Consider the following 441,890-nt stretch of genomic DNA (forward strand, 5'->3'; position numbering starts at 1 on the left):
TATTCACAACATGCTCTTACAGCATATTCAAATTCTGTTTTGTTAAAAATGAAATTCAAAATCTTACATTCATTTTTTTAAACCGAATTATTTTAAAACAAAATTTAAAATATTTGTACAAAAAATATGAATACAAAATATTACAAATAAAAATTAAAAAGTGTTCTTATTAGAGGTAAATTAAATTATATATTAAAGAATTTTAGAATAAAGATAGGACTTGATATTTGAAAAAAATTAATATCTTTGTTCATGAATGGCTTGACAAGGAGACTCAATAAGTGAAATTTTCTGAATCAAAATTGGAAAGGGGCAATCATATTGCTGACCATTCATTCAATGATGCACGGATGGATGCATAAACAATTAAAAATTCATTTTTAGGAAACGATTGTTTTATAAAACTACTTTATTCTGACAACAATTTATGCTTTGCATATTTCCATTTTTGTTCATCATAATTTGAAAATTAATAATTTTATTTTTTTCTTCCAACATTGACCAGTTATTACTTTAAAATGTTTAAAAACACTGATACTGCTTTAATATATGTCTTAATATCAAAGAAATTTATCTCATTACATTATACGTATAATTTTTTGTTTAATATATCAATATTTATACAGCCGTATATGATAAACATTTAGTTTTTATTAAAAAACATATATCATTGCATTATTTAATTTGATCAAAAACAGATCTGAGAGCATGAATCCACCGTTACTTTAATTCTTCAGTCAAAAATAAATTGAAACTAATTTTTCTTTGTTGCAAATTTTGTTCCTTTATCGGAAGATACCACATAAAGGAAATGAGAATTTTCTACTTGTGGTACTTGATTCCTGCTTCCCTTGATAATGGTATGGCGCTACTTTCACTTCGCTGACCTCGATGCAACTCCTCCTTACAGGAATGGTTGCACCGTGGTTTGATGATGGCCATTATGAGGTAGCTATAATCACCGTTAAAATGTTGTCTCTACTATTCTGATAATTCATTTAACTTGGGAACTACGGCAGGCGAATATTGTTATTTTTAAGAACAAAGATTTTATAGCAAAATGATCCAAATAATTCAAAATAATGTTGCCTGTAAATATATATGGATTTGTGTAAAGGTATTGTTCCTTACAGATTAAAATTATTAAACTAAATTAAATTGAAAATTAATTTAGTTTATTATTAAATTCTAAGCGACACTGATTATTTATTTTCTTCAGAGACAAAAAAAAAAAAATCATTTATTTCCTTGGAATAGTTGCTCTTGAAGCTCACTTTATTATTTTTGTTTCTTTCGTTTTATGATAAAACAAACAAAAGTATTTTTGTACTGAATGAGTTTTATCAAGAATTTTATTATTCAAAAAGGGAACATCATTTTAAATAATCATAAGCACACCTGAAATAAAAATAAAATTCCATAATTTATTAAAAAGAAAATTTGTAAAATAATTTTCTAACATATCTTTTATTAAAGAAAATAATTGCAAAATGATATTCATTCACAATTTTTGAAAAGCTTTTATAATCTAAAAATGAATTGATTAGTTGAATATCATTTTTAAAATGTTCTACAAAAATATGTATTTATTAAATTATTGTCTTCATTTCTTAAATACCTTCCTTGTGTTTTATCTTGTACATGCATTATTTAAATGAATTCTTCTAAACCAAAAGCATTAAATCTGAATATTTGATGAGATATAGAGGTTAAAATATCTGATATTAGAAACAAAAAAAATTACCACATTTTTATGTAACCTGTAGTATTGCTTAAGTAAAAGCGAAATTCATTAACAGTTTCTTGAAGTCAATTAAGGTACACGCAAAGGGTGGATAGGTTTTGAATAACCAATTTATGAAATTTCTGAACATGAAAGTTTTATTAACTAAATAAAATTATTTAAATATATTTCATCATTAATTCCAAAACTTACCTATTCTATTAAAAAGAAAATCATTCTTATTAAACTATTTTCTAAAAAAAAGTTTGTATTGTTTAAATGTGTAGTTATATTTACATGAATAATTATTTTGATTATATTTGAGATAGTTTAAAGATTAAAGTCATGAACATGGTCATATTCAGCACCTGGTTTATTTATTCTCTAAATAAACCAGATTAATTCTTAATGAGTCTCTTGAGATATAAGTTTGTACGTGAGACATTTAACACAAAATTCTAATTTCAATGCCTTTTTAGTAACGTTAATAGAAAATTATAGGTTATTAATACAATTTTAGGTTTTTAATTCAATACATGAAGCAAAAAATCTTAAATAAACTGAGCAAAATACTAAAATACATAGCACAGAAAATTTATTTTGCATGATTAGAAGATTTTTGGAGGGAAGATAGTTTAACATTTTGCTATTTTTCAGTAAAAGTAATTTTAAAAAAAATTGTGTCATTATACTTTTTTTTCTATTTATGCCACCAAATTTGTATGGTCTATTTTGCTAAATATACCATTAGCTATCATACCATTGCATGAAACAGCCATAAACTTCAAATGGAACAAGCTACCATTTGCAAGCTGTTCAGCCCTTATCTACATATATAAAATAATTGATAAACAAAATAATCAAACATCAGCATCAAATATTGAAGCAATTTCTCCAATTTTCATTGAATATGAAATCCTTCTCTCAACCACCGTTTACTTCCGATAGATATTTAAAACGTATTACTTCAATGTGAATTCATCATCTGTGGCGGAATATATTAAAGCAGTTTGCCAGTGACAACCACTGAATAAAATATCTAATCTACTGATTTTGTCATTTGTATTCCGAATGAAAGCTTACAACGTCTAGAAATATCCCCAAGTGCCGTCTACACTTTCAAATTTGAAAAATAGTGAGGAACAAAGTCTAGACAGAGCCCTAAATCTGAACAATTGGAGCGATTGCGTTAATTTTTATCCTAATGAATTTCATAACTTTTCCAGGAAGGTTTCCCATTCATTATGTTCTCTCAATAATATGCAGTTATTTTAATTCGTCTGCTTGAGTATATTAATATCATGAATATGGTAGTCGAAAATGAGTGGTATTCATCAAAGTCAGCTTTGATGGATTATATCTTATCACAACAATAGCATAAGAAATGATGAAAAACTTTAAAATTAAAACCTGCTATCTAAACTTAAAGTTATTATGTGAGAACATTTTTAAGTCATGATTTGTCTTAATTAATTTAAGCAATCAACCTGTTTAAACCGGTGTGAAACAATCACGATAATTATCAGATTATGGACACATGCGTCGATGTTTAGAAAAAAAAAAGGTTTTCATATTAAAATCAGTCGAGCTCCAAAACGTTTTGTCGGGAGGACCAGAAAAATTTTTGTTTACCAAAATTCGGTTTAAACTGGTTTGGAATGATCACATGACTATTGTATTGCACAGTCATTAATTTTTACAAAGCGATGTTGTTGTTTTTTGTTGTTGTTGTTGTTTTTATGAAAAAATGTATCGAGTTTCAAAAAATTTATCAAATAGAAAAATTGAAAATGACTTCTTTATCTTTTTCTAATAACCTTAAAAGTTACATATTGATGCCTCAGAAGCGATAAATCATCAATTTTCTGCCCGTGCATTTTTTGGCTACCTCAAACCAAAGCAACAACATGTTCTCACATGATAATAAAAGTATAGTTACAATAATAGAAATTCCACCATAACGACAGAACATTCTGGTTGGTTTGCTATACATCAAATTGATGGAATTGTGATGTTAATGAAGAAAATTGACGAAAAATTTGCAATTTTTGTAGCGGAAAGTTCTCTCTCATTTTGAAATATTTTCTGAAATGAAAAGGAAGGGGATAGACGACCAATAATGATGCATTGAGAGATCATAAACATTTATAAGATGCAAAATTTTTCGAAATTTTCTGAGAACTCTGGCGAGGATTTTCTTCTTGGACAATATAGGTTTAGTTAGTGTATTTTTGATTTCTCTGGAAAGTGGAGAATTATGGGAAGAAGTCAGTATCTCAGAAGTATCTCAGCTTTGATGACATATCTAAAGGTCATAAGCTTTAACAAAAATTAAAACGTTTTGGAAATCGGTCCAGAGCTTGGAGCTGACAAACTACACAGTTTACGTTCTCTATATTTCATGATAGAGAATGGATAAAAAAAATGAAAATTGTTCTTTTCTCTGTGAAAGGGAAGCTGGATGAAGTAAGACAATCCGTGATGAAATATTTAAAAGACTTAAAAGAATATGAAAAAAAAAAAAAAAACCACACAAATTCGGTGTTGTTTTGGGGGTAGGATCTGATTCGTTGTTTTTTCCTTATTATATTAAACATACATACTTGAAATGTTTCAAAAATCTTTGACAAAACTGTTTTTGTAATTTGTTGATAGTTACAATTATTTTCCAACAATAATACTATTTCTTTCATTTATTTTTTGCATCACTATTAAATATAAGACAACGATACCATTGTGTTTCAACTCAAATTTGAGGATCTTAGTTTCGAATTCGGAAGGCAGATCCACTATTAATGCTGCACTGGTACATATAATCTGTGGTTACTATGGCAGATCCGCATTTACGCGTTAAATTTGCCTAGAGTCAAAGATATCTCTCGGTATAGAAAATGAGGAAAGGAAGCCATATTCATCGTAACATAGCTCAAAATAACGAGTTCTGTCTCAAAATAATATTTGTTTCGTTTTAATACGTAATTAAATAAACTACGATAAATATGAAGGAACTTATATTTCTGAAAATAAAATATATAATGGCTGATGGCATGTTCATCTTCAGCTTATTTATCGTATGGTTATCTATATTCAGCATAGAAACATAAATAAAATTTTATTGTAGTCCATTTTTTAGGAGACATTTTGTAAAATTGTGTATTTTTTTATAGAATATCAAGGAAAGTATATAAAATTCTATTACAGATTTACAGTTTCAAATTTTGGGTCTTCGAAATTCAGTCTACTTTTTACACTTTCCGACTTTCTTTTAAATTATTATAGCCTGCGACTAAAATATCGTTTTATAATACTCCAAATATTGCACCTTGATTCATAAAAGAAATATTTAGACAAATAAAGAGACATCACAATATATATGGGAGAAGCTAGATCGGGAAAATAAGTACTGTGCGGAATATCTTTCCATCTGATGTGGAATATCTTTCATGCAAATATCATTTTGAGGTATAACTCATAAATTCAACCAACCATAAAACTGAATGGTTGTGCCAGTGAAAAATCACTTCTGATCTGCCTTTGAAGGGGACACTTATCAAAGGGATTAATGTATGGTAAATTTTTTTGATTAATGTCTTAAGTGGCTCTACTTAATCGTTAATCATGTTCAAGCTGTCCCAAAAAACATAAGATAAATTAATTTTATTCTTGCTTCTTAATGCTTCTGTGAAATCGTTTTTCTACACTTTCAATCCCAGTCCTAATCCAAGCATTTTATCTCAGATGTTGATTTAATAAAAAAATTTATTTACACATTTTTTATTGTTCCTATTTAAAAATAATTTAATAAATTAATTATAGAAAAAGAGTTTGAGTTTAAAAAATGTCGTTAATTACTGTTATATTGTCTAATCAATTTTATCGAAAAGATATTCGTGAAAAAATAAATTTTAAAATTACAAAATTACTAAGAAATATAAATTTGATAAAAAGAAATGCAATATACCACTTTAAAAATATTTATTTCATATAGAAAAAATAATTTTAAAAAACTAAATAGATTTTTTTACCTGATATGAAATATATATTTTTCGATATAAAGAGCGTTGAGTTTTTGAAAGGTTTATCGAAGAATGTTTCTGTTGAAATATCTCTGAATATTTATAAGAGAGGTTACGAATGCAAATAAACAAGTGATGGGGACACTATAACATCATGTGTTTATTTCATAAATTAAAATTTCTTAAGTACTTTCTTAATTAGAATTTATTAAAATTTCTTTTTTTTATAGCGAAGAAAAAATTTCTTTAATGAGATAAGCACATTCAACTTTTTTTCTTTAAATTTACACACATAAAATAATGTTTACTTACCACTTGAAGTTTATTTATATACAAATTTACCTCTGCAATGAATATATTTCGACGTTAATATTAGTAACTGCTCTATTGTGGCAATTTCTCTTGTCACTTTATGAATAGTTAGGAGAAAAAATGTAAAGATGCACAGTAAACCAAAAACGTAAACATAAAACAATAAAAAAGTAAAAAGTAACCATAAAACAATAAAAAGTAAACATACCAGGGTTGTTCAAATGAAAAGGTACGAAACGTCGTAACAATGTAACCGTTAGCATATTTGCCTATGCAGCAATGGGAGAACGTAACGAGATATCTAGGGATGCGATTGAACTCACCGGCGTAGATCGGAGCATGCTCAGGTTCCCGCATAGGCAGGGGAGAGTAGAAGCTCTTATAAAGAGCGCTGTCCAGTTGATTAATTAATGTCGAATTCTTCGAGCACAGAAAAACCACCAAATCCTATGTGTACTGTGAGACACTTCGAAGACTATGCAGGTCCATCAAAAACAAAAGACAAGCGTTCTCAGGTGTGGTTCTGCTCTATAATAACACGCGTCCACACGTCTGCAGGGTCACACACGTGGAACTGGCCAATTTTAAATGGGAGCAGTTCGACCATCCAACCTACAGCCTGGACATGTAGCCCTGCGATTTTCATTTGTTTGGTCGCCTGAAAGGGAATCTGAAAGGGAAGCGCTTTAACTCGGTCGGTGAACTCAAGGACGCTGTGTAGACTGGGTCTCGCTACGCCCACAGGAATTCTGGGAACAAGGAATCCTTCATTCGTTTATCAATGAGATCATTGTACTAAGTCCAATGGTGTATACTTTGAATAAAGTCTTCATTTATATCCACAGTGCCGTTTAATACCTTTTCTTTTGAACACCTCTTGTAAAACAATTTAAAAACTAGCATATAATAAACATATGAAGTATTTCGCCAGCTTTGTATTGTTTTTTTTTTCGAAATTCTAACAAATTAATTGAATATATTATTTAAGGAAATTTTTCTCTCTTCATTGAATGATTTTTTCCAATTTAATTTCAAAACTGCAGGATGGTTTTGATAGAAATTCTAGAAATGAAAGTTTTTAATCCTCTGCGTTCGTTAGCTAGCATTTCAGTTAGCTTTTATATTGCCTTAAAGATAATTTTAAAGCATTTTTTTGTATCTATATTTCCTATAACTATTTCTCAATTTTAATGTATAAATATATAATTTTATTTAGTATAAAATATGATGAAGATTGTTCCAACTCAATGAGAAATTATATTACTGAACATACTTCATTGAAATTTAATCGATGTAGTCAATATAATTAATATTTTTATAGATTTATAAATTTTTTTATAAAAAATGCTTTTATATTTCTATGAATAAAATGGCATGAAGAAAGACCTATTAATTTGCCATAAATTTTTTTATTTGTAAAAATTCGTTACTGGATTTAAGAAAAAATACTTCAAAGAATTGATACAAAATTAATCAAAAAAAATTTTGAGAGTTATAATAGATAAATAAAAACTTATAGCAATGGCTTTTTCAATAAGAAACCTTTACTATTAATACAAATATATTAATATGCATCGCTACAATGTTTTCGATAAATTCCAGTGAAATCATACGCACTTTTACTGTGGTTATTTAATTATTTCTACTGTAAAAAATTACTTTAGTGAGTTAATTTTACTCTGTTAACAAAATAACAGAGGTTTATCAAGAAATCGCTAAATATTGATTTGCAATGATTTGCTCATTTTGTTAATAAATATCAAATTTTTACAGAAAAGGGAAAGAATTCATTTGGCAATTTTTTATACAGAAATAAAATTCGTCCTCAATTTATGACAATCAAAAGTTTTGTTTCCTAATTTCTAACTATAACTGCAAATTTATGATGATTTGGCATTTTTCAAGGAAAAATAACATATAACATCAAGAGTTATTGAGCCTTACACATCTTTTAAGAAAAAAAAATTCTTTGCAATTTTTGATTGTTATTAGCATTTTTTTTAAATTTAGATTCGAAAATTTATTTCTTATATATTATTTGACTTCTTTGAAGTTCTTATTCCCTCTTTCATTTATTTCATTTAAATATATAAATAAGTGAGATTAGTTTAAAAAAAAAATTGAAATATATTTTCTATTAACGAAAATTCGTTCATTTATTCTTTTTCTTTGCAAAATCAGAAAAAGAAAGAAATTATAATGATTTTAAGAAATTTATAATGATATGTTCCTATAGTTAAAATTTTGTTTATTTTTCTACTAGGCTACGTGTTATAGACTAATAATAACTACTTACTACTAAAGTACTAAGTACATTTTATCATTCTGATAAGCGCTTTCTAATACATTATATGATGTTTCATATAATATGATTTATGAATTATACTTGACGTTTTGAGAATATATGATATTCTGCGTTATTCAAACAATATAAAGATTATTAACCCTTTCTCTGCACTGGAGGAGACACTGGAATAATTTTTGCTTTAAAATATATGAAAATAGTATTTTCTGGATTATAATCTTAGGGAAAAAAAATGCCTCCGGTTTGCAGGATTTGCACAGAAATATATTTTTTCGTTAATAGATTGTCTGTCTTTCCATAAAAAAGAAACTGGTTGCCTCTGATAGTCTGGGCCATTCAATTAATCACTCACCTTGTGATCAATACATAGTCCCTGGATAATATCACGAGGTCAATAAGGTTCTTGGAACATTCCTTGTGCTCAGAAGCCACAGAAACCAATTAAATGTCGGAGAGCCATTTCGTTGATTAAACTCCAGATCGGACAAGATATAAAGGATCTGTCAACATTTTCTAAGTAACTGCCTTATTGATGGTACAGACGGATATTATTTAAGGTCCAATTAGTTTTTATTGCTAACAATGTACTGTGTTCATTTATTTTTGTTAAAAAACATTTTACTATTTCGGACCCATTTTTTAAACTATTATTTCCGTTGTATTTAAGTTTTATTCCATTTAAATCTCTAAAAATATGTATGATTAATTTCAGCAGTAATGACTCTACACTGCTGAAAGTGTTTGATTCTGAATAAATTGTATAATTGAATAACAAAAAATGCATTTCTTATTGAGTTGAAATATTAATTTAATTACGTGCCTATCTCTTCTCCATTAAATCTTATTTTATATAAATATTATAAAATAAAAAGAAATAATATAAATATAATAAATTATAGTTTTATATTTGTTTGTTTTCTTTCAATTTTATATGCTTTTATTTTGATTCACTTAATTTTATTCTTTAAATGTAGCTTATCTCAGCATCTTGCAATGCATCTAGGTAAAAGTTTTGATAAATGATTTAATTTGAATATGATTGTTTTTAAACAATCCAAAGATCTGTTTTTTGTAATGCCTTGCAATACAAGTATAATGAAAAAGAAATACAATTAAAACGAAAGAGAATTTTCATACCAATTTTGAAGTTAATTTTTTTAGGAATGCGTATTATTATTATTCTATTGCTTAGTTAGAAAATAAAGAAGAGCATCAGGTTTTCGCGATTGTAAGATAATGAACTAAATATCTAAATGGTTGAGACATTTTCCATTATTGATTGCAAAATTTTCTTTTCTCTTCTATATTTATTTTTATAAAACTTATCTTTCTTAAACTTTCATTTTAAACAAAAAATTTTTAATCATGCAGTTTTTAATCTGTGGAGTAAGAATATTCAATGATTTTTCTGATTTCTTCAAAAATGGTATGAGTTTGCATTTCTAACATTTTATTTAAAAAATACATCATTACATTGCAGTAGACGCACATCTTCACAAGTTTCCTGTACAATACAAAGATATCAGTTAAAGCATTCCAGAAATGGTTTTAGGTTCAAGCCTCATAAAAACAAAAACATAATTTCAAGATTTAAAAAAAAAACGCACATTTAATGACATAATAATCTACTCAGATCCGAGATAGAAATATCAAGAGTAAATTTCTTCATTTATTAGACCATTGGTTAACAATAAAAAAGTAATATTATAAGTAAACATCGGATTTAAAGGGAAGAAACATAACTTGGGATATTTTTTTTTATTAAAAAGGAAATTATAACTTTAGTAATACCTTTAAAAAAACTGTGTGTTATATTTCAAATCAATTACATTTATGTAAACATATTTTTTATGCAATTTTGTGGCTGAATAGAAAAAGAAAACATGTTTTAAAACAGTAGCGTATCCGAATAGAAGAAGCTTTTGAAAATTTTAAAGCTTCACTTTATTCCATTGTGTATAAGAAGCGATGATGAAACCGACGTCCATTCACATCACGATACAAGAGTAAAAGAGACTGAAATTTTTCCCTCAGTGATTTTATACTATGAGATTCTGATAAGTATTTCTTTGGCATGTGTCGATTTAGGTAAAAGAATTTTAGTTATCTGTAAAAGAATGTGCTAACCATTAAGAATTTTTATCCTTTCACTCGGAGGGTGATAAAATGTTTACTTCAAGAATTTTACTGAGAGCATGCAGAATTAATCAAATAAAAAAGCAGGAAACAGATCAGGGAATAAGGGAACATTTTAGAATGAAGTTAATATCGGTTAAATTAAGATAAAAAGAATCAGGAAATTAATTAGGCTTCACTTTAGATTAAAAGATATCATTACGTTTATATATTTGTAAAATTTTATATGAATTTAATGTTTGCAACATAATTTATAAAGAAAACATTAAAAAATTCTTTAATTACTAATTATCATAATACAAATTAATTGTCGTAATGGAAATTGTAAGAAAAGATGACAAAAATCTTTTAAACTCAAAAATTTTTTAATAATACAGTATGCAGAATAATACAGGATCTCAAAAAGGATTTCAAGGTAATATCTTCTACTGAAATAAATCCAAATAAAGACCAAAAATTTTATTTTTAATAAAGAGTGCAACGCATGGAATTTCTTTCGTGAAATCATCGAATTTCTCATCGTGAAGAAAATTCATCACGAGTTCCCATAATGGCGTATGCAGGTATTTTAACGGTAATCGATATTTCCCCCAGGTTCATTAAATTTATGTTGTTTCAAATCATCCAAATTACTTCGTTTTATAGTAAGACAATTATTTTGATAAAGCATGAGATAAAAAATAAAGCATTATGAACAAAGATCTAGGATATTAAAAATTTTATTCTTCTTAATTCAGTGTCGATAGCATCTGAAATGTTACTAAACTTGTAAAATTGTAATCTGAAATGTTGCAAGTTTAGCTAATACAAAATATCAATAACATATAAAAAATAATTTGTAGAATTATACTATAGAACAGATATCTGAAAATTTGCAGAATATACATATATTTTGCAGAACATTTGTATAATATACATCTGAAAATTTTCGATTATTTTATACAAAATATCAATAACATATGAAAAATAATGTGTAGAATTATATTATCCGTACATCTAAAAATTTGTATATTTAACTAACACAGAATATTAATAACATATGAAAAATAAATTGATAATATGTTCTCGTTAATGAACCTGAAATTTGCAAACAAATCTAGTATGGAATTTTTAGAATGATTTTTTGAAAAGTATATCCAGATAACCTGTGAGGTTTCAAGAGTAATTAACATTTTGATACCATTTTAACATAAATTCATTATTCTAAGATATTATAACAGTTTTTAATTTTTTGAAATTATACACAAAATACATTATGAAAGGACCTATTTTAACAAATTCAGTATATCTGGAAAATTAATAAATATCGTTGTTTCATAAAGAGTATGTGTTTATTTTACCATAAAAATGGTACGGAAATTTATTAAAATAATTCGAAGCGAAAAGGCCGAATTAACAGTACTTACATATAGCAATTATTTTAGACAATGATAAATTAATTAGTATTCTTTATATTTATTAAAATACAAAGCACTTCTGCAATTGATATCCATTTTTCCGAAATTAAACTATTTTTTTACTCATTTAAAATTAATCAAAAATTCATATGTCTACAAGAAATATGGATTTCGAAATGTTTTAATGTGATTTAATATGAGCTTGAAATGTTGTTAAAGAAATATAAAGGATACATTGTTTTATTTCATTGCCATTTAATTGAAATTTTCAAATTAACACTATTTTTCTCACATTTGAATTGATAACATGAAATTAATTTTAAACTGAAATATAAGATATTCATAAAACCATAATTAATTGAAGAAATCCAGAGAAAAATAATTATATAAATTCTGTGATAATTATTTATAAAATGTTTTAATCATTTATCCATGTTAGGACAAAGCTGTTTTTATGAAGTCTAAGAACGCCATTACCGATTCTCATATGTAATTGAAAATCTGATAGTATTATTACAATTACTTAGTAATAAAAATGACTATTATTCTTTAATTTTGATAATTTTTGATAAGTTAATTCAGCATTTTATTCCCTAGTTCTTCTTGCATTTTAAATTAAATTCCTAGTTTCCAGTTCTATCAAATTTTATCTTTACCTCTTATTGAAAAATGAAATGACGTATATGCACTGAATTTGGAAAAATTTGTCCTGGTAATATTTGTTGTAGTTGAAAACTTGTAATTATATTCCACATTTGTAAATTTTTTGTATCATATTTTTGTATGACAAAAGTTCTTTTTGCTATCGGCGTCATATATTCATTATTTCTTATTATCGTTCTTAGTTTTTATTCTTCCTTTTCTTTGAATTTCATATAAGGTATAGTATAATAATTACCATTTTTTCATTAAAAATTTTATTATTTATATTCTTGTAATATTTATTGATTCTGATTAATAAATGTCATCGATACTGAATAAAAAATATTTGCGATTATGAAGTGATTGAAAGTGTGACTCTATTTTCAGAATCAGTGTGCAAATTAAATGTAATATACATAGAGTAACTTTAGTAGTCAAAGATTGGAGAATATGTGGAAAAATATTTCGCACCTGAAATTTTTAGAATGAATAAAATTTGGTGAAAGTTTTCAACTAAAATGCGCAATACGATAATGTTAATTTTAATGGTTATCATATTTGGTAGATTCCTTATAGGCAGACTGTCCATTGTGATGTTCTAATAGCGTGTTTCATGAAAATTTCTGCATGTCACCATTCAGCTTCTCTAGAACCCAAAATCCTTCCTGGTTTAAAAGCTATGCATATATAAACAAAATACATTGAATAATTTTAAAATTAGTAGATAGGGAATAAGCTAAAAGGAGAGGAAAAGTTTCAAACGAATTCGTAATTATGTCATCCAGATCAAAGGCAGGAAGGAATGAGCAGAAATGTCCATTTCCTCATCATAATGCACAACTTCTATTCTGAAAGTTTTCGCTTGCCGACCCCTTAGAAGTTAGAAGTTGATACTAGTAGATAAGAAATAAGCGCTTTTCTTAATTTTACGAAATTTTAATGGTTTCATAATATAGTCTTTGAATTAAGATTGTGGATTCTTGATTTCATTTCATATCTAAAGTTTACATGGCACTGGGATATGGAAAACTGTCTAATTTAAAATGTGCCACGATTTTTATGTTTTGGTAGTTTAGAGAACAATTATAGGCTAAAGTTTCATTTTAATTGTTATATTACAACTCGAAATTAAAAGTTCCGTCTTAAAATGATCTTCTCTTTGCTTTAAAAACGGACGTTAACAATGCTAAACTGAAAAATTACAATATTCGATTTCATTTATAAATGATTGCAAAAAAATTAGAGATCATAATCAAGACGAAAAGGACATTTTCTTTATTTTTTTGGAGTAGTCGCTGAGAAAATTAATGCAAATGAAAAAATCTTGCAAAGTTGCAATATGCATTTTTCTTTACTTTATTTTCAAATACTAAAGAAGGCAATTCACGAAATAAAGAAAATTGCAGACCTTCAATTTTAAAAATGAGTAACTTGATGATTATATTAATACTTATTAGAACTGAATTAATTTTATATTTTCAGGAAACGTTTCGGAAAAAAAGTTTTTTGGAAATGTTCTGTTACATTTTACTTATGTATTGAAGGTACGATTTGATTTGTTCTTGTTGTTTCAAAATGATACCTTTTAAAAAACAATAATACTTATTATATGCAATGTCAACATACAATATATCCTATTCTTAAATTTTTATTCACATTTTTTTCGCAAATTTTTATTGATGACATTTCAAAATCATGAGTTCTCATTAAGTCGGCTTTTTTTTCAGTTGATCCCTTTTCAGAATATACTGACATCATGAAAATCACATTTTAAAATGTGTTAACTTTTTATACAGAAACTTGCTTGCTAATTATTCATGCTTGATATAAATGCAACTTAATTATTTTTCTATAAATATTTAAAAGAAATTAATTACAACATTTTCAATATAAAAATTTTATATCTTGTTAGTTTCTTGATTTAAAAAAAAGCAATCTAAAGCAAGGACACGGAATACTATCATAAAAGACGTATTACTCTGTAAAAGGCGTTGAGATGGGAGACCGTCATTGTCTTACATTCACAACGATTATTAAAATGTCAACGAATATCGTTAGAATTAGCTGAGTATGCATACACTTTATAAAAAAGCATTTTGTGACCAATTTTTTCTCCAAAATGATAAACAAGTCACGTCTGTATTATAATTACTGCTGTTTTGCAACTTGACAGAAAATTGTTTTCCTGTTACCAGTAATTTCAGTGTCAGTAAATTGCATCAATGAAACATAAATCTAATTTTAGTTTTCTGCTTTTCTGACCATATTTTTTTTTAATTTGAATAGTTATATTTTTTAATGTAGGTAAGAAAAGTTCACATCATTTATTAAACATTTCATGAATCTTTTCTAACAGAGTAAACAGAATAAAAATAATACAGATTAAATAAAGCTTACTAAGAAACTTTTTTTTGCGTTGCTAGAGTTATGTAATCAAATTCGTGCTTGCTTTTATGCAACGGCGCACACGAATTTTGAAATTACAGGCGTCTCTGACAAAGAAAACTACAGGCTGTCATTCAGCTTCGCTTATGAAATATGTAAAGGGGTGACTTCCTGTCGCAATGTATAATAATATCTGGTACCCCATATGTGCCCCTGACAACGTGAAACTTCAAAAGCTTTTATAATAATGAAAATAAAACGCCCTGTGAAAAATTATCACTACGTGGCAAAAAAGGATATTCCAACACTGAATGACGTGTTGAAAGCTCTTGCTGGCACATTGTGGTTTTAATAACACGCCTGAGAAGAAACAGGTAACAGTTTCAGAATATTCCTGATGCTACCTGACAAATTGTAAAACAAATAAATCTGAAATCAATAACCGTTCTGAACTGAAGGAGTAAGTTTCCGAGTACGATTTAATAATTGGTTTTGAGCTGCTTCTGTCACATGTAATAAATGTCCTCTAAAGAGGTATTTTTGCTTTTGAAATAAATAAACAGCTGCGCGCTTCTTTCTTAATATTGATTCAAAGTATAGTTATTCATTTTACTGTTATTTAGCAAATTTGTCCTTTTTCTAAAATACATGTTCAATTTTTAGAGTAATTAAAACATTAGTTAATTCAAGACATTAGTTATATCTGCAATTATCTATTTGCAATTAACTAGTAAACTGGGTCGACTTAGTAAGGTTAGATAGGCAAGGAATTTTATAGATATTGTCGCAGGCGTCCTGCTATAGGAGAAGTGCGTTTTTCCCGTGATCTGGGCGTCCTGGGTTTAAGTCCCGGTTCGGCCATGGCTGTTCTTCTGTGTTCTATCTATTAGGTGTGTAAATGTGCCTCCCTGTAAAAAAGGGGTTGTGGAAGCGAATGTGACGCATGAAGTCGCTAACTCGTACCCTTGGCCCTATTTGGCGCTACTGAAAAAACAAGAGAAGCTGATTCGGCTTAAATCCCTGACAAGCTGTTACTGTTAGCGGGCTTGTAAAGTGCCGTAAGTCACAACAAACATAGATATTGTCAATTTTTCCAATTTAAAATTATTTCAAGCAAAATGGATGCTTATATGTTTATCAATGAGTCCTTAATTATTTCTTATTAAGCCTTATTAACCTTATTAACCTTTTTCCTAAATATTTATTAACTAAAAAGCTTCTATTAAAAAAATATTCCAACCATCCAAGTGCATTCCATTTTTACCAAAAAAACAAAAGGAATTTTTTTTTAAATATGCTTCGACTTCTAATCAGATATTTATGCCTGTTTGGCAGACATTCATAAAATCAGCAATGAGCTTTAATGAACAACCATCTTTCAAATCCGAGACATAATATATATAAAGAAATCACATTTTATAATTTTAAAAAAACTTTTGATAATTTCACGTGAAAGAATAACCAGTATTGGTTATACAATGCTGCAGAAGTCCTAGATTATTATTTCTTACTATAATAATAATGTCAAACACATAACATTATTATATTGTGTTACATTAAAAACATATTTTCAGCTACACAAATCAGTCAAGTGCAATTTAGATTATTTATCCGTTTCTTAAAAGAAATTCCAGTAAGGAAAATAGGAACTTTCTCGCTACCGTCCTATCTTATAGATCTAAGAATATGGAACTTGGCAACTTATCATGAATATAGCCAGTATGGCGAGAGAACATTCTTATTTGCTAGATTTTTTTATTTTAGTTTGGATACAATTGTTACTAAAATTATATTAGATAACACTGATAACATAACAAACTAGGATATTAGATAATACTGAAAAAGCAGGAAATTAATTTTTAGTCCAATCAACCTGAACTTTTTCCTAAAAAAAATAAATAAATGCAATTTTATACATTTGAATAGATTAATGACAATTAATACAGGCTTTTAATTGTATTTCTAAAAAAGTTACTGCATAAGAGGACAGACAGAGTGTAATTTTTAATACTGGTTCTCCGCATTTGAATAAAAATTCTATTAATTTCAAAGGAAAAATTGAAATTATACAGCTGAAGAAATTATAAGGGCATATGCCATGAAGTGTCGAAAGTCATCATAATTTAATTAGGCCTAAAACAAATAAAAAAACGACAAACGTGAAAAAAATGTGTTTAATTTATTTTCTCTATTGTAGTAAAATTTTTGAAACTCTCCATAAGTACATATTATATAGAAATAAATAACTAGTCGAAATTTTAGATGAATAACTCCACAAGTTTTAGAAAAAAAACGAATATTTTTAATAAACAGGGCGTCACAAAATGTCCATAAATATTTTTCTATTCATCAAAAACTGAATATTAAAAAATTTCTATTTTAAAAATGTTGCTTTCTAATGTCAAATGGTATCATAATTATTGTGTTTCAAATAAATGGATCCGCAACGAGTTTCAATCAAAACTTATCCAGTAACATTTCCGGTTTCAAATTTGAAAGCATGTTTCTGAAGCCAGTTTTATAACTTAAGCCGGTGAATTTGATGTTATGTTTTTATTTCATTATTTTGTTGTTTTTCATGAGACTATGACTGAACTATTAGTTTAGAATGTCTTAAACAAATATTTTCCAGTTCCCCAAAGCCTCATTAAAGGATTTTGTAGTAATATTTCTCTATTAATTTGACTGATATTACTCAAAAATAATTATATATGCAATGAATAAATATTTTAATTGGAAATTACAATTTAATTTAATTGCAGTCTTTATTGGAAGAAAATGAAAATCTAATAAGCTGAAAATAATTTTGTCGTAACTTTCATTCCTTATAATAACGCTTCCTCAATAGTTCTTGAATATCTTTATACATTTAAAATTTCATTTAAATACGGAGATTGTTATCTCTCAATAAATAAATAAATATGGCGCAGATTAGTCAAGTATGGTTCTTGCGCCATAAAGCCCAACTCAGCCAATCTCTCAATAAAAACTAAAAATAATAGTATTATATTTCCTTTTCCAATAATATCTAGACATAGCAGGATATTTCCTTTTCCAATAATGTGAAGTAAACTAAGATTAAAAACTTCTCATTTTAGATTTTGAATTCTCTTTTCAAATTTATTTGCTATATGAGATGATCCATACATAAATTAATTATATTATTCGATTTTCTTATCTGAATAAAAGACTGAAAAACTCCAAGACGAACATTTGGAATTCCTTTTATAAAATTGATCGATTTGCTTTCTAAGATATTTCAGAACCGCTGATGAAATTCTTTTCCAAGTTCCTGACTTTCAAAATGAATTGCGGTGTTTACTGCTTTAAAGAATTTCCAGAAATTATACGCTTAAAATTAAATTTGACTGATGATCACCATTTATTGTTCAATAATAAAGGCTGAATGTACATCAGCATTATTATGTGCCATTTTTTAGCCCATTGTACAATGGTACGCAGACGTCTTTAGAGCCTATAAAAATTCCTATTAAATTCTATTTATCTTAAGGATTTTTTTTCTAGTGCTGAAATGAGCTATATGAGAAAAACTATCTTCGGTTTTGGTCAAATATGAAGAATTATTTTTCGCAAATACTCAATGTTTTGTCTTTTGAAATGTTTTGACTGTTTTTCCCCTTAAACTAGCTTTACATAAGAAATTTAAATAAGGAATAAATAAAAGAATATACGTGCATACATTTTTTAAAAGGTGTGGGAAAATTATCTTGTCAAAAGACTAGATAAATTAAATATACTCAATGACTAGATAATTATGTACTCAAGACTATTCTATGAACACTTTAAGAATTTGAAGGGATTTAGATTGTAAACAGTTTGAAAAAACCCAAAAAGATAGATTTATGTTTCTGCAATAAATAGTATATAATGGGATTTAACGGAAAACCACTGTTAAGTATGAATGAACGTTGAATGCGTTTGCTTATTTTAGAACTTTTTTCGAATTCTCAGTAAATTTTAAAAATAACTGTTTTTTATTATTGTTTTGTTTTTAGGATAATTTAGCTCTATTTTTTTATTCCACTATTACTCGGTACTTGTTTTTCTGGTAAACAGTATCAGATAAACAAGTGCTGATTTCTCCAGAGAGTAATTAATGATGGGTTGACATGCTAACCGTTCGATCACCAATAGCAATAATTTGTTCTCTTCCCAATGAGGGTTTTGCACGTGAGATTCATCTCGTGCAATTTCTATAACTTAAAACTAGATGTGTGAATGCGTGTATGCTTCATATAAAAGTCTACTGTTCGTGTGCAATTTTTATGAGCTTTTATATTTGTAAAAACAAAAGGTTCAAACTTTCAACATCAAAAATGTAATCAAATTTTTAGTTAACTAAAATCTAAAAAGATTTTTTTCATGGAACTTTATATTATGTAATTTTAACTTAATCCTTTTTAGCTTTTTTGTGTTTTGTTTTAGAAATATCTTTGTCAATATATATATATATATATATATATATATATATATATATATATATATATATATATATATAATATACAAAAAGATAAAATAATAGGAGATAAATACTACAAAAAAAACATAAAGATTTTAAAAAGAGAAAAATTTGCTATATTTCATATACACATGGTCCAGTCACAATAATGGGACCATCTGTCAAAATCTAGAATAACCACCTTTCGCAGAGTAGGCAGTTGCAAGACGTGCAAGAAGAGGGTCAATTAGGTCCCTGAAGGTATTCACTGGGATGTTGTGACATGCCAACTCCAGTGCCGTGGCCATTTGCGCAAGGTTACGTTGGTGAGAATCCACTGTGCGAACAACCCGATCGATGCGGTCCCACAGATTCTCGGTTGGGTATCAGTAGGGGGAATTTGCTAGCCAAGGGTGTATGGTAAACTCATCCTGATACTCTTCGAACCACACACGTACACTGCGAGCTTTATGACACTTCGCATTGTCCTGTTGGTAGAGGACACCCTGAGGAAAAACAAATGGCATGTAGGGGTGAACATGGTCCGCAATTATAGATGTATACTTGTGTTGATCCATAGTGCCTTCCACAAAGATGAGTGCACCCAGAGAATAATACGAAAACATTCCCCAGACCCTAATGCTCAATCCTCTAGCTTGGACCCTTCCGGCAATTGTTGCAGGGTGTTTGCTTTCAGACGTTCCAAGCCGTATATTCCAACGTCCATCTGGAGCACCATTGGAGCATAAAATGTGATCCATCAGAAAAATCCACCTGTCTCCACTCAATGAAAGTCCAGTTCGGGTACTGGTGTGCAAATTCCACCATACGTCGTCGATGAATAGCAGTCAGCATAAGTGCATTAACCAAGCATCTGCTGCGGAGAACCATACGCAGCAACGTTTGCTGAATCGTAGTTGTGGAGACACTGTTGGTAGCCCCTTCATTCATCTGGGTGGTCAGTTGCTCAACGGTTGTATGTCTATTCTCCCGAACGCCTCTCCGAGCCGTCATTCACCTCTGCCATCTATGACCCGTGGTGCACCACATTTGTCACGTCGCTGATTTTGAACAGAGGCATTTTGCCATGCATGGTATACTTTTACCAAGCGGGTCGGTAACAGTTTTCAAAATTAGCCGCTTCTGAAATACTTCCACCCTTGGCCAGAAAGCCAATGATCATGTCCTTTTGGAAGTCGGATAAATGCTCAGTTTCTGCATGTCTGCAAAAACTGAAATGTTTTCCTAATGCCTACAACCCACTTTATATATCCACCAAATTTACCAATAACACGTGCCTTCTGTGATTGGTTATTTAACGTTGACGTCAAAAGTAGGCGGTTGTCACATTAATGTGACTGAACTGTGCATTAATTCCAAAGTAGGTTTTCATTTAACAGAAATTTGATACTATACACTTTAGAAAAAAATTCTTAATTGCGACTCACTGAATAAAATATTTTTTTTGTTTCATTTGATAAGTTTTGACTTTTTTCGAAACTTTTTCGAAAGTTCCAAAAACTTTTTCGAAATTTTCTGACTTTTTTTTTATTAATGTGATGGTTTGATGGCTGTGTTTTCTACTTAAATACTTGTAATTTCATTTTAAATTCACACTTATGAACATTCATTTTTAATTCCTTTCACATATTTTGATTACAAAAAAATAAAAAATAAAAAAAACACTCTTCATTTTTTTTAAAAGGAATATCTAAAAGGTTTTGCTTATTAGCGCTGCTTAAATAACACGATAATTAAATTTAAAAATTTGGTACGGCTGCCAAATATAACGACTATCTAAATACTTTACTTATTATTTTGAATGCAGTCTATGAAAAAGGTAATTCATTCTCACATAATTTTTTTAATTTCTCTTCAATCTATATTTTTCTGTTGTATCAGACATTGGGAACGATTTAAAAACACAATTGAATTTTAAATGGTTCTACAATCTATATGAATAGCTTTTAAATTGATATTTCGAGTAAACAAACGTGTTGCAAACATGACTAGTTTGCAACATGAGTATTATTCCATATTTTTACCATTATGTGTTGAATGATTTTGCAACCAAAGCGTTTAGAGATGAAGATTCGTTCAATATGATTTCTTTCTAAACGATAATAAATATCTTTTATGTTGATAGATGGAATGATAAAGGATTTTCTGTGCTTTTCAAATAATGATTTTGTGAGAATTATTTTGAAATATAAATGGCTCCAAATATACCATATCCCCTAATGGTGTCCTTGATTCGAACATTGGGTCATTCTTTTATAGTCTGTTCCTCCCACTTTGGCGCACCTTGTAATTGTGGATGAGAAGCTTCAAAAATGGTGGTCGATTCTCTCTAACCGGGTGATACAGAAATTGGCGGGGTGTGGGGTCGGCTTCCTCCCTATGATAACGGCGTTTTCCTCAAGGGAAAGGTTATAACGTGGCCGGTGATGGCCCTTAGGATTCAACCATAGTTCACGCCTGTGTTGCTGTTGCTGCTGTCCGGTCACTCCGATTTTTCTATGTTCCTTCCGGCGGGTCGAAATAGCCCTTTTAGGCTCTGTAATCTGTTCAGGGAAACGCATGCCTTGATCACCAACCTTAAAACCCTTCTCAGTTAGGCATCTGTAGAAGATTTGTATAAAAATTATCTTTCCAATTGCAACAGCGAGATATCGAGAGAGTTATTGAACCAATGACTTTTTCTGGTGCCATATTGTCTTTCTGCTAAAAGTCGTACTTTGCAAGATAAAAATTTCCATATTATTAGCACTATTCATTAATCAGTTTGTTGCTCGTTATTTTAGCAGTTACTTTTTAAAAGGTTGCTCCTATTTCTTTAATCGTTCTTTAAACTTTAAGAAAATTCAATTTTTAAATATTGGCGATAACTATTTTAAAGAACTGCATAAAAATTTGTTACTTAAATTTAAAAACCAATGTACTTGGGGCCATTGATTATATATAATATATTCAATTGAATATGTAATCCCGTTAAAAGCACACCCAATAGCTTATTTTATTTTGATGAGTAATGATGTCCTAGTCCCATCATTCCTTTTCAAATTTATCTCCTCCCTTGCTTTTATTTTTCACTTGATTATCAATGTAATATTAAGTAAGAAGCTTTTCCAGCTCTTTTCGCTTGTTATTCCCATGGACCACTTTAACTTTTTAAATATTATCTATTTATGGAGACCGTTTATACGCAATAATTATACGGTACGCAATAATAATTATACGGTATTATAATACGCAAATAGTTATCATTCTGGAGGTCAAGTGAAGTAATCGCATTCTGGAGTTAAAAGTCATAGTAGTAGCCTTTAGTTTACAAGTTCCGACACGCTCTAATGTATATATTAAGACTAGGAATTTCTAGAATGAGCAGTTTTCTTTGTTTATTAGATTCCGCGGTGTGCGTTTACATATCTGTTTATATATCGTCACTGAAACAACACCCCATCCTTATTATCTCCTCTTTGTAATACATACAACATATTTCACTGACCGCGTCGCTTCCTCATTTACAAATTAATTTTATTTTCTATTGGCGAAAGAACATATATTTAAAAAGTGAGATCTGGAGATGTTTTGATTCAAATTATAGTTTAAACTCAAGTAAAAACACTCAATAATCTAACTAATTTAGATGTCTGACAAGAAAGGTATCTCTTGTGGGAGTTGAGAAAAGTAACTCAAATCCAACTCTTGTGTACTATTCTAAAGCAGAATGGTAAAAGAACTTTGTTCATAAAAGGTTTGCACTCCTAGTCAAATTATTGTACCGCATTATTGATGATAAATGCCGACCAAACAATTTAGTTTTTACATTTCTGATTTTCCGAAATCATATCACCCAGCATTACGGCATTTTTTTCTAGAATTTTTATTCCTCGGAAGTGTTGTCAATGCCATGGTACAGACATTTTTTACAATCATAAGGTTATAAATATACGTGTACAAAATATACTGCTGATCATAATGTCTATAAATATAATTTAGAAATATTTAAGTGCAAACACTCATCCTGCGTTCCCCAAATCCTACCTATCATTAAAAATGGAAAAGAGATCCTTATTTTTAAAATTGAGGTAATACCTTCTTTAAAAATATTCATAAAATCTTTAAATAAAAGACGCATTTGCTTCATTTCTTTGTTTTGCAATCATTCGAATTCCAAATGGAGCATAATGGCCAATGCTATTAACATTAATGAAACTTTTACGAAGTTTATTTGCTTCGCTTAAGAGACTACAACCTTTATAAAGAAAACAACATAAAAACATTCCCTCTGCAAGTAAATAGGGTTGTTTTTTTATGAAGTCACATATTGAACATTTCATACGCCACTTTCAACTCTAATCCATCCCATTCAATTATCTCTTCTAATGCATTGAAACTCCCGCCATGCTAGATATTTCCAAAAAGCTAGAATTTCTTGTAAAAAATATTGTTATTTCGGAAGATTGTTCTTATTTATACCTCTTTCTCTAGTATCATACAAAATATGCCAAATAAATTTTTATATATGCTTTTCCTTTAAATCCTTTACATGCGCCGCTGTATTTTATTATATAACTTATGAGTGAAAATTAAGTAATAACTTCTTTTCCACATCGAAATTTTCTCTATAAATCTCCATCACTCCTTTCGATGTTTTGAAATTTCACAGTCGCCAATGAGATGGATGTTCATAACAGATCTTATCGCGCTGAGTTAAATCAATGAAAAGAAATCATTTGCAGAGATGGAAAATTTTAGTTTTATTTTTGAGCCAGATGGTGCGTATCCTATCGTCTGGAATGAATTGGAATGAAGTCATAAAATGTTGACCGTGTTTGTTGAAACATACAAAAGCTTTTTTAAGTTATATCACATTAATACATTTTTATTTCGAAGTATTTTACTTTCAGTTATATATATTTTATTATTTAAAATGGTGACAGATTTTGTTCAATACCGCAAAATATATGGATCGAATCATTACCTCGTCATCTACTATAAGACTACAGTATAATTGTTATTTTTCTATTGTAATTGGTACATTTTAGAGTTTGTGACAATATTTAATAGCAAAATAAATGGTGCACTTATTATTAATAGGAAACTTTTAAATATAACAAAATACAATTACATTTTACAATTGTTTTTTAATATTATGTCGTAGTATTTTTCAGAAATAATAGATTAGAAAGTAATGCCATTCAAAATAACCACTCTTTACCATACCGAAAGTCCCAGATACTAGAATTCATACTAAAAATTGAAATAAAAAACACAGATATCATAACTTGTACAAATTGTTGAAAAATTAAGCCTTTAAAAATACAGTATTCGGACAATATTTACATTTGAGAATATTATAAACGTGAGAGCATTATCTGCAATTAAGACAAAATCTTATTAAGCAAAATATTAATCTATTAACTAAACCATCTCTGTAAATGAAAACTCAAAATTATTGGAAATGTAACCATAAGTTCGAAATAAGACTAAATAAAAACATCTTTCTTTAGCAGAAAGGAATTTATATTTTACAGAAGAAAAAAAAAGAGTGTCATCTGTAAATCTCTTAAACAATGTTCTTTTTCCTGATCTGTTTCTATTCTCTTCCATATTCTCTAGTTTCTACTCTCTTCTTATATGTCTTCTGGCTGTTTTTCTTTTTAAAACTAACGATATTTATTATGGAGAAAACCTTTATTTTAAATTGTAAAATGATTCAAAGTTTCCTCCAGCGAAAATAAAAAAAAGAAACTTTGAAATTGAAAAAAAAGTAAAAGCCCCTTTTTTTATATATATATTAATTTTCTTTCACCATTTCTTTTTGTTTTTCTGTTTAAGAAAATATCGAAATTAGTAAGAATTTCCTCAATATTCAAATTATGAATAAATAAAGAACTTTAACTTTCATTCTTTTATTGCATATCTTTCCTTTTTTCAAAACAATCTATTGTTGAAAACATTATCTTCCCTTCAATTCTTAATTTAATTTAATTTTTAATAATATCTAACCCAGGGTAAAATTAAAAAAGATTACATTTGTGAAATATTATTTTTTATTTGTATTTTTAAAAAAAATCGTCGTTCAATAATCTTACAAAAACATTTGTGAAAGAATTCCTATCTACTGATTTTAAATATAAACTTTATTTCATTGGAATTAAAATAATTTATTCATAAGTCTAATATCTGAAACTGAAGAAATAAAGAATAAATGATTTTGAAATTCAAGAAATAAAATTTAATACAAAGACATAAAAGAATTTAATGCAGAGAAATAAATATTCTTTTTTTCATTTTAAAATAACATATTTTTGAATAATTCTGTATAAAAATTTCAAACGAATTTTTATTCTTCATAGGTACATTTATCTTGGTGATAATAATCCAACAACCTTGGTAGAATTTAAACAAAAATTATTATATTATTTTGCGCATATAAATAACATTTTCTACTAAACATTCGCAAAATATTTTAAAGGTCTCCACATACTATAGAAAATTTAATCAAGTTTTATTCAAGGCGAAAAGTTCTAGGAATAATTCACTAGCTATCCAATTCCTGGTGAATAAATTCTAAGTGAATTATTCTGGTGAATAATCAGTAAAGTGCTGAATTTTTTGCAGCTTTTTTACAGAATATTGTTTATACTCGTAATTTTTGTTCTAAAAAGAATCCCAAGCCGCATAATTATTATTAATTAATGCGGTTTTATATTTTGAGGCCATATTCTCAGGATTCTTCAAGAGTCATTGACAATAAATTTATCTTGAATATCCCATAAGAATAGTTAAAATTTGCGAGTTATCTTAGATTTAACAAATAATAATTAATATATAGTAATTTAGCAAAGGTGTTTGACAGCACTATGACGTTGCAACTTTCGGATGTTGCGATGAATTGATGGAGGGGTTCATCAATAATTAATTTCAATAAATGAAATTCATTATAAAGTCTATGAATGCATTAAATGATATCAAAATAGATAAAAATCAAACATTTATTTAAAAAAATTTCAAACAATTATTAAAATGATGGTAATAATTATGAAAATAATTTATTAAAAATGCTATTTAGCAAAAATTGCTTACTCAAAATACAATAATTTCAAAAATGGAAAAAGTTCCTTAGAAATAAATAAATTCGTATTCATATAAGATACCTTATTGTATTTAAAAAATCCCGTTTTCTAATGTTTTAGTCTAAAAGAAAATCTTATTCAATCAAGGGGAGTGGCCCCTCCCCTCCCCGAAACTTTTCCCATAATTCTCAATTTCTATATTAAAGATGGTAAATCTGTTTGCTGAATTTCAATTTTCTAGTAATTTGAGTTTTGTAGTTATTGAGTTCATTTATGACTGGATTTCGCTAAAAAAATGATAAAAATCTACAAATTTTCAACTTTTTATACACAAAAATGAATCGATCTTGCTCAAAAAGTTCGATTACTCAAATAGATGTACATACAATAATGTCGAAAGGTATTTTTCGTAATCAGGGTGGTCTGTGGAAAATTGGTGCTCAAACGCTTAGTCGAACTTTTTATGATTACATTTCATCCTCAATACTTAGTATATGTGAGAATAAGAACATCCTTTTAATTCTGTTTCATAAATTCGAATTCTAAATATGATAACTTTATTGAAATATGATCGCAATAATTTCAAAAGAGATTTTTTTTTTTTTTTTGAAAAACCTGGGCACTATTAAAACAAATTGGAATGTATTTTTAGTAACTAATCGACTTAACTGAAAAAATAATTTCAAATCATTTAAATAATTTGTTTTCTAAGGCATTATTCGCTTAAAGTACGAAAAAAGCATTTTGTCTCTAAAAATAACCTCATATCACAATTTCCTGCATTTTTTTCGATGCTTTCACTAAAGGCGTTTAACTGGAAGGCTCCAAAAGAATTTTCTTTCAAAATATAAATGTTGAAAATCCAAAAACTCTTTTTGGTTGCTAGGGATTTTGCTCATATTTTCATACTTGAATGTAGAATGAAAAATAAATATGCAAGCAAGAAGTTATCCTGAAAGTTTTCACAAAATCAACCGAGCATTTTATCAAAATTACATTTATTTTTTCATATTTAGTCTGTTCTCACTTTAGACTAGAGATTGGCTGTTTAAGCCTTAAATCTCCTCAAAGTTTCGATACATGATTTTACTGTGGGCACATTTCTTTTCTTCAGAGTTGCCTATTTATCAAAAGTAAACCCTCGCCTTAGTAGAGTGGAAATGGAAGATTCTAGAATAAAAGTGGAAAATTTTAAATATTGGAATGAAGATATATACAAATAAAAAAGAAAAATTATATATTCAAATATTTAACGAATTCTGCTTTATTATTTTCATTTATATTATATCTAGATTTTAATCGCTAATCATGTAGATTCTGTTATAAACAATTAAAGAGGATAAATAAAAACATGAATTGATTTGAATTTTTGGTAGTTAAATCGCAGTTGCTTAAATTTAAATCATTGAAAATAAGGTTACTGAAAACAAAATGAAGAAAACTGGTTTTGAACATAAGTTTTTAATTCAAATTAATTATAATCCAAAATTTACTTACTTTCAATTTTTATATTAAAATTTACGTACACAGGACACAAATCTAATTATTATTTTCAGTTATCAATAAATAAATTATTCAAAATTAATTCAAAAGTTCAAAATCTTAGTTCTGACTGAATGCATAATTATCTTGTGTGGCATAAGTTACAACAAACCCACGGTTGCAATGCTCAACCGTATTATTACTATTCTTAAGAACCTTCTCAGAAAACATTAAATTAATTAAATTTGAAATTTATAATTTCAATCTCATTTTAAAATAATATTGCTGAATATTTTGCAAGCAGATAGTTAGTCTGATATATAAAGCAACATATTGTGTAGCATTTGAAATAAACAAAAATGCATACAATTCATAAATTATATAGCGAAATTATTGCTGATGATTATAGTACAATATAAATTTCTGAGCAATATTTCATATATACTATGAAAAATACAAATATGCGTAAGTCAAAAATTAATAGTTAACATAACAACATTATACCAATATCTTGAATAAGCATTTCCCAATTAATAAAATTATAATATATTTATTTAAAACTAATGGTTTAAATAAACATCAATTAAAATAATTGAATAATAAATTTTTTATTAACTCAACAAAATCATAATAGACATACAATATAAATGGTATCTTTCAGAAAAACCATGTCATATTATTAATAAATACATTGTATATAGATTTGTTCTTCTCTTTGATTTTAATTTAAACTGAAAGGAGCCTCAGACCTGCTCTGGACAGAAAACTACATTTCTAAAAATATATTTTTCAGAATAGCTCAAAAATTTTTAGCTACCAAATCTAAAACACAAAATGTTTCGCCTGGAGAAATTGCGTGATGTCATTAATGCTACATAGTTTCGTTAGAGGATTAAAATACTAAATGTTTCAAAAGACAAAAAAAATCAAACATCTTGAAAATGCATTGCTGTTGATGTTTATTTGAAAGACAATGTTTAACAATAAGCATCAAAGAAATAAAAGTCTTAATGCTTACATTATCTTAAATGTATTTAGCCGTAGATCGTCAATTTGAATTAATAGATAAGAAATTATATCGCTTCAATATCAAAGAAATTTTAAACAAAAATTAAATGAAAATATACAATTCAAAAATTTCTTTATCATAAAAATCTTGCATTAAATTTTGAAGAAGCAAATTATTATTATCTAATATATAAAAATGAATTTTTGTTTGTTCATATTTTATGAGCTGCCGTACCATTCATCCGATTGCTATAAAAATTTACCAACTTATTGCTTCCACTTGTGTGACGGTTATAGACATATTACAATTATTAAATCTTATTAATATTAAAATATGCCTATTGCTTATTATGTAACTCATTGTTTAGCCATCTTATTGCTTAACCAACTTATTGCGAACCTAAAAAATCGATGTTTTTTCAAATGGCTATTTGTATGTTGGATGCTCATGAGTCGTACAGTCAAGAAATGTATTTGTTTTTACTGAATAAGGAAAAACAAAAACAAAATATTGTCTACCCTAAAGTATATTTGAATAATAAAGTAAAAAAAAATAGAACAAATATTATTTATGCTTCCTTTTTATATAAAATTAAATTTCAATGAATGTATTAGTTGTCGACAAGAAAATAAATATCATTCTTTCTATCATTCCTAATTAAAAGTGATAGCTATTTCAAACGATATATAAAAAATTATTTCTTCTGCGAAAGAAACGCGCCGAATATCAGCTAGTTATATGTGGAGAGATAGAGAGAGAGAGAGACAATTTTTTAATCAATGAAATGAATTATTTTTTCTTAAATATTAAACGTGAATGTTTAGAAAAAAATGTTTTCAAAATATTCTTTAACAAAGCAAATATTTTAAAAATTCTATTTGAAGCTTAGATTATTATTTTGAAAATTAGAGATACCTAAACATAACCTTCATTTCATAATATATCGTTGCAAAATAAGTAAAATTATTTTATTTATTTTAGATTTATGTACTCTATTTGATAATGTAATAAATTTTTAGTAAACTTTTTAAAAAAGATAACTTTGTTTGTTATTACTCAAATGTGCAATTTCATATAATTTATTTAAATAATTTTACATTTTTTTAAATAAAAATTCGCCTGATACTTTATTTTTCGGACCTTGTTATTTTTACAGATTCAAACAAGAAATAATGTATTTAAATCTTTTCTGAGGAAAAAAAATCATAAAATCACAAGCAAATGTTATACTCAAAATTTCCTGAATATTGAATTTAAAATTTTGAAAGCTAATAACTTTCATATTTTAATAGATTGTGAAAAAATATCATTGCTGTGAAAATAAATTGTGTCTTATTGAAACAGGACAAGCAACAACTCTATAAGGATATGTGAAGTTTTAAACAATGCATGTTTACAGCTATCGTATACATTTCTATTTCTTATTTTTTTTTAAAACGCAACCGGCATTTTTTTCTGCATTCCATTTTATTTATTTTTTTTTTGCAATCCAGTGAAATTGTTAATAGAATAAAAACGTCGGCGAAAACATTTTGATCAATTTTTTGACTACAGCAGAAACTTTATTTCTCTGATAAAAAGAAAAATAAACTTGAAAAAATGTTAGATAACATAAAATTAATGTTGTAATCACTAAAATTATAGTTAATTTTCAAAAAATAATTCTTACATTCATTTTGTAGACAGAAGAATTACTAATAATTCCAATTTTTATGAATATTTCAAACAAAACGGCATCATTTTACATCTGCGGGTAAAATGCAAACTATTTTTCTTTCTTCTGAAATTCAAACTTTAAATTTGCAAGAATTTGTGCACAAATTTCGTCATAATCCAGTCGGTAAAATTAAACTAACGTAGGATATTATTATTTTTGAAAAATACAAGAATAAGACATAAATATTTCAATTAATTACCATTATCACGTTACAAGATATTATTACAAACCATTATTTATTAGAAAAATTATTAAGTGACATATTTATTACCTATGGTAATACGGCATAAATAGTGATTCATCACAAAGATGGAATGTAAAAATAGAATGGCATATGTTTTGTCATTCATGTGGTAATAAATAATAATTATTTACAATAATTTATTTTAAATGATTATTTTTATAAGTAGTAATTATTTTTAATAATTATTATTTATGACATCATTTCAGAGCAAGAAAACTTCATGATTTCGAATTTTTGCAGGAAAGTGTAAATACATATAATTAGAGATGATATATTCTATAAAATATGAAACTTAATATGTCATATATTATACGAATAATAGTTTCCTAGAGTTTAGAAATTCATAAATATCCTAATTACTTTAATTTTACTAATACACGAAACAAATCGTATTCTGACTGTCCTCCCCCTTTTTTTTAATATTCTTTATTTATAAATACTCAATTTAAGGCATTTTGTAAGAATTATTGACTTTTATTACAAGAAATACTGAATCATTTAATTACTCAATTTAAGGCATTTTGTAAGAATCATTGACATTTATTACAAGAAATGCTGAATCATTTAATTACTCAATTTAAGGCATTTTGTAAGAATTATTGACATTTATTACAAGAAATGCTGAATCATTTAATTACTCAATTTAAGGCATTTTGTAAGAATTATTGACTTTTATTACAAGAAATGCTGAATCATTTAATTACTAAACAAAACAAAATAGATTCTATTAAAAATTATATGGTTCTTATACAATTAGTAACACAATTCTTTACATAATTCCTGTAATTTTAATTTAAGTGGCATCAGGATCTTAAATGTCTTCGTAGAATAAATAGTTTCCGCTCAAATAAGACCCTTGAAAGAATCTTTTCGACAAGTCTTGAAGTGTTCCTAAAAGTTTCTCTGAAATGGAAGAAGTTGTTTTCTCTTGGAAAGGTTGCCTGAACGCTTTAATTTTGAGTAGACTGGTACGAGATTATAAGTTGAGACCGCTTCGAGTGACAAACTTCTGAAACCTCTTTCTGAATAGCTTATGCATATTAATGTTCTTTTGGAAGACGGTGCCGCTTATAGAGAAGAAGTTAATAAAAAGCCATTTTGTATGTAAGCTCTGAAATACTATATTAACATAAATTAATTTAAATTGGTTTCTATTCCTTTTTTCAACATTTCTACTTAAAATTAGAAATTCTTTGGGTTAGAACTCTTGACGTTTATTTTTTCAAATAGTATTTTGATTTCGTCAGATAGTATGTCTGTAATTAATCGTTTCCGAATACAAAATTATTGGGTTTTAGATGTTTAGAAAAAATATATAAAGTTGTAAACAAAGCTAAAAAAATGTCCTATCCGTACTAACTATTCATTAAGTACATTTCGATTGAGTATTGTCGAAATGTAGTCCCAAAGCAAAAATAATGCTTAAACACTCTAGCCTTTCATTCTTCGTATAAGACAATATGAGCTAAAATTAATAAATATATTGTTACGAATCTGTAATGTTGCTTCCTAGCCTAGTTAGGCCCATTGTTGGGAAGACTGTTTTACGATCAGCTTTATTGGATGCTGACTTGGTGACAAATTTGGCGATCATTTGACGATGAATTTGTTGACTTTGGAGACAAAATGGATGATACTAGAATCTTCAATAATTTTGGCGATAGAATCAATAAGAGCTGAGATATGCTTGATTGTTCGAGGAACTTCTCTGCCCTGCACCGGGAACGAAAAAAGAGTGGCAGTCCAAGACGAAGACAGTCGTGTATTTGATATAGAGTTGTATAACGACTCAGTGGCAGTTGGATCAGCCCAGTGAAGCGCAAGCGTTGAATGGGGCTCAGGCAATTGATTAATTGAGTTTTGTGCCAAATCTTGTTTATTATAGAAGAAGTATCGAATCGTAAGTGGAGTAGCCAGTAGTAAAGTAGCGAATCGGCAGTTAGATACAGCTAAAGCCAAGAGACAGTGGAGAATTGCAGGCGTTTAGAGACACCGTAGAGAATAACTACCCAGATTCCCATCTGCTGAATTCTGTCTGGCCGTTTTGTGTACTGTGGTTTTTCCAATCATTTTTAGACAAAGTCTGTTTGAAAAATGAATGGATGCTTAAATGAAAAAGGCTCTTAATCTCTTAAAATTAAGAATCTTTTCATTTAAAAACTATAAAAAAGTACTCTTAAAATAAGTTCTTAATATAGTGTTAAAATTCTGTCATTATTGTTTGATTTAATTCTAGTATTAAAAAAATACATGATTAGTAATAGATTAAAATAAAATGCATTTTTATTACAAGTATATATAGCCTCATTTGAAGAAAAAAAAATTTACCTTTTTTTTTTAGTGTTCTCTGTAGAGGATGTGTTAAACGTTCATGACTTCCATACTTGGACGTTAATGACTTGACTTCCATACTTCCAAAACCCACATGCTACCAGTACGCATATCTCACATTGCAAATATACACTTAACGTGTGGGCTGGCCTTGTAGCAGACAGTTTATTTGGTCCGCAAATTCTTCTGGAAAGATTTGAGGATTGCATTTATCTTGTATTCTTGCAAGAGGTTCTGTCAGAAATGCTGAATGATATTCATATGCATATTCGTCGATGCATTCGATTTTAGTGCGACACAATTCGCCTGCATTTCAACAGACAAGTCAGAACACATCTGCTCTTTCTTGGCACTGACTTGGTCGCGAGGGACAAACAACATGACACCATGATCACCAGATCTGTCTCCAATTGATTTATTTCTTATGGAGTTTTTAAGAAAATGTGTGCTCACACATGCACCTCTTTTATCACCGAAAGACTTGGTTGGAAGAATTGTTGTGGCAGGAGTATATTCGTAATATTCCTGGTTTCTTTGAAAGAGTTCGCTATTCATTGCAGTGTAGATATTAGGCGTGTTTTGATATATCTGGAAAACACTTTTCATATCTACTATGATTCTATTGATCGTAGATTTGTAGCATGTCACTAATATAAATACAATGACCTGGAATGGTTTATATATTTAATGGTTACATTGTGTGTGCGTGTGCGTGTGTGGGTGGGGGATGTTACGGTTAATGTAAATAATCGGTTATTATTAATACTAACTGGTCATTATTAATACTGACCAAACCGGTTAGTATTAATAATAACCGATTATTTACATTAACAGTAACACACACACATACATATATAAATGTATAATTATAAACTATTCTTGACATTCTAATTTTTATAATTTATACCAGACTTAAATAAAGAATGTTTTCATGAAATGCATATAATTGTTTTGTTAGATGCATTCACCCATTCCATTCATTTTGTTTTTAACTTGTTTCTTAATTCGATGTGCCAGAAACTAACCCTTAAGACATTACAAGAAGCCTTAGTCGTAAATCAAAGTGAATAACACAGATTAAGAGATTAAATAAATTACTAAGTAAAATCAATGAAGCATCATTCCTGTTTTTTTTTCTTTGACCTTTGGAAAAAAAGTGCTTACTACATTTGGTCTAAAATTGCTCAATAAATCTTTAATTTAAAAAAAAATCTAAATTTGGATCAAAACAACAAGCAAGGTAAAGAAGAAAAAAAAACTGGAAGGAAAGTAACAAGATTTTAAGTATATATATATATATATATATATATATATATATATATATATATATATTAATTAATAAGCTTTTCTGATGTTTTCTGAATTTTCCTTTAAACAACTATAACGTAAAAAATAAATTTCAAAATAACGTTTGCCACATTCCAAATTGTGTGAAATAGTACGTTTGTAATATTATATCAAAAAATTATTAAACCTATATCTCTAAATTAATTTCCCTTAAAATTACACATTTATTTTATTTAATTTCCAGTAAAAATAATTCATCGAAACTGGAATTTTCTACCAATTTAGGATTTGCACTATAACAATGGAAATAAAAAAATATATGTAGCATCGAAAGATATTTAGTAATAAGTATTTACTTATAATAGTTTTAAAATATAGCTTTACCACTGATACTAGAACGAAATGTTTAGATGTTCAATTTCGATATTAAAAGTGCTTTGGCTCTGATACTCAACAAAATATCAAATATCAGTACTAATTAAAAATCAGAGTATTTTTTAAATGTCATAGTTATAATCGTGAAATCATATACCTGAAATTTATACATTTCAGTTTTATGTGGTAATAAAATTTTTACCTGGTAATAAATAAGCTATAAATTAAAGTAAATAGTGAATAATACACTGTAGCATACATTAAGATTTGTAATTAATGAGATGAAAGATCATCATTTTTTGTAACCTATTTCATTATAAAAGCATATATTTATAATAAATATCAAAATAAAATACTACATAGTGTATGATTTTGCATTCAATGCAATTTTGTGAGTAAAAATTACATCGTCAGAAATAATGCAATATGCAACCATTAGTACATGCTTTACTTTTATATTTGTTGGCAACATTTTTATTTCAAAGCTATAAATTTTGTTACATTTTGAATTACGATGTATTTTAAAATTGCCAATTATTCTTATTATTATTCTATTATTATTGCCTTCATTCAATGTCACTTTAAGGATTGTTGTAAAAATATAACCAAAAATAAGACAGTTAGTAAAAATATTTATTAATTATTTATTACATTACAAATTGTTTTGAATACATCAAAATAAAATAATTTATTTGAGTCTTTTTAAAGCCTATTTCTAAGGAATCGTTTGGTCTTTTAATTAAATGATTTCAGTGAAGAAAATCAAACTAAGGACGATTTGAATCACAGAATTAAAATCATAAAATTAAATCATTTATCTGTAATTCCTTTAAATATCTATAAATTTAAAAAAGCTGTAAAATTCATATCATTATTTATTAGACTAAGCTTAGTGTTTTTTTAACTGATTATATTTTGTTCTACAATTTGAAATGCCTATTTAATACAAAGCAAATATTTTCAGCATTGTTCAGCTACTTTATTTATGTTATGTTAATCATCTGACTAACTTAAATGTATCATTTGTAAGTGCTGTTCCAAAATTTTAAGCCCATATTTGTTTATTTTTCTCGAGAAATAATATTCTTAGTGAGTTATTATATTGTATCTTTTCATTAAAAACAATTCGATAATTAAAATATACATTTTTGTGGTGGTATTCATTGAAAAAAACTAAAATTGGTAATTGCCCGATTTCTAGACTAAAAGCGTTTTAAAATACTTGTTGCTAAAATGCAAAAAATATCTTTTTCCTTTTAATTAGAAATAAAATTATTTTATAATTAATGATGTTCTGTATTAAATTTAAAAATTAATCTTTTCAAATAGAATGAATATATCAATTAACTTTAATCTTTATCTTCTCTTTCTTTTAGTTTTGGATTCAATAAATACTTTTTATCTTATCCTTAATGGACTGAACAGAAAGATTCAATTATCCTTGACTTCAAGTTTATAAAAAAAATCCTGTGTGTGTTAATACATATATAATATAAAGTTAATATGTGGAGAACATAAAGTTTCTAGTTCTAGAGTTTTAAAGGGAAAAAATTGACTTCAAAAATATAAAATTTGAAAAAAATAAGCAATTTGTCTTTAAGATCCTAAAAGATAATGACTAAAAAAGTTAAACCTTAACAAGCAAAGTAACAAAATCATTTATCTAATTTAATTAATTTCTCATAATGCTGGTTAATCCTTTATAATTTAATTACAGAGTGATTTTGCAAGGAAAATAAAATTAAAGCTAAGAAGCTCCATCCCTTTCGAAAAATGATTAAAAAAATACTTCCCTTGGAAAAGTCTCGAAACAATGACTAATTAGTCGAGAAATCGGAACACAAAACAAAACTTTCATTAATTATATGAAATGAACGTCTATTCATTATTTTCGCTTTCCTACAGAACGTAGAATAATGACAAGAAAAAAAGATTCTTTAAATTCAATTGTAATCTTTTTTTTTTTTTTTTTTTTTTACTTCCAAACGACTTTTTAACCTTTAACTCAGATCGATTTTTTTACCTGTCAAACAACTGTCGAAGTCAGAGAAGTTAGTAAAATAAAAATAGAAACTTTTGAAAGAAACTAAAACTTTTCTAACATTTTCAAAAAAAATTTGAGGGAAAAGGTTCAACCTGTTATTCCTTAATTTCGATATTTGATAGAATTATCTTATGTTCTATTCAAATTCAGTGGCATATATTTATTGATTAGTTTTTGCAATCGTTTGTTTATGTAAATGCAATTAATCTCTTCCATATGAATAAAAAATATTATTTTAAATAAATACTGATTGGTAAAAAGATTGTTTCGGTCATACTGTTTAATTTAGGATTCCTTTTCTCGAATATAACTAAAATTAAATGATTAAAATAACAAAATTTTATTCTAGAATCGGTATTTTTACATAGTTTTTAATTTTTTGTTTATCTTTTCAGCTGAAATCTCATTTTTTCGAATATTAATTTTTTACGTGAAATAAATGACAAACTCAAATGTCGGTCTGGAAATAGTTTTGTTGAAATCTGATAGACAAGAAAGATTAATTGTCTGTGCGTTTGAATCTAAATATGTTAATGTAGGATGTGATGAAGAAAGAGGCTATAAAAGCTTCGTTACTAATTAATATTATAAAAACGATATCTAAATTGGTCTTTTTTGAAAAATGAAATATTTTATTTATTCTACTAACGTGGCTACTAGTAAAAGTGGAAATAACAGATTGGCTAAAAATCTGACTCTTTATATTGGGAAGGCTTCTTACAAAAAACAAGTGACGTTATTGTTATCAAAACAAATTTCAAGCAGGACAAAATTAACTCCCTACATAGGTATTAAATCTGTGAAAATCGTGCATTCAAATCATTGTTAAATTACTTCAAAAATTATATTGTAAAGTGAAGAAGTGGATGCAACAAAAAGGTGTGAACTTCGAAAAATGTTATATATCATCATTTTGTAATCAAGCAGTATGACATTTTATGCAGTTGCACATAGCATGTTGCAATAAATTTTGTTTCTGGACATTCATAAAAATATTGCATTTTTAGAATTTTATTTGCATATTCCATATTGCTTTTATAAAGTCATATGTCTAAGACGCCATTTCATTTACTCTTTCAATTAGGTGAGATTCCCATTTGATTTGTTAGATGTATAGCCGTTTAAAAAATTTTGAAGGAATACTGATTATGTACCTTGTATTAATTAATCATGATTTATTTTAACATCTTCCATGTTTCTTCTAACATACACCTAAAAAAAGTTGACCTACTAGTTAATTTGATTTATGCCGTGTTCATGTTTGACGCTATGAGGAGTCAAATCAGTCGAATCACTAAATTTCATTAGATAAATGCACAAAAATTCTGCAAAAACTATTGGTAAACAAAATGTATATTTTATGAAATGATTTCAAGGTGATATACTTCTTTTTCTTGTCTACAGCAGGCCAACCCTCCACCACTGAACGAAGCAGTACCGACAGAATTTTTAAGATCTACTGTATATATCAAGTATATAATTTGAAAGAACTTTTTGCTTACATTGGCGTTTATATTTCCGACCGATTCAAAATAATATGATCGCTGTAATATTCAGTTTGAAAGCAAGCTTAAATTTATTAAATTTATCAATGAATAGACGCAGAAGTTATATTGAAAAATTATACACCCTTGTCATTCAGTATCTAACAGATCATAAATGCACTTTTCTTTGATGTTTATTTTTTAAACTAACTTAACTTACTTTACTTAGAGTAACGTTCCGAAGGTCGGTGACTGAGGGATATTACGCGACAAACAATGACATTTTGAACCATATTATTTTATAGTTAGATGAAGCATTTCACTAATGGACAAGAATTTAAAATGCGTTCTTATAGACTTGTCTCATTTTATTCATGTATATTTCGTAACTCTTGGATACCTAGTAGAATTCTTTTATTAAGTTATCCTTCTAAGTTCGGTTATATTTTTAAAGTATCTTGATTTCACTTATTTTTGAGTTATTAAACGCGATTGCTTACATCATAATCATTACGATTTTTTTTTTAAATCTAGATTAAATCTTGGTATTTTTCCAAGGGTTTGATGTCATGTAAGTAAATCTATCTAGTAAGTAAATCACTCTAGTTATATATTTCTATCAACCAACCATCTGTTTTGATGGTGACAGTTTTTACTGTAAAGACTATCGCATCCCCCGTCCTTAACATCAGAACAACAATAGAATACAATAGAATTTTTTTTATAGCATATCAGCTAAATTAGGTCTGAGTCAATGACAAATAAATGATAAAAGAAAGCATTCCCTTTTTATTTATCTATCTATAAAAAAATAAATAATCTATATTTAAATGATAAGCAAATTTCTTGAAATCAAAATACGACCAATATAGATATAATACAATTTGATCCATTAATTAATATGTTTCGCTTTTGGTTCTGCTGATTTTAATTAATCCATTTCCTCTTTTGAAGTCTCAACAGAAGATATAATAATGTAAACCTCAAGTTAGTTATTAATGGTAAATAGAACAGAAACCGCTTTTATTACTTATTGTCAAATAGCAGTAGTCGAAAGTAAACAAAATATCGTACAAATTTTAAATTACTTAATTGAAAATTTTTACAGCAGCATTGAATAGAATATTTCGTTTAACTAATTAATGGAGCCTTAACGGAGCTGTAAAATGTTATTAAAAACGTTCTGGAGAGAGTTCGCTTATCACCAAAACATCCATTTAGGCAAAGAAAAGAAGAAATTAAAAAAATAGGCTTCAAACAGAAAATTTTATCGAATACAAAAAGAAACTTAACTGTCAGCATATGGATAATTGACTACGGGAATTGATGTTGTGTCTTCTAGAAAAATTATCATATAAAATCGGTCTTTATACTATCATAAAACTCAAAATTTTATCGTTTTAATGGTATAAATTCTAATTCCATTAATTGTTCCCTTAATTTTAATAACTGATATACAATCATTTATTAAAATTAATTTCAAATTGATATACAGTCTGTAACAATATTTTTAAATTTTATGTTAGAATTCAAACTTATCTTCAAAAAATTTAATCGCGTGTTCCGTAAACTCCGTAGTAAGATTTTTATTTCCCTCTTATTTTATAATATATATACACTTTTTAATTTGAAGTAAATTAATTTAGTTGAATTCATAGTTTTAGTCGTCTGAATTAATCAGATAAAAAATTTTAAAAAATGCATTTCATATTAATTTTTATTAGTCTAAAAAGCCAATGATTTGGGCGAACAATCGCCAAAAGCTCCGTTTTTAATAAAAATGCATTCCTTCCAAGGAATTCCTTTAGAAAAATGTAATCCTTGTAAAACTGTTTATTTTTAATTTAATTATTTAATAGTAAGTGATTATTAATTATCATTGGTTACTGAAAACTACAGATTAAAGGTGGAAAGTCATTCATGACTTTTTTATAAATATTTTTGAAACATAATTTATCATTTATTTTATTACAAATAAAAAAATTTATTTTAATTTTATGGTTTTTAATATTTCAATTTTCATTGAATTTTTTTAATTTAATCAATTTAATTAATTATTTTATTTAATAAATATTTTAATTTTAATTTATATTACAAAAATCTCCATCTCCTGTGTAAAAATGCATTGCGTGTAATTGATCCATGGAAATAATAGACATAACAACATATTCAATATTTTTTTTAGACAGAGCTGAAGAATCAGGGGAGAAAGTAACGTAAAAATTCCCGAAAATGTATTTTTAATGATTCTTGTACTGAGCTATTCTATGAAATATATATCGATTATCAGACTTGCAAGAAAATTCTATGCAAACATGGAAATTTTCAGAAAAAATGGACATAATTATATATATTTTTTTCCTTCCATTTCAACAGCTCTGTCAAAAATAGGATTGATTTTTATTTCTTCCTTATTCAATAATTGGATAAGATTTGAAAATAAGGACTTTTTTTTAAAATAATCATGGCAGTTAAAAAAATGAGGAGAACATTGTTACATTTAAATTAATTTAATTGCATCTTACAATATAATTATGTGGTTGGCCAAAACTCTTTGAACGGCTGCATATCACATAAAATATTCTAAATAATTACATCTAACATTTATCGGATAAGTAAAATGCATAATTGGATTTACATCTATTTTATTGCTCTAGTTCGCAAAATATATAAAAATATTATGATCAATATCTCATTAAGGTCTTTCAAACTAATAAAAAAAATGAAAAATTCAATTGCAAGGCCTTTAATAACGTGAAGAAATTAATTTTATATTATAAGGAATGTGAAAAGAAAGAATATGATTGGAGAAGAGTATAGATGGCAAAGTATCATTGTGTTGTACATTTAAAAATAGTTTTACAAATCTTTGTTAAGACTTGTAAATATTTCTAGAAATGTATGTCTCACTAAAATCGTGTTTTTAAATTTCCTACCTTTAAATGAATGCAAATGTTTTATATCTGTTTTTAACGTTTTTATCCTCTGTTACAGCATTATATGATAATGAAACAATCTTTAAAAAAATTGTACTTTCACCTAACAGCTTAAGATTTTTTTTCATTTACAATATAGCAAAAAGATATAATCAAAAAATGTATTTCTTTTAAGGTACTAAGATAAAACAAGTACTTTATATGAGGTAATTGTAACGAAAATTGCAAAAGTGATTGATAAAACATTCAACATTAGAAATGTTTTAAAAAAATACCAATTCTAAGGGAGTACTTTCATGCATCAGTAATTAAACACGTTAATATAAATGCTGGAACATGCTCTAGTTATTACGTAATTAAGAGAAAATCCAGTCGATTTGAAAGGGTAGACAGAGGGTGGTTAAAATTCTTCACAGAGTGAATTAAAATTGCTTCAATTTGTCAGTGAGGCTCTGAAAGTCTCTTAATTCGTTTGGTAAACAGCAATTCAAGTTGATGAAAATACAATGTGGGGACTCTTTTTCAGCTAAATTCTAATCGAGCAATTTTAAATGAAACCAAAGAAACATATTCGTATAGAAAATTCGATGAAAGAATTTTTAATTAATTCTTCTGCCTATTGAACTTACAATTCATTTATCTGTATAACCAAATAACACATCTTGCTTGTGGAATTTATTGTAATTGCAGTCTAGAATTTAAGGATTCCCGTGATGCGTATCCAAGTGATTACGATTTTCAGATTAATCTCTTATTTGATGTCATTTCAGGTAAAAATATCAAAACTTCTGTAGTTAGATGCAGGAGTTCATATTTTTATACTTTGCCCTCGAGAGGTATCTCATGGTCACCATTGAAATCGGTGCATCATTTTGATGTTTTATTTATTTATTTTCAATTTTGATTGTTAAAATGTCTATAGAATGGTAAAAAAATTTAAATTAACTTTTCGGGGAAATTCAACTTGAAACAATTTATATATATATTCGGAAAAATAAATATTAGATGAATAATTTGCATCGAATTATGTTAGAAAATTAAAAGGCTTCTTTTCTGTTTTCAAAGCTTTAATTAGTCAATTGTTTCTTTTCATTTTATTTTTTAGATTCAAAATATTTCATTAGTATTCCTTAGATATTCGTGTTTGCTGTTAACATATTAAAAGCAATTTCTACAATTTATCTTGACCCAATAAATATAATTATGAAATTATATTCAAACCTCTCAGTGTCGGAAAATTAAATCTATAATTTTGTGTTTTGGAATATATGATGAAACAATCTGAAGCAAAGCATTAACAAAATTTGAATATTGTGAAACAAATGAATGTACAAGAGTGTGGAAAAAAGGCATCCGGTTCCTTGTCTTTTCCATTGGCATCTAAATGTATCTCTGCGTTGTTGATCTCAGTTTGGTCTCTCGTAAAATAAAATCTACAAAAAAAATCATAAAACCAAGAAAGGCGAAATATTTTTCTTTCTTACTTTAATTTATTCAGTTTACCCTACTAATATTGAAATAATGATTTGTCCTCATCTACCAATTAAATTAATAATTGTAAAATATGTAACAACATTAGTTGGTCACTTCCATTCTAATCTTTTTGCCATGATTTCTAAAAGTTAATCTTTCATTGATAAGATGCGAGAATTAAACACAAAATTTTGATTCTTATACATATTCTGACATAACGATTTACAAAATGTTATAAGATGTTAAAAATTATTAATTTTTAATTTATGCCACCACTAGCTAAGCCTTTAAAGGAAATTTAAAACTCGAATACATAACTATGTAAGGCTATCCTGCATAAGTTGGTGTCCATTAAACATTCCCAACATTTTATTTGAAATGTTAAGGATGTGATATTATATTCTAAATATAAACGACCTGGTGTAATTTAAATTTATTGAGAGTCGGAATATCTTTGTAATTTAGAGAGGATGTGCTGATTAACCATGCTATTGTGTTTAACAGAGGTTAAAACGACCGAGATCGAATCAATTTAGCTCTCATGTAATTTAAAGTCAACGATATCACAATGCATTTAAAACTAATGCAATTCAACTTACATGGTCATTCTATTGTAATGAATAGTAATATGTTCTAATTTCAAAGAGATTCCGAATATATTTATGATTTTGATAAAGATGAAATTTTGATGCTTTTATGGGCAGTGAGATATGAAACTATTAAATAACTATATTTATTATAATTTAACAAATGTACTTAGAAATTATTGTTTTGGTGTTATTTTTTACACGTTTCTCTGAATAAAATTTAAATGCCTATTGGTCACAAATGGCTCAAGAAATAATTGCCATGTCGTGATGCTAAAACTCATTAATGAAGTTAATGACTCTCTCAACAAGTGCAATTGAGGTTAGTAATTAAAATGCAATTAATTCATTTAAGGTCTCGCTTCAATCGATGTTCTGGATTTCTTTTTCGTAAAGGTTTGACTGCATTGCTTGAAGCTAAGTGGTTTTAGGAATAAACAACTAGAATAATGCGGAAACTAATTACATTAGAATAGTTAAGAACTGTATTTTAAATTGGTAATAAAAACCAATTTTATTTTTTAAGAAAATTTTGATGAAGCAAATTTTATTTTTAAATGAAAAACTAATTGTCCACAATAATATATTAAACTCTATATTATATTAACAAACTATTTGAAATAAAATTCATGATATATTAACACTTTCAACGCTACCAACGAGATATTTCTTTTCTCAGATACTTCCAATTACAAGTTTCTGTAGGCTAAAATTTGTCTCTTATGCCAGTTTGAAAAAAGTAAAGGTATTCTTCAGATATGTATTAGAAAATTCAACCTATCTAAACCCATAGAAACCTGTAATTGGAAGTATTGAAAGACGAGATATCTCGTCGGTAGCGTTGTAAATGTTAAAGTGCCTTTGGAATTGATCTCAAATTCAAATTTAGCCATAGATGACAATCAAGTAATTACTTCATCAAGCCATTTTTCTCTTTGATATTTTTTATGTCGAATTCATGTCTCACGCAGAAAATCATTTTGATGCCAAATGCTTGCTTGTTCATGGCTGATTCATTAATAAAATGAAGTTTTTAGTGTTTACTGTCAAAATAAATTTATTCAGTTCGAAATCAGAGATCTATATAATTAGAGCTAATAAATCAGGCAGACGTTTCTAAATATGTTCTACTGCAAAGTTTGATAACTCTCTTTTTTAAATTACGAGATCTATGGATTGTAGTTCTTATAATCATAGTGATATGTAAATAAGCTTTTTCCAAGGCATAGTTTGAGATAAGCTTTCATCTGGTCATTATTCTATAAATGTGTATATTTGTTTTTCGTTTGATCAACTTACTTTTTTTGCTACGATTCTAGATAATTAAATCGTCCATTTGCTCAGAAATGATTTATTTGTTTAAAATGATCTATCTACTTCATAAATGCTATTGAGTTGAGAAATGTAGAATCCTACTTAATTGCTTCTTATTGTTTCCAGTACTCTAACATAATAAATTAATTTAAATAATTAAATTTTACTATTAAAGTTATGGAATATCTTATAACTTTGAGCGAGCAATTCATGTATATGAATTAATTTATTCATTCCGTGTATCTCGGACACTTTTTTAACGATTTGGATCAAATTTTATATTTAGATGAGGTTTTGTTTTTCAGGTTTTTCTCTATAGGTATCTTTACTGAAAAAAAAAAACATAATTTTACACAAAAAAAAGCATTTTTTTTAAACTAACTATTAGAATAAGTATATTCAACTTCCGTTTCGAAGTGTGAGTAATGCAGTATAGCGATCAGAACAACATGAAAGATGCGTGTGTGGCGGAAGTTCGAGTTGCGTTTTTTGCTTTATTTCTTACTTGCGTATTTATATTTAATATTTTTGTATTTTCAATTTATCTATATAGATATCTTTCCTGAAAAAAATGTGACTTTACACACAAAACAAACATTTTTTATTAGAGCCTTTTTCTATCTGTTCTCATGATGATAATGTCACATAGCGTCATATAGAACAGATTTCGCAATGGTAAAACTGAGTTAAGTTCAAAAATATGCGTAATGATAGATAAACTGTAAAATTCATACTGTAATAAAGCATATTATTTCGAGTAAATGTTAAATTAAGTATATTCATCATTTTTTTTTAAATTTAAATGATCAATTCATATGTAGATAAGTTTGAAAAATACTTATATGTATTCATAATGTGATTCGTTTCTAAATATTTTCTCAAAAAAAACAACAATTTTACAAAAAAAAATGTCGAGCGAAGCCAAGTCTTCCAAACATTATTATTATATTTAGCATTGTATATAATATTTCATTTCATCTGAAAAATATTTAGATCTATTCTCAAATTTTATTAAATTGCTTGAAATATTAAAAGAGAATGAAATCAATCGTTTTCAAACAGCAGTCAGATTTCAAAATGTTATTTTAAAGGATTTTTGAAGAAAGAAATTATGGCCATCTACTTCAAATTTTGAAATGAATCTTTATAAACAACATTATTTTATGGCTGCATTTCTTCAGCACTTTTAAAATAAATAATTTTTAATAACCGCATTGCTTTGAAATAAAGAAATGTATACCTTTCCCCTTTTGTTCATCAATTCGTTCAGGCTTTAAAACCTGGAACATTCTCATTAAATGATGCGAAAATCTTTTTTACTGAAATCTTTTTATTATTATCATTTTTGTGTCACATATACTTAACTTATTCTAATAAATGATTAAAACTTTTAACAAACTATGTCTTTTAAAACGTCGTTCGAAAGTCCCTGATTTTGTATAAATTAAAGTGATATCACATCAAAAGTGAGATCTGGAATATATTCTGAAAAGAACTTTTCTAATTAGTTGCTGGATTTATGATTAAATTTTCTAAAACTGTGAATTGGAAGATGGCTTTTAATTGTGATAAAATTATTACATGTCTTTCACATGTACATCTGGTTTATAAGATTAAATATTCTAAGGATTAATAGCATTTTTAACGATGACGTGATTGAATTATTCTACTTTTGAATCCTTTTTTGAAAATATTAAAGCTAAAAAATGTTTGTCTTAATTTTCTGGAAGTACGTTAAAAGCATTTTCTATCAAACATATTCATAAATATTGACTTTCGCAGTATTCGTATTAAAAAATATTTTGAAGAAATTCAAACAGGATTACTTTTAATAGAAATTAGGATTTCTCATCAAAATTTCTGAAATTTTGAATTAAAAAAATTATAGTTATTACATTACGAAAATCTTTAATAGTGAGAATTTATTTTAATACATGTTATTCTCAAGTATAAAGATGGATTACAAAATTTGAAGGATTAATACCGTTTTTAATAATGACATAATAGAGCCATTCTACTTTTGAATAAATTGTGGAATATAAAGAGCTCGTAATATCTATATCGGTTACGTATATTAAAACCATTAATTACCAAGTATTTTTGAAGACACTAATGCATTGAAAAAACGCTATTTTTGGAAATTATAAGTGTTATGTATAACAAATAAAGTTAATATATCCTAGTTCCTCATATATATCCTAATTCACCGAAAATAGTACATCATAAACAATCCTATAACAAGTTTAAAGAATGTTCTTTTAATTTCGTTGAGTTCAAACGAAAATTTTATATATTTAAAAAAATTAACATTGTAATTTTTTTCTACTGCTGGAATTCTCTTGGGAAGGATTTGCGAATTATAAAACTCTAAAATTGCTATATCGATGTTTTAAAGTAAATATTCCATTTAGTTTTGTTCAGGTGATTTTTGCAATAATCTATTTTCACTTCACTTGATGCACATACTTTCGATTAAAAAAAAAAATTCTTTCAGTCATGCTTATTATTTTCACTATATTTTTCTCTAATATTCCGTCATTCACAGGTTCAATGCCTTATTTCTGTAGATTTTAATGTTGTTTTTTTAAAAAAAAATTCATTGTTCAATAGGTTGGAAACAATTGAAATCCATCATTCAAGGATAAAATGTGTGAATCTAAAGACATTGTGATTACATTTTTATCCTTATTGGACATTTTTTATATAATTGTCTTTGTACATGAAAAATATGCATAAAACTAAATAAATTTATTTCATTATATTAAGTTGAATTTTTAGTTGTAAGATTCAAAATATGTTACATTCATTAGTTTGTTCAAATATTTTCTTCTTAATCAAGGAGGAATTCCAAAAATGAAAAGAATTTTCCAAAATATAAATTAAGAAACTTTTATTAGAATTAATTTTATTTGAAAATATATTTACGAAATTCTTTGAATTCAGATCTTAATTCTCTATCTAGATGCACTTCGGACAATACATAGTAAGATTTAAACAAGCAATTGCAATTAAATTTTAGAAACTATTTAATTAATTTAACCAGTTATTTAAGATAATGATTCATTCGAATTAAGTGAACAAAATGATTATCTGATTTTTTAAAAGAATGACTAATAGTTCTTATTAAAAATATTTTATGTTAGACTTGATGAACTTAAAAGTATTTGTAGCTGATTCACTTATAAATCTTAAAGCATTTTATTAGGAATAAGGGATATTTCTTAGTTTTATGTCTCTTAAATTCACGCATTTAGTGTTTATTTGTACATTTCGGTGATTCAAGTTCAATAATTTCTCAAAAAATCTTCAGTGAGTCAATAGATATATTGGACTCAAATGGCTAATAGTAATTTTCTAAGTTATTCTTACGTTGTATTGTTAAGTTAGCAAATTTTATTTAATCAGATTTCATCTCTATTTGAAGGTACACTAGACATATTTTGGAGATAGACCTCGTAATTTTGGGGCAAAGATTGAATTTGATCCAACATTCTTTTAAAGAGGAGTTCTCAAAAAATAACCATAAAAGATAAACATATATGATTAAATGTATAGAATGCATATGGTAGAATTATGCTGGAGTTGCCAATATTAAATCTGAGACTTTAATATTGTGTAAAATTTTCTGTCTAATGAAACAACTGACAGCATCAATTAACTCCGTTTAAAAGGAAGAGAGAAATTCAATGACTGTTGGTATATGCAAAATCAACATAATGTAAAATTAATTTTGGCTTATCTGGAAGATTATCATGTTCTGCAAATCTATAAATTAGCCCCTTTAATTTTTTTCTGAATAACATTTAATTGCTTAGTAACTAAAGAAAGAAAAAAATTAAAAGCAGAAAAATTTGAAAACATTGAAATTTAATTGCTGAATTATTAGACAATAAAATTTAAATTTACTTTCCACGCGCAGAACGTGCATCGTCCTCTTTGAAAATAGTTTACAATTCCAGAAAAAGCATTGTTAAATCAAAATTAAGATCATTCTCATATTCGATTTGGAATATATGAATGACTTTTTAATACTGCTTTACACTAAACTGTTTCAAATTCCAGTCAACTCAGATTATATTATTCACAGAGTGCTCCGATTATAAGTGCTTAAAATCAATATCTCATTAACAATTGCGAATCACACTTTGCATTTCCAGCTGGCTAATGACTTTACAATAATAGGATTATATAATTGGTCACATTACCTATCGGTAATTCTATCGTTGCCCAAATCACTCATTTAAAGGATTATTAATAATCCTTTTTTGTGATACCCAACTTTCCATTTATGTATTAAATAAGAACATGAGTTTTTTGTTAATTACAAAAAAAAAATCCTAAAAATTCTAGTAAGACTGCGAATTTTCTCATTCATTGATATTAAATAAGCGATACAAAGTTTCGAAAATATACAAATCTGATTAATATAGTAAATATTAGAAGAAGAATAAATTACAGTATTCAGATATTTGAAGACAAGATTTTGTTTCGTAGTGAAATTTCTTTTCTATAATACTTATTTTACATTTCATCATCATTTAGATTATCGCTATGCTGTTAATTGCATCTACTGATTTTTTAGTATGAAAACATTTCCTATGTTTTATAAATAGTAATTTTTATTTAAATATAAAATAAAGAAAATACATCCTCCATTTTTTTATTCCCTATTTTGTAAATCGCCTTAGTTAATCTGAGACGATAGTTATAGTTCTTGCTAAATGATGCAGACCTCTAATGATGCAAAGTCCAGAAGGACTTTGATTATTAACTTCATCTTTCAGGAAGTAAAATTTACTTGCAGATTTTTAAAACTCATAACGAGGCGTTTAAAAGATTTCAAGAGATTCTGATTTTGAATAAATGACAGCAACTTCGCTTAAAATTAGATATATTTCATCTGTGCCCAATTCTACACGCCATTAAACTTTTGAAGTAAAAGTTTGTGTCTTTAAAATGACCGAGAATGTAATGCAGGTTTCCTAATTAGGAATAAAAATATTTTTCTATATTAAAATGCAATGAGATTTTAAAATATTACTTAAGTATTAATGCGCTTTTTAGATTTCTATTGATATTCAGATTAAAATATTGTTATTAAATTTTCTAAATTCAAGGTTTTAGATTTTAATTTGAAGTCTTGATTCCGTTTTAACTATTAAAACAAGTTAATATTAATATAAATTTATGTAAAAATCTATTAAATGAGGTTAAAAATACCAAAGTTTCGACAATTATGATATAAAATGTCATTCAAAAACAATTAATTAGCTTTTTAAAAAATAATAAAAAATTAAATAATTACTAACCCTTTTTTGCAGATTTTTTTTGTGTGTGTGTGAAATAAATCAGGGTGATATAATTTATGCTCTAGATTAAAGGAAAAAGGTTTTTAAAAACTCCTAGTATAAATATGTAATCTAAAATAATTAAAAAACAGTATGATGGAAATAACCATCATCATTCAAATTCACATGTTAAACTCAGTACGAAATCTTCAATGTCACTCCCTTATTCTTCACTTATTATTGCTTTTATTAGCAAAAAAATCTCAGATAAGTTACAAAAAAAATATTCATGAAATCGCACGTTTCGACCAACCACAACAACAAAGTTCAAACTCACTTTAAGAATTGTGACATTTGATTTTTTTTTTGACAGCTCACGTTCCTTATTACGCAATAATTGTGGAATAAGTTGCCTGCAACAACCAATTTACAGTATCCCTGTTTTGAGAAAAAATTTGTGTTCTTTAAATGTCATGATGGAAATTTCCGTCATCATGCAAAGAAGTGTTTAGAAAACTTATATATAAACAAATTTTTCAATATAATACAACACCAAAATAAAGATTACTTTCCATTTTCTTGAAATTCCTGGAAATTAAATTTTTAAAAATACTTTGATTTCAGAATTTTTCTGAAACATATTAGGGAGTTTAGTAAAGCACATTGGCTAGTTAGACCATAAAAAAAGAAACAAGAAAATCTGTTCAGTTCAGTCATGAAAATAAAATGTTAACTATCCACAAAAGAGGATGCCGGTTAATAAAGAATACATGCTATATGAATAGACTATAAAAAAAAGCAATCTTTTACTCTTTTTATACCAATTGACAATTTCACGATAAATTCCATTAAAAATTAAATATAAAATGTTATTTTACAGAGAAATAGGCTCAAATGAAATCATTTATTGATCTACTAATAATACAGAAGTAAATTTATAAGCTAAAATTTTTCCCAAGATAAATAAAAGAAAGAAGATATTTTTAAATTATAAAAAAAGAAAAACTTTAAAACTTTATCAAATATGAATTAGAAAACTGCCATTTCCTAAATGTAATTTATATTTCTAATCTCCATTTTTTTATATATATATATATATATAATAAAACCTCTTAATCTTGACTGAAATGGTGCAATGGCACTAATCATGACTAACTGAAGTTTTATTGAATGCAGTTACTATAATTATTTTTAAAAATATTTTCCAGTTAAGATAAATGATAATAATGCAAATTCATTAGATAAAGACATTCAATTAGCTTTTCTGTTTTCTTTTTATTGAAAATTAAAATTAAGCGTACCTAATAGTTCTAAGAAGTAATCTAGCTCACGCAAGTCAGTACTTTAGTTCCCCCAACAGTTGTATATTCTTCCATTCTACGATGCATTCTATATTTATCTTGATCGTGCAATAATGGAAACAGAAATTACATTTTAATTTGGTCAAAAAATTTCACACATGTCTAATTTTAATGTGAAGATATCATACAAAACTTCCTTGGTTAATTTTTTCTCTCAATCTTGTTTTTATATATACGGAATCATTCAAATCCTTTTGTAAAAAGATGCAGCTTTAAAAATTTTAATCAATGTTTCAGAGGCTATTTGTATTGTCCATTACCGAAAAAGAACAAATTTAATTTAGATATTTAATTGAAATACAGTTGAAAATTAGTGAGCATTAAGCATTCAAATATTTTTTTTTCAAAAGAGATTGTAAATTTGTTCATATTTCCTTTCAGTTAAAAAATATTTTGATTTATTGGCAGTATTCCTTCGCATTACCAAAAAGATTTTAAAACAATAAAAAACTATCTCATGCTGATTCAATCTGCTAAAACAACTATATAATTACGAGGTGGTCAGCGGTTGTGATCTCCTGTAATCTTTAACCCATTCTCTCCAATTAAAATCTTATTCCCATCTTTCCTCATAAAACTGAAGATCATGGATAAGGTTACGAATATCTTGCATGGCATTGATGAACGATTGCTAAGCAATATAAAATTCTGATGTAAATTTAGCATTTTTACTGAATTTATTGTGAGAGTACATATATTTTGGACACCTTTTTTTCCAGCCGATTGACAATAAAATTTGACACAAATCTGTAGTTTTAATCACAAAATAATATAAAGAATTTCATTGATTTAGGTCATTGTTTTTATAAGTTATTCGTTTGAATTCATGCGAAAGCACATACAGATAGAAGGTCAACTATTTGACAGATTTAGATATTAAATATGTGTTCCAAATTTCATTGACTTAGCTCTTTGCGTTTTGTAGTAATCGAGTTCTCTTGTATTCGAACAGAGTCGAGCCTTAAAAAAGACTCTTTGACGATTTTTTTTTCAAAATTTGACAGAAATTTTCAAATTATGTCGTAATTTTACATACCAAATTCCAGTCTTCCAGCTCAGCGCGTTTTGAATTATCGTGTTCACTGGCATTCAGACATAATGCCAAATATGTGTTTCAATTAAATTGTTGAAAGATATCGAAGACCATATTTGCAATGAATATTATTATTGCTGATTTTGCTGCTGATTTAACATTTAATTTTTCATCAAAGAATCTTTTTTTAGAGAATAACATTATCTTCTTTTTAAAATTTTATCAAGTTCAAAAATTTTGACAGAAAAATTTCAGTACAAAAAAAAAAGGTTTATTCGTGAAATAAATGAAAATTTTTAATGCAGTTATATTTATCACATTAATGCAATTGTTCGAGAAATAAATGAAAAATTTTAATACAATTACATTACCAGATTTTAATGCAATTTATGTTAACAATAATTTTGTTGAATATCACTTATATATTTTCATATCACATTTCCTATTTCGACAAAGCATTCGAAAAATAACGCTTTTTTTTTCTGAATAAGCTTTAAAGTCTAAAAAGAGAAATACATATATATCCTAATAAATAAAAAAAATCCTAGAAAAGGGGAGAAATTTTTAGGGTGGAAATGTAATTGCAAAATCTGAAAATTGGCAGGGTCTCCAATGTCTTTTTCTTAATGATGAGGATCAGGAATTACGAAAAAGAAAATTTTGGAGATTCAAGTTGAGGATTATTTTGGGATTCTAGAATTCTGTCCTTCACTATATTCTATACTATAATAACTGTAATTTGCAGGAAATTGTACAGATATGGAACCCTAAAATTTGACATGAAACTTTATGTTGTAATTTTATATTTTTTAATGTAAAAGCAAGAAACAAACAAAAAACTTTTCCTAGCGCTTTATTTAATGGTTGTTATAAAGCAATGAGGAAAAGAGAGGAATTAATTTTTATTTCACATCTAAAGATCAAATCAAATTGGTGGAATTAATCTTATTTTTTATATATTTTTATATACATATATTCTATTTTCATTCCTGTTCTCATTAGATTCAGAATGATTGTAATGAGTTTGCATTGTAAAATTTCCTATATTTTGGAATAAAATGCCATTAAGTATTTCATCTTTCTTCTGACATTGATAAAAAAAAAATAATTTTTTTAATATTTCTCAAAAATTTTATTTTAGGAAAATAAAAAAATGTGATATATTTATCTTTCTCATCATGAGCACTGTATTTAAAAAAATTAATAAAAAAATTGATTTAATTATGAAATATGGGTATCTTAAGAAGTATCTTGTGAAAATAATTTTAAGATAAATTATCTACAAATTAAATATATGTATTATTCAAATCTTCTGAAATTATGAATCATTTCCAAATATCAAAATATCAAATTCCAATTTAAATTCAAAATCAAATTTAAAAAATATTTCATCGAAAAGTCATCATGGAAAAGTGTAAATTAATGGAAACCCTGCTAAAAATCGAAGAAAAACTTCTTATCTCATTTTTGTTAATGCAAGCATGATTGTCGAAAAATGACAGCTAAAATACATCAGAAACGGCTTCCTTCTTATTGAACTAGAAGAACAAGTTTTGTAATATAGCTAACTGTATTTCTTATATTATTCTGTATTATATTAACTTATATTCTTATATATATTTTGATTCTGTTTACTTTAATATATGTTAAAAATAATCTGAGTTCATTTAAGAAATTTTTGAAAACAAAGCGAAAGGGTCCTTATCCTCTTATCAAGTGATGAATAACTGATTTCATTATATTTATAACAACAATATAAACAATCTCTCTTTGATATTGAAATTATCTGACATTCACTTTTTATAATATATTTCATCGATTCATTTTTCCACAAATTAAATATTTTGATTAAAAAGTTACAAGATCAAAGTTGATGTAATGAATAACAATTTTTATATCAATTAAAATATGAAGTTTTTAAAAATATACGCCAAAATTTATTAAAGTATAAAATATAGTAAAAATAATAAATTTATTTTTTCTTTCGTAAACCTATATTTCTATTTATGCATATAAATTGAAAAAAAAAGTTAATTAAAAAGTTTGTCGCTGAAAGAACTCATTGCATTTAAATATTATATAATATTATATAATTTTAAAAAACTCATAGTTTAAATTTTAAGCATGATAGACTTGTTAAGTTTCTATTTATTTATTTATTTTTTAGAAAATCATCAAAATTTTTACAAAAGTTGTTTATATTTTATAATCAATGATTTTAATTATTTTCTAATGTTAAATAACTTTACTTGTCAGCATGTAAGAAAAACAATTAAAAAGTAAAGCATTAAAATTATGAAAAAAAAATTATGTTAATGAACTATTTCTTAAAAATAAAAGTAAAGTGAATTACTCTTTCCAAGTTCAGGTATAGACAGACATCTTATTTCTCTACAAACTTAATGTCTCAAAGGACAAGAATTTAGATTGAGATTTTTAAACGAATATTTGGTGATACTTATTAAATTATTTTTCTATTCAAAAGTCTAACAGTTACTTTTGAACTTTTATACCTTTATTTAATAATATAAGTAGATTCCTAAAAGTAATATATTTGAATAAGGAATATACAATTCATAATGACTTAAAGTATTTCAGTCTTTCCAGTTGAAATGACATTTTAAAGCGTCATTCAATAAAATTTACCAATATCAGTATGAAAAATAATAAATAAATAAATAATTACATTTATATAATTTAAATTTTTTAGAATTATATAATTCAATTTTTTATAATTATATAATCTAATTTTTTTAGAATTATATAATTAAATTTTTTTTAATTATATAGTTCAGTTTTTTAGAATGATATAATTTAATTTTTTTAGAAATTTTAAACTATTTAATTCCAATAATCAATAATTGACTAGGCGGCATGGAAAGATATTCAGTGAAAAACATCTTGTTGTTTCCTGAACCTAAAAATGTGAAAAGTTTGAAAACTATTTTCATTTCAATTATTAAAAAAAATTAAGCGAAGATAAAAGAACATCCTAATAAATCATAATTGAACTAAACAGAAAGAAATAATCGTTTTTTTTTAATGAAAGGACTCCAAACATGCAAGAACTATAAAAGTCAAACTTCTTTTTCATAAAGGTTTGATAATTAATTAAACTTATTTCAGTAATCCATAAAAATTTTTTCGTGATTTTTATAAACTAAATCGGGCAATTAAGATTGATGGTTTTTTAATTAATGATGTGAACTTACTTTTGTGCTTTTTTTTTATCCCCCAAAAGCTATTTTATGAAACTTGTGATTTTTTTATTACTTTCTTTAATAAAAATTTATTACGCCGAAATATATTTTAATAAAAAAAATTATTTAAAGTTTTTTCGAGAAACTATGATTTTTATTAGTTTATTACTTATAATACCACATTTCAGATGCATTCTTTACGCTTTTTTTTCCTTTTGAAAGATACTGCCTTTCTTTTTCCTTTAATAAGAAAAGAAGATATGAAAAATTTTCGAGACTAACGTTTTATAGGTTGAACTTTTTTGACAAGGAGCTTTTCAGACCATGAAAGCTTCCTTATAAAGTTTTTATCTTTGAAAATCTAACAAAAGAAGTAGAAAAATAAATTATGCTGTGTATGCCATTTGTGGAATTGCATTTTAATTGTTGCTATTAGCATGGTCTCGGGGGCGATAAAAAGGCAAAAACGGAAGCCAACAATTATCAAGAGCAACAGCAAGCTTGCTAAGCGAAAATAAAAACGAAAAACAATAGCATTATGAATTGAATTTTGTTGTAAATGGTTTCTAGATCGTGAACTGAACTTTGGTCCGAATTAATTTCTTTAGCTATTGTTGATTTCTATTTATGAATTTTAGGCATGCTTTTTTAATTATTTTTTCCTTAAAAAAAGGAAAAATAATAAAACTTTTACTCGATACAGAAAGAAAGAAAAAAGATGTATAAACACTTTATAATTTTAAAACAGAAAAGAACTCGAGATATTTGTTTATTTGTAATGAAATGTTTGAATGTTCCCGAATCTTTTCAATGGAACATGGAGTCCTTAGGCAATGATAAATTCATGAACTCTTATCATTATTTACTATCACTCAGAGTCAAATGTAAATACAATTTATTTACTAAAACTCAGAGTCAAATGTAAACACAATTTATTTATAAAATTGATATATCAAAGTGGTGTTTAAATTGCCCAAAAATATTTCTATTAACACGTATTTTAAACATGAATAATTAATTCAATATAACATGTAAAATAAATGTTGAATAATTGACTGCCCAAGTTGTAGTTCACATGAATGTTTTGAATAATATATTGATACCTGATTGGAAAGCGCTCAGTTGTTGTGATGTCCCAAGTTAGTCGCTTACCTATTAGCATAAAATATTCAACAATGCAGTTACAGAATCTTCACAATATTGTCTGATATTCAGGGCATCGAATAATATCCTGGAATATTATACAATATATTTTGAAATTGGCAAGAGCTGTATATTGTCAAAATTGACATTGGCAGTTTATAAAACTAATTAATCAAATCTGGAAAAATAAATATTATTCAATGGATTAGAGTTCAAGTAGCACAGAATGTTATACAATAATTTATAATAGCATGTGATATTATATTGTGTTATTCAATATTCAACAATATTATATACAATTGCCAAATTGCACAATATTAAACAATTTACAATATTGTCTAGCACTAGTGATTTTTCTGCTACAGTACTGTTCCAATGTTATTTATTATTTTTCGCTATGTAGAAGACATTCCAAGTAAAAAAAGTTTATGTTGCCTTTTGAAAATTTTGAAATTTTGTTACTGTAACTATAACTGTTAGAGCTTAACTGTTGTTTTTCCTATGATTCTGGAACGCATACATCAAAATTACTTGAACCAATATTTTGTTTTGTTTCTATGAACGGTATGATAGTTACAATCTCATATATCCAGATAGTTTTATATATATATATATATATATATATATATATATATATATACAAAAGTATTAGAATCAAGTTAATAGGAAAAACAAAATCAAATAAAAATTAAACCAAAAAAAATTATTAAAAAATATTAAAAAAGAATCCGGCCTGAAGACTTTTTCAAGGGTCACCCTCAGGCAGGGATTCAAATAAAGGGATTTTTTCTGTGAGGACATACAGACATTAAGTCTAATAATGATTCCTCGTGACCCGAAAATCCCCCGAAATTATGCTCAAGAGATATACCATTTTAACAGAAAGGAAATACAAAATAACAAATTAGAAAAAAACCACAAAGTAAAAATACAATGAAAACAATAACAACAAAAACAGCATTAAAATTAAAATTAAAAACAAAAAGGCCAGAACATACCTTCCAACAGTGAATGAAACTTTAAACAATCGATTGTGATTTCCTGTTTTTGAAAGTTAACGGTTAAATTATGTAAACAGAGGTAGGCACCCAGCGCCATCTATTGAGTGATCCAATATGCAAGTAAATTTCTATTTTTATTTAAGCCAAAAGATTAATCCCAAACCATACCTTGTTTAATTAAAAAATTGACATTACAGTAATTTCTAGGAAAATCATTTTTAATTAAATTTTTAAGGAGGATATTTGATGCTTCAATATAAGAATTTTTATTATTGCAAACCCTTTTGATCCTGTTAACTTGTGAGAAAATTAGATTTTTGAAAATTTTAGAGTTTAGATTGGAATGGTAGTTACATAGTTTTGTTATTTTAAAGTTGAAATCATCCCTTTTATCGTATATACCAACTATTGTTTTATCATTAGCAATTTCGATTTTTAAATCCAGAAAGGTAGCCTCAAGTTGATTTATATTTGTATCTTTTAGAATTAAATCTTTTGGATAGCAATTAGTAATAATATTAGTATTGTCGAAGTTAATCAAAAGTAGGTCATCAATATATCTCCACCCGTTTATTAAATTATATTTAATTATTTTTTTCTCATAGTAATGCAGGAAAATATTAGCTAAAGCACTTGAGAAAGCTGTCCCCATTGGAATGCCCTTGACTTGTTTATAAAAATTAATACCATTAAACACGTAATTTTCAGTAATATTAAAATTACATAACTCAAGCCAGTTATTTTTAGGAATGATATTTTCATTTAAATATTCGTCATATATAAAAGTGCAGACCTTTATTAATTTTTCATGAGGTAGATTAGTGTATAAATTTTCGAAATCAAAAGTATTAAGTTTATTAATGTTGTTATCTTTAAGAAAATCCAATACTTCTTTGTTACTAGAAATAATAAAGTTGTCTTCATTTTTTATTTTGTCCAGGATAATTTTTAAGTATTTAAAGAAATGTTTACCCGTATAGTAATTATAACTACCAGTGCTACAGGTTACGAATCTGAATTTTAATGGATTTTTATGAAATTTAACTGTTGGGAATAAATAAGGATAGTTAAGAGAGCAAGTCTTAGTTTTGGTTTTTTTTGCAAAAGCTAGCATTCTTTTATCTAATTCCTTTTTTCCGGTGTTCTTTAACATATAAGTTGCATTAGAGTTATATTCATTAATTAAAAGTTCTTTATAATAATATTTACAAATTAAACAGAAATTATTTGCTGATTTATCTATTACTGTAATAACAAATTTTTCTTTTAAATTTTTTATTTCATTTTTTAATGTTTTACTAAAATAAATCCCACGTTCTTTAGATCTGTCAAAATCAGTATTCAATTTTATTTTAATTTCCTTTAAAATTCTCACTTTCCATTCCCCGAAACCTTCCGCAGGCCAGTGGTATTTTCTAGATAATTTGGCAATAAAAACATCCAAATCATTACCAATAGAAATCAAAATTTTGTTATGGTTTATTTTTTCTCTTAATGGAATGGAAAGTGAGAATTTTAAAGGAAATTAAAATAAAATTGAATACTGATTTTGACAGATCTAAAGAACGTGGGATTTATTTTAGTAAAACATTAAAAAATGAAATAAAAAATTTAAAAGAAAAATTTGTTATTACAGTAATAGATAAATCAGCAAATAATTTCTGTTTAATTTGTAAATATTATTATAAAGAACTTTTAATTAATGAATATAACTCTAATGCAACTTATATGTTAAAGAACACCGGAAAAAAGGAATTAGATAAAAGAATGCTAGCTTTTGCAAAAAAAACCAAAACTAAGACTTGCTCTCTTAACTATCCTTATTTATTCCCAACAGTTAAATTTCATAAAAATCCATTAAAATTCAGATTCGTAACCTGTAGCACTGGTAGTTATAATTACTATACGGGTAAACATTTCTTTAAATACTTAAAAATTATCCTGGACAAAATAAAAAATGAAGACAACTTTATTATTTCTAGTAACAAAGAAGTATTGGATTTTCTTAAAGATAACAACATTAATAAACTTAATACTTTTGATTTCGAAAATTTATACACTAATCTACCTCATGAAAAATTAATAAAGGTCTGCACTTTTATATATGACGAATATTTAAATGAAAATATCATTCCTAAAAATAACTGGCTTGAGTTATGTAATTTTAATATTACTGAAAATTACGTGTTTAATGGTATTAATTTTTATAAACAAGTCAAGGGCATTCCAATGGGGACAGCTTTCTCAAGTGCTTTAGCTAATATTTTCCTGCATTACTATGAGAAAAAAATAATTAAATATAATTTAATAAACGGGTGGAGATATATTGATGACCTACTTTTGATTAACTTCGACAATACTAATATTATTACTAATTGCTATCCAAAAGATTTAATTCTAAAAGATACAAATATAAATCAACTTGAGGCTACCTTTCTGGATTTAAAAATCGAAATTGCTAATGATAAAACAATAGTTGGTATATACGATAAAAGGGATGATTTCAACTTTAAAATAACAAAACTATGTAACTACCATTCCAATCTAAACTCTAAAATTTTCAAAAATCTAATTTTCTCACAAGTTAACAGGATCAAAAGGGTTTGCAATAATAAAAATTCTTATATTGAAGCATCAAATATCCTCCTTAAAAATTTAATTAAAAATGATTTTCCTAGAAATTACTGTAATGTCAATTTTTTAATTAAACAAGGTATGGTTTGGGATTAATCTTTTGGCTTAAATAAAAATAGAAATTTACTTGCATATTGGATCACTCAATAGATGGCGCTGGGTGCCTACCTCTGTTTACATAATTTAACCGTTAACTTTCAAAAACAGGAAATCACAATCGATTGTTTAAAGTTTCATTCACTGTTGGAAGGTATGTTCTGGCCTTTTTGTTTTTAATTTTAATTTTAATGCTGTTTTTGTTTTTATTGTTATTGTTTTCATTGTATTTTTACTTTGTGGTTTTTTTCTAATTTGTTATTTTGTATTTCCTTTCTGTTAAAATGGTATATCTCTTGAGCATAATTTCGGGGGATTTTCGGGTCACGAGGAATCATTATTAGACTTAATGTCTGTATGTCCTCACAGAAAAAATCCCTTTATTTGAATCCCTGCCTGAGGGTGACCCTTGAAAAAGTCTTCAGGCCGGATTCTTTTTTAATATTTTTTAATAATTTTTTTTGGTTTAATTTTTATTTGATTTTGTTTTTCCTATTAACTTGATTCTAATACTTTTGTATAAATTCATCTGTGTTTTAGAAGTAGCTGCAATTGCGCTCTCTAAATACTATGAAGTTCCTTTTTGGTTTTAGTTTAAATAGATAATAAATTTTAGTTGCGATTTCGAAACTGTTTTGTTTCGTTTTCATTTTAGTTTCGTTTTCAAACTTTTTCTTACTTTAGATTGGTTACTATATATATATATATATATATATATATATATATATATATATATATAATATAATCGCTCTGTATATGTGTGATACGACAGTTGCAAATAAAGAATCTCTTTCTATAGATTAATGATTTCTAGCTCGCCATTCACTAAAATTAAAATATAATTTCGCATTCTGTTAAATATTGATCAAGCAAAGTTTTGATTTAAATGAATTCCTAAAGAATTATAATACATACTTTTCAACAACAATTAAGCATTTGTTAAAAACTGACTTCTTGTTTTCTGTATCAATCATTTTTTTGCAAGTGTAAACCAAATTATTCATTTTGCATTTCCTTATCTAATTATTCTATATTTGAAACGCAAAAAATTAGTTTTCTGCATTTTGAATTATTCTTCTAGAGGTCACACTTTTCTAAATCGGGAGAAGCGTGTGTATCCTGAAAATTAAAAAACTAACTGAAAGCCATCTATTCGAATTGGGAATGAATATATTTTTGAACACAGTTACAAGGTTAAAAAAAATCAGAAATTCTTTTTTATAAATTAAAATTTTTAAAAAAAAATAAATTTAAAGAAAAAATTTTATAATGCCATTTGAAATTCATCTTTTTTGTATCTTTCTACTACCAGAACCCTCATTACAAAAAGATAACATTCGTTTCAAAAAAGTTTAGATAATTCAAATTTAAAATTCTGATGCAGTCTATTAAAACTTCTCAAAATATCACATCTTACGAAGCAATCTGAAAAGTTTATCTACCTGAGCTTCTTTCTTTAACTTATTTGCCTCTCTTTAAAATCAAAGAAAGGCAACTTTCTTCATCACGAACATTTTTCGCAATTTGAATTTTTCTGTTATGGCAGGTGTCGCCATCTATTGATTTAATCTTAAACCTGAAGAATGCGATTGTGAACAAACGTTTTGTAGACTCTTCAAGTGCCATATAGAAGAGAAGGATAAAGCTTGCAACTGCTATATAATATAATATGTTGGTGCTATATAATTTAATATATTAGTAGTATACTTGTAGTATATTTACAACCAAGTAAACAAATACAAATACAGATAGAATTTTTTTGTAATTTGTAAATACTATATATGTATAGAGAGAGAAAAGTTTCATTCTGAGTTTACTTAAAATTCGGATACAGGATTTTATATATGATTACAGAAGACTTTATATACGATAGAACTACACGAATCGTATTTAATTTCGTATAGCCAGTTTACATTTTTATTTCGTATGGCCAGAATTTCTGTACGAAATTAAAGGAACAAAAAAATGTTTTAATACTTTATAAATTATTGCTACATGATTTCAGATTGAATTTTATAACTATATTTTTTCTGGTGAGCAGGATGAAAAGACTTGTCATTTCACTAAGGGTATAACAGCTATTTTACACTAAATGTACCATTCTGAACTTTATAAATAAAAAAAATTAAATAAACGATATTTTATGTATGACAATATTCAGAATTTTATTCAAGTATTTAAATTTTATTATTATAAGAATTTAACTTGATGTAAAAGGAATCTTTCTGAAAAATAGTTACATTATTTTTAAGACAATCCAAAAGAAATCCATAATTTATCATAGATTAAAATTCAATTCTTTCACCTATTGCAAAGATAGCATTAGTTTCAAATCGCCAAAATTCTGCCAGATATATCGCTTTAAATTTGATAGAAAGAAAATCACAGATATACCCCCATTCTTATTAATAATGTTAAATCATATGAATAGATTATGCTTGAAAATTAAAATGTTTGGAAATTTTTAATAGTTATGAAAGTTATGGATTTTTTTCTAAATAAATCATGTTAAATATTTATAAAAATTCATACCATTAAATTGAAACAACATGAACAAAAATATTAATATTTCCCCCCTAATCTAATTGATTGCTTAAACTCCCTTTCTCATAAAAATAATGTTAATGAATAGTAAACATATATTGCAGATATTTATATATAGTCATGCTGAAATTAAATAAAAACAGATTACAGACAAATAGCATTATGAAATTTGAACACATATTTCGGAACACATGTCATTTTTTAATATGTAAAAAATTATGCCAAAATTAACTAAATATTATAGAAAAACGATGTTGTCATAAGTTTATATAAATAAGATTCCAGTGACTGGATTGATGAAAGAGGATGATACTTTATTTTTTAAATAGATTACTTTTAAATTAATTCAAATTTGTCTCATTACTAGATGACAATATTATAACACGTTGGCAAATTTTGTAATCCTAAAATATACAATATCCTAGTAGAATAGTTAATCTCTCTACATAAATTAAGCTTTTCGACATTTATCATGACAAATTTTCACATACAAATGGGTAATCAGCCTAGAAATAGATTGGACTCTCCGCTAACATGATCTTACTGAATGTGACGTTTTACTAAAACCTTTTATTTTATTTGAATTGAGTTAATTTTTTTAAAAAAAATACGAATTTTCTTATTACTTTTTTAATATAAAATCGTATTTCACGCAAACATAGGTAGGAAATTAGTTTTGTTATAAACAGTATTTTTTTCTTCAGAACATTCAGCTAAAGCTTGAAGCTTGAATTCAACTAGCATGAGGTAGAAAACAAAAAATAATGATAAATAAAATAATTGTGAACTTTCAGAACTACTGAGGAGTCATAAGATGTTTGAAGAATCGTTTGCCATCCAATCGGTTTCTTTCTTTTAAACTGGGGTTCATTATTTAAATACTTATTTTATGCTAAAATAAGTATTTAAATTAATTATTAAATTTGTATAAGAAAATAATGATTAAATTTGTATAAGAAAATAATGATTAAATTTGTATAAGAAAATAATGATTAAATTTGTATAAGAAAATAATGATTAAATTTGTATAAGAAAATAATTATTAAATTTGTATAAGAAAATAATTATTAAATTTGTATAAGAAAATAATTATTTAATTTGTATAAGAAAATAATTATTAAATTTGCATAAGAAATATTTGTACAAATTCCATGTCATTTGTATTTATTAACCCTTTCTCATCCTTCCATGTGAAGTTTAATTTAAACATTCCGGTATATAGTGTACTTGCAAAATTTTGAAATTTCTGAAATTTTTATTTAATTCGTGTTAAATGAAGACGAGCAATAATTGTAGAAATGAAAGTAAATCATGCGTATAAGCATTATTTAACAAGTTTGACTCTATTAGTTTCTCTGCCTATTAGTTTCTCTGCATTATCAATAAAGAAAAAGTTTATAAAAAATAGGGCTATTCAAAATAACAGTAATATTATTAAAGAATTTAGTCCGAATCAGACAAAGCAAGATTATTTTTAAATAGAATTTTTAAGACTTAAAAATTATTTATTTAAAATGAAATACATGTATAGAGATTTTAGATTATGATGCTGGAATTTAGTCAGAGCTGCACGTTTACAATTCAGAGAGAATGAAATAATTATGTGCGAAATAAAATACATAATTAATAATACTTACAAAACTTTTTTATTAGATGATTCATTTATATGAATGTTAACTTTTTAAAGTGCTATGCTACTTTCAAATTCTATGTAATTTTCTTGTGTGTGTGTGTGTGTGTGTGTGTGTGTGTGTGTGTGTGTGTGTGTGTGTGTGTGTGTGTGTGTGTGTGTGTGTGTGTGTGTGTGATGATATATCTTAATCTATTTTTCTAATTAATTTTAATTTTCTAATTTTGGTCTTAAGTTATCCCAGATTGCTTTATTCTAAGATTTTCCTTCATTTCCTGATCTAAGTCCCACTTTTATATGTAACTATTTTCAACACAAGCTTTCAAAAATGGATGACTAATATAATTCTCAAGAATCAAGAGAAGGCCTGAAAATCCCTAATACCCACATCATTCCTTCCAAACATCCCTAAAATTTTCTTGTCCGAATACCTGTCAAAGAAATCCCAATCAGAATTTCTGTTAAGACACTGTGGGAAACTTTTCTAAGACCTTTTATCTCAGTGTGAAAAGACGCATATCCACCGTCACCCCATTTGCAAATATGCCCTATCGTAGAAAAATAAATTGAAGTCAAATTCCCGGTTTATCTTCTTGTCGGTCAATCATTTGAAAATTTATGTTATATATTTTTGAAACATAATTTTAACATATTTATTGAACATTAACATATGCAGGATGAGGGCAAATGATGGACCCGATTTTAAAAAAATCATATTTTTGAAACTACTGCACATATTACAATAAGTGATACATGAATTTAATGAGAAATATGCCACGTTTTTTCAGTTACAAATGTTCGATGTGTGATCCTCTTCTTACCCGGCATATGTCCAATCTGTAATCCAGTTAGTTCCAAATATCTTGTAACACCACTCTGTCAAGGGATCTGAATGCTGTTAGTCTGAAGGCTAAATGTCTTTAAGTTTTAGTAGTATTTTCGGCATTGGTGTTACTTAAACAATGTCTTGTCTCAATGATTTCTTTTTGTAAAGTCATGTCAAAGATAACAAACAAAACAAAACATTACAAAATGTTTGGAACGAACTGGATTACAGATTGGACGTATGTTTTGTAACAAGAAGGTCACACATCGGGCATTTGTAACTGATAACAACTTGGTGTATTTCTCTTTAAATTCATGTATCACTTATTATAATATGTGCAGTAGTTTCGAAAATATGATTTTTTTAAATCAGGCCCCATCATTTATACTCACCTTGTATTTGAAATGATGAACAGTTTCAAGAAAAAGAAGCAGGACTTTCTTCAATAACTTTAAAAAGACAGTCTAATTTTTAACTATTATCATTCTTTTTATCAAAGCCAGGGTAAGTGCAGCGAAGAGTATCGTACAGATACTTTTCGGATAAAAGCAGGAAAAAGTGAACATGAGAAAGTATTTTGAACTTGCATAGTTTTAGAAATGGATTTGCTGATACCATGTTTTGATTGCTATGTATCCACACAATTAATACATTAAAATGGAGCTAGATTTCGCTTGAATAGGAAATTACTTTTAGAACACAAACTAAGGTAAAATTATTACACACACACAAACGCACTAACACATATATGTAAATTCAATTTTCCCATGCCTCATAAAATATATTAGCTGTAATTTCAATTCTCTTAAATTGCTTTAACAGCCCAAATGGAAGGCCTTGATTTAAATGACTGATTTAGTAATTTTTTTACTTTTACTCCTCAAGCCAAAGGGCTCAATTTTTAACTGATCAAAGTCCAAATAATGATATTAGTTGCCTATTTCTGCACTGAAAACTTCTCTGTGCACTTGGCGCTCTGCATTTTGTACAAATCAATAATTAATTGAATAACTAAATTATCATTAAGGAATATAAGGTTAATCTTTCGTCTATTTCACATAACATATCAAGATTTTATTCTAAATTGTAAAGGTGACCAGTTCCATATGCTTTAAATCCCACTTTACTTTGGAACTTCCAGGTACGCATTTATATTGCTATGCTACTTTTTTAAAATCTAATATAAATTACAAATATATTTAAAGCACTTTTCATTAGTATATATCCATTTTGAAAATGTGACTTTAATTCTTTCAATTTCGATATCATAACAATTATTGGTATAAGATTGGACAATTTATTTTTCCTTATATTGTGATTAAAAGAATTAATGCTGTATCCATTAATAAAATTAACTTATCAAATAATCCAAACGATTATGAGTGCAAACAGTTTTTATTTTTAATTAACAAAAACATATATTAAAAATGAAGGATAAATTCGAAGCTTTGGAATTTTCTTTTTCTATTCTCAGGCAATAATATTTTAAGACAAAATTACAAATATAATTTCAGTACAATATTATGTTGTATGAATTTTCTTGATTCAATAACATATGAACCACAAAATCAAATAATTGTTTTCTTTTATTTTATTAAAATGAGTTTATTATTCGAATTTCAATCAGCAACAAAAATGGATATTGCATTTTTGTTATATTTATAATCCAAAATCTTCGATACTTTTAACAAGAAATACTTAAGTCTAATTATTAAAGTTGTTTGGATAATCATTGATATCAATATTTTCTTACCCGATAAATAAAATGAAATTCATAATCCCCCATGAATCTAATTAATTCCTTTTTTCTTGCAGGTAAGATGGAATTTCACTCACAACTTCTAAAAATGGAGAATTTTTTTACAGCATAAAGGTTTTGGTAAAATGTCTTTGCTTAGTATATTTTTTTTTGTTTTTGTTTTTGCGAAAATAATAAACCAGAATATTTTCTTTTTCCCTAATTAAGTCTATACCAAAATAAATGTCGTATTTTTCAAGCCATATATTATCGCTGATAAACGAAGTTCTGCAGATTTATTTTTTGAGGTAAAGCATTACTTTCCAAATAATTAGCTGTGCAAAGATTTAGAAAAAAAATATCTGGCACTAATTTTTCATATCCTAATATAGAGAATAAATAGAGGATAAATAATGTTTGGAAACGCATGAAACTCGATTATTTTCAATTTTAATTAGAGAAAATGATCAAGTACGTACAAAAAATGCTTATCAATAGGATGTTTGTATATTATCGTCTGATTTTGCTTATTTATAAGTATAAAAAGAAATTAATTACGAATTCTTATTTTTAATATGGAAAGTGGTTGTAAGACATGAGTTATTATTTTCATTTTTTGCAGTTAAAGATAACTTCTAAATATGAAGAAGATTTATTTATTCAATTTATTATGAATGGTAGTAAATAAACTTGACCAAAGTAGTTTTTCTAATTAGTTAATAATAAAATTAATAATTATCCAATCAATTAATAATTAATTACATAATTATCAATCAGTTATCAAAAAAATTCTTTCCTATTTAAATTACTATCTAAGTACCTGGCATTAGACTATATGAATATATTATTTTTATAATCATTTCATTTTCGATTTTTTACAAAATTATTTTTAATTTAAGGAGATTGACAATAAAGAACTTTCAATGAAGCTATTGTTTACATAAATTTTGAAATAGTCTCAAGGAGATTAACATGTAAATTAGTAGAATAACTTTAGAAATAAATTAATATAATGATTTAAATAAATATCGAATTTAAATAACAATAATCCGAAAAGTTTATTTGTATTTTAACCAAGTATAAAGAATAAGTTATATTTATGGTGGTCTGGACATGAATGTCATTAAAATGTTTTCCAAGTGCAAACAATTAAATATCCACTTTGAAATGATATGATCAAATGGTGATCATACAATTTATTTTTTTCTTATAATTTTTCAAAGAAAATTATTTTTTTCTTGGTAAGTCCATGTTTTGTCCATGAGAAATACAACAAAACAGGCATAGCCTTAGTTATAGCATCATTTCAGAATTTTTTTGGTAAATTATAATGTATAATTCTTACAGCCATTACCTTTTTAAATAAGTATATTTAGCTTGAATTATTTATAGTTAACAAAGATGGAATTTTGCAATTAATTTTGGATTTTTCTATTGGTATAGTAAAGTTTTAGGTTTTTATAGATTTTTATGTTCTCTGTGGCAGCACATTATGTTAATGTTTTCATGATTTAATCGATTAGGTTAATTAGATTTTTTTTAATACGAAAGACATCACAGAATTTGGAATGTGATGAAATATTGATTTTCAGATGCCATAATATTTATAATACTGAGTTATAAATTAAAGACTGAAAATTAGATTCTAATTACAGTATCAAACCTTTACATTTACCAATAAAATGCATTTTTAAAATTATTTTTATTAATTAATTTATTGCATTATAATTTTATAGTAAATTTGAAAAAAAGAAATTATTATTCACCATTTGCTTTTAAGAATGTCATTGAAAGAGCAATCGATACAACATCATACCGTAAAAAGCATATAAAATTTAAAAAATGTTTTCTGAAAAAGTAGAAAATTAATTTATATATATATATATATAATATACTTTATGAAATATCAAAATGCTCTGGATTTCTCATAAAAATCAAATAAAATTGAACTGTTGGAATATTACATATGTTTTGTTTTATGCAAAAAATTTTAACACTAATTTTTATTTACACAATAGTGTTTCGTTGTCTGTTCAGTCTTTATTTCTTGTTAATTCCCGTAGTTTATATTTTATTGCATCAATAAGCGAACATGTAAAGAAAAGGGATAACCAGCTGTACTTTTATTGTTATGGAGACATACTAATCTTGAAACTGTTTTGATGGAATAAATAAGTTTTAAACCTTTGAAATGATAACAGTGGTTAAATCAGAATACTGACCATGTTGAGTTGAGAACAAAGGAGAAATGAATAAAGAAAGAATTTTAAGAAATTTACTGATTTCTTTTCATTATAATTTAAGATCTGACTTTGAAGCTTGATCAGGTATATTTTAAAATCAATTTAGTTGTTCAAAAGATGTTTTTTGAACAAATTTCCACTGGTTGGTTGGTTCATTGGGTTGAATAGCGCAAGAACCAGTACGGCTATGTTGCACGAAATATGCGATGTGGTTGATGATAGTAAAAAAATGCATAGTAAAATTACAAAAAATTGTCTAAATATTCTAATATGAAACGAATTATAGAAAACAATGGTAATATTCTCGATGAGACAGCAATATAAGAAAGATAAATTGGAATGTAAGAATTGAGAGTAGTTATTTGTAGGAAAAAATCAATCAAACTAATAAAGCAAATGACTTTATTGATTTAAAAACCAAGGGAAAAATCATACAAAAAAATTGAAAACTGATGATATTTTGCTTATACTTTGTTGGAATTATATGTAATTTGAGACGTCGTTCTTCTCTAGAAGATGAAAGTGGAGTACAATCCTTTTCAGACGTCTCTTCTAACTCTTCACTCATATGGTACTCGAGTTCATTTTCCGAACCTTTCAAAGTGTCCGTATCTGTTTCAGATTCAGATTTTGATTTTAGGGCGTTTTCTGTTTTAGAAGCATCCAAACATTCATAGTTAATAAAAATAAAAAATAGATCGATTGCCATTATTGATATTTGTATTACTCTTATTCTAAAGTTTCATATCTGATTTTTTTGTCTGCCAAGAATAGGGAATTCGGCAGTGAAGTTCTATAGAATTTAGATAGTTTTAGGGGATGTTTTATATTTGTTGCTGTACTTTTTAAATTGATTTTCTGTTGTTAATGGTTTTGAAATTGTATTAATCGTGTGATGTAGAAGCAATTCCATATTGCAGAACATGAAAATCTTTTCTTTTCGTATACTAGGCGAAGATACGATAGGCAATTCAGCTGATTTTGGATGAATTTCGAAAGATGTTTGAGATTTTTGAAATGATGTAGAATCGTAAGATTAATGAAATGATACGGGTGGAGGCTTTTTTGTACAGATTTTTTAATTATTTTTGCATAAGTCAAACTATCAGTTGGTACTCGAGCTTTGACAAACTGTTTAGCCTGAGAGTACTATAACCCTTTGCTCACTTTTTCTAAATTTTCACAATATTTTCTTCCCAAATTACCCGGAAAGACATGAGTGTGAAAAGGAAAAGTGAATGCCTTTAGAGTTTATACACTTTTCTTGAGCATTGCATTCAGAGCTTTCGAGGCCAGGTTCTGCGAAGACTGGCATTTTCTGTACGCAGGGATGTAAGGATATAAAGTCTGGCAGACAAACATATTCACCCAGTTTTGATACACTCTGCAAATTTTGCCATATGAAATATCACAATTAGATGCTTATTATCATGGAGCCTTTCATTCTGCTGTATTGTGATATGCCATACACTGGTCACTCCTTAAATTTCCAAATTCTTTTCAATTTCTTCAACTGGTCTATGCAACAACTCTTCGCACGACACAACTCTTTTAAAAGCCTTTAAGATAGCATGTGCTGTGACAATGGATGCAAGGTTATATTGATTATCTGCTGGATATGCTTTCAAGAATTGACTTCAAAAAGCAGGTCTCCAGAACGGAATTTCTAAACTGATGTGACTTTGCCAATCAGTCCTAAAAGGGATTTTTCTACTAAGGTAGGTAATACAGTGTAAAATGATTCGTTTAATGAAAACTGTCTTTTTGCAATATAAAATTTATCGAATAGATTCAGTTATTTGTGCGTGAAGTACACGGCTCTTATGTTAACGAATGGTAATCAGGTACAACGACATCACCCATTATGGAGCCCAACATGGGAAGTCAGCCACTCTTCATTTCACTAATCTGAAAATTCCCAGCCTTGGTGCTTACCTGTTCTAGCCAAAACCTGTATTCTGAGAACCATACTTGGTGACAATGACCCCCACTAATGCCAAACCTTAGTAATGACCCTTTCGCTTGATCCATGCAGATTAACCACACAAATGGTTAGTTGTCGTCCTATTGATATGCCGGGGGCCACAATGTTCAATCAATCTAAACGGCAGCCATTCATGGTCAATACATAAGGTTTTTAGTTGCTCATAAGAAAAAAGAAGCAAAGAGAGCGACAGCAATTACTCTTGAACAGGTGAATAAATCATGCTAGAAATAGATGGCATAAGGGTAAATACATCGGAAGAGAGTAAAAATCCCCGAAAATCTCAAATTAGGACAACCGTACTCACTTATAAGTGAGACCCTGAGGAGAAAGAATTTCCAACAAAACAGAGTACTCAAATGAAATCCTTTATTCAATATTTATGTATATTACTGTTTTATTTTTCATGAAAATAATTGACCAAGATTTATAATGTCATTAATAACAATTAATATAACAACAATGAAGTAATAATAAAAAATAATAATGTCATAATTATTATTCTATATTCCCAGTAGAATAAACAAAAAGTTAATGACTCTTAATTAATATTATTTTTATAAGCCCAAGCCAGGAGTTACCTGAAAACTTTGCTTCCTAACTGCGCGTTAATTATTTTACCTCATAATATCCATAGAGGAATAATTTCCTGAATTAAGCTGTTAATTTATCTTTAAAAATAAAAGTATAAACGGTAAAGGTTATTAGAAAATTAATACACTTCAAAATCTACATGAAATTAGAAAAATAGAAAAAGTAATGTTAGCTGCTGTGAATTTCAGGTTACCAAATATTATCAACAATTTCGCATGATATGCCCATGAATTAGAAAATGGATTCCTTTACTGAGAACAGGCATCTGTTATTTTTGAAATTGCACCTGTCAAGTAACGGCTATCCAAACCATCGAAATGAAACTCATTCGTTTATGTTGTATATATTTTTTTATAAAATACTATAAAGAAAAATTCTAGTTTTCGTTTCTAATGCAAAAACAATTTCTGATAAACATCTATTCAAAATCTAGCTTTTTTCTCATAATTTTAAAGTTAATGCTCCACGTTAAGGATTTGTTTGAATCCTTAACGTACATTTCTTCTACATGCAGAATTAAAGAGATCAAGCAACGCAATAATATAATTTCGAATACTATTTTAATCATTTCAACTCGTGTTGTAGTTTACATTTAATTATCCTAAAAAGAAAAATGTAAAGGAAATTAAAAATGAACCTCTATTTTGTTCGCCTTGTAGGTATCATAAAGAATTACTATCTTGAAAATATTGCAGAACCTTGTTTCTTAGGCGGTTTTATAAGCACCACCAACATTTTATAGACAATAACTTATTACTATCATATTATAATAAAATTTTCCAATTTCCAAAAATTTGCAAAGTAGAGCATAGTTTTTTCCGAAGTTGAAAACAAGCAAAAAAATATGGCACCAAAACTGAAACGCAAACATTTTTTTTTTTTATTTTTACCACAGTTTTATAAAAAAAAAATGTCAATAATGCTTTTATGTTCAGTATACAAAACTCTAAATATATGATAATAAATGTGGTAAAAATTAAAAATATGTTACGTGATCTGGAACAACCAATCAATTGCATTCTCCACCAAGACACAAAAACAGAAAATCAAATAGTCACAGGAGAAAGTTTTCCCTGAAATCGTTTTTGCAGGCAATTAAATTACGAGTCCATTTGCAGCCAGTCCACCTTCCTGATGAGGAACTCGTACCTAACAGAGGGATAAATTTCTGTCCCGTTTTAACAAGGCCCGGGAAAAAGACAACAAAAATGTTTGCCTTCTCCATTACTGGAGTCCCGGCCTCCTCCATTTTCTGGAGTCTCCCTGTTTGGCTGTGCCAAGGCGAGTCATTAACGATCCATAAAGAAGACGAGTAACTCACGATCACCTGAAATGGGCCGAGAGTAATAGGCCGGCTACTGTTTACAGATCTCCGGCGAATGTATCTTCTGAGTGAAACGAGGCAGTTCGTGTGGGCTGATCGAAACTGCAAATGCTGCGGAAAATTGTCTTACCTTTTTCCGCATAAATACATTTAAAATCCCTTAATCCCGAAAATGCTTTGATTCCTTTGGCGATTTAATAAATAACTAACTGCTATGAAGGCTGTTGCAGCAATATGTTGAAATATGGATATTGTGATGAAAGTGAGGGAAAAATAAATAATATTGGGCAGAATGTTACATTTTCTCCTTTTTATTATCTGTAATATTTTAATTTCTTGTAGCTGAATAAATAAGTTAAAAATACCGATATTCGATATAATTTTTAACAAAATAATCAATACTTTCAATATGCTTAGAAAAAAAATTTTGGTTTTCTTTTATTTTTATTTATTTATTTATTTATTTTTAATTGTTTATTTATTTTAAAGTATTTATTTATTTTTATCTGTCAAAAAATTGTTAACTAAATTAGGAATGTAGGAATGTTAGGAACTGTTAACTAATTCAGAATGTATATACTTTTTAATTTCTTACATAAATAATTTTTAGCATACATCTGTACAAATATAGAATAGTACTAACCCTCAAAAATGACTTGTGAAAGTCATTGATTCTAATTAATCAATGCAAAAAAAAAATTCATAAATTCAGCGACAATTTTACTGTGTATTATTTTTTCCCTTCTCTCATTTCTAGGCTCTCAATGAATTCTTCTCATACAACAAATAGTACCGAGTACTTTAATGAGAAATTGTATTAGCAAAAGTGCTTTGATTTACCTACATAGTAGAAAAATACTAAAGAAAATTCTGAAAAAAAAGGTGAAAAACAGCAAAATATTTACACAAAAGAATCAAATGCCCATAAATTTGTTTTGCGGATAAAAAATAGTTAATAAATTTGATATATATTTTATTTCATTACTGGTTAATCTGAACCTTTTGAATTAAATCAAACTACGCGCAATCATAATTAATATTCTATTTGATTTTAGTACTAATCGTTATCAATTAGATGCGATTAAAGCATCGAGTGGGAGTCAAATTTTCCGTTAATATGGTTTTGATTTCTGATACAAACCGTTGCTAGGAAGTTTTTAAATTTTCTTTAGAAGTTCAATTTACTTTGTACAGAGTAGAGCATAATACTTATTGATAGACTCTGTCCAACCCTGAAGAATAAAAAAAATATGACTTTCCATTTAATTTTTCTTCTTCTAACATGGAAACTATTCATAATTTTCTTCTGCGTATTCATGTGAATATCACATTTAGATAATTAAGTTTTGGAATCGTTATCAATATGCGGAGAGTTATTGTTAAAAAAAAATACTAGCTATAGATAGCAAATACAAAATTAATTGATGTAAAATATTATGGTGAAAGCCGTTGTTTTTGATCAAACAAATAGACGCATATTTGCGAAAAAGTTTTACAAGCATGAAGGAAGCTTCTCCCTTGTATAGATAAGTCAGTTATAAGACAAAAAGAAAAGAAAAGTTTCTTTTTGTTCGTAATGCAGTTATTTGCATTGTTATGTGTTTTAGTGTCTTTAGCATAAAGATTTTAGATTTTTTTAAACATTGTAATACTATACTCATATGTGATATAATATAAATTCAAAATGAAGAAGACTTTAAAAATTGAAAAGTTATTCCAGGCAACCAGTCTTGAAATTCAGCAATTAAATCATTTGACAAAAATTCACTAAAACTCTACAAGATAACTTTTTGCAATCAGTAAAAGTAACTGATTAATTTACGGCAATGAAAAAGAGAAAAGAAAAGAATTGGAGAATAAAAATTAATGCGCTGGCAAGTTAAATGCTCCAGTTAAAAATTAATACAGAAATTCAAAGAATATCTTTTTCAAAATTTGTATCTCTGTTTGATTATTTCTTAGATAAATAAATATTTCACAATCGAATGATTAATACGTATTATGATTAATTGTGTGATCATCTTATTTTTTTCATAATAATCGTGTAAGAGTATTCTGTAAAATTATTAATTAATTGTACCTATTATTAATTAATTATAAAATATTAAGTATGGCGAATTCATTATTTTCTAGTTCAATCATTTCCTAATTTTAAATAAACTCAAATATAAACTGCCCTTCGATCTGCTACGAGATGCCTGAATTTCACTTCATTTGCTAAATTTTCATTTCAGAATATAAATTGTCTATTACTTCTTTAGATTACCACCTTAAGAGAAAATAAAAATTTTACTCCTAATTCTCATTACTCCAATACTGCTATCGTGTTCAGAATTTAAAGAATACATTTTCTTCCAACACACAATTGAAACAAAAGCATTATCTGTTTCCCTTCAATTTCGTTAAAATATTGATTTGTTTCAAAGTAAGTAATTATTGGTTTGAATTCTCATGCGAGAGAAAGGTGGAGACACTTGGGCAATCAATTGTAAGCCGCAAAATGAAAGTGTTCGCCAGTAACTGTTTTAGAAAATAAATAATGACTTTAAGAGAAATTCGAAGAATGAAGTTTCAAAAAATTGTACAGGAGTTTCAATGGCATGTCTTTTTTGTCATCATAATTTTTAGGTTTGAGAAAGATAACAACATGCATGAAGCTTTTATTTTGTTATGATAAATAATGTTTCTTCGGATAACATTAATCATTTTAAAGGATGTTGAAATATGAAAAGAATTCATGCCAATCAGGTGATAATAAATCATGTCTATGTACAAGACTTTTTATTCAACACATATTTTAGAGTTTTAAATGAATATTTATTGGCAAAGAGAAGAATCAATATTTACTGTATTGATTTCTTTCTGAATAATTATTAATTTTTCAACTTCAATTCTGGCGTCAGTTGATCCAGAGATAATATTCACATACTTTCCCAAATTTTACTTCACTTCTTAAAGTCAACGAGAATCTTAAATTTCTTTAAACAAAGTTAGTTGCCATATGCTTTCTTAAACAGTTAAGATAGATGAATTTTAAATAATTTCTTTAACCAATCAACTGGAGTTATTTTAATTTTAAAATATTTATTTATTCAGTCATAATAATACCAAACGATTATCATAAATGTAGAAAGATAATAAACGTAGCTAGTTTGTTCAAAGAATTAATTTAATATAATAATGCTTATAATATGATGGAACATTTAATTTTATGAATGCTAGTTTAAATATGTGTTTACAGATCGGAAAACGGAAGAGCCATTTTGAACGGTGAATGTATATTTTTATCCACAAATAATCATATTTTGAATGAATTTTTAAATAATTTGGTTCCTCATAACAGTTTTTACGTTCAGGAAAAAAAATTTCAATACCAGTTATATGAAAGAAATCTTATTTATCATTTCTTATCTTATTTTCATATGATAAATCTTATTTATCATATCAAAATTTATTCAATATTTTACGAAACCTAAGACGATCTTTTCCTTGTCTAAATATTTACATAGTCCTGTATAACTTTCGTCTGATTTCTAACTTTAAAAATGATTTAAATCTCCAAACTGGAAACTTATTCCTTAAAAGGAAAGTAATCTAGCATTATACTTTCAAATAACCATTTTGAAACTAGTTTGAATGACATCTGTTCCCGGAAAGAGTCTAGAATTTTGACCAGATTATAGACTCGGATCTCTATTTCTTTAAAAAATCGTTACTTATCACAGAATGATGCATTCAATATATCTTTTCTGATAAAATAGCCTCAGCATGTGGAAATTTGCTATATTTGAAAGTATAACAAAAACTCAATTAATTAAAAGTCATTACTAAAATTTTTCAGATTTTTATTATAATATCTTACAAAATTATGCATAAATTTTCATACTTTTTTTGTCTGTGTAATAAATGAGATAAAAGTGTATAATATTAATGTTGGCGCTATATAACATAAGGTTTCAATTATTATTCGACAGATAAATGCGCATTTTACTTGTTTAAAGTATAGCTCACTTTTGTGATGAAATATATTTTTATATTTTTTTTTATAAAAAAGTTTTATTTCATATATTTTTATATTTCTTTTTATAAAAAAGTTTTATTTTATATATTTTTATATTTCTTTTTATAAAAAAGTTTTATTTTATATATTTTTATATTTTTTTATAAAAAAGTTTTATTTTATATATTTTTATATTTCTTTTTATAAAAAAGTTTTATTTTATATATTTTTATATTTTTTTATAAAAAAGTTTTATTTTATATATTTTTATATTTCTTTTTAAAAAAATTAATTAATTGTAATTTATAAGATGTTACAATAAGAATTTTGGTTTACTATCTGAATGTCTTAAAATTAATAAACGGTTTCTGTTTCTTCGAGTATTCTATACGTTACCATTTTGTATTGCCTTTTTATTAAGAACTTCTTAAGCAATGTTTTGTAGCTATAAATCAATAAATAATAAGCGAAATTGTATAAAAATAACGAAAATAAAATAACAAATACTACTCTACTAAAATCTGAAGAGATAGGTGTTTTTTTTAATTAGTTATTAAAATCAATGAGGCTTTTCACATATACTTATAAACCTAAACCTAAAACTGAAGAGTGGTAAATAAATGTTTATGTTCATTAAACACGTATTAATGTTAATTCTGTTCAAATTCTTACTAAACAAATTAATTAATTACTCCATAAAATTATCTTGAATGAAGCTATTTCCTATTTAGGAATGAAGTTATTTTCCTATTTTTCCTGTTCAGGAATTAAAGGGCTCGGAAATCAAAAAAATTTAATTCGTAAAAAGATATAAATATTTTTTGTCTGAAATTCAAATAATGCTATCATAATACTTTTAGTAAATTAATATTTATACTACTGAAAGTAAGATGTTGTTAATTATAAAACGCTTTGAGATTCTTTAATTCAATTTCCAACATTAACTTATTTATTAATTAATACTTTGGTGTTAAAAAGTGAACTAATAGATGAATTTAAATTATCGCTTTTTCTTTAAAACTTTTACATTACACATTAAAAGCCTTAACAATCGTGAATCCTACTATATTCAGTTTTCAAACGTGGAAACCCTCCAGACGTTTATGCGTTCTCAAAATGAATTTTATTTCAATTGAATATGAAAGGAAAAAAAGAGGTTTTTCTTTTTATTAACATTTTCAAGACGTGCGATATGAAGAAGTAAATTAAGGAGCAACGATTTAAGACGGAACTCGATATAAAATTTGAAAAACATAACTAAAAAAACTTTGAACTAAAAAACTTCGGGAAAAAGCTATTTTCACTTATTATGTATTAACTTTCTACAAAATAAAATCGTCCAAAAGAGAGAGACTCTCTTTTCTGACATACAGCACATTCAGAATTTTACTTTAACTCTATGGCATTAGTTCCAAAAGAGAATTATTGCCAAAAACATCACTCATAATCAGCGCACTAACATTCACTACTTCCACAACAAAAGAATTTCCCTGCTAAACATTTATGAAAACTGACTTTTCCGCTGGGTGAAAATTTGATTTCTTTTCCTTCCCCTTCAGTAATCATATAATTTATCTAAGAATCCTGTTGGGAGGTTTAACCTCCGCTGTATTCAAATTTGGTGGATTACATCCGCTTGTATATTTAGATACGACCCGAATAATTAAAATTAAGTTCCCGGATTCCAATTTCTAGCAGTATAAGCTTCCCTAATCTCGGTGAATTTAGTATTCCCATTCGTTAGGATAACTTGAAATTGCAACTATGTCAGAAATTCCCAGTGTTTGTAATTGCGGTGGGGAGATATAACTCATTAGAGACTTGCTCTCAATGGACACAGAACGATAATAATAAATTTATAAACATTTTAATTAATATCGAATTTGCTTTATAAATTTTATGGATTGTACTTCATTAAAGAGGAATGTTATCGCATTCAGCGTTAATTCCCTTTCCTAGTTTAATTATTAATTCTGTTAGAATGGTGTTCTTGAAAATGAAATTTGTATGAAGAGACTATAGTCAATTAGAGCTCATGTTTATAATACAGAGACATGATTATTCCTAGAAAAATAATCTTTAATACTACCTTAATGTGTTTAAACAATCGATATATGTGAATAGGGAATAGGAATCGATATATTTGATAACTCTCGAAACAAGTTTCTATTGTCAGTTTTGCTCCGAATATTTTTCAATATAATTCAATTCGATATTTAAAATGAAAGTTACTTAATTTCCCGACTCTTTTTATATCTGGCGTATTATTTAAGACTCGTATAAACATGCGTTAAGAAATTAACTGATGATGCAGTTGCTTTCAGCTGTATATGAAGAATTAATTATATTTCTACTTACTGTATAACTAATTTGCATTAGTTTTGTTTCCTTTTTAGACGTCTTGTTACAATAACGGAATACCTGCTACAATTAGAGGAATAAGAACCAAAAAGATAATGATTAACCTTTCTTATACTTAAATATGCGGAGCTACCAAGGATAAGCGAAAAAATGCATTGAAGATCCAATTTTGTAAGAATTCGTGTTAATTGTCCCCTATTAAAAACATTGTGAATTAAGTTACGTAAATTTTTTTTTATATAGAAGACATTTTCACAATTAAAAAACATTTAGTTTTATGAAAATTTTTTCATCAGTTGAATTTTGAGGTAATAAATAAATAATACAATCTTAAGACAAAATTGAACATGATTTTTTTTTGTCTTTTAGTTTAATTTTTATAGTCCTTAAGGACTAATACCATATCTATTTATATTTAAAACAAATTTGAATTTTTTTGAATTATTATTGCCGATTGCCAACTAAAAAAATTGCTGAAATTGGTAAAGTAAATGAATTATTTATAGTTACACATTTTTTTTAACCCTTAGTACTCCGCTGGCACTGCTACGGCGATTTTAGACTTAAAACCCACATAATTTGTGTTTTTTTATTTATGATCATGATGCAGTTACTTTGATTAATAACTAAAATTATTCACTGTAATATCAGTAAATTCTTTCTATATTATTTGAATGAGAAATTGAATTATATGTGTTTTAAGCCTAATACATACAGCCCGATATCACCAAAGCGGTGCCAGTGGAGTGTGAGAGATTTAAAGTAACAGTTTGAGATATATTACTGTGAAAGAAACTCATTTAAGACATTTAGGGTTCGGAAAATTAAAAAAAAAAATTCAAGCAAGTGTCGTTGGGAAAAAAGGCCATTTTGAACGACAATTAACAGCAGTACATGATTACATTATGATAAAATCACAAAGCTTTCATATCTTAATATCAAAAACAAGCTCTTAACATTATTAAGAATTTTATTGATACAAATAACTATGCTTCACCTTTATCTGTTATCCCCCGCACTCTAGCCCACATGTTTCTCAGTATATCTAGCGGGCTGAAAAGTCATTAATGCTTCATAGATGATATAAATATAACATGTGTCATGCTAAATTCATAATTAACTTAATCATCCATAACACTTACACTCATAATTTGATACATTCATAAATGTTATTTCTCGAATTCATAAAGGTGGTAAATCCCTTCACAATTGCTATTGAATTTATTTCTTCTCCCCATTTATATGAAAACACAATGTCGTTTATTTTCTAAATAACGTAGTGAAAGGAAAATATTCTATCTGTATCTGAAATTACATTTTCATTATACTAGGGACTTCTGAATGACAAGAATCAATATTGTTCCTAGCAATCGGGTGCTAGCATTAATAACCAGGAAAATAATTAGAGCCTTGACAACATAACCTTGAAACCATAATACGAAGAGATTCAATGAATTATTATAAATAATTCGTTAAATCTATTCATATTCCGAAAATAATAATTCGTGCATCTATCACAAATAGATGAATGAAGTTGAATAAAGATGGTTATAGTTGCAGTCAAAGTAATTCGAAATATATGTTTCATATCTGAAAGAAAAACCTATCAAATTATTTTGAGAAATTTAAAATGTGCAATGGCTTATATTTTAGAACATCATTCATTATGTATAGCGTAGTTAGTTTTTTTAAAATTTCTTTAAATAACTCAATCTCTACAAACACAAAGATGAAAAATTGTAAAAACAACAAAAAAGGGAAATATCAAATTGATTGTTTTATGATTTCTTAATATAATGTGTTTCAAGATATTTTATGCTGAAAATATTTTTAAAAACACACATTTTAAAATGTATTTCAGATCTATAACTCGTGTTGATGTCTATGGAGCCGGCGCTTTAACCAAATAATTCTAAATACAGTCGAGCCATTCTAAATCTGTTATGTGGTTCAGTGGTTTTAATTATCTGTGATCTAACATTTAAAATCTATTTTCTATCTCTCAAAAATCAAAAATATCACTAAGCACAAAATGACATTTATTGACGAACACGAAAAAAAGATATGCAAAGTTACATCTCTAATTAGACATTACAAATCTGAATATCTACGTTTAAAATAAAAAAAATAATAAATAATAAAAACGTTCTCAAGCTCTAGAAAAAATGCGCACACTCCGGTTACCATGTCAACCACAGCTGGAAAGGGAAAAGGCGCCTCTAAGACGAGACAACCCGCTTAAAGTCTCTTATCTTTATTTTTGAAATTTTAGTTTTAGAATGTAACAACGAGACTGTGCTTAAAAATAACTGCATTTATTATAATCGTAACACACGCCAATACAAATTCAGTAACTAAAACAATGTGAAGTATATTAAAAAAGTTTTTTATTTATTATAATTAGGGAAAAAATTATCTGAAATAATAATACATCATTAAACCTATTTTTTTTATCTTAATATAGTTCTTTTCTGTGTGTGTGTGTGTGTGTGTGTGTGTGTGTGTGTGTGTGTGTGTGTGTGTGTGTGTGTGTGTGTGTGTGTGTGTGTGTGTGTGTGTGTGTGTGTGTGTGTGTGTGTGTGTGTGTGTAATTTTAGACTCCAAAGTTAAGAAAAAATGTGTAAACTTGCTTAATTTTTGTTAAAAATCTAATTAAAATTTTGAAAAAGATGTTCTTAGAATGCATCTATCGAAAAATAAATATATGACAAATTCAATAGCTTTGGGTCCAATAATTTTCCCAGTAAAACAATTTTAACAATTCTTGCGTCATATATATCACAATCACTGATACTATGCTTATAAACAGCGTTTTGATATATCTCTCAGTATGAGATAACATCATTACATATAGAAATTATCTTTTGTTATTGAATATCGACAAAAATTATCTTGAATTTGAAATGTCTATAACCATTTCCAAGTTATAAATTACTTTCTTACACTTCATTGTAATTTTCTAAAGCATAGTGAATTTGAAACTCATGTCTCATTAAAATACCCAAACAATTTACAAATTACGATATTTCAAAATTATTGGATAATAAACTTTTCGTAGAAATAACTGCTTAAGTATTTTTTTTTCTCGTCCTTAGCTAATGTAAGTACTTCGTTTTTTAAAACTAGAAAATTATTTGTTATTTCCGATATATTTTGTTCCTTGCACTGGTTTCAGGAAATAGAATCATTTTTCCATAGAGATATAATATATCAACACATTTTCAGATAGAAATGGCAGTTTTTAAATCCTAAATGGTGAATTTAACTGACAGCGTACAGCATTAAATCATATAATAATCGCTTGGGAAATAAACTGTTGCCACAATTTCAAACTAAACTTTTTTTTAAAATGAACTTATTTCCGCAACATGAACTAAAATAGTTCTTATAAGAAATAAAAGAAAATATATACTCAGTCTTTTACTATCGAGCAGAATAATTCTAAAAAGAACATATTTTATTGTTTCGTCTGACATTTCCACAAGGTTTTTAATGTTTTTTTCTATCGTCTGCTTCATCCATTTGGGATTTTGCCGGATTCTAAATTTTCCACTTGATCTCATCGCATCAGACATAAGTTTCCACTCGCGAGGATCCGCTTTATCTCGAAAAAAAAAAGTTTCTGCTCTTTTTTCAGATGATTTTAAGAGGCGTTTCGTGCTTACTAACATTTACTTCGATAAACTTATCTTCGAGACTGAAACAACACGAAGTAAAATGATTTTTTTTCTCTATGATATTTATAGATACATATAAAAGTAAATTACATTTTGAATATATAGACTCATCAGGTTAAGAAGCTAATTTTTAATTTATCAAATTCTTATTTTTATTTCTATTGTTTGTTTGTTTTTTGGAAAATTTCCATTAAAATTTGAGGGTTTTTTATATATTAATGAAACTTGTCTCGAAATATATTTATTCTTTTGGAAATAAAATCTGCATCTAGAATTTTCTTAACATGATGAGATTTTTTGATAAGAATATTTGTAGACAGTAAATGATCTGAGCATATATACTGCAGTGATGCATTTTAACGAATGAAGTTTTTAACATAATAAGGAAAAATATGAGCATAAATAGTCATGTAGTTCAATTAATTATTTTTTAACAATATAATTTGAAATTAACAGCTAACATTCTGCTCTTTATTTTAGAGCTTAAATATAATTTAAACAGTGTCTAAATTTAATTTCAGAAATGGATTTTTTCAACACTTTACAGTGCATACTTTGAAAATTCATTTCATATAGCTTAATCAATTCACACATATATAATACCTTTTATAAACTTTTTCTTATCAAAACGTGTTTTTAAAAACCCACATTCATTACATAACGTTCTTGATATATTAGAATTTTTTTATAATTAGTTACATAATAAATGTTTTAAAATTCAGTTTACAATAATCTTTTTAATTCACTCCAGAGGCAAATCTTCAAATCAAATTCCAGTCTATTAAAATACTTTCTCTTTATTTTTTTAATTTAAAAGTAAATCATTATATAGCATTTCATACGAAAAATATCGTTGCTGTATTAGAAATCTGTTTTTAAATATGATACATAATCCTAGTGAATTATATTTTAAGATAACAATTTTCTTTTCATTTTGCTGTACTCTCTTAAATACTTTCATCATTATTTGCATTAAAATTTCTTCTTTCTCCAAAAACACTTACATTAAAATTACTTCTTTCTTAAATTACTTGCAGTAAAATTTCTTTTTTCATGCAAAATAGGAAAGTAGGATAAAAAAAAGAAATCCGTGTTTGAGAACTTAGTTAAAAGGATTTCTGGTTTATCTTTCTTTGATAGCAGATAGCGCATGACAAAAATTACATTTTGCTTTTGTTTTTAAGGAACGAATTTCTGTAAGTGGTATACTATTAAAGCAATGCAGAGTGAATTCCTTTGGTTCTTTTTAGAAATATTTTAAAATAAAATAATGTTTATAAACCTAAATGTAGAATAATGGGTTTTAATATCTTTTTTATAGTTTCCTAGATAAATTAATTTAAACATAATCCAAAGTTATTTTATCTTTATAAAAATTAGTTTTGTTAGAAAAAAAATGTGTTAAAAATATGTAGATTTTAAACTTTCTAGACCTTGCTGCATTGAAAATTTGGCTATCTAGAATATACTAATGCAATAAATGCTGTCATTAAGGGACACCAAGGTTTCATGAATGAAAAATCACAGTCCAAATTCTCGCATTTATGTTGAATATAAAGTGCTGTTGTATGAACATCCTAATAATGGCCCATGCCTCCTACCGGAAATATTAGGTCTTGCTCGGTAATGGACATTAGGATCCAACCCTCTATTTCCTCTTACATTGTTACGACGGTAGTCATTCATATCAATGTCAATAATCATTCATGCCAGAGTTAACTCCACTTCATTATTATAATAAGGGTTAAAGATTGTTAGGTTAATTAGTCATTGGAAATTTTCAGTGCCCTGTTTGCAGTTATAAACGAATGAGAATTATGCATATCTTTGTGATTTAAAATTAAACCGCAAATAGAAATTTAATAGTTTTGTGTTTGCGATATTTGTCCAAAGTTCTTCATAGTTGATTATTTATAATTTTTTTTTGGGGGGGGGAGGGGGGATCTCAAATAGAAAGAATTTCAGTGACGCCCTAGTCAGAGGGCAAATATTACTGAAAATATCATCGAAAGATAAAATTTATTATATATTATTTTGTATCCATTTTTCTTCTGTTTTTTTGGTATTTTATGGCTATGTGCTGTTTACATTAAGATTCTTTTCTTTTCTATTCAGCTAAGGTTCTGATGCCAAGCCTTTAGCTGTTAGAATTCAAATATAAAAAGCAATCAATGTAAGAAAATTTTTCAAACATTCTAGACGTTCAAATTGAAATTATAGATTAGAATTTAAAATTTGTAGTTTCTTTTTTATATGTGCGTTCTTTAAGACAATTTTTTTCTGGCATAATAATAGGTGTAATTCAAACTAAATTATAGAAAAGAAAATGTAATATTATTAAGGAAAACCCTCAAATAAAATGTTATTAGTAATTTTTCTAATAATGCAGATCAAAAATTGAACAGCTGCGATACAATAAGTATAGAACTTTAAAAATAACTACTAATTTAATAAAAAAAAAAATTCTATATCGTGAAACAAAATATAAAACAAAAATAAAATAAAGTTTCCGAATCCTCAATAAACGTTAAAACAGTATAGAGGGGTTAAACAACAATACAATTCATTTTAACTTTAAAAGAGAGGGTTGCAGTCATAATGAGCTTTTGATGTTGAACTATCTGAATCTGAACTAATCTCCCTATTCTAATTAAATATTATTGGCGATTCAGAAACTTAATTTGAAGATTAAATAAACATCAGTCTGAAGCTTTAAGATCACTACTTTTCATTTATGAAAAGATGAATATAATATGAAAGAAATATATTCATCTTTAGATTACGAAAAGAAAGAAAAAATAATATAGTAATGGAGTCAATTTATCTTCACGTGACATATGCCAATTTAATTTTCAATTCCACTATGTTTCTTTAGCAAAAAAATAGTAGAACAAAAAAATAGTACTACACTTCAAATTAAGAGAAGGTATATTAGATATATTTTATTAGCAGCGTTATTAGTTGACTCTATTAAATAAAAAAAAGTGTCGTCCCTTTTTTTCTAATGCATATAAATGCGATATATATATATATATATATATACGATGATTTTATAATAAAAAAAAATTATTACACTGTTGAGAATTTTTTTCCCGAAATCTGGCGATCTGTGGATGCAGTGAAGTGATGTTGTTCAACTGGCTTAGTAAAAAATAACGACGCCTTATTAAACACGAAAGCATGAGCACACACAACAAAGCTCATCCATAGCATGCTCAAAAACAGCACCGAAGTAAAAAGCACCACACAAGCAATAAATCAATAGTTAACAACCGTTACAGCGCAAAGTATTGAAAAGAACTCCACATGATTAAGACTACAGATGACTATTCAGTCTCTCGAACGTCTATTAGTCTCTAATGACTACTCATTTCTCGATTGCCGACTGACTATTTACTTAATACTCGATCCACTATTGACTTACTCCTTCTGGTACTCTACTTCTTATATATTCCTTAAAAGAGTAAAGAATGCGCTAGAAAGATCATTATATATCTCTCTTACTAGATCTGTTGACATGATTCTTCCTGTTTCTGGAACCTTCAATTTCGTTGTTAAATTAACAGCCAAAATGGCGTCATCGATCCGACACCATTCAACTTCCACCGTAGCTCTCTGTGAAACTGGCTTTCTTATTATAGACTTAACTGAGCTGGGAAGCAATATTCGAAATCCATAACAATACTTTATTATAATAACTTACCACCCAAGAACAGAATGCCATCGAAATCGAATAATACTGTACCAAAAGAAAACTTTAGATATTAAGCATATGAAACTGAAAGAGAGTGCAGTGTCTAAAAGTTTATATTGCTTCTAATTACCCTATAAATATATGTTACTTCTTTTCAGTTAATTTAATAATTTTATACGCTTTTACTTAATTCAATTTGTTTCTTATTTAATTAGATGAAATTTTGCAAATTATTTTAATTGCATGATGTTCTTCTATTTCGAATTTTCATACTTGAATAATTAATTAAACAGCATTCGATTGCAAAATAATGTAGTCACCGGGTAGGGAACTTGAATTTTTTTTCCGTCAATCCAAAATATTTATAATAATGGATTTTAAAATTATACTGAAAAGAGGAAAAGGTACTTTTTAGCCTGGAAATGTATTTAAAAAATTTTTATTAAATTTGTTATTTTTGACTGTTTGCTTTATTTCTACTGAAGTTTCTGAACATTATTCAAATTTTATTAATCAATTTACAATCTAATTCAAAGGAAGCCGTATGAAAAATCTTATTTTAATGTTTAGTTTTATAAACTGATCACGTATTCAAAGTCAAAATAAAATGGAAAGTCATTCCAAATTAATTATGGGCAAGAAAAAGGAAAACCAAAATATGCTTGATGAACAAAAAGAAAGAATTAAGAACAAAGCTCAAAACGCATTATGAGTGTAAGCGACATTTTATTTTTTATGTTAATTAGAAATTCTTATAATTTGTTTTTAAGATTGCTGTTAAAACTCAAAACAATTCTTACGTTTATTGTACATATTAATTTAAAAAACAGCAATTCTAAAAGAAAAATACTTGTGAAGAATAAAAAAAATACTCGCTTTAATGAAAATGAGCTATATTTACTTTGTCGTGAAAAAAAATATGCAGAGACAAATAAAATTTATTAAACAGGTAGGAAATGTTAAAGGGTGCAAATGAAATGATAAAAATAAAGTTGAAGAACCAAAGCAAACGTGCTTTAAAATAAATGCTGAAGGGTAATTTGCTTTGTTCGTTTAATGATAATTACGTTACTCAAATTTTCTGTGAAATGAATTATAAAGTTATTTAGAACTGGATTTGTAATAAGCAGAAGGGTTGAATAATGAGATGTTTGCTAGAAAATATAGATATTACTAATAAAAAAAAGACTTTTCTTTCATTGCTAAATTAAATATAATAATTCATTTAAACAAAGTTTCTTTTAATTTCTATCCCCAATGATGTTATGTAGAAAAAATCTTTTTCTGTTGTTTATCTAATCATTCACCATTTTTATTTTCAATTATTTTTATAAATTAGTTTTTTTTAGTGAATGGTGATTATTCATCCATTTTTGTTTATCGATTCAAATGTAGTGTTTGAATTAATTTTCTTTAAAACGTAAATCATTCAGTATCTAGAAATGGAATAGCACGTAAATAGAAAGGTATAATCAGAGTAATTTTTAAAATCATACTCTCCTATGTGTACTGATAAGTAGAGATTGCTAGCTTAATTATTTTCTGTTGTAGAGTCTTAAATATTTTACTCATTATTAAAACATTTATGAAATCAATATTTGTATGGATTCTAAATTTAATTATAATGGCAATAACATTTTGAAAAAAATATATATAGTAGAGTAATTTTGTTTTATCAATGATAATCTAAGTATAATAATTTTATTTATCATTATATATCAAGGATATAAAATGTTTTACAAAAGAAAATATAAATATGTACAAGATGTGAAAAATCTTTTGCATCAAGAAGTGAATGAAAATTGGTTACATCTCTTCATCTTTGCAAATATGACGCAAATCAAGTTTTAAAAAAATGTTTAAAAAAATCTCATCTCATACCCAAAACCAATAAACTTGATTTTACTCATATACTTCTTAAACTAAAGTTCTTTTGCTTTTATAACTCCCACATATGACGCAATTTAAATTTCTCGATTATGCCTATTCATTTCTTTAACTCTAATTTTCATATCACAAAATATGTTATCTTTTTTTTATTATTATTGACATTATAAGCCAATACCATTTTATTTCTTACTGGCATTATTACATACATCTAAGCTATGAATACCATACTACAGGGCCAGTAAATTTCGGTGCTATAAACCCTTAGATGATTCTTTGATTTTCCTGAATAGATTTCTATTTTTGTTTGACATTTTAACTGTACAGAATTAGTTTCATGCATTTCTTAAAAATTCTGCTTTTATAGCTATTGGAAAAAATCGTCTGAAAGAGGCAATTCCTTTTTTACAGCTATTAAATTTTTAAAAATTTAAGTATTATCTGCTACATAGAAGTATTGTTTTCATGGGTAATGGTAATTTTAATCAATGACCATGGATGCGAGGATTTTAGCAAGGACTTACACGAAATGGCCTTTCATTTTCTTCAACTATTTGAAAAGTAAGTTTTAATGATATGGCAAAATGATTTTGCATCTTAATTTAAGGAGCTTTAACCATAGGTTTTTTTAATCTATATATAATATAATATAAACTTTAAAAACAAAATCGAGTTAGGTTTGGTCATATAAATTTAAAAGAATCAAAAAAAGTAATTTTTTATTATAAATTTAATCTGTTCCAAATGAATTATTGGCCAATTGCTCTACATTTTTTCATTCAGGCAATCAAAAGAAAGGAGTTCCTTCAGTGAAAATGCCAACTTTAGGGCAGGACTACAATGGCATCGTTACTCTTTAGATCCTAACCGAAATTTCTATAAGGGTGCATTGGTACTGTTATCAATTTTATTGAAAAATTTTGCTTTTTCATTTATTAATATCAAACTTTAACAAATTTAACTTCTTTTAATATGATAGCATTTCTAATATACCACGGTATCTGGTTGATTTTCCGTATCATTTGATAATGGAATGTCTCATTCTATTGCAATTGGTTATAAACTTCTGAAATAATTAATTTGTATTTAATATTCTCTGTTGTCTTGGTTTATTTTCCACATCTATTTGTCTGGAGTATTGTTTCTAACTATTATAGAAAAAAGGCTTTACCACTTTTGAATGGCGCCTTTAAAGAAGTGATGGATAGAAGGCTACATTTTTGTTTTTTCCAAAAAGAGTTTTTTATTCCTTTAAAGGCGCTGTGTAAGCCATAGTATTACGATATTCAAATCCACGATAGTTAATATCTTTAATAAGAAAGGAAAAGATCATCGAAATCTAATTTCAAGTAGAATTTTTTTTTTCCAAAACTTCGCTAAAGAAAAAGCGCAGTTCTTTGGACATTATAGAGATAACATCTTTAATTTTAAAGAAATACTTCAGTTCAAAAATACTAAAATAATCAATATACGAAATTATTAAAATTGATTTGATTCTTAAAAAATTTTTAAAATAGCGTGTTCATCGCCTTTCACCAAATCATTTCAATGAAAGCCTACATTCTGGATAATTCTTTGTTAAAAATATTTATCTGTATAAAGGTGAAAAATTGTGATAGGAATAGACAATATTTGGACTGTTTAAATTATTGTAAGGTAAAAAAATGCTAATTTATTATCATAAAAGCGTAGAAAAAAGTTCAAAAAAAGCTAAAGGTTTTTGAAAATTTATTATTGTTTCTGGTTTTCCATATAATGGCAAAATAAATGTAAATATAATGGAAATAAAATATGGGATCTACACCACATATTAACATGTATATATTTTTATCCCTTGTCTTCAAATATGAAATGCCAATTCTTTACTCATACTTTCAAAAATCAGTAGAAATGTATCAAGACAAAGCAAATAGCCACTAATCAGAATTCACTGTTAATTTCCTGATCGTATGTTTCAAAGATATACGTAATGAATCTTCTAATGTATAACCATAGATACATATAAATTAAATATATCATAGTACAAATAATTTTTTTATATTGTTTGCTGATCATTCTTGAATGATGAAAGAATAATTTTTTAGAATAAGAAAGACTACAATTCCTTAACTTTTCCTTTTGCGACCTATTTGTTCTTATTGCGAGTCAAAAAATTGTCCTTGATTTTAAAATGTTAAATGAATAGGAAACAAAAAACAAAAAAATCTTAAATGAAGATAAGTGAAATAAAATTCAATTTAAAAGAATAAATTGCACGGCAAACATTTATATAATACTTAAAATCGCATTTGCTTTGCTTACAATTATTGAAAAATCTAATAAAAAATGTACTATAAAATATTTTTTATTGCAATGATGTTAGAGACTTTCAGTTTAAAAATGCCCTCATGATTAGATTTTTCGTGTCTCTATTTCAAGTTGCTTTTGCTTAGAAGACACTCTCTTTTCCATGCAGTTGAGCAAATCTGTCTCATACTTAGAAGATTTAAAAAGCAATTAGACTGTTAAAAAATTTATTATTAAAATTTTATTTATTGATTAATTTCCAGAAGTTATATATTAGAAAAATTATTAGGCACGTGTAGGCAAGAATTAAAAAATCAGATTATAATTTATAACAAAACTCTAGAGTGTTTCTCACTTAGAGAGAATAATTATATCATATGACTCAATAATTCCAAGATTTCAGTCTTCTTTTCCAAACGATAATAAAACAAACGATCTTGGCTTTGAAAAACGCTGCAACATAAATAATTTTTTTAGCTTTACTTTTATTACTATTTCTTATGCATATCGAAATTTTATATTGGATGCGTCAAAGAACCTCATTTTCAAAATAATTTTTGCTTCCAAAAAAAAGGGGGAATTATTGACGAAAAAGTTAATTTGTCTAAAAGTGTTTATAAAATATTTTTCAGGTTTTAAAAGCTTTGAAGCATCGTTTTAATTACTTAATCGATCATAATTTCAAAGACATTTTACAGCTTTTATTAAAGAGGAGATAAGCGGTCATTCAAATGCTCCACATATATTCAGCAAAAAATAAATATGTAATATAATAATTAATTTTCATTATATAAATTGAAAATTATACTAAATACGTAATTAATAACCTCCTAAAAATCTCAATTTTTTATTGATTTTTTTATTTAAGAAATATTATTTAGCAAAAACTCTTATTATTAATAGAAATAAAAAAATTAATGTGTGCTGTTATTTGTATCTAAAAAACAAAAATATATTCCTATTAAAATTTAGAATCATAAAACGGCTATAGAACTACGCTAAAAGAATGGTATCTTTAAAGCCTCTCATTATATAATTTAGCTTTTAATAACTTTTTAGAAATTTTGTTTGTTATAATAATCATTTGACTTAATTTATTTAACTCTTTATTTCTTTTATTTCCTACTTTCTGAGTTTTGTTTTGATGTTTAAATTTCTGATAACTGAAAAATAATTACCGCTTTAAAAAATGCTTACTTTTTAAAATTTTATATCTTTTTATTAATTATTATTTTTTATTTTAATACTCATGAATTAACAAAATTTCAGTAGATTTATTTAATATCTTTTATAATTCAATATAATAAAAAATTATAAAATCTTATCATGTTTTTTTCAATTCGTTATTTAACGACATCTTTTTAAAAGTCGTAATAAAACTTTTTTTCAAACAAATTTTAACTAAGGTTAATCGATTCAATTATAATTAAGTTGTGAAATTAGTGGAAAATTATACTACAGGCGCAACATACAACTACACGTAATTTCGAAATTCTGACATATAACAAAATGAGGGAAACATGGATTACAAAATCTTATATTTATAACCACAAAAAGCTATTTCAGTTAAAATTATGTAAATAGAGCATTCTCTCGTATGAAAAACATTGAAGTGGGATTTTAATACATTTTATGAATGTTTTAATGTATTAAATAAAAATGCAAATATATTATTTTCGTTTATCATTAACCCTGCCACTTAAACCCGTTTCCGTTACTTTCATTTCACTGATTTAGAGAAAAGCGTGCCATAATACGCAGAATGTTTCCTCCATTTTCTCACCTTCAGAGTTCACTAAGCTCTCATTTCATTCCCAATAAAAACTTTCTGAAAAAGTACTGGCCGCGGTGGCCTGGTGATAAAATCTCGCCTACGAGATCGGATGATTCCCATTTCGAAACCTGATTCCACCTAAAAGCCGCCGTTTAAGTCAGTCAGGTGCGAGTTAAATAAATCTGGTGTGTATGTCTTCCCATTGGAGTGATGCGAAAGTTCAAAGTGGGGTTGAAAGCTCAAGTCTTGTCTTCCTCATCTGAATGAGATTCAAAATTACTAGATCCATAACGTAAAAAATTAGAACGGATTGGATATCCATTTTCAAGTATGTACCATACCCATTCTGGTAAGTTTCTGCCATGATTACGGTTTTTGGAGGGGCACCATTCCATGATGAAATCATGAATAACCGGCTTTACAACCTATTGCCTTCAAAATTTGTGACCCTTTTTTAAGTTAACCGAGATTATGTTCTGAGGCTGCATAGATCTGAAATGCTGCCTTCGTACCAAATTTCTCACTCTTCTGTGTAAGGTATCGACTTAAAGCTTTAGATGCGAACCAAACATCTAACTGAAAATGTAATTATCAGATTCCAAACATAAATAAATTGGAAATACGAAATTCCAAAACTAAAAAGGTTATTACAAAAAATACTTAACAACCTAAACCTTTTTAACAAAAAGTTTCAGACTTATTTCCTGGCTCATTTACAGAAAGGAAAAGACATTTTTCACGCAATAAATTTATATTTATTTATTCATTTTTCATTCATATTATATTCTAAAATGCTAAATATTCGAAATAAGCTGGGAAAGTGAGAATTGGAATAGCTTGAAGCTCGAGTAGGTTGAAGTAACGGAAAATGGAATATTAATCTATATACGTTTAAAATATTTTAAACTCTCTTATATGCATATAACTCATTTATTCATATACATTTTTTAAATTTGTTTCTAATTTTATTTTCTTAGGATAAGAATTTCAATCGCATTTGTATAATTGCTTCTAGAAACTAAATACATTTTTTAAAGAATTCTTCATATATATATATATATATATATATATATATATATATATATATATATATATATATATATATATATATATTAATTTAATGTTTTGTTAATTTGTGTACGACCCCTAAAACACGAAAATCTGACATGATTTTTCCTCTTTGCGAACTCATATCCAGGCATTGAAAAGTGGTTTCAGTCAGCATTTGTGTAGTTTCATATCTTTGAGATTTTTTTTTTTTTTTTTGCGGTAAATTGCTGAAATTTTGTACATGACCTTATTAGAAGATGGGGCACATTTTATTCATTGCGAATTTTTTTGTACACCCTGTATGTATATATATATATATATATAAGAACATTTTTAGGCTGATATTTTTATCAAAATTATAATATATAAGATTTCAAAAATATGATATGATGACCTTTCAGAATGATGCAGTTTTTTGTACGTTTATAAATTATAATAATCTAAGCGATTATGTTTGACATATTATATAATTATGATAGAAACACTTCATATTTATTTTATGTTCTTAGCGTTTGGACTTAGAATTCCAGTCAAGGCCACTCGGTTACTTAAAGTTCTTTAGAGCAGCAACAATATTCTTATGACACATTAACCTCTCAAGCTATTAGAGCAGCTAGATTAAGGACATTAAGGACTGTGCCCCGCTGTCTGAAAAAAGATAAAAGTAATTACGTGTCTGAAGAAATGAAGTGAAAGCATAAGAAAAACATTCACAGACAGACTAAAATGCACTGGAGACCCAATTACAAGTATATCTAGATATGTGTTAATACAAAAACGACGCCTTCGCCGTTTCAGTGCCTGGAGAATATATATATATATATATAAATGTGTCTGAAGACTTACTTTATTAAGATGTAAAGATCAATCAGACATTTTTTTTTATTAATGTGCCGCCAACTTGTTTCCTTGTTTGTTAGGAAAAAAAATATTCGTACTAGTATTATTTCACGTTTATTACTTGTTTATTGGTTTTCTGCAATAATTGATAGCGTTGTGAATAACGCGCGAATTCGAAATAGATATCTATAATTTAAAAATATATACATTCAATCAGAAATGAATACATATATTAAACTTAAAATGAAAACTTTTCTCATAACTCAGAATTTTTAAATTCTCAAATTTTTCGCTAACATTTTTTATTTCTTTTTAAAAATAAGAATTTAAAAAAAATGTAACACTAAGTAAATACAGAAGTTCAATGCTCATTTTAGTTGAATGCTTCATTTATTGCTTTTTAATACAATTTCCACCATACATAAAATGCTTGTTAGTGTGCTCAATTATTGTAAATGCTACTGCAAACTTGAAATCCACACTTCAGAGAATAATTTAAGGCAGCGAAATTCCAGAAATGATGATTTGCCACAAAATGTCTGTCTGCCCTCCGTGCCATTTCTGTGCATATATTCCATTACCGAAGTTTATTATATCCCATCTCTCAACCTCATCCAAATTTACTACGAAATTTTAGAATCTCCATTGTACCCTTGCCAATATAAACGAATTATAAATGAAAACCACGTCGCCAATTATAAATGAAAATCATTCAAATAATTATGCAAATCAAAGTAATAAACAATGAATTCGACAACATTAACATACACGATTAAATTATGAACCTATATCCTAAAATTTGATAGTAAACGCCAAATTTTGATTCATTTTAAAATGCATCTCATTCAAATTGCCCTATGTAAAAAAACTCCTCGTAGAAAACGATTTTTAAACATTTGCTTCAAAATTTTAGTTTACTCGTATATCAAAACCGTATTTCCCTTCTCGCGACAATTCGTTAAACAGCTTCTCACAAATGTTTATTACCTGCGAATATTAATGGAAGTAAAATAATGTAGTAATTCAAACAACCAATTACCTCTGATATTAAAAAGAATCGGAATTAAATACAAAATCGAAACTCTCCATGATTTTTTTAAATATCGAAACAAAATGTTTAAAAATGCAGAAAGTTAAAGCCGATTAAAGTTTAACCATAAGTTAGAAATTAAAACATTTTTTTTTTAGTTTTATATTTTTAATTTGCTTAGTAACAAAATAAATAAATATTTATTGTGGTTATGCTTAGAAGCAAAATGTTTCTTGAAGAAAAGAAAATTTTTCTTCGACATTAATAAAATGCTTTGAGAGGAATTCAATTCCTTTTGTTAAAAATATAGTTAAACTTTGCTTAAAATTTCTATAAACGATATATGCAGTGATTCGACGATAGGAAAAGACAAAACTTATCCCATATGTAAGAATTTAGAGTGTCCTAGTAAATATTATTAACTTTTTATGTATTATGTCTTTTTAAAAAGAAACGCTATTAGATTGCAATTTAGAAGAAACGTAGTTTACATTGCCCATTTCTATAAATTCTTCTTTTTTAATTGAAGTAAAAAATTCTTTCTTACATTGTAATGAATAAATCAAAGTTATATAAAATAGTATAAATGCAAAAAAACTGCGAAATCTAAATTTTAATATAGTTTCTAGGTCTCATTTGCCCTATTTAGTAAAAATATTCTTCTAAAAAAACATTTTATTTAAAAAATACTCTCCGAGGATTAAATTTGACCGAGTTTTGTAATTCTGAATATCAGCATTTTAAGCAATTTTATACTATTTCAATGGACATCTAGAAAAATCCATCAACCAAAAACTACAGAATACGGTTGTTTATTGGTTTTAAAATAATGAAGTTAAGAACTTTGAAACATAGTAAATTTTAGTCACAGAAGAATGGAATTTATTTTGTTTAAAATTTTAGAGTGGCAACTATATTTTATTGTTGCCATTTTGACCCAACACCATTTTGATCAATTTGTAATAGTAATATGTCTGTTTTACACATTCTTTTAAAATTTCCACGGTTTGCTTTACAGCGTCTTGCATGTTTTCAGAAATCTCACCTTGATTTGGACGAGTTGCTTTCCAAAACACTGTATATTAACCGTTTTACTTTTTTTTTAAATATTAATTTTTTTAGTCATATTCAAAATTTAGACGTGCTTTATAGTACGGTACCGTATCTTACATCATTATTGCGCTTTTTCATGACTCACTGTTTTACCCTTTTAGGCATTTGGATTTTGTAAACATTCCATCTTTTGATTTTATTTTAAATTGATACAAATATTTTAATTTCGCAAATGTAGCGCAGCATAGCCAATGATGGCTTTTGTGCCATAAAAAAAAACGCATTTATATTTTTTTTTACATTTTAAATTCTTATTCGTGTGCTATATTTATTAACATAACAAATAAAATGTAACTCTTTGGGTCATTCACATCCTTTTTATAATGGATGTACATATCTCTATAGGTTTTAAAATTACTTTTTCAGCCATGATTAAAGCGAATACCTTGTATGTAGTTCTAATAATATTTTTTTTTTTCATATAACCTGCTGCTATTGCATATTTTCTAGATTTCAAAACTTTTTGCACCTCGTAACTACTTACAAGATGTAAATCGAAAATGTTGGCATATTTCTAACCCGTTCAATCAACTTTCAGTATTAGTTTCAAATTTACTATAGATTTCTTTGGGAAAATTGTTAATATTGAGTTTTTTATATATGGATTTTCATTAAGATTAGCATTTTTTTAAATGGAAAATGCATAATGCTCGCATCACAGTTGTAATAAACTTTCCGAAAAAACATAATTACAAAAATATATGTTCTAATTATGTGTATTCAGGTAAGCTCTTAAAATGCACTTTTCGTCAAAAGACAAGATCAGTAAAAATAATAATAATAATAATAAACCCTGAAACTCAAAGAACTTTAGCAGAAAAATATTTAGAATAAATCTTTCCATAATCTGGTAACCAAATTTTTAAAGGAAGTAAACAAGAATAAAGTATTCTTTGAAAGAAAAATAAGAAAGAAGAAGTTTCTTTAATCGAAGATGTCATTATTCTAACATTTAAGCCCCTGCTTATTTTCGTTTTAGTCCAACAGATGGCGGTGTCGCACACCCTTTCAAGAATTCCCCCACGAAACGTGGGGGCCACATCTATTTGATACAACATCAAACCACGGAGTCGAACAGTCGCACTAGTGACATTCTCTCACACAGTTTCGCTCTCTCTGAAATCTTTAATCTTCCAAAAAATATACAACTGCAAACACAAAAACTTTTCATCTCCAGCGATTCGAAATGCTGTCTTTATCGGTTGCTAATCAACAAGTGCGTTTTCGAACGCGTAAAAATGAAACGGTCACTGTTTTGCCAGTGACTGTTGAATTCGAAAAGTTAAGTCGTGCTGAAAAAAAATCAACAATGGTCAACCACGTTGAGTGGCGGAAGGTCACATCCTCTGATTTTGGAAGTAAAGGGGTACGTAATCATCCTGTAGATAGATATATAAATATCTTTACTATGAAGTAAATAAATGAATATCTACAAAATGTGCAAAAAAAAAACCCTGCATAGTTATAAGACTTTATTAGTTCAGAATATGATTGAAATAGTTTTACCTTTCAAATTTAAAATGTTTAACTATTATTTTTAAGAAAGTATTCAAAAGTTTCTTAGATTTTTAAATAATGAACATATACCGATATTTAAAATGCACGATTTTTCATTTCCATTAATTTCCAAGATTTGTATTTCAATTACGATAAAAACCTTTTTAAAAACTTGTTACTTTAAAGAAATATCCGATACAGAATTTACTAAGGATTCACGAAACAAGAGAAATTGTTTGTTTTGAAATTTTGTTCAAGGAAACAACTTTTAGCAAGATATTTCGACATTTTTACTAAATTTGCTTTCACGAAATCTTAAATAGCTTCTTTCAGGTTCGAATAAAATCTAAAGTATAAAACGGTAATTGATATTGTTTGGAAAAAAAGTTAATTTCCTTTCCAAAAAGTTGAGAATAAAATGCAGTATGTAGATTTTGATGAATTTTATATTTTCTTTGATACCGATAAATTCCACATATTCAAAATATTTTTACAAACAATAATTATAGCTTTCAAATGTAATATACTTTTCAAATGAAAAAAAAAATTACAGTTTTTTAGAAGTTTTGCATATTGATTTTTTTTTCTTTTTACTCATTTATTTTTATCTAGGCTAGAAGCTCAATGTTACGAAAATTCCCCATTACTTTATGGTACTGCACATTATTATTTTTTAAAAATTAAATTCCATCAAGAATTGGAAAAGACGAATCAACCGAAATTTTTTTCTAATTTCTTATAAATATTCATACTTCTCGATATTTCTGAAGCTATTGTGTTTTTCTATTTTTTTTTTTTATAATTTATTTGTAGTTGAATCGTTGAATTTATTTGTAGATTTTTAATTATTTTTAACAAATAGTTAAAACGTTCGTTCTATTTTATGTAAGAGAATATATATATATTATAATGTAAATATCAATGGAAGTTTCAAATTTAAGAAATAGTCTACAAACAGAACACACAACTTTAGAATTACAATATATTTCGAATCCTTTATGCTGTAGTTCTTTTTATTGTCAATTCCCTTAATAATCGTTGAATTTATTTGTAGATTTTTAATTATATTTAACAAATAGTTAAAACGTTCGTTCTATTTTATGTAAGAGAAAAGTATAGAACTTCTCAAAGGAAAGTCCATGCAGTTATTGCTTTTCATTTTGTCAATCACAAATATTTTTGATATGTTTTAAAATCTTTCCGTCCATTAAAACTTCTTTTCATGTTATCTTTTATAAGTTGATTCGGAAAATAAACTAAACTCCTTCAGCAAATTTCTGTAAAATAAAACAAATTAATTTTTCATTAAAGATAATTTATGTAATTATTCTGTTGCAACATATATTTTTTCATGTTTTAAATAGTTTATTTCTTTAAAACTGTTAGTTTTATTATTTCTGCAAGTCATACGTTTTATAACTTGAAATTAACTTAATAAATCTTAACTTGAACAAATAATGTAATTTATTCTTTCAGAAAAGGCTTGAACAAAACTTTTATTCAATAAAGTAGAAAGCAAAACCCTATTTTCCCTCAAAATGACTTTTTCGTGGATTTGAAATGAATTTCTGATCAATGAAATTGTTTTTACAAAAGAAGTAAAATTAAAGTATTTTTTAACAGCATTCATGGTTCATCAGTGGGATGTAAATGCAAATATAGATTTAATATCGTCTGTAAAAGATAATCATCACATAATCACTACAAATTAACACTAATTTCCTTTTTTTATATAAATGTGGCAATTACTGTCTGTGTTGAAATTTTGTAGAAATTATTTTCTGTATATTATATACATTTAATATGAACGGCTTGAATTTAAGAACGAATTATTAATCTTTCGAATATTAATAATATTTTGATAGTTAAAAAATTAATTTATCTGTTGTTATTTTTTACATCTTATATTCATTAATTTTTTAATGTAAGACGATTTTGATATCTTTATATTTTAAAGGCATTTACCATGAAACACAAAAAAAAATTGATTGACTGATAAAATGAATTTTTAATCGATATTTATTAATTGCCAAACCTTTTCAGGATTTTTTTAAATAAAACCTTTTTATTAATTTGATAAGCTTCGAAAAAAAGTAAACATTTCATATTTCTTCATTTACAAAAATATTTTATTTTTCCTTCGTCATCAATGAAGTCATCTTGACATAATGAGCATTAAGACCCCCAAAAGAAAGAAAAAATCTTTTAAAGCATAGAAAACATTCGTGTTAAAATGACAATTTCACTCAATAATCTTCTTCTAATGGCTAGATATGCTTTTACTAATGAGTTCACTCCTGCACAAAATCAATAATTTGGGCTTTCTATTCTAATGAAAATCACAAAACTCATTAACTCTAGAATCGTGCAGACGTTGATGCTTTTAGCTGGATGTCAAACTATTTGCGATTAAGAGTTAAATTGGATGAAATCTCCTTTTGCATAATGGGAATGAAATTGTTAATAGAAATGAATCATTGTTTTCTCTTTCGTTTTAAAAGGCTTTGAAATTGCCCTTAAAATTGGAAATCTTGGTTTTGTTTACATGACAATCATGAAAAGTAATAACTTTTATTTATACTGATAGTTTTGACTTTGTTTTCTTTTGTATTATAAGTAAAATGAAATGAATAAATTTTATTCTCTGTAATTTCAGGTTATATTGTGCAAATGTGCATAAGTATTATTAGATTTAAATAAAACTGTTAATAACTCATGAAAAAATTTTAGAAATAGTAATATTCTGAATAGGCTTAAAATACAATGTTATTTGAAGATTTCCTTAATGAGTTATTATGCATTTCTGCTATATGTTGCTATATTTCTATCATGAAATATATATATAATTCTATCTTGAGTTGTTATCTTTTGTTTATGTATCTGAAATACCTTCTATGTTATCTAAATGTATGAAATCCTATCAGCTTTATCATGATATCTGTTTTACATACACATTTTTATTAATGACGCATTTCTCACTTCTAAATATAACTTCAGTTAATTACGTTTCATTTATTATTTGTAATATCTAAAGAAATTTATATGCATCGCTTTTTTTTAAAAAATTTCTTACATGCTGTTACAAATAATTTACTGAAAAGTGGGAAAAAAAGTTAGCAATCACTATTTATTCCTTACAATTGATTGAAAATTAATTGACGATTAACTGCTATTTGTTCTTGTAAAAACAGTGTATAAATCAGAGTATCACTGAATATAAATCTGACATTTATGACGAGATAAATGTATGGGCATTTCCTACACAACTTAATGTACTTTTCGAAGCTAAAATGAACTTAAAATAAAAGATTTTTTCTTATTATTAAAAAGAAAATAGACCCGTAAAATCATGCACAATTAAGCACCGTTTACATGCTTATAGTATATATATATATATAATATAATGATATCCCTTAATTTAATTTAAATTCAAATTAATTTCCTAACTTTTATATTAAATTAGTCCATAAACTTCATTCTAAAATGTTCTCTTACTTCCCGATCCAATTCCAACTTTTTTTAGTTTTTTCTCGAACTCTGAGTGAAGGGAAAAAAATATCAAATACTTGCAATATTCCTTTAAGGGTACCTAAATTTTTCTTTCCTAAGACTACACGTGTCAAAGAAATCCCTATCAGAATCTCATAGTAAAAACCACTGAAGGGAATATTTTGGTCTCTTTTGCTCTTCTGCTCTTGCATCGTCATCTAAACTAATGTATTTCTTACCACTTATTCTTGTACATAAATTATGCCTCCCGAGATGGAATAAAACAAAGTTTTAAAATTTCAAAAGTTTCTTCCTGTCGGGCACGCATCTCTAAAATACGTATATAAGTTTTCATATAAATCCCAATTATTTAGTAGGTATTATAATTATGATATACTTCATTTACATGGGTTTAATCTATGGTTATATGTTTTTATTATTTTCTGATATTCGCAGATTTTCTGCTTAAATCATTATTTTCCTCTTTCTCTTAACGATAAAACATTTTCTTCAAGATGCCGTTATCAAGTTTTCGAAATTACTCACATTTGGTGAATTTATATAAGACAAATGGTCTGGAGCTAATTTAAGCATTTTTTAAGGAAAAAAACGGGGAATTTATATCCTTTTCCTTTATAGATACAATAGATAGTATTTAAAAATTTTCAATTTATTTTATTTGTCATCCAATGAATTTAATTCCATAATTTATTAAATTCTCATAGACAGTCAACATGTTAAGCGACGTTCAATTGTTTTCATTAAATATCTAATTTCTTTCATATAAATCACATAAAATAAGAAGTGTAGGCTCAGTACTAAAGGTAAAAATATTATATTTTTACCTTTACCAAAAATGTTTAATTCTATCGATCGATTTCAATACTATATGCTAATTATTTCTTTAAAATTGTACGCTTATAGTTTTTAAATGAATTTTCATGACTAACTTTAAATCTGTAATAATTTAAATTAGTTATTGTATGTTCCTGTTTAGGTTTATATATATATATATATATATATATATATATATATATATATATATATATATATATATATAATTTTATGTCAGGATTTTGAAGATTGTATAAACAATGCTTTATTGAATCAGATCTTTAAAAAACAACTATACACACTTTATTCATACTGAAATATTGTCTTTTAGTTTTAAGTGGCAATTCTCTTTAGTCTTCGTTATACATGCCAGAGGAAAAATCAGGTTTTTCTTTAAAAGAAAATAGGTTTACCGAGGAAATGAGAAATCCCAAAAGAGAATTCACGAGGTTGAAAAAATGATCATTTTAAATTACCTATACATGCTCACTACAGAGTGCTCATTGTTACAATATTTCATTAATTTAGTAATAGAATTTCTACATTTCAAAACTCAGTTTGCATTTTTCTCCCTTTTAGAAAAACTCTAAAATAATTTCTTTTTTTTTTTAAATTCATAACCGAAAAATGTACATCACACAGCTTCGAAAAAGCACTATTTACTTGACAAAGTCTCCACTTTTTAAATCAAATATAAAAATATTAAAAAGACGAAAAAATGAAATTCCTTTAATTCAAACCTGAAAAGAGTTCTATGATCTCATTTTCACATTCAAATAATATTTTACATTCAATATTGAAAGTAATATGGAATAAAAAGGAAGTGTTGGATATATTATTGGAATACTACTTTCAGTTCTTCACGGAATTCTAATTATTTCTGCATTACTTGTTTAGCTTCAGTTTGCTTTTCCAATCGATTTAAAACTTTTTTGACGAAAATAAAATAAAGAAAAATATGGTTAAATCTGGTATTATTTCAGTTCAATACACTTCATTGAAATTTAAATTCATAAAAAAAAATTCCTCTGTTTCTAAACACGATTTCTAAAAATTGCAAAGGTATCCTATTGTAGTTCTCGTATTTGCATTGCAAACGAGACAGCAAATAATGAACAATTCCCATTCCTTCAATGAAACAGGAAAGAAAAAAGAGTGGAAATGGAGAAGCAACCAAAAAAAGGACTTAGGATTCCATTGGTTTGCGATATATATGACCGAGTCCAACAGACTTGGATGTCGTCCAAATGCTTTTTTACAGCATGGATATAATCTTTATTGTCAGTGGAAAACGAAGTAACACAAACATTGTTTCCTTGTTGCCATTATTCATTGAAAAGCAGGATAATATCAAACCGAAAGCATTTCATATTTGGCTTGACAGTTACTTCCTGAAAAAGTGTAAAGTCTGGAAGTATGCAAAAGCGATTTATTATAAAAATTGAAACAAATTAAATAAGTATTTGCGTTTGAAATCTGTTGGTAATGTGTTTTATTTCATAAGATTACCAAAAACCACAAACTCATTTCATTATCAATTGTAAAATTATGGATTGTATATTATCAATACGCATTTTTCATAAAATAATATTTTTGTAACACTTTTTGTAAGAAAGTGTGATCCAGAAGCATTAATAATTCCGAAAAAGCTTGATTTAAAATTTAATAAATATTGAAATTTTAAGGTTTATAAGAGATTAATTATATACAGATATAAGAGATAATTATATACAGATATAAGAGATAATTATATACAGATATAAGAGATAATTATATACAGATATAAGAGACAGTTATATACAGAGAAATTTTCTTAAATGGGATAAATGCTGTCATAAAATTGTACATATTCTTAATTACAAATAAGTTCAAATGAAATAAGCATATTTCTGTTTTAAGTGAAATAATTTGTGCTAATTTCACATTTGTAATTAAATAAAACAAATAAACCATTTTTCACTACATAATTCCTCCTATTTCTAATCACTGCTACTTCTTCTTCTTGTGTACAGCCGACTACACCGCCAACACTGAAGCCGACTGCTATCTTTAACAAAGTCCGTCCATGACACTGACCGATTCACCAAACAGATATCCTCTTCTAGGCATTTGACCCATACCCATAAACTGGTCACTTACTGACCTCCCTCCTCATCTACCCATTCAGCTGTCTTCCTATTAAACAAGGAACGGGTCATCACTTAACGAAAATCTCCACGAAATTCACGTTTCTCCAAATTCTCGTTTCACAACAATAGAAATTCAAACGCTTTCAAACAGTTGGTAAAAAAAACTGACAATTTTTAACATCCTGTCCTTTAAAGTTTTAAATATCATTCTAGTATTATCAGTACTGTACTTAAATCGTCATCTTCAACATTCAGATTCTTTTTTAATTCCGAGATTTCTATACATTCTTTTAAATAACGGTAAACAGTACCGATTCCTCTACATATGCACTTATTTTCCTGCATTCTTTCAAATCTTTGAAAACTTGAAATTGTAGGAAATCTCCTATGTCCTGATATAATTTGGATTACCAGTGGGTGATACCTTCTTATTTTTATTTTTGGGTAAGGAATAAAGTCAAAAGTTACTCTTCCCTTTTTGAACATGTACCATCAGTCAAACGATTGTAGCTTTATTTCTTCTTTTAATTCCCATTTTTAAGACACTATTTGTCTAATCATTGCAACTATTAGAACATTGAAACTTCGTAGGCAAGTAATAAATAGAAAACTTGTAAATATTTCTTTTATCCTAACTTCGCTCAAATTTCAGAATCCTCATGTTACTTCAAAATAGAACACAAATACAACTAAACTAAACCACTCTAATGTATTTCAGTTTTGATATATTACAGACATCCTTCAAATGTTTATTTATCTATATCTATACTTATAATAAAGCTCAATGTGTGTGTGTGTGTGTGTGTGTGTGTGTGTGTGTGTGTGTGTGTGTGTGTGTGGTGTGTGTGTGTGTGTGTGTGTGTTGGCGCTCTACAGGCCAGACCGTTTGACATACAGCTACCAAATTTGGTACATGTATACCTTGGAGGTTGGGAATGTGCACCTGGGGTTTCTTTTTTCGAATTTTTAATTATTAATTAAAAACTAACTTTCCCGCCAAAAAAATCTTCCATTTTCCCCACCGCCAACTTTTCCGCCAAAAAAATCTTCCATTATCCCCAGCGCCAAACGAGAAAGGCTTCAGTTTTTTTTCTCCCAACAGTAATGAGGCTAGGGTTAAAATTTTTCGGCTGATTATTTCAATCGGTTCTGTTTATTTTCTTAATGTTTGATGCATTTAAAATTAAACATTGTTAATGAATCAATCTTTCAGATTCATTCTGAAGTACTTTTGAATTAAAATAAAACAGAATAAAGGAAATTAAAAATTTCTAATCCGCATAGTGTTACCCCAACTGGCGTAGAAAAAATCACGTATTTGCGTTACGTAACCGGCGAAGAAAATTCACGCATGCGCATTCTGTTCTGATTGTTGCTATGACAACGTTATCAATGGATGATTTAAATTATTTTTGGGTTAGTTGTATGCTTTTGTAAGTAAATTGTATTTATGTTAGTTATATATTTTTTGTATATGCTTATAGTTTTAAGTACATCGTTTTTTAAGTAGTTTTTTTAAAACCTGTTTTCAACCGTTTATTTTAAACGATTCGTTTTATTTTCTTAGTGTTTGATGCATTTAAATTTAAACATTGTTAATTAATCGATCTGCTCATAATGAATCTAAGAAAATTTTGTTGACCGACTCTTGAGATATTACATAAATTTAAAAAGATATTCTTTAGTGCCCATAAAGCTTAAACGCTGAGTGACTCTATTTTCAGTAATCAGATTATAAAAAAATGCTTTGTTTCAGTAAAAAATATTATTATATTAATTGAATATAAATTCTTTCCACTTTAATTTAAAGCATAAATTCTACGGGTGCTAACAGAAAATGAGAGAGATACATATTACGTTATGACAGAAGGCCTTTATAATATTATGAGTGAATTATATGACTATCAAAATTTGAAGTTTTAAAATATTTTGATGAAGAAGCTATTAAAGTAGAAATTGCATAAAATATTTCATTATTAAAATTTTAACGAACATTAAGATTGGCGAACCGGCTGGTCGCCAAAGGCGGCTAGTAATAAATAATTCCACGTATTTTATTCTTCTTTCCAATAGATAAAACTCTGACAATTTTAATATGAAATCATACAAAAATAAAATTCACGCTTCGGTGAAATTTATTTACCAGTTGTTGTCAATAAAACAGCTAAGCATTCCCGAAAGAAAAAGATCCTGCGTGAAAATAAGCTCTAATATTTCTTAGGAAACCTGTCAAATGCATCTGTGCATGGGAGAAAAAGAATGAGATTCACTGAGGTCGAAAATTGAATCAGAACTAGTGTTAGTGAGGAAAGCGTGACACTTCTGTATTTTAATTGTATCGATCTGCTTTCCGGCCATCAATTATGAATTCTTTCTTCACTCTTACAAATCCTGCGATGTTCTTATTCAGAGGATTTCAAAACAAATGCTTTGAATGAAATTGAATGAATTAGGCATAAATATTCGTTGAAATAGTAGTGGTAATTCAATAAAGTTAAAGCACTGTTTTCTTTCTCTTCCTTTTTGTATCAAAGGAATAAAAATGGCAAGAATTTGATAGGCGAGAAGAAAGAAAAAATAAAAGGAAAAGAAGTGAAAAACGAAACTTACCCCGTATAAATAAGAAAATGCAAAGAATATCAATTGAAAGATAAACATGCAAAAATTATGTGTGCAAAAAAGTAAAAGATATAAAATATATGCATTTCAATATTTTACGTATTTTTAAAAGAAATTTATATAAGATTTAATACATGATGTATAGATATTGATAGATATCGGGCATGGTTGTTCTTCATATGTGTTCTATCTGTGAGGTGTGTGAATCTGCCCCCCTGTTAAAAGGGGTAGCCTTTCTATATATTTTTTAAATCTATAAATGAAACGCCCACGGTTGTACTCATTATGTGATTTTAAAATAGCATATACCATTTTTTTATATAAAGCATAATATTTTATCAATTAAATTTAATCTAATCAAATAATAAATCAACAAAAAATTTTCAATATAATGACATTTTGAATTTTCTGGTTTCTGAATTTGTAATATAAATGCTTTAAAACGGTTTTAACTTTTAATGAATACGCTGCTAAACATGAAAGCAAATGAGATTGATTTCTTGAAACCAATCTTTCAATCTATCCAGCCAATTGCATCAATCACAATCACTTATTTGATTGCAAATGTTTTACTTCTAGTATTACAATAATAACATCATTTAGATTACTCGAACAAAATGGATTTATATTGTTTCATATATAAACAAATATGCACTGCAGCATTTTAAAATAAAGATTCAATTCAAGAGAAACAATGACCAAGAATTTTTTACTAAAATTAATGAAAATATTTTTTTTTAATTTGCAAACTGATCTGAATTTATTTTATTTTTTTAAAAATAAAGTGTAAAAATTATTTGAAAAAAAATGTTAAGCTTAAATTAAATTTTAATTAGTATTTCTTAAAAAAATACGCTTTAGATACTGAAACTTTGCAGTCCTTTTTACAAATACTTTCAAATTTGAAACATATTTAAATGACTTAGAAATTTTATTCATATCCTCTCCATCTAAAACTCTCCTTTCAATTTTCTACTTAGAAATGAACTCTAAAATAATCAGTTTCTTAGCATCACAAAAAATACTACTATTTCTATATTATAAAAGACCCTTATCATTAAATTCCGAAAAGTAATTGTGATTTCACGTTAACATTGAAGTTATTTACAATAACGTTGGACAGAAAGACTTTATGAACTGTTTAAACATTTTTGCCCACATGATGCACTGAAATTTTATTTCGAAAAGAGCTTTGCAAAAGAAAGGTTACTTTCACTATGATATTAGATGGTTATGAGTCATTTTTATAGAGCATGAAAGCTTTTCAGATTCTATTTATGGCGTCTACCATTTCATTCTGTATTCTGGTACATTGCCATCTCATTTCAAATACTCCCAGAAAACAATCTTATTACGTATATTGATGTCTTAGCAGCTTTAGAGAGAATTTAACTCACCGCTTCTCTTCTCTAAGCACAATATATTCTTTTAGTATATAGTTGAAGGGCAATTATATATAAACCACTCCCATGATATCCAGTTAGAATCCAAGGAAAGGAAAAGTCTGAAATTTCACCACGTTAAAACTGTATTTAAAGGAATTTTGCATGCCATTTCAATTCTAAAATCACATGAACTCATTTGGTATTTTAATTCTAAAATAACATGAGCTCATATAGCATTTTAATTCTAAAATCACATGAACTCATTTGGTATTTTAATTCTAAAATAACATGAGCTCATATAGCATTTTAATTCTAAAATCACATGAACTCATTTGGTATTTTAATTCTAAAATAACATGAGCTCATATAGCATTTTAATTCTAAAATCACATGAACTCATTTGGTATTTTAATTCTAAAATAACATGAGCTCATATAGCATTTTAATTCTAAAATCACATGAACTCATTTGGTATTTTAATTCTAAAATAACATGAGCTCATATAGCATTTTAATTCTAAAATCACATGAACTCATTTGGTATTTTAATTCTAAAATAACATGAGCTCATATAGCATTTTAATTCTAAAATCACATGAACTCATTTGGTATTTTAATTCTAAAATAACATGAGCTCATATAGCATTTTAATTCTAAAATCACATGAACTCATTTGGTATTTTAATTCTAAAATAACATGAGCTCATATAGCATTTTAATTCTAAAATCACATGAACTCATTTGGTATTTTAATTCTAAAATAACATGAGCTCATATAGCATTTTAATTCTAAAATCACATGAACTCATTTGGTATTTTAATTCTAAAATAACATGAGCTCATATAGCATTTTAATTCTAAAATCACATGAACTCATTTGGTATTTTAATTCTAAAATAACATGAGCTCATATAGCATTTTAATTCTAAAATCACATGAACTCATTTGGTATTTTAATTCTAAAATAACATGAGCTCATATAGCATTTTAATTCTAAAATCACATGAACTCATTTGGTATTTTAATTCTAAAATAACATGAGCTCATATAGCATTTTAATTCTAAAATCACATGAACTCATTTGGTATTTTAATTCTAAAATAACATGAGCTCATATAGCATTTTAATTCTAAAATCACATGAACTCATTTGGTATTTTAATTCTAAAATAACATGAGCTCATATAGCATTTTAATTCTAAAATCACATGAACTCATTTGGTATTTTAATTCTAAAATAACATGAGCTCATATAGCATTTTAATTCTAAAATCACATGAACTCATTTGGTATTTTAATTCTAAAATAACATGAGCTCATATAGCATTTTAATTCTAAAATCACATGAACTCATTTGGTATTTTAATTCTAAAATAACATGAGCTCATATAGCATTTTAATTCTAAAATCACATGAACTCATTTGGTATTTTAATTCTAAAATAACATGAGCTCAAATAGCATTTTAATTCTAAAATCACATGAACTCATTTGGTATTTTAATTCTAAAATAACATGAGCTCATATAGCATTTTAATTCTAAAATCACATGAACTCATTTGGTATTTTAATTCTAAAATAACATGAGCTCATATAGCATTTTAATTCTAAAATCACATGAACTCATTTGGTATTTTAATTCTAAAATAACATGAGCTCATATAGCATTTTAATTCTAAAATCACATGAACTCATTTGGTATTTTAATTCTAAAATAACATGAGCTCATATAGCATTTTAATTCTAAAATCACATGAACTCATTTGGTATTTTAATTCTAAAATAACATGAGCTCATATAGCATTTTAATTCTAAAATCACATGAACTCATTTGGTATTTTAATTCTAAAATAACATGAGCTCATATAGCATTTTAATTCTAAAATCACATGAACTCATTTGGTATTTTAATTCTAAAATAACATGAGCTCATATAGCATTTTAATTCTAAAATCACATGAACTCATTTGGTATTTTAATTCTAAAATAACATGAGCTCATATAGCATTTTAATTCTAAAATCACATGAACTCATTTGGTATTTTAATTCTAAAATAACATGAGCTCATATAGCATTTTAATTCTAAAATCACATGAACTCATTTGGTATTTTAATTCTAAAATAACATGAGCTCATATAGCATTTTAATTCTAAAATCACATGAACTCATTTGGTATTTTAATTCTAAAATAACATGAGCTCATATAGCATTTTAATTCTAAAATCACATGAACTCATTTGGTATTTTAATTCTAAAATAACATGAGCTCATATAGCATTTTAATTCTAAAATCACATGAACTCATTTGGTATTTTAATTCTAAAATAACATGAGCTCATATAGCATTTTAATTCTAAAATCACATGAACTCATTTGGTATTTTAATTCTAAAATAACATGAGCTCATATAGCATTTTAATTCTAAAATCACATGAACTCATTTGGTATTTTAATTCTAAAATAACATGAGCTCATATAGCATTTTAATTCTAAAATCACATGAACTCATTTGGTATTTTAATTCTAAAATAACATGAGCTCATATAGCATTTTAATTCTAAAATCACATGAACTCATTTGGTATTTTAATTCTAAAATAACATGAGCTCATATAGCATTTTAATTCTAAAATCACTAGATCTAAGTATAAATTCTTCATTTAGAGCCCGAAATCCTGCCTTTTTATATGCAAAATATTTATAGAAACCGTTATCAAATATAATATCTATTGATATTGAAATAAACTTATTGAAGATAATATCCATGCCCAAAAATGAAGGGTTTAGAATATTTTCTGAAAAAACATATTTAATTGTGTGTTTCATAACATGCAGCATATAATTAATATAACAGATCATTTTAATAGAAATAAATATGTTTGAAATGGTGAATTAGTAATAATAATTAGAATTTATTAAAATTAGTGTACATTCATTCAATTAATACGAATAACAAATCGACCTATTTTTATCATTGTATTCTGTTTCAGTTGTAGAAATGACAGTGACACAATAATTTCAAAATCAAATTTATATGAAGTAAGTATCAAACTCCTATTGTAGCTAATATTTAAATTTAAATATTTTAATAGAATAAATCGACGTGTGGTTATGAACAGTTCATTTTCCAACTGATTTCAAACACTCTGTTGAAATCAATATCTGTATGCTACTTTGTTGCCAATAAGTCAATCCAAAATGTCAAAAGGAGTAATTCCGTTGCCAACTCTTTGTGATGGCTTCATTGAATTATTTTATCTTAATAGTCATTGTGAATTTTGGCAATGTCGATTTGACGAATGGATGAATTAATGTAGTATTATCAAGGAAAATAAAAAGCAAATAATAAACTCTTTGTATTTATAAATAATTTTATAAAATAATAATGCAATTCATAAAAGTTGATAGTTTCTTATTTATAAAAAAGCAAATATTACTATCGGAACTTTAATTTAAAAATATTCATATATTATAAACAATAATAATAGCTTTTAATATGAACACTTTTGAAATTTGGCTTAAGGTGTACGTACACACTAGAAGATTTTTTTTAAATTTTAACTTTAAAAATCCAGTTTTTTCACGGTAGGTCATTAATATATGTTTAAATCATTTCAGTGAGAAAAAAACCATATTACACTAATTATTAACTAATTAAATAATATTTAATGAGCCAATTAGCCTATTTTTTTAAACATGATATCTTAAATTCTAATTTGTACAAAAACACAATTTTAGTTTGAATTTATGCCTAATATTAGTCTCCATGTTGTCTGCCTCAATCAAGTTATAAAAATATATAGTTCTTTTTTTAATTTTTCATTAACGATGAATAGAAAAAGCGTGATTTTTTCTGTAATTTTAACATTTAAATAGCTATTAAAAATTTATTTCTACTAATATAACTTTGATTGAGGCACAAAACATTCGCTATTTCATACAGATTATTTTGATATATAAATAATTGTATTTGGTTAATTTTTTTGTCGAGTTATGATTGTTTGAATGAAGCAACATAGTGGGAAAATACCATTCTTTATAAAATGAGTTTTAAAAAAAACCGTAACTAGAGTTTTAACCGTAACTAACTAATGAAAGCACCTCAAGATAAATAATTATAACTCGAGAAATATTTCGAATATTGAAAACATCTTGGTACCGTTTGAAAGCTAAAGGAACATTATTAAGCAATATTAAGCAGAAAACATTATTAAGCAATAAAAAAATATTCGATATTTTAATTGATTTTCAAAGTTTTAAGTGTGTACGTACACCTTAAATAAATAAGTTCAAATATCTCTAGAATAAAAATATAATTCGTTTCATAATTAGTAGTATTTAAATGTGCTCATATCAAAAAATATTGGGAAATAATCCTTTAAATTTCCTATAATCTCCTTTAATGTATTATTTATTAATAGTTGAACTGATTTTTAAAAATGCAATAGCATTCATTTAAAAATGGTAAATTTTGGATATGGAATTTTTCAGAATCCTAATTTATCAAATTCATCTTTCTCTAACAGATAATATGTATTTTATTTTTTCTGACAATAACCACCAATCTTTATATGTACCAAATGATGAAGTTAAATTAAAACTTCTGATCTTTACCTATTCTGGAAAAACTTGAATGATGCTTCTAAAAGCTTGTCTGTTTTCTAGGAAAGCACTCCAGAAAAGGAAACTTTTTTCAGAATTATTAATAAAGCAATTACCTTACCTTAATTTCTTTCTTATTCCTAAAATAAACGGCAATGAAGCAACTGCAATGGATCTCTCCAACTTTCTTTCTCTTGCCAGAATAAAAGGGTAACATTAAAACCAACTAGTAAAACAAATAAGTTCATTCAGTAATAAAATTATTATTGGAAACGTTGGCAAAGTTTTTTCTTTTGCCTCTTTTTTTCAATTTTTTTTATCTTTTGTTCACTGATATTTATTCATAAAGTTTAATAGTTTTGCTATTAACTAGAATATAGAAGAAAGGGTTTGTTGTACGAAAAATATAGTAATATCATCGTAATTATATTTTCAAGCATAAAGCCTAAATAAGATAATCAAAAGTAGAGAGACAAGCTGTTTTAACTAGTAAATTTAGATTACACAATAAGCAAAAATAAACAAAGGAAAAATAATAAATGTAAGCAAAAATAAATAAATGACGAAGAATTATATTTGTGTTTATCTTCTTGTCTACCAGAAATTTTTGCTTCTATAGAAATTAGGATATTCTTTCTCTTCTATAACACTAAGATTTTTATCTTGTGATAATTTTCTTTTTTCTTTTTTTTTCAGTTTACTCACTTTGATTATTAATATAAATGAAACATTTTTTAAGTACTTTCTTATTTCAAATTGTAAATATTAATTATTTAGCTCATATTTTTTTTTAAAAAATTTCAATGAATTACATTGAATTAAAACCATTATTTCTTTCTTAAGTAAAACTACACGTGTATTCAAAATAGAACATGATTTCCAGATACGAACTGATAATTTTTTTAAGAGAGCAGTAACTTGATAGTTTTATTTATTCATTTTAATTATTCCTGATAAAAATTTATTCAAAACATTATGTAGAAAAGCATTTTGAAAGAATATGAGAATTGAAAGAATGAATTGACTAAATTTTCACTTTCATTTTCATTAAGCAAAATTTTGAGAATGGTTTCATTTTAATAAGCTATTCATTCGTCATCAACTATCGATGAATTTCCTACTTATTCCAATCTCAAAATGCTGCATCTGTATATGGCAGATAGAGATATGTATACCGTAGTAGCCTTGAAGCAAATCCTTAGTTTTAGGACCGGAGGGAGGCAGGTGTGTTGTATCCTGAATCTACAGAACTGTTGGATATGCAGGCTTTCTCCACATTATAATCAAACTTCCTCCAGCTGGTGCGGAGTAGAAATTTTGAGAAGAAAAATGCTGCTTCATGTATCTTCCTTATCATCAGAAACTGTTGATAGATTACAAGATCTATTCCAAAATAACACTTGCGCATCTTTAAATATCAACATAAATAAAATTAAACAGACTGTCTTTATAGAATTATCAATCCATTAATCAGTCATAATATTTATTGACAGTCTAAATCTATTGGCATTGCATCAGAGATGTCGGAAAAAGGGTTTGTTAGCTTAGTATTTCCTTTGCACCGCATCATTTCTGGAGATGATAATTACTTTTAGATGAGCAAATTTTAACAATTTTACAAGTATTGGTGGCTTTTGAAAAAATGATGCCTGTCATGACATTTGATACTAATATAAAAAGCGTAGTACTCAAAATGTCTGACTCATTTACTTACTTATTTCAAATATAATTCAAATAACTAATTCCCTTAAATTGTTAATTAATGCATTGAAATCTATCCGAAATACATTTGTTTTAAGGGCAACTTAAATAACTATAAAAAAATTTTAAGTATTATATTTATGAGCAGTTCTGCAGCTGATTTGTTTCGCTGCCCATACGAATATATAGCAATCAATATTTATCCAATTAAGTAATAATGAATTCAAACTTCATGAGTTTCTAACTTTGTATGTTAAATAACCTATCGATTCTTAAAATCTTAATGCTTATTTGATTTCTCAAATGTTTTCTAGTCTTGTTCAGAATACTCACATTTTCTTTAGCTCTGGATGTAGCCTGAATTGATGATAACCGCTTACTCAGAGTATGAGTCAAAAACTGGCTCTAGCAGCAGAAATACGGGAATCTGCATTTTTTTCAATACAGTATGAGTACATAAATTGTTAGGCACATAAATAATAAAAAATTACTATAATTTTAACTTTAAACATAAAAGCTGATATTTTCTTGCTCTTCGTTTAGTTTATAATGATTTTTAAAATAATATTTTATAGTAGTAAGTAATCTATTTGGAAAGTAAATATTTTATATTCCAAAACAAATCCAATCAAATCGTAGAAATTATTCTTTAATTACTGTTCATGTAATTACAACTTATTTATAAATTTTAGAACAAATCTGAAAAATACTGTAACATTTTTTCCTTAAAAAAATATATTGTAGTCATAAAATATTTCACAATTCAGCAAATGGATTCTTAGTAGGAAAAGAATCAAAAAATGAAGTACAAATTCATATTAATGCCCTACTCTATCACTCATATTATCTGATACACTTTCATTGAAGCCAAAAGAGCAATGGAAAGAGTAGATGCAAAAATAGCTAGGTTTAGTTATTTTAAGACACGTTAAATATTCACCCATTGTCATTAAAACAAAACGCCCTTTCCATTTTAGAGAACTATTAGCTGCTTATAATATTGCCTTTTATACTCCTTTTAGCGCCTTTCTCCCAATGGTTTAAATTATTTTTAATCGTATAATATTATTTCCAATCTATTTGTAATTTAAAGTGTTTGAATAATACAGCACCTGTTTAGTAAGAAAAAACATATTTAACTATGGGGGGGGGGATGTAGCGCAAAGTACATTAATGTTTCAAAACAAATTTAGATACGTAAAAAGAGCTTCGTGAAAAAATTAATTTTCATTTCAGCATTGATTGAACAGGATAATATTTATGTCCTTCAGCAAACGAAATTTGAAGGAGTATTGTATTTTTTTATTCGGTTCAAGTAATCGATTTGTATTCAATATTATTTATTGCAGCAAATCTACCGTAGCTTTTACTTAAATAATAATCGAAAATTATATTTAAAAAAAATTCAAAATCTACTATAGCTGAGAATTTAACAACATAAAAAAGAAGAAGAAAAACGATAAAAAATATTTGTTGTTTTTTTGAGTAAATTAAAGAACCATAAATCTTTCTTACATTTAATACAACATTATATGCGAACAAAATATAAGTTGAACATATTTAAAATATGATGCTGACAGTTCTACTTTATTAAGAATGTTTTCTATCTCCTTTCATTATATAAAGTCGTATATATTTTCATGGATTTTTTTTATTGTCATTTCTCTTTGTGATAGGGGTAATATAGTTTCTAATCATAAAATGTCTTGTAAAACTAATGTAATTCTAAGAAACTATGAATTTCATACAACTATATGTAATTATTATTAATACTAAATTTAAAAGAAAATTAGCAGAAATATTTTTTAAAGGACGCAGCCACGGGATTGCACGAAAATCATCTTGAAATGTTGAAATAAAATTCATTTGTAATAAATGAAACAACTAAAAAATTTTAACGTTATTTATATGACAAACTTTTTATCCCCATTTACTTGTTAAAAACGCTCTGCTTGTTAATTTTTTGCCTTTAATATTAATATCTGGACTTGAAAATATCGTATAATTAAATTTAATCATATTTCTACTAGATGTAGTGACGCAGCAACTTTAATCCTCTGCTTGCGGGCCTAATACGTTTCTTGTACTAATAAAAGATTAAAATATCAATTATCTGAATGAACTAATGTTGGAATCATCAATCTCTGAGCATAATCATTTTTATTTTATATCTTATTATTTTATACGTATAGAATAATTATACTGATAATGAGGAAATGCCAGATTATGAAACATGTAGTCGATCAAAAGGATAACAGATATTTATCTTACAGTGATTAGAAAAGAGGGTATTTTCATGCCTGTTATCAAACATACTTCCTTTCAAATATATTTATAATTTCATTTAATCGTATTCTAAATGTTTAAACATTTTTTGTTGGTTAATTTGATTTTATCAAATAATTACTAAGTAATTTTTTGATTTATATTTTGTGAGTACAGATATATAATGGTGTAACATATTTTATAAATATGTTCTCCGAAATTCTATAACTTTATATTTTTAATCTGACTGTATTTTTTGGGATATTCAAATCATTCGCATATGACAATGGCCACAAAGAGACAAATAATACCATTTACTTTAGCCTATTAACTTAACCAACAGAGAGCATCCATCCTAATAATCCACGCCAATTGGAACCAGGGGGTGTTAATAAATGCAATATCAAAGCTTATATTTGGAGTATGCATTCACTTTTGTCAGACATGGCAGTGAAAACTAATAGAAATTTGCTCGTACATTGCTGGAACAAATAAAATTATAGTTTAATTTTTTTAAAACATTAGGGCTTATTCGCCTTCTTTATTTAGTTGATATTCTAAAGTTCCAATGTATCTATGCTAAATTAATGAAATTAGACGTAAAATCACTCTATGTATCTGTTTTATAGTTAAAAATATAATTTTCGTCGAGATTTGTTATTCGTTGGATTATATTACTGTAAACCTTGACTACATAAAATAAATATCTGGATCATCAATTTTCTGTTTCAGTCCGACAGCGCATTTACATTCAGCGAAACTACAATTATCATTTCAGAATCCATACTGCTAAGTGCAAACCTGTTAAAACGCCAGAGGCACATAGCCCTTATTGTAATATTTACATCACCTATATTCCAACATTTACATTGACATTTCTCCAGGCATTTGCCTCTGGGAAATTAAATTATTTCCAATTAAAACATTGCCTTGATTGTTGAGTCGTGACGCCTTTTCTGCAAAATTTATCAGCCTAGCATTCGATCTCGTATAAAATCCAATTTGCGAATACGGCGCTAAGACATAAATTTATTTCTTCGTATGGGTATTACATCAAAGGGGCTGTTCAATTGTTTCCGACAAATGTATACATATCATGTCATGCCATTATGAATACGAAAGTGAGATAATCAGTTTTGAAATTCATTTTAAACATACACTTTAATTTCTGTTTCTGTATAATTTGCGAGAAATAGTTAATACGAATAGTTATTATGAATAATAGTTTTTTCAATAGTTAGTCTCTAAATAGCATAGTATTATATATTGTTTCAAGTACGAATTGATCTTAATAGTATTTAATTAGATACTTTTTGTTAACTTTCAGTGCGGACAGTTAGCTTTAACTTTTATCATTGGATTTTTGTTTCCCTGTAATATCTTAAAGTAAATGATGAAGCGAAAACAAATTCAAGAAAACTCTCTGTATATTGGAGAAGTTCAAATCTTCTTTATCTTTCTTTTTTTCTTTTTCTTACCTTTCCTTATTTTACTAGACTTCCATAACGGTGAAAGGTTATTTATTGAGCTGGCTAGTATAGAGCTGCCATAACATGAGCAATACGAGGAAACTCACTTTACGAAAGGAAAATCCAAGCCTGACCTATTCAGGGACACATTTACTGAAGATTTGATTTATAGATTATACCAACATTGGTAGCATGGTATTAAAGTTTATACATATATATTTATACAGAGAGAGATATATGTATATATAGTGACACAAATAAAACACAAGTAAACAATAAAGAAAAACAAGGAATAAGATAAAAAGAAATAACAAATAAAGTTAAAAACCAAATGTAAAACGGCATAATGAATAAAAGTGCTTAACTATGAAAAATGTTTATAAAAAAGAGAAGAAAAATAACAAACTGCTGCAATTCAAGGAACACCGTGGAAATCAATACTATAAGTGGAAACAGAATATGAATAAGCGATAATATAATAGATAATATAATATAGCGAACGACGCATTAATTTGCTCATCAGGGAATGAAATCAATTCAGATTGCAAAAAGAACTGCAGAATTTTTGCAAATAGTATCAGACAATTATGTGAAATGATATTGTCTTTGTCACAAATGCTATAGATATGGAGATAAAAAATAAAATAAAAATAAACAAGGAAAGGGAGCAATATATCAAATTTAAAGAATATAAAGAAAAGTAAGTAACAAAGAAAAAGGACTTAATGAATACTCTACATAAATAAAAAGCTGATGCAGTTAAAGTGTGATCATGTGACAAAAAAAAGGGGCATCAAACTCGCGTTATATGATTTTAATTCATCCTCTATAATTAGGCAGCTACAGTCAAGTCAGAAACGTTTTCACCTGAATACAAACGGAAATGAAAGTCCTGCCAATGTAATGCCCTTTATACATTTTGTACACAATATCATAGCTATCTGTATATTTCTATATTGCCACCCCATGTCTTTTGTCACCTCAGTGATTTTCTTCGCCATGCTATTGCACCGTCTATTTAGGTTTATGTTTTTTTTAAATTTCATTTTCAAATTCAAATTGGTAGAATAATAATTTAAAAATACGTTTCGTTTTTTTCTAAAGGCTTGCTCCATATATTGCCCCAAAAGAATAGCAAAACGCAATTTTTCCTTTGTATTTGATTTTTTAAACTATGGAAAGGTTTCCTTTCTCAAAACTGTCAGTTGAGTTAAGGAAAAATCCCAGACGAATGCTGTAAATTTTATTTATAAAGTTGAAAAATAATGACAGAAAGTTTCTGTTCTACATTAAGATCAAATGGAAAAGTTCTTTACTTTTTGCGAAAGTTAGAAATATATTCCTTCGATAAATCGACCAGCGTTTTTTTTTTAACATCTTTTAAGAATTTCCCTGACTTTTAATCGTTTTTCTGCAATTTCTTATCGAAAGTTGCTAAGTAAGTCGACGAAAATAAAAGAAAGCCAACTTTTTTCTCACCAGGAAATGCAATTAAATGCTGGCTGAGGTCCCCGATTTCATTAAAAATTTCACTTCTCTTGACACCGTCAGGCAAAAAGGAAGCACCACTTTCCGAGATCTGAGTAATTGCGCTCTTGATTTTCTTGAAACTTCTTGATTTGAGTGTCGGAGAAAGTTGATAGCTTATTCTGCAACTTCTCCATTAAAATGTGTTTCTCTAGTCCAAGAAGCTTTCAAAGCATTTTCTTTAATGTGAGGTTGATGCTTAAGATTCCTTTAGCAAGGATAAAATATACAAAAAAAATCTTAAACTTTCGAATAAAATATTCATATCTTCGATGTGTATATAAGCATATACGGTGCTATATTAGAAATGTAAATGTGTTTTTCAAGCTCAATAACTTTTCAAGGCATTTTCATTAATGCGAAGTTTATGTATAAGTATCTTACATTAAAAATAATATACATGAAAAAAATCTTAACCTTCCAACAAAAATTCTGCTTGAATGTTCAATTTTTATATGGAATCAATTTTTCAATAATAATTTTCTTATTTCTTAATTGTGTTTTTCTAATTCAATAAATTTGGAGAACACTTCTTTCAAGGTGAAATTTTTGTATAATTATTTTATTCTGAGAAATGAAATACAGCCATCCAGTGTAAGTCATACAGACTTTCCAACCCGCCTCGAAAATACACGGATAAAAAAAACTGAATGACCGGACCAGCAATACTGGCGGAAACTATGGTTTAGACCTAAGGGCCATCACCGGCCACGGTACAACTCTTCCCGTAAGTGCATTAACCAACGTAAGTACATTCTGTCAACGATGGTGTACTGTCCAGGTACTCTCCGTGTACTCTCCAGGTTGACGAGAACCAACCACCATGGCGGAAGCCTCTCATCCTCAATGACGTGCCCCTAGGGGGGGGGGGAGGATAGACATCAGGTGAAGTCAATCCGAAACTTTCTCATATACTTTCTAATAAATATGTTACCTTCCCCCATCCGTGTAAAATTGTATACCTTAGGTAACGCTGAAAATATTTTACATGGCATTGGGGAACAGTAGTTATGAAATATTTCTCTTTGACCTCGATCTAGTATTTTTACTAAATCTAATGTGTGATCTTGACAATTCTTTTTAATAATTAACTCTTCTGGTATGTTCCGGAATGTACCCGAAAACCTAATTTCATTTTTTTATGTCTTTTTCCCGACTGCTTGAAATCAAGACGAATCTTCTGACAAAAAACTAAGAAACTAAAGTTCTAGTCACAAGATCATGTAGCTAATTTCATTGATTTAAGTCTTTGCATTTATGAATTATAGTACTTACATAAATTCGAAAGCATAGATAGAAAGACGTTAATCCTTTGATAGATATGGTTCAAAATTTGAGAAAAATCTACTTTTTTTTATGCTAAATCATTATTCTAAATTTTACTTCTCTTGCTCATTATGTTTTGTAATTATCGTTTTCACTTGTAATCGAGCAGTTGGACAGACAGACTTCTTCGGAATGGAGTTTCCCGAAATTTTATAGAAATCTATAAATGTAGAGTAAATTTAATATTCTAAAAATCGTAAAACAGAGTTTCCTCATTTTGAAACCAATTTATTTGAAAGAAAGAATTCATATTATTGTGGCATGCATCATTAACGCCAAGCTAACTTAACCATGAAATCTATAATATATCTTCTTCCCGGAATTTTAACGTCACAATACAGCATATATGTTAGAAACCATGTACAATCATATTTGTCAATCACGTGAAAAGACTTCAATGTTACTGTACCATCTCTTGCACTGTTTTTTGCATTTACATCCATAGAGTGTACTACTCAAAATCATCTACTACTAAAATATAAGTAATGTAAATTTTTGATTGTGGAAACAAGCAAATACCTTTTCAAGATGTGCATTTTAGAGATTTAATGATTTATAATAGCAACAGAATTTGTAGTAATGCCATAAATCTATATATGTATTTAAGGATAATTTAATAAAGGATGTGGATTCACTACATCATGTTCACTTAGCTTTATTTTTTGAACTATTTCGTAAAGCACAAGAAGATAAGTATATCTTGCTTCATTTAGTAAGACATAACTTTTTTCATTTGAATCTAATCAATGTATATAACTGTTGGACAGTTAATAAAGTGATATCTTGTTGTTAACAAAATTCAGCAATTTACGTCATGTTTTGATACTGGGGTTTTTATGATTTTGGAATTGTTATAAGTTGGTCATTTTTTTATAAATTTTTCCATTTGTTTCAAAAATGCAAAGAATAAGAGAAATGATTCAATAGAATGACTGGTCAACAAATAGAAATGATATAAGGCTTTACTATAGCAGGAAAATAAACGTTAATTATATTATGAAATTATAAAAAAAAATTACGACAAACTAAGGATCTAAATCTTTAAAATGTATAAGAAAATTCAGTCGCTAAAAAACCAAATTGGTAAAAGTAGGGAAAGATACACAATGCCAACTGATGAATAGAATAATAAAAGATTAATGTCTATGTGACAGAAAAAAACCATGTGGGAGCGTACAAAGTGATATGACAGAATGCAAAGTACAGTTGAAAACGAAGACCATTCGATGCAGATTGCAGGAATATGGTATAGATGCAAAAATGTTGAATATCATTTTGACATTCCAACAGAGGTTAAACGGTTTGAATGGGGAAACCCAATATTTAATGGGCAGCAAGACAATGAGACAGAATGACTTTGTGTGTTGAGACCAAATGTGTCAAGAGAAGAATCAGAGATTTACATCCTGATTGCCTCACATTTACTATTAAACATATGTTTCTTAATCGATGTAAGATGTAAGTCAATTAGCATTGTGATCTGGATATGTATGGCAGCAACAAATGTGGTTAAAATTTGTATAATTAACAGGAATATAAATACCCAAATGTACATAAATGAAATATTCGTTCAAAAACTATTGCTTTCTACATGTGATTTTTCCCAGATAATAAAAAAAACTCGTATTTCTAAGGGATTCTGCTCCATCTCATGTTGCCCCTGTATGTAAAATCTGGAAACTTGGAAAATAAACATTTACTTCAGGGCATGATTTCTAGGAAACTAACGCTTGGCGTTTAAATATATTTTAAATACTTCTAAATTCATATATTCGTATGTATATTCATTGTTTTCAATTAAATTTCATAGTGTTTAATATATTTTAATACCTAATTCCTTTTAATGAATTGAATTTTAAGTATAAACATATATATAATTATGACTATAATTAATTCGTAATCCAAATATTTATACATTTAGCACTCATGCTAAACATTTATCAGATTTCAATAAATTTTCATCACAATTTAATATCTATTATTTGGAAAAAACAATATATCTTCATTATAAAAGACTTATAAAATAAATATTTATTGAATTTAACATTCATGTTATATATTTATTTAGTATCTCCTCTATTTCATTGAATTTTCATCACAATTTAAAATCAAATATTTTAATAAGTAGCAATTACTACAATGTGTGAAGAAGCTTCAATGATATGCTTATATTTCATTGTTTAATGAAAAGTATTTTAAATATTATTGATATTGTCATCTTAAATTAATATATAGTTTTTAATATATTATGATTTACAAAGAAAAGCTACAGTAGAATATCAAAAGAACTGCATGTACATTTAAAAATAATTTATTTATTTTATTAATAATTAGAAGCTTAACGAATTAGGTAATTTAGATTTTAATACAATATATGGCTTATTATTATTTATTTTTGATATGGCGTTTTTTATCTCATCCGTTTGATTAGTTTGTTCGACATAAATTATAAGAGATTATAATTTTTATGATGGAAAATATAGAAATTCCCTAATTATTCAAATAAATACGTCTTGTTATTAATTAATACGTCATGTAATGTTCACTTCCACCGGATTACACAGACGTTCCTACGAAAGAAAAACCAATAATTGGTGTCATTTAGTCATTGCGTGTACGGAATTTATTCTGAAGTATTTTCAGATGTACTGTAATGATTTAGAACGATAATGATAAGCCGTGTTATTTGTTTTGTTCATAAATATGCTATGAGTCAATATTTATTGCTTTCTAAAGCGTTGCCATGGATACCAAAGATAAAACTAAAATTATAATTCAGACTTTCTTTCTGATTGAATCACACATTTTGAAATATTTTCACCACAGAGATGTTCCAGCTTACTTTTAAACGGCAATTAGTATTTACATAATTATTTTTAGAGGTATTCATTTGTATTAATAGTTTTTTTTTAATATTTGTCTGTCGAATCAGTTAAGTCAGTGCATCAAAATGTTATTATTTTGTAATGAAATTAACTTTAATTTTGTGTCACTATTGTTTGTTTTTTCAATTTTTTTGTAATAGTGCTTATCAGTCGAACAGAAAATGCATTGATAACATTATATAATGCTGAATTAAATTTCTCAACAGACATTTATTTTTTATCTCTGTGTGTGTATATATAGTGACATAATGCTCATCGATTGCTCCAAAATTCTTTATTGTCTAGACGAATATTTTTTTAATAAATTCAACAGAATATCACGCAATAGTTTGCTTGTATGTGGAGAATCAATTTCAACCTCCAGGAAATGTCTAATGAAAAAAAATGATAAATTTCCACGCTGTATATGGGATAAAAATTCTCGCATACACTACCGACATAAAATAAATAATAAAAATTATTCTTACTTTATATCTATGAATTATTTGTTTAAATTCTTTTCTATTTTCTAACACTGCATTGTAATTAATACTATAAGATTTTAATTTTTAATTAATACAATGATCCCCTCGAGTAAATTATCTAATTTAGACAAACAGATAAAAATATAATCAAAACTTCAGTAAAATCAAAAATTATATTTCATAAACAATATTTAAAATCGAATATTAGAATTGTGTTATCTAATGTCAATATCCATATATATATAATGTAAATATAATATAAATATTTTATTTTGATTCCATATCAGTATAAAGAAATTTCTTTTCACTTTCCAAATTTCTTTATTGCAAAGGTATAAAATAAAACTATGCAGTGTTAGTTAAATTATACATCGCAAGTGATAAATTTATTATGTTGCAATTACCTAAATTTAAAGAAATTTGATTACTTCTTTCTTGTTGCTTTTCTATCTGGTTTGTTAATAAGATGCTGATGTTTACTTTTAATCACCATTTTAAATGTTTCCTGTCTTCATGGGTACAGAGATTTATAAAAGGGTACATAGCTTTATAAATTTTTTATATAATCTTTTGATTGCTAGATGTCTGCCATAACATTCCATTACCTGTATTTTTTTGGTCAGTAAATAATATAAACGAAATATAACACCTTAAACGAATTAATTTGGCGAAATTATCAATCGGTATTTTATGCTATTTCCAAGCTAAAAATGTGGCATTTTAATCTAATCATGGTTCATTCTTCTTATGATAAACATAATGTCAAACAGTTATTATTGATTAGCTTTCTTATGTGATGATAAGAAATGTGTTGTAACTTCTGAAGTGTTACAAAATTGCAATATGTTCTTTCTTTAATTATAAAAACAAAAAATGTGTGATTAATATCTTTTTGTTTGTCATACTTTTATATATATCGTCGCTATGAGTAGAGTTAAATACCCTGGTAGCAGAGCTTGTTACACAATATTCTACAATATTATGTAATATTAATAAATATTAAACAATGCTATGCAATATTGCGAACATTGTTTAATATCATACAATTTTGTACAATATACGTGTGCTATTATGTTAGTAAATAACTGTTTTAAACGTACCCGATCCCATGAATCCGAATGTTTAACCATTTATGATTTCTCTATATAAACATCAATTAGATGCCAGCTCAGGAATATCGACTGTAGGCATCTTACAATCATTTACTGTCTCTATATTTAATGAAGTAGAATGTAATATAAATGGCTATTCAAATCTATATATGCATATTGTCACAATTTTAGAGATGTATTTGAATTAAATTTTGCAAAATTTATCTCTTGAATTTTCCCTTTTATAACCCAGTGATTCGTTCTGAATGGGAAGTGTTCGTTATTTAAAACAGTACACAGAAAATATCCAAATCGTATAAATTATTGCACTGGTGTAAATTACGCTATTTTATTCAAAGACTGATATTGAATAAATGCAAAGGAAATTCGAATACCCCTCCCAAAAAAATGCATTTTATACACATTTTAAAAGTTTCTATACATTCATTGAAATTATAATATCCTATATTCTGTAATTTTTTTCAATGTGACATTAGTAAGAGAGAAACGTACACGTGACAACTTGTTTCATTTTTTTCTTAATGAAATAATCATTTGTATATATAATGTTCAATAAAAATTTGAAGATAATGCAAAAATTCAATCTATCATCATGTGACATACTTCAAATGCAGCAAGATAATTTTATTTTTGAATTCGTAGCAGAATAAGCAGGGAATAAAAGACTCGATGCCTCTGCCTGGTTTTAGAAAACGTAGTTACATATTTAGTGAAACGCACATCTACGTATATCATGATAATTAATAAACGTCCAGTGAAATTTTATTATTTTTTATTTTTTCTTAAGAGTATCAAAGTAGCAGTTTTTAAAGTATTTAGCCGAAATTTACCATAAGATTTAGAATTATATCTAATATATCTAATAATTTAAAATCGATTTTATGTTGTGATTTTTAATTTTTATTAGTTCCTGAGTTGAATTTTTTTCTGAATAAGAAGTTTTTCTACAAATAAATGCAAATATTTCATAATTTTTAAAGAATTTAGACAGTAATTTATTCATGTATGTAAACTGTTATCTAAGAATATATTATTTTATCAGTAAAAACAGCACTTAGGAATCATACGACAAAATGAATTATCAACCGCTCAGAGGAGAGTGGATAAAAATTTCAGTAAAGCCTTTATAAAAAAAATTCTAGAGTAATTTGAAAACTTTTGCATTTACATTTTATTTGAAGTAAAAAAAACTGCAAGAAAATCATCTGACTAGGTTACTTCTTTCAAACCTTTGAAGAGTTGCAGAGTTTGAGTATTATTCGATATTGAGTTTCTGGCTAAAGACCACATCAGATTATAAAGATTTAGAGAAAAATATGTTCTTTATAACATTATAAATTTCATCGTGAATTTAGCCTCTTATATTAAATATGATAATATATTCAATTGTTTTACAATGCAATGTGTGTGTGTGTGTGTGTGTGTGTGTGTGTGTGTGTGTGTGTGTGTGTGTGTGTGTGTGTGTGTGTGTGTGTGTGTGTGCGTGTGTGTGTGTGTTGGCGCTCTACAGGCCAGACCGTTTGACCTACAGCTACCAAATTTGGTACATGTATACCTTGGAGGTTGGAAATATCCCTTTTTTGAATTTTTAATTAGAATTTTAATTATTAAAAAAACTAACTTTCCCGCCAAAAAAAACTTTCTCTTAATTTAGCCCATCGTAACTAATCGTTCTAAAATATTCTCTTATTTCGAGATCCAGTTCCACTTTCGATTTAATTAATTCCTCTGTAAAACTAATGCGCCATCAGTACTACATATCCAATGAAAGTTATACTTCATTTGATACGTTGCCCTTATCAAACGTCATTCCATAGACCCGTGGTCGGAAATACTATGTTATGTAAGGCTAGTGATCATTTATTTCGGCCCTTTTTTGCTTTTTGCCTTCTGTTTTTGTGCCGCGCTGCGCCTTCTTGTAAATAATCATGTTTGCCTCCCGAGAGACAAAAAAACGGAATTAAAAATACAACGTCTCGTCTATGTCTTCAAACCTGCCCTCTGATTCAACCAAAAATATGTTATATATGTGTGTGTGTGTGTGTAATATTATTTGTTGTGAAGCATGATGCAGTTTGAAGACAATGAAGATACTTTTAATTTCATGACGTCGTTTTATTCATTTTGAAGAAGCAAGCATATGTACAAGCGACGAGCACACAGAACAACACAGAAAGGAATGAGGAAAAAGCTCTTGGACATTTTATCCCTGGTCTTATATAACCTATGATTTTGATAGGGAAAATATTTCTTTACAGTGCTAATGTATTATGAGATTTCGATAGGTATTTTCGTTACACGGGTGGACAAGGTAGGGGAAACACAGGGAGATTTTAAAAAAGAATTTGCTTGATCAGCGGTATGTTATCTCTTCACGCGTAGTGTTGGAAAATTAGATTTTAGTTGATTCAACAATTTAACAAAGCTTCTCTTGAATTAATTAAGTAGAGATAGTGGAATTGGATCACGAAATAAGAGAATATTTTAGAATGAAGTTACTATGGGCTAAATTAAGATAAAATCTTGAAAATTAATTGAATTGAAATTAGAGTTAAAATATCATTACATATATATATATATATATATAATCCTAATTAATTTTATCTTAATTCAACCCATGTTAAATTCATTCTAAAATGTTCTATCATTTCCTCATCAAATTCCATCTTTTTTTTTATTTCCTTAATGCTAAACGAGCTCTAAAACTGCTGAAATCGACAAATTCCCACACTCCGTGTGAAGGGATAAAAATGTGTCGATCTGAACAAATTCTTTTAAAAGATCCCTATAATTCCTTTCCCTAAATGGATACGTGTAAAGAAATCCCTATCAGAATTTCACAGTATATAATCATGGAGATAAATATTTCATTGGCTCTTTTCTCTTTTAAGCTCTTCTTGCTCTTGAATCGCTGGTAACTGACGACAGTTTTGGCCCGCTTCATGAAGATAAAATTTGCCTCCCTTGATGGAAAAGCAAAGTTTCAAAATTTCAAAAGTGTCTTTTCTCTTCTTCCATGAAACTGCCAAAAAATATGCATTTTACTATATATATATATATATATATTACAAGTATACTTTTTTCAAAGCAGACTTTTTTTTTTCGTATGAAATAAAACGTTTAAATTTTATAGAAAATTCATAATTAACTGTCTTTGGCTTTAAGATAAAATCATATTATATGGATTAAAATTTATATAAAATACCCAAATCATATCTTTATAATTAAAACAATATAAAATGTAAAACAACATTTAACTTTCCATGCCATGCAAATGAGATTACTTAGATATTCCAAGCGCATATTCAGTCACTTTTTTTCGTCAAAGTTTCTTTGAGTACTCAGTTCATCTAAATATATATTTTTTTTTCTTGGATATTGCATCTTGAAATTCCATGTAGCTCTAACTCAACAAAAACAGAAAAATCTTCTCTACCAAAGCCAACATTGTCAACTGCACTGTTTGGCTTCAGAATTCAAAAGAGAAAGTTACGGTCATAAATATTTATCAAAAGTTTCATCAAAGAAAGTATAAAACTTAAAAAGAAACAACAATATATTTTTTTTTCTTTCTTATCAAGAATAAAGGTTAAAAAATAACAACTCCCGATGCATTTGAAGCAAACTTTTTTAATATAAAACTTAAATATGTATATGAGTAAAAATTCCTTGCTTTGATTTAGCCAGACTCTGGCATGGTTTTCTTAGTAAAGAAATATTTAAATTTCAAATGAGAAATATGATATTATTTTCCTGCATATCTTAGTTGAAAAAAATGGATTATTTTAAAATTAAAAGCATTTTTTTCTTGTTTTTAGTATCTTAAATTTATAAATTTTCGAAGAAAGTGTTTCTTTTAGGTAAAATAGGATCAGAAAGAAAATACAATTATTATGCACCTCAAAATTCTTTACAATATAATGTACACAAAAATATTTAAATTTTCCTGAATACATTCTTATCTTATCCTTACATATTTTAACTGTGAATACCAGTTCTTTTCTATCAATACTATTGCAGCTGTTGTATAAAACAGCCATATAATATCTCTGCTTATTTTACGTTGGCCTCCGAATTGTGCGCAGTAACACCATGAATGCCATTCTTATAGTGAAAGATGGAGGAATATTGCATATTTATAAAGTAAAGCAGTTGCAATTTGCGTATTTTGGCTGCTATTGCGCTAACAGAGAAATATGATAAGTCTGCATTAAAAGTCATTTTCATAAAACTCTACATTTTTGTCATTTACTGTGAAATGGAGCTTTTTGGTGGCGGTGTTCAAATGTTCATGGAGGCATTTTTATCATTATTTTAGTCACATCCTTTAATTAAGAATAACTAGCAAATATATTGTCGAAATTTAATATTTTTATAATGAATGCTAATATGAAAATAGAAAGAAAAAGCACATTTGGGAGATATTAGTTGTTGGCACTGTGTCATTAACTAACCAGTGTAAAGTTGCGGTACCACAAAATAAAAAAAAATCCATATCTGATTTGTTTAAAGTGATAAATGCATACTTAAAATGCGTTCTTCATATATCACTTCAACATCTAATGTTAAAGTAATATTCTCGGCTGCTACATACTTTCAGCAGTTATACAGTACAATTATACAATCCTAAAATAAAGTTGTGTTACAGTTTTCGAGAAAGAAGAAATTTTTTGACACATTTTTCTTACAAGATTGTTTGACATATTATGCTGATTACAGCTATTAATGTAAAAGAAAAAGAAAAAAAATTGTAACATAATTTCTCAGATGAGGAATGAAAAATTGTTACAATACATATGCCAGGCATATATATATATACAAACATATATACAAACCATACATATACCAGGCTAGATGTATGGTTTCAATAAAATAAGGCCACTAATCAAATGAGAAAATCTTCTGTCAAGAAATATTCGAGCTAAACATTAAGCAGAGAGTATTTTTATGTTTTGGCTGATTTCCTGTATTCTTATCAACGCCGCACTTTTCCATCTGTAGTTTGTTGATTTATTCATTCCTTCTTTAGAATTCCTGAAAATTTCACACGTGTGAAATTTTCGCACTGTCTTTGGAACTCCAACTCTGTCTTTCTCTTCTCTGTCTTTCCAACTCTGTCTTTGGAAACATTGACAGTCTTTATATTAAGTTAGTAGAATAGTGATTCATTGCTTTGTGATAGCTGCCGCCAATTCTTTGAAGTGGCACTGAATTGCTATCATTATCTAATTTCTATCTAACTGAATTATATATTATCTAACTGAATTCCTATCTTTTAACTAAGTTATTTCCGGAAGATGGCGTTTTTTACTAATATTTGTATTTTTCGCTATTAACATTGATTTAATCTTGTGTGTTTCTTGTAAATGTAAAAAGGAAGAATAAAAAAGATCATTTGCAGCACTTAATGCTAAAAATGCATACCATAAAATCAAGAACCATGTTCAAACCACAAAAAATGTATGTACTGCGATCGGAGGCAAGGATTTAAGTAAACCAATAGGAACCATTGTTTATGACCACCAAATCAAATTGTTTATCACAAACATTCAATGTATTACCATTCGTAAAATAATAAATGAATTCAGACTGTTAAATTCGACCATTTATATGCAATCGTTACAAGTGGGTTTTGTTAGTCGCCTTAGTGTTTGGAGTGGACTAACGAAAAATAAATAAAACATGTAATTTTTTTTCACTTGCGATTTACTGTTTAAAAACAAAACAAAAAAATATCCATTTTTGAAAAAAAAATTCTTTGTTATTTGAAAGTATTTACTACTATAACATATTGCCGCATAATCAAAAATATTATTTGTTTAATTATAGTATGTGTCAGCTGGATAATGTAAAACAAATTATTAACCAAAAGCTCTCAAGAATGGATAACCATAAGAAGATTATCATTTAACTTATTAACGTTACGCTTATATGTGTTTTGATATCCTACAGAATTTATTGTAGCTTCGATGGGATTGTTTTATTCACCATTTAGTAGTCCTAACTTGGCGCCTTCTAACCACTTTCTTTCATCTATTTGCAAAATTTGATAATAGTGAAAAATTCTCTGGAAGGGTAGCAAAAGCAATTTCAGCATTTTTTTTTTGCAATAAACAGGAACATTATTTTCGTTTTGATAGTAAAACTTCTCAAAACGATGGCAAATTGTTTTAAAAATATATTATGCATTAAAGTTAATTAGTAAGTTTGCTCGAATGATATTATTTTTGACATTTATGTAATTAAAAATGGCATTCTCATTATAACGAGGATAATAAGCAATATTTTTATAAATAGGGCATTCTTCAAAGTAATCTATTTTCCATGGATCTCAGTATGTCGAAAAACAGATATTAATACATTTTAATGTTTTCAGTGCTTACTTTTTATAATTTTCAGACTAAAATCATTTTATAAAAATAAATTTTATATTTAGGCGTAAACCTTTTTTTTTTTTTTTTTTTTTTTTTTCATTTCCCCAAGTGTTTTCTAAAAATAAAATTCAATATTTTTATATATTAACAACGAGAATGATATTCTTACTTGAGTATATTTTTAACAAAAGTAATGCTTTTTGGGGTTTTGTTTTAAAAAAAGTATTATGAAATTCTTGTAGAAACTAGTCGTTAAAAAGAATAAATAAACCCAAAGAAGTAAAGATGCAACCTGCAATTTTGTAAAAGGAATTTGTAAGAAAACAATTTTCGAGTGAATAATGAATTCACCACAGATAGGAATTAGCGCTGAAAAAGAAACAAACTGAAAACACATTTTTGAGATTAGAAAGAGTAGCTTTTATCCCTGGAGCAGGGAGTAGAATTTTTTTAAACATTTTATTGAAGTCACGTATTGTTATGTCATTATAAAAATTGCCAACCGTAATTGTTAAATAAAATTTTACAGCTTTTATGAAGGAAAGGCCTTATTTGATATTATGTAGTAAAATGTTCCTGCTTAAAATTTTAAAGTTCATCCGAAATTAGAGTGGAAAATATTGTGTAGAGTATTAATTAGTGATTACAATTAATTATGGATTATAGTCTTTAAAACCGAGTTCAATAAAATTTCATTTCCTCCTTTTCCTCCATAAAAATTTTGTTGTGATTACGAAAGCTGAAAATAATTACGAAAATTAGATATTACTTCATTATAATTAAATGTCATTAATTTAAAATTAGCAAAGACAAAATATTTATTAATGCTTTAAATCAGACTTTGTTTAGATGCTAATGAAAAAAAAATACTTGAAAAAATTTACATCAGTGTTTTTCTGCTCGGCTAGATCTAAGATGCAGACATACAGATATCATGATAAAAAACCATACGTATTTACACCTTTCCTGACCAGCTGTTCGCAGACATAATGATTATATTTAATTTCAATTAAACTGGTTTAATATAATTGAAAATAAAAATTTTCAGACATTAAAACGTGTTGTTTTAATTATCTTACATATGTTTTATTCCTTACGTAAAAGAACTTTTCTAATGGAAACAGTCCCATGACATCATAGCACCATTAAAAAGGTAAATATATGTTTTTAAAAAATTACACGATATTGTAACAGTATTTTTTTAGTTTTCTTGTAAACTACACAGATATTAAACAGAAGGCTTCTTACTTTGCTTTTAATGATGGAAAACAAACGCATGACCAAATATTTAATGATAAAATGCAAACAGTTTGAGTTATTTCTAAGAAATTATCAAAATTTCTACCAAAATTCGCATAAATATTAAATTGTTTTCATTAAGAAAATATTAAAATTTGAAACGATGTAGAACGAAACGAAGTTATCACGGAAAATCCACAAATTTTAGCTATGTTTTACTTAATTAAAATTTCGAAAAATTATTCGGAGGTACACATTTTAACCCTCCAAGTTATATATGTGGAAAATTTGTTACCTGCAGATCTAATGTTCTGACCTGTAGAGCTCCAACATACACACACACATTCATTTTTACTACTACCTGCCTACCCGACCAGTTGGTTTTCTGGGATTAATTATTATCGTTAAAAATTTCAGTTGTTTCCTCAGCAAAATATTTTTTTTTAATTTTCAGTTTTGATAGTCATATAACTTACATTAAACTTAACATTATGTCAAACCACTAACTCCATTCAGGTTATTATGCTTTGAAACTTTTTAATTTCATGTTTACATTTTTATACATCCAATTATAACACAGGAAAAAGCATCAGTATAGTGAAAAGGAGGCAGCTAAATACTTTTAGGCCATTGTTTGATTCTGAACTTAAACATTAAATTCAAGGAACAAAATAAATCAAAAAAGTTATTAAAAGCAAGCTTTATACTGAAACCTATTCAACATAGAAAAATAATCCAATCTTTACATCTCGATTACATTCAATTGGCCAGAAAAAAAAACAGATTTAATATTATTATCAACGTTACGAACAGCTTGAATTTCACTTCAATGATGAAATATATTGTTTTAAAGTACGTTTCAAATATTAAAAAAATAATTAAAACTAGGAATAAATATTATTTTAGTATCGTTTGATATTTAGTTTCCACTTCTCTTTTCACATACCGTTTTCAATTTTCTCAACATTCTTCATTAGTGTTACATGAAAACTATAACCGAATTCTAATGTTTGAAATTGAAATATATTCAAACTTGTCAACCCAAAACGCTAATTTCATCTAGTTAAAAATTGTCACTACAAGCAGAAAAAATGATATTGTATTCTCGTCCGGATTAATCATTCACAGTATTTTCTTCTTCCTGACACTATATATATGTAATGATATATCTTAATCTAAATCCCAATTAATTTCCTAAGTTTTATTTTAAATTAGCCCATATTAACTTCATGATAAAAGAGGTTGAATTGGATCAGGAAATACGAGAACATTTTAGAATGAAGTTAATATGGGTTGAATTAAGTTAAAACTTTGGAAATTAATTAGAAAATTAATAAATTTTAAAATATCATTAGATATATATATATCAGTAGATTCAATAGAACACTTATGGCATAACAAGGATTTAATTTTTCTCTCACCTTCGCCGAAATGTTGACTTCGTTTTTCATTTAATGATCATATCTCTTTATTTATATAATATTTGTATTTATATTTTGTTAGTTAATTTTGAAAAATGTGTTTTTACAAAAAAAAATCTTACACTTCCCCGTTTAATTCTCTGTTTAACCTAGAATTAATAATGATATTTATTTTATTCTAAAAATTACGATTTGTTCGAACTTATCTATTTGCATACGAAATTTGGCAATTCTTCAAAAGCTAAAGAGCGGTTCGCAGTAAATAAAATTAATAACCCAAATGGGAATGCGCACAAATACTACAATGGCTTTATTATGGTGCTTTTAATGATTTATAAAAGCATTTCCCGTCGCTTTTGTTTCGTTGCTGTGAATACTGTTTCCGTTGGACTGTATTGCACTAAACCAACATTTCAAAAATATGTTTATCAACTCATTCAGGATTAAGTAAGCGAAAAAGGCATTTAGTCAATATTGTTTTAACGATGTTTAGAAGCCATTTGTTTTATTCCCTTTGTTTATTCATTTATCTTCATTCTTCCAATCCTATGTATGCATCCTATTTGTCATATTTTTATAAAACATGTTGGTTAATACATATGTTTATTTAAATCAATTTATTTTTTCTGTTTGCTATTTATTTATTGAATATGGAATATCAACTAAAGCCTTTTACTCTACATTGATTTAAAATCAGAGATAATTGTTGCCCCAAACTTGTTGTCTAACTATAATTAAGTAACCACACGTAGCATGGTGATATCGGTTTACAATGCTACATGGTGGTAAACAATGGAGTGAGCATTCTTTTCTTCAAAACAGAATATGGTACGAGGAAAAAAAATCAGTTATAAAATTATAGAGTGTCTTCAATTTAGTACCAAAAAAAAACCTTGATCTCAGTAAGGCTAAGAATAAAACGTATAAAGCACTGATATGTTTGTTTGTAATTTTCCAATCTTATTTTGTAGCATCTCACGACTATAGAAGGAAAGACCGAAAAAAATCCCAAATGTGCACTGTACCTCACAGAGAGCATTTTGAACACCGAAAATAAAAATAATAATTTTGCTTCTAATAATTGCTAAATAATTTTGCTTCTAATAATTGCTAAATAATTTTGCTTCTAATGCTTTTTAGCATAAAGTTTTTGAAATCGCCATCAAAAAAATGCTTGGTTTGCATGTTTTGCTTTTAGCTATTGTACTAACGGTGTCTTTTCGTACTAAATCGCAAACTCTCAGCAATTTTGCAACTGTCTTTTTTTCATATCTTAAGATTGTCAAGATAAGAATGCCGATTCCATTATTTACCATCAGGTAATGCTGTAACCGATTTCATCGTATAGCGCATGATCCCTTTAGTATGTCTAGACACCACATTTGTAGCAGTTACTGCCGCTGTCTTTAAATAGTAAGATAGATGGATCTCAGTAAATCAGTGTATAGTTTCAGTGTGCTGTTATTTACCTATCATTTTACGCATCAAAAACTCAATATTAGAAAAATGAAAAAAAACCAGCATATCAAAAAATTTATTTAGCTATGATTATAGAATTCAGTAGTAGTCTAACAAAATGAAGCATTTTCCTACCTTTTAAAGGCAAAATAATAATCTTAAGAAATATTATGGAAATTTATTATCACGCATAATTGTTACCACAAATATTCATCTGTTAATGAGCTAGAACAATTTATTCATATGTTCGTTTGGCATGACTCTCCCTGTGATTTAGATTCTCTCATTAGATTATCTCTTCTCTACTATTTCTTAACTATAATAGAACTGGAGTCATTTCATTAGAAAGTTGCAGTAAATCACAAATGATTCATGTGACAATTAATACTCAGAGAACAGTGGTTATTTCATTTTTAAATAACTGTGATACAAGGCTTAATTTCGTTTTTTTTTTCTTTTGTTTCTTCGTGCAGCTAAGTTTTCCTTTCAATTTACAGCCGATAGAAAAATGACTCATTAAGTTAACTTTTACTCAGAATTTGTACTTAAGTTTGGTGATCAATGAAATATATTTGATATGAAAAGCTTTTAAATTGTATTTAGTATATGCATTGGGTAAAAGAAGTATTATTAAATATAACATCTGAAAATGTCATAACAAATTCAGATTTTAGTTTAAATTCCTTTATACTTTCTCATAAACGTATCCTTTTAACTACATTTGCCAGGAAGTAATGTTACCATTAAGTTCCAAACTTATTCACAAATCTATTGAATCTCTTTAGTATGTTAAGAAGTGGGGGAAGGCAGCCAATAAATGTCATACTGATCATGCGATCATGTATCGAAAAGATGATTTCTGTCCAAAATGAATCTTCATGCAGCTAAATATATAACATTAATTTTATTCGAATAAGCATATTCGTATTAATATTTTGATTATTTTTAAAATTAGTATTGCAAAGAAGCTGATACTTAGTGTTCAATAATGTTACTTGACTGTTCATTTTTTCCGTCACTCAATAAATTTGCCTTTAAACTAATAATGATTAAATGGGTGACACTAAATCAACTTACAGGCATTTTTTACTTCCTGATATTTCTTTTATTTCAAAAAAATTCAATATCAAAATTCTAATCAAGGAGCACGTGTTTCATATGATTGAGTTCTAAAATAGCATTTTTGACATTATGTATACTTATGCATTTTTCCTTTTCTTTCCATCTGTGTGTTACAAGCCTTTTAACTCAAAAATATAAAAATCTAAATAAATAAAATATAGCTTTAAAAATTTATATGTACTAAATCTTTAGGTACTGATGCACTGGAAGATATTTTAGTCCTAAAGGCAAACACGATGCTGGGAACGATAAGACAAATTTAAATCTAAAATGAGCCATATAATATCGGGAAAATCACGATAAAAATATTTCCCTATTTTCTTCCGATTAAAATACATTTATCCTGATAGTATAAAACGCATCATGTAATATACATCGATTATTTTTTTCAATTATTTTTTATCAAATACATTGCAATTTTTTAATGTTGATTGAAAAGTCTCACTAAACAAATTTTAAAATCATTCTGGAAAGAAACGGGAAAATAAATAATTTTAAAACCTTCTACACTAAATAAGCAATTTAATAGTACAATTCAATTCAAAAACATAACTTATCACTTTCTATTTGATGAAAATAAATAATATGCCATATTCAAACAAACGTCTTTCTAATACACTGATTGCAAAACACTTTTAAGGTTTTCACATATACAGATGCTCTATCCACTGTCAACATTTTATTTGAACTAAAAACTATTCATTTTAATTTATTTTAAGTTTCTCTTAAGAATTATAATACCCCTAATAGAATTTTCTACTTACGAATTGTTTACCTGAAGTCTGAAATAAAAGCATAGTCTAGAAATAGAAGCTTTGTTTATTGAATTAAAACAGCAGCATAATGCATCGCATTAAATTATTTATTGCCTTATTTTCTAACTGCCATCCATTCCCTTAATTCGAAAAATAGAGCTATATCAGCTAAGTAAACAAGAATTAGAATGGAATTTATTCATAATATTCAACAATTCTGCAGTCTGCTCAGTAAAGTATTTACTCTGCTTCCTAATATGCCTTGCAGTAAAAGTTGATTTATTGCTTACTGCTAAACAATATTAAGCATCTAAATTGAAAACGAGTTGTCTTTTTATCGTTCTTTTTATTCATTTTTTGAGTAGCTGTTATCTAAACAAATATATTTATTTATTTATTCATAATATATTATTTTCAAAAAAATTTGATAATTTATAATTCTAGAACTGCACTCAATTGACTAGACATATGAGCACTTGCATAGAAACCTTGCATCGCAAGTATCACTAAAAATGCAAATTTTAATATTCAAATAAAGGAATAATTATCCTTCACCAACATTCCTTAATCAGAAGTCTGCAGACCATTTCCACTCCTAAATTGGAGTCCTAGGTATTCCCCTCCAGATTTTTTTTTTTTTTTTTTTGAAAATTAGTATGCTAAAAAGTGTATTTTGAATTACTTTTCTAGAGCTTTTGTCTGTTAAAACATTCAAGTCTATGTATTTTCAGTTGTTTATGGGTGAAATTTCATTTGTAAATTTAAACATACATTGGTTATGAAAATAATGTTGTATCGTATTTTAATAAAAATTATTTTAAAAATTTTAGAAATTTTAATTTAACATCATAGTTCTCGAATATATTTAATCAATTGAGTTTAACTAATATCGATTTCCAAATTCACATTTATTTAATAATTTTATATATGTTGCTGGACCCTTCTGGATTACTTCCAAGACTAATAAATCCCGTAAAGCCCATGGACCACAAATTGCGAGCTATCGTTCTAAACTGATATGATAAATTTTAATGATAATATTATTACCGAAGGAAAGATAACTAACCTTTTTATATCCAGTTCTGATAGTTTAAAAAAAAATTAGTTGTTGTTATTTTTGTATGATATTAATTAAAATTATTTCATATGAATAAATGGAAATTAATTTCAAACATTTTTATTTCTTGAACTTAAATTTACTAATCTTGAGAAATATTAAACATAATTTCTTCATCAAAAGTTTTGAAAATTCTTTAGAAATTTAATGAATAACATTTGAACGAATAAAATTCAATTAAACCTCAATTAAAATAAATAAAAAAAAATACTAAAATCAATAAAAGTTATCTTGTTCCTTTTATATAATCATATAGATCGCGCTAAATCGAAAAAATATTGAATTTGCCAACAGAAGTTTTAACGGATATAAATTTAATGAAATTTAGTTTTGATATAACAGATGTTGAACAAGATAAGAAAAAATCTAATACCTTTTTTTTAAGAACTTTCAGCAATTTCGCAGTCTACCGCGTAAACTATTTGTTCAATTCTCTAGCGTACTTTGATCATAAAAGTAGACTTATTTCTTGCTGGCCAGCATTGTTGTGGTACTAAAATGAAGATTGATCGCCATTTTTATATTCCTCTTTATTTATTCTTTGACAAACTTATCTATTTTTCATCTGTTCCTTATACATTCTCTCCTACAGAGAGAGTGATTTCACGCCAAATCTTTTATTGCATTTTCTCGCCAAATGGTATTCGTACGTGCAAGTTGAATTCAAGCATTTCTGTATCTTCGCGAATCCTTTTTCACGAAGCGAACGACGGTAGTAGAATTGATTTTTTGAGATATATCCGACAGCAATGACTTACTTTTGTTTCAATCTCATTCAAATTGGTGGGGAGTGTGTCTGTTGTTGAGAAAAAGCCAGGAAAATATATCACTTATGAAATAAAACATAAGAACATTCTGAAGTGATATTTATTGTTTGAATACTCGTGCCAGAAATTGTGTTGCACAATAATAGTAAATGCGATGGGCCTGAATTTTATTTATAATGATTTATGTTTTATTCAAATATTTTTCCATTAAGAAGCTCTTAATAACGAAAGATGATATATGTAAAATCAGATATTTTTTGAAGCCTTATAAGATCAAGAACCTGTATTAGTTTTATTTGTATGAATATGATAGCTGCTGAAAAATAATAAAATGAAATTTCAATTACGAAACTGTATCTCAGAATGCTCTGCAAATGTCCTCTTCTTTTTTTAGATCTTTTTTGCAAATTTATTAAAATTAGAATAAATAATATTTCTGTATATTGTTACTTTTAGACAATGTTCCTAAATAAACCTTGGATCACTGCAAAACAGCACATGATTTTAATAAAATTAATGAAACGTAAATTTAATTTCTGAAAACACTCTATTAATTTATTATTTTAATTTGGAAATAACATATGAGAAAACATTTTCCTGTCTAAATAAAAGATATCATTTTTTCAACTTTATTTTTATATTAGTGTACATTTAATTAAAATATATTTTTTACTTTTAATTTTAAAATATTAAATGAACATAGATCCTTCTTGAACAATATTTGAAAGGCAGTTTTCAAGGCTAATGAATTTTCTGATATTGTAATCTGTAATATTGTCAAATTCCAATACGCATACTATTAAAAACATGAAAAAAACTCTTAAACTAACTTTTCGAGATATCCCATGCTTCGTTAATAGAGTGGTAGCACTAAAAAAAATCAATTTACAAGATTTGATATACAAGACTTGAATGTTCGATAAAAAGAAAATCCGCCCTAATTTATGTCAGTTCATTTCATTGGCACCATTTGGAATGAAAGCTCACTGAAGGTGAATCGAAAGAGAATGTCTTTGTTTGGTTGTCATATTAGAGGTGGAAAGTAGCTTGTTATACATTCTGGCTGGACGCTCAGCAGAGATGTTGAATTGAAGACGGCACCTTGTGCTTATAAGTTACAAGTCTAAATGAATGGGCTAGAGGGAATTGAATGTCGTTCATACTATGTCATTTCTTTGGTATGAATTGGGGAATTGAATGACGTAATGCACCATCATATCTTTTGCCGGGGAGCGGGAATAGAATAGCATAGAGTATTCTATGGATACTTTTGATAGAGGGAAATTGAATGGCATAGAGTGCCACCACTTCCTTGGCATGGTTCAGGTTTGGTGAAATACTACCACCTTTTTGGCTTGGAAGATAAAAATTAAATCTCGTAACGTGCCACATTTTTTTTTTTTTTTTTTTTTGTATCGAGGAGAATAGAATTGAATGACATAGAGTACATTTCCTTTGGCATTGGGAAGGAAACTGAATGGCATAAAGTGCCAAAATTTCTTTTTTAACTAATCTTAAATTATCAGCTTTAATGTAAATCATGTTTCATCTACGTAAACTATTTCAACCTCTTTACTTCAAATGGAAATAATTATATTTTCATGTTACTTTATTATTTAAGTTATGTTAATAACTAGATTTGTTTTCAATTAATGCGCTTAGACAAATTAATATATTAGCCACTTTGATAAATTTTTGAAAACCTTGCTATATTAACTTTTCAAAAATATGTTCTTACAGAATATTTTTTGTTTGTTTATTTATTCTAAAATTTGCATGCTAATCAGTGACTATAAAGTTATTTAATCTTTTTTTCAAAACTTGATGGCATTATTACTTGATATTATTTCTCTTTAAAATGGAGCTAATAAAATAATTTATTAGCTTTATTTTCTGTCAATTTAGATTTTAAAAGGATAAGGTTTTTAGATAGGTTTTTTTTCTTTAAAAAATGCCAATCTAAAAACATTATTTTTGTGTAGAAAAAATGTTACAAACTGGAGGGAAAAGCTGATCTAATATTTACCTTTTTCCCTACAAAATATAATTCTCTGCTTTTATTAATATTGCTTATAAATATATTTTATTTTGCAAAATTTATTGATTAGCAGGATTATTGTGATGACACATGTTTAATAAAAAAGATCAAATTTATTTAAATACATTGTTTATTAATTAGTAAATCTTACATTAAAATATGAACAAAACTTTACAATTACACCTGGAAAAAGACTTTGTACATTTCAACTGTTAGAAGAAGCGCATGTATTGATACGATTTTCATTCATCATACGAAGTATATTCCCTATTTTACGAGTTCTTTTTTACTTTCCACTATCCTTTTAACATAATACTGATGCACCTGCTTCTATAAGTACTTCACATATTTCAATTTTAGTATGTTAGATGCATAATATAAACAATTAAGGATTTCGTTTTCGAAATTTATTTCATTTTTCTTGTAAAATCTAATCTAAACAATATGCATTAGTTGTATTTGGACCAGATGTTCTAATTCCCAGCAAATTTTACTTTTAATATTTCTAAGTAAGTTTACGAAAACCTTTGATCTTTAATCATTAATCATCAACTTAAAAAAAAATTAACGAATTCTTTCTTCTAATTGATCAAATGCCAATTATAAAATAAGTTATCACAATTTTGCTTAATTTCTTCCAAGTCAAATTTTTTATTTGTACTCTCTGGAGTATTTTTAGCTTTCCCTTCAGTTTTCATAAAACTATCTTCAGGTTCACTTGGCAGATTTTACATGACTTAGTTCATAATCATGACTGTTTAATTTTAATTCTGAAGCACGATAAAATAAATTTGTATTTATTTTTTTATCTTTATAAGATATGAATCTAAAACGAGACCTGTAATTAAATATTCCAAAGAAAGCAATGAACTAACTTATTTCATGCCACCTTTCAAATTGCTTTCCCCAATTTTTCTCGATGCCACATAAAAACGCAAAGTAATTAGTTTAATAGTTCATCTCAGCGGAAAAAAATTTGTAGGGAAAAAAAGCAGATTTTCAGAGAGAGGTATGGCACAAAGAAAAAGAGTGAGGGAAAAAATGTAATACTATCCCCTTTAATTGTAATTTTTATCTTCAAAGAATAAGATCGAAAAAATCTAATTAAGTTATCTTTTCTGGGTAAAAAATGGCTTGCTACAAATTTTTTAACTATCCAGAAGCTGCAGAAAAAGATTTTCATAAATTAAATGAAACATGTGTTCTCTTTTTAAAGAAAAAACTTCAAAAGGAGTTTGATAATGAAACGAGTTATTTCATCCCTCAGAATCATGATAAAAAATATAAAAAAATAGTTTAAAAACTTTTTTGTCATAAAATGTTAATCCTCAGAATTTATAACATTTTGTTTCTATAACACAAAATTTTCTTATTACTGAATAATTAAGTGCATAGCATGTTTGTTTTTTCCTTATAATAAGATTGAGCTAAATGTAGCTTATGAAGCTTATAAAAACGATTTCATATATTGTTATGAAATTTGAATATTGCTTTTCTGCGCTGCAAATCTCCAGGAAAGAGAATAGTTTTACAGATATAATCATGGCTGCTGAATAAATGTGGAGACAATGGCCTCTGACCTTGGCAACATGGTGACGAATTTCGAAACAAAAATTTAGACTCCAGAATATTCGAGAATTTTGATGATAGCTCAAATAGTTCTGCAGTTCGAAGATTTTTTCGAGTATAGATGAGTCAGAAGTAGGTAAATTGCACTCAAGCGAATAATTGAATGAATTCAATATTTGGAATATTGATCTCAGCTAGTCTCATTTTGCTGCTGTGGTTTATTTAACAATGATTTGCTCTTTGTGTATTATTCATTCCTGTAAGTGCTGTTTTGAGTACACTTCGTCAATAGTTTGTTACTCAATTTTTGTGCTTGCCTAACTAAGCATCGTTACCTGTTATTGATTTTGTTGAATTTTTCAAGCGCCACCTACTAGATCTGTTTTTTTTTCTATAGTAATATGCAATCATTAGTTGAAATAGCCGGATTTCTTAATACTCGGTCATTTGTACTTTTGAGTAATCAGTTCGAGTAATGGTAGATATTGCATTAAATACTAAAAACTAATAAATAAGAGAATTGATTAAGGAACAGTTAAGTTTTCACGTTTTTTTTTTTTTTTTAATTCAGGGGAAAATAAAATTTGACAAATTTATTTTCCCTGCTCGAAAGTAAAATATAAATTTTACTTTCTTGTGATAATTCATCTACACAAGACATGAATGATTAACTCAAGCATTTTTCTCAGTAGGATGCCCATAATCTACACTGAAAAAATAATTGGAAATGATATTTAGTCAGAAGTTGCCTTCTTTAAAAGTTAAATATAGAGATTTTTTTTTATATGAACTCTTTACTGTTGTATTAAAATCCACACAATTCCGGATAGTTCAGTCGAATTGTACTTTGATTTGGAAAAAATACATTACAGCAATTTCATTGGTTTAAGTTGACAGGTTGGCCATCCAAAACAAGTCATTGCATTCGCCTCCACCGGAAGAGGTCAAAAAGGAGAAGAAAGTATCATCTGTTTTTGATTTTATGTAAAAATTTATTAATCTGAAATGAAAATTTTAAGTAAAAAGGCTCTTGATATTAAGAAGGTCTAAACAATGAAACATCGATAGTCAAAGCAGCTTGATGAAATAATTAGTATATTTTTAAAAAGCATGAATTTTGAAAAATATTTTTATTTTTTTTCCAATTTTAGTAAATCTATCAATACATGTGATACATAGATGTAAACGTTTGATAAAAAATTTCAGATTAATTATTATTATTATTTATTATTTATTTATTTATTTATTTATTTATTTTGGAAATTTGTACGGTTTTATGAATCGGAAAAAAATTATTTTCAAAAAGTTTTTCAACGATTTTAGATGGTATTATAATGGGTTTTTAGAAAAAATATTATTAAATCTAAATTTGATCTAAAAAATCTAATATTATTAAAATCTAAATTTCAATTTTTATCTCAATTACCTATCCAGAATGCCTTTTTCGATGGTAGTCAGTTCTCGAGCATTACTATTAAATGTTTTTGGGGGACCAGACGCCACTAAGTAATAGTTTTCATTCTCTTTTTATCCATATTTAATTTTTACTTTTTAAAAAAATCATTGATTACTATATTGCCACCTGAAATTGCAGGCTAATACTTTTATAATAGGATTTTTTTCCCTATTCAAAAATTCAGAAAAATAGAAAGTACTTACAGGCATTTTTCCACAACTCTTTTTTTTATAAAGTTGAATATCAGGAAAATGAATACAAGCACCGATCTGAAATTTTTGATAGATATTCTCCTTTTAAAAATAATTATATATATATATATGTGTGTGTGTGTGTGTGTGTGTGTGTGTGCGGGTTGAGGTTCGAACTCGCAACGTTAGGGTTCATAGCCGAGTGACATAGCCACTAGACAAAAGTGTACACTCTTCTCCGGAAGTTGTTAACTGGCTAATAATGTTACCACCACATATATATATATATATATATATATATATATATATATATATATATATATATATATATATATATATATATATATATATATATATATATATATATATATAAATTTACACTTCCTCTATACAAATTACCATTACAGCCAGCAAAGCCAGCAAATTCAAATATTAATCATTTTAATACTTATAAAAATTCTTTTTTAAGCTTTTACTTCGAAATTAACTGCCTTCTATTTAAACGTGACAAATCAATACTGTAATTTTCCAATATCCCCCTCAACCATTACTCATTACAATATTCGTGAGCAAGCATAGTGACTTTTTTGGATGGTCAACTTTACAACCTAAACCAACAAAACTGCTGCCATGTATTTTTTCCACATTTTGATTCTTTTCAAGATAACTCGTCTCGGCCACGGGATTTTAATCTGTGTTAAGGAGATTAAAGTAATCTCGCCTACTCCTTGCTAGGATTTCTGCTACCTTTATATTATCTCTTCTCTCTTCCTAAATAATATTTTTCTTTAGAACAAAAATCTGTCACTTTTATTTAAGGAATATAAAACGTTAATGTTTTAAACCGAATAAAATTAATTCAAACAAAATAAACTTGTAATATTTGCTGGTTTAAAACAAGACACTGCAAGTGCTGAATTCCTTTTTGGTGCAGAAATCTTCATATTTTTGGCATATAAATCCTCAAATGAAAAAATATTATACCATTGATATTTCCATCCATGATACCATACACTCCTTTGACGTTTCAGCATTTATTTAACAAATTAGTTCTGAAATTTAATCAATTCTTTTAAAATTGTAATTTTTTATGAATAATGCATATTGTTTTGTTCAAACGTTTCGATATCTTCTCCTTTAAATAAGAACGCACATGCTAAGATTCTGAATGCAAAGTTTCAAACTTCTGCGGAGAATCATGATGAGTACTTTCAAGATGGATCGTAATAATTCTGATGAACTTCTAGAAAGATCATGAATAAATTAGCAGGTTTAGTGATTTCTTGTCATCATTTTTCTGAGGTGAATGCAAAGGATGACTCATTTAATTACCGCATTAACACCTTGCATGATGACAGAAACATGGTAGATTGAATGATGCCTGGAGCATTTGCTTCTATATACTAATAAGCGTTTTTTTTTTTTAATTTAAAATTATTTGAAATTTTTTTCATCTTTCTGCATGCAATTCATCATGTAATTTACTACATGTAAAATCATACTTTAGGATAGGATTTATTCATCAAATATTTTATACAAGTCATAACTCAAAACCAAAGAGTACTAAAAAATTATTTTTTGACCCATAAAATTTAAGAAAGTGGTTAAAACATTACAGTCAAGGAATAATTCATTGGTTAAAAATCATCTTTTATGCAAACAAATTTTATAATTTTCTTTTTTCATGCAGAAAAAAAATGCACATTTTTATTATCAAAAAAATTTGTCGTTATTCAGACAAGCTGCACGAAAATGACAATCATTATCTCATGCCCAACTTCAATTTTCAGGAAAACTGCGCTGTTTTTGAAAACTCTTTCATCTGAAAGCTTCCCATTCTTTGAGCATTAATGGATCTATTCAGTTCTTCTCAACACGAATGCAATGCTTAATGACATTTAATTTTCGTTTTATGGAGAACTTTCTTTATCTTCTCTTAGAAAAAATATGCGTTGAATTTGTAGTAACCAACAAAATAAGCTTTTCAGAACTGGCAGAAATTATCAAAAAGTTTTGCTTCATTTTTTTTTTCTTCACGTCATTTACGGAAATTAGTTTCTTCCTTTATTTCATAGAGTTCTTCCGAATTCTTTTTATCCGAACAACTGGACTGTTTTATTTCCAGGGTTTATTTGTAATGCTTAACTGCAGATCTCCGTTCTGTTTGCTAAGCAGATGCTGAACTAACATTAAGTAAAAGTTCTCATTTAAAAGGTTTTTATGTTTGAAACATTGAATTAATGTAAAGTTGTTTTATTTGTCACATTAATGGTCCGATTATGGTCCTTCTTTGAGAGTTTCAATATAGTTTAAATTAAATCTTCGTAACCATGCATTACAATTTTCATATAAAGATTATAGATTTAAAAAGTGTGACCATTTGCAAATTTGAGGACGACACCTAGAAGGATCGTAGCAGACGTCTCTTTAATGCCTTGGCAATGTTGCCATTGCAACGCCTTGCAGTCCTTATTTAATTAAGATAAAAGGAAACTATGCCGGATAGTACGGAAGCCGGATATCGTGAAACGTATTCTCGTTTGTGTACTGTATAATTATCGTTATAAAAAGATAATAGATGCTGCATGTTTGTTTCTAGAATGTTAGTTTCTTTTTCCAACCTATTCTACTCTATAATAGAGAAACAAAGAAGGTTTTCACAACAGTCTGCTGGTCACGTATTCTGTGCATAAATAAATAAAATTTACTTTCAGATTAATTCTCGTATTCTCGGTTGTGTATTGTATAATTATAGTTATAAAAAGATAATGAATGCTGCATGTTTGTTTCTAGAATGATAGTTTCTTTTTCCAACCTATTCTATTCTATAATAGAGAAACAAAGAAGATTTTCACAACAATCTGCTGGTCACGTATTCTGTGCATAAATAAATAAAATTTACTTTCAGATTAATTTTAAACTATTTACTTGGGTCACTTTCTTTACTTTCTTGTCGTATGTCCTTTCGGCTCGTGTCGAGTACTAAATGCGATAGTTTTTCCAATACATTCTATAAATATTTGAAAAGCTCTTACGTTGATTCTTTGCTTATCTGCAAAGATATCATTAGAAATCGAGACAGAAACTATCAGATCATTCAGAGAAGCCTGGAAATCGGCCAAATTGTGAGCAAACTATATACTTAAACTTTAAAATCCTCAAATGACCATTAATCCTTGTTTCTGTCTAATGGTCAATGTCATCTGATTCGGTAAAAGTTGCATGAGAATAAGAAAAATAAATGTTTTGAAATCTCCAGGTGGTATTTCGGATTCATTTCCCTCAACACTCATTCCGCTCAAAAGCTTTGGAACATAAAAAAAAAATAATAATCTTTATCCGGTCTTGTATATTTAATGATTCTTTTATTTCAGTCTGCTGTTTAGTTTTCGGGATTTTTAATGCTTAGTTTTTATAGAGAATTTCAAAGTTTTATTTGCGATTATAAAAATGTAAGAAAGAAATTTAAGAAATAAAAGGTAATTCATTGCATTTTGTTCTCCATTTCCTTATTTTTATATTATTTTGTTACTTTGCATACACAAAGAAATCATACAATCTTTTGCAATGCATCCTATCTAATTTTAACAAGTAAAATTGCATATTAAAAAGTCATGCAGTTCAATTTGATATGTAAATTTTAGTCTTTCAAAGTTTTATTTTTTCGAATATTTCAAACATTTCAATATATAGAAAATAATTGATAACTTTTCTTGTAATAAAATACATTCGGTTTATCAAAAAATATCATTTTTCTGTATTTTATTAAATTCAATCCTTTGGTATCCTAAATTTTGAAAACGAAAAAAAAAATTGAAAGATAGCTTTATTTAAAATTATTTTCATCATTTTTGTCATATTTAACAATAGTTTAAAATAAAATAAGATGTTAAATCCACCATTTTATAAAATTATATTGCTAATGTTTAAAAAATGGACGACAGTAAGTAAATTTGTCCTCATAATGGAAACTAAAGTTAGTACAAACACTTAAATAAATATAAAGGTGAAAACACTTAAGCACTTTTTTTTATTTTCTGAGGAAACATGAAAAGGGAGTGAAAGGATTTTGTTAAGCATTGTATACATTTGATAAAAAAAATATACATTCTAAAATAGAAGAATTTTTCTTTTAATGTAATTACGTTTTAAGAATAAATAAGATTAAAATCATTTAATATCCTATTAAAAATGAGGAAAGTATTCTGAATAATAGAAAGCGTATCCCAGTTTATTATTTAGAATAAAAGGTTCCTCTAAATTAATAAAAAATCACTTAAAAGATATTACAACAGAATAGGAGTTTCACAGAAACAATTAAACGCAATTCTTCTAGAATTTCTTTTTTTTTTTCCATGATAATGCAAACAATGAATTTTATACCGCATACTTATAAGCCAATTTATGGCTCTCAAAATATTTTTCTTATTTAAAAACAAAAGAAAAAATACATACATAAGCTTCTTTTATAGCTTACGCATTTTCAAAAATGAAAATTCACACTAAAAGAGAATTTTAAAACAATATCAAAAATAATTTAAAATTGTCTATTAATAAACGGTATATGTGTAAAAAAACGCATTCAAGCTAAATATATTCTTATAATACTTTTAAGCTCAAAAACGGATTGATTTTTTTCGTTATGTTGCTGATGGTGTTCCAGTAGCAATAGATTAGATATGCCATCATGAATTCTTAATTATAATAAGTTCTTTAAATGGAAACTTGAGTTCTATTTTACTTTAACCGAAATTTTAAGTTAAAAGAAGAGGTAAATTTAAGAAGATTAACTGGATTTTTATTAATCCAATTATTTTCTTCTGCTAGCAGAGTATTATTGCTTTGCCGAACATACGTAAAATGTTGCATTTTTCATTAATTTTTGCATTTTGTATTTACTATTGAGACTTAAAATATTAATTTAGGAATCCTATGATGCATTTCCCCAAAAAGTGTGACTTTTTGCATTTTGCATGTGTTTTTTTGTGTGTTTTTTTTTTTTTTTTTTTTTTTTTTTTTTTTCATTGAGATGATATAAACTCGGTAATGTTACATTTCTTCTTCCCAAAAAATCTCTTTAAGAAGGTAAAAGATTTCTCAAGAATAGAAGATTTAATTTGATTTCTAAAAAGAAGAAAGTTTCCCGTAGTTTTACCTTTCCCAGAAGACAATGCTTGAACGTCACAAGTATTTATTAAAAATTCATTAAAATCTCATTATCTGTAACTTTGAAAATTCAGTTCAATTAATTTGAAAAGTTGCTTAATGTTCATTTTTCGAAAATATACAATTTAGACATGTAAATCCTATTCCAATAAGCATGGAAATAGCTCTTTGACAATTTCTAAAGAAACGATTCTGATTTATCTCTACAGATGCATTAACTAATTCCCATCAAAATTCTTATTATAGTTCAAAAGTCATTTTGAAAAACTTGTTGATAAATCGGTAATTTTTTTTCCTGACAACATAAAAATCCTTTAAAATAAAATATAAAACCGATTTTCAAAAAAAATGAAAGCTACTCAAACTTTTTCAAAGTATAGAGACTACAAATTTCAGAGAAGTCCAAACTTTAAAATATAGAATAAAAATATATCAAAATATTAAATTTTGCTTATGATTCTTTTCCAGAAACTTTTACAATAAATAAACGGTCTTTAATTAAAAAGAAATCGACTTTTGAAATTTTTAACCTGATTCTGAGTAATTGTTTATATTTTTTCTTAAAATAATAATTTATATTTTTTTTAAAAATATTATTTATAAAATAAATTTATCGAACATTAGTTAATATCTTTCCAGTATTTGTTATTGTATATAACTCCAATTGGATTTTTCATAAATGCAGCAGTTCTTCATTTCAGCAAAGCCTCTTTTAGAAATTTCAAACGATCCAAAATAATCTCAAATTATAGAAATGAAATAATATAAACTATCCCAAACAATACCTTATTATTGTTTAAAACTCCAAACTAGACTTTTCCTATAGGCAGTAGTCTCCTTTTCGAAATCGCTTTTAGAAACTCTTTTAGAAATTTCAAACCATCCCAAATAAAAGAAACAAACAAACTATATTTTGGTAAAAGAAGTCGATAAGAAACTGCATCAGTTCACTGACTCTTTTCGAGAGAGTTATGCTCTCTGTTTCGATATTTTGCAACGCATCCTCTTAATATCCGTGGCAAATCCTTACCACGGAAGCCAACGTCAGTTAAGGCAAAATCGATTCGACGAAAGCTGATGCTACCACCCTTAGACTTCCTCTAGTCTCCGTCCACCCCTTTTTCGCGAGCAGAATTATTTCCTTCTGCACCGATTACCTTTTTTTATTGCTAGGCCATAGAAGTTTGAAATGCACATTACCTCAGCGGTCATTGGGACACGGCACTGGTAAGACGGATCGGGTGTGAGTTTACACGCAGAAAGTGTTTCTCTTTTGTACTGAAGGCATTTGTATTGATTTTTGTCGAGACATATACCTTGTAAGCATTTGCTTTATGATGATGTGTAGCAATTTATTCAATTAAGTAGGATGTTGTTGATGGGCTTTAAGGCTGAGTTTTATTGGAAATTATTGCTGGAAATAGTGACCAATTCAAAAGTTAAACTGATTTTATTTTTAGGACAATTTTATTTAAATTAATCTGAAAGTTTCAAAAATATTTAAACATGAGATAAAACTCATTCATTAAATGGCAGAAAGTAATCTTCATTTCCTGTATCAGTTATTTAAACTATACAAGATAACATTTTTTTCTGTATAGATTCTAAAATATATATAAGTAAATGCAAAGAATTATTCTTAACGACTGTTCTGATAGATTTTTAATGATTTCCTGTATTAAATGTTTAATTGACAGATAAGAGTTTATTATACAGAACAGAGCACCGTCTCATACCCCCATATCCGTAACCATTGTGGTCACTGAACGGTTTGATGGGCATCTTACGGGAAATACTAAAGTATTTACAGTAGAAAAAAAGAAAAATAACTATGTACAAAATTTACAAATATATAAGAAACAATAATGAAATGAAGCCTTTTTCAAACATTTTCTACTTTGAAATATTAAAGAAAAATTATCTGGAATAATAATACGCAGAAACATATTATGTATGAAAAAAACACATGAACAGAAAGATATTATGTATGAATCCTGTTTTCACTTTTTATCAGGACAGAGTAGATGAAGATGCAATTATCAAAAACCTAAAAAAATATACAGCATTATTTGATGATTATCATAATTAGTATGCCATTCATCCTAAATTATATCATGGTCGAGAAACACGATCTATAAAGCAATCTCCCAATTAATCGTTTATTATTTTTAATGATACAAAAAAACTAAATATTTGGTTAATATTTGCAAAATCCAACATAGAAACAGAATATCAAACATTCAATATGCTGTAATATATACAGTTTTTATTACAATGTTCAGGAATTTTTTGATTGCGCTTCGAGAAGGAATTATATCGTTATATAAAACCAATTCTAGATAGAATTCAAGAGCGATCAGCAAAACTTTAAATTAACACAAAATCTTGATAACTATAATGTGAATAGTCTACATTACAAATTGCATTTCTTATTTTGTCTCCGTATTATGTGATTGTAATAATTTTATTGTCCTTTTATTGTAATTGTCTTTTTTTTTCAATTGTACATACAATTGTATCATCTTGCTTACAAATTTGTCGATAAAGCTGGATTTTAAATTTTAATCATCCCTTTCTAGCTTCAGAAATTATTATCATGAATATCAGGAAACACGATAATAAATTTGAGATCATGAGTTATTTCAGACAAGCTGAACACCCTCAGTTAGTTCTATTATTAACAAAATTTTATTATTTAGTTCTATGACTGATACTTTTCTCACACATTCCAAAAATATTAAGTATGTTATTAGCTTTTTATCTAGAACAGCTCTAGAAACAGCTGAATTTTAAGTTTTACAGCTGAATACAATTTATACAGCTTTACAGCTGACAGTTTATAGCTTTTATACAGTTTATACAGCTGGATTTTAATTTTTTTTCTTTTCATTTGTCATTTCAGTTGAAGTAAAAAAAAAAATGCTTCTTTTTTTTTTTTAGTTTATTTTTTCAGTACTTTAAACTGTCCTATCCTAAGTAAAAAAAATTTAAGTATAAAACGAGTTTTAAAAAATATATCAGAAGAAAAAGTAGCTAGACTGAAATGGAAAAGAATGAGTCTGTGATGTCTCTCTTGGAACTTCAAGAAATAATGCAACAAATAACCAACAAAATGAATGGTGTAATTCATCACAGACATATAGCTAAGAGACTTCTTTACAACAACAAAGAACTCGAAGCAGAAAACGGAAGGAAGCAAATAAAAAAATTAAAAAAATATAAAATACAGCTTTTTTATAGCAATATAGTTGTTACTATAATAGTAAAAATAGAAATATTAGGAAATATTTGTTAAAAAGAACTTAATATTTGATGATTACTGGATTTTAAAAATTGGTCCTTTGAAAATACAGATATTAGGCCAGTTCATACCACAACACATAAAATATTTGAATTCTTTAAAAAAAACATTTAAAGGAAATGAAACGATTTTTGAACTAATGACATTTTGTTCAATAAAAATTTCGCTGAGTTAATAAATGTTTCTGCTGAAAAAATTCCGAAATTCAAGTGTTTGTACTTATACTGTCATATTAGTCATATTTTTAAAAAAATTTGACTCACTAATATTTTAAATGTTAATTTTCACTCTTTTATAATTCAAAATGGTCAAATTATGTAATTTTACATTTCAATGTTTTATGCCAATCAAAAGCGTACTCGAATCATCGTATCTGTGTGAAAGTGTCTGAAATATTAATATTCAACGCTACACAACCCCTTCAGTTTTAATTTCTGAAATGCGAAGCCCTTTTTTAAAAATTAGTATATCAAGATTATTGTACTAAATATGACTACGAAATGGGGGAACTAGGAAATTATATAATATTGTAAATTTTATAGTTGGGTTTTTTTTTTTTTTTGTCTTTTTGAAAAGCATTTATTGACGTAAATACCATAAAATTTACTATTATTACTTATTTTTATGATTTAAAACATTTATAGGAGCAGGAGAAAATATATAGAAATTACGTTTTGGGGCAAGATTAGAATAAGTGCATCATAAATTTCAAGAAAAAATAATTAAATAATATTTTTTTTTATTTAATAGACATTATTTGATACCGATTTTTAATCCAATAAGAGACCACAAATAATTATTTTACAAATATTATTAACATCTCCCTCTTATTGATATAATACTTTATAATCAATAACAAACGATTACCATTATCTATTTTAAACCCATTTTTTTCCCAAAATTCCAGGATCCGTCCAAACTTGTACTTGCAAATGCATAAAATAAAAATTCTAAAAAACAAGTCATGTTGTTTTTTTAATAATTCGACGACTTTCAAAATGGCAAATTATAGACTTTTGACAAAATGCTTTTCCTAAACCGCTCTTGGCTTCAAATCTCAAATGGCAGGCTTTTTCTAATTATGCTTCAAAATAACGTCCAAAAGATTTATTCAAAAATGGCCCTCTTAAGCATACTCAATTACTATAGACGTGAATTTGATACAAAAAATAACAGAAAGGGATTATTTACAACTATATTGAAAGTAAAATACAAGTATAATTGACTCTTGTAGTGTGAATTCGCATAACACGAAACAAAATTTGAGCTATTACTCTTACAATATAAAAGGTCCTATATTAAATGTTTAATAATTGTTATTGAAGTAACATTCACGAAAGTATCTAACTAAAGGAGAATCCGAAGATGTAAAAGGCACACGAAAGACCAATGTTGAAAGGTCCGACCTCCACTCCGAAGGTTTCATGTATACCGACCTTTAAAGAAATTTTCTGAAATCGAAACAACCGATCTAGAATACTTCAAATAATTTAAAAAACAGTAGTAACATGTCAGATTAGGATAAATGCCTCAATGTTGAAAAATGAATAAAAGAATGTAATATTTGTGAAATGTATTAAATATTTTCTTGAATTATAATTGTCAGTGTAATTTTCTATTATACTTTAAATATTAAATCGCCCATGGATATGAAAAGTACACATAATTGTTTAAAAAGGGTAACATCTCAATAGCAATATGCCTCCATAATAGCAATATGCCATATTTTAGAGACATGCTTAAACTTGTATAAATTCGTTCAATATATTAGGCATCTTCTATATAAGATATGAAACTTACTACTTTGTGCTTTATTTCGAATACGGATGAGGGGAATTCATGGATTTTTTTTTTGTAAAATTATTATAATAAATAAACTTTAATAATGGCATCTAAACAACTTCAAGGTATATTTCCGTGGCGAAATGCCAAATAGAGAAATGGCGAATAATTATAATATTTTTATTCATCTACGAAATGATGAATAGTAAAAAAAAATGAAAAATCGAAAACCTAAAATATTGTCATCAATAGAAAATTAATTTTTTGTCTAAAACTCGTATAAATGAATAACCATTAACAAACAAAAGAATGCTCCAAAAAATTGGTCTTGGAAAATACCTTTCTTCTAAACCTGACTGTACTAAAATTTGTCAATTTCATTATAAATATATAGACGATTTTATATATTAACAAGAAAACATACCACTTATATAAAATAATTTGTCACAGCTGGCATATTAAAACGAAAAAAAAATGATGGATTACAATTTATTTTGAGAAACAGTGTGAAATGTGACAATTACATTATTGAAGTCATTTAATACAATAGTAGAATAATTTTCTATTTGAAAGAAATTGTTTCCTAGGGATCAAATTCATTTATTTGCACAGTATATCCTCTCATGAAATACAATTGGTTAGCTATAAAAATCATCCAGGTATACTTTCTACAATTTTCTTCCCTAGTTAAATCAATTTTTTAGAACCGTTATATATTTAATGGAAACATTTTTATGTCCTCGTTACATAAATATTCAGATTTTCCAGATTTATCTAACTTTAAATTTTTGAACAAAAAAATAATGATGAGTTTACGAATAGTGTCTTAATTTAAATCGTTTTATTATAGAATATCACATAGAAAAGAATATTGAAAAGTATTCCTTAATGTTTATCTGAAATAAATATGTTTCTTATATATATGTATATATATTTAGTAAATAATATATTCTTTCAATATAACTCTCTTCAAAATATTTTTAAAAATCACAAAGTTTATTTTAAATTTTATTATTGAAATGTGACACTAAAAAGAAAAAAAACTCTACGCTATTCTCTAAATTCTTTTTTGAAATCTGATCGGTAAATCCCGACAAAACACAAACAAAACTTTTCTTTTTTATCACGTTTACAAAAAAATGGAAGGAAATATCATTATTTCTCAACGATTATAACCATATTAGTTTTTTTATTGCTTCATTTTTCAGAGAAATCGAAATTTCAAACGACAACTAAATTTGATACAGAAAAATCATAGACAAAAAGAATATTAGAAACAGAACAAAAGTATTATCAATTCTAAGCACATCCTATCGAAGTAGAAATGAAAGAATTTCATTTGTTCAAACTTTTTGTATCTTCTTTGGTGTTATGTCTTCACTTATTCTGTGGAAGAAACGAGACTGAATTGATATTCTGAGTCTACTGAAAAATGAATCTTGGTGCTAGACGAATGTGAATACATTAATCATTTATTCACTCGTGATTTCTCGATAGTTTGTCTTCCATAAATTTTTCTCTGTCTGTTTTAAGAAATATCTCCCTAATCTATACGAATCAGGTGCCAAGTTTTCCTCCTTTTCTATATGCCTTTATAAAAGTACACAGTCAAATTCTCATTACGTATTGCATTGTCCAATGTTAATCTTAATGGATTTGCCGTGTCTTTAACTATAGAACGTGCTTAAAATTTCACCAGTAAATAAATCATAATTTAATAAATTAATTTTTACAATTTATATAAAGCCTTAAATTATAGATCTAAGCAGTAAACATAAAAATCGCTACTTCTTAACAATATTGGTTGTCAAACACATTAAGAATTTTTTTTTATTTAAACTGTTATTAAAAAATAAAATGTTAAAATTATTATTAAAAAATAAAATGTTAAAATTGTTATGTAATAAAATGTTAAAATCTAAATAAAATTTTAAAATGTAAAGTTAAAATAATGTTAAAATTGTTATTAAAAAATATGTTTCCTTAATAATAAGAAGATTATTTTGTAAATCTCAGAGAAGAAAAGGATTTTTTTTTCTATTTGAAAAGCTAATTTTAACGAAAAATTTTGAAACCAATTGAATAGGTCGTAATATTGTAATTTTTTATTTAAAAGATTTTTTAATATAAAAATTGAAAGTTGTGTCTCTTAAGAACAAATATTATGACTGTTTCTCTTAAGAAATGTTATGCCTTGAATTGTTATAATTGTTTGAAAAAAATTCTTTTGACAACTCATTTTCTTAAGTAGCACATATGTGCGCAAAATCATATAAGCGCACATAATCACACATGTGCCTGTCATATTACACTGCACATGGACATCAAGCTCTTTTTCCTTGCTCATAAAAATCATGATAAGGGGATTAATCTTTAAATCTCAGGAAAGGCAAAAATTATTTCCAATTTGAAAGGCAAATTTTATTGAAAAATTTGAAACCAATTACCTAAGTATAGATTATCATAATTTTTTTCATTTCAAAAATTTTTAGTATAAAAAAAATGAAATTCGTTTCTCTTAAGTGCAAATTTTATGATTGTATCTCTTAAGAAATACTATACCTTCACTTATTATAATTGTTTGAAAAATAATTTCTTTAGTTGACTCATTTCCTTAAGTGGCAGGAGTAAAAAATCACATATGTACCTGTCATATTACATTGACACATGACATCAAGATAATTCCCCTCATTAAAAATATCAATGAATTCAAGAAATTTAGATATTTTTCCAACGCATCTATAAATAAAATGCAGTACATTGAATTCATGATAAGTAAATAAAATTAACAAATTTCTCACTTATAGTTTAGACATTTTAGATATTTTTCTAATTAAATATTCAATTTCTCATGCTTTATGATATTTGTCTCATTAACTCTTTCATGAAAAAAAAAGTAGTTCAATCAAAGAATGGGGAGTGCAAAAATCTGCGAAGTATGGTTGGTTGAATGCCTGATGAGTGTATTTGTTTGTTAACCCTTCAGCTGCTTATCCCACGATTTCTGCGGGTTGGGAATTAGTCCATTTTCTATTGCATCCCGCTTTTTTTGTAGTTTAGAGTGTTTATTTTTACGATTCCAGATTTTTATTATATCATATTATTATCATGTAACATATAATATCAGTTCACTTTCTTTGAAAAATATTTGAACTTATTTGCAAACATCGTATCTTAATGATTTTAAAGAATAACACAATCAGAGGATTAAAATTTTCTCGGCGTTGAATTTGATGAATAAGGAAATCTTCTCTGAACCTTCAGAAGAAGTATATTTGCTAAATACTGAAGCGCAACCCATTTTCTTATAATAAACATCATTAATAGTCTTCCATTGGTCGAAACATCTTTTGCATAATAACTCGTAAAGAATATAAATTGTCTTTGGACAGTGGTTTGAAATGCATCTTATCTTTAAACACAAGTGTTCTAATATTTTAAATATTTATGATTTAAAGATCTTAATATTATATTATTCTTATATGGTATTATTCTCTGATATTATTATTTCATGGGAAATTTATTGATTTCTTTTTTACAAATTTTTATAACAATATTTTCAGATTAATATATTTTTATGAGAAAAATAAGGAAACATATTAAAAAGTTTTAAAAAACCATCACCATGCAGCAAATTTTTATCAGGCAATTTTTCCCACGCTATTTCCCAAACTATTTCTTCTAAACTAACTAAAAATAAGCTGCATATTTGATATTGTTTTTTGATGAGATATTCTGTAAGCATGTATTCCTAGAACAAAGTACCAGCCATTGAAGCATTTTTTATTCATTGCACTAGCATTAAATAAAAAATTAATAGAAGAAAGCCACATTCAAAAAACATTTAGCAAGAAACACGTAGTAAGAAAATCAAGATGGTGGTAGTGGATATCGGGCTGTTAGATCATCCTCTAGTACTTTTAAGGGTCATATCGTAAATTTTTAAGCAGAAAGATCGGTTAACGGAAAAGCTTTATAAGTATTGCAAGAAAGAGGAACCGAAGTTGTTAGTTTTTACCAGAGTAACGATTAACCCTGAACGTAAACGGATAAGACCATTAGCACGTAACATTCAATCATTGATGAAACGTTTTTTCTAGGGTTTTTTTCTAAAGAAAAACGTTATTGAACATTTTTAAATTAATAGCAAGAAATATTATTTGGAACATTTCAGAAACTGAAGACATTTATCGATTTACTTTACAGATGTGTTTCATATTTTATAACTATTTGATATCTCTAGATTATTAGAGCTTTAAAAAATGTGTAAACCTTTCCCGGAGAAAATCAGAAAAAAATGCCATTTCTGGCATTAAATATAATACTAAATGAAATTCTTTCTGTAAAACTTTTTTTCAGATCTTAAACTCTACAATTATATATATATATATATATATATATATATATATATATATATATATATATATATATATATATAGTGCTCGCACGTTGATAAATACATAAGAAAAAGGGTTTCATTTAAATGTGCATATATAATTCTGATTAGTAGTATAAATATATTTAATATTAATCAATATATGCTTAACATTTAAATAATTTTGCCGTGTCTTTATTTCATTTTCTTGTTTACACCTCTAAACTGTTTTTAAGAAATAAAATCGTTTGGTTTATTAATACTATTTCAAATCCATTCATAAACGTAATGTGGATGAAAAAAAGGTTTCAAAAATCTAAAATAACTTATATGAATTACTATGAAATAATTCTTAAAAATTGTAATAAAATTTTAATTATAAATCTTCAAAAGAAATAGTTGGAAAGTCTCTGTCATTGAATCATTGATATAAAAATTTAATTAATCGTCTATTATGATTTAAAACGTATTTAAAACAGGTTATTTATTTCTAATATAAAAATTAATTTATCTATTTACATTCTACAGAAAATTTAATCATTTTTTAATTAAATTTCTTTAAATCTTGCCAAACAATAATATTTACAATTTTGACTGACATGTAAAAGTAATATGAAACATGTAAACTGCTTTAATAATAGAAAATCGGATATATAATGTATTCAAATTACTAAGAGGGTTTCCTTTTATCTTATAACGGTTCTCAAACATAAAATTGCTACTTAAATTCAAATAATTAGATCTAAAATGTTATTTTTTCTATGATTACATAATATTATTTCAACTTGTTTTTCATGTGATTATTTTTGCATTAGTGAGGTTCAAGTTAATATTTCCTTAGATCCATTTCCAAAAGCATGATTTTCAAATATCAATATTCATTACAAGTCACACAGCTGTTAACAAAAAGAAGATTTCCATGATGAAACACCATATTGCCATTGATTATCCAATAAAAAACTTTTTTTTTTTACAAAAAATACAGTCACTAAATATTTAAATCATTCTTTCGAAAATCAACTATTAAAAGAAACAAGATACGTTGTGCTTTGTTAAAGAATTATATATTCTCTGCCATGAATACAAAATCTCAGAATGAACAGCACGCAAACTTCCATTGCGTGAGAAAGCAAAATCCATCTCCTGACCTGTATAATAGCATTTGTAGTATATTCTAAAACCGAGAGATGGCGCTGCCATTTACACAAGAAATTTTTTTCCCCTTCTGGAGAAAATAGCTTTTCCAAACAACAAATTGATTTTAGTTTTCAGCATTAAAGTTGAAAAACAGCATGATATTAAGTAGAGTTATAACGATAAAATTCAGATTTATGTAATCAGGGCGATAAATGTATTTTAAATCTATAAATGTAAAATATTTATTTTACAAATGTGGCGTCGACTGTGAGTTAACGAAAAACAGAATAAATATAATTTTAAATGTAGGGCTGCTTTAATTATATTTATTATGATTATAATAAATATATGGGGCTCTAAAGCACACTTATCAAATGTTAACTTAAGAAGTTATCACGTACAGGTGAAATTAAAGTATGACATAGATTAAATCCCTGTTTATGCAAAGCGAGAATTTGCGTGATAATGTTTAATTATTCTCACTTAATAAAATAAAAATTCCCATTTCTAACTGAAATAAAAATTTCTGCTTCTAACTGAAATAAAAATTTTCACTTCTCTAGTAATAAAAGCAATTAATAAAATCAAAATTAATTATTATCATTAATTTCATTTCCTAAGCCATTTCAAAGAAATGTTATTAATTTTAATAAAAATAAAATTATATATATTTAGCTATGCGGGTTTAAAAGCAAAATTATGTTAGAAAATTTATTAAATCTTCTATAAATTGTAGGATAAATACAGTCGGTAAAAAAAAGTTTCCGTATGCAGTTAGGACCGGAAATAAAATTATATAGTATCACATAAGAACTTTTGTGGGAAAAACGAAAATTAATAATTTTATATAAAGCAATTGGATACATTATTTATTATTATCATAAATTTAAAAAGTCGAGATAATTAATTAATGAAATTTAAAAATAAAAATTACCAATAATAAAGGACAAAAAATTGTCTATGCATTATTAATATAATTTATGAAAGATTTTTTCATGCTATACAAGCTTTATTTAATATTCGGTTACCTCTTCTTTGATCTTATTTACTATTATTTTTCTAATGTTGTGACATTCCGTGAATTTATTTTTGTTGTTGTAGTTGTTTCAGTCGAAACATTGCCCCAAATGTCTTGAATGGTGGTTTTTATTTGAATCTAGTAATTAATGTCCTTTCTTTTTCGAGTTTACTATTTGAGCTTATTTTAACAAACTCTCAAATTTTGATGAAGTATCCGTCCAATTTTTGAGAAAGTTTAAATTAGGAAACTAAGATGGATCATAAAGTTGCTATGTTTAATATACAACAAATGCATCATTCTTGCCCTGTTGAAAGATAAATGTAGTTAGATCTATCTACACAGGAAAAGATATACTTTATAATGTCGAGATACATTCATCTGTCCTTATTTCTTTAAATAGCCAGTGGAAGTTGTCAACCCGAAATTTTCTGGCATACTCTTCAATAAAGGTCTTATTCTCCTTTCTCCATATAAAATTATGGACCGCCGGCATCCTGGCCTAGGGGTAGCGCGTCTTCCCCGTGATATGGGCGTCCCTGGCTCGAGTCCTGTTTCGAGCATGGTTGTTCTTTACCCTGTGTTATATCTGCGAGGTATGTAAAAGACTCCCCCCCCCTGTAAAAATGGGTTGTGCAAGCCAATGTATGAGTGTCATCTTCAGCTAAAAGTCAAAGAAATGTCAGGGTAAAGCTCAGGTGGCTTTACCCTCAGAAGCTACTTTACAAACGCGGCTTAAAATCGCTGATTCCGTCAGCGGACTTGTCTACGGCAAATGCCATAAGTAACAACTACATCAAAATTATGGACCTTCGGTTATTGCAAATGATAATTACAAAACATATATATATTTGCCGTGAATCTGGCACTTTTATTGAATCTAACACGAGAATATGTATTTTGGACACCTTTTTTCCCAGTAATTGATATAAAAAATTTGACATAAAACTACAATCGTAGTTTCGAGATAGCATACCGAATTTCATTGATTTAAGTCATTGCGTTTACAAGCATGCGAAAGTACAGTCCTACAAATAGTCAATCGTTCGACAGATTGAATTCAAATTTTGATAATAATCTACATTTTGGATGCTACACCTGTGAACCAAATTTCCTTTATTTAGCTCTTTTCATTTTGTAATTATCGATTTCACCTGTACTCAAGCAATAAGACAGACAGCGTGTCTATAGATTTCGTTCAAACTTTAATAGAAATCTATTATTTTTATCGTAATTGCAATACCAAATTGCAGTCACCTAACTTAAAATGTTTTTGAGTTATTATTTCAAGACAGATTTAATTCCATGATTGTGTTTTTTGGACTCGGTTAGATCTGAAACATGGCGATTCGTCAAAAACTGGAGTTTGAATTTTTTGATGATTTTAATCATTTCTTTATATTTTGTGTATGAGAATGTAAAAATGAATTGTTCAAACCTGAAATTCAAATTAGAGCACAGAAAATTCCAATCAGCGACAATGCAAGATTTTATTTGCATTGCTCCCGTTTATCTTAATAAATAAATGAATCAAGTAGTATCGATCTTTTCTACATCAGCAGCAGTTGAATTGTTCATATGTTCAACAGATTGTGATTTAAATCTTCCACACCATGTGTTCAAAAGCCACTCGTCATTAGAACTCTTATTTTAAGCATGTAAATATCACTTGGCCCATCGCCACATCAAAATTTAGGGTTACCGCATAATTTGTTGCCATACATTGGTACATATGGTACATTTTAATACAATTTTGTTTTTTACCGTAACTTTAAAAATACCTTTTTGGAAAATATTACATTATCCCAGATTAAGACATTCTCCTAACGTTCCAATCTGAAAAGCAAATTAAAATAATGTGATGGATTTTCATAGCCTTTCCAGCAATTAATAGCTCATTTAGGCACGCTCCTAATTTCCTGTCCCCCTTTTCAATTTTCCATCACACGTATCGCAGGGAAATGGGATGTATTTTCGTTCCTAATAATCTCATGCGACTACATTCCCCAATGAATGATAATAAGCACACGTTTTCCCATCCACACAAATCACGTCCTTATCACGCTGTTACCTTTTTTAACTCGTATCTTTATATCACGTACTTGGAGTAAAAGGAGTGATTTGTTACGAGAAAACTAGTATGTTTTATGATAGATCGGACCTCATGCAAGATAGTTATCTTGAAAAGAAGGAACCTAAGTTAGTGTATTCTAAAAATATTTCTGATTATAACAATGATAGTGTTTTATCTACCATGATTTAAAAAATATTTTGCATTATATGTATTCTCTTATTTTCATTGTCATGTCCAAAAAAATGAAATTTTCAAGTGGATTCTAAAATAATTTAAACACATAATCTAAACTGCAGGATTAGATAATTAAAAAAAAATCGTAATTATTTTGATTAAAAGAATTAATTGTTATTCTGTATTCCCTGTTACCTTTAGTTTTAATTTATTCTTAAAAGGAAAATTATTTTTTATTAATCAATATAAAATATTACAAAGTACTTGTATTTGATAACACTCATTTTGCTATAATATTCATTGGCGATTTATTTCGCTTCGTAAATCAATTTATACTACGATGTAAAAGCAGGATTTAAATTTTTTTAAAAAATTATCATGTGAGAACATGATGTTGATTTGATTTGAGTCTTTTGAAGCCACAAAATGCACGTGCAGAAAATTGTCGATTTATCGCTTTTTTTGATGCATCAACTTTTCGCTTTTAGGGCTACTAGAAAATGATGAAAAGTATTATCTCATTTGGCGACTTATCGCCAATAAAAATTACAACTTAGCTTGAATGTCCGTCATGTTCCAGATTCTCCTGTCTGGATATTAGAGGGCAAAATCGTAAGAGGCTATCGCCATAAGAAGCACAGAGAAGAAAATGGGAATGAACGCGAAGCAGTGAGGGGAGGTATCGAAAAGTATATAAAGGTTCAGTTTTTCTAGATGGCAAAAAAATTTTGGGAGCTCGAACGATTTTGAGATGAAGGGGGGGGGGGGGAGCCATCGTTTTATAAATATCGATGCATGCCGGAATAGATTTTAGAATATTTTTCATCAATTTCGTGATGATAGTCACATGGTTGTTTAAAACCGGTTTAAACTAATTCTGTCTCGAGAAAAAAATGTTTGAGCTCGATTGATTTTGAGATGATCAAAAACTATCGTTTTCTAAATGTTGGTGATTGCAAAATATACGAGAATGTGATATTTTTCTGTCGGATTGATACCACTTGATTTAAAAAAATAATGTTCTCAGATGATAACTTGAAATTTGCTATAGCAGGTTTCATTTTTTTTACTTGGATTTAAGCGTTTCGGAATTTGTCAATCATAACAAATATAGACTACTTACCATAATCACAATAAGCATAGACCACTAAGACCACTTAGGACCATTAAACAACAGCCAATTTAAAACAATCTCAAGTAGATACAAAACAAGAAATACGATATAATCTCGAGTCTATTTTTTTTTTTTTTTTGGCAATTATATTATTTTTGTATACTTTCTAACTGAAAAATTAACCAACAGAAATTTCTCTCCTCATTTTCTTCTAAATTTGCACAATATGACATATTTTATGTTTAACTTTATTTTTATTGGGGAGGGGGGGGAACGTGTATGCATTTTACAACTTCTTCCCACAAAATTTATAAATATCTGTAATTTTAATGTTAATATTATTTACAATCTTACATCTATCTTATATGTCACGTTTTTGAGTTTCCGTATTCATATATAATAGAATAAACAAATATATTTTCAATTCGATAAAATTAGTACAAAATTATATATATATATATACTATTTCGATTTAAATATCACATACTCATTTATCTTGTGTTTTTGATTTCACAAAAACACAAGATAAATGGGTATATAACTGCGCGATCAGCATCCATCCAACTTTAATAAATTTACTTCAAAGTTTGTCTCTAATTTTTAATTCTAATAATGAAACTTTGTATCAAGTTTCCTCTGCCCAGCTCGATGCAATTTTGTGTTACAGTTACATATTTTCCCTAACCAGTTTTGTCGAGCAGCTTGCTCGCCTAGATTTTTAACTTTTTAGGCTGTTAAATGGTTAATATGATACTCATTTTTTAAATGTCATCTTGTCATTTGATACGATTCAAAAACATGAAATAAAGGGAATCAATCGACTATAAATTATTGAAATTGCGAAATAAAAGATGAAGTGAAAATCTTCTACAGAATAAATATCCAAAAAAAAAACATTTTTTTGTCTTAATTTTAACACAAAAGCAAACAATGTCATATATTTTTAATTGCATCATAACTATAAAAATATTGCTACTATTTATATATCAAATTAAATTTAAATACTTTCAAAAGTAAAGAAATAATAAATACTGAAATCTATATAATTATAAAGATTATTTTTCGATTTTTGAACTAACACGAATGCTATTTTCGTGAAATAATTTGAAAGATATGATCATCAATTTGCATTGATAAGTTACAGTTATTAACTATCTCGCGACGGTTAAATCTATTTTCGCGCTTGATTAAACTTTCTAGTTAAGGTTTATTTTTATCATTTTTATTTCTTTTGCATTTTTTTCCTTCGAATTGAAGAAGTTTTTGGTGACATGGTCTCTCTGTCTAACATTTTTAATAATATTCTGCATTTTCATTGATCTACTAACAGGAGAAATGAAGTAAATGCAGCTGTAAAAATATTCATTAAAGCAATCTGGAACGTTCATAGGACAATTTGTTTAGATTTGACTTCTATCATTCGACATTAAACAATAACAGCGATTTCTTTGCCCCTTATATTAACGTTGTGCGTGCGTGCGTACCTGTGTGCATGACTGTATAGACAATAAGGTCAGCGGACTTAATTGGGTGGAAATTCAACGGTATATTAAAGTTGATTTCTTTTAAATTACCTTTTCACTTTGTTTACTTCCTTTATAAGAAAGTAAAAATGTTGTTAAAAAAATTAGTTACAGAAAAAAAGTGTTAATGTTTGTTTAAAAAAATGTTTTAAAATATGATTGAAAAAGTTTTGTAAGTTTATAATGTGATTGTGACTTCTAAGAGAAAAATAAAAAAAAGAGTGATAGTTGTTTTCGATAAATAAATCTGCTTTCCTACTTTCATGCGACATTGGATTTTTGGCAAATAAGTAATAGCTTCATATTTTGATGTTTTATAGAATTTCATTTTCAGGCGGAGATATACACAAGACATCGTCTGATAAATTTTCCAAGGTTCATTTTTTTTTCTTCAAAAACGAGAATGTTGGAAAATTGTAAAAAACAGAGTTTAAGAAAATGTAATTTTTATCATCTGTCTATTATTCAAAACAAAGCAGTCATTTACGGAATATCGTTTATGAAAAATATGAATTGCAACTACATTCCAACATACCACATATTCGAATATTAAAGCAATTTAATAATTCATGATTACACGATGCATACTAAATTCATCTTTTCAATTTTGACCACATCTTTTGAATATCATATTGTAACTAAAAGAATATGGCGTCGTAGAATGGTAAAAGACAACGTGAAATTAAATGATAAAAGAAACAATGAGCCAATTGTTACTGATATCAAAGCAAACACATTTTTGACAATCTGGTCTAAATATAAAAGAGGCAAGTTATTACCCCTTAAGTTTCAAAATTGTAGATTAAATTTTGAGTCTCACACCAAATAATTTGCTTTTATTCTTAAAATTAAAAATTAAAGCTCCTTTAGTCTTTTAAAAATAATACCTTTCAAATCGTGCTTCCTCTTCTATCATCCTTTTTGGTACAAAGCTCGATTTAGACATTTTTATCAATATTTTTATCGGATATCAACAAATTCATTATAAATCAGGTCACCATTGGAATGGTCCTAGCTGAAATCCTAGCTAAAAGGATTTTATAACAGCTCTTGTTGACAACATTTTCAGTCCTTAGCTCATTATCATTAGCTCATTCAGTCTTTAGCTCATTGACAATTATACTTTTACCAAAAGTAAAATATATTTTTACAGATTATGAGCTGAACAATGAATTCCAAAGATTTTTTTCTTCTTTCTTGTTTAACTAATCATGTGATTTTACAGAAAGCTTGGAAATGTTAAAGAGCAAAACAAAGCTCATTATAGGAGTGCTTATTGGTTGTAAGATGATTAAAAGTTAAGTGAAAGTCATTTACTTTGGAATTTTTATTACAGCTATTATTCCGAGTATTATTGCATATAAAGTGTTTTGAGATATGGTTAATTTGGAAGGAAAATTCCATTATGATATCGTCCTATAGTAATGATTTATTGATTTTTATGATTTTTGTTTTAGATAAAATAGAATTAAATGAGAAATCTTTAAAATTAGTTCCGGTACTTAACCATCAAACTACAAATGCAGTTTGAAAAATAGGTAAAGGTGATGAAATAAAGTAGCAAAATATTATTTCGAAGTAGCCAAAAGAGTCTCTGTTTCTGACCGATCATAACGAATTAAAAAATTTGCTGGTATTTACATTACCTTTGTTTATTATTAAATTGATTATATTGAGAAATATTTCCAAAATGATTAATTAAATTTAACTTTATTTTCTTTTTCAGAATTATCTTTCTCATTTTATGTTACAAATAGAATATGGCCGTTCTATTTTAATGATTACCGTTGTTTCACTACATCATTTTCTTTTATTTTTCTTTTGACCGAAAATATGTAGGTAATACTTTTGTTGATACAATGATTAAGTGATCAAATATCGAAAAGCATTTGAGGCAAACTCAATTTTTATCCATTCTGTTAAGTTCTAACACTCGCTCACCAATACCTTCAATTTCCTGGTGTTGAGCTCAAAAATCTAAAACTTGATGTTATGATCTGATATAAAAAAAAAGTGAAATGCAAACCAAATTTAATTTCCCATTCTTCTTTTATTTATCAAAAAAATGTAAAGCAATGTATGAAGATACCAACCGTTTCTTCTGCCAAATAAGTTTATCCCACTGAATTGAACTTCTAATATGAAAATAAGAAGCTTCCGGTATGATGGTAGGTTCTCGTTTTACAGGTGGGTATCTTAATCCCATGCCTTAACTGTCATAATAGGATATATTGACATTGGAGGAATCATAACATTGACAGTGAATGCTTTTAGAGCTCAAACTTGGTTGCCATATCCGTGCTGTCGCGATGTTGGTCATTCAACTACTATGGGCTACTCTTATCCAGTTTTAGTTGGTTAAAAGTAACACAGATGCATGTGATTACAGATAAGTTTGTCTACCGACAGGTACCTCAGATTCGAAGGTGAGGAGTCGTCAAATAAGTAAGCGAGTTCTCGCTTACATTGAAAGTGCAGTAATGGTATTTTAGTTGTATTGGCCATAGGCCAATGGCAGGTTGTAATCCTATATCCTATTGTTACACGGCCTCATAACAATAATCTTCCACTGGTATTAGGACTGTGTTACTGTTCAGAATTATGAGTTTTTCAGATATATCGGACGAACAAGTGCCAGGGATGGATGATCATTTATATAAGATTTCATTAAGCATTCCAAAGTAAATTTGAATTAAAATTGACGAAATACGAACTAAGATTTTATTAAATTTAACAAATTGGGTCCCTATGGGTCTTGACAAAAGCTTAAGTTAAACACTATGTTCCCAAAAATACATTTAAAAAATATCCATTTTCGAATCCTTCTTTAATTTTATTAAATAGCATGATTAATAAAATGATGAAACTTAGTGAATTATTTGATGAAAAATCTTACAAAAAATGTACAGTTAATGGCTAAATGGTATTTCTGAGAATTTAAAAAAAAAATCTGGAATTTAAATAATGATAAGCCTACATGTATTTCTTCAGAATTTAAATTCATATCGTATTCTGAAAAAATATAGCCATTTGTTATTCTTATTAATTCTTAATAAAAAAAATTGCGGAATAAATCTTCGATTCTCGTAATAGTTATTATGATTAATTAAATGTCAAAGTTTAACAAATGAGCTGGTAAGATTTTTACTAATTAACAAACAGTTTAAAATTACTAGTATGTCTGAGGATTTAAAATTCAAGTACTAAACTCTGTTTTGTAAACAACATTATTTAACAATTGATTATTAACTTCTTTTTAAGATTGTTTGAAGTATTAAAAAATACATTTTAAAAGAACATGTTGGGATTATTGGAAAATGTACATAAGAAATTATACATAATATATTGATTGTCATGCCATATTATTTCTGTATTTAGAATTATTAAAGCATATTAGATAGAACGAATAGATGCAATCATAGATTTAAAAAATTCTTATTTTTTAAAGTATGCATTGACTACAAAAACCTCATATCATGCAAATGATTCAGAGGTCGTTAATTTTCAAAAATACTTCCAAATTATCGTTTGAGAAAAATTCTCTGACAGAATTATCACCATGAAAAACTGAGGTAACGTAAATATCTGGTATTTACTGCATATAATTAACAAAGTTGTTAATTAACTAGGATCGCATAAACTAAATAATTAATGTTTTCGTGACGTGTTAACTGCTATCATTTAATCTGAAAAATGGCAGCACAAAATTTTTAAAATTACCATAATAAATACCCAGTAATTTTTCTTCTTTACGTTTCTAAAACTGAAAAGAAATCATTAGATATATTCGTTACACAAATCACTCAGATTGATCGAAAACAAAAAAATATAAAAAAATAGTGTTTTAAAGCTTTAAAACGAAAACAGCTACTACGCTAACATTTTTGATAACACACTTTTAATCTACTTTCATTTTTTAATGTAGTATCTTATAAATATACCGAACTAAAGAAAATGCTCATTGATTTGTCTTACTGTAAACTCATTCATTAATTCCAATTTCGGTTATGTTTTCCTTTAATAAAAATTAATGATTCAAACTGATATTTTTTATGTCGGAATAGGTAATTCTAAGTGTGTAACGATGCATGGATAAATTTAATTGCCAGATGTTATCTGATATTTCTGTTAATTATAATTAAACACTGAAACTTTTCCTTTCAAATTAAAAAATATTATGGTAATATAATTTTAAACCAATGATAATTAAGGCATAAAAATGAAAAAGATATGAACAAACTATCACTTTTGACAGAATATTTCATTTCAACCATAATACTATAAATGCAATAGTTTTCTTAAATTAGCATAACTTTTTAAACAATTTGAATGATTGATAGTATAAGTAAAGTAAAACTAAATCATTGAAATAGTTTTAACCCCAAAAATACTAATTTTTAAAAAGGAAAAAGTAGCTGCGTTTTCGTTGAAAATGTGTTTCATTTGAGATATTTAATAATATAGCAGTTGTTATCATTCTTGTGTTAAGATTAAGATATTTTCTTCTTACGACTTTTTTTTAAATTAATTCTCTTATTTATCTTTATAAAACTCAGTAACAATTTATTTTGCGTTATGCTTTACAAATCTTTTGAAAATTACAGTTTACTTTCATTATACTTTTATTATATTAAATCTTAATATTGGAAACTTCTGTGTGAGTGTTTTTTTTTTTTTTCAAAAGCTGCATTTTGTTTTCGAAGCCTTTGAGTTCAATGACAAGAAACTAAAAAGCGTATGAATAGATGCGAAATATTTCGCAGGAAATATTTCACTTCGAATTCTGAAAAAAAAAAAAATGAAAAGCTGTGCCCAAGGAAAATCTTTCTTATGTGTTTTATATGTTGGGCTGTTGCCAAAAAAAAAAGACTGTCAAGGAGAAAAATACTTTCATAACATCTTGTAACATATTTTATTCGCAGTGTCAGAAGTTTCTGGATAAAGGGTTTTGGAAAAGTAGAGTAGGCTTTTATCCTGTTTCAAATATTTACCAAAAGAACTGTAATCCCGACTATCTTTTACTCTTTGCAAGAGAATTATATGTCGTAAATGTGTAAAAATGACGGAGTTTATGCCTGAGATTACCATTTTTTCTAGAGTAAACGTGTAAAATTATCCTTCTTTTTTATAATTTCAACGTATTCGAGAGCAAGTCGCAATATTTTTCTCTTGACAGTTTGTTCTACTGTTCGTAAATATGCTTTTAAAATTTTAATGTCCAAAATCCAATATATTATAGCTATTTCTTGACGATTTTACAGCTTAATATATGGCAACACAAATCTGGAAAATGCCATATATTGAGAGCCTAAGCATTTTTTAAATACAATAATTAGAAGTAACTTTCATTAAAAGAGTAGGAGAATTTTTTTTTTAGTTTATTTATTATTGAATAGTGTTATTATCTTTCTAGAAATATAATTTAAATTATTACAAATTGCCATATTAATATTGTATCGTTCAATAAAAAAAATATTGATTTTAAACAAATTAGATTATTTAAACAAATTAGATTATTAGATTATTTAAACAAATTAGATTAGATTTTTAAACAAATTAGATTAGATTTTTAAACAAATTAGATTATTTATTTCAGCATAATTGAGCCAAAATTATTTTTTAATTATCTCAAGCAAGATTTTGATTTATCCTCAAGCTCTCTCCAGCACACAATCTATAGATACAGGCATATTTTATGCACTGTACTATTTCACCATCTGTTTCCTCATATAAGAAACACAACCTTATGTACTAATCAACCCATATTTTTTAGTCAACAATTGATGTCTTTTGTACATTCTTTTTTCTTAATTAATATGTTTGAGGTCTACTTGAAAGTTAATAATTTCTATATAGCAACTTAAGTTATTTACTTCACAACCAAAATATTTAATAGAATTGAGATAGAGATATATATTCAATCTAGCCCTATCCAAATAAAATAATTCTAACTTATTTGCCAAATTTTACTTTCATTCCAAGAATCCTGGCTAGATTGGAGGTGGGGTAATTTCATCAAAGTAATCTGCTAAGAACAGTAATAATGTGTTAAGTGCAAATGTAAACATGGTTTTGTAGAGGCAGTAATCGCTTTATGTGCTTATTTAGACATTAGCATGTTAATACATGTTAATTTTGACATTAACGTGTTAATCAGTCTGATAGAATTAGGGTTTATACAAAAACCGACTTTTTGAAAAACCGGTTTTCGAATTCCATATTTCCAAAAAAACCGGTTTTAGCCGGTTTTCGAATTTTTGTCAAAAAGTAAAATATGGAAAAATATTTTCTCTAAGTTATATAAAATAACAAAAAACAAAATCAATATCAAATTCAATGAAATTAAAGATTACATATACATATTATTTACAACAAAATAACGAAAACTTAAACAAAAATTTTGAATAATATTTGTATTGTTTTCACTAATTTTAATTTCTCCTAAGAAAATAGGATTTTAAAAAACATAAAATGTCGACTGATGGTGACTAAATTTTAAAGCCGAGTCTAATTTTGGACACAATATTGCCTGAAATTGAAAATACTCGTTCATTAACTACTGAGCTCGGTTTTATAGTTTTCATGGCATCAAATAAAAAATTTAAGATTTTTGTTCTTTTATTCGTTCCCTCAAATAATGAAAATTCAGCTTTTAATGTCCCTGGATTTGCAAGTTTTTCTTCAGGGTCTGCAAGAAACTTATGAATTGATTTTTCCATGGCTTCTTTTAAAAAAGCATTACTCTGATGAGTAGTTTCTAAAATTGCTCTTCATCAGAATCGGTTTCCTCATAAAAGTTTGGAAATAATCTAGACAATATCTTTCCAGATAACTTAATAATTTCGGTTTTTGAAACTAAAGAAAGTACACTAGATTTCCCGTTGAACTAGCAGTGTGCGAATACAGCAAAAGAGTCGCTAATTCTACTTTCTTGAATTCGTTCTTCTAAAGCATATAATAACTTGAAACTTATTTCAGTTCAATTTTTTTAGTTCATTTAACAAATTCAAATATACCTACACTTGATAATAAATTCACATCTCATCGCTTTAAGCTCCCAGCTGCTAGACAAATCAGTTCCAACCAATATATATATATTATTTCTTCTGAAAAATTGGAATATCCAGGCGTTCCCGAAAACCGGTTTTCTTACTTTAAAAACCGGTTTTCGAATGTGACAAATTTATTTAAAAAAACGGTTTTTTAAAACCGGGTTTGAAAAACCGTCAAACCCTAGGTAGAATAGACTGAAATAATAAAAGACATAAAAATTATAGAACGCATGATGCCACATGGGATGGGGAAGAATTTCTATGGTAGTTTCTTGAAAAAACTGCGCAGTGTGTGAATTTCCTAGACTTAAGGGAAAACACAATGCAACCACAATTTCCATTGGTATGATCATTGAATCATACAGACTTCCAGTTTTCCAAATTATAGTGACAGTTAATATCAAACTAGGGACTCGGAATTTCCTGTTCCAATTACATAATTCATTTCTATTATGTTTTGGTTATACCGCTGCAATCGAGTTTGGACTTGAAACGCGATACTTTTGGTACAGCATTATCGCTGTTAAACCGATGCTGAACATATAAAAAAAAATGCTTTCTTTTTTTTACCACAGTGATGGATGTTTTGATTTAAATTAATTCAATTATGCTTTATTTGCATTCAATACTGAAGCTATAAAATTCATTTTTGTACGTGCCTTGTACTGTTTAATTATGGTTAGATAACGAAGATGACTCAAAAGCTTTCTTTACGGTTTACCAGCTGCATCAAAATGAAGTTATTCAATATTCGGCTGCAAAAATAACGAATACCAAATAATATAAATTATGTATAAAGTATAAAAAATTTTATCAGCGCTTCAAAATTTTTATTGAGTTTTTTTTTTTTTTTTGGGGGGGGGGGGGTCATTTGTAAACATATCATCTGCAATTACTATCCTCAAATCTGTCTCAGAGGACTTCTTTACAACATTAAGACATTGCATTTATTCCAAATTAAAAAGCTTTTGATGTATCTTTATTTTTCTAAATCCATTTTTACTTTTCTTGTTATACCACATAATAGCATTTCATGAAACTGATAACTGCACACATACAAAAGTAAAATCCAATAAGCTAGCTACTTTATTTGTAAATTAACTACGACGTAATATTTCCTTCAGTATAATTCTAAATAACTAATACATTAGCTCGTTATTATTTTCTCCTGACAAAAGATATAATGTATACTTATTTTTCTCCACAGGGAATGTTCATTATTTCATCAGCGTATGCTGTCTGCTTTTTGTTTACTTCCATATTTCTTATTTGCATTGATAGTTAAAAATAAAATATTCAAATGTGTTGTTTTCCTTAGTATTATTCTTTTTTTTTATTTCGCTGTTAATACTGAATCAATACTGAAAATAAAAATATTAGGAAAATATGAATAAAATAGGAAAAAATAAGGATCTTTCTTTCTTTTCATAATATATATACATAAATACATATTTACATAAATTTTCAAATTATATTTGCGTTATTTTATATAACAAAGTTTTAAATATTCTCGAAAAAAATTCTCGAATTCCTTTCTTGAAATGAATTTGCTATACTCTTATTTCTTTTCTTGAATAAAGAATATTCCTTACATAAATATTAAGTAATGCAGAATGAATTCAGCATTGGAAATTGGACTGCTTAATAAATTTAACCTATTTTAATTTGATTATTAAAGTAAAACTTTTATTCATTTAGAAAATATTTTTCGATTGTATTTTCTATCAAAAAATATACTTTGTGTTTCGCAACATTGTAACTGCAATTTCATAGTCTTTATGCAAGCTGCGTAGTTTGAATTCCATTGCTGCAACAAAAGGCATTGTTGAAAATTATACCGAAAACATTTTAAGAAATTTCTGAAACTCTTAAAAATTAAATGATAAATTAATAATAATGAAAATTAAGAGATATTTTTTTTAATTTTAAAAAGGAAGTAAAAAATCCTTTTTTCAGCAATGTTTAAGAATGTTATTAAAAGAAAACGCTGAGATCTCATTTCATTTTAAATTAATTTAATTTGCAAAAGAAACCGCTAAAAATCTCTATTTCCGTCTCCAAAATATATTTCTACCCAAATTTGGTAGCTGTAAATAAAATGCTCAGTTGAGCCCCAAAAGATACAGTATACCAAAGATACATGAATTCAATCGAAAACAAGCGGGCGATCAATCTTATACTATGATCGGTCTCATTGTTTAATTGATTTATTGGCTTCTGACTTGGAGGCCTGCGTTTATGCGAATAAGTACCCCAAAAAACTCCCAATTAGGTATTTAAAACTTGAAGCGGAATTCGGACTGTCTAGGTTAAAAGATAAACATAATTTTGAATATTCTAGATCTCTAGATCTTTTACCCTTTATTTTAAGAAAATCTCTTTATTCCAAATACTAGATCTTAAACCAGATTTGAAAATGAGTCATCTTTTTTCTTTTTTTTTTTAAATTGTAATAAATTTTTAACATTAGCTGAAATGGTTGCCTAAAAACGTTCTATGGTAAAAGTATTAGCATCGCAAATAAAATTGCGGATCTTGAGCAAAGCCGTAAAATCCCCAAAAGTGGCTTTTTATTTTCGGAATCCACATAGGAAAATTTTACGATACGTATAGATGAAAAAAAATCGAATATGTATTTTGGATGCCTTTTTTTGACTGATCGAAACAAAAAATTTTATACAAAAATATAGTTTTAGTTGCTAGATCACGTATCATCTCATTTATTTAAGTAGTTGCATTGTTTAGTAATTAAATTTACATACTTGCGAAAGTACTGACAGACAAACATTCAATTCATTTGATAGACTTGGTCCAAAATTTAATAGGAATCTATACTTTAATTTCTACTTCAATTTTATTTGTCTAGATCTGTACATTTTTGTACTTTTGTGTTTAATTGTACTCGCATAACTGGAAAGAATACTTTCTGTGAATTAATTTTGTTCAAAATTTGGTGCAAGGACCACCTACCAAATTTTCTCATTCTAGGTCCAAAAAAATTTTATTCATCGTGTTTACATACAGCGAGTTGTAATTCCAAAAATGGGTTTTCGGACTCAGAGATGTCCGAAACATGAAAATTCGTCAAGATCTCGAGTGTGAAGTTTTGCCGGATTCTGTACTTTTGCTTTGTAAACGAGAAAGTAGAAATTTTTATCTGATTAGAAACTATGTCCTTCGTCTGTTGCTGCAAAGTGTAGAGATTGTGCAATAAATATTATTAATATTTGACCCTCACTTTTCATTTAATAAAAAATCTGAATTTTATTCAACATTTCCGGATAAATTTAATATATACGTTCCCTATCCGTAACAAAGGAATAAATATTTCATATCGGAAATTGTTTTCAAAAGAACGGAAACTATTGATCTATAAAGGAATTTCTGCTCATAACCTTCTTTTGAAATTCTCCGGAAATGGTTTTTAAAAATATTTCTTTTCATTGCAAAAAAATACATGATCAAAATTCTTTTATATTTTTTTATAATGCTTATTTTTTTATAATGTTTGATTAAAATAAAATTATATACGAAAACTTGTTACTATTTGTTGAAAAGAAGAATTTTTTTCAAAATAGCTTTTTAAAATTAATGTAACACAAATACTTTGTTACATTAATTGCCACACAAATCGGAATAGCTAATAATCACCATGAACTCAATCGACAGAGCATCTCATTTCTGATAGGCCGCCGTGGCCACGTTTCGGAGGGTTTCAGGTTCGAGACCTGATTTTACCGAAGAACCGTTATATAAGTGGGTCTGACACACGTTAAAACTGTCGGGCCAAACGTCCCCCCCCCCCCCCTGATGCGGTGTAGAAGCTTGAAAAGGGGGTGGAAATTCAGGTGTGATCCTCGTCATCAAACCGTGGTTCAAAGTTATGAGGTCCATCCCAAAATAACCCTAGTGTTGCTTTAAAACGGGACGTTAATATAACTAACTAAATTAAACTCATTACTAATTGGTTGGTCTATGGTTCGAATCCCAGCCACGATGTTTTATCCAAAGACTGGAATTCTTTTATTTAAAAAGTTATCTATTGCTTATCTAATATCAGGAGAGTTCTAGATCTCTCTTACATATTTAAATTGGATTTTTCTAGAATATTCTATTTATGTATATAAGCTAAGCGCCATCAGTGATGGGTTAGTCATTCTCGCGCTGTTGTGAGTTGTTTCATTCTAATAAATCTAATTGTTTGTTTAAACTAATGGCGTAGAAACCTAATTGTTCTTTACAGCTCCGTGGCAATTTATTTTAAAGATTTATTCACATTTTCAATGTTATATAAATTAAATGTTTTCAAAAGATAGTTTTTTTTTATTTTGTAAAACAAGCTATACTTCAAGATGTAATTTTATCAAAACACCTCAGTTTTTTAACGACGGGATTATTTTATGAAATATTAGAAGATTTCTCTGGAAGGCACAGATATTAGTGTAACATAAAATCTTAATAACTTTTTTCTATATAATGTAATAAAAAACAGTTTGAAAGTCTTCAAAATTTGAATGAATTTATCATTCCCTTAGTTATAAATGCAAGATTTTTTTTATTCCTCTCGATATACGAAAGACATGGAAATCTTCAAAAAATTGTTTAGAGAAGCTGTTATTTTTATTTAATTGAGAAAGTTTGAAATTTGCAATGATACATTAAATTTTCAAATCTTTTCCAAATTCTTCCTGACATAAATGTTAATTCTTTTTTTAATTTTTATATAAGCTTTTAAACAGCTTTCAATCTAGCATAAATTAGCTTTTAAAAAGGCATTTTTAATGAAGAGAGACTGGGGTTGTGCAGATGAAAACACCGGCTTTTGAGAAATATTTTATTGAGATTTCTTCTAGATTCCACAACACAAAGCACTCAAAACATCAAATTACACACACACATACATAACATGGAAGAATAAAATATCACATAGTTTCAAGTTGGCTAGCGAACTATCACAAGGTAGTGATGTCTTACTTACTAACTGAAACGCATCATGGGAACTATATAAATACTCCGTCTCAAAGTGCCATCTAGGAGCTGGTATGGAGAATAGACACTATATATAGTATTAATTTATAATTATCTGTGAAATGTTTCAAATATGACTCGTAAATGATGAATTGTGCGTAATGTTCTTAAAATAAAAAATTACACTCATTCATTTTCTGTAGATAAAGGAGTTTCCCCATTAATTTCTCACCAAAGTTAACCTTGGAATTATCTGACAGAAAAGCAAAGCAATAAATTGAATAGATCCAGCAAATAGTTTCAAAGGACATACCAACATTTCCTTTCAAAAGACGAGGCCCTCGGAAACTTTGATTCCAAATTACAAAAGAAGCCAAGGCAAAGATTTGGTGAGCAACAAAGAATAAACGTTTTCAAAAGCAATCGGATGAAAGGAAGCAAAATTAAATAAATGTCATCCTTTCGGAAAGAAAATTAATTTTGATCTTTTCGATATAATATCAACATTTTTTTGATTCAGAAAATGTGAATGGGCTTTTGTATCTTCTTTATCACTGCCTCTCTCTTTTTTTTCCTGCTATCCAAATTTATCAGAATAATTTTAATTTTTTTCAGTTGTAAATATTTTCAGTTTTTCTTCATTTTATTTCATGTCTATGTATTTCTTTTGAAAACAGCTATTTCTTTAGGAAAAAAAAGATATTAAAGTAATAAAACTGACAATCTTTATAGATTAAGAAAGGAAGAAATAAATAATATAAATTGTCTCGTATGTGTACATGTATATAAACGAAATGCTCACTTTAAAAGCAAATTACTTTAAAGATTTGTTATTCAGTAATAATAAAAAGATTACAATAAGGAGCACTATTCATTTTGGATATACATCTCTAAAATACTAATCAATAAAAAAGCTCAAAACTCAAGCTCAGTTAAGAGGCGCAGTTATCGGTGCAAAATAGGATATACAGTACAACTAGTACATAACTGATGTGTAATAAAGCTATAGAAGAAGTCTCAATCACTTTTTGAAAAAAAAAAGCAAGGGATTAAATTTATTCAAAATATGCTCTGTTTTAAAGAAAAAAATATTAAGAATCTATTATTTTTTATCATGTAAGAAGATTATGTTTTTTTGGTTAAGGGTTTTAAAGCTCGAAATCGCGTAGACAATGAATAAAGCATAAATGGCAATTTTCATCATCATCTTTTAATCACATATATTTTTTTACCTGCCTTTACCAGTATTGCATGATTATTATGTATGCTTTTTTGATAGCAGATGCGTTTTTAAAAGGTTGACCTACTTTTATCAGTATTGTTTTATTATTACGTATGCTTCTTTGACAGCAGATGCTTTTTTAAAAGGTTGACGTAGAGCTATGACATCAAAGCTGTTATTTCATCTCAAAATCGGTCCAGCTCCAAAACTTTGTTTGCCAACTAGAAAAATTGAAAATGAAAGTTTAAAAAAATTATCATTATATATATATATATAATACCTATATAGAGAGAGAGAGAAAGAGGGGGGATAGAGAAAGATAGAGAAGTCTCATGATTGTTTTAAACCGGGTTAAACTGATTAATGACTTAAATTAATTAAGACAAATAATGACTTAAAAATAATAATGTTAATAATAACTTGAAATTTGCGATCGTATATTTCATTTTATCTTTATATTAATTTTTTAAAGTAAATTATTTATTATTTATTTATTTTTTCCCTCATGGAATTAATAAATGCAATTCTTTTAAACCATTCTTGCATGAAATTTAGACGCCATGAAACTGAGAGAATGCCCTTTGTGATATAATTAAATTCTGCTCCATTATTTTCACATATACAGATGTTGCCGTATGCAACTCAAACGCCTTTGAAATTGGAAGGGAATAAACCATGCTCTCTAAAGTAGATGATGTTTTCACTTCCAGAATTCGTTAAATGAGGATTGACATTGGAGTTGATTTTTCAGGTTACTTTTCATAAAAAGCTTGCAGAATTTTTTATTTGCTCATTTATCTGCTCCATTCTATATTAAGCTAATTGGTTGATTTTTCATTCTTGTGTTTTATATGTGATCTTTGACCCACGTGTCATCTATTTTGAAGTGATCGTGCATGATTTAAATAAAAAAGCTTTTCATTGTTTTTTTAATTAAATGCCACTAGGGTATTTACCTTGTTGTCCACGTATATTGCTGATACTTTTTTGTTATTTTGTGTTGCATAGTTTACTACTTCTATCATGACTGTTAGTTTTGCAGAATAACCATGTTATTACCGGTAAGTTTTGACAACCAAAGACGTGTTTATATGTTCTTAGTTGAAAATCACAAAGCTATTCTGTTTTCCAAAGTTTCGAACAGCACGTTCTTTCATCCAACAACATTTATTTTTTGTGAATTGTTTATTTTTATGGGAAATAATGACCCTGCAGCTGTTTCTTGTCCTACTTCTCTATCCAATTGCATATTACCATGCATTATATCAATATTTATTGCTAATAAAGTAAAGTAAAAATAGATTACTCCTTGGATAGTTGAATAAATCATAATCTATCTTACAATGAATTGTAAAAACAACTCTCCTATTTCTCTGTCAAAATACTCGTTTCAAAAAGAATAATATAGTATTTCATCCTGTAGAAGTATAATGGAGTGAAAATGCTTCTTCTCAATCCTTTTAACATAAACATGGAGCCATTTTAGATTTTTCCCTAATATTTAGCTATTTTGAAGGTGCCGATATGTTATAGTGTCCGATATGTTTCTTTTATTTTTTTATTCGAAATTGATTTTAATATTGACTAATTATACTATATATAAAAAGTTTTGTTTCTATCATCTTCTTCTATCTCTCAGACAGCCGTATTGCTCTCTCTTTCCCAAACTGATAATTTACTTTAGAAATATTAGTGGCTAAGGAATTTTTCTTTTCAAATTTTACAATGAATAAAATACCATCATCCCATTTTAATGTATGATGGAAATTCAGTATAATAATACGTTTCGAAACTAGTAATTTTCATTATGTGTAGGAGTATGTGTTAATGTGAGGATGTTTGTTTAATACTGTGTACAGTTTCGCTGGAAAGCCTTATTCTTCTATCGAGGTTTTATCCCTTGCCTGTTATTACCAAAATGTAGAGGAGGTAATGTATTTGGTAGAATTTGGGAAATATTGCCCTTTTACTGGGTATTCAGTGTGCTATTACAAAATAACACTGATATATTTTCCGTTGACTTTGATGACGTCTAAATAATACTTAAAATTCTCATTTTGAAACATAACATTAGATACTACCAAAAGCATCAAATTGACAAAAAAAAATATTACATCATCCCCACATCTGCTCTCACTCAAGATACTTCTTAGCTTCTAGAAAAATATGAGCCCCATTCTTTCAGCCATCATTACTCAGCCTTCTTTTTGACTGAAAAAAAGATTAGGAGCGATTTCTGGCTCCGCATACATTACCGTGTTGATATCTTGGCAGTGCCTCAAGTTCCACATAATCCACTTTCCTGAAATCACCGAAGGAGAAAAGCGGATTTCCGCAGGTGACCGCGTCTGTTGCATAAGCTAATTTGCTGAAAATGAGCATTCTTTGGAGTAATACACAGCTGCGTTTCCCAGACAAGTCCTCGGATGCTTTATCTGGGGAATGGGAAAATGGAGAACAATCTCCAAAGATTCGAAAGCTAAACAATTGATGGTCTCCCTATTACCGAGCAAGAATTTTCCATAATTGCTCGTCTTCTTGGTAAACAGTGTAATGAGAAATTATTAATTTTATGAGATAACCAGAAAGTTCTGAAATAATTTATGGTTTGTGTTACAGTGCAGAGTCGGTTCTATGCTTTGGTTTAAATAGTTTAGATGTCGCGTCGTTTATAATAATATTGTGAAGAGCAGTTTAATTTGCTATTCATGCCATTCAATATTATATTATCGAGTATAGCAAAACATAGATGAGATATTGAATACAACAACAAATGGAGGCTGTTTAACCAACCACAAAAGGAAAATTTAGATGTAAAATGACAAGGTTTCTATTTGGCTACAGTTAATTCTTTGTATGTATTTATTATAAGCGTCAGCAAATTCGACATGTTTAACATATTCCGCAGACATATATTAAATTTATTCAGTAAAACAATGATTTCAACCCTTTGCACTCAACAGATGACTCATGGTCACCATTGAAAACGGTGCATCATTTTGACGTTTTATTTAATTATTTTTCAATTTTGATTGTTAAAAATACCTACAGAATGGTAAAAATATGTAAATTAACATTTCGGAGAAATTCAAGTAAAATTCAACTTTTTCGGAACAATAAACAAGCTCTTGAATTAAGTGAATAATTTTGCATCGAATTACTTTTCAGAATGCAAAGGGTTAAAATGAAAGTAGCTTGGTAATGTAAATTTACATTAGCAAACTTTAAAACGCTTAATATTTAAGCATATTTACTTCAATCAGTGATTTTTGCTTTATACGAGATTAATTTAATATATTTGCCCTTTTGTGCCCCTCCTTCTTTAAGTTTTTGTGTCCTGCAATTCCTCAATATTTTCGTTGTCTATTTTATTCGGTTTTTTTTTCATTTGTAATAATATGAAGAGTTTTTTTCAGTTAATACTTTCAGAAGTTTTGATCAAAAGTTCTAGCAAAAAAGAAATTAATGAACTAAAATTAAATTCTACAGCGATTACCAACATTTTCTTCTTGAAAATATCTGCTAGCAATATCTCGTATTAAGTATACGAAGATGAAAAATTCGAAACCCTGATTCATGTACACATACATGTACAGGGGAAACATGTACAGGCGAAAGATGGATTTAAAATCTACGAACATTTTCCTGTTGATTTGGTATGGAATGATATAATGAATCAACTCCCTTCCTCATCATGAACAAGCGTTGACATAAAACTACTCCCCACAAAGTTTCATCAACCTTCAGAGCAGAATTTTATTCTAACTAATTTAATATTTTACCTATTTTTTGTTGACTAATTAAAAATTCATTTTTTATAAATTTGTATAAAACTTTAATAAAGAATTGGATGAATAAAATGATGTTTAAAAGATAACAAGTGGCATCAGTTTTAACACTTTCTAAACGCGAAGAAAAGGAGGGAAATATGGAAATACATTTTTTAAATGAAGAAATTAAAATCAAAAATGTTGAAGCAGACTAATATTCATTGAAGAAAAATAAGGAAAATAATCAAAATATCAAGCGAAGTTTTAAATAACGCAATTAAACTTTTTTAGAAATTTTAGAAGAATTTCCAGAAACTTAAATAAAGCAAGTCCTTTGATTCCTATAAATAAGAAATAGAAAAAATGCATCTTATATCGGATATTTGTAATCAAATAAACAAATTCTTTCCTTTAGCTTTAACCTTCAATAAAATTTGATTTCTTTTTCTGATCATTTTAAACATATGAAATTGTACCAATGTATACTTTAAAAATATATCTTCATTAGAATTTATTATGATTTCAAAATATGCGGTAATAAATCGGTATTTTTTTAACTAACACTAACGATTAAACTAGTAGTACAGCAAAGTTTTGAAAACTTTAAACAATTTTGATAGTTAACTTTTTAATTTTGAAAAAAAAGCATTTTTTTTTCAAAATTAAAAATGTAACAAACATTTATTACATTGATTCATATATTGCATAAAAAACCCAGGTTCCTAACACAAATCTTCACATGCAAAAGATATTTATTAATCATTGCTATTTCTTGGAGAATATTAAAAATTAATAATGCATTACCATGATTTTTGTCAATGAGAAAGCTAAACTAAATACAATGAAAATATTGCTTCAAAATCATTTTAAGGACATTTATTGCTAGGGGATAGTAATGCTTTTTGACGTTTGACGGGATCTATAATTGCTATCTTTGTTCTTCTGGTCTTTATTGCATCGTTCTTTCTTTTTCGTACGTTTAAAATAAACTTTTTAATTAAAAAAATATATATTCCTCGTATCACTACTGAGTATCTCTAACAATGGATTGCTTTAAACTTCTCTGCGTTCACTCATTCCAATCTAACGGGTAGTAAATAGGCTTTAGGAACTACAATAAACCATGTTATAATGGTGACAACAACCTGATCTCGATGTGAAAACGTGCTTCTGACTATAGATGTTGATAGTCCTAATGCAAAATTGAATTAAAAAATTCGTCATAAAAAATCTATGTCATTTCCAAAAGAAACAAATATTACCAATTTAAATATAATCAGAATTTACCTAATTTTTTTATATTCGGCAATATCTGACATTTTACATTTTATGCCATCGAAAATAATTAGTTTTATTCTTTTTATGTGTCACTATGTATTCATGAATTTTTATTCATTATAAATTTTAATGCTATTAGAAAGCACTGAATTTTACTTGAAAGAAAATTGTTATTTAAATTGCTTATAAATATTTTAAAAGCATAAACATATACTTAGAATTTATAAAAACAGCGTGATTCAGTAAGTATCTATGTTAATTTAGAGATAAAAATCAATTAAACTAAAATTCATTAATGAAACAATATTATCGGAAATGTTTAGCGAAATATTTAAATCCATTTTATAACAGTTGCTATAGAAACCAAGAGAAATCTCAGTCTTTGGTGTGACATTAGATTAACTGTCAACTCTATCAAATCCTACATCCATAATTTAAGAGATTGGTCCATTCACTCTCTGAAGTATTTGCATAATCCTATAAATATTTGCCGTGGTTTCTACAAATCCCACAACTGACTTTAAGCAAGTCAGTGATTTGCAGCATTTCACGTGAGCCTAAAGAGCCTATGCATCCTCGCAATTTACCGAATCGTTACTGATCACTTGAGGATTCCGAAGTGGACATTCTTGATGAATCGTTGTGTTCAATCGGTGAGAAAGGTGATTAGGGAAGATGGATGAAAGCGATGAGTGATGAGCTGGAGTGAAATCTCGCAGCAAATCTCATAGTGTTGCAGTTTGAAAACGGATAATGGCTTGAGAACCCGTCCATGCAATGGAAGATTACTGAATGGAAAGTTATAACTGGGATAAAAGGGAATTGGTAGGTAGTCGTTTGGATGATTTAAATGGAGAATAGTTTATAAATGGGAAAAACACTTGTGAATAATGATTTCCAAAAGATGATAAATTGTTTCGAATATGATAGAAACCAACATTAATGCAAGGTTATATGATAAGAGGAAAAAATTTTACCAGAAATTTTAATGAAACCAATCCAGAATTCAGTTAAGTTATCTTTAAAGTTCCGTTTATTCAACTAAGTTATCTTTAAAGTTCCGTTCATTCAGTTAAATTATCTTTAAAAAGTAATGTTTTAAGAATAAAATAATAAGAATGAAATAATTAAAGGCTTTTATTTATTCATTCTGTATTTCGAAAGATTATCCAATAAGTTTTAAAAATTTTAAGTCAATATCATACAAAATATTTTATAGAGTATTGTTTTAAAAATGAACGTTCATTGCACAATTAGGGTCCCTTTTTTAAAGAAATAAATTAGAGTGAAATTATTGTTCTGACATGAATACGGCTATCAGCATTCCTGTTGCATCTTCAACTTTTCTCTAAACTTACATATAAAAAGTTCGTGAAAGAATAAACACAAACATTACCATATAAACGTAAAATGCCTAAAAACATTATTACGATATCTTCATAATATTGCCAGGCATTCAGAATATAGAGAAAGTATCTTAACAATGTCGTTAGACATTTTATACAAATAGGTTATTGAATGCCTTAGCTAGAAAATGAAGTGTTATCCCTAGTGTGTTGTTCTCACGGTCTATAGCATGAGGCCCATCGTCAGATTTGCGTCAGATTTCTCGTCGAAAAGAAGCAGTTCCTTTGTTGATCAAGGGCCTTGGGTAATCTCATCTTTCCCGTTAAATATCTTTAAAATTTTAGACATCAAAGGTCAAAGAATCGATTACTGATGTTCCTCAGCTCTTGCGCTCTTTAAGGTAACCTGATACACACTGTGACAAAAGTTGTAGAATAGGAATATGCAGATATACAGATAACGGTAATACACGTACAAAATATTTAAATGGTCCGTGCATTCGCAAAGATTTCATTTATATTCAAGTAATTGATGCAAAAAGGTTTCGTCTGAAGTGATCATAACCGCACCATGGAAATTAACTGACTTTGAATACGAAATGATAGTTTGAGTAATATGCATGAGACATGTCATTTCAGAAATCGTCTGGGAATAAAACATTCCGAAATCCATGTTGTCGACAGTAGACCGAAAATACCTAATATTAGACATAACCTCTCACTACGGACAAAGCAATGACCGACCGCTTGCACTTCATGACTAAGACTTGCTAACTGTGCGTAGAATTGTATGACGCTGCATGAAATAACCTCCAAACTCAATGTGTGTCTGTTAGGACAGTGCGATGAAATTTGGCTTTAAAATGTTGTGGCAGTAGATGATAGACTGAAGTGCCTTTTCTAACAACAGGAAGCCGCCTGCAACACCTCTCCTGTTCAAGTTGAGAATGGGTCCATAATGGTATGGACTATTTTTAAATCAAGTGATCTTTGCTTCAGCTGAAGCTATCAATGAATGAAAATATTTATGTTTAGCTACTTCAAGACCAGTTGCAGCCATTCTTGGACTCCATGCACCCAAACAACGATAGAATTTTTATAGATGACAATGCATCCTGTAACCGAGCCTCAACTGTTCGCGATTGGTTTGTAGAACAATCTGGGCAATTCTGGCGAATGATTTGGTCATACAGATTGTCCAATATCAATCCCATCTAATATTTAAGTGACATATTTAATAGGTCAATCCGTGCACAAAATCCTGCACGGGCAACACTTTCGCAATCATGGACATTTATAGAGGCAATATGCTTCAATATTTCTTCAGAGAACTTTCAACGACTTGTTGAGTCCATGCCATGTCGAGTTGCTGCTATTCGCTAGGCAAAAAGGAGTCTAACATGTTATTAGTAGGTATCCTATAACTTCTGACACTTCAATATAGATTAAAATGTGCACAATAACAGGTACCCCTGGGCTAATGTGTACCATACTATTATATGTAAATTTGCTGATGTGAGTTCAAATTTAGAAAGAGAGTATCAACTCAGTGCCGTCCTCGGTATTTGATCATAGTTCAAAATTATGTCCCAAAAGAGCCGGCATTAAAACGAAGTCTTAATATAAATAAGCTAAACTAAACTAAACTGTTCAGTTGAACTTCCGAAGAATATTGCATATTCCTTTATATCTTTAAAAAATTATTCACTCAAATCATTTTGATTGTTTAAATAGTTTCAATAAAACTCTAAAATTAAAAATAAGATAAAATATATTTTTTCCAAATTTATTAATTGCATTATTTATATGATATCATATATAATAAAAACGTTTTGGAATTTGAGGAACTCTATCTTTTTTTTGTATTGTTTGAACTGCTATTATTTCATTTAAAGTTTCGGAAATTTACAAAACAAACTTTTACACTTAAAAGAATTAACCCATTTTCTGCAGAACATTTGAAGAGTACCATGTGTCTGACTGAGAAATAAAAAATTGAACTGTTTCAAATACTTAAAACGCATCGATATAGCTATTGTCACAGGCATTCAAAACTTTTCGTTGCAGTCAAGGCCGATTGCGGATACTCCACCGCAATAAATCGTCCATTCTGAGGTCCTTTCGATGCCCAATTTCTTGTCAAAAGATGGATTTCCGTTACTTCACCAATTAGCATATTTTCTTAGTCTAGTTTTATCTTATTTTTATCCCCGAATGAAGAATTTATTTTAATTAATAACCTCTGAAAAATAACTTCAGCGATTAATAACTTCTGAAAAAGTGCAATGACAAAGACACAGGAGGTGGTTACAAAGAAAAGCATTTAATCCGTAATGTGAAAACAATGGCTACAAGTTAATTGTTTCTGGAAAAACTTCAGATAAGTAAAGTCTATTTATATCTTTCTTCCATAATAAATAAGCTCCGGAATTTTTCAAGCAAAGTATTAAAATAATAATTTAGGATTATTTTACCAAAACGTTCTTTTAAGAGGAGCAAATTTTGACATTTTTAAACATTTTGGAAAAAGATCTATTCAAAGACTTGTTTTTAAATTTCTTTAAAGAGTCATTATCTTCTTATACCAAAGAGATGAATTTTATGGAAAGAAAGTTGTCCAAATCTCAAGGGTTTGAACTTAAAGTTTACTGTTTAAACAAGACATAGATTTGATGAATAACAAAAAGGTAGGCATTTTTCAAACTGCTTCCTTAAAAAATAGCTTCGGGGATTTTCTTGCCCCAAAACTATGAGGGAGAGATTCTTTCTGCCAACTTCGACATTTTATCTGGTATTTATACTTTTATCTTTTCATTTCGCTCAGAGGCATATGCTTTCCATTTTGAAGAAAATCATTTCTGGTGGAAAAAATCGATTTTTGCATTCCTGTTAAGCTCCCGATATTTTTCTTATTCCTTAAATTTAAGCTCTTTATGGAATATTGATGATAAGTGCAATATGTGATGGGTTTAGATTTCGTGAAAAATTTTAACAAGGTTTTTTATGAAGTGTCATATTTTGAGTCTAGTGATATGCGAAGTCATTTTTATTTTGCTGAAACAAAATCTGTTTAAGATAGTTTAATAAGCTTTCTATTCACTTATTTTTTATTGAAATTCTGTTTTAAAAGCAATTTTACCCTCACTTTGAGAATTTATAGTTGAAATATGCAGGAAAGAGTAAACTTCAATTTGTTTTAGTATACTATATTTATAGGAAACTATATATGTTTCTCAGTTATATACAGAAAGGAGTTACAGAAAGGATTTAAAGTCAACTCGATCACTTTTACTCAAATTTCCAGTTTCAATAAACTTTTATTTGACGAGTTCAATTCTTTCTACCGTAGAAAGTAGTAACGGCTAGATAATAATCAATATTCTATTTTCGAATAGAATATTCATCATTATATGATCATTTTTTATCATATCGATTACCTATTTTTGAAATGATATTAAACATTCAATCAAAATTAGTGAAAATTTAAATAAAATTGAAACGGAAATAAAAAAGATTTTGGCATGACGATACTAATGGCACTATTTTACTACGCTACTTTTTTCCTCTTAATTAAATTAAATACCATATAATATACATTTTCTGTCATAGTCATAAGGTCCTCCAGGTCGAGACAATACCACTAGGGGTACTGGATCAGAGGCGATCGTTCTCTGATTCTGGTCTAAATTATGATCTGTGCATGAGTGAATGAATGAAGTTCACCTCGTGTAAAGGGCTGTGATGCATGAGTAGCTAAAACGTATTGTTGGCCCTAGATGGAGCTACTAAAACAAAAGACGCTAAAACTCGGCTTAAAATCGCTTACTTCGTCAGCGGGCTTGTCTATGACAAGTGTCATAAGTAACAACAAAAATATAAATTTTAAAAGAATCAAATAAGAAGAAAGAATCAATCAAATGATAATAGAAGAAAAGCAGGACATTATCGGTAATGAGTATTACCGAAATTTCAGCTCTAAATAAAGGGGATTTTTTTCGCAAGTGAAATTTAACATCTCAATAGAAAATTTAAAACATATGGATCGAATGATTTATTTTAATTTTAAAACAGTAAAAAAAATATATTTATTTATTAAAGTATTTGTTTTTAAGGATGAATCGAATATGTGTTGTGATACAATAGTTTCAATTTCATAACCACAAAACAGTATGCCCAGAACAAATAATTCTGAATAAAATCACTCAAAATTAGCATAATTTATGAGAATATGTTTAATAATCACGGTGAACTTATTTTCATTTAAATATGCTAATAATAAAAATTTCAACAAAAAAAATAATAAATGGCGTGTAATTTGAAAATTTTAAAAATATATGATATTTTGCATTATAAATACCTTTTAAATATTAATATCATTGCACAAAAAATGAAAATATATTTAACAGTTGAATAATGTTTGATAATATTATTGTATAATATTTCATATGATTGTAATGAATAGAATACATTCAATGCATACCGAAATTTGAAAGAAACGTATTTCGAGAAAAAAAAGCAAAAAAAAAATTATCTCTCCTTTATAGAAGCTTCTAATAGATTCATAGTTAAAGGATCATTTATAAAATGTCAACTTTTCAAATCTATACAAATTATACATTTTTATGATCAGTGAAATTCTCCTATTTTATTAGACTAAAATTGAATAAAACAATTTTTGGAAGGCACAAATATTCTTTGTTCTCTTATCGAAGTTACGTTATTGGCGAAACCGACAAACTACATTAATCAAATGCTAACTTTTCTCACAAAAAAGGTTCAAATTTTAATTAGTTGAGGGAAAAGATTAAGAAAATCGCTTTTTTCTAAAAGTATTGATAAAAGAATGTAGTTCGTACATATATGCAAATAAAAAAAACAGTATAGGGCATATTAAATTAAAAGATTTCTTATAAATTATCGATTTCGTTATTGAAGGTTATACAAAATATAGCTACTTTTGATGACACAATACTTTTTTCTCGTATAAAATTTCTTCTTGGCAAAATAATGTTTTTTTCCTTGCCATTTACTTAGATTTTGTTCCTCATCAAAATCTATTATCCCCAAAACGTATGAGTTGAAAACACTCTCTCAAGCTTGCAATTGCCATTTGCTTTTCTAGCGGATTTGGGACTAAGGTATCGGCTTCTATAATAGCAATTTGCTGGAGCAGTTCTATAAGCTCATTGACTATCTCTTCTTCTATACACAAATGAAATATCGCATCCTCATTATTACTATCAACTGCCAAATCGAAGTGACTGATAATTTTTTTATTATATGAGAAATTTCATCGATTTTTGACATTGCTTCTGGATCGAATTTTCTTTTTATGTCTATTATTTTTTTCTAAATTCGGCATTTGTAACGACTAAAGAGAAAAATACTCAAGACGTATAGGGGAGATTAAGTACTGTTACTTCGATTCCATGTAAGCTGAAATTTTACTATACATACATATCGAATATTCCTGTATTCACATATGCAAAGTGCTTTGATAATTGTCGGAAAAAACAAAATTCATAAGGTTTTGAACATTGCTACTTTTTTTAACTCGCCAATGCATATTATCTTATATTTTAAATTAAATGTTCAATATTTCTGTATACTATAAAATATGGTATTTTGATTCGAAGATTTGATGTATCTGTATGTTGTTTCTATGTGATTATTTAGTAAATATATTCATATCTATATGCGCTGCTGGTGCAAAAATAAATATTAATTTTTAGTAGTTAATTGAATTTAAATCACATATATAAATGTATTGGATTAATTTTCGAATATATTTGACATCTTGCTGGATCTGTAAGAACGTGATCTATGACTATAACTTAACAGATTTGAGGACAAATTGCAACAAAATGTTAACTGTATGTACGTTTACCAGTGACTCAGTTAACGTTTTAATTACATTTACCCAGTGAGCATGACGTCAGAAGATTGAGAATCTGTCTCGAGGTAAGACATTCCAGATAATATCATTTTCATAATGTGAACAATTTTTAATACATAAATACTTAAAAGAATGAAGACAAAAATATAGGAACTCTTTTAAGTATAAATTGTTTTCCATGTTGACCGCTATTAAAGCGACGCCAAAGTGAAACCCAAAGTGAAAGTGTGTATGGTTGGCTACTTTTGGCTGTTACATGATTTAGCGGTTTATCGCGGTCGCCGTGAAAAACAATTTATTCTCTCTTTTATTCCTCATTAATACAGATTTTTAAAAACTATCAAAAGCTTTCTGTATGGTCTAATATGTTTTTAACATTTATGTAATCAACTTAATGCAATTCAGGCTAATATTAAAAGCAGTTTTCCATGGTGACCGCTATTAAAACGACGCCAAGAATAACGCCAAATTGAAAACCAAAGTGAAAGTGTGTATGGTTGGCTACTTTTGGCTGTTTTTTACATGATTTGGCGGTTTTATTCGCGGTCGCCGTGAAAAATAATTTATTCTCTCTTTTATTCTTCATTAATACAGATTTTTAAAAACTATCAAAAGCTTTCTGTATGGTCTAATATGTTTTAACATTTATGTAATAAACTTAATGCAATTCAGGGTAGTATTAAAAGCAGTCGATTTGACTCAAGTAATACATAGAAACTTGAATCCGATTTTCAAATTCTAATTGTCTGAGATAAGCACAGCAAAAATAAACTCGATCCCTATTTATTTAAATAAAAATAAATACCTTTCATTTGCATTCTTTTCTCATTAACGCACTCTGCACGTCATATGTTTGGGATATTTTTCTTGTGCTAATTTTTTTTACTTTACATAAGTGCCGAAGACACGTATAGCATAACAAACTTTGTTGACGCATAGTGAGCAATAATTTCGATTAACTTGCAGTTCATTTTGAAAGAAACTGTTGCATTATTCAAATACTGAGAAACGTTGATTGAAATTGTATTATTAGAATGTCTTTGGGCCATCATATTTACAATTACTAGTAGTAATTTAGTAATTCACATTTACTAGATTAGTTAATTGAGGGTATTAAAAAGTAATCACTTATTAAATGTAATCAGTATTATGGACTGCGTTCAGTAATGAAATAAAATTGCGTTGCACTTTTGTTACATATTTTATTTTGATTTTGACTGGATTTGTTTTGATTTTGACTGGAAATGGACTGTTATTTTAGTTTTCGAAATTTTATTATTTCTGTTTTTAAAAATTTGGAGTAATTTGTAAAATCTATGAACTATACCATTCTAAAGGATTATTGGCATATTTTAAATTTGTTAACTAGTGTGAATTTTTTGTTCTTTTTATTATTCATAACTTTTTTCTTTGCTTCTCGTTAATGTTGACAAGAAACACTTTAAGGATTGTGTAAGAATAAATGAATTTTTTCTCACAAAAATGGATAATATATATGTTAGACAAGAGCTGAAAAAATTAATTACTACGGGCTTGCAAGCAAATTTTAGATTCAATCATTCTTTTTGGAAAAAATTAATTGAATTCCATAGCATCTAACTTCAAAATTCAAATGTAAAGTTCTTAGATATGAAACATTAACCATACAGGCTAAAGAAGTACTTATTGAGCCATAAAACCTCAATGAGGCTTATCTTCATGCAACGAGTATTATACTTAAATTGCATATTCAATTTAAGAATTACAAATGTCTAAAATAGTAAAATTTTATATTCTTATTAATAGAAAATTTCAGATTAATAAAAAAATAAGAAATATTTACAAGATAATAAGACAATCAGAAAACATTGAACTTTTCAGTTGTGGCTTGAATTTTTTTATTTGATAATACATGGAAATATCTCGATTTTAATATTACTGTAATGATACAAATAACTTTATGTTAACCCTTTCTAGGGCCGTGGGAAGTATGCTTCCCACCAAATTTATCAATCTTTGTATGAAATTATGTAGGTTGGCATAAGTTCTGATAAATTTTTTTAGAAAAACAGAAACTTAGATGCTTTAGTTCTTTATCTCACACAAAATAATGTGTCTTGATTTGTTACTTAATTATTAATTAACCAAATTAATTAATTAATCAAATTAAATTTATCTAATAAGCTAAATGAATCCCTTTTCTTATTTTAATTTCAAGCCTAAAAACATTTAAATATGACTAGAAAAAAATGGCTCTTTTAAAGGGTTAATAAGAATATAAAAATCAATTTTTTTAAAATTATTGAGTACTAATTGGTTTCTTTCATTTACAGAAACATTTCATCTCTTATATTTAGGAAATATTCAATTATAATTACGATTTGAGCAACTTAAATAAAAAAAAAAATGCAACAACCGAACATCAAAAAGTAAAGGAAGGATGAAATTGCATGCTTCAAACCTAAAAAAATATGTAAAGAAATGTAAAAAGAGAAAAAAAATTGCAAAGTCCTTTCAGAAAAAAAATTAATTCAATTTATGTTACTACTGTGGCATCTTTATTATAATTTACGAGATCAATTAAAATTATACAAAGAGAAAAACAATTTTTTACCAGGATAGTGATTTTTGCTAAAATTAAAAGGCTGTTTATATAAAATATTTTTTAAATGTATTTGATTATCGTATTTCTTTCTGATGAAAATTTGTTGTTTGATTCTGGCTTCTTAATTAATAGTAAAATAAAGTGTTATTTGAGTTAGAATTTTTATAAAACTTTTCTAATGATTTGTATTAAGTTCTTTATATTATTCAAAAATCAGTATTTGAAATTCGAAATTCATATTTAGAATTCATAAGGAATTATTTATGTTTGAAACTGATTTGATGCATACATGTAATGATATTTTTAAGTCTAAATTAATTAATTTCCTAATTTGTATCTTCATTTAACTCACATTAACATCATGCTAGAGTTTTCTCTTATTTCCTGATCCAATTCCACCCTTTTTATTTAATTAATATTACAAGAACTCTGTAAAAATCAGCGGTTCCCATACTCCGAGTGAAGAGATAAAAATATGTCAAGCAACGCTAATTCTTTTAGAAGATATTTATAATTCCCTTGCCTAAATTGACATGGTAAAGAAATCCCTATCATAATCTCATAACGTATAATCACTGGGGATAAATATTTAGGTCTCTTTTGCTCGTGTGTCAAGCTGTAGATTAACGTACCTCGTCGTTTCGAGTTTGCACATAAATAATGCCTCCCAGGAAGTTTTAAAAATTCAAAATGTCTTCTCTCTCTTCGACCACGAAATTGCTTTAAAAATGTGGATGTTTATATTCTATACATATATAAATTGAAAATATATTTGCATGCTAAAAAGAATTTTAAATTAATGGCGTATCTATTTATATGCATAAATTTTATACATGCTGAAAAAATAATCACAATGAAATGGTTCTCCGTATACCCGAGTAGTACACATATATTGTACAATATTGAATGATATTAAACAATAATCACAGCATTGTATAATATTTTTTATTGAATAATATAATAGAATATCACACAGTTGTGTACAATATTGTACAACAGGCTATGCTACCTGGGTAACACAAATTATTCAGTTTCCAAAATTATTTTAAATCTATAAATTCTCAAAAGCAGCATTCTAGATAGATATAACTACTCTTGCTAGATATAACTCTCATTGCCAAACTCTCTGATAAAGAGCAATAAGTTGATATTTCTGGGTAAGTCCATTAATAATCCTCGAATCGAACCATTATTTTTAAAGTCGAACAAAGAGAATTTTAAAAATTGCAGGCTGTATATCTAAGGATTTGGGAAAAGATCTATTTTCAAAGTTCATGGCTTTCAAGCGAATCTGTGCAAAAAGAAAGAAAATTATTCCACATCGTTTTAGCTTCGATCAAAGATACATTCTCCAAAGATCTGCAACGAAAGTCCTCTTTGTTACTCTCATCCCATTCCAGGTAATCGTAAATTACTTGCCTTCTTTATAGATTGTTAATGATTGGCATAGCGAAGCCAAATAGCTAGCTTCCCAAAAAGGGGAGGAGACCGGAGATTTCAGTAATGGTGGAGTAAATATTTTTGTTTTCTTTTCCAAGCCTTGTTAAAACAGAACAGAAATTTATCCCCTTGTTAGGTACGAGTTAGGAGCAAGTTTCCCATCAAAAGTGTGGGTTGACTTCAAATGGAGTCGTAATTCAATTGCTAGAAGATATGACTTCAGAGAAAGTTTTCTAATGCAGATGTTGTAGCTCCTGTTTGTCTCTGATTGAAAAATGTATTCTTTCCGCTAATTTTAGTTACTTTTCTACTATTAATCACATTTTTTTTCTGCAGAATATATTAGTTTTAGCTTTCTTTATTTCCCAGTTATTGAATTATTAGCTGAATAATTGATCAGCTTATCAGAAAGATTTTATAATTGACTTCAATTACTAGAAACACACTTTAATATTGTAACAAATTGAAATCAATTATATAAGATTCTTTTATTACACAATGTATTAGCCAAAGTTTTTGATGTTTTACTAATAAATTTGGATAAACTAAAAAAGAATTTCAATCTAAAATAAGGAAAGAGAAGAAAACACAGATATCCGTTTAATGCAGAAATCTGACCTTTTTTCGCCATTTTCATAGTATTCTTTACTATACTTTATGTTCATATAAAGGATGTAGTTCATGCTAACATTGAATAGTAATCTGAATATAACTGCTCGGAAATTTCATTTAATATTTATTGCTAGCTAAGTAGATGTAAATATATATTCAAAAATAACAAACATAAAATGGGTTCCGTTTCTTTCTAAAACTCATCATTATAATTTCAGTTTTTCATTCTCACAGTAGCATAATCAGGTGCTTATGAAATACAAAAATACTAAATGTGCAAACGCATATGCTAATTTATTTATAAACTCATAAAGGCGTGATTTTAAATACATATGTTAAAACTCATTGATTTTTCATTTAAAGAAGTTTATTTTTCTAAATGTGTAAGATGTAACCGACCACATCTTTGATTGTAAGAGATATTTTTCTGCGAGTCAGAAGACAACTAACTCGTCATCCATTAATCCATTCTCAACTATGGTTTCAACTTCGTCGAGTTGCAAAGGCCAATTACCTGCACAACAGGAAAACAGTCGTTTCGACGAGTAGAATTATCACTCTCTGGAGTCTCTCTGGTCTAGTCAGGATCAGAAGATGACTGATATTAATTCAACCACATCTCCTTAGTGTGCTTCGACCTGATAAATTTGTTAAATTTGTTGAGTTCAAGTAATTTCTCTTTGTATTGTAAAGAAATTTAGAAAGTAAGTATCGGTCATATCATATTATTTTATTACCGTTCTAAATTTCAAGAATCTTTCTAAAGTAATCTTCTTCATTCAATAAAATTTTATGTTAATCTGACTTGCATTCTGTCTTTTCCCTTCGATTTATCTAAATCCAAAATTATATAACTCGTTTTTCACTTTGATATTAGACATGTAAGTGCTTATAACTTTTTCCTGTCTTATGATTAAACTCGCATGCAAAAGAAACAACTGTCGTACTTGTATCAGTAAAGAAATTCATCTATTCACAAAATTTTATTTAGTTTATCGTATCATTCATGATTAAGAAATGTTTCAGCATTTGTGATCTGACTTGCTTCGCATTAGGAAATTCGGCACTACAGAACTAGTTCAATAAATATTTGTGGAATTTGAGTATAATGTCCTCACAGTGATACATTGCGCAAAATGTAAAATCTTGACCTAGGAATAAAGTACAAGGTGTATAGTTCAAATTAAAAAAGTGTATGCAATTTGAATAAACCTTAATACTGTTTTGATTAAAAGGAAGATGGATATTAGACACTTTTGCGATTTATTCACTTAGGGTTATGAAATTTTTCTTGCATATGAATTAAAATATAAATACGTCAAATTTCTTTAAAAAACATTTTAAAACGAAATGTATTATTTTTTCAAAAATTGAAAAGATATATATTTTTTTTAATTTCCAAAATACTCCAAGCGATTTAATTTTAAATTTTTTACTATTATTTTTTTTTATTGCTTAATATAAATTTATTTGGAACAAAACTGTGTATGATTTTGTAATTCCTATTAAATGCTAATTTTTTAGAAATATTTTTGTGAAATATTTTTATAGAAATATTTTTATATTTTCAAATTTCATAGGAATTGTATGTTTTTCTGAACTAAAATTGATTTTTAACTATCTAAAAGAATTCGAAAAGTAAAATGTTTCTTTAGATGTTTTCTTTAATGTTTGACCGAAATCTTTATTATCAAATTCATTTAATTTCTTCAAAAATTAAGACACCTGCAACATTTCAAAGATATTTAAATCTAATTAAAATATCGTTCTGAGAAAAGTCATTAGGATATACTTTTTTTCTTCTTAACCCTTCAAATATTTATTTTATTGAACAATGCATTCTATGACACTGTTTTAGTTTAATATAAACGTATATTTTCATGATGAAAGGATAAAAATACAATTGCACGTTTTCGTCCATTTTTATTTATTTCTAAGTTTACTGTACCCTTGAAATGGTAAAATGAAACACACATCAATTGAACAGTCTTTTTATTACTGTACATTAAATACATGATACATTTTTTTAAAAAAATGTTGTTTTGTTTAGAATAGTTGTTGATGTAACTCCAGATATATTTTTTTAATGTCTCTCATAAAGTATCTTCTTCTATGAGCTCTCTCTTTTCTTAATTCAAAAAGTATCTTCGTGTTCGAATGAATTTCATTTGTAAAATTAGAAAAATTCGTTTAACTTTTTATAAGTAAAAAGCACTTTATCTTCTTGATTATTACTACTTTCATTGTCGTCTAACATTGCAAGATCATCCAATTCTTCTTTCTTCATTTTTTTTTATCGTCGTCATCAATTTATTTTTCTTTTCCCATATCTGAAAATTTTTGTCACCAATTATCATGGAGAGTCAAAAAGTAAACGGACATGTGATAAAAAGTGTATTTATTCTATAGATAGAAAACTAAAATATACATTATTTTTCTCCATAACCACCCTAGACTACAATGCACTTTTCCGAATATTTCACAAGTTTTTTTATTTATTCCATCTTGAAAAAACGTTTTTCGGTTGTATCTGTAAACAGTATCGCACTTCATAAATGATTTTTTCATCGGTTGCAAATCTTCTTCTTAACGTTCCTTCAATGGTCCAAAATATGAAAAATGCTTGTAGCCTGATCTGGACTGTATAGCGGATGTTCCAGCACTTTGAATCCCAATCCCTTTATCGGCCTTCTGTTGGGTATAATGTGGTCTAGTATTATCTTGCTGAATACGCTGAACCATGGCTGATATGTATAGTATTTGTGATTTCGTCTACTTTGATTCGTCTGTTTTCCGTCACCATTCCCTCAACGACTTTTAAATTATCCTCGGTGGTTGACATCGATAATTTGCCCGATCTTTCCTTGTCACATAAAGAAGTTCTTCCCTGATTGAAGTGTGCTATCCATTCGTAGATCTTGTTTCGCAACAAACAGCAGACACCGTACAGTGCTTACATTCGACGAATAATTTCCGCAGGCTTAACACCTTCCGCAAATAAAATCATTGCATTCATTTCCTCCTTGATGCAGATCGACAATTTAGCTACCATATTTAACGGTCTGCTACACTCTAACAGTTAACGCGAGAATAAGAGTGACTTGTTGCATAGAAGTTTTGCTGACTTCACTAATTCAATGCTGGATACTAACAGTGTTGCCAAACCCTGGAAAGAGAAATTGCAAAATCCCTTTACTTTTTGACTTTCCCTCGTACATTTGCAAATTTAAGATGTCGTCCTTTTTAATTGAAATAAGGAAACACGGCCTATCTATTACATGAATGAATTAGATTTTAGACTTGAATAAATCATACAAAAGCAATCAAAATAATGGGTATATATAAAATCGTTTTCTGCAAATCCATGATCTAAAAGGATTTACTCTATACATAAATTTAAATTTTTCTCTTTACACATTCTATAATGGAACACCAGAAATGACAGTGGCTTTTTTAAGGCAATAAACGTTTATTTCAAAAAATAGGAAAATTCGAATTTAGTCCCTGTATAATTAACTTTAAAAAAAACCTTTATCAAAACAAGCCTTTATTAAAACAAATCTTTATTTTACTGTATAAAAACTTAATTTATAAACATAAATCTAATAACAACGATCAATGCATTAAACTAAAATATAAAAATAAATTTTTGTTTGCTATTTTTAAGATGTTTTAAAAAAGATATTCCGGTTCATTATATGCTAAAAACTCCCCTTTCACAATGCATGTTAGTCACGGCATTTAAACATTTACCAAACAAATGCTCAGGCTATTTCATTTTTTTTTTTTGAACTACAATAATATGTTCTTTCTGCAATAGAATCGTTAAGTAAAGATAAACAGAATTAATTGCACATGATGAACTGTCATTAAAAGCAACTAATTTATTTTATAAAAGAAGATATGCATTTTCAGCTATTATAACCGTAGCGTTTTTTTTAAATAAAGTTCTGTAATACTCTCTCTCTTTCTCTCTGTTTCACAGGATATATTTGTGTGTGTGTGTGTGTGTGTGTGTGTGTGTGTGTGTGTGTGTGTGTGTGTGTGTGTGTGTGTGTGTGTGTGTGTGTGTGTGTGTGTGTGTGTGTGTGTGTGTGTGTGTGTGTGTGTGTGTGTGTGTGTGTGTGTGTGTGCGCCTGCGTGCGTGCGTACGTGTAAAACACACTACTTTTGAGCAGTTTCGTGACCGATGAGAGAGAAGACACTTCGATTTTTAACTTCTCTTTATTCCATTTTATTCCAACTATTATCCTTTAAACTTCTCTTTATTCAATCCCAGGAGGCATAATTTATGTACAAGAAGCAAGGGCGAACTGACGTCCGTGCACAAGCGATACAAGAGTAGAAGAGAGCGAAAAAAGGGGAAAATATTTTTCCCGAGTTATTTACACTATGAAATTCTGATAGGGATTTCTTTACACAAGTCGATTTAGGCAAAGGAATTTTGGTGCGTGGCTTAACACGCATTGCCAAATTTACTTTAAATTAGAGTATTAAAACATTTCTAATTAATGAAAACTGCCAGCCATGTAGATAACAAAAATAAATTTTAATTACAAATTAAATTAACAAATATAGATCATGATACATTGGCCGTAATTCCATCGACCAGCACGAGGCAGAAGTTCGGAGCAAGCCGGCGAAGCCAGGAAGTGAGTCACTGGTATTTGTTGGAGAGCAAAGTTCATCTCCATAGGTATGATTGATGCTTATCGCCAGCTGGCTAAAGAAACAGTCATTTATCGCCTGTTTGGCCGCTGCAGAATCATAAGGATCTTTTAAAAGAATGTCTTAGATCGATAAATTTTGATACCTTCACAGTGAGTATGGGAACTTGTTGATGCCAGCAATTTTACTGAGCTTCTGTAGCATTAATTAAATTAAAAAAAGATGGAATTGGATCAGGAAATAAGAGAACATTTTAGGATGGAGTTAATATAGGCTAAATTAAGATAAAAATTAGAAATTAATTAATTAGAATTTAATTTAGATTTAAGGATATTATTACAGACATATATAATATATTTAGGGAAAGTAATTAAAAACTTAATTTTGAACAAGATTTCGAAATAAAATTAATTAATTTAAAATATTTATTATTTAATAACAAATATTCATTTGTAGTAAAATTAGATTCAGTTAATATTTTTTTAAATATTTAATTTTTGCATAATTTATTCGAAAAAGCAAACATTGTAGCGACGCAAATAAAATCATTAGGAAAAATAAGATTATATTTCCTTTCTATATCCAATCTCAAGTTACAATTCTTTCATAAATTCTTCGACAGCAAATCAATTATATCTCTATAGTTCCTGCTTTATAAATTGAAATTGATTAAACCGGCACCAATATTGAAGTCAGACAAACAATATATCTTAATAATTTAACATATAATTTAGACGTATATGCTATACATCTGCTGCGTAAATCATTGCTATTTTTATTTATGAATATCGAGTTTACAGATATTATCAATGTATATTGTAATCATAAAGCAATCATGTTTGATTTATAACTAGAATTTTGCTGCATAATTGATTGTAAGAGCATTAATTAATGGTAATTTACCTTATTAGCATTTAAATTGAATCATTTGGCGCCAAATGCGCTTTCCGATAATTCCATACAATATTATCCATAATAGAATCCTTCATCTCTGTGTACACTAATTAGTTGTTGTGTAAGACTAATATAAAGAGGATGCCTTGAAATGATTTTTGTTGTTGTTTTTGTTGTCGAATTTTTTCTTCTAATCTCATTTAGCTATTTATCTCTTATCCATTATTTTTCCTATAAGTATAGAAAAAAATTTGCCTGGGATTATTTATTATTAATAAAATGCTCCAGTTGACTTCGCATTTAACATCTTATCTTTTATCCGTCACTTTTTCCTATATCATGAAGGAAAATCGTCTGGAATTATTTGCTGCAAACAAATTTACTTAATTTTTCGTATGTATCCATACCTCTTATTATATCCTTGCAACTTCATTCACTTTCATAACCAATATTATCTCCACCACTAAGAATATCCCAAAAATAGGAATAATAACCTCGATGGTTGCTTCTGTCTTCTTTGATGACTAAAGTAATGATGTGGGACTTGCTACACAGACACATTTCCTATAGGAGCGGTTGTTCCGTGGTCGGTGACAGGCATTAGGACTCAACCATAATTCCTATTACAATGCTATCTTGACGATACGGATCATTCAGTTTACCTCGAATGATATAGAAGGATGGGGATAGTTCTTTTCCCGCTACCCATAATATTTTCCTTTACCAACATCAACTAGGTAGTTGAGATGAAAATGTTAGAATATATTGCAAATAAGGAAAACGTAATACATATTGCAAATAATATTAATTCTGCACTATTCTTTTCTGACTCCATATTTTAAAATTCTGGCGGAGGATTCAATAAATATCTTTACTGCGCGGCAAATAATACTGCCTACATCAAAAAAATAATTGACAGCCATCCAATAAAAAGGTATTTTGGTTGTATAGTTTTTACACAGAAAAAAATCATTAATACTGATAAAAGAGCTCAAATTTTTTCGGAGTCATGTTTAAGTTACAATTCGTTTACCAGTTGGAAACAACAAGATAGACTGTGATGGACCTTCTAATTTTGAGTCGTGCTATATGAGAAGATGATACTTGAGCCAGCATCACCCTTTCCAGACTTGACAAATGTTTCCGAAATGTTCTGAATGTGTTAATCATTTTAACTTCTCTAAATACGGTTTTGACACAGCGACGAATAAATTCACTTGGCACAGGAGATCTGTATAAATCAAACTGCAAATAAATCTTTCGTAAAAAAAATTTTTTTTTAATATAAGGATTCCCTAATGCTTTTCTTTTCAACTTCAAGAATTCAAATATTCTACTTTATTTATTGTAAGAGTTTATTGTATTCTTTGAAAGTGTAATTTTATTTTGTTTAGCATTCTTCAGAAATTTTTATTCAGAAATCTTTAGAAAACAAAACTGCTAGCATAAAAAACAACGATTCTATAAATATTTGAATACCAAGCATTTCGTTTGTTTAATCGACACTGTTTATTTCTAACAAACGCATTAAAAAAAGGAAGTGTTTAATTTTGTTGTGTTAATTATAAATACCATTTTTCGCAACTGTAACTTTGATGTTTTCATTACCTCAGGTCCTCGTAAATCCTTTTTTTTTATTGTATGACAAAGTGTACTCTGTTAATCTCTTTTGTTTGTTTTTTTTATTTCATTGTTTCTGTTGGCATGAGATAAGCGACATAAAATAGAGAAGAAAAAATTATTATACCAGTGGATATTTTTTGGGAAACATAATACATTATAGTTCATTCACAAACAGTTAAGATTTCCTTCACAAATGTTTGTTGAAATTGTGTAGCATAAAAAAAAGTCATTAAAAAACATAATTCTAAAATCAATGTTTTTCTTTAACGTAAAAAAAATTCACTTTTTATTTTAGAGTTTTTTTTATGCTTTTTTTTGTCGTTTAGAAAATATGTTGTGCTGTATGACACTTCACAATCTGTAAATAAAACAGTGTGAGTATAAAATACTTTATTTAATTAGGTAGGGGAAATGCATGTAAGTTTTTATGCAAAGTAGAAGGGGTTTCTTTTTACTTTTTAATAAGAGAAAGTATACAAAATATGAAACATTTTAATTATCTGCCTTTGTATTCATGCATGTAATTTCCATCTCCATCAACCACCTATTTTGCTTTTGTATTCCTAAATGGATTTTCAAAAAAAGGAAAAAAATAATTCATCACTAACATTTCATAAACTCTTTTATATTAAATAATAAATATTTTACAAAAGAATCTTAAATAAAAATAGTTATTTTCAACTTTGATTTACACTTCATTTTTAATGCCAAATTGTGAAGAGTTTTCATTGTACCATGGTTTGATGATGGACGCTGAATTCTATGGCATTTTGCATTACAGCAAATAACATAGACCGGTGTATTTTTGATGAATTATAGAGAATTTTAAGCGCCATCTAAGTACTCGATTTTTAACTCTCAAGATTTATTTTCATTATTAGTTAACATTACTCAACTTTAATCATAGGATTTATGCCTTGATAAAAATTAAAAATTCATAACACTTAGAAGCCAGTGTGTGAAAACTCCCACATTCTTGGAACGATTATATTTTTAAAATGCCAAAACTGATGGAGAAAATGAAATATTCAATTTTTTTGTATGAAATAAATACAGAATAACACGCATATATCGAACTTCTATAAATCAAAAATTTCTAAATATTGAACTTTTATCTGAAATTTTGGATTTTAAAATTGATAAACAGTTTTTGTATGGAATAAAATTTCTTTATATCGAACAATGATTTTCACTTGACAATTTATGTAAGCCTATTGCAGTCAAAAAGTGGTCATTAATTTCGTTCATAGAAAGGAATATAAATTAAGTAAGAAAAATATTTCGCCGATTCTTTTTGCAATAGAAATTTTTGAAAAACTGCAAATCATTAACAAATAAACAATACGCAATTGTCAGTGAGTTATATATTAATAATAGTTTATGTTCTATGAATCTCTTTGGTTACTAGAAGTGAGAATTATAACTTAAATTTAGTTTTAGTGTTCTCATAATGGGAATAACGAAAAAGTGGATGTCTTTAAACAAGAATTTTATAAAAGAATCTTAAATAAAAATTAATGAGTTCAACTCTATAAAAAAACAAAGAAACACGCGCTGAAAAATAAAGACGTTCCACAAAAGTATGTAATTTCGACAAATAAATACTTATTAATAATTTTGGAAAATCATGATTATTTGTGCATTTTTAATAATTCAATATTTTGTACCTTTTTAACAATAAAAATTAACTATTAACTAAATGCTTTTGGTTGGATTATACATTTTAAATCATTCATTGAATATCAAAAATTCTTAGATTGGTAAAGTACCAATTCAGAAAGTGAAAGTCTTGCTAAAGCGCCGTCTACGTCCTCTAATAACATCACAGCGTTACTAAGAATAAAAAAAAACCAGATTATATATATCTGAGACATAAAGTATATTCTTTTCCCGTTTTATTTTAGATATCAGATACCTATTCATGTTTCTTATGATATCATTTTTTTCAGCAAAATTAATTGTTTTATACTTTAAATTTCATCCATAAGCATATACTTTTCTAGTATTTTTCTTCTACATAATATTTCGTTTTTATTATATCTCGATTATGTTGATGTCGTACGATGTTAAGAGATAAAAAATAGATTTAAAATGAAAAATCCATTTTATGTGAAGCGTTTTATTGGACATGGGACATTCACCATAACGACTATAACATTGTTACGAACATAGCAGGAGAAAAATTATTAAACTATTCATTCTTTTATAAAAAGAAGATAGAATATTGCGCTATCACAGATATATCTAAAAGAGTATATGAGGCAATATATCAGATTTTTTTTTATAATCAGAAACACTTTTTGGAAAAAAAGCTTAAATTTTTATTTCCATTTTATTTTATTTAGAAACATTTGAAACGATGTAGTTCACGTCAGAGAAATCCATAAATTTGCCTGAAGCTAACAATCTTCTTTTTAAATATAAATTTCAAGATGAATAAAATTTTATATGAAACAAAATAACTGTAAAAAATTGATGGAAGATGAAATAAAAATGCCATTCTCAGTAGCGTTAATTCTTTTTATTCACTTAAAAAGTTCCTTTAATTTTTGAAATAAACAATTTTACGAAGTGTTGTTTGATTGGGTATCCCTAATCATGGAAGTATTATGTCATATAAAAATTTAATTTATATATTTACAGTTTTAACATTATTATTAACATTTAATCGAGAGTTTACTGGTTGTCTCAAAACATTTTAGCACTCGCAAATCTTACTAAATTGCTAAGGAGTAATAAATACTATTATAATATTCGCAAACGATAAACTTTCATTTCAAAGTCGCTGTTTTCATTACTTTCTTTTGCTTTTAAAAATAAGAATTTTGTGTTTAAAAAAAGCAGAAGAAAATTAGAATAAATAAATATGATATCTTCACTGACATTTCTACTACAAAATTTTTACACAAATATTATTGCAAAAATCTTTTGTTTTTTTATACTATGCAATATTTTCTTTAAATGAATATCTTTATACTCCAGCTTCGAATCAACAAAGCAAACTTTTTACTTTATATTTGGATTATAATATTTTCGCTCTAAAACAAAGATTGGCAAACTTTTATATTTAAAGTCAAGTGGTTGGGATGTCTTACATGACAGTATAAAATTTTTTCGGGAGCCTTAAGCATATTTTTAAATAAGGCAAATTTGAAGCAATTTAATAAAAAACATACAAAAATTATTGTAGTGATTTTAAGAAGTGAAAAGAACTAATATATATTTTGTGATCAAGTTTTCTTATTCTGATTTCTTACTAATCATTTTTAATTTAAGGTACAGTTTTAAGCTCGCATCAATAATCTGCCATCTCTAAATGTATTTCATGAAATTTTCGATAAGAAATCATTGATTCTATGAATATAAGCATCCGAAGATACTAAAAATACAACTTGAAAAAGTATGTTTAGATTTCCTAATTGCTTTTTCAATAATACCTGTTTTAGTTGGATTAATCATTTGCTTGAAAAACTGTGGATTTAGGTGGCATTCTTGAAATACAATGTAAGAAAATAAATGTAACTCCCAAGTAACTACAGACTTTTAAATTGGCATATATATGAACGTATTTAGATGAATACATCATTGCCATCACACACCATTCATATCATATCTACACAACATCACATATATATATATGATAATAATGAATGTATTTAGATAAATACATCATTAATAGAATTGAAAATAAATGGCATATATACGATAAATGTAGTCAGATGAATACATCATTGCTGGAATTGAAACTAAGTTTTCTGTGCCATTTGCTGTGAAAAATTATTTATTATGCTTATTTCAGAAGATAATTTATTGTTTATTAATTTTATCTTGAGTTAAAAATCAACTCCCACGATAACATCTGTTTTGTAATCCTGCACGTGTAACTAAGTTTCAATATTGAAATTTATCTGTTTCCAGTTATGAGAAGTCAATGATTCATCAGTCAAGCATAACTTTGAATCTATGATTCAACTCAAATATAATCTTTTTATCAATCATGCATAACTTTTCTTTGGTCTTTATGGTAAGCTACCAATAGTCCGTCATAAAGTCCAAAATGAAATTGATTGCATGCAATTGAATTACTAACATCAAAAGCCAATAACTAATAAATCTCTCCAAAGGCCTTGCTTGTTTACATTGAATTCATTATACTATATCTGGTTAGAACATTATTGCTTCAAGGAGTTTTCATTCGATTGATTCTACTATACCGTCACAGGTTATAAGACGATGATTTTTTATATATCGTAAAAATGATTAATGCACATAATTTATCTGTACCAACTTCAAAACCAATATATCTCACCGTCATAGAAGAATGATCTTAAAAAATTAATTTTACATTATTCATAGGAGTAATATTGATTTCTAAATAAACAGATACTAGCGTTTCTACCCTTCACATACAGAGGCTCACAACTGGAAAAAGGTCCCAGTTTTTCTTTAAAACAGCCAATTTTTATTACCTAAATCTTAGAATCACATAAACTTGAGGCAAGTAATACCCGATTAAATTTCGGCTTTAGACATCAATTTACAATCGCATTACAATTTTAATGATAAACATTACTTGGCCTTACACGATATAATACGTCATTTATTCAAGATTTATTTGTTTTTTAATATAACTTTTATATTTGTTCCCAATTCGCATCATTCTGTAAGCAAATCAGTCTTTGTCCTTATAAGGGAGATTTCTGGTTCATCAAAATTATTTTTCAAATTTAGAATTCAAAAAATTATTCTAATTGTGTCTTCCTTTATAAACTGATAAAGCTATATATTTATTTTCGATAATCTCCGCATTTTGTTGAATCTTATTTATGCTACGCGAAATTGACAAATTCCATGCATATGTTCATTCAATTAGTGTCTTAGAAGTGGGAAGAAGCAATAAAAAATGTCCAAAAACCAAAACGGCTACATTTTCATTGTCAATCACATTTTAAGCTGGAAAATGAAATGCCGGAAAATGTACTTCTTCCTTTACAAACTGCTAAAGCTATATATATATTTATTTTCGATAATCTCCTCATTTTCTTAAATTCCTGTTTATACTACCCGAAATGGACAAATTCCATGTATATGTTCATTCAATTAGTAGAAGTTTCACAAAAGTGGGAAGAGATAAGAAATGTTCAAAAACTAAAACGGCTTCATTTTTGTTGTCAATCACATAATAAGCTGGAAAATAAATAGATTGACTTCTTCCTTTAAAAATTACTAAACCTATACATTTATTTTCGATAATCTCCGCATGTTGCTGAACCTTATTTATGCTACCCCAAATTGACAAAGTCTATGTATATGTTAATTGAATTTGTATTATAAAAGCGGAAATAGATAAAAAAAAATGTTCACAAATTAAAACAGCTACATTTTCATTCATAGAAATGTAAGATGGACAATGAATTGATGTGCTTCTTCCTTTACAAACTGCTAAAGCTATATATTTATTTTCGATAATCCCCGCATTTTGTTCAGCCTTATTTATGCTATTCATCAGTTCATTCAATTAGTATTATAGAAGTGGGAAGATAAAAAAAAATGCCCCAAAACTAAAACTGTTACATTTTCATCGTCACTCACATTGTAAGCTGGAAAACGAATCGATGTAATAGTAGATATTCCAGACTAAATGGCCATATCATCACTTTGCCGTTGTATTTTAACATGCAAGACAGTAATATCATATTAGTGAAAATTAACTCGAAAAGTGCAGGATTTATCTGCTTTTAAAGTAATTAACAAAACGAGGACATCGTCAGCTTTCACCGAGAAGGATGAGGCAACGTCACAAAATTATATAATATCCTTTGCAAGGCTAGAAGGCTCTTCAAACATTTTATGCATTTAATGAGAAGTACTTAGAGAAAATAGTCCGCTTCTACATTTTCGGACTAATGTCGTTTTATCGCAGTGCATTAAGTCGGCCCTGGCTCATTACCTCCTCCAGAGCTGATTTATTCAAAATCTCAAGCACTTCTGTTCATAAGATAAAAATGAGTTATCTTATTCCACGTAGAATTCTTTCTTTTCTCCTTATTAGGGTGCGAATTATCTGATTTTTTTTTTAAATAAGTGGTAAAGTGGATTATTAGAATAAATTACTTGAGAAAAGTAAGATATACTTCTAAATGGCGATATTTAAAATTATCGTAATGTTATTGTGGCGAAAATAATTGCGTCAATTCAGTAGCAGTTTCAATGAAAAACTTCTATTCCGTGATATTTTATTTGGTTAGCATTTAATTAGACAAGTTTAATTTTCAAAGTAATTAAAGTTTTGACTTTAAGATACTGCACTTAGCCCACCTACAGAAATTAATTCTTATCATCTTGTACAAAATCGTATTAAATGAAACAGAATTAATGCAGGTCTGAGTGTTACATCAAAATAGATGTAATAATATCGTGTTATTTAAAGTTATAGAATTTCTTTGAAACCGTGTTATGAATCTACAAAAAATCATTCAAAATTAACTAAAGAGAGTTACAGTAGGAAATCTCATGCAGACTGGTACAGTGCTTAAACAGATAATAAATAAAATTATTATTTGCAGTAAATTTTAGATATAAATATATAGTAATATTAGAAGTCCGGTATTCTGACAATAGGATCTTATCTGTCTAAAATGTTAACTAACATTCAAACCAAAACTGATCATTAAAATCGAATTAAAACAAATAATGGTCTACTAACAAAAAAATGTAATATCGATTGCAAAATTTTAAAAAAAGAAAGTATTATGAATAACTTTCAATTCGATCTGTGAAGGGAAAATATAATGAACCAATAAAATCTGCATATCTGAGGTCATGGACTTTAGTTATTTTTTCATGTTAAGTTTATTTGCACACCAATAAAACAATCCATTTGTAAATAAAAGAACACATAGTTGCAAGATGCCAAAACAAAAGTTGGGATTTCCACATCTGATAATACCACAAATAAAAAGGTTGGGATTTCCACCCAGAGTTACAAACGGTGGTGGAGGATAATATATATATATATATTGCTTCAATAACTTGCATATCCGTGTATTTCAAAAGATGTTATGATTTTATGACATACTTCAAAATTGTTGACCCAAACAAAATTTAATAAGCAATTGCTCCTATAATACAATAGAAGTAAATAAGTAAATCAAGACAATGACGCTATGAATTTATTGTTTGAGAAAGAATCAGAATGCACGCTATGGTCATGGAAAACCATATTAAAAGAATGCCGTAATATATAAGAATAATCACAATTTTTACATCATCTTCTATTGCACTACTACTTCTAGACTGTCGGGCAGTAACAGGACTATTACAGTTATTGCAATTCTGTTACATGTAAACAATGAGATCAAAACACTTTATTATAAGAAGGATTTGGTGGTATGATAATTATAGTTACAGTTAGTTTTTTTTATTAGATATATAATTTATTTTGTTTTACAAGAACTTAAAAGCTTATATCTTTTTTCCGAAATATCTCGAAAATTTTAATAGAGGTTAAGCTTGACGGGGAACTTGTAAGCATGTCTAAAATAAAATAAAATTTTTATTTAAATATATTTCTATAATATAACAACAAGCTCAAAGCGCTAAATTTTCCAAAGGCTCTTTTTATAAATAGAAGATAATAATAGCGATTTTTTTTTCTTTTCTTTCTTAAACTTCTTCTTTGTTTTTTTTTATATTCTTTGAACATTATTGAGATCCATACTGAATAGATTATGTCCAAATTTTTCGCTCAAATATCATGACACACAAAAAAAGGATGAAATACTGGAGATTTTAATATCCATAAAATCTTTAGTCTTTATATCAAATAAAATCCATGTTTTCATAGCGCACACGACCACCACCGAAAAATATTTACTTAGATTTTATATATAATAAAAAATATTTACTTAGATCAAAAAGAATTAAATGAATGGCGAGTCTCTGTACGAACAGAGCAAACACTTTTTTTAAAAATCAACCTTTCGTAAGATCAGTCATGAGCAACATATTCGTGTTCAAGTGATACGTATAAAATACTCAGCATTTTTTAAAAAGTCAACCTTTCGTAAGATCAGTCATGAGCAACATATTCGTGTTCAAGTGATACGTATGAAATACTCAGCATTTTTTAAAAAAATCAACCTTTCGTAAGATCAGTCATGAGCAACATATTCGTGTTCAAGTGATACGTATAAAATACTCAGCATTTTTTTAAAAATCAACCTTTCGTCAGATCAGTCATGAGCAACATATTCGTGTTCAAGTGATACGTATAAAATACTCAGCATTTTTTAAAAAATCAACCTTTCGTAAGATAAGACATGAGCAACATATTCGTGTTCAAGTGATACGTATAAAATACTCAGCATTTTTTAAAAAATCAACCTTTCGTCAGATCAGTCATGAGCAACATATTCGTGTTCAAGTGATCAGTATAAAACACTCAGCATTCTGATCATGCATCTTGCTAGAAGATAAAGGCATGACATTGCAGTACAGCGCTAAACCACATCTCAAAACGTTCTGAAGATGCTTTTGTTTTGTGGCTGACACATCATGAATGATCTTCATTAGCCAGTGAATCTTCAGAAAGCGCTGATTGTCCATAACTGAATAACGCTAGAATTGGATCAATTTTGTATTGAGTCTTGAAGGAAAAATTTTAAAATTTTATAATCAATCCAGTTTATCTGGCTTGCTTAAATCTAGCAAAAAATTTTAATCAATTGTCATAGAAAAGAGATAATTTTTAATTCCATTACTTGCATTCATCGTCATTCATTTTTAAAAATTTTTAATTTTTCAACTTCTGAAATACACTGTTTATACTATATTATCCGTAATTATCATTAAACCTTATTTTTCCGACAGGTAAATAATCTTATCTTTCCAAAAAGTAAAATTTAAATGAAATCAATAATAATGATCTGTAGTATAAAACATTTTGAAAATGTTTTATACTATTTTCAAGCGGGATGTTTGTTCATGCATTTTTTGAATTCCGCCATTTATATTTCTGTTTTCATAAATTATAAAACTTAAATAAAAAATAATAATAAATGGAGAAGTATTGCATAAGAATTTACAATCAACTTTGTCGTTTTCATTTCAGCAAACGTTTCAATGATAAGAACATTTTACTATCATTTGAAAGGCATTTTTAGACCAGTATACAATGGAAGTTAATTAGAGAACTTGGTCAGGGGCATATTTTCGTAAGACATTCTAATCTTTTCTAAAAGTTAACTGCCATCATTATAATGTATTTACGCCAATGTAACTTTTCATTTACAAATAAAGGATTAATATAACATAACATGTTTGCAAAGAGGTTGGTTGCGTTATCCTTTAATGAAGTCTGACTTCTATCTTAGATTTTATCTTAAGTTCAACTCTCAGTTATTAAAAGAAAAGAACGAAGAAAAATATCAGTATCCTTTTGGTCTTCATATGTAATTTATTCAAGTAGAGTTAGGTATCATGGCAAGCCTAACTGTAGCTGCTATCTGACTATGATGTCACATGTATTTCATTCTTGCATGATACGTTGTATATTCTAAAATGAAGCTTGCGCAAAGTAATTGAATATATACTATTCAATAGGAGTATATATGAATTAATAAATATATTTCATTAGAAGTTTATAATAGTATTACTTATTTTTATAAGTAAAACAGTGAGCTTGAATCTTAGTTTAGGTATCCAGGTGCTTATTCATTCAAAATTATTTCATATTAACTGAAATATTAAAAAAAATGTTTAACTATACATTTTTTTCTACTTAGATTGCTTTTTTAAGAATTTAGTTTCCAAAAACACCCAATAATTTAAGTCAATTTTCTATCTTTTTATAAAACTTATCAGTTAATAGCTCTTGCCAATTCTTAGTAGCAAATTTGTAACAATTAAATTGAATTTGAGGTTATGAATCCTTTTAAATAATTTCGGTTTCTCTAGCATTTTATTATAGGCAATATAAAGAAACTAACTCCACAACTTTTTTACATAAAAAACTGACGAATGTATAATATTTAATTAACTTTTTATCCATTATTTAATATCTTTTGCCTTGGATTAATATATAAGTCCTACAACCAACGCACAAAATTGCCTAAAAAATTTTTAACTGTTTATTTGATTTCCCTACCGTAAAAGTTCTGTGATTAATTTATATATTTCCAAATGTCTTTGAAGCTAATATCTGACATTAGACGAAATTAACTTTTTTAGTTAAAAAAATTCTCCAAGATGGTTGGAATTTTATTGATATTTAATGCATTATTTCAGATTCGTTGGCTCAAATGTTATCCACTTTTAATTACCAGATGTCTGTTCAATTTACAGTTATTGAATGATTAATGACTCCTAGGGATATATTTTTTAAACTTAATTCTACTTTCAGTATTCCAATACGAGAAAGTCATTCTGCGGTAGAAATGTGAACTATTTTTCCTACCATTCATCATTTGCAACTTAGATTTTAAAATAATTAGATATACAGAAGCCTCCTTTTTTTTTTTTTTTTTTTTTGGACCTAAAATTAAAATCAGTTCCTTCAAAATATGAAGAAGGGGATATATGTAATTAATATATGATTAATGTTCTCTCACGTGAAATAATGAATCAGAAGTCAGTCATTTAACAAACGTAGCTGTTCATATAATATAACATGGAATGTCAGCCTGTTATCATTTTGCTATGACGTATATTAACCCTTTCTAGGGTCGTTGAAAGTATGCTTCCCACCAAATTTATCAATCTTTGTATGAAATTATGTAGGTTGGCATAAGTTCTGACAAATTGTTTTAGTAAGTTAGAAACTTAGATGCTTCAGTTCTTTATCTCAGACAAAATAATGTGTCTTTATTTGTTACTTAATTATTAATTAATCAAATTAAATTTATCTAATAAGCTAAATGAATCCCTTTTCTTATTCTAATTTCAAGCCTAAAAATATTTTAACATAATATGACTAGAAAAAAATGACCCTTTAAAGGGTTAAATGAGAAGTTGAATGAACCCCCCATATTAAACGACCTGAGTGCATTTGATACGTCATATCACATGAACGTAAAGCGATTCCATTGTGTTTCGTCTGCGGTATAGCATGGAATATTTTATAGACATCGCTGCACTATTGAGAATCAAACTGTTTTTTGTAATATAAACAAAAAAATAAAAATAGGAAATGAAATATAGGGTATTCTTTCTAACTTTAGCCCAATATTTTATTTCTAGAATGCAATAGAAATAGGGAAAATGTTTCAAATGAAGTAGCTAATCCTATTTCAAATTGTATGTCTCAATAATCATTCTGCTGAAAAAATAAGCGAGTCGATATTTATAGATAACCCCCCTCCCATGGTATTAGTTGAATTTTAAAAAAATTTAGCACAGTAATATTTTTAACAAAAACTTTTGAATTTTCGAAGACAAAATTTGACCAACTTATGAAGATTAAATTTTATTATTTTGTTCCAATAAAAGGTCATTTTGAGCAAACGCAGCCAACAATATTGGTGAAACTCATCAAGGCAGCAAATGAAATAATTTAAAAGTGTTTAACATAGATATATTTAAAGCTTCATAACTCGGTAAAATTTGTCTGCAAAAGAATGGAACTTTCTGCCAAAATTATTGTGCTGAATAAGACTAATAGGGTAAAGGATTAAATAAACATATTATTTATTTAGTAAAAATTAAATCGCTTCTACTTTGTAAGAAAAAATAAAAAATATTGATTTAAAAATCAACTTTTTATGCGATAAACAATACATTATTTAACTTAATGAAGAAAGCGACATCATTTAAAACGGTAATTCAAAGCTATTACTATTCTAAAAGTAGCCGTATGAAAAATGATTTTTCTATAAGATAGTTATTGGCCATTCACAAACAATTCAGCTCATTTTATATCAAAGATTAAAACAAAGTACAGAGGTTCAATTTTTAATCGTTTATTCACAAATTATTTTGTATGGTGGAACAAATCTATGAAGACGCTTTTAAGTAACGACCGCTCTACAATTTTATTGAATTGAAATCTCATTTACTAACAACAAACAATAAACTAACATATGAACATTTTCAAATAGTTTTATGATGTGCTTACTGTGGTCATTTATCATGATAATGATATCTACTTTGATGATGTAAATGTACAAACATTATTTTTATGACTAGCCAGCGACAATATTATTTGTATTAGCGTTTCCCTCCCCTTCAGAGCCATCGCCATTTCCAGAATTGCCGCAGTGAGAGTGGTCAACATTGTCCAAAGGACTTGTATCGATGTGCATCTCCTTCAAAGTGTCCTTTGCCTTCTTTATGGTGTCCGTATCGAGCGTCGGCTGTCTGGAGAGGATGTCAACATTTTGCACGCTTCCAAATAGCACGGGATCGCATCCCCAAACGATAGCATACTTGACATAATCGGTGTCCACAACGCCAAAAGTACTCAGTGTGAAATGAACTGCAAACAAGAAAAAAAATATACATTAATTTTCTCATAACAAAGAATAAAAGGTTATTCAAAATAAGAAACAGAATAAAAATGCTTAATTCTAATGAACGATAACAGATAGAGATGAATACGATACATCATTGGATAAAAGGAAGTTTGAAGTTTCATTCCGGGATTTTATATAATCCAGGTAAAAAATGGCGCTGTTGTTTCTTCCGGAAAAATGGAGAGAAGTTGTTTTATGTACTGCAATATGCAGAGAGTAAATCCATTGTTACATTGTAGCAATGGATTTATTCTTGGTTGATTCAAGAAATTTATAGAAAATGGTTGCATGCGAAAGAAAAAAAAATCACGTGTTATTCCCACATGCCAGATGAAAATATTGAATGTATCCAAATGCTTTCGAATGTTGCCTTATCTATGGGGGAAGTCCCACAAGGGGGAGGCACCTCGTAATTGAGGATGAAAATCTTTTGGTATGAGGATTGTTTCTCGCCTGTAGGTACATGAAAAGATGGGGGTCTGGCTCTTCCCATCGATGAAGGAACGTACTTCCTTAGGGAAGGGTTGTACCGGAACCGGTGATGGCCCTTAGGACTCAACCACAGTTCCCGCCAGTGTTGCTGCCGGGCCGGTCGTTCTAGTTTTCACATAGGCCTTCTGGTGGGCGGAGTAGTCAGTTTATGATTATCTATGGGGGGGGGGGGTCATACAAGACCGCTGATGTATGCCACCTATACTCACAAATGCAGGTCATATTTAATGCATAAAATAAGTCTATCTATCATTTTCACTATTGAATTATGTGTCCAAGGTGTCTCTATCCAATACCGTTCATAAGAAATAAATATTTAAAATTTGCTTCTTCTTTTTGAGTAACTCTGTACAAAGCATGCATTGTTTATGGGCAGCTTTAAAAAAATTTCTCTTGGTAGATTTGAGCATTTAGTTTTGGGAAACGGCATTTTATAATGAAAAAATTTCTAATATCTTTGTTTCATTTTACTGACAATTGTTGACATGCAAGAATCAGAAGCAGCAACATTTGTTCATTTTTGATAGTAACTCGTGTTAAATGCCTGTATAATCTATTATTAAGTCTTCATCACAAATTCATCTGTTCTGCTTTAATTTTTGTATTTATTTTATGCTGCAGTAAATGAATTTGTACTTCTGTTCTGTTATAGTTGCACTCAGCTTGTTTCTGAATCTTATAAATATTACAGCATAAACAAAAGACGACAAGATCTCTAGTAGCAAACATATGCTAATTTCTGAGATTTATGATTAAAAAATATCACTTTTCATTCAAATGTAGAATCAAAACAAATAACAGCACTCAATACAATTAAATGTGATTTGAGGACAATTTTAATTGTGAGATAACATCTTATGTTAAGAAATGGGTCACTGATTTTCGAAATTACCTCAATAGAAAACGTTTTTAAGCCGTCTTGTTTCACCTGGTAATTTGGCAATAAAATACCTTTTCCCAATTATTCAACCTCATCGGGTAATTAACCGCTTTGAATAATATATAAAAATTGCAATTTAGTTTTTTTTTTTTTTAAGTTGTGAAAGAAGCATTGAGAACAGTAATTTCACGTAGTGGCACACTTTTCATTCAAATTTAATTTACATTTTTTTCATATCTTTAAGAATAATAACATATAAAGTGGGATCTGGTAAATGATATTATGATTTGAAATATTTATAACATTCCAAAATATTTAAACGCATTATTTTTTTAACGGTGTTAAGAATTACATTACTCTATAATTTTAAATAATTTATTATTTAGTTATTTAAAACGTAAATTATATATAACTCATTCTTTTATTATAGCGTTTCTGAAATAAAGAATTACGGAATTTAACTTCAATGTCATATCATTTATGACTAGGTAAAATTTACATTATTTCTAAATTATTTAACAAACATTAATTTAGATTACATATCTGTCATTACATACAAAGAGTTTGACATTGCTTTATATTAAAATGAAAATACTGAAAAATAAGCCGGAAGTCATGAAATAAGGAATTTAATTGAGTTTGAGGAAACAAAAAGACCTTGTAAAATGAAGGATATCGCAGGAAAATAACCTGTGACGACTTATTAGCACAACTATATGGCTGACCTTCAATACGAATATTTTAATGCTTACTAAAAGTAATGTTTTCAATAAAATATAAACTAAAAATATTAACCGGAATTTTCAGATGAATCAAAAGAAACATTGTTGAGGCGTTAACTTTACAAAGTTTTTATCGACCGCAGAATCAATATTTTATTCACAATTCGTTAATAAATTTTTTTAATTATACGGAAATGGCAGCAAGGTTACTCATTGAAAGCACTTCTGAATTGAAAAAAGTCGATGCAGTCATGTTAACTGATATTTTCAATACAAGAAAGAAAGAAACAAATCCACTTTCCTTAATAAATACAATATTGGCACCGAACATTAATTGATAGGCGTGTCACTAAATGCAACTCATTCAACCTTAAGACATCTATCTAACTTGAATATTTGCCAATTTTCAATGTGATAAATGGATGAATGCCAATAACTAAAAGTTACTTCCTTTGTTGTTCTTTTTGTTGTATAGATGTTTTCATTTCTTTGTATCTGCTCTTTTATTCGATTGTTGTATCAGTATCTCTGCATGGTGGGAGTGGCATTTATTCTATCCAAGCCAATTATGATTCATTATTAATCAAAATCAGCTTGAATGATTAAATTATGATTTCTTGTGATTCGTTATTTGGAATGAAAATTCTAATTAATTTTAGATTAATTAATAAATAGTAAAAAGAACTCGCACAAATTTCCCCAACGATAAAATGAGTTTCTTAACAAATTTTAAAATTTTTCATTTTGCTTTTATAAATTTCTACTCAAACTGTGTACATTTCTAAAATTTAACATATTTATAAATACAGACTTCATTTAAAAAATAAAATTATAAATAGCGAAGGAAAAATTTAATACTTCAATTCATAACTCTAAACTACAACAATAATATTATATTTCTTTTGAATTTAAAATAAGATTATCTAGAAAGTCTTATAAGACTTATTTAAAGATTTAAACAAGGTTTTGTCAATCGTAATAAGAATATTTACTGAACAGACGATAAATTTCTGCGTTTAACTATTATAAATACAATTAAAATATCAGTTTAATTCTTTGTAAAAATTAATGTAAGCATTTAGGATAATTAGGAAGGAATTATTTATTAATCATTAGCTGGCAACAATTATATTAGAAAGCAAAAACATTTTAATATTCCGTATCGTGATATCCTCACTAAAATTCTTGGTTTAAAGAAAATTCTTGATTTAAAGAAAATGATTTCACTTTCATTATTTTTAACAGCATGTTAATTAAGGTGAAACTTATATTTAGGCTAAAAATAAAAAATCTTATCAAATAAATAAATGAATAGTTTATATAAATAAAATATTAATAACGTCAAAATAATAATTGTTTGATTAATTAAACAACAGAAATAGTTTTCTTGTACATTTTTTAAAATTTTGTTTGCTGAAATATTTTGGAGAATTTCAGTTTATGAGAGGACAAAAATTAATATGATGTATTCTTATTTTCTATAATAATATTAAATAATCTAATAATCATTAGCAGTTAGTTCAAAGAACTATAAATATAATAAATCAACTTTTAAAGAATATTGTTCTACAGTAATAAATCACCTCAAATATATATATTTTTTGAAATGAAAATATTTTGACAAATTATTAAAGTTCTAACGCTATAATTGTTTAATTCAAATCTAATTACTTCACAATAATTCGTATGTTGTGCATTGGATTGGACTACGTTTGAAATAATTGACAAGGCATATTTTAAATACAGCATGCAATTATGAACACGAATTTATAGAATGATAATTGGTTCCATATTGCATGACTACGTCCAATTAGTTGCGCTACAGGAAAATAATTTGGGGTCATAATATATTTTCGTATTTTAATAAAACCAAGTCAGATAGATAATAGATAAATACAACATGCTTTCTTGATAATTGGGACATCCATATCGTTTCAGTTGAAAAATATATTTATAGATTTACAGAACGAAAACACACCACATCAATCAATTTCATTATCTTATCTTAGTAATCTTAAGATTACTAGTTTTAAGGAAAATGGCAACATTATAATAAGAAATTTGAAAGAAAATATTAAAATCTAGGATAATTTCCTAACACTTGGTTAAAACTAGGAAGAAAGCAATTACTAAATTTGGATTTCTCAGAAAGTCAGGAACTACTCAATTAAATTACACGCTTTCAATTTGCATTTCCATTTCATTTATAATCAATAGCTGTAATATTCTCTTTGCAAATGGACTAATTAGCATAGATTATGTCTCGGGTGAGATAATCAAAGCTTCCTAATATTCGAAATCGTTCATTTTTCTTTGTTTTTAACTCATTCTAAATTTATTTTCTGTATTAAACTATTTAATTGCTCAGTTTCAAAATATCTGTTTTATAATGCATTATTTAGATAAAAGTCTACCATAGAAAGGTTTGTTTAATGTGTTGTATGGATATATTGTTATAGAAACGTGTTAAATAGAAGGAACTTAATTTTCAGATATCTCAATATTAAGTATCTGGAATTATTTAGGTCTTTATAAATGATTTAATGAATAACAGTAAAGCTCTTTTATAATATATCTGATTCCTGCATCATATAATTTTTGGATTGTAATATAATTTTTAAATCAAAAATTAAGGATTAATTAAAAATACAAATGCCACTTTTATACTTTCTTAGCGTTCTTAACTTGATTAAAACAACATTTAACGAAAGTAGCAAATAAAATTTGTCATCTAACTAGAAATTTAAATAAATTCGTGGAAGAATTAACAATAAATGGATTATAGCATACTTTAAACAAATTGATATTTATCGATCTAAAATTAAATAATATTTTATTAAATATTTTAATGAAATAAAATATTTACTGGTTTATTTTTAAAAATTAATTATTCTATAACAGAACTCCTATTCTTATTTTTTTAACAATTACTCTACATATTTTATAAAATTTTACTGATGTCTTGGGGTATATAGTGAAAACGATATTTTTTCCTATTAAATAACAAAATAGTTTTTTTTTTCCCTTTAAAAAGATGAAAAATGAAAATATATGCAACATTTCTCGATACGATGGTATCGAATCATCTAATTTCAAAATCAGTTTTTACCCAACACATTTCAATAAAAATACATTATTTTGAAACATTAAATTGCAATTTCGAATAAAGTTCTTGTATTTTTAATTAATTTCATTAAATCTTCTACTCACCTAAATTTCTCTCCAATCTAAAAATAGAGGTCGTGTCATTTCTCAAAAAGTTTATTTTTCTTGCCTTAATATATTGCTGATGGAATCTAGAAAACAAAAATTTTATTGATTAATTTTCAATCAAAAAACGCAGGATATTCATTAAATAGTATAGCTTTTATATAGCTTTGAATCAAAATGCTGCTATGGTTGCTGATATTATTAAGGGTTTATTCTAACTTTAATCACTTTATCAAATAATACCATTTTAATTACAAATTATATGGAATTTGAGACTTACCCGAAGTTTAAGCCAAGGGGTCGACTTGTTTCATTGACGGTGTACACTCCGTCAGGACCTTTCTCGATTGCATATTTGGTGCAGGTAGCCATGGGATTGAATCTCTGAATAACATACCATTCACCAGAATACTGAAAATATAAATTAAAACATTGGAAACAACATAACAGTAAATATTTAACGGAAAATAAAAAAAACTAATTTACCATATAGATGTTTTATTAAGAAAATGAAAAACATCAAATATTTGAAAACTGTTTCTGGAAACATACAATATACGATTACGTTAACGTGAAAATATATAATTCCTTTATTTTATAAAAACATCTTTAATTCATGAGATTACTTTGAACCAGTTAAGGATGTTATTAATTGATCATCCAGCATATTAAATACCTATATCAGAATTTAATTTACATTTTCTACTCATGAAAATAATTGTTCAGTGAAAACAATTGTTTTTAAGAAGAAGTAAAACAGTGCTAATCTTCGTGTCAAGTTCTAAAATTCTAAACTTATTTTCGCTGTGTTTTTTTATATATATCACTCCAACAAACGATTCAAGGTTCTTAATATTCTAAATATTTTGTATTTCATCTTTTTAAAAAACTTAATTTCATGAAATTATAAAACTTTATTTACTTTTATATTCTTTTTTTTAATTTCACTTCTATGGAAATCACGAGCTTTTTCTGGGGACCTGATGTGCCAAAGTTTCAAATACAAATATCAAATTAAAGTAAATAAATACAGATTTCATTCTAAGTCACTCCAATATTTAAATTTTATTCTCATTAAAATAATTTTTTTCTAAAACTTATTTTGATTTTTTGAGCTTTAATAAATATTCAAGGCTTTAATAGAGTTTTAAATTATGAAATATTCATATAAGGAAGCAGATTCTATATTTATTATTTTAATCTTTGCCTAGTATGTTTATTTTACATGCATAAATTCATCGGGATTAAAATCTTAAGAGCTTATCTTTATTGTATAATTCTGACCCTCAAGTGAAAAAAGCATCGATGCTAGACATATACTACGCTTGACGTTAAAATAAATCTCTATTGATAAATGTAGGCTTTTGTCTTTAGAAAAAAAGTAATCGACAATGTAGATTTAAAAGGCTTTAAAATACATAAAACTGTAGTTTATTAATGAAAACGGATTTTTTGAAGAGTTAGCATAGTAATATACACAATTTATTAAGTTTTTTTTTCTGTAATTTGAATATATTAATCGTTTGTCATAAAGCTGGTTTGTAATTAATCCAGTTCTTAGCATTATTGAATAAATCTCCTAAGCCTTTTGTTTAATTTTCATTGAATAAATTATTTTAATTTCTGAATGAGTCGTCAGTTAAAACCAATCAGTGCTACAGATGTTAAAAAAGGAACAAGACTCAATAAAAGATGTATTATGCTCTACATAATATTTTAAATTTGATATTCTATGCTATACTTCGAAAATATTATAATATAGTTTACTGTATTGTACACAGATTAATTTATAATTGTATCATACTATATAATACTGTTAGACTTTAATTATAAATACTTTTTATTAATTTTTCATAATTACATTGAGATTTTATTTATAATTTCGATAAGTACCATAATTTAGATGAATTTTCTATCAATATTTTCATAATTTTTTTAAACCATTTTGCTTTCGTTTCAAAAAAAATTTTAAAAATTACAGTGTTATAATATCGATTGTACTAATCTATCTTATCTAATATTCCAATTATTTCTAAGTGCAAGATTATTTCATGTATAACTAAAAAAGCTGTTCTCTTCTTTACAATAAAAAATAGAAAAGAAACAGCTTTCAAATGTAAAAGCAAGTGAAAAACAAACAATTTCTTAAAACAGAACTCAGTTATGATATCGGAAACCGACAACTATTTTGATTTTTTTTTTTTTTTTTGTTTTTTTTTGTAACAAAGGAATATAATTTGTCGTCGAAAACTGAATCGAATAAAATCTATGATACAACAGGCTATTATTAATGTAATGACTAATTTTGGAATAATGCATCATTTAATTTTTTTCTATGATATTTTATTAAAAAAAATTGTCTCAAGATGTGTATCTTGGACTTCATCCCTTGCTGCATAATTATGTCCAATTATTCTATTGTAAAAATTTTAGCAAATTTTTAAATCTATTTGTCATATAAAAAAATTAAACTAATCTCAATTTTTTTTAATTTAATATTTGTGTAAAATAGATATTCTCTAGAATAATTAATTCTATTTAACATTGATTTTTAATCTTAAATTAAAAAAGAAAATAAATTATTAAATAAGATTCGGAAAAATTCACTTTTGTCCTTTCTTTATTTAAGAAATTAATTTTATTTTAAAGAAATAAATTAATCAACTTCGAAAAAAATCTTCTTAATACTCTATTATATAAAATAATTCGTGATATTCCTTACTCTGTCAAAATCGAATTGATCCATAACAACAACTCTGGGGCACGCTCCCATCTTGAAGGTGTTTCCGTAACATCCCGCGATCACGGAAAGCGTGAGAACTGCGATTAAACCCACAGACATCTTTCACCTTAAATGTTCACCTCGATACTAACTTCCCTTCCGAGTCGCTCCACTATATATCAGCATTGCCTCTTTGATCGCTGGAAAACCGACATTCAATCATTTACAGCGTCGATGCGTCATTCCTTAATGTGTGTTGGCAAGAAAAACCGAACATGCTGTTTAGGTGTGTCAAACATCCTGGGTTCTCAAGGTCGTAACTCGAAAAAGTTCTGGTCGGTAAAGAACCAAAATGGGAAACCAGTTTGCTGGGTCATCTAGAAACCAATCGAATTTTCTTTTCAGTTGACAGAATTGTCGCCTGTTAAAAACAATGGAAGGAAAATGGGAATGGGGGAGAGAGGTTAGTTTCCGAAGCTTGTGAAATCGACCTTAAAACTTGTTTGATCGAAAGTAGGTTTGGAACTCTTTCCTTCTGTCAGAGTTGAAAAGAGAGTGGGCCATTTGTTTTTGCAGAAGCACAGTGCAATGGTGTTTTTCGATGAATTGACTGAAATTCTTTAAGTGCGTGGGGAAAGTATTTAATGAGCACGTTATATATATATATATCTCTAATTTTCAGGAAGTATTCAGAATGTTGATTACTAGTGGTTTGTTGTAAAAGTAATTTCCGGACTGAAATCTATCTAACATGTTTTATAACAATTCAGGATTTTATCATTGTTATTTTAAGATGTGTTAAAAAAAAATGTTTGAATTAAAAACTATTTTTGCTATCTTCTGTTTCTTTCATTTTAGAAAACATTTAAAATTTTCCCTCAAAAAAAATTCTTATAAAAATTTTAATACAAAAATAACAATTTTTATTTGAGGATTATTTTTACAAAACATTAAAAAAATTTCTAAAATTTTTAATATAAAAATAACTATTTTTATTTTAGATTTTTTTTTTTTTGGAAAACATTCAAAATTTTCCTGAAAAAAATTCTTATAAAGTTTTTAATATGAAAATTACCATTTTTATTTTATCCCTTTGAAGTTGAATGAATATGCATAACAGATTTATAAAACTCGAAGAACAATATTGTTTTGGAGGATGTTAGCTGGCTTAAAAACAATTATCATTTTCGAAATGTATCACTGGCATTCCTGAATGAAAAAAAAATGTTCTAAGGCACTATTTTATTTTCTTAGATAATTTCAAAATACTCAACATAATTACAGTTTTAGTGAATGAAGATGTTTCTTCTGTTCTATTCAGTTGTCTCTGTAAAACTTTTCATGCAGGCTTTTTGTTTGTTTAGGTTTTTAGTCTTGCTTTAAACGTTGTCACAAAACGTTATATGTTATTGCTAAAACCTTTTTTTGAATCGGGATTTCGATACTCCATTTAGGCCTTGGTGGCCTGGTGGTAAGGTCTTGGCATCGGAACCGGAGGGCTTCAGATTGGAGACCCGATTCCACCGAAGAACCATAGTGTAAGCAGGTCAGAAACACTAGCTGTCGGGACCAAACGCCCTTTGGCTAGTGGGGTACAGAAGTTTGAAGAGGGGTGCCTGCTCAAGTGTCATCTTCGTCATCTGACCGTGGTTCAAAATTGCAAGGTCCGTCCCAAAATATAGCCCTAGTGTTGCTTTAAAAAAGGGACGTTAATATAACTAAACTAAACTCGACTCCATTTTAGCAAAAATCTTCCTTATAAGTGAATTTAATGGTCTGTAAATCTGTCGGCGTCAAACATCCTATCTCAAGTATGATTTGGACACTTCGATTTAAGGGTAACTCTTCAAGTGCCATCCTTGTCATCTGATCATAGTTTAAAATTATGAAATATGACCAAAATAGTCTCCGTATAGTTTCAAATCACAGTGCTTATTCATTTAAACTATAGATTAAATAAACAAATTCCTTATTTCAAAATATCCTCATAAAAATATTTAATAATACATGACATAGCTTTACGGTGGTTTTGAATCATTACGAAATGCATATATTGCAAGTTTCTTCCGTGTCTAATTTTTTTCAAATGTACATTCTATTAAATTTTTTTATAATTTTGAAATATTATTCTTTTCTCATTCGATAAAATTAATAATAACGAGAAAAATAAAAATTTTCTATTAGTTAAATCTGAAAGACATTTTCAGGTGCTACTAAGATTTAATTACTTCGATTTTAAAATATACGTTGATATAAAAAAATAAAAATAGTATTGTTTTAACAATACTGAATGGAGTTTGACAGTTGAAATGGAAAATTATTGAATAAAAATATTAGATTCTGCGTTAACTTAATTGATAAAATCCAAAACTAGATAAATGCTGTTTTATCTTCGAAGGCCAGATTAGTTATAAGGAAGTATTTAGGTTACCATGGAACAATCTGAACATCGAGATTGAAAGTTTTCCTTCTGATGAAATTCGATTACACAAGGTGTGGTAAAACAAGTTGATAATTACAACATGAGGGTGCTTTTTTATCTTTCATCAGCATTCTCGTCTCAGTGTCTGATTCAAATTTGATTGATTCGAAAAAAAATCGCAATAGAAGCAAACCTAAAAAAATATCGGAAAGTTAGGAAGGAAAATATATTTCGAAATTTTTAATTCAAAATTTGTAATGTGCCCTAAAATGGAGTCTAAATGTCGAATTGAACTGTTTTGACATTTCAAACATTTTTTCGTGAACTTTGATACCGATTTTTCTAAAACTAATTAATGTTTTTTAAAAATTCCTGTGACTAAACCCTTTTAGTTGATCGATTGCGATAAATGCAAAATGTACTATGTCAATTTAATTTTCGTGTTTGTAAGAAGAAGAAAGACCGTTGCTTCGCGATACAATGTAATGCAATTCACAAGTAGATATTAGATGAAAAATGTAGCAAGTGACTATGTAGCAAGTATGAGTAATTCATTAAATAATCCAATAAATTCCAGTCACATATTGTATCGATAACAACTGCTGGAGGATGAATTTATATCAAGTCGAAGAAAGATATTCTATGCCAAATATTCTGAATTAATTCAGTTTTGATTTCTTACTCAACAATAAATACAAATATTTTTCATTTGAAATAAGTTCCCTTTAGTTTAAGATTTAAGAATATTGCTTCCCCTGATTAAAATAAAAAGTAAAAACCTATATGTTAAAAATAATATTTTAGTATAATTCACTTGTAATAAATTGTATGAATTCATAATAAAGTAATCCGTGTTACATGTGACCGAATGAAGCTTAAAATGTGTGTGTGTGTGTGTGTGTGTGTGTGTGTGTGTGTGTGTGTGTGTGTGTGTGTGTGTGTGTGTGTGTGTGTGTGTGTGTGTGTGTGTGTGTGTGTGTGTGTGTGTTGTTTGTTTTGAAATAAATAATTACTTTTTATTTTTTATTATGTACAATCTACAGTCAAAACCAGTACTAAATGAAACTCATGTATCAAGCAGTACATCAAATAAAATATGATTTGCTGTCAATTAATATTTTACATTTATATTCAATATGTAGCGCAGATTTGGTGACTAGACGGCCAAATTTGGCACAAAATACTTTTTTTAGAAAAATACGAGGTTACAAGGTCTAGTGAAGCTTGGTTCTCGAGATACGAAAAAATTACTAGAAAGTTTGATCCTTTACCTCACCAAACTATAAAAAACAAACAACTGCCCTAAAATTCCGTTTCAAAATTATCCGAGTTAATGAACACTGAGAAATCTAGTGACCTATCCGATGTCTGTGATTCGTACTATTAATTAATTAAAATTAGTGTCCTATTACCATTGAGTATTGAATTATGTTAAGATTTGATTTGATTCTTTTTATTGTTAATTAAATTATTTTAACTCAAGAAATGTTGCTATTATTTTTAGCTCCTTTCATAAATGAAAAATATTTTACATTATAAATTACAAGAAAATTTTCTGTATAAGTGAAGTAGACTACTTATTAACAAAGTAGTACACTACTTGGCATCGCAGACAAACAACAAACATAACTATGTATGTTTTCTGACATTTAGACGGGATTGGAAGCCAAATCCTTTTCTTTTGAAAAAAATAGAATGAATTCTAAAATGAAATATGCATTCACGTGTATTATGTGAAAATAAATCGTATTCGTTGAAATCATGCAATATGCATCAACTTGTATTTATTTCAAGAAAATGTACTTTTCTAAAAAGTAAACCCAAACCTAAACTTATGGAAAATATCATCTTATGGATATCTTTTTACTGAATTCAAAATGTAATGTAATACCAGTAGACAGATTTCATATCTACTTCATAATAAAAACTGCTTTCAAAGATTTTTCAACCGATAAAAAAATCTTTGCCTTGCTTAGTAAAGTTGAAGCTCAAACGTAAACTAAACATCCTTGAATATTCTTTTTGTTGGTGTTGTTGAAGATATTTTGTAACATCCGTTGCCCAATTTTTTTCAAAAGATGAAAGGAAACTGGATTTTCGTTTTCCGAAAAGTGAATTCTGCGTTATCATAAAAATTTCTTTTGATGGCATTGTTGAGAAAGATAGCTGATGGCTTGGAAATACAAATTACTCTGTCTCATGTGTCAACAGAAGACTGGTTGAGAAAGCGAGACATGAGGATATCCAGAAAGAAGAAAATAAAAATGCATAGGCTTACAAATGTCTGAACACAATATTAATAAAACAAAAAATGGCACATCAAAATTGAGACTGAACACAAAAAACTGAATACATTAGTGTGAAATCTAAGATAGTTGTATTTTATCAATACATATGTAATGGAAAAGATCTTGGAAAGGAAGCCTTGATGGATCTATTTGTTGTCTTTTATCTGTTTTTGGAATCACTATTACTCGAAGATAAAGATAAGTGTGAAGTAATTAAGCTAATTTAGAAATAGAATTTATTTAATCTTCTAGTGAAGTCGTGGTTAATGAAGATGGGTTAATAAAATAGGATTTTTTGTCAGAAAATTCATTAATTTATTAAGTTAAATTTAGGTAAAAAAGGATGAAAATAAAAATTTTCATATGTCGAGTTTATTAATCTATTTTATAGATCCTTTTAATCGGGAATTCTTAAAAATATATAATTATTCTAAATTTAAAATCAAGTTTATGGATATCTTGTTAAACAATGCTGAAACATAATTACAGTTTTCAAACTACACATTAAAAATTATATTCTTAAAATTAACCTCTTATCGCATAATCTCGAAAGTTTAGACAATTAATTGTTCCTAATTAACTTGTTTAATAATCTTCTTAATCTCAGTACTCAGAACTTAATTTATTCAGGTATTTTTGTGAGCAACTGAAATTCCATAATGCCTTAAGAAATTGAAACCTCACTCGAATTTTTAAACTCTTATTTTAATGCCAAACAGAAAAACCAGAGAAACTTCAGAATTTCCTCTTCCAAAATATGACACGTTATATAATTAGCTCTGTGCATACTGAATAAAATTGAATAGATATTTTCGAAGGATTTTGTCCAAATTGTGACGCACATTCAAAATTTGGAAGCTAAAGCCAAAGCCATATACTGATGGATATGGCTGATGGAGCCCATACTGATGGATAACCAGATAAACATTACATTACGCACCTTAACCTACGATACCGATAAGTAAAAGTATTTCATCATTGTAATAGGTTTCAGATGTATTTAACACCACGTCCCAACCTATTTCTTTAACCCTTTCTAGGGCCGTGGGAAGTATGCTTCCCACCAAATTTATCAATCTTTGTATGAAATTTTGTAGGTTGGCATAAGATCTGACAAATTGTTTTAGAAAGACAGAAATTTAGATACTTTAGTTCTTGATCTCAATCAAAATGATGTGTCTTGATTTGTTACTTAATTATTAATTTACCAAATTAATTAATTAATCAAATTAAATTTATCTAATAAGCTAAATGAATCCATTTTTTTATTCTAATTTCAAGCCTAAAAATATTTTTACATAATATGACTAGAAAAAAATGTCCCTTTAAATGGCTAAAAGATTTTTCAGATTACATTTTGAATTTTTAAACCAATTGCAATTTTTAAAATTATATAAACAAATAAAATGAAATGCAAAAATTTTGCAAATTTTAAGCCGGGATTTGTGAATATTTAAATAAATGAAAAAGATAAATAACAAGAAAAATAATAAAGGAATGGGAAAAAAACATTAATATACACATACAAGCTTTATGTTATTTTTTTGTTGTTATATTTAGGGTGCAACTTAAGAACACACCCTAATATACATTGTCAGAGTATTTCGTTCTGCACAGTTATATTTTACTCTGTCTCTAAGATGCAGCATAGTATTATTATTCTTAGATAAAGAGTATTCTAAATGCATCAAACTAGCACATAATAGCATATGTCTCTTTAGTTAAAGAAAATTCTTGAATCAAATTCTATGGAGATTATTTTTCTTCGATGAACACCAATATTGAAATATTGGTAGCGTAAACAAATCCTGCAAAGTTGTTATTATGGTTGATGATATTTTTGATATTTTTTTTCTTTTACATTTTTAGAAAATGTTTTGAATAAAAAAAAATTCATTTTGAATTCATGATTGATGAACGTTTTATATGACATGATGTTGATAGGATACAATTTGTTGCATAAAGATTAATGATGTAAGAGTTTAGATTTCCGCACTAAAGCGGAATGGTGGGTTAGGGAGTTTGAATTTATGAAAATATCTATCTAGATATTACCAGACCAAAGTATGATGCAGAAATGAAATTTCAAATATAAATTATGGATCTTATTTTGTTTTTGGGTTTTCGGGTTTCCATACAACTGCATAGATAGATTACTGTTTTTTAGATCCAATCCAAAAATTTCACCCGTCTGCAATTTTGACGAGGATATCATAATCTAAATTTAGTCTGCTTTTTGAATTTTGTGTGTAAACAAATTTTCTTGATCATTTGTATAGGTTTTGTATTGAATTAAAACTTAGCCTGTACCTAATCCATTTTAGCTTTGGAATATTAATTTTTGGAGCTATATTTCGCCCATATTTACTGCATGATGAGAAAATGTCTCCTATTGAAATGTAAATGGTTCTTTACTTTATAAAACTGCATTTGTTACTAGAATCAAGCACAGTACACTCTCGAGTATCCGATTCGCGACTATCCGGCCTAGTTTTCTAATGTTATAGGCGACTATCCGGCCTAGTTTTCTAATGTTATAGGCGACTATCTGGCCTAGTTAATGAGGAAGACGTCAGCTAATTTCATCTATTTGGGTTAAGTGTTGGGACATTGCGTCGCAGAAGATAGCTAAAATGCAGAAGCAGTCATCTATTAACGACTTTTTCAAAACTAAAACGTGCAAGTTTTGACTCTTATCCTAGAGTTGCTTTTTCATATTTGTGTAATCATTTATCAGTGAAAAAGAAAATCAATTTTCTAAGAATTAAACCTGAGATTTACGTTAAAGTTTTGCTTATGTTTCTTGCATTAAAATTAGGCAATACAGAATTTATGTTAAAATATGAACAGTTTATAACTCTTAACTTTGTCTCTAATAATTTTTTAAAACATACAGTGCATTATCTAAACATATATAAACTACCAGTACGGAGTTTTCTATTTTACCTCGACACGTTACCAGCAACTGCTCCTATGATTCACTGGGCCGCGTTCACATTCTACGTAGCTTGAGATAATTGGGGGGCTTAGTATTTAATAAGAGGTGAAAAAATACGTATTATAACTGTGAGTTTTGGTATTGATGGGCAAAGAAATGAATTCATAGAACTCTGACCTATCCGGCTTTTTTGTTATCTGGCCTGCTCTTCCACCACATTAGGCCAGATTCTGGGATACGTACTGTATTTCATATTTAAGCGTTTATGTGCATTTTTTCTCTGTGCTAATAAATTCTTCTCATGCTTTTTGATACCATATAACTTTAGATCAAAACACCAAATTGATACAATCAAACCATAAATCATTTCCAACTCTTCTCTTTTCTGTATTTTACGCTCACTTTTTTTATCCATTTCAAAGCAATATATTAATTCAATAAGTCGAATGGGAGAACTCGGGTAGTGATTCAAAGGAGATATCGTACGCACTCTTTGCCAAACTAGATATGGAAAAGATTTTGAAAATGTCCTAAAAAATAAAAAAAAATACAAATTTCTGCTATATATCTGAAAATTGATGCTGTTCCATTGAAAATTCCATTTATTATGCTGTGACAAAATGATTTTAACTAAATGTATTGTTTCAATCCACATTTTTTTTATTATTAATAATAACAGATAAAAGTGATTGATCGATTTATAACACTGATCGATTTTTATTAATAACAAATGATTAATCATGTTGATTATATGGTATATATTATTCTATAAAACTTCTATAAGCCAATCATTTATAGTTATGAAAGACAGAAAAAATAAAATTATTGCTATGTTGAAATGATTTATGTTCCAATATCTTCCGATTCAGAGCAGAAATATGAGAAATCGATCGGTTAACCGGAACAGTGACGTTTTAAGAACAATTAATTAACCACTGCAACAGCTGAGATGAAAACTTTTTTATAATCGATAAAAAGATAGGAATGATTATTCGAACCTTAAAACTAGACGCAGAAAGCGTAAAATGTAATTGATTGTCTCCTAAATTTTACGCTTCGTTAAAATTTGGATTAATGGATAATCCTTCTGTTTCAAACTTCTAAAGAGATTCTTTACATGATTTTCCTCAAAATGTGGATGATATGCTAAAGTGGATCTTATGGAATTGCCTCTGAAAAATATCAAGTGAGGTAATAATAGTTTCTTCATTTAAAAACTGTTTTTAAGCGGAGTTTTAGATTTTTAAATTACCACTGTAAAAAATGGTGCTTTTACATTTGGTACACTTTTGTGCAATTTTGTTATTTAACTTGACTCGTAATTATAATTAATTAATTGGCTAAAATCATTGATGACTCGAACTGGTAATGTTATTGTTCCTGACTCCGATTAATTATAATTAATTAATCTTAAATTGCACTTCAACTTTTAAAAAAAAAGCAAATTTCTGGCTATCCATCCAAAAAGGAGGAATTTTGACACTTACTTTGTATAGTTCATGTGTTGTATCTTCGAAATTTTTATCGTCTTCAGCCATATTCACTTAAAAATAAAAAGATCGGGTCACCTGTTATTGGTCCTGATTCCAAATTAATCTTAATAATTAGAACTCCATTGCTTTAAATAACATTAATCCACATAAAAATCTTTATTAAAACTTTTTTAACAATCTTTTTTACATCAAAAATAATCTTTATTACAACTATTTAACAACCATACGCAATTTATATTTTTTCGAACAACAAAACTGAATATATTTTCGTTGCCGTTTCAAAAGCAAGAAAACCAACAAATAAATAAATAAATAAAACGATATTAACTCTTATTTTAAAGTTCTGTATAAGTTCAAGCCATAATAATATAACGCCACTAACGATCATTTTACTAGCGAATGTTTTCAGCTGTATAACATGTATACAACATGTATAAGTTGTATAATTTGTAACATGTATACAACATATTTTGTATTTGTATACTATACTTTGTATATTATACAACCAAACGGTGTGCTCACCTTACGTTATAAATGTATATTTGTAGAATTAAGATGCGTTTTGAATTAACTTCGTTGATTATTAATGAAAATAGAGTATGCACTTCAAATTTCACCCCATTGTTCATAGACTAGATTTGCAATAAAAACTACACTTTTGATGCCAATAGAACATATCAAGCATTATTTATCTCCGATTTGATTTAAAATTTGGCACGGATTTACAATTCTAGCAATAAAACCATAGCTGTACATATTATAATTAAAGGATCATATATATAATCTGTCTAGCTGATTATTTATTCGATTTATTGAGTTTATATTGTGCATAAATAGACTTTCTTTATGAGTATTTCGCTCAGAATTATAGAAGAAATATACAGTTTTGTTGTAAACACTACACGACAACATATTCTAATTGTTGCATTTTTAAATTACCTTCTTTGTAAACATTATTCTTAAAATAAAATTTAATTCGGAGTGTGGATTTAAAAATCTTGAAATCTACTTATGTAACTTCCGCTTTGTTCTTAATTTACAAATCGATAATATTATGTTACTGATTCGGCAAAAAAAAATCAAACAACTGTCATTTTAAATATAGACCCATTGCATATAATATCGATGAACAATTTTAAAAACTATATTATTTTGGAATAACATGTTTTTTTAAATACAACATGGTCGTATTCGGGACTCTGTTGTTAAGAATTCAGTTAACCAAGTGATCTTCTTCGACGGAGCTAACTGTCAATTATATAAATATGTGGTCTCACTGTTCATGCTAGATTACTTTCTTTTTATACCAGAAGCAAACTTGAATATCATGGGTTATGTTGTCTGTGATTTCGGCTCTGTCTGCCGAATATTATGGTATGTGTAGCTCTCTAGGACTTCTACATCTTGTAATATTTACTGGATACGATGTACGTATTAATAATGAATTATCCTTGAAGGCATTATCATGTGTCTTTTATTTATCAAGAAATTTTCAGTCTAAATGTGTTAATGTTACGTTTCTGTTACCAATAAACACAAAAAGACAAACCTGTGTCTTCAAGTTATTTAAAAACCAAGCACCAATCTTCACTATCAAATTAATTATTGCCCATCACGAAGCTAATAATTTTCATACATAATTGTCTGCAACAGAACGCTGTTTGTCTTTCACTGTTCTGAACTTTAGTTGTTAACGACTAAAGTCGTGTTAATTTATTCATATTTATTCTGCGCAATCATTTATTTGTAATGTAAACCGCAAATGAGCAAGAGTCAAAAAGCGTGCGTCAACAGTTTCACTTTACGAGCTCGTGATGTTGTGTTACTGCTTAGTAAATTTCCTGTTCCAGCGGGATATCAGCAAACAGGTGCGATAACCTTCAAAGCGCTGACAAATTCCACGAAAGTAATGACTGCGTTAATACGAACGGAAATGGCAGAAGTTGTACCTTGATATTTGAAATAACGATATCCAAATGTTCTTGCTTTATGAGAGTTTTTTATAAATGTTTTTTCTAATCAGATACGGAACTTAAGTATTAACAAATTAACAAACATTACCTTGAAATGTTATAAAAGTTGCACTTTTTTAATGAATGAATGAATATCTTCTGGCTCTTAATATAATAATGCGTTCTATCAAAAGAAAATTATAAAAATTATTAAAAATAAAAATAAAAAATTAAATTTGGGATGACTGAAATCGTTTCAATCCAACATATTAAACAGACCACTGTGGTCTGACCTGAGCGTCTGTTTAGGGATATGAAAGTCCAGGTAATTGTATTAAGGAAACTCGATTGCATTAACGCATGCATGAAACTCGATTGCATGTACATGAAGCCCTTTTCATGTCAAATCCATGACGGCTCAGTATCCTTCTATTGGTCTGACGGGGAAATTTGAAAGCTGTAAGTTCTGGCTCTGTATCGTCCTTTTCATCTGATACTAATTCGAAATTATAAGCAGCCTTCAGGTATCAAATACGGATGTGATTTAACTAATCAAAAGACCTAAGAATATTATGTTTAAGGCATAATAGGGAATGTTTTAATGCATCTGGGTTATAGATGTATTTAAGTACTAAAGCTTTTATTACTCAGTTTTAAATTTTCTGTTATTTAATACATTAATATTTTGATATTTCAGAAAATATTCATCTGGCTTCACAAATAATTCTAAAAGTATTGTATAATTATTCTCCCTACTTGAAATATCTATAATTATTGGTTTTAATTACAATTTCAATATTGATTTTTTCTGTATGAAATGGCAAGTGAAAAACTGTACTGCAAAAACGTAGTTTCTGAAAAGAATGCAAAATTACTTAATGTGTGCCAAATAACGTATTATAATAAGGAATCTGACTTCTTCTGTCCTCCAACAGAAACTCTAATATTTTCATGTCTTTCAACAATGTTTTCACAATCTGGTTTTCAGCTTCTGTTTTTTTTTTATTATTATTATCTTACCATAATACGAAATTAAGTGATCCTTCTTAATTTCGAATTATGATCAGATGAGAAAAAACAACCCTCAGGTAATTAGCGAGACAATGACCTAACTAAATCACAGAAAGACGTAAAGAATTATAAGAGAGGAAATAATTATTTCCCTCTTTTCGTAGATAAATTATTTCTCTTAGTTTTATTTGAGATGTTAACATTTTTTTAATATTCACATAAAATAAAAAAAATTTAGCATCACACAATTATGATTTTATTTATTTCAGTCAATTGTTTGGATAAACAAAAAATTATTATTTATAAATATTAATGTATCTTAAAATGCAATTTTCAGTCAGAATAATAATATAAAGAAGGACCTGTGAAAATTATTTTTTGTCAGTCAGTGTCTGGAAATAATTCCTTAAGTGATTGAATTGGATATATACCTATGATGCTATTTTAATTCTCATAAATAGAAATTTGAAAAGAAAACGTATAAGTATAACGTGGAGTTAAAATATCTAATCTAAAGTAATACCTTTTTTTAAAAAAAATAACAAGTTTACGTTTAACATGTGTTATATCAGTTATAAATAAATTCAAGAGAATAAACAAAAATGTAATTTTAGGATATTTTTCTATAAAATTTTAGATAATTAAAGTTTAAAATTAATGGTAATTATTTTTTACACGACATTTTTTTTATCAGTATTATGGAATTAAATTTTCTTTAGTGTAAATTTATAAAAATATAATTTGCTTCCAACAGATAGTTCATTAGAAAAACAGCCAACAATATAAATAGATAAACTGAGATAAATCTAAAAACAGGCCTATTATATTTGAAATATGTGAATCAGATCTATTAAGAAAATGTAACATACTTTTATTATAAAAATATGAATTTTAAAAATGTTTTTCAAATTATGTAGAATTTTAAAGACAGCGTCTAGATTATTCTGTGATATAAATAATGTTGTTTGTGCCGGCGTCCTAGCATAGGGGTAGCACGTCTTCCCCGTGATCTGGCGTCGTGGGTTCAAGCCCGGTTTAGGCATGGTTGTTCTTCCGTTGTTCTATCTGTGAGATGTGTGAATGTGCCCTCCTGTAAAAAGGGGTTGTGCAAACGAATGAGTGATGCGTGAGTAGCAAAGTCGTACTCTTGACCCTAGTTGACGCTACTATAAAAACAGGAGATGCTCCCCCATTGGCTTAAAATCGCTGTCTTCGCAACAGTGGGCTTGTCCATGGTAAGTGCCATAAGAAACAACAATGTTGTTTATCAATATCAATGAAATCGATTCCAAAGTCGTTATTATGGATTAAAAGAATAAGGAAGTGTTTAATTTATCAACTAACAATAATAATTCGTATCGTTAACATTTCTCAGTTGTTGAAAATTCGTCTTTATTAGGAATTTAAGATCGTATTAAAAACGCAAATTTAGCAATTTATATTACAAGGGAAATATGGCAACTCTAAGCTCTTTAAAATTAATGTCATAAAGATTAGGAATTTAAGATCGTATTAAAAACGCAAATTTAGCAATTTATATTACAAAGGAAATATGGCAACTCTAAGCTCTTTAAAATTAATGTCATAAAGATTAGGAATTTAAGATCGTATTAAAAACGCAAATGTAGCAATTTATATTACAAAGGAAATATTACTACTCTAAGCTCTCTAAAATTAATGTCATAAAGATTGAGGCGTTAAAGTAATTTAGTTAATTATGTATAAGTATTCAGAAAGTTAAAGACAAAATGCAAACAAATAAATTTAACCTGATGAAACATTATGAGTTATATTAACTCAAAACTTCATGAATTCATTTTAATTTAATTTTTGAAAACCTAATTTAAATTTCGAAGAACGAATATTGAATCAAGCTTTGTTTGAAATATCCAATTACTTTAAAGAGCTTAACTTGATTTCTGTCAAATTGTCGTTCCTTATTAATTTAAACGAACACAAGAATGCTGAAATTCCTATTAAAGGTATAATTGCATTAAATTTACCAGAGAATGCCTAAATTCATTTCGACGTTAAGAGTATTTATAAATTTAATCTGAAGAATCAAGTTGCTCTTTAAAGCGTTTTGAAGTTATTAAATAAACTCATTATTTGTTTAACTATCTATTAAATCTTCCACTACATAAGATTGAAATCTTACATATATTTTTGATTTATTTAGAATTGTAGTGTTTATGGACATATTAAAATTCAATTAACTTTCTTTTATGATGGACATTTGACAGTGATTAAATACGGAAGTAAAACATCATCATTTCTTCATCTTGCGTATTGAGCAGAAATAAAAAGAGTAAAAAAAAACGCTGTTAAGGGGACAATGGGCATTAAAATATATAAAAGTGGATAAAAATATGAAATTTTTCTTTTTATTGTTTTATCACCAATATCTAAATATATATGTAATTAAAATAGCATTAAATAATACGTTGTTTAATAAAATAGATATCTAAAGAGCCTAAAGAAAAAAAATTTTATTTTAATGACATTTTTCAAAATGATTCTTTGAATGCATTATTTTTAAAGAGAATTTAAGATTAAGATTTTTCTTTAATCTAAATTTTTGAAGAAGTTAGATAAAACTAATGATAAACATTTCGGTTAAATATTAAAAGAAAACATGGTACGCATTTATGTTTCGAATTTTTTAGAAAGTTAATTTTGGTTTCGAAAAACATAAAATTCTTATGAAAACTCAATTCATGAGCATAAAATTAATTAAAAAAAATTAACATTTGATTGGGTTATAAAATCATACACAGTTTTTCTCCAAATAAATTTATATAGAATAATGGGGAAAGAGTAATAGAAAAAATTAAAAATTAAATCGCCTAAAATATTTTGAAATTTTTAAAAATAATTGAATTTTTTTTATTTAAAAAAATTTTATTTTATGTTTTAAATAGTTTTTAAAAATATTTGATGTATTTACATTTTAATACATATGGCTAAAAAATGTCATAACTGTAAGTGAATAATTGACAATAGTATCTAATAAAGTCCACCTTAAAAAGCATCGATTAATTCATCAGGAAATAAAAATAAACATGAATCGTTTTAAAACAAACACTGCTTTTCCTATAGAAAATATCAGAGAATAAAACGAAAAATATTACTTTCATACCAAGCAATATAATAGGCCAAAGAAGTGAATGAATTCAAAAGATTAAATAAAAATGTTTGAGCTATATATTTTACCACTGTAACAAATATAGTACAGATATAAATGCTATGTACTTTCAAGGCATGGTTTTTATTACCCTTTGTTATTGAGATCCATTTTAAAATAATCATTACGAAATTTTGATATTAGCGTGATAATTTATAAATTTTCAATTCTGTGCAATTTCAAAATGGTGTTCAGTATGCTAAATTTAGTCTATAGCATTTTAACCATGCAATATTCATTCTATGTCTCAAGGTTCTGGTTCCTGATAATTAGATGGTGGTTTTTAAGCCTGATTTCATAAAAACTGCACAATGAATCTGGGTTTAATGAGTAGTGATTTTTTTTCAAGATTGAATTCTTGGTTATATTCCAAATTTATGGAAATTTGGAGGCTCAGGTACAGACTCGCTTGTCGTGCTAATTGTTCATTAGTTATTTAGATAGTAGAACTATTTCTTCTTATTGCTTTCAAACGCGGATGACAAATTGCATATAATCTAAATATTATATATTGTTATTATAATTATTTATATTATTAAATAATTTTAATAATTTTTATTCTATTATTTTTAAAAAAAAAAAAAAAAAGTCTTTTGAAGAGCAATAGTTTAAATCATATTAATTCCAATTCTAATATTTTATAATAAAGCATTCTGTTTATTCATTCTTTTTTTTTTACACTTTTCTCATAAATTTTCCATTTATTAAAGATTTAGAGGACAAATAGATATTATTTACTATTAGCAAATAAGACATTTCCTCTGTTTAGTTTCTCAAATAATTTATACCTCTGTTTTGATTTATTAATCGGAAAATAATTCAAATATTTACATACACTGGCTTAAAACAAATTTGATCATCCGATATGAAGGTGTGAAAAAGAATGATTCATCACTGAAGTTGATCATTATTTTTAGTATAATTTATCATCAGAATGCAATAACTTACGATTTGTAGCAAACTGCTTGCCTTTTTAGTTATTTATATGCAGACTGAAAGCAGAAAATGTTTCACTTGAAAGTTTTTAATTGATCTGTAGTGAATAGCTTATAAGCCAGTTAACAACTACGCTACCCAAGCAATTGCTTTTGTATCATGGTCATGTTACTGAACTGCGAACCACAAGGTCCCAGGTTCTATCCTCGCTCATACCAATCGCCTTCAACCTTCGTACAGCTGTTGTGGCGCCATCTACCCACAGTAAACCAAAGTGGTCAGACTCACTTGACACAGCAACAGCATCAGCAACCATTCACCCACACACGCTCGCCATAACGCTTGGCGCTACTCAAATGGGTACAGGCGCATTAGAATCAACAGCTAATACATCACCACTCAACAGCCATATCGTTCGTCTCACCTCCGACTCACTGGAGGGAGAGTCTGTAGTTAATAGCTTATAATCCAGTTAACAACTACACTACCCGAGCAATTGTTTTTGGTTACTGGACTGCGAACTACAAGGTGCCAGGTTCTATCTCAAACCGCCACAGATCTTTAAGTTTTCGAAGTAAGCATATATTTTTAATTATTTCTACTCGTCTGTATATATATGAATACTATTATTCATCCAAATTGCAAAAGGTACTTGTTAATTAGATTCAAATCATAGATTCAATCCTCTGTAAAATTTTGAAGGAAATCTATCACTGGGAATTGAATCCAAGTGATTATTTGTAAACACATGAACAATGGAATGAATAAAATTTAACATCCAGACATTTGAAACTTTAAATGTCTGAATGTTAAATTTTATTTGTTTATTATAAAACTTTAAATATCTGTATTGGATATTAGACTAATCTAAAATTTATTGGCCAAAAAAAGAGGTTGTTCAAAGCTTACTAGATTCTCTTAACCATAAAATGAAATTTTACCCAAACCTACAGAAATTTAATCCATATAATTTTATGAAAGTGTAGAGGAACGAGACTCTTTATAACGTCATCATGAGGTAGATGAAAATAATTGGCGAGCTTCAGCAACAGCTATTTAATTATTTTCTAAGTTCCACACTTCACAAGACAAAACAAACACGAACTCAAAAAAATACACGACACTCACTTTGAACACAATCTAATAATGACCGCCAAGAAGTATCATGGGAAGTAATTCTTGATATTAATAAAGTAACGCCATCTTTTGGATCAAAAGAGAAGGAAGTAGAGTTATGTAACCGCTAAAAGAATATATTAGTAAATAACAGAAAAGCACGCCAGTATTTCCTTTTGGATGCCAAATGATTTTCTTTTTTTCAGATTTCTGAATTTTAAGAAGTCTTTCATAGTTCTCATCTTTGTAATAATAATGTGTTAGAATGTTTAAAATTTCGCATATATTAAAGGTCCTACTTAAATTTTTAATTGACGATAATTAATTATTTCAAATAATTTTCAAGTAGTACAATTAAATGATTAGTAAAATTCTGTATTATCTTTGACAAAATCAAAAATTTTCTGTTTGCAGGAAAAATGTTAAGCTTTTCAATAAGAATTCACTTTAGCTTTAGTCTATTCCTTTTTCTAAAATGTTTGAAATCGTAATGCAGGAATTATGGAGAACAACTCAAACAACTCAAGATTTTCAAGCACTCAAGTTCTGAGGATCTTCCTTTTCAAAATTAATGAATTTTTGAAATGCGAAGAATCATTTGAACTCAGGTCATACGATTATGCAGAGAGCAGGGGTTTTATTTTTAACTCCTAGTTTTGAATCATCGATAGGCCTGTTTGGGACGAACTTCATAATTTTGAACGTCATCAAATGATGACAACTCAATACCAATATTTACACGACACCGTAGGAAGGGAGTTTGATCTTCGAATTCATCTTAATATATATAAATTACGTGTCACGTTGTTTGTCCGCGATGGACTCCTAAACTACTTAACCGATTTTAATCAAATGTGCACACCGTGTGCAGTTTGATCTAACTTAAAAGATAGGATAGCCCTTTTTTTGAATTTTTAATTAGAATTTTAATTATTAATAATTAACTAACTTTCCTGCCAAAAATATCTTTTCATTTTCCCTACCGCCAAATCAGTACGGCTTCAGTTTTTTCCCCCAACAGTCATGAGGCTAGGCTTAAGATTTTTCGGCTGATTATTTGAAACGATTCTATTTATTTTCTTAATGTTTGATGCATTTAAAATTAAACATTGTTAATTAATCGATCTTTCAGATTCATTCTTAAGTACTTTTGAATTAAAATAAAACAGAATAAAGAAAATTAAAAATTTCTAATCTGCATAGCGTTACCCCAACTGGCGTAGTAAAACTCACGCATTTGCGTTACCGTAACTGGCGTTGAAAATTCACGCATGCGCATTGTGTTCTGATTGTTGACATGACAACCATTATCAACGGATGATTTAAATTATTTTTAGGTTAGTTGCATGTTTTTGTAATTAAATTGTATTTATGTTAGTTATATATTTTTTGTATACGCTTATAGTTTTAAGTACATCGTTTTTTAGTTTTGTTTTGTTTTAACCTGTTTTCAACCGATTATTTTAAACGATTCGTTTTATTTTCTTAGTGTTTGATGCATTTAAAATTAAACATTGTTAAGTAATCGTTCTGGTCATAATGAATCTGAGAATATTTTGTTGACAAATTCTTGAAATATTACATAAATTAGGAAAGATATTCTTTAGTGCCCATAAAGTTTAAACGCTCAGTGACTGTTTTCAGTAATCATATTATAAAAAAATACTTTGTTTCAGTAAAAAATAATATTATATCAATTGCAGAATAATCCTTTCCACTTTTATTTATAGTATAAATTCTACGGGAACTAACAGAAAATTAGAGAGATACATATTACGTTATGACTGAAGGCGTTTATAATATTATGAGAGAATTATATGACTATCAAAATTTGAAGTTTTAAAATATTTTGCTGAAGAATCTATTAAAGTTGGAATTGCATAAAATATTTAATTATTAAAATTTTAACAAACATTAAGATGGCGAACCGGCTGGTCTCTAAAGGCGGCTAGTATATATATATAACATTAATTAATCCCAGATGTTCGACGAATCTTTTGGCCGCTTTCTGGAGTTTTCCAGGATGTGGAGTTAAGGGTTTATCAGTTTATGCGTCATATAGTTAAGACTCATTCGGTATTTTGCATTGATCAAAAAATAAACTCATGGCATTGTATGTGCATTATGATAATGCGGTTCTTTACATTAAATAAGGCGATGACAAGTAGATAACGTATTTTAAAAAAATGTATCAAATTCGGAGATGTGAAATTACCTTTACTTCAAAAACTAATGTTTATAAAAGAAACTGAATTAGAATGCAGAATATTTCAAAGGAGCGAAATTATTAGTTTCGTCCTTCTCACTTGACAGGGGTTCAAAATATGAGGTCCATCTCAAAATAAAGTTATTTCCAAATGGCCTATTAATATAAGTAAACTAAATTAGATTCGATATAAATCTTCTTTATGAAAGAATTAATTGGAAGAATAAATTGAAATAAATTGAAAGAATTAATTAAGAAAGAATAAATTGAAAGAATTAATTAAGAATGAATAAATTGAAAGAATTAATTAAGAAAGAACAAATTGAAAGAATTAATTAAGAATGAATGAATTGAAATAATTAATTAAGAAAGAATGAATTGAAAGAATTAATTAAGAATGAATGAATTGAAAGAATTAATTAAGAATGAATTAATTGAAAGAATTAATTAAAAAAGAATAAATTGAAAGAATAAATTGTTTAATATGATCTATTCCAATGTATATAAAAGTAAAGAAAAAGTACCTACATTGAATTTTTCATAGATGGTATTAGTTAAATACGTTGCGCCAATTTTACTTTTCAATTCACATTTCTTAAGAAAAATAAGCAAATAGTCATATCACATTCTATAAATAAGGACAAAATTATTTGATTTTAAGAAGAGTTGAGTTCATGTCATGACAGTTATGCTTTGAGTTTGAATAAACGAAGTTTTTTTTTCAAAAACTTCGTTTTAATTTGTTAACATATATGCTATATTTAGTGTGTTTAATCTTTTCAGACTTTTAAAAGGTACCTTCAGAACAAACAGATCATCTTTTGATTTTGTTAAAAATCAAAGAGGCAACTAATGCTATGCAATTACTTTCGAGTATACTTTTGTTTCTAAAGATTTTTCCTCAATTATTATTAGAGGAAAATATTAATCGTTCGGAATTTCGTCACTTCCGAGAACAACAACCGGTTAATGACAACCGAAAGGTGACTTTCATGTGTGAATTCAAATGAGTAATGAGTATTATTAAATACATATTCGAATTCAAATGAGTATTATTAAATATTTTTAAACCCAATAGTGACTCAAAGCAAATGAAAACAATAATAACAGTTTTTATTTGAAATTGATTTTTAAAAAACGTTTTTAACGTTTTATATTCTACAATGAAATTTAAAATTAAAAAATTAAAGTACCGAGTTTAAAGTCTCTAAAAGGCTTTAACCATAATTCACCTAGGGAAAAGAGATTCAAACCTCTATTTCAAAACTTCGTATCATTATAATTCTAAACTTCATTATCTTGCTTGACTGCATCAGTGGTTGCATTCTATGCGCAACGATGCTTAAATCAAGCAATTTAAAGAAATGATGCTAGTTAAAAACAATTGTTTTTTACAATCAGTATTCTCATCCAAAACTTAGGAAAATATCTAGTGTTTCGAATTATATTAGAACATTCGCTAATAATAAAATGTAAAATCAAATTAATTGCACAAGAGATTATTATGATAGATTACATTCTGAGTCTTATTATTTTGGTACTACAAATGGTTATATAAAGAAAAATCATTTTTAGAAAATCTAATTTATTAAAAAAAAGTATTAAATGTTAAGAAAAAATTTTTAATCAATGGAAAGTTAATTTTTTGAATCTTAAAATGGAGTAAAAATATATTGCGCAATAGTAATACTAATGATATACTACAAAATTATTTTGGAAATACTCTAAAATTTCTTTAAAAAATTTAATTCCTTTTAAATTTTAAATAAACTAGGTACTAACAAAATAAAAAACTCAATCTTAATGAAAACTTATTATGTAAATAATAAATTTGCATCACATTTCGTTTCTCTCGGTCAAGTGATTTGCTTTCTATAGCATTTTAATGTTTGCCTCATACAACAAGCAATTGAAAAATAACAAATCAAAATAATATCAGTGTTATCAAATTATACATATATTAAAATTTAATTTAAATTAACTTCCAAAGTTTTGTCTTAAATTAGCCCATATGATCTTCTTTCTAAAATATTCTCTTATTTCCTGATCCCATTTCACTTTTTCTATTTAATTAATTCAATAGAAGTTTTGTAAAATTGCTGAATCGGCTAAACGACGACAAGTTCCCACACTCCGAGTGAAGGGATAAAATTTTGTTGATATAAACAAATTTCAATAAAAGATTCCTGTGTTTCCTTTACTTGTGATTAACACGTGTTGGGAAACCCTATTAAAATCTCAAAGTATATATTCACAAGGATAAAATTTTCATGAGCGTTTCCTCATTTCGTGTTGTGTCGTTCTGTGGTGTGCTCGTCGCTTCTGTTTGTGCAAAAAATCATGGCTTCCGGGGTGGAAATAAAACTAAGTTAAAAAATCGAAAGTCTCTTCACTGTCTTCGAAACTGCCTTTTGCTTCAAAAATTATGATTGTGTGTGTGTGTGTGTGTGTGTGTGTGTGTGTGTGTGTGTGTGTGTGTGTGTGTGTGTGTGTGTGTGTGTGTGTGTGTGTGTGTGTGCGTGCGTGCGTGCGTGTGTGTGTGTGTGTGTGTGTGTGTGTGTGTGTGTGTGTGTACACACACTTTTCACTTTCGAAGAAAAAACCCATTATAATAAAAATTATAGAATCGAAACCAACAGCAATGTTATCATAAAATGTCAAAAATAGAATTCAAAAACGAAATTAAATTAGTAATATAAATATAAATAGTATTTTTATCATAAGAAAAGAAAAAATACATAATTCCTATGCCTTTCTTTGAAATTTAAATTTAAAAGATTTCGTCGCTTCATGCCTTATTTTATGTTGAAAAAAAAACAAATGTGTAGAAAAAATTAAGAGCGAAGCGTGCTATTTTGATACACTGAAAATAGCACCTTTTGAGTAAAAAGAAAATTTTAAAGGTCACGTATTGAATAAATATTCTTGTTTCATTTGTGGTGCTTAGTGGAAACAGAAGAGGGATTGACAATATTTTCTCATTTATCGTTTTATCAAGCATTTTATGAAAAATGGTGACAGCTGTATGAACGTGTAACTCGCATTCACTTTAATAGAAGAAGTTAGAATTCAGTGCCTTTGCAAATACAGTTTTAAAGGTGAACAATTATCGTTGAATAAGCGAATAATTCCTTTTGGGAAAACACATAAAATCTGTATAAATGACCACCGCTCCAAGAATTATAGCATGAATTTTTTAAACTCTCTTTTTTCGCTCGTTGGATATATTAGGTGCTCACATTACTTCTAAAAATTCGTCATATATATTAAACCATTGATTTATTTTTTATTTCCATTTATTGTGTATAGATTTATATTTCTAGTGTCGTTTTCATATTCGCCCATTTTGCTGCTGTGTCCTATACTTCAATGTACTGAAAACTGAAATATTGATCGAATTGATCCGCGAAGCATCTTTTAGGTATTTAAATTACAAATTTCATAAAATTAAATTTATTTTGATTTTCTTCTTCTCTTTTTCTAGAGAGTCAATCAATAACCAATAAATAATGAACTGAAATTTCTCTTATTTCTATATCCATAGATTACCAACCATACATAAATAACAGCTATATGTGTTTCTACATATATACCTGTACCCATTAAATTTTTATCCTTTAATACTTTTTCTTTGAATATTGACTTTTTGGGAAATCAAAATTTGCATCTCTAAAACAAATAGAAGTTTGACTTTTAATTATTATTGCCAGATTTCTTCAATTAACTTTCAGCTTTGAAAGTAAATAAGTTACATTAGAAAAAAAAAACGTTATAATTTTGACCTGTAGTCGAATGATAAAAATGTGATTGAGTTCTAGAATCTTTTTACATCTCTTAACCATATGAATCTTTGATTCAAAATAACAGTTTGATGTAGATCAGGAATATCAACAGCAGTTCTAAAATTAAATCAAGTGTTTCCAACTCTAAATATTTTGATTTTGAAAGCTAAGACATGAACTTTGGAGCCCTAATGATAAAGTTTCGGCTTCGATACTAGAGGGTTCGATGTTCGAAATCGGTTACTTTTAAGTATCCGTCATAAACGCGGGCCTTTTGCATGTGAAATACGACGTCGTTGGTGAAACATCATCTAGTTGGTGAGATTTGCAAGTTTAGAAAAGGAGGTACCAATTTAGAGTTGTCCTTGTCGTCTGAAAATTGTGAGGACCGTCCAAAACAGCGCTTGTGTTGCTTCAAAGCGGTGCGTTAATATAACTGAATCTGCAACTAAGACACAAGTTTTTGAGATTTACAAAGCAATTAAAAATAGGATTATATTGTTACCCATAGAATATGTATTAAAGCATTGGTGTATTTAAAAATATACTAATAACCTCATTTAAAATGAAAAGATATTTTTAAAATGCTAAACATATTTGATTAGCAATTTAATCTTATAAAAATCTTTTCAATACAACATTTCGCTTGACACAATGACTGTAATTGTGCAGTGACATCACGTCATTTTCTTTTCTGCAGCTTGCATAATGTATTTCAGAGCTGAATAATATATAATATACAATGATTTGTTAGTAGTAATTTATTATTTCACTTCTTCTGACCGAATATTTTATTCTGAATTAACTAACCATTTGATTTGTAAATAATAAAAATAACAATGAATGACACAATTAGCAAAAATTCACCCATTCCAAAAGCAATATTTTGCATTTCTGACAAGGAATTCTATAACAAAATTAAAAAAAGAAAGGAAGATAGTTAAAATAGAAGACTTCACTGATGATTTCCCGTCTAGATTTCTGCATGAAAAAGTGAATAATGGATTTCTGGAAACATATATCACAACGAATTTATCCATTAATAATAAAAGAGCCCTGAATGTTGATACCCGTCCTCAATCTTAAATTAGCAACTTCAATTCATCAGCAGGGAAAAGGAAGATTTTTCATTTCACATGAATGGATGGACTGGGAATAAGAGAGACCATAACTTTCGAACATTTAGCGAACATTTTTAAAAGATATCTGCTCATTTCAAAAACTACTATCTTTAAAAATGCATGTGACAAATTAACGTGAAAGGAGAATTCGAAAGAAGATTTTTGCTTAGGAAGTGATGAAATATTCTTTTTGTAGAAATGTCCAAATATTTTGTAAGATTTAAAGTTAACAAATTGCATGCTTTGTATAAATGAAGAGAAGCTAAATCAATTTTGTTACTTGTTAACCACACGGTTTTTGAATGATTACTGTATCCTTCTCTCCAAATCTAAATCAATTTTGTTACTTGTTAACCACACGGTTTTTGAATGATTACTGTATCCTTCTCTCCAAATCTAAATCAATTTTGTTACTTGTTAACCACGCGGTTTTTGAATGATTACTGTATCCTTCTCTCCAAATCTAAATCAATTTTGTTACTTGTTAACCACACGGTTTTTGAATGATTACTGTATCCTTCTCTCCAAATCTAAATCAATTTTGTTACTTGTTAACCACGCGGTTTTTGAATGATTACTGTATCCTTCTCTCCAAATCTAAATCAATTTTGTTACTTGTTAACCACACGGTTTTTGAATGATTACTGTATCCTTCTCTCCAAATCTAAATCAATTTTGTTACTTGTTAACCACACGGTTTTTGAATGATTACTGTATCCTTCTCTCCAAATCTAAATCAATTTTGTTACTTGTTAACCACACGGTTTTTGAATGATTACTGTATCCTTCTCTCCAAATCTAAATCAATTTTGTTACTTGTTAACCACACGGTTTTTGAATGATTACTGTATCCTTCTCTCCAAATCTAAATCAATTTTGTTACTTGTTAACCACACGGTTTTTGAATGATTACTGTATCCTTCTCTCCAAATCTAAATCAATTTTGTTACTTGTTAACCACACGGTTTTTGAATGATTACTGTATCCTTCTCTCCAAATCTAAATCAATTTTGTTACTTGTTAACCACGCGGTTTTTGAATGATTACTGTATCCTTCTCTCCAAATCTAAATCAATTTTATTACTTGTTAACCACGCGGTTTTTGAATGATTACTGTATCCTTCTCTCCAAATCTAAATCAATTTTGTTACTTGTTAACCACACGGTTTTTGAATGATTACTGTATCCTTCTCTCTAAATCTAAATCAATTTTGTTACTTGTTAACCACACGGTTTTTGAATGATTACTGTATCCTTCTCTCTAAATCTAAATCAATTTTGTTACTTGTTAACCACACGGTTTTTGAATGATTACTGTATCCTTCTCTCCAAAATCTTAACTCTTTCCAATGAGAATTCAATTTTAGATACTACCAGTGAGGGAGTCTCCCTGAAACTTTCTCACATACTATTTAATAAAAATGTTATCCCGACCAATAAAATTTTGGATCTTAGCTAAGATCATGACCTGCACCAGTGAGAAAATTTTTATATTCATTAATGAGTGAGTGCGCCATAATATAATTAAAAAACGGGCATATGTATATTAACTGAATGCCATTGATGAACAATAATTACGAACAATTAATCTTTAGCGTGTATCCAATGTTTTTAAAGAATGATTATTCGCTGAAAAAGGTATCAGAAAATCGAATATGTAATTAAGACGCTTTTTGGCTGATTTTTTATATAAGTCAAAATGTGACATGGAGATGCAACTGTATTAACAACATCATATATCAAATTTGATTTATTTAAGTCTACGCGTTATTAAACTATAGCGTTTATATGAATGCAATAGTACTGACCGATAGACGGTCAACTCTTTAACGGATTTATTCCAAATCTATCCGAAACTCTGTTTTCAATTCTCAATCTGTATACTAAATTTTATTTATTTAGCTTTCTTCGTTTTGTAATTATAATTTTTGTTTGTACTCAAGCTGCAATAGAATTCCTCTGAATGGATTTCTTAAGAATTCTGACGTAAATCCACAGATTTGGTGAAAAATGCAGATACCAAATTTCATTCATTTAGCTCAAAGCATTTTTGAATTATCAAGTTCAAAAATAAACATACTTGCAAAAAAAAAGAGGAACTGAGGCTTGGAAATTAATCAACATCTCGAGTTCCAATTTTGTAACGATTACAATACTTTTTCCTTGTATACTTCATACATGAGAAAATAAAAAGAGGTGATCCCATTTGTTTTAAAATCACTTCTACAAAATAATTAGCGACTTTAAATTCACATATTTACAGGATATCCACACTAAACGTGGCTCAATAGCTGATTTTCAAGTATTAAGAATAAACATATACTTTTGGTAGGAAAAATAATTTAAATACCTTAAAGATTTATATTTTATGTTGTTATTCAAAACTTAATAAGTAGTTCTGTATTGGACCATAGAATTTCGAGACCCGATTCCCCTGAAGAGCTTTCTAAGCATTCTTAATACGCGTAGAGAGACAAACACCCTTTGGTTAATACCAAATGAAAGTTTGAAGAGTAGGTACCAGCTCAAGCGTCGTCCTCGTCATCTCACCGCAGTTCAAACTTGAGTAGTTCGTCCCAAATAATCCGCAAATAATAAAATTTCTAAATGGCACGTTAATATATTTAAACTAAACTAATTTCTATGTTATTCCCAGAGGAATGAAACATTTTTTAAAGATTTTAATAAATACCTTCTTTTTAAACAGTGAAAGAAGAACTGCCGGTTCTAAATAAATATTAAATATATCAATGCCTGTATTTCCCATGAAATAATAAATTTTCCTAAAAACTCTGAAATATTTTATTTTTGCTCCTACTTTTATGCATGCATCGTGTACACTTCCAGAATTATGTAACTCTGCACGCTAAAATCATTCGAATTATATGAAATTTAATAAAATGACAATTATTGGAATTCGCATGTTCTACAATGAAAATTCTACTCATTTACATTTCAACTCAAAGATGAAATCATTAGCTTATTGAGAACCATTTTTAAAAAGAACGTTCAAAGAGAAATTAACTTCCTATTCCAATTAATTATAAAAGATTTTGGCAAAATATTTTCATTCGTTTTAGCGAAACCATTTTTTCTAAGCATATTTAACCTTTAGATATTAGCTACTTAAAAAGACATCGAACCTCACAAACCATTAAAAAGAGGTTAAGCAATATGATACGAAACCTAAAACAGGACTTCTTCATAAAAAAAAAAAAAAAAATCTTGGAAATATATTCTGTCGTCTATTTCTCCCCTCAAAATAAGGTCTTTAATACCTGTCAATCCATCATCGTTATGGTTTGCCCGGAACTCATTTTGAAAACGTTTCTTTCATTCCTGTTTTTTTTCGTCATCTCTTTAAGCCTGACTTTTCCAAAACCCATTTGAAATTGCGTGATTTATCATACTTTGTATGAGTACGTGTATAGATATATCACAATTTCTCTTTCTTTTTTTTTTAATTCGATTCGTTCGAAATGTCAAACTTTTTATCTACACGTAACACCTTTAAAATTGAAGCTTAATTTCACTTCTTTTCTTTTTTATGAAAAGCTTATTTTTGGAAAAGTTTTACATATAGTTTTAAAAAAATATATAGTTGATTTTAATCAGTGTCAAACAAAGTCAATCATTGTAACTCCATAGTCACGTAACTGTACATAATATCTGATATCCAATGCGGACTGTTTTAAGCTTTAATGCTACCTCACATACTGTAATGCGGAATCTGCAAAATTTACACAACATTCCAAAAATTAAATTCTAGATTTACAAGCTGGACTGCCAGCGTCCTGGCTTAGGTGTAGCGCGTCTTTCCCATGATCTGGGCGTCCCGGATTCGAGCATGTTTGTTCCTTTCCCTGTGTTCTATCTGTGAAGTGTGTGAATGAACCCTCCTCTAAAAAGGGGTTGTGCAAGCTAGTGTGTGAGGGTCGTCTTCAGATGAGCTATAAATCAGACTTCTGGCCTTGCGTACTCAAGAGCCCTTACCCTCAGAAGCCAATACTCCAATCTTCCTCTGTAAAGCGGATACGACATCATCATCATCACAAGCTGGACTGGCTAAATGTACAAGATATTCCAATAATTATCCAATTGGATACTTATTAATGACGAATAATTTATATTTTAAATGCAGAGTTATGCTAAAAGATCGTTTACAAATTTTGTGAGTAAGTCTTGCATACAAAAATTAATCAATATTAGCAATGAAAATTGTGATAATTAGTACACCCTATAAAATGTACAACTCATATTCAATAGTAAATTAATTTACAATTGCTCAACCCTCCCAGTAATATGAATAGCATTATGCAAAACATATATAGTTATGATAGTCCATTAAGTATTCGCTTTAAAGACTTCAAACGTTTGCATATAATACCTTCAAGCAATACCCCAATCTACCCTGAGGCCATACTAGGTGAGGCAGCCGAAGAGCAACCCCACCTATCACAAAGGGACAAACGCAACTTGATGATATTTGACACTTGCAAACAACAAAGGAACCTCTAGAGAGAACACATATTGGGTTTTTTTTAGCATTAGAAGAGAACTAAAGACAAGAGCTTTGACAAAATGTCCTTACTAGAAGATTTAATGACTGGAATTTTTAAGAGTTCTTCGACGTCAAGAGATATCCAAATCTTGGTCATCTCAGTCTGCGTTCTCACCATAGTGCACAGGTTTTGATCTCGTGATTTATAAAGCCGCCATCGGTGCCATACTGATAAGTCGAACTTTTGTCAATGAAACGGCTTCGATAAACAGAAAACGCGCCATGTCCAGTATATACTTGGTTAAGATAAATCATAGACCATACGTATAACTCATTATGTTCGCATGCACACGAGTGGATAGATAAAAAGAACTTCTTGTGAACCAATTTTGTGCAAAATATATATATAACATGTTGGTATTAACACTGTATATCAAATTCGTTTGTCTAGAATATCTAATTTTATGAATTATCGTTATAAAAGACAGACGGGTTTAATTCATGAAGAAATTTTCTCGCACTCGAGGCCTAGGAAGAATCCAAAAAAAGTGGAAGTTCATTAAATACTCATGGTCGATTATTTTGGAGATTACAACAATTCTCAAATTCAAATGTCAATAAGTAACCATTCTTTAATTATTTATATTATGTAATAAATGAATGTAACATATTTTATTATAACTACTTTAAATATTGCTTATACCAAAAATAATTTCTGAGAAAATTCAAAATTTTTAAATGCAAAACTTTAGCAATGAGTATAATTATATAAAAATAAAAATAACTACATCGTAATATCTGTAAATTATTATAAGCAAATGAATACAGCAATTTCCTACAAAATGAGTAATGAAACAGTCAGAATCATTACAGGAAAAAAATGCTGTCATTCCAGCTAACCGCAATTTCAATGACAGCTCAAAACCACGAAGATTTATCTTAACTGCCATTTTTTATACATATGTACCGCGTGTTTAATCTACACATTGTGGTGTGATAAAAGTAATTACGAGTCTTGTTAAAAAAGAGCAAACACATAACATAATCATGTTTTATTTCAATGTTTAAGGGTAAATATTATTTAGTTTGAATGTTATTTTTGCATCCTATGTAAAAAAAAGTACATAGGATGTAAAGTACATAAAAGTATTACCATCATATATTATTTCCATATTCCGCAAAAGAAGATTTAGTATGGCTCAGAATTAAGACAAATTTTGAAATAAAGATGCACCCGCTCTATATTTAGATTTTTTAAGAAATTAACATATTTATTCTGTTTCAAAATAATTCAAAATCATTGATTTAAAGGGAGAAATTACTTAACTGTTGTGAAGATGCATTAAGTGCTTGCATTTTCGGGATATCTCACGTCATTAATTTTGGAAGAAAATGGAAATTATTCTATCAATTTATTTTTACGAATTCATCTTGGCTAAAAAGATATTTTCTGCATGAACTTCAACCTTCAAAGCTAAATTTTTCCTGGGCTCTTGACTACACGCAAACATTATATGTTTCTTATAATGGAAAATGCCATGCATAATGAAATATTCATTTTTGTTAGAAACGAAAATGAAAAAAGAAAAAAAAAAAACTGCAATTTTTCCAAGTTTTTTTTTGCAGTTTTTCAGTACCATAAACATCCATTAGCACTTTGAGCGTTAAGAGAAAGAGAAAAATCTACTTACAACAAATGTTCCCTCATCAAAAACTGATTGGTGGTTCTTACATCTGGCATCCAATTTTCAAACTCTTTTTTTTTTTTTTTTTTTTTTCTCCTTTGCTCATTTTTTCCCTTCAAATTGAAAAGTAAGTTGAAAGCTATGTTATCTACAAAAACTAGAAAAAAAAACTGATTTTTTTTTTAATTTCACAAATTTCAAATAAGTTTGAGCTGAAATATCTTAAGAAAATATGTTTATTAACCAAATATTCAAATATATTTAATAAGAAAGCAGGTACAATCATACATTAAGAAAAAACTTCAAATATTTATTCATACATCTTTAAATTTTTTTTAAGAACAGGGTTGTTATAATTAAAGTTCTACTTTGAAATGGTGATAAAAGGAAAACAACTGAATCAAATGTTATCAAACTTGGTAATAATTTAATGGAGGTCATGGGAATTTCTTTACCACATAGAAAAAGTTCAAAAAGTCACCACCAGAGGTGAAATGGCGCTGTATCAAAATTCTAAAGCAAAATAGGACATGAAGACACCGGTTTAAAATGTGTTTAATCGTTTCTGAAACGTGTTACAAAACATATTCAATATGTGTTATCTCAAAAGCACTGTTTATGGTGATAATATAAACAATTTGGCTGAACGAAAGGTGAGATACACCGACATGTGTATAACATTCCTTCTGATATGCTAAGAGCTACTGTTGAGAAGGCAATTAAGAACTACTGTTGAGAATACGATTTAACTTACTTTCAGGAAATTGTGGACACCATATTAAGCACATGAGCAAGTTTTGTAAAGCTTTTTAGAAACGATTAAACACATTCTAAATCCATTTTGCTTAAAGATTTTAATACAGCGCCATTTCCCCTCTGGTGGTGAGTTTTTTAATTTTTTTGGCAGAAAAAAATTTTCATTACCTCCTTTAAACTATTACCAAATTTGATATTTGGTCCAGTAGTTTTCCTTTTATGACCATTTGAACGTGGAACTTCAATTATAACCACCCTCTATATTAAGTCCTAAGTGCAACGAAATCCACTTATGCTCATGTCTCAACGTCTGATAATACGCAGCTAAAGTGCGTAAGCACTTACATTTGATATTTCACTCTGTTGTCGTTTCAATTATTTTAATTTCTTATAGAATTTCTTGAACTTGTAATTTTAAAATATTCAAACAAATTTTGATTGTTTTATTGTAGGCGTAGTTTTTATTGTAACAAAATTATCTATAAAAATCATTTTTTAGAAATCACATTTTTATTTACAGACTAACCGCCTTTGATGACCAGCTCATTCATTGAAGTCGATGCATGCAAAATTTTCAAATCGATATTTTATAACTTGGTCTTAATGGTTTCTTCATTTAACCATTTTTAAGCTTCAAATTTTAACAGTCATATAACACAAACTATTGTAGAAGCATGTGTAATATGCTCGCGCAACTTAAATTTTATTTTTATTTTATGTGAAATAAATTGCTGGAAAACATGATTAAAATATTTTTAATTTACTAAAAATAGAAATTTAATTTGTATGTTGAAAAAATTAATAAAATTTCAAAAAAAATCTCTCTCACATGCACATTTCCATCCGCGAAACTATATAGAGTGGTGGTCAAAATTGTGAACACTTTTGAAAATTTTTATGCTTTCTTACTTTGTATGCTTATAGAAAATGTGCCGTTTCACAAAATGCAAGCACCTACATATCATTTTAAAGAGAATTTAATGCTGATTTCGATTCAAAATGCAAAATTCAAATATTTGCAATACAAAAAATGTTGAGCGGCAATAATTATCGAAATACATTAGATGCTGATGACTGCAGTGAGTTATCAGTACTTAGTAGGGTAGCCTTTATTTTTTTATTCAGCTTCACACTGATGTTTCATTGAGCTGACAAGTGTTTTAAGGTGTACGTACACACTGGAAGATTTTTTTTTTAATTTTAACTTTAAAATTCCAATTTTTTCACAGTAGGTCATTAATATATATTTAAACTCATTTCAGTGAGAAAAAACCATATGACACTAATTATTAATTAATTAAATAATATTTAATGAGCTAATTAGCCTATTTTTTGAAACATGATATCTTAAATTCTAATTTGCACAGACACATAATTCTAGTTGGAAATTATGCCTAATATTAGTCTTCATGTTGTCTGCCTCAATCAATTTATAAAAATATGTAGTTTTTTTAAACAATTTTTTCATCAACGATGAATAGAAAAAGTGAGCTTTTTTCTGTCATTTTAACTTTTAAATAGCTATTAAAAATTTATTTCTATAAATATAACTGTGATTGAGGTACAAAACATCCGCTATTTCATACACATTATTTTGATATATAAATAACTGTATTTGGTTCATTTCTTGTTGAGTTATGATTGTTTGAATGAAGCAACATAGTGGAAAAATATCATTCTTCATAAAATGAGTTTTAAAAACGCCATGACTAGAGTTTTTAATGAAAGCACCTCAAGAAAAATAGTTATAACTCGAGAAATATTTCGAATATTGACAACATCTTGGTATCGTTTGAAAGCTAGATGATCCGAGAGCATTATTAAACAATAAAAAAAGATTCGATATTTTGAACGATTTTCGAAGTTTCAAGTGTGTACATACACCTTAAGCTCTTCTTTCGTTATTGCATGATGCCAGGAAACAGTTATACTCCCAATTAATTCTCTTTTATTTGATGAACGCTTCATATGTGCAAGAGTTTTTGAACGATGCCATAAATTCTCAATAATTTTGAGGTCAAGATTGTTTTCTGGCCATGATAACAATTCGATGCTCTTTGTGTTGGGATGTTAAATAAGTTCTCGCGGTGTTTTTTTTTTTTTTTTTTGTGTGTGTGTGTGTGTGTGTGTGTGAAAATCAATGCTTTATTTAAAAAAATCATTAAAAAACATGTTACTCCAAATATTGTCCATCGTTAGCCATTACTTTTCCCCATCTTTCTGGCAGCATTTGAATTCCACTTCGTAAAAACGACACGTCTTTTGAGGCTATCCAAGAGTCGACCCAATTTTTGGTATCTTCATAAGAACGGAAGTGCTGCTCAGCCAAGCCATGTGTCATCGACCGGAACAAGTGCTAGTCGGAAAGGGCAATATCCGGTGAATACGGCTTGTGGGATAGGACTTCCCACTTAAGTTTTTCCAAGTAGGCTTTTTCCCGTTTTGCAACATGTGGCCAAGCGTTGTCATACTGCAAATTGATCTTGTCGTGTCTCTGTTCGTATAGCGGCCGTATTTTTGTCGATGCTCGACTTAATCGCTCCAATTATAGTCTGTAGCGATCTCTCGTGATGATTTCATTTGCTTTGAGTAGCTCATAATAAACTATACTCAACTGATACCCCAAATGCAGAGCAGAGCTTGGAACCACAGGTATTCGGCTTTGCTGAAGATGTTGTGCATGGCCGGGTTTACCCGACGATTTTTCATCGCCAGTTACGATACGATGCAAAAATCCTTTCCTTTTCTGCCGTTGAAGCAGTTGTTCACACGTGAAAAAACGCCGCTCGGCGTCTCTCGGCTTCAATTCGTATGGCAACCAATGACCTTGAATCATTCCTAATGCTTACAAACGTTTCGAAATTGTTGTGTGATCAACTTCTAATGTTTCTGCAAGATCAGCTAGCGTTTGACATGAATAAATGTCAAACTCTAGTCTTCATGAAGTAATGCTTCCAATTGCTCGTCTTCAAACTTCTTCGGTGCGTCAGAGCGTTCTTTATCTTCAAGATCAAATCATTATTTTTAAAGCGTCTAAGACAATCTCTACAAGTTGTTTCAGACAGAACATGGTCGCCGTAAATTTCAACAAGAATTCTGTGAGCGTCAACTGCAGATTTTTTTTAATAAAATAGTGTAGTAAAATTCCCCTCAAATATTCTTTTTTTGGCACGAAGTTTGACATATTTAACGCAATGAAAAATAAAGTTGTTTACCCTTCTGCGAAATAACATGCACTGAATTTCAAGCTTGCTTATAGCACTTGTAAATAGATGTGTCACTATCATAAACTAACGAAATCAGTTCCAGCAACGCCATTTGTTGGAAAACAGCGAGAACTTATTCAACATTCCAATAACAAACCACTCATTTGATATTTTTGCTGTGTGGCAAAGAACTGAATCCTGCTGAAAAATAAATGATGCGTTGTTGGGAAATAGATCACTGATGGAAGGTATAAGTTTTGACTCTAGAATAGAGTCAAGGTATTTTCTAGCATTCAATGTCCCACCGGTAACATGAAGGAGCCTAAAACCGCCTGCTGACATGCATGGCCAAATCATAGCACTAACTAATTTCTTCGTGGTTGCCTTAATGCAGTCAGGATGTAGCTCTTCGTCTATTCTATGTCGTACTTATTTTCGCCATCACTACCGAATAACAATATCTTTGTTTCATCACTCCATATAATTCGTGATTATTGATCATCTGTCCAATTAATGAGTTTTCTTTGCCCACTGTAATCTTTTTATACGTTGCTGTAAATTGTGATAAGGATTTTTTTGTTGAATTCTACCTCTTAGTCCAACATCTAATAATCTTCTCCTGATTGTTCTTGAACTGACATAAATTCCAGCATCATTCAATTGACTTCTGATGGCCTCTGATGACATTCTTCTATCTTGGAGACATATTCTTTCTTTATCCTTCTATCTTTATCCTTCTGCCATCAATAGATGTGGTGCATCTTTTTCAGTCATTTCCTGCTTTGTTTTTTATTGAATTGTCTTCTGATATCGTAAAGAAAATTTCCGGATTCCAGGTGTAGTCACTGAACCAGCCACCTGTCTTACAATTTCAACATAGGAAAAATGGCATTCATGTAACACAATAATCGTAGCTCTCTTTCTGGGTGTTCAATCGATTCTTTTACTTGATGTCATTGTTTATTGACTAAATATTAGAAATATTTACAAAAATTCCAACTATATATTAAAACGTTTAGCAAAATTTCTAACTTGCAATTTGATTACATCAAAAAACAGTCTTCGTTCTAAGGAAAAAAAGCACAATAATGACTTGTTCCAACTTCAAACATGATGTCAGCTTCTGCTAGCAGTCATTAACATTTGATTAGTTCCCAGAACAAGAAGAGTGATTTGATAGGAAAGTTAGAAATTTCAATCCACTACATCACTGTGTTTGCTATTCAGATTAGAGTAAGAATAACTTTTTTCGTATTGCAAATATTTGAATTTTGCTTTTTGTATTGAAATCAGCATTAAATTCTCTTTAAAATGATACGTAAGAGTTTGCATTTTGTGAAATTTAACATTTTCTATAAGCATACAAAGTTAGAAAACACGACGATTTTCAAAAGTGTCCACAATTTTGGCTACCATTGTATGTGCCGAATTTACTAGCTCTAACATTTAAAACATTTGGCCTGTAGACCGAAAACACAAGTGCATATTCATCTATGAGTAAAGTTATTTTTAGTGTTTATAATTATTTTTCTCACGGATGTTTAGCCTTATCTTGTTATTTATAAGAATCTGAATATAAAAAATTGTTCCGAAAATAACGCTTAGTTTTATTTTGTGGACGTATTATAACATTATATAATAATGCAAATACACTAATAGATTAAATTGAAACCATTTTAATAATTAATTTATTTTTGATAAACAATTATAAAATTATTTGTTATAAAATTAAAATATTTTTTAATTCGCAGATAACAATGTGAAACTAGTAATCATTTGACACGAATTGGTGGTATACCTACGAAGCAATTTATAAACAAAAATGAAACATATACCTAAATTCCAATAAATTTTTTAATGCTTCTACAGAAATGGTCCGTCATTGCTTTCCAAAAATGCAATCCAAGTTATAAAATAAATTAATATTTTATTCTTTTAATTTATTCATATATTTAAATTTATATCAGTTAAAATGAAGGTTTAATTTTCCCTGCATTGCTTTCTTAAAGAATAAAACTGCTCATAAAAGCTAAAAAGCTAATTCTCTCATTTGACAAATATTTTATAGTTTAAATGTTTAAAAAAATATCTAGTTCACAATCATGAACGTTCAGAAAATAATCTTCCAGGCACAACAACATAATAAATCGATACTTTCTATTTAAATGTTAAAGAAACTTTGAGATAATCGTTTTACTAAAATCAGTTTTAGATAAATGATGAAATGATGGGGGGGGGGGGGGTCTTGTGTGATTCTGTGTCATTTTTTACGCAATAACCTATTATCCTCCTGCATATAAAAATAAAAGTGTCCATCATACCTGCTTAAGGCTGGAAAGATTAATGAAAATAGTCGTCTAGTTTTGCAATAATAATAATAATAAAGTTCACTTTAAGTACCTGTGTGTGAATCATAAAAAGTTATTTTACGATACACTTCAAGATATTCTATTGTTCATATAACGATCCGTTTTCAACATTCACTTTAGCAACGGAGTTTAATAGCTGTTCTTTATGTATTCTTATAACGTTTTTTAACGCTTTTAATGCTCACCGTGCTACGGTATATACGCGATAAGGTATTTAAAGTATTAAAAACTAAAAATATATATACCATACTATGCATTTTTGAATGAGTACTGAAGAAGTTTGAATGCTGAGGAAATAGCAATTTTATCTTCATAATCTTTAAACATTCATTTTAGAGCTTAGTTTTTTTTTAAGGTGATTTCAAATTCAAGAAAGAAATTTTTGTTTCAGATTCATATAAATCTGATTAAATAACTGCAAAGGAAAAGTTTTAAAAATATTCACTTATAAATGCATAATTAAATAACCAGTCATAAATAGAATTCTGAAGAATAATAACCAAAGTTGTGAGATTTGGATTTCTAAGTTTTTACTCATTATATTATAGAAACGAGGTGACAATGGAATAAACTTATGATCAAATAATACTTCTAAAGTTCATTTCATCTATTTAAATTTAGAATCTACCGAGAGTTTATATTAGCTGCTTCTGATAATTATAATAATTGATGTTTGAAATAATTGTATGTTTTCATATTATATTTTTTGGCAATTTAATGTAGCCTCTCTTTCTTGGTTTCTTATAAAGTTTTATGTTTTTATAAGCATCATTAGCATTCCTTTGAACTACTGAGCATTATTTAAACTGTACTAAAGTACAGGGTAATTCAAAATGGATATAGCAACTACAAATGGCTATAATTATTTAATGAAAAAAAAATTATGGATAAGATTAACACATAATGTAGATGGAACTTCAAAATTTTGTATACATACGTCATAGATGTTCTGTGTGACTTCCCTTAGTCACACGGATCATATCTAGGTGATAGTCCATATCATGCCATATATTCTGAAGTATGTCTGCAGTAACCGACGCAAGCGCATTACAATACGTACTTTGAGTTTTTCGATTGTTTTGGACATGGGAAGCTCACACAACCTGTCTACATTCTGTGACATCGATAAATTCTTTTTCATTAAATAGTTTCTGCATCGATAAATTCTTTTTCATTAAATAGTTTCTACATCGATAAATTATTTTTCATTAAATAGTTTCTACATCGATAAATTATTTTTCATTAAATAGTTTCTACATCGATAAATTCTTAATTCTACATCGATAAATTCTTTTTCATTAAATAGTTTCTACATCGATAAATTCTTAATTCTACATCGATAAATTCTTTTTCATTAAATAGTTTCTACATCGATAAATTCTTAATTCTACATCGATAAATTCTTTTTCATTAAATAGTTTCTACATCGATAAATTCTTAATTCTACATCGATAAATTCTTTTTCATTAAATAGTTTCTACATCGATAAATTCTTAATTCTACATCGATAAATTCTTTTTCATTAAATAGTTTCTACATCGATAAATTCTTAATTCTACATCGATAAATTCTTTTTCATTAAATAGTTTCTACATCGATAAATTCTTTTTCATTAAATAGTTTCTACATCGATAAATTCTTAATTCTACATCGATAAATTCTTTTTCATTAAATAATTATAGCCGTTTGCAATCGCTATATTCATCTTGAATTACCCTGTATTTTGAATGTATAATTAATTTTAATCACTTTTATTTATTTACTAGATTACATATTATTTTGTTAGTATAAAATAATAATAATAATATCAATAGCACATAAATTTGAAAAAACCTTCATGTCTAAAACTATATAATATATAGGGTGATGTAGAGATTAAAATCTTCCTTTCAAATTTTCATCGTCTTTGTTTCCAAAGGCTTAGAATATTAGAATGACAATTTAAAAAGAAAATTACATAAGACATTGATGTTTTTTACTTTTTCATTACAACTGTAAAAATGTAAGCAATAATGTGTTATTGTAAAAAGAATCTTGTCGCTAAATATAAATACAGAATTTTAATGCATCTTAAGATACTTAAGACCTATACGCACTCTTACAGTGTTTTATACTATATAAGAGAGCCGCAGTGGCCTGTTAGTAAGTTCTTCGGCTCTGGAACCGGAGGGCTTCAGATTCGAGACTGGATTCCACCAAAGAATCGTCATGTAAGCGTGCCTGGTGCACGTTAAATCCGTCGGAGCCAAACATCCTCCCCCTGGTGAGGTATGGAAGTTTGGAGAGAAGGCTGTCAGCTCAAGTGTCATCATCGTCATCTGACCGTGGTTTAAAATTACGAGGTCCGTCCCAAAATAACCTAGTGTTGCTTTAAAAACTTGACGCTGATATAACTAAACCAAATTAAACTATGCAATATACGGTCAGTTAGTGAATATGCCCAATAATCTTTGACATGTAATTATGTCATGCAATCCTATTTGTCATGAGTCTAGATATGGAGATGTGAATTTCAGTGTGGTGTTAGATTCTTGTTTCTTTATTAGATACACTAACGTTTCTGTATCATGTTTCCTCCATTCCCATGATGAGACGTACTTTCTTTGGACGGTTACGACTAAGGTAATTCAAGATGCTTCGGCATGGAGGGAGTGGCTTCAATATGATTATATCATATTTTGAGAAAAAAATCTCAATAATTCGTCACTTATTCTTCCGAACTTCCATATAGTCTCAATAAATAAACCACTGATCAGCAAGAGAAGAATTATATCAACTTTTATCTTTTGTTGCAAAACGAAACTAGGTTCGGGCTTTTTTAATCAAACATTACAACAGCTATGTACAGACCGGAAAGGATCATCCTTTATGCGCTTTACCTCAGAAATCCCAAGACATACCACATGGGGTTCTTTCTCTTGAGAATACATAAAAGATTGTGCTTCGTGCCACCACTACCAACTGACCAATGCGATCTTAAAAATCGAATCTCAAAGGGCATTAACTGGATGGAATTCGATATGGTGCAGAGTCTCTGAGAGGAATTTATTTATCGGCTTGACCATAGCAATCGCTATCCGCTTTGAATTTTTATGAGAAAGGACATAAAATCTCATGCCTTGAAATTCCTAGAAAAATTCACGACAAAAATGTTATTCGCCTTTCTCTTACTCACTCTTTTTTCTTTCCTTCTTTCTTTCTTTTTTTCTTTTTTTTTTAGTTATTTCTTAATAAAGCAAAACTTTTCTTCTTTGAATAACACGACATAATCTAAATTAAAATGTGTAAAATACAAGTTATAATAAACACTGTTAATGTTTAATCCAAACTGAAAACGTTATTTGAAGCAGTGTAAAAATGAAAAAGGAATCGGATGCCAAAAAAAATGTCCGTAGGCTATTTGTAATTTTATTAAGATTATTTTTGAAAAACTATACCTTCTCTTAAGATTTTTTTCTGCCTTATAATGTAGACATTAATTAAATTAATGATAAAAAATAAAATTTAAAAAAATTTATATAGAAAAGTTAAATTTGCAGAGAAATATTCGATGGCAAATATCCATCTTAATCAAATGTAAATTTCTATATCAATTAGCGAATTATTTGTGGCTTTTTAAAAGATATGAATTATAAATGCCAAAATTAGTGTAAAGAGTTGAAAAGTAAAATAAATTTCATAAATTTTACAAATTTCAAAAAAAGTGATGGCAAAACCTTTGCAGGAGAAATTCAAGAATTCTAGTACTTACCAGTCTTTAAATTTTAGAATATTGTTTAAAAAGTAATAGCATATAACTTAAATTTCGTCAAAAAGAATTATAATTTATTCATATTGTTGAAAAATAGTTCAAATGATTTGTTTATACTGTTCAAGGATGTAATCGTTTCATTTCTCAAATAAACAAATAAAAAATTCGGTTTATCTTGGAGTATGTAAATAGATATATCAAATTTTGGGTATTCAGTTAGTGTCGTGTTTATATTTCAGCTTAAAAAGATGGTTTGAAAGTGGACTGAATCGATACCTAAAAACAAATAAAAAATATAAATACCTAGTGCCAAAGGCGGAAAATGCTTTGAAATCGTAAAAATTAATTGTTCGATCATCATATGGGAACATTAATATTGGCGGTCTCTTTACATGTTCTTTTAGGTTATTAGAAAATAATCAGTACTTGTTTACGTCCATCGCATTTTAAAACATGATTCATTTGATACTCTAATTTGAAAAAATGTGTTTATATTTTTTTTCGAAATTGCACTGTATGCTATTTTTAATTTTCGTTTAGTGCTTTATGAGAAACAGAAAAGCTCGATTTTCAATGGATGAATCTTGGAATTTCCAAATTATAATTCATTAAAAGAAAAATTAATACATTTATCTGTACATTCTTATAGTACAATTATTTTAAAATTAATTTTCACAAGCTTTGCATAAATTATCCATAGAATTATCTGTTGTTTTTCATGATAGCAATAGTACTATAGACATAGCGCTGATTGTTAAATTATTCCTACCGTTAGCATTAATTAATTAAATTAATATCCCAGATACTCCATTTATCTCCATTTTATTTTTAAATAAATATAATAAAAGCATTTTATAATATCGAATTGTCATCTAAGCAGTAAGGAAATGATAATTCAAGGAATATTATAAAAGGCTACACAAAATATCAAAATAAATATTCATCCACATATTAAAAAGGTAAGACGTTAAAACAAATTTATAAAATTAAAAGCCGGCGTCCTGGCATAGGGGTAGCGCGTCTTCCCCGTGATCTGGGCGTCCCGGGTTCGAGTCCCGGTTTGGGCATGGTTGTTCTTCTGTTGTTCTATCTGTGAGATGTGTGAATGTCCCCTCCTGTAAAAAGGGGTTGTGCAAGCGAATGAATGATGCGTGAGTGGCAAAGTCGTACTCTTGGCCCTAGTTGGCGCTGCTATAAAAAATAATAGACGTTCCCCCTCAGGCTTAAATAGCTGTCTTCGTAACAGCGGGCTTGTCAGCGGCAAGTGCCATAAGAAACAAACAATAAAATTAAAAAATATTTTATCCAACCTGATTAATATAAAACTATTTTATGAAATCGAACTTAAAAAAAACTATTTTATTTAACTTATTCGAAAACTTTTTTACCTAATGCTTTAATCATAAAACTTCAAAATCGTTATTATTATTTTGAAATGTATTATTTAAAAAAATATTTTGTTTCTTTCATGCGTATATCATGAATTTCATTCTAAACTATCAAAACAATTATTTTCAGCTATTTTTGATTTATTGATATTGTTATATGCAGACGGATTATTATAGAAACCTGGCTTTTCCCTTTAATCAAATTTTCTTATAAAATAGATAATGCTAATATAATGGCTGTAGTGATTAAATAAATATCTAATGCTCTGCATCTTTTTGAAATATATTTTATTTTTATCATATACGAAATACAAAAAGAGAAGAATTGCATTCGTCGAACAATTAGATATCGAGATATTGATGGACCTTCTGTTTTTTTAACATTATTGAGTTCTAGAAACACATTAAAATAGCACGCCCTTCATCATATTTTCAAACAACTTTCTCGCTTTCATATATTCTTTCATTCAATTATTTATGAAATTCTTGAGATAAAATCATATCATTGAGTATACATTATTTTCCTACCATTTCAGAGAAATACTCCAACAGTCAATAATATATATCGGTAGCATATTGATTTCAAATCTTTTGTAGTAAGTCATCTCTTCAAAACTCTTGTAAAAAATACCACAAAAACTTGAAAACACTTATAAATAAAAGTTTAAAATAGTCAGACAAATCGTTTTATCACATATAGTGAATCTTCGCCTTTGTAGATGCTATTACGGCTGGACAACCCTCCTCTAATAGAATGACAGCTATAGAATTCTCTCACGAACTCCTCACAATGTCCAACGCGGAAAATTATCGAACCATTCCAAAATTAATAGTTACCATTTTCTCCAGAGAACAAAGCATTCCAACGATCAGTTTCCTTTAGAATGTCCGTCAAGCAAACATTATCGATTTCTGATTATCGGATAAGCTGCCAACGCCACGTGGCCTAATCCCTGAGATATTTAGAAAACTCTCTTCTATCATATAATGATGACTCTGCGGAATAAACTATCTAATATCAGTCATTATGAGTCCTCAGAGGCAATATGATTGATCACTTTCAGCTCTGGTATAATCGGTCCTGAAAATCTTTGCCTCGGCATCTCATCGTAGATTCCGTTTTGTCACGCCATCGTCTGGTGAATTATTGATGGAAGAGTTTCATGTGGATTCTGTGGACAATATTGGTGTCCATCCATCAAATTATGGAGCGGGTTTGGTGGTCTGTTTGCCGTGTTTTTGTCGGATTACTGGTGAAGCTGAAAATGGTTATTAAATACACTTTGTCATTTGAAACTATGTAACTTTGTGCTCAGTTATATTCGGAAGAAGGAGTAAATTTTGTTTCATTATTAATAAGCAAAAGTTACTGCATGCAGACATTTTTCTCGAGAATGGATTTAACATAATCTGCTTGTCAAAAGTGGATAAATTATAAAATTTCGATTGATCTGTTAGAACATAATATTATCTACTCTCACATAACGGGCATCAAATACAGATTTATCTTTTAAGATGCAATTTTTTCAGCGCGTTTGTGAGGTTTAGAAGTTGTGAGTTAAGAACTATTGGGTACGATGAAAATAACAATGAATGTATTGTAAGTAAAAAGTGTGCAAATTGTTAAAATAGAAAGTGGCAACAGCGATTATAGAGGAAATATATTAGTTTTAAAATATGATTGGAAAAAAATAGGTTTAAATAATAGAGGTTATTTTTGATGAAATTATCTATTAAGTATTTGATTTTTAACTAAACTGTCGTTGCATATTTATATATATATATATATATATATATATATATATATATATATATATATATATATATATATATATATATATATATATTTGTCTTTTTGTCTTTGGAAATCCATAAAAATTTGAAATCAATATTCCTTTAAACAGAGACTATTTTCTTATAATTCATATTGCTGATTTAAAATTTTGGTTAAAAAGATTTGCTATTCATTCAAAATCATTGATCTATTAGATTATAATAATAATCAACCCTGACATAACAAGCATCATACAACTTTATTTTTTAACACATTCTAATCGAATACCAAAATAAATAATAAATGATGCGTATTTTTCGTATGATTAATCGAATTCACTTTTATTTTCATGAGCTATTTTTATTTTCAAATTTTGCTAGTTTTCAGTTATAGTTTATAGATTGTCTTAAAATGTAATTTTATAAGATTTTAAAAATATTTTTTATCTAATGTATAATAGGTAATTATAAAGCAGCTATCTTTTAAGAAATATTTGGTAAAGTTCTTGTTCAAAGGTTTCTTGAAACAAAACAAGCAAAAATATATTTACCTTATAAAAATAATTTTATCACAAAAATCACGAACGATATCAAAACAGCAGTATATTTGTTGAATGTCCTTCTGGAAGAACCATTAAACATTAGCTCCATTTTACGCTAAAATTAAATTAAATTTGATTGAAAAGATTAACACGAATGATTATCAGTACGAAATATTTTTTAGTTTATATTGATAATTCACAAATATAAATCCCTTTTATTAACAATCAAGTGCAAAAGAGTCTTTTATAAAAAAAACCGGGCCCTTCCCTGATTTGTAAAGGAAGTTCATTTCGATAACTGTGGCAGTTCAGAACACATTACACAGGGTTAATAAAAGTTGGATGATTTTAAAGTTGTTTTAGTTACTGACATACTTTATAATTTTTGACACTAATAGTAACAGCTGAAATAGTTCTCTCTCCAGTTTCAGTGATTATAGGTGATTTAGTATCTTTAATCACTGCTGATTATATTCATGTTGAACCGTAAAAGTCAAAAAGTCAGTCGCACAAATAAGCATTTAAAATTTTTATACTATGCACTTGTACATAGAAGTTATCGCCGTCAATAAGACGTCGTTTTACCTAAATGTTCTCACATTATGATTAACCATTTACACGGAATATGAAACATTTTCCCAAGAATGAGATTTGAGAAGCACCCACATTCTCAAACCCTGTTTTAACTTTTATATCATTCTCAGTATTGAAATAAAAAAATGGCTCGTCATTTATATGATGACAAAATAATAAGAAACAGGTATATGAAATGCATTGAGAAAAAAGCATACAGTATGTCCCACATTAACTTAAGAGCAGTTTGGTTCCACAGAGTATGAATTATTCCCACATGCTAGTTATCTAAATATTGTGACCATGCAGTACAGAGTGATATTAGCTATAGCTCCACCTAGCGGTATCCAAAGGAGTTAGCGTTCCTATCTTAAAAACAGCACACGATATGTGAAAAAAGTGAATTAAAAATTGTAAAACGTCTTCGATTTAGTATCATAATACACCTTAAACTCAATAATTTTAAGAAAATACATGTAAAACGCGCATTTGTTTGGTCTCAGTTCCAAAACCCTTACGCCAGAAAAAATGAGAAATAAAACATTAAAGTTAGTTATCAGCGAATATACTCGTATTGTTTTCGGTGTTTAAAATGTTCTCCATCAGCTACAATGCATACTAGAAATCTTTTGGGGGATTTCTAGCTACATATCTTCTTACGCTGGCATAACCATCAGTAGTGCGTCTTTAAGGTTTTACAGTGTTAGCCGCATACCTACTTTTGGAATACTCCCACTTAAAAATCATCAGGTCTACATATATTGACTAATAATTTGATATTTTCTTCTGTTGCCATTCATTGTTTCTGCATAAGTTTGGAAATAGCTACCAAACAAATCCATGTTTTACACATTTTTCTTAGAATTATAACGTTCTACAATTTTTCAATTGATCTTTTTACTGTATCTAATACTACTTTTAAAATAGGAACACTGACACCGTAGTTTACCGATAGGTGATGCTATAACCTGTGTATCTAGACACCAAGCATCTGACAAGAGTTGTCGCCGTTCTCAAATTCATGTGAAGTAGAAAGGGTTTTTGGATACCCTGTGTATTATAATTGGAATTCCTGAATATTTTGATAATTTTGTTTATTCTGTTATTTTTGATATAAATCTATTGCGAAACAAGAATCGAAAAGAAAATCCTATGTGTTTGTGATAATGTATTTTAATCTCATTTGTTATTTCTCAGTGTGTCATGTCTTATGTTCTCATATTAAAAACTAAGATTTATGAAAAACTGCTACTTTGTAACTTACTCAATAGCATCTTTAAAAATATATTTTATTTTTTCCTTAGACATGTCTCTACCAATCTTCTCCGATATGAACAAAGGAAATATTGGAACAAGATTTTTTTATAATCCCATTTGTTTCTGTAGATCTCTTATTTGATTACTTTTATCGCTTCAAATATTGGATTCTAAGCTCGTTCTTCTTAGATTATCTTTGATTCGTGTCTATTCTATTCGAGATGAATTTTTTCTTTCTTTTTTTTTCTTTCAAGTATCTATAAATTGCATTACATCACAGAAGCGATCTTCCGCAAACAAACTCTGTAAATAACAAAATTCTCTTTCCTTCCAAAAACTCAATTATTTCATTTTATCCCAATCGTTTTCTTTTTCTTTAATGGAAGAATTTCTAATATTTTACAATAAGAATTCGAAATGCGAAGTATGGTACTGCTTTTAGAATTTTAAATGGAATGTCGAGGTAGTTCCTTTATTTTATTTTTCATATAAGGAAAGAATAAAAACATGAAATTTAAATCACACCACATTTCATTTCTGACTACCTGAGAGTCTAAATTTAGAAGTAGAACTTAGAACAGAAGAACAGAATTAGGCTTTGTAATTAGTGCCTTTTTTGGACAGATTCCTTGACTGGTGTCATCTTAGAAGTCCGAAAATAAATTATTATTTGCATTTCATTGAAACATAATGAATATAATAAAAAAACGTTTGGACATCATAAAATTAACAATGCCAGCTATACCAACATTTGGGGAAAGGCTGAGTTCTGGCATTATTCAAAGTTGATCTAATGGAGTATTTTAACGCATTTTGTTCCAAGAAACTTTATAGTTTTATATTTCTTGGATTTAAATACGGAAAAATTAATATTCTTTCTAATAATCATTTAATATTGTTTCGTAGAAGCTAAATTTCTGGGGGGGAAATTAAGTCGGTTATCATCACTTATTCGTGCAATTCACTTCATGGTAAATTTTTGTAATTATCTCCTGGATAAGTTTAATATGATAATCAGCTTCACATACAAATTAAATACCCACCAAAATGCATGTTAGCTAATGATAAATTAGAATTTTCTTCAATTAATGCTACATATTTTGTTTCTCTATTTAATATGCCTTTCTATTCCATCTGAACTTCAGTAAAATCCATATTGTACTGTTTGTGAATATATCAAAAGCAGACTCTAGCTCAATTAAAAATAAAAGGACAGTGAAAAATTGATATAAATTCTATAAAATGTTAAGCTTTCGTAAACTGCAATTTAAGTTCTATTTGATTCTTTCTTTGATTATAAAATTGGTTAAGATATTGTCCCGAATCAGATTATTTTAAAAATCTGTTGAAATATAAAATATATAAAGTCAAGCGGTAAGACGGCTGGATACAATATTACAGCAGAGAAATCACTTCAAAATACATATTTTCGCATATGTCTATTTTTATGACACAATGAGTTAAAAAATTCTAATTCTGTATTTTTCTAATGTTAATTACAAGCTGCCTTTGGCAATTATCGGATTTACAATGACTTTCAATAGTGTAAAAAAATTAAATATTTAATGAAACAAGGAAAATGAGTCCTAATTCTTTGCCACAATGAAATTTTTTGCTGTAAATTATGAATATATATATATATATATATATATATATATATATATATATATATATATATATATATATATATATATATATATAATGATATTTTAAACTCTTAATTTAATCCAAATTAATTCCTAAACTTTATCTTAGTTTAGCCCATCGTGACTTCATTCTAAAATATTCTCTTATTTCGTGATCCAATTCCACTTTCGGTTTAATTAATTCCTTTGTAAAAACAATGAGTCATCAGTACTACGATCAAGAGAAAGTGCCCTTGAAAAGGTGTCAAAGGTCACCACATGTATTGAATTGGCGCGTGGCCAGAAATCCTATCTTATATAAAACTAGTGATCATTTGTTCGTACCTTTTTCGCTTCTTTCTTACTTCTGCTTTTGTGTCGCGCTGCGTCTGCTTGTAAATAAATTGCTTTCACGAAATGGATATTAAAATGAATTTAAAAATACAACGTCTCGTCTATGTCTTCAAACCTGCCTTCTGCTTCAAACGAAAAAAATGTTACATATTATTTAGCCGACAGGATTCGAAATATTACATCTATATATATATATATATATATATATATATATATAAATCAAGTTGAAGGAAAATTTGAATACCATTTAAATTGCTATCATTAAAAAGATATTTATTCAAATTTCAAGACGGTGCAAAATTCAGATTTCTGTAATAATATGTTGAAAAGTCATAAAAAAATGGCAAGTTCAAATTTCGAATAATTTTTAATAAATTCAAATTCCAATCAAAATTTTAAAAAATAGCTTGAGCTGCACTGCACCATATCACTTGAGCTGCATATATCAGTTTCAAATTCAGTACCTCTAAGTCAAAGGATCTGTCTTGTAGAAGGATCTTGTAAAGGATCTGTCTTGTAACAGATGCACACACGTTATGCTTTAGTATTAGTGGAGATTGCCTTCTGATCAATCTGTTGCAGAGTGAATTAAATTTGATTTAATTTCAAATAGAACACTATACCATATACCTCGACTCTATAACAATTACAACTACTGATTTTATTTTTATAGAACATTACACACAGCTGCAATTAACAACAGTGGACTCCTAATTTCATAAAACGATAACTGGTTCTCGGTTACACAAGTTATCAATAAGTCAAAAACTCAGAGGGTTAAAAAGAATTCTGGAATTAAAAACATTATGAAATGTTTGAATTATTTGCTTAAATAACATTTGCCATTTTCTTGTTATTTTCAAAATACATAGTAATTCACCACGTCCTTTATTGAATTAGTGGCAGAAACTCAATAATGTCTCCATTGTCAAATTATTTTGTGCTCAATGAACATGTTCCAACAGCATCGATTTTCATTATAAGTGATCATCACGATGGTTTTCTTCAAGAAGATCAGTCTCAAACGGGAAAGGAATTAAATTCCATCTTGCAAGGACCCCTCAAGCATAATGTTTGATGAAATTCAACAAGAAACACTACTGGATTCTATATGAGGTTTTTGATTAGATTCGACGAAGAGGAAATTGTGGAGAAAGCCTCGCCCCTCAAGGGCCATGCCAAGTAAATTACAACAAGTAAAAGAAACCGTAAAATTTGTCAATTTATTTCAGTTTGTAGATACCCTCCGGTGACTAACAAAAGATATTTATTGCCTGCACTTTTTTCTTAATCCTGATGTGGTAGACCGTTCAAGGAATTTTTTATTTATCGATAAGTTTTTGTCTAAGAAAAGAATACAATTTATTTTTTTATTCTATAGCGGAAAATGAATTTAAGTACTTTGTAGTAAAAAGTTATGAATAAGTGTAGCATTAAACTGTCAGTAGAAGACGGTCAAAAGGTTGATATATAAAAAATAACTTGTTTTAATATCTTTTAACATAAACTTTTGAAATAAATAACTAGGGATAAAGAGAAAAAATAACAGCTTAAAATAGATAAATAAATCTCCTTCTTCTCTCTCTCTCTCTCTTTATCTCTATACTCTTTTTGTGTATCTTATACACACATTTTAACAAAAAAAAAACATCGATTACTAATAGTTTACCTTTTCGAAAATGATCTATATCGTTCTTCTTTTTATGTGTGAAAAAACCGTTTAATAAATACTATCATAGCTACCCGACTTCGGCAGACACCATTTATCTTATGAGTTTATCTACGGCACTTTTCGCTATTTAATAAAAATAATGCGCATCTTAAACGACCCTCCTTGATGCTGTGCTGTATGAAATAACTGAACAGAAAATAAACAAAGAATATTTCTATGCGATATTCATACTTTTTTATACTCTGATACAAAGTATAGAGAGAGTAATAGAACGTATTATGATCGTCAGAAAATTCGAAATCAATACTTAGATGAATCTCCATTTTTCAGGAATCTCTGAGTTCGAAAAACGTATTTTTAGTATACTGTCAGTCTATTTGCTATTAATATGATAACTTAAAAGCATTTTGTGCCAGACGGATGTAATTTGGTATATAAAACTTCAGATCAAATTTGTAGATTTCTTTCAAATTTTCACCGAAAGCCATTCAAAGGAAGTGTGTTATGTCTGGTCATTCAAATATAAGTGAACTCGATCAGTTAAAAATAAAGAAGAGCTAGATAAATGAAATTTGGTAAACAGGTTTAACGTCTGAAATCTAGATTTCCCATCCAAGTTTGAACCAAATCTCTCTAAGATTTCACCATCCATCGGTCTGTACTTACGCATGTAAACGCAATGACTGAAATGAATGGAACTCAGGACTTGATTTTGTGATTATAGTTGCAGTTTCGTGTGATTTTTTTTACAGTCCATCGGAATAAAAATGTCCAAAATGACATTCACCTGATAGATTCAGTAAGAATATTAGATTCTAGAATAATATTGATATTTTGTAATTACTGTTCGTCAATGCTATGTGTTTCATTCGCGACATTACGTAAGGTTCACAATTTTATGCGGAGTAAAGGGTTAAGATATTTATAAGAAAGTATGCGACAAAGTTTCTGTAATATCATTCCCGCTGTTCTATTGAGGTTTTAATTAAAATAAATGGATCAACTGTAACTTCAAAAACATACTATATTTTCTAAGTATCAAATAGTAAATTAAGAAATGAATAGACGTTTAATAATGCCCTTAGTAAGCGTAGTATTCTTTATAAGAAGCCGTAACTTAATGTTATGCTTTATAAAAAACAAACATAAATCTACTTAACATTAAATGTAGGAAATTTAATGAAAATAAAACGAATATATTATGAACTGAAAAAAGAGGAAGACTATACTATGTGAGATTCATTTCATTTTTGTTATAGAAATCTAACGTTGTGAATTGGGAAAAAAAAGCCATGTCTAGAACTTGTATTTCTGTCTGAAAAACTTTCCTCTATATTTGTCTTTAAAAAAATAAGATACACCTTAACAATAGCGCTTATGTTTACGTATAAATTATTGTTGTCAAAATAATATTTCACATTGTTAAAATTAGGTTTCTGAAATTCTTTATTTCCAGCATATACTATAAAATGAATAATTAAATAATAAACAGAAGATAATAATAAAGAATATATGAATAATTGAATGAAAGCGTATTTTAATAAATAATGATTGTTCAGAATCGCAATCGCTAGATATCCTTAGCAATAAAATACCAATTTTTTCTTTGTAGAACTTCTCCTTTTGTAACAGCATATTACTTGTGATAAAATCAAATACTAACTGCTATTAATTTTTTTCCATACATTCACAATCAATTCGTCGCTTTTGTTACATTTCCTAAAAATAATGGTTCAGTACTCAAAAGCATAAATTTTATTAATCTGAGTGAAATAAGCACACTTTGTGGGTTAATCTGCGTTAAATACAGACCTTTAACAATAGGTTCAATGTATCAGCGAGATTGTTTAGATAGAAGTATAAGTGGTGCAAGGACGAGTTCCGGGAAGGCAAACTGTTGCATAATGCATGCAATGTTTGTGATTCAAATCATCACAGGTGGCAATGATGCATGGACCCCGGGATGATTGAATGGCATTAATTTTTCAGTAACAGGTGTCCTATTCTATCTATCAAGTAAACAGTTGGGCAACTGTTATTATTGTACAGGATGCAAAGCATATATCAATTAATTAGATATATGGTACTGTTTGCGGTAGAAATGTGTCTCCTTCTTTCTCAATACAAACGAGTTACCTTGAGAAATGAGGTGTTAGATATCTTGAAGAATTAGGAACTGTCAGGGGAGCTACAATAATCTAAAATAAATAGTAAATAAATGCAAGGTTCATCCATGTTTGTAAGAACAGTAATACATCCCAGTGCTCCAGTGGTGGCATATACTTTGTAATTATTAGCACTGTTGTATCTTATAAAAACACGTGGACTTTAATACCCCAGGAACACACATATGTTGTACAATATTGTATGGTATCAAACAATATTCACAATATCATATAATATTGTTAAATATGGAATAATACAATATAATATCGAACAATATTTTACAATATTGTGCAACATAATGTACTACCTGAGTATACAGGATGATTCATATTGACTGGAACAAAAATAAAGCATACCTCTGAACTTTGTAATTAATTTATTTTGAAAAATTAAAAGTACCGAGAACTAGAGTTAACAAGTTTCTTTAGCTGTTCTACTTGTTCCCAGTATAGTATGTGGTATTTCAGTTCCAGCCATACCCGTGACAGAATATTTCTTGTCAACGAGACCAGCACATCAATTATACCCTGCTTCAGTTGCAGTAACTTCTGGAGAATTAGAGGCATGGGGACTTTGTCTTTAACATAACTCCATAGGAAGAAATCGTAAGGTGTTAGATCTCGACTGTCAAGAAAGCAGTAATGGTATATTTTTTTTACCCTGCCTGGAAAATCGAGCCATGAAGTAGACGATCGTTGAGGCATTGATGTACATTTTAATCCCAGTGATTTTTCGGGAATTTCACGAGTTTTTAAAGGTCAGTTTTCTTATATTATGATTAGTTTTCTTCCATGAACAACCCGTGTCTTGAAACTGCTTCACCCTTCATTCAATGTTGTGACAATGCAGTGCTCTTCACCAAGTATCAAGCGAAAATTCTTTGAAACGAAACGAAAATGTTTTGGCATATTCTAAAACACAGTATGCTTTCTCCTGCATAGATAGCACCATTTTGATAATGGCAGTAGTGAACGCTTTCAAGTGGACTCTAGAGATTATTTCGTAACTGGAAGAATTTTCGCTGTTACCAGATAAAACTCTTGTAGTTTCAGAATAAATTTGCTTCCGCTAAAATAAAATCAATAGCAAAATTTTCTTATTGTGCTATTATTTTGTCCTATTCAATATGAATCACCCAGTATTTCTGTGTATCTTAAATTCTGCCTTTTTGAATAATTCAATAATTAGTTTATAAATTTTAATTACATTTTTGATTCCATGTGGATAGATCTTTAATAAAATCAGTTATGCTAAGCAAGATGAGTTTTATTACTTAAAATAATTAAAAATTAATATCAAATTTGCCCAGTTATTTTTATTGTGTTCCTTACTCCCTATATTTATAAAGATCTACTGAATTGCGATTCAGTAATAAATAAAAAAGAGAAATATGAGGTTAAAAGAAATACTTATGTAGAAAAATTATTTTTATTTATTTCCCTAGAAAAATTTTCCAATCAGTAATTTTTATCAGCATATCCTTATTTATTTTTAAACTTCTACAATGAAAAAAATATGTTTAAATCACCATTTTCGAGGTTTGTACCATTGCATTACCGTAAAATTCTACAGTGAAAAAAATATGTTTAAATCACCATTTTCGAGGTTTGTACCATTGCATTACCGCAAGATAATTGGAAGTGGAAGGAAATTAAATCCTTCCAGGAGTCTCTCTTCCTCTCTCGCTTCAACAGAGTTTAATCATTTTAGCCAATGTTTGTTCTAAATGAAAGCCCTGAGAAAGAAGTAGGATTAGATCGTCGACAAATTTAAAGTTTATTCACAAAATTAAATATGTGTTTAAATTAATACACTGAAAAGAATTTGGGGTACCATATTCCCAAAATGGCTATATCTGAGACACCTCTGAGAATTTTAATAACACTGAATTAAAATGGTTCTTTTTTAAACGTGAAGCATAATTCAAATGTGTTGACCAGCATTTCCTTTGGTTCGGTTAAGCAAACATTAGGCCTCGTATGGATGCATGTGTGTGAGAGTGTAAGATTGGGGAGGAGTGTGTGTGTGTGTGTATAAGTGAGTGCAGCGAAATTGGGGAGGAATGTATGTGTGCGTGTGTGCGTATGTGTGTATGCGTGTTACCCGTGACAAATTAGTTTTAAATAAAAGTCTCATTCGGCCATTCCACTTCTCAGATAATAAAAAGAGTATCTCGAAGTTATGAACATTTGATCACTTTAACTATTAAAGTGATTATGCTACAATTGTTCAGAGACATACAAGATGAAAAATGTTATAGAAAGATTTCTCGGTTACATTTCATTTAATGCGAGCATAATACAGTATAATGCCTAGTATCCAGCCTAATGTAGCGGAAGGATAGGCCAAATAACAAAAGAGCCGGATAGGCTGGAGTTCTATGAACTCATTACTTTTACATTTACACATTTCAAATAAAAAGTTTCACTATTGAAACAGGAAATTTCAAAAAAATAATAATAAAGAATTGTATTTCCGTAACATAAATTCTTTTGTCCCAGAAACTAAAATAACTATTCGTATTTTATTACTTTCGAAACTGACACATTTTTTTTTTTAACCATGGCCAAAAAAAATATTTCTCGGAATTTCTTCTGAAGTATTCCGTTCTTTTTTCCACGGAGCGGCAAAAAATCTCGGAACAAACGCAAAATAGGCTTAAAAACGTGTGAGAAATGCCAGATGCTCAAAATTTTGTTTCCGTTTATTGCGCCCCCAAGAGATAAACAACGGCACTAAACTTTTAAAGATTTGCTTCACAAAATCCTGTGTTTTTATGCATAAAAAGAGAGCAAATTTTAGTTGGCCTCCGTTTAAATGGGTTGCTTTTCCTCTCATTTTTAGCAGCGTGTTGATTCAAGAAAACAACGGCAAATATGAATAAATTGAAAAGAATATTTCTCCCCAACTTTTGTTTAAGAATAATGTTACTTTCGGACCGAAAAGGAAAATTTAAAGTTTTGCTTTAACTGTTTATTGTATATTTCAAAATGCGGAGAGAATTTCTATCAAAAAATTCAAACCTTGAGCTATATTTGTTTCTAAAAATGATCGTTCAATTTTTGCTTGAAATAAAGTTCTTTGTTCTTCTCTTTGTTATACGTATTGGAAAAATAAACCCATTGTTGTAATATATTTATCTCACCGACTATTCTACAAATAAAATAAATTCCTTCTAAAGAGAAACACATTAAATTCTAACAATCAATTTGATTCAGGCTAGGCAAACTAGACTGCTGCCTAGGATCGTTGAGATTATGGGAGGGCACAGATAAGTATATTAAATGAATGCTATCAACCTGTTTTCGAATATGACAATTTGTAAAAAATACAAATCATATGAATTATGGATTATTAGAGTAACGTCAGCATTTTAACAAGTATAATTGGTCAATTTATTTTATTGCATTCACTTTTTTATTACAGTATTTAAAATCACCAAGAATCTGCTTAAAAAATATTGTACGCAAATGCATAAACCATCATTACTTATAAAAGTATATAAGTATTTATAAGAAAAGTGCATAAAGTATCTATATGTATAAAAGGACTTGTTCGCGTGTATGTGTCGTAGGCATCTAGGAAAATCTACAAGAGCGAAAATTAGTCAGATGAGTCCGATTTATACAAAATGCATAAAGTTTAGCATATAGGTAGTCAAAATGATGACTCAATGCACCACTAATATCGAATTATAAAATTTATTATGAAAATTTTTATTTAATGTTTTGTATTGTATCAGCTTATTTTTGCAAGTATTTAATCATAGTATGATAACTAATAATAAAAAATAAAGCAATCTTTGCATGATCAAACCATTACCGTTCTAAAACGTCTTTTACATTTCTGCCCTAATTTCTTGAAATTTGTGATGTTTTTAAATATTAATCACTTCACCCGACAAATTTTAAAAATTGAAATCAAACTTCTTTACAGGACATTCTAATTAATTTTTTTTCTTAGATTTTTTGACGTTCTTGTTTTAACATTTCTCCCCAATTTAAAGTAAACACGATCGAAATGCCTTTATCGACTCATATTTAATTAATTCTTCCCAGGTAAGTTCATTTTTTTTCGCTTGTCCGATTAGTGAAGAAATAAAACTTCTCCTAGGAAAACTTTGATTTCTTTATTGATTTTGTATGGCTAATTAGTAAACCAAATACCATACCAAAAAAACCATACCACATGTATCAAATATTTCTATGGATGCAAAATTGGAAAAAGTTTATTAAGCGCCATTTAGTAAAAATTCCCAAGTTTGAATTGTTTGTATGTTGAAATCAAATACAAAAAAAAAAATTATTTCGATATTTTGAACAAAATGAATTATATGATTATGAAATTTCGTCATGTAACTTAAATTATAAATTGAATTTAAAGCCAGGATGTCTTATAATTTTAATGTGACATTTAGCTTTATTAAAAGGGCTATGTAACGAAATACGTCCAAATTACTACGTAACAATACATTAAAATAAATTGGTCCGGCAAACGGTGAAAAAATATTTTATACCATGAATATTTCCTTATGGCAGCAATGTACCTTTTAAATTCAAATGCAAATTTTCATTTCACGATGAAAATTTCAGTTCCCTTTAAAAAAAAAGAAAATAAATACACCAGAAGTGACACACCTTTAAAAAATTCTGATGCTGAACAATCCTACTCTTACTCCCAGTCAGTGACTGACAAGCAAATAATAAAATAAGTGCCTGACGAGTAAAATCTTTCGACTGAATGACTGTCCTTCCATATAGAGAAGTTCTACAAATAAACAAATATATGATACATATTTTCAGAAAGTTACTAAATCAAAAAATTAATCCTAAATAAATAATAATTTTAAGATTAATCATAAAATTAATGATTAATCAATATGTTGATTAAATTAAATCAAAATGTTGTTAAATTAAATAAATCATAAAATCAATATGTTGATTAAATTAAATCAAAATGTTGTTAAATTAAATAAATCATAAAATCAATATGTTGATTAAATTAAAGATGTCTCAAAATGCGAAAGTAATTATTTGAATTTGTAATGTGTACTATGTAGGGTCACAGAGGGTCTAAACTTGGCACTAATGCGCATTTCATTCGTCATGAGGCTGCCATTTCGCATGAACTGAATCTATGAGGGCATTTGAATTTATCACTTTCCTGTCCCTTAAGTTATGTATTAAATTTACGTCTGAAGTCCATTAACTTCAATATTTTTCTTTCGTTAAAATAAATTCTTTTGTAGAGATCATTTCAAGTAAAAGTCATCATTTGACCGTATTTTTATAAATCTTTGTAAGAATAAATGATTAATTTCCCTTTAATCTCTGCAGAAAAGATTTTTTTATTATCTTTGTTGTTTTTTTTTTTTGTTTGTTTGTTTAAATGCCTCTGTAAACTAATATAATTTAATTATTCGTGTTATTCGATAGAAAGTGATTATTAATTACTCTGTGAAATGACTCCTTTTCTTGTTTCTACTCATTTAAATAGTTATTTTTCCCACCATCTTGGTTATTTTAAAATTTGTTCATTTTTACAGTATTTAATAGTATTTAAGTTTTCTTCAATTGTCCGTTTTTTGCATTCATATTAATATAGCATGTATGAAATTCCAGAGAAATTTTTCAACTAACTATCTTGTTTGAGGAGTTAAAATCAGTGGAACTAAATAATCGATTCCTTAATTTTTCCTTTAGGGGTAACAGGAAAGTGTAAATGTTTCACTTTCACCTATCGATTTCATTACTTTGCTTTTCATTTGTTACAAACATCATGCAACAAAATTACTCAGTTTCATTGAAAAAGTGACAGAGAAAACAATAGATTATTGTAGAAGAGAGAAATGTTGAATGAGAATGCTGCATAGAGGACACCAAATTATGCATGCTCAACCAGAAAACATGATTTTGTACTAGAAAACTATACATATGTAATGATATCTTTTAATTTAATTTACATCATAATTAATTTTCTAATTTTTTTATCTTAAGCCATGCTTTCCTCAGGGGCTCACCTACTATAGGTGAGTACGGGTGTCCCAATCCCGAGGTTCCCAGGGATCTTTACTCAATTCCAGTTCCCTCTCCTCTACGCCTTCTGCTTTTTGCTGTGTCTTTCCTTCCCTCGACGGCAAGCGAGGGAGCTCTCCATGAGAAGCTGTCGCCACACTGCTTGCTTCTTGTTTCTCATGGACAGCCAAGACCCCACGTGTTTGCCGTGCGTGGCGACCCATTAGAAAGACGGGTGGTGTACTGTGGTCCCCTGTGCATCAATCGGCTGGTAGATAGTCACCTGAGTGGCTAGTCTGCTAGGGATCAAGCGAAGGGGTTACTCCGTGGGCTTGGCGTTAAGGGTGGTCACTGTCCCCGGGGGTAACTCCGAGCGTATAGGTTCCGGCTAGCGCCGAGGCTGGGAAGGGCCAGAGCCGGTGGCTGCCTTCCCTTGTTGGGCTCCGTGGTGGGCGGTGCCGTCGGGCCTGAAATTTCCTCAGTATCGTATGGGCAAACGGAAATCTGCTCCCTTCAGTGGGCAACAAAATGTTTCTACCTTTCAAACAGTACCTAATTTTCCAACATTTTTCATTATCAAAAGATCCTCTGCTACTAATGATACATTTCATTCTGTCTCTCCCTTTCTTGTTGAAAGAGGTATAACTGGCAATATTGGTGAAGTTAAAAGTATTAAAAAACTTCGATTTGGCGATTTGCTGATAGAAGTACAATCCCGTAAACAATCTGTACAAATTATGAAATTAAATTCATTGGAAAATATACCAGTCATTGTTTCTCCACATTCTTCATTGAACTCCTCCAGAGGTGTTAATACTTGAGGGGAGCTGTTCAATGTACCCATAGAAGAAATAATTAAAGAGTTGCAAGGACAAGGGGTTAGCCATGTACGGCGTATCACTATACGGAGGGATGGCCAGCTCCTAAATACCAAGCATCTGATTCTTACATTTAATTTTTCCAAATTACCCGAGTACATTAAGGCAGGGTACATGCGCCTGTTGGTTCGACCATATATTCCGAACCCATTTCGTTGTTATAAGTGCCAACGGTTCGGACATTCAAGAACTTCTTGCCGCGGGACTCTAACTTGCGCCCGCTGTGCGGAAGCAGGTCACGATAGCACGGAATGCACATCTATAGAAAAATGCTTTAATTGCAAAGGTGCACACAGTTCATTTTCTCGAAACTGTCCAGCATGGCAGTTAGAAAAGGAAATAATTAGTACAAAAATTAAAAAACAAATTTCTTATTCTGAAGCTTGTAAAATTGTTAAATCTCAAACTCCTGTTTCTGGTTCTAGCTACTCTTCTGTGATCAAAAAACAATCTGCAACTGATCTGACTCAAAACAATGGAAACAACATACTTACGGATAATACTCCCGAATCCACTGTTGTAACGTCATTGCCAGTTGCTCTAAATAGTAAAATTGTTTCTCAGCCAACTGGTCATGAATGTAAAACTTCTAATATCCCATCCAGTGAAATGCCACAGGACCTTCATGAATTTAAAACCGTTACATATAAGAAAAAATATAAAAACCACAAGCAAAATTCTGAAAATGTATCCAGTTCTAAATTCTGGAAGACTTCACCTCGAGAAGTCTCCCAATCTATGCCAGTCGCTAATTTTAGCTCTTCGACCATTAAATCCAAAATAGATGATAAAATGGGTGAAGCCAACTCTATGCTTGAAATTATGTCCACAGATAAACCCAACCAAAACACTGATAGCGAAATAGAATCGGATAATGCAATAGTATATAATCCTCATGAAACAATTGATGAAACACCACCTGCTCCGGAACCTCCTACCGATTCCACCACAGTGGACAAAACTGTTATTAGACAAAGTCTTCAAAAAAGTATGGTTCAATGGGTTGACCCAAAAAAATTTTACAGTCAACCTTCAAATACACCTATTCACAAGAAATACTTGAAGAGACATCGAATAAAAAGGTTACAATGATTTTTTCACTTGTTTCCGTACTTGTTTATTGTACCTGTCTTTTTATCATGACAGTTGCACTTTTACCTTTTTAAATTTCATTGATATTTTAACCTTTTGACATTTTTGGAAAATTTCCTTTCTGGGATGTAATTTGCATTTTTAAGAGCACTGTTACTATTCATTATTTGTCTTGCATATAATCATATTTTTAATTTTAAATTGTATGACTGAATTGTACTAGTTACATTTTTACCATTTGTTTGGCGCAGTATAGCCATATTTGACTCTTGCGCCACTAAATCTCAAAATACCTACCTACCTACCTACCTTAAGCCATGCTACTTCATTCTGAAATTTTCTCTTATTTCTTGACCCAGATCCCTCTTTTTTTTATTTAATTATATTTAACACACGTTCTAAAAATTTGCTGAGCCCCAAGCCAAAAGTGATGATATAAAAATCCCTAATTCCAACCGCATTCTTTTAAAGATACGTAATATTCTCTTATCTAAGTCGACACGTTTCAAAGAAACCCCTATCAGAATCTCCAAATAAACCCACTAAAGGGAAAAATTCTGTCATTTTCTCTCTGGTCTTCTGGCGCGGCTGTACGAATCGAGCCTTTGTTCCTATGTAAAAATTATGTCTCCCATGGTAAAAAGAATTGAAGTTCATTCAAAAAGTCTCTTTTTTTAGCGACGTAATTGCAAAAATTATGCTATGTAAATATATATATAATATAGGAACTATCCTTTGCTGGAACTCGTCATTTTGGTCCATAATCAGACAGTGATATGACACCTGAAACGGAAAGTCTTCATTCAAACTTCCACGCCACGCTCTACTAAGAAATGTTTTTCTTAAAATATTTAAGGTGTTTTGTACGCGGGTATAGTGAGATTTCTTGATGAAAATGCTTTTCAAATCATATCTGGAATTTGACACCAGGCCGCTGCAATCTGAGAAAATGACGACGAATAATTATATTATAAATTTAAGTAATTATGTAAATATTAATACTCTGTCTGAAATACCTTTTGTTAAAGAATGTTCTTGAGGTCTCTGATTATGGAACAAATAACGTTCGCAACCAAAAACCATCAAAGATATTGCAATCCTTCGGTCTTCATCTATTATTTAGGAGAAACCCGCAGAAAAAATAATTAAGCGCTAGACTTTTTCCCCTGAATGCTTACAGCTGCAGAATCAGCTTACAGACATCCCTTGGACAAATTCATTTCCTTATCATGTAGAGCTCATATAATCAAGCTGGTATTATCAGATGAAAAGAAAAATGAAGCAATGTCCCCCATAATGTCCTATTATGGGCTCGATGCAACTCAAATCTCGAGAGTGTACTAAGAAGCCATCCCTATCTCATTTAGTGTTATCATCTGTGTTGTTATCTATATGAAATCTTTACTTTTACATCTAGAAAAAGTAATTATTTCTTTGATAGGTCTTCTAATAAAATTATTGTTATCCAATTTCCGTAATTATTTTCCATTGGAATTATTTTTTTTCGGTATGAAATTTATTGCGAATATTATTTTTTGGTGAAACTGGAACCTAAATTTATAGAAAATATGCATCTATTGTTCATCATTTAACATTATGTCTGCCAACATCACTTAAAATATTTAATTAATTGGATAAAACAGATATTCTTATTAAAATTAATTGAACTCATTAAATTATTGAAATTGCTGATTATAAGAATTCGCATTTTGCTTAGATGATAACTGGAGACGTTTGCAATCAAATCCTCTAATAAAGCATGTATATGCGTTTAAACTACAAAGTCGGGCTTAAAATAGTATATAGCTTCAAAATATGGAAAACTGATCTAACAATACTAAATTAAGCCTATTCATATTTGTAAAAAAAATTTTACTGATTTAAATTATATGAACTACTTACAAACTGTTGGATGCAAAAATGTATTCATTTTTATAAAATGCATCTTTTATTAATTTTTTTTAAAAATATTTGAATGCATAATCTCCAAAATGCAATATTCTTGCCTGATATGCATACACGACGTTATTATGAATCCTTCATGCATGCTGCTCATTTGATTTTTGTAAGAATATGGTTAAAATTAAAATCATGTACATGTATATGTAATTTCTGTGTCTGTGCTGCAGAATCCAAAAGTAGAAGAAAAGAAGGACTGGAGATTCTAAACCCGGTTCAATAAAAATTGCATCATATACACAACTCTAGTAGTCATTTTATCTGTCGGGATTAAATATTCTCTGTTTTGTTTCGTGAATAAATCTCGACTCAAGTCTCATCCTCATTATCTGAGCATGGTCTATAATTACAAAGTCAGACCTAAAATGACTCTTATCTAAGTTCAAACTGAGACATTAATCCAATTGCTGTGAAAGAATGTACTTAATGCCCGTAATTAAAGTTTTCATATTTTCTCACTCTAAATTCTTTTTAAGTTTAATATCTTTCAATTTGAAAGAATTCAGAAATAATTGTAAAAAGTCATAAAAAACGGAATTAAAAAAAATATCCTAAAAAATAAAAATTATAAATTCCTTTTTGTTACATTGAATCATTATTACTCACAGTTTTATAATTTTCGTTCATTTTATTCAAAAACATCGAAAGAATAGTATTGATTCTGTAAAAAGTACAATGGTGTGGCCATTAAACCTTAACATTAAAGCTTAAAAGAGATGAAGATTAGTTATTCTTCATTGCACAAGCTTTGAATATACCCTAGAGGAACAGAAACTTTCTATTAATTAGTTTCGAAAGCCAATATCCGAGTGTATATACGGTTCCCTTTGTAATTTAGTACTTTTCAAAGCTTTTAAAGCTTCCACACTCTCAGATAAAATGCAAAACTTTCGAAGCATTCCTTGGAAGCACGAGACAATTAATTTACAGTCTGGAGAATGTAAGTCTGGCGTCTTTTGACAGAGTTTATTACAAAGGCAAAGCCGAAAATTAAATTCTTATGTTAGAAGAATCAGATTTTAGCATTAATACATTAAAGGAAATGAAATATTTTATGAGTATTGAAAGGATACTTTTATTGAATCATTCCCCAAAGATAAGAAATTAAAGAATTTCGATTTCTAATTTCAAAATACGACAAATTCAAATTTCGATTTCTAATTTCAAAATACGACAAATTTTGTGCCACACAGCGTCTGCTTGTAAATAAATTGCTTTCCCGAGATGGATATTAAAGAGAATTAAAAATACAACATCTCGTCTATGTCTTCAAACCTGCACTCTGCTTCAACCAAAATAATGTTATATAATAATTTTTAATTTAATTTAAAGCTCAATTAATTTCATAATTTTTATCTTAATTTAACCCATTAACTACATTCTAAAATGTTCTCTTATTTCCTGATCCAGGTCCCACTTTTTTTTAATTAATTTAATTCATGCTCTCTATAAAATTGCTTATTCAGCAGGTTCACACACTCCGAGTGACAAAAATCCTTAATGTTTGAAACATTCTTTTATAGATACCTAAATTTCTTTACCTAAATCGACGTCTTTCAAAGAAATCCCTATCAGAATCTCATAATAAAAAGCACTGAAGGAAAAATGTCGGTCTCTTTTACTCCTCTGCACTTATATCGCCATATAAATGGACGTCAGTTTTATCATCACTTCTTGTACATGATATACTTCCCGGATAGAATAAATCGAAGTTTAAAATTTCAAAAGTCTTTTCGATTCGGCCACGCTTCTGCTAAAATATATTTGCATATATACATTATGCAATTTACAATAACGTGTTTTAAACCTATTTGTTCATTTATTTTATCCCTAGATTATCTTTAAAATATCGATATATTTGTTTAATTCTTCAAATAACATATAAATGGCAGTAGATATTCCATTACTGTCAATTACGTAATGCTTGATTTCTTGTTATACTAAAAGTTTGCGAATGTGCCCAAATAGCACAAAATAATCAATTATACTGATATAAAAACACCGTGCTCGACATTCAGAATATCGATAAAATCGTAGAAATATAGTGCAATATATTAAGTTAATAGAATATCATGCAAGAGAACGATGTTCCGTTTCCTTTGTACAAACTCTTAGATATAGTCTGTGCTCACTTAGGTATAACTTTTTTTAATCATTACATTGTGCCTTTTTATTTTATATAAAAATTTTGAAAGTTCAATTACAAAAATAAACCTAATGTTCATCTGCAAATACAAGATTTCCGTCGCCTTTTTATTATGTTTCATTAACTATAAATGGAAAAGACGTATACAGTATGGAAGTGAGATAGGCGATTTTTTTCCTACTCTATAAATCACAATTAATAAGAAAAATAAGAAACCAAAATAAATAAATACTGAAATATTCTTTCCTAGTGACGGTAGTAAGTAAAAATTAATTAGTTCAAATGAGATTCCGGATTTTCGAAAGATATGTATTCGTTGAGAAGCGTCCGTTATGTTTGTAAGAGAATATCATACAAAATGTTGCCAACAGGGAGGGGGGATGTGCATCTAGTAGATCAAATATGTTGTAAACCTTATCAGGTTCTTAATTCTGCTGATGGTAAAATAATATTGGTTGATTACATATCCCATCACCGGTTATGGAATGTACCACATCTAGGAGATTTGCTCACGAGACACTCGAGGTGAAGTTTTATTTTGCATCCTTCACATAATTTGTATAATTATTTACTGATGAGGATTCGGATTTACTAAATGTCTTCGTAATTGGGTAGAATAATTATTTATGATTGCCGTGAATAATAAATATCTTGCACAGCAAGTTAAAATCCAGTTTTTTCACCTCATTAGTCTTAAGTGCGAGTGGATTGTTTTCTGAAAACAAGATGAGAATATGAAAAAAAAGAACTCTGGAATTGATACAAGAGTTTGGAGAGCAGATTTTTTTGACATATTCTTTAAAAAGTCTCATTTCCTTTTGTTCTTTAATTATGATTTCGTTGTTTGCTTAGATTATTTCTAAAAATCCATCCTGGAAGAAACATAGTCGCATCCAGCAGTTAGTCGCCAAAGATTGCAATCCGATTGGGTTTTTTCATAACTACTGCCCGCCAATGGCATGCGTTTAATAGTATATAAGTAAAATTATTGAATAATATAGAAAAAAAATTGTAGAGATCAATTGACGCTATTTTATATGTATTCAAAGTTTCTATAGATATTTTTTTGTCTCTTATGATTTAGATTATGTGTAGAAGAATATGAACTTCATGTAAGATGACACTTGAATACCTTTAAAAATATATGAATGCTTCATCTAATATTATAAGTCTTATTCGTGTTTTAATTCTAAGTAAAAAAAGAAAGTTATTTCCTATTCTGCTATTGAATCTCCAAATAATATCCACAAAAAAATGTAATCGAACCAATTCAATACAATTTTTTACCAATTTTTCAGTTTCAGGGATTGTCATTAAATAAGAATTTCAGCAATATATATATATATATATATATATATATATATATATATATATATATATATATATTAACCAGTGATGAAAGATGTTCTTTTTTAATTGTTTGAAAGACTTTTGCATAAAAAATAATAACATTTTTTTTTTATTTCAGGTTGCTTCTCCAACAGATTTGTTGCATGCTGTCATAGCTCTTTACAATACCTGTCTCCCCGATGTTACAGTACAGTCTTTGTATCGCACTGTTTGCGCTGAGGGCACGAAAACTCTTCTACTGCTTCGAGACACATCGGGTAAGTTTTTATTGTTTTAAAGGCGGTATTTCACTTGTCTTTTAAACATGACATTCTAAGCATTAATATTATATAATACTAACTTATACCTGGTGCATTGCTGCCATAGAAGTAATAATTTTGGAAATATCTATTATCTTTAATTAGGAATGATAGAAAGAACGATATTCATTTTCTTATCGGCAATGAATACATTCATTGAAATTTAATGATATATAACAGGGAAGTATAAATAATATTTATTCCATTTTTTTTACTTAATTATTCAAGTGTTTTAGGGTAGACAATATTTTTTTTTTGTTCGTTTTTCCGTCTTTAGCAAAAACAAAAACTAACATTACTAGTAATCTTTGCGATTTTCTCGCTTTATTTATAAACTTTTCTTTAATTTCAATAAGAAAGTGGTTGTATGGTCATAATAGAAATGAAATGGAATTGGAGCTTTCAGATTTCAAAATCTAAGGTTGTTATATTTTATGCATTGCATCAAATATACTCCAGTTTTCATTAAACTAACTTGAGGCGTCTCGAATCGAATTTGCATGCCATATATAAAGACCAACCGGTGAGTTCGAACCCGCCAGCCAAAGACTCTCCATGCGTGGTGGTGGCTAGTGCACGTATAAATCTGTCGTGGTTACAAAGTCCTCCATGTCGAGAGTAATACCACTGGGGGTACTGGATCAGAGATGATCATTCTCTGGTTCAGGTTCTAAATTACGATCTGCGGTTGAATGAATGAATTGCATGAATGAAGTCCGACCCGTAAAAAGGGTTGTGACACGTTAGTAGTTAAATCGTACTCTTGGCCCTATTTGGCGCTACTGAAAAACAAGAGACTTAAAACTTTCGACTTTAATTCGCTAACTTAGTAAAACCGGGCTTGTCTTTGACAAGTGCCATCAGAAACAACAACAAGACCAACCATCGCATGTCACTAAGGCAAGCATTTTGCTACTTGATTAAGAAACTACCTTAAGATCTGATATATTTAGCTGACTTTATACAAAATTGTACGAATTGACATCAAGAAAAGGTCTAATCATTTCCTATATTGATGCATATATCTCCAGAACCGATAATATAGATATTTTAATTATATCCATCCTTTGAAAGTGTATACTCTGGTATATTGAATGACATCTTGATGATGGAATAAAAAAAAATTCATAATATCATGTTTTGAGAATATGCTTTCAGAACACTCAACTATCTATCCAAATTTTTATTAGAGCTATGGAAGCCGGCGTTAGTCAAGTATTGGATTCAGAACCAGAGAGTAAGAGATTCAAAATCAGAATCGTATATTCAAGTCTACTGAATACTTGCATCTGATGCACAATTAATCCGTCGATCTAAACACACATACTATGCCTGATGTTTGGCGAATAAGTCCGAATGAAATGTTATCATCGTATTTTGATCATGATTTCATTCAAAATAACATTAATGTGCATTTGAAAGTAAAGTAATGTAACTAAACAAAATTAGCCATTATTCGATTCAGTCAATAATGCCACATTTTGAATCTACAAACATACTTTCCCAATCGGGAATCCGTTTTAAGTAATAAAGCTTCCTATAACCATTTCGGAAGAAATCGTTTCTCTGTCAGTAGAAACGATTTGGAAAGGGTTTTCTTTAAAGACACTTAACAGAATTCAATATGCATCAAAACTAAATTTTCGACATTTAAATTGATTTTTCCAGACAATTTAAATAATTGACGTCAATTCAATTCAACATCTATTATTCCTTTACTCCGACGGATTTTGTTTACTGTGAGAGCAATGACTTCCAATTTCCACTTGATCACGCCTCAAGCCTCTTGAGAGTTTTCATCGACAAACTTTCAAAGAAAGAGATCTTACCAAATTAGTTCGATCCCTTACTTCTAATGTAATTTTCATTATTTACACATCAGTATAATGAAACAGCTCTGTTTCCTCTTCTAATAAAGTAATAGATGTTTTTGATAAACTAATTTCTCGTAGTTATACCCTTTTATTCTTTTATACCAATACCGTAGTTATACCAATTTTAGGCTTCCAAATTGGCGAATACTTCAATCGCTACTACTATTTCTGTGAGCGACATAAAGAAGCATATTAAAAGGCTTCTTTATTCTAAATGACAGAGACACCTTGAGACAAACAACAAACCTTGAGTAATACCTTGAGACAAACAACAAACTTCATGTTATCAAACCCCATGGGCCCACATTAGTGAACAGAAAAACAGGTATTATTTTAACTCGTTTACGCATTGGACACACTATATTCACCTATATTCATTTGTTACTAGGTGAACAGCCGACATTATGTTTGCAATTGTTCAAACTGCCCGCATTTCACTGCTTAACATATACAGATTTTTAATGTATTAATTATAAAATTAATATTACCATTCAATTGGGCTGATGAGCATTGCCGACAGTAGATATACCATTTTGTTTTTGTGCATATTGGCAGCTATGGAAAAGACTGTGACTCGTCGATAGTGCAGTAAACTGAACTATGGATATCAATAAAAAGTAATTTTTAAAAAATCTACCTAATGTGAAATGCTTATCAGATACAGGAAGTCTAAAAGTTCCATACTTTTTTATTGGTAATGCAATATTTGGGCTGCATAAAAATTTGCTAAGGCCGTACGCTGGAACACATTTGACAATAGAAAAGAGAATCATCTTCAACTGTCAGTTTGTCGAGCATGAAGGTACATATAATAAGCTTTTGGTATTCTCAATAATAAATGGAGAATATTCCATCAATCTTTTAATGTTCAATCAAAATTTGCTAATGATATTGTTAAAACCTGTATTATTCTTCATATTTATGTTAGGGATAAAGATGTGAATATGATTGAGGACACAATGCCAATTATAGGAGTAGGGAGATATTCAAAGCTAGAATATTCCAAGAGGATGCCTCGAAGCAAACAATGCGAGAAACATTCTATGTAGATAATTTGTTCCAAATAAAGATATGGTTTCCTGGCATACGGCTAGAATATGAAAATATTTTGATAGCCATGATATTAAAGATGGATAACTGTAAAATAAGCCGGCTTCTTATTTAAAACAAGTATTCCAAAAAAAAAGTCTTTCTTCGCATTATTTTTATTGTAAAATATTTTTGTTTTATTAGAAGTAGAAAAAAGCACAATAAAGCTTTTCTGAAAAACGTAATATTGTTACTAGTTTTTCAATAATGTTTATATTTTTACGAAAAACAGTTTGTTAATGATGGCCATCTCAGAAACAAAAAGAATTAATAATTAAATCCAGAAACTTTAGAGCAGAATAAACAAAAGTTCTCTGAAACTAGAGATTGTTAAATGTGTAAATTTTACTGTCATTTCAAAACACGCAAAATAAAATTTTTTACGACTTCATCTTTTTTCTCGTAAGTATAAATGAATATAGATTTATCATAAATCGTTTCTCAATTTTTCTTCCAATCGATCAAAGTCACTACAAATTTCAAGCTAAGTGTTGCGTTTCTGTCTTAAAATATATTGAGAATTTTATCCCATAAAACAAACCTTTCTTGAATTAAAGAAATTAAAATTTCATTATCGATACTTAGTTCACTCATGTTCATAAAAGATAAAAAAAAAATGTATTGATGCTAAAAAAAATTGTGTTTCAAGCAAGAAGGTAAAACTTCACTGTGGAAAAACAGCTCTAGACGTCAAAAAAAACTTTGTGTGTGTAAATTTGCATTTGATTATGTACGTCTGTACTTCAACGGCGACGATAGTAAAATTACCATTGGCGCCAGTGGCGGTCGACTTCTGCACAGCGTCCGCCAAAAGTAAATTGACCGCGCGTGTATTTTTCCGTCTAATGTGTAAGCTTTAATTTACTTCAATGTATTACTGTAGTTTCGGAGGTGACGGTAAATTTTCAACGGTGGAAAAAAACACTGTGTGTGTAACCAGCGAAAGAGCTGGCATGAAAACATTATTTAGTAAAGAATTCGCCATATATACGGACATACCACACAACTGTATGACATCGCAAATCAGACCTACAAAATTGGTGTGCATATTTAAAAATAAGATATTAGTTCAAATTCTGTCTTCATCATTTAACTTTGACTTAAATAGCCTTTTGTAACTTTGCATCAGGGCTTAAATTTAACAAATCAATCGATAGTTTTATAAATTAACAGGCAGCTAACAGACAGTTGAATATGTTCCTTTTTTTATACTAGATATTTGAACACAAGAAACTGAATCAATTATTTATAGTTGCGTTTGAGCTTTTTTTCCAACTTCTAATATGGAAAGAAGTTTCTATTTTCTTACTTGGCAATACCTTTTTAGCTGAGTTTTCTTACTTTACTTTCAAGTGCTTTCATACTTTGTAAATGAATCGCTATTATTTACACGTTTACACGTAAAAGCACGCAAAATATTTTAAACTGGAGTGAATGCTTAACCCTTCTTCATTATGGGATTAATGGCTTGGTGGACCGTTTTATTTTTTCCTTTCTGTTTATAGAAATTCTGCAAAATTTCTAATGAACACAATTTTATTGGAATCCAGAAAAATTTATACTTTGCAAAAATACACTTCCGTTATAGAAAAAAAATCAATTCCATCATCAAAAGAGGAGAAAAGAATAGCACTGTTATTTTTTTAATTCAAACTCAAATTGGCAAAATGAAAAAAAAAATTCTTTTTAGATGATTTTCCTCATATTTGAATCCCATTAAAAGTAAAAGAGTTCTTTTTTGAAAAGTGATAAGGCTTTGTTTAATTTTATCCAGGGTTTTTTCAATTTGTAATTTATCTAAATTCCAAAAGAATTCAACTAAATAAAAAAATCCAGTTTTAATGAATTTACAAAAACTTATTATGAAATTTAAAAATGGTTTTTTCCCAAAAACTTTTAAGTATCATATAATTAAAACAGGATTTTTTTTTCTGTTTTGTGTTATATAAAATAAAAACTTTAGATATCTGTATTTTGTTTTAATCTATTTTCATTTTGTCTGTGCTTTAGCAGATAATTGAAAACATTCTGGCCAACTGATACATAATGCCTTTGTGGAAAAATGTGTAAATAAAATTTCTTATGTTAAATTGACTTTCTAAATCTATTTTATAGAAATTGGCTATCAAATAATAAAATTTCAAAAACAATATGTTTCAGAATTAATGAAAGATATATTTATAGCGGTTACATTAACTCTAATATTTTCTCTTTTGATCCAACAGATAGCGTTGCCTTATTATTTGGTATATTTCTCATGATCCTTTTGGGGTCATTATTAGATTGTATTCTAATGAGTGTCGTGTATTTTCGCGTTCGTGTTTGTTTTGTCCTGTGAAATGTGGAACTTAGAAAATAATTAAATAACTGTACCTGAAATTCGTCTGCTATTTTCATCTTCCTCATAATGAAATAATAAAGAGTCTCGTCACTCTACATATTATTATAAAAATTGAATATATTACAGGAAAAAATCGCCCTTATTTGTTTTAGAAACGCAAAAGAATGTGTGAAAATAATGAGACGAGGACAAGGAAAGGAATAGTTAACCTTCTAAATTATAGAAAATTGAGCAAAAAAAATAAATTTTAGGATCTTAAGTTAGCATGCCTATCTTTGACAAAGAAGGTGTTAAAAATGCCTGTCATGAAAATAGCTTAAATATAATGACTATGCGTAAAATGCGCCATAAGAATTTAAAAATGAGGTTCCATAAGAGCACTTAGTGACATTTCTAGAAACATATATAAAGAGTTACATGATTACAAAAAAATTCCATTTTTAAATTGAAATATAAATTAATTTCACGTTTTCCAATTTGGTCATCTTAACAGAATTCAATAGATAATTGAGAAATTAGTTGTAAATTGTATTTTTCCATAATCTTATAACACAAAGGGAAAAAAATAAAAATTCTCATAGATTAGTTGTTAATAAATTTATAAATAAAAATCTGTTTTCTATGTTTTATATGATACTCCAAAAATAATCGAAGCTATATGAAAAAGTAATTAAAATGAGACATAGTTTTCAAAATTTGTCATAAGATAGCTACTGAAATATGATATCATAAAGGAAAATATAAATATAATTAAGAATAAACAAAATTTAAAGATTTACAGAAAAAAATTATCAAGATTTAAATTTAAAATTTTTAATTTAAGTTTAATTTTTTACTAAATATATTTTAGTAATTTTTTTAGCTTGACTCTATATTTCGAAAAAAATCGTAAAATTTTAATGGATAATTTTTTATTTTAAATCGTCTCTATATCTATTTTCTTATAACAAAAACGAAAATTTAAGATAGTAACATAACTGAAATAGAATTTCATTTTTGATAAATTTCGAATAAAACATTCTTATTGCAGCAATTTCATCAGGTAAATTTCATAAAATACGACAGTTTATTTCTGGATTACGGGTATGATTTTAATACTTAATAACAATTAATAGCCTTTATGATACATGTTCCAATGCTCTAAAATTATCCGTAAGGCAGCCTAATATTTTTCTGTTATGCACTCTAACCATTTTCAAGCAAATAAGCAAATATTGACATTAAACCTTGTGTTGTTTTCAAAATGAAAATATATTATAAAGCAAATATGAAAAGCTGAGGAAATGTTGAGATTGATTTTGTGAAAATATGTGCCAATAATTTTATATGAAAGGAAATATATAAATCTTAAATTCAAAGTAACTTCTATATGTAGGCCGAAATCGCATAACAATTTTTATTTACATACGAAAAATATCAGGGAATTTGAGGAAAAATTGCAACACCTGTAGCATTTAAAAGTTTTTTTTAAAAAATCTTCATTTTTCTTATTTGGGGAAAATAGCCTTTTAAAAAATTCTAAATGTAGTAAATAAAGTACTTTTTTATGTATTTAAAAAGCTTTTGCATGCCTTTAAAACATAGCGTATAAATCTCTGCAATATAATTCGATGAAAATATAATTTTTAATATTGTAAAAATTTTGAAACTTATCTCATTCATTTAGCTATAAGCCACGAAAATGCTAAAATATTATTTTACATTTTTAAAAAATGATTAATACACATCAGTTTCATATTTGAATATCGTCATATTATTAAAAACATTTTCTTAATAATAAGCCATCCTTCCAAAGAAAAGTGTAACTGTCAAAAGGTGCGCGTGGCACTTTGTTTAAAAATTTTAATTGCTCGTAATTCTTCCAAAAATTATCGAAATACAAAAATATTTTTTTTATATTTAGTTTCAAACGTTATGTAATGTTTAATGTAAAAACAAGTAATAAAAAAATTCATCCAAAATGATATAGCGTAGATTACTGGTCGTATGAAATTCGCCTAAGGAAGATACTCTCAAGAAAAATAAAAGAAGTAGAAAGAGTATGGTAGAAATAGATTGATCGTAATTTAAAACTTATCTCATTTATTTAGCTATAAGCCATAAAAATAATAAAATATTATTTTAAAATTTAAAAATTTGATTAATACAAATACAATGATTAATACAAAATAATATAACGAAATTTAAATATCGTTATATTATTAAAAATATTTTTTTAATAATAAGCCATCCTTCCAATAAAAGCGCTACTGCCAAAAAAATTGGAGTGGCATTTTTGTTAAAAAATTTTAATTGCTCATAATTCTTTCAAAACTTATCGAAATACAAAAATATTTTTTATATTAAGCGTCCGACGTTACGTAACATTTCATATAAAAACTGAGAAACAGATTTTTTTTTTTTTTTTTTTTTTGCATCCAAAAATGGTCTGGCGTAGATTACTGGTCGTAGGAAAATTCGTCTAAGAGAATTATTATTTCTATAAAAGAAGTCTCTCAAAAAAAAAAGTAGAAGAGTGTGGTAGAAATAGATTGATTGAAATTAACAACAAACTTCTACTTTCCATTCCATTTAAAAATGATCTCATATGATAAGAGATGGATGGAATAATAAACAGATTCATGCAGAATAATAAACGTGAGACTAGACAGAAAAGTAAATAAACTCACAGCTGGTTCGAAAGCTGTGATGAAGAGAAAGACTAAAAAAATTTCTTCGTCAGAAATGCATGATTAGATAGCAAAATATCAAGTTAATAAATAAAATATATTACAATTGTGTGTAATATATTTAATTGTGTGTGCAAAACGAACAGTAACTAGAATTCTCTTTCATGTGGAATAAAAAAGTAGAAAACGGAAGTGAATAACCACAAGGTGACGATATTGGAAAATACGCTTATTTTGAATGGAAAAGTGATAAGAAGAAAATTAGTTATTGGAAAGTTAGTACACTTGGCGATCATTCTTGAACTCTTTCTTTTCAAAATTTAGACAGAATTGTTCCGAGTTTGAAAAGATATCGCTAAGAACATTTTCAAACTTATTTCTTTCCTATCATTTCTACTTATTTCTTTCCTGTGCAGTTTTTCTTGCCTATCAAAGATATTTAATAATCTCAGAACTATAAGAATCTGCCTTTTGACTTTTATTATTTATTTTATTTTGTTTATCTATATTTATAAAAGGAAGTGTTTGCCAGTGTATTTTATGTTCAGAAAAATCTATCGAACTTAGAGCCAAGAAATTTAGCATACACGTAGTCGTAATAATGTCTCAATGCGCTATGAAGCTTGAATTTCGGAATTTAACGTAGAAGATATTTATTTAATGTTTTCTGCAGTTTTGGATGATTTTTCGCTTGTACTTTTCTAAGTATGATTTTCAATGATCGTAGAAAATAATTTTTATGCTATTATTATCTTATACTATAAAATTTTTATTACTATTTTTATTTTATACTATAAAAAGGACAATTATTTTGCATTCTAAAAACATTTGCAACTCTACTATCACTTATGATGTGATGATGATAGAGTTGAGGATGTAAAATTCCTGACAGAAATTATGAATATCTAGATACTGTATGCAACTATATGATAGTGAGAAATATCTATTGCAAAACAAGTGCCACAATCAGCGACACATGCTGGTAATCTAATTATTTTCGAAATTCTGAGACAGCTGATGGAAGAAAGAACTGAAAATGAAGAAAATTAATGCATTAATTAAAAAAAAGAATATTAAAAATCATTTCGAAATAACGTTTCTTTAATGATTTAGTAATGTCATGATAAATGAAGAAAAATTAAAACGGTTCTAAATTGGTAACTTTATTATATTCTTGGCTGAGCCATTTTAAATTAATGAAGATGATTTTTTCCCTTCAGTTGCATTCTCATTACTTTTTTATTTTCTTTCTGATATATTGCTTTAAATATACAAAAAGAATGTTCCATAGTTAATTTTATAGAATAACTATATATATTAATCAGGATTTTTATTAAATATACATAGCATATTAATAATGAATATTTATTATATTTAATCAGTTAACATTATTAAAATTTCAGACACAATTTATCCAGCTTAATATAAAATTCATTACATTCGCTTACATTCACAATTTTTACTTATAATATCAAAAGAATAAATTATAGCTTCGTTCCCAAATAATATATTTTAATTATATACTTACATATAAGTTAAGAGCAATATTTCGTTTTATTTTTGTTCTTCTAGATTCAGACTGCTTTCAGATTAATAAATTAATTCGAAGCAAGACAATGTTTGCCATTAAACTAAAACTTAGTTACATCTAATGCGTGTGATATATAAATTCTTAAAATAATTGCAAAAATGTAGTTACTGAATTCTAATATGAATTGGTAGTAAAATTGTAAAGTTCCAAAATAAAGTTATTAATTCTCTTTATTTAATTATTATATACAACATTAATACAACTATTCCTGAAGAAACTACTATAATTTTTGAAACTACTTTATTTCTATAATATAATAATTAAAAAATATTGTATAAACTTCTCGAATGCAAGTAAATTAATATTAAGACCAGCAATTTTAAGAAATAATCGTTAGGTATTAGAATCTAAATTGATTTCAAAAACAAATGGTATATCATAATCGAAACGCATTTCATTGTTCCAGAACGCTTAAAATATGATAAAATGATAATTTGTTTAATTTTTAAAATGAAGTGGTGTGTATGTAGAATGTGTTTATTTTCCTAGGCAGGCAAACTAATGTAACTTTAAAAGTCTTTAATATTAAATTTTGATCATATGGCAGCTTTTTTTTAGTAAAGCATTCTATCAAGACTAAAATCATACTAATAAATTATATATTTAAAATATTGCCTAAAATGTAATATTAAAGGGTTTTTCTAAAATTCAGCCTCAGAATTTTAAATCGTTGCTCTTCTGCCGATTCATCTGTTTTACTTGTAAAATACAAATATGCTTAATATTAACTAATAAATCGCAATAGATTTCACATTAGATTCAAACATTACAGCAATTATTGTTACTATTTGCGCCTATAATATTGTACGTCTTAATAGGACTAGAAACTATATGAATAGGTGTGTGTGTGTGTGTGTGCGTGCGTGCGCGTGTGTGCGCGTGCGTGTGTGTGTGTGTGTGTGTGTGTGTGTGTGTGTGTGTGTGTGTGTGTGTGTGTGTGTGTGTGTGTGTGTGTGTGTGTGTGTCCAAAAACAAGTATTTGAACACAGTGATAACAGAGGGTAGCTTAATAACTCTCAGAGGTGTAAATTTCCCCTGAGGTATTTACTACATTAGTCTAATTATCACGTGCCATTAATTGTTAAATATATAAGAATCTTAGCATGTAATTTTTTTTCATTCACAAGGTCTCTATACTTATTAAAACAAAAAGCAATCTGACACAACAAATACCAGAGTATGGTTTCATTACAATCAGAGGTGTAACAAATTTCCTCTGAAGTACTCACTACATTTCTTTGATATCATGTGTCATATCTTCTATTTATTCTTTAGTTTAAAAACCTTTAACTTAGATAATTTTAATTAAATTAAATTTATTTGGGGAAATCATCTTTCTTGATTTTAATAGCATATAAATAGATTTCTAACACAACACACTTTAATATTATGCATAATTTTTAAATAATAGATTTGAAAAAATTTCAAAAACTCAATATTTTAAATTAAAATTCATAAAATTTTGAATAATAATATAAAAATATCATTTGCAATTAATTGTATTGTAATTACAAATGCAATTCAAAATAAAATCAAAAGTACAAAATATAAAGCTTGACTTTCATCCGTTGAGCCAGGAAACACTAATAACTTTTTAAGAAATCACAAACGGAAATTTTGAGCACTGAACTCTCACTGTAGACCACTGGCGAGTAAAGCAGACGATTATTATATTGTAGTAATAATATAAAACACAAATAATATTTTGAGAAACTGGATGAAGCATGACACAGGTTGGAATTTCTTGAAGATATAAGGAGCTACGCATATGAGGATATGGAGCACAAATACATCGGAGAGCTGGACCGGACCCTGGACTACGGTTTGCGTGGAACGACGGGGCCGGAGGCAGCCGCAGGAGGACGGCGGTGAAAGAGCTTCGCCACGGAAACAGTGCAGCTGGGCGAACCGGGACCGAAACAATTATCTTTTGGAGTACGGCGAGCTGCGGAGGCGCAATGCAACATCGAAGCCCACCCGCGGATTCATTTTAATTCTTTTGAAAATTTTGCACAGGAAACTAGCCTTGTCGACTAAATAATCGTAAGCATAATTTTTTGAAGCAGAAGGCATGTTCAAAGACATTGAAGAAACTTTAGATTTTTTGACGTCGTTTTTTTTTTTATCCATGAGAGGTACATATTATGTACAAGCAGGAGCGACGAATACACACACACAACATAGAACGACACAGAGCGAAAAGAGAAAAATGAAGGCCAACTGAACATTTTATCCCTGATCATATATAACATGAGATTTCCGCCACGTGTCGATTCAATACACGTGCTGATCTTGACAAGGGAAGCGGTGGGATCATTTTCACTCGACACGTAGAACTGATAGGGCATCATTTTTACAAAGCTTCAATTGACTTAATTAAACAGAAAAAGTGGAATGGGATCAGGAAACAAGAGAACACTTTAGAATGACTCCAACATGGGCCGAATTAGGCAAAAATTTAGGAAATTAATTCGAATTAAATTAGATATTAAAATATCATTACACACACACACACACACACACACACACACACACACACACACACACACACACACACACACACACACACACACACACACATATATATATATATATATATATATATATATATATATATATATATATATATATATATACACAAAAGTATTAAAACCAAGTTAATAGGAAAATCAAATAAACCAAATAAAAAAGAATCCGGCCTGAAGACTTTTTCAAGAGTCACCCTCAGGCAGAGATTCAAAGAAAGGGATTTTTTCTGTGAAGGAAATCCAGACAAAGGTCTAATAATGATTCTCGTGACTCGAAAATCCCCTGAAATTAGGCCCAAGAAATATACCATTTTAACAGAAAGGAAAATACAAAACAACAAATTAGAAGAAAATAACCACCACAAAGTATAAATACAATAACAAAATTAACAATATAAACAAAAATATCATAAAATAGCACTAACGGAAAAAAGAAAGGCAAGAACTTACCATCAGCTTACTTATATATATATATATATATATATATATAAAGGCATTTCGAGAAATTAAGATTTTTTAATCAGATTTTCAAGCAGGCATACTATCTGAAAATTGCTTATGTATGGTACAAAAATTGTGCAATGAAAAACTTGTAAGAAATTAGTAGGTACAATAAGACAGACGGACAATATAAACTGCACTAATTTAACATTCGTTTCCAACAGAATGCAGCGGATTATGCAGTCTAGTAAGATAAATGAAACCAAAGACGTTATTGTGGTGCTTTGTTTTAAGCTGGAAATTCGAACTTGTTTTTAAGTCATTTTTTTTCATTCAATAAAAATTATCAATGTTGTTGAACAGAAAAATTAATTTCACAACCGTCTGGTTATAAATAGGATAAACCCTGGCTATGAAACTGAAACGTTAATATTTCATAGCACTATTTTATGTATTAAGAATGTATTATTATTAATATTATACGATCCTTAATGCAGTTTCTTACTTCTTTTGAAACTGAAAAGAAGACTTATTCAATGAATTTTCCATCAGCCGTTACAATATTTACCCATTTGTAAATAAACAAACGAATCTGAAAAAAAGTCCAATCACCAATCAAGCTAATTTTTGAAATCCTCATATAAATTCCTTCTCTCTGTAGAATGACCACTGTGTACAAGCAGAATTGAAAGGTAATGTGAAGGAGCAATATCTGGCGAATATGGTATGTTTTAAAAAGAACTTTAAACATTGGACATTGGAAGACATTGACTATACATAACTGACATACATTACTACTTTACATTGACTAGTCTTGCAAGAACGGTAAAAAAAATAACAATTTGGAAAATAATCTTGCTTATTCTTTTGCAACATTTTCAGCTTTTTTTCGGTGTGTGCTTTATTCATATTTTGTTCCGATTATGTTTAGAAATCATCTTATCCAATAATGTTTGCAGTTCTTCATCTTGAAATTTTTGGCAGGTTTTTTTCATATTGCAGGGTTTTATATTGCGGGTTTTTTTCATAAGATATTTTTCATAAATTTCGAACATCAGATGTTTTTTCAACAGCTTTCTTCATAATTAAGTAATCAAATCATTCATTGTTTATCTCAGAAAAAAAAATTATTATTTTTGACACTTTGAACATGATTTTTATACTAATTATATTATTAAATGGTATTGTCTTATATTAAAACACAAGTGTCACCAGGTTCACTTTCAAGCAAGCAATTCTCGAATGTCATAGGTTTAAAGAAAATTGAGATTTCTCGTTTGCATGTCCAGCACTTACATATACTCATTAATAAAGGATAAATAAATAAAATAAGGTTTCCCCTAAAATATTGTTTAAATAGAGTAACAGTACATTTTCAAAGTCTGGAAAGGCAAAAAAGTTTGAAGCTTTTAGAAAACCTTTATAGTACATAAACTTTATATTTAAGCATCAATTTCTTATCATTCATTGCAGAGGGATAAAATGTATCGAAAGTCTTATATGGAATAACAAACGCTACAAAAGTCGAGTTAAAAAATGAGGCTTTCATGTCACGTAATGACATATTCGACAGACATTACAGTTGTCTTATGTTTTTCCTTATCACAAGAAAAAATAACCCTTAAAAGGGAAAAGCATTGATAAGTTCCTTCACGTTTAGTTACAGAATACTTAACTATTTTGTAGCTATTATGTTCACCTTTACATTCTATGAAAGAATTCATTAGTTCATTTGCAAATGAGCATTACTAAAATCGAAAATTGGGCTTAGATTTTAAAAAAATCGCTGACTGAATCCCTAAATTAAATTAAAAACCATTAAAACACATTAGTGATTTCGACTTTCCTTTTATTTAATTAACATTAACACAGGATGAAATAACAAGCTCTAACTGAAAGAGTATTTCTTCCAAAAAATTTGCATTCATTTCTGTACAGCTTAGCTTATTCTTATATTCTAACTAGAAACTTGATAATGTCTTTTTTTTCTATATCTCTTAGAGAAAATAATTAATTATTCGTGCATTAATTGCGTAGAACCGAACAATTTAATCAAGAATATAAGATTATAATTTTTGCTCTTGTTTTTTTTCTTCCAATGTGCTTGTTCTTAATTAGACAAAAGTGTAAGAATTTTCTTTTTGATCTATGTTCTGGGATTTTTATGAAACAGATGGGAAAATATACAAAGGAACTAATTTTAATACCAGAAAAGAGTTAATGCAGGAACGACGTAATGCAAAAATAATAATTTCAGTGTAAGTTCTCTGACAATTCTCATAGCGCAATAAAAGGAAATTTCTTTTTGTCGAACTTATCTTTATTTCATTTAGAAATTGTTTTTGATAATGGTTCTTGTTCTATTTTTGCAACAAATTTAATTTAATCTCTTTTATTTTCAAACCTAAATTGTTCCTATCCAGTCACCTGTATTTCTTCAACCCTTTTTGCAATCTGTCAGCTCTTTCATTACGAGAATTCTTTTTTCTAATTCCTTTAAATTTAAGCTTAGTTATGACGAAAAAGTGCATAGGTGTCAGAATCACGATATAATTTTTTTATTTCATTGCCTGTTTAAAGTATAAGTTTTTCTTATAAATTCATATATTAACCCGTTAACGCCCAACTTAATTTAAAATTGAAATTTTGTTAAAAACTTTTAAAATTATGTTCTAAACACTTAAATTAAATATAATATGCAATTAAACTCCACACCATTAATTTAGGATCCGAGATAATTACTGTCCTATAAATAGGACGCTGGGCGAATATGGAAGTTTTTGAACTCTTAGTACTTCTCTTTTGCTTTTAGTTACTTGATTATGTTTCTGTTCGCAAACAATTGAACTTTAATATTTAATGCAAAATAAAATGAAACAAATAAATTTGACATTTTTTATTAAGTTTAAACATATTTACACTATTTATGGTAATTTGGAAAACATTTGATACATAGAGTTACATTACATTTCATTCAAAATGTAAGAGGTTTTCCCCAACAATTTTGCATTTGACATCGTCTTTGTTTTTCTCTTTTACCAATTATATGGCCAACTCCATTACGTCTAACAGTGTCTAATTCCTTCACTCGAGATGAAATTGTATAACTTGGTCTACCGATTTGTTTGTTTTCATATAAGGATACCGACTGGTATCCTTATATGAAAATAAACTAGAAAGGCTACGATTTCTCGAGAGGAAAATATTCCCGAATATTTATAATACTTGCTACTTATTTTTACTATTTCAAAGATTTAGTAACTCTTATCCTCTGGGCATACAATGAAAAATCTTGCAAACTCAATAACGGATAACAATGCTTTTGTCTACACGAAAAATACGAAATACAGGCAACAAAACACAGACGAAGAATACATAAAGTATCATTTGCAGAATCTACAACATAAGCAGACGAAAAAACAGCAAATTGTTATAAACAATTACAATAAACAAAGCGCTCAAGGTAGACATGCTGAAGATCAACATTCTAAAGTAAAAATTCGCTTAACTACTCCTCTCTTTGACTCGATTACAACTGACCAGTCTTCGCGTTTTATAGATCCTGTGACAGGACATCAAACGTTCTAGAATAAATGCCGAAACTCCAGTGTTAATGAAGCTATCGCCAAGATTCTCGAATATTCTGAGTCTTTCATTTTTGTCGTCAAATGGTCGCAAAGGCCGGGTTCCTTAATCCAGCATCTTTTAGAGATACATGTAACACTTTTTCGTTACCATGAAATTAACTGCGTAGGAAAACAATATTGTAAAATCTTAACAATATTTATTATAACATTGTTTGCTATAGTTTTTTTGACAGCTACTTTTTTAAACTTTCGATTTATTTAGGTTTTAAACCTAATGTATGATCATTATTTAAATTGAAAGAAAAAAGGAACGTGATTGCTACACTTATGGGAAAAAAGTTTGCTTTTGCATGTTACATACATTCATGTTGTTTGCATGTTAGATACATTCATGTTGTATCGTGTCTTGTTAATTAGCATTAATGGTGTTAATAAAATTAAATTGGAAGATGTTACATTATCGTGGCAAACCAGCAACATATATTATTTAACATCAGATTCTATATTGTTTTATGCGTCACTGTGATAGTACATATTTAATCTCCAACAGCATAACATTTCCTTCTGTGTTATGAATTTCAAAATTAAATTCACGAGGCATATTTGATGAATGTTTTCAGAGTTAATTGACCTTAGGTATTTTTAAATGTAGGTACTTAGGTATCGTTACAAGAAGAGTTATAAAAAGATACATAAATCTAAAAAAAAAAATCTCCAAGAAGACTTTTTGTTGAATTTGATTTAGGTTAAAAGTAAAAATAAATTGATAATTGATCACAAAATTTATATTTTATTTTTATGTTAAAGCTCAAAATCATCGCTAGAGATTATTGCATAAAAGATTTCCAGTGAGAACTACCAATAGGATTAATGCATGAACGCCACATGTCATTTGGTAATGGACTAAATACATGAAGCGTGTCGTTGGCTGTCATAGAATCGGTATGAAAAAGTGACCTAATAGCCCCATCTTTTCAGAATATCTTTTCTTTCGGAAGTTCCCATGACAAGTTGTAGATGTGGAAATAGCTAGATGATGGATTAGGGATATATCTCAGCAAAAATATTCATTCACTTATTTTACGAATGTTCATACCAAACTTATTATTAAAAATATGACAGCTGTCCTGTCAAGATTTTATATCTCTGCTTTATTTGAACTTTATGAAATGAAGAATCTGTTCTTCTACATTATTGTTTGATTAATGCCATTAAATATTTTTTCTACATAATATATAAAATTATAAAAAGATCACACAAGTCTAAAAAATATAGGAACTTCTCTCTAAAAATGATTTTTTTTTGTCTTACAAAAAGTATAAAAAGAAAGTATTCTAATTATCAAATAACCCGACCTAAAGATTTTTCGATGAATCTTTTCGTTTAATGCATGGCCGAGTAAAAAAAAAAAAAAAAAAAAAAAAAAAAAAAAAAAAAAACTCTTTTTGAAGAATTATATCTGTTACAAATTGTTTATTTTTACTCGTATACTTTATAGAAATAAAGTATCTAGTTCCAGACAAAAATCAAAAATCAGTCTAGTCTACAATAGATCTATGGCGTAGATATCTACATTGTCTAAAAGTATTACTGTAGATCTCAGACATCAACAATATAATAATTTTGTAAATATTTGCCTTTCTTTTTTTATACACATATTTCTGTATGTCTTGTACTTATTTGTATTGTGTTGGAAAGTAATATTTTTTTTCCATTTAAGTATTCAATTCATTTTTTTTCGACACTATCTGTATCTAATGTTCAAAATCTGAAAAAATAATATATTATCTGTACACAAAATAATATATTATCTGTACACAAAAAAATTGCAGATCCGCATCTAATTTAAGTGAATGGAGAGAAATTCTTTCCGAAAATGTGTACTCTATTTTCTTCACAATAGGCAAGTGTGGCAATTGTAAAAGTGCATAAGTTCGGCTAAGCACAATCCAGTTATACTATAAACAAGGGGTACAATTCTTAGTGGTAAAAATGTTCTTAGCAAATGATTTCAATAATGCAATTGAATCATGCCATTTGACTTGAAAGCCTTATGAACGCATGTCATTTAACTGCATTTTATACTATCTTGATTCATAATGTTAATTTTTTTTTCGTTCTGTAAAAATGAGTCAACAGAAAGTTTCTTTTTAAAAAAATCTATGTGATTGGAAAATTAAAGATTTCGTGTCACATTTAAAATGTATTATGAGAATATGAATGATCTCTTATGGGTGAACTTCTAAATGTTCATTTTGAAAATTAGCTGTTTTTGCGAAATACTATATAAAAATACTAATATACTTGTCCAAATTTCGTTATTATTTTATTAATAGTTTGCTATATACACAATCGAGTGTTGTTAGTTCAAATTTGTATAGCCAATTACTTGGGAAAATACGTAATTCATGGCCAAAAAAAATACAAAATGGTCGTTTGTTCCCGATGGTTTAATAGCGTCAGTTTTATACAGCATTCTCTGTGAAGTAAAAAGCAAAGTATCTTCGAAAATTCAAATTATCTCTTGTGTTAATTAAATAAGGACGAAATATTTTAGATGTAGGTACAGGCAGATATAACAAAGAAAGATGTTTTTCGAATCAAATAGTTTTCAGATGAGAGTTGCCAATTTCCTATGGAAAATAATACTCTGGTTGGTTTAATATTACATTCCGAAATAAATGTAATATTTTCTAAATTCATCAAACATCTCATTTATTTGCTAGCAGATATATCGAATTCCCATATTTTTAAGGTAGGTGATACGTTGAAAAGTCGACTTTTTACAAAATATGATTTTTTTAATTTAATATTCTTTATGTTTGAACAGTTTTCTTCATAAAATAATTTGAATTTTGTTTCTTTTTTACATTACAATCGGTTTTCATATTTACATTTATATATGTTTTAATACTATTTTGCATTTTTAAATGCAATGCTATTTTCTCAAATCCTAATCTTTGGTAGAATTTTCTTATAAAAAAAACCTCATAAATTAAATCTAATGCAAAGTTTTTGTTCAAATTTGGTATAACAATTTCTCAATATATTTTGCAGTACCTAAAATAAAGAATAAGTTATCTGTTCATTCAATTTATAAACATTCTATAAATGTTTTAATGCTTCACAATAGGAAAAGAAATGGGAAATACTATGTTATTTATCAGTGAATAATATTTACAAAATAGAAAAACACAGCTTATGTTTTAGTTCAGGATCCGGCAACACATTTTTTAAGCGTTATTCGCAAAATTTTGCGCATGTGAATTGATAAACGTCTGAGGTAAATGATTTTTGCTTTATATTTCTTTTTTTGTCCAAAAAAAGGTATTTTTTCTACTTTAGGAGAAAAAAATTCTAATTTCTCCACTTTTAGGTTGCATAGAATGTTTTTTCATTCTGTTTTACGCAAAAATTCAAAATATAACTAATATAGAGCCTTTTTCAAAAACTTCTTCTCGAACATATTCAAATTCCTAGAACCTAAAATTAATTCCTTTATAATCGCCATGAATCAATGCATCGCCATAAATCAATGCATGAGGATCAATGCATTCCTCAAATATATGAAATCATTTACTGAAACAGTAAAGAAACTAAGAACTTTTCTACATAACGCATTCTCCTATGGTGGAATTATAGATATTTATCCCGGTGACTACATGTTAACAATGAAACAAAACTTCGAATCACTATTCATAAATTAAATAGTAGAAGTTTTTCATGCTATATTCTGTCATGATGACTAATTTCAGATTCAGTTTTTGGAGAAATGAAAAAAAAATACTAAAAGGAATTTTAATTAAATTTTTCCTCAGAAAATCTCTATCTAATCAAGACTGATCTCTTCTGTTAAAGGAATACCAATTTCTTTTTTTTACCTGAAATAATTCTTAATTACCTCCATTCCATTTTTATGGAATTTAAATAAGGCTAAGTTACTGAGAATAATTGGAATTATTTTTTCTTTCTTCTAAGGAATGAAATACATTTCTCGTAATAAAAGAGGTAATTCCAGATTCTTCGGAGCCACAATGCTGTAATTAGAAATCTAATTATTCCAGCTAAGCCTATTTCTTGAGAAAGTTAACTCGAGCAAAGAATGGGAAACTTTAGTTATTTCAAGCCTTTTCATTTCTCCTGCGTTGTTCTAAAACTTTAGTCAAGGGAAAGCAGAAAAGAAACTCGGTTTAAATCTTTCGTATAAAAGGGAAAAAATTGATTCCAGCATCGTTTTGCAGAATTTTTGTAGTTTAGATTTATATTTAGATCGAAGTAGAAGAAAATGGAAATCGACTGGACTCATTTAAATATCTTAAGTGATCTTTGTGTTCTGATATGGATTCAAATAATAATAAATAACACAAATAAGATGTAACGTAATTAAGAGGCTATATTGTCACGTAGATGCTATAGTATAGAACTGAATGGCACACACAAGAGGTAGAGATAAACTAATTTATTAACTGAACTCTGAACTGAGAATACAGCAACTGACAGATCTTCTGCTTTTATACAAGCAAAGAAAGTTCCAGAATACTCTTCTGGAGACAGTAAGAAAAGTACAGAACACTTGTCTGGTAAACTAAAGAAATGTCCAGTATCTTCTGGAACATGAAATAAAGGAAAATATAAAATCGAGGAATTAAGTATTTACATATTTATATATACTATTAATCACATTGTCTCTAGCGGGATTCGAACCCAGGTCTCTTGATCATGAGACCAGTGCCATGCCCATTCGGCCATGGACATTCGACTGTCTTTCTTCAATGTGGCAATATAAATTCGTAGATCAAGAAATTAAAGTTAAGAATGCATGTTTTTTTTTTGTTTTTTTTTTTTTGCCAAATGGAAAGATAGTTTTGAAATCTTTGAAAAGCATATGAAAACTAAACTAAATCCTTATTAAAAAATCCTTATTAATTATTATACATTTAATTTGTTTCTTATACTTTTGCAATTCTTGAAAAAAATTAAATTCATTTCCATGTTTCAAGTATATACTTTCACTTTACAAATGTTCAGACTATTTTAACCCTTTGCAATTGGAAAGATAATTGGATGCATAATCCTTCACTTAATACATGGACCTGTTTATTACCCCAAAAAATAAATACATGCAATTGTTTTAACTCTTCTGCTGTCCTCTCCTATCCTCGAAAATTTCTGTTTTTCCTCTGTTTTTCGCTACATTAGAACAAAAAAAAATAGAAACTCAAACAAGTAAACATTTACAAAGCTTTTTAAATGTTTGAAAGTCTTAAAATGCAGAACGCTTGAAGCGCGTTACATCTGCCCTGTAGAAGTTTCACTTGAACGCGTTAGACGCATTACGGACGACGAAGAGTTTAACTTGAGTTTCCTGAAAAAATGAGTCTACATCATTTTAACATTCTGTAGATATTTTTAACAATTAAAACTAAAAAAAAGTCACCATCTTGAATGGTGACAAATAGAAGACATTCGACTGCAAAGGGTTAAATTCAGGAGTAATAATTTTTATTTTGCCATTACTTTGTTTCTCTACTAACATTTTGCAGCATATAAAGATTTTAATTCTAAATTTACTAATGCTTCAACGTTCCTTCAGAATTTGCTGGCATTATTGAAATTCTATTATTAGATGAAAACGACCTGTGTTCCGAGAAAGGAGGCATGTCAGCAATTTCGAGAATTGAGCATCGCAACGTTCTGTTCGATTGAACGTATCAATTAATTATGGAAGAGCGAAGGTGTCATTATTCAATCAGTTCAGGGTCACTGCCGCTTGTTTCCGTCTACACCTGATTATTTGTCCCACAGCTGGATTGATTAGGCGGCTGAATTTAAGCATCAGCCATTTCTGTACAGATTGATTGATTACGAACTTCGCATTTGCCTCATACTAAGACAGATGGCTGGCTTTTAAATTCATTTCAACATTTTTCTATTTACCTTTCCAATAATTTTCAAATTATTTTAAATAAATTAGATTTTAATACTAATTAACTTTTATAAATTCGATATATTTTCCTATTAACATTTCACAGCCTAGATGTTTAAGATTTTAATTCAAGACGTACTAAAGTTTCAATGTTCCTTCACCATTAGTTGACTGTACTCAATAGATGGCATTATAATTATCGAAGTTCTAATTTTGGATTGAAGCTACCTGTATTTTAAGGAAGGAGGCTTGTCAACAATTTCGGGAAGTGAGCATCACGGTGTTTTGTTCGACTGAAAGCGGCAATGGCAAAGCGAAGGCGTCGTTATTAAATTAGTCGAGTATTACTGCCAGCTTGTTTCCATCCAAATTTGATTATAAGTCACATAAATGGATTGATTAGGCAACTGCATTTAAGCAGCAGCCGTTACTGAACAGGCTCTGATTGATTATCAACTTCATCATCAGCCTCGCAATCAAGATGCCTGGGTTAGCTGAGTTTTAGAATTTGACTGATCCTTTGTATAATTGAATTAAATGCGGAAAATTTTTGGGATGTGTTGTATTCTATAAAATCATTTCATTCGATTTATAACTATTATGGGGAATAGCATATAAGCCAGTAACAGCTCTTCTACCCGAACAGCTGTTATGGTGAAATGGTTTAGTTACTGGACTGCTAACCACAGGGTTCCAGGTTTTATCCCTCGCGTATCGCTAAACTATGATAAAGGAATTTATTTTAGTTTTTAGGAATGTGAATACATTCGAGACAAATTTTTTGAAAAATGCTCTAAATCGTTATTTGCAAATAATAAGAAATCAGTAAAGAAAAAAAAAATACTGAGATTAAGTTTGAAATAATTTTACAATCCAAATTATCAATCTCTTCTTCACTCTTTATATTCATACAAACACTTTTATGATGTGCAAGAAATGAGTGAAAATTCATAAAATCTACATGAATATTTATTAACTCTCAATTTTATTTGATTCAACAAAAATAAATGCAAGAATTTTCAATTTAGGATTTTTTTTTACTTATTATTCTTCCAATATTTTTTATATTAATCTGTTTTATTTTTCATTTCTGAGATTATTTTTTAAAAGCGGGTACATCTTTATTTCTTCTTATTCTTTTTGTACGATGCATGTTAAGAAAAGACCAACTGAAAGTGTCCTGGGATAATAAAGCAACTGCTGAACAAACTACTGAATTTAAATTACGAGATGTAAACATGCCATAACAAATATCTCATTAAGACAGGTTCTTAAGGAGTGGGGAGAGTAACTACTTTTTGAAAAATATTTATTAATAATGTTTGCAAGTGAGAAACCTCTCACTCACTTTTCGCCGATGGTGCCTCCAACGGTGATCCCATGGGCAACAGAGCCACAGTGGCATGATGGTAAGATGAGGGCTTCGAGGCACGAAGATTCCGAATTCGAGACCCAATTCCGCCGAAAAATTACAGTCTAAACAAGTTTGATGTACGCTAAATCTATCGGAGCCAAATGTTCTCCCAATAGAAAGATGTAAAAGATCGGAGAAGGAAAGTCAATTTAGGTTCTTCTCAATATTTGTTTGGGGTTCAAAATTACACAGTCCGCCCTAAAGCAATCCTAGAGTTGGTTCAATACGGGACGTTAATATTACTAGAATAAATTCAAGACGCAACTAAACAGTTATCTAAAAATGGCGTCGAAGCATAGCAAGATTACAGTCGAGGTTTCTTAGCATTGTATGCCGTTTCTAATATTTTTATACGCTAATTTTATTCTATAAACGCTGAAGTTAATTTTTGAAATTATTATTTAACTAGTATTTAGTGATGATATTAATAAATTGATTTTACTAGTGAAAAAATTCAAGGCAAGCGCATCCGCAATCGTCTATAAATGTAATATATTTTTTAGAAATTCTGAAACTCTTTTGGGAGCATCGTGGCTTGGTGGTAAGGTTTCGACTTCGAAACTTGTGAGCTTCAGGTGCGAGACCTGATTCCACCGAAGAACCGCCGTATTAACGGGTCTGGCGCACGCTAAGTCCGTCCAGGCCATAAGTCCACTCCCCTGGTGTGGAGTGGAAGTTTGGAGAGAGGGTGCCGCTCACGTATCGTCTTCGTCATCTGACCGTGGTTCAGAATTATGAAGTCCGTCTCAAAATAGGAAATAGTGTTGCTCTAAATAACGGATGTTAATATAGTTTTACTAAGCTGCACATCTATTATTATTATTATAAAAACAAAACGAATATCCATAACCCACTCAGAAACAAATAACACTGAAATATCTGAATAATACACAAAGCTGAATTAACTCTGATTGCATTTCCAACAACCTTTCTAATTACATTTGCATAATTACTCTATCTTTTATGCGAAACTAATATCAATACCATTCTCCAGTATCCGGAGTAACTAAAAGCGCAAAACAATAGATTCAAGAATACAGAACCGCAAACTTCTATTAAAAAGCCCATTCTCCAACACTGACTTAACTGCACAGCGAAGTTTCGATCAGAAGACAATAATCTTTCTCACAAAACCCTTTAATCGAATCTCGGGAATCGATACTCCCCTAAGAGCCTTCCTCCCGGCTGCTGATCCTCGAGTTCGTATCCTGACCTTATCAACAAGAAGGATAGTCGATCAATTTAATGCTCTTAACGGCTTTCCCAATGCTAGCAGATCCCATCTATAAGAATTGGGGAACCCTTTTGTCTAATGCCTCGGTTTTGTCCTGTAGATGTTTGGATAAGACTGATTGTTTATTCATTGTCATGAAAGTGTGATATTCGTATCATGAAGTCTAATTTGCATGTGAAAAAGGCCAGAGGACTCATTTGCTTTCGTTTTAATATGACAGCAGAAAGGTTGTTTTGCCGTTTTTCTGCTAGAAATGGAATAATTAGATAAAATAGGTAATGTGTTTTGTTTAATGATAAAAATGCATGCTATTATTATATTTACTTGCATAGATCTTTGTTTTGAAATCATTTTATTTATGAACCCATTTAATAAAATATGACATAATAGTGCTGTATTAGATTTGGAAAATTGACTCATAAAAGTGTTATTTTACGGTCTTTAAGAGTGTTTCTTATATTGCATAAAAATGTACTTCTCATGTATAAGATTTATTATTATTTTTTTTTTTTTGATAAACTCGTTTTAAGATAAAATGTTTTTTCCTAAAGTTTTAAATTATGTACTAAACTGATATGTTAAGTTTGTACAATTCTAAATTTTCTTTTTTTTAAAAAAACTTTCCTTTTTTAGAAGTATTCTTCTTTTTTTCCTACAGTTCTTCTAAAGTTCCCATGATTTTGATTCAAATTGAATTCAGATTTTCCACTATTTATCTCAAACATTCCATCTCCCTAGAAATACTATTTGTTTCAATTCAGTTTTTAAGCTTATTTGTAAAAACTGTATAAAAATAGGAAAGTAGATATTCATAAAATTCTATGCTTGTAATTGCTAATTTAGTTGATGATAAAAATCACAAAACTTTTGAAAACTTTTCGATTTCACCATATAGTTTGATTTTATTTAATTTTTTCCTACACTAATTGTTTTAATTAATTTATCATTGATAAAAACTAAATCAGTTGAAAGCTCTCAAAAACGTGATCTGTCAAATCTTTGGCTTGAAGCAGGAGTGAGATTTAACCCAATATCTCTTTATCGAAGTAGAATGTTGTTTAACATTCCGTTGCAAAGTCGCTTGTTCAAGAAAGAATAGTTTGATTAATTTCGAAGAATGCAAATTTACCGTTCATTCTAAATAAATGTGATTTAAAGTAAAAATTATGAGATTCAAACAATGGGTCCAAATTTTTTCCTTTTAGTTTTTGCCAAACGTTTTTAAGACATTCGCGATTAGTTTGTTTGTATAATTATTCATTTTCTGTTCCAACATTTTTTTGAATTGCTTAGAATATTGTGTATTTAATTTTTTTTTTAAAAAATGCTTATTAATGAATTTTTGGGCTACAGGTAATAATGCAAAAATTGAAGTGAAAAGATCGAGTATGTATGATATTTCTTTACAAATACTATTCCAAAAGAGATATAAATTAAATATGTACGAAATATAGAATCTAGTATTTATTAACTCTTTGCACTCAGAGAGTGCATTTCACTCACCATTCAAAATGGTGCATCGTTTTGACGTTTTATTTATTTTTCAATTTTGATTGTTAAAAATATCTACAAAATGGCAAAAAGACGTAGATAAATTTTTCAGGGATATTCAATTTAAAACAAATAAGTAATAAACAAGTCCTTGTATTAGGTGAAAAATTATGCATCGAATTACTTTTTCGGTGTGCAAAGGGTTAAAAGCTTTTCTTATATATCTGTAATAGAAAGTTAAGTTTATTTTTCTAAATTTAAAAAATTCTGATAATTGAGATACTTTGGATTAAAAAATGATTCAATCATCTTGTCTAAAAAAAACTGTTATTTTAAGGTTAATCGGATCTTGTCGGAGAAGTCTCTGATCCTTTCGATAGCTTTCCAGCAATATGTAGAATGTTATTCTGCAGATTGGTACAGAAAAAAATATTTGAAATGAAGAGAAAACTACTTGACAATTGATTATTATCAAATATTTAACGCCTCCTACATTTATCTCCAAATATAATTCCATATTTGTACTGCTGTTTGAATGTCTATAGTCTCTTTATTCTTAAAACGTGGTATTTGTGATAATAATGGGTAAGTAGGTGTATTTATTCAATTAAAAATATCGATATAGTCATTTATAATCCCTTACAACCAGCAGCGACATTTTAATCTACAGTGTAAAAGTATAGGAGATCTTTATTTATATGCAGCATAGGTAAATCAGTACATTTATATTTACCATCAGACAATATTATTTATAAGAAGTGCCTTTCAGACGAAACCGAGTGAAATAATTTAAATAAGGTTTATGTATTGTTCCGACATAATATCTTTAAAATAAACAGAAAATTTTCTAATGCATATATAATATGGTAATAAAGTAAACTGTTTCTATATAAAAGCGACATTATACTGCTACCAAACTAGCATTCATGCTGTTGATTTAAGCTGCAAAAGTTTGCTGCCCAGAATAGCTACAGTATGTCATTTACATCGGCATTGCGAGAAAATATGCATTTTTCGTTGTTATATATTCAAGTATTGACTATTTATTCATCATATGGAAGCATGAAAGCTAGGGCTTTATTTTATATGGAAATTCAGATAGCTTAATGAGTTTTGAATAGGATTACAAATGCATAGAATATTTCAAAATCGTTGTGTTCTGTCAGCGTGAGGATCTAATATGCACAAGACGCAATACAATGAAAAGAATAGAAAGCTTTTTAATATTTATGATGGAATTATAAAAGTTTTTTTCTGTTTAAGCTATGCTGATGCCTGCATGTTTATTGTATTTTCCTATTAGAAGCAAGTTTCAATAAATTATGCTTTAGTTAAATTTTTAACAGTTTTTGCCCTAACACTCTTAATATACCGTTATTGGTACAATAATGCGAATGGGAAATTAGCGATTTATTAATGAATTTTCTTCACATTAAATAAAAACTCTGTAATCTCCCTCACCGTAGACTTTTATAATCACCATTTAGATGCAAATATACGGGCTAAAACATATCATTGACAAATATAATTATTCTATGGCGATAACTCCTTAAATGTGGTAATCATCCACCAATGTAATCTATACAACCCTAAAGCCGTTAGCGAGTTTTTAATGTTTGATATGATTTTGCCAATATTGGCGAAAAAACGAAATCCTATAATTTAGTTTCACCTCAGTACTTTAGTAGTATAATTCAGTGTTCAGCGTATTCAGTGTTGTTTTATTAAAAGCTAATTCAGGAAATCATGAATGCGATAGAAAGATTTCTTAAGTAAATCGCAGCTCCACTGGTGGTGTGCATCTTCAATATATATAAAATATTCTTTGATTCTCTGAAAACAATATAATAAATGGATAGTCAAAAGATATTACATTAAGAACGTGAAAGCAGCCTGTTTCATGGGACACTCAACATTAGATCAGAAGATGTGCTGTGGTGGTTGATCAAAATTTATCTTACGGGAAGAAGCTTCAAGAAGTAATCAATGCTTGCTTTGTGATATAATCCAAATATTTCATCTCATCTCAAGTTTTTTTAAATTAGTTATCATATGTTAATTTATTCTATTAATAATCATATGTAATGGCTGATTAATCGGTATGTCGAATTTCATAGAACATACACAACCATATCTATAGTCCTTATTTTTATCAAATCTTTTACATATTTGCTAAACTTTCTCGATTCTTTCACTCTTTAAAAAGAGTAGCTTTATTTATTTTGTTCTTTGTTTGAGACAAAATGTGATGTTCATATAGAAATATTGATGAAATAATTTCATTTTTTTTACTTTATACATTTAAAAAATACCTAAACATTTCACATTTTTACTATGGACATTTCTCGCTGAAAACATTTTTAAAATGCAGAAATAAGTATATTGCTATTTGGAAGTATAAGATTCGTTTAATTTCGACTTTGACTGGTAACTTCATTTTACTAAAGTATAAAGAATTGTTTCTTCTTTCTTAAAATATTGTATTCGATAGCGCATTTAAATAACTGATGCCCAACAATTAGTTTTTTTAAATTTGATAACAGCCACAAAATAATGAAGTACGGAAATAATTCTGTGAAACAGAAACTAAAATATTTGTATGGCATAAATTCCAATTATTTTTCTTTATATTTATTTGCATTTTGTAAGTATAAAACAAGCTTTATTTCCATTATAAAAAGAGACTTATTTCCACATGTCAGAATTTCTGATCTTTTAATATCAATTTTATTTTAAATTCTTCTAATAATTTTTAGTACCATCCTATTGCTTGATAATACTGTCATATGAAATAAATATCGTTCTTTATGCTGTAATTATTGTTACCTTTCAAATTATAGTGCAATATAAGTACTATTTATCATAAGCATCGCACTGTGTATTGGTGTATTTCAGATTTTTTAAAAATTAAAATAGTAAGTAATCGACAAAATATATTTATTTTAAATCTTTTTTAAATGAAATTTTAATAAATAATCTTTGCTTTTTATTTTATTAATTATAACTTTATTCCGTTATTTTAACATAATTGCAGTTGGAAAAAATCATGCAATGCATATTTAATAACAAATATTTCTTATTATTAGCATTTTAATATTTGACAAGATTTATGTTCATTTCTTTTTATAAATTATGGTACCTTATGGTGAAGCACTTTCATTTCCTACATAATAACGGCCGATTAGATGATAAAATATTGATAATCATAGATTAATATTCCAGTCGATTTGAATATTTCTTTAAATAATAACCATAACGCTATAGTAATTGATATTATGACTGTATTATTTCATACAAAATTCTCTAAATTTGCATTTATATTTCTTTCAATCTTTGTTTTCAGAGATCTTGCAAGAGTGGGAGAGCCACCATTTACCTAGTTCAGCCAGCCAATCGAGAGAGGACTCACTCGGAGGTATGAAGCAAACAAAACAAAAATTTTAAATTCTCAATTCATTTCTCTCATGCATTTTTCATTATTTTCTAAAATAAGAATAAATCTAATTTAAGGGAACTATGTGAAAGATGGTTTATTTATTTCGAACCCAAAAGAGGCTAGACTGCTTCAAAAAAATTTTACGGCCTTTGCATTTTCAGTAGTGTTTGTGAATTTTTTGGAAATTTTTAGCGTTACTTAATCCATTAGAGAATGGAACGTTTTTATTTATTTTCTGACATTGAATTTTCGATTTGAATTTCAATGATATCAAAATATTATTAAAAAGAACAATCATTTTCTTTAAATTGAAATTTGAATTTGAAATGGCCTTGAAATGAATAATTGACTTTTTTTAACATTTTCTCAAAGAAATTGTTTGATATTTAAGATTTGCTGTAACTTATATGCCAGATGAAAACCTATGGATTTTAAAGAACACAATCATTGCATCCAATACAGAAAACACGAGTTAAAGAATATGTTTTTCAAAAACTGTCAGATTTTTTGTAATCATTTCGCCGAATAAAATTTATCATATAAGAAATTGCAGTATAAAATTATCCTTAATATATTGAATTAATTGAATTATTCTGTAAAACCGGTAAAAAAATTTAAACGAATGCGTATTATATCTTCTTTATTCAATTCGAAACGAATAAAGAATTTTTTATAATGGCAATTTTTTAACAATATATCCTTTATAAATGAAGAACGATTTTTTTTATAATGGCAAATGTTTTTTAATTATATATTCCTCGTAAATGTCTATTTTTTATATAAAATGCATATCTTCATCTAAAACTCTAATTCAGGGTTATTTCTAATCGCAATTTATATATGTTGATAAATAGATTAGTATAATTATACAACGAAAACTGCTAATATAGTAGTATATAATGTATATATATAATAATATAATGTTATACAATGCAAAACTCTTCCATTAAAATAAATGTAACATTAATAACATGCGATTCATATTTATTTCGGTAATAAAAATTAATTTTCCGTTAGATAATTTATTTTTGCATCTCCCTTACTGAGCAAACTGAAATTGATATGATTTAAATAATATTCTTTACTATATTATATCAATCTTATGTCAATTTTCCTGTAGATTAAACTTCAAAGAATAGCACATTAAAAAGTAGGATAGTGAATTGAAGTTTTACTTTTGAATTTCTAAAACTAAAGTTATTGTCATTATTTACTAAAGCACTTCGGTGAAAACAATGGCGGACAAGGAGGACAAAGTATGTCAGTAAACATAAAAAATTTCATCAAAAAAATTTTGTGAAAGGGAACATTAGTGGAGTAAAATTAAGTTTAGTTTAGTTTAGTCATATTAACGTCCCGTTATAAAGCAACATTAGGGCTATTTCGGGACGGACCTCGTAATTTTGAACCACGGTCAGAGGACGAGGACGACACCTGAGCTGGCACCCCCTCTCCACACCACACTACACCAGCGGGAGGACGTTTGGCACGACGGATTTAATGTGCAACAGACCCCCTTACACGACGGTTCTTCGGTGGAATCGGGTCTCGAATTTGAAACCCTACGGTTCACAAGCCGAGACCTTACCACCAGGCCACAGCGGCCTGGAGTAAAATTAAGAGTTATTTTTACAAATACCAACATTTTTAAATAATAGATTATATAATTACAATTAATTTCTCCTGAGTTTATTATGTTTATGAAATATGAAACATTGAAATGTTCAACTTTAAAGTGTGAAATTTACAAATTTAAAATTATATAAATCCATATTTTTATTCTGTATGATCATTATTTGCAAAACTAATTCAGGAAAAGGTTTTCTGTTATATTAAAGTAATATAAAAAGAAAAGCTTTCATAGTCAAAGCTAATCCTCTTTTTAGAAATCATTTCATCTTCCTCATTCCATCCAGTTCATTAAAAATTCTATCTATTATCCAATATTTGTTTTTGTTTTTTAAGGTTTCTTGATTTCTTTAAACATTTTTCATCAGTTTAACACAGTTTTATTTTCTCTTGCTCATACGGTATTCTGTAGATGCGTTATATTATACGAAATAGCGAAATGAATTTTTTGTGAGAGAACTGTCAAAAGTACAATAATACCATACGGCTTTTATTTAAACATTTTTTTTAAGAAAACTGAAATTGATTAGCTCACATTTCAAAATTCTTTACATGTACTTTGTCTGCATGTACTTTCATTACGAAATTGGAAACACTGTGACCATCTGTCTGAAAATTTAAAAATTCACTAAAATGAAAATCTCTATTCGGGTTTTCTCCAACGGAATTTGATTTTACCAGTTACCCAATTACTGATCAATATTAAAATATCATGAAACTTTCTTTCTGCCAGGTATATTTTGACGATCAATCGAATTGAGCCTGGTATTAGATTTGAAAAGCAAATCTGAATGAGATTGAACAAATCTAATTTTCACACATTTCAATATATATATATATATAATATATATATCGTGTATTAAAATGCCAAAATAAACCAGTTAAACCATAACTGTTGAAAGAAAACAATTGAACGGCATAATTTCTGGAAGAATTCATAATTCACATTATAAAATTACCCTATGTAAGAGCAATGCATGAAAACGGGCTCGTACAATTTAACAAAACAATTTACAGCTTAATTATCGAAATCGGTAGGTTTATATGCTCACAGTCTTGGAAGCATCGTACTGCCGTACTTTAGATTGGCGTGCAGTTTGGCGCTTGGTAGGCGCGCTGGCATTATAAGAGTTTTACAGTTCGAGGTGGTTGGCGCTTGATTGATGCATTTGCATTCTTAGAGAGTGTTATACATATATTTAACGTGTATTAGTCTAAGTTACGGTGTACTGTCGATTTAATAATAACTTTGTATCACCACATTAAAATTAAATAATTTTAATTTAGCCTATAATTTTACTTAGAAAATGGAGCAAAAAAATTAATTTTTATTATAAGAGACTTTTGCTTTTAAAGAGCGATTAAGCTGAAAAGAACGGATTTTTCTCACAAATTACTAAAAGGAAACCTTTTAAATTAGTGAAAGAAAAATGCAAAAAGGGAAGTACATTTTAATTGAAGAAAAAGTTGATGATAATTAGGAATTCACCAAAATAATTGTGAACCGTATAGTGCAGCACATTTTGAGCATATTGGAATTAAAAAACATTCTTTGATCGTAAATTTGCAATTCAAATCGCATGTCTGCAACTTCGGTAGAAAAGCGATATGTTCTCTCTTAACTGAATAACTAACAGCAAATGATCTAATGAATATTTCATAATGACACCAAGTTGTTAAGGGATAGTTTCAGATATGGTAATAGGATCATAAATTAAATGATTCTAAAGAAATTCTTTACAGATCTAAGGTAGTTTTTTTGAAAAAATTTGGTTGAAGTATTTTTTATATGGTCCATAATCAGTTTAATTTTTAAATGCTTATACAAAACCCTTACTATGGATACCATGGAACATTCACGAATCGCATTAATTGCTGATTTCGGATCATTTTCAACATCCCTATTTTGATAATGGTTAGCGATCCCCAGACAGATATAGAATAAAACTTATCGAATGATAGATTTGTGAAATAAAATCTGGCTCTTGGTCGCCAGATTTTATTGATAGTCGCTTAGATTTTATTGATATCCTCACTGTTATGGTAATTAGTGGTGTATTTAAAATCTAGTAACCGACCCAATTACTTGTAAACCAAAATATCACGTTATATTGATTTTTAAACAATTATGTTTATTGTAATTGGTCAATGAGGGCAATACAAATGGAAAACTATCCTTTTACCTTAATGGCAGATTATAAATATATTAAGCCATAAATTTCATTTCCTAAATTGAAATATTCATATATCATAAGTAAATTTAGTAAAACGAGTTTTCAAAGCGCTCTTTTATTAGTATCCTAAAAAGCAGAATTTATTATTTTTCTTTTTAATTTAAAATTAGCTGTCAAAAATATTATGAAATATTGATGTCGGTTATTTCACACATTCACTGTCTTGTGACAACGCGTGTATGAAATCAAAATTTAATTTTATTCGTCGATTAACTAATAAAAAAAGTGCTGAAAATATTAAAATAGTACATTATCAATGATGACAAGCAAATGTACTAACTGTACCACTTCAGGAAGTGGATGAAAATTCGATTAAGAACTTTTAACTTTATAAAACAATAAATATTTAAATAAAAAATAATGTAAAAATTAACTATATATTAATTATTAATTATATTTAAAAATTAATTAATATTAAATATTTATTATATTTATTTACTTCGTAATAAATATTTCTGTACGCTTTTCAAAGGCGGAATTCAGCAGTCCTGATCTTGAGCCACTAAACTGCGATAAACCAACCAACTGCTTACTCTTTATTTTATTAAAAATGCATTAAGTTTTTATTTATTTAAAAATATTATTTATTTAAAAATGCATTAAGGTTTTCAAAAGCCAAGAAAATATTTATTACAAATTTGTTACAACGAACCATATTGTATTGGTTATAAAATCATCTTAAGCAAGACAGAACGCAGCCAAAGTGTAAACAAAAAAATTAAAAGCAAAAATATTAATTAATTTTAAATAAAATAATAAATAATGAAAAATTAAATGAATGCGTTTTAAATAAGTTTCTAGATATCAATCTAATTATTTTAAATTACAAAAAGTTTTAAAAATCATACTCTAAAATATTATATTTAGAGATCCACTTTGTTGAAAGCAAAATATAAAATGGTAATCTTAGAAAGCATAATGAAATCAATGAACAATTTCAATAAGTTTGATGATTAAAGAAATATATTAAAATATAGATGATCAAAATTACAAATATTATTATAATGAAGTATAATAATTTTTTTAAATGTTAAAATTATTATTAAATAATTATAAGCGTTTAAATTATTTACAATTCAGACTTTATCAAATAATAAAGTCATAGAGTAGCAATTTTTATTTTTAAATACAGCCTTTATAACGATTACCTTAAATATGTTAATTGTTAGTTAAAACTAAATTACTTATTCGCCATGTCGGATACTTCGCTTGTCTGCCTTTCGCGAATTATTAATTATTATATATCAGAACATGCGAAAAGTAATTAATTTTTTAATTATTGAATCAATTAATTTTTTATTGATATATGAAATTATAATCATAAGATGTTACAATATTTTATACTGAAATGAGATATTTTAAAGTTAACCTTAAGAAAAATTAAAAGTATATTCGTAATAAACCCCTAGAAATGCAATATGAATATGAAAAGCCTTGCATGTTTTTCCTTGTACATCTGTCAGACCCTTTTATAGAATTATTAACTGATTTTTGTTATCGTTTGATTCGTTGAACCTTCGCTGCCATCGCTAAACTCGAAAATTTGCAACTGATATATTGAAAAAAAAAAACTCAAATATATGTCAAATTTTTATATGAAATATTCTAACAAGGAAAAAAAATCGTTGGTAAGCTTTGTTCATCATTTTGGACGACATGACGAAACGACTTCAGAATGGCAGATGTTAAGTTGGTGAAAGACAGATTTCCCTATTACCAGATCATTCTGCAATCCATTGACATATCCTTTCCTGTTTCCATTTGACATCCACGGATTCGCATAGATAACATAACAACTAACTTGACATAGGTGGAATAGAGTAATTGTCATGACAATACAAGTTCAACAGAATTGAACAGTATTATAACAGTTTCATTTTATCTTTATCACTTGGAAATCCACGAAATTTCAGATGGGTGATAAATTTTTCTTTTAGCACTTTCTTAAATGTTGAATGATATCGTGTAATTTTTTAATATTTGAAACCCTATTTGATGCATTTTATATCCCTGTAACAAACATTTAAATTTAAATTTTAAAAAACAAGGCAATTTAAATTTGTTAGGGGAGAAAATCGGAGAAGTATTGCTATCGGTAAGTAAATTTGAACAGTTGTGCAAAGGCGTTTCTGGTTTTTTTTCCGTTAATCATGTTATTAAGCTGGGTTTTTTTATATTGTTTACATAACTTCATCGTAACAAAATAATCAAAATATCAATATTTTGTTATTTTAACATCAACAGTGCTCGTAATATTACTCCAACAGAATAAAGCCAGAAGCCTCACTTAGCCAAAGATGGCTTTTGTGCCATAAAACGCAAGCAAACTCAACTCGAACAGAACAGAATAGAATCAAATCCTACAATTATATTCATATATATATATATTTGTTTTTGTTTTTTCACTTTTATTTCTAAAATCTCACTATATCAGAAAAACTGCCGAAAAAAATTTATTTCATAAATAATTTCTTTTAGAATAAAAATTTATTATTGAATATAAAAAGAGAATTGAAATCATTTAATATAAATCTCAAATTTTGACTGGAGATTAACCAACAATTCATTATGCTGAGTAGCCAAGAAAGCAAATCTTTTATAACAAATTTTGTCTCAAAAGTGTCATTGCTCCTAACGGTGACGCTTTGCCGTTTAACATTCAATCTTTTGCTCACTTCCTCAACAAAAGTCTCGGGAAGAATTCTTTGATTCTTACATATTTGATATCACTGGATTTCGACTTTCTAAAGATGCCCAAGATTCCGCTTCAATCTAGCTAAGTGAAAAAAATGAATGTTTTCTCGGAGAAAAATCGATCGTTTTGCATTTTTTTTTTTAGTTCAAAACAATACTTACTCAACAAAGAATTTTTTTGCTTTTTCCCGCCATTCTCGGTTAAGTCAATATTTAGTTCATTTTAGCACGTCGCACATTTTTATTTAACAGCCTGTCTTATTTATTCTCATTTATTTAGTTTGATGCTCTTTCATGTTTAATTAGATGTCTTCCGTTCTTTTAACAGCGATTCTATTTAAAAGAATTTTGATCTGGCATGGCGCATGTAATTCTCTTCGTTTAAACACATATAAAATCGCATTTATGCTATTTCTCATTATTTAAAATTAAAGATGCTTTTAATGTTTTTACTAGAAATAAAGTAAACCTTTTTATTATTGTTTTTGTTTTCATTCATTTTCTTAAAGCTTCCTTGCCATCAAAAGACTTTTCTGCGCAAATTTTTTGTTACCGAGAAGCCATTATTTATATCACCATCATTTTGCATCACGGTCATTTACATCTCCGTTGAGAAAAGATAACTAAACGATATATAAACTAACTAAAAGATATTTTTATCTCTCTCTGGTATAACATGAACTGTCAATCTTTTATTCACAGGTTGCGTCGCTGTCTTAACTAAGGTTCTGATTTATATCCAAATAAGTGTTATTTCCTAAAGGAATTTATATTTTTTAACCATGGTCAGATAATGAGTTTCATACCAAATACTGCATCTCATTTACAGACTCTCGCATCACATTAACGTTATAATATTTAGTCCTCGGTGACATATTTTACATGCACTGGACCTTTTTAACATGCTGGATCTTTGATGCAATGCTGCTTCGAACCTATGATCCTTCAATTTTCGAGCACAGATCTTGTTTTCAGGCGTAGCAACCTAATTTCGTTATCAACCCTCTTGCTGCTTATCCCGCCATTTCCACGGGTTGGCAATCAATCCATTTTCTATTCCATCTCGCGTTTTTCTCAGTTTAGAGTTTATTTTTACGATTACAGATGTTATAATATCATATTATTCGTGTAACATAGTATCACTTCAATTTGTTTGAAAAATATTTGAGCTTATTTGCAAACAATTAATCTAAATAATGATTTTAAAAAGTTATTCAGTCAGACGGTTAAGAATCTTGAAATCAAGAATTGGATTTTTAGAAATTTGTCTGTTTTGAATCTTCCTACCTTTCACGTATCAATATCATTAATCGAAAACGAAGACGATGGAAATTAGTTACCAAAATGTAATTACTATACAGCATACTAATAATATAAATAAAAATGTTTTAATATATATTTTTAAATATATGAATTAATATTTAAACCATCACAAATGAGATGTGATGAAATGACAATAGTATGTAATATATGCAGTATGACTCTTCTTCATTTATTTGTTCTTAATACATCGTGTACATTGAATTTAATTATGAATAAATCAACTTTTAATGTATTCGCTAACGAAACATGCAAAGTAAAACGGTTCCTTCTAACTATTTTTGATGGGTTTTTTTTCGCTTAATTGTTGTTAGTTGCGGCATATGTGCAATAATAACTATTGACTTTTAATAATATGAGAGTTTAAATTTAGTTAACTCACGACACAAAATTTTTTTTACTACGACAGCCACGAAGTAACCATCCATAACCATTGCATTGTGCATATTGTTACTTTCAAAAACCGCTTTTTTAAAAGTAAGATCTCGCCTTCGGCATCTAAGAAACCAGGTTCAAAATCTGATTCCTCCAAAGATTCCTTATGAATTTAGTCCTGGTGCATTCTGAATCTGCAGTCGAGGGTAAAATATCCTCCAATGGTTTGAGGACAACTTAATGATCGATGGATGATTTAAATCATTCCTTTTTATCTGATCATCATATTACTTCGTCTGTCCTTCATAACTGTATTAACCCTTTGCACTAGGAAAAGTAATTCGATACATAATTATTCACTTAATGCAAATATTTATTTATTGCTTTAAAAAATATACACAATTGTTTTAAGTTGAATTTCCCTGAAAAATTAATCTACATCTTTTTTACCATTCTGTAGGCGTTTTTAACAATCAAAATTGAAAAATAAATAAATAAAATAACAAAATGATGCACCGTCTTGAATGGTGAGTGCGAGTCACCATCCGAGTGCAAAGGGTTAATGTAGAATCAAAAAGTTACGTCAAAGTAATTATGCCCTTAGAACGAAATTATCGTTATATTCCTATATTGCATGGAATTGTTTGATCTTTCTCTAATATAGCAGTTACTTTCAAACATATCTGCTGCAGAAACATCAACCGACATTACTGAATTCGATTTGTTTAATCTTATTAATGTCCACTTTGAAGCAATACAAGCGCTGTTTAGAAAAGTACCCCATGATTTTGAGCCAAGATAAAATGACAATTCCTTCTCCCTTCTTTTTCCAAACTTCCATACCACTCCAACAAGAGGGCGTTTGACCCAATATGGCAGATTTAATATGTGTAGAGTTTGCAATGTCACCAGATTTTTGAAGGAATAGATGGAACTGTTTGGAAAGTTGTTTCGAACCCGAAACCTTCGCATATTGGAAATTTGGGGGATTGGGATGCGCGAGGATAGAACCTGGGACTTTGTAGTTCGCAGTCCAGTAACATGACCATGATACAAAAGCAATTGCTCGTGCAGCGTAGTTTTTAACTGGCTTATAAGCTTTCACCACAGACTCTCCCTCCATTGAGTCGGAGGTGAGACGAACGATATGGCTGTTGAGGGATGTATTATTGGCTGTTGAGTATAGTGCGCATGTACCCATTTGAATAGCGCCAAGCGTTATGGCAAGCGTGTGTGGGTGAGTGGTTGCTGATGCTGTTGCTGCGTGAAGTGAGTCTGTCAACTTTGGTTTGCTGTGGGTAGATGGCGCCAAAACAGCTGCACGAAGGTTGAAGGATCACATCCGGGTCACCAATGTGGCGGTTTGGGAATGAGCGAAGATAGAACCAGGAACCTTGTGATTCGCAGTCCAGTAACATGACCATGATACAAAAGCAATTGCTCGTGCAGCGTAGTTGTTAACTGGCTTGTAAGCTTTCACCATAGAAATATGGTCATAAATGCCTCGTTGTTGGAAAAGAAATCTAAGCTTTAACTTTGAATACTCTAGTGGATGTCACCGAATAATTTAATTAAGTTCAAATGCCATAAAAATATAATTATGATAATATATAATGAGTTAATATATTATCTTTAATAAAACAATTAAAATTTTAATTAAAATAATACAGCATGCAGTATTTTTGTCCAATCTCTTTGATGTGCTTTAGTTTATTTATTTTCCACATAAGTTACCTAAAGTAAAAAAAAAAAAATACAAGTTATATTTGAAATAAATTTTTACTTCCATAGCCAGATCCATAAAATAAAACTTCCAGTCACATCAAAAATAATTTTTCAGAGCGAAATTTCCATCGGCTGCTGGGGTCTTATTTTCTTATCTCTGTTTTCCAAAAAGTTCCGAAAGGTAAAAATAAAAACTTAAACAGATGCAAATATAAACGATTCATTGTCTCTTCCTTTTTCCTGTTCCAGAAATGGTTTCATCGATTTTCAGTTTATAATAACAATCTTACTTCGACCAAAGATTCTAAAAGAAATGTTAAGTAAAAGTTTCCATCACCTCAGGAAAAACAAAGAACTTCGTTAACATATTTCCGTTTTGAATTAAATCTTAACCAGAGGGTATGTAAAAAAAAGAACGAAAGAAAGAACATTTAACTGTTTGCATGCGCTAGTTCATCTTCGGCTTCATTAAATCTTCCTTTTTTTTTACATTTGTCTTCATTTTTCTGTTTAAATAACTTTTGTCTTCCAAAATGTGGTGAAAACAGTTTCAAAATTGCTCGACTAGATCTTTTTATAAATTGCATTTTTTTTTCCTGGCAACCGTTTTGTGAATAACTTCATTTAACCCTAAGGGGCGAAAAGTTTTCCACCTTAATTTAGAAAAAGGGGTTTTTTGTTGTTGTTGTTTTTTTTTTTTTTTTACATTATTTTACTTACTTTTTCTCTATGGGGAAAAACTACTTCTTGAAAAAACATGGATTACATTTAATTTCTTGGGTTGACTAAGTAATAACTTTAAAATTTTCATACTTCCAGTTCACGAACATTTTATTTAAGCTATTTACTTAAGAGTTATTCGTGTTTATTTAAGCTCAGTCATTTTCTAAATAAAATGGCATATATATACAAACAGACTAATCATCTTAAGCTTATGTTTGTATATATAAAACATGCGTCAAATAACTTCCTTTCGCCTATTACATTAAAGTATGTAGAAACCTAAAGATTGCTATAGAAAGAAGTTGATAAAAAGTTCAGAAAGTTGATTTTTTGCATAAGATGATTTTTACAATTTTCCCCAAAATCCTTAAAAAACTGAAAGCAACAAGTATTATTGTATATAAAGAAGAACGGCCTCTCTTATTCATAATAAATCTTGCAATTAATATTCTCAAATATGAAATAAAATTCGTACGACGATGGGAATTGTCGTCTGATTCTATATTATGTTGTAAAAGCAGTTACTGTCCGAGAATAATGCTACAAATCTGTAATGTTATTTTCCAGCACGGTTAATTCAACCACTGGAAAGACCGTTTCACGATCAGCTCTGTTGGATGCTGATCGGATGCCTTATCAATGATCCCAGGGCTTAGCAACAAACTTGGCAACCATTTGGTGATTTTGATGATAAAATAGATATTACTGGAAACTTCGCGAATTTTAGCAATTCAGCCAATAGGAATCGAGATACGCCTGATTGGTCCAGAACTTTCTCGGCCCGCATTCCGAGAACTATAAAAGGCCGGCAGTCTCAAGCCGTGTTTTGACCCAGCATCAATCAGCCTTGTAATCAAAGAAAATTTCAACCTAATACTTCAAGAAATAAAAAGAAAATATCCAGAAATTGAAAATAAATATCAAAACGGCTATATCCAAATCCTACCAAAATCGGAAGAATCCAGGCTAGACATTATCAAATTTCTCAAACAAAAAACAAGATTTCATCATGAACGAAGCCCCTGAAGAGAGACCAATTAAAATCGCAATTAGAGGACTCCTCATCAACTCCAACACCGACGACATCAAAGCTGATCTAGAAACAAACAACTTCCACATCCAAAAAATAAGCCAAATGAAAAACTTCCGATCAAGAACCTTTCTTCCCCTGTTCCTCGTAGAAGTCCGAAAAATTGGTAATTATAAAAACATCTACAACCTAAAACACCTATGTTTCCTGACCGTTAAAGTAGAACCACACAGAAGCAAGAATACAGCCACCATATGTTATAACTGCTCCGGATTTCACCATTCTGCCAGGAATTGCCATATTAAACCCAGATGCATTAAATGCAATGGAAATCATACCACCCGCGACTGCCACATAAAGGAAAAAATCGAGAACCCAGTATGCATCAACTGTAAAATGACCGGTCAACTTGCAGCCTGGAAAGGATGTCCTGCAATCCCAAGAACTCAAATTCCCACAGCAAATTACCCAAGAAGATCCTACGCAGATGTTACTACAAGAAGAAATCCCCAAAACATTGAAACTATACCCCAAGAATCCCAGAAACCATCTACCAAAGTCCAAAACCCAGACGCTCACAGCCTCCCCAAGTTACTTCAGCATTCGAAATTGATGATATTAAATAAATTAAAAACCACCTAAATGACCTCAGAGAAATCAGAGAACTTCTTATTGAATTCCCCAACATCCTACAGGCCATCAAACTAAGCAAAAAAAAAAAAAAAAAAAAAAAACAGGCAAGAAAACTCCTCATAATCCTAGACGCACTCATCCCTGAAAACTGAACACCTAACTGACCACGCCCACTGCCGAGAACAAGACTCCTGATTCGCCCGCTCCTACATCTCTTCAATCCTCCAATCAGACGATGTTCCTTTCCACCCAACTTCATGCAAGACCTTTCCTCACTCGTGTCCAAACCACGTCGAAATAATACCCAAGTAATAGTCGGCCGGACCGACTCCAAACCTTTTTCCTTGTGTCCTTGTGCTGTATTTTGAGTTCAACTCTGGTTAATAGTCGAACTAGCTCTCTATCCCTGAGTGCTTCGATAAGCTTATCACTGTTGTGCTGTGTTACGCTATTGCGTACTGCTGTTTTTTGCTTATGTGCATCCTCGGCTGTGAATTTGTCTGCATTATCAGTGACTTCGTGTTAATAAAGTCGTCGTTTGTTACCGAGGCCTGTCGACTGTGCGTCTCCATACACCCATTACACGAACCCGTTAACTTTTCGGACTTACAGGAAAAGTTCCTTAGTAATATTTTCAAAAGCCGTTTAGTTGTTAGTGGCTCAAACTGATGAAATTCTGCCAAGTCCCTAGAAGATATCAATAAGTTTTTTAAAAAAAAATTGCTATATTTCTACAAAATGCCACCAAATTCTCTTTACTTTTTCGCTTTGAGGTCTGCAATATTACATGGTAATTGATAAAAATATTTTTTCTAATCCTATTTTTTAAGTTTAAGTCCTAATATTGGTTTGATATTTGCAAATAATAATTTAATGTTTGGTAATATTGAAATTAAATTATTTAGATACGAATGTAAATAAATGTGTTCAGCTTCTAGAAAAATACTATCCCAGATGGCGTTCTAACATTCTCAAACATCTCGGCTTAAATTCGTGATTGATAATACAAGTCATCACGCATTTTGTAACAAGGTATTTAATTATTTATTTTTTGAGCATGAACTTTTTTGAGCATGAGCTCTTGTTTGTAAAATATGAAATTAGTGATATTTAAGGTAACATACTGCATTTAACTTCAAAATAAAGCGTTCATTTAAAAACAATTTTTTAATAAGTTGTACAGAGCAATTTAATTAATTGAAGAAGACAGCAAAATTCTTCTTTAAATCTGAATCTTCTCATTTTTAATTTTTATTTTTATTACAAATAAAAGCAGTAATGGTAAAAGTTAGTCTGTTCTTTTCTGTCAGCTTTTTTTATTTGGGGTTCTTGAGTGAGCTACGCAGTATTTTTACAGATTCCAATCTACCATCATATGAATTATACATCTGCTCTGGTATTTTTCCTCCATTGCCTATTATGTCCTGATAAAACCGTACATCTTAATCTCAACTAATACCACCAAGATGTTCTGGAAAACGATCAAAATGGCTATTTGAGTTAAGAAACTTTATATTCACATCACGGCCAAACTCCTTACATTAAGATGCTGTTTATATAGTCTTTCAACCTTGTGATTGGTCAGAAAGTTTTTGAATTAAAAACACGCCCTTCGCTCTGTCTCATTCATTTGAAAACCATAAAAAAAATTGTCTCTTTCTGTTCTTAATACAGCAATCCTATGTATCCAAAGCAAGAGCTATTCCAAAGAAATAAAAGATTGTTCAAAGGTTATGACGATAAGACTTTTTTTTATACTTTTAGGTAAATAAAATATTTATGACGAAATAAAAGATTCAGTAAAAAAGCTTAAATGAAAGGTTTCATAAACTTTTAGCTTCCTATGCAGAAAATACGGTTCTCTCTCGTCAAACTAAGGATTCATAAATGGCAACTGTCTCTTCATCAGCTATCTTCTCTCTCGTAGGTTACTATTTTCTTATGTGGCATTTTTTTTACCTCAGCTATCCCATAGATTCAAGAAGTGAAAAATATTTCAAATGCTCTTCTTTCTGACTAAAGAAACAGTTAACCCACACTTATTATACACACTAGCCATCTTTAGCAACAAACTGGTTCAATGGTATTAATGATTGTTGAAAATTTCAATTTTCAACAGCAAAATATTTTTAAAGTTCAAAGTTTTATAGAAATATAACTTGTATTATTTAAAATTCTTTATAAAGTTCTATTCAGTTGGCTTTATATTTTCTTAATTTTTGTCTGCATCCAATCATGCCACAGGAAAAAGCAGTAAAATTTTAGATTAGACACACTTTAAAATGTTTCTAATGTTTCTTCTCGTTTCTATGGTAAAAAATTTAGAGCCGTGGTAAGGTCTCGGCTTTGGAACCGGAGGGTTTCAGGTTCGTGACCCGATTCCACCGAAGAACCGACGTGTAAGGGGGTCTGTTGCACGTTAAATCCGTCATGACCAAACGTCCTCCCGCTGGTGTGGTGTGGAGAGGGGGTGCCAGCTCAGGTGTCGTCCTCGTCATCTGACCGCGGTTCAAAATGACGAGGTCCGTCCCAAAATAGCCCTAGTGTTGCTTCAAACGGGACGTTAATATAACCAAACCAAACCAATGGTAAAAAATTTGGTATCATTAAAGAGATTTCTTTTTAATTCTAAGATGCTCTAAAACTCATTTTTGTCCTATCATAATTTTGGGCGCTATCGCGAATAAACGCCAAAATTCTGTTAAATTTTTGATTAAAATGCTAAAAATTTCAAAAAAATAGCTCCAAGATTCTCATTTTCATATGTTCCAGGATAGTTTTAGGTCAGATGGTCTGACCTGTAGAGCACAAACACAAATTCATCTTTATTATAAGTAAAGATTGATGCTTATAAACTTAATTTTCCCCATGGCCAAAACTATCATATCGAATTTCGTTTGTTTTTTTTAATTCGTCACAAAATATTATATGTGAGGACAAATACTATTTATTAATCCTTTTTTTCATATTGTTCTTTTGTTCGATGGATAACTTCCTGTTTAAAGTTTAAAATATGTTACAATTTAATTAATTATTAAATCTCAATGTTGAGATGATCAAGAAAAGCGGTTTTCGTATTTGAAATCAATACATCAAATATAATCTAAACCAGTTTTTAAAAAATTCCAGCCACTATTTTTTTAATTATTTAAAAAGAATGTTTTGTATAATTAATAAAATGCATAAAACAGAATTCCTATGCAATGTAAGGCAAAATGTTCGAAATATTGTGCTTCGTAACTCTAGTTCTATGATAGCATATTCAAACGCTAAACAAGGGTTATTGAAATTGAAATTCCTTTTATAATTATTTTTATCATTTCTAACACGCCGCGTAACAATTCCATTGCATTCTTTTTCTTAGAAATATGTTCGTTACTACAAAATATAGCAAGCAATAAATTCAAAGCAGAAAGTCATTTCATTTTCAGACAGTCGGCACAAACGCATATTTCAGTAGTAATTATTGCTCTGCATTCCTGATGTAATTATTACAGAGCCTCATTAATCTTTAGCAGAATTAAAAGAACTTTATTTCTCCACGCAGGCGATTTTCAAAAGGCTAGTTCCGCTAATATTGAGTTAACTAGACACTCAAAAATATTTTTCTAATATTTCTCAGATCTTTTGATCTGATACACATTAGAAATAATTTCCTAAAAAATGTTTTATGAACAATTTATTTCGCCTTGCGGTCTAACAATAATGAATAAAAAAGGCAAGTTATATAAAAAGAAAATATTTTTATCTTCCAGAGTAGAGAAATACATTATATATGAAACTTAGAACATCTTATACAATATTTTTAAAAAAACGATATCCTCTTAAAAAGCCGGATATTGCGTGCCATTTCACGGTGTCATTTCCCTATAGGCCGTCTTTTCATATCAAGACTTAGCTCGACAGCTTAAATTCTCTTAACAAAAAGTATTAACTTCTTTCTTTCGCAGAATAGCTGAAGAGATATTGTACCGTTATTCACAATGACGTCGAAGGAAAGAATGTTAAAGCGCTTATTTAAACACAGTATGACACTTTATTCTCTGAATAAATATTTCGCGATGTCATATTTTAGCTTCTTAAATTTGAAGCTTCCCCTCAATGTTGAATATTAAATTTTTAGTAGTTAGAATACGTTTTCGTTAACTTGCAATTCTTATTGCTATTCCAAAAGACTATTTCCTGAAAAATGTGGCACTCTTATTCTATACTTTCTTATTCATAATTTATTACATTTAATAGTTTTATATCTAACGTGAAACAAGCAGTTAGGTGTTATTAAGAATTATATGATATTAAAAGTTTATAAATAGCATTTGAATATGTGATGCAATTCTCGAAAACAAACAACTGACTCTAAACAGAACCTTCCAAAATTATCTTTTCCAATCTAATTGCAAAATTGATTGGAATACTAGATATACGTTGCTACGAAACTATACTATAGGAATTTACATTTAAAATCCTATAGTATTGTTTCATGTAAAGTTGCAAAAATATCCTAAAAGAGTATGTAATAAATTTATCAATGAAGTATTTTGAATCGGTCTTGGAATTTTTCAGCAAAGAATTTGTTTTCAGTCCGGGAATTTTATTGTAGTATATTTTCATTTCTACAGACTTTTATTTAATTTGACTTGTTTCACTTTCGTAAGGATGTAATTTTGTTATAGATTTTTTTCATTTATATCCAAATATGCTAAACTTTCAAAAGTATCCAAACTTTGTTGATGGATACTTTTACAATTAAATGCACTATTTCAACATTTTTAGAATTGAATAAAGCCTTAATCTATTCATTAATCAAATGTTGACATAATACCAGCGGTGCCATCTGGTAGTGGGTTTGAGAAAAATTTGTTTTAAGAAATCCACCTTAAATCTTCTCTTCCTCTATCCTCTTTTTCTTTCCGTCCTTTTCCCATCATGTCTTTTCTTGTTTTCGCCAGAGAACCCTCAATAAAAATTAAATATATTATTGTCAAATTTCTAAAAAGCTACAAAAATTTAAAGCGTGGCGAAACCTGTATTCTCATTTTATTTGAAAATAAAATTGTCGCCAAATAAAAGCAAGTTTTACATTTAAAAAAAAAAACTTTTATTTAAATATGATTTAAGATTATTTTAAGCTGATTCGTTTAGTGTCGTTAAACATGTGAAAGTAAAGGTGACAGAGCAACTGCGGCAGCAACCAATTTTTAATGAGGACAAATTTTTGCTGTGTGAGGAATTTTTGTTCTGATCTGCCTAAATAAAAATATACTATCACAATCTTCAGCCTGTAAAAGTGCCAATAGCAATGCGGTTTATCTGAAAAAGACAGACAGCGTATCACACTTATGACGTTAAGTCAGTTAACCTCATCGTCAAAAAGTACAAAATAACTATACAATTAAATAAATGCTATTAAATTTTTTATTTAAGTTTTATTTTGAAACTCTCTCGAAAATTGCGTTGGAAAGATTCTTGAAGACGTATCTGCGGGTCGCTGAATTTCATACGAATTAAAAATTGGTAAAATAAGTACAAACATAAAACAAAACAAAATAAATTTAATTTTCAAACTCTGTCAAAGTTTTTCTCCTTCAAAAGTAAGCTTTAATTTAATGTCTTTGAAATGTCTCTCGAGAATAGACGGTCGTTATGAGAAGCATATCGATGATTTAATATTAAATTCATACGATCATTAGCGACTCCATTTTCATATTTCATAAAAATTTTCAAACTCGTACAATATATTTGGCTGAGGAAACGGTTCTTTGAATTTTCCAATTATTTTAATATATAAATGATGGACAAACACCTGATCTCAGAAGGCAACTAGTAAAAATATAATAGCTAAAGGTATTATGCAGAACTGAATTATTTAGAGGCAAATAGCTTTATAAACCCTACCTCTTCTGATTTTTTTTCCTCGCGTAAAAATTATCCCCAGAGAGCTAATAAAATTTGTATTTATTACCTTATAACTACAATACGTTTCTCATTCGAATCGCTAGTTTCTGAAATTGGTATTTCTTTTCCAAATTGATCTTTGGCTTTATATCAATCTTGCAAATATCCTTTTCTTTTTTTGACAGAAAACGTCTTCTACAGAAACGATTTGAGCACGCATGTCAACTCTTTGCGCTGTGACGTAATGGCATGAAAAAACGGAAAGCAGAAGATTGACAGCTTCTTCTAAAATATACGGAATTTAATCGGTTTCCGGCACGTTTTCAAAAAAAAGAATGACAGTTTTTTTGTCCCCGAAATTTTGAATCGATATTTTATTCTAAAATGGAAAATAATGCAGCTAAAGTGAAAAATAAAGAATTGTTCAACTGCGAAATAACATAAATCGTGCGGCATAACTCGATGTGTTACTGCATGTTGTTAGCGGTGTTATGCTTTTGAATAAAATAGAAAGGCTAAAACAATTATTGCCATGCTATGGATTCTTCTAAATAGGCCTAACGTTCTACAGTCATATTTACGTTAGCGGAAAGGAGAACCAACTTTTGCAACAGAATATTGCTACGAAAATTTGTTTTCTGTGGCAAACAGTGTAAATTCATTCATCATGATCGATAACGGGTAGCAAAAATTTATCCCACAAAAGACAGGCAACAAAAACACAGCCGTACACAAAGACCAGTACTAATAGAACATTATACAAGTAGATAGCAAATCGTTACTTAAATAATAATAGCAACAACACAATACAGCTGGGCCTACCAGCTCAAAATGTGATAAAACCTGAACCCTTTCTAGGGCCGTGGGAAGTATGCTTCCCACCAAATTTATCAATCTTTGTATGAAATTATGTAGGTTGGCATCAGTTCTGACAAATTTTTTTAGAAAGAAACTTAGATGCTTCAGTTCTTTATCTCACACAAAATGATGCGTCTTGGTTTGTTACTTAATTATTAATTAACCAAATTAATTAAATTAAATTTATCTAATAAGCTCAATGAATCCCTTTTCTTATTCTAATTTCAATCCTAAAAATATTTTAACATAATATGACTAGAAAAAAATGGCCCTTTAAAGGGTTAAAGAAAACATTCACTTGATTGAGTCACTTCAGCTGTTCTCTTTTGTATAGGTTTCCGACGCAGTATAAACTTTTCTTAAAAAAAAAAAAAAAAAAAAAAAAGAACTTCCAATATCAGTTTCTAATAGATAGAATGACAAAATTCTTGTATTTTCCAAAACTTTTGTTTTTGTCGCCAATGTTTTTGAATTTACTACCAAATTCGGGAATCATTTACATGCATCCATTAAAGATATCTATCTGTAAATCAATTTTATTAGTAAAGCAGGAAAACCACATTACAGAATCGCAAAAATATGTGTAACATCGAATGAATTTTTCAAAGTGTAATTTTCCAATGATATCTTAATTTTAACCAAAATCATGTCATTACCAAGTTAATCATACATAGTAATCACTGAAAACTGTTATCTGGCCTATTCATTTAATTTTCTGTCTCACATATTAAAACTTCTAGCTATAAATATAGATTCTTTGCTTTTCGACGCCTTATCGCATGACTTAAGCAATATTTAACATTCTCCATCTCAAATACGAGTGCAGTTAGCAAATAAGTCTAAGTTCTCGGTTTAAAAGGAAATTTTTTACAGAAAGGTGGGAACTGCTTATTAGTGGTGCTTTAAGAAATTCTATAGACTTTGCTTATTTTATGGATATCCGCTTGCATAACATGTGACTAAATGGTAACGTTTGCAGGCATAACAAATTCTGATTTTGCTACGAAAGACTGCTTCTCATTGTGTGTGTGTGTGTGTGTGTGTGTGTGTGTGTGTGTGTGTGTGTGTGTGTGTGTGTGTGTGTGTGTGTGTGTGTGTGTGTGTGTGTGTGTGTGTGTGTGTGTGTGTGTGTGTGTGTGTCAATCGAACAGAAGGCTTGATTAATCCTCTCTTAAATGCTTCCAGTTTTTTTTAAATATATTATGTTCCTTCTCACAATAAATTATCAATAATTTTATGCTCTGTTAACTATCTGCGCAGAGCATCGAAGTGTGGAGATTGAAATCATTTATTCAGAACCGGAAGCCACAATTCCAATCTGTCAAGTTATTACACTCAAAGGCAACAGAATTTCGCGTTTTATAAAATTGTTTAAATTTTATAGTTGCATATTTTATTTTGTGTAGTGCTTTAATTTTTCAATACAAAATGGATTTAAAGTTGTGGGGGAGTTTTCTATAGGAACCGTGTTTGCAACTGTGAGTAACTGTCTAAAATTCTCACAATAAAATGCATTTTTTTTTCTAATTACCTGTATAACTTCTATAAAGAATAATTATTTAGATGAGAAAATTTTTGGGGTTAATTGAAAAATGCAGAGATGTAATTATACATACAGCAATAAATGTTTTATTAAGGAAATAAAAAATTTCTGTTTATAAAGTATAAAAATAAAGAAAAATAAGTCAATTTTTTTTTAAATAATAAAAAGTTCGCTTTTTTTAAAAAAACATATATTTTTACCACCAAAAACAGAAAATAGTGGTGTCGCTACAAAGTATTTCTGCATCTAGATAAAATTTTTGTTTCATATGATTTTGAGGGGGGGGCGGAGAAAAATGACAAAAATTCTATTTTTATACATAAAATTATAAATGAAAATATTCAGAAAATCTTACATCAATTAAAACTGGAATAATAAAATAATAGTTATGTCTCAGAAACTGCTAAATTTACAGGTTCATTTTTAAATATATAAGAAACATGGAAGAACAAAATTATATCTCAGAACGGCTGGAAGTAGAGATTTCGTCTTCCCATGAAATTTCTTCCTGTAATAATGGTAATTTGAATTGGTACTGATCTCAAAATAAAATTCTTACTCAGTGTTGTCTAAAAGGCATATGAATATGCATAGCAGCTGCCGCGTCGAAATGTTTCCGCTAGATTACTTCACACAAACCTATTCCATTGAGCTCCTGTCGCACTATCTTACTTAACTCAATGAAATTGGAAGGAATTGATATCAGAGAATATATACCTAGCATTTCGACAGGTAGAAAAGGAAGGCACTTACGAAAAAATTGCCGTATTTAGACCATCTAAACTATTTAATGTACAAGAATAAGTATAAGAATAGTATTCCTATCTTTATTTTTTTATAAAGATAGAACTTAAAATGTTTTTTGTATATTTGTTCATTTATTTTTATATTTAAAACATAGAATTTAAGATATACATGTTAAAGTAATAAAACGTAGCATTTATCAATTGTATCTTCGTTGCAAGTAAAAAATACCAGCTGAAATGGTCTCCCAAAACTCTCTGGCGGACTCTTATAAATGTAATTAATCTGTAAGACAGTGGGGTACAATAGCCTCGAAGATATCTTTTAGAGTGTGATATTCGGCAAATTTGTTTTCGGAGATTACAATATTGGGATACAGAAAATACCAAAAAAATCGAATGCATATTTTGGATGCCTTTTTGCCGACCGATTAAAACCAAAATGTGTCACAAAACTACAATTGAAGTCACAAAATCGCATAAAAAATTTCATATAATTATTTAGGTCATTGCATTTTTAAGTTATCGTGTTTACATGCATATGAAAGTACAAACTGACAGACGTGTTAGCTTGTATTCGGGCATCCTCTAATTCTTTTGTCCTTATTCAATGCTTTTTGTAATTAATACAGAAATAGTTGATTGAATTTCTCTCAGAATTTGTTTGGACAAATTTCATGTAAAGTGTATATACAATATTTTAAAACCTCGCTCATTGTGTTTTTGAATTATCGTGTTCACAAACACAGACAGAATTCCAAAGATGTGTTTTTCGGATTTGGTAAAAGCCTGAAACATGAAGATTCGTCAAAACCTGGCATTCGAATTTTTTTTACGATTACAATAATTTATCTCTGTATACTTCACATATGAGAAAGTAAAAACTGATTTCGCTAATTGAACAGCTAGTTTCTTTAAGTATACTGAAACAAAAAAGCTATTTGATCCTGGAATTAGCAATAGTACTCAACATATGTGTAAAAGTATGGGATTTAATATGCATTATCCTTTTTTCTTCCTTCGTTTCATTCCATATGATACAAAACTGGGCATCCTTAGTTTATTTCACTTAAAATCAATATTTGGCACCTTTAATATTCCTTATTAGTTTTCTTTCAAATTCTAAAAAGAGATTAGTTATTATTATCATGTGAGAACAAGATGTTGTTTTAGTTAGGGGATTTTGAAGCTCGAAATAGCGTAGGCAATGAATAAAGCATAAATGGCAATTTTCATCATCTTTTAATCGCATATGTTTTTTTACCTGCTTTTACCAGTATTGCATTATTATTATGTATGCTTCTTTGGAAACAGATGCGTTTTTAAAAGGTTGACCTGCTTTTACCAGTATTGCTTTATTATTACGTATGCTTCTTTGACAGCAGGTGCGTTTTTAAAAGGCTGACGTAGAACTATATCATCGCTGTTATTTCATCTCAAAATCTGTCAAACTCCAAAACTTTGTTCGCCAGCAAGAAAAATTGAAATGAAAGTTTAGAAAAAGGATCATTATATATAGAGAGAGAGGGGGGAGGGGATAGACCGATAGAGAAGTCTCGCGATTGTTTCAAACCGGTTTTAACTAGTTAGTGACTTAAATTAATTAAGACAAATAATGACTTACAAATAATAATGTTCTCACGTGATAACTTTAAATTTGCGATCGTAGATTTCATTTCAATTTTATTATAATTGCTTTCTGCATTATTTCATTTGATAAGGCACCATTTTGTGACACAATCTCAGCAACTTTTATCATTATAAAAATTTACCTTCATAATATTTATTATTAAATATATTTTACTCTATTGTTTTAAAGCTGTTAAATATTAATTATTACTTTCCCTCTTAAATAATTAGTTAGCAAATTAATTTAAGTTATTAAAGTAAACTGTAACCATTCGAGTTTCCTCTATTTTCAAGCAACATATGTACTATGAGTCTTTCGTTAAAACATTTAATTAATGATAATTTAAATGCAAAACTCGTTTTCTCACAACAACTATATAGCGCTATCCCATTAAAAAGATCCCACAAACCCCATTTGAAACATTGCATTATAAATTTCCTAATTTAAAGCCTGAAAATTTTACAGAATGGAGGTTAAGATAAAGGTATAGTCTAAGAGAGGGCCTAATTAAGTTATCCTTCCTCACAAAAACATTATGAAAATTACAAAATTCTAAGCGCAATAAGCATACTGCATTTGTTTAAACTTCAAGAAAGGGCGATGGCTGTCAAGTAGTTGGCGATGCCATCATTTAGCCTTATGAGTCTTATCATTTGAAGGCAGCTGCAAATCGAATGCTGAGGTGAATTTTTATAATCCAACCAGCATAAATATGGAAGATGGCAGGTGGAAATGCATGCAGACAAGGAGGATCATCTTGCGTAGATAGCATGGAAAAACGAAAATAATAGCCATGTATTTTCATGGATCCAAAAAAAATGTAAGGCATTGGAATAATTACAATTCCAACACATTGTTTTGATAAATTTACAGATTTTAAAACAGACAACTTTCAGCGTAAATATGATATATGTTTGGATAGGGAATTCACTAATATGGATTTGGATATTAGTGAATTGCTTTGACATCGAATGTTTCCAAAGATTTTTTTCCAGATGAAATAAGTGATGTTGCAAAATAGTTAGATAACTTTAAAATATGGATTCTTATGAATATGGATTAATGGAAATATTTTTTTATTGTTTATCGATTCTTCTAAACCCTCAAATCATTTTTTAATTATGTCCAAACCAAATAATGGTACAACTCTTTGAAACCTTCCAACATTTGCAACCCGATTTTCTATTTAAATTTTATCAGTATTGGAATGATCCAATTATTTCACCCACTTTTATTCAGTTTGTAGATTTTAGATATAACTAAAAAATTGTTTGTCAAAAGCAACTAAGCTATTCAGATTTCTACTTATAATAATAGTCGTTAAATCTTGGTTTCACATTATAATAGTTTATAATTTATTTTTTTTTTAAATTCTTCCGAATTTGCAAAACTTTAAAAGTTTGCAACTAAGCATTTATTGTCATGATAAAAAAAATATTATAGATTACATTTTTTAAACTTTTATTATTATTAAAATGACTTCATGAATACTATTACATTGCATTCTTGTTTAAATCAGTTTTTATGGGCTGCATAATTTTATATTATTTTGCTAGAGTTAATTGATGTTATAATATATCAAACTTCAGATACATACTTTTCCAAAAGATCCTCCATATTGTTGGTCACTTATACATCTGTTAAAAAATTAATTACTTCCATGTATTCAACAAAATATTAAATCTATGATATTTTTGCTCTCTGTATTTACATTACTTTATTCTTAATCGCATTATTTCATGTTAAAATCACATTATCTTACGCTAGAAATTAGTTATACGCACAAAAATATAAATAATCTGCTTCTATATAATTTCTCTTATTTGAATGAAATACCAACTTTATCTATTTTTTAAGAAGTAATCCCCGTAAACATTTGAATACAATTCAATTCATAAATTGATGTCGGAAAGAATCGAATATTTGTTGTTTTACATTCTGCCAATATCTGCATACATTTACCAAAAATGATCAATGTCAATTAATAATAATAGCAATGTGCGTCTGTGTGTATGAAAATGCGTGTTATACTCGCTGGCTTTCCACAGGGAAAACCATTTGGCTTAGAGTTGAGCAAATTTAATATTTTTTCCAAGATTCTAATTAATTAAAAATTAAACAAAACGTTGCCATTTATTCGTAACAATTTTCGAAAATATTTTTACACAAAAATTATTTTTGCACCACCTTAACATACAAAAAAGAAAGTTTTTCAATTATGTCAGTTTGTTGTCAAATTTTTATCTAATTTTTAAAAGATTGCAGAGATATTTTTATACGAAACTTACAACATTAATTTCTATTGCTGCAAATTATCTGCATTGTTAGCATAAATATTTAACTACATATTTCTCTTCCATTGTTTAAATACATTGAAGAAAGTTAATTTTTTCATATGCTTTGATTACAGCTGAAAGAATTTTATTTCATCAATTTTTTTTGTAATTTAAGAGAAATAAAATTCTTAAGACATTGAGCATAGTAAAAAATGTATTCAATAAATTAATACGAAGGCGACTTTTTATTATCTTATTGTAATTGAGCCACTATGTTATTGGATGTAAAATAGCTCAGCAACATTTTAAAGATGAAATCAACTGTATGTTTATTTGAGAAATAAGATAGTAAAACTAATGTGAAATTAGATATTGAATTCGATGAAATTAAATCAATGAATTGAAAATTAGCACGTCAGACGGTGATTAAGATTTTTTTAATTAAACATTCATCAGCATGATCATAAATTATATAAAGTAAAAAATATAATAATAGTGTTCAGAATATATAATTAATACTTTAGAAATTCAATAATGTTGCAATTTTTTCACTTTTGTGGTGTTTTATTTTAAAATTTAGATATTGCTTAAAGTATAATTAAATATCTTATATTTAAAAAAAATCAAAAGTAAAAAATTTGTTTTAAATGAATTGGCATTGTTATCGTTACATTTGTCATAATCAAAATTATTTATTAAAAGTTTCGTTCATATGTCTTTTATTTATATATACATCATTTCGCGTCAATCCCTTTAAAGGCGTATAAATTGTGCTTTATTGTAAATTAAAAATATAAACAACTGTTCACTGTTTTATTCTTCTTAGGGTTAATCACCCTTTAGGAAGATTCTAAAGAAAATTTCTTGCAAATAAAATGGTTGACAAAGATAAAGCTATGAAAATAAAATTATATTTTGGTACTTCATCTTATTTTTTTTCTCTTTCATACTAAATAAAAAGAATTGCTGTCGAGATAGTAATATTTATGGCAAATTAAATCACTTTACTTAACATTTGTCAGTAGACTTTTCTTTTTCGAAACGAAAACTGCTGATAGTAATCTCTTTACTAGAGCAAAGGAGTAAAAAAAATGGTTTTATTTGTTTGTCTTAAAATTGTTGATAAATATTTATTTGTTTGGGGAAAAAAATGTTTATTTTCAACCATTTTCTTAACTTTTGTTTCATTTTTGAATCGCTGATAAGCGCTGCGAGCGTTCTTAGTGTCTGGCAATTTACCGCCAACGATATTTTAGTATCAAGAATCGTCTTTATGGAACTTAGGTACAAGCGAAAAAAGCTACATAATGGCGATAAAATATATCACTAAAATGAGATTTTCATAATCTAGAGAAATCATTTTGGATCGAAAAATACACAATTTTTATCCCATGGTTCGAATTTAAGACTGTCTTGCTTTGGCTGAGTTTTTGTTTGTATAATTAAAATCTTATATTAAAGATGCTGATCTTACTATTATACAATATACAATCAAATAAATTAATTTAATAAGTTTTACCATTACTTATAAATCAATAGTTGTTGGATACTTCATCATCGTCATGTACATGAAAATGAAGCTAGAATTATTTTTATATTGAAAGTATTGCAAAACTGAGATTTTCATTTTTAATGCAATAACTTTCGTTTTACAATTTATTACTAATTTTTCCCTTTTTATTCTAATACAGCCCTAAACAAAAGCGTCATTATTCAAAACCAACTATTTTGTGAACAAATGTTATTTACACCATAAAATATTATCTGAATGACTAAATGTCATATTTATTAGCTGCACAACTTAGATGAACTTATAAGAGACCCCATATTCTCAAATAATTTAATGACTCGTCAAATTTAAATTTGATAATGATAAGGATGTAGAATTCATGTTTCTTCCCTACATTTATTACACGTTTCGAGCATTCTCAAACTAGTATGATTCAAGTACATTATTCGCGGGTAATTCGTGCATTTGTCCAAGCTTCATTTAAAGTATGCAAGGGTAATTGCTATGTGAGTTGCAAAACTCTTTGTTGTATTTCAATGAACAGGACGACTGATTCGCAAACTTGTCTGAAAACAAACAACATACACGAGTAAAATTAAAATGAATCCTTAAAATATATATATATATATATATATATATATATATATATATATATATTAGTGTGTGTGTGCAATGATATCTCTAAATCTAAATTAAATCCTAATTAATTTTCTAATTATTATCTTAATACAGCCCATATTAACTTCGTTCTAAAATTTTTTCTTATTTCCTGATCCAGTTCCACCTTTTTTATCTAATTAATGCAACAGAAGCTCTGTAAAATTGCTGCAATCGACAAGTTTCCGCACTCCGGCTGAAGAGATAAAAATGTGTCGATCTAAGCAAATTCTTTTAAAAGATCCCCTTAATATTTCCCTTACCTAAATTGGCATGTGTGAAGAAATCCCTACCAGAATCTCATAGTATATAATCATGGGATAAACATGTACGCTCTCTTCTCTTTTCGCTCTTGTGTTGTGATGTAGACGTACCTAGTCGCTTTTTGCTTGTACATAGATTACGCCTCTCGGGATGGAATAAAAGCGAAGTTTAAAAATTCAACTTATTTTCTCCCTCTGTGGCCGCGAAACTGCTCCAAAATATGTGTTTTACATGATACATATACTCGTAAGGACTTTCTGAATAAAATAATTCAGAATTACTAAGCTTATATAGAACTAGGCACCAATGGGCTTAGTTGATAGATGTAGTTGATAGAATTCAAATTGTCTGTAAGAATAGCCATATACTTTACTTTAAATTTTTAGATGATATGTAAACACTATACACAATGTATTAGTTTGGAACTTGTTATTCATTAATATCTTTAAATAAGGAGATTTTTTTAAAGTTTTCGCGAAGGAGAATAAGAGCGATTTTTTTTCTGTTCGACAGTTCGTACTAGTTTTTTTTAATGCATAGAATAAAATTGTTTATTTTTTTCTCTGGACCTGTTTGATTTATTAAAAAGTCAGAGGCAGTTACAAGTTTTACCTAAATCTCATATGATTGGTCTTAGTCAATGGGATAAAAAAAATATTACACTTATTTTTTTTTCCTTGTAAAAAAAGAGCAAATTTCGTAATAAAATGCATTAGAATAATAATAATCGTTCAGTCGTAGATCTTTAGTTTGTTGCATTCAAAAGCATGAATGTTCTGTTTATCAAAAAAGTCTGTATTTGTCTAAAATACCGCCTATTATCAATATATTTATGCGATAAAAACAAAAAATACTAACATAATTTGTTGTCTATATGATATAAACTGTAAAACCGATTACCAAACAGCATAAAATCGTACGCCAATTAAGAACGTCTTAAGCAATGAGTTATTATTCTGTTCAACTCTGGTAGGATTTTTCATCAGTGCTTACAGAACATGGTGCTCGAGCACAGGCAATGCGAAACTATAGTAATTTACCTTTTCAATGAACCATTGTATCTAGTCATGAATGTAATATTTCATTCTCACCCAGCTCTCAGAATATCAATCAATTTTCATGATTAAAACAACTAATGAAAATGTTCTTACGTTTTATAAAAGGATTAATTGTAAAGATACTACATTTTAGTTTCTCCTGCCATAGCACAAGCATGCTGTTTCCAAACTTCAGGTGTTACGAAAGGAAGCACTTCTCAGAGAAAATTTGTCTATCGCCTCTTTTTTGCGCGAACAAAATTTTCTCCATTCTATAAATTTTAAAATGAATTAGAAAATAATATTTATTAATAATAAATAAAATAAAAATTTATTAAATTAAATGAAACCTTCATAAAATCCAAATATTCTTCAATAATTTTTACCTAGTTTTGAACCAGAGGTTCTTGGATGCGAGGTCCGCTTCCACTTAAAAATATTCATTTATATTGTTCTGTTTAAAGCTTAACCTGCCTTTTTGGGTTAAACATGTACACATTGGTGTATCATAAAATCTTATGTGACATACTCATCATTAGTCCAAGGTTCATAACTACAAGATCAGTCCAAAAATATATCTCTTGTTGTTTCAAACCTGCGCTATAAACTTAGAAATAAAATGAGCCTACATTCGCTGTATAAACATTATGGCAAAATTTAATTTTTTATGCATAGAACAGCGCATTATTAATTCATAATCTCTTTTCCTTTGATAAATTATAAATAGTTCTAAATTAAAAGACAATCTGCTAATGTTCCTTGACTAAACATTTGTTGATATTTTGTATTATATCTCATTACTTCTAAAGATATTTTTTTCTTTTCAAATATACTTATCAAATAAACGAAACTTTGGCTCTAGATTCAAACGAATCGTCAACTTTTATATTCAAGAAATAGCCCTAACTAACTATAAAAAGAAATTTTCACTAAATGAATCAAATAATTTTTATAGTTAAAGTAAAACTAACACTAGCTAATTAAGGTGCACGTAGGCGTTTGATACTTAAGAAAATATTTAGATGGCGCAGAGGGCTAAATACCATCACTATTCTCTAGAATCTTTATATGTAAAAAAGTATGAAGCAAATGAATACTCAGAGAAATTTCAGCTACCACTCTAAGCTCCTTACTATGATGAGGTTCTGCATTTCTTAATCGCAAATACGATTCAGCCAAGTCTTGAATAAACATTATTAACCATCTTCCGTTCTATTTATCTCAGTGAAAAGTTAATTAAGAAAGACTAATCGATTCATTAAGTACTTGATCTTTTCAATAAAGTGAGCTCAACTTCGCTCGTTTCTCCAATTTTTTTTTTCTCTTTAACCACCTATTTCTATAGATCCAATATAGATAAATGAGATAAAGCACGAGAAATAGAGATTTTAAACTCTGTTACGTTTCATTAACCAAACAATTTCAGTTTTTTTTTTATTATTATTATTATTATTTTACTGCATGTTTTAATAATTTCATCATTTTCTTTTACTGAAAGTAGAAGCATAACGACTTTTTTTTTGCATTTATTTATACTAGCTCTGATTTTTCGATTTCGTTGCAAATGAGTTCAGTAAATTTTTGTGATAATTTCCAACAAATGAATGAATTTGCGTTTGGCTATGCGTGTGGGGGTTTTTTTTCCGAAATTTAGTATGAGGTTTCTCGCTGCTTTTAAGAAAATGAGAAATGAAATGGAAAACATATACTTCTGAAATAATGAGGTGTCGAAATGGAAGGTAATGTTTTTTTCTAACTGTGAATTCTCAGAAATAAAAACCGGATATAATCATTGCTATGATTGGTTGTTAAGATAAACAGTTAAAAGTACAGTTTTAACTAGTGACAAATATTTCTTTTGACATTTTAAGCAAATTTTACGAATACTTGTAAAGTTCTGCTTGGATTTATATTGTAAATGTACTTCAGTTTTAGATATGTTATTCTATCTGCCATTAGTTTCATGAAATGAGTGAAAAAAATGGCAGCTGAAATGAGAAGCATACAGTTAAAAATAATGAGATATCATGATGAGATGTAATATTTTATTTAAATTGTAAACTCTTTCTTAAAATGTTTTAACATTGTTACAACAAGCTCATAATTCGAAATACGACTTAAATAATTGGAACTAACTTGTTCACATTTTTACTAAATTTTGCAAACACTTGTAAAATTTCACTCGAATCTGCATAATGTAAGTTCTGTATCGTATTATTATTTTACTTGCAACTAATTGAATGAGTATAAATAGAAAGTCTTTTGAAAAATATGTAATCCTCAATGCTCCTAATACTATTAATGAAGTATCAGGGTATAGAACAATATTTTATACCATTTGTGAGATTTTTTTTTCTAAAAAGTGCGCGTTATTACAGTTTTACTAAATTAAAAATATTTCAAAATGGTTTTTAATAAATTGAAATTGTTAAAAGAAAGTATTATTCCTTATTACAACATTCTGTATGTATATTTTTTTAATATTTTAGAATTCGCTTTTAAATATTATTTTTACTTTCAGTTATTACTTTGTTTTCAACAAACTGCGTAAAAATAAATGAAATAACAAAAAAATGAAATGAAGATAACATATTTGCAAGAAATGAGGTATCAATATTTAAAGAAGTATTGGATTGTTATAATGAAGTATTCCTATTTAAATAATTGTAGCAAAAACATTAACTGATATGTAAGTACTAAATACGAGGGGAGAAATGTAGAATTGTCTTAAAAAAGCAACAAAAATACAGTAGCAAAAAATTTGGCAAAGAATCTAAAAATACCACCTAAATATGAATTAAATTGTATCAAATTATTAATTAATTCATGATATATACATTAAGATTAAGAATTGCAAGTGCTATAAGAACTAAATAATTTAATTAATATATATAAGACAAAGAAAGTAAAACAGTTTTGAAATTAAAACTGTTAATTTTTGCTAAGCGTTTTATTTCCTCATTTTTCCTCTTTTTGCTGCTTTATATCCTCAATGCTCCGAAATTCGGCACACCAAAAGTTAGCGTTTTCATAACTCCTGGAAGAGGGAGAGTAGTCTTACTTCGAAAAAGAAGTATTTTATTCTATCTATGAGCTTTATTCAATATTTCTGTAATTCTTTCTCTTTCTAGAAATAAACAACAACCCTGCACTGAATGGAGAAGGCCAAAAGGAAAAGACCACCACGAGTAATGAAGGTTCAGCGGATGAAAATGTGGAAAAAACCGAAGATGAGAAGCACAGGGATGTCATATTATCGTCTGGCACATCTCCGAGATCAACACCAGATCTGGAGATGAGCAACCAGCACCATCTGTCTCAAAAGAATGACAGCAGCCGAAATACTCCAACCATAACTACATCCAATATTAGCAATCTTACAGAAGGCCACCTCGATGAAGAATGGAGGCCTTGGACGCCGAAAAGCAATAATAACTACTTAGAGAGGTAACAGCCAGTTTCTTGTTGTAACAAGTTTAGGGAATTGTGTTATAAATAGAGTTAATATTCTTATGATCCCAAAATAATATGTTACGAATGATGTTCCAAATCCAAAATTATTAATACGTACTAATATAATAAATGTTATTACACTTTTAGAATGTACATTGACTTTGTCAAATTCATGAAATAAAGAATTGCTGTAATTTTCAAATGATTCTTGATGATGGTGCTGATGATGAGTTACAACCATTCAAATGATGTCCCAATATCATAATGTTAATAGCACTTATTACAATGATTGTTTCAAATATTTGTATAAGGAGTAATTAATGTCATAACTTTATCTATTTAATAAAAATATATCAGGCGGAAATTTACTTCTTTAAATATTACATTTTTTTTATTTTGGCTCTAACCCATAAAAATAATTTGATAGTTTCAGATTAAAATTAATTTTTAAATAATTTAAAATAATTTGTGAACACGCTTTAGATATTCTTTTTAAAATGGTATCTGAAGTATTACCACAGAAATGAAAATTATTATTTTTTTTCAGTGTTTGTTAGTAGTTTAAGAAATATTCTTTTAATTCGAGAAAATATATTTTCAATATAGTCAAAAATAAAAGAAGAATCTTCAATTTTCATCAACAATATTTCTGTCCTTATAAAATCTTAATGCTGCTTTAATATGACTGAACTAAACCTTCATCAGTAATCTTGCCGTGAACGGAAAACCATAAATAAGGAAGGTTGAAGGAGTAGATATATCGAAAAAAAATCAAAGACAAAAAACAAAATGATACATCTTTAATATTTAAACACACCAGACATGTGAAAGTAAAAGATAGCGATAACTTTCGAACGAGCTCGCTGTACAGATGAATGATTTTAAGATGTATGGTGTTCATAATTAAAATGATCATTTTCAGAACAGTCTATAGATGAAATAATTTATCAGAAATAAAGAAAAGTAAAACTTTGAGTGGCTTAATAAAGGGATAGTAAAACGTTTAAGAAATGATTCCAAATGTGACCACAAGAAGGTTATTTTTGTGAAAACCGTAATATAAAAGCATTTTTTTTTTTTTAATTTTAAACAACAGCCATTAAAAGTTTTGATTTTTTTTTTTTTTTTTTTGAGAATTTGCAGAGCATATTAGCCTTAAAATTTGAAGCTCTGGGGCTTTTTTTAACTTGAACAATAACTTCTTCAAACAGGTAAAAATAGGTTTTCTTTCTTTATCAGGATAAACAGATAATCACTTTGTTTTTTATAATTTCATTATTATTTTTGAGAATCCTTCAACAGTAGTCAGACCTGTCTGGAAACAGTTCAAAATGTTTCTAAAGCAGCTGATATGAAATCAGCCAGATAATAAAAATTAATTTAACTAAAAAAAAAATTTTGTTAAGTGTGATATTGTAACTATCAGCCATTCTGAATACTGACTACACCGAAAATAAATTCTCCGCAAATGCTTATAAATTTTTATAATTATTGTTTGCATATATATGATATTTCTAATTAGTCAAATTATTATTCATTAATTAAAAATAAATTTTCTAATCGCTCGAACTTCGGTTTCACTATGACTGTCCTCTGAGCTGCGCGGGTTATTATTTTTCTCACGGAACCAAAGTGATATAAATTCCTTTCAAAATCTTAATAGGTTTTCTAAATACGTTTCTGGTGCTCTCTTTTCTGCTTTCAAATGGGATCAATGAGGTCAATTCAAGTGACAATCACTAAATGACAAAAGTCAGCCGACATTTCGACGTTCTGCTCAATATTGAATATCTTCGTGTAATAATAACACAAGTTTCATTTTATTTACTTCACTACAGTCGCAAAGCCCATCCTAAGAACATGATTGTTATGGCTATTTTGTTCAAGTTATTTTCTAGTTAGATAAACCTGATTTGTGAGAACTAATAATTTATTTTTAGTTCTGTACTTAGGTAAAAATTAATGATTTCTACTTTATTTTATACGATTTTCTAATACATTTATGATCGTTTTCTCGGTATCAATTTTTTTTCGCTCATTTACATAATTTGTATTTTATCAATATTGTAAGAACTAACCTAATTTACTTACTTGATATTTTTAAAAACATTTTTGTTTATTGGTTTATTCTTTGGTACAAAAGAACACGATATAGATTTTTCACCAAGCTACTCTCCACCAAATTGTATCAAACAGTAGAAAACTTTTTCAAACATTAACCAAATAATACAGTTCGGTTACCGTATTTCGCAATTTATCGCCTTTAAAAGTAAACACAGAATATGTAGATATTTTCTCCGATAGTTTTTTTTATAGCATTTAACAATTTTAAACTTCAATCAGCATAAATAAACCAGTGAGTGAACTGACCTTGCTATATAAATTTAATAGTAGAGATCACAACTTTCTTTTACTCATAGACCTCCCTATATTGTACTTTCAATGTCCTATAAACTGTCCCAACATCATGTTTGGCAGGTTTAGAAAATCATTTCCTTTCTCTTAAATGAATAACTTAATAAACTTCTTTCTTTATTTTTATTTGAAGATTTTTGTTTATTGGTTTATTCTTTGGTACAAAAGAACACGATATAGATTTTTCACCAAGCTACTCTCCACCAAATTGTATCAAACAGTAGAAAACTTTTTCAAACATTAACCAAATAATACAGTTCGGTTACCGTATTTCGCAATTTATCGCCTTTAAAAGTAAACACAGAATATGTAGATATTTTCTCCGATAGTTTTTTTTATAGCATTTAACAATTTTAAACTTCAATGAGCATAAATAAACCAGTGAGTGAACTGACCTTGCTATATAAATTTAATAGTAGAGATCACAACTTTCTTTTACTCATAGACCTCCCTATATTGTACTTTCAATGTCCTATAAACTGTCCCAACATCATGTTTGGCAGGTTTAGAAAATCATTTCCTTTCTCTTAAATGAATAACTTAATAAACTTCTTTCTTTATTTTTATTTGAAGATTTTTGTTTATTGGTTTATTCTTTGGTACAAAAGAACACGATATAGATTTTTCACCAAGCTACTCTCCACCAAATTGTATCAAACAGTAGAAAACTTTTTCAAACATTAACCAAATAATACAGTTCGGTTACCGTATTTCGCAATTTATCGCCTTTAAAAGTAAACACAGAATATGTAGATATTTTCTCCGATAGTTTTTTTTATAGCATTTAACAATTTTAAACTTCAATGAGCATAAATAAACCAGTGAGTGAACTGACCTTGCTATATAAATTTAATAGTAGAGATCACAACTTTCTTTTTACTCATAGGCCTCCCTATATTGTACTTTCAATGTCCTATAAACTGTCCCAACATCATGTTTGGCAGGTTTAGAAAATCATTTCCTTTCTCTTAAATGAATAACTTAATAAACTTCCTTCTTTATTTTTATTTGAAGATTTTTGTTTATTGGTTTATTCTTTGGTACAAAAGAACACGATATAGATTTTTCACCAAGCTACTCTCCACCAAATTGTATCAAACAGTAGAAAACATTTTCAAACATTAACCAAATAATACAGTTCGGTTACCGTATTTCGCAATTTATCGCCTTTAAAAGTAAACACAGAATATGTAGATATTTTCTCCGATAGTTTTTTTTTTATAGCATTTAACAATTTTAAACTTCAATGAGCATAAATAAACCAGTGAGTGAACTGACCTTGCTATATAAATTTAATAGTAGAGATCACAACTTTCTTTTACTCATAGGCCTCCCTATATTGTACTTTCAATGTCCTATAAACTGTCCCAACATCATGTTTGGCAGGTTTAGAAAATCATTTCCTTTCTCTTAAATGAATAACTTAATAAACTTCTTTCTTTATTTTTATTTGAAGATTTTTGTTTATTGGTTTATTCTTTGGTACAAAAGAACACGATATAGATTTTTCACCAAGCTACTCTCCACCAAATTGTATCAAACAGTAGAAAACTTTTTCAAACATTAACCAAATAATACAGTTCGGTTACCGTATTTCGCAATTTATCGCCTTTAAAAGTAAACACAGAATATGTAGATATTTTCTCCGATAGTTTTTTTTATAGCATTTAACAATTTTAAACTTCAATGAGCATAAATAAACCAGTGAGTGAACTGACCTTGCTATATAAATTTAATAGTAGAGATCACAACTTTCTTTTACTCATAGGCCTCCCTATATTGTACTTTCAATGTCCTATAAACTGTCCCAACATCATGTTTGGCAGGTTTAGAAAATCATTTCCTTTCTCTTAAATGAATAACTTAATAAACTTCCTTCTTTATTTTTATTTGAAGATTTTTGTTTATTGGTTTATTCTTTGGTACAAAAGAACACGATATAGATTTTTCACCAAGCTACTCTCCACCAAATTGTATCAAACAGTAGAAAACATTTTCAAACATTAACCAAATAATACAGTTCGGTTACCGTATTTCGCAATTTATCGCCTTTAAAAGTAAACACAGAATATGTAGATATTTTCTCCGATAGTTTTTTTTTATAGCATTTAACAATTTTAAACTTCAATGAACATAAATAAACCAGTGAGTGAACTGACCTTGCTATATAAATTTAATAGTAGGGATCACAACTTTCTTTTACTCATAGGCCTCCCTATATTGTACTTTCAATGTCCTATAAACTGTCCCAACATCATGTTTGGCAGGTTTAGAAAATCATTTCCTTTCTCTTAAATGAATAACTTAATAAACTTCTTTCTTTATTTTTATTTGAAGATTTCGCCCCGTGGACAACGGGCCGGAGAAAGTGATGACCCCTCTCATTCAGACTTCCAAGAATAGGAACCTTCCACTTCCATCCCACAGTGACAGTAGCAGGGGAGATCCTGGCGACGTGCCCATGGAGTCGCCCTTCTCGGATGTCTTCAGTGATTCAGGAGATGAATCCGAAACAGGAAGGTAACCCACAACAATTTATGCCACTTATTTAGCGGGAATCTTTAAAAGAAATTAAGAATTTGATACAAATTTATTGGAAAATGACAAATGGTTTCAAAGGTTATTCCCTGAGGATATATAATCATAATAAATATTTTATTGTTTTGGTGCATTTTTAATCAAGGTTAGTATATTCTGTTATGAGGTAACCAGTGCGCGTCAAGGCACTAATGGAATAATTTTATTTTAAATGAGAATATGTATTTTTACGGAAATTCCACTAAAATCAATGGGTTCATTGTAGTGAGTATATGGTGATACAATGAAGCTTACTAACACGAATACACAGACAACAAAACACCGCTTATGCGTACACAAGCAATACACAGCAGCACTTTGAAGAAACAGCAGACCACAAGCAGTAATCAGTAGTAAACAACCGCCTTGACAACTAAGAAAGCGGTAAGACAGAACTCAGCAGGAAGAGAGAATCCACGTAGCTTTTCACTAATATATCTTCAAACACCTGCTGTTCTTCACTGTCTCCTCGCTTTAGTTATACACAACAGTCAACTCCCTACAATTGGGTATTCAACACACGACACGAATCTGTTTCAATACCTCCAAGACTCAGCGCGAGGCTCAATTTTCAATCCACTAATCGCTTGAGCTCCGCTGAAAGCTTGCACTTAGCCGGATCTAATTAATTTGTCTTTGATTCAACTCTGACTAACTATACGACTCATTATACGATTGACTTCGGCTTGGACAGCTGGATTTTTATAGCTTCCGAAGCAGGGCACCGAAGGTTCTCGAAGAATCAAACATAATTCGCCTCTTATTGGTCCTATCGCCAAAATTCCTGAAGAGTCTAATGTCATCTATTTTGTCGCCAAGTTTATCTCCAAATTTGGGAGTCCGGCATTCAATCAACATCCAATAGAACTGATCGTAAAACTGTCTTTCCTATGATGAAATTAATTGTGCTGGGAAGAATCATTACAGATTCGTAATAGTATTCTTACGCCTAGCGCAAAAAGAGCCACATTTAAAATACACTGAATGTGATCGGCAGCGATGAATAATAATTCAAAAGACACTTTATTTTGCCGGTCACCTATGAACTCCTAAGAATTACTGAAATAATCAGATGTCAGCCGGTCGCCGGTGAGCGTGACGATCAATATGTTAAATTGCATGAAAGCAGCGATTTATTCTATGCATGAAAGCAGCATTTAACGTCTATAATTTTTCAAAATTTGCCCACAAAATTGGTTAAGATTTCCTCAAACTTGGGTTTATTCCTTTCAAAACTAAATTTTCATGAAAGCAGAAACATTTTTATTAAATTCTTAAATATTGAAATAAAGCAAAGTTGAAACCTAAGATTTTAAAACTTTTTAATTTTTATTTTTAGTTTCTCTCATTCTTGCTGTAAAATTATGAGCAAAAATTTTTAACAAATTCGAATGCGAACACATACTTGTTATAATTTTAAAAGAATGGAAACTGAATGCAATCGTAAAATCTAAAACAAAAAAACCATCGATTTTCAGGTGTGCTATAACAAATAACGTGTAAATGAATTAAGTTTCAAACCCTAAATTTAACCAAATCGCACAACAGAATACTTATAAAGAAATTATTAGTTCTTTTTAATGCAAATGAATTTTTAACGTTTAGAGATTGATAAATTACAAAAAGATATGATTAAAAATCGTACAAAACGCTCTAAATCACATATTTTTCACTTAAAATTACCAAATTAAAAATGTAGTAATATCATAGGTAATAGGTACTAACTAATGAAGAGTTTCCAAAATTTTAATTAGGAATATTTAATTAAAAATTAAACACACTTTTGGCGCTTTCCTGCAATAACTTCGAAGCATATCTTTGCACTAAAATTGTATTAATTTAAAATTCAAAATCTAAGACTTCAGTTATTTATTTTCTCTGATTTTAATAAATTTTTAAAAATATTTAAGTACATTTTACAAGAACATGGTTCATTATTTTAGGTACTAGGTTCATACTCGGCTTTTTATAAACGATATGAAATACATTTTTTATGCGCATGTTACTGTAAGATATAAATAAGAAAAGTTTTAAAATGAAATAAAAACAAAGGAATCAAATCTAAAAAAAATATGGTGGAATTTTTCGTATTACAGTTTCGAATATCTATTAATTTCTTTAATATCTAATAATTTTTTTAGAATTTTATAAAAATAGCTATATCACAAAATTTGTGTTATTACTTAATTACTTCCCAATTACTTAACTGCATTTAATTTGTGATCCCAAGAACTTGCAGGCTTCTAAAAAGAATTCTGAAAAATTATGGGTTAAGAAAATTATTGTCTTAAGACGCTGTCATTGAAACTCATTCTTACCCACTTGAATCATTAATTTTTCTTGAATGTCATATCCAGATTTAAAAGACTAAACTAAAAAAAGTCATGAAGTTTAAAGAATAAGTGAAGGAGTAAACGAACATGCTCTTAACATCCATAAAAGCAAAGGACCTATTACTTTGAACTCTAACTCCTTCATGAGTATAATAATAATAATAATAATAATAATAATAATGGTGATAAAATCGTTGCATAATTGAATGAAACTTCTTTAAAAACTGGAAGGCGAAGTACAAAGAAAGGGAGGTCCTCTTAAAATGTAAGACGAAACCTGTGTTTAATTTTCGAATCGATTAATTAAGAATTACGAAGGATAATTTTGAAGTCTTTAAACAAAAGGTGTACTTATCTGCTTAATTAAAAGGAATTATGAATGTAGTCTTTTTTTAAATTTAATAATTACTTGTAATTACGAAATATTTTCAACTTCTTATTGTTAAAATATGTTTTAATAAAAAAAACTATTTGAAAATATAAATAAAGAAAATAATGATAATAATATTATAATAAATCTGAAATCGGAATATAAATAAGGAAAATCAAAATAAAGTATTGAAACTGGTTGTAAAAGTTTGCAACAGCTGTTTAACCGCAGCGATGCCAGTGGCATCTTTTATAGTTAAAAGCTCATGTTAAAGATAAACTACTGTGCAATGTTCCGCGTGGTTTAACAGTGTTGGTTTATTCAGAAATAATTAATTAAGCTGAGCATAATTTAAATTGAAAGATCAGAAATGTGTATTCCCTCAAAGGATTTTATACACGCTATGCGAAAAAGAAATTAAAATGTAGTTGTAAAATCCAAGTAATTAAGACAAAGCGGACCCATTTCTAAAAGAGATGTGTAAAAGAATTTAATATTATTTAAAAGTATTGCGACACTAAAAAAGTATTTAATTATTAAATCAGTGATTTGATTTTATATATTGGAAAGGGAAGAGTTAAGATGGCATAATACTGACAATCGAATTCAAACCCCTTAATTTTGTTTAATTAATTATTATTGTTATTTTAAAAACATACATTACTAATTTATGTTTTAGTGCAAAAAATTATTAATATCATGTCAGTAACAAATTTTGACTGTTTGAAATGATAATCAAAAACTGAAATGAAGATTTAAGAAATTACATTCTTTACAAAGGAAGGTTAAAGCATACTTTCTGTATACATTTAAATGTTATTCTTATTATATCACAGGTCGATTCCCAACAGTCATAATTCTCTTATCTCGATTAATATTCTATTATCGGTGATTTGTTGTTTTCCTCCATAAATGCCTTATATACGACAGATTTAATAAATACATGACTAAAGCCATTTTTATTATTGTGATTATAAAACCATTAATTAGTATGTAAAATAGCTAAATACCCAAGTTAAAATAAAATTTAATAATAACGGAAGCGGACGTTTTGATTTAGATCTGATTTGTCAAGAATTCTGACTCATAGCAAGATTCTGGTTTCTCTGGATTTTGACTGCCGATATTATTTCCAGATATTGAAAAAACCAATATAACCAATATAAAAACCAAGTCGACCAAAAACATATTGGCCGACTTGGAGGACCTGGTTGTATAATTATTTTTCTAACATACATATTCCAGACGTATAGAAATACTTCTTCTAACACTGAATCCCGAATTACATATATAATTACTGGCAAAAAAATCATTTTCTAATTAGATCTCTGATTTTTTTTAAGCGACATGGAAGAGGAAGACGACCACGAGGATTTCTCCAGAGGCCTGGATGCCTTCCTCAAAGCTGTAGTTGCCAGGAAGAAAGATCGTCGAGTTGCTCTGGAGAGATATTCACTGCAATCCACTCACGTTGGAATAGAGCATCGCCTTATCGCTGCTGCCACTTTCAACAAGAACTACAGGTAATTGGAATTTCGCAAGCTGCAATAAATTCAGTCTTCCATTTAGGACGATTAATTTGTTCCATACTGTATCGAAATCGTATTAAGCTAAAGTAACAAGTAAAGTGACGCAATCAAATATCCGTCCTAAAAGTATGATGTTCACATTCAAAAATTATTATATGTAAAAGTAATGTTGTCAGAGTGCTGCATGATTGCAGGACAGTCGCGATTTATGTGCCATATACCATGAGAATATGGTATTGTGTTAGGGCTGACTGTCAAGTGAAAAAAAAATTGTTGGTGGTCTTTCTCCAAGTACTGAATTGTTCTGCGAATGATGATTTACAAGCATTTTTATCTCGTTAATTTAACTAAAGAGATATATCTTTCCTCAAATGAAATAGGTTTATTTATGCCATATGGATTTTTATTTAAGTTTTCATAAACCAATATTTCGGTCTATGACAATTAACTTATAAAACAATTAGCCTTCATTTATACAACTAGTCCTTTATTGGAAAATTGTATTCTCAGTTATTTAAATCATTTTAAGAGGTAATACAATCTGGGAATTATTATGAAATTCATTTTTTTTAAAGTAATAGTATAACCTCTGTATTATCTGCTCAGCTCTTATAAAATTTACAATTCACTACACGGATGATGTACCTAAACAAAAGTCCATTTTTGCAGTTATTCGGTGGTAGGAAAATTATAAAAAAGAAGACATGTTATGCAAATAATAATCTAACAAGAAATGCAATATACATAAAACACAGATAATGATACAGAATTAAAAGAAATAATGGGTGTAATTCTTTAATAAATTATAATACAATAATGTAGCTGGATGTGTGTATTTAATCCAAGGAAAGATGCTTTCTTGTCTTTTTCTTATTTATTTTCGCACACACACATATAACAACACACATGGACGATGATCACACATATATAAGGAAGCACATAATATATACATTTAAAAGTAGAAAGTGCCGCTAACAAAGAGCGAACGTATAATTCCTTTTGCCGCTAACGAAAGAGCGAGCGGTGCCTGCTTGCACCAGTTTCATACCAACTCTCTGGTTGAAATATTTACAACAAAAAGCTTTAGTGCGCTTCCCTCACATTCCAAACACAAATATGGTTTAGAGCATACTTCGCCATCTATGTTCAATATTAAATTTTACTATATGAATAAGTGTACAAAGAATAAAAAATACAAATTAAATAATTAAATAAAAACAAAAATTACAAATAATAAAATCACATAAACATACAATTTTATATGTTAAAAATGTATGTAAAAAATTTTTTATCCAAAATATGCTTAAATTTTCGAGTGAAGATATGTCTAAAATGTTCCGTAGGTGAAGCAATTATAAAGAAATTGTAAAAATATTTCATCAAATTTAGACATAAAAATAATTCAACATTTGAATTATTTTTAATGAATTCAAAAATTATTAAAATCATAGAAGTTGATTTATGGTTTTACGATGTAATAAGAAAACACGATTATACACATGATCCTGGATTTCATCAATATTGAAAATAATGCATCGAATAAAATAAATGGAACACTTGAAAAATACCCAAGCTGAATTTCACTGCAGTGGAACAGATTAGCAGACATTAAAATAATTTCATTCTGAGAAACGCTAAATATGTTAGCTAGTAAAAATATATATTTCAAAAAAATGCAGAAACAAAAAAAAACTATTATTTAAAAAAATCGAAAAAAGTAGAAAAACATAAACATAAATGAAATAGCGTGCACTTTAATATTCTTTCATCAGACTGATTCATTCAAATGGGTCATGTTAGGACGATCTTATTCTACGGAAGGAGGGACTCTTTCGCTTTTTAAAATTGAAATCAAGTTTATCTTTTATAAATAAACTATTTATTAATAAGTAAAAAAATAGACAATTATGGATATTTAATTCAAATTCAGCTCACGATCAATCACGAATTCAATTGAATATTAGAATTTTACCATCTAATCAGATACATCACTTTTTTTTTTCACATTCATTTTTCTGCAAAATTTAAATTAATTTCGCAGTTGTCTTTTAATTCTTCAAAATTAAAAATTAAATGTTAATATAATTTTATTATTATGACCATTTACTTACAAAACATTTCAAGATATGGGACATTTAATTCAAATCCGGAAAAAAAATTTTAAATCTGAAACAAACAATAAAGACTTCTAAAGACAGCTTATCTTAATAAATATTTTTTTTTGTCTTATAATATATACTAAACTGACTCAGTTAATTTACATCTTTTGTTTTGATAAACTACCTTTTATTAAAAAAAAATTTTAATAAATAGAAAATTAATAAATGAAGATTTGGAAGATAAAGGTTTTATTTTGGTAAGGTACTATTTTGCCTAATGGGCATGAAAACCTTTGACAGTCACATTTGTGAAATAATAATGACTAAGAACAGGAGACATCAGATATTATTAAAAAAATTAATCATTCCGATACTTAAAGATAATGCAAATTTAATTGTGATCGCATTTTCAGAATTCATTTACAGAATCAAAGAGGGAAAATATCAGGTATCTACAATAGCATAGTAATTCCTTTAAGTTACACTTTAATCAAGGACATCGTTGGCGTTTAGCAAAAAAAATGGCTTAAGAAGTAGTTTGAGCGTTCTTTGTATATTCTACACGTCGTTAGGAAATGAAAAAATAAATCCTTGAATTTTCTGTACTTTTAACCTTCATTTGGCAATGAAATATACCAGAGAAAGAAAAAAAAAGCAACTATGACTAATGGTTCACTCCTTTTGTAAATATTTAACTCAAATAACTTTTATATGTAAGCGAGGGCTATAAAAAAATATACAAATCTTTTCAATCACAATATTTCTTACTGAAAAATATTTCTCTGTGATACATTAACAAGGTTATGAAACCTTGAAAATATTTTTTTTTTCCTGCAGGATTCCAGGAACCCGAGTGGTGTATTTGTCGCTTCTAACAGTGAGAAAAAGATTTCGAAGATGTGGAATCGGGAAATACATTCTCAAAGTAAGAATAATTATTCAATTTGATTTTCTTTTGTAATTACACGCTGTTTTTTGGTCAGAAACAAAAACGCTGGGAAAGTCTTGCACAGATCGATACCTTCTAACTATTCCAATACTGATGACAATTTTTTTCTATGAAATTATATTGAACGCGATTAGTTATTTTTGAAAAGAAATGTTCTGATAGAATGACAATCCGCAAATATGAAGCATGTATTCTGAAAAAATAAATTGAATACTTTTTTTTTACATTTCTGAATCCGAAAAGTTAGGCGCGAAAGAAAAAAAGTATGAAAAATGTTTTTAAACAATAAATTAAAGATCTAGTTTCATAAAGATTTCTAGATTTTTTAATTATAAAACAAAGAAATTGTCAATAAATATTTAGTATAATTATTTAATATTAAAATATCTTAGCTTAATTTAGAGATTGAAAATCAAATATTCACACATCAATGATTTAGTAAGACTTTAATTCAAGTATTTAATGTTAGCAATAAAGGATAAATAAAAGATTTTGACTTTAATAGGCGCATTTGTACGAAAAGCAAAACTACTTTGACAAATATATGCAATTCATTACTTTGAATATCATTGTTGAGAATCGTTGTTAGAACTATGCAGTACACATTATGAAATACCTCTTTCAATAAACTGGACTATTTAGTTTCGCCTTTTAACAATTAACAAGTTAATGATTTATTTTAGGTTAATTTTTATTTTATTAACTTTATAAAAATATAGTTATCTTTATTTATATAGTTATCTTTATTTATCTGATAATCTTCTTTGTACACAATATTATTTAATCAGGCAACAGGGTTTATTAATACTGTAATAACTAACGTAATGAAATATGTAGGAATCTGATCAATTGTGCCTGATAAAATTTTAATATTATCCTAATATTGTAATACATAGTAATTGTATATTAGTGCAAATTTACTTATTTGTCGATGACGAAGATAAAATGTTTTTAATCGACCTGTCTGCGGTCACCTTTCTGTTCAGTGGGGCCTCAGGCAAGTATATAATTGGAAATCCACTACTGACTAAGATAAAACTTTCACATTAAAAAAATGAATAAATATCCTTTTGAATAGAAACAATTTAATGCAGTAATGTCGGATAAATAAAATCATAACAAAAACAACCCCAACAATTTCAGATTTTTATTCAAAGATTTTTTATTATTATTATTATCCGTTGAATAATGAGAACAATCGAAAAATGCTGCTTTTAATATAAGAACTAGCTCATCACATTTTTAACTCTTCGTTATTTCGCAGACATTAACACTTTTCACTACCATCGTTTGTTTCCCCTCAGGAAAATGACTTATTATACTTACAATCTCAAAAATACTTTGAATTGTTTCTAAATTTTATGATTTAAAGATATGACATTTTATTTTGCATAAAATATAGTCTTGAGGTTCGGTTAGCCACTCTTTATGAGATGATTAATTCTTAGAATGAGCAGAAATAACCTGAATTACCTGATAACAGAAAATGCTCTCTTGCCGTTGAAGCATTTCTATAGTATCATTTGACGGCACGTCACAATCACATTATAAACATAACTGAACGTGCTAGTTATTATCTGACACAATGTGTCTTAATCTATGGTCTGGCGATTTCTCTCGCCAAAAATGTGTAGTGAATGCCAAGGTTAAGCAGTGAGGCACATTTGAGGTATGTCGCAAGTTCATGAATTAATTCCATTTTTATCTTATCCTCATCAAAAGCTATCTACACAAAAGAGTTGTAAATAAAACTGTAGCTATAAATATATTTATTCTTGTAATCATTTAAATGCTGTAAATAAAATTATCTCATACTTCATTTTTCAAAGTTTACCTGAAGCTAATATTCCATTGTATTGAATGTTGCATTTAATTTAACAAAAAACAAATGCAATTATTTGATACGCAAATTAAACTCAGTTATTTATAATAATTTATTTGTTAATTAATTTTTCGACCATGCTCAAAGATTTACTTTCCTTCTGTATTTAGAATTTTAACATTAGCTAGCATTTTTAGACAGAAAGGTTAACATTAAATTAAAGTCGTGAGGTTAAACTACTTCTGCAACTGTATTATGAATGCCTATGATAATATATTTCTTAAAAGTAAAATTCCTTTTTTTTTAATACTTTAATTTCAAAACATAGTTAGGTGAAAATGAAATTTCAAAAATGTTTGTTTTTGATATTATAAAATGTGTCTTTATTTTGATATTATAAATGTCCGCAAGGTTCACTTTGTATCACAAGGTGTCAATGACTGAAATAAATTATCTTAAGTTTTTCTTCACTTAATTCCTGATTTTTCTTCAGATATTTTGGATATCTACATATGTAACACGAAATGTAAACTTCAATCATTTATATTTCAAATGAAACTTATTTATTGTAATAAAACGAAACGTATCCAAAATTTACATTTTTGATATTTTATATATGACGACATTAATTTAATTTAATTATAATTAAATGGAAATCAAACGGAACATAAGGACTCATTTAAAAAAGAGCAATCCTTTTAAATCAAACTTCTAATTTGGAAAGGTCGAGATCATTGCTATAGAAAGATATAAAAAAAAATTGTTTTATTCTTAAAAAAGCTTTTTATTTGTTGAAATTTAACATAATATCCCCAACAATGTGTGTGTTAAGCATTTTGAAGAAAAATAAATCTTTATTTTGTTTTATTTTAAGCATACTAACATCAAATAACTGTATATTGACTAAAACTGTTCATTAACTATACAACTCGTAAAGCAGGGGTGAGAAAAAAACAGTTCTTTAATAATTGCAAACATGTGACATGAATAAAAGAATGAGACATTTTACAGCTATAATGATCATTTCGGATTTGCCAAATGGTCAATTTGCGGTGGATGGTAAAACCAGCTGTCTCAATGTTCCAATTTGCATAAGTAAATGTAAATCACATGAATGAAATAGTTTTTCGGAACATCTGCTGCGAGTTCTTTTCGAACAAAACAAATGCATATTTTTTTATTGTTATTATTATTTATTCCGAATTCTGTTTATCGCAAATCAAGTATCATTTGTGCCCTAGGAATTCGTGCTTTTTCCTGATGATTCTATTCCAAGATAAAGAATATAATTCGCATTTATATTAATGTATTCAGTTTATTCAATGCATATATATTAGATTTCCCAAAATGCAGTTTCAAATTAATTTTAACCTCCACGTTTCTGATACAGGGAAAAAAATTGAGTATTTATGGAAAAAGTAATATTTAATATTATATCATAAAAGGAATATTTTCATACGAATTTCTTATAATACAAGTATTTTACACAAGGCATTCCATTTCAAAGATATCATTTGCATTTCAAAAGAATAAAAAAAGCAAATTATGACTAAAACATAGGATGATATGAAATTTTTTAAATAATTTTATTAAATACTAGCTATTACCCACGACTTCGTTCGCGTGGAAATTTTGATATATATATAATATGAGAACTGACCTAGGCTTCTTGAGCCTCATTGCGAGTGCCATCCAGCCTATGCACGATATCTTATGATAAAGCATTCTTGTATTTATCCCACAGCTGGAGGGGATTTGACAATCAGCAAGTGCTCATTAAAAGTGCAAACAGGTCATTGTGAGCAAAATGACAACGCTGCCCATCACCGTCTAGTTGCCACTGATGTCCTGCAGGCTGCGGTTTGACGTCTCTAATGCATGCTTGTGCGACGTTGTGCACTCACCCCATAATATTAACTTGCACTGCTGCAAAAGGACTTCCAGACCGCTGTTTTTGGCGATGTTGCATATTGGGGTATCTTTGCTTGCTAGATTAAGCGGCAATTTCAAAACGGAATGTGCCGTCCGGCCACCGCCAGAGCTATATTGCGGCCTTTGCGGAATTGGGCTAAAAGAAGATTAAAATCAAGTCTGTATTTTTTTAAAATCAAGTCTATTTTATTTATCGATCGAGATTGAGATAGCTACAACAGTATAATACACATAATTTTTAAACTTTTAATTAAAATGAAAATACAGTTGTCAACAATAAGAACAAACTGCGCATGCGTGAATTTTCAACGCCAATTGGAGTAACACAAATGCGTGAATTTTCTACGCCAATTGAGGTAACGCAATGCAGATTAGAAATTTTTAATTTCCTTTATTCTGTTTTATTTTAATTTAAAAGTACTTCAGCATGAATCCGTAAAATCGATTAATTAACAATGTTTAATTTTAAATGCATCAAACACTAAGAAAATAAACAGAATCGTTTGAAATAATCGGTCGAAACCATGTTAAGCCTAACCTCGTTAGTGTGGGGGAAAGACTGAAGCCTTACTCACTTGGAGGTGGAGAAATGAAAAGATTTTTGGCGGGAAAGTTAGTTTTTAATTAATAAAAAAATAACCACTCAATTAACCGGAATAAATAGTAGCCCATGTCCTATTCCAGACTATAATCTATCTCTATGCTAAATTTCATCCGATTCCGTTCAGCCGTTCTGGCGTAATTGGCTAACAGAGGTAAACAAAGAAATGTATCGCCTATGCATACCACAGATCTTGCTATTTGCGCATGCGCAATTTAAAGTTTTCGCACATGCGTGATAAATGTTACGCATGCGCGAATCGTAGTGGGAAAATAATTAAAATCGCAATTATAAAACTCCTTTTTTAATTTTGATATGACTTCAATATATTAGAGCCTTCTCGAATAAATGTACAAAATGGTACAAATATCTCCAATATCAGTTAAATATTTCTCGAGTTTTTCGAGTTCAAACATACAGACGCTTTCAGGAGACTTCATTTTATACTATATATAAGATTAGCATATTTTTGTAGTTAAAAAAAAGCATTAAAACAAAATTGTCCAGTGAAAATTTCCTAAAGAAACGCATAGCTATACTAAAAATATTGTCCTTTGAATCCTCTGATTCTAAAAATAATTACATATAAAAACCAGTGAGCGTGATATTCAATAAACTTTCACACATACTCTCAAATAGATGTACTTGTGTACCATTGACCGTATACCATTGTCAAAGAAGTTTTGAATGATAACCCAATGACTTCTCAACAACTGCTGCAGTCTGAAATTAACTCTGAATCCAATGGATTAAGAGATTCCCAATAGATTAGGTAATCAAGAATCGGACTAGAGTATTACTTCGAATACGAAACTGAAGAGGTTACTATTGTCTTCCTATGCGTTTCGTCTTCTCATATATGATTTGGATTGTGCTCCATTTTTTTCACATATGATATGCCCTATCAAAATATAATAATCACATTATGTTATGTATTTTCTTATTAGAATTTGTCTCAAACTCTTAACATAATCCTCTGCAGTGATCTTTGTCTCTTAATGGCGTCGGTTCATCTTCATACGATGCAAGTCAAATACTTCATTGACTTCATGATATAATTCCCTTTACATAATAATCTTGAAAACTGCTTGTGGTGCTTTCAATGTGCACTCTTAATTTTTGTCTTTTAAATTAATTATTACTGACGATTTGATTGCTGGTTCCACTGCCGAATACTCTATAATTGGATGCATGTGTCAGACACGTCGTTGCAGGCAGCTGATTAATTACTATGATTCAACGGTTTTCTGATTTGGATTTCAATTTATAACTTACTGTAAACCAAACAATCCAGCGGGAATAATCTCCCAAAACGTACTCTCTAATAAACTTGCCATGCCGGAGAACGCATCGCATGGCATTGGCGTACAGTAGTTACTAGATATTAACCTTTGGCGTGAATTCAGTATTTGTATTGAATCTATCGTGTAGTCCTTGGCGAGTTTTTAGGCGATTAACAACTGTCATACTGGTAATAATATCCGAAAATCGAATTTGTGCTTTAGACATATTTTTCTCAAACGATTGAAACAAAGATTCATCCTGAAACTGCACTTGTAAACACAAAACCTAATAACAAATTTCATATATTTAAGTCATTGCGTTTTTATCTTGTTTACATGTACAGATTACATGTATATGTACATGCGATAAGTACAGATCGATAAACAATCAAACCATTGTTAGATTTGGCTCAAAATTTGATAGGTGTTCACACAATAGATGTTAAATATGTACACCGAATCTTATCCATCTAGCTTTCTTCGTTTTGTAGTTATCTTGTTAACAAACAAACTACAAAACAAGTTACCTTGTTAACTTATATTCGAACAGTCGGACAGACAAGCTTCCTGAGAACAGATCTGAACTCAAAATAGAAATCTACAAATTTGGTGTAAAGATCGTATATCAAATTTCAACCATCCAGCTCGAAGCGTTTTTCAGTTATTTTTGTCACAAACAGACAGACTGAACTTTTCCAAAAATGTATTTTTCGAACTTAAAGAGGTCTAAAACGTGGAGATAGTCAAAATCACGAATTCGACTTTTTTTGATAATTACTATACTTTCTCTATACTACGTATACGATAAAGTAAAATAACACTTCCTAGAAATATCAGATATTGACCCAGTACTTCTTATAAGTAGGCATTCAACTAAAGAGTCCGAAAAGAAAAACAGTACATAATGGGAAAAGCTTATCTGAAAAATCATAGGAACTGATCGATTGTATCCAGAAGTTCGATGAAATAGGTCTGTAGATAGGTCTAGGCAATCTCACGCAATGATTAAATTCTTTGCCATCTCACTCTTGACACGACTGAATGATTGGTTCGATACTGATCTATTTCTCTCCCTCCCCTCCGATTGTTCTATATCTCTGACCTTACCCACTTGAAGCAAGATGAAAAGGGGAAAAAATTCTGGAGAAATCATTCTTGAAAACGACAGAAAAAAAATAAGGCTTTTCAAACGGAGAATACTGGCTACAGACTCGGCAATATATCATTCTTGAGTCAGTTATTGGTGAAAGGACAAAAAGCCTAACATTTATGGAGGAAAAGGTATATCCTGAAAGAGTATAACTGAAAGAATGTCGCAAAAGAGGTTCGTTAAAGTCTGAATAAGTTCTATTATTTTTTTCTTCGTCTTAAGTATTATTTTCTCATATCTTATTCATCACAAAGTTGAAATTAAATTTTTAATATGCGTCCGTATGATTGATTTCTTTTGCAGAACTTCTTGAAAAGGAATTCGATAGCATAGAAATCTGAGATAATCGCTAAACTGCAATGCAAAGAAAGAAAAAAATTTATGTTCTGAGCAAATTTATATCAATAAAAGAATTAAAATGTATTTATCGTGACAATAATTTCTGTTTAAAAAGGCTTAGATAAGTATTTATTGCAAAGAAATTCAATCAATTAAATATTATCTTGCTTAAAACATTTAAACGGGCCTTCTTAAAACTATATTGCAAGATGTTTGAGTTTTTCAAGAAAGGATGCGATAATTTCTACAGATGTAAATATAAAAAATACAAAAAAATAATAATTTTAAAAATTTTATGTTGAATTTATTTTTTAATTGTTATTATAAAATATAAAGTAAAGTGTTTAAATAAAAATACCTTCACTAAAGCATTTTTTGTAAGTCAAAAATGTAATAAATGTTTTATTAATAACTTATTAATAAAACATTTATTTATTACGTTTTATCTATTTATTTACTTCATAAATGTTTTATTATTAAATGAAAATTAATAAATTAATTTAAAAATAGTAGCAATGCAAAAAATAAACAATTACATTGTGCAGACATAATGTAAACTTAGAAAAAAAAATGATTTTTTTTAAATAATAGATAGTACCAAATATGAATACCGAGAAGTAAAATAAATATGATTAATTGAATAATAAAATAAATTAATTTATATAAAAAATACCTGAGATATTAAAAATATTGCAGAATTATTACATAAAAGAAAATTAATTGATCTCAAGATTGATATAATTCGATCCCGAAAAAGTTGAAATCATTTCCGCGATGATGTGTCATGTCTGATTCATTGTTAAACTTTTCCAATTATTAAACCATTTTAGCAATAAAGTTATTCTATGATTCCATAAGAAAAATAAATATTTAGTGCTCATAAGTGCATAAATTACCTAAAAAACAAAATTAAAAAATAAAGTAGTAATTAATGATAAAAATTAAATTTTCTCATTAATAAAACTATTATAATATTCCAATCAAAATGCTTTCCGAATTTATTTTTTTTATTTTGCTTACTAAAGATTCAAATAAAAATCATCATTTTCTCAAGATTATTTAGATTTCGAAATTCATATTGTTACGAAATTTCCCGGGGTTCGTTTGGATAGTGGGAGTTATATGGTGTGGAGAACGCTCAATCAGCAGGTGACAGTAGAAAATGAAACAACGACGTTTATTTACACGAAGACACACAGAACAGCACAAAGACGACAACTATATACGGCACAGAAGACGATTATCTTCAGCCGAGACGAGCAGCATACAAAACTCTACTATAGACAGTAGCACACAGCTTAGTTCAACACTAGCTTCACTCCGTCTATCTCTGGAAGGCCAGTTCTTTATCATCGGTTCCGACTACTCTTCGACTCCACTGGTCCACGACGACTACTCAATTCACCACTACTCTTTCACTTCGACTCCACTGGTTCGCAACCCAATTCACCACCGGTCCACGACTACCCTTCTCTGTCGCTTCCGACTACTCTTCGACTACTCAATTCACCACTGGTTCACGACTACTCTAGCCGATCTGGTTCACCACTCCTCAATTCACCACTGGTTCACACTCTCTGCAGCGGCAGGACTGCTTCCTTTTATAGGCATCAGGAGGCGGGGCTAGAAGCCTCTCAACCAATCAGGAACGTTCGAGGCGTATCTCCGTTCCTACTGGACGGATAGGGAAAATGCTCGATGTTTCAGGTATAATATATTTTGGAGCCAAAGTCGCCAAGTCACCAAATGGTCGCCAAGCTCTGGGACCTCCTATGGAACTGACTATGCTGGGAAGCCGCCTCACAGATTCGTAACAATATACTTAGAGGCGAGAATAATAGATTAAAAGTAATAATTTTTAAATTATAATAAATTGAGTGATCATTACTCTATTAAGCGGAGTACTTTTTTGTATGAGGAATTTGAAAAATTATTCGTATAGTATCAATTCACATTTATTTCTGATTAATATTGGATTCACAGCGACGAATATTATATAAATAAAAATTATAATTTTACTGAAATTATGAAAGAAAAAAATTCGAGTTATTTATCTCATTCAGAAATTACCTTTTGAAAATTATACAAAAAATAGAATTGTTTCATAAAAAATATATTTGGCGATATTTATTACTTCTACAAATTTATATTCAGTAATTTTATAATCTCCAGAAATAATGAAAAATGCTGGTAAGTTTAATTATCTTATTTTGAAATCACAAGTTCGATTAAGGTTAGCGTTTTGCTTTAAAGCTACACCAGAAATTATTTTGGAATAAATTTCGCAATTTTGAATCAGAATCGTTGGAAGTAGTCTCAAATGTCCTGACATAATTTGATTTAATAGTGGATGGTACTTTCGTATTTTTACTTCTGGGTGAGGAATAAAGTCATAAGTTGCTCTTCCATTTTTGGACATGTACTATCTGTCAAATCATTGAAACTTTATGGCTTCTATTAATTCCCATTTTAAGATTTGATTTGGGGACGATTATATCAGCACTCTCTTTCTGTGGTGTCAACTTTCCTTTCGTTACCATATATTCCAATATGGGCTTTAGCTCTATCCATTTGTTTATTTTTACATTTTTTTCTTTTCTTTTAAGGTCCATATTTCCCTGTTATAATTGTGAGAAGATGGCATAGCTTGCAAAAAATGACAGAAAATCTGCAAATGCTATAATATTTTGCCTCTATTAAGGACTGCTTAGCATATACCATTAGATCCATATCGTTGTATCGACCGTCTGGGCAATGCATCCTGGTCTCAAGACATGTATGGGGCATCAAAAGTTAAACGCTCACTTTTCGGGCAACTAAATACATAGTTTCCTAATAAGTTTATAATGCAGTAAGATATAATATATATTCCAGTGATACAAAGGCAATATAGGAAGACGTAAAATAAAAGTATTGCCAGAAGGTACTCCAAAAACATTATCGACTACCTTCTGAGTCTCTGACTACCTTCAAAGATGGTCAGTCCTGCTAATCTCGGCGATTGATTCATTTAGAAAATAAGTGATAAATTTCTATGACACTTACAATACACACTTGGTAACAACCATACTAAAATTTTGTCCTATTCTCACAGTGGTGAGAATTTTTGAGAGGCATATAGCAAAAAGAAATGAAGTCATATCGAAAGGTAGATTTCCTCTTATTGGGCCCCGCATTTGACGATTTCAAAAGTAATAATGTGTTAATTATGTGTAAGTATGGTGCTTGCGAAAATCATACATCCTGTCCTTTGAAAGTCGTCTAACACGGAACAAGCATATTTAAATAAATGTATTTTTCATCAAATATTTTAATGTTTATTTTGAATCGTTTCATGTTTGTTTTTGAAGAAATATTTTAGAGCCTCTTTGTAGAAATGGCCGGACCTGATAATACCATTAGAAACATATCATTGTATTATAACATCAGAAAATGTCAATTTATCATATCCCTATATCCATTATACCCACTAAATCCATACCATTATATCGTACCACTGGATCCATTATATCCACAAAATCCATACCATTATATCGTACCACTGATCTTTCGAGTCTCATCCCCTCCCTCCACACACACAACAAATCTGTGGTTGTAATAAGTGAAAAGAACTGGTAATCCCATGCGTAATCAAAAGAAGCGTATCTACGATTTTATAGCCATAGTAATAAAACAAATAATTAAGAAAATGTTTTTAAAAAATAACAGAAAAAAAAACAGATAAAATTTTTTAAGTGTTAAATAATCTTCAATCAGTGGCTCATTTAAATTTTCTGAAAATACTGAAAAACACCATCACTTTTATACATATCGTCTTAAACAAATTCTTCTCAATAGAGTTTTTTAAAAAAAATATTTTAACGAATCAAAATATTGAAAGTAAACTTCATGACTATTTCCTTTCCTTTTTATTTCATTGCTTCATATTGAAATTCAAATGAAAAATATCGCGAAAAACAGAATGCTCTCTATTTCAATAATTCTATCTCTGTTTCAAAGTATTTTTTTTTTTTTTGGTGAATAATAATTCCGTTTCTTAAAACTATTGCCCAGAAGAGAAAAAGAAATTTAAACTACTTCACGGTACTTTTCATCCACCTAATAGAGGTAAAGCAGAGAAAGTGATGACATATCATATGTGAAAAACGATTTGTATAATTTTTTCTTTGTCTCTTTAGAAGCTGAAAAGCCCATCTCAAGTCGGACCCTATGATGCACTGGTCGTAAGAGCCGATCCCACAGCTCTCAACTTCTTCCTGAAGAACAGTTTCACGGACGATCTCATTCTTAACAGTCGTTTCAGGTAACGATGTCATTTATGCGCCTTTTCTCCATCCAATAGCATCACCGAGCCGATATTCTTCTGTAAAATATTGCCAAGATACTTGGGGAAAATTTCTGTCTATATAAACCACGTTCGAGGAATTTTTATTTTTGTAACACTGAAATGAACTTTTTAAAAAAAACTTCTGGAATTGAAGCGTCGGTTTATTTGAATCACTTTTGTCTTCTAAATGCCATTCTTTTCAGAATAATATAAATTTATACAGTTTTATGTGAGAATTCTCGATCTAATTCATGCATATATATATATATATATATATAATGTAAGCATTATTTTATGTGAAGCAGAATGCAGTTTGAAGACAGTGAAGAGACTTCTTACATTTTTAAATTCTTTTTAATCCATCGGGGAAGCATAATTATTTACAAGCAGAGACGCGGACAAGACGTCCGCCACAGCGCAGTACAAAAGCAGAAGTGGGAAAGAAGGGACGAAATAAATTATCCCTCGTCTTATATAACCTTAGATTTTGATAGGGAAAATATTTCTTTATATTGCTAATATATTAATAAGATTCTGATAGGGATTTCTGACGCATGTCAATCACATGTAAGGGAAACACAGGAATGTTTTAAGAAAGAATGTGCTTACTGGACATTTTTTACCTCTTCACGCCGAGCGTGTGAAAGTATCGGCGTTTAGCCGATTCAGCAGTTTTATAAAGCTTATCTTGAATTAATTAAATAGAGAAAGTGGAATTGGATCACGAAATAAGAGAATATTTTTAGAATGAAGTTACTATGGGCTAAATTAAGATAAAGTCTTGGAAATTAATTAAATTGAAATTAAAAGTTTAAAATATCATTACATTATATATATATATATATATATATATATATATATATATATATATATATATATATAAGAGAATCTGCAATATACAATTTAATTGATGCTTTTTGTTAATTTTTAATTGATATCATTTATATTATAACGTGGAACGTTAGAGTCTAATATTGGAATAACAAATTATTGTTTGCCAGCGGATTCTAAAACCCTCCGGTCTTTTCCGCATGCGTTAGGATGAGTTTAATTCGTCAAAATAGGGGTTAGAAGAAAGAAGAAAGGAGAAGATGTTTACATTTAACAATAAAGTAAACTTGGATTACTCGGAAATAAAATAAATTTTGAATTAAAATAAAATAATACGACTAGAAGCGACATAACACTTATATATAAGTGAAAAAAATTGAACTAAAATATATCTAATAGGGTGAAAATGGAAATCAAGATCAAAGAGTGACGAAGAATTCCGGAAATGCACTCATCCTTGCAGGTCTCACCCCTTAGTGAGATAAAATCGTCGAAAAGTGGTAGTCTCAGGATACTAAAACGAACACGGAAGTTGCGTGGTATTTAAGTAATACCACGTGACTAACAATCTGTTCGGTTTATTCGTGGGTTTACAACCATGTGATCTTCCGACTGATACTATTACTGTCCCAATGTAAGTTGACCTTTATTCGTATTCAAATAATGATCGTTTTGTGAAAAATCAGAGAAGTTTCTCCCGAAAGAAAACAAAAATATAAATGCACTTCCATAAAGTTATAGATTTACACCTGCAATTCATCTTTATGAGAAGTTTTATTTTTATTTTTTTCTAAATGTAAGTAGTTTCTGATGTTTCTAGGACATTAAACTCACGTATAATTTATCTGCAAATTTTAAATCATAATGATGTCATATCTTATAATGATGTTTCCATTATTAGAAAATTGACTACGGATTAACTATTATAAATGCTCAAGTAATAACAATATTGTTTATAAGTTCTATCAAGTTTGCATGAGTAAATGATTTTTCTTTCCAAAGTTTAACACTGCAAATTTATCTTTTGTTAATAATTTTATATTTTTGAACCACCGTGCACTTTTTCGTGATCAGATAGCAGACATAACAACACCGGTATTGTCATCGGATTCAATCATATTTGTAAATTATCACTTCGAGAAATTATTTTTAAAATTTCTTTAAGTAACATTTTATTTTTTAAATACTCGTTCGAAATTTTTCAGAAAAAGTATTTAGAACTGAGATGATTTAGTTCAATCGGTTTCGTCTGCCAAATAAGAATATTTAAAAGTGAATTAAACTTCCTTCGAAATTTTACATTTTATCCATATATATTCAAAAGAATAATTGTAATAAACAATTTCCTCGGTAACTATAGAGAATATTCAGAATATGTGCTTCAAGTGTATCTTTAATTCAACAATTAATTACACTTTGGAAAAAATTTTACTTATATTATAAAAAATTGAAAAATTTTGGTTTGAAATTAATTCTATAGATAACGACTTTTTAAAATTTTGTAAAGGAAAAAAAAATGGCATCCGACTTTAGTCGAAAAACTTTTGTGGCAAAACCAAAACTGGAAAATGAAATATTAACCGATAATAATAATAAAAAAAATTAAATACAATTCAAAGCAGATATTTAATAAATGTTAAGGAAATTTTTAATTATAAATATTGAAGAATGTAGAGGAAAAAGAAACTGAAATCTTGCGATCCCAATTGTTTACATGGTTCCATTTTCGATCACAGTTCACATATAAAGATTCATTCCTGCAATTCATAAAAGTATACGAACATGAGTGGATACTTTCTAAACTTTGGCATTCTTTACTTTGTTTCCATTCAAAATTTCAGTTTTCTTAAAATTTCCCAGGCCTTTAAATTCATATCCTAAATTTCTCATCATATATTATTAAATGATTATTTTATTAAAAAATTTTGTTCAATCGAATTTTGATGAACATCAGTGTTCTCGTAACTAAATCGAACTTGTAAATTCTGGAGTTGTACACTTTAGACGAAACATATGAAGGGAAAAAAATCCTTCCTTCAGTAGCACAATCTATTAAGAGAAGTTTTTCCTTTGAAAAATAAGGGAATCAAAATCTATTATTCAAAATCAGCCACGTAAAAAATGCATGCATGGGGGACTTCCGTTACACGTATGATGGGGTTTTTATGCTCTCAGTTCACTGATATGATTTTATTCAGTCTTTTTTTATTATTTAAATAGGTAAATATTTTAGTGAATATTGCAGGATAATTTATAAAATTTAAAAAAGCAGACATGATTTTAATATTATTAGTACTCTTAGAGGAATGAAATATATATTGGTGAAAAATATTTTCCCTTATTCTATCAGACAAAATGTTTTTTTTAGTGTAGAAATAGCTTCCTGCAAGACACTTATATTGAAACTAATACTGCACTTATATTGAAAAAGTGATTATATATATATATATATATATATATATATATATATATATATATATATTAACTGCCTTAGTGAAACACAGAGATAGATATTTTTGTATTTCAATTTTAAATTTTTCATGGTTTATCGGAAGAAATGATTCAGTATGTTTGAAAAGTTTTTTAACTTCACAAATTTCTATTATTAATAAATTTTTCGACTAAATTTTTTCACGTGAAATATTACTTCTGACTCTTTTTAAAAGTTGTACTATGCTTTTTAATTAAAATTTTGGTAGATTTCAACTTTAAAAATTTATTTCATCAGGAACAATCTCAAAATGGCTAATATTTACTGCGTATTACGTTTATGTTTATATTATGCAGCACGATTTCAAATGAAATATATTATCTTAAATATTATTCATTGCACAATTTGTGATTTAAAAATAGTCTTTTTCCCCCAATTAATCCATTAACTGGAAAGTTTACTGAAAATGTAAATTTCAAATCTTAAAATGGCAATACAATCAGTTCTCATGGCAAACTTAACTACGCCTGACAACTAAAATTTAATTGAGATTTGTACTTTTCTTCCTTTAAGATGTATATATATTCCAAAATTAAATAGGCGAACTTGCCATGTATCACGTAAGAAAGAACTGCTTCCATTCAAATGAAAATCTCTCTTTGGGAAAATATTGGCTCATTGTATTTGGATGTTTTACAAACAATTCTTCATAAGTATACACAAAATCCTTTAAATCAATAGAAAGTTAATTTGTGAAGATGGCTTCAACCACATTTTAATCAAGTACATCAAAAAACGCTAAAACTAACTCGCCTTTGTGTCACTATTTGAGATAAATAACAAAAAAATTTAAGAAAGATAATCGAACGCTGCAATTTCTTCGACCTTTCTTCAAAATTCTTGTAAAGAATAGCTACTCCGGAGACGATGATTGCTACCGTTACTTTAATCTTCTCTTTTATCTATTCCATTAATTTTCACAAACTCTTTCATCAACGATCATTAATTAACTTTTGCTTTATCAGCGCCAGGAGGTTCAAATAAAATGATGAAAGGTGGATGAATTTATTTCGAAATGTTTTAGGATATTTGAAAGAAAATAAAAAATGTCCATAGTTGTTTAAATTCAAAATATAGTAAATTGTTAAATCTGCGCTTCATTTACAATTGTTATCTCTTTTAATGAGTCCGGTGCATGCAATAAAATAGAAAGACATAAACAGTAGGAAACAAAATTCAATGTCCTTCTAAAATTTTAATAAAATTTAAACTGAAAAACATCGTACTTTTGGTAGAAATTAATGTTTTTCCTTTGTTTGTTTGCAATGAAAAATACATAGGTGTGTTTTTTTCCCCCTCTTTCTCTTTTTAGATATTCCTTGTTCCATTTTTAACACGTTGATTATCGCGCTGAATTTCTTATAATGTAATTTATATAAACCCGCCGGTCACCGATGAGTCCTCATGATAGTGACGGTGTTAAATATTATTCCATGTCTTGTATCTTTTTATCTTTATACGAATTCATAAATTCACTTCTTAGTATTCAACATTAGATTGCTTTTATTTTCTTTTTTACAATTGTATCTTACACAAAGAAAATTATAAAGCGCATCAGAACCAAACTAAGTCAAGCGAATAAAACCGTTTTTAATACATTTTATTATAAGTCTGCGATATTTGTGAAGAAATACGAAATTCTTCTGAGAAACGGAAAACTGATTCAATGACTTTTAGGTAATTTACAGTTTGCAAGATTTCGAAAGTCATGTTTCAGTTTAAAGGGATATGAAAAAAAAGAATTACTCAATGATTGGAATTTGTATATTGTATCGAAACAGTTATCTCACATTTTTATTGAATAAATTTGCATGCCTTTGATTTGCTTCATCGATATCCCGTAGACTGTTTGAAAAAAATTTTGCAATTTTGAACCAGCATGAGGTAACAAGACCCGAGAGTCGGAACCACCTTCTTGACACGTAATCTAAGCTAATACTTTGACATGAAAAAAAAAATGCATAGCAGCATTTTTACTATTTTAAGTTGATGAGTCATCCAAACATGCCACTACATCATGTACTCATACGGTAACCTAATTGAGTTATATTAAAATTCGGAGGCATATTTTATAATTGTTTCGAATACTTATCTCCTATTTAAATTTTTAGTTATTACTCTTTTATTACTCTCTCAGTTTCTTTTATCCAAACACGAAATACCTTAGTTTTAACTTCTGATATCTGGATTCGAGACATAGTGACATGTTTTGCATAGTCATTGCTATCACTTAGTCATAAGATTTATGCTTTATGTTTTTCCATACTTTTACAATTTTAAAGACAATTCCATGGAATTTTAACAAACACAAAATTTACATATATCACAAATTTTGAATAGAATCGAGATACGATCCTGCCTCTTCTTGTAAATATTTTCATTTTATAAAAGTGTTCTGTCTCAATATAATTGAAAATCCGTTTGTTTATATGTTTGAACTGTATACAGTTTCATATCTCTCGACAGATTTGAAAAAAAGTTGTTAAACACGTTTCTTAGCACTTAGAAGAATTTACTGCTCAATTAAAAAGTTTCTACGAGCCTCTAAAGGGGATAAAATGGGCGGTTAAAAGGTTTTACGCTTTTTAGTCGGACTAAGCATTGCACAAAATCTATTTTACAGAATCTTGAAATTTTAAAAATTAACTTTATAGTGATAAAAATTTCATTCGAAACGGTTATTTCTACAATTTTAATCATTTTTTAATAATAATGACTTTAATTTCTTTTGAAATATTAACCTTATTTCAGTGTTTAATCACATTTATCACTAGTATACTTTTACCAGAATTGAAAAATGTACTTTTTTTTTATTATGCAACTTTTTTAATTTATTTTATGTAATACGTTTTTATACAAGTTTTAAAGTTATATTTTACAGTTAACAGTTAGTTAAACTTAAAAGTATAAAGTTTTCAATTTCAAAACTTCATTAGAAAACCATAAGTCTATTCTGCTGGCTTATAGTCTGAGTTTATTTAAAAAAAATTTTAATATATTTATTTATATGCAAACTGGTATTTCCACGCTCATCTTAAACCGTGAAAATTATTTCTTGTGGGTAGTTAAAATTTTGTAATTGCTGGAATTCTGCTTTAGTAGCAATTGATATGAAAATGTATAATTATTATAATCATACGTTTTATTGTAACAATTTTAGCTCGACATATGATTAATGTACGATCGCCAAAGCCGGATTATTTTGAAATGATTTCTAATCAAATATAATCGGCTTTGGCGATCGGCTTTTATTGTAACCCTAAAAGTCATTTGTAACCATTTCTGGTGGTCATCCAAGATGGCGGACATCTGGAGAGGTTTTTTGTTGTTTTTTTTAACTACTATTAACACGATTATAATGCATTTGGCGAGAAATGGTGCATTATTTTAAGTTTCACCCAATCTTTCTTTTATCGAGTTCATCCCATTAACTTTTTCGATCCGACTTTTGCATGATTAAAATTTTACATCCCATATAAAAATAGTTTTTTTTTCTATGTAAAAGTAGGATTTATTTACCCAATAGGAAAATTAGTCCCAACTCTGGAACGTATATGCCTATTAGCTCAGAAAGAATAAATACCATCTTTGTGACCGAATCTTTAGCGATCCAGCAAGCCATTGATAACCTTTCAGTTTTAGAAAAAAAAAAAAAAAATTACTGTTCGCTAATAAGCAGCTTCTGTGTCCTTTAAGCCTCGAAAAATTTCTTTTTCAAATCACAGAATTTACCCATAGAATAGATTAGAAAAAAAATCTTAGCTAAGCTTAACTATAACTTTAAATTATACCTAAGTAAACCAAAAATCTTATTGATTTGAACTCCATTCAATGTTTCTTGGAATGAAATGGCTCACAAAAACGGTCACAGTATCGAACTTATACTTTGAAAAGATTGCAGTTGAAGAAAGATATCACATATTACCAGAAAATATCGATTAAAAATAGCAAGTAATAGGAAAATTTAGAAGATAAATATTCCTTTTATTTTATCCTTTACTCCATGACTTAAAAATAAGAGAAGCGCCTCACTAGACAAATATAAACTAGACAGCAACCCTTATTAACACTCTTCAAACAAGAAAAGGGCATAGACCATATTATCTTGAATTATTTAAAATGTCCAACTCGTAGAACATACCTATTGAACAAAAATATTACTACTCACAAATTAATATCTTCTGTCAAGTTTTTTCTCCAAAACACAATTCTTAATAAACGTCATCTACAAATTCAACTTCGATCATTGGACAGTTAGGACATACATACATAGCATAGTTTTTAATTTTTTTTTCCCTTAAAGATTAGTACATTTTTTTAATACCATAAGTCAACAACCAATTAATGCATTTTTTTTAAAGAAACAATTAAGTTTAATTTTAAAGAAACAGTTTTTAAAATTGTGGTCTCGTGACATTTTCTATCTCTTAAGTTAATCTTTAAAAAACACTATTAGGAATCTACGAGTAGAATTTCCATGTTACTCGCATGATAAATCCAATTATATGTAGACAAATTGTGAAGGAGGAAACTCGAAGAATCTTTCTTTTATTCTAATATTTTAGAAAAGTAAATAATTAGGATTAAGGTTGAAATGATTTCAATATTAAAAATTCTATAATTTAGAATTATATGTATTGCACTTTTTCTAACTTATACGTGGAACAAATAAATGAGCGAAATACCATGGTACAAGCAGTTTTCAATACCCGAAAATATACAGTACAATCACATATTGAAAATGAGGTTTTCTGCGTTAGGGGGAAAAAATCCCACGGTACTTTGTCTAGCATAAAAAAATTATTTTGCACTCGTTTACCTATAATTTTTTTAAGCAATTTCTTAGATTAGTATCCCCTTTAAAGATACGCGACTTAGAATGGGCAGGTAATTTTAATTTTGGTAGAAAGATGTAAAAAAAATTTAAGCAAACATTTCTTTTCTAAGACAGACTTTTGCACCACACCAACATGCGGAAGTCATGTACCCATACCATCAGATATAAAGAATATCAGCCATACTTAAATTGTCTGAAATCTGATTTTAAATTATTTTTATTAAACTGCCAATACTCGACCATCTGACAACTAAAGATACATTTTTTCGGGGAAAATTAGATCTTGTCAAGCATTACTGAGAATAAAAGTTAGATCCATGTAATGTGCATACTAATGCATATTTATTGCAACAATTGAAGCGGTAGTCCCGAAAAATAATACATTCAAAGAACATGAATGCATCGTTTTAAAATCGAAGAAACGAAATCATTTACTGCCTTTTCCCTGAGGCTACGCCATTTCATTCTTTGATAGCATTTTAATAGGCACAGAAGAAATAAACCATTATTTGAAACTTCAAGAAGCAAATAAAACAAAAAGAAAGTTTTTCACTTTGTTTTGATTAGGAATTCATTCACCTTACAATGCATTGATCATATTGATTACTTCATTTTTAGTTTGGTTAAGTTGCATTCTAGCTCTCTTATTGATTGTTCCATGTCTCTTTCGAATGTATTGCTGTAGAGTTTATTAGCATCAAATGGATTTCGGTATGTAAGTATGTAGAAAAAATACTTTTTGGCAAAGACATATTTTTAACATCTTAAATTCTGGGTTATTTTTATCTTACTAAATAAATACAAACAAGGGAAGATTTCTACGCAATTGTCTTTATTCTATCATGGATTTCACATTGGTGGATTTCAAAAATTATCAGATAGATTTCAAAACGATGGTAATCAACCTCATACCTAATTTTTTTTATCGACGTAAAGACATTTGTTAACCAGAACTGCCAATTTCTAATAAATTTTAAATTATATTTATATTAAGCTTATTATTTTTTAAATCTTGAATGTTTTTTTTTTTAATGTTGGTCATTCCATTATAAAACTGAAAGACGATAATTTAGATTCGTCTTCAGAGAATGTTTTTGAAAAAGTCGAAAGAAGGCTATTTGTATGCATTTAATCGATACTGAGAGTCATAAAAAGCGACAAACCCAATCAATATTAAGAAATAAGACAAATAATGAAACTAAAAGCATAGCCATTAAAATTTCAAAGAAGTACATTTCATTATGTAAGTGCTTGTTGACTAAAAAATATTTCATACATTTATTATTGAATGGTTTTTCTTTCATTTTTTGGATCACTTCTCACTTTCCTTTTTCTGTTCTTTCAGGGAACTTGAAGTAGATGGTTGTCCAAAAGGCACATTACTTTGCTACTTACCACCATTTGATGGTACGTCATCAGTAAATTTCTTTATCAATATAAGTATTAAACAGTAAAATTTCAATATTCCCTTTAACACAGCTTCATTATACTTAATTTGCACCATTTGTCTATGAATTACTAAGTGAAAGACAACTATTCGTTTTGAGGTTGAATGATACATAGTAATTTAAAATCAAATTAAATCAATTTCAAAATTGAATAAAAATTTTAAAATTTTCTCAAAATCTGAAAAATTAAAAATTCCTAGCAAAAGATCTCGCATATTTAAACTTTTTTATTCTTATTGTTTTAAAACCTTTGCCTCCAGTTTTTATTTATATATATAATTCATATGAATTCTAGCAAATTAGAAGTTAAAGAAATTACAAGTTAAAACAGCAAAATTCTTTATCTAAAAGAAATAGATTTTAAACCGTTTTTTATGCAATATTGCAGTAGGTTGAGTAACAAGTTTTTAATTTTCAAAAATATACAAAAAAAATCCAATTTAGTTAAAAATCACACAGCTTTATCGCCCTCTTTAAATACTAAAACACCCATACATATTTTACTCAAACTTAAGACTAGAAACGAAAATTGGAATTTCCTATAGTTAATAAATAATACACTCTTGTGTAACAAAAATAAAAGAGAATCTTCTATAATGAAACATTAGAAAAACCCTTTCATAGAATGATTAGTTACATGTTAATATTTAAATGCATTACTTTAATAATATATTTTTAAAAAGATGTTTTTTTTTCTTCTATATTTCAAATATTTAATATTCATTATTAGTTACTACACATGTGAACCTTGGTACATCATAAAATTTTTATGCAAAACATCAATAACTGAATTCCTAACAACAAATTTCGAATAATTCAGTCCTAATTTAAAGTTAGAGTTTAGAATGATAAAGCTAAAAAAAAATATTAGTAGAACATAATATTTCATGTATCTTTGTATCCACATGGTGATAATAATAAAACAATTTTTAAAAACTTGTTTTCAGGTCATTATCCCCCTCTTCCAGGAGCTCAAGATTGGAACAGTGTAGATGCAGTAGTAGCCATGGATGAAGAAGTGGAGAAATGGTATTTCAAATATTTTTCTTTCATCTTCTGTTAAAGAAGAAAGGGAGGGGCTAACACATATGGGAAAGGGATTTGTACAAATTTCTGTTGAAGAATAGTTTTAAAATATCATCAAAAATTTATTTGATGCATGAATGTTTGTTTTATGTAGGAGACAGAAAAGTTTGGAAGCTTATCAAACTCAAGTTACATGTCTGACAAGACTGCAACAAGAAGTTCTACGACTTCATAACTTGGTATGTAAATTAAAAAGTAATAATTAGTTGTAAATATACATGAGGGAATAATTATAACATTTTTGGCAAAACAAATAGGGAAATCCTGGAGCAGTATTTTGAATAATATTAAATGTCGAATGATTATTTTAATGTATCCTTGCAACATATAGAGGAGCAATTTGCAAAAGTGAATGTAAAATTTATAAAATGGTAGTTAGTTCCTTCCTTAGCTGAATCTAATTGTGGATCATAATTAAATAAAATTGCATAAACATGCTTCATTTTTAGCATATTTTTTAAATTTGATTTTTTTTATTCACTAGTTTTGAAAAATCCAGCTGGCAAACATTATGAGTTTGTAGATAAGAAGCTGTTGTTTAAATAAACAGGTTCTTACTTTCCTGCCTAGCAATGTTTTGTGGTTGAGCAATTCCAGTGACAACATGTACCACTTAAGGAAGGGGTCCGGTCAATACAGCTGATACAAACATGGATTCACTGAACTTGAAACTCAATTTCCCTTTGTCACTACTACAGTGATAATCATTCAGGTTACCCTGGATGTATAAGTAAAGTTTGGGAGGGGTAACTCAGACCAAGTCAATTTATCACAAATCTAATTATTTTTTTGATTCAGAGTTAACACTATGTAGCTTTTAATGTTGTAATTAATTGCATCATTCTTTATTTTTCGAATGGTTTCCAAGCAATTCCAAGATTAACATTATTTTCTTGGAATATCCAGGTCGAGAATAGGTTTTGAATGACAAACCTTTATCATAAGATATGATAATAAAATTATGTTTGCCATTCATTCAATAAGATAACCAAATTATCAATGAAGAAATGTCAGCAAATGCTATCAAAAAAAAAAAAAAAAACATTTGAAATAATTGCCAAAGTAACTGCAGCTCTGTTGCCTCAATGGACAACCTACCCCCCCCCCCTCCAATTATTGTATACAAATGAATACATATTCAAAAATGGGCAGTCAAACAATTTTACTTATTATAGCTACTTTGATTACTTCAGTGAAATTGACAATTGGGTGAATTCTGTTTTAGTAGCTGATTGACATAAGCCACTAGAACAGAAATGTCCATAACTAATCACTCTTCACAAGAACCTACAATTTGTCATATCCCCTTAAATAACTTTGCATATAATTCCTGTGTATTTTAATTATTGATATATTTAAAAAAATTAGGCTTGAGATACTATTAATAAATACTCTGAACGATAAAAAAATTTTGCATTCTGAATGAACTCTTAAAATAAAAAATATTTGTGACGCATTTTCAAAAGTATTAAGATTTATAGGAACACATATCATTCACCACAGAATTATGACTCTTATAAAGCAAACTAAATTAAATATGGAATTGTTTTTATCTTTTAATATTATTTGAATTGTTTTAAGTAATTGATCTTCCCTTTACAGCTGAGAAGACAAGAAACAACAATACAATTTCTGAAAAAGGAAAATCAAAGACTTCAAGGGAGACTAACCAAAGGTTAGAACTTACAATACAATGTTTAAAATAAGGTTGACATTTTCGTGTCAATTAATTATTTGGGAGTGTTTTAAAATAAAATCGTTTTTTTTTAATCTAGTTATTACATATCAATCATTTTTCCATCTAGGCCCCATTAAACCTTTTCTAGTTAAATCTAAAAAACATATAAAAAAATTCATTCAATAGTGTCACAAGCTCAAAAAATTTTTATGTTCAAATAAACTTTCAAAAATTACATTTGCAAATGAATAATCGTTTTTATAAAATACAATTCAAAATATTTCACACTAAATTTATAATATAAATTTTAGCTTTTGCATATAACAAGCTTGATGCTGTTACAAACAAATTTAAACTACTCTATTAAGAAAAAGAAAACAAATTTTGCATATATCTTTCATAATATTTCATTAATTGCATTGTCATTTCTGTCATGTATATACGAAACATTCATTCTCCAGATACACAGATCCATAAGTTTTCATGTATTATGACTTTATATCAATAACTCACAGGGTTGGTAATAATCCTTATCATGGTTTGAAAAGAATGAAGTTAAAAAGTAAAATTGATATAGCACCATGCTAAATATTAAGTTTTTAATTGAGGAATTTATATTTCTTTAAAAATTAAATGGTAACTTTTGTAGGAATCATCAAAAATATAAGTAAACGGTAGACTGTAAAGCAGGAATTGGAGTTTAAAGAATGTAGCAAAATTATCAGATTTAATATCGTAATTTTTAATGGGATTTTATCAAAGATTGTTTGTGCTCTAACTATCCAAACAAAATTATGAGAAAATAATCATAAATATAGTTACCATTAATAATTATGGCAATATTAATCATTAAATGTTGCATATTGAACATCTGTAAAATATGTATTTAACCTGAAGTGGTATTTAAAGATAAAATATAAATTTTCTAGTTTTATTTGTCATAACTTTTTTTAACTGTAACCTTGCTCAAATCATCAGAATTATGAAACACACGGTATTAATCATTTATTGAAAATGTTTATTGCAGTTGAGAGAAAATCAGCACAAGCTTTAATTGATGTACTAGAGAAGGAAGCTGCAGATTTTGAGCGTTTCTGCAACATTCAATACCAGAACAATGATGACAGATGATTTTCAACTAATGGACAGGTATTACCTATGATGCAATGACTGTCTGAACATCTTATTTTCATAATGTCTAAGAATCTGGTATTATCTGTATGTGCTTTGAAATTGAGATAGTTAAAACCATAACAGAACAATGTGAAGACAAAATTATAATTTGCACTTATTTGATTTTAATAAATGTGGCAAAGAAAATTAATTTAATATTTTCTTATAACAAGATGCAAAGGTACTCTACCTTTCATTTATAATACTTCTATAGATGTTAAAGAAGACAAAACTTTACCTTTCAGAACTATTATGAGGATTCTCAAACAGAAATGTCAATATAAATAACACAATTAAATAAGATTGTGTTTTTCATTTTCATGATTAAGCAAAAAAAAGTTATTTTTTAAATGCCCAATGATGTAACAAAATGAAGCAGTATAAAGTACATGTATCTGTGGTATTAAATTATGAAATTTGAGTTTTCCATTGTAAATATAAAAGTCATTTTTAAATGCAATTCTATAATTCACAAAATTACTGTTATGGTTTTATACTCTCATTCAAAGAATAAAATGTATTTCTGTGTATTATATGTATATGTAAAAAAAAAAAAAAATCAGAAACATTAAATTATTAAATGTTTTATGAGAATGTATATGTAAAAGAAAGTTCATTTAATCTCTAGAATTGTATAGTGTATGTTTTCTGCTCAGTAAAACAGTTTAGAATGTGAAAATAATTTAAAACTTTTCTGAATAGTAGATGATTCAATCATCAGTGTGCAAATGAATGAAAACAATTTATAGTTCTGCTGAAAAAATTAAGAAAACTTTGAAAAATATATTCAGGATATTTGCATTGTATTATTTATCAAAGGAATAACATAACAGTAAAAATTAAGAATTATTCATTGTCTCATTATAAATAATAATTATCATAAAATCTTAGAAATTTAAAATACAAAAGAATCTAAAATTCTTAGATCTCTTCTTCCCACTTTTTATTTATTAGGGGGGAAAATGAAATTTTTTAGATGGTAAAATTAAATTAATAACTACATTAAAATATAAATGTACACAATGAACAAGAGCTATTGAATAAAGGAAAAAAAATCTGAAAAATTTAACCAAACTTAATATATTTTATTCAGAAATGCTATGTTACTTCTTCCAGTATTTTTTAATAAAAAAATCTCAAAGTTGTGATACAGTTTTCAATCAAATCTTCACATCATGAGGTTTGGGATTCCTTTTTTGTCTTTTACTATAATGTTCAATTTTTTCTTCCAAGCTTTCTGAAAAACATAGGGGAAAAAATCTCATGTATTTTTAATAATGTCCCTTATTTTGATTAAAGTTCTACAAAATAAAAAATATTTAAAGCATGTTTTAACCATTTTTTTACAAAAAAATTTATTAAATATTACTATACTAAATATTGTGTCATTTAATTTTTACAGAATTAAATATAATCTAAAACAATTTGCATATCAATAAGATTGATGGGAAATGTTATCAGTCATTAAACATAAAAATCATTGAGGGAAATTCATAATTTTTTCAGTTTGTTTAATTATTCTAATTCACATTTGGATATTTAATATATCAGTATGTATACCACTGAAATTTAACATTGATGAATCAATTATTTTACAACCTCTTACTTAATATACATATCTAAAAAGTAAGCAGTACCACCTTAATTTAAATTGAGGTGGATTAACATATCCTGAAAATGGAAACAATTTATTACATTTCTCTCACTTGGAAAAGATCAAACAAGTTTAATTTACTTGATTCTGTACAAAATGCACTAAACTTAAATGCATGTGAAATCGTCTGTTATAAACTGCAATTTTTTTCAATTTCCTATCATAATTTAACACATTAAAGCCTCTATATGTATACATACTCTTTAGAATAAATACACTATAAATAAATATGTGTGAAATTTTCTTCCATAAATGTCAACTTTACAGTTTTCAGAAAGGTTCTTACTACCCAAAGAGCTTTCAGAAAAAGATTAAAATATCATCATTCTTTTTGAAGTTTAAACATATTAACTCAAAGTAATATTCTTTGAACAAAAGCTATGTATATTTATGTCTTCATATAACATATCTTTCCATTTTTCAGCCAATTATGTATATGACTATAAACATGCTTTGTCTTGTGATATAAGTACATATAATGAGGTTATGTACATTTCTATGCATTCAAAGTTTATGTATAGCTATATGGTGAATAAGCTTATGTTTTGTACTTATTTAATAATGTATTTGCACTATAAAAATGTAATAAGAATCAAAACTGTGGTTAATGAAACTTATTTGTTTAATAAAAATTTATTTGAACTCTCAGGGATTTTAGTTTTTTTCTGTATAAAATAATTTTTATGCCAATTGCAAGTAGTTAATATATTATTTTAAATTACTAAAATACTACTAATATATCTAAATAATCTGCTATTACTTACTCCAAACATAAAAAGTTTAATTAAGAGATAAACCCCTCTATTAAAATAATTTAGATATAAAAATATGATTTACAGAAATAATCAAACATAGTAAGAAGTAATTATTAAAATATTATGACCATATCCCTAAATGCATATGCAGACGTGATTAGCAAAGTAAACATATATCAGCATTTTATAGATATGAAACTAAAAAATTTTTTTAAGAAACATTTAATTATTTATTATAAAAATAATAATTTACATTTATGAACCTCGTGAAAATATTCTCAATCACAAGTTTTCAAACAAACCAATCTTGTAAAGTATAATTTACATTTGAAAAAATAAATTAACACACATTCAAAAACTTACCACAACAAGGTCGGTCTAGTAATCTTTTATAAACACGAGATCTAACTCCAGGAATAAGACATTCTGCTTGATTTAGAATGGTATTATCAGCAGATCCAAGTCTTTCCAATTCACTTAACATACTTCTAATGATAGTAGTTCTGCAGAAAAATCATATGAATTTATTATTAGGTTACCTAAATATTAATAGGAGTATAAAACTAAATGAAATAATTCAAATTATTATTATTTAATATCCAGGGTTCTTCAACATTTTCACTAATGGTCTCTATTTTAGAAAAATATTTGGCGACAACATCTATGAAAAAAAGGGAATTTCTGAGATCATAAATGTACATACAAACTAAGATAATGAAATATTAAGTAATCGTTGCAAAAAGGAAATTGCTTAAATATTTGTATTTGTAAAATTCAAATGAAATGCTCAGAATTACTATGCAAACTACTTTCTATAATTTGACACATACAAATGCAGTCAGCATTCCTATAACTCCAAAAACCATTCATGGAATTCCACTTGAACTTCCCAATAGTTTCAGAACTAGCAATCTGATAAGTAATTATTATCACTTACATATAATTACATTGATACCATCACTTTCACCATCATTACCATTAAGCAGAAATTAAAATTGCCTAACTTGACTAATGCAATTTCAAACCTAAAATAATTTGCACGCTTTTCCAAAACATAAGATGTAGAATAAAATTAATAAATAATAAATCCACATATTGTCACTATTACATCAAAATATTGTATAATGTAAGTCAAATTTTCAAAACACTTGCACAGATCAGCTATTACTAAAATACAGCTGTACTAAAATTGCTGTATGAGATGTATTGTAGAAAGTTGACAAAATTTTTTATAAGATGTTAGCAGTCCCAGCTTTTACATTAAAATACCATACATTTTGCTATAAGTGATTTTTTTAAGAAGCATCTCAAAAAAGAAGTGACAATATGTATTCTTGCTGACTCATTTTTAAAGAGGAGAAAATTCTAATGTTTACTTACTACAGCTCTCATGAATCTTTCAATTTTATACATAAATATAAATTAAAAACTGTTCAATAATAGAAAAAATTAAAAAATCGAATTTAAATAACAAATGTAAAAAAAAACTCTTTTATTATATAACAAATACACAGGATTAATAACTTCTAGTGAGAATCTAAAGATTATTTATAGAGATATTTTCAAAGCTTATTTAGAAAAATCACAGAGAAAAGAAATTTCCCATAAATAAACAGAATAAAAGTTTGAAACTAATTTTAAAAAAAGATAGCTCTATAATAAAATAGTATAGATATAAATATTTCACCTATGAAAAAACTATTTTTCTAATGTACAAATTATATCGTTCTTTGAAACATTTTGTGAATGCTTTATTTTGTAAAACACACACACAAAAAAAAAAAAAAAAAAAAAAAAAAAATGCATAACACTTGGGTGCAAGTCACAATTCCAAATGAGATTGAAATCAAAATCATAGAGTGATGAAATTTCTCAGGGGAACTCACTTCTTCTACACTTTAAAAAAATCATTTAAATTTACTGAATACTTTTTATTAAATTCCTTTAATTAACATAAATGCTTTATTCTCTTATTTATTTTTCATTTTCTAGTCATAATAAAATTTTCTTGGTGGAAATGGAACTGGAAAAGTTTTTTCAACTTCCCCCACCCCAATCTTTTAGATTAAAGAAAAATTGAAATCAGCAATACACTTAATTCACAACAAAAAAAAAATGCATTATTACGATTTCATGCTAATTTCATAGGCAAAAGGAAGACTCATTATTATTCAAAATTTATATCAAACATGAGATTTCTATTGCGATTTAATGAAAAAATTATATAACCAGAATAAATCTTGGCAAACAGACTCAAAACACAATCCACAAGAGAGACATTTGTCCAAATATCACAATTCAAATTCTTTGTTATTTTTTTCCATTAGATATATATTGCATTCCCTGCATAAGTTGACAATCTGGTTCTAATTTGAAATTAATTTTAGGATCTCGAAAAGCACTTTTACTATCTAAATTTTACAACAACTCATTCAATACAAAATTTGTTGTGGAATGAGTAATGTTTTCTTTGCATTTTTTTAATAATATATACATAAAATTCAAAAAATATTAAAACTATTCACACACAAATAGTCCTTATTCTATTTAAACATTTTACAGATTTAGTAAGTGATTAACAGTAAGAACAGAAATACATATTAAGGCACTCCAAATCATAAATCGATAAAATAAAAAAGCTGTTTCTAAAGAAGTGAAAAACCAGATGTCAAAAAGAACTGAATCTCTTTAATGCACTGCAGCCTGACTTGGATTTGAATTATGCTATAGGCTTACATAACTTCATATTACAACCCGACAAAATGCATGTGCAATAAATCTGTTGATATTTATTCAAAACAGTGAGATATTGGCAACTTTTTATCGACATATATCAACATTCAATTAAACACAGAATATTTCTCACAATTTTTGGAATTGTGTATAAAAAAGTTTAAAAGAAAAATAAAACACTTTTTCTTTGTGCTATGTATTCCTTTTAAGCTATTCAACTTACAAATTTTTGCAGGAAAATTTTCAAATTATCAAGCTAAACCTATATAAGAGTTATCTTCATTTCTGATCAAATTAAAGTCTTAATAGTATTGTGAAAATATGAAATTTAGGTAGTGTCTTGTTCTTTTTATTTTATTAAATTAAGAGAGATGTTTAAGATTCAGATTACAGCTACAAATTCTGAAACAATAATCTCATATTAATTAAAATAATTCAAGTAACACAGGAGTATGAAAATATTTCAGTTCATTCATTTACATTCTAGATATAGGCCTGCAGTAAGAGTAAATGGCATAAAGGTATAATATACATATTGTACCCTTTATCCTGATTGGTTTAAAAAATGAAAAAAGTACAATAATATTTGGCCTCTACAATATGTGTTCACCCTCCTGACAGCTTAATACTATTTACATATAAATTATACAAATTTAAAAAGTTGAAGAATTGTTAATTTTTAAAAAGTAGTTATGCATTATAATGAATAACATGTGAACAGATGATTAAAAGGAAATGTATAAACTTATGCAGGAAAAGGGGGGAAAACATACATCACAATTCTTACAGAGACTCTTGTGGACCTGAATAAAGGATTTATTATTAATTTGATGTGAAATTGGATTTTTCTGTTAATATGCATGTTTATTTATAATCTATATAGAAGATATCATTAAATAATTATAAAAAAGAGATTTTAATAAAAACTGCACAATAAATGTTTTTTATGATAATATTTACAATATTATCATAAAAAAAGTCCAGATTTATAAAGTTAAAATAGAGCCCAAAATGTACAGTCCTTCAAGGAATTTATTCATACAAGTTCAAAGAGTGGTCATTTCAAAACTAGATTTATATTTGCTCCATTCCTAATTGAGCATGGAAATTTAAAAGCCTATTTTAAAAATTTCAATGTATATTTACTGATCAGTGTACCTAATCTAGTGGCAAAACCCAAGATATCAAACATGCATTAAATCCTTATTCAAAGAAACTTACTCATTAATGATCTACAAAAGAATAATACAACATGGCCTTTATCTTCCTTTATTTTATCAAGGCCTAAGCATCTTTTACATTGTTTTGAGCATAAGTTGATAATATTTTATACATAATTTTTCCTGTATTACTTTCCATTCTCTTTTTATTAATATTTTCTATTTATAAATTTGGATATGTCCCTTTCCTTTGTACAAATTTTTAAGTTATTATGTGCTTTATTTTTTTTATTATTATTATTTATTTATCTTTCAACTTGTTTTATTCTTTTTACTAAGTAATACAATAATTCTTTAATGCAAAACAATATAACTATAACAATTGTTGCTTAATTAGCTGTTACAATAGTTGTTTCATGCATTCCAGATTTACTATGTTTTATTTCAAACATTGCTTTTGTGCATGACTTTTTATGTGCCTTATCCTTTCTCACTGTAACATCTTTCTCTTGTTGATTCAGCACTTAATCACATGTTACACTTATTGGAACACAAGAAGCCCTTTCTCAAAAGTCTTAAAAAGAAGTAAAAAGACAGAACCATTAAAAAATATTTTCTTTGTTAGTTAAATAATTGAAATTTACAATAATCTAAAAATTATACGGAAATCTCATTTAAGTACAAACATTTTTTTTTTAAGTACAACATTTAACATAATGCAATCATAGCAACATAAGAATGTCAATATATATGTTAGTTAACTTTATCAACTGACTGACATACAGTGAATGTACAAGGATAATAATTTAAATAACTATGATATTTGTTTGCAAAAGTCTCTGAATATATATTCCTTAAATTTACAAGCTCTTTTTAAAAATTAAAATGTTAATTTTATTTTAACTTACTTTACAGCATGATGTGTCCACATATTTTGAAGCTCTTTAATAACAAATTTCAAAGATTCTTCATTATAGATCCAATCCACATCATCATATGAACAGTCAAATAACACTAATGGAATTTCTAACAATGAAATGCAAGATTTGAAGTATGGTATTTTTTCACAAATGCAATATTAAAAAAATGACAGCATTAAAAAAAAAAAAAAAATCTTTCTTGAACCTTTTAAACTTTTTTTTCCTAAAATTATCTAAAATTTAAAAATATATTATTTATTGCATTTCCAAAATTGCTATCAAATAATATTAATTAATGAACAAATAATTTAGATTAACAAGCTATTTTCTAAATTCAATATAAACTTTCATTAAACTCACAAAATTAATTATTCTATGAAAAAGGATAAATTTCTCACATAAATATATTGTAATGATTTTTTTAATTCAATTTCCATTTTTATATTATGAATTCATAAATAATATAAAAATTATTGTATAAATAATGAATTTAAAAAATGAGCATAACATAAGAATCTCAAAAGCAAAATATAGATTCATCTAATAAAGAAAAAAATTAATGTACATAAATGATTTTTATTTACATTTACATAATGGCAATTACATTACATTACACATGGCAATTATATGACATAAAGCAAACTTTAAATAAAAGAGAAATATTATTGAAAATTTCTTCTAATTTTTAAATGCATAAAATTTAAAAAGTATTAAAAATCCTTCATTTCTCTTTAACTGTATAATGCATAATGTAGTCATTAGGCTACACATCTTTATTTCTATATATAAGTTTCATATGATAATTACAAAGGACAACAATGAGTGTTTGGAAATCCTTTTTCAAATACGTTTTGATAAATATATGCAAAAAACACTGATTTATGGCAAGAATGGAACTAGAATCATATTTAAACTGGAAACTTAGAAAAAAACCAAGATGGCCGTAGTACAAATTATTCTAACATTAAAAATGCTATCAAAATATTTCTTTTCCATTGTAAAAAATATATTGGTAAAAAGAGACTTTATTTTTATTGGAGAATCATTATAATGTAATTTATGTTACTAGGAAACTATTTAATTCATATTGCAGCTAATCGGTGCATTTTAATTGTTTTGTTCAAATTTCAATAGAAAAACATAAACTAAAATTTTCTTAAATAATTTTTCTAAATTATATGCTGCTATTCAAGACACATGATTTTTTTTTTTTTTGTAAAGAAATAAAAAAAAGTTATGAATTCTAGAATTAAATAACTGTTAAAGTTTAAAATCTTTTGAATTTTACAAATAGAAATTATATATTTACCTAAAATTATTACCTGAAGCAATATCATATTGCGGTTTACGAGGACAGTTCTTAATATCCAGTAACTGATCTATAACCTGTAACAAATTAAAAATAATTGCAATTTGTTATGTAGATATTAAATGGGGAAAACAATTTGACTAAATTTCCTTTGTTATCAATTCATGCAATAACTATGTTTCGACAAAACAAAAGTTTATGGTTTAATTTTTTTTCCCCATAGATTTTAACAGTAATCTGTACTTGCTGATCAGACATAAAAAACATGTCTAATTGCTATTCAGATCATCAAGGTTTCTTATCTTATATGTTGAACTAAATGATACTCATTACAATTCCTTAGATAATGGCAGTAGTATTGATGACTATATTACCATATTTTTCTCACTCACCTAAGGATATGGCAGAGGCCTATTTGGAGGCCCACAACATGTATTCTTTCATCCAATTAAACAATTATGGGCATCTATTATTGATTAGCATAGATGATATCCTTGCTTTTTGAAAAAAAATCTACTTCATCCTTTCATGTAGATGTAAACTGTTTGCTTTGATATTGCTTGAATATAAAATTTTAAAACAGTTACACCAGGTTTATTAAGCTCTTAATAATTTTTCCTACATTCATTTTCTTTTCATGATCACCTGCTTATTTAGAAATTGTATTGAAGGTCAACTACAAATACTGGAAGGTTCGATAATGATGACGGACCTTTTTTTGTATTTTAAAGATTTTATTGTTTCTCCGCTTTCGGGAGTTGGTTTGAGCATTGCCTTTCGGCGTTGCTGCTACGTCGATGATGTTACAAAGACTGATGGTTTTTTACATATACCGCTAGAGGGCGTTACAAGTGAGAGGCGGGGCAACATGCTTACGTAACAAATACTACGAATACTAACAATCTCTCAAACATCTATACCATCATTTTTATAAACCAAATATTTTTTTCTGACAAAAAAATTCAAAGTATTTTACCAGCCATTCTCAAAAAAATAAAAAGCAATTAAAAATAATCAAAATTTAAATCCTTTCACCTGTACAACAATTCCAAAATACTACATTTTTGCAAGATTTACAATAAGATTTAGATAAAAACAAATTATGCAAGGTTTAAACAAGAATCTAACAATTAGAATAACGACTTATTACATATTTTTTAATATATATATATTGTTTTATTTTCTTAATAGTTTCCTAAAATGAAAATAGCTTTTTTCTCAAAAGTCATAAAATACTGAATAAAACTTACTTTCAAAAATTTTTCACTGATAAATTATTGTCATTAAAGTGAATATTTTCTTGTAAAATATTTATTTAGAAACATGTTTTAACACACCATAATTTTTGCTTTCATGGGAAAGCTCTTTATAATGAAATATACATCTTCTTAATATTTGAGTATAAAACCTTTAAGGGGGGAAAAAACTCAATCCAAACTGAATTTGCAATCTTCTTAAAAAGCAATTAACATTAAAAAATGAAATATAAATAAGATATTTTGCTTACACTGCATTCTTCTTTTCCTTGACCAATGAAAAAAAGTAATGATACTATACAACGAATTTGATGCCATAGAAAAGCCTGGCCAACAACTGTAAGCTCCGCTAATTGATAAGGCCTGCTGTCACTATAAAGTAAAACAACTAAGTCAAACTAATAATCCTTAAAACATTATTATTAACAGATTACCATCTTCAGTTTGTTCTTTTAAATTTATACAGAACTTATATATCAAACCAAGAAACAAATATATATATATATATATATATATATATATATATATATATATAACTGCTTTAAAAAAATACCTGGTTGTTAACTCTTTGATATCGACACTAAAAATTTTCCTCTTATAATTCACAACTCCATTTCCAACATCCATTTTACATATATTTCTGTAATCATGCTCTCCAACTAGCTTTAAAGCCCCTTCTTGCATCCTCTTAAATAAAAATTCAAGAAAAACTTTATATTTACAAATTCTACATTTATAAATAATCTTTTTAAGCTTTAGAGTAAATAAAAGGTCACATAATTAAAATTAAATTTATGCTTTAGTAGGTATTATGTTAAGAAACTTCAAATAAATATAAAGATATTCTTTTTTAAAAATTTTTGTATCATATTTATATTATTGATTGTAAGAACTTTCATAACCAATTCATAATAATTATTCAATGCCTTTAGCAGCATCATGTTTCAAATAGTAGATCAACAACACAGTTCATATTTGTGACCAGATGAATTCTGTAGTTGATTTAAAACATATTCACTTTTCAACAAAACTCAATTATTAATAGATCTTTTAATATGAAATCTTTACAAAATGTTATTATTATAGCATTATCTAAATCAGATGAAGAATTCTTTAGCAAGTACATACTCCTTCACTTAAATAAATAAATAATTTTTTTAAAAAAGTGTTAAGACCAGGTAAAGATAATTTGAGATAGTGTGAGTGAGAGAGAGTGAGAGAGAGAGAGATTAAAGAAAGGGGATTTAGCTATATGAAAGATATGAAACAGAATAAGCAAAACAAATTTGAATACATTTTCACAATAAAGTAATTATTATAACCAAAGATGTTCTAACATTAAAACATTATAAGAGTAATGAAATGTTCTGAGAGTAAGGCATTGCTCATTTATAATGAAATAAACAGCCTACATGATTCTATTTAAATTTAATTAGCAACCAATTATAGTTTAAAAATGATATTTTGTATATATTTGTAAAATACTATTTGTGTTTAAAACTTTATTTTAAAAAATGGAAAATTTTTCTTATAAAGATAACAGAGAATCAAAATAATAGTAAAAACTTTCTATTTTTTTATATAAATTAAGCAGATATAAAATTGTATTCAGATAATTTGTTACAATAGAAATTTTAGGTTTGATAAATAAATAAACAATACTTTTAATACTAATTTAAATTACTTGATTATTCATCAAAATACTTCAAGTAAACAAAACAATTATAGCAAAAGTTTATTAAACAAAAAAAAAAATTTTAAAAAAAGCATCTTACTTCAATATCTAGATTACCCATAGGAAACCAATACTTATATGTTCGTCTCTTGCAATCAAACCTAACAGCAAAAAATATATGCCATATTTTATGATTTGACTTATATTTTAAAAATCTTAAATGTAAATGTAATAATATATTATATTACATTTAATATAATGTAATCATAATATTAAATGTAATATAATAAATATTAAGAATTCAAGTATTAAATATTAAAATATTAAAAAATTGTAAAATTACAAATAATTCTTTAAAAATTTAAAAAATGGCTTTAATTATCTTAAAGTTGTTCATTTTTCCAAAAATCGGAAATGGCACACAGTAGTTATTTAATGAATAGAATTTAATAATCATTTTACCTAGCACTAAAAGAAGTTTCAACTGGAGCCCATGCAATGATTTTGATATCATCAGGTAGAACACGATTTAAAATTGATGGATAATCAATTTCTTTGTCAGAAACTACAATAAAGCAACATAAAATTATTTTTCTAAGAAATATAATAACATACAATGATTTTAAAATTTACTTACATGTGCTATAACAATATAAATTACAATTCAACAAAAAGAATATTTGAAAAGAAAAAAAAGAAATTTTTCCAAAAAATGCTTTTTTATCAGTCTTTCAACATCACACTTTTTTTATGGATAGTTTTCATAAATCAAAAATTTAACAAATATATAATTTTCATTATTAATAGCATAATTTAAAATGTAGCTAATTCTAATCTTTTTAAATCATCACTGGTAGATAACCACAACAATACTTATATTTCTAAAACTCTCCTTTAATTTGAGTCTCCATATTTGAAATATAGCAACTGAATTTAAGTACTGAACATTTAATACTGATACATTTTTGTTGATAGACGAATAAATTCACATTAATTATATTTTGATCTTAAGTATAAAAGTAATCTCCTTATATCTCTAGCTGAGGAAACCAGTTCTATAATACATAAACAAAAAATAATATTAATTTAAAATTAAATTGTATTTATCCTTCTGCAAAGTTAATGCTCAATTATATTTAGCAGAATTATTTAATAACACTATTATCATTAAAAATGACATTTTAAAATAAGGTGACCAAGCTTTAAAAGAAAATTAATTCAATATGTTTTTAGCATTTTAAAAAAAAAGAATCAATGAATAATTTTTTTTAATATTAAGAAGAAAAATTTTTAAAAATCCATATTTTACAAATTTATATATTATTTACTTATTTTCATTATTTTAAAATTTATTTATTTTAAATTCATAAATGTATTTATATTATTGTTCCATTAATAATTCAAAAATAATGAGGGGCCATTAAAATAATAAACTTTTTATCATCAACTGTCTCGCCAAAATTCTATAATGTGATTTTGTTTCATTTCCTTCCCCCCACCCTCCGTTTTTATTATTATTATCATTATTATTCTCCCTGTTTCTTCAAAATTCCCATTTTGCTATTTTATTTTTCCTGTTAATTTTCCTTTTCTGTAAACAGTACTTATTATGTAATAGTATTTGTTATGTCTCTTTCAACATTGTTAGGTCTAGAGATTAAGAACTTTGAGTTCACATACTTCTGAATCCATCACTCAAATCAGCATCAAATACAGAATGATTGTGCATACATCATAGATAATGTAGTTAAACATTTAGAAAATGCAAGTTAATTAAAAAGAAAGCAACTGATAAAATTAGAACAAACTAAGGAAAAAGGAAATGGGGGTGATTGCTCCTATTTGCAACCAAAAACAGCAAAAGCAACAAAAAAACCTATGATAATTCTGGGTGATTCATTTATATATCAAAAAATCTCATTGATAGATGCATAAGAATTTTTTGATACAAAACTACTCAAGTAAATGAGGATATAATCTGAACAACAACACATCTATAAGCAAAATTCTGATTTTGATAAATTCAACGAATACAAGAATTTTTTAAACAATAAATCATCTATAATTCTCCAATCACTAAACTAACAATGCCACAAACACAATAGGAAATACAATAAAATACAATAATAATTAATATAATAATTACAATATAATAATAATACAAATATAATAATTAGCTAAATACAATAATAATAAAAATTAATTAAGAATAAAATAACTGATGTCAACAATTAATGTCAGTTATGAATCTTTCTGAATTTTCTGACTTGATCACAAGTTAAACTTATGCAACTAAAGAAACCCAGGGAAAACTGTAAATTTCAAACAAAATTGTTATAAAGCTTATATTACAGAAACAGTAACATAGAACAACAAGATTTCAAATTTATATTTCAATTATTATATATTTAAATATAATTAGCATTATAATACTTTTTAACTGTTCTACACATTTTTACTTTCTCACATTTGAATTATACAACAAAAAAGTATATAAAAGTTAAAAAAAAAAAACTGAATGAAAAATTTCAAAAATCTCTCCAAGTCTAAAAAATACATTTTTGAAATTTTATCAGTTAGTTTGTCTGTTAGCATGATAATTCAGAAATGCTTTGAGTTAGATAGATAAAATTTGGTAAAGTGGTCTTTGTACCAAATATGTGCATTTCAATGAAATTTTGAAAGAAATTTGAGCCCTAAAAGGATAAAAACTGGTACACAATTTTAATATGTAATAACAAATTTTGAACTAAATCTGCAATAGACTGATAATTTATTGATCTGTGCAACATATTATGTAAGCACAATAATTGAAAAATGTGATGACTTAACTCAATTGATATGTGATGTTGTTAATAAAATTTTAGTTCTCTGTTAAATTTTGGTTCCAATGAGCTACCAAAAGGGTATTCAAAATGCATATTCATTTTCTTCGTTATACTACAAAGTGTAAATTGAGACTCTAAAGATTAAAATTTGAATCTCATAATGTTCAAAGGTTCAAAGCCTTACTCAAGCTACAAATTTTTTATGCCAGTCAAAAAAAAAAAAACACTTTTATTAGGGAGTAGGCAAGAAAATTTTTGGAAGTCCATTCCTGCTGATTCATACTATAACCAGCATTTATTCTTAACAGTCAACTAGAGTGATATCATCTCATTTCAATCATATAAACCTGTATCCTATCTCATCCACTCAACAAAATAATAAGTATAACTGACACACTTACAGCAAATTTAACAAACCATTTGTATACAATTTTACTACGACACATATTTTTATTCTAATTGTTTCATTGCATTGTTTAACTATTAATAAAAGTATATGTTCATAGTACTTTCCATATTACTTCAGCAAAATTATACTTTTTCATCATTGGAATTGAATTATTCAAGACATAAGCCGTTTTCAGTACAGATGAAATAATTTTTATTCACTGGTTCTTATTTCATTGTTAATTCATTTTTAAATGAGTTCTATTTTATTAGAATAATATTTCCTGAAGTCTACAAAAATTATGTTACCATACAATACTCAATACAAGTCTCAATTTACATTTTGTAGTATAATGAAGAAAATGAATATGCATTTTGAATACCCTTTTGGTAGCTCATTGGAACCAAAATTTGACAGAGAACTAAAATTTTATTAACAACATCACATATCAATATTATCATACTATACAATATTATCATAGTTACATTATTATTATACACTGAAATTTAAAAAAATTGTTAATTATTTTATTTATACTTGCCTTTATGTCTTTCTTCTTTAAAGTCATCAGATGTAATAATACCTTTGCCATGAAGCAAGTTACTTCGAAGATCAAGTGAAATAACCTAAATAAAATAACCTCATAAAATAATCTCTCTAGTGGACCTCTAAATAGAAATGCCATTGTTTAATTGATTAAACTGTATAAAGTTGATTTAATTAATTAAATTGTATAAAGCTAAATAAATTAATAAAGAGCGATTTTAAAAATCAAAATTTCATTACAAGTACTACTAATAATTTAGATTAATAGTTAAACACTGAAGCAAATACAAGATCCAACAGCCTGAAGAATAATATTCAAGAGATAGAAACTGATAATATTCAAAATGGCTATCAAAATTATACATTATAAAAAAAATATGAAATCAAAAAGCAGATTAAATTTCTTAAGATAACCAACTTATGAATGCATTAGCTTAAAGCTATGAAATTACTTGTTAAACAAGAACTAAAGCATCTAAAATAATTCAGCAAATAATTATAAAATTAAAGAGACTTCTATTATTTTTGCAAAGACAGAGTCAAATAAATAAAAGGAAGTAATAATCAATAAATGATTGGATATATTTAATTTTAAATGTTTTACTTCATTAACAAACAAATTTGTGAAATAGCAATTATTATATTTTATAAGATTTAACAATAACTTCACAAATTTTTCTTAACTTATCCAAGTTATTTTTATAAAAATTTCAATAAAACTAATGATTGAAAATTATTACTAAATCAGTAGTTATTAAAGTGTAAGACAAATTAAAAAGTATAACAATAAATTTATTCATTCATAAAAGTTTAAATATATTTTTAAAATGTAAATATGTTTTTCATTTTTATATACAATTACAGAAATTTCAGTTATAGAAGGTTTTGTTTCCAAAATTGTCTTGTTTGTTAAACAGATGTAATGTTTTTTATTATTTAAAAATATTTTTTTAAGATATATTCCAAAAATTTCTTAAAATATTAATAATTTTCTTAAAAAATAAATTCACATTCTCTGCAAATTTTTTAAGCAATAAATTCAATTAAACTGAACGTAAAAAAACATGTTTTAAAGTAGAACTACTGTAAGTATATATTCCAACCCTCATGAGGTCATGAAAACACTAAGATAATATGAGTTTACTTAATTTTTCAATGAGAGAAAATAAAAATAATTAAGAAACTCATCATAATTCAAAACACTTCATGCAAATTAATCAAATAATTATTTCCAATAAAATTTATTTCTGTATATAATGAATACTTCATTTATCTTCTTTTTCTGCCATATGAAATAAATATATTAAAAGTTTTTGGGTTTTTTTTTTTTTTTTTTTTTTTTTTACAGTTGAAAAGGGGTTATAGAAAAGTGTAAGAATATTTATTTAAAAGCGATGAATACTTATATGTAGTTTTCGTAATATTCTTAATGCAATCAAGTAGTTCTAAGATTTCAATTAAAATTTTAATAAAAAGGAGAAAATAAACTATTACATTGAAAGTAAGAAAATTACATTCACTTCAATGATTGCTATGAATTCATAGATTGATTGCCATAAACTATCGCTTTAATGATTGCTATAAACTATTGCTTCAATGATTGCTATAAACTATTGCTTCAATGATTGCTATAAACTATTGCTTCAATAATTGCTATAAACTATTACTTAAAACTAACCTGAGAAAATGCAGACACACCTTTATCTGTACGTCCACAACGATGATAATTAGAAGTTTCTCTTGATTCTAAAAGTTTTGTTTTCATTAGAGCATTAAAAAGCTGTTCTTCTATAGTTTTTTCTGTATGTGTTTGAACAGCAAATCCACAATAATCCCATCCAAGATATAAGAATTTAAGAGCCACATGACGTTTCTTATACCTATGTAAAAATAATACCAGAATTATTCAGAAATAAACATTTGTCTTTAAAAAATGATTTGGCATATACAAAAAAACAAAATACAGTCACATAAATTGATTTTATTCCTTCGCAACAAGCTGACTTAATTGCAGTTGCAGTAATATTATTAAAATATACATTTTTAAGAAAAAGGAGGCAGGGAGATTTTAAAATAATCTTCAAAAAATCAGATCTTTAAATTACTATCAAAAATAAAAGACTAAAAAAATATAAGAACTGAAAATCATCATTATGATCTAAGTGACATACAATAAAATAATTTAAAAGTATTGCCATATAGGAATAAACCAAATAAATAATAACTATAAAAATAAATAATGAATCACAAAAGAAAATGTGATTACTATATATTAACTATAAATAAATGATTAATCACCAAAAACATCATCAACGATTACATGTTAATAGGTTCTTTCTAACTAAAACTTGACAATTTTCATTAATGGCATGTAATCAATATATAAGTATACACAATACTAATATTATATATAGTACAAGAAGATCCGATTATACAAACAATAGCCAAACACAATACTTTTTATACCTTTATTTCAGCATCTTCACATGAAATTAATTTACAATATAAATAAATGCTGACAAAGATCTACAAAAAAGAGAGAATCCTCCAATAACTTCATTTTAAAGAATTTTTTTTTTTTTAATATTATTATTTAGATACTCAAATAGAATCCATGAAGGCACAAATGAATAACAAAAAAATAAAGATGATAGAATTAGATGATACATTATGTTCAAAAAGTTCTAGAAATAGTGTGATTCAACATTCAAAATATTAATAAAATAAAGAATAATGGAATCAGCAGGATTTATTGTGGTGAGTTTTTGATATATTACCACAATAAATATACTTATTTATATATGATATCAAATAGAATAATTCAAATCTAATTGAAGTGAGAATTAATTCCATATAGAAAAGATCTTATCATTTTAGGTATCTCATATAAATAGAGAGAATTATTAATTAGAATTTTTACTCAAACTTTACTACCTTTGACAACAGCAGAGAACTGCCCTGCATTTATAAACTGTATAAAATAAGCCTTAACTCAATCAAAAAAAAAAATCTGCTAAATACAAGAATTCAAAATATAATTCATAAATTAGGTATAAATATTAAGAGCACTTCATTGTGCACTAATGGAAACAGTCTTGGAAATTTATCATTTTAAAAAATTCAGATATGGAAATAAACCTAGATTCACAAAAATTATCTTTCCATCTCTTACATTTAGTTAAATATATAATTTGAAATTTTAGCCATAAGCAGAATTGCTTTTGGGTATATCTGTTTAAAGCTGAATAAAGATATTCAGTCACTTAAGTTTTATTTTTAAAAAATGTTTCAAAAAGTGATTACCTGCTAAAATCAAAAGCGTCTTTTCCTTCCTTTTTCACAGCTTTATTGCATTTTTTTACATCTTGTCCTTTTAAACTTTTAATAATGGATATCAATTCCTGAAATTAATAATAAAAAAAAAACAATATAATTTTTTTGTATGCATATCACAGTGAATAAAAACAATGAACAAAAATATTTGCATTTACACAATAGTAATACTAAAAATATATTCAAGAAAATACAATTAAAAAATTATCTCAATTGATCACAAAAAAATGAAGGCATTATAATATATTATTATAATCTCCCAAATAACAGTGATAATTATTTTAGTTAATAGAAGAAAGTTATTTCAATTCTATCATATTATTTTATTGATTTAGCAAATTACTTTGATAATCTTTAATTCAGAACATTGTAAAATAATGAAAACAAAATCAAAATATTCCAAGCATTACCAGTTATTATTTCTTTGTTTGGTAAAATTCACAAGCAAAGAGAATTTCAGAAATCAGTTTTTAAAAAAAATGATTAAAATCAAAAACTCTAAGCTCTTCAAAATAATTTTTTACTTTTATTATTGAAAATAAATTTGCTAGCATTTTATAAAATACATTTACTAAGATAGTAACAATTTTTACAGAAAATATTTCAATAATTTTCAGCTATTCTTAAGTAGAATAACCTAACCACAAAGAGTAGAATAAGAAGAATAACCACCACTCTCATTCTAATATATTTTCCAAAGTGAACTAAGTGATCCAACTATTACAAATAGTATATTTGTAAATAAAATATTGTATGACTGAATCATAATAATAATCCCCATTAAAAGCAGCACATATGACTTCTCAGACAGCGGCACAGGCTGTGTTGCCAAACCAACTTCACCATTAACTTACTTTCCAGGAAGAAATATTTAGTTAAATATCCTCATCTACAAATTAGCATTGCTCTTTTGAGATAGATTTAACAGAATAAAGCCTTTTTAACAAAATTAAAGGTATAATGTCAGTACTAATGTAATAAATAATAATTTTCATTTTTTGAAGGGCTATTTTTTAATAAAGCATTTTCATAATGCTAAATTTTTCCAAGTAATCAGTTATTAGTGGTTGCAAGACAAAACTTATCTAAAATGAAATTATAATTGTATAATGCCATATATTGAAAAGATTAATTACAGTAATATTGCTCAATAAATTAATAAGCAGTAGAAAACTGGCTTCAACATGTATGAAGTTTTTCTTTTTATATAAAAGGAAATATATATAAATGGGGACAGAAAATAAAATTTCAATACCTAATAGATATTGACATTGATATTTTTTTTCCCATGATAAAGCCAAAATGTGTGCATTTCCAAAGTTAAGTTTGAATTCCAATAATTAGAAAATAATTACTTTTTAAAAGTGAATACATAAATGTAATGATATTTTTTAATTTAATTTAAATCCTAATTAATTTCCTATTTCTGTATCATAAATTAGCCCATATTACTTTATTAAAAATTTTCCTCTTACATTCTGATCCAAATTCCATTTTTTATTTAATTATTTCTAATATGCACTCTAAAAAATTACTAAGTCTCTAAATCTTATGTTACAAATGAAGATAGAAATCCTTCAAGCCCACAGCATCCTTCCAAAGTTACCCAAGATTCCCTTCCCTAAACTGACACATATTAAAGAAATTTTTATAAGAATCTCTTAGTACAAGCAGTAAGGGAAAAACTTCTCAGACTTTCACTCTTTTTGTTCGTTGTAAATGGATGTGTTTTCATTGGTCTTCTCTATGTACAAACTATGCTCTCCTGAGAAAAAAATAAATTGAATTCCCAATTTTTCTTCTTTTCAGTCACTCATCTGTAAAATTAAGTTACATATATAACTTTTAAGAGTACATGAGATATTTTCAATGCTTTAAAATAAAAACTAAAAAATAGATAAAACATACTTCCTTTGATAAATTTTCCAAATTATCTGGAATTTTTATTTTTTCTGTTTCCATATTTCCTATTTTAAAAGAAATACACAAAATTTAAAATATATATAAAAAAAAGAAAATCATAAATTAGAGTACAATAATAAAAAACACTTTAAAAAATAATATAAAGAAAGCAATAAATAAAAAAAATCTTAGATTTTATACAGAATCAAATTTTAATATTTATAATACATTTAAAAGTAATGTGGCAGTTCTGCATTTACTAAGTATATTTACTCTGCTACTTCATTATAGTAATAAATGAAGAAATAACAAGATCAAATATTTTGTTAACCCACTACATATTCTTATCCTTTCAGTTACAGTTTTTCATATTCTTTATTATTATAAATCTTAATAATTCAATTCCCTCACTGTTTCTATTTCATTGTTTGTTATCAATCAGCCATCTTCTAATTTTTTATCATTTTAGAATTAAAAAAGGAAAAAAAAAATGAAAATTTAATTTAAAACATGTAAAAATTAATTAAATTGAATACAATTATCTATCAAGTTTAATGTTTTAAATATATCTTATTGCTACTTTTCTTACTTTTTTTTTTTGTTTCTTAATTAATCTCAGAGTTAAAATACATTGGTAGAAATTAGTGATAGACAAATTTTGGTAATGCCAAAATTAATATACAACAATACTATACAATTTACTTTTTATCTCCTAAAAACCCAATGCATAGCAAAATTATATGATTTTGTATACCATTCCGAATAAATCTGAATCAAACCCCGAAATTTATTTCGATTTTAAGCTTCAAATACCCAAACAATTAATTAATTATTCCTCAACATTTTAAATCATGTTTCAAAATAAAAACAATGTTAAATTCTTTAATAGCAAATAATAATTCAGCTATTTTATGAGACTCAGCTCTTATTTTAATTCTTTTAACTTCACATAGTTTCAAAATTAAATAAGCAAAATTATAGTTTCAATGAAGTAAGTTAATTTTAATGTAGGATTTGAAACATATCTAATACATAATCAGATAATGACATCCAGACAGCTTCAAAGTCTTCCTTCATACTCAAATTAGACTGAATTTATAATTTCAGTACTTTAAACATATATAGTTTAAATCTATTTTCATATCCTATCCCATTTATGTGCGAACTCCATTTTTATACTAAGTTGTTTTCAGCATCATGCTCACAGAGAAATGCTAGAAAACGTTGAAATTACAGGAATATTAAATTACTGCTAACAGTTTAAATCCCAGATTAAAAATTTAATTTAGTAATTTGATTTCACCTAAAAGGATTCCAAAATGTTTCTAGCAACTACAAACATGATTCCTTTTCTATTCCTTCAAAATATATTAGAGTTCGAACAGCATGCTTGGTAACTCATTGATTGATTGATTGAAAAAATGTATACGATAAAAAAATGATCTTTTAGCTCATCTATCCTTACTCATAGTATATAAAATTTATATGTCTACATAGGAAGGAATGAGGTTTGTTTTCCGGCGTATGCTCCTGAACGGAATCTTTTCTTAGCTTGCGCCGGGTTAACAAAAATCAAAACTCGAATATCCCAAAATTTTAAAATCTGCCAGAAGCCAATCAATGAAATGTAAATAAATATTAATGAAACAGTTACAGCGGCAGTCAAAAGTATAAAACAACTGACGTTTTTATTAGCCAATGGATTGTTAATTTTGTTAGTTTCCGTAAAATTTTACTAAAGCGAAGTTAATTTTTTTCTTCAGAAATGCATTTATTTATTTATTTTGCTCGTTCATTAAGTCCCCCCCCCCCGAAAAAAACTGCTGTAATTTTTTTATCTCATGTTTTTTATTAATAACACATTTGTACGTGCGAGTTCGCAAATTGTACAGACTAACTACGTAACTAGGTATGACGAATATTTTACGAGCGGTTCTTACATAACCAATATCAAAAAATCACAAATACAAGTGATCAATACTTTTCAAAGAGGGGTGTGATTCAAATCCTTCATACGATCTTACTGATGATATTTCGATTACAAGTTTTGGATCACGATAGAAACTAACAATCGATACGATATCACTGAAATTTGCCGGAGCGGTGACGATACGATCTGTCCAATGGAATCTCTGGAAAGAAATCTGTGATTGGATTGAAAAGTGAACGGGCCGGTTATTGGAATTATCGTATCGTATCATTGAATTGCATATCACTGAAATTTATCGCAGCGGTGATTTCACCGGAAAGTGCGAGGCTTCACTGGAAAGTGCGAAGTCACCGATATTCGTATTTGATGATGCACTATTCCATACACATCATTTTTTATTACTCGTGACATGATTGACTTTGATTACATGTACTCTGTTTAATGCTGGCGCCATCTACTGGTAGAATATAGGACTAAAGTAAACATTTTAAAGAAATGACATATATTTTTAACTCATCTTTTCCAGAAAATGGTTCACTCTAATAAATAAATTAAATAAATAGTTTTGAGGAAAAAAAATAAAATTTAAGAAGTAAGCTGAAACAGATAAATTAATTCATTCACACGTTAATTAAATTAGTAAATTAAGTATTAATTACAATTAATAAATTTTATATTTAATATTAAGTAATAATTTTTAATTAATAATATGATTGAAATAACAGATATTTGGAACGCATATTTAAAAATAACAATAGCAATATTATTTGTTATTCAAAAAATCGTGGATTATGCATCTCTAATCCTTGATATGATCTTACAGGTGATATTTCTATTACAGGTTTTGAATCACGATAGAAAGTAACAATCGATACGATATCATTGAAATTTGCCGGAGCGGTGACTTCACTGGAAAGTAAGAATAGATACGATCTGGCCAATGGAAGCTCTCGAACAAAACAGAAAAGGAGAAATCGGTGAATGGATTGAAAAGTGAACGGATCGGTTATTGGAATTATCGTATCATTGAATTGCATATCACAGAAATTTATCGGAGCGGTGATTTCACTAGAAAGTGTGGAGTCGCCGCTCCACTTCATGAAAGTAACCTTGATTTCCGATATTCGCATTTGATGATGCACTATTCCATACAAATCCTTTTTAATTGCTTGTGATTTGACTTTGCATATATTCCGTTTACTGCTGGCGCCATCTGTTGGTAGAATATAGAACTAAAGTAAACAATTTAAAGAAATGACATTTATATTTAATTCAAATTTTTCAGAAAATGGTTTACTCCAATAAAGAAATTAAATAAATAGTTTTGAAAAAAAAATCAAATTTAAGAAGTAATGAGAAATAGATAAATTAATTCAATCACACGTTACTTAAATTAGTAAATTAAGTATTAATTACAATTAATAAATTTTATATTTAATATTAAATAATAATTTTTAATTAATAATATGATTTAAATAACAGATATTTGGAACAAATATTTAAAAATAACAATAGCAAAATTATTTGTTATTCAAAACATCGTGGATTATGCATCTCTAAGACTAACTCTATGGTAAAGGATACAGACGTGCTCTGATTGGTTTAAGCCTTGGCATCTTTTTGGCTATGTTTTGCACTCATAATAGTGTAGTTATCGCTTATTTAGCTCAAACCTTGCAAAACTGTGCCAAACCGTTCCCGATCTTTGTTGATATTCTTGAATTCATTCCTAAAATATGTGTTATAGAAATGCAAGAAATAAGTATTCAAAAGAAATGTATAAACTATTTATATATTTATAAATCTTAATATTAAGTTAATAACAAATATCAAGATTAATAATTAGATTGTTAATAACTATATGAATCTAAATATAGCAGATTCGCAGATAGACATCTTATGGTAATAATTTGAATACGAAATTAATAAATAAATATCTCCTTGTGTTATTTTATTTTGCATGAATATTCAATAAGAATTATAATGATTTCTATTCCGTTTAATGTCATCTAAATATCTTGATAAAGATAGTATATTTGCATATAAATATTTTATGGTAATGCTTTTAACGTGAAAATTTAATAAAAAATAGTGGCCGATCATTTCCCGCAAAATAAAAGCTTAATTTTCAAGTCTTATTTTAATAATACTTCACAGAAAAATTGCTACCTGTGCTAATTCTTTATTTACAAGATCTGAAATACGAAAAATAGCTCTATTCTTATCAATCTCAATTATTTTATAATTGCATTTCTCTGGAAGATTTAATTTCTCCATTTTGAAAAAGGGCAGGCAAAAAAGTACGTAGAAACTAAGCAACAGCTACAGCATAGAATGTCTCTGCGAAAGAAATCGACCAATCAGAGAACGTCGGTATCCTTTGCCATAGAGTTAGTCTGTACTCGCAATAAAAACTCCTTACCTATTTAGATTTGCCATTCACTAATGTAATGGATTTATGGCAATTGCCTGAGCGAGAATCGAACCTGCGATGCTAGGCTTCGTAGCCTTCGTAGCCGTGTTTAAAAAAAATAATAAAATAACATGTTTATTTAATGGAAACATTAAGAAGAAAAATATAATAATATCTTATATAATAATATCTTGTGCAGTATAATAATATCTTGTGCACATATAATAAATCCGCTTGCAGGATCACGCAACTTAAACTGTCACATCATTTTGATGAAAGCAGGTCCACCACAGATCTTGTCATAAAATTTATATTTATTGAAAAATATGATTAAAAATTAAAAAAAAAACTCTGAGCTAAAATGTGTGTTACAACTTGTCCCTGTTATTAATAACCCTGGCTCCTCTACTTATTCACGAACTCGATTTAAAATTAAATGTCTAACATTTTTAATCATCAACGGCGATCAGCTGGTTCGCTTAGTTATCCCCATTCCCATGATTCTTTCAAATTATAGCTGTTATTTTAATAGTCTGTATATGAATGTTACAACTGGATACTAGTCTCCTGAAATCCCAGCGCTATTGAAAACGCTATTCCGTTTCCATTTATCTTTTCATTTTCACAGTATTGTAATTTCACTAGCTTATTCATTACATAAACTACACAAATATTAAACACAATCCTTCTTCCTTAGTTTTCATAAATGGAAGAAAATCCCGATTAAATATTTCATAAAACAATGAATGCAGTTTGAATTTCAAGGCAATAATGCAATCTATTTTTAGAAATTAGGCAAAAATCTAAGTGTATGTTTTTAGAAAATTTCTAAAATTCGGAAAAAATGTTCACGAATATTAAATTTGTATCATTCAAAAGATAATTTTTTAACGTTAGAAATGATGTAAAAATAATTTTTGTTCAATGTTATTTTTGCAAAATTATCGCTGAAAGTTTCAACCCTCAACTCAGTTTTTAATTAATTAAAATTCTAATTAATTTTTTAATTAATTTCTTATAAATCCGTGGAGCACATTTCTACCCTCTAAGATATATACTTGTGTCAAATTGGGTAGCTAAGATCAAAGCCTATAGAGCTAAAATATAAGGACATTAATCTTTATTTTTTGAGGAAACAGAGCGAGGCATTCAAGAAAAGACAGAGCAATAAAGCGTAATTATTTTAATATACCTACATAAAATTATTAGCATCCTAAAATAAGTAAATGGAATTATTAATTACTCATAAATGTATATTTATTTCACACTTTTTTTTTAAAGAATAAACGGTAAAAAGCGGAGCAAAAATGGAAACGTTAAAGCAAAAATAAAAACTTTCGCTTAGAACGTTTCCCATTTTCACTGTTCCAAGTACATAGATAATTCTTTCTCATAAACCCCGGATAGAAACAGAATTTTAGTGGTTTGGTTCTTTCGGAGCAGACTTTTTAGCTCATAAAATTTGTTATATCTCAAGAACTACTGAGAATTTTGAAATCTCTGTAATGAACATATTTTTAGATAGTAGTTAATTAATTGCACTAATTAACTCGGTTAATTAGTTTATCAATCTTGATAAACATGTTATTGGAATGTTTTCCACTGATACGAGTTTTGTGAATATGCGATAATAAATACTCTCAGCATAATTAGAGATGCATAATCCACGATTTTTTGCACAAAAAATAATTTTTCGATTGTTATTTTTAAATATTTGCTCCAAATATCTGTTATTTCAATCATATTATTAATTAAAAATGATTAATTAGTATTAAATAAAAAATTTATTAATTGTAATTAATACTTAATTTACTAATTTAAGTAACGTGTCATTAAATTAATTTATCTATTTCAGCTTACTTCTTAAATTTGATTTTTTTTTCAAAACTATTTATTTAATTTCTTTATTGGAGTAAACCATTTTCTGAAAAATTTGAATTAAATATATATGTCATTTCTTTAAATTGCTTACTTTATTTCCATATTCTACCAACAGATGGCGCCAGCAGAAAACGGAATATATGCAAAGTCAAATCACAAGCAATTAAAAATGATTTGTATGGAATAGTGCATCATCAAATGCGAATATCGGAAATCAAGGTTACTCTCATGAAGTGGAGCGGCGACTTCACACTTTCCAGTGAAATCACCGCTCCGATAAATTTCAGTGATATGCAATTCAATGATACGATAATTCCAATAACCGGTCCGTTCACTTTTCAATCCATTCACCGATATTTCCTTTTCTGTTTTGTTCGAGAGCTTCCATTGGCCAGATCGTATCGATTGTTACTTTCCAGTGAAGTCACCGCTCCGGCAAATTTCAATGATTTCGTATCGATTGTTACTTTCTATCGTGATTCATAACCTGTAATCGAAATATCACCTGTAAGATCGTATCAACCCCTCTTTGAAAAGTATTGATCACTGGTATTTGTGACTTTATGGTATTGTTTACGTAATAACCGCTCGTAAAATATTCGTCATCCCTAAGAAGGGTGTGATTCAAATCCCTGATACGATCTTACTGGTGATATTTCGATTACAGATTTGGGTCACGATAGAAAGTAACAATCGATACGATCTGTCCAATCGAAGCTCTGAAACAAGACAGAAGAGGATAAATACGTGAATGGGTTGAAAAGTGAAAGGGCCGGTTATTCTTGGAATTATCGTATCATTGAATTGCATATCACTGAAATTTATCGGAGCGGTGACTTCACTGGAAAGTGTGAAGTGGCCACTCCACTTCATGAGAGTGACCTTGACTTTCTGATATTCTCATTTGATGATGCCCTATTCCATACAAATCATTTTTAATTGCTTGTAACATAACTTTGCATATATTCTATTTACTGCTGGCGCCATCTATTTGTAGAATATGCAACTAAAGTAAACATTTTAAAAAATGACATATATATTTAATTCAAAATTTTCAAAAAATGGTTTACTCTAATAAAGAAAATAAAAAATAGTTAAAAAAATCAAATTTAAGAAGTAAACTAAAATAGATAAGTTATTTCAATTACAAGTCACTTAAATTAGTAAATTAAGTATTAATTTCAATTAATAAATTTTATATTTAATACTAAATGATAATTTTTAGTTAATAATATGATTGAAATAACAGATATTTGAAACAAATATTTAAAAATAACAATAGCAAAATTATTTATTATTCAAAGAATCATGGATTATGCATCTCTACTGCTGAAACCAAATTTTCCTCTGTATTGTTTTACTACTGATTGATTAAAAAGTGAGATACATTAGCACGTGCTCCTTCAGAGTATGCCCCTGTGAAATAATTACGATTACAAAACAAAATATATAATATATATACAATATATACAGATGTAATATGATGCAAAAGTGACCAATGAAAAATAAATTTTATACAATGCAGAACTGATGTATGTACATCATATAGTTAAGTCTCTGTTTCTTTCTACGTATAAAACACCCCGAAAAGCGAGGATAATGATAGTGATAAACTGTTTTATAAATCTCATTAGTTTTCCAATAAAAATGCACTGAAAATGCGAATGAGACATTTTTTTTTCTACCTCTCCTCTACTTCATGAGGAGTCCACAATCACAAAGGATAGATACAAATTAGCACCCATTCTAGTCCATATTTTTCTGATAAAGGCAGACTAAATTAAGGGGACACTTTTTCCAATACAGTACACTCCCTATTATCCGCGGAATAGGGTGGCGCTGCCGCCGCGGATAACAAAAATCGCAGATAATCCGAAAAAAGCTAGAAACGGGTATAGCAAAAGAGAAAACAGTCATTCCAACTTTGAAAAATCGTTTTATGTACAATAAAACGCAAAATAAACAGCAGGAAATGTTTAACTAACGCTAATATTTTAGTATATCACTCAAAACTAACCTAAAATGCCTTTTATTAATGGAAACAGAAAAGTGCTTTGTACTTACGAGAAGCTCAAGGATACACAGAAAAATTAATACATATGTACTGTTTTAATACTGTAATGTATTATGTAATTACAAAAGCATAACTGTAAAACTACACCTTTTTGAAGAAATCAGTCATTTGTATTTGCTTCTTGCTTTGGAAGCATTTTCTCTTTGCTTGGAAGCAAAAAAAAAAAAAAAAAAACTTAGTGCGGCAGGAGCGGATAATTCGCTCCACGGATAATCCGCCCGCGGATAATCGGGAGTCTACTGTATTAAGATTATTGTAATGATATAAGGACAAACTATTGCATTATCACAGCAGCCTATTTACATCGCAATTTTCTTACAAAATATGTTGCGACTCTCATTACTGCGGGGGGAAGTCGTTTTATATTCCCAACATCTTATTCTGTCATCAAAGGACTGTCGGAATTTTTGATGCTGAGTACAAGCTACCACTTTCAAATAGCATTAAAAACTTGAAAAATATTAGGAGTTTTCTTTTTCATTTACATATTATCAAAAATTTGCGCGTGATTCACTCATGCGTAAATTTGTGGGAACATAATATGAAACTTTCGTTCAAAAATTTATTTTGTTTTAACAGTACTATTGAAACCTTCAAATAACATTTTGAAATCAGAAATTCAGCTTGAAAAATACAGTATAATGGCTTGTTCTAAAAAACGTAATATTTATGATGAGCTAAAGTAAAATGTTTAGGCTGAAAATGGAAGAAATGTATTTTCGAAATATATTTCGCTGTATAATTTTTTTTTTCTAATTTTATTTTAAAAAAAATTTTGTATTTCAGTATTAAATGCAGTTTCAAAAACATTTTATTTCATGTATCGAATTGCTTTGGTAGATGAGACAAGTTTGACGTTATATACTCTTTCAATTTGACAAAAATTTTAAGTTATATAGTTTTTAGTTGGGTGTTGATAAAAGGTATTATTTTCAAAATATCTTTCAAAAAGTGGTGTTTTCACAATTTTTTTTATTTAACGGATGTTTTTATTTAGGTATTAAATGAAGATTTAAAACATTATCTCCTCGGTTATAAAATCACATTGGCATCTATACTGTAAAAAATATGCTAATGCATTGATATATACACTATGTAAATCATGTATTACTATTAAAATTTTTTTTACATAGTAATATATGATGTATTATTTAATTTGGGAAAATATTAATATTCTAAAAGTTTATTAAAAATTATATGAAAAATAATGATGTTTTTGATGTGTTGTTGATATTAATGCCAGTTATTATTTCAATAGTTTAAATGTTTTGGAAGCCTAATGTAAAATTTTAAAAAACTCTTCAATAAATTATATTATAAAATAAATATAATTTTTTTGTTATTAATTAATATCCCAAAAAAGTCGATGAGCGAAACGCTTCACATTAAAAATGCAAATGCATTAGAAGGCTTGTAGCGTAACTCTATGCTACACAATATTTCAAGTAATTACGCTGGGCTGACATCTACTCGATGTCTGTTTTCTCTGAGTGAATTTAACAATTATTAAATAAACAAGGATGTGAAAATAAAATGTGGCATTTAATCACAACTCAAGCACAACGTTACATCAGGAAGATTCTTAGTAAAGCTATAAAAGTGGAAAACAGAACAGCTTATGTCAGTTCTTGTTGGCTTTTACTGGCTGGCTAAGGGATGCCATTTGAAATAAGGCTGATAGGAAATGCAACTCAAACAGGGGCGAAGCCAGAGGTTTACCGACGAGGGGGCAAGACAAATCCGACAGAGGGGCAAGCACAATTTCTCTAATTTGGCCACAAAATAACTCATAATAATCAATTTTTATGTATAATTAAAAGAAATTAAATATTTTTAGCTTCTTTTTTTTTATTTAGATACTGATCCTTTTTTCATTGTTAAAAATTTACAAAGATATTTGTGAGAAAATGTTCTCAATTTCTCTTACCGAACATCAAAGTAGTTCCTTATCAAAAATAATTTTTATAATAATTGCAACAACGAGCAGGAATTCGGTTGTATGCATTTTTTAATTGTCTTTATAACAGACAGACGGACGGACATTTTCCAGAAATGTGCTTTACGAACTTAGGGAGGTCTAAAACGTGGACATTCGTCAAAATCTCGACTTCAAATTTTTTGACGATTACTGTACTTTCTCTATCCTATGTATACAATATATTTTTTTATAATGAAGCCTTTTGAATATGAACTCACATTTTTAGGCAAGTTGTCTTGTAGTTAAATACTTGTTTTCCCTCGAAGCTATTGCAAGCTAATATTTTTCCCAAAAAATGAATTTTATCCTCTCAGTTGCATGTATTAGTTTTTCTTAACTCCTTATACAATATTAAGTCTGAATCACGCATCGATTTACTAAATTTTTAATTTTTAATCTGTATTAAGTAAAAATATTAAAATGAGAAAATTGCACTTGAAAAGGCATCATTACTTCAACTATCTTTATATTATTCTAGAGATAAAAATAATTGCCCCAAATAAGATGTGCCATCTAATTAGGAAGTTAAATAAATTCATATGTCAAGGGGTTAATGTGTTATACATAAATATTCTATGAATAACTATTTTAATCATCATTTCATTAAGACATCTTTATTAAAAGTCTATTAAAAAAGTTAGAAGCATCTGAAATTATATAGTCTTTGCCGTGAATAGTAATTGAAAGAAAAAAATAAAAACGATGCAAACGATGCGTAGTCATAATATAAAATGCAGAGTCTGAAAAATTTAGGTAGTAATTTATTTAACAAATTTAGTGCATACTTGAATAAACTCTTTTAGTGCAGCTAAAAACTACCATACCACAAATGTTTTTTTACGTCTATTGCAGTCGGTAATATTTATTTAGTGTAATAATTGTACACTGATAGATTAGATTGCAAAAGAAAACAGATATTTTACTGTTAAATAAACTAAATTTACAATTATACAATTTATTTACTCCATGATTTATAATGAATTCACATAATTTGGCTACAGCAAAGTAATACTTTTTAGCATGCATATGCATAAGAGTGTGAAAAGAAAAGAGAGTTTTATTAAATTTAGTTTAACCAGTAACTAGATTTTAGTCAGACAATTCACATAGAGAAAAGAATAAAGTAAATTTCCTAATTCGTTACCTTGGTAGTAAAAATTAGAATAAAAAAATAACGATTAATTTTAGAACTATTATTCGTTGAATTCTGAATTAGGAAACACAACTCTATCGTCCTATTCATGTATAATATCTTAATATATATAAATTACGTGTCACGTTGTTTGTCCGCGATGGACTCCTAAACTACTTAACCGATTTTAATCAAATTTGCATACCGTGAACAGTTTGATCTAACTTATAAGATAGGATAGCCCTTTTTTTTAATTTTTAATCAGAATTTTAATTATTAATAAAAAACTAACTTTCCCACCAAAAAAATCTTTTCATTTTCCCCACCGCCAAATGAGTACGGCTCCAGTTTTTTTTCCTGACAGTCATGAGGTTATGCTTAAGATTTTTCGGCTGATTATTTGAAACGATTCTATTTATTTTCTTAATGTTTGATGCATTTAAAATTAAACATTGTTAATTAATCCATGTTTCAGATTCATTCTTAAGTACTTTTGAATTAAATAAAACAGAATAAAGGAAATTAAAAATTTCTAATCTGCATAGCGTTACCCCAACTGGCGTAGAAAAACTCACGCATTTGCGTTCCGTAATTGGCGTTGAAAATTCACGGACGCGCATTGTGTTCTGATTGTTGACATGACAACCATTATCAACGGATGATTTAAATTATTTTTAGGTTAGTTGCATGTTTTTGTAATTAAATTGTATTTATGTTAGTTATATATTTTTTGTATACGCTTATAGTTTTAAGTACATCGTTTTTTAAGTAGTTTTTTTTAACCTGTTTTCAACCGATTATTTTAAACGATTCGTTTTATTTTCTTAGTGTTTGATGCATTTAAAATTAAACATTGTTAATTAATCGTTCTGGTCATGATGAATCTAATAATATTTTGTTGACAAATTCTTCAAATATTGCATAAATTAGGAAAGATATTCTTTAGTGCCCATAAAGTTTAAACGCTCAATGACTCTATTATCAGTAATCATATTATTAAAATAAAAAATACTTTGTTTCAGTAAAAAATATTGTTATATTAATTGCAGATTAATCCTTTCCACTTTAATTTATAATATAAATTCTACGGGACCTAACAGAAAATTAGTGAGATACATATTACGTTATGATTGAAGGCGTTTATAATATTATGAGTGAATTATATATCAAAATTTGAAGTTTTAAAATATTTTGATGAAGAAGCTATTAAAGTAGGAATTGCATAAAATATTTAATTATTAAAATTTTAACGAACATTAAGATTGGCGAACCGGCTGGTCGCCAAAGGCGGCTAGTAAAAGTATATTTCCCAAATTACTCTGTTTGCAGGCAATTGAAATACTCGATGAAAACTTTTTTTTTCTCCTACCTATGATAACATCTTGGCCGTAAGAAAAAGATTAGTCGGCAAAAATGCGACGTCTTATTATAGTCACTTGTCAGTAGGGATTGCAATACCGGTATACCGGGATACCGAATACCGGTATTTTGAGCCATTTGTAAAATTTCGTAATACCGGTATTCACAAGTTTAAATACCGGTTTTTCGGTATTTACTAGAAATTTTTAAAATTGTCTCCACAATATGTTCAGGTATCGCGAACATAGCAAAATAGTATACGTTTTTGTTTTTATGTCTCCCTAACGGACGAAATTAATTAGCCAATTAATGGCTTAAATCTAAATTAGCGAAACATGGATTATCCCTGAAAGAAAATATTGTATCCATAACGACTGATGGGGCAACAATTATGAAAAAAGTTGGAAAGTTGATTGGTGCAAATCAGCAATTGTGCTATACACATAGAATTCAATTAGGAGTAATAGATGTATTATACCAAAAAGAAAATAAAGAACAGAAGAATCCAAATACTGTGGATATAGAAATTTCGGATTCCAACTTTGAAAAGAGTAAGAGTGAGAGTGATATTGACAATGAAGATAATGACAATGTAATTCTTGAAGAAGATATTGCTAATGAGGATAAAATATTAACCTATCAAGAATTGCTTCCTATAATTTATAAAGTTCGAAAAATTGTTAAAATATTTAAACGTTCCCCTGTAAAAATGATATATTACTAAAATATATACTAACTGAAAATAAAACAGAATATATGTTAATATTAAATTCTAAAACATATTGGAACAGTTTACTCCTCATGATGGAACGATTTTTGAAACTGAGAAATCCAGTCCAAAAAACAATAATCGACTTAAACCTGTAAATTAATTTTTCAGATAGTGAATTCGACTTAATATCCAGAACTGTATCAGCTCTATTTCCAATAAAACTGACTATTGAGACATGATGTCGAAGAGATTCTAATTTATTAACAGCTAATGCAACAATAAATTTCATGTTACTGTCACTGAAAGAACAGTACACATCACTATCTGAAGAATTATATATTACATTGAAAAATCACACAGAAGATAGGCATACCGAAATAGAAAATGTCTTATGGTATTTACATAATTATAATGATTTTAAAAATGAAAAAGAAGAAAAGAAAATAACAAATTCAAATCTGATTAAGTTAAGAGTAAATTTTCTTAAAATTTTTTACCCACAAACCTATCCACATTCAGAAGAATTCTGTTCAATTATCGAAGATTATGTTGTCACTACTGTCGATAGTGAAATGGAATTGTCTCTTGAACAAAAATTAGAATTAGCGATAAATAAAAAAAATTTCAACGAACCAAAATACAATACAGAAATCAGCTATATCCAAAACTATCCGACGAGAAATCGATTTGTTTGAAGATGAGGGATTTAGAGGTAAATACTTGGAAAAAGTATATCGCGCATTGCTAACAGTACTACCAACTAGCGTAGATGTCGAAAGAGCGTTTTCGACAGCTGGTAATTTTTACACAAAATTACTTTTCAGGCTTAATGACAGTACAATTGATGATTATGTTTTTTAAGATCACATTTCAAAAATTTGTAATAGTATCACAGAATGAATAGTGATATTTACACTTTCTTTGTGATTTAAATAAATAAAATATTTCTTTACTTTTTTGTGATTATATACTGTTATAATTTATAAGTTACAAATTATTTTTTGTGATATTTACACTCTCTAACAAAACTGGCAAATAAAACAAAGAACACCTGTCTTTTCTTTCTTTTTCTAAAATTTCTAATACCGGTATTAAAACCGGTATCCCGGTATTAAGATTTAAAAAATACCGAATACCGGTATTGAAATTTTGGTCCGGTATTGCAATCCCTACTTGTCAGCTTATTGATATTCTGCTAAATATAGCGCATATTATAATCTGAATGAATGTCATTTAAATCAGATGTCTGAAAATCTGTGCACTTAAGATCGTTCGTATTCATCGCATTGAGTTCTTAATCGACTGATCAAAAATTGTTGGCAAAATGCGATATCTTAGTCACCTGTCACTTTATCGGTTATATTGAAAAACATAATACAAATTATAAAACTGAATGGACGGTGAATTTTGAATCGGATGTCTATTTTAATCAGATGTCTAAAAATTTTCGGACTTCCATCGCATTTAGTTCATAGTTTCAGAAGTCTAGAAATTGTAGACAGAATGCAGTATCTTATTCACCTTACCGGATATACTGCCAAAAGTAATGTAAATTATAAACTTGGTGAATATTTCAACCAAAAGCCTAAAAATCTGTGTATTTAAATTCTTCGAAATCCATCGCATTGCGTTTGAAGCGGCAAGTGATGCGCTAAGGATAGAACCTGCTACCTTGTGGTTAGCAGTCCAGTAACTAAACCATTAAACCACCGTTCGGGTAGTAGAGTTGTTAACTTCCTTATATGATATTCATCACACGTTCATAATCGGCCAATCAAAAATTGTTCACAAAATGTGGCATCTTATTGACTTGCTACCCTACAGATTATTTTGCCAAATATAGTCAAACTGCTTCAACAGTTACTTGAAGATTTCGATTGTTTACAACATATTAACTTTAAGGTAGTTTTAAATTATTATATTCGAGAATGTGCAACTCTCCACAATCATCCTGAAGTGATGAAGATTTTTTGTCTACGAAACTCTCAATCTTTTGCCAACAGGGGGCAATTGCCCCCCATGCTACAGCCGCCTCTGAACTCAATGTCTAAAAATCGCAAGTAAATTGCTCAAAGTAGAGCGATGACAGATTTATTACTTTATACGAAGGGGAGTAACTGACTCTCGGCTTGGAAAAGTCCATCTCTTTCAGAGACACGCCGAGAAAGTCTTGTTTTTTAAGGGTCTCCCACTTGAAAAGTGATTGGATATTATCTCGTTTGCTGAATGGTAATATCGATATGCGAGTCGTTGCACAGTATAAAAAGCTAGATTTTCTGTTAATTTTTGTTAAGAATTGTATGGGCATAAATTCTTATTGTATGGCTGGTCTAAAAAATTTTAATTTGAAAATAATAAGTTAATGAAGGATTAAAATATCTTTTATATTCACTCATTATACTATAAAATAAATCATTACTTATAATATTTTTGTACTAAGCATCCAGTTTTGCAATATAATACAATTTGATCAGTTCAAGAAATTAAAAATATTTAAGCTAATCTGCTATATAAAATTATTAACACGTAGTAGCATGCATTAAATTTCAGAAGAAAAAAAAACATAACCTATTACAATGAAATAGAATTTTAAATCGGAGACAGCAGATTGGATGGGTAGTGAAAAAAATCATTATTCTAAAGCCACACAATTTTCTATTGAGATATTAATGATGAAGGCCCTGAAATATCCCGTCGCAGTTTTTGCATAGTCTCATATGATTCAATTGAATCATGCTCAAAGTTACGCTTTAGCTATTTTAGATGGTCTAGAACTAATCTTCTGGGTTTGTATGAGATTGGAGGATCTTCCGTGGTTATATAATAATGCACTATATTGTGCTTGATAGGTTGATTTGGGTCTGGTAATTTAGTTATTTCAATATATTTCAATAGCAATTTACCATAAACATTATTCATATATACAGATATCACAAAACATTTAACACGTAATTTAGCAGGCACTTTTAAATTGGCACCAGAATCAATAAGACTCGTATTTCTCAAATTAGGTGATAAATTAAGTTGATATAATAAATCGGCACCAATAACAGCACAGGAAACATAAGAGATTCGCGGCATGAAAAGTTTATCCAAGTGGCATCGTTACCAGAATCTATCAAAAAACAAACACTTGAATTCCGGTCTCTGATGAACAGACAATTAAAAATATATACTGAGAAATAATTTGCCGCCGCTACTCTTCCTGCGCCGCGTTTCCAGTATGAGAACCAGGCGGAACACACTTCTTTGCTTTGTCTTGAAACCGAAAGTGATATCAGCAGAGCTTGTTTTCACGTGATTTCGAATATGAACAACTATTGTGTTGTGTTCTATATCTTCGATCCTTGGTGTAGTGCTTTAACTTCCTCTCGAAGAAAATCGATTAGACGATTCTCATTCACAGACGAAACATTCTCGGAAGAAACACACTGGATCATTGCCAGACTGGTAGTTAGAATTCTGTCCAAAATAATTGGAGAAATAGAAGCCAAAATTATTTATGCGGCAATGGGCACAACTTGATTGAAGAATTCAAAAGTAGTTGTCGATGTTGTAGTTTTAAGCGAACTTTTTCATAATGTGAAGTAATTCGCTAAGCTTGTGATCACCAAGATCAACGTCGAATTTCTTGCACTTTTGTTTCTGGGCACCGCTCGATAATTTTGCTTTTGAGGATCCAGAACGATCAGATGGATCCAGTTGGCATCTCTGACAACATTTGCAATATTCGCTGGTTAATGAGTCACAACATAATTATATTTCGTTTTCCATTTGGTTATAGCTTTCGCAGTAGCCAATTCGTAGGTGGACTCATTTCAAGAGTCGTCATGTTATGGAATGATATAATTCAATTCAAATCGAAACCAGAAGTAATGGTGTAAAATCCAGCAGCCACCAATGATAATGGAATCAACATGCTAACAATGGAATAAGAGAGATATTCGATCTGATTCCATTTTGTAAGCTTTGTGGTAAAATCAACGGGATCATGCAAAAATGTATTTATTTATCGCGCTTCCAAAACTAACGCGTCTCATCACTAGATAATACTCTACTGCTGCCCACCATTGATGAAACAAAATTTCTCTTTGTGTTGTTTTACTGCTGATTGGTTAAAGGGGGGGGGGGGCAAGATACGACAGCATGTGCTCCTCGAGAGCAAGTGCAAGGCAGTACAGAGTATCCCCCTCCTACTCCAGTGACGTAGTTACGACTGCGGAAGAAAATATATAATATATACAATATATATATATATAGATGTAATATGAGGCAAAAAAAGATGCATGAAAAATAAATTTTATACAATACAGAATTGATGTATACGCATCGTGTAAAATGAGTGTACCAAATTAGACTTTCTCAGAAAGGATTCCTAGAAATCCTCAAATTTGGTGTAAGTTCAAATAATAAATTTCTCCTGTCTAGCGAAGCGTTTGTGAGTACTCGTGTTTACAGACGGACATAATTTCAAAAATATGTTTTTCGGACTCAAAGAGCTGTAGAAATTTATCAAAATCTCTTCGATTTCTTAAAAAATGATTTTAATACATTTTTTTTTTTTTTTGTACATGAAAAAGTTAAAAATATGAAACTGAATTTTAAATTGCATTCAATAAATACATTTTTCATCAAGCTTCTTTTGACCGATGGAATCCAAAATTTGCAGATTTGAGACAAAACAGTATGCTAAATTTCATTTATGAAGTTCTCTGCATTTCTGAATTAATGTGTTCTTACAATTGGACAGACAAACCCAGAAGGATTTAGTCTGAAATCTGATAAAGCAACGAATCTTGGGATAAAAATATATGCCATATTCCATTCATCGTATTCTCCCAGTGGGACAGATTGACATTTCTTAACATAGATTTGGCCAATATACGATTCAGATCTACAATTCTGATGTAAAGCTATTTACAATATTATATCTTTCTAGCTCAAGAATCGGCAATTTGTGGTTTCGGATTCACATTATTTTTTAAAGCATAAGTACAGTTGATTTTAAGAAAGAAAATAATGTATTAGAAGAAAATAAATTAAAAGTGGAGCGAATTCTTAACAAAACTTTATTTGATAGTTTTATTCAATCAATTGAAAACTCATATTATTTAAACTACTGTCATTTTCCGTATCAAAGTATTTTTACAAACAAATGTTCCCGAACATGAATTTTATTAAAACACATCTGAACGTTGCACTTCTACTGCCTTGTTTCGACACAAAAGCAACGTCATATGCACAACATTTTGATACACTTTTTCAAAAAATTCTACATCAGAAATATCATTAGAAAACTATATAAGATTGTTCTCGTTTTGAATGAAATGTTTATTTTTATTATTCATTCAGATTACATATATAAAATTACTACTGCTCTAACAATTTATGATAACAATTTATTTCAAGCATTTTTAAATCAATACCAACTCATTTTAATAAAAAAAAGAAAAGGTTTAGCTTTTAAACAGAGAGAGTGATCTCTCCAAAAATTTCTAATAATGGTGTTATAACAGAATTTTAGTTTAGTTTAGTTATATATTAATGTTCCGTTGTAAAGCAACAACTATTTTGGAATGGACCTCGTAATTTTCAACCGCGGTCAGAAGACGAGAACGGCACCTGAGCTGGCATCCTCCTTTCCACACCACACTGCATCAGTGGGAGGACGCTTGGTCCTGACGGATTTAACGTGCAACAGACCCCCTTACACGGCGGTTCTTCGGTGGAATCGGGTCTCAAACCTGAAACCCTAAGGCTCACGGGCTGTGTCATCCCAGAGAACACCTTGTATAACAGTTATAAAATACTAGCCTTTGGTATGAATTTAGCATTTTTACTGAATCCATCATGTGATCCTGCCGTTAGATCCCTGGAATTCGGCAAACAATAACCAAAAATTAAATTGTGGGCGCGTTTTCCCCAACCGATTGAAATAAAATTTGATACATAAGTCCATTTTCAGTCTCAAAACCACATACCAAATTTGATATATTTAAATCATTACATTTGATATATTAAATCATTACATTTACATCATTACATACATCGAGTTTACATATTTCTGAAAGTACAGACCGACAGATGGTCAACCTTTTTGTTAGATTTGGCTCAACGTATGATAGGTGTTTACAACATAGATATTAAATTTGTTTACCGAATTGTATCCACTTAACTCTTTTCCTATTGTAGTTATCGTGTCAACTTAAATCGTCAAATCTTAAGAACATTTGGTTAAAAATTCGATAAGAAATCTACATTTTAGATGTTAAACTTGTGTAACAAGTTTCATTTATGTAGCTCTTTTTATTTTGAAGTTATTGAGTTTACTTATATTTAAACAATCAGATATACAAACTTCCTTTGAATGACTTTCACTCAAAATTTGATAGAATTATAAATTTGGTGTGAAGATCATATATCAAATTTCATTCATTTAGCTCAAAACGTTTTCAAGTTAACTTTGTCACAGATAGACATTTTCCAAAAATTTGTTCCTCAAATGCAAGGAGGTATGAAACATTAGAGATTCATCGACATTTCTAGTTCCCAGTTTTTGACGATTACAATGGTTTATCTATATGAGAAAGTAAAAATGTATAATTCCAAATTGCAAACAACAGCTCTAGAATTATTACTCGTGAAAAATATAATTCGGTTCTAAAAACGGTTCTTTGAAGAAAAAGGATTGCTGATCTTGCACTAATTTATAGCATGTTTAAACAATAATTTTTAAAATTACAAATTTTAATAAACACCCCATTGTTTTTGCCATATCAAATTTAAAATTGATTATTTTTTCCAATTTATATTTTATTTACTACTATTAAGCTTAAAATAATAAAACACAACTGATAACAACAACATTAGTTAAAATAGAATTTAGAAAACCAAAATATATGCAAGATTAGAAAGAACCAATGTCAGTAAAAAATGGATTTAAATAATACATATCATTTGATTTTTAAACCAAATAATACAGCTTAAAAGACTGAAAAATCAACAAATAAGATAGAATTTACGCTACAAACCATTTAATAAAGATATTTTCTAAATTTGACTAAAAATAATTATTAAAAAATACTGTACATCAGTACTGGTAAAAAGTAAATATTTGTAATATTGCAATATTTTTTTCTTGGTATAGATCTGATAATTATAATACTACTTTAAAAAAGTCAAAAATTGGTTAGCTGTCTGCAGATTCTATCATACATGGAATGCTGTAATCTAATCTAGATGGGAAATCTCTTGGAATGCATTTACACATATATTTTGTTTCATCTCGGAGACATTTCAGGCTATGATTTGACACAACCTTCTTCTATGTATGTATTTAGTAAAAGGTACATCATTAAATAAATTTATAGTTTTTTTTTTAAATTGAAATATTTAAACAAATAACAATTATAATTTGTATATAAGCTATTAGCATAGTTTGAGAACAAATTTCAATATATTACAATAAAACTAGGCAGAAACCATTAAATTACTGTCTTGCTTGGACAGATTACTGAAAAATGATGCAAGTATGAAAACTGTAAAATTAAAAAACTTATTTTTTGAAGAAAATGGTTTTTATTCAAGTAAATACAGATTTTGAGAAAATGCTACATTATCAGTAAGCATTATAAAAAAGAAATTAAAATAATGCTATTGCCAATAAATATTCACTCCTTTGCAAATTGTTAGTTAGAAAATTTTATAGTTTGTCAATTACTTTATGCAAGATGTAACATAAATAATGATACGTTTTCACTTTCTTACCATTAACATGCAATATGAAAAAAAGTATTTAAAATCACTGAGAACGATAAAAATACAGTAAAAGTTTGTTAATGCAAGAAGCAATATTTTTTCATATTACAACAATAATATAGTCAGCTACATTAATTAAAGTTCAAAAACTATGCCAAATCTCTTTAGTACAATTTTCAATAAAACAACAGTTGAAATTAATTTTCTGCAGTATATGCAGATCTAATTTTAAGTTAATACTCAGTTTACTTTCTAAATTCTATCTGAAGATCATTGATGATAATCCAAAACATATATAAAATTAATGCATAGTTATTGACAAAACTAGTTTACCAGAATTCACAACACAGAGCTATCTACATCATATCAAGATAATGTAATGAATATCTTATCTGTCAGGAAAGTAGTGATGTGGTTCAACATATTATCAGGAATTGATGCCTAAATAAAAATGATTTTACAAATATATACATTTCTATTCATGCAACAACAAAATTTATTTAGATTATTCATAGAGTAAAATAAGAAGCAAGTTGTAGTACTAATCACATTTATACAGACTAACATAATTTTAAAAAGAAATATTTTATGCCAAAATTTGTGTCAGATGACAGCTTCTGTTAAATTAGTAGAAAGATACCAGAATCATTTATAATAATATGTTTAAAGCTTTAAGAAAGTAAAAACAAGGAATTTTAATACATTATTCCTTTATTCTTTTTTCATTATTCCTTGAAAGTACCAAATGGCAATTTCTAAATTACTTGACAATTACCAAATCATAAGTTCCACTAATTTTTTTTTTAAAAAAACAAGTATTACATCAATATACAAATGTTACATGTTCAAGATGTCTGTATAATTATAGGGATTACAAATTTGTAGAACAGTTCATAGTTTTTTTTAAAACTAATATACATTAAAAATATTTTATGCAGTTTTGAATTTCAATATTAGCAAAACAGATAACAGAAAAGTAATACAACAGAAAAAGAAAGTAATACAAGCAAACAAAATCAACCTTATAATGTGATACAATAAACTAAACTACATTAAAAAAAGTGAAATTATAAAGGAATTTTTTTTATAACCACACATAGTCAAACATAAAATACCCTCACCACTTTAGTTTGCAACGCATACAAGGGGAAAAAAAAAAAAAAATTAAAGTCATAGTTTTTGCTTACTTCTGAAGAAAAATAGATAGGAAAAGACCATCTTTGATTGAACTAGGTAATGGCATTACACATTATAAATTCATTTAAAAAAAATACTGGATTAAAAATGCACTCTTCTTGTAGTACATCAACTTTTCCAGATGAAATATTTTTTAGGAATACTTAGGCCACTGTTTTGAAAAACATTGCTGGATGAAGTTATTTTTATGCACAGAAATAATAAGATGTTATTTATTCACTACTGGTATCCTTAAGAGATGAAATTATTCTTTTAATTCTTAATTTTACACTTTGATCTTTAATTGTTTGGCAATATTCACGTAACTGATTCTTTAATGCTTCTAAAGATTTAGTGTTTCTTTCTTCAAGAAATTCCCATGCAATTTGAACTGGATCACGATGAAATCTAGTTTTCTTCATAAAATCTATCATATCTTTAGTATTTAAAGGAAACTGAGCCACATGTCCAGATACCTCTTTAATAGCTAAAGAACTCTGATCTAATGCATCTTTAGATTCTACAGTATTTGAAGAATTTTCTTCAGTCGCAGAATTATTTTGCGACGCTTCAGTTTTCAAAACAGCAGTTGATGTTCTCAATCTTTTTTTCTCTTCAGCTACTAAATGTCTCTTCATTTTTACAGCAAGTCTCAGCCTCTCTTTGTTTTGTTGAGCAAATTTATTGCGCGACATAGCATTTCTTGTTCCATACCAACCTTTCCTAGCACGTCTCTTAAGCCTATGAGCCATATCAGAAGCAGAGTTAGTTTTGGATTTACCGCGTCGATGATACGCTAGTTGTCTAGGCGTAGGTTTCCTCCTTGGTACTGCTTCCTCAATATCAGGTTTTATATTATTTGAAGACTCTTCTTCCTCCATGTCATTTGAATTTTCATCTATGTTCTCTTCTTGATTTGTCGTGGGTACAGAAACTGGTTCACAAACATCTTCTCTAGCTAATGGTTCAACCAATACATCAATTCTAAATATCATATTCTGGTAAGTGAAATTAATTTTAGTTGGTATTTTTTTCTCTGGAAAAATTTTCATGTATACTTTCCTTTTGCCGCATTCAATGTGAGAATATTCAGAGTTGGTTGCAATTTTTTCATGAATAATAGCTGATACAGGATTTCCATAATAACACAGAAGCTTCATCAGAATAGAGTCCGGTACTATAGGATCAACATTAGAAAGGATAATTTTATCAGCTCGTGGCACAGCATAATCTACATTAATCTGACGTCCTAAAATAGTTACGCCATTGTTCACAAGAATGTCAACAAACCGCTTATCCTTCAAGTAGATCTTAATGTGATCTTGATCTTCATAAACACTATGTATATGACAAGAACCTATGACAACAGCTACAGCTTCAACATAAGGCATCAGAGATTTGACAGTAGCCAGAGTAGGTATCAGCACGGCATGTTCACTGGTTATTTCATGTTTACCACTTTCAAATACATGTTCATCCATGATCGATTAACGAAAGGAAACACCCAGACGTTTTAAAACAGTCAAAGTTTAAACTAAACTATATATAAGATCTAGTACCTAAACATATATCAGCAATTACAATAGTGATTTATTGTTCGAAAACCACTCTCATTCCGATATAGTATTGCACATGCGCTAACTCTCAGTAATGCCAATGCCAGTTTCCACATGATAATGCTACATTTACACAATGCATGCACCCAATAAAGGATAATTTCATTCTTTCTTTTAAAATAATTTAATTATTAAAGTTGCTTCATAGAGCAATCTATACCTTTATAAATAGTTTTTTTGTAAAGTAAGATATATTTCCATCCATATTAAAGGACATTTTAACTGTAATTGTATTATCGTGTTTACAGATTATTAATTGAATGTTAATTTTAGAACTTAATTAACTTTTTTGCGCACTCTTTTTTCCCCCTTTAAATTTTTCTATTCGTTCAAAGAATTACATACAAAGTCTGTTTTATTTTGTATCGAAAGATAGTAAGTGGATACTTCCAATTCTATGGACAGTCGCCAAGAGTTATCGCCAAATAGTAAATAAAGCGAGCAATAGATCACCGACGCCGGTTATCTACTCGTTTCTGTTGGATGTGAAGCGGCTTTTGTGCGTCCGCTTTAACATATAGTTTTTAATTTTTTTTGTCCTGTTTGTAATGCGATTTTGTACTTCCGCTTGGGTATAAAGTTCCATTTAGTAATGATATAAAAAAGAATACTAATAAAATTGAATAACAAAAGTAATAGGCTACTTAGTAAATTAATTACTTATATGATAGAAAGTGCTCTTTATAAAAAAAATAATTTACTCCTATAGTAATAATAATTTTTTTCGAATATATTTTATTGTTTTTAAATGATATTAATATTGGTTAATTCTAATTGCATTCTATTCTTTAAGTTGTACCAAATTAATTTTTCTTGTATTATTTTCAAACTTTTTTTTATGAAAATTAATATTTTATCTACCTTATCAATTAAAATCTCGGAGTAAAACTGACATCAATTTTAGCAAAAGAATTAAAAGTTTAAAAAATTAGAATATTAATAAAAAATTTTATATTTGCCAAAATATACAAACCACTATTTACATCTCTATAATCAAAATATATTAACATTTAAGACAAATAGAAACAAATATCTCTATTTATAATTTTTTCACATAATAATTTACATATATAAAAATTATTATATCAGAAAATAAAATTTTTAAAAAACTTCAAAATTCCGCTTACATTATTCCTGTTCCAATAATAACCATTTAATTTTTAGGCTTCCTTTGTTTATCATAATCATATTTTTGGAAGCTTGTTTTCAGAAGTTAGGCTGATGTACTCGGATAAATTGGGTGACTGCTAAAATTTCCATAGAATCAGTCGAAACAATGTCCTATTTTTAAAAAAATCTCTTGGTTAAGCATTTTTATGAAAATAGAAAAAAATTATCTATAAAAATTATTAATCATTATCATTAATTTTATATTCTGCATATTATTGAAATTTTTATACAATTAAAAGGAAGTATTAAATGTGACATTTTTACAGTCTTTCCTACTTATAACAGTTTGATAAAATCTATTGATAGATTTTTTTACCCAGAAATTGGAGCCAATAGCATTCATAACTTTTGTTTACTCAAGATACAGAAAAAAAAAAAAAAAAAAAAAAAAAACCATTCTTTTTTGTTGAAATTTGGATTTAAAAAAATATTAGAAAATGTTTTTATTGTTATGTAATTATTCTTAGCAAGCACAAACTTTTTTTTTATCAATGGATTTGAACAATTTCTTTTCCGTGGTGTAAAAGTTCAGTGAATTTCCAAAAATAAACTTTGTGTAGCTTAAAAAAATACGGATATCATTCAAAATTTTCTTTTTAACTGTTACTTTATCAATAAAGGAAACCCTTTTCTTACAAAACCCTTAAATAAATTAGGCCCATTTCACAGGGTTACAGCTCATTTGTAAGTAATTTCGTTTAAGGCTCAGTTGCAAAAATAAGAATAAACAGAAACAAACCTATAAGTTCAAAGTTTCAAATTAACAAACTAAAAAAGAAATCGTATTGTGGAATTAAAGGAACTTTTCTATTATTTTTATATGATTGAAAGAAACTCCTCTAATAATAATAAGAAGAAGGATTAGGGACCAAATTGTCAGTTTCTGAATTAAAAAAAGTTTTCTTGCACTTTGCGATATTTTTAAAACATGCTTTATTTTCTTAAAAGAAATAATGCAGTTTCACTTTCTTTTATTTGAACAAATTTGATCTGGATTGCAGAAATCTGTTGGAAAGACATGTGGCCAGTTCAGTAGAGAGTGTGTGTGGTTGCCGATGCTACTGCGCCAAGTGAGTCTGGCGACTTTGGTTGCGGGTAGATGGTGCCACAACAGCTGTACGAAGGTTGAAGGTTCATCGTCCGAGGTCACCAATTTAGCGATATTGAGAATGCACAAAGGACAGAACCGGGGACCTTGTGGTTCGCAGCCCAGTAACATGACCATGATACAAAAGCAGTTGCTCGGGTAGCGTAGCTGTTAACTGGCTTATAAGCTTTCACCACAGACATACACTGTTTCTTTCGCCTGAATTATGAAAGGAAAACGAAGTTTAAAGTAGCGGGAGTAGGCCCCTCAAAATTTTCTCGCATACTCTCTAATATACTTGACAGGCCAGAGAACGCCTTACATGGCAGCGGTGTATAATAGTTTTGAAATATTAACTTTTGGTCTGAATTTAACAGTTTTATGTTTTACATTAGAGTTATTTGGCGATAAATCCCTGGCATGCGGTTAATAGTATCCAAAAATCAAATTTGTTTTTAGACAGTTTTTCACATCCATATCAAAATCCCTTACAAAATAAGATATATTTAGTTCATTGATTTTAAATTATCGCGTTTACATATTTCTGTAAGTACAGATCGACAAACAGCCAACCCATTGTTGAATTTGGCGCAAAATTTGGCATGTCTACACTATAGATGTCAAATCTGAATGCCGCATCTTATCTATCCAGCTCTCTTCGTTTTCCAGTTATCGTGTTAACTTACATTCAAACAGCCGCGCAGACGAACCTCTCCGAACAGATTTTATTCAAAATTTGATAGAAATTTACAAATTTAGTAGAAAGACCTCGCACCAAATTTCATCTGTCTAGCTTGGTGTTTTTGAGTTATCTTTGTTATAGACAGACATTTAAAATTTGTTTTTTGAACTCAGGGATGTCTAAAACTTGGAGATTCATCAAAATGTCGAACTCGAATATTTTGTCGATTTCTATATTTTCTCTATACTAGAAACTCTATACTAGGTTTCTCTATACTAGGTATACGAGAAAGTAAAAAAGAAAAAGAAAGAATGAACTATTAAGGAATAATTTTTAAGAAATGACAATTAATGAATTGAAATAAATTATCGATAGTCCTGAAGCGTTTTTTCCCCTATTCCTTTGGTCCGATAAAATATAGTTGATTTTGCCTAATTCGTTTATTGTTGTCAACTGTTTAATATTATCAAAGATTCAAGTCCTGAAGTGATCATATTAAAAAGTAAATACTGCACATCAGTATATACTGAATGTCAATTAAAGCTAAACAAAAGTTGTTTTTAAAAAATCTATAAATTTCTAAAGTTAATTTTATAAGATTGGTATTTTTTTATTGACGTTCTAGCATTCGTTTAATTTAATTTAATCAATAATTTTTAAATAAATAATCTTTGTATTCGATATGACACGTTATTTCATTCTTCATGGGGGGAAAAAATGTGATAAACAAACTGAATAAGAATTTATCACAAAAATATATTCAATTTTTTTACAAGAAAAATTTTTAGCAAATAATCAACTAAGTGTAAACGGCTTTCCTATGCTGTTTCTTTCTGTGGCATAAGAGAGAAAAAAAAAATATTGGATTGTTAAACGAAACAAAAAAAAAAAAAAAAAAAACGAATAAATAGAGAGGAAATACAGTTTAAAACAATAGCAATGGTAGGACTTGGAAAATGGTAGGAAACTATATTGTGAGAAAAAAATAATATACATAGATGAAATTTTCAGACTTGAATCACTGGGCATAAAATGTTAATAATAATTTCATCAATATTATAGGATAATTTTTTTTAATAATTTGTGCTACTTTGAAATACTACTTATCATTGCTCCGGAGAAAAATGGTAGAATACCTTTCAAGGAGGTTTCTTTTTAATTAGATTTGTTAAATGATTTCATTGGTGTGGTGTGGAAATTTGAAGAAGAGTGCCGGCTCAGTTTTCATTCTCATCACTTGACCAAGATTGAAAATTACAAGGTATATTTCAAAACAGCCATCATGTTGCACAAATTTCAAAAGTTTCAAAACTGGATATTTATCTAATTAAATTAACTCGGTAAATGGAAATATCTCGGGTACAGAATATTATATTTTCTTCATAATCAAATTACACGATACCTTCTGCTTCGAACGCTTGTTGCCGCATTAATTGAAATCAATTGAAATTTCTTTCTCGAATAGTTTGATCTTCTTGAGTTTTTTATGGATTTTGTCTTTAATCAAATTATAATATCTACGGATGACTCGATTTTAAACCATAATTTTAAAAATCCAAATATCTGCTTCTCATTGATCGTAATAGTGAAGATTTGAGGTTAATTTGGGGAATAAGATATAACCACGGAAATTTCTTATAATTTTGTTTAGGAAATACTTAATCAGCTAAATTTTTATTGATGCATATTTTTAAAAAATAGTATGCACAACTTGTTTTTTAAAAAATCATTTTGCAAAATCTGTATCTTTTTGAACAGCTATGGAATTTGAAAATTAGTAGATGTTCTCCTTTTAAGAAACATAAAGGTACATACCATAAGATTATTATGCTTATTAAAATGTATGATATCAATATAATTTAAATATTTTATTATACTAGCCGCAGTACCCGTAGCTCCACCTCCATTTATTTGTAAAAAAACAACAACAACAAAAAAAAACATATTTTTTTATGTCTAAGTGTTTTCGAATTCTTATACTTGACCATTTAAGATCTTAAATTTAGTAATTAGTTCCTTATTATTTTAAAGCTTTTAGATAAGTGACAATTTCAGTTTTGCATATAATAATCCAAGAAAAACTGACAAACTTTTCAAGAAAATAATATTTTATTTTATGAACTCAACCTAAAAAAAAAAAAAGACTTAATAATTATCGATTTGAGGGATAAAACTCGGAGTACTTGAACTCGAAGTTCTTACCCTCTTATTCTAATAATGTTGAAAGAAAATACAAGACAAGTGATAGAAGATTTTGATTCCAGAGAAAATAAAATTGGATGTTATCAATTCACAGGTAGGAAATTAAGGAAATGCAAAGCACATTGAAGTGGGCGATGTAAGGCTTCTAAAATAGTATGAATTATGTTTGAAGATTTTTTGGAAGCTATTAAGGCATTGTAACAACAACAACAACAAAAAAGGTGAAATTTTTAACAATCATTAATCCTGACGGAGGGGTAATTACTGGTTATTTTACTCTCAATTAGTTTCATTTGTAATTTAGATATAAACAAAGGAATAATAATAGATGAATTAACTCTCATAAATTTTTAAAATTCTGTTGACAGTTTTTGCATTAAAAAACAATGAACATTTCAGTAGGAATTTATCTTAAATAATAAATAAAAATTTACCGGTAAAAGAAAGTTTCTTATTTTACAGAATTTAATTCACCTGATCTTTTATATGAATTCTTTAAAATAAAAGTTTATTATGTATGATGTTTTTTTTAATCAAATCTATTTCCGATTTTTCTTTTTTCGTGAAAACCCTAGATTAGAAATGAATTGTGAATTAGAAATTGAAAATTTTTATCGACTCTTCCAAATCATTATGTATGCAAAGAGTCCCTTTTCACTACTTAAAACAAGAAGCTGGGTCATAAATATTCCGCCCATCCTTTTTCCATCGAGGGAGTTTGCAGAAGGGTTTAAATAATCAGTACCATTATTTGCCAGAAAAATAGTAGAGAGCTAGCTTCTAGTAACCAGATCAGCATGAGACCACCAAATCGGGTAATTATTTACATCTAAATTAGATTTGGGAAAATTTCATTAAATTTGAATTTAAAACCATTTTTTTATTTATTAAAAAATAAACACTTTACATGGAAAATAAATTTACTAATTTTGGTTTTTTTAGAAGAATCTTCTAAAAATTCTACTCCTTTTCTCCTACGTAATTCAAAATTCAACCTTTTCTCCTATTTAGATTATAATCATAGATCTGATAGAAGGAAAAAATCTTTACGTGTTTTTTTTTTTTTTTTTTTTTTTTTTTCTGTTTTGAAAGGAAGTATTTTAAATGCTCTGTCCTGTCCTCGTGCATCAACAGAAATTGCAAGAGAGGAAAAATTATAAATTCATAAATCATGCAGTGTATTTTCAGTACTGTTCATTATTTTTGAAGATAAATTGCATACTGCATTATCATCTGTTAAGAATCTTCCCAGAATCACATATTTTTAATGAAATTATAAATTTATTATTTTTCAATACAGAAGTACAAAAGGATTTACTTAAAAACAAAAAAGAATTCAAATTTAGAATTTCAATGTACTTTAATGGAATATTTTTGTAGTTTACTTGGAAATAATGTCTATACCAAGGAACAGTTTTTCAGATGAATAATAGTTGTTCACTAGAAACTATTCGGTAACATGAAATTACTATAGATTCTATATAATTAGTAAGATTATAGTATTGTGTTCGAAAAAGCATAAGATTATATGGATCATTGCGAGATTCTTAGGAAAAAAATGTTCAGTAAAAGGAAATAAATATATGATCAAACTTTAAAAAATGATATAATAAGTGAATAAGTAATATTTTTTTTAATGTATTGCTTTCTTTTTTTATGTCTTAAATATTAACATTTTCATTAATTATTAATATAATTTCGTACACCTTTTTTTTTCTTTATCAATTTATTTTTATTATTTGTTTTTATAATTTCATACTTTCCCACAAAATATTTTCAGTTCGAACCTCAGGAAATTGCAGGAAAAGAAAGCATTAAAGACGAAAGTAGTTCCTCCTTGGCTTATTTTAATTCATTAATTTATATATGGTGTACATTTTT

At 28.0% G+C, this 441,890-nt stretch overlaps 3 protein-coding genes across 6 annotated transcripts; 1 reads left to right on the plus strand and 2 right to left on the minus strand.

Moving 5' to 3' along the window:
- The first annotated feature begins 98,194 nt into the window (after positions 1 to 98,194).
- LOC129955844 (uncharacterized) lies at positions 98,195 to 391,313 on the plus strand. Of its 3 annotated transcripts, none has more exons than XM_056068255.1 (13): positions 98,195 to 98,460; positions 291,080 to 291,218; positions 320,789 to 320,860; positions 352,789 to 353,104; positions 357,863 to 358,045; positions 362,149 to 362,328; positions 365,271 to 365,358; positions 376,688 to 376,812; positions 386,341 to 386,402; positions 387,391 to 387,472; positions 387,624 to 387,708; positions 389,132 to 389,204; positions 390,235 to 391,313. In XM_056068255.1, exons 1-13 carry the CDS (start codon positions 98,281 to 98,283, stop codon positions 390,336 to 390,338), a joined length of 1,689 nt encoding a protein of 562 aa, XP_055924230.1. In that variant the 5' UTR covers positions 98,195 to 98,280; the 3' UTR covers positions 390,339 to 391,313. The 3 variants fall into 3 exon arrangements, with proteins under 3 accessions (XP_055924230.1, XP_055924231.1, XP_055924232.1); XM_056068256.1 differs by lacking the exon at positions 98,195 to 98,460 and adding an exon at positions 238,726 to 238,794; XM_056068257.1 differs by lacking the exons at positions 98,195 to 98,460; positions 291,080 to 291,218 and adding an exon at positions 317,999 to 318,030.
- Positions 216,862 to 225,639, minus strand: LOC129955907 (apolipoprotein D-like). Its single transcript, XM_056068260.1, has 4 exons — positions 225,456 to 225,639; positions 223,014 to 223,144; positions 222,734 to 222,819; positions 216,862 to 217,392 (listed from the first exon to the last, which is right to left on the minus strand). The coding sequence occupies exons 1-4, from the start codon at positions 225,573 to 225,575 to the stop codon at positions 217,100 to 217,102; spliced, it is 630 nt and encodes a 209-aa protein (XP_055924235.1). The 5' UTR covers positions 225,576 to 225,639; the 3' UTR covers positions 216,862 to 217,099.
- Positions 391,314 to 391,444: 131 nt separating the features above from the next.
- Positions 391,445 to 412,456, minus strand: LOC129955880 (tRNA pseudouridine(38/39) synthase-like). Of its 2 annotated transcripts, none has more exons than XM_056068258.1 (13): positions 412,305 to 412,456; positions 410,846 to 410,904; positions 408,908 to 409,005; positions 407,283 to 407,484; positions 405,600 to 405,684; positions 402,305 to 402,407; positions 401,943 to 402,003; positions 400,721 to 400,854; positions 400,419 to 400,539; positions 398,925 to 398,988; positions 397,591 to 397,708; positions 393,153 to 393,292; positions 391,445 to 391,617 (listed from the first exon to the last, which is right to left on the minus strand). In XM_056068258.1, exons 1-13 carry the CDS (start codon positions 412,306 to 412,308, stop codon positions 391,541 to 391,543), a joined length of 1,266 nt encoding a protein of 421 aa, XP_055924233.1. In that variant the 5' UTR covers positions 412,309 to 412,456; the 3' UTR covers positions 391,445 to 391,540. The 2 variants fall into 2 exon arrangements, with proteins under 2 accessions (XP_055924233.1, XP_055924234.1); XM_056068259.1 differs by having other exon boundaries at positions 412,143 to 412,456.
- Positions 412,457 to 441,890: the final 29,434 nt, after the last annotated feature.

This window comes from Argiope bruennichi, chromosome 2 (genome assembly GCF_947563725.1).
Source record: "Argiope bruennichi chromosome 2, qqArgBrue1.1, whole genome shotgun sequence".
NCBI lineage: Eukaryota > Metazoa > Arthropoda > Arachnida > Araneae > Araneidae > Argiope > Argiope bruennichi.

What these genes read in the sequence shown, in the direction of transcription:
- LOC129955844 (XM_056068255.1), top strand. Translation starts at nt 98,281, where the DNA reads ATGCTGTCTTTATCGGTTGCTAATCAACAAGTGCGTTTTCGAACGCGT. An exon ending in CTGATTTTGGAAGTAAAGGG is followed by an intron (nt 98,461 to 291,079) that starts GTACGTAATCAT and finishes TTTTTATTTCAG; the next exon opens with GTTGCTTCTCCAACAGATTT. An exon ending in TCAAGGGAGACTAACCAAAG is followed by an intron (nt 389,205 to 390,234) that starts GTTAGAACTTAC and finishes TGTTTATTGCAG; the next exon opens with TTGAGAGAAAATCAGCACAA.
- LOC129955907 (XM_056068260.1), bottom strand. Translation starts at nt 225,575, where the DNA reads ATGTCTGTGGGTTTAATCGCAGTTCTCACGCTTTCCGTGATCGCGGGA. An exon ending in ATCAATTCGATTTTGACAGA is followed by an intron (nt 223,145 to 225,455) that starts GTAAGGAATATC and finishes TTATATTTTCAG; the next exon opens with TATTCTGGTGAATGGTATGT. An exon ending in TAGATTGGAGAGAAATTTAG is followed by an intron (nt 217,393 to 222,733) that starts GTGAGTAGAAGA and finishes TCTTGTTTGCAG; the next exon opens with TTCATTTCACACTGAGTACT.
- LOC129955880 (XM_056068258.1), bottom strand. An exon ending in TGGAAAATTTATCAAAGGAA is followed by an intron (nt 409,006 to 410,845) that starts GTATGTTTTATC and finishes TATTAATTTCAG; the next exon opens with GAATTGATATCCATTATTAA. An exon ending in TGGACACATCATGCTGTAAA is followed by an intron (nt 393,293 to 397,590) that starts GTAAGTTAAAAT and finishes ATTTTTCTGCAG; the next exon opens with AACTACTATCATTAGAAGTA.